We start from the raw sequence: 576,716 nt of genomic DNA on the forward strand, positions 1-576,716 counted from the left end.
AAAAATGTCTACAGCGGTCATATGTCTTAATTTAACAGGTACAATGGGATATAATGGAGGAATATGTGAAGTGGTGTCTGACTTAGCTCTCTGGCAAATTTTACGTGACGCTAAAACTCGTCGTATACGTTTCTCCATGTTCGTAAAATAACAGTTCTGTCTCAGTATAAGAAAACATTTTCTTGCTCCGTAATGTGCGTAACTTAAATGAGTATACCAGATTAATTTGTTAACCAGTTCGTCAGGAATGCATAATAATCAGTTGTTGCTGTCTGGATGAGAGCGGCGAAACAGAATGTTATTGCGTACAGTGTAATGGTTTCTAATGGTAACATTATTCCTATCTTGCCAAAGCTGTTTAATTTCTTTCCACACGTTGTCTTTATTTTGCTCTTGTGCTATGTCCTGTAATGACGACGAAATAAAATTTTCAAATGCGACTTGTTGAATGTACATGACGCTGAAATTTGCTTTGCAGAAGTTGGTTGCGATTTCTTGCTGATTGTTGCTGAGAGAACGAGATAGTGCGTCTGCTATAACATTTTGTGTGCCGGGAATGTGAACAATTGTGAAATTAAATTCCTGTAAATAAAGCTTCCATCTACTTAATCTATCGTGTGTGAATTTAGCTGAAAGTAAAAATTGTATCGCTCTGTGGTCTGTGTAGACGGTGGTATGTCTTCCATAAAGAAAGTGTCGAAATCTCGTAAAAGCCCAAACAACACATAATGTTTCCAGTTCTGTAACGGAATAATTTCGTTCAGCAGGTGACAGAATGCGACCTGCAAATGCGATGTTTTTAATTACTGTAGAACCATCTTCTTCAATTTCCTGAAAAATGTGTACGCCTAAAGCTGTGTTCGAACTGTCGGTGGCAATGGAAAAATTTCTAGTAAGATCTGGGTGCGATAAAAGTGGTGCATTCAACAAAGCATGTTTCAAATATCATTTTCGTGAACAAGATTCTGCGTGTCAAAAGTATTGCTTGTGTTACTGGAAGATGCGTCCTGTACTGTATCTAGTCAAATTCTATCTGACACGTTATTATTTTCTGGAGGATGTTGTGGCATTTCGACTATTTGAACCGTTCTGTTATTTCTTCCAGACGTATTACGCTCTGGATGATACCTACTGTCGGGTTCATTCATGAGAATATGTTGTTGCTGATGTTCTTGCTGCTGATAAGACCGACTGTTATTAAATGTACGCTGAAAATTGTGCTCATTAATTTTACGTCTGTCGTGATAGTCATTTCTATACGGCGCATTGCGATAGGGATTGAAGTACTGTGTTTGCTGCACGTAGTTATTTCATTGCTGCAGTGCGTTACTATTTGTTGGAGCTGAGACTATACGTGCACGCGGCGAAACATTAAAGTTTGGTTGACCTTGTAGACTACATTGTTGGTTACGTATGCTAACCGGCTGACTTTCATGCTGTTGCGGAGAAAAACCTCTATTGTTACCAAAATGCGTTTGCTATTGCTGATAATTTTTTTTTACACATACTGATGATTATAACTTTTATCTGTTATTAAAATTACGCTCGTAGTTCTGGAGTGCCTAATGAAAATTGTCACTTTCGGGTGAAATTTGTCAAATCAGGTTTTCTATACTAATTCTTAATTCTAGGTAGAGCAATAGTTAAAGAGCTGTTCTGATAGATATAAAGGATAGTAGAAGAGAAGGCAGCAGTGCAGAAAACTAAAGATGAAACAGCACTACTATGGCTCGGGGCCCTGTGCACGCTACGGCACATATTCATTAAAGTGTAATGAATCCCCTGAGGTCAATTACGCGCTACAAATAAATTTTAGCTTTTGCATTACAGGCAATTGCGGTAAAAAATCAAAAGTAAATTGTTGTATCAAGTCCAAAGCTAGTTTTTGAATTACAGGTAATGCTGTTGAAAGTACAAAAATAAATTGTCGTATCCAGTTCAAAGCGTGTACCTGTGCTCTGTCACTATTAAATTCCTTAGATTTTCTAACGAATAAAAATTGTTCGTAATAAACTTTATCGTCTCTGAATTTGAGAACACGTTCAGGTTTGTGTGAGAATCTGTTTGTCTGTGTCATTTCGGATTTCAAGTTGCATAGTCTCTGTAAATTACTTAAGTTATCCTGGCTGTGTGAGTGCGACAAACGTTCAGAATGTGCCGCACGCTGTGACGCGTTAGTAACTGAAACATTTTTCATTTCTGTTACTTTAATACGTACGTCAGTTTGGTTGATCTGTTGTTCAAATTTCTTATCGTTTTCCGTATCCAGCGTGTGTGACAGTTCTGGTGACTTTAAATTAAACTCGTCGTATACCTGTGCTTTGTCATTTTCAAATACTTTAAATTTTCTCACTGATAGAAAATGTTTGTAATCAAAATTATCGTCTCTGTATGTCTGAACAGGTTCAGGATTGTAAGAGAATCTATTTGTCTGTGTCTGTTCGGAATCTAAGTCGCGTAATCTTTGTAAATTACCCAAATTATACGCGCTGCGTGAGTCTGACAAATGTTCGCAAAGTGGCGTATGCTGTGATGTGTTAAACGCTGAAACATTTTTTATCTCTGTTACCTCTTGCTGTAAACTTGACAATTTTCTACGTAATGTGTTATTAGACGAATCGCTCTCATTGATTGTCTGCTGTAAATTTTGGAATTCAAGTGTTTGGTTAAACAAAATCGGTGCAGTATCGTCTGATTTGCTGTCATTATTGCTTTCAATAATATCAGTACGATTGGCCAATTCATCACATTTTTCAGTCAGTATTTTTACCTGATTATCGTTTTTAGTGTCAGAAGTATTAGTTTGTTTTGTAATTTACGTGTGGTTTCGTTCAATTTTTTAACGTCAGCTTTGACGACATCGGAATCCTGTGTTAGTTCTAATTGTTCGAGTCTGTCGGTCACTGTTTGAAAATCTGTTGTGTATGTGTCTGTTTTCGATTTAAGATCACAAATTTCGTCACGTAATTCTGTGTTCGACTGTTTGATGGTATTAATTTCATCGGACACTGCAGCAATATTGCTGTCCACGTCTGTTTTTGCCTTCGCGAACAATTTACGTTTGTATTCTTGTCTCTGTGCTGATTGTTTCCATTACTTGTCGTTTTACTTTATTTTGCTCCTGTATAAATTTGCGGAAACGCGTATCACTGTTTTGTATGTGGTGATTAAAACGCTCGTCAATTTGACTGTTCTGTTGTTCGAATTTCGCGTCTATCTTTGCATCCATTGTGCGCGAAAGTTCTGCTGTCATTAATTTAGACTCGTCGCGTAATTGTGTCGCTTTTTCAGAGCATTGTTTACCGACTGCATTAATTTCGTCTCTAAGCGATTCTGTTGCAGTTGTTTGCATATGTCTTAATTCTTGCGCAACAGATCTAATTTCTTCGCTACTTTTCCTAGCACAGGCCTCAATTTCCTCACGTAATTGTTCCTTAGTATCATGACACTGCGCGGCAACGGCTCTAATTTGTTCACTAAGCTGTCTGGAATTGTTGTCTAATTTTTCATTTAACTGTTGTTTGAGATTTTCGTTATTTTCATTAAGCTGTTGTTTGAGATCTTCTTTAAGTTGTTTGGAAGTGTTTTCTAATTTTTCAATCTGTTGTTTACCCTGTTGTAGCAATATTGCCATAATTTATTCTAGGGTAACATTACCTACTCTATTCTCTGTACTGTTTGATAGTGTATCTGCAATTGTCACGTTTTGTGTGGCCATTTTTGGTCATTCTGTAATTTACAAAAAGGTTTGCCAGTCGGATGTACACTTTCAGTCACTATTGCGGAATTAAATAAATCCGTCCTCCTTTGAGTATCCTGTTCATTTTCATTAGAAAAATTTGTCTGCTCGTCACGTGAATTTTGCAAACCGTTGTTGAGCTGGGCAACGCTCATTACAACAGAACGCCCCGCGTCATCAATTGTCGTCAAATTAACGGAAGACACAATTAAATTCGTCTGTTCATCACTAAGATCAAAATCATTATTAGTGGTTGGAACGCACTGATTGTCAGTGAACGCAGGATTATCATCATTACACTGCGTGTCACAAGTACTATCGGTGAAGTTGTTTAAGTCGGTAATTTCATTCATTACACCTCGCGATGTACTATTAATAGTTTTTCGCGGCATTTTTACACTAGTCACAATTATTCACAAATGAAACAAAGACAATGCAAAATTCAACAAATAAAAATACAACAGAGAGCAACGAATTGCCGATGATCTGTGGAAAGAAAGTCACAAAATTAGTAAAAGCGTTGCGCCAAATGTTAATTATATTAAGTAAATGAGAGCAGATATCTGGCTACTTTTCAGAAGATTCTCAAAGAAATACGATCCTGGACCGGATGTCGCCATGGGTAACCTCCCCGCAGAAATTAAAGATATTGATTAAATATAAATGTAGCCAAGTATAGCCTTCCCGTAAAAATATAAAAATGAAAATATTTTAAATGTGAATGGACACCGTGCCAAGTGTAACCTCCCCGCAAAAATTTTGAAAAAAAAGGACAACAATTAAATGTTAATGGGAATCGTTTTAAACGTAACCTCCCAGCAAATTCTTACAAGACAATACAAATGTTAATGTGAATAGAGCCAAGTGTGATTTCCCAGCAAAAATAAAAAGAAAAGTCTATGATAATGAAAACGTGCCAAAAGTTATTTCCCCACAAGATTACTGAATAATAATGACCCAAATGTTGTTGAGCTCCCACAAAACATCGTTAAATTGAAATAAAAGCGACTGTACCTTCGCTACAAAAATATTGAAAAAATAATGGCCCAATGTAAACTCGACACAAAAATTGAGAAATGGACATTCAATTGTAATGATTTTTTTCTTTTTAATAACGATTGCATCGAAAATAGAATTAATATTGGGGAATTTATTGAACAAATTAATTACAATTACAATACACTATTAGCTGAGCGCAATGCTGCTTCATTACCTTATTTAACAATATACCTCGTCCTGAATCGTGACCAGAGACCCATGTCGATCCCCGCCAACTCCTCACACACTACTGTACAGACTGAATACATGCAACTAGCAACTGCTCCTGCGGACTCGCTACATGCTACAGCACTCGACTAGTACTGCTCTCGGACTCGCTAACTCGCAACTGAACTACATGCTCTCGCGACTCGCTACGTACCACAATTGTTCCTGCCGGGTCGCTACACGCAACTGAACTACATGCTCTCGCGACTCGCTACGTACCACAACTCTCTCGCAACTGCATCCAACTCGGAACTGCCCACTCGCGCGGTTAAGCGCAGACTAGCAACGATAAATAACTCTCTGGTCAGAGATTCTGTCATGGCTCGCCATCGCTGTACTGAATACACTGAACACATACGTGTTTCAAGTGCCACCAAAGCAGAGTTATTAAACAAGGTTTTCCGAAACTCCTTCACCAAAGAAGACGAAGTAGACATTCCCGAATTCCAATCAGGAACAACTACGAAGATGAGAAACATAGAAATAGGTATCATCGGTGTAGCAAATCTGTTTAAATTACTTAATAAAGGTAAGGCTTCGGTTCCAGATGGGATACCAGTCAGGTTCCTTTCAGAGTATGCAGAGGCAATAGCTCCGTATTGCGCAATTATATACAACAGCTCGCTCTCAGAAAGTTCCGTATCTAAAGACTGGAAATTTGCTAAAGTCCCACCAATACCCAAAAAGGGAAATATGAGCAATCCGCTGAATTAGAGGCCCATATCACTAACGTCGATTTCCAGTAGGGTTTTGTAAGATATACTGTATTCGAACATTATGAAGCACCCCGAAGAAAATGATTTACTGACACATAGTCAGCACGGATTCCAAAAATATCGTTCTTACGGAACACAACTAGCTCTTTATAATCATGAAGTAATAAGTGCTATCGACAGGGGATGTCAAATTGACTCCAAATTTTTAGATTTTCAGAAGGCTTTCGACAGCGTTCCTCACAAGCGTCTTCTAACCAAACTATCGAGTATCGCCTCAGTTGTGTAACTGGATTCGTAATTTCCTGTAAGAAAGGTCACAGTTCGTAGTAATAGACGGGAAGTCATAGAGTAAAACAGAAGTAATATCCGACGTTCCCCAAGGAAGTATTATAGTCCCTCTATTGTTACTGATCTATATTAACGTCATAGGAGACAATCTTAGCACACGTCTTAGATTATTTGCAGATGGTATTGTCAAAAACCGTTTTGTAAAGTCATCAGATAATCAAAATGAATAGCACAATGATTTAGATAAGGTATCAGTGTGGTGCGAAAAGTAGCAATTGACCCTGAACAAAGAAAAGAGTGAAGTTATTCACATGAGTACTAAAAGAAATCCGCTAAATTTCGATTAAATGATAATTCACACAAATCTGAATGCTGTAAATTATACTGAATACTTAGGGATTACAATTAAAAATAACCTAAACTGGAAGGATCACACAGATAATGTTGTGGATAGAGGAAACCAAAGACGGCGATTGGCAATAGATCTACTAAAGAGACTGCTTACACCACACACATGTCCGCCCCATTCTGGAGTATTGCTGTGCGGTGTGGGATCCGTATCAGGTGAGACTGACGAATGATACTGAATGAGTTCAAAGAACGACCGCTAGTTTTTGTATTTACGCGAAATGGGGGAGATAGTGCCACAGACATGATACGTGAATTGGAGTGGCAATGATTAAAACAATGGCGTTTTTCGTTGTGACAGGATCTTCTCATGAAATTTCAGTCACCAAAATTCTGTTGGCACCCCCCTACACAGGGTGAAATGATCATGACGATAAAATAAGAGAAATCAAGGCTTACACACGCGCCGTTCGAGAGTGGAACAGTAGATAGACAGTTTGAAGGTGGTTCATTGAACCCTCTGTCGGGCACTTAATTGTGAATAGCAGAGTAATCATGTAGACCTTTTTTAAGTTCGGTGCTTCTGTACTGGGTCTATGCTGTTGTGAATTCATACCATCTGTTGTGTTTAGTCAAACATATCTCAGTAATATTGTATTACAAGTTTATTCTACACTAAACGCTTCTAGATAAATAAATGTGATCAGTTTATATAGGAATAGATATATAATTTGTATTTGTGTATTTATTACATTACCAAAAATTGTTATTAACAAAAGTACATGTCTTATTACTAGTGTAGAGAAAATTGCTTGCGAAAAATTGGAGAAGAAAACTGCTTGGATATATTTACACAGTTTCACAATATTACAGCAAAAAATGATCAAAGACAGATATCTTCAAGGACTGATTGATGGGTATGATGCGATGTATGGATGCCCAAGGAATGACACTCCAAGGATTAATCATGTGAGATAAGTGTCACATACTTAATGGAACTACAGAAGAGAGAAAATGTTTCGACGAAATTACAGGGCAGCCCAGGGTGGCCGAGCGGTTCTAGGCGCAATAGTCTGGAACCGCGCGACCACTACGGTCGCAGGTTCTAATCCTGCCTGGGGCATGGGTGTGTGTTTGATGTCCTTAGGTTAGTTAGGTTTAAGTAGTTCTAAGTTCTAGGCGACTGATGACCTCAGAAGTTAAGTCCCAAAGTGCTCAGAGCCATTTGAACCATTTTTTTTTTTTTTTTTTTTTTGAAATTACAGGAGTTCTCAGCTTCAGAGTGAAGAAGCACTGCAAATTGCTGGCAGAACTTCCGAAAACAGAAGATGAACGTATTTCCTACGGTCTGCCAACAGCAGTGTGTGATATAGTGCAATATCATATATCATCCTTTCCATGGAAGGAATGCCATTATGTAGGTGGACCAACACAATATTACTTAAGTGCTGACGTCAACATTATTGCTTGAGACACATCCTCAAGAAAAAGTAAATTATTATTTCTACTGTGCATTCTCTAGCAACAATTTTAATTATAAATTTGCAAAGCCACAAATACACACTTGTTAGAAGTGTGAGGAGATATTGTTCTACTGCAGTCTCATCGACTAAATGATACATCTAGGTGCAGAGCTATGGCTTAGCTGCTTCTTCATAAGCAGAGAAACAGATAATGTTACACAACTGTTCAACATGAGAAGTCGGAATGAGGGTTATTAGAAGACCACTTTCTTTCTCACTCGATTTCGTACAGAACGTCTTCCAGTGCAAAGCGCTTTTTCTTTGAGGCAACGTTCTATTAATGTGTTTTATCTACACAATATAGAGACTTCAAGAGCACAGTATACGTCTACCCTGAAAGTGGAGACAATAAATGTTCAAATGAAATCTGATCATTTATAAATGATTGTATAATGTATACACCACAAAAATACACCAAACTTCATCTGTTTCCACATCATCGGCAGACTTCTGTTGTTCGTAACCGATTCTGGGTGAGTCAAAAGAAAATTCAACCATACTTTCTAGTGAGGGGGCACAGTTTTTTCCACTATGATAGTGATTGTGGCATTACAAATAGGAAATTAAGGAAACATGATAGACTGTTTATTGTGAATGATGTGTCAGAGGCTACTCTTACAGGTTCGAAGGAAAGTAAATTTCTTGTCAACGACTTTGGTGCTATTGAGGTATTAGATTTCAAGTAATGTTGGTCGAAACTTCCTGGCAGATTAAAACTGTGTACCCGACCGAGACTTGAACTCGGGACCTTTGCCTTTCGCGGGAAAGTGCTCTACCATCTGAGCTACCGAAGCACGACTCACGCCCGGTCCTCACAGCTTTACTTCTGCCAGTATCTCATCTCCTAAAGCACTTGCCCGCGAAAGGCAAAGGTCCCGAGTTCGAGTCTCGGTCGGGCACACAGTTTCAATCTGCCAGGAAGTTTCATATCAGCACACACTCCGCTGCAGAGTGAAAATCTCATTCTGCTAATGTTGGTCGCTTTATTACAGGAAGACCAGAAGTGCTGAAGAAACTCTTTACATTTTAAGATTATGAGTGACAACTTTATAAGCATTTTTAATTTGTTAAATTTTATACTACCAGAATGGGTTGTATTAGAACTTCTGTGACAATCAGTGGACTTATCAGTCACACCTGTCTTCTGGGTCTCCACCATGGTCCACTGAATGCGCGAAATGAAGTAGTGTATCCATCAGGAGAAGGTCCATTTGGGTCCAATAGAATTAAAGACTTGGATAAACTGAAACGATATCTGCATGACGAACACATACTTTTGTACAAAAAAATTCTGAACTGGTCTGTAACGAACGACAATCAAGATGACGAGTAAATTGACTGTAAAGTGTTGACTTTTGTGCAGAATTAGGTATAACTGTTCTAAAATGTAAAACTGTACAAGTTATATTGTTTGCTATAATGACAACGAAATTATAAATAAAAATTAGTATAGAGTTGCAGCACTCTTTAGTGTTCGTTTAAAAAGGCGTCAAATTTCGCGGGCAACAAATGGTTCAAATGGCTCTGAGCACTATGGGACTTAACATCTGAGGTCATCAGGCCCCTAGAACTTAGAACTACTTAAACGTAACTAACCTAAGAACATCACACACTTCCATGCCCGATGCAGGATTCGAACCTGCGACCGTAGCGATCGCGCGGTTCCAGACTGAAGCGCTTAGAACCGCTCGGCCACATCGGCCGACTGCGGGCAACATCTTCTGAGGTGAGTCGGCCACTCACCTCAGAAGATGTTGCCCAAAGTTGGCAGCGAAACGTCAGGAAGGAGAAGAAGTCTTGTATGTGGACCACGGCAATTCAGCCCAGAAGTTTTAATTAATGAATCCCTTTTTAAACGATGCCTACACTATAAGATCGACACCCTCCCGAAACGACAAGTTCCTATCATTAGCGGCTAGAGCTGAGCGATGACGAGTCATTAAGTCAGTCAGTCAGGACATTGCCTTTCATATATAGAGATAGCAGCGGTCCAGCAATGTAGGCAGCATGCTATCGTCTATTTCTCCCACGTCGCTCTGAGATAATTCTGCAACATGAAAGCAGTGGATGCAGCGAGGGCAGAGAAGTCTGACTGACCAAAGGGGCCAGAGCTCGTGTGTAACTCGCTACGACTTCAAATTGCTGACCTGCTTCCAATCTTTAGCGTCCCGTTTACCTGTGGCTCCTGCAACTTTCACAAAGGAGGCAGTCGCCGGGCGGCGGCTGGTGCCTGGTGTGGGTGGGGCAGCGGCGGGGCGGAGTGCTGACCCCAGAGCAGACCGCCAGTCCTCGCCCTCTGACGCTGCTCTTTAATCATGGCCGGAAGCCGCCGCCCCATACAAGGAGTCATCCCGCAGTAAGGCGAGCCCGCCCACTCAGTACGGCTCACCTGTGAGTCTCACTATCTGATTAGCAGCGTGGGAAGGCCACCTCGCTGCTAATACTCTGCGACACATCTGTTAAACTCCATTTTCTCTTTTCTTCATAACTGATACGGGTGAACGGAAATGTATTAGAAAACGTGAAATTACTTTGTTTTCATTATCTAGTTCTACGTCTACAGTCCGCTAGCCACTTTAAGGTTCGTGGAGATGGGTACATTGTGTAATACTGCCTGCCACGCCCCATTCCATCCCCCCCCCCCCCTCGTCCCCCACCCTTTCCTACTACAGTCGCAAATAGTGCATGGAAACGATTATTGGTAATCATCCTTATGAACCAAAACCTCTTTAGTTTCACCTTTATGATATTCTCGTGAAGTATGGAGTGCACCAGACGTTAGTTGACTGAAAGTCCAGTGCAGTGTTTTGTAAATTTAATGCTTTATACGATGTAATTGTACAGAGTGTTCTCCATTGTTATCTAAACATATTCAAATGGCTCTGAGCACTACGGGACTTAACTTCTGAGATCATCAGTCCCCTAGAACTTAGAACTACTTAAACCTAACTAACCTAAGGACATCACACACATCCATGCCCGAGGCGGGATTCGAACCTGCGACCGTAGCGGTCGCGCGGTTCAAGACTGTAGCGCCTAGAACCGCTCGGCTACCCCGGCCGGCATCTAAACATGTAATACATTGTTTGGACACAGATTTACTTATCTTGCCATGTAATTTCCCATTATCACCAAATATGTTATCAAATTCTTCTTCAACCACGTAACTTCAATCAGGTATGGCCGCTAGCCGGCTCTTGTACTCAGTCTGCACATTTTTCCCACCGCCACGCCACAGTCACTGAGCTCGAAGAAGGGGAACGAGGGATGAACGACGAACGGACCGTAATTAAATGACAAGAAGTAGGCTCTGCTTGAAATATCGACTCTTAGACAATGTGTCTGATAGCCGATTTTAATACGGCAGTATGCCATCTTAGGCAATTTATAACATTTAAAACACTTGATAATCGCACTTTGAAGCTGAAATCATGACTGTGTAAGTATAAATGTAACACTGTAAATAAAAAAAAAACAGTCTAATGGCGGCACTGACTTTAAAGAAACGACAATGCGTCGCACTGCGTGCGACTTAGTTTCATATTTATGAACAACACAGATCACAGACGAAACAAATGTTCGGTACTGTTTGATCACTTTTAGAATGCCTAAGACATAATGTAATTTTATCTGATACAGGCTATCGACATCAAGGCACACGGATAAAATTGACAAACTTTTGTGTTCACGTTCCCATGCTATCGTGACTTATTTCGTTTCATAATAATAAAAAAAAAGCCATCCTCATACATATTGTGATCTAGACATTTTACCACCTTTGCAAGCTCATCATGGACACGTGGAAACTCTCCGTGAGGAATACACTGTAGACATTCTGGACAGTTTTAATGTCAAAGAGTTTGTCTTTAAAACGGCCTTTACATTGTAGACCAAGCTGTTACATCTCTTCATGCACACGGGAGCTCTCGACTGAAACGGTAAACAGTTTCGAAAACAGTTTAGGAAACCATCCTTGTAATTCTTTCAAGAACACGAAGAATTTTTCAAACCTCGTTTCTTCTTTAATACCTACGAGTTTAGGGAAGTGGACTTTGTTTTATGTAACAATTGGTCCCTTCAACAATAGGGTTTTCTTTTTAAGTGCATCCGCATCACATAAAAAATAAATCGATTCTCACCTTGTCTTTCTATGGGTTGTGTGCAGTCAAATCCACTTAAAATCTGAGGTCTGCAATCCTTTTCAGATGTTCTAATCTTCGTTCCTGCACTCCTTTTTCCTTCATAAATTGATCAAGTGTGGGAGGTGGGCTTTAAATAGAAAAGGCGTTACGGGCATGCCCCCTGATTTAGCCAACGTATTTCTCCGTAACATATAAAATTGCCATACTACTCGTTCAGTTCGTTCGAAAATTGATACAACACACAGTGGAAGAACGTGTGAGACTGGAGAAATTCGTTTCAATTTCTTCACGTGCTTCATACCTGAAAATATGGCACAAAGTGGTTCTTGATGTATAGAAAATGAACCCCGTTTGTCGATCGTAGCTCTTTCATTATCAAACGTCTCTCCACTCTTTGTGAATGGGGCTGTAATGTCGTATGCTGTACACGTCTGTTATGCAACTGGATAACAGATATTCAGAATTAGCACCCTTCTCTTCCGTCATTTTATTTTTAGAGTTTTGTGACGATATATCTCTGAACTGTCACTTTCCGTGAAAACCATCACTGGACCCGTGAACATCCGCCATATGACGAACAAATAGCGAACGGTAAAGAGCGCTGACACCGTGATTCTGCCGAACTGAAGAGATTCGTGCCGGTCGAAAAATGCCGCACCGCCGTACTACATGAAATGTCGCAGTGTACCGAGTACTTCTGGGAAGGAACGAGCAAGGCAGAGACAGGCCGAGCATTTGCCCGCCTGCGGCCCGCACACGATGCACGTGTGAAATTTGGCACGCCATGGTCGGCCCTGCCATAAATACAGTACGTTTCATAGTTTTGTAGCAAAACCGCTGTCTTTCAGTATGCCCCAAAATGAAAACTCACACGGTGTGAAGTCTAACGATTTTTAAGGCCAGTTTATTTTATCCCACCTCCCCTTCCACTTTTCTAAACTGTCAATCAAAGACGCATGTACGTGTATGACGGTTATGACATAAAACTTGCAGTTCCGTGAATTAACAAGACAGATTTCAGCAAGTTACAAGCATGCGAAATGAAGTTTCTGCGATCACCCTCGCAGAAGACTAGAATCGACAAAATAATGAATGAAGACACAAGACGATAAATTTAAGAGGACCTGCCAGTGACTGAGAAGCATGAGTACCGAAAGGCTCAAGGTATTTTGACACGTGAAGAGGATGAAGGGTAACCGCCTACCAAGACAATATTTGGCTAAAAAAGGGTAAGGAAATTGCCACCGGTACGACCCAGAAAAAGGTGGCTGAATCATATCGAGAAAGATCTGAAGACCAGAGGAGAGACAGGAAAACATTATTAAGACCAGAAGTAAGGCAAACTATGGTAAACACAATACCTAACTCGCTGGAACGATACGAAGATGATGATGATGTATTCCGTAGTCTGTTGGAGCACCGTCTCGATGCCAAATGAGGTTATTAGGTTATTTTGCTCAGATTTAAGTGCAGGAGTATTGTCTACTCCAACATAGGTTTTCCCAATCACAGTTCGCTCGAAGACACAGGGGCGTATTACTCTTTTCATGCCTACAATGCCGCAAACAGTACCTCCAGGAACATTTAACTCTTCCTCAGTCATAAATCGCGGCTTTTCAGAAGACCAACGGGTGCAGTCGTGTTTGGTAACTCTTCCGTTTAACCTAAGACTTGCTTCATCAGACCACACGATTGTTTTTGAAAATTTAGGATCACTTCCACTGCAGATCATATATCACTCACACAATTCAAGTCTTAGAACCCGTACTTACAGATTTCTTGGGTGAATGAATGAAAGCCTTTGTAACGGGCGGCAGATTGTTTTCATTAGTAACTTGTTTTCGGCAGCCTCTGCGTGACGTGTCTGCTACGGAACCTGTGATCTCGAATCTTCGATGTAATTTGTAGGTAGCTTTCCTGTGTAGTGCTTGTGTATAAATGAACTTTTAACGAAAGATCGTCTCATATCTTCATAAATTCAATCGAATTTACACCAGATCTGTAAAGAAAGCACGCGGTGTTTTGTAGACAATTTTTGGGTTCAAAATGTGCATTTCTCCCTATTACAATGAATGCACAAATTATGACAAAGTTCAGAGTGGCCCTTGTTAGTAACAAACCACTTCTGTCATCACTTTTTAAACAAATTTCACGGCAACAAACTTTCTCGATTTTTCAATGTGGGAAATATTACTTCATCACTTAGCTAATAGTTTAGATGGACAGAATTGCGCAGCGGTTAACTGACTTATGCAGCACCGGGAGTATGTAGAAAGCCAAACATTAATTGCAACTTCTGTAAATGTACGCTCTCAGAATTTTAACAACAAATCAAATAGTATGGCAGAACGTGCTCTTTTAGAGTCTGACGATGGACTCGGAGGAGTATCTTTTTGATACTTTCGGTTTTACAAAACAAATGTGCTGCTCTTGTTTGGGTCTGCTCCACTTTCTCCATCAGTCTTATGTGCTACGTGTTCCAGAGGGTAGGCGAGTATTACTCAAGTATCGGTCGAACGGCAGTTTAGTAAGCAGAATCCTTTATGGGTAGGCTGCACGTCCTGATGATTCATCAAGAGGGCCTCATTGTGGCATCTGCTTTCCTATAGTTGGTTTCATGTGATATCTCTGTACATATTCTCCCAGATAAAGACAATTTCCAGTGACCGTTCAGCAATTGTGCACTCATACAACAATGTGACTTCCCGCCCATTTATATACATAACGAAAAAGGAACAATGTTACTACAGCACAACATAAACGTCTGAAATTTACTCTCGCATTTTACAACGGTGCTGGACAGCACAAGCTGCCATTGCTGTAGCCACGCTGATCGCAGCAAGCAGAGATCGCAGAATTTTACCACATCGGCTGGCCTGAGTATATCTTTATAACAAATCCGGTCGGCCACTGGCTGTGTTACCATCATCCAGGACCAAATTGTACCATTATGACAGTGTCACCTGGAGAATCTGCTGTCGAAGAGCGTCGAGCCAATGCCTGCTTTCAATCTGCATGCTGCCCTGATATATAAAGAAGCATTATGACTTGCTTCGGAAGGTACTGTTCATGGTAACTGACTTCGGCATCGGTGTTAGTGTGATGTTTAGAGCCTTATGGTAGTCAGGTAAACATTATAGAACACTTGAAGACAAAAGTACTGGACCACAAGGTAAGTCCATTCAACGCACAGCAGGAAATGAGTGTGTCACAATTTGACGATAAACGTTAGTTTGAAAGCAGGGATCTGACTCTAAGTTTTGTGTCGTGAATTACCAATTCACAGCACAGTTGATGTCTCACCCTGGCCCTCTTTGCAGTATGAGTGCGCTGTTCATGCATTCCCCACTTTACAGGGCACACGTATCTTCTAGTTTGCTGAATGCTGCAGCCCGCTGACGTGAGATGTGACCGTGTGTGACAATGGGGAAGAAGTTATGACTAAGAGAAGGAAGTGACATAAGTTTGAAGGGACACGAAGGCCATGGCCGTTGGCATGTAAGACCTGATGTTCGGCGCCAGATGATGCATGGTGCAGTCACCGGTCTTGCTGGTATCCTGGTGCTGGCTCAGTGAGCTGTTCAGTTGTACACGTAAACGGAGGACTGAGCAGTGCGACTGCAGAGGCTTGACATTATCAAGACTGCCAGCAAGAAATAAATACGACGAGCTTCTTCCTAAGAGGACAGCTGGCTGGGCGAAGCAAACCAGGACGTTCATGCAGAAAACTAGCTAGGTCTCCGCAGTCTGGGATTGCAGTGACTTGCTGTCAACATCAGGCATCAGCTCCATTTTGACGAAGTGGATAGAGATGGTTCAAATGGTTCAAATGGCTCTAAGAACTATGGGACTTAACACCTGATGTCATCAGTCCCCTAGACTTACAACTACTTAAACCTAAGGACATCACACACACCCATGCCCGAGACACGATTCGAACCTGCGACTGTAGCTGCAGCGCAGTTCCGGACTGAAGCGCCTAGTACCGCTCGACCACACCGGCCGGCGATACAGACGGTCTTCGTTGATAGAGGAAATCCGGCATGGCCAGGATAAAATATTAGTAGTGGTGCACATCTGGTAAAGTTGATGAAAGCAGTTTATAACGATTAGAGGCATGGAGAAAGCCCTATAGGAGCAAGAATATGCCCACTACGCAGACGCAGTAGGCGATAATGTGCAAAGGCATTTCCAAGGGACCAGCTGTAAAATTTAATGTAGTGAATGTATAGCGTCCAAAGTAGCCAGTCTGGTATAATATTGGGAGCGTGTTACTTATTTTATAGATCAATGGTGGAAGTGGTCCCAGTGGAGAACCTGCCCAGAAAAAAAAACCTGAGGGGCCGAGTCTTCCTTGTGGAAGTGGGCAGCATAATGTCGTTACACCACGTTTTAATGAAATTTGTACACATTTGTAAGGAAGGCAGCACAAAAAAATTGCAGTAACAACCAGATGCTGGTAAGTGCAGTGTGGTGACATGTGGGTCCGAAGAACACGTACGCAGAATGATTGCGAGACTGGCCAGCCTTGCTTGGTGAAACCTGCACCATAGAACAATAATAGCCAGAGTGGGCAGGACGATATCCTCACACGAAGGCAAGACCCATGTTGTTTTGAAGTAGATTCATCCGGAGACCAGCAGGAACACGTTATAAAGTCCACGATAGATATCACTGGGCACATCGCATGCAGCCACAAGTTCGGGACTGGGTTGGACCAGCTACCTCCTGCACCGAGTCTCCTGTTACCACTGTGCCGCTGACCTACTGCCTGTGCTTGCCACCACGACTCCTTCCTCGGGACAGCCCGTTGTCTCCCATGCACAGCAGTCTCCATCCACGTTCACGGGGGATGAGAGTGGGGCTTTAGTCGCTGGGTGCAGCCGCTCCGCTGCAGAACGCAGCCATAGCAGATGTACAGAGCGCCGTTGACTTCAAACCTGTGGCCTACTGACAGTACGCCACAGTGTCAGCAACGCAGGGCACCTATGAGTGCATCGCCTTGCCAGAACGGAAGCCATCTGCCTCCAAGCTGACACTGGCCAGGGAGTCCGAGGCTGGTTGTGTCTACCTCACACCGCCATTGAGGTGTTATCTATTTGAAATTCAATAAGACATTTCTAGGGAGAACACCCGTGGACTAGGCGTAGCGTCTTTGATAAGTAATCAAACCGTCCTCGATCCTGGATTCGAAACCTGCCGTCACTTAGATTTTGGTTAATAATCGGGCTTGGCGGCCGATGACTTGATGCATAAGACGTCGCTCCCATTCTGCTAATGGACTTGTCAAAAGGGCCGTCAATCGAACGGGAGTTTATGGCACTTTCTTGTCCTTGTGGTGGGACACTGTCCTTAATGGTGGAAGAAACGGTAATGGTCAACGGCATGAGGATGCAGAAAGCAATGGAAATCACTGTATTAAAAACACATAACGTGTATGCACACGACATGTAGCCTGTAATTGAAAAATTGTCCATTGGTGAAAGCTTCTGGAATACCTCCCATCTGGATATCTGGAAGGGGACTGCCAAGGGGGAGGTAACGATGAGAAAATGATTGAATAACCAGAGAAAGAATAGCATTTTATGATTCCCTTCCGGGCGTGTCAGAAGCTTGAACGTGGTAGGTAATCTAGATACCTTGAAAAGGGAAATGCAAAGGCTCAGTCTAGATGTTGTAGGTATCAGTGAAGTGAAATGGAAAGGAGGATTTCTGGTCAGATGAGTATAGAGTAATATCAACAGCAGCAGAAAATAGTATAATGGGAGTAGGATTTGTTATGTATTTGTTATGTATAGGGCAGACAGTGTTTTACTGTGAACAGTTAAATGATTTTTTTAAAATCAGAATCGACAGCAAACCAACACCGACAACGATAGTACAAGTGTACATCCCGGCGTCGCAAACTGAAAATGAGGAGACAGATAAGTATACGAAGACACTGAAAGGATAATACAGTCGTAAAGGGAGATGAAAATGCATTAGTCATGGGGGATTGGAATGCCGTTGTTGGGGGAGGAGTAAAAGGAAAATGTTACAGGAGGAGTAAAAGGAAAATGTTACAGGAAGATATGGGCTTGGGACAAGGAATGAGAGAGGAGAAAGGCTAATTGATTTATGCAATAAATTTCAGTTAGTAATAGCGAATACCCTGTTCAAGAATCACAAGAGGAAGAGGTACTTGGAAAAGGCCGCGTGATACAAGGAGATGTCAGATTACATTATGGTCAGAAAGAATTTCCAAAATCTGATTCTGGATTGTAAGGCGTACCAGGAGCAGATATAGATTCAGATCACAATGTATTAGTGATGGAGAGTAGGCTGAAGCCTTAGTAAAGAAGAATCAATACGCAAAGAATTGGGACATGGAAGTACCGAGAAATGACGACATACGCTTGAAGTTTTCTTCGGCAATTTATACAGCGATAAGGAATACCTCAGTAGGCAGTAAAGAGGAATGGGCGTCTCTAAAAAGGGCAATCACAGAAATTAGTAAGAAAGGTACAAAGAATATAGTTGCGAAGAAAGAATGAGTAACAGAAGAAATACTTCAGTTGATCGATGAAAGAAGAAAATACAAAAATGTTCAGCGAATTTTAGGTACACAGAAATACAAGTCGCTGATGAATTAAATAAATAGGAGGTGCAGGGAAGCTGAGACGAAATGGGTGCATGAAAAGTGAGAAAAACCGAAAAAGAAATGATGTCGTAAGGACTGACTCAGCATACACGAAAGTCGAAACAAACTTCGGTGAAAGCAAGGGTGGTAATATTAAGAATGGAACGGGAAGTACACTGTTAAATACAGAGGAAAGAGCGAATAGTTGGGAAGAGTACACTGAAGACCTCTATGCGGGGGGAGAAGATTTGTCTGATGTGACTGAAAAAGCAACAGGAATCGATTTAGAAGAGAGAGTGGATACAATATTAGAATAAGAATTTAAGAGAGCTTTGGAGATGTTACAACCAAATGAGGCAGAAGGTATAGATAACTTTTCGACAGAATTTCTAAAATCATTGGGGGGGGGGGGGGTGGCAATACGAGTAAGACGATTATTCACGTTGGTGTGTAGAATGTATGAATCTGGCGACATACCATCTGACTTTCGGTATAATAACATTGAGAACACTGCAAGAGCTGACAAGTGCGAGAATTAGAGCAAAATCTGCTTAACACCTCATGCATACAGGTTGCTGACAGGATTAATATATACACTCCTGGAAATGGAAAAAAGAACACATTGACACCGGTGTGTCAGACCCACCATACTTGCTCCGGACACTGCGAGAGGGCTGTGCAAGCAATGATCACACACACGGCACAGCGGACACACCAGGAACCGCGGTGTTGGCCGTCGAATGGCGCTAGCTGCGCAGCATTTGTGCACCGCCGCCGTCAGTGTCAGCCAGTTTGCCGTGGCATACGGAGCTCCATCGCAGTCTTTAACACTGGTAGCATGCCGCGACAGCGTGGACGTGAACCGCATGTGCAGTTGACGGACTTTGAGCGAGGGCGTATAGTGGGCATGCGGGAGGCCGGGTGGACGTACCGCCGAATTGCTCAACACGTGGGGCGTGAGGTCTCCACAGTACATCGATGTTGTCGCCAGTGGTCGGCGGAAGGTGCACGTGCCCGTCGACCTGGGACCGGACCGCAGCGACGCACGGATGCACGCCAAGACCGTAGGATCCTACGCAGTGCCGTAGGGGACCGCACCGCCACTTCCCAGCAAATTAGGGACACTGTTGCTCCTGGGGTATCGGCGAGGACCATTCGCAACCGTCTCCATGAAGCTGGGCTACGGTCCCGCACACCGTTAGGCCGTCTTCCGCTCACGCCCCAACATCGTGCAGCCCGCCTCCAGTGGTGTCGCGACAGGCGTGAATGGAGGGACGAATGGAGACGTGTCGTCTTCAGCGATGAGAGTCGCTTCTGCCTTGGTGCCAATGATGGTCGTATGCGTGTTTGGCGCCGTGCAGGTGAGCGCCACAATCATGACTGCATACGACCGAGGCACACAGGGCCAACACCCGCCATCATGGTGTGGGGAGCGATCTCCTACACTGGCCGTACACCACTGGTGATCGTCGAGGGGACACTGAATAGTGCACGGTACATCCAAACCGTCATCGAACCCATCGTTCTACCATTCCTAGACCGGCAAGGGAACTTGTTGTTCCAACAGGACAATGCACGTCCGCATGTATCCCGTGCCACCCAACGTGCTCTAGAAGGTGTAAGTCAACTACCCTGGCCAGCAAGATCTCCGGATCTGTCCCCCATTGAGCATGTTTGGGACTGGATGAAGCGTCGTCTCACGCGGTCTGCACGTCCAGCACGAACGCTGGTCCAACTGAGGCGCCAGGTGGAAATGGCATGGCAAGCCGTTCCACAGGACTACATCCAGCATCTCTACGATCGTCTCCATGGGAGAATAGCAGCCTGCATTGCTGCGAAAGGTGGATATACACTGTACTAGTGCCGACATTGTGCATGCTCTGTTGCCTGTGTCTATGTGCCTGTGGTTCTGTCAGTGTGATCATGTGATGTATCTGACCCCAGGAATGTGTCAATAAAGTTTCCCCTTCCTGGGACAATGAATTCACGGTGTTCTTATTTCAATTTCCAGGAGTGTAGAACAATGGATAAGAAAATTGAGGATGTGTTTGAATGTGTTTGGCTTTAGGAAAGGTAGAGGCACCAGAGGCACTTCTGAAGTTGCGGTTGATAATGGAAGGAAGACGTAACTCAAGAAACGTTCATAGGATTTGTAGACCTGGGAAAAGCGTTCGACAATATAGTATGCTGCAAGATGTTCGAAATTCTAAGAAAAGTAGGGGTAAGTTATAGGGGGAGACGCGTAATACACAGTATGTACAAGAGTCCATAGGGAATAATAAGAGTGGACAACCAAGAACGAAGTGCTCGCATTAAAAAGGGAGTGAGCCAGGGATGTAGACTTTCGCCCCTACTGTTCAATCTGTACACAGAAGAAGCAATGATGGAAATAAAAGAAAGGTTCGGGAGTGGAGTTATAAGTCAAAGTGAATGGATATCAATGATACGATTCGCAGATGACAGTGCTATCCTGATGGAAAGGGAAAATAAACTGCAGTACCTCCCGAATGAAATGAACAGTCTAATGAGTGCAGAGTATGGATTCATAGTAAATCGAAGGAAGACGAATATAATGAGAAGCAGCAAACTGCAAACAGCGAGAAAATTATCATTAGGGTTGAGGGTCAGAAAGTATATGAAGTTAGGCAACAAAATAACCCATGACGGATGGACCAAGTATGATATGAACAGCAGGCTATCGCTAGCAAAAAGGGCATTCGTAGCCAATTGAAGCCTACCAATATCAAACTTAGGCCCCAAATTGGGGAAGAAATCTCTAAGGATGTACGCTTGGAGCACAGCACTGTGTGGCAGTGAAACATGCGTTGTAGGAAAACACAGAAGAGAATCGAAGTATTTGAGATGTGGTGCTACAGACGGATGTTGAAAATTAGGTGGACTGATAAGGTAAGGAATGACGATTTTCTGCGCAGAATCGGAGAGAAAATGAATATGTGGAAAACACCGTGAAGGACAAGCGACAGGATGATAGGACATCTGTTAAGACATCAGGTGAATGACTTCCTGGTACTAGAGGGAGCTGCAGAGGGCAAAAATTGTGGAGGAAGACAGAGATTTGACTACGAGTGTGTCACTGGGAAAAGCTGCCCATCACTCCACCACTCACGCCGCCAAGTATCACGTGCACTCTGCAGTTTGTGAGACTTGGTCAGTCTGAGTTGTGCAAGTGGTCTCACTGCAAATACACGGAGACTGCTGTAGGGAACTGGAGGATTAAGACAGGGAACCTGCGTTATTCGTTTTTTGTGTTCAGTGTCTTTTTATCTTATGCCAAGTCATCGGAGTTGATTTAGCACTTCTCGGGACATAGAAAAATTACTTACGATTGCATCTGAGAAGATGATTGCGTTATTGTAACCTGGACTGCACCCAACCGTCTGCATACTTCTTTCTCTTCCTGTCATGTTAAATTCGAGGGAATAATGTAATTAGGCGCCACTTGGAATGATGATTGATTCCTTTTAGATCATACTGATATGATTATTTCCTTCTCATTATTGTCATAGCAATGGTGTGTATTCATTTCACGTTGTTGCCGTTTCTCATACTTTGAATGAAAGCGCGTTTGAAATAATTTGCTAATTCTGGCATTAACTAAACATTAATTCAGACAGTATAGTTCAGCAATACCCTGGTGACGATAATAGTCTGTATTCCTGTAGAATTTTCTCTCTGGTTTGTGTTATAATGTAAGTGTCTAAGAAACATATTTTCCACGTGTTATTCATGAAACACAAAATGTATGCTGTTCGCAGATCAAACTCGGCATCATTCAAATATTTATCACCGTTATGATTAAAATTACAACGCCCTCTAACCGCAGACGTTTAAGTGAGGTGCCTTGATGAAATAGGGTTTAAATTAACGTTTCCTGCAAGCGCCACAGTTATATTAATTATGACTATTATCGTTTCATGGGCAAATGCTACCGCTTTCTGATCTGCAGCAGTAGTACAGACAACTGAATTTATTTGCCCTTCCATGGAGGTTCGTAGCAAACTGCCAGTTGTATTTCCGAATACGCCCGACTTCTGGCATATTTGGCGTTCCTGCCATTCCTGTCCGCCAGGGAAGGGAATGCAAACTTGTCTTCTTCTGGTTCACAGTCAGATATAATTATATTTCACAGCTTTTTTGGCGTCCCTGCCATTCTTTTTCCGTCAGGGCAGGGGATGTGAACTTGTTGTCTTTCATTTCACTGTCAGATAAATTTATTTTTGCACAGAATAGTGAACTAAAGTAAACAACTGATCAGCTAGAGAGTAGCGCCATACTAGTTTTGAATTTCTTTGATGCAGTGGATCCTGTCCACAAGTAGATTAATTTTTATTGCACGATTTTCGCGGTTTTGGTGTACAAGGAGTGAGTGTTTTGAGTGCCTGGCACGTCGTGGGGTTAGGCGAGTGTGGATGTTGGCAGAGAGGACTAGGAGCCAAACGAGACAGACGGAAAAATGGAAACTGTAGCGTTAATACATGCGGAGGCATAAAGGGTCGTTGAGGAAAACGGAATGCACTCTGAAAATGAACATTTTCACGTGGAAGAGAACGAATCCATGACCTATTGGGTACAGCAGAAAAGAAATTAACAGAATACGAAAGAGCTACAGGACTCAAACAAAGCAACAAGTCGTTCCAACGCAAACAAAAAACGTGAAAAAAAGCTTCGGTGGCGTTGCTCAGCCACGACTCACGTATAAAAAAGATAGAGAAGGTAATCGCTGTAATTCCCACAGTGATAAAAAGCGAGTTGCAGAAGCGGTGTCTAGTGCGGACGTTAGCTCGGATATGACTTCACATGCTGCGGCGGCTGCCTGAGGAGATACAAAAACTCATCAGATTCAAAGAGACACAGAAATGAAATAAAGTACTAAAGCAGACAGGAGACACGTTATCTCACGAACTGCGTAACTTACACGTACAGATGTCATTGGCGCTAGGGCACAAGGTGAAGCCAGTGTGACAGTGTGACATATAGTAAGTAGCGTATCGTTAACACTGAAAGGTACATGCAGCAGTAGCCCAAATCAATTTCTGGAAAACAGTAGAAGTATATCTCTGTGGACTCTTGAGGTTGACCACCACTATTTTTTAAAGGTGGGGATGTTTCAGGATTTCCGCGAAAACAATACAAATCTTCATTCGAACGTCTGGGCAGAACAGTTCGATAATTCCACTCCTTCCACTTGGCGTATCAGTCGGATTCTATCTGCAGCCACCTCGAGGGGGAAGCCAACAATAAAATGAAAACTGTAGCGAGAGCCGTACTTCCTGCATAGACCTCCGAGACAAATATCTAGCGACTAACAGATCAAAGAAGCCCAGGTTCATGTGAAAGACGAAATGATTTTAGAAACGCGCTAATACCGGTGTACGGAGCCTCGCTATGTTTTTTGAAAGAATAGTGCAAGAGAACCAGTCCCTAGTCCAGCCGTTAGTGGTGACACGCTAGATTTGCATGTGCTACGGCAGATTACCGCAGTCGTATATCGTTGTGGGGAAACAGTGAAGGATATTAAACCACTGTTGCAAGATGTGGAGAACATTAACGGGAACGGGATCAAGACATTTGTAACCGCGACCATCAGCCTCCCATGAGACCATAACACACTACAGTGAGAGATGAGACGACAGCTTCTGATCTTGTGCACATCAAGCATAGAGCAGCAACCAGTCGATCCAGAATAATTGAAATTGCGGTAATGGCAACAGGGACAGTGTCGACCACAGGGCCGAAGAGCCACGGAATGATAACCAGCAGAGGCAGGATGCTCAGGTAATTGAAATCAGAGGGTCAAAGTACAGGCTCCAACATCCACAAATTGACTATTACCGTCAATAACAGATGTAAAATTTATGAACGGATATGTAACTTCTGTGTGGAACTCTCTTAAGAATTTAGTAATTAATGTTTCTATGTTTGGATTTTTATGTGTATTCTCATTGTCAAAGCTGATCAAGAGTGTCAATGCTGATAGTGGATTAACGTGATACATCTCTTTTGAGTGTAATTATGACTTTTAGGAAGCTTACTGATGTCGGTTTTCTAAATGGGGACGTGCCACCACTTAACATCAACCCACGAATTCTCCATGGAAGGTGATCGTCGGGGAAACAGCCGTAGCGGTCGTGCGGTCCCAGACTGTAGCGCCTTTAACCGCTCGGCCACTCCGGCCGGCATAACGTGGTTAAGCTCCAATTGTTGAATAAATATATATAGCAAATTAATATGTCAAATCACAAGTCCGAGAGTGAACAAAGATATTGATAACGACATTATAGGTTTTATAAAGTGTCCAGACACGCGACTACGAGAAACTTTTTGGTCTTCCTTGGCTAAACAGCACGGCTTTAACAGATTGGAGGCTACCCTATGCAACTACGAATGGATCGTGCATTCTACGCTGTGCACGATTGTTTGCGTGTACGAATATTACACACCAACAAACAGTATTTAGAATGCGCTCCACTTTACTCTCTGCCACTTGCTTCCAGGTGGCGTCAATTAACTGGTACCGTAAAGAACAACTGTTGTGTTGTGTTTAATAACGTGCTGCAGTTTGTGTACTGATTTAATAAGGACACCCGAAAATTGACAGCTGTGCAATTACGAGTAAGCGTTCCAGATATCCAGACCGAGAAAAGTTTATCAGCTATTTTCTGTCTGCAACAGTTTTAATTTTCTACCTATAAACTGTATGGAGATTCTTGACTCTTGACACCAAAAAAGACAATATAAGTATTATATATAAGTGTTAAGATAAAGCTGGAGGAACTTATTTTTCTCAGTCTAGAACATTGTTCTTCACAATATCGTCCGATATAAATATTGCGGAATTAGGATTGGTTGACACAAGTAACGTTATTCCACAAGTCCTAAGAAAAAGAGGGAAAACGTATCATGGAGACCTAAACCATTCCCCACTAAAGAAATTACACCTTTAAGTACAGTTAATGTGTTAGTGCACACAAAAGGAAACTGGAAATGGAGGGCATCGAAGTAACGAAAACTTGTGTATGCAGAGAAGACAACTGCTACAAAGGAAGAATATAAACTGCAAAGGGAAAAGGAAGAGTCTGCTGCTGATGTGTAAGTTAGGTTTACATATGGCTTTAACCAGAGTTTGTGGAGAAATCTGGCTACGATTGGAGAATATATGATAACTACATTTGCTGTAAAGAGCAGTGGTAGGTGGCCATATGTCGGAACCTGGCCGAAGACGGTGGACTGGAGCATGTTAACTATGTTAAAAGACACACGAAAAATGTGTTTATCAAGCTCTATTACTCCTTGGATCTGCTTAAAAATGATGGGTAGATTATATCGAATTGTGGTGGGCTTGATGTCATACACATAACAAAACAACCATTTTCCGAGCTTAAAATCAACAGATTAACAACATTTGATGGCAATTCGTTTGCAAAAGTTGTAAAATTAATGTTCTATACTGAAATTCCATAAGAATAAGCGACAGAAGAACAGGCAGCCTACAGCAGGAAGATGTGGAATGTTATAACTACAGCATCATTCATGAAATAAGATGAAAACTCTTGACAATGCTCTCGACAAAAGAAAACTGCCAGAAGGAACTGAACTAACTGTTCAAGCCACAAATGAGGTAGTGTACAGGAAAAATAATAGATGTATACTGGAATCGATAACTTACCTTGTCTCTATTTGTTAAATGTTTGACTGGAGGGATAAATAGAGAATTCAGACGTGGATTTAAGTTATAAGTTAAAACTTAAATTTGGACATTATTCGAACTACACCTGACAGGAACAAGGGAAAAGTTGTTTTCTGTATGTAAATGTATGTGCAAAAGTCAATAAAAATTTGCTTGTTTTTTTTCGCTAACCTACCAAACATCCTAAGACATTTATGATATACAATGATACATGTGTATGTATTTCGGATGTGGAAAGTGGGTAGTCGGGTGACATTGTAAAGAATTTGAAACTAGATAGTTGAGAGTATAGTAAACCCCTTTTCGTACGTATATGAGAGTGTTGCGGTTGTATAACAGACGGTAAAGAAGAAATGTGTGGTTTGTACATGATGGAACTCCAGACCGATGAAGTTCGCAACATTTCAAGTAAATGAACTGTGCTATCAATTCTGAAGCATTATTTCACATCTGGAGTCAATACAACCAGCATGAGAGGAATGATCGTAGAGCATAAACACACACTCCGATGGTTACAAGTTTCTGCAACTAAAAGTGCTATATTGTTATTGCCATACGGTTTCTGAATTATTAATCGTGCGGAATGCAACGCTCTTAACCCCTAATGCAGGATATATTCGTCCAACATCAAACGTACAACGACCCCTCGAGATTCTTACCCCAATCACTACTGTGACAAACTTAAAAACGGTAGAACTACTTCCTTCTACTCTATTCGGGTGTTCTAGGATGGCATCGTCAGGGTATATCCACCGCTCGAGCTGCTTATAAACAAACTAGAACGAAGTGCGAAGACTGCTGTTCTGTCTTTTAGGAAATTAATAGATTTTATACATCTTATTAAGTCAGAAACGTACGTATCCTCAATCACACCTCCCACGTCAGTCGTGCATACCATTAGCTGTAGAAATATCGGTTTTGATGGACGTGGCTATGTCTCATCAAGAAACAGAACGAAGGAAAATCTACATGAACGTCTTTTGACAGCTGATGCCTTCAGGTACCACCCACACCCTTCCTTACGAAAATGCACAGGTAGGAGCAGCAACTTCTTACGAGAGAGTAAACGCCACTATCAGTAGGCAAAGGAGATGCAACAGTCTTATTGCTGTTTACAGTAGCATGGCTCTGGTAGCATTCGTCTTACACAGAGAAGTCCTGGTCTGATGTTAGGCAGTTTTATCATGTGTAGGATAATATACCAAATTCGTCTAACACTACATTTCTCGAGTACACATCCTCACACTATTAAAGGTGGTATATATATATATATATATATACACATTTATGGATTTATGTATATATATATACACATTTATGGATTGGGATACATATGTTTTGTTTGCTTTAATACGGCACCTCTGGTAATACTTATGTCGCCTTTGTTGGAGTATGTGTTACGAAAACCCACATAGTTTACAGGGAGATGGATAGGGTTGGAAGTGAATGCATCCAGAGCATAATTTTTAAGCCTTTCTCGGTCTTGAGTGTCCGAGTACTTCCAGCCCACCTCAGTTCACCGCATTTCGTGGTACTTTTTCTCTAATTTTATGTATTATCAGCCAGTTTAAGTTATTTTGCAAGTTTATAGGATTTTACGTATTCCGTCGTATTTCCCACAATTTTACGTACTTACCATTAATTTGTAGTAATTATACCAGGTTTTCCTTTAATTTTACCTATTTCATGTTATTTTTTCATTATCTAAATATCTTTCCGGACGTATATGGTCATATTGCCGGTATAACCATGCTTTATTTGATTTGGCATTCGTTTTGGATAGCAAAATAAGGAAAATTACAGTAACTATCGCCTCGTACCTAGATGCGGCTCAGCGAGTGGGGCAAATTGGATACTCGTAGTCTGGAAACAAATCCGTGCACTGCTACGGCGCATCAGAGAGCTCGTCTGCAGACTCACGTCGACGGCCGCCCGCTGGTACTACAGGTTCCACAAATATTGATTTCGCATGCATCCACTGTTTATGACAGTCTCGCCGAGCGTTAGCGAATATGCTGAATTGTTGTCTGCAGACAACTGTCAGCAGTTCCACACAGATACGGCCTTCGTTCGGGGTACATCACCACTACTCACACACTTCTGACTGTTCTTGAACCAGAGGCTTGAGCACGCGCCAAACACAACGCAGTTGTGTTTTATGAGTCTTCAGATGGTATTGACATTTAAGGAAAACGTTCAACCCTCTCTGATCTCGACCACAATTTGTTTCCATTTCAAGTAATATGCTTTCATTTACTACAATTAGTGCCATAAACATGCTTTAAGGTGTAAGTTACATGACACACTGTTCTATAACATGATATCTTGTCACTGTACATTATTAATGCTTTACCAGTTTGAACTATTTATATTTGAAAAACATGTAGTACATTGGTCACAGACATTTACATTGCCTAATGCATAAATGTATAGCATCTGCCTTCGATTTGCCAATTTGTTAAGTATAGGTTTTCAAGATCCTGATGGTAGATACTGGCTTAACTGTACAATTCGGAATACGGAAATACATATTTACGTTTAAATATTCTCCCTGACCTTACTTAAGAAAGTCTGTTTATGTTATCTTAACACATACTTGTGTATCTGAAACTAAGTTTCAATAAAACTTCAAATGGTAAAAGAAATTTAATAGCAAGATAAATTTCTGTGCGCTGATGGCATACACGAAGCGTAAACAACCCTTTGACTTTGTTGGTCTTTTCGTCGGCCGCTAAGAATCTGTATCCATATGGTATGTCTATGGTCTTGTGTGGGCCCTTATACAACAATTGCCATTGTTTGTTTCGTTTACTAACGGCACAACACTTGGTATGGGTCCTTGCTAGCACCAGATTATTTATATTGTATGACACAGTACTTTTAATACTTTTGTCATAATTAGCTGTCCTCATTATGGCAGACTCTGTAAAATTAGCCAAAACATGCTTTACAATTTTTCGCTGGTCCTGTTGCCTTTGGGTAACTGCGGTAATGGACTTGTCCACTCTCCATTGACCCGTTTGCCTAACAGTACTTCGGCTGGCGTGAATCCAGTCGCAGAATGTGACACATCGTTCTGTATTTCTCAAATACGGATACATAGTCCCTCCAACGGATATTTTGGCTATGTCTGTGAGTCCTCATGTATCTGTTCACCTCCTTAAATATCCATTTCACGGGGCTTGCCTCCGGATGGAAATTGGATATTAATATATGCTTTAGATCAAGCTCTTTCATGGTTTTCTCCACTTATAACCACTAAAGTACGAAGCCTTGTCAGAAATTATTGCCCTCAATTTTCCCACCTTGGTTATATAGTCCTGCATTTTCTTTCATAATATAGACGTTGTTGTTGAGGCCTTCAAGCAATAGAGTTTCACATATTATGAAAACGTGTCATTTACTGCTAGTATGAGCCTAACGCCACACCTTGAGGTGGGAAAGCACCCTGCTTTAGCAACTGATCTTATCTCTGATTCTTATCCGACACATTACGTGGTTTTGCCTTTCGGCATATCTTACACGTGGGGATTACCTTTTGCACCTTTTACTTTTACGTAAACATCATAACCATACCTCTTTATTGTATTTAACACATTTGTTAATACCAACGTGCCCCCGTGTTAAATGTGTGTACCAGACGAAATTAGTAAAATTATCCTCTGGTCTCTGGTATACACACACACCAATCTTGTAAGTCTACACTCTTCCGGTGATACAAAGATAGGATCCTCTATCTTGTAGAACTGACGAAGGCAACATGCCGGATCGTGTTTCAAAGTTTTCTTTATTTTGTTCCAGTTCTCGTCTGCATCCTGATGAGCCGCCATATTTCTACACATTTGTAGGAAATGTTTCCTATGTACTTGATCTTTAATTGTCAGCACCTTAAACTCAGTAGACTGTTCTATGAGCTCAGTTAGCTCGTCCATTCCTTGGGGTAATCGTAGAAGCGCGTCTGCAACGAAATTGCCACTCCCTTTCACTTACATGATCTGATACGATTGCGGTGTCAGTGCTCATCGCGATGACCTGTCGTGAAGCAACCTGCAAATCAGTAATAGGCTTAACGCCTGATGATCACAGTAGATATTAACAGGCTTGCCATATACGTAAAAATGAAGCGTCTTGACCGCCCACGCTACGGCCCGGGCTTCTTGGTCCCTAACCGAGTACGAAAGTTCGCAGCTAGTCATTACTCTGCTAGCAAATCCTATTAATCTCAACTCTTTCTGCCCATCTGCTTCTTCTATTTGGAACAGGCAACATCCGAGTCCGTATGATGAAGCATCTGTAGCGATACAAAACTCTCTGTTCGTGTTTGGATGGTGCAGAATGCTTGTTTGATATCATTAAAAGCATTGTTACATTCCTTTGTCCATACGAATAGTACGTCCTTCTTGAGTAAACTTAGCAACGGTTCACAATTCAGCACTCGGCCTGATAGGAACCTACGGAAGAATGAGACCATGCCTATAAATGCTTTAAAATTTTCTGTACTAGGTCGTGGGAACTCCTCGATTGTAATAAGCTTTTTCGGGTCAGGTACAATGTCTACTGGCGAAATGAGATGGCCTAGAAACTTTGTTTCTCGTTTACCAGATTTTGATTTTTCTAAGTCTGACGCCATCCAGGCTGCGGCAAATCTTTGCAAATACTCTTGTAAGTACTTCTGAGTTTTCTTCCCATGTGGACATAGCAATTATCAAGTCGTCCACACTTTGTCTAGTATATCTGGGCCTAGAACTATGTCGAGAGCTGTAATGAACACTCTGGCACATACATTCAGCGCGAAAGGTAATACACATAACTGATAACTACGTCCGCGAAATGTAAAAAGCTGTATATTTTCTAGAGTCCTGTGTTAAGAGTATCTGCACAAACGAGGCTTATCAACCTATCGTTGTTATTAATTTTACACCAAATTTTTTTTTGATTAGCTGTTCTGGATTCTTAGATCTGGTTTGTACAGGTGTTATTATTTTATCTACTTTTCGAGCATCTAAGACCAAGCGTAGTTTGTCTCCAGCAATAGCTACCACATGATTGCTATACGGTGAAAGTGATGTCTCTATTACAACCTCTTCAAACATTTTTCGTATTTCCTTTGTTACTTCGTCCTTCTTATTCCAAGGTACCGAATAACTGGCAAGGCAATATGTTTCATAAAGCATTACCTCAGTTTTCTACTCACAGCCATTGACTATTCCAGGCTTGTCTGAAAACACTTCGACGTACTCACAAAACAAGTGTTTCAGCTCTTTCTGCCGCTTGGTGGATAAGTATTACGACTCCCGTGTCTTTAATTCTATTGCTTCCTCAATAACGGGTGCAGTACTTCTCCGTCATTAAAGTAGTAAGGTTCCTTTTCAATGGTGTCACAAATGTGAAAAACCTGAGACCCAGGAGATATTTCAGACTCGTCTGGAAGCACTTCGACATAGAGATTCTTATATGTCTGCTTGTATCTACATCTCTTTGATCGTCTTTCATATAATTAATATTTTACATAATTACAAAAATATCCCTACATCAGAGTTTGTTTATTATTATACGTTTCAAAATTTTCTTTGTTAATTTTTAATGTAACTTTAATTATACTTTTGTACGATTTATTGAGTTTGTAAGTAGGTTGTTTAGGTTTTTATGCTGCTGACGCCACGTAGCGCCCTGTATTAAAATCGCTTACTGCACTGTGTGCAGTCTGTGGCTGGTTGGACTCACTGTTGGATTATTCGTTAGTGTAGTGTTGGGCAGTTGTATGTGAACAGCCCGTAGCGTTGGGCAGTTGGAGGTGAGCCGCCAGCAGTGGTGGAAGTGGGGAGAGATATGGCAGAGTTTTGAGATGTAAATATGAGCGGATGATCTGTACGTGTGTCCGTCAGAAAAAGAAAATTTGTCAAAGTAGATGTCAAGAATTTTATATATATAATGACTTTTGAACACTATTAAGGTAAATACATTGTTTGTTCTCTATCGAAATCTTTCATTTGATAGCTATAGGCCTATCAGTAGTTAGTACCTTCAGTAGTTAGAATCTTTTATTTAGCTGGCAGTATTGGCGCTCGCTGTATTGCAGTTGTTCGAGTAACAAAGATTTTTGTGAGGTAAGTGATTCGTGAAGGGTATAGGTTATTGTTAGTCAGGACTATTCTTCTGCAGGGATTATTAAAAGTCAAACTGCGTTGCGCTAAAATATTCTGCGTCAGTTTATAAATCATCAGAATAAGTAAAGAGAAAACTGTCTGTTTTACTCAGCTGTTTCTGTATCAAATAACGTAGACGTTTACCAACACAGTCTTCCTTCACATTCAAAGGGGAAGTTTCAAGTTCACTACCCAAGGGACGCACCAGCTCTCTGGTATCGCAATTGTTGGTGGGAGTCAGCAGGCTTGATTCCAGTACCGTGATTGGAGAGACAATTAGGCCTTTTCAGGGATGGCCGAATTCTGCGAAGGCACTCTCTGAGATTTCGCCCTGAGAACTACTCTCAGGATCACCGCACCTTTGATTATCAGATTTGGACTTCGGCCTTGTGCCAAGTCGCCAGAGTTTGATATAACGGTTCTCGGGTCCAGATAAACTACTCGCAGTCGCGTGTGAGAAGATGACAGCATTCCAAGGCCGCAGCGGGAACAGCCTGCCCTACGTCAGCCAGCTGCGGCGCTCGCAGCATCACTGCCTAGGGAGCCGCCACGCAGACTCACTGCAGACACGGTTAGCCTGCGCTGCAATGCGACAGATGGACGACAGAAATTTAAGCTGTTAGGGGAGACAGGGTTTCAAACCTACGCTTTAGGCTCCGGTAATCTCTTACTGTAGCTTGTGCTTGACGCAACTGTTTGCATACTTTCGTTTCCTATCATGTTAAATTCGGAGGAAAACTTTAATTACCTACCACTGAAGCACAGATTTTGCAATGATGAATAATTTCTTTTAGATCATACTAATGTGATTATTTCTTTCATCATTGTTGTTGTGCGCTGAGTTCACGATCTTGGCCGTTTTTATTGTTTTGAATCAAACCACAGCTGAATTAATTTGCCAGCTCTGACACGAATTGAACATTAATTCAGGTAGTTTTGTCTATAATATGCTTGTGGCGACCCTGATTTGTATTTGTGAATAATTTCCTTTTTGCCTCGTGTTATAAGGTCATTGTCTAAACAATATATTTTTCATGTGTTGTTCAATAAACTAATAAATGTATGCTATAAGGAAATCAAAATAAACGATTCAAGTATTTATGGTACCTTTATAACTAGATTGGCAACGCTCTCCAAACATAAGCATTTAAGTGAGGCCTCCTGATACAATAGGATTTAAATTATCGTCTCTTGCAAGTGCCACAGTTATATTTATAAACACTGTTTCTTCTTTCTGATCTGCGACAGTAGTACAGCCAGCTGTATTTATTTGCCTTTCCACGGTGGTTCGAAGCAAGTTGCCATTTGTATTTCCGAATACGCATGATTTCATGCAATTTCTTATCGGTAAGAATTTACCCCACATAACCCGAAGCTCCTTTCCACTGTCACTGCTTCCTGCTCCACGGTCCGAAGACAGTCTCCAGAAGGCTAACTCACTCTCCTTATCCTCTTATTCTGTACTCCTAGCTCATGCCTGAAATATCGTGTGTGTGTGTGTGTGTGTGTGTGTGTGTGTGTGTGTGTGTGTGTGTGTGTGTGTGTGTATGTGTATGTGTGTGTGTGTGTGTGTGTGTGTGTGAGATGGGGCTTAAGGGCGCTCAACGTCGAGGTCATCATCGCCCTGACACACATTAAAGGGAACGCATGTGGGTGGACCTAATAAAACTGAAGCGCACACGCAAAGAAAGCAGAAAAATAAGGAAAAACTACACAAGAAAGCAAAACGTAAGGAAAGGGAAAACATAGCAACAAGAATGCCACAGTAAATTGTCATTGGCTGGCCACTTACATCAAAAATGGGCGAGCTTGTCACACAGTGAGCAAATTAAGATCCTCTCCCTAAAACCTTTGTAAAAACATTTGACATGGCACACTATTTTAAAACTTTAACCACATTCGTCCGAGTGTGGCCTAAAAGAGATGGCAGGTCCGCTGGCAAGTCAGCCGCGGCCCGCTGGTAATAAATAAAAACGCAATCCTATAAAACGTGGCGCACAGTGACCTGGACGCCACAAGCACCACACATTGGAGGGTCCTCCCGCCGGAGCAGGAAGCCATGCGTCATAGGGCTGTGGCCTATCCGAAGCCGAGTGAGGAGAACCTCGTCCAGTCGACGGGGCTGAAAGGAAGTACACCACACACGCGTTGTGGGCTTGACTATGCGGAGCTTACTGTCAGTCACTTCCAGCCACTCATCCTCCCACCGAAGCATGACTCGTGAGCTCAACAGCGAGGCGGGTGCGTGCAGGGGTATAGCACACTGAGATACTTGTGGATCGAGACACGCCTCCTTGGCTGCGAGATCAGCCCTTTCATTCCCAGCAATGCCGACATGCCCCAGAACCCAGGAGAAAGCCACCACCTTCCCCAATCGCTGTAGGTGGAGGAGGGGCATCCTGGATGGTCTGGACTATTTTATCTGCTGGATACAAACGTTGCAAAGAGTGAAGGACACTTAGTAAATCGGAGCAGACAAGAAATCTAGGACAGGAAGAATGTCTCATCCGCTCCAGTGCCCGCAAGATCGCAGACAATTCTACATCAAAGACAGTAAAAGTCTTAGGCAGTTGGACTTTGAGGACACGATCCGGAAAAACAAATATCAACAGTTTTAACATTCAGCTCTGAATTTCACTCTTGAAAGATTACATAACTCGTACAGATTTTCGGTTTTATGAGTGCAGCATAGAGTCTCATGCTAATTTAGAACAGTCTTTCAAAGATACTACAGTGACAAGAATTTATAGCGGCAAGAATTAATAGCGACGAAATGTTAGTTTTGAGGGCATTCCTGGATGTTGGATCTATTACACGGTTTTCCGTTTCGAAACAAGCTGGCGATTCCGTTTTTGCTTACATTTGAACGGGAAGAGATAGACTTGAGGCGCAAGGCCTCATCAACAACAAAGTCGTTACAGACGGAGCTCAAGCTCGGGTAAAGGATGAAAATTGGCAATGGCTTCTACAAATTAAACACAAGCTTACCGGTATTTGCCTTGAACGATTATCTGGTGAAAGCTTAATGTAGGTGGCTGGATATGGATTTGCCTCCGTCCAGAATGCGACAGACGTGTTGTGCAGTGTGTCGTCTCACTCGCTAGTATTTCCTCGAGTGTCTTAAATGTCGCTGTTGGGCACTGTGAATGTTGATCTGGTGTATTCACGTACTTTGCTGTCCAACTAATCTGCGGGGATCAGATAATAACGAAAGACTCACAGTTTTAAGACAATGTGAAGATCCGTAATTTCTCCGTTTGTTCGTCTGCTGGATGTCTAATGATCACACTTTATACTCCGTGACACCTGTATCCTCCAACATAGAACTTTTATAATAGCTCTGAGTAGTTCCTGGAGTACTTCAACAGTAAACACTCTAGAATGACATGACATCTCGACAAGGGCTAGTATCACTTTTCTGTTCTGTGAAATGTTACGCCTGTCCTTTTCTCCTGTGCACGATGCATGGTGACGTGAGCATGTTCACAAGGTACCAACAGTGGTCATTCTTGTGTGGTAAATAAATCATTAAAGATATTAAGGGCATCGGAAATGATTCGCAATTGGCAGCATGGAATTTGCTGATCATAAATGCTGTATTAGTTTTGGTTGTAGTCACATTCTCATACTTATAGCAGTATTTTCTCAGTCATTCACATTAAAATTCCACTGGCGTTATTCGTAGTTATATTTTACGTTTTTCATTCATTCCCAAAATTACTGCTACGTTTTATCGTAATGTATGCACCTTTTATCGCTGTAATTCTTCTTGTTACATTCGTTCTGTTCTCCACCTGCTTCGTTGTCTGGACCACACTTAACGCAGGAGTTCATAGAAACACATGTTGGCTCTTACTTTAACTCAAGCGCAGAATACGATTAACTTTCTGCAACTTTTCCTTTCTTCTTATTACATTTAAAATGAGTTTATCTACTTGCACGCATTAATCAACTTGTTCCGTAAATCCTGTATAGCAATTTCTTCTCACTTCTGTTCGAAGAAGATATGTTTCATTCACCAGCTTATCCTAAACTGAATGAACTGCCACTTACATAAACGGAAAATTCGTTAACAATAAAGTGTGATTGGAATTTTTTTAAGTCGTGACAACCGCAACTACTAGTTTTTACATGTTTTGTACGTGGTTGGCAATATCGGTGCAGATACGTCTACTGTTAGCGTTCTCTAAGTACAGAACGCCTCGTTGCGTAGAAGTACAGGATTTCACATTTTGTTACAACTTACTAGTTAAACTATTGCTGTTTTTTCCTTCTTAAAAGCTATTCACCACGATACTGAAACTTTTTGATGTTAAGGGGAAGTACAGGCGTTGGGCGGCTTTCTATCGTTTGGTTCTTAACATGTGGTGAACCGGCCGGCCGGAGTGGCCGTGCGGTTCTAGGCGCTACAGTCCTGAACCGTGCTGCTGCTACGGCCTCAGGTTCGAATCCTGCCTCGGGCATGGATCCGTGTGATGTCCTTAGGTTAGTTAGGTTTAATTAGTTCTAAGTCCAGGAGGCTGATGACCTCAGATGTTAAGTCCCATAGTGCTTAGAGCCATTTGAACCATTTTGTTTTTCTTCGGTAAACGTTTCTGCTTACGAAGGTTGTTGGGTTACGAATTACTGCAAACAAAGTTAACTTTAAACATTTAAACCTGAAAACCATACGAAAATTAATCGTCGGCCGGTACTGTCCTATATTCTGTTTCTAAAGCGTTGTCCAACGGGTAAGCACCACAAAGATTTCTAATAGTATTGTTTTACCTCGAGTACAAAAGACGTTTTAGACAGAACTTTCGTGTAGTGCTGGATGCTAAACGCTCAGCAAAATGTTTACCTTTTGCATAGTATCGCCTTCAGGAATCTATTTCCGGTATCTAGAAAAGTGAATAAATTAATAGTTGAAAACATACTACGCGCAATATTGTGCATATGTTCTACACATGCATACTACTGGCCATTAAAATTGCTACACCACGAAGATAGCGTGGTACAGACACAAAATTTAACCGACAGGAAGAAGATGCTGTGATATGCAAATGATTAGCTTTTCAGAGCATTCACACAAGGTTGGCGCCGGTGGCGACACCTACAACGTGCTCACATGAGGAATGTTTCCAACCGAGTTCTCATACACAAACAGCAGTTGACCGAAGTTGCATGGTGGAACGTTGTTGTGATGCCTCGTGTAAGGAGGAGAAATGCGTACCATCACGTTTCCGACTTTCACAAAGGTCGGATTGTAGCCTATCGCGATTGCGAATTATCGTATCTCGACACTGCTGCTCGCGTCGGTCGAGATCCAATGACTGTTAGCAGAATATGGAATCGGTGGGTTCAGGAGGGTAATACGGAACGCCGTGCTGGATCCCAACGGCCTCGTATCACTAGCAGTCGAGATGACAGGCATCTTATCCGCATGGCAGTAACGGATCGTGCAGCCACGTCTCGATCCTTGAGTCAACAAATGGGGACGTTTGCAAGACAACAATCATCTGCACGAACAGTTCGACGACGTTTGCAGCAGCATGGACTATCAGCTCGGAGACCATGGCTGCGATTACCCTTGACGCTGCATCACAGACAGGAGCGCCTGCGATGGTGTACTCAACGAAGAACCTGGGTGCACGACTGGCAAAACGTCATGTTTTCGGATGAATCCAGCTTCTGTTTACAGCATCATGATGGTCGCATCCGTGTATGGCGACATCGCGGTGAACGCTCATTGGAAGCGTGTATTCGTCATCGCCATACTGGCATATCATCCGGCGTGATGGTATGGGGTGCCATTGCTAAAACGTCTCAGTCACCTCTTGTTCGCATTGACGGCACTTTGAACAGTGGACGTTACATTTCAGATGTGTTACAACCCGTGGCTCTACCCTTCATTCGATCCCTGCGAAAACCTACATTTGAGCAGGATAATGCACGACTGCATGTTGCAGGTCCTGTACGGGCCTTTCTGGATACAGAAAATGTTCGACTGCTGCGCTGGCCATCACATTCTCCAGATCTCTCACCAACTGAAAACGTCTGGTCAATGGTGACCAAGCATCTGGCTCGTCACAATACGCCAGTCACTACTCTTGATGAACTGTGGTATCGTGTGGAAGCTGCACGAGCAGCTGTACCTATACACGCCATCCAAGCTCTGTTTGACACAATGCCCAGGCGTATCAGGGTCGTTATTACGGCCAGAGGTGGTTGTTCTGGGTACAGATATCTCAGGATCTATGCACACACATTGCGTGAAAATGTAATCACATGTCAGTTCTATCATAATTATTTGTCCAATGAATACCCGTTTATCATCTGCATTTCTTCTTGCCGTAGCAATTTTAATGGCCATTAGTGTATACCATATATATCAGACTCCTGTAGTCATTTTTTCAGGCACGCTCAAAAAGAAGTATGTCTAGATATAAGTTTGTGTTCAATTTTTGGAACTGTGTCAAATGAAAATGTTTCATCTGTTGCGCAAGCTGGAAACGGCTTAATAGCACAGAGATCTCACCAACTTCAAAATGCGCCTGCCCTGTACCTTCTCAGAACTTTAGTTTTTTGTATATACTCCTCAACATTTAGTATTGCATATGTGGAGATGGTCTATAACTGTGGGAGTCAGTTATCAATTACATATTCTCGCAGCTATGACTAAAATAAGCAGTTATAAGCCTGTTGACAACTGCTATATCTGTCTGAAGCATTATGCTTGCCCGTACGTTCTTTTGAGTGTTTTGCAATGACAGAATATATTCCCATTCAGTTTCAGTGTATCATTGTTTTGCAATGACAGAATATATTCCCATTCAGTTTCAGTGTATCATCTTACAAAAGTTCTCTTCATTTTGTACTCCTTTATTATGTTTCCTCTTTAGTGGATGCTAATCTATAATCTTCCCTAATTGTTTTCGTTTCTTTCTTAATCTGAATCCACTCTAAGCAATTCATACAGTACGGTGGTTTCGTCGTTGAATCTACTTAAATCCTTACCTCTGTTTAATTTGTTCTGCATTATGTAGAATATTATCTCTATTCTTAAGACAATGATGTTGTTTACGTAGAATATTATCTCTATTCTTAAGATACTGTTTTTGTTTTCTGCATATACTTAAATCCTTACCTCTGTTTAATTTGTTCTGCATTACATAGAATATTATTTCTCTTCATTTTGTACTCCTTTATTATGTTTACTGTTTAGTGGACGCTAATCTATAATCTTCCCTAATTGTTTTCGTTTCTTTCTTAATCTGAATCCACTCTAAGCAATTCATACAGTACGTTGGTTTCGTCGTTGAATCTACTTAAATCCTTACCTCTGTTTAATTTGTTCTGCATTATGTAGAATATTATCTCTATTCTTAAGACAATGATGTTGTTTACGTAGAATATTATCTCTATTCTTAAGATACTGTTTTTGTTTTCTGCATATACTTAAATCCTTACCTGTTTTAATTTGTTCTGCATTACATAGAATATTATTTCTATTCTTAAGAAACTGTTTTTGTTTTCTGCATTTATTCGCTACCTTTTCCCGGTGATAATATAGCCAATTTCACTTACCAACTCGACTCCTACGTACCGTGCTTCGTTTAAGGATGGAAATAAGAAAGTTAAGAATTTAGCACATCAGTCTTATTGTGATTACCGCAGACGGGGCTCGTGCTCAGCCGACAAATTTGGGATCAGTTAAAAGAACACGTTCTAGGAAGTACCTGATAAGAGCTTCTTCTTGATGAGGGATTACCTGTTGGATATACCTCCTTATTGTGCGTGTACCAGATCATTTGTAATCAGATATAAACATTTTACAAGCTGGTCGTAAGAATGAGACCATATCAATAAGGCTTGTCACTTTCATGATCAGCAACTCTTATGAGATAAAAGACCGTATTAACAACCTTATTTTGTCGAAGACTGACATAACGCATAACTAATATATGTTTTTTTTGTAAATATTAGGTTTATACAATTTTACACTTCGGTATACTCTATGAATTACTTTTTTTTGCTCTTCTTTACTGTACACAGGTACCGTGAAGATGATAGATAAACGAGTTGTAATAATAAATGTAGACATCAGGGTGTCGTGCACTTCCTAAAATATGTAACAGTTGTAGCAAATCGCCTATAAAAATGTTTAGCAAAGGAAATGTACCAAGCACAGTATTTTTTCACGGCTGTTTAAAAATAATTCTCCCCAATACGAGTCTATTGTCTTCAATGTTACTTCAATTCCTTAACTTTCGTCCTCCTAGGGTTCACGTAAATAATTATTTACGATTTAACTTCCTCCTTTCCAATAATTTTTCATTTGCGCAGAGTGCTGTTCTATACGAACTTTTGACCACTTTGTCCCAATTTTCATTTGAACGTTTCTCGAGAGATGAGAATCTAAGACCTAGTTTCAAAGAATATATCTGTAGAGAATCTCATGTTCATCGGTCTTCAACTCTTTCACATCCATGTTTTTGTTTTGTTTTGAGGCCTCCTGTCCACCTCAGTCTCGTGTCTTTCAAATCGGTTCTGATTTATTGGAGGTACTTGCACCACGAGACCTTTTCCAGGTTGACATGTTCAAAAATATTCTCTCTTTCATTTGCTTTATATTTCATCGATTGTGACTGACGTTCGTACCTCTTAGTTCAATTAGACACTTATCAGTTTTGTAGTTATTTTATGAACTGCCATAGTTGCGTGTTCCTCTGTTTCTTGGTAGAAATTTTATACATCCCCTTTAGTGATGGCACACTGAAAACTTAAAATTAGGGTATCTATCGCTGCATTAAAGGCAGCATTTATGCCGATCACAAATGGCAGCATTTCATGCAATGTACATCGCCTATTGTCCTTCCTCGTGACTGACGACAATTTCCGAACAGAATTAAACACAATCAGACAAATACCATCAAACAATGGCCACCATCCTGCGTTACTGGACTCCATATTGCATAAGAAACAAAAACAACAGAATACCTCTCACCTTTACCCCACGCTCGACCCTCCACCTCAAGACCTTAACAGATGGTGCACAATCCCATGTATAGGATAAGCTTGTCTGTATGTAACAGAAAGCTTAACTCTAGGAACTACATAATGCACATATCATAGAAGTTGGAGACTTAGAAAAGAAGATTGTACATCTACAGACAACATGCTTGAAGAAGGGCACAGTTACTGGGTGCGACATAAAGTCTTACATAACAACCACAGAGGCAGGAAGATGAACTACCTGTAAGTAAGGAGTATTAATAAACGTATGTCCACTGGTCTATGCTCAGTACTGAATAATTACAATTCCCTTAATCACAACTTCTAACTGCGGTTGCTACTACTAATCCATCCAAACCACTTCGTAAATTAGACCTTCCATTCAAATGCCCCACATTTTCCTATATTTAGTTACTTTAGTTTCATTTGCTCTGTTAAAAATATTTTATTTTGTGTGGTTACTGTTGTTTCTATTATTTGTTTAGACTCACTAATTATATTGTACCTGTCTACAACACTGGACTTCTTAAGGGCAAGATCGTTATGTTCGGTTATCCTCTTGGAACGGGTTGCCAAAATTTAAGCATATTTCACTAGATTATTTATCTTTTCTCTTAGAAAACTGTAATTTGTCACGTAGTTCACGTATTTCATCCAACGTAGATATCTGACATTGCATTTTTACTGAAATAATCCCTCTCATTTTAGTCCAACATTAACAGCTGTCGTCTTTGGATTGAACTGAGATACTCTGTAGTTGGACTATTTTAAAATCGTTGATTCTACAAAACTTTTACAGCCACGGAGATATAACTTTGTAGCTGACGGTGTAACAGCCGAAAACCGGTTTGCAGCGTAATAACTAGTGTAGAATGATACACCAGTGTCGTGTGTTTGTCACTTCATAATGTATTTTATTAATATTTTCAGTTCCCTGAATGTAACATGTTGTTCCTAAGGTTAATTTGGCGCTTAGACTTCATACTACTACTCAGTTTTTACGTTCCTTTCGTGGCATTGAGTGCCAGAGTATATTCCTGCACCACAGTTTATCTTCGACCTCCATTTGAAACGCGTTTACTCCATGTTATCGTCCTGCGAATTCTACGCTGCAAGCAGCAACTATTTTCTTCCTCTTGGCACGTTAGGGACACTTCGGTTTTCTCAGAAGCGACACTTTTCCTCTAGAAACAGCAGCTCTATTATTTCGCAACTAGCTGTGGCGGCTCGTGGGAGGCACTGTGTGCTCTTATCCCATTGGCTCCTCAGCAAAAAGACCTTCTGAGGTCTCTGGAACAGCAAAATACTAAATCAGTCGACCACAGGATTATTGCACCTGCGAGTGATGACGATTAGGTCCGCTTATAGTAAGTAAGTGAGTAATAGGATTGATAGTATACCCACAACTGACCCGAAGGCACTGACAGTGCGATGCGCTTTCCTTTCTCACCGCTGTACTTGTTTACTGTAACGTCGACACGTTGTGGTTCAAATGGTTCAAATGGCTCTGAGCACTATGGGACTCAACGGCTGTGGTCATAAGTCCCCTAGAACTTAGATCTACTTAAACCTAACTAACCTAAGGACATCACACACATCCATGCCCGAGGCAGGATTCGAACCTGCGACCGTAGCGGTCGTGCGGTTCCAGACTGTAGCGCCTTTAACCGCTCGGCCACTCCAGCCGGCGACACGTTGTGAGGTGCCTTGTTGGAGAAGAGTTTGTGCCTCTTTAACTCTGAAAAATTTTGCATGAGAACGAGACATGGACTTGATCCCCTCCTTACCTACCACCTAATTAATTATGCACAAAACGGCAACGAAAGGCAATGATGGTGGACCCTGCTAGTTGGTAAAATAAGGAGTGCACACTCACAACAATAAAAATCGTAATCTACTCAGAGAAAGAAAGAGAAATTTATCATAATAAATAACCAGAAAAGGGATTCTGCATATGTCTACAAAATGATATGCAAATTAAATATTACAATGAGATTTATTATACATCAGAAGATAAAGGCACAGGATTACCGACACAGACAGTAGGTTAAATGACAGAGTATTCTGAACAGTTATGAGAATAAGAGTTGGCTCGAGAACAAGTTGCTCCTACTCTCTGTGATGCAATAGACTGACGGTAATGACTGGAGATTCTAATGAATCAAATATTAATCTCCCGACTACATTGCAGTATGGTGATTAGTAGTGAGAGCTGAAATGGGATCCCATGGAGAAAAAGCAAGTTGGACTTGTATCAAAGCGAGCACGCGTGCTGCTGAGGACTTCTGTATAAAATTGATAGGTCCTACAGGGCCAAAGCCGTAAAATACTGTACCAGTCCTGAAATCTGCCTCGGTAGGCAGCGTTCTGATGATTTATGCGTCGAATTCTGATGTGTAACAACTCTGTTTCAAGCCCTAGCCTCGAAGGCTGTCCGAGAATTCTAAGTTCTGCCGAAAAAGTGCGACTTAGTCACAAGACCGTCCGAATCTGACGAAGATCGGATCGCGAATTCCCTGCGCCCGCACAACGCAAGAGCAAAGCCAATATTGCTCAACTCCCTTCTACCCTCGAAAACCGCGAATCAGCATTCAGTGCTGATTCCAAAATTCCCCCACACTGTCTCAGTACATCATTCACGCCAACAGCGACCGTTCCCTCCAATTTCGAGCAGGGCTTTATGACTAGCCTCAGTTTAAGTTGACCAGTCATGCCTCTGCTATTCAGCTGAGGCCACTGAACTTGCCGTTTGACCGGCTACAAAAACAACATGCTTAGACCACCGGCCATCCGGCACCAGACAGTCGCACCCAGCAGGGCACAGTCTACAAGTATTCTCAGAATCATGAGGATGATGCAGACAGACTGTGCCAGCAGTCTTTATTCCGGACACGCCGGAACTGTAAACACATAAACTGTGGCGACTCTCAGACGTCTCACAGGTCGTTTCGCCCTGCATACAATAAGCGAAACTCGACCGACGTCAGTCATTCCACCAGGCGCTTAAGCCTGTTGATGTACGACCCTCTCAGTACTCGGAGAAGTGCAGCCCCAACGGGAAACGCAGTGTGCCGCGTCCTCCGATGCTCGCCTCGCACAGGCCACCCAGGGAAGTAACCCAATATGTGTAGGAATCAAGCGAAAAGTATTTAGAGCTCTCAGTACAAATATTCTCATTACAATAAACTTATCGGCCTGTTACCACCGTGCAATGACATAAAAAAATGGCTCTGAGTACTATGTGACTCAACTACTGAGGTCATTAGTCCCCTAGAACTTAGAACTAGTTAAACCTAACTAACCTAAGGACATCACAAACATCCATGCCCGAGGCAGGATTCGATCCTGCGACCGTAGCGGCCTTGCGGTTCCAGACTGCAGTGCCTTTAACCGCACGGCCACTTCGGCCGGCCAATGACATAAAACATTAATAAAATTGATGAAAATGAGAGGCGACATGCAAAAGGGGGCATGGAACCTCTCAACGTGTTTCCGACAAGGGCGAAGTGGAATCATATCGTTGTTGAGTAATACGTGCATGTAAGATATCTGCATTATTTATTATAATTTTGATTAGGTCTCTCTCTGTAAACAGACTGTATTTTTCGACAGCTTCTGATTGCTATGCTTCGAGAATGAGCGAATCATTCATAGATTCTCCTGTTGCCATAGATTAAAACACTATCATGTACATTGAGAAAAGGAAAGTAATGCGACGTCCTTAGATGTTATTCCGTTTTTAGCCAGCACTGAGAGGCTTAACGTTCAGAAACTATTGCCTCTTATTCCATCCATACTCACTGGAGTATTTCATATTTACATTTTATCTTGTGTTTCTTAAGTGGCATTTACGGTATTCCATAATGATTCTGCCTGCTAGAGCGCTGCAACGTGTTGTGTGGTCCTTTCATTTGCTACCAGACGTTGTACTGTATTTGCAGTTTGTTACCAGCCAGATCTGAATCTGAACAAGTAGGTGATATTTTTCGTGGTAAGCCCGCAACCTCTGAATTTTAATCTACGTATGTTAGTGTTTGCGATCCTTTTGATAGTAATGTAACAACATCGAGTCTCAGTCGCCTTCCGTTAATCTTCTTCCAGTTCTCGGAATGTAAAATTCGTTAGCTCCTCATATTATTTGGATTTTATTTAAATCAGGGTACCACAGAAATAAGTAGTTTTAGTAGCCAAGCAATTTTCTACGGGGGCAGCAGTACTGGCACAGAGACTTTTGTTCTTAACTTTCTATTGGCAGGGAAAAACAGTTAAAAATAGTTAACTATTAATATGTTGCTTGATATTAACCTTCTATAAGGGTTTATTGTTTAAGCTATGTCCTTTTTTATTCTTTTTTTGTCTTCTTCAAACTACATTACCTTATCGCAACTTTAGGAAGTCAGTTACAACTAAGCAAATAGAAATTTACCGTTGTGCACACCTCGTGAAGATTTCAGAGTATGGCAGTACTGTACAGCTGACATTTGGCATCCTAAACGGAACAAATGACCATTTCCAGCATTTTGATTGTAGGAAATATTTTGAAAGATGTAACCAACTTCTGAGAACACTGCCCACCCGCTCTAATTTCACATGACCACCTCTGGTAACGAATTCTTTTTGTGTGACTCCGGTAAACACTGAAAACAACGACATGGCGTCATGATCGATTACACTCTACCAAGCTCAGCGGTTGGAAAATACACGCATTGATCCGTGCATCTCATACGTAAGCATGTCATGCAATAGCGAACAGCGTAAAGGTCGACTCTTTGAAAAGCGTTAAATGATCCCATACGTCATTAGTGAGTATTTTGTGCTCTTTGCACCCCGTATTTTACTTCCATTCTTTATATTTTTGAGAGACTTATCAATTACTTCCTAACTGTGCATTTTTCGTCGCTATGTTTACGTGGACACAGAGTTTTCTGGATTTGAAATGAACGCTATTTCATTTATGTTTCAGCAATAACATTAGATGTGTAACATGTTCAGTAGGCGAAGTTATTACTTGAGTGTTTTGTTTGTTGTGAGTACATTACAATTCTTCAAGTCATTCACAGTAACCGTTCATAGAAAGAAGGACGATTAAAGTTCTGCTTTTCGTCGATGACAAGGTCAACACGGACAGTGCACCAGTTCGGACTGAGGAAGAATGTGAAAGGAAATCGGTTGGGTCCTTCTCATAGGAGCTTAGTGAAACGACGAAAACGGCGATCATTGGTACATATACAATCAGACACAGTTAGAAGCTTGTAATGTTAGTCTCAACGACAGATCAAGAACACAGCGCGAACAAGTTTTCCAGGACTCTTTCAGAGATGTCACGGTGTGGCAGAATCTGACTGGGAACAGATAGAAATATTATTCATTGCGCCGTTGATTTCGAGGCGTTATAAATGGAAAGAGGAAGTTGGTGGAGGAGAACAAAATTCAACACGAGTCACAGGGAAATCTTGTAAAAGGCAATGATAATTTTATTTTCTCCAACCCTTCTGTGTAATGGGAGCACGATGTCAGAAGAAAGTCCACAGTAATAATTGTGTTGCACTATTGGTCCAGACATCAGATACTCAAATTGAAATTTTTAGGGAATTAATTTTCATTTTCTTCCTGTATCTTTTTCGGATACTGAACAAGAATTTCAGAATTGCCATCAAAACGTGGCGGAATATCACAATAACACAAAAGAAAGTGAAAAATCATATTTTTGGTCGTTTTCAGGTTTATACCTCGAAAAACAAGCACGAATCACGGAAAACCACTCAGCATAAGAATAAAGCACATTGTACTTACTGAAAACTGTTAATCTGTGACCTTCTTCAGAAGAATTTCAGGCATAGTGAGCGTTCGCAGTGTGTTGTTTTCGCCTTTGTCTTTACTGCTATTCCCTGTTTAGTAAACGCTGGTTTCTCATGTTATCTGCCTTACCAGAAGCTTCGCCAACCACCAGCGGAGTACACTTAGGTTTTATAGACCAGTACGTCTGTAATGTTCTCATTATACACTAGTGTTCAGAAAAAAAAACACAACACTTTAAACGTTTAGACATAGGACGTTCATACTCACAGGACATGTTCTGCAGAAATGATTAGCATGTAAGTCACCTCGGTTCAGCATGTGTTCTCTTGTGTAGTAGGTACAGGACCCGCCATGGCCTTGATAACTTGTTCCACACGTGATGGCATCGATGTTTGTAAGGCACGAATGGCGTCCTGTAGTATAGCCATCCACGCTGCATTCACCTGGTTCCAAAGTTCATATGTGGTGGTTGGCATTGGGTCAGCGCTGCAGCTGTCGTATCAACATACACCACACTTTTTCGATTGGCGACAAGTCTGACGATCTGGCGAACCAGGGCAAAAGGCGGAGATCCTGTGACACCAATATGTGGTCGTGCATTGTCTTACTGAAGAAAGGAGTCTGGGGTGTTGTTCAGAAAGAGTATGGCTACGGGCTGCAGGATGTCATTCACGTAGGTTACACTAGTTCCAGTGCCCTCTGTACGCACCAACTGTGATTTGTGGTTGTACCCATTAGCACCACACACCATAAGGGCTTGAGGTGGCGCTGTATGTCTCTGCGAATGCAATCAATGTGATGCCACTCCTCTAGTTTGCGGCGAACCAAAATGTGGCCATAATTTTCAAACAAAAACCAGTGACGTCGTTCTATACACCATTGCCATCTATGTTTCTACACATTCGCGAAAGATAGGCAGAGAAGTGGACGACGCACACGTAACCCATGCTGTAATAATCAGGGACGAACTGTCATCCCTGATAGTGTATGATGTGTTCCACTATTATGGCAGAGCCAAAGAAAGATGCAGATCTCTCCTCAAATGGCATTTCAATAAGGTGTGGGGGTGGTCTGGGTGGTGTGACCTGACCCATCTCGCAGTGTTCTACGGCCTTCGGTGAACCATTCTGCAAACACCCGTTGCACCGCCGAAACACTTCGTCCCACATGAGCAGCAATTTCGCCGATAGATGCACCACATTTTCTCATGCCAATAGCAAGCCCTCTTTCAAACTCACTAATTTGACGGCACGGTTCACGCATAAGTCTGCGAGGCATCCTGCACATCTTCTCATGTCACGCTAATCACTTCCCTTCGGTTTATAGGACAACGAGAGCCTCAGGCAAATTTTACCGGCAAATGCTAATCATTTCTGCAGAACATACTAATCTACGTGTGCTGTGAATATGAACCTCCTGTTTCTAGTCATCCAAGATGTTATATTTTTTCTGAACACGAGTGCTTTTAGGAATGTGTACTTAACTTGTCGTGAAGTTTTACGCAATATAATTAAACGGATGATCGCCGTAGGGCAAAGGGGATCCGAGAATTTTAACTTTGTATCGTTAATGTAGGCAGGCGAACCAAGTCGTATGACAAATTGTAAGAAAACTTTAATTTTTCTCAGACTGTAGTTAAATGATCTCCTGCAGCTGGCCCTTGAGCCCGTCACTTAGTGAGTGGTGCTGTGGGCCCCGGGTTTGACACTGCACGCTACTGCAGGACAATTGACGCCAATAAGAAATGATTCTGATATATGCACGACATGTCAATTTTATGTACATCGGTTAGGTAAATGTGTAGATAGGCTAGGAGAATAAATATCTTTTACCTTGATTCTTCATTCTTAATCTAAAGGGGTTGTTGAATCACACAGGAATAGAAAAGATCATGGAAACGAATATTTCAAACGTCTGTACAAGAGCTCTAAAATGTCGAAAATTGTACAGAAATGAATAGGTGATTGCTGCCCATCTCAAGAAGGCTGAGCAGGATCGACCACAACCAACAATACGTTCTTGTGAAGTGGCTTTCACTTTCCAAATCCACTACATTTTGTGTGACTTACATATCGCACCTGATTTTACAGAAGAACAAAAAGAGGAAAAGTACTGATCGCAATATTGTGTATCAGGTTAGAGATATAGAAATGAACGTATAGCAGCTTACAGTATTGTCACCATAAAGTAGCTAATGAGGTTCGTAATAAGCTACTCAGAAAACTTTCTACTCCCTGGCAGCCTAGACCTTTTTTAGTTTTTTTCTTCCTTTTCCTTTTTTTAATTTTAGAGTAGCCACGATGTCCCCGTCTCCTGACCGGATAAGGGAGAGGCAGCGCGATGGAAACATTGTACAGTATTGAAACTTCCTGGCAGATTAAAACTGTGTGCCCGACCGAGACTCGAACTCGGGACCTTTGCCTTTTGCGGGCAAGTGCTCTACTATCTGAGCTACCGAAGCACGACTCACGCCCGGTACTCACAACTTTACTTCTCCCAGTATCTCGTCTCCTACCTTCCAAACTTTACAGAAGCTCTCCTGCGAACCTTGCAGAACTAGCACTCCTGAAAGAAAGGATACTGCGGAGACATGGCTTAGCCACAGCCTGGGGGAGGTTTCCAGAATGAGATTTTCACTCTGCAGCGGAGTGTGCGCTGATATGAAACTTCCTGGCAGATTAAAACTGTGTGACCGACCGAGACTCGAACTCGGGACCTTTGCCTTTCGCGGGCAAGTGCTCTACAGTACTTCATTGTACAGTATTGTTTTTCTTTTCTTTCTAATTCTTTTTATTTATTTAATTTCAATTTCCCTGGAAAAAGATCACTTATGAAAAAGAAAGGAAACAAATGTAGGGCCGAAGTGATGTCATCGTCATTTCACTGGGAGTAATATCATACCCCGTGAAGCTACGTATACCTGGGAACCCCCACCGCTTCGTGGGTCATGAAACATGCTGCCTAGAAAATTCGCAAAGTGCGTTTTGTATTTAGAGTGAAGGATGATTTCGTGTTGTTACAGTAGATAATGCCAATAGTCCATGCCCGATACCACGGTCCGCGAGAGCACGTGGTGCGATGTGTGTCCTCCAGTCCAGCGAATTGTCGACGTTTTCTGTGAGGAGAAAAAGCGTCTGGGAAAATTAAAGCGTCCGTCATGATCGTGGAGTCGTCGGTACGTCGGAAGAGTGCCATGATGCGTGGCGTCAGCCACCAAACATCCTTCTCATTGTAGAGCATGTTCGTTGGTCTCCCGCATGCCACATATAAGACAGAGCGGAGAATCTGCCAGGTGAATGTCGTATAATCGTCAGCGGGTGATTGTCTTGCGGTTGATTAATGTATACCAAAACGATCTCGATGCCGTGGTAAGGAGAGGTGTATGGACAGCACGCCAGATCTGTCGACAATCCCTCATTGGGTACTTGAGTTCGACAACATTGCTGTCATGATGACGGCTCAAGTATCGATCGATATATCTGACGCGTAGTGGGGATCCTTGTAGAAGGTAACTGTAAATGCACATAACTAACATCAACAAAGAATTGCGCGATGTGAGAAAAAGAAGGCGATATTGTGCCTACCGCCACCGGCGGTTCAAACAACGTCGGAAGAAAGGCGTCCAGGATCGCCGACGTGACAGCGTGTTGTCGTTGGTTCCATGTCTGTATCGTTGCTCGCAGGTATAGAGCTAGAGCCTTGTGCCGCACATTCGTTACATTAAGTCCTCCAGAATGGTGTGGAAGAGTTAAAGCATCATATTTCACCTTAAACAACATAACTTGGCTGACATAGTATTCATAGACCGCCTTTAACCTATCAGCAATACCATGTGGCATTGGCTGTACCTGTGCTAGGTGCGGCAGTCGCGAGGCCAGTTGAACATTATTGTATTCCTAGCAGGTCGAAGGTTCGGAGGGAATTGTTGCGCATGTGGAGTCAGACGTGCTGGAGCAGACGCCGGTAGCTCGCCGCCGCTGATTGTCTTAACGATCGGGTGAATAATGCTCCTAAGCATCGCAAGATGTCCACCGTCGTAAACGGACTGTGCAGAGCGTCCAGCCCTCGTTCGATGTGCATAATCTTGGTTTTATTCATGTTGTCCTTTTACCCGCCGCTACTTCGTAGTAGGAAGAAGGGCAACCGCCCTACGTACTTCATTCTCCGACCGGACGAATATCATCTAGTCGTCGGCATATGCACGACACGTGAAGGTACTCGCACTCAGTCGGACGCCTATAAGATTCCGTCTAAAAGTCCTCAACAATGATTCGAGCGCTTTTGCGAACAGCATCGTCGACAAGGGACATCCTTGCATAACTTACCTGCAAAAAGGAATCGTTCGTACCTCCCTGCCATTGACACTTACGGTCGAAGGAGAGCAGCGAAGGAGGCTTATGAGGATGGTAGTAAATTCCTGAGGAATTGCCATGTGTTGCATGGTCGAGTCAAGGAAATCATGGTTGATCCTGTCAAAGGCACGGTCAAAATCCACTGATTCGAACGCCGCTCGCATGCGACAAGCTTCCGTCAGGAAAATGATGTCACGGTATTCGCCTAGGATAGAATGGATGCTGCTCCCAATCGCTAGACAAGCCTGGTATGGTGGTAATGTCTTAGATATTACAGTATTGAGCCTCGCCGACAACATTCTCGCAAAGATGTTACAGTTAGTATTGAGCATTCATGGGCGCTGACACTCCCTACCGATTTCGATATTGTATAAGCAGTCCCGCCATGAAGTGCGACGGGACGTCCGTGCCAAGGCTCAATAACTCAATATAGATGAATACCCATTGAGACATCATTAATTCCGCAAATTCGAGATAAAATTCGAGTGTCAACCCACCTGGACCAGGGGATTTATGTATCGCACCCTTCGTGAGCGCCCTCCGTGTGTCATCTGCCGTTAGGAGTTCCAATGACGCATCTGCATTGGGAACATCCAACTCCGCTTACATCTGTCGCAAAATTTCTTCCCCTATCCGATTGTCCGTCGGCGTTCCAGTGGAAAGGAGGTGGTAATGCTCCAGAAATCCAGCAGAAATGTCCTGTTGTGACGTCAAGGGTCGACAATCACCATCATGGAGAACAGTGATCAAGGATAGGCGATTACGCGCATGTCCCTTGGACACATGATGCATGCTAGTACGTTCTCAGCTATATAGCTAGAGAAGGAGGCCGAAATGCACGCGTCAACTCACGCAGGTGGGCGGTAGGTCTGAAACAGGATACGTAATGAATGCTATAAAGAAAAGTAGGTAACTGCTGGAATTCTTAACTTTAATCCATCATTTGTATACAGCATTCTTGATTATACAAGTGAGACTCTCTCTAGAAATGGTTTATGGCGCCTTGCTAGGTCGTAGCCATGGACTTAGCTGAAGGCTATTCTAACTGTCTCTCGTCAAATGAGAGAAAGGCTTCGTCAGTGTAGTCGCTAGCAAAGTCGTCCGTACAACTGGGCCGAGTGCTAGTACGTCTCTCTAGACCTGCCGTGTGGTGGCGCTCGGTCTGCAATTACTGACAGTGGCGACACGCGGGTCCGACATGTACTAATGGACCGCGGCCGATTTAAAGCTACCACCTAGCAAGTGTGATGTCTGGCGGTGACACCACATTCTCCATCGACGTTGTCCAAACACGGAGCACGGATCGAAAGTAACTCCAATCAACATCTCGTGATCGATAAAATGTATGCCTGAATGCCATAGACTTCAGCTTAACGCTCGTGCGATGGGGCCCTGGAGAACACATCAAGGAGCACCATGTAGTAATAATCAAGTGTATCTCGAAGCGATCCCGCTTTTTCCTTGCCATACCTTGTGAGAGCTCTTTGTACCGCCTGTTTTGCCCATTGCAGCCACCATAAAAGAACCGTGCTGTGCATCGACAGACGGCAAGTGCATGTGTGCCACGTTTCTTCGATCCATTGGCGACATTCTGTACCCATCAATAAGGAGAGGTTAAGTTTAACCACGAACTGCGACTCCTCTATACCCGCTGCCGTGGGAGTGTTAACGTGCATAAATATGCAAGGTGATCTGTAAAAGCTGTGGGCCAAAGTTCAACAATCAACATGCGATCTCTTAATCAGTAAGATACATAAATCCGATCCAGCCTGCTCGACGAGTGCCTAGTAAAAATCGTGTAGCCCTCTTGTTGTCCATGGATCTTATCCTACGTGTCCATTAGTTACAGGTCACGGCAGATCGCGTGCAATGCGTAGCCCAAATTAGGGTTTGATCCTTCGATGTCAGAACACAGCGAAAATCCCCTCCTACCAAGATGTGGTCATATCTCCCATGGAATAGGGGCGCATTTTCATCTGAGTAGAATGGCACACACACCCGTCGATTGTCAGATCCGGAGGGTGCATAGATGTTGACAATACCATTGCCGTTCACGGTCACCGCCAAACCGAGGTCACACACGGCAATCTCTCCGCGGACTAACATCGCTGTGCCACGTTCTCCGTCTGGAGTCGGTGCTAGTCAAGTATTGTAACCATGCACGTCGGGAAAGGCAGCATCGCAGGTTTCCGGCAACAGCAGAATATCCACGTCTGTGGCGTAAATCATGTCCCGGAAAAGTTGCATCTTTGCAACATGCGGTATTAATGTTCACTGTTCCCACTTTATATGCTAGGTCCGTTGTCATTGTCATGCATGTGTCATGTCATTGTGAACTCCGAGGGCTTTAGTCCACTACCCGCGCTCAGAGGGGTGCCAGCCAACAGGCTGCCCCCCGTTTTTCTCATTCTGTGGTGTTCATCCTATAAATGAGTCGTCATCAAGTGGGGGTGCCAATTCCTGTATCTCTCCGACTGGTTCTGCCCAGTCGCATTGGTCACCAATCCCAGAAACACCCTCTGTTGCATTTCGATGTGACTGCCGGGACATGGTCCTTGACTGCTCCGTCGGCAGTACCAGGTCAGGGGCTGTCAATGAAGAGGGACCGTCTGAAAGGCAGGACATCCAGTCACCTACTGAAGTAATATTTTCCGTGTCCTCTAGCCTAGGGGAAGACGCGTCACCTGAACTATGGCGACGCTTTTTGCGACGCTTTGGCTATCGTTGTTTGCTCGCCCTGCCGTCTGTCGCCATAGGCTACGCCTCACTGTGTTCGTCAAGCGTTGGTTGGTCCGTTGCTGCCGCGACTATCTCGACCTCCAATTCCACGCTGCGTGCTACATGTGAGGGTGCGGAAGGCTCCTCCCTCATCTGACGTGAGGCGGGTGTAGGGGCATTCTCCGTGTTACCTCCATGCTCCGCTAACTCGGTTTGCTCTTGCATCAACATGTACGTGTAACGCTGCGAACTCGGAAACGCCTGCCGACGGGCCACAGACAAGTACGTCACCGGCAGTTGCGTGAGAACCTCTCGCTTTGACCCTTCTCCATGTGGCAGTTGCATGACCTGGCGTTGTATGCACTCCGAGCGAATAGGTCCATCTCCACCACATCCAGATAAAAATGGTTCAAATGGCTCTGAGCACTATGGGACTTAACATCTATGGTCATCAGTCCCATAGAACTTAGAACTACTTAAACCTAACTAACCTAAGGACATCACACACATCCATGCCCGAGGCAGGATTCGAACCTGCGACCGTAGCAGTCGCGCAGTTGCGGACTGAGCGCCTAGAACCGCTAGACCACCGCGGCCGGCTCCACATCCAGAACATGTGCATGGCTGACCATAATAAATCACAATAGCTGGACATCTTCCAATATATAAATATGAATGGATAGTCAAAATATCCACGGGTGTGCTGCCGGTCTATAGCGTCCAACGGGCACAATATTTCGGCGATCATACGCCATGGAGTATGACCGCACGAGGATTCTGGTACAGACGTCGAGATACTGGGACAGCGTTGTTAGAGAGGCCATCGAAATTCGAACCAATGACGACCTCATAAACCGTGACTGTGGCTATAATCTTAGCAAGGCTTGGGAACCAGCGATTGGGTTAATCAAGAGTAAATCGAGCAAACATATAGTTGTGACGACCACGGCGGACAGAGCCATCACACCGACGTCATCTGAGACGCCGTCGCAATCTGTTCCACCGCGCGACCGTGGCGCGGGGCGCGGACGGCGGAGGGAGCGCGCCGCGGGCGGAGGGTATTTAAATCGGCAGCCGCCGCGACCGAACCCAGTTCCCTCTGAGCAGCCATAGCGTACGGATCTCCGTGCCGGCACGTTCACAGGAGCTCAGTCCGTCAGTTCACCTGATGATGGCGACATGTATGATCGCCGAAATATTGTGCCCGTTGGACACTATAGACCGGCAGCACACCCGTGGATATTTTGATTATCAAATACGCCGGGAGAAACTCAAGAATCACATGAATGGATAGGTTTGTTAAGGACGATCCGCACATGTCGTACACCGTTTAGCACGGGATAGGTGCTGAAACTCGCCCAGCGTTCAGGCATATGACTGAGTACCGTTCCACAGAGTCGCAAGCGATTCAATAACCATCGATTCTGGTACCTCAAACGGCAATTCAAAGATCCGAATGACCGTCACACCCAAGTTTGAAGGAGCTACTGTTACATCGCTGATGTTACCATCAGAGTGCCAAAATTTAAACCGTCTTTGAGCAGCGGTGAAAGTTCTTTCACACACAGCTTCATCAGTCATCTTGACTTACATTTGCTTACCTGTAGCATGTAAGCGAACTTCTTCCCTCAAAAAAGCTCTATTTCGAAAGCCTTGGGTCTGGCATATTCGTTATCAAACGTAAATTGGAGTGTAGTCTTTCTAAAATTGTGTACCATGGCGATATAGTCAGACAACAACTCGCACAAGTATCGGTGGTGTAAACACTTCCTCTTCCACGAGCGCCCGTGGCTGGGACAACAGGTCTGTGTTGCGCCACTGCCTGAGGCAGACTGAACTCGGGACCTTTGCCTTTCGTGGACAAGTACTCTACCAACTAACCTATTCAAGCATATGTCCAGTTTTAACCTGCCAGAAAGATTCATATCAGCACACACACCGCTGCAGAGTCATAATTTCATTCGAGAAGATTTTGAGGGTGCTCATTTATGAGTGAATGTGTCTGACTGGGCTGTTATTGACAACCGAACTTCACTTCGTTTCCATCCAAACTATTCACCTGACAAAAACGTCATTCTAATTACGAAATTTAATCTTCTTTCATTTCGTAATATGTAGTTTTTCCACAATAAATGCTGACACTGAGGTCACAAAAGTCATGGAATACCTCCTAATATTTGTCGAACCTCTTTTTCCTTGCGTGGTACAGCAACTCGAAATGGCATGAACTCGACAAGTCACTGGAAGTCCCTTGAAGAAATATTGAGCCATGCTGTTTCTATAGTCGTCCATAACTGTGGAAGTGTTACTGGTGCAGGATTATGTGTGCGAACTGACCTCCTGATTATGTCAAATAAATGTTTGGGTGATCTGGGAGGCCAAAATCATGCTCTCGTAAGGTCCAGAATGTTCTTAAAACCAATCGCGAACAAATGTGGCCCCGTAACATGGCGCACTATGATCCGCAAAACCATCCATTGTTGTTTGGTCTCCAAGTAGACGAATATAACCATTTCCAATAAATTATTGGTTCACCTGGACCAGAGGATCCACGTAGAAACAGCCAACCCCATTATGGGACCAGAACCAACTTGCCCAGCGCCATGTTGAAAACCTGGGTCTGCACCACTCTCGAATACTACCATCGGCGGCGCGCAGAGTGGCGGCGCTGTTTGAGGCGCCACGTCACAGATTGCGCGGCCGCTCCCGCCGGAGGTTGTAGTATTCCCTCGGGCGTGGGTGTGTGTGTTGTTCTTAGCATAAGTTAGTTTAAGATACTTTAAGTAGTGTGAAAGTCTAGGGATAGATAACATCAGTAGATTGGTCCCTTAGGAATTCACACACACACTACCATCGGAGCTTTCCAACTGAAATCGAGACTCATCTGACCAGGCCACGGTTTTCCAGTCTATTAGGATCCAACCGATATGGTCACGAGCCTGCGAGCGGCGCTGCAGCCGATGTCGTGATATTAGCAATCAAAGGCACTCGCGATGTTCGGCTGCTGCCACAGCCCATAAACACCAAATTTCGCCGCACTGTCCTAACGGATACATGCGTCGTACGTCCCACATTGATTTCTGTGGATATTTCACATACACTACTGGCTATTAAAATTGTTACACTAAGAAGAAATACACATAATAACGGGTATTCATTGGACAAATATATGAACTGACTTGTGATTACATTTTCACGCAATTTGGGTGCATAGATCCTGCGAAATCAGTACCCAGAACAACCACCTCTGCCCGTAATAACGGCCTTGATATGCCTGGGCGTTGAGTCAAACAGAGCTTGGATGGCGTGTACAGGTACAGCTGCCCATGCAGCTTCAACACGGTACCACAGTTCATCAAGAGTAGTGACTGGTGTCTTGTGACGAGTCAGTTGCTCGGCCACCATTGACCAGATGTTTTCAGTTGGTGAGAGATCTGGAGAATATGCAGGCCAGGGCAGCAATCGAACATTTTCTGTATCCAGAAAGGCACATGCGATCGTGCATTATCCTGCAGAAACGCAGGGTTTCACAGGGATCGAATGAAGGATAGAGCCACGGGTCGTAACACATCTGAAATGTAACGCCCACTGTTCAAAGTGCCGTCAGTGCGAACAAGAGGTGACCGAGACGTGTAACCAGTGGCACCCCTACCATCACGCCAGGTGATACGCCAGTGTGGCGATGACGAATACACGCTTCCAATGTGCGTTCACCATGATGTCGCCAAACACGGTTGCGACCATCATGATGCTGTAAACAGAACCTGGATTCATCCGAAAAAATGACGTTTCGCCATACGTGCACCCAGGTTCGTCGTTGAGAACACCATCGCAGGCGCTCTTGTCTGTGATACAGCGTCAAGGTTAACCGCAGCCATGGTCTCCGAGCTGATAGTCCATGCTGCTGCATACGTCGTCGAACTTTTCGTACAGATGGTTGTTTTCTTGCAAACGTCCCCATCTGTTGACTCAGTGATCGAGACGTGGCTGGACGATCCGTTCCAGCCATGCGGATAAGATGCCTGTCATCTCGACTGCTAGTGATACGAGGCCGTTGGGGTCCAGCACGGCGTTCCGTATTACCCTCCTGAACCCACCGATTCCATATTCTGCTAACAGTCATTGGATATCGACCAACACGAGCAGCAATGTCGCGACACGACAAACCGCAATCGCGATAGGCTACAATCAGGCCTTTACTAAAGTCTGAAACGTAATGGTACGCATTTCTCGTCCTTACAAGAGGCATCACAACAACGTTTCACCAGGCAACGCCGGTCACCTGTTGTTTGTGTATGAGAAATCGGTTTGAAACTTTCCTCATGCCAGTACGTTGTAGGTGTCGCCACCGACGCCAACCTTGTGTGAATGCTCTGAAAAGCTAATCATTCGCATATTACAGCATCTTCTTCCTGTCGGTTAAGTTTCGTGTCTGTAGCACGTAATCTTCGTGGTGCAGCAATTTTAATGTCCAGCAGAGTAGTTTCGCCTGTATATTAGCACTAACAACTCTACACAAACGCCGCTGTTTTCGGCCGTTAAGTGAAGGCCGTCGGCCACTGTGTTGTCCTTGATGAGAGGTAATGCCTGAAATTTGATATTCTCGGCACAATCTTGATATTGGTTATCGCGGAATATTGAATTCCCTAATGATTCCCGAAATGGAATGTCCCATGTGCCTAATTCCAAGTCCGCGGTCATTGTCTGCTAATTCCCGTCGCGCGGCCATAATCACCTATGAAACCTTTGCACATGAATCACGTGAGTACAAGTGACAATTTCACCAATGCACTGCCATTTTATATCTTATGTACGCGACACTACCGGCATCTGTACACGTACATATAGCTACCCGAAGACTTTGTCACCTGAGCTTACTTTAGAGACGTAAGCCACAAGCTGACCAAAAACGAGATTTTTCAGTACTCCTAAATCACTACTGTTCAGTTTCTTTGTTTTTGCGAGAGACTTAGTAAGTCGTCTTCAGCTACCTGAAACCTTAAAAAAAAAAAAAAAAAAAAAAAAAAAAACTGGCGCAAAATGTTCCAGCAAGCATCTTCTGAAGACGATTACACAAGTCGTAACCGAGTAACATGTAGTAGGTCTTAGCAAAAGAGCAGATAATTTCTTGCATGCAACTTATGGTGACTTATGCATTTTATACGCATACATAAACAGAGGAGCTGTGAAAATGGAAGTGGTGCCGAACGAACAAACTCTGTTCTAAATACGACAGAAGTTTGGTGGGAATCCTACGGGTAAGACTAACAACGGAGAGTCACTATCTGTTGGCGGTTAACGCTGTACGTGCTCGCAGCGTGTCAGCTGACGCGGGGGAACCACAACGCCGCGTGACCTACGGCCAAGGTCAGCGGCGCGTCAGCTGCGCGCGCAAGCCCGTCGTGTCCTCACAGTATGCTGAGGCGTTACTTTACCTGGGGCCCCGTTTGACGTACGGTTCGTCTGGCCCCGCGTCTCACGTGACACTGTTCGATGCGAACGACGCACTTCATTCGTGACATCTTATCGATAGCGGCTTCTGTTGCGGTCACATGTACCCGGAAGAGCCGTCACGCACTTACGATTCACAACGCTGGGAGCGAGAAAGAAATTTCATCGCTCAGAACTGAATGTGTCGCTAGAGCTTCTGCCTTGGAGGCACCACGCTGACATTGCGCCATAGAGGAATAAACATTCAAGGTATGAGCGTATATTCTACTCAGTCATAAGTGTCGTTTATTCTTGCAAAGTTGCTTAACCTTCCGTTGCTCGCAAGGATGAAACTCATCATCCACATGATTTTCTCGCTCTGGTTTGTCCGACTGGGCTGAACTGAGTTCGCGCCATTTTCAGTACTTTTCCGTTCACTCCATTCGTTAGCTTCAGCCAACATTGGTTTTCTGTTACGCAGTTTTGCATTGTGTATGAAACATTATTATAGCTTGGAAGATACTGGCATCCATGCGAGTTCTACTGCTACAATGTGAAACAAAGTAAGTATATAGAACGTCTTCCAATTCACGGCGGTGTGATGCGAAAGATCCCTTTTGCAGCCAACACTGTTCATCTCGTTAAAAAAAAGTAGGTACATACATTACTTTACTGCTTTCCAACTTCCATGTGCGTAATTTCATGCATATCGAAACTAATAACAGTTAATTCACTTTTTACCTACAATACTTATCTATGTAAAGTAAATCCTCTGCATATTTTTAGTTTGTGGAATGAATGTAAAAGATAAAAAAAAGCCTTGGATAGAGTTTAGCAGAGCTGCGGAGAATGGCTGGAATGGTTCCGCGATCTGAGTGATGAAGATCTTGATATTGCTGCCTCAGAGAACGAGGATTGTGTAAATGAAAGTGATATGGTTCGGGAACAGAATAAGAAGTGGCAGGAAATGATCAATATGAATCATAGGAAGAAATAACTCGAGAGGACGTACTCCTTTTAAGGAAAGATAGAACGGCTAAATGGAGGAAAAGAAAACATCCTACCAATGTTAGAACAAGAGTTTGTAATATGATTACTCCTTTTCCTGGTCCTTTAAATGAAGCTCGTTACAACACGGGTAGAACTATTTGGAAGTTATTTTGGGATGAAATTTCCAACATGTATAAATATTTATATCAAAGAAGTTCATAGTAACTTTTATAGGCAAGGAAATGCTACAGAAACAGAGCAGAGCTTTCATTGGTTTGTAATATCTGTGTGGATCTCTGAGACGCTCTAGAAAGAGTTAACGAAAATTATGGGATAACTCAAAGGGCAACGGACTTGAACCATGCGATCTTATTCACTAGTGAATACCGATTCAGGTTGAAAATGAGATGTCTGAGAACTGACAGTATCCGTGATAGAGGCGTTCGCAGAGGTACTGGAGCTATATATTTGTGAACAGTTGCCAAGAATGTTTACCATCTAGTGTGAACCTATACTTCGCTGTATTTATGTATTACGTATATTAAATTTACATTTAAATAAAACACTCCTGAAATCATTGATATACACCGTTCACAGTCATCAAATACACAGTTGATGTTGTGGATCACCCCTGTCATCCGCGCCGCGTGACCGTGTTGGGAATTATCGCGCGAATAACGATGGGTTGAGCCATTACGAAGCCCCATAGTGTTTTACGATTCTACTGGTCAATTTTCAGCACAGCTGTCCTAAGCTCTATATACTCAAACAAAGAAAATATTTGATATGGTGTGTGCGTTTTTTTATATAACTGTTTAATATTACACCTTGTTCATTTGGTCTTCATGTACATTTTCCAACCTGCCTTACGTCGAAATTAGGATTTACTAAAATAATTTTTACGCTTCAAATCTCAGACGTCTGTGCCATGATTTTTTCTGCAGTAAATTTTCACATCTCGAGAACAAATTAGTGGGAAAGTGGCGTTGACTTGATTCACTACAGTTTCCATCTAAATACATACTCCGCAAACCACTGGGAAGTACGTGGCAGAAGTTACTTCCCAGTGTACCACTTTTTATGTATTCTCGTCGTTCCATTCACGTATGCAACGCACGAAGAATGATTGCTTGAATACCTTTGTGGCCGTCGTAATTAGTGTTGTAATTATTGCTGTCTCGTCTTCGCGGTCCCAACGGAAGCGACACGTAAGCGCCTGCAGTCTGGTCTTACATTCCTCATTTAAAGCTGGTTCTCGAAACTCTGTAAGCAACATAAATTTCTGTTAGCAGGGCATCCACAACTGTTCCTAATTGAAACTTGAGCTACAACTATACGAACTGCAACGGAACTTTCAATTACGAACGAACTTTGCAAGTAGGCTTCTGCGTGTTAGTTGGTTGGATGGTTTGTGGGATTGAAGGGACCAGACTGCTAGGGCCATCGGTCCCTGCGTGTTAGCTGTCGTGTACAGTCAAGCGGTTACCAATTAAGGTGTTAAGCGTCTCCGCAAAACTCCGTTGCTCGTCAAATCTGTGACCATTCGTGGTGCCCTTCTTTTTCATTATATTTTCGTTTTTATCATTCAGTTTCTGTGTTAATTCAGACCATATGTTACAACAGCTGACCAACTTTGCTTGAAATTTCTGTAATGTACTCAACAGTGTAATACATCAGTGATTGTTTATCGTAGAATGTGCCCAACAGCTGACTTTGGCGATAGTTCCTCAGAACAGTTCAAATTTCATGTTTCCTTTCGTAGCTAGTGTTCTGTTTTCTGAGCTTGTGGGTGGCATCGTGAGACGTTTCTGTCGCTCCGTCTTAAATCACAAGCCGGCCGAGGGGGCCGAGCGGTTCTAGGCGCTACAGTTTGGAACCGCGCGACCGCTACGGTCGCAGGTTCGAACCCTACCTCTGGCATAGATGTGTGAGATGTCCTTAGGTTAGTTAGGTTTAAGTAGTTCTAAGTTCTAGGGGACTGATGAACACAGAAGTTAAGTCCCATAGTGCTCAGAGCCATTTGAACCATTTTTAATTTACAACGTTTTTTTCTTAAAGTTGTTCGTGCCAGTGAGCTGACGATTGTGCCACTGTGAGGCGGATTTTTCATTGTTCCTCGCTTTGCCTCCTGGCGTTTGTTCGTCATGTGACCCTAAACAACCAGAAGCATCAGATTCCCTCTGCTACCTGTTTTCCACGTACTCAGCACTTGGTATCCTGCAATTATAACACACGAGATGAGGTGTGGTTAAAATGGCTCTGAGCAAAAAATGTTCAAATGTATGTGAAATCTTATGGGGCTTAACTGCTAAGGTCATCAGTCCGTAAGCTTACACTTAACCTAAAATAACCTAAGGACAAACACACGCACCCATGCCCAAGGGAGGACTCGAAGCTCCACCGGGACCAGCCGCACAGTCCATGACTGCAGCGCCCTGGACCGCTCGGCGGCTCTGAGCACTATGGGGCTTAACATATGACGTCGTCAGTCCCCTAGAACTTAGAGTTCTAACTTAAGGACATCACATACATCCATGCCCGAGGCAGGATTCGAACCTGCGACCATAGCGCTCGCACGGTTCCAGATTGAAGCGCCTAGAACCGCTCGGCCACACCGGCCGGCAGACGAGGTGTGGACAGTTCGCTATTCTCCTAGCGGAGGAATACACTTTGAACATTTTAGGCCTATCAATTCATCGATTGATATTGCTGTAGTGACATTGTTCTTAGCTCCGGTTATATCTCAGGAAGATCAGTTACATAATTTATTCTTGGCAATACTCGTTTAGTATCTATAGTCAGTATTGTCATATTATCAAGGTGAGTTTGGACGTTTGGACTTAGCCGGTGGTTGTGGCAGAGCGATTTTAGACGCTTTAGTCCGGAAACGCGCTGCTGTTACGTTCGCAGGTTCTAAGCCTGCCTCGGGAATGGATGTGTGTGATGACCTTAGGTTAGTTAGGTTTGAGTAGTTCTAAGTCAAGGAACTGATAACGTCAGATGTTAAGTCCCAGGGTGCTTAGAACCATTTGAACGTTTGCACATACAAAAACTGAATAGCTTTAGCGGGGCTAGTTCGTAGTAGACCAACTATCCTGGGAGACGTATGGCAGATTCTGAAAATTATTAGAGAAGCAGGACAAACGAGTGATTGGTTGGTGCAATACCGCCTGGCCGGGATGTTTCTCGAGTTTTTAAACTGGCGAATGGATTTACGTTGTTTACTCTTATAGGGAATTTCCTTCTGCCTACATTTCCCTGAAAAGCTCTTCCCCAGTGGCTGGAATCGTGGGAAAATGAATTTGGACTTAAAGCGGTGCTGCGTCAGATGATAGCGTCATAATTCTTCCTAGTTAGTATGTTGTGAATCACCTGAGCAACTTTAAGTACTGTAGTTAATCCGTTCACGTAGTACTGAAGGGGCAGATACTAACACTCTGAATCAGTTCTACGGAGTTATGAAGAGACGCAATGTTTGACTCACTTTTTCTATATGCTTTCATTACTCTTTTTCCTGCACTTTTTCTTGCGTAAATTGTAAGAGATTTTTAAGTATTATAATTGTCTTCGTTTTACGCTGTTAAATCCTTCCATGTTGTGCGACTTCTTTATAACCTGCACACTTGTTTCTCTTCACAGCTATTAGAAAATCGTTATGGTTCCCTCAGTTGTTAGCACTTCCGTTAGACGGCTAGCTGCTGAGGTACTTTCGTGTCCAAAGAACATAATTTATAATCCACATCTTCAACGTTATTCCCATATGCTGATTCGGTAACAGTGGCCGTATTCTGTGAAAGACTTGTGATGGATCACACAGTGTGGATATATTCCAGTATGAGGATTTGCAGGGTATGCCAGGAGGAATGGTCATTATTCAAGGAAATGAAAATTTAGCTGTGAGAATTTCTTCAGCTTCGATACTGTGAAGCAAATCTCTTCTACTGCAAGCTCTGGGCTCTCCATATTTTGGGAGGAGGTGGTATGAACCTAAAGAAGTGCTCATATCCATTTTGGTACGCTTTATAGAGTCCATGTCCACTTGACTTTTTAGCTTTGCATGACCGTCTCTGTCATATCCCTGAATACTGACTATTCCTCGTGCGACACCATGTCTTCGCAGCGCAGTATCAAATTAACAGCTGAATATCTGTCCTCTGACGATTGGTGTGGTTTTACAGACCTATCATTTAATTTCGTAATGGAAAGTATAACACTACGAAGCACCAGTTTCACAAATACTTGATGTTAATGATGTAACATGCATTAAATATTTGAACTTCCATACTTTTCGGAATAGATGTCCAACATCAGTATATAGCGGAAGCACCACATACGCAACTTGCCATGCCTAATACGGTGTAGGAAAGACGCTGACATTCAAAACAGCTTCCAATCTTCTCCGAATCGGTAACGAGAGGCCCTGCAAGGTATTACACGAAATCTTCTTCCTGCAAATTAGTGGCAAGTTCTGCTAACGACGAAGGAGGTGGATAGTGATCACACACCATTGTTCCAACGCAGAGCACAAAGACCTAGCAATATTGAGATCTGGTGACCGTGGTGGCCAGCGGAGATGCGACAGTCATCCTTGAGCTCACAAGACCTGTCCTGGAGGATGAGAGTTGTGTGAACACCGCGCGCGATTAGCCGCGCGGTCTAAGGCGCTGCAGTCATGGACTGTGCGGCTGGTCCCGGCGGAGCTTCGAGTCCTCCCTTGGGCATGGGTGTGTGTGTTTGTCCTTAGGATAATTTAGGTTAAGTAGTGTGTAAGCTTAGGGACTGATGACCTTAGCAGTTAAGTCCCATAAGATTTCACATACATTTGAACATTTTTGTGTTGTGTGAACAGGGGCCCTGTCATCTTGAAAAACAACATTACCATTGGAGAATAAACATTGTAACATGGGATAGTCCTGACAAGCCAAAATGGTCAGACAATCCTTGACAGTAATACGTGATTGTCGAGTAACCGTGGGACCAATGGAATACCACGATATCAGAGATTTCATGCGTTTACGGCTTACGAGCGCATCATTCGGCAACGAAGTCAGCCTGCGCCTCTCTCAAATGGATTTAAATAAAATGATGCATGCGAGTTGTATTACCTTTGGTGACAAGGTGACGAACTGCCATGGCGAAGGACGTGGGTTCGCATGCCGCTGGATGCGAAATATATTTTTTCCTCTTTGTGTTTGCAACACAATCTAAGACTTTCTTAACCGTCCAAGTTCAGCATTTTTCTGAAGTATTCGTTGTAATTTACACGTTAAGAGCACGTTTTGTCAGTAACGAGTATCTCCGTTTTCGTGACTTCCATACGTTTAAGGACTGAAACAACTGACAGTGACATTTATACTTCTTCTTGCCACAAGTAATACATTTTTTTTAGGAATACGTAGTGATTTCCGATAGTGTGGTCAGACAGGAATCTAAGAGCACAACGTAAATTACTGCGAATGAAACTAGCAGCAATCGTCTTAATACTTTAGCTTGTCACAAGTAATTATATGCAATCGAATCCTTCACAACAGGAGACTGAGATGAAAGCTTTCCGCCACAATATTTTCAGAGTATACCACAATATATGAAACATTTTGATTAATCAGATGCATGTTATAAACTACAACGAAATTCTATAGCTGCACTCGCCACACGTCATCGAAAAGGTGATTTTTTAAATTTTGTATTGATCAACCAAATCATTGATGAATCAATCATACAGGGAAATAGGCTACTTCATCATTTGGATCTCTAGGAGTGAGTTACAACCAAATTCAATGCATCTTCCTATACTTTGACACTCTCTTAAACAATTTTTCAGGTTCGTGGATACACGTTCCTTCTTTGCAACTAACTGAAGGCAGTTTATTCCCATACGCGTTTCGCTTCATTGATTTATGAAGCATCATCACGAACAAAGGAAGCGAAACGCGTATGGCAATAAACAAACTGCCTTCAATTAGTTGCATAAACAGAACGTACTTCTACGAATTTTGAAGCAACTAAGAAACGAGGGAAAACGAAAAAATGACGAATTTTTCGGGTGTTTATATAGATGTATTTCTACAATGTGGTACTACACTCCATTCCTAACCCATATTCCGAAACGTAAAATCCAAAACAAGACGTCGATGTGAATGAGAATAAAATGACATAATGTGACATTTACGACAGTTTCCAGAACACAGTCAATATCCTATCGTTATCATGCAATCATGGATGCATGTGGTCAACGAAATTTGAACAGTGTTACGTACTGTTAACACATACCTGTGTAGGCTGCTATCCGCTTCGAGTTCGTGCCACTTTGGCGCTGTAGTACGCATGTGCGGATTTGAGGTGGAATGCTTTTGATTCACTGGCGCGAGGAGAACTGACAACAGCGTTTCCGTTCGCTGGGACCGTTCGGCATCGCTTCCGTAATGCTTAAAGAGTAATGTTGGGGCTCAATTTCAGAGAGAAGGCCGTTCGGTGCGCTCGCGTACCGAAGCGATCGGCGAAATGGCGGAAAGATACATAATAGGGCCCCTGACCATGACTGACACAACGTGTTGAGGGCAACCTACAAGCTCGGCTAGCACCTGAATTTATATTCAAGCATATGTTTCACGTAATGTGTCTCTATTTTTGCCCAGCCCCTGTAAGCAGGAAGTATCACCCTGATCGGTATGAATATATTCTTATACCAGATGTAGGATTGAAGCAAACAGCTTCTGAATATCATCTTAAGGAAGTTCTTGCCATGCCATGCTGGACACTCGTATGGAAGTATACGTCTTCCAATTGCATATCAGACATACACTATGAACAGCAAATTAGTGGACTAAGCAGACCTGTCAAGAGGCCATTCATTTTTCAAAGTGCTTTTGGCATGAAATTGCATTACCCTGCTGGAATATGCCATTTGGTATTATTGTCGTGAATGGTAGGCCAACAAGGTATTACTATTCGTGTCACATAATGGCGAACATTGAGCCCCTTATCAGTAATTACCAAGTCAGTGCTGTTGCCACATACAACGGCTCGACAAAATGGGATTGCAGGAGGTGAAGTGGTATGTGTCACGACAATAGCTGCTTATTTTGATTTTTCTCCAGATCTTCTACTGCCTCACTGGCGTCAATATAATCTCCGCAAACAAAAGCGAGACTCAATGCTGAGCACCTGAGAATGGCAGTCAGTGTCTCAATTGCCTCTAGCTCTGCTCCAAACAAGTCACTGTTGCCTGTAGTGCGTTGTCAGCGTTAAGTAACGTATGGCAACTAGAGATCTCCACCCAGCCTCCAATAATCTGTTCCCCACATTTCGTGGTGGCGTTCTGCATGTGTCCATTGCCCGGGTTTCTGATGTTGTCATCATTCTACTCGTCAGAGTCAGTCGAACAATCATACTGTCTTTTCGTAGTGCAGTTCTTTTCGAAGGTCACAGTTCTGCTACTCGTGTCACTCTGTCGACCTGAGTCCATCTCGTAACCAGTCGCTCTGCAGTCATTGCACTATGGGCTCTGTGATCTGTGATCTACCGATATGTTATTCCCAAATTTTCCATGTCAATAACTTGACTACTTAATTTCCGTAAGACGACAACAGCTGGCACTTGCACAACCTCTGCCCATCCTCTGTTCCGATATCCAATTTACAGTAACTTAAAACACGCTTAATAACCATCGTGTACTCATGGTCATCTTCACACACTGATTGAAAAAAACTCGCAGAACCAAAAAATTATTACCGTAGAGTAATGAAATTCCTGGAATCCCTTTCGCTAGGTGGCCTATTTAAGTGATTATATTTGCAAGATCACAGGTTAATGTAAGCGCGAATTAAACCATTGCAAATGTGAAATGCTGGTACATTAATAACTGGTGTAACCGCCAGAATGCTGAAGCAAGCAGGCAAGTGTGAATGCATTATGTTGTACAGCTGCTGGATGTCTGTTTGTGGGATGGAGTTCCACACCTCTTGCACTTGGTCGGTCAGTACAGGGACGGTTAATGCTGGTTGTGAATGACACTATGCCATCCGATGATGTGTCATATGAGCTCCATTGGAGACAGATCTGGTGATCGAGCAGTCGAAGACAAAATGTCGACGGCCTGTAGAGCCTGTTACAACAGCGGTATGTGGGCGAGCGTTATCCTGTTGGAAAGCACCCTCCGGAATGCTATTTATGATTGGTAGCACTACATGTCGAATCACCAGATTGGCGTACAATTTTGCAGTCAGGGTCAGTCGGATAACCACGAGAGTGCTCCTGCTGTCACATGAAATCGCCTTCCAGACCATAAGTCGGTAACTAAAATTAGCACGCCGACAGGTTGCAGGTCCTTAACTGGCCACCTTCTAACCAACACACTGCCATCACTGACACCGAGACACCTCAGAAAACACAGCAGATCTCCACCATGTGCTCCAATGACCTCTCGCTTGACATCACTGAGTCGCAATTGGCGGTGGTTTGGGGTCAGTGGAATATACGCTACACGGCGTCTGACTTGCAGCTGTCCTTGAAGTAACCTAGTTGCAACACTTCTGTGGTGTCAAATGCTGTTCAGATTTCTTACAGATACAGTACGATGCGACAGAGCCAAACGCCAAACACGAGGGTCTTGTCTCTCGGTAGTGCCACGTGGCCGTTGAAAAATGGTTCAAATGGCTCTGAGCACTATGGGACTCAACTGCTGTGGTCGTAAGTCACCTAGAACTTAGAACTACTTAAACCTAACTAACCTAAGGACATCACACATATCCATGTCCGAGACAGGATTCGAACCTGCGACCGTAGCGGTCGCGCGGTTCCAGACTGTAGCGCCCAGAACCGCTCGACCACTCCGGCCGCCACGTGGCCGTCCGAAGCCCGTTCTTCTGGCGCCAGCAATCATATACAGTGACTACATTCCTCCCAAGTCTTTCTGAAGAAGGAACATTCAGCTGCTCGTATCCCTATTACAGGACCTCGTTGAAACTCAGTAACGGCTTCATAATGGCTTCATGACTAACATCAACTGACCACGTACAAAAAGGTAACTGACGCTAATGATGTTACAGCGTGTATTTAAGGCAAATTTTATTTGCATCTTTGTAGTGGCACTACTAGCGCCACTCTTATGCGAGTGGCGTGAAATTTGTGTACATATCATGTGTCAAATGTAGAAACGCGTCTCCCAACATTCGTTTATGTCGCATAACTCCTTCTACCTGTTGCGATTTTTTCCCCGTCTGTCTTTGTTGGATTAGCTTTCTTTCTGTACTAAAATTAAACTTGCATGAGGAAGAAATTTTGACCTAAATATCTCACAGACTTGCAAATACTGGTGTATAGGTGTAGCAACGTTCGGTCAAGGAATTCACAACGTAACACATCCCGTTTCCTTTAGCGTATGTGAAGTAAAATCTCTGTAACACACGTAATGTGCTTTCTGCTGCTAAGACAAGCCTCCCCACACATATGCTTAACGAGTAAATATTTGGAGCATAGTTTTTGCTCATTTTCAGGATTTATGCAAGTACTTTTTAACGTTTATAGCTGCCAAATTATCGCAATGACTTTGTTGTTGTCACTGGAACCAAATACCTTTTACGGTGATGTTGCAAACAGACTTCGATGAAGACTTTAATGACACAACTCATTATGAAACTTGGACAAATAGTAACAAGAAAACCGAAGCATAAGTAGCGGTGAAACACCACAAGTTGTTATTTGCAGTGTGAATGCCCGATTGGAATCAGACAAACAGGTGCAGTGAAAATACCGCAATCTAACATTTCAAGTTTTCCACACACGTCAGTCCATCACTAGCTTCACGACGGTGACTTACATAGCCCTTACAGCTCTCCGCACGCTCTGTACAAGAACAGCAAATTGATGTTGTGTTTCTATGCAAGATTTTGTCTACAGATGAAATACCGTTTACAAAACATGCGCAAATCAAACCGCGTAATATACACTGCTGGTCAGTAGAAAATTTAAGTTGGTTGAGAGAAGTGCGTAAGTAACTATTATGGCTTATTAATGGTGCGCTTTCGGGCGTTAAATCGAGTTGTTAATTAAAATATTCTACTAAACGTCCCAAAGAACACCCAGAAAACCTGAGACATCACAACGCCCTTGGTTTGTCAACAAGTGGTACTGCCTTTGTGATAATCGCACCATTATTCCCTACCTCGTTTTTGAGACTCCAGCCACTGGGAATAATGTATTGCAACCAACATGACTAGTGTCTCTACCATCTGCGCTGGTATTTAGAGAACTTTGCAATAGCGCATTTGGGGTTTGTTCGATCAGTTGTTGGGTAAACATAGTCTGGCCGGCATGCCCACGAATTCTAAACAATCAGTACTTTAATTTGTGAGGAAGTTTGAAACAAGGTATCTGCAAGGAAACTCTGATGTTCCTGATGCCAAATAAGATTGATATGTTCTGCGACAAATACAAGAAGAAATTGAACGTACAGCATTGTCTGTCTAGAATGACTATTTAGCCTTTATCAATCAGTACTCAGGTCAACATTCCGCTTGATATAACAGTCACTCTAACAAAGAATCAGACCGCACCTCAGTTGTTTGTTTGAATTTTGTACAACGTGGAGATGTTTGTGCGACGTCTTCTCTGACAGCAGAAGTATGGTTTACGGGGCTGTTATATTGTTCTACGAGTATCTTATCACGATCTATAGCTGTTGTACCTCTTACGGCTAATTCCAATGCCACAGAAAAGTTTATATAGTTCCGCTAAACAGAAACGTAGTCGGTTTCATACCTCACCAACCACAAACGTTAAGAATTAATTGGATATACCAGAAAATTTGCCAGATTGTCTCCTACACTTTTTGTTTTAAGAGCTGGAACAACTCCACAGCCGCGCTGCCATAGTGACCAACACAAGAAGTTCTACTGTCACCTCTGTGCTATGGGTGGTAGCAGTGCTACTAGTGGATTCGTGCCAGTAGCGACAGTGTATGTGTGGGTGTTGGGAAATGTTAGTGGATTTGCCATTGTAGCTGGCATCCAACGAATCTCCTGGGACAGTTGCAGAGACAGCGTTCCGATATCTTACCAAGTCGTCATACGAGAGGTGAATCTGATTATAGAATTTGCCGCTCGTTGTGTAGAGTCGTGTGCGGTTGGTTTGTCTTGTGTGTTCGGATTCCCTGTCTGTGCCGACTAGTTGTATGAGGGTAAGTGGCGGTGGCAGTCAGATTTGCAGTAGCGTAGGTGTTCATAATTGTTTATGTGTTTAATTTAAGCCTCCCATACATGGTTTATTTTTCCCTAGGGTAAAGTGGTTTGGGCCTGTGGTTTTGATCACAGTTCCGTAGATTAGGGATCAAGCTCTGATTGAGTGTCTCGAGTTCCTGTAGAGTCGTGCGACGATTTTTTGAGTACATCCACGAGAATTTCGAGGAGTATTTCAGTACGTAAGTTCGCGGTGCGTCTATATGTCGGGGTATTGTTTACCACCTGTAAAAACTTGTTCTGCATGACCTGTACGCGGGCAGAGGTGTTGGAGCTGCGTAACCCCAGACTGGAGCTGCGTATCTCGTCAGAGGTTTCATAATTGTCATATACGAGTACATAGACCTCGATAGCTTCCCGTTCACTGTGCTTTCCCAGTTAAGCGTAAAGTACAGCTGTTTAAGCCTCGTGTCTGCTTAATAGGCAACGTGTTGTATGTGGTCGGCGTCGTTCCCCCACCTCCTCCTCCATGTGAGTTCCCTATTCAATCAGACACCGAGGTATCTCACTTTTCACCGAAACGTATAGGTCTTGTGTGTAGAGTTATCTGTCTACAGTGTTGGTGTTTCAGCAGTTGTCTCGGTCTGGTCTGCGTGTGAACAGAAATGCCTCACGTTAGTCGATATTTACCTTGATAACCAGTTTCTCCAACCAAGGCTGACGGTTCTGAATGCTATCTTTAGACGTGAGTTAATATTTGATAATTTCCAGTATAGCGTTAGGATATGTGTCATCTGCGTAGCTGCCAACCATCGTGTTGCTGGAATACCGCTAATCAGAGGTTAAACAAGATGCCGTCTCGGATTATTCCGGCCAGAATACCATCTCGTGTTAATGTTTTTCTTCCTGTAGGTCGGTGTTAAGACTTCTGTTAGTGACGAATGAGTGTATCAGACATAAGAGTCGGTCGGGGGAACCAGCGTACTGAGTTTGCGGATGAGACTGTTGTGCTGGAGACGGTCGGAGTCTCTATTGATGGTGTTGTAGCCGTCCGTTATGTACGAGGTGCATTCAAGTTCTAAGGCCTCCGATTTTTTTTCTCCCGACTGGAAAGAGATAGAAACATGCGCATTGTTTTAAAATGAGGCCGCGTTCATTGTCAATACGTCCCAGAGATGGAAGAACTGTACGGCAGATGGAATTTTACCGCCAGCGGCGAGAATGAGAACTGTTTTAAATACTTAAAATTGCGACGTTTTCCTTACTTGAACAGCGTGCAGTCATTCGTTTTCTGAATTTGCGTGATGTGAAACCAATTGAAATTCATCGACAGTTGAAGGAGGCATGTGGTGATAGAGTTATGGATGTGTCCAAAGTGCGTTCGTGGGTGCGACAGTTTAATGAAGGCAGAACATCGTGTGACAACAAACCGAAACAACCTCGGACTTGCACAAGCCTGTCAGACGACATGATCGAGAAAGTGGAGAGAATTGTTTTGGGGGATCGCCGAATGACTGTTGAACAGATCGCCTCCAGAGACGGCATTTCTGTGGGTTCTGTGCACACAATCCTGCATGACGACCTGAATATGCGAAAAGTGTCATCCAGGTGGTTGCCACGAATGCTGACGGATGACCACATGGCTGCCCGTGTGGCATGTTGCCAAGCAATGTTGACGCGCAACGACAGCATGAATGGGAATTTCTTTTCGTCGGTTGTGACAATGGATGATACGTGGATGCCATTTTTCAGTCCAGAAACAAAGCGCCAGTCAGCTCAATGGAAGCACACAGATTCACCGCCACCAAAAAAATTTCGGGTAACCGCCAGTGCTGAAAAAATGATGGTGTCCATGTTCTGGTACAGCGAGGGCGTAATCCTTACCCATTGCGTTCCAAAGGGCACTACGGTAACAGGTGCATCCTACGAAAATGTTTTGAAGAACAAATTCCTTCCTGTACTGCAACAAAACGTCCGGGAAGGGCTGCGTGTGTGCTGTTTCACCAAGACAACGCACCCGCACATCGAGCTAACGTTACGCAACAGTTTCTTCGTGATAACAACTTTGAAGTGATTCCTCATGCTCCCTACTCACCTGACCTGGCTCCTAGTGACTTTTGGCTTTTTCCAACAATGAAAGACACTCTCCGTGGCCGCACATTCACCAGCCATGCTGCTATTGCCTCAGCGATTTTCCAGTGGTCAAAACAGACCCCTAAAGAAGCCTTCGCCGCTGCCATGGAATCATGGCTTCAGCGTTGTGAAAAATGTGTACGTCTGCAGGGCGATTACGTCGAGAAGTAACGCCAGTTTCATCGATTTCGGGTGAGTAGTTAATTAGAAAAAAAATCGGAGGCCTTAGAACTTGAATGCATCTCGTGTACTACGTGGAGTTGCTGCCTTGTAGTATGGTGATTCCTAAAGCCGAAATGCCCAGGCATCATGGCGACATTGTTGATGCAATACCTAGTGAGTCGTTTTACATCACGTTCAAAACAATCCTATCGAGCGACCTCAGCAGGCTAATGTGTCGGTAATTTTGTGGTATGGAGTGGTCTTTCCCTGGGTTTCTGAACATCAGGACCTTCTCCACCTTCCAAAAGTCAGGGACATGTTGGTGCTAAAGGATAGCATTCGTGATGTGTGTCCAGTATTCTTCATCTACATCTACATACATGCTCCGCAAGCCAATGTACAGTGCGTGGAGGAGGGTACCCTGTATTTCCTTTTCTGTTCCACTCTCAAATAGGGCGAGGGAGAAAGATTGTCTACATGCCTCCATACGAGATCTAATCTCTTTAATATTATCTTTCTGATCCTTACGCGAAATCTACATTGGTGCAGTAGAGGCGTTCTTCAGTCAGCTTGAAATGCCTGTTCTCTGAAATTTCTCATTAGTGTTCCTCAAATCTCGAATAATCTCTGTAATAATTGCGTGTTGTTGATAACTACTGGTAACAAATCTAGCAGCCATCCCCTGAATTGCTTCGACGTTTTCCCTTAGTCCGACTATATCCAGAATTCTCCAAACTCTCGAACAGTACTCAACAACGAGCAATAGTAGTGACCTATACGCGGTCTCCTTTACAGCTAAATCACACTTTCCTAAAATGCTCTCAATAAACTGAAGTCGACCATTTGCCTTGACAACAGGAGTCCTTCGACGCTCATTCCATTTCGTATTGGCTTTGCAACGTTACTCTTAGATATGCCTGTGTAAAACAGCAGACTATTAATACTGTGTTAGAACATTATGAGTGATTTTCCTACTCATCTGCAGTAACTTACAATTTTGTACGTATAGAACTAGCTGTCATTTATCATACCAACTAGAAATTTTGTCTACATTACCTTGTATGCACCTACAGTCACTCAACGACGACACCTAGTCACACACCATAACATCATCAGCAATGAGCTGCAGACTGATGCTTACCCTGTCCGCCAGAGAATTCTTAATGACAGAAAACTGTCTTAAGGACACGGTTTTGGTACTATCATGGCCAGCAGCTTTCTTAGCTGGGGTGTGCTTAATAGCCCATGTGATTTCATGAGTGGTAGCACGTCTCATTTCGCCGCTCGTGGGCTAGGCTACATGTCGCGTAACCTACTTCTCCGTTACGAGTGTGAATACCGGGTGTGAGGGAACCAGATTCGTTGTGAAAGACGCTGCTAGTTTTCTGTCCATTATCTTATAAGCTATCCTTCAACAGAACAAATAGTCCTGCTAATGGGAAAGCCACGTATAACACTATTATACATGGAATTGTGCATATAGCATAATGTTACTCCTTTTAGAGGATATGACTGTGACGTATGACAGTTAATTCCTTTAACTAAGAGTTTTCGAGGTGTTAGAAAGAAACTCAGTAAAAATGGAAGAAAACTGATTCGCGGACATTTCTGTACCAAGTTCACTAAGTGGTTTGTCTAATGGATTTGCTGTTGCCAGCCTATTTAAGCAAAGAAATGGTTAAGTTTCAGAAAAGTACAAGAAGTAAATTTGTCTTACTTTCCTGCTGTGTCCTAGTATAACTCGATAAATGAATATAACTTTGAGAATATAGTTCTGAGAAAGACACAGGATTCCTTTAGATACTACACCCATATACATATATAGTTTTAATCTAGAATACCTCGGATTTTAGTTGTTACTATGTGCAAACAAAATTTGGCCAGGTGGTATTGACATTCAGTTGTTGTTGTTGTTGTGGTCATCAGTCCTGAGACTGGTTTGAAGCAGCTCTCCATGCTACTCTATCCTGTGCAAGCTTCTTCATCTCCCAGTACCTACTGCAACCTACATCCTTCTGAATCTCAGTGTACCCAACAAATTAAATACTTAAATATTCTAATAGCACAAGCTATTTTCTGTTCTTTACTCTTTTTACTCATTCAGTATTGATACGTAACTATACTTCAGTATTAGATACATTACCGAATTTCTTTTATAACTGTAAGTATTTTACCTTTACTTTACTCAAAACTTATTTCCTCGCTTTCACTTTAAAAAAATTAGTTCACAACAATTATTTTCAGACGTTTAGTCAAAGTTAAAAACTAGTGCTTGTAGAGACTGAATAGAGCACTTCAAATGTTTTTAAAACGGGGTTACTCGGAAGAGTCAAAAAAATGGTTCAAATGGCTCTGAGCACTATGGGACTTAACTTCTAAGGTCATCAGTCCCCTAGAACTTAGAACTACTTAAACCTAACTAACCTAAGGACATCACACACATCCATGCCCGAGGCAGGATTCGAACCTGCGACCGTAGCGGCCGCGCGGTTCCAGACTGTAGCGCCTTTAACCGCTTTTTTTTTTTTTTTTTGTAATCTCATTTTGTTCGCTTGTGTTCGTTGCATCTGCTCGGGGCGGACGTCGTAAGACATCCATTTATGTTCGTTGTTGATCGATTGACTCAGGTTTTTTTATTACAGAGGGCACGTAACCCTCTGACCGAACACGCTGAGCTACCGTGCCGGCAGTTGGCCACCAAGGCCGGCGGAAGAGTCAGAACCCCAGGAAAGGACCATATACAGGGTGTTACAAATAGTTACGGCCAAACATTCAGGAAACATTCCTTACACACAAATAAAGAAAAGATGTTATGTGGGCATGCGTCCGGAAACCTTTAATTTCCATGTTAGAGCGCAGTTTAGTTTCGTCAGTATGTACCGTACTTCCTCGATACACCGCCATGATTTCATACGGGATACTCTACCTGTGCTGCTAGAACATGTGCCTTTACAAGTACGACACAACATGTGGTTCATGCACGATGGAGCTCCTGCACATTTCAGTCGAAGTGTTCGTACGCTTCTCAACAACAGATTCGGTGACCGATGGACTGGTAGAGGTGGACCAATTCCATGGCCTCCATGCTCTCCTGGCCTCAACCCTCTTGACTTTCATTTATGGGGGCATTTGAAAGCTCTTGTCTACGCAACGCCGGTACCAAATGCTGAGACTCTTCGTGCTCGTATTGTGGACGGCTGTGATACAATACGCCATTCTCCAGGGCTGCATCAGCGCATCAGGTATTCCATGCGACGGAGGGTGGATGCATGTATCCTCGCTAACTGAGGACATTTTGAACATTTCCTGTAACAAAGTGTTTGAAGTCACGCTGGTACGTTCTGTTGCTGTGTGTTTCCATTCCATGATTAATGTGATTTGAAGAGAAGTAATAAAATGAGCTCTAACATGGAAAGTAAGCGTTTCCGGACACATGTCCACATAACATATTTTCTTTCTTTGTGAGTGAGGAATGTTTCCTGAAAGTTTGGCCGTACCTTTTTGTAACACCCTGTATAGGTGAATGATTAGGAACAAATAACATGGTGAACAAAATTTTTTCTTTGACGACAATGATTATTCAAAAATGTTAATTTTTAATTAATGGTTCACGCTAGCACAGTTCTAATTATACTATTCGTAACCTGTTGGCTGTAGGTGTTGGGAGTGGGGGACAGTAATGGCGGCTACACTTCCCACAATGCAGCGAACAAGTTTCTTGAAGTGTGGGCTAAATAATTCTTCTTGCCGTCGTTTTAACGTCCATTACATAGCAACGCAACTTCTACGAGAGCCGTAATAACTCAGCAGTCGTCATCTGAGGCTATTGCGCAACAATTTCCAGGCAAGGCATCGCCTGCTCCGTCCGAGTGCTGCCTGTTTCACTGCTGCCTACAAACTGTGTCTTCTCGTTCCCGCTCGCTCTACAGGTATCGCACCAAAATTCCAAGCCATCTTTTATGTTTCCCGCAGTAACTTCCCTACACTACAAAAGCACTACACATTGCCCGTAAGCGTGTACCATTTTATACTTATGACAACTTGCAGACATATAAAAATTACATCCACAAACATTTTCATTTCATTAATTCGTGAAAAAATATTATTTCGTAAACTATACATTTAAGATATTTCTTTGTGTGAGTTACAAATATGCATTAACAACGTACTCTAACACCACATAATCACATTTTACACGTAGTTCTTGCATATCACAGTTATGTTGTGATAAAATTTGAAGGGAAAAAGTTAGAAATTAGATGAATGCTTGTATTGCGCTATAATCTCTGCCTTCTCCTCTGCGAAGTATGCAGTTCCACATGGCCCTTGCAGAGCAGTTGTATAGTGTCGCTCCCTCATGCCAGCGTGTTTTTCGTCCCACTGTGTGTTTTTAAATTTTTGAGTATTTTCCCGATAATACCCTGGAACCCGACAATATGCAGTTTGAACAACGGACGCCTGGTGCGCTACCATTTTCTCCTGATTTCTCCTGAGACGGTTTCTAACTGAGACAAGGCTCGCCTATTCCCGCGGAAGGTCCGTGGGATGTCGCTGTCGTGTGAAAATTGAAATGGCGTCAGCTATTGCGTCCTGAGTTCTAGTGGTGAGTGCTTCTGCAACTCCATCAGTTTTTCCTGTTGCGAGTAATGTCATCTGTTTCTGAGATACTACTGTTAAACGGTTCCTTGAATACGGTTCAATTCGCGCGCTTGCAGCTTACTGTTAGCGTGGTACGGCGTCCCACAGTTGTTCTTCAGTGTACATTGCTACACGGCATGTGGTCGGGGATCAGATTATTCTAACTGCAACCTTGAGTGTTCGTGTGTTCCCCTACGTCTGTTATGTCTACTCTCTGTCGCCTGTGATTGGGCACCAGTGTGGGCACGTTTGCCCTTGGTGTGATTTGGTTTCGGCGTTGTAAATGTTCGTACATATTATCTTGATCTGCGGGCAATCACGGCAAAATCATCGCTCTCCCTATAGAAAGTATTTTATTAAAATCACGACCGGTTTCACGCTAATTTAGGCGCATCATCACGTGACCTAAACAGGAATCGGAAAGAAAGTATGTTACATTTCCTTCCCTTTCTTACGCTGGCTTAGTAAATCTCATTATATGAAGTAAAATAGTAGTGTACATTAGGCACGTATATTGTGACTACAACATTATTTTATGCCTCCCGTCCTTTACGTCATTGATAAATGAAAGCACGCTAGAAGCGTTTGTAAGATTGATAAAAGGAGATGTCTCTAAAGCAAAATAAGACGAGATTTTGCTTCAGAGAGAATAAAATATCTGCTGCAAAGCGTGTGAAAATGTGTATAAGCACAAAAAAATACCAAATTTTCAGCTGGAGGTGATGCGGGCATCGGCGTAAGGGTCACCGAAACAGCTACAGCCATATGCAAGCAGCCATGAGGAAAACTGCATTGGCTGTGGTATCAGAATACAGCGAAATGGCGCTAGCGAAAGTTGGGCAGTGAATCGAACTGCGAAACGTGGAAGAGGGGGAGGCGCTCTACATAAAAATAAATTACGATTTAAATTAGCAAATGATGTAAATAACGCACGATGCGTGGATGCGTGGACAGAAAACTAATACGGTAAATTCAATGTGATGCAGACTACTAATAATTATAATGGATATTATTTCACGCTGTGTGAAAACCAATGGAGAATTTCTAAGCATTAAAACTTTTTCACGCAGTAAAATACGTTATCGAAAAATAAGAACAATGGGCTATCTGGTGGTTTTAATAAAAACTTTATAAAGTCAGAGCGGAATTTTTTGCCTTCATATAAAAATGTTCAAACAGTTTTTGCCGTTGGAGCTTTTACTCGTGAGTTCCAATCTGGGTCGTCTGCGATAAGCTCTCCAGCGGTGATTACTTGCGATGCTATGTTGAGTATGGTGCTGTTATAGCGTGTTATAACGTTATTTGGCGGATTGTATGGCGATACCATTGCGGTGAAGGTTCCGTTGAAACTTTCCTACCTGGACTGTTGGCCGCGGCCTCCTATCTTCCGAGTTTTGGAACTCTGTGTCTGTGTGTTCTGTGTCTTCGTGGACGATGACTGCCGTCCCGTCTCGTGCCCTGTCGCCTGGTCGGTCGGTACGATACACGCAGTAGCTTGACATATGTAGCTGCTTGTGCGGTTTCAATAGTATCTCATTCGCAACCACAATCCGGATACCTTTCTCCTCCTTGAACGCAACTAATTCAGTCAATTTGTGGTAGATCTCGTTCAAGTTCCAGAACAGGATCCGTTTATGTGTTATAGCATTTTCGCGGGATAGGGTGGATGTGATATATTATCAATTGAATAGTGATGAAAATTTTGTGAGAAAGTTCTTCGTGGGATCCAACTCCTGGCCGGGTTGGGCTGTAGGCAGCTTCGAGGTGAAGGCAACGATCTTGTTAAGAAACGTTTACAACTTGAGACTGCGGAATAGTGTTGCCACTAATCCCCCAAAAGATAGCGATTTGTTTTTATTGGCCTGCGAGTTGTCGAATGAGTGTTATTCGGCCGTTGTTTGTCTGTTGTTGCACAGAGCCAGCAGAGATCTTGAGGCAGCGGTTGTGAGGGTGTGGGTCGGAGTCGCTGACTTTTTACGTGAGCCTGAAATCTACACTCCTGGAAATGGAAAAAAGAACACATTGACACCGGTGTGTCAGACCCACCATACTTGCTCCGGACACTGCGAGAGAGCTGTACAAGCAGTGATCACACGCACGGCACAGCGGACACACCAGGAACCGCGGTGTTGGCCGTCGAATGGCGCTAGCTGCGCAGCATTTGTGCACCGCCGCCGTCAGTGTCAGCCAGTTTGCCGTGGCATACGGAGCTCCATCGCAGTCTTTAACACTGGTAGCATGCCGCGACAGCGTGGACGTGAACCGTATGTGCAGTTGACGGACTTTGAGCGAGGGCGTATAGTGGGCATGCGGGAGACCGGGTGGACGTACCGCCGAATTGCTCAACACGTGGGGCATGAGGTCTCCACAGTACATCGATGTTGTCGCCAGTGGTCGGCGGAAGGTGCACGTGCCCGTCGACCTGGGACCGGACCGCAGCGACGCACGGATGCACGCCAAGACCGTAGGATCCTACGCAGTGCCGTAGGGGACCGCACCGCCACTTCCCAGCAAATTAGGGACACTGTTGCTACTGGGGTATCGGCGAGGACCATTCGCAACCGTCTCCATGAAGCTGGGCTACGGTCCCGCACACCGTTAGGCCGTCTTCCGCTCACGCCCCAACATCGTGCAGCCCGCCTCCAGTGGTGTCGCGACAGGCGTGAATGGAGGGACGAATGGAGACGTGTCGTCTTCAGCGATGAGAGTCGCTTCTGCCTTGGTGCCAATGATGGTCGTATGCGTGTTTGGCGCCGTGCAGGTGAGCGCCACAATCAGGACTGCATACGACCGAGGCACACAGGGCCAACACCCGGCATCATGGTGTAGTGAGCGATCTCCTACACTGGCCGTACACCACTGGTGATCGTCGAGGGGACACTGAATAGTGCACGGTACATCCAAACCGTCATCGAACCCATCGTTCTACCATTCCTAGACCGGCAAGGGAACTTGCTGTTCCAACAGGACAATGCACGTCCGCATGTATCCCGTGCCACCCAACGTGCTCTAGAAGGTGTATGTCAACTACCCTGGCCAGCAAGATCTCCGGATCTGTCCCCCATTGAGCATGTTTGGGACTGGATGAAGCGTCGTCTCACGCGGTCTGCACGTCCAGCACGAACGCTGGTCCAATTAAGGCGCCAGGTGGAAATGGCATGGCAAGCCGTTCCACAGGACTACATCCAGCATCTCTACGATCGTCTCCATGGGAGAATAGCAGCCTGCATTGCTGCGAAAGGTGGATATACACTGTACTAGTGCCGACATTGTGCATGCTCTGTTGCCTGTGTCTATGTGCCTGTGGTTCTGTCAGTGTGATCATGTGATGTATCTGACCCCAGGAATGTGTCAATAAAGTTTCCCCTTCCTGGGACAATGAATTCACGGTGTTCTTATTTCAATTTCCAGGAGTGTATTTCTGTGGCCAGCCAGAAACCGATGGAGAACATACTGAATGTAGTTTCCAGTCTGCAAGTCCTCAATATTATTTTGTTCACTGAAATAAATGCTTCTCTTCCCTGTGTATTGAGCAGTATTGAGAACTATAGTTACAAATAAGTGTTGAGCTCTAACTGACTGATATATTTGATAAACTTTCACACGCACAAGACAGTAATATTCCTGATAGTAATAATAGTATCTCTATTCTACACAACACTACGAACAATGGAGGGATGAACTCTGTGCTAAGTTCCTAGTAAATGGTCTTTCGCCCTGACTTCCGATAATCAAACTTGAGTGGTCGCCACAAAAGTGGAAAATAATCTCACCACTTGCCACGCGGGTATGATAACATTACGAGCGGCACACAGTCGGCCGGCGTGGCCGTGCGGTTCTAGGCGCTGCAGTCTGGAACCGAGCGACCGCTGCGGTCGCAGGTTCGAATCCTGCCTCGGGCATGGATGTGTGTGATGTCTTTAGGTTAGTTAGGTTTAATTAGTTCTAAGTTCTAGGCGACTGATGACATCAGAAGTTATGTCGCTTAGTGCTCAGAGCCATTTGAACCAACCGAGCGGCACTCAAACAGTTACTTCCGCGAAATCTAAGCGATACAGAACGGTGTACAGTCCTCGCGAGTTCATATTTGTACCGAAAACATGCGTTTAGTTGCAGCCTGGCTGGGACATCACCCGAGGCAGCGCGTAAACCGGCGCTTGACTGACGCGGACCGTATGGTAGCCGAGCGCAAAGTAAAGTCAAGTCGTGCCATCGCCCCTCAGGCGTATTTATATTTGGGCGCAGCGGACGGCCGAAGGGAACACCTGCCGTCATCCACTCTATCCCCAAGTAGCAGCATCTAAACGGCCACTTTATAGGACGCATAGCATTTTATAACACTGTTGCATATCAATATACAGTCTTTGTAATGTTTATATGACTGGAGTTAATTAGGGTTTATTCACAGAAAATGTTTTAGCTCGCCTACATATAAACTTTGCCGTCTAGAATTTTTAGAACGAAATTGATAGTAGAACATGACCTCTGAACTACATCTTTAAGAGACCTTGTTTTCATTGTTATTTACATCAAAGTCTTGTAAACTTTTCATATCTTCATTATTTAATATATGTAATAAAGTGCTGCAGTCAGAACTGTCTGTCATTAATATACCTGATACTTAATTTACTACAAATAAGGACGCTTCTGTTCCAAATTTACTTTTCAGTAAATTACTCGAAAACTATTTTAGGTAGCTTAATGAGGTCCCGTAGTTAATGTTTTTATATCGAACTGAAGCTACATACGAATTTTTATATTTTAAGTCTAATATGTAGCGCTTTCAATTTTTCTTAAAATCTCCGATTTTGACGAGACTTTTGTTCTGAGCAACTTGAAACTTCTAATAGTTAAGATTGTCATAGATTTGCACATTCAGAACAATCTTTGTTTTTCTAGTTTTATTATTTAGCCCACTTATTTTTTTCTTAAAATGATGTATTTAGGGAAAAGTATCCATATGATCACTGTGAGATTTAACAGTTTAAACATTAATATTCTGAAGCATGTATGGACGAAGTTAGGAAAAGGAGCTTTAAATTTTAATTTCATTCTTAGATTGTGGTGCAATACTTGTATGCCATGCACAGTCGCATTATGATGACATGGCTCTAGTAGCAAGGAACTTGGGTACGTCCCTTCAAACCCACTTGCCCCTGTATCTCTGAAATGATACAGCGCTTGTTTCGCCACAGGCGGGTGTGTCCTGCGAATAGTGGTATCTCTGACTGAGCTGATTGCTGGCGTTTGGGTGTTCCGTCGTTACTTTGTCTGTTGTGGTGTGGGAGTGTTTCCCTTTTTATTTGAAATGTTTCTCCTACTCCTTCTCTAAAGCTTTGTTTGTTTCCCTTGTGTGTGTGCCGCTGATCTGGTTCAAAAATATGGCTCTGAGCACTATGGGACTTAACATCTATGGTCATCAGTCCCCTAGAACTTAGAACTACTTAAACCTAACTAACCTAAGGACATCACACAACACCCAGTCATCACGAGGCAGAGAAAATCCCTGACCCCGCCGGGAATCGAACCCGGGAACCCGGGCGCGGGAAGCGAGATCGCTACCGCACGACCACGAGCTGCGGACGCCGCTGTTCTGTTTGTTTGAATGTTGCATTTCGTGGGTTGAGATTTTTTTTGTGTTCTCGTGAGTTGTGTCGCTTTTCGTAGCCGGTGTGAGCATTGCTTCTGGCGTTGGCTGTGCGGGCAACGTAGCTGTTGCTGGGTTTGTGTGTTTCGGGCGCTGATTAACCTGTGCCTTCTCTGCTTCACCGCTGACAACACCAGGGAAGCTGACCAGTCGAGGGTTGTGGGTGGCGGTAGGGGGATTTAGGAATTGGATCGGAGCTGTAATCGGTTTTGTGCTTTCGGTCGTTTTACGCCTCAGCGCCTCCTTGTAGGGAATGCACCCCAATGGCCACATGTGGTCCACCACACTTGGCACATTTGAGTGCGTCTGTCTTTGCCTACACTGTTGTGTGTGGTCGTTGCTAGCACATTTGCGACAGTGAGATGCCAAGCATGTGGATGCGTAACCAAATCACTGGCAACGGTGATCCTGTTGTGGAGAATACAGTTGTTCATGGAATTCTACATTTACAACCATGGTCGCATATTTAGCCGTATCAGCTTACAGCGCAAGGTAATTAGTAGTGGCCCACGTGTTCTGAACTCCCTCACCTTGCTCACGATGCTGCAGTTCCAATCTGGTCTGGTAAGCTCTCTCAATACTGTCACGTTCGTGGTGCTTATGTCAATCTCTTTGAACACGTACTGTTGTTTTTTTTCCCTCAACAGTGGAGTACATGACAAATTCTACTTTGTTTTCCTTTAGAAATTTTACATTATTTTTGTAATCTGTTTTGGTAGACACGCGCAATGAAATGTAATCACGTGAGGGTTTGGTGTAGTACGTGACTGGGTTGTGCCTACTCACGAGTGTTGCGTTTAGGCAACTCAGGTCGTCATAGTTTCGTACCACGACAGATGGGAAGATAGCATTTCTCGTTGCAGTCTGCACAGCAGCTTGTGTCGTGTTGTGCAGTGAACTGAGCGGTTGGTGTTGTCACTTGTGTTGCTGTTCCTAATTCCTAGTCCGTTGGGTGTTTGCACCGACATTTCGTCGCCGCAGCATGAGTAAGTGGGCTTACCTGCCCGTGTGTTGGTTTTCTGTACCTTTTTGCGTGTAGCCTGTTGCCAGCGTATCTCTCAGTGTATCTTTTCGAGTTGCGTATCGAAAGTAGCATTTTCAGTTGCGATTTGCGTTATGTCTGTGTAAGTTGTGGCGTTGTTGTGATGTTGCCCACATAGCCTCCGCCCCTTGCAGCGCTTGTCTTTTGCTGTGGTTGAGGTGAAGGACTTCTACCGGGGTGATCCGCCATCTCTGCAGCAATCATGACTTTTTTTTAGGGATAACGACAATTCTGCATTTTTTAGAAAGCGCAGGTAAATTGTGTAACCCTACGACGTCGGTGGCCCCAGATCAAAAGAACGCGGAAAGAAGAGAGTGACCTACAGTGCTTGGGGTTACCCGCCGAAAACGAGCTCCTGACACTGACACTCCTTATCAAAGAGCGGGAGAGTCCCGCTGAGAAGGTTGCGGGAACTGCGAGTCATGGACTCTTTTTTTTTTCCGCTGAGCGCTAATACGCGTCAGCCTAATGTCAACACGACTCTCTATTTTTTAGCGAATCTCACAGGGAACTGTCGCAGACTAGCTGCATCTGTTCTACCTATACCACAATCAAAACAGTACCTACATAAATTTATGTTTGCACACACAGCAAAAAAGAGTTTTGCATGACCTCGGTCCCGAGAAACCTGTACAGAAAATTGGAATAGATCAACATAAACATCACTTCCACCCTTTTAATTGCTCATGAAAACCACACATTGCTTGTTGTACCACCATACAGCGAGATCTTAAGAGGTGGTGGTCCTAATTGCTGAACACGCCGGTGCCTCTAATACCCAGTAGCACGTCCTCTTGCAATGATGCATGCCTGTATTCGTCGTAGCATACTGTCCACCAGTTCGTAATGGCACTGTTGGTCCAGATTGTCCCACTCGTCATCGACTATTCGGAGTACATCCCTCAGAGTTGTTGGTCAGTCACATCGTCCATAAACAGCCCTTTTCAATCTTTCCCAGGCATGTTCGATAGGGTTCACGTCTGGAGAACATGCTGGCCACTCTAGTCGAGCGATGTCGTTATCCTGAAAGAAGTCATACACAATATGTGCACGATGGGGGCGCTAATTGTCGGCCATGAAGAAGAATGCCTCGCCATTATGCTGCCGATATGGTTGCATTATCGGTAGGACGCAGGCATTCACGTATCGGATAGCCGTTACGGCACCTTCCATGACCACTAGAGGCGTACGTCGGCCCCACATAATGCAACCCAAAAACAGCAGGGAACATCCTCCGCCGGCCGGTGTGGCCGAGCGGTTCTAGGCTTTACAGTCTGGAACCGCGCGACCGCTACGGTCGCAGGTTCGAATCCTGCCTCGGGCATGGATGTATGTGATGTCCTTAGGTTAGTTAGGTTTAAGTAGTTCTAAGTTCTAGGGGTCTGATGACCTCAGAAGTTAAGTCTCATAGTGCTCAGAGCCGTTTGAACCATTTTGAACCTCCACCTTGCTGCACTCGCTGGAAAGTCTGTCTAAGGCGTTCAGCCTGACCGTATTACCTCCCAATACGTCTCCGAAGATTGTCTGGTTGAAGGCATAAGGGACACTCATGGGTGAAGAGAACGTGATGCCAATCCTGTCTATTCAGCATGTTGTTGGGCCAATCTGCACCACGCTGCGTGGTGTGGCGGTTGTAAAGAGGGACCTGGCCATGGAGGTTGGGAGTGAAATTGCGCATCATGCAGCCTATTGCGCACAGTCGTAACACGACGTCCTGTGGTAGCACGAAAAGCATTATTCAACATGGTGGCGTTGCTGTCACGGTTTCTCCTAGCCATAATCCACAAGTAGCGTTCATCCACTGCAATAGTAACCCTTGGGCGACCTGAGTCAGGCATTTCATCCTCAGTCCCTGTCTCTCTGTATCTCCTCCAAGTCCGAACAACATCGCTTTGGTTCACTCCGAGACTCCTGGACACTTCCCCTGTTGAGAGCCATTCCTGGCACAAAGTAAGAATGCGGCTGCGACCGAACTGCAGTATTGACCGTCTAGGCATGGTTGGACTACAGACAACACGAGCCGTGTACCTCCTTCCTGGTGGAATGACTGGAACTGATCGGCTGTCGGACCCCCTCCGTCTAATAGGCGCTGCTCATTCATGATTGTTTACATCTTTGGGTGGGTTTAGTGACATCTCTGAACAGTCGCATTTTTAATGCGTTTATTTGCGATGGTCTGTCGTAGCAGTGTTGCTTCGTATACCACGCTTCAAAAAAGTACTGGTAGTCATTCTTGGTGCACATCATGCTCCGGCCTGAAGTAATTATTCAGTTTGCTACAGCTTGAAAGCTATTTTTGGTGCGGTTTAGTTTTGCCGGTGCATGCTTCATCACATTATCAATCAGGTGCGTGACCTCGTCTTTCATCCATATCTACGGTTAGAATAAATGTTATATCCTTCGAAACTCACGGTAGCCCTAGATTTATATCAAGTGTCGAACTTAGCAGCAACTTCTATTTTCGTCGCCCGTAGTTCGCGATGTAACATATCCTCGAAACTTCCAGTTACATTAAAACTTTGCTCTATACCAGTTACCGAACCAGGAATCTTGTCTTTCGTGGGCAACATTCATACCGATTACGCCCGCCCATCGTGACCCTCTACACGCCCTGAAATCTTTATTTCTGCCAGTACATACGTTCTACTTTCTACGCTTCATGGGAGTTCTGCTGCATGTCTTGCGAGAATAGCGCTCCTGGGCGGAATGAATGGAGTAGCCACAGTCTTGGGTACTGTTTCCAGAATACTTCTTTGACGCTGCTGTGTTTCGAAACTTCGCGGCTAAAACTGTATGCCTGGCTGGAAACTTCCTCGTCTGCAAGAGCAGGATCTGTTATTCCATTCAGCACCCTATGGTGCGTTACTGAAATATATCAGCACATTAGTGAGCGGTGACGCTTTAGTCGATGTACCTTTGCGCCAGTATCCTACTTACCTCATATATCAGCAGTGGTCAATTCTTCGGTTGTGATCAGAGGATACGAAGGACCGTAGTGAGTTCTCAGTAGTGCTCGTTTGGTGAGCTACGAGCAGAGAAAGGAAGGTTGGAGGGCTTTCCTTGAGACAGCGTGGTGCGATCTTAGTCACGACTGTGAACTTCCTACGGACTTCAGTGGTGATTCGAATCGCGTCGCGGCGACAGAGTTTGCTGGCGTGGGACATAGCGGACGGGAAATTGTACAGCAGGACTTGGGAGGAACCATGGCTGTTGTGATACGGCACTGTGATGGCTACTTATCGCCTGCGTCGTGAAAATCCTGTGGGTCCGGTTTGATTTGTCCGCTTGTTGCAGAAACTTCCTTTGTTTGATGGTGAACTCTGTAAATTGCCTTGTGAAATTGTGAATCTTATGGGCTAACCTACCAGCCTTATCGTACTCTCGTTGTCTTCCACTGTGAGGTTTTTTTTAATTAATTTATTTATTTTTTAATGCCGGCCGGTGTGGCCGAGCAGTTCTAGGCGCTACAGTCTGGAACGGCGCGCCCGCTACGGTCGCAGGTTCGAATACTGCCTCGGGCATGGATGTGTGTGTTGTCCTTAGGTTAGTTACGTTTAAGTAGTTCTAAGTTCTAGGGGACTGATGACCTCAGATGTTGAGTCCCATAGTGCTCAGAGCCATTTGAACATTTATTTTTAATGTGTAGAGAGTCCGGGATCTAGCTGAAAGTAGTTATCAAGGCTGTGATAACATTTGAACTGAAGCTTACAAAGTAATTATTGAATGCTGAGTGCACGAAAAATTGTGATTAAATAATTACCTGATTGCGTAAGAGACAGGTCGGAGCCGTTGGTAGATTTAAAGGTTTATTTTGAGACGGTTCCTTAAATAATACGACGGTAAAGTCAAAGTAGTTAAATTTTGTTCATTTGTGGAAATCTGAACGGATTCCTTTAAACTGCGTTCATATGTTCTGATCCTGTATTACATTTCTTTCATGTGTTCCAAGTAGCTAAATAAGTGTGCTGGGAAACCGTGGAGCATGTACTGACGACCGGTTTGTACGTCATAACTAAGTAGTCCCTTGTTACCGCTGCGTGTAATCAATTCAGCCATCTGATGACAGTATCTACGTCCGCTGGTGGATGCCTCACTCCGTTGTTACTGCAATTCTTGAGGCAGCGTGCAGCCTTATTCATATGAAAAATGTAATTCCTTTAGTGTCTCAGAAAACGTATGGTGTGTAAGATTTTAAGTTATTTTTAAGGTTGTGTCTTGCAAATTTTACTTAAGTCACTAGTGAATTTAGTTTCTATAAGAACTGTTTCACTTCTAGCCGCAGTATTTTCTGGAGTTTAAAATTAATTGAGCGTTTCAAGGTTTAAAAGAGAAGTTAAGATTGAGTTTTCAGGTATAATCCGTGCTTATTTCAGTGCACTGTGGACGTGATCAATTGTAGGTACAATTAAGATCTTGTTCATTTTATCCGTAAAAAATGTGTTTTTGAAGCATCTGTTGTTTATTACCTAATCCAGCCCGTCAACACTCCACCAAATAGCTCCTGGCTATCACTTCATTTGAGCTACCTACATTTGAGCTTTAGCTTCTGGGTAAATACTTTCTGGCTGCGTTATCGGGGCCTGAAAGAGATTCAAGGTTCCGAACACTGGTAAGGCATTCGGTGGTAATGGCTGCACTCTAGAAATACGAGTAATACAGAACACCCAAGTAACCTGTCCGATCGCTACTTATACTTGTTGGTTAATTTATAGTCCTGTCAAAGAAAATCAGTGCCGGTACTCCGTGGTCGTTGTCGTGGTTGCTGATGGACTTTGAGCTCTGCAGATTATGAGTAGTTAGTTGATACCCTTAGTGAGAATTCGTACGTTTTGCGAAAGTCATGTTAGAATTGTTGACAACTCTAGTGTAATCTCTGGGTAATAAATCCGCAGTAGGTAAGACTTCTAATTTAAAACCGCCCACGTTTACTTGATGAAGATGGTCCTGTATGTTCCACGCTGTAGGATCTGTTGTTGTTTAGATGGAAAATTCAATGGAAGTGAAACTTTGCTCAAGTGTTACTGATGGTAACAGGTAAAAAATTTGTTGTATCACTACTCACCTCGGCAGGAACGTGATGGTCTACCTGGTTGAACAAGCCCTGGGGGTTTCATGTTCAATCCTCGTTCCAGCCGCTCCATGACTGATGACGGCTGACTCAACCTGACGTCCAAATGAGTACCGGTTCCTATCCCAAGGGTAAAGGGAGGCCAAGGCGCGGCGCTCAGTACCCCTTGCCCTCTAGTGACGCTGTTGTAAAAAGGGCTGCTCTCTACATGCAGACAGGCCGATAGTCTTTCGCCGCAGACGGTGTCTTCTGCTGCTCACCTCAGGCGCCTCATTACTTCCATTAATTTGAAGCTTCGTAATGAAATACACGACTGGCCATTAAAATTGCAACACCAAGAAGAAATGCAGATGATAAACGGGTATTCATTGGACAAATATGTTATTCTAGAGCTGACATGTAATTACATTTTCACGCAATTTGGGTGCATATCGTGAGAAATCAGTACCCAGAAAAACCACCTCTGGCCGTAATAACGGCCTTAATTCGCCTGGGCATTGAGTCAAACAACGCTTGGATGGCATGTACAGGTACAGCTGCCCATGCAGCTTCAACACGATACCACAGTTCATCAAGAGTAGTGACTGGCGTATTGTGACGCACCAGTTGCTCGGCCGCCATTGACCAGACGTTTTGAATTGGGGAGCGATCTGGAGAATGTGCTGGCCAGGGCAGCAGTCGAACATTTTCTGTATTCAGAAACGCCCGTACAGGTCTTGCAAAATGCGGTCGTGCATTATCCTGCTGAAATGTAGGTTTTCGCAGGGATCGAATAAAGGGTAGAGCCACGGGTCGTAACACATCTGAAATGTAACGTCCAATGTTCAAAGTGCCGTCAATGCGAACAAGAGGTGACCGAGACATGTAACCAATGGCACCCCGTACCATCACGCCGGGTGATACGCCAGTATGGCGATGACGAATACACGCTTCCAATGTGCGTTCACCGCGATGTCGCCAAACACGGATGCTACCATCATGATGCTGTAAACAGAACCGTGTTTCAGCCGAAAAATGGCGTTTTGCCATTCGTGCACCCAGGTTCGTCGTTGAGTACACCATCGCAGGCGCTCCTGTGTGTGATGCAGCGTCAAGGGTAACCGCAGCCATGGTCTCCGAGCTGATAGTCCATGCTGCTGCAAACGTCGTCTAACTGTTCGTGCAGATAGCTGTTGTCTTGCAAACGTCCCCATTTTTGACTAAGGGATCGAGACGTGGCTGCACGATCCGTTACAGCCATGCGGATAAGATGGCTGTCATCTCGACTGCTAGTGATACGAGGCCGTTGGGATCTAGCACCTCGCTCCGTATTACCCTCCTGAACCCACCGATTCCATATTCTGCTAACAGTCCTTGGATTTCGACCAACGCGAGCAGCAATGTCGCGATACGATAAACTGCAATCGCGATAGGCTACAATACGACCTTTATCAAAATCGGAAACGTGATGCTACGCGGTTCTCCTCCTTACACGAGGCATCACAATAACATTCATCAGGCAACGCCGCTCAACTGCTGTTTGTGTATGAGAAATCGGTTGGAAACTTTCCTCATGTCAGCACGTTTTAGATGTCGCCACCGACGCCAACCTTGTGTGAATGCTCTGAAAAGCTAACCATTTGCATATCACAGCATCTTCTTCCTGTCGGTTAAATTTAGCGCCTGTAGCACGTCATCTTCGTGGTGTGGCAATTTTAAAGGCCAGTAGTATAAATTTCTAGCAGTAACTGTCGTTGGTTACTGTTACTCTTTTTGCACTCTCACGTTTTACAGCTCTAATTAAAATGTTTGCTGAGAAACCTGTACACTCCATGTTTCGTTTGGTTCCCTTATTTTTATCTGTAGCCTAAATTCGTATTAGAACTACAGTTTTCCCACGATTCTTAGTCGCTGTCATTGTCGACCAATTCGAACATCAACGGTGGTTCGATAGAATGACTTTATGTGCGGTCTTATTTCTCTTACTGCGGGCATGTCGTTCTCGGCTTCTGTCAGCTTATCATCTAATTGCAGCAACTCATAGAGGTGCAGCGTGGGCTGTAATTGGCAGCGAAACTTGATAGATATGCTAACGCAGTATGTGGAACCTATTTACTCCGGAAAAAATTGGTTCCAATTTTGGTCACGTATTGGACAGTATGACATCTAAGCAGTCATTTGACAAGTTATAACGTGAATGAACAGTACAGCTATTGAGAAGAGACACCGTGCGTTGTTAATGAAACTCTTTTATGTCAACGGCAGCAGTTACAGAGCTCCACCGAAGTAGTATCGTCGACTGAAAAGGTCTGAGGAGAGGCCTGACGTCGTTAAATGGTTTAAAGAAGATGATGGTGAAATTCGAAAACACGGCAAGGAAGGCGTCCTCTTTCGGTCGAAGTTATTGTCGAGGGTGGTGTTGCTGTAGGTGACTATGTACCACGTGCCCCACGTAGTGCTAGGGTTCGTGCAGTGTGACGAGCATTTTCCATGCTATGGTCAACAGTACGGAAGGGATTTTCCACTGGTACCGGTACAAGGTCCAGATGGTGCAGCAACAGAAACATCATGACTTACAGCAACGTTTTCAATTTGCTCTGCTGTTTCTAGCACTTATCAAAATTGATGACATTTGGCCGGGCAATATTCTCTGGAGTGACGAAACACATTTTGCAATAGAGGGTGCAAAGAATGCAGAACTGCCGAACTCGGGGAACTGTTAAACCTAGTGTTAACCGCAAACAGCCACTGCACTCGCCGTATGCGACTGTGTGGTGTGGATTCACAAGGACCTTGATTCTCGCTCCTTTCTTCTTTGAAGGGAATATAGCCAGAAGACCTTTCAGGGGTACGCTATTGAGACCTCCTTGTGATTCCTGCCTGCCGGCCGCGGTGGCCGTGCGGTTCTGGCGCTGCAGTCCGGAACCGCGGGACTGCTACGGTCGCAGGTTCGAATCCTGCCTCGGGCATGGGTGTGTGTGATGTCCTTAGGTTGGTTAGGTTTAAGTAGTTAAAAGTTCTAGGGGACTTCTGACCTAAGATGTTGAGTCCCATAGCGCTCAGAGCCATTTTGATTCCTGCCTTGGAAGAGCGCCAACCGTGCGTAAAGCACTGTTTTCATGCGAACTGGCGCAATACGTCGTCCTGTGAAAGATCTGCAAATGTAACCCAGATGTTTCCCAGATGTATGGCCTCGAAGTCACCTGATCTGAACCAGGTAACTTGTGGCTCTCAGGATATCTAAAGGAACTTTATTACCAGGGACACATTCGCTCTCTACCTGATCTGAAGGTCATTATACAGGAATACTTTGCTTAGATTCCACCGGAACTGCTGCGAGCAACTAGTGATCATGTCGCTTTACGGATGCAGAACGTCATTGATGTCTAATTGCTCGTACTGAACAAATTATATAAATGGCGGTTAATAATCTTTCCTACCCAAGTTCCGTTGCTAATCCATTACACATTGAATCATTTCTACACGCCTCTCTTGCATTCATAGCACTAGATTTATACCTAGAGAGTATAACTTAACTAATTTTTTCCAGCGTAAATCGGTTTCGAATTGACGCATTAGTATATCTAACATGATTCGCTACCATACGATAATTACAGCCCACTCGATCTCTGTGAGTAGCAGCAGTTTAATTATATCACCAAACATGTGAAACACTCGATTTATCCCTGCTATCTGTCGTCATTTTGAAGAGAGTACATTGCTTGAGAGATTATAGGATGGTAGTAGATTTCACAGAGGTTTAAAAAGGTTGTGCAGAAATCCAATTAACGTTTACGTGGAGTACTGCATGAAAGCCTTTCATTCTGAATCTTCTAGACTGAAAACATTTCATTGCAAAAGAGAGATTTGTAGGACGATAACGGATTGTTTATTTATATACTTGCGGTTGAGTGCTTCCGTTCGTTTACGCATCTATTTATTCATCACGTTTTTCTGTCCCATATTTACGTTTTCTGATTTGCCACAATGCTGTACATTTCTAAAAATATATAATGACAAACAAATACGTGACAGTCGTTTGTGTATACAGCGAACATAAACACTGGACGCGGAATGTAGTTTTCAAAAGCTGTTGAAAATACCGTTCATCATGTTTCATCGAGGCGTCGCGTCAGATTCCACGGCTCCTCTATGTTCTGTCAAGTGCACTAGACAATACACCGATCTTACCAGTATCACTGTATCAGAAATGATGAAATAAATAAATTATTATTAACAATACATAGACGTATAAATAAGTACACGTGGTGTCTGACAAACACTGGCGTGCACTGAGGCAAGATGTTCACGCCAGCTTTTATTTCACTTTACATGTCTTGCCGTTGTTATCAAGAGCGATTTCTCGTGTGTTTTATGGAGTATTTACCGTTTTGTTTACGAGGTACTCGGTGTACCATGGCAGACGCTGTCTAGACGAAGGCAACGTAGCTTAGGTGAACCGAAATGGCTGAATAATCGTTGCTTATTACTGGGAATATTTTTATTAATTTCTTTTTTGTCATCGGGGAGTCTGAAATAACAGGTTAAAACACCCACTAGAATTTTATTGAAATGCGCTACGTCTGCAAATACCTACTGTTCTACATTTTGCTTTTATGCAGTTCATCTGTACTGTAATCGTCATAAGCTGTTAGGGTACTTGCTATCCGGTCTTTTCGAAGACACATTACCCCGCGAGACAAACTTTTTAAACTCTCTGTGTTCCATTCACTAGTATGAATGGTCGAAAGTTCCTTGTGTGACTTGAATATTTCCTTTGTTTTAGTATTACTATATGTGTGGATAATCGATTACAACTAGGGATTTCATGAGATACGTTTACATACGGTGCTGCTATTTACAGAAGAGTCTTGGGTTTGGAGAGCCAAAAGCATAACATTTTTTTCCAGTTTCGTCTATATGTCATAGAAAATGAGAATAAGTGGCAGGCAGAAAATGCGCGAAAATGTTGCTTAACAACTGTCGAAAATATTCAGAACTATTTATTAGACTTGGGAACAAAGAATATGTGATCTGCCTTGATTTTCAGGCCATATATTTGAGAAGTTGACATACTGTAGTAAGATCAACCTGCGAGTAAAACTGCAGTACAATAAACTTTCGATTTAGCTGTGCCGTTTGAAGACGGGTAGATTCTGTCAGGCTTCGTATCACGACTCTCCACTTCCTCTTTATTTCAGGGAGGGAACAGCTGTCGGGGAGTTCATTGGCAGGTGATCTCCAAATTATAGTTCCTATCTAGAACGCACGTAAAGCGACGTAACAGATTTGTAATACGCTTACAGAATAAAATTCATCTTAGATCTACACTACTGGTCATTAAAATTGCTACACATCGATTATGACGTGCTACAGACGCTAAATTTAACAGACAGGAAGAAGATGCTGTGATATGCAAATGATTAGCTTTTCATAGCATTCACACAAGGTTGGTTCCGGTGGCGACACCTACAACATGCTGACATGAGGAAAGTTTCTAACCGATTTCTCATACACAAACAGAAATTGACCGGCGTTGCCTGGTGAAACGTTGTTGTGATGCCTCTTGGATTGTAGCCTATCGCGAAATTGCTGCTCGCGTTGATCGAGATCGAATGACTGTTAGCAGAATATGGAATCGGTGGGTTCAGCAGGGTAATACGGAACGCCGTGCTGGATCCCAAAGGCCTCGTATCACTAGCAGTCGAGATGACAGGCATCTTATCCGCATGGCTGTAACGGCTCGTGCAGCCACGTCTCTATCCCTGAGTCAACAGATGGGGACGTTTGCAAGACAACAACCAGCTGCACGAACAGTTCGACGACGTTTTCAGCAGCATGGACTATCAGCTCGGAGACGATGGCTGCGGTTACCCTTGACGCTGCATCACAGACAGGAGCGCCTGCGATGGTGTACTCAACGACGAACCTGGGTGCACGAACGGCAAAACGTCATTTTTTCGGGTGATTCCAGGTCCTGTTTACAGCATCATGATGGTCGCATCCGTGTTTGGCGACATCGCGGCGAACGCACATTGGAAGTGTGTATTCGTCATTGCCATACTGGCGTATCACCCGGCGTGATGGTATTGGGTGCCATTAGTTACACATCTCGGTCACCTCTTGTTCGCATTGACGGCACTTTGAACAGTGGACGTTACATTTCAGATGTGTGCCGACCTATCGCTCTACCCTTTATTCGATCCCTGCGAAACCCTACATTTCAGCAGGATAATGCACGACCGTATGTTGCAGGTCCTATACGGGCCTTTCTGGATACAGAAAATGTTCGACTGCTGCCCTTTCCAGCACATTCTCCAGATCTCTCACCAATTGAAAGCGTCTGGTCAACGGTGGCCGAGCAACTGGCACGTCACAATACGCCAGTCACTGAACTGTGGTATCGTGTTGAAGCTGCATGGGCAGGTGTACCTGTAGACGCCATCCAAGCTCTGTTGGCGCAATGCCCAGGCGTATCAAGGCCGTTATTACGGTCAGAGGTGGTTGTTTTGTTTACCGATTTCTCAGGATCTATGAACCCAAATTGCGTGAAAATCTAATCACATGTCAGTTCTAGTATAATATATTTGTTCAATGAATACCCGTATATCAACTGCATTTCTTCTTGGTGTAGCAGATTTAATGGCCAGTAGTGTATTATAGAACTGAAGGCAAATACGTGACTTCAGCTTCTATTATGTAAGAGTAGAAGTTACGTTGGGATGTGAATTCTTACGTAAAGGATTTTCAAATGTGTAGGCAAGATGTACGATTTTTTAACATGCACGGTGAAAAAAAATTCCTCCTACCGTGAACAATTGGGGTGAATCGACTAGCGAAGTATCAACGACATAGCGTTTGTGCAGCCTCTTGATAATGAAACGCGGACAGCGACGACAGTGAAGTGTATTCGAAGCAAACAAGATACCGTGTAGTCCAAATAAGACTTAGGGACAAGAAGCATCCGTTATCGCAGCACACTCGTTTAGATGCTCTCCGGACAGAATTCATAGGTGCTCTGTGTTTGGCTATTCGCAGAAAAATGATAGTTCCAGTGCTGCTGATATTTTATTTGCCATCTGAGAGCGTGTCATGCACTAATTGAGAAAGATACACAATCTTAACACACAGTTTCCGATATCTGAATTTAGACGTACAAGCAATCTGTGAGTACCGTACTGGAAATCAGCATAGAGGTAGGGTTGGAAGAAAGTAGTAAGGCAGTGCCTGAAGTATCCGTGTATGGACCCCACTATGAAAGTAATAGATGCTTATAAGACATAAGCAGTCATGATGGAATTACAAAGTTTCTTTCATAACACAACTAACAAAATAGCGCGTTTGCATTTCCTGGATGGAACCTGTCATGGAGGTACTCTGTTTCCTTTTGCATTACTGCATTTTAGTACTTTATCCCAACACCGTTCTTCATAATTACGTCAAAAATTCTATTACGCATTGATTTTGTTAGGGTTTCTGTTGAAACATTAGACATTTGCCCAGTAGGTATTGATACACTCAATGAATTCTAACATCTCGGTATACATAGAGTTCATTCTCGCGTCCAGCCAAGCGATATGTGATTAACCTTTAGCGCAGATCGCTGCCCAAATAATAACACTTCCACTATCAAAATTTCTCCTATTACCTGCATATCTGTTCTCATATCAAGCCAATAATACAGAAACCCTTTGTGTTCATCTAAATTAAACTTCGTCTCATCACTGAAGATAATCTTAACCCATTCTGAAGTTCGTGATATATACAACGAAGAGCCAAAGAAACTGATACACCTGCCTAATATCGTGGCACGCAGAAGTGCCACAACACACGGTAGCATGGACTTGACTAATGTCTGAGGTAGTGCTGGAAGGAATTTACACCATGAATCCTGCAGGGCTGTCCATAGATCCGTAAGAGTACGGGGGGTTGATCTCTTTTGAACAGCGCTCTGCAAGGCATCCCAGATATGCTCTATAATGTTCATGTCTGAGAAGTTTCGTGGCAAGCGAAAGTGTTTAAGCTCAGAAGAGTGTTCCTGGAACCATTCTGTAGCAATTATGGACGCGTGGTGTGTCGCATTGTCCTGCTGGATTGCCCAAGTCCGTCGGAATGTATTAATGGGCACGAAAGGACGCAAGTGACCTGACGGGATGCTTACGTACGTGTAATCTGTCAGAGTCGTATCTAGACGTATCACTCCATTAATACATTACTCCATTTATTAATGTATCACTTCAACTGCACACGCCCCACACCATTACAGACCCTCCACCAGCTTGGACAGTCCCCTGCTTACATGCTGGGTCCGTGGATTCATGAAGTTGCCTCTATACCCGTTTGAAACAAACTGAAACGAAACTCGTCCGACAAGGCAACATGTTTCCGGTCATCAACGGTCCAATGTCGATATTGACGGACTCAGGGGAAGTTCGGCCGCCAAGTGCCAAGTCTTATTTCAGTCAACGCCACACTGGGTGACTTGCGCGCCGGTGATGAGGATGAAATGGTGATGCGGACAACACAACACCCTGTCCACGAGCGGAGACAATCTCTCACCTGGCCGGGAATCGAACCCGGGCCTGCTTGCATGGGAGGCGAGCACGTTACCACACAGCTAAGCGGGCGGACTAAGGATTAATTGTTAACCCCCGTCTCCCTGTTGTCGCATGAAATTGGTTCGCGCTTGCATATAACTAATCCAGTTACCAGATTTGCAAAACCGTGCTAACCGTAGCGCCCTCCCGGAAACATCGTGTCAACGAATTGCCACGTCACAAATAAAGCCAATACTGGACGTCCGTAATATGAGTTATAAAGTTGGATGCACGCCTATTACCTCTATGTCTTGCAGTTTTTGCAGTCACCTTCCGAAACAACGGAGGTACTGATGATTAACCTTACATGTTCTGCCCTCCTCCCTATTGGGAAACCAAATGGCTGGAAATATTCGCTTCGTATTGGTATTTCTGATTACAACATTAATTAAAATAACCATTTATTAATGTATTTGAAACAAAATTGTGGACAGAGAGATAAACTTATTAGTTGTTTTCGATACTTAACTCAGGCTTTTATAACATTAAAAAATAAAAACTTAGTGATCCTGTCCATTCCATAGAGAGGGTTAAGTAGAAATAGCAGTGTTAATATATTTTTGTTAAATTTATTGACCTTTGTTGTGTATAGAGACAAGTCGAAATCTGTTTTGGACCTAGGTGAACAAGAAAAAAATTTATGTCTTTCAAAAATGTTTTATCCAATACAAAACGCTGAAAATATCGCATGAATTGTGTTGTTTTTATTCTATCTTCCAGATAAAAACGGTCGTACCCCTAATTACTTCATTGTAACATTAAACTAACGAACTTGGTTTGTTTGTTACAACAATAAGCCACTGACATCAAGTTTAAATTGATATGTTTGAGTCTGCAAGTCGTTCGCCAGAAGTAGCGAAGAGCTATCGAAAAACATCTCCTTCACGACTCCTCCTCTGTTAAAATAAACGTGGTTAGTCGGCCTTTTTTCTGAAAAATAAATAAATAAAATAAAATAAAATAAATGAAAAGATCAAAATAACACTTTCCTCCCATATAACAAATTTTACAACCATACAATCTAAATTACTGTTTCCTTCTTCTGTGTATTTCAATCAGAGCATAACTTCCTCTATTGAGAAGAGTGCCAAGTGTTTCTTCATTTTCATTAAATTCTTTGTCTTCTCCTCAAGAAACACAATCACTGTTTCTATTCACGCCACAAACTCTGAAAACACAAACGTACATTTTCAGTTAGTCGAAACGCAAGTCAGATTAAACTATACTTCAAAAAGTGGACGTTTGGTTAATTAAACGGGATTGCGAATTTTCTCCCCATATACTTAAATTAAAACAGCAGAATTTAGATTGGTACTTAAAAATAAAGTTCGATGTAGCCAAAATCAGCACCACATCAGATGTTAGTCACAGAATGAGCTAAACATCAGCGGACAGTGTCGTAGACTTTGAAGTTCATAATTTGCTTGTTATATTGGTTCAATATCAACCTAGACAAACATACATTGGAATTATTTTCCCACTTGTCTTCCGACACGATAGCATAAAACTTTTTGGAAGTTTCGTTTTTATTTACCCCACTGTTTCTGTTCACCCAATTTTACGCAATGCGACCCGGACAAACTGTCAGTTCTAATCAGAGAAGCAATCTGTTCAAACTGTTCAAATGTGTGCGAATTCTCAAGGGACCAAACTGCTGAGGTCATCGGTCCCTAGACTTACACACGACTTAAACGAACCTAAACTAACTTATGCTAAGAAAAACACACACACCCGTGCCCGTGACATGGCGCCTCAAACCGCTCGGCCATTACGCGCTGCGAAGCAATCTGCTCCAGAGCCTCTGTTACAAATCTTAATTCGTAGTGTGAGATTGTTAGCCTGACTCTCAGCTGACACGTCGTTACCCGGGTTAATGCTGCTCGTCCAGTAAGCAGATAAGTTGAGCTGATGTAGACACACACTGCTTAGAAGATTTAATTTCCAATTGAAGAAGTGTTCTACTCTACATCCCTGCAATTATCTCTCCTACCAAATAAATATGTATCCATGTAAATAGTAGTTGCCGCTATACCTATTTCGATTTTAGTTGCACTAGGAATTTGTTTGATTACAGTCGCGGCACCATTTATTTCAAAGAGTCTATTTTGACAAGACATGACAACGACGAAATCCCTTAAAGTCCACCGTACATGCCGCAAACTACGTCTTCGTCTTTGAGGTATGGTCTTGAGTCAGGGTTGTACAATTATATTGATATTGTTTTAACTAAACTCTGTTGCCTTGGACATGATATTACATCTCTTTGTACGGAAACATAAAGTCTGAATTATGCTGCAGAAAGAACAATTGAAGGCCGGCCGCGGTGGTCTAGCGGTTCTGGCGCTGCAGTCCGGAACCGCGGGACTGCTACGGTCGCAGGTTCGAATCCTGCCTCGGGCATGGGTGTGTGTGATGTTCTTAGGTTAGTTAGGTTTAAGTAGTTCTAAGTTCTAGGGGACTTATCACCTAAGATGTTGAGTCCCATAGTGCTCAGAGCCATGTGAACCATTTTTTGAACAATTGAAGCCTGTATAGACAAACTGTTAGGAGCTTCAAGTAAGAAGCACCACCAAGAAACAGCGGGACAATGAGGAATATGGGCTGTATCAGTGCTTCTGAGAGGAGTGCTCAGGATTCTGTCAGGAAGGATCCACCAGATACCACAGGTATGGAGCAGCAGAAAAACACCAGTAAACTGGCATGAAGATTACACGGCAGATTACAGAGGTACACGGCAGCGTCCGATGACGCTGGGAGGAGTACAACTATCCCACCAGTAGGAAGCAGCGAACACTAAGTGACCGGTATCTACAATATTACAGGCTCGTCAGTCTACAACGTAGCCACTGAAACAACTTATTACACACCTGGTGTACAAAATGGAAATGAGAGTACGGCGTTGTGTGCCGGGAGTCCCCCATTCGAGGAAGTTCGGCCGCCGAGGGCAAGTACTTATTTCATTCAACGCCACATTGGGCGACTTGCGCGTCGGAGATGGGGATAAAATGATGATGAGGACAACACAACACCAAGTCCCTGAACGGAGAAAATCTCCTACCCCAGTCGGGAAACGAACCCGGGCCCCTTGGCGTATCTGGTGTACAGATTCAGTAACACTGACAGCGGTAGCAATTACACTGTCCAGACTAGCACATTACTTACCATTGTACCCTACTAATTGTGATAAAGTCAGAAAATTGTTTCGGAATCGTCAGTGAGTGAAGGCTACTGTATGTTAACGAGATACATGGCAACCAGATCTGTTTGAGCACTTTGCTATACACTTGCCGTCGTAGTTCCTGTGATTAACGTGATAACAGGCGATTGTGGAGACAAGTCAGTATGAACGTACAACTGCTTTTGTGAAACAGAGTTATGGAGGACTATTCCAAAACACGAACAGGGCCACTCCATAAAACGAGTAAACAATCCCTTATACAGAAGCTGTAATAGAAGCCATTTGATAACGGTCAATAGATTATCTCTGGTTCGTGGGTTATATGGAGAAGGAGTATCTGGAGGCATATGGGATGCATTAACATTCTAAGAAGGTTAAAATTTAAGTGTAAATTTAAAACATGGTATGAAGAGCTGCTAAGGAGAGTAAGCTAGGTGAGCTGCCTACTGAAAATCTACCAGATGAAGTGGCAAGCCGTGAAACATGCATTACACGATTCATGAGAAAGAGCGAGGGCAAACAGCCAATGTGAAACACTACTGCCACGCAAAAACGGTAGTAGTGGGTACTGGGTGTCGTAGTTTCCTAGAGATGAACAAGTTACGAGGAAACTGTAAACGTTGGAGGATGACATTAAACAAGTCGTAAGGCTATTGACAGAAAAATAATAGTGGCTATTTCCAGAGAGCTGAAACACCTAGTAGCGAAGCCTACTCCTGAGCTAAGGTAGATGGTGTCTTATCTATATTTTCAAACTTGTACGTTATGAGAACGAGTCGTGAGGAGTGCATGTACAATCCAGTAGCTTAGAGCTTCGCAGCGAATGGCAAGGATCCGCATTCTAGGCCTTGTCCGCACAGGGTTATAATCTCCCAACAAGTTACAAACCTGCGCACACTCTCTTCTCCAGAATGAATGAATCGTTCAGAGCCACAGTTAGGCTTTTGCTAAACCATTTTCCCGGTGTATCTTTTCTTACTGGGAATCCCGAAAATTATGTACGAGAGGCAGTGTTACATTTGTGCATTAAGAGAGAGGTTCAGAGAGAGTTTGACACTATGTGGATGCTGACATAAGTAGTGCCTGAGCATCTAAGACGGTGAAAGGCAAGGTATCATGTGCCTGTACGGCTTTCTGTTTTGTTCTGTCAATAAGTTGGAAAAGGGTGCGCAACATCATCACAGTGGAAGTTTCACTCTAGGAACGAATACTTTGACGACCAAAAAGTAAAGTCTGTGCCGCAAGGCCGTAACCAGACGATTGGCCTGATGCCAAGTACACTACTGGACATTAAAATTGCTACACCAAGAAGAAATGCAAATGATAAACGGGTATTCATTTGACAAATACATTATACTAGAACTGATATGTGACTACATTTTCACGCAATATGGGGTTCATAAATCCTGAGAAATCGGTACCCAGAACAACCAACTCTGGCCGTAATAACGTCCTTGATACGCCTGGGCATTGACTCAAACAGAGCTTGGAAGGCGTGTACAGGTACTGCTGCCCATGCAGCTCCAACAAGATACCGCAGTTCATCAAGAGTAGTGACTGGCGTATTGTGACGCGCCAGTTGCTCGGCCACCATTGACCAGACATTTTCAATTGGGATTTCGAAGGGATCGAATGAAGGGTAGAGCCATGCGCCGTAACACATCTGAAATGTAACGTCCACTGTGCAAAGTACCGTCAATGCGAACAAGAGGTGACCGAGACGTGTAACCAATGACACCCCATACCATCACGGCTTCCAATGTGCATTCACTGCGATGTCGCCAAACACGGATGCGACCATCATGATGCTGTAAACAGAACCTGGATTCATCCGAAAAAATGACGTTCTGCCATTTGTGTACCCAGGTTCGTCGTTGAGTACACCATTGCAGGCGCTCCTGTCTGTGATGCAGCGTCAAGGGTAACCGCAGCCGTGGTCTCCGAGCTGACAGTCCATGATGCTGCAAACGTCGTCGAACTGTTCGTGCAGTTGGTTGTTGTCTTGTAAACGTCCCCATCTGTTGACTCAAGGACCGAGACGTGGCTGCACGTTCCGTTACAGCCATGCGGATAAGATGCCTGTCACCTCAACTGCTAGTGATACGAGGCCGTTGGGTTCCAGCACGGCGTTCCGTATTACCCTGCTGAACCCACCGATTCCATATTCTGCTAACAGTCATTCGATCTCGACCAACGCGAGCAGCAGTGTCGCGATACGATAAACCGCAATCGTGATTGGCTACAATCCGTCCCTTATAAAAGTTAGAAACGTGATTGCATGCATTTGTTCTCCTTACAAGAGGCATCAAAACAACGTTTCACCAGGCAATGCCGCTCAACTGCTGTTTGTGTATGAGAAATCGGTTGGAAACTTTCCTGATGGCAGCACGTTGTAGGTGTTGCCACCGGCGCCAACTTTGTGTGAATGCTCTGAAAAGCTAATCATTTGCATATCACAACATCTTCTTCCTGTCGGTTAAATTTCGTGGCTGTAGTACGTCATCCTTGTGGTGTAGCAATTTTAATGGCCAGTAGTGTATAACGCAACCATTCTTCGCCTCGGCGATAGGAGGGGGAGGGTGATGAGTCCATCGACTGGTCCACCTTGTACCCCTGGGGATGATCGCCGGCAATCATTTGATTGCAGGCTGAATGGACATGAGCCACCGTGGAGATACTAGAACGAGGAAACATCCACATCCCTATCCGAGCTTGAAATTTGATCTTCAAGGCAGGCAGGTCCTACGCACTGGACGGACACCATCACACCTTTATGATTATTTAAAATAAATTGCCAGTGAACAGACAGGGATCATACGGTGTTTGGTATATGGACTTCCATTGGACAGTGTAGTTTCGACAGTGTTGGCTTTTCGAACAGAGCACATCTGAGATTTCAAGTAGAGAATGGATATCTAAGTCGAGCACAAAAGTAGTGACGAGACGAGATGGAGAGCATCGTACATGTATTAACTATTGTGCCTATTATACTTGAGGTAAATGTCAACGGAAGGTAAGGGCTGGAAATGCGATAATAAGAAGCGGACTAATTAAAGAACTCAGGGGAAGGCAATGAAAAGAACGAAATTTACTAGAAAATAGTTTCATCCTAACAATAAGGCAGTCCACATTTACACTCGTAATTTTCTTTCAAAAATTTCTTCGTTAGAATCACTCTGCAACATTCCCCCCTAAAATCACTGAACATTAAGCATTTTTAGTGCAACTGGAAACGGCACCGTATTCAAGTGCGCCAACTTTTCAAAATTTATGATAGGACGGAATGAGAAATGGTAATTGCGCTAGAAATCCTTAATGTTCCGTGATTGTCCTGGGGAATGTGGCCGAGTGACGCTAACCAAAGAGTTTTGTAAAGAAAATTACGAGTGTAAGTGCGGACTGCATTATTGTTAGGATGAAACTGTTTCTTAGAACTTCAAGTGCTTCTGTCATTTGTTACATATAACCTAGGATATTATATAATACACTATCTGATCAACTGTATCAGGATTCCCATATGCAACGCAGAATAGACCAGTAGACGTCGCGAGAGGTGGACCCTTCATTATTAGAAAGGAACAGCGACTTCGCTCGAGACCCCGACGTCCAATATAATTACCTTCTTTGCATTCGGCTCTTGAGGAATAACGGGCTGCCTTTCCTCCAAAGACATTCAGACACCTCTTTTAAAATACAGCCAGCAGAGTTCAAGCTGCCATAAAGGCGAAGATTGGGGACAAACCACCATAATGTCTACTAGAATGTGTCCGGGTACTTTTGATCAGAGAATGTACATTAGATTACAGTTAAAAATGCGACAACCGGCAGTAAAAGTTGGAAACAGAGACACAGCACTGCTGATGGGCAACCGATTAGAGCTTTTAGCTTCCTTCGTTTCCTTGGGTGTAATCTTTAACCACCGAACTAAACATTTTAATGTGACCTTAGCTTAAATTTTCGACCGATAAAATAAGCATTCAAAAATTCAGCTATGTGGAAGGAGCGTTACAATACAATTTTTCGATGTTTTACGAGAAAATGTTATTAAGATATACGGGACAGACAAATATAAACGAGACAGATGTAAAAAAAGTAAGCAAACTGTTTACTATCCCATAAGTGTTCGCTATAACTGTTAACAAATCTACATGTACATGGACACTCTGCGAATTACATTTAAGTGCCTGGAAGAGGGTTCATCGAACGACCTTCACAATTCTCTATTATTCCAATCTCGTATATCACGCGGAAAGAACACCTATATATTTCCGTACGAGCTCTGATTTCCCTTATTTTATCATGGTGATCGTTTCTCCCTGGTCGGTGTCAACAAAATGTTTTCGCATTCGGAGGATAAAGTTGGTGTTTGGAATTTCGTTAGAAGATTCCACCGTAACGAAAAACGCCTTTGTTTTAATGATCTCTATCCCAAATTTTGTATGATTTCAGTGACACTTTCTCCCCAATTTCGTGATAGTACAAAACTTGCTGCCCTTCTCGGAACTTTTGCGATGTACTCCATCAATCCTATCCGGTAAGGATCCCACACCGTGTGGCAGTATTCTAAAAGAGTACGGACAAGCGTAGTGTAGGCAGTCTCCTTAGTAGATCTGTTACATTTTGTAAGTGTCCTGCGTATAAAACGCAATCTTTGGTTAGCCTTCCCCACAACGTTATCTATGTGTTCCTTCCAATGTAAGTTGTTCGTAATCGTAATTCCTAGGTATTTAGTTGAATTTACGGCATTTATATCTGACTGCTTTATCGTGTAACTGAAGTTTAACGGATTCCTTTTACCACTCATGTGGATGACCTCAGACTTTTTGTTATTTAGGTCACCTACCAATTTTCGAACCATGAAGATATCTTTTCGAAATCGTTTTGCAATTTGTTTTGATCTTCTGATGACTTTATCAGTCGATAAACGACAGCGTCATCTGAAAACAACCTAAGACGGCTGCGCAGATTGTCTCCCAAATCGTTTATATAGATGTTGTTTGTTGTTGTGGTCATCAGTCCTGAGACTGGTTTGATGCAGCTCACCATGCTACTCTATCCTGTGCAAGCTTCTTCATCTCCCAGTATCTACAGCAACCTACATCCTTCTGAATCTGCTTAGTGTATTCATCTCTTGGTCTCCCTCTACGATTTTTACCCTCCACACTGCCCTCCATTGCTAAATTTGTGATCCCTTGATGCCTCAAAAAATGTCCTACCAACCGATCCCTTCTTCTAGTCAAGTTGTGCCACAAACTTCTCTTCTCCCCAATCCTATTCAATACCACCTCATTAGTTACGTGATCTACCCACCTTATCTTCAGCATTCTTCTGTAGCACCACATTTCGAAAGCTTCTATTCTCTTCTTGTCCAAACTAGTTATCGTCCATGTTTCACTTCCATACATGGCTACACTCCATACAAATACTTTCAGAAACGACTTCCTGACACTTAAATCTATACTCGATGTTAACAAATTCCTCTTCTTGAGAAACGCTTTCCTTGCCATTGCCAGTCTACATTTTATATCCTCTCTACTTCGACCATCATGGGTTATTTTACTCCCTAAATAGCAAAACTCCTTTACTACTTTAAGTGTCTCATTTCCTAATCTAATTCCCTCAGCATCACCCGACTTAATTTGACTACATTCCATTATCCTCGTTTTGCTTTTGTTGATGTTCATCTTATATCCTCCTTTCAAGACACTGTCCATTCCGTTCAACTGCTCTTCCAAGTCCTTTGCTGTCTCTGACAGAATTACAATGTCATCGGCGAACCTCAAAGTTTTTATTTCTTCTCCATGAATTTTAATACCTACTCCGAATTTTTCTTTTGTTTCCTTTACTGCTTGCTCAATATACAGATTGAATAACATCGGGGAGAGGCTACAACCCTGTCTTACTCCTTTCCCAACCACTGCTTCCCTTTCATGCCCCTCGACTCTTACAACTGCCATCTGGTTTCTCTACAAACTGTAAATAGCCTTTCGCTCCCTGTATTTTACTCCTGCCACCTTCAGAATTTGAAAGAGAGTATTCCAGTTAACATTGTCAAAAACTTTCTCTAAGTCTACAAATGCTAGAAACGTAGGTTTGCCTTTCCTTAATCTTTCTTCTAAGATAAGTCGTAAGGTCAGTATTGCCTCACGTGTTCCAACATTTCTACGGAATCCAAACTGATCTTCCCCGAGGTCGGCTTCTACCAGTTTTTCCATCCGTCTGTAAAGAATTCGCGTTAGTATTTTGCAGCTGTGACTTATTAAACTGATAGTTCGGTAATTTTCGCATCTGTCAACACCTGCTTTCTTTGGGATTGGAATTATTATATTCTTCTTGAAGTCTGTGAGTATTTCGCCTGTCTCATACATCGTGCTCACCAGATGGTAGAGTTTTGTCATGACTAGCTCTCCCGAGGCCATCAGTAGTTCAAATGGAATGTTGTCTACTCCCGGGGCCTTGTTTCGACTCAGGTCTTTCATTGCTGTGTCAAACTCTTCACGCAGTATCTTATCTCTCATTTCGTCTTCATCTACATCCTCTTCCATTTCCATAATATTGTCCTCAAGTACATCGCCCTTGTATAAACCCTCTATATACTCCTTCCACCTTTCTGCCTTCCCTTCTTTGCTTAGAACTGGGTTGCCATCTGAGGTCTTGATATTCATACAAGTGGTTCTCTTCTCTCCAAAGGTTTCTTTAATTTTCCTGTAGGCAGTATCTATCTTACCCCTAGTGAGACAAGCCTCTACATCCTTACATTTGTCCTCTAGCCATCCCTGCTTCGCCATTTTGCACTTCCTGTCGATATCATTTTTGAGACGTTTGTATTCCTTTTTGCCTGCTTCATTTACTGCATTTTTATATTTTCTCCTTTCATCAATTCAATTCAATATTTCTTCTGTTACCCAAGGATTTCTATTAGCCCTCGTCTTTTTACCTACTTGATCCTCTGCTGCCTTCACTACTTCATCCCTCAGAGCTACCCATTCATCTTCTACTGTATTTCTTTCCCCCATTCCTGTCAATTGTTCCCTTATGCTCTCCCTGAAACTCTGTACAACCTCTGGTTCTTTCAGTTTATCCAGGTCCCATCTCCTTAAATTCCCACCTTTTTGCAGTTTCTTCAGTTTCAATTTGCAGTCCATAACCAATAGATTGTGGTCAGAATCCACATCTGCCCCAGGAAATGTCTTACAATTTAAAACCTGGTTCCTAAATATCTGTCTTACCATTATATAATCTATCTGATACCTTTTAGTATCTCCAGGATTCTTCCAGGTATAGAACCTTCTTTTATGATTCTTGAACCAAGTGTTGGCTATGATTAAGTTGTGCTCTGTGCAAAATTCTACAAGGCGGCTTCCTCTTTCATTCCTTCCCCCCAATCCATATTCACCTACTATGTTTCCTTCTCTCCCTTTTTCCTACTGACGAATTCCAGTCACCCATGACTATTAAATTTTCGTCTCCCTTCACTACCTGAATAATTTCTTTTATCTCGTCATACATTTCATCTATTTCTTCATCATCTGCAGAGGTAGTTGGCATATAAACTTGTACTACTGTAGTAGGCATGGGCTTTGTGTCTATCTTGGCCACAATAATGCGTTCACTATGCTGTTTGTAGTAGCTAACCCGCACTCCTATTTTCTTATTCATTATTAAACCTACTCCTGCATTACCCCTATTTGATTTTGTATTTATAACCCTGTAATCACCTGACCAAAAGTCTTGTTCCTCCTGCTACCGAACTTCACTAATTCCCACTATATCTAACTTTAACCTAGCCATTTCCCTTTTTAAATTTTCTAACCTACCTGCCCGATTAAGGGATCTGACATTCCACGCTCCGATCCGTAGAACGCCAGTTTTCTTTCTCCTGATAACGACGTCCTCCTGAGTAGTCCCCGCCCGGAGATCCGAATGGGGGACTATTTTACCTCCGGAATATTTTACCCAAGAGGACGCCATCATCATTTAATCATACAGTAGAGCTGCATGTCCCCGGGAAAAATTACGGCTGTAGTTTCCCCTTGCTTTCAGCCGTTCGCAGTACCAGCACAGCAAGGCCGTTTTGGTTAATGTTACAAGGCCAGATCAGTCAATCATCCAGACTGTTGCCCCTGCAACTACTGAAAATGCTGCTGCCCCTCTTCAGGAACCACACGTTTGTCTTGCCTCTCAACAGATACCCCTCCGTTGTGGTTGCACCTACGGTACGGCCATCTGTATCTCTGAGGCACGCAAGCCTCCCCACCAACGGCAAGGTCCATTGTTCATGGGCGGGGGGGAGGGGGGGGTTATATAGATAAGGAACAGCAAAGGGCCTATAACATTACCTTGGGAAACGCCAGAAATCAATTCTGTTTTACTCGATGACTTTCTTTCAGTTACTACGAACTGTGACCTCTCTGACAGGAAATCACGAATCCAGTCGTATAACTTGTAAGTAAACTGTTTATGTTTTCTTATTGGCAACGTTACGTAGCGCTCGGTACGAAAATCACTGGCTGTGCTGTGTACAGTCTGTGGCTAGTTTGCATTGTTGTCTGCCATTGTAGTGTTGGGCAGCGGCAGCTGGATGTGAACAGCGCGTAGCGTTGTGCAGTTGGAGGTGAGCCGCCAGCAGTGGTGGATGTGGGGAAGGAAATGGCAGAGTTTTGAAATTACATATATTATGACTTTTGATGATATTAAGGTAAATACGTTGTTTGTTCTCTATTAAAATCTTTCATTTGTTAACTATCCCTATTAGTAGTTAGTGCCTTCCGTAGTTTGAATCTTTTATTTAACTGGCAGTAGTGGCGTTCGCTGTATTGCAGTAGTTTGAGTAACGAAGATTTTTGTGAGGTAAGTGATTTGTGAAAGGTATAGGTTAATGTTAGTCAGGGCCATTCTTTTGTAGGGATTTTTGAAAGTCAGATTGCGTTGCGCTAAAAAAATATTGTGTGTCAGTTTAAGCACAGTCGTGTATAATTGTTCTAAGGCGACGTTTCAAACTGAGACGATATTCACAAGCATGCAGTTTCACTACTAGCCGCGTGTGTGGTATAGTGTCAAAAGCCTTACGGAAATCTAGAATCAATCTGAAATCCCTTGTCAGTAGCACTCAACACTTCATGCGAGTTAAGAGCTATGTTTTCTAAATCCATGTTGAGCTGTATGTCAACAGACCCCTTTTCTTTGAGGTAAGTCATTATGTTCAAATACAAAATATGTTTCAAAATCCTGCTGCATATCGACGTCAATGATATGTGCCTGTAATTTAGTGGATAATTCCTACTACCGTTTTTGAATACTGGTATAATCTCTGCAACTTCCCAGTCATCCCACTGTGAGACAAGACGTTGCATGCCTTGATAGAAAAATACATGCGGTTGCCTACTCGGTCATGATTGTACCCAGACGTGCACCACTTTGTGCGAAGCAAATCGACGGTAACGAATGTCTTTCTTCAGGGCTAAAAAAATATACACTCCTGGAAATTGAAATAAGAACACCGTGAATTCATTGTCCCAGGAAGGGGAAACTTTATTGACACATTCCTGGGGTCAGATACATCACATGATCACACTGACAGAACCACAGGCACATAGACACAGGCAACAGAGCATGCACAATGTCGGCACTAGTACAGTGTATATCCACCTTTCGCAGCAATGCAGGCTGCTATTCTCCCATGGAGACGATCGTAGAGATACTGGATGTAGTCCTGTGGAACGGCTTGCCATGCCATTTCCACCTGGAGCCTCAGTTGAACCAGCGTTCGTGCTGGACGTGCAGACCGCGTGAGACGACGCTTCATCCAGTCCCAAACATGCTCAATGGGGGACAGATCCGGAGATCTTGCTGGCCAGGGTAGTTGACTTACACCTTCTAGAGCACGTTGGGTGGCACGGGATACATGCGGACGTGCATTGTCCTGTTGGAACAGCAAGTTCCCTTGCCGGTCTAGGAATGGTAGAACGATGGGTTCGATGACGGTTTGGATGTACCGTGCACTATTCAGTGTCCCCTCGACGATCACCAGTGGTGTACGGCCAGTGTAGGAGATCGCTCCCCACACCATGATGCCGGGTGTTGGCCCTGTGTGTCTCGGTCGTATGCAGTCCTGATTGTGGCGCTCACCTGCACGGCGCCAAACACGCATACGACCATCATTGGCACCAAGGCAGAAGCGACTCTCATCGCTGAAGACGACACGTCTCCATTCGTCCCTCCATTCACGCCTGTCGCGACACCACTGGAGGAGGGCTGCACGATGTTGGGGCGTGAGCGGAAGACGGCCTAACGGTGTGCGGGACCGTAGCCCAGCTTCATGGAGACGGTTGCGAATGGTCCTCGCCGATACCCAGGAGCAACAGTGTCCCTAATTTGCTGGGAAGTGGCGGTGCGGTCCCCTACGGCACTGCGTAGGATCCTACGGTCTTGGCGTGCATCCGTGCGTCGCTGCGGTCCGGTCCCAGGTCGACGGGCACGTGCACCTTCCGCCGACCACTGGCGACAACATCGATGTACTGTGGAGACCTCACGCCCCACGTGTTGAGCAATTCGGCGGTACGTCCACCCGGCCTCCCGCATGCCCCCTATACGCCCTCGCTCAAAGTCCGTCAACTGCACATACGGTTCACGTCCACGCTGACGCGGCATGCTACCAGATTGCGATGGAGCTCCGTATGCCACGGCAAACTGGCTGACACTGACGGCGGCGGTGCACAATTGCTGCGCAGCTAGCGCCATTCGACGGCCAACACCGCGGTTCCTGGTGTGTCCGCTGTGCCGTGCGTGTGATCATTGCTTGTACAGCCCTCTCGCAGTGTCCGGAGCAAGTATGGTGGGTCTGACACACCGGTGTCAATGTGTTCTTTTTTCCATTTCCAGGAGTGTAGATGTCGCGTGGGGGGAGATCGGGACAGCATGGAAGATTTGTAAGCCGCACGAGTTGGCAAGATTATTTCAATTGAGCTGCAAAAGTTTTGCTGCGAAATCCTGAAAAGTCCTCCATACAGTCCAGATTTCTCTCCGTGCAATTTTCATATTCTTGGTGTTGCGGGTTGGCAGGAGAGCCAACACCGGTTTACTAGAGGAAGCCGAAAGGCACGCGTTTTAGCTGACGCAGGCTGGCGTGAGGTCTGGAACAGGACAAGGAAATCAGACTGTAGAAAATACGGGCGTAGCTGGTTGAATACTTAACTTTAATCCATTAATGGTGAACGTCACTCTTGACGGTACATGTTTTACAGTATCAATAGTAACTGGTAATGGCGCCTTGCTAGGTCGTAGCAAATGACGTAGCTGAAGGCTATGCTAACTATCGTCTCGGCAACTGAGAGCGTATTTTGTCAGTGACCATCGCTAGCAAAGTCGATTGTACAACTGGGGCGAGTGCTAGGAAGTCTCTCTAGACCTGCCGTGTGGCGGCGCTCGGTCTGCAATCACTGATATTGGAGACATGCGGGTCCGACGTATACTAACGGACCGTGGCCGATTTAAAGGCTACCACCTAGCAAGTGTGGTGTCTGGCGGAGACACCACACTTGGAGCGCTGAAAAAGACACTGGTGGCCGTCGATTTTCTTCGGACCACGGGGTGACCCCTGCGTACAATCATAGTCCCGCAAGCAATTACAAACAATTTTTCCATGAAGGCATTGACGGACTTGTGTCACAGTGCCAGTTATGGCGATTACTTTTGAAGTAGCAAATTGTTTACTTACTTTTTTTTTTTACAAGCCTATCGTCGTATTTGACTGCCACATATAACACGGTTGCTTGCGCTGCAGAAAATTAGAGAGAATTTTCACCAAACGGGTTTCACTTTATTTTTAAATCATCCTCTGTGGTCATTCTGGAGACATAGACACATAATAAGTCTGTACATATTGCTATTTTTACCTATGAAACTGACGTAGAGTTCACTCACGGTGACTTTTGTCTCTGTTTTACATAGTCTACTAACCACTGCTTTATGCTTAGTGTTTAGCGGTGGTTAACGTCGAACGAAACTTGATCCCACATTCACTTTTGGCAGTTCGTCTCCTATTTTGAACTCACTGCATTGTTGTCCTTACAATTTTCACATGGAACTGATGTACTGCTCGTGTTGTGAAATTTTACAGAAAGTGTGGTGAAGTGAAAGAATCAACAATGCAGCGCAAGAAAAATGGGTTTCTTAGAAGTTGAAAAATTGCCGAGAGTCAATGAATAACCAATGTTCTGTCGAGCTTAAGCGCCGCTAACAAAGGGAATGCTAAAGCAGTGGTCTGCAGAGTACAGGGTGATTATAGTTAAATTTTAAAACCGCTGTAGAAATAACACCATTGGTCAGAATGACGTCCAATTGCGACTGAGTATTATTGGAGAAGGGGGAAACGTATGGCAGAAGAAGCATAAATATTTAGAAAATGTAGCAATAGACAGCGCTTTAAGCATCATAATTTAATAGTGGGCGATTACAAATGACAAATGAATCATACAACAATGCCTAAGGTATACGTTTGACGTTAAACAATCTGCAGTACTCACTGTGCATGGGTGTATAGGTGTGATACTGTTAGTTACGTAAGCCCGTCCACCACGACAAGGTCATATGACATCGAATGGGAAAAATTGAATTTTAACTCTGTCCTGAGGCCAAAAACCGCATAAAGAGCATCAATCACTTCGGTTTGTAATTGTCCTGAGGCCAAAAACCGATCAATCACATCGGTTTTTAGTTGTCTTGAGTCCAAAAACGGCATAAATAGCATCAATAATACCGATTTTTAATTGCTCTGAGGCCAAAAACCGCATAAAAATCACCAATCAAAATCAAATCGGATTAATTATTTCGGCGTGACTGGCGCAAAACGTGTTCAATATGCTGTCCACCGTTTTCAGCAAAGTTGAAATAAGAGTAACAGCATTTCCACAACTGATCGAAGTGTTTCCGGGGTCATGTTCAGAATGTGTTGCGCAATGCATGCCTCCAATGCAGCTATATTTGCAATAGGACACTGAACGCATTGTCTTTCAAATAGCCCCACATCCAGAAGTCACACGAATTAAGATCAAGTGATCGGGACGGCCAGGCTGCAGGTAAATGACGGCAGATAATTCTAGCATTTCCGAAATGGCGCTGCAGCAGCTGCTTAACTGGATTTTCAATGTGCGGAGGTGCGCAATCTTGCATAAAAATGATCTCATCCACACATCCACGCTGTTGGAGAGCTGGAACGACGTGGTTCCGCAAAAGACACTCATAGCACTTACCAGTGACGGAACAGGTAACAGGACCAGAAGCACCCATCCTTACAAAAAATGTGGCCCTACGATAAATGATGTCGTAAATCCGCATCATACAGTGACTTTTTAAGGATGAAGTGGTACTGGTTGATTTGCATGTGGACTTACCGTCGCCGATATTCGACAGTTCTGTGTATTGAAATATCCTGTCAGATGGAAGTTGGCTTTGTCTGCCCACAAAATCTTCTGCGGCCAACCATTGTCCACTTCCATGCAAGCAAGAAATTCAAAAGCAGAGGTCTCTCTTGCTGGCAGGTCAACAGGAAGCAACTCGTGCACATGGGTTATTTTGAATGCGTGGCAAAGAAGGATGTTTCGTAGGATTTTACGGACCATTCTCACGGGTATGTCCAATGTTAGGGCAGTTCTCCGTGCGCTACACGTTTGAACACCAAAAGTTGTCTTCTCCTGCGTTGTTATGGCCACTGCTTCCACTGACATTGAATCAATTCGTTTCCTCCCTGTATCAGGTTGCACACCAAAAGAACCCGTATTTTCGAATTTCCGAATCATTTTCACCAGAGGCACAACAGTCATTGCAGCAAAGCCTTTTTTCAAACCCTTCATTGTTCGAAATTTCCGCACAGCGATGTTTACACAGTCGTCATTCTTGTAATGCAAGCAGATTGCGATCCTGCATTGAGACAGTCATTGGGAACGTCGCACACACGAAAGGAGGAAAAGCCTTATACCAGGCATGTTTATACCAACTTCAATGGGTCGTAGGCATGACAGGTGTTTTCATTTACCTATTCTGACACATACAACGCCATCTATTGATCAATTTTGAAACTATTTTTTCTTATGCCATACGTTTTTCCGCTTCTCCGATAATATTCCGTTGCAATTTGGCGTCATAGTGACCAGTGGTGTTATTTCTACTGCGTTTTGAAACTACAACTTTAATTACAATCGCCCTGTATGTACACTACTGGCCATTAAAATTGCTGCACCACGAAGATGACGTGATACAAACGCGAAATTTAACCGTCAGGAAGAAGATGCTCTGATATGCAAGTGATTAGCTTTTTCAGAGCATTCGCACAAGCTTGGCGCCGGTAGTGACACCTACAATGTGCTGACATGAGGGAAGCTTCCAACCGATTTCACATACACAAACAGCAATTGACCGGCGTTGCCTGAGGAAACGTTATTGTGATGCCTCGTGTAAGGAGGAGAAATGCGTACCATCACGTTCCCGACTTTGATAAAGGTCGGATTGTAGCCTATCGCGATTGCGGTTTACCGTATCGCGACATAGGCGCTCCCGTTCGTCGAGATCGAAAGACTGTTAGCAGAATATGGAATCTGTGGGTTCAGGAGGGTAATACGGAACGCCGTGGTGGATCCCAACGGCCTCGTTTCAGTAGCAGTCGAGATGACAGGCATCTTATGCGCATGGCTGTAACGGATCGAGCAGCCACGTCTAGATCCCTGAGTCAACAGATCGGGACGTTAGCAAGACAACAACCATCTTCTCGAACAGTTCGACGACGTTAGCAGCAGCATGGACTATCAGGTCGGAGAACATGGCTGCGGTTACCCTTGACGCTGCATCACAGACAAGAGCGCTTGCGATGGTGTACTCAACGACGGACCTGGGTGCACGAATGGCAAAATGTCATTTTTTCGGATGAATCCAGGTTCTGTTTACAGCATCATGATGGTCGCATCCGTGTTTGGCGACATCGCGGTGAACACACAATGGAAGCGTGTATTCGTCATCGCCATACTGGCGTATCATCCGGCATGATGGTATTGGGTGCCATTGGTTACACGTCTGGGTCACCTCTTGTTCGCATTGACAGCACTTTGAACAGTGGACGTTACATTTCAGATGTGTTACGACCCGTGGCTCTACCCTTCATTCGATCCATGTGAAACCCTACATTTCAGCAGGATAATGCACGACCGCATGTTGCAGGTCCTGTACGGGCCTTTCTGGATACAGAAAATATCCGACTGCTGCCCTGACCAGCATATTCTCCAGATCTCTCACCAATTGAAAACGTCTGGTCAATGGTGGCCGAGCAACTGGCTCGTCACAATACGCCAGTAGCTACGAACTGTGGTATCGTGTTGATGCTGCATGGACAGCTGTACCTGTACACGCCATCCAAGCTCTGTTTGACTCAATGCCCAGGCGTATCATGGCCGTTATGACGGCCACAGGTGGTTGTTCTGTTTACTGATTTCGCAGGATCTATGGACCCAAGTTGCGTGAAAATGTAATCACATGTCAGTTCTAGTACAATATATTTGCTCCAATGAATACCCGTTTATCATCTGCATTTGTTCTTGGTGTAGCAATTTTAATGACCAATAGTGTACAATCACCCTGTATATAAAATAGAAGCATGAACACCGTCAGTAAATTGTAAGCAACTTTTGGAAGAAAATAGTGTTTTGAATCTATAAATAGCTTAGTGTATAGACGTATTATGTAACCGTGTTTCTAGAACGACTATGTAATTTGCTTTAAAAATAAAAGCGAAAGGCTTGTAAAGAAAAATATTCTTCTGTTATTTGCAGTAAGCGTAAGTCGCAGAAACCATTAATAATTTCTGTAACTGATTATACAGCATTGTTGCTGAAACTTTATCGGTTAGAAAGAAACGCTTATACTTCGTTATGTGAATAGAATTCAAATAAAAGGTTGGAATCTTTTGTGGTGGGCAACATTTCTGCGTGTTCAGAGCTCCCCGTCGTTCCAAGAGGACAACATGGCCGGGACGCTGTCGCGTCGCAGGTGTGGGAGAGTGGCCGCAGCGGTTATTCCCTCAGGTGTCCCGGCCAGTCCTCCCGCGGGGTCGGCTGCTTATTAAGCGGCCGCCTCTCAGCTCTCTCCCCAGTCGGGAGAGGATCACGGGACCTCAGGGAGCTTTGAGTCCGCGCCCGGAGGCGCCTTATTGCCTGCGCAGGTGAGCCGCTTTGCCACCAGATTAAGGCAGTAATTAGGAAAAGGAATCCGATTCCTTGCGCCGGCCCTGAAAGAGAGCCTCCGGGCAATAAAATTGCTACGGTCTCACACGACCTTTACTGATGCTGTCATTCTTCATTAAGGAGCGGGACCACCTGAAATCTTCTTATGTCTCCGTCGGGTATGATTAACTATTTTAGTAATCACACAGAAACATTCCTGAACTGTAGGAAACTTGGCAGTAAAAACTGTTCAAACCGGAACCTATTTGTAAAATTATAATCGTGATCGCTGGAATTATCGGTGAAAGTATATCTTCGCAGCAGCTTTTTATATTGATTGGCAACTCCATGGCGTGTTGTGTGCACCACGACCAAATAGTGGATAGAATTGGAAGGAGAATCAGCCTTGGCCATATTTTGTTGTTTTATTGTCAGCAAAATCGATTCTCGGTCACTTAGTGACCATCCTCAGTGCTAGAAGTTAAAAATTTTCACATAACGATCATGGAATATGAAACCGAAACACACAACTACATCTGCGTATGAACATAACAGTTGGTAGGAACGTACCTGTAATATAAAATTAAAATTGGTAGGCACTGGTATCAAGCTATAACCATAAGCTTATAAACTGAGGCCGCTGTTTACAAGCCCCTGTACAGCAGACCTCGGTGTGACAGGGCTTGGAACGCCCTCTATGTGACACGTGTCACGTGAAGACTTAATATTACTGGTTTTGCAAAATATTAACACAAAATACCTATTGTGCATTTGTGATCAATAAAGTAATTCAAATTTAAAATGTACGTAAAAAAACATAGCAGACGAAGAGGGAAAGAAACATCTAAAATACACTGGCGTATTGTTTTTTAAAAAACCAACTTACAAAACATAAGACAGATCGATACTAAGTTGTCAGAGCGCAGGACAAGCAAAAGAGAAAAAGAAAAGGAAACGTTTTTATATTACACATTTTTTACATTATTTGTGAAAAAAGGTAAAAATATTACAGTACTGACGCAATATCTCAAAATGGAACAGTACTGTTGTTCCAGCTCTATCTTAAAAACACATTACAAATTCATTTAACAAATATGTAATGTTAGCATTATTCTCGTAACAGACACGGAACTACTCTGTAGCAGAGGTAAAAGAAGGGGTACAGCGTGCTACCTTGGAACATTTTTCAGAAGTTCGTCTCTGGCCAGCCCCGAAAAAGAAGTTTGAATATTTTCCTTTTCCATTTTCTTATTAAGGGCTTTTGTGTACTGCAGTCTTTTTCTGAAACTACAAAAATTAGTGCAGATGTGTATGGTTTTGTAAATGTGAAAAAAGTTCCAACATGAAACATGGTCTGATAGCGTGGAACAAATATTTTGTTAAAATTTAAAACCATTCAGTCGTGAAAATCTTGTCAGTACTTTATTTAACACTCTGTCTCTTACATTATTACTGTACTACAGACCAACAGTTTGTAAACGACATCAATTTAACGATAAGCGTTATCAAAAGTGAGTGACATGTTAAAACATTTCGAAATACAAGCTAATGAAAATCAGTACAGATTTTTATTTTGAACACAGCCATAATTGTTAAGTTATTAAAGAAACTCAGTTCATTTTCAAGAAACACATTTTCCGTAATAAACGACCTTCCTCTGAAGACATAAGATGCTGCACGACCGACAAAGTATGACTCAACCGTCCACCCATTGTACAACTACTTTTAAAACTGAATAAAATTTTGCATGCTCTAAAATTCTGTGACTAAGGAATATACTATAAGGCCCAAATCGTTTTAGCTTATTACACAGCTCTTAAATGATTGAAATTAAAAATAAACTGACGAAAAAAAATCGCCACATCAAGAAGGAGTTGTACGACATAAATGAAAGTTGGTAGGCGTGTTTCTATGTTTGAAGGATGACGTCTATTCAAATTTAGCGCCAATCACGTAAGAGTGGCGCTAGGAGCGCCACTGTCAGGTTTCAAATCAGGTTTGCTTTGTTGTGTCTACGAATCCTACACACCCGCTTCGCTAGACAAACAATCAAACAACTCGTACTAATGAGTTTCATTACAACAAGACAGTTACAATACTTAACTTTGGTATATTTGTCACATGCAAAGGGCGACATACAAAATAATCATTCTTCTTCAGCATAGACAAACGCAAGTGCGTGCTACGTAGAGACAACTAATGAAGTGGCTAACGTTCAAGCTGCTGTCCAAGTGGGCTGCCACCAGTCGTGCGCGGTGCTTAAGTCCTCTTCACATAAGGGCCGCTGCTGTCGTGTTGTCGCCTTGGAGTGAGGTCGGTCAGTCTGCGATTGGCTGACCTCTTCTCACAGCCGTCTTTTCTCTGTCGTTCCCGACTGGCGTGCCGGCGCTGACTTAACGCCGTAACATGCTTTAAATGCACGCTGTAACGGTCTTGAGCGTTAGTTTGCTTTTAGATTGGGCGTGGTGAGTTGATGTTAGTCAAGAATGCTTTTAACGCGACAAAGACGCCATTGTCAACACTTCACTGAGTTTGAACGAGGTCATGTAATAGGGCTACGAGAAGCTGAAGTTCCTTCTGCGATACTGCAGAAAGACTTAGCAAGACTATAGCCACTGTACCTGCCTGGTGACAGCGGTGGTCACAAGAATGTACGGTGGCAAGAAGACTGCGCCACGTGGCGCTATCGAGAGGAAAATCAAGCGCATTTGGTGAATGGCTCTGACACATCGTGTTGCATCTGAAGCAGCAATCTGACCAGCAGTTTGCACCACAGTGTCACAACGACCTGTTAAAAATCGGTTACTGGAATGACAGCTCCGAGTCAGAAACCCTGTAGCGCGCTTTCCACTGACCCTAACCATCGCCAAAGACTTTAGTGGTGCCAAGAGAGAGTTCATTGGAGTGCAGACTGGAGGTCTGTTGTGTTTTCTTATAGCAGCTGGTTCAGCCTCGGTGCCAGTGATGGTCGTGTGTTGGTTAGCAGGAGGCAAGTTGCGGGCCGGCAACTGACGTGTCTGCGTGCACCCTCTGGACCGACACCTGGAGAGGTGATCCGTGGTGCGATTTCGTATGAAAGCAGGAGCACTCTCGTGGTTTTCCCACGCAAACCGACTGCAAATCTGTAGGTCAGTCTGGTGATTCGACATGTTGTGCCGTCATTCATAAGGAGCATTTCAGGGGATGTTTTCCAACAGAATAACTCTCATCCACATACCGCTGTTGCAATCCAACATGCTCTGCAGAGTGTCGCCATGTTGTCTTGGCCTGCTCGATCACCAGATCTGCCTCCAGTTGAGCACAGTGGGACACCATGGGACTCTATTGTTATCCAAAAGGCAGCGTTAACTACCCCTGTATTGACAGACCAAGCGCAACAGGAAAGGAACTCCATCAGAGGAACTGACATCCGGCACCTGTACTACACAGTGCATGCACGCTTATCTGCTTGCTTTCAACATTATGGCGGTTACACCAGTTTTTTATTTACCAACATTTCAAATTCCCAATGGATTATCTTGCGCTTGTGCATTAACCTGTGATCTGCAATATTAATCACTTACATACTTGCGAAAACAAATATGTTACCGAAATTTCATTAACATGTTTTAATTATTTTTTGATGTTGCGATTTTTTTTCCTTCAGTGTATTTACAAATGTTGCAAAAAAGACAATTTCGTCTCTGACAACAACGAAAACACCAGATAATGCCGGTAACTCTATGTTTATTAATAATATCAATAATTGAATATGATATAGGTATTTGTTTTCTCTTAGAAGGAAAACCATACCACAGTGTTGTTTCAGATAAGAAATTACCAATATTACAGTATTTCTTAGTCGTTTCGGCTCAGGAAAAACTTAGATTTGCCGAGCTGTATATTATTAAAGCCACATATCACAGCATAAGAAATTTTTCGCGAGTAGTTTCTGCTGTGTCGTCTGAACAAGACACAGCCAGGGCAAAAGCACCACCAGAGCAAAGATGAGAGCTGGTGCCAGTGCCTAAGAGTCTCACTGTGGTATCACAGCCAGACACCACACTTGCTAGGTGGTAACCTTTAAATCGGCCGCGGTCCGTTAGTACACGTCGGACCCGCGTGTCGCCACTATCAGTGATTGCAGACCGAGCGCCGCCACACGGCAGGTGTAGTCTAGACAGACTCCCTAGGACTCGCCCCAGTTGTACAGCCGACTTTGCTAGCGATGGTTTACTGACTACATACGCTCTCATTTGCAGAGAAGACAGTTTAGCATAGCCTTCAGCTAAGTCATTTGCTACGACCTAGCAATGCACCATATTCAGTTACTATTCTGAACAGATAATATTGTGAATCATGTACCGTCAAGAGCGACGTTCATCATTAATGGATTAAAGTTAAGTATCAGACTAATTACGTCCACTTTCTGAATTCTAATTCCTTGTCATGTTCCAGACCTCACGTCAGTATCGTTCTTCCCTCCTCACGCCAGCCTGCGTGAGCTAAAACGCGTGCATTTCGGCCTCCACTGGTAACACGGTTTTGGCTCTTCTGCCAACACAACACTCACCACTTGCACGAGTTCCACCAGCGCCGCAGGTTGCGCTGAGGATGAAGATACCGACTTCGCCTGGGCCAATCGCCACCAATGACCGGATGACATCGGATAGAAGTCTACTCGGCAGCTTTTGCCCACTTTGTTATAAATCATCGTCCAGGGCTGAGTTAGACAGAGGAGTCGTTTAGTCAAGTCTTAGAAGAGAACAGACAGTTGTTGTAAATTGCATTTGCTATGTACTGCCACTGAGGGCATCTTTGTGCTAGATTACAAGCAGAGTTGCAGACTTCCTAATTCAACAAGTCACAAAGATAAGTAAACCTTACTCATTTGAGTGACTTTGTTACTAATTTGTTGGAGTTTTGTAGAACCTTCGTTCTCCTATCCTGTTACCTGACCCTGAGGCATTGCTGTGTAGTAATGACAGAGAGAAATTGTCTTACCGGTGCACTGAACCAGAAGCTGTTTCACGAAATCACAATCTCGGCCTACCGTAACAACAGTAGCAACTCGGCCTCCACAGCAGTAACGACGAGGCCTTTACAAAAATGGCGACGATGGTTTACCAAAGTTTCGATAAGAGAAAAAGTGGTAACTAATCAGTTCACATTAAGATGTCATATACGTGCAGAAAATAGCACAGTGAACCTAATCACTATTGTGATTTGAGAAATCGCATGAAACAGGATTTACAGTATTGGTAGCTACCCTTATAGCCTTCGTCCCAAAAACACAAATCGATAATATCGGGAGACGTCTTATAACACTACCGGCTAGTACTAAATTAGCATATACCGATGAAGTTCCAGCTGTTAAAGGGTTTTAATTTGACCATGATCGTGCGTAGGATGGTTAGGGTGTCGTACTATGTTTGTTTCTCTAAAGAGTATCAAGCACAGTAACTGTAGTCTTACACGAACAACACAGAAGAAATATTAACTGTTTTTGCAACTACTGGTTCTCAATAACACTTACCATGTGTGCAGTAAAGCAGAAAGCTAAGGATCGTTATAGGTCAATAATTCCTAATGTTGGACAATATTACCTTGGACAAGGGGTTCTTATACGAGAATACTGGAAAATACTGTCACTGAAATGGGTTTAGGTAATTACATTCTCCATCCTGATTATCAAGGAGCATTCATCTCCATATACTATTTAGCTCAAATGGAACATGTGGTACCTGATCCAGTACAGATTGAGTATATGTAGTCAGCTACTTATTACAACACATAAATGTTAGAGAACCGGCAAGTACACTTTATTAATACTGTAGTTATAATATGAAACTTAAATTTCGCTCGACAGTTAGCATCGGGATCCAGATCCATTAATAGACCTAGATGAAGGGTGAATATTTTAGTCACAACATAAAACGTGAAACACTATTAACAACATAAACCAGATATTATAAACAGTTACTTCCAGAACTGACAATAATTAGTCCTTAGCCGGTCATTCAAAGTCTATTAGCCAGCTACTGTCATGAATCATCACGCTTTTTGCAGGTAACTGTAATAGTGTACTGAAATTTCAATAATAAAAATCTTTAAGCTGAATGCTTTAAATCTTTTCTTGGCAGTTGAACTCTGATGGATCATTAACTATCCTTTTATGAAAAAAAATCATGGGGTACTTCAAAACTAATGATCACTGAATAACCATGTAATTTACTACTCCACAAAGTTTGTTAACTGTAGAGAAAGTTTACTGAAATGAATATTCAGCTCAATAAAATAGGATACTAGGAAATATCGCAGCAGTTGGGATAGGGTCAAGGATAAAATGCGGGTGCTCAACACAAAGTTAAAAAACACAAACTCATTACTAAAATAGAAATTGCGTAAGTGGTGCATGCATTTATATTGTACTCAAGTGATAATTTGATATGAAAGTGGTCTTAGAATCGATGTCCTGCGGCTTTTAAAAAAATGGCAAAAGTTTCCATGGCTCTTGCTATGTAATAAGCACTGAAAATTCCCTTCTTACCGTCGGATTTTCGTTGCACAGAGCTAACCAAAGTATGTCATGAATAATAAGCTAAATGACTTCCACATCCGAGGCTATCTTATACAATCTTGCTGTTCTTCTTGGCTCCTTTAGTGCACATGATACGAACACTTTGCTTGCTAACCACCGACTAACTCTTGCCACTAAGCAGCCTTGCAGTTTTACGGGCAAATCTGCCTTATCTATTCCCACAAAGCCAGTTTCGCTGCGGAGGGACTTTCCTCCAAGTTTAACATTATTACGAACCAAATTTTTCCATGCTTGAACCCGTATTACAATTAAAGTTTTAACATTCTCTTTATTTTACAGAACGTTATTTTTAAAATTTCATCGTCGGGTTGATTACATTGACATAAATAGTGCCTAAAACGTTTAAACAGATGTTACATCATAGAGCTCGGTGATGCAGAAATCACAAAAGTAAGAACAGACAAATACGTTAGATGTAACAAATATAAATGACATCAATAATAGTGTTAGAGTGTGTTGGAAGTGAATGTTTTTACAAAAGAGAAAACACTGCCGCAAAAAACACCAGGTAGTCTATAGTTGACGGCTCTGCCGTCTTTAAGTCCGAATTATTGAGAAGTGGGTTCAGCTGACGGCTTGTGATGAATTGTCTACAGTTCAAAAAGTCAGTCGCTGTCTCCCACCAGGCCACGCAAGCCCTGGAAAATGTGAATTATCGTGTTTTTGGCTTTAGTCTACTGAAGCCTACATGATTAGCCTCACTGCGAGTTTGAATGTCCGGATATGGCTGTAGCTTCCCATTGTTCTTAAATAAAAGTAACACACTAAACTAACTCACCAGGCTTCCTTAAGCAGGCTACTCATTCTTCCAGCATTATGAAACGGCGAAATTGAGAATATCCCAAAAGCGTGCCAATTGCAATTCATCATTTCGTATTTGTTACCAATAGGATTTTTATAGGACCATAGCTCTGTGTATCCCGTGCTCCGTCTTCGTCCTGTTTACTCGTTACTATACCGTGAATATAAAATTTGTTTCATTTTGGACTCTGTCCTGTGTTAACTATCATGTGTAACTCCCTACCAGGATACGACTTGAACTAATGTCTACTCTGAATTATCAGAAGAAACTGTGGTAGAACATATACACTGTTGAGATAGCTGAATGGGCACGTTCCAAAAGACAAAAAATTAAAAAAAAAGACAAAGGAGACTCTTGAAAGTCCATTCCCGATAAAGGAAGGAGCTGATGCGAAAGTGATCATTGAGGCAAAGCGCAATGCACACGGTATCGCACTCGTCGTTCTGTGTAACCAAACAGTGCTCCACGAAGCGCTTGACGGAGACTGCCATAGGGAATTTGATTCCGCTACTGTTGGCGGTACGCTTCGTAGGCAACTTGACAACAGTACTTCAAAGAAGCCCATAAAGGAAGTCGGCACGGCTTTATTCCGCCTTCGTTTGATCAGCAGTAAGGCAGTGCACTCCTTATTGTGGAAGGGAGAATGACCTACAAACGAAAGAAGCCAGAGCTCCCCAATAGAGTGTGTTGCGTTACGCTTTCAAAAGAGAAGATGGCAGCTGCTATAGCACTGTCCTACTCCGAGTAGCCACATAATGCTACAAGTAGCTAAGCGAAAAGTTTTGTGGAGCTACAGGAAATCACTTCTAGGAGTGTGTTGAGAATTCTGTAACGAATAAAAACTCTGTACTCCAAATTCTGGGGGAGAGCGGGGAGAGGATAAGTGTCGGTTTTTGCCCCCTTGCAGGTACGTGTGAGGGGAAAGATGTTTCCATATCAGCTCAAAAGGTTGCCAATTTTTACTCATACATTACCCTCCACGCAGCTGATCAGAAGCTGTGTCATAAATTAAAACACGGTAGAAATAAGATTTCGTGAAAGCACATTGTACAGACACTCAAGTTCAAGCTCTCATTACGCTATATATTTCCCATTGATACCCCTAACACGAGACGTCGCCATGCCACTAGATCGCTGAGAATGTGGGCAGTCGCAAACAAACGGCGATGTACGGCTTATCTCTTCTAAGAGTCATTGGGCGCTTTAAATCTGATATTTCCGCAGAATTCTTCAGTTTAAATTTTGCAACGTAAAGCTGGAGTCAGCCCCAAAAAAAAAAAAAAAAAAAAAAAATACTGCACCTCACGTCTTTCATGTGGCGCCCAGTGCCATGCCCATCTGACAGAGCAGTTCGTGTTAGTCTAGTGGGATGGTCGTTTTATCGATGCGTATTAACAGAGACATTAATGCAGGAGGAACAACCAGTACTGCATCAGCGATAGCACTGTCCTGGCCCCCGCTGACTGCTGCTGCCACCACGCAGTAGCGCTGCTCAGTCTCTGCTGGAGTACTCGTTATTCTCATATTTTATTGCTCGTGTTAATACATATCGATAAAATTAATACCACGATAGAGTAATATGGAACCGCTCTACCAAATGGACCCGTAAAATTCCGATTTAAAACAAAATGGTATTAAAAATTAAAGCAACAAACTGAAATTTTGCAAGGTTGGTTTATTTTGCCATAAAAAGTATAAACAGGTGATAGCAATGTAGAAAGACTGTAAGGAATACAGAATGTAAGCAACTGCAAACATGCATAACAATAGACAAAAAAATTCTTCGTTTTTTCCAACTTGACAGGTGTGCACACAAATCCCGACAGCTGGCTAATGAGGTCACCAAGGGGTGTGACCACCTCTAGTAGTAATATAGGCCGGACAACGACGGAGCATGCTTTGAATACCGTCATCAGTGTCATGTTGAGTCCATAGCGCCCATTCCTCCAGCAGAGCTCCTCGCAAGTTTCGGAGCGTGGTTGGTCGATGTGACGTGATGCAACCCTTCTCCCTAGTCCATCCCAGACATGCTCTATGTGATTCATATCGGGAGAGCGAGCAGGCCACGCCATGTGTGCAGTATCTTCTGTTTCCAAGAAAATAGCAACCACTCGTACTCTATGAGATCGAGCATTATCGTCCATTAATACGAAGTCTGGGTGCACAGCACCTCACAACAACCATACATGACGTCCCGAGCTCTCGTCTTGATACCTGACAGCAGTCAAACCTTTCCGATTCAGACGCAAAATTTCATGAAGATGTGTTCGAGTGATAAACATAATCCCTGTCCACACTATTAGCAATCCTCCTCGATATCGGTCTCTTTACACAATGTTCGGGTCTCGAAATAGTGTTCCACACTCCCTTCAGACGCGAATCCGTCGAGAATCGCTCTTCGGACCAAATCGGAATTCATCTGCGAAAAGAACATTGGTCCACTGTTCGACTGTTCATGTGGCATGTTGACGACTCTACTCAAGACGTTACCTTCTGTGAAGACGCGTCACAGGCATATATACAGAAGGTCGTTTCCGACAATAAGGGCTACTCTGTCGAAGCTTTCTCTACATCGTTTGCCTCGATACAACACGTCCAATGGATGCTGCGAGTTCAGATGCCAGTTTCTGCGCAGTGCTAAGGAGGTACCGTCGTGCACTTACAGCCAAATAAAGGTCCTCTCTGTCTGAAGTCATACGTGATCGGCACTGCAATGGTCTTCGGGAAGCAGTTTCGGGGCTCTATAAACTCTCTTTGGGATACGGTTTCGGTCTCTACAAATTGTCGCCACGCCCGAGAAACTACAGAACTATTCTCGTTAAGCCATCGGGCCACATGAGTTTGCGACTGTCCTACTTCCATTCTTCCTATGGCCCTCCGCCGTAGCCATTGGAAGGCGTCCTCCCTGTGCCACACTGCACTATCTGTAACTGTGTACGCCGGCCGCGGTGACCGAGAGGTTCTAGGCGCTTCAGTCCGGAACCGCGCGACTTCTACGGTCGCAGGTTCGAATCCTGCCTCGGGCGTGGATGGGTGTGATGTCCTTAGGTTAGTTAGGTTTAAGTAGTTCTAAGTTCTAGGGGACTGATGACCTCCGATGTTAAGTCCCATAGTGCTCAGAGCCATTTGAACCACTTTTGTAACTGTGTACACAACGATTGTGGAAATAGGACTACCCGGCAAAAACTACTCCTGACTTCATCGTTGATTTGGTTTTCCGTTGACCGAAATGCCATCTTGCTGTAGAACACGATCGTACGGACATCTGTTCACTGTTTGTATGATTATATTGTGAAATAGACACAGGGTGGGGAAATAGTGGTTGTTGCTTCAAGCCGACGCTTTTCATTGACACTGGGCATCCCAAGCAAAACATGATCAGCAGTATTTGTTTAGCCTGACCCCAGCTACAAATTGCAAAAACGAATTTCTGTTTGTCTGTGAGACACCAGATAAAATGCGCCCGATGACCCCAAGGAGACACACACTGCATACCGATCAGAACTTCGAGACTAAGCTCGACTTATCTTTGTTATATATATATTTTAAGATGATATCTGTCCGAAAGAACAGATACCATCGGTGACCATGCAGCTCGTTAGAATGAAATTACAGTGAAATGAGCCACCGAGGACACAAAGGATAGTGCGACTGCAGGGATTTATCTCTGGCACGCCTCCCGCGAAACCCACATTCTCAACGTACTGTCGCGCACTGCATTCGTAGTGGATAGAGCGTCTGCCATATAAGCAGGAGGTCCCGGGTTCGAGTCCCGGTCGGGGCACACATTTTCATCTGTGCCTGTAAGCAGCTAAGGGTGTTCATTTCATTGTTATTATCTTATATATACCGTAGCTCTCAGGTTGCTGGCAGTTGTCAACAAAAAAACAGTCGACACGAGGGTTACGCATATAACAATTATAACTTCGGACGGCAAATTATAGATACGTTGCAGTTTAATACATGTGGATTATTTTAAATCTCCGGCGCCGACATGTTCCAGTGGGTTGAAATAAGTTACCTAGGAGGTGCCGGAGCGCAGTTCCAATCGAAATTAAGTCCTGCCTGTAGTGCGTATCCCTTCATGCTATTCTCAAATCGTTAACTAGATTAGATCACCGCCAGCTAAACATTATGCGTTCCTAGGTACACTATCCTGCATGTACAACGATCTCCCCTCTTATAAAGGCCTTTGTAGTACATGGAGATTCTTTTGCAAAGTTCGAAATGGTTTGCAAATCAATAAAAAAGTGTTGTGTGGCATAAGAAGACTTTGAACGCAGAAGATTCAGAAATTTTCAGTCTTGTTTCTAATCTGATCCAATAACTGCTTACTTTTATGTAGGGAGCACTTTGTTTAGAGGATGACTGGGTGAACAGAGATGTACGGCACTGTGTTTTCCTAAATGAAATAGTCTCCTGAAGGAATTACTATTAACTGAAGCCAGTTGATGTGGTCGATGGCACAGAATGGAAGATAAAAATATGAAATCACCACATTAATAGTACTCAGAGATATCTCAACCGTGAGAGGAGGCTCAAAACAGCAAGGGAGTAGTGATTGCGGGCTTCGGAAGATATTCTCAGAAAGATATGTCCAGGTTAAATACCGCAGTGTCAGTACAGATGCGTGAAATGTACAGATCATCGTGAAACTGGAGAACGTGAAAAGTCAGAATTAGATAAGATACAGCAAATCAGATTTTCTGCAGGCCTTTGAAAAAACGTTGACAGCTAATGGAAAACTGTGCAGTCATGAACTCAGATTAACTCATAGTATTTGTCAAAAGAGTGTAAGAGTGGATTCTCTATCATAACAAGAGGCAAGTGACCAAAAACATTCAGAAGCACTTACAATTACAGTGATCAATCGGAAGATAAAGACCTGACGGTACAATTAGTGAAATACCAATGCCTGAAATCTACTTCTCTACTACCGGAACCCAGTCTTAAGACATCGAAGAACTAATTACAGTAAACAAAGATAATGATGAATTATAGTAACGAGTCAATTTTACGATTCCATCGGATTTCATTCCAGCAAGAAAACAGCAAAATTGTGAAAATGGCTCACTGATTTTCGCACCCAAACTAAAATAGTTGTTACTATTATGTTCGTTGGTGTCCTTTGTACATGAAAATTACTAATATGTTCATCGAAATCCTTTGTAAATGAAAATAAAAAAGTAATCCTCTAAAATGTAAAGGATATCAGATGTAGCATATTCCTTTTAAACAGCCACGCAGGAATTTAATTAATATATGGCACAATTATCCACGACCAGAAACGAATAATCTCCGCACTATATACCAGCTGGGTGTAAAATTAGATTCACGAAAGCAAAAAGAATAGCACACACTGGTTGAAGGTTAGAAATATAAAGCAGAATGGAACAATTATTTGAAAAACGTAGAAGCAACAATTCGTACTGCTCAACATGATAGTTGAAATGAAATGAAGATCTAATTAAGTTTGTTCAAATAGGTATTAGATTGCAGAAAAGCAGAACCACAGAACCTTGGATGATGTAAGAAGTATTACATTTAATTCGTGAAACTGAATTCAGTTAACTTTAATTAACTTAAAAAATTAAAAATGTTCTACAACACAAAAGAAAAAAAATATAAATTGCACCAGACAATGTAAAGAAAACTTCGCCAAAGAAATTATCATTGAAAAAAATGAAGGGTTTGAAATCATAATAAAGAAACTGTAGAAGATTTAGATCTCTTCACAAGAAATAAAAGATAAATTTGGAAAGCTATTTATAGAAAACTAAGAAAATATCTGTGGGTAGAATACACAGAATATCTCCACAGGACCAAATATTACGCATCGTTATAGGAAATAATAATGAAAGTGTAGGAGAGAAAGCTATGTGCATAATAATAGAAACCTTGGACTACAGCCATCATACCCATTCTTTGAGTAGTCCAGTACCCATAGTCTTCTTGTAACTGATTTCTTTCCAGGTTTCATCTGTTGACTTAATTTTTTTCATATATTTTCTCTTAATTTGATGGCATATAAATTTCTATTACGTACTTCCAAAGTTGCAAAATTAATTGTCTCATGTGCTGGAAATTTTAACTTCAAATTCGAAAATGAAGATTGATGCATGTATTACAGAAGTTACGTGATTGAAGAAATGAGCTACCGTAGCTTATTCCATTCACGTTAGCAACGCTAAGAAACAAGTTGTTTCAGAGAGGGGGCCAGATATCTATAGTAAAAACAGCATCTGATTAGATTTAACTCCGTTGTTAGAAGCCAGAAGTAAAGGGTCAGGCGTTAAGTGGGCCTCTAGTGAGGACCTCATTTCAAGAACCATGATATGAGCGAACGGTAATGGGCTGCGATATTTGAACACAACGATGGTATGTCTGCATAGCAGTGGGTTACCTGGATCAAACTCCTTGCCTTCAAATTTCCGTTGAGATAGTTTGTACAGAACAATACCCCACCTGTAACAACAGTGGGACTAGTTGAATTCAAAGGGCATGGGAGAGAGAGCTTCCCCATTGACAGCATCTTAGGTAAGTTTTCGGACGATCCTTTCAAGCTGAGTAATTTCATTTGTACTTCACAATGTGAATTTGTGTTTCTGAAAATGCATGTGTAATAACTTCATAGGAAGAAGGAAAATTTGCCGTACTGGTAACACATTCTTTTTCACAAAACGACTTATTCTCCTGCAGCAGGAGTAATAAAACAACTTTACTTTGGTGAAATTCAATACGAATGAGGACGTACAATGCTCATGAACTTACTCAGAACTGCTTAAACATGTAAAAGGAAGAAAAAAATGGTAGCCGTTGTCCTATACAGAACAGGGTCAAAGAACAGTGATAATAGAGGCTAGGATGTAAAATGAGTATTGCTATTTTAGAACATTTTCATAAAAAACTTACAGCACTACAGAGTTTCATACTAGCATGGGGATAAAACTCTCTGTTGTTGATTACAAGAAACATTACTACTACGAGGGTGAACCTAACCTAACTTCTTCATGGTTACCGCGAAGTGGACAACCTACCACAAAACGGAATTAAAGAAATAAGCGATTCCGTCATCACTACGATGACTTTCTTGAGCAGGGCCTAGAGTATTTGTCTCCAACATAAAATTTCCCAAATGCAGCATAGGAAACCTTTAATTTGGCTAAGAAATCATCTTATTGTAGATGTTGTAACTTCTAAGTTCTCAGTGATCCATGAACCATCTTGAACGTCGGTTTGCAGTAGCCGAGCAGGCTTATCAGTTGTTTTATCAGGCTCATCGGAAAAGCGTGTCAGGAGTTTTGGATTTTTTAAAAATCAAAACCGGTTGTCTGATGTTATCATTCGTCGACAATCACCAGATTATTCACCTTTACGTTGTATGCCGAAATAGCTGCTGTATACTAAATGTTTCTGCATCCATCACATTTGCTTTCCCAACCTGAATTTATCACAAATTGCCGTCGCTCATCTTTACTATCGGCTGCCTTCGACACCTGACTTTTTAACTGAACATGATCTACTTATTTTCCACCTGTTAAATTCTTTGCCTCTGTATCCTGATCCTGATAAAGGTATGTGGTACTAAACATTGGCAGCAAACTTGTCTTTATGCATAAGCTTCTTGTCTTCTTCAAGATTGTTAGCTTTCAGGTAAGAGTCGGAGAAACTGTTACGGTCTCTCTTTCTCTCTCTCTCTCTCTCTCTCTCTCTCTCTCCCCCCTCCCTCTCTCCCTCCCTCTCTATCGCTCTCTTCCTCTCTCTCTCTCTCTCTCTCTCTCTCACTCACACACACACACACACATACAAATACACACACAAACGCGCGCGCACGGTAGCGCTCTTGTGTGTGTGCCTTTGTGTCTTTAGAAGATCAACTAGCTGGCTTAGTACGAAAGATATCTTTACTAAAGAAACGGAATCCTCTTATTGCTGCTGTGACGATCTGTGAGCTCGCCGTACGGTGCTACGCCGTGTGCAGAGGACAAAATTGACAGGGTTACAATAGCATCGGTGTGCGTTGCTTAGCAACGGTGCAGTGCAGTCTTTAGCCACAAAAGCAGCCAAGTATGGACGTATTCTGCCACCGTGGTTCCTCTGACTGCGGTGGTCTGTTTCGGTACACCTGACAAGGTAGGAAAACTGCTGTAATTACTTTCTGGAGACCGGTACTTTAATCATACGTGCCTGTAGTTTGGACCGGTATTGTATTTTTCAGTTGATGGCATTTATGAAACACAGACTGTTTTTGTTAACTTCTAGTGAATTTAACTCAGTTTTGTGTATTACGAAATATAATGTTCTTTGTTTTCGAGTGCTCCCATCCGTAGAGTATACCTGTAAATATATTTCCGTTTCTTTGCCTTTTTGCGGATTATCGAAATTGTTTTCATACAGTACCGAACGAGCACCTCTTACAGAGAGTTTTGGATGTATAACACAGCGCTTCATGCTGCACGGGAAGATATATGTAAACGATAAGAGCTGTGCCTTACGGTAATGTCTTGTAATTCGTCCTGTAGGTTATTGGATTTATGGGTGGTATTATTCATAACATCAAATGCTTCGCACATCGTCAGGTTAGCTGTTACGAATTGTTACTTGTAGAATAGCAAGAACATTATATTAAAGGTTATATTATTAAAGTCAAGCTCAAAAACAAGTAAATAAAGAAAAAGAGAAAAAGATAGTGAGTCAGTACTGTTAAGGAAACACCTACATATGGTGCTGTGTTAGCAGCAAATCCAATGTTTTTCAGTTATGGGTTAAGACAATTTTCATGATGCTGTTTTTTGGTGAAATGGAAAATCTTCGACTGTGAAAGATAATTTACTAATTGCTCTAGTGTGTTGCTGGTGAAGGTGCGTTCGGTATGGTAATTGAGAAAATGGTGATAAAAACACAGTCTTAATATGGAGTGGATAATATCATATAAATAACTTAAGTTACGGACTGGATCTGGTGAAGGAACATCAGCCATTAAGTCTTAATGCTAATATGGAAGTCACTGAACCTGTGCTGAAATAAAAAAAAATTCAGCATATATATATATATTCAAGCGCGCTTCACCTAAATTCAGTGGACTGAATATACCGGGTGATCAAAAAGTCAGTATAAATTTGAAAACTTAATAAACCACGGAACAATGTAGATAGGTAAAACTTGACACATGCTTGGAATGACATGGGGTTTTATTAGATAAAAAAAAAGAAAAAAGACACCCCATATTGCTAGACTCGTGAATGATCTCTTGCGCGCGTCGTTTAGTGATGATCGTGTGCTCAGCCGCCACTTTCGTCATGCTTGGCCTCCCAGGTCCCCAGACCTCAGTCCGTTCAATTATTGGCTTTGGGATTACCTGAAGTCGCAAGTGTATCGTGATCGACCGACATCTCTAAGGATGCTGAAAGACAACATCCGACGCCAGTGCCTCACCATAACTCCGGACATGCTTTACAGTGCTGTTCACAACATTATTCCTCGACAACAGCTATTGTTTAGGAATGATGGTAGACATATTGAGTATTTCCTGTAAAGAACATCATCTTTGCTTTGTCTTACATTGTTATGCTAATTATTGCCATTCTGATCAGATGAAGCACCATCTGTCGGACATTTTTTGAATTTTTGTCTTTTTTTGGTTCTAATAAAACCCCATGTCATTCCAAGCATGTGTGTGAATTGGTACCTCTCTATCTACATTATTCCGTGATTTATTCAGTTTTCAAATTTATACTGACTTTTTGATCACCCGGTATATAGACATTTACTTTTACACACGCCAAGTTCCATTTACACAATCTGACACTGTGTTTGGGAACACTGTTTATAACTCTCAGGTTCGTCAGTGAAAACGAAGCACGCTGCATTTCAGAGTAAATACATATAAAGCAATCGAAAATATTGAATAAATTGTTTGGGGTGAAGTATGTATGTGAAAGTATGTGTTTCATCAGATACATTACATGCTGCCATAACTTTAAAAAATTTCAGTGTGATACATGTCAACACCACTGAATTTGTATGCTTCTTAACAGCTCTCAGGTACAAATTTTAGGGGCGAATTTAGGAACTTGCGAGGGCGTCTTGTACTCCGCTATCAAAGATAACATTAATTTAACCATTAAGCACGTTTATTATTTTAAATAGTAATTCTGTCAACCTTCTAGGCGTTTATGGAACGGAGAAACAATTCTTCTCACCTCGCCTGGTTTATAGCCATTCAAAGAACTAAGGATGCGAATGTAGATGAAATGTGAATCATTACGTTAGCTTTTCTCTCTGGAAACGTAGTAGAATTGCAGTCGTTTACGGCAGGTAAACTTGCAGTAGCGTCTCACGGCTTGATTGAGTGTATGAGATACGAAATGAGAAGTAGGGAAGTTGGGCTCGGGCTGCGCGGAGATTGCCTTTTTCCAGCTAGTTTTGCGGTCCATGCGAACTTTGCTCAGCTGGTAGACGGCACGCAGTTCGGTCAGCTCGTTAAAAGTTTTACGCGTGTTGGCCGATGACGCGACGCTTTCAACTGCGAATCGCTGAGAGCGAGGTGTGCTCGTTCTATCGCCGCTTCGTGCCTCATTGCCTTTGATGGTGTTATCTAAACCCTTGTGCTGTTCTGTCGAGTTTCTCCAGTAACGGAAAGTATATTCACGTATCTCAGAAACTACTGTCTCATCGTACGCGGGAATGAATGTGAACTGTGTGGTACGAGGGGAAATTGGGTGAGATGTTGGTTTAACAGGCACTTGCAAACAGAATCATTAAAACTCGCCGTTAAACGTAGCACCTCCCATCATCAATTCGCGAATTATGTGAAAAAGGAAAAGTTCTTAGTCCTGCACAAAGAAACGCGATCGTCGATGTACGAGAGACACAACGTGAAATTTCCAAAGACTCTACTGATTTGCATAACAAGTTAAGTTAAAGTAGCTCTAGACCATACAATAAAATCAAAATAATTTTTCATTCTACGACGTACTGAATGCTTATTTGAAACTTCCTTGCAATGGAAACCTGTATGAACAATGTGCCGGGCCAGGACGCGAAACCTTCGTAGACCAGTACTTTACTGGCTTAGTTATACAGGCATGACTCACAACTGGCGCTCACAGATTTACTGTACCTCTTTACAGCCTTCTCCATTTTACAGGAGTTTTCCCTTATGTCTAAAGAACTAGCACTACTAGAAGATAGGATACTGCGGAGAAATGGCTTATCCACGAAATTGGAATGAATTTTGATTCTGCAGAAAAGAGTGCGGCAATAGACTTTCAGGCGAGTTAAAACTGTCTGCCGCTCCGGGTGCCGAACGCGGTCGCTTTGCCTTCCGGGGACAAATGTTATGCGGCAGAACTTCTTTGTAGTTTGCAAGGTAGGAGACAGGTATTGACCGAAATATAGCTGTGAGGACGCGTTGTATGTTGAGCCTGAATATCTCCGTAGGTAGAGAATTCGCCCACGAAAGGCAAAGGCCACTGGTTCGGGTCATAGTCCGGCACAGAGCTCTAATCTTACAGGAAACGTCAAGGCAGAAACGCTAAGATGTGAGTGTTCTGGGTAATGTTTGAGTACTGTTTAACTAATTTCACAGGCATTAACACTTGAATATTCTGCTCCATTTTGTAAATGTAATATTATCTCCTCTGCTCCAACTGCCTCCCTCATTCATGCATTTCAAGAGAAAAATAAAAAATACACATTTTGTCGCGTTCAAAATAAAGAAACGCCCTGTAACTTGAAGTGTTATCTTGTTGACATAATGTCACTTACAAATGTCTTGACCACGTTCAGTAGTTCTCTGCCTGAATCAATTATTGATCGGTGCGCTATATTTCGTTATTTGAATAGTATTTTTACATACTGGCTTGTGCATGTCATCTGAAGAAGTGAGAGTGAGATTCCGCTGAAGCTCAAGCAGACAAACGTAGGTTAGACAACACTCTGTATTTGTTTGCTCGACATGAAACAGTTAGAAATACAGCGTGTGACCAAATGTCTCTATGCATCAATTTTAGCTCGCTCCAAAGAGTTCGTTCATTAGTTAAAGGCATTTAGAACCTCCTTTTCTGGTATTTCAACCTTAATCTGCAATGAAAATATGACACTTGGTTCTGATGTAATGAAGGAACACTATATTCCATTCTTCCTGAAGCATGAGAACATACGTAATCCATGCTCTGATTAATTCCCTACGTTGTGGATGGTACTTCTGTCGACCTTTGACCATCGAAGTTAATCAGATCCGTTTGAATTTCTTCGTAAGGATCTGAGTACGCTGGTTCGGAGTAGGATTAATTAAAAATCGTTACCATAATGTGCTAACCATACTTCCTTCTAAAATGGTTTGATAAAACCCGATTTTATTCTACTGTCGTATAAAACTGATGATTAAAGGCCAACCCAAGAAAAACAAACCCACTCTGCCACATCACCTCAGTACTCATCATTGCCGCCGTTGGACGATTACTAAATAAAGACAGTCGCCCTTCATCCAGGTATACAGACGCCCGTTAGCGTCTCACATAATTTAGTGTTGTTAATCACTCCAAAAAAAAATATTTCGACTTCCAGTAAACCAATTACGACGATATTTGTACGACTGTAAGCTATGAGAGGCATCATTAGCTTCCGTGTAACTGCATGAGACTGAAAAGTGAGTGCCAACGCGTCTCCATGTATCGTTCTGGAACTGTCCTCCGTGCCACAGTTGTAAAGAAAGTCTCCAGCAGTATCTAAGCAGAACATCCAACGTTCGGATGATACAGCACACTTCAGTGGTCAGCATACCACATAATTTCATTTATTGGGCCTAACAAGTCGACGGTTGTTCTTAACCCTAGCGATATCAATAGTTTTTCAATAACGGATACTACCAGTCAGTTGGTATTTTGTAACCACCATAAAAAGTAGAAACTTCGCTATTAATTGTTAATTTTTATTAACAAAATACTTTCTAAGGATACACTAATTTGCAAGTAGGTTCCAGAAACCTCAAATATTCGGTATAACATTCGTTGTGGAAAACTCACATCTTCTACTAAGAGGAGAGAGGTATTATAACCACCTAAATTAGGTTAATTTTTTCTAAGAAGTTTAATTAAAAAACTAAAACTGTTAAGGAATGTAGTAAAAGAATTCATTGAAAACAATAATTTTTCCTTCTAAATTAAAAAAAAGTACATGAGTAGTTTACAACATTTAAAAAAAGTGAGCATGAATCGCTTTCCCCACACTCCCCCCTCTTCGTGGTTCTGCTAAGGCTAGTGATTCTCTGTTGTTCCTACGTCATTGCAACATCAGTAACAGTGGACGGGTCTCATCTCAACTCTTCAACTTCTATTAAACCTCTCAGACTGGGCAGCTGGACATGAAACGCTTCACAACCATACCCTCTTCATATTCATTTCGGCAGAAAGTACGTGAATACTTTTCCCGCATTGTGCACTCATAGAGACTACTTCCATGATGAATATGATGTTAATAGCTCTTTCGGGATTTAATGACCCGATAGGAAACAAAGGACCATTGTCCGCAAGCAAGCCTTCTCACTTTCAGTTTAATTATGCTGTTACACAGAAGAGAGAATGACCCGATATGTAATAAAGCACCATTGTGCACAGGCAAGCATTATCATCTTCAGTTTAATTGTGCTGTTATCCGTCAGTTCTAATTATCTGACCTATGGAGGCTATATTATGTTTTACCCTCAGTTACATTCTCATTTATCTCAGTTCTGTCGTTCTTTGCAATGTTCAGGACGATAAAGTGATAGCGGGTCACAGAAGAAGAAGGAGAATAGCCACCGTTTTTTGGCATGTTGTAGCTGTATTGTTTCTGGCTATCACCAGTTGCATTAGGATCCAGAAGTTCTTGTGTCTTCCCTTGAAACATCGTAGTGCCAACTTTTTCATTTACGTCACATATTTGAATGATGAAACACCTTTTATATCCAATAGTCCAGGAACATTCCGGTATTCTTCAATAAAAGCCAAAAGCATGTTATTCTAAGTGGGGGACACGACCTCAAACGTTTGAGAATCAGCTAACCGGCGACAAAGACTGTGCAAACTGTGCGATTACCGGCAGGATCGCACAGTTTATATCAGAAAATAAGCAGGCAGATGACCTGCAGGCAGTGCGCAGTTGTTACTGGAGTTCGTACAATTTATATCAGGGATATGAAGTCACTTGTAATAAACTCCACGGTTAACCTGAAGATTTCTACGTTCAAAAAGGGCTCTGAGCACTATGGGACTCAACTTCTGAGGTCATCAGTCCCCTAGAAGCTAGAACTACTTAAACCTAACTAACCTAAGGATATCACACAAATCCATGCCCGAGGCAGGATTCGAACCTACGACCGTAGCGGTCTCGCGGTTCCAGACTGTAGCGCCTAGAACCGCACGGCCACTCAGGCTGGCAAAGGTTTCTAGGTCCCAATGAAATGCCAGAGGTGTTGTGCGGTAACTTTCTCAGTTAATTAATATAAAATAAGTAGTGTTAATCATGTGACATAATAAAATTTTTAATTTTGCATGTAGGCGGTATCATAGGTGGGTAGGCAAAACTGACCAACTTGGTGGGGAGAAGAAATTCAAATGACTTAATGAAGATGTCGTGATCCTTATACAGAATCATGTAACGTAGTGTACACAGAATCATGTGATGCCACACCCGCAAGGAATGACAATAAAATTTTATAGTTACTGAGATCAATGTAGAAGTAGGAATTATATCAAAACCTTAGAAACAGTCAGAATGGAGCCGCAGCAGCCCATTACAAACTGTATTGCATGGTGTTTAAAAATGCCATTAGGAAGGCAAAAAGCATGTGGTACTCAAATAGAGTAGCTCATTCTCACTATAAAATTGAATCTATTCGGTCAGTCGTAAAGGAAGCCTCTGGCTAACAGCACAAGGTCTACTATATATAGTCAATACGTAGTCGTTAGTAGCTTATGTTACTGATAAGTAAATTATATCTATATTAACTAACAATAATTTCCTGAATATGGCAGCTGAACTGGATAGAAACTTAGGTTCTACGGGAAGTAATATAACTCTCCTAGAAAATGACTTTCCAAACTGGTACCTGAAATACACCTCTGTGACACTAACAAGGGGAAGGTAGTCAATAATTAAAACGCTGAAGACTACAGACTCTCATGGATGTGATGCCTTATCTAGCAGGATATAAGAGCACTGTGCTGTATTTGTTAGTACTTAGCCGCACAAGTAATTTTTGCTTTAGAAATGGACAGTTTCTTGAACGATTGATGTACTCAATAGTGAAACCACTTGATAAAAAAGGAAATACAAAATGTCGTGTGACGAGGGCCTCCCGTCGGGTAGACCGCTCGCCTGGTGCAAGTCTTTCGATTTGACGCCACTTCGGCGACTTGCGCGTCGATGTGGATTAAATGATGATGATTAGGACAACACAGCACCCAGTCCCTGAGCGGAGAAAATCTCCGACCCAGCTGAGAATCGAACACGGGCCCTTAGGATTGACAGTCTGTCGCGTAGACCACTTTTTGTTGTTGTTGCCAATCACAAATTTAAAGGAAGAGGGATGTTTTTTTTATTTATTTTTAATAAAGATCACTCTGTTAAGAGGAACAGGTAGATCATTCCATGGTATAGTATGTGCATTACATGTTGAGTGGTGAGAGAAGCGTGTGGTTCATTATCAGCTGTCAAATGTGCACACCGACTGCACCCGGCACATCCCAACTGCGTGGTGGGTCGAGGAAGACTGCCTGAAGATAGTTGCCAAAGGTTTTCCGATAGTGTGACCATCTATGAACCTCATTGTGAGCTTGCTGCAAGAAATACCGAAAGTCAAGTCGCGACTTGGCAGCATCCCCATAGAGGTACACGATCGTCCAACATTTGACCCTCCACCGCGATACAAGTTAAGCGGTGATGGTCGTCATCTACTTTGCGACATTTCGGACATAGTGGAGTGTCCTCTAGTCCAATTGCATGGAGCCGTTGGTTGGTGTTGAACTTGCCACAGGCGACAGAGGACCACAGTGCCCGAACGGAGGTAGGAAGGAATTTCCGATGCACATGTCTCCAAATCTTCGGCCAATGCAACCTGGGGTGTTTGAGTTCAATGACATTACGACTTATCCGTCGTAGCAGCCAAACATAAAAATCCTTCGCGCATGGCGGTCTCGTGCGCGGAAGCTCGTCTCTGATATAACTAAGTTCCACGATAAATGTTGTTACATGCGCAAAATGTGGCGTAATGTTGCCCACCGCCACCGGAGGTGTGAGGGACGCTGGAACCAGGAGATCCAATAGGAGGGATGTAAGGGAATCACCTCCGCTACGCCATTGCTTGTACATCGTGGCTAGAAGGAGAGCCGTCGCTCGGCAGTAAACATTCGTAAGTCCGAGTCCCCACTTGTCCGTAGGGGGCGTGAGCGTTGCATATCGCACCTTGAGGGGCGATCCAATCATCACAAAATAGCCTAGTGCTGATTGAAGTCGACGTCCGAGCGTGAGTGGTAGGAGCAGGATCTGCGAAATATGCACCATTCGAGAAACCACATAAGTGTTCAGATACTCGACTCGCTGCAAAGGATCAAGACGCCGTAGGAGATGTTATCGGACCATGGTACGTGTTGTATGTAAAATACGTCGGTAGTTAACTGTCGCAGTATGTTTTACAGACGAGGTGAAGTCTATGCCGAGATAGTGGAATCGTTGCACATAAGGAAACGGACAGAGTTCTTCCGGGGTAAGGCCCCTTACAACCGGCATTGCCGCCGATTTGTTCATGTTCACTGCACTACCCGCCGTCACACTGTGGTCCAACAACAGTTCAAGGACCGTCTTCACCTCTTCCTCAGAACGAACGAGCAGCGGGAGGTCGTCCGCATAGGCACGACATTTAAAAGTGTAGCCCCGTAGTTCCATCCCAGAAAGAGAATTAGTTAGCCTCCCAATCAATGGTTCCAACGCTATCGTGAACAGTAGCATCGAAAGAGGGCAGCCCTGGAGAATGGATCGTCGAATTTGAATGGGCCCTACTATACGCCCATTAACCTGTACCAAGGATTGTGCGCCCCCATAAATCCTTCTAATGAGACCAGTAAAACGGTCTGGAAATCCCATTTGTTCCATTATAGCGTACAGATAGTTGTGGCGCACCTTATCAAAAGCACTGTCAAAATCAACCGCCACCATCGTCGCTTTAAGCCGGCACTCCTCCGCTAGCGCTATCACACACGGCATTCGCCAGCAGCTGTTTGCACATTCACCGTTCCACCCCGTGTCGTCTGTTATGGAGAGAGAACGCTACGAATTAAGATACGACATCGGGACGCTAGCAACCGTGCAAAGATCTTATAGTCGGCATTAAGCAGGGTGATGGGGCGATAATGTGTGACCGTAATCCTTGGCTTCGGTTTATGTACTGGCACCAGGAGGCCTTCCATAAGAGCCGGTGGAATAGGCGCATCGGAATTTAACATTTCGTTGTACATTTCCGTCCATCGCGGTGCCATTATGTTGAGAAATTCTCGTTAAAATTCAGCAGGAAGCCCATCAATGCCTGGGGACCAATTCAACGCACCTTGTGCGATCGCATCATGTTCGTCTTCACAGCTAATGTCTTCCAGTAATGTTCCCGCGGCTTCTACCGTCAGTGTACGGAAGACGCGCGTGGCTATACGGTCGAGGTCATCGACAGGGGCTGCTTCTTCCCGATAGATGTGTTGGTAATGGTCGACAAATGCTGAGACTATCTCCGCTTGACGCGTCACTCTTCGGTCTTCGCGGGTAATTAATTCCCGTACCAAAACGCGTCGTCGGTGCTTTCGTTCATTCACGACGTGGTGCATGGATGGAATCTCGTGCCTTATCGTATCGTGACATCTGGCGCGCACCATGGTTCCCTGAAGATGTTGCCGAGCTAAAGCCACTAGTTTAGCTTTTATCCTTTTGCGTTAGATCCAGATGTCCTGTCCCGGCGGACCATCATCCAGGTCGCGCAGCGCTGCAAAATAAAAGTCGGTCGTACGGCGGCGCTGTTCTGCCATCTCCGTGCTGTATGAGATGAACGTACGGTGAAGCGCCGGTTTAGCACAAGTCAGCCACCAATCAAGCATCGTCGCATACCTTCCAACCCTTCGCTCGCACATCGTCCATGTGTAAAGGATCCGCTGACGGCATTCAGGATCATGTAGGTGTTGAATCTTTAGTTTCCACGGGGCCTTACTTTTCCACACCTCTCTACGGGGAAGAAGCACCGTACAGATGTAAGCGCTGTGATCTGAAAATCCCAATGGCCAGCGTTCCGCGTCCTGGACATTATTTGCATGAGCCCGTGAGATATAAATGCGATCTAATCTGCTGGCCGAATGACTTGTCACATAGGTGTATCCCGGTGCATCTCCTTGTCGTAATTCCCACGTGTCACTAAGTTGACAACGATTCGCAACTCCTGGGTGATGTTTGCTTGCGGCCATTGATCTTTCTGGCTGAGAACACAGTTGAAATCTCCACCAATTATTACACATTCGTAACGTCCATGGAATAGTGGGGCAATGTCTTCTGCATAAAATCGCGCCCTTTCCCGCCGCCGATTATTTCCCGACGGTGCGTAAAGATTGATGATTCGTGATCCAAACGTCGTGAAAGCCATTCCCCTTGCCGATGGAAGATAACACACGTTTTCCACTGGGAATCCATCTCGCACGTAAACTGCCACCCCACTCCCATTGTGATCTCCATTTGACGAATAGGATTGGTAGCCTGCGATGTATGGGAGTGCAGCTATGTGGACTTCCTGCAGCAAAGCAAAATCCACATCAGATGCCCAAATCGTTTCCTTCAGTAGGTGTATTTTGGCCGGTGAACGCACGTCATTTATATTTAATGTCGCAATATGGTTCGCATGGCGTTGAATCCCACTCTGTCGAGGCGCAACAACATCTCCCTGCATCGGCGCTGGGGGCTGAGTTAGAAGACGTTCGCCCGCCCCTCTCCCTTTACCTTCATCAATTATTAGGCCGTCTTAGTGAGTGCCGGCTGCCTCTGTATAACGTCCGGTGCCTCCTCAATATCGTTATACCACGTCTTTTCAGGCAGTGATATATTCGTGTTCATAGCCACAGCATCTGCGTCTGGAGATCCAACTGGCTGTGATTCCTCTTCAGAATCACCACGTCCCTGTACCGTTAATGTGACAGACCGCTGCCGGTCTGATCGAACAGTTTCCATTGCCTCATCCCGTTGCGTAGAGGCTGTTGTGTCGTCTTGGTCCATAGGCACATCGTCGTCGGGGCAAGGAGAGTCATCCCGAGGAGATGTCGTGCGACGACGCCGTTTCCTCCTTTTCGGGGAACGTTGTTTGCGTGACCTTCCTTCCGTGTCCTCAGATTGCATGGAATCACGTCTGCCCGACAGAAAAACATCCGTAGGAACTCGAAGTGTTTCTAGTCCCATCGTTGTACTTGGTGGTAGTTCGGTCGAAACTGATGTTGTCGTCACAGAGTGCGTTCCAGACGGACCAGCATACGTAGTAGCTGGAACTGCTTCGTGTACCATCGTTGTGCTTGGCGGGAGTTCGGTCTGAACTGATGTTGTCGCCGTAGATTGTATGCTCGATGGAGAAGTATCCTCTGTCATCCCGACGTCTGCTACAAGGTTTCGGAGAGTGCCGTCTTCCACCAGGGCTGTGTCTTTTCGGTCATCAGCGGACGCAGTGAGGGCTTTCGCATAGGTGCTCGATAATATTGTCATCGCCGGCGACGGCTCCCGACAATCTGAAGGCAGTTGCGTAATCCGCCGTTGCATACAGGTCGACCGGAGGTGTCCCTCCTGGCCACACCCAGATAATGTACGTGGTTGATCATCGTAAATCACCACCGTCCGACAACCACCAATTGTCAGATAGGACGGTACATGCTTCTGAAGATCAATAGTGATCTGTCGCACTCCGTTAAGAACGGAGTACTTGGCGAACTGTGTCCAGCGTTCTGCCGTGTGACCATGTACCGTGCCGTATGGCTTAAAAGCCTCGATAACTTCGTCAGTCGGGAGCTCAAATGGCAACTCAAAAACACGTATTGTCCGTACACCCAGACCAGCATGTTCTACAGAATCCGTGCCGACATTCCCGTCACCATGGCGCAATCGGAGACCTGCTTTTGTCGCCTGTAGAATTCTCTCACACACCGCGTCATTTACCATCTTACCATACACCGTGTGACTAATGATGGACAGGTGAATTCCGACAATGTCGTTTGGCGGTATCTTGACTTCCACTCGAAGGAATCGTTCCACTGCTAAGGCCTTTGGTCGTTCTTAATCTTTGCAGAAAGTGAATCGTAATGTAGTTTTCCTGTACTTGTTCACCATGATCGTTGTTACTAGCCCACGCACAGAGTAAGTCCACAAGTAAACAAACACTCACACACGCCGCACAGGCGAAATTATCGGACCTCCGCTTCGCACGGCCGCTTGCGCCGAACTGACCACTCAGCTACCGGGGGCGGACGATAAAAAAAGATAATGGGGTAATGTAGGTAATTGTAGACATACATCTATGTCATCCCATAATGTTTGCAAAAGTTGTTGTAATGGCTGTATATACAAGGGTAACTGATCATTTCAATTCAAATAATGTGATGTCAAACATTCATTTAGGTTTTAGGTGAAGTTTAACAACTGAGGATGCTGTAGTCACTTTCATCTTTGAGGCACTGTACGGTTTAACAAAATATTGCTGACGCTAGGAGTCTTCTTTCATTTAACTGATGCGTTTGGTTGTGTTGATCACAAAAAGTTACTGCAGAAGTTGCAGAATAAGAGGAGTGGCTCGCAATTGCTTCTTCTCATGCTTAAAGAACCGGCAGCAAGAGGTCTTTCTCCACAGCGATGAGAAGGCGCCTGACAGGGGTACAGTTAAGTGGAGTAGTGCCTCAGTGGCCAGTACTGGGACCACTACTGATTCTATTTCCAAATGTGATAGGTGAGTCAAAAATATTTCAGTTTGCTGCTAACAGTAGTTTGGTAGTGAAGAGTGTTCATCGAAGCATAGGTAATGCGTCGAGCAGTGCAGTTCAAGACATAGCTTGTAGAAAAAAGGTTGATGCTAAATCACAGAAGGACTCAGTGTTTACACTTTCTGACACACAGTTAAACTGAAACTGATATTTTCATTACTCTGGATGGACATATGATTAGTGAGCCTAAACAATCAAAATTCCTGGGAATTCAGATAAACGATAAGCTGCCTTGGAACGTTCATGCTCAGGTTCTTGTTCAAAAACTAGTTGCTGTTAATTTACCATTAGAACATTATCAGCAGTAACTGATAGTCCAAGACGAAAATTAGTTTCCTGTGCTTATTTTCATTCGCTTACGACGTACGTAATTATATTCTGCGGTAATTCTTCCCAGTCAGGAAACGTGTTTTTGGCTCAGAAACAGGGAGATGGAGCAAAATGTGGTGTTAGTCCGCGAATTGCAATCTACATCTACATCTACATACATAGCCCGCAAGCGACCCTATGATGCATAACAGAGGACACCCAGTACCAGTAAAAGTCATTTCGTTTCCTTTCTGTTCCACTATCAAGTAGAACAAGGGGAAAAAACTATTTATATGCCACCGTATGACGCAGTAGAAGAGTCTGGGAATTCAGACATTCACCCCTCAATGTATATTACCTTTAATGATATTTCTTATTAAGCGGTTCGAGCTTATTCCCGAGAATTAGGAGCTCTTAGTCAGTTAACACTAGCAGATATCCAGTCCGTAATTGGATCGCACGTCCTTAACTCCTGTGCAAAAAGGCATGGAGTAGTATGCTGCATCCATTTTCAATAAGCTACCGCAACTATTAAAAATTCTTAACAGTAATCTTGGCAATTTCCAGTTCAAACTGTCCTCCTATTTTGTCGGGGAGTTCCTGGATATAATTTAGCAAAGTTCAGTGTTATGTTGTTGATTATGCTAATATTCACGTACCAGCTTGTCTGTATGGGATTCATGCAAATTTCATTTCACCAATAACAAACTTTCATGTTGTTAATTTCAGGTACTAACTTGTTTCATGACCATGGACATTTGCTCTTCAGTCTCGTCCTATGGAACTATAAGTGTAAAATAAAAAAAAAAAAACATTTTAGGCTAGAAACGTATTCCGGAACTTCAGTAACTAATGGGTGCGCATATTTGCACGTCAAGTTAATGTGTGATACGACGGCAGCCGAGACTTGAGAAACAGGTCTGGATGATACATACGTATAACGGAATTTTTTCCCCGATATTTACGAGTCGATACATAGTTGTATTTAAGAATTAATAAGTATCGAAAAGAGGGCTATTTGTGCTAAAAGGTATGCACTGTCTGAATTTGAACGCTTTCACGCACAGGGACACACCTGCAAGGTTCGCTGCTAGAAGACGCCAACACATGGCAACGTTTTGTTCCAGAGTAGTCCTTCCAGAACTATTGCGAACTTTACCGTTATGTTGATCAAAATATCTCTGCGAATTTAGCCTGTCGAGTGTTTTCCTTAGGAGCAAGGGCTTTAATAGCACCCAAGGCGGGCAGTGGCTCTCACTTTTTGACCGCCGTGAGGAAGTTAACATTATACAGCCAATAAACCGGCAGTTTCGGCGCCATGTTGTAGCAGCTTTTTTGAGTGTCGAAACTACAAAACGTTGCTGAACGCTGCCAGCTTTTAATTCAATGGCAGCAAACATACAACCGTAACCAAACTACGAAGTCATTTGTAAAGCCCCTCATACGAGGCTAAACGTTTTCCTGTCGTCGTGGCATTATATAACAGAATATCTTTCTCGAGAGCCCCAATTTTACCGTGAATTCAGACAGTGAATTCTTTCTGTTGACCAAATAACCTGTAAATGTTTAACAATTTAAGCGTACATATTGTAACGGTACATCCTCATCTAGCATAACTTTTCGTTAACAGTAGTTGTCGACACCAGTATTATTTTTCGAATTTTGGACATGTCAATATTATTTCAGTTGCTTTTCTGAAAACATGCGTATAATTTTATACACAGTATGTTATATTTCAAGCCAAAATTTATGAGAAGGAACTACTTTATAAAATGTTTTACTTTCATATTAAAATTGACAAGTACTAGTTCTGAATCTACAGTTAAAATTATTTTTCTTAGAAACATTTGAAATTACGAATTACTAGCACACTTAAAATTTCTATTATTTACTACGCAATTCTGTACTATTTACTATGTTTATTTCAGGTTTTATGTATGAAATAATAATCGAAATTAATAATGTAACGAGAACTAATAGGAAATCATTTGTTAATAAAAACTGTAACGCTCTGGAATTTGATTGTTTCCGGCGAGTATGGGAGTCGTTCGAACAATGTAATTTCGGCATTGTTAACGTGAAAAATCAAAATACTGTATGATATACTGAAATGTGAGAAAATTCAGTGGAAAATATATCTAGGGAAAAAAATTTGCATTAACAATCTTCCAATTTATTTAGTACCGGCTAACCATGAGGACCTGATGTGAGATTTTCAGCTTCAAAAAATAAGACCCCTAGACAAGAAGAACTGGAGCAATCCCAACATGACAAGCTAAGTAAATTGAAAGTTTATTGTAATCTTCGGTCCCCACAAATCTTCATGAAAGACTTTGCTTATTAATTACTTAGATTGGGGATTGTTTAATGGTTCAAATGGCACTGAGCATCTGAGCCCATCAATCCAATAGAACTTACAAGGGAACCTCCCCATCGCACCCCCCTCAGATTTAGTTATAAGTTGGCACAGTGGATAGGCCTTGAAAAACTGGATCCAGATCAATCGAGAAAACAGGAAGAAGTTGTGTGGAACTATGAAAAAATAAGCAAAATATACAAACTGAGTAGTCAATGGGCAACATATGCAACATCAAGGGGAATATGAGCTCAAGAGCGCCGTGGTCCCGTGGTTAGCGTGAGCGGCTGCGGAACGTGAAATCCTTGGTTCAAGTCGTCCATCGACTGAAAAGTTTAATTTCTTTATTTTAAGACAATTATTATCCGTCCGTCCGTACGTCCGTCCGATGCAAGATAACTGCGCCGTAGTATGGGGACGCCACACCTAAACAAACATCGAAACACACGACATCAGTCGACTACAGCGCACAGAAGAGAGAGTATTCCTGCTAACGAGGCTCCCTGGCTGGCAGTTGACTGTTCACCACTTTGGACGAGAGTGCATTAAGTTTTTTTAGGCATTCACAAATGTTCGATATGTGCCCCTTTAGTGATTCGACAGACATCAAGCCGATAATCAAGTTCCTCCCACACTCGGCGCAGCATGTCCCCATCAATGAGTTCGAAAGCATCGTTGATGCGAGCTCGCAGTTCTGGCACGTTTCTTGGTAGAGGAGGTTTAAACACTGAATCTTTCACATAACCCCACAGAAAGAAATCGCATGGGGTTAAGTCGGGAGAGCGTGGAGGCCATGACATGAATTGCTGATCATGATCCCCACCACGACCAATCCATCGGTTTTCCAATCTCCTGTTTAATAAATGCCGAACATCATGATGGAAGTGCGGTGGAGCATCATCCTGTTGAAAGATGAAGTCGGCGCTGTCGGTCTCCAGTTGTGGCATGCGCCAATTTTCCAGCATGTCCAGATACACGTGCCCTGTAACGTTATTTTTCGCAGAAGAAAAAGGGGCCGTAAACTTTAAACCGTCAGATTGCACAAAACACGTTAACTTTTGGTGAATTGCGAATTTGCTGCACGAATGCGTGAGGATTCTCTACCGCCCAGATTCGCACATTGTGTCTGTTCACTTCACCATTAAGAAAATATGTTGCTTCATCACTGAAAACAAGTTTCGCACTGAACGCATCCTCTTCCATATGCTGTTGCAACCGCGCCAAAAATTCAAAGCGTTTGACTTTGTCATCGGGTGTCAGGGCTTGTAGCAATTGTAAACGGTAAGGCTTCTGCTTTAGCCTTTTCCGTAAGATTTTCTAAACCGTCGGCTGTGGTACGTTTAGCTCCCAGCTTGCTTTATTCGTCGACTTCCGCGGGCTACGCGTGAAACTTGCCCGCACGCGTTCAACCGTTTCTTCGCTCACTGCAGGCCGACCCGTCGATTTCCCTTTACAGAGGCATCCAGAAGCTTTAAACTGCGCATACCATTGCCGAATGGAGTTAGCAGTTGGTGGATCTTTGTTGAACTTCGTCCTGAAGTGTCGTTGCACTGTTATGACTGACTGATGTGAGTGTATTTCAAGCACGACATACGCTTTCTCGGCTCCTGTCGCCGTTTTGTTTCACTGCGCTCTCGAGCGCTCTGGCGGCAGAAACCTGAAGAGCGGCTTCAGGCGAACAAAACTTTATGAGTTTTTCTACGTATCTGTAGTGTGTCGTGACCATATGTCAATGAATGGAGCTACAGTGAATTTATGAAATCGCTTCAATCATTTGTAATAGCCCTGTATAGCTCGGGCCTTCAATAACAATCACACGGTTTTGCGGTGCGGTCGCAAAACACAGGCGCTAAACTTATTACAGTGAACACAGACGACAGTGAACGAACGGACAGATCTTAACTTTGCGAAAATAAAGAAAGTAAAATTTTCACTCGAGGGAAGACTTGAACCAAGGACCTCTAGGTCCACAACGGGTCACGCTGACCACGGGACCACGGCGCTCTTATGTTGCCACAGTCCTTGATGTTGCCTATCTTGCACATGGACTACTAAGTGTATATTTTGCTTACTTTTTTCATAGTTCCACACAACTTCTTCTTGTTTTCTCGATTGATCTGTGTTCAGTTTTTCAAGGGCTATCCACTGTGCCAACTTATAACTAAATCTTAGGGGGGTGCGATGGGGAGGATCCCTTGTTAGAACTACTTAAACCTAACTAACCTAAGGACATCACACAGATCCATGCCACAGGCAGGATTTGAACGTGCGGCCGTAGCGGTCGCGTGGTTCCAGACTGAAGCGCCTAGAACCGCTCGGCCACACCGGCCGGCGCGATCGTTTAATGGACTGGGACTGTTTAATGTGGAAAATAGATGGAAGAAGGAAGGAGAGAGGAGATTACAATGTCCACTCATTTAAGTTGTATCACGTTTATTGTTTAACCAGCTTCTTGAATCTGTAACTGTGGGCTTTACTCAAAATGTTTGGAATTTTTCGATCATGGGCTTGCCTGGTGAAGGGGGTATGTTATCGAAGCCAGTAGACGCTGGTATAAAAGTGGAACTATGAACTAAAGCGGTTAAGTTAGTGTTCAGCAAATAATGAAGTATGAAGGTACACCAGCAGCTTCCATTTTAAGACAGTGATCGTGGACAGGAATCAATGTAAAACAGTTTCTGTAAACTAATCTTTCAAGTCGAAAAGCAAAGGAGAATTCTCCGCATATGATTATGTTTAAAAAGAAGGCAAATCAGATTTTCACGCCGAATTTCAGTTCAGTGGAGAAGAAAAATTAGTTCACTCACAAACGGTGAAGAAAAAGCTGGCCGTGTCTTTCTGGCATCAGCCATCATACGCTTTGTCAAACATGTGTAGGGGAGCCGCGGAAATATAACAAAGTGTGACCGTAGTCCCACGTCTTAACCAGTACTACCTCCCTCTGCACAATGGGAAACAAATACGCCAAATACACTGCCTGATAAAAAAATGAAGCACGTAGAAGGGGGACGGAAGCGAAGTGGACCTTCGCAGGCTGAAAAGTTATGTGATATTAATTTAGTGTTTATGAAATATGTACGAATCTACAAAGAACGTGTCAGTATAACCCCAATTACCAATATGACGCCGGCCTCTGTGGCCGATCGGTTCTGGCCGCTTCAGTCCGGAACCGCGCTGCTGCTACAGTCCCAAGTTCGAATTCTGCCTCGGGCATGGATGAGTGTCATGTCCTTATGTTAGTTAGGTTTAAGTAGTTCTAAGTTCTAGGGGACTGATGACCTCAGATGTTAAGTCCCATAGTGCTTAGAGCCATTTGCAACATTTGAACCAACATGACGTTGCACCCGCTCTGGCATTAATGCACGCGCTCATTTAATAGCCATTTCGTCCTCTCATGAGGCAACCTGGCCCGCAACAGTTGTAATAGGTCCTTCATATCTTTGATACTGTCACTGGAAAGGAGTTGACAGCTAAGCTGGGCCCAAGTAAGTCCTATTGGGAACTGATCTTGGCATCTGGCTATGCTCGGAGGTATCTCAACATCGCGCAGACAGTTCATAAAGACACGTGCCATGTGTAGACGTACATTGTCGTGCAGGAAAAAGGCACCACGTTACTTTCCAATGAAGTACACATGACGACACAAGATGTCTGGGACATGCCGTTATGCCGTCAGAGTTACCTCTGTAACTAACAGCCATGACGTTCAGTCATATCCGATAGCTTCCGGCATCATGATCCGAGGAGTAACACGCTGTTGTGCCTCTACAATACACTGAAACATGGCGACCTCTCCGCAAGTCTCCACCTTATTCGCCATCGATAGTCGCTTGGTGTAGTGCAGAACCACGATTCATCACTGAACACAGTAAGATGTGATTCATCAGCAGTCCATGCTTCCTGATCACGGCAACACTCCAAACCCAGCAGCTCCTGTTGTCTGGGTAACGACGGCCTACACATGCGAAGGTAACTCCCTCATTTGGCTGCTGCTAGCTTCCGATCAATGGTGTTGGAAGACGCAGAATACCGCACAGAGTCCGTTACTTGTTTTCGGATCGCAGGCACAGATGTGAGGGGAATACGATATGCTTGGATACAAAACGGAAAGTACTCCCATGTGACGGTCAGACAAGGTAGACCATAAAACTGACAACTGGGTGCCTGCCGTCATGTTCCTATGCAGGCCAGCATCGTTTCATTGTCTCATTCGGATGCCCCACAAATCTGGTCATTGCATGATTCTACCAGCTGCCTAAATAGAGCCCCACAAATAGGTCCCTTTGGAACTCGGGGCCGGCCGATGTGGTCGAGCGGTTCTAGGCGTTTCAGTCTGGAACCGTGCGACCGCTACGGTCGCAGGTTCGAATCCTGCCTAGGGTATGGATGTGTGTGATGTCCTTAGGTTAGTAAGGTTTAAGTAGTTCTAAGTTCTAGGGGACTGATGACCTCAGAAGTTAAGTCCCATAGTGCTCAGAGCCATTTCACCCATTTTTTTTGGAACTCTGGTGGATGAAGATAACGCTGTCCCATATGAGTTCGCGGATTCTCCGTATACTTCACAGTGGACACCCAACATCTGACATCCCCGCATATACTTTACCAGGTTTGGTAACAACATTAAATCTGTTGGTCGTTCTACCAGTGACTGGCAATTGCAAATCTGATCATTCACATAACTGCAGACAATGTGCACGTTCACGAAGCTATATTGGCATTTAACCATGTCTTCTAGGTACCTAATTTTTTTTTGTCAGATGGGATGTTTCGGATAAACAGTCATGACAAAAAAATGCGCGCCAAAGTCTTTTGGAAGCATGGCATTACCCTGGATGGCAGCGTCTGTGATGTAGGGCTGGTTGCCGGCGGCGCCACGCTGGTTGCCGTGTTGCGCGGCCGTTGCTCACGCGGCAGCAGGGGCGGCAGCACGGCCTGCCACGGTGTGGCGCTGCCTTATTTGAAAGAACGAGCGGGCAGCAGCATTACGCTGCATTAACGGCGCTCTCTCAGACGCCGCCCCAGAGTAAAAGGTAGCTCACACCGCTCCACTACACTGCACCCACCGTAGCAACGCCTCCTGCCTGTCTTCCGTTCGTTGGTAGCGTGTCTCCATATCTGCTGATATACGAGTAGAATACGTTAACGAGAAAGGTTATTATATAGATTTCTTCTCCCGTGCTTTATTTTCCACGTATGTTAGGTTGGACCTTATTAGTCGGCCTGGGTGTATTTGCGCCATTTCAGGGCAAAGGTCGTTGCTTAGGGTTATTATCCATGTGTTAGGTGGACGCCCAGAGTTTCTCTTAGATTCTTTTAAGTCAATTATTGTTCTTGTCTTGTCTGTGGTGCATCACATGCATAGGTGATTCTCTTGAGGGTCTTCCGCTATTTCTGCTATATTAAACGAGTGTTGGACGCGGTTCTTTCTTCAGCCACTCAGTTTATTCGTGGTTTTCAGTGTCTCTCTCCACTGAAGCTGCGAATGTAGCATGGTGTGCAGATGAAACCTCCCTTCGCAAATAAAACTATGAGAAACACATACTTGCGTTTACGGCGTCATGTAAAGTAACTGGAATAGTTTCGTGCAAACTAATATAGTGGCACAAGGACTCCGTTCGTAACCCGTAAAGTGGCTAATCTCAACCCATGTGCGCGCAAGCGTGTCTCGGGTGGCGGATATATTTACACTCACAATACTGCGGGGATCGGCAATGCCACGTTCAGCCGAGGCATACATAATGTCTTTCACATAATCCCAGAGAAAGCCCTTTGCTTCATCCAAAACGTTCGAAATTTCGCTGTGGGCATATGTGATCCTGGACGGTGAAATCGTATAAACTCTAGTGTGGTGCTGCATCATCCCGCTGAAAGATCACATTTGGCTGACATGGAAAACGCTGAAGGACAGCAAACTCTTTAAGCGTGTCCAGATAATCGGTGCCTGTTCCGATTGCTCGATGAAGAAAAATGATACAACTATGCGGTAATTCATCAGTACACATCATTCATTCACCTTTTTTATTGTCCTTGACACGTTCCCGAAAACTGTGTTGATTTCTTAAATCCCAGATGCGAATATCGTGCCCAGCGTCGAAACTAGGGGTGTAACCCTCAGAGGCAGGGCTTTCTAAGTTATTGGTCTGTTTTTCTTCCTAGAAAATAAGTCTTCACGCTGGTTGTGCATTTGTCCTTTCCACATTTTCGGAAGGTTGCTTCGTCAGAAAAAACGATATTTCCTGGGTAGATGGGGTTTTGCTCTCTCCAGTCGAACAAGTCAAAACAGAATACGTGGCAAAGTTGCAAGTCGTTTCGCTTCGATACTTAGAGTTTTGTATTCGTACAAATTAAGTCGCTTGCTGCAGCACCTTTTGCACTGTTGAGTGAGGAATGTTTAGATTTTATAACGTTCGCCGAACTGACTTTTATCGGCTTCATTGGAAGCTCTCTCTCTTTGACCTCCTCAACCACTTTATCAGACATGTTTTCTGCCCGAACCTGACTGTTTACACTCCCACTGGCTCGCACCTTGCCATTCTAAGCCGTAATCGTCTTAACGTCTGGTGGCTCCCTATAAAATCCACGTCCGACATTTCCTTGTACAGCAGTTGGTGATTTCATTACCGCTTACCACACCACGCACTGGGCTCTCTCTTGAGGTGAAATCATATCTGGTGAATTTTTTAGGACTTGAAACAAAACCAAAGGAAACCGTTCGAAATCAACGTCACAAAATTTTAGGAGCTGCTTTACGTGAAACCAGAAACTGCACGTCTTTTATGTTTCATAGTTTATTTAATTGCATTTTTAAATCAGGGAAGTTTCATGTGGACATCCTTTATTACCGATTGGAGTTATCTCAACTGATCGGTTGATATTATGATGGCATTATAGATTATTTTAAAACTGTGTCAGCCACTGCTAAAATTGTTATACACGATTGCTTAACAATTCATACAGTGAACAGTTTTTTAAAATACAGGTGTTGAAACTATAAACATTAAACTGAATGAAATGTCCAAGGGTTCGCTGTAGCTGTATTTTTCCAGGTCACATATAAACGCACACCGATTTCACAACTTTTAACTTGCATCTTCCGTTGCAAATATAAATACTATGTCATAGGTTATAGAATGCCGCAGAGTAACAATTGGCGTTGCTAGTTAAAGTTTTCAGGCCTCCTCAGTTGATAAAAATCCGTCGGCAGTTGATAAAGGGACCCTCGTCAATGATGAGAGTCATGTCTCCTTCGGATTAGAATATGCCCTTGTCGGCTTATATCTGTGAGTGTTATTTTGTCGCTTGATTATAATGATAAGCACTTCATTTGATGTACAAAACTAAAACTTATACAACTGTGTATTGCAACTCATATGGTTTTGTTTACATTGTTTTACAAAGTCATCTTTTTAACATACGTAACGTATTCTCTGAATCTGAGCCCTTTACAACTACACGGTCGTCATTCTCGTCCCACGCGCACGCTCCAACGTGTCAGCAGTGATCTTGAGGAAAGCAATTCGAATGAGTTGCTTTAGTTCCAATACACGTGCCGGCACTGCAGGGACAAAGAATTGCTCTTCAACGTGCTCTCGATTAAGAAATCGCCTGGTATTGTGATACATGTGGTGGCCATTACAAGAGCAATTGATTGCTGTCCGATTCATCGCAGAAGTAGTTTTTGGTTTAAAACACTCTGGCCTCTCTGTGTAGATGTGGCTCTCAGTCCCAAGGCAGTATGAAATCATCATGGTCATCATGGAGTAACAGCCATCTTGTAAGCATGTACAATCTCTCACACTGTCTGTCCAGAGAAGAAAAAGAGGGAGTCGACCTTCGTCGTCGCAAATGCAGAGAAAACATTCGTTTAGTGGGAGTCATTTCCACATTCCTCATAAAAGTAGGGCTCTTCAGCACACCACATGCGAACATTTCATGTTTATTCACTACGAAAATTTGTTGATTAATCGCTGAAAGCCTTCTGTTAAGCTCGTACAGTGTGAAGCAAACTACGAATGTAGAATTCTGTCTTTATTGTTTGCGCCTTCGTAACCCATACATTAATGTGGTATGAAGTACATTCAGTTCCGTGCTGCCTGCACTCGTTGTCTTACGGCTACGTAGGTAATTTCCCCTTATCTGATGCACTACAGCTTCTGACTTGTGAATGACAGCGGGATGTCCACCGCTTCGAGATTCTGACATACAACCACTGTCGTCAAATGCAGAGTGCCGTCTGCGAATATTGTTGTCAGAGGGTGAATATCCGCGTATTTCGTTCAAAAATGACTCCGGAATATGGTTACGGATTGATATTGACTGTATCGAAGAGTACAGAAGGCTCTTTCCTTACCGTTTGCCGGCATTCTGGAAACATTGCTGTAACTGTTAACTGAGAGTAACTAAAGCCACTGCAGTGAATGCAAAACAATAGTGCGAGAATTGGTCTATACATATCCTCATCTACAATAATGTTATGTTTTTCAGTGCCTCTAAAATACACGAAACCCCAATAATCATTTCCTTACGAAGAACACCGAAAGTACGCAAAGAGAATAGGTGAGTGGTGGCGCTATCCTGATTGACGGTGTCCGACAAAAATGGCAGTTCAGCGAATGAGAGTAAAATTATTAATTTGAGAACACTGGGATGTTAAGCAGTGTGTGAGGGGGAAAGTCTGCAACGAATGGAGCGAACGAAATATATGTCCTGACAGCCTTTGCTCAAAATCCGCATGTTCGTTCCACAGAAACTGCGAATGCCGCTTCAATACGCTGATCAGCCAGAACATTATGACCACCGAACTACCGTCGATATAAACCCATCCAGGCGATAACAGCGTCACCTAGCGTGGGATGACTGCTAGTCAAAGTTCATGTATTTCAATGAGCATGCTGTCCGTTTGTAGAATGGGAAGGTACGTGAGCTATTTGAGTTTGACCGAGGGCAGATTGTGATGGCCCCGAGGTTCGGCCCGAGAATTTCGGAAACTGCAGGACTTGCTGGATGTTCGAGCAGTGCTGTGATGAGTGTCTTCAACACGTCGCGAAACCGAAGTGAAACCATGTCCAGACGTCGTGGGGTTGAGCGGACACCCCTTATTGACAGATTTCGGACGCCGTACGCTGGACAGATTGGTAAAACAGGATATGCGGCGAACTGTAGCGGAACTATAGCAGACTTCAGTGCTTGGCAGAGTAGAAGTGTGTGTGAACATGCAGGGCTCCCAGCACTCCTAACGACGGGCCTCCGCAGCCGACGACCCACGCATTTGCCAACATTAACACCACGACATCGGCTACTACGAATGAAGTGGGCACATGACCAACGACACTGGACGTTGGCGCAGTGGCAGAGATTGCATGGCTGGTGAATCCCAATTTATTCTGAGGAACAGCTCCTTGACATCTATACTACGGGATAGGCAGCGGCGGCTCCATTATGCACATGACCATTCATGGGGACATCGATGGGTCCAGTGGAGTGACGGCCAAGGAGTGTCGTGCACTGGTTGCAGACCACATACACCTGTTCATGACGATAGTGTTTGCTGACGGCAGTGGCTTTTGCAACACGATAATGCGTCATATTAGAATACCGGGAGTGTGATTGAGTGTTTCGAGGAACGCAGTGGCGAGTTTCAGTTTATGTGCTGCTGCCCCCCCCCCTCCCCCCACCACCACAACTTGCCTTATCTGAATTCTGTCGAACACGTTTGGGATGTGATTGAACGCGGCCTCAGTGATCATCGCAGCCCTCCCAGCAATTTACGGGAATTAGGTGGCTTGTTTGTGCAAATGTGGTGCCAACTCCCTCCAACGACGTACGAAAGTCTCATTGCTTCCATGCCAGACGCGTCTCCGCTATTATCTGTGCGAAAGACGTACACACTCAGGCTGTTTGATAGATGTTCATAATGTTCTGCCCAGCGATATACGCATTTTGCGTGCAAGCAGCTTCCATACAAATCAAGCGTCACTTTGCTGAATCTTCCTGTACATGCACAGGCCTACTGAGTGGCGGTGGTTAACTTACCGCATTCACTGCACAACAGAGTGCTCTGAGCAGGAAAGGAGATGAAGCTTAAACGTCTCGTAGGGCTCTGATGGGCCCCATCAACGTGCCCTATCTTGCTAGTCTACAAGTAGTTATTGTGATGCCATTTGAGATAAATAGACTACGTGTGTTCTCGGCTACTCTAAATATTGAAACGGTGCTTTATTTCACCAAAAACATTAGTTACAAGGTCGGTACTGGTTGAAAGATCAGAAATTTATGACTGGTAGCGATTACTGAAATAATAAACAGAGTAAAAAACTGCAGGACTGTGAATAAAGCCCAAGTTAGTCATAATGTTATGAGAAATCCAGGCTGAGTCAGACAATAAACATAGTCCAATCTCGCAGACTAGGTCGTCAACAAGAGGGAAGACAGTACGTTCGAGGTGTGTGCAGAAAGTAAGATCTGATTAGTTGCGAAATAGAAACCATAACTAAAATCCAACGAAGCTTTGCACTGATGGACGCAGTGTCTCTAGTATGCCCGCCTATCCTGTCACGTTGCATTTTCCAATTTTGAGCGCACAGTGAGCACATAAAGATACCTAGGAAATAGTGGCTTCCGCGAAGTATGGGTGCCTGCCGACAGACTTCCCCTGATTTCATGCAGTCCAACGTAACGTAACTGTCATGTATTTCCTTCTTAATGAGAATTCTCGGCCGCACGCTGCAAGAGCAACTAAAACACTCCTGCAGTGTTTCGATGGCGAGCGTTTCATCACACCGGAAGTGGCTCCCTCTGATTTTCATATCTGATCCCATGAAACAATGGCTATGAAGACAATATTTTGGCACAGACAATGAGCTGCAGAACAGCGTAGCGTATTGGCGGAAATCATAGACGGCTGCCTACTATGACGAGGGTATTGGAAATTTCCTACAACGCAAGGACAATATCTGAGTCGGAGCGGGACTTTTAGGAAGTAGCTCAAAGACGTAACTAACTTTTGCAAGTAAAAAATTTGCAGATTTTCACTGTGGTTTCCATGTGAAGACCGATCAGGACTTAATTTCTGTTTTTTAGGTTTTAGGTGCTTCAGTCTGGAACCGCGCGACCGCTACGTTTGCAGGTTCGAATCCTGCCTCGGGCATGGGTGTGTGTGATGTCCTTAGGTTAGATAGGTTTATGTAGTTCTAAGTTCTAGTGGACTGATGACCTCAGCTGTTAAGTCCCATACTGCTCAGAGCCATTTTTGAACTCCCTTTACTGTACTTGTTGTAGATTTAGATCTTGTGACTTTCCTTAATTTTTTGCTCCTACACTGAAGAAACTGAAAAAAGGTGGGAAATTATGGAGACGGGACCTGGATAAACTGACTAAACCAGAGGTTGTACAGAGTTTCAGGGAGAGCATAAGGCAACAATTGACAGGAATGGGGGAAAGAAATACAGTAGAAGAGGAATGGATAGCTCTGAGGGATGAAGTAGTGAAGGCAGCAGAGGATCAAGTAAGTAAAAAGACGAGGGCTAGTAGAAATCCTTGGGTAACAGAAGAAATATTGAATTTAATTGATGAAAGGAGAAAATATAAAAACGCAGTAACTGAAGCAGGCAAAAAGGAATACAAACGTCTCAAAAATGAGATCGACAGGAAGTGCAAAATGGCTAAGCAGGGATGGCTAGAGGACAAATGTAAGGATGTAGAGGCTTATCTCACTAGGGGTAAGATAGATACTGCCTACAGGAAAATTAAAGAGACCTTCAGAGAAAGAGAGACACTTGTATGAATATCAAGAGCGTTGATGGAAACCCAGTTCTAAGCAAAGAAGGGAAAGCAGAAAGGTGGAAGGAGTATATAGAGGGTCCGTACAAGGGCGATGTACTTGAGGACAATATTATGGAAATGGAAGAGGATGTAGGTGAAGATGAAATGGGAGATACGATACTGCGTGAAGAATTTCACAGAGCACTGAAAGACCTGAGTCGAAACAAGGCCCCGGGAACTACTGACGGCCTTGGGAGAGCCAGTCCTGACAAAACTCTACCATCTGGTGAGCAAGATGTATGAGACAGGCGAAATACCCTCAGACTTCAAGAAGAATATAATAATTCCAATCCCAAAGAAAGCAGGTGTTGACTGATGTGAAAATTACCGAACTATCAGTTTAATAAGTCACAGCTGCAAAATACTAACGCGAATTCTTTACAGACGAATGGAAAAACTGTTAGAAGCCGACCACGGCGGATATCAGTTTGGATTCCGCAGATATATTGGAACACGTGATGCAATACTGACCCTACGACTTATCTTAGAAAAAAGATTAAGGAAAGGCAAAATTCATTTCTAGCATTTGTAGACTTACAGAAAGCTTTTGACAATGTTCACTGGAATACTCTCTTTCAAATTCTAAAGGTGGCAGGGGTAAAATACAGGGAGCGAAAGGCTATTTACAATTTGTACAGAAACCAGATGGTGGTTATAAGAGTCGAGGGGCATGAAAGGGAAGCAGTGGTTGGGAAGGGAGTGAGACAGGGTTGTAGCCTCCCCCCGATGTTATTAAATCTGTATATTGAGCAAGCAGTAAAGGAAACAAAAGAAAAATTCGGAGTAGGTATTAAAATCCATGGAGAAGAAATAAAAACTTTGAGGTTCGCCGATAACATTGTAATTCTGTCAGAGACAGCAAAGGACCTGGAAGAGCAGTTGAACGGAGTGGACAGTGTCTTGAAAGGAGGATATAAGATGAACATCAACAAAAGCAAAACGAGGGTAATGGAATGTAGTCGAATTAAGGCGGCTGATGCTGAGGAAATTAGATTAGGTTCAAAATGGTTCAAATGGCTCTGAGCACTATGGGACTTAACTGCTGAGGTCATTAGTCCCCTAGAACTTAGAACTAGTTAAACCTAACTAACCTAAGGACATCACAAACATCCATGCCCGAGGCAGGATTCGAACCTGCGACCGTAGCGGTCTTGCGGTTCCAGGCTGCAGCGCCTTTAACCGCACGGCCACTTCGGCCGGCTTAGATTAGGTAATGAGAAACTTAATGTAGTAAAGGAGGTTTGCTATTTGGGGAGCAAAATAACTGATAATGGTCGAAGTAGAGAGGATATAAAATGTAGACTGGCAATGGCACGGAAAGCGTTTTTGAAGAAGAGAAACTTGTTAACATCGAGTATAGATTTAAGTGTCAGGAAGTCGGAAGTCGTTTCTGAAAGTATTTGTATGGAGTGTAGCCATGTATGGAAGTGAAACATGGACGATAAATAGTTTGGACAAGAAGAGAATAGAAGCTTTCGAAATGTGGTGCTGCAGAAGAATGCTGAAGGTTAAATGGGTAGATCACATAACTAATGAGGAGGTATTGAATAGAATTGGGGAGAAGAGGCGTTTGTCGCACAACTTGACTGGAAGAAGGGATCGGTTGGTAGGACATGTTCTGAGGCATCAAGGGATCACCAATTTAGTATTGGAGAGCAGCGTGGAGGGTAAAAATCGTAGAGGGAGACCAAGAGATGAACACACTAAGCAGATTCAGAAGGATGTAGGTTGCAGTAAGTACTGGGAGATTAAGAGGCTTGCACAGGATAGAGTAGCATGGAGAGCTGCATCAAACCAGTCTCAGGACTGAAGACAACAACAACAACGAATTTTCGTAGGCCGAGCGAAAACAATTTGAAAATATTTTATGGGTCGAATGTACAGATTAATTACAAGATGACCAGAATTAAATATTCTAGATAGTTCATTTCGTAACAAGGATTTAAATTCGACCGTGAAACGACTTTCAAACTAACCAAATCGACAACCTGCTTATCACACCATAGAAAACGTGAGTTAATAGTGTTATTACTCTGAACAGTAATAGTGGGTATACAGTAACATGTGCTGCTGTCAGACATGACGTCTAGGAACGTCATTGAAAGAGAAAACCAGATTTACTGTCAGTGATCATAGGGTTTCGCCTCCAGTAAAAGGAAATGAGATTTGGTTGATATAGTAGTTTCCTGGCTGCTGTACTGCGTCATGAAGCCATGTTAGCAAACATTGTTTAAGGGTTCTTTGTGCCCCTCGAAAGAGTGTCACAAACATGCGCTATAGAATTCATGTCGAAAAATCGCTCTGGTTGCAGACGTAACCCACATATCTTAAAACAGGAGGAGATATGGTAACAGTTGCATTTCCTCAAGTTATCGGATAAAGTTAAGGAGTTTAATTATCACATGAATCTAGTATTTTCCTGACAGCAGATTTTCTTAAACCTTCGTTAATACTTTGCGTGCATGAAAATACCATTTGCATGATGGTAATGATTCCACTTTAAGTCATAAGTTCATTTGTACATAACTGAGCGAAGCTATTCTGAGGTCACAGAAAAACAAAGAAACGCTGATCAAAAGCATCTGGTCACTTATTAGTGGACATTAATATGGCGTGTGTGCATTCTTCGCCTTTATGACGTCAGTAACTCTGCTGGGGACACTTGCAGTGAGGTGTCTTAGTGTCTATGGAGGAATGGCAGCCCATTCTTCCTCAAGAATTGAAAACAGAGAAGGTAGTGATATTGGGGGCTAGTGTCTGGATGAAGTCGACATTCTGTCTCATCCCAGAGGTGTTCCACTTCGTTCAGGTCGGGACTATGTGCAGGCCTGTCCATTTCAGAACCGTTATTTTCCACAAACCATGCATGACAGACGCTGTTTTATGACAGGGTGCGTTGTAATGCTGATACAGTCATCGTCCCTGAAGTGTTCCTCTGCTGTACGTAGTACACAATATTGTAAAATGTTTTGATATCCTTCCGCATTCAGCGTTTTCTTAAGCGTAGTAAGGGGACCACACCTTAACCACGAACACCCCCACACCATAACGCCACTTCCTCCGTACTTCGATGCTGGCAATAAACGTGACGGCTGGTACCGTTCTCAAGCCACTCGCCAAACCCAAACCCTTGCATCGTATCGCCACAGTGTACATCGTGCTTCATCACTTCAAATCACCATTTTTACAGTCATCTCTCTCCAGTGGAGTCACTCCTTACATCGTCTCAAGCATCGAGTACTGTTGACTACAGAAATATGTGGTTTATGTACACCCGCTCGACTGTTCTACGCCTTTTTTCAAAAATTCCCTACACACAGTCTGCTGGACTCCCAGTAGCGCTTTAGACCTCACGCTGATTTCATGCGAGGTAAACATGACTGATGGCCGATGTCCACCGGTACATAAGATATGTGTGGTCTTGGTTTAACTATGGTTGTTCCTTCGCGTTTCTGTGTCACAGTCACACCGCCAACAGATGACTTCGGCAGCTTTTGAGAGGTTGAAATGTCCCTCATTGATTTATTATTCAGGTGACATCCAATGAACTGTCCATGTTTGAAGCCAGTGAGTTCTGCTGACCGACCCATTTTGCTATTGTTGCTTCTTTACTGACAACGTAGCACTTCCACCTCCTTTTATATTGGCGCTACGTCTCTAATAATGCCACTGTCGACGGAACTTTAAACTCTAAATTTTATTCCGTATAGTGGATGGTCCGCTTCCCGTGACACGTAGTAGTCACTTACGCATCACTTACGGGTTTCTGGATAATTTTGATGAGATGGTGTATAATCAGAAATAGGACGACGATAACTTTAAAGTTTCTCAGAACTGGCTGTATCTGGTCATATCAGAACCGAAGACAAGCACGTCCGTCTCGGTATGTGCGCACGATAAGACAAAATGTCGGTTAACTCGTACAATGTTCAGTATTTTTTCTTGAAGTTTAGGGTTGAATGTCCTACCACAAATGTAGTCATTAGAGACGGAACACTAACAATGGTTTGACATTGATAGAACAGCAACATGCTCGTCTTTTCGGAGGAGACATAACTGCTTTTGCCTGAAATTATGTAGCGACGTCACGGTAAACCTAAATCTTCACGACCGGGTGAAGATTCGGGCTTAAGTCTGTCGGAAGTGCACCGAGAGATTAAGGGATCAGACAAATCCGCTCGGTTATGCCTCGTGAAGCATTGCAGATTTGCAGCCAGGAAGTAGTCGCTACATCTACTGTAAATGATCTTTCGTCCTACCATTTTAATAAGATCTATTTCATACATGTTTTGACATAAATACTAAGTTAGGTTTTGCCATTTATAATTGAATCAAGTATTTAAGTGATTTATTCAACGATTCTTACTTGAAGTATGGTGTAAGAGATGTCGAAGATACTCTGCTGGAATTACAATGCCTTTGTACAGCGACATTCTGTGATGAAAAGCACAGGATGTCAGAGAGGCTCGTAAGCATCACGTGACCCTTTGTGCTTGATCAGTGTTAATTACATTTTATTTCTATTATGCTACCGGTGAAACTGACTACAGAATGGTTCATTTCACCCTTTTCTCCTTGGATCTTTGTCCCGAAGCCAGATTCTCTTATCTCCACCTAAAGGAAGAGATAATCTCTTATGCTGTCTGTGACTATCAAAGTTCCATTAGCATTGCGGATATTAGCTTTGATAAGATCAACAAACAAAATATTAGTCAGCCGTTAAAAGAGATCACTGGTAGCTCTGGAGTGCTGTAAACGGTGAAAACTGGTATCAAGCTACGTACTGCACTGACGAGTGTATGCCAAATGGTTGTATGGATTTAGGACCTATTACACTGTAAAACATCTTTGTCAAAGATCTTTTGTCAAAGCTCTTTCATGAAATTCGAGGACTATTCGGAAAGTAAGTTACGATCGGTCGAGAAATGGAAACAACTGTGAAAATGAAATTTTTTTTGTTTGCAACAGTTAGCTACATCTTTCCCCTCCTTCTCCACATAATTGTCTCTTTGGCATAGAGATTTGCCGTAGCGTTGTGGCAAATTTCGAATACTCTCATCATAGAAGGCAGCCTCCTGGACTTTCCGCCAATTCTCTACGATAGTCTGAAGCTCGCTGACAGTGCCAAAATGTTGTCTTCAAGGCCAGCCGTTCTCGTGAGCAGAGACGAAACTCAGGGGCAGCCAGTTACGGGCTGTGCTGTCGGAGATCAACCACGTCCCATAGAAAACGCTGCAGGAGCATCTTCATTGGCCCTGTGGAGTCCGGCCATGAATTGTCAAGTAGAAGAAACCGCTTGGCTCTTGTGGTACGTGGGCTGCGTGACGGGCGAGATGTCTCACCAGGCCAACACACTAAGCTGGAGACAGTATTTCCTAGGTATCTTTACGCGCTCACTGTGCACTCAGAACTGAGCAGAGCGACGTGTCGCAATCGACGTGCAAAATACAGAGATACTGCCCAATTCCTCGTATGTGCAAAATTTCATCGGATTTTCACAGTGGTTTCCATTTCGCAACAGATCGAAACTTACTTCCCGAATAGCCCTCATGTTTGACAGTATACTGCGGATGCTTTTACAAAAGACATCTCTTGTCAAAAAGATCTTTGATAAAAGTTCTAGCGTGGGTCTAGCTTTCATCAAAGTTCGCCATTGTATACTTATCGCTTCGCTTGCTTTAGTGCGTTTAACTTATTAACCGCCGTCGAAGTATATTTGGTGCGTGGCTACCACTGCAGTGATCGTTACAAAGTATGAAGAATATAAAATTCTTCATAACTCGAAGCACGCTGATTACAAAAACGGCAATAGACGATAATAATGTTGAAAAGAAATAGCTGCAGCAATCTGCTGTATTCGAAATGGCTACATTGCGGATGATATAAACAAGAAATTGAATGGACTGAGGAGTCGATAGGTATATGGAATGTCATATTTTGTCAGTAAACTGTAGGCGACATGAGTGAAATACAGAGTACAAATATTTGTACTCTTAATAACGAAACCTTAATGAATTACTCCTTAAATGATTTATATTTTGGTTCACAAATTTATGAAATAATACGTGAAATGTTACACTGTGAGATTCGAGTTTCATATGGCAAGCTGGAACAGTTTTCGCTTGCTAAAAAAAATCTTAACCTAAACGGGAGACGACCTTCAGCCAATTTGGCATTCGTGGTTTAAAAAGGGCACGCAGCACAAGTTGCATAGTCTTTCATGCTTAACACGGTGTGTTCCAAGAATTTATTCCGTTTATCATGCGCAAAAATTTACGTAGGTGCCAGTATCTTGCGTGATGATTCGGAAAATCTGTCCGATTTTCCTTATTGCAGTAAACCATAAAAAGAGAACTGCACAGCATGAAAGGCAAAACTATACACATGGAAACATCACATTACGTATCTATGAAAATATTGTTCTTGATAATGAGAATAAATGCTCGAAACATGCGAAGCATGAAAAGATAGGTAACTATTGCAGTATTTCATTTTTTAAATCATGAATGACGCAGTTGCAGCCCTTCCAGAAACAACGATTATGATGAAAGAAATTAAGAAATGACATTTCTTAAATGAATATTTTGTTTGCAAATATAAGCGGCTACTTTCGTAAGGACAAAGTGAAATGTTTATTCGCCCATTCCCAAAAGATATTCGTTGTTCTATATGTCCATGCATGGTAGCCGATGGAGCTATTTCTGGCGAGGACTTTAAGCTTCCCTTTTCGCCATCAACAATTGTTTCCATTTCTCTTTCTTTTGAAATACTTGACAAAATCTTTGAAAAAGATCTTTGTCAAAGATCTTTTGCAGTGCAATACTGGTCTCAGCGATAAAACGTGGCTCGGCGTGGAGACTTGACAGAATGACGCCCACGACTGCATCCTGGCTGAAGTTGCCTGAGTGGTTGGTGTATCAACAGAAACTCTCCAATGGATGTGCAGTGAATGAAATAACGTTCGCAGTCATGTAACGCTCCGTGGTAACGGTGATCGTACAAATAGCCGAACCGACAGGGACCGAACAGACATGTCATGACTTGCCGGCCACAGTGTGACAGTTGGTATCGAACTCTCTAGGAATTGCTGCTTCCATTTCAACTAGTTCCCGAGCGAACGTTGCGAAGGGAACTGCATGTAGCGTACATCTGGAGTAGGGGACTTCGCAAAAGGCCATCTATCACAGTGTCATATAAAGCTGCAAGTCATCAGTTGATCAAAAAACATAGAAAACAGGCAGTAGCTGATTGGAGGCGAGTGGTCTGTCTTGGCGAGTTGCGGTTTTGCCTCTTTTCAAGTGATGCAAGGGGTTGAGTGTGTAGACGCCCGAATTTGCGATTAATTCGCAAAATGTAGAACGTCGGAAGTGATTCTCTGATGTTTCGACAGCGGGGAGGGGGGGGGGGGGATGGAGAGGGAGGGGAAAGTAGGCAAAACTTGTTCAGGCTAAGGTGACGATGAACCAGGATGTCTATTGCATCATTCTCGCTGATGTGAATGCACTGGAAATTCCAATCTTTCAAGATGGCAGCTTGTGACAAAAGGAAACTAGAATCGTCTGGCCATAACTGTGCGTTCTTTGGCTGCTATGGAAGATGGCTCATTGGAACTTCAACAGATGAAACAGCAGATCACTTTGTTACGGAATCATAAAATGATTTACTCAACTTGATACAATCCACTGCCCACTGAGTATTAACGCAACACTTGATGCATATAGTCATAAACTCTTCTCTCGAAGTACAATGTTCAACAGTTGCAGAAGTACATTTTCATCTGAGACTCGAATAACTGTTTAGTCCAACTCGATGATGTTGACTTTCGCAGCTACGGTCACGACCTGGCACACATCGCTCTCTACTGAGCTCCGTGCGAGGACGCGGCATTGCTGAGCGAGAGGGTTTGGCTTCTTCAGCCTCTCGTATTCCTCGTTGCAGATTGCGGTGAGACATCAGTAAAGTATGAGAATGTGGTATCGATGTGCGTTGCCGACTTAGGCGTGGCGTCGCGATCTTTGGAAGATATCACAACAACAGCATTCTTCACATTGCTACAAGCATAATTAGCTGACTCGACGAAGAGTCGGCCATCGTGTCGCATCTTAACTAGCCCTCTAAATCTTTCAATCTTAACCATATAGAAAATGTCTGGGACTGCTTGTGACAGCGTCTGAAACTTAGGAGTCGCAGTTTGGTAGCTTTTCTGCATGTAACCATCAGTGAGTGGCTTCTGCTGAATATGACATACCTGAAGAAACTTGAGGCCTCTCTTTCCTCACCGAAATGAGGTCACTATTAGATGGCTGCGTTACGCACTGACAGACTGCTTGACAGTTGTTGAGGAACAACACCCAGTTGCTATGGAACAACTGACAACTGCTACGGAACAGTCACCCAAAGATAGTAAAAAGAAATGCAGAGGTTGGGATGTGCTAGCTGCAGCGAAGCCTGTGTGCGAACGCTATGTATGCATTCGATAGTTCATGCAGTACCGTGTGTGACCAAAGTTACTCTGTAACCTACTAGTGAGACATTCCGTATAGTACGGCAACATGATTACAAGACATCATTGGAGTGCTTTCAATGGGGGACGAGCATGTGGACGGCTAGAAGCCGATCTAAGTATAACTACTGTGGCCACAGTAATGGATGTGTCCAAAAGCGTCATCTCGCGATTAAAAATGCAGAAGAAGGACGAAAAGCTATACGAAAGCATGTCGACGGCCGTAGATGTATCACTATACCGCAAGAACACCGATACGTAGCAATAGTGGTGAAAGGGAACAGACATGTGACTCGTAGGCAGATTCCTGCAGACCTTGCAACCGCTACCGTTACACGTGTCTCTGCCAGAACCATTACGCGGCCATTAAACGAGGCCAGTTTGCATGCTCGGAGTACTGTTAAATGCGTCACACTTCAACCAGGCATTCGTCGAGAAAGAATGTGTTTGTGTAGGAACCATGTTAGTTGAGGTCGGCAACATTGGTCCCGAGCGAAATCTCCGAAGAATACCGTTCGCTGTGGGAAGTGTTTCTAGCCACCAGTTAGTGTGGAGAGATTGGGGTACACGTTACACACCACACAATGTCCATGAACTTCACCGGTATAGTCGAAGCGTTCTCGTGTGGCCAGAAATTATGCACAAAAGCTGCTTATCTTTGCGCAAGGTACCGTTGCAGCACAGCGGTTTGCAGAGAGATCGTTATGCATCATGTCTGTCCGTTTAAAGATGCGGTAGGTCCCGCCTTTCTGTTTAAGGACTACAGTGCCAGCCCACACAGGATGCTGAGGTGTCGGACACACTGGAAAGTGAAGATATTCAATGTATGGAATGGCCTACGTACTCCCGGAACTTAAATCCTATAAAGAATGCCTGTGGGGTTCTTGTCAGATGTGTTTCCTAACGTACGCCGCATGCCCGAACCGCGCAGGAAATGAGAAGCGCCTTGAGAAACGGATGGGACAATATCGGCCAAGGACTCCTCAACACATTGCTGCCAGCACGAGTAACAGATGCATAATGTGGATTGGGGTTGTAGGACTTCATATTCCTTATTGAATGTCCGATATCGACCTTTATGTTGGGTGACTGACCTACGTCAAAGGTTAACGTTATATATATCTGTTATCCTGCTTTCCATGTGGTGAAATCTGTACCATTTTTCGTTAGAGATGTACCAGTCCACATCTATTGAGTCGTCTAACATTGCCTGCAATCATTCATGTACAACAATGTTTCAATTCTTTATCAACTGTAAAACAGTGTATTTCCTAGATGTGACTAAATTTTTTCCGGGGTGCTTACATTGACAGCAAGTATAGAAATGTAAATGAGTTGATATATGAAATTTGGTAAGGACTGAAATGCCATCGTGCATAAATTAAAATGCAGTTACTTTTGTGAATTAAGGCATTCATTTGTAAAAGAAGAAAATAATAACATAAATGAGTCTAAAATGTATTAATTGAACCCTACCTTCAACCTCTTTTTACTTGAGGATACTCTATGCTAGGTCTTCACTGATAGACCTACACAGTTTAGTTTCAGTCTAGATTCTTGTTGCTATTTGTGTGCCCTCTGTCAAGTGATAAAGCAAAGAAAATATAAATTGAAGGAGACGTGGGAAACTAAACGTCTCTCTCATGTTTTCACACTATCTACACTACAGTGCATTAAAGTTGCTACACCATGAAGATGACGTGCTACAGACGCGAAATTTAACCGACAGCAAGAAGATGCTGTGATATACAAATGATTAGCTCTTCAGAGCATTCACACAAGGTTGACGCCGTTGGCGACACCTACAACGTGCTGATTTCTCATACACAAACACCAGATGACCGGCGTTGCTTGATGAAAAGTTGTTATGATGCCTCGTATAAGGAGGAGAAATGCGTACCATCACGTTTCCTACTTTGATAAAGGTTGCATTGTAGCCTATCGCGATTGCGGTTTATCGTATTGCGACATTGCTGCTCGCGTTGGTCGAGATCCAATGACTGTTAGCAGAATATGGAATGGGTAATTTCACGGAACGCCGTGCTGGATCCCAACGGCCTCTTATCACTAGCAGTCGAAATGACAGGCATCTTATCCGCATGGCAGTAACGGATCGTGCAGCCACGTCTCGATCCCTGAGTCAACAGATGGGAACGTTTGCAAGACAACAACTATCTGCACGAAGAGTTCGACGAGGTTTGCAGCAGCATGGAGTATCAGCTCGGAGACCATGGCTGCAGTTACCCTTGACGCTGCATCACAGACAGGAGCGCCTGCGATACATCTACATCTACATCCATACTCCGCAAGCCACCTGACGGTGTGTGGCGGAGGGTACCTTCCGTACCTCTATCGGTTCTCCCTTCTATTCCAGTCTCGTATTGTTCGTGGAAAGAAGGATTGTCGGTATGCCTCTGTGTGGGCTCTAATCTCTCTGATTTTATCCTCATGGTCTCTTCGCGAGATATACGTAGGAGGGAGCAATATACTGCTTGACTCTTCGGTGAAGGTATGTTCTCGAAACTTCAATAAAAGCCCGTACCGAGCTACTGAGCGTCTCTCCTGCAGAGTCTTCCACTGGAGTTTATCATCTCCGTAACGCTTTCGCGATTACTAAATGATCCTGTAACGAAGCGCGCTGCTCTCCGTTGGATCTTCTCTATCTCTTCTATCAACCCTATCTGGTACGGATCCCACACTGCTGAGCAATATTCTAGCAGTGGGCGAACAAGCGTACTGTAACCTACTTCCTTTGTTTTCGGATTGCATTTCCTTAGGATTCTTCCAATGAATCTCAGTCTGGCATCTGCTTTACCGACGATCAACATTATATGATCATTCCATTTTAAATCACTCCTAATGCGTACTCCCAGATAATTTATGGTATTAACTGCTTCCAGTTGCTGACCTGCTATTTTGTAGCTAAATGATAAAGGATCTATCTTTCTGTATATTCGCAGCACATTACACTTGTCTACATTGAGATTCAATTGCCATTCCTTGCACCATGCGTCAATTCGCTGCAGATCCTCCTGCATTACAGTACAATTTTCCATTGTTACAACCTCTCGGTACACCACAGCATCATCTGCAAAAAGCCTCAGTGAACTTCCGATGTCATCCACCAGGTCATTTATGTATATTGTGAATAGCAACGGTCCTATGACACTCCCCTGCGGCACACCTGAAATCACTCTTACTTCGGAAGACTTCTCTCCATTGAGAATAACATGCTGTGTCCTGTTATCTAGGAACTCCTCAATCCAATCACACAATTGGTCTGATAGTCCATATGCTCTTACTTTGTTCATTAAACGACTGTGGGGAACTGTATCGAACGCCTTGCGGAAGTCAAGAAACACGGCATCTACCTGTGAACCCGTGTCTATGGCCCTCTGAGTCTCGTGGACGAATAGCGCGAGCTGGGTTTCACATGACCGTCTTTTTCGAAACCCATGCTGATTCCTACAGAGTAGATTTCTAGTCTCCAGAAAAGTCATTATACTCGAACACAATACGTGTTCCAAAATTCTGCAACTGATCGACGTTAGAGATATAGGTCTATAGTTCTGCACATCTGTTCGACGTCCCTTCTTGAAAACGGGGATGACCTGTGCCCTTTTCCAATCCTTTGGAACGCTACGCTCTTCTAGAGACCTACGGTACACCGCTGCAAGAAGGGGGGCAAGTTCCTTCGCGTACTCTGTGTAAAATTGAACTGGTATCCCATCAGGTCCAGAGGCCTTTCCTCTTTTGAGCGATTTTAATTGTTTCTCTATCCCTCTGTCGTCTATTTCGATATCTACCATTTTGTCATCTGTGCGACAATCTAGAGAAGGAACTACAGTGCAATCTTCCTCTGTGAAACAACTTTGGAAAAAGACATTTAGTATTTCGGCCTTTATTCTGTCATCCTCTGTTTCAGTACCATTTTGGTCACAGAGTGTCTGGACATTTTGTTTTGATCCACCTACCGCTTTGACATAAGACCAAAATTTCTTAGGATTTTCTGCCAAGTCAGTACATAGAACTTTACTTTCGAATTCATTGAACGCCTCTCGCATAGCCCTCCTCATACTACATTTCGCTTCGCGTAATTTTTGTTTGTCTGCAAGGCTTTGACTATGTTTATGTTTGCTGTGAAGTTCCCTTTGCTTCCGCAGCAGTTTTCTAACTCGGTTGTTGTACCACTGTGGCTCTTTTCCATCTCTTATGATCTTGCTTGGCACATACTCATCTAACGCATAATGTACGACGGTTTTGAACTTTGTCCACTGATCCTCAACACTATCTGTACTTGAGACAAAACTTTTGTGTTGAGCCAACAGGTACTCTGAAATCTGCTTTTTGTCACTTTTTCTAAACAGAAAAATCTTCCTAACCTTTTTAATATTCCTATTTACGGCTGAAATCATCGATGCCGTAACCGCTTTATGATCGCTGATTCCCTGTTCTGCGTTAACTTTTTCAAATAGTTCGGATCTGTTTGTCACCAGAAGGTCTAATATGTTATCCCCACCAGTCGGTTCTCTGTTTAACTGCTCAAGGTAGTTTTCAGATAAAGCACTTAAAAAAAATAGTGTGCTCAACGACGAACCTGGGTGCACGAATAGCAAACCGTGATTTTTTTCGGATGAATCCAGGTTCAGTTTACAGCATCATGATGGTAGCATCCGTGATTGGCGACATTGCGGTAAACGCACATTGGAAACGTGTATTCGTCATTGCCATACTGGCGTATCACCCGGCGTGATGGTATGGGGTGCCATTGGTTACACGTATCGATCATCTCTTGTTCGCATTGACGGCACTTTGAACAGTGGACGTTACATTTCAGATGTGTTACGTCCCGTGGCTCTACCTTCATTCGATCCCTGCGAAACTCTACATTTCAGCCGGATAATGCACGACCGCATGTTGCAGGTCCTGTACGGGCTTTTCTGGATACAGAAAATGTTCGACTGCTGCCATGGCCAGCACATTCTCCAGATCTCTCACCAATTGAAAACGCCTGGTCAATGGTGGCCAAGCAACTGGCTCGTCACAATACGCCAGTCACTACTCTTGATGAACTGTGGTATCATGTTGAAACTGCAGGGGCAGCTGTACCTGTACACGCCATCTACGCTCTGTTTGACTCAATGCCCAGGCGTATCAAGGCCGTTATTACGGCCAGAGATGGTTGTTCTGGGTACTTATTTCTCAGGATCCATGCACCCAAATTGCGTGAAAATGTGATCAGATGACAGTTGTCGGTTCTAGAATAATATATTTGTCCAATGAATACCCGTTTATCATCTGCATTTCTTCTTGGTGTAGTAATTTTAATGGCCAAGAGTATAGAAATTGAAACAAAATTTTAGATTAGTGAGACCTTGTACAAACTCTTCTGTTTGTGTCATTTCAACATCTCCGTAGACAGAACCTCTATCGAGAAATTGTGTACAACCCACCCTTGTCCCTGCTGTTCGTTACAGGAAAAAAAAACATTATTTGCTCTGCAGGTACAGTCTGTCATCTGAAATTGGAGAAGCAATCTGATTCGTTAATTTCTTCCGTCGTATTGAATATTCCATCAGCTTTTTGGCGTATATCGAGTACATCATTAATAAGTAATGACATGCCGCATGAAGATTAGAAAAAAACTTACGCAGCAAGGCAATCTGTCAAACACAGATGCAAACTTCATACCGGAGAGCTCACAAAGTTTATGGGACAGTGCAGCTAACCAGTATCTGGTGCGGATACAGGGACAAGGCTCTACTACCCGCCACACTGGATACTTGCTCCCCCCCCCCCCCCCCACCCGTCACCCTTTAGGCCGCTCCAGCGCTGCGGGGCTGGTACGGAACGACGTGCTGGCCCACGCCCAACTGGGCCCGTGCCACCGCCAGTAGTTCTCTAATCTACAGACTTCGCAGACCTTCCCGCGGCCCAGTGACGCTCTCGGCCAGAAGTTGCAGCGCTACAGCAAACTTCGTCACCAAAGGTCAGTAGGGACTCCCACGACTATACCAGTTCACGCCGTCTGCTGAGAAAGACGTTCTGGTTTGCGGGTCTAATTCAGATACTTAGAGCGAAAGAATGGGGGCCAAAGTTAGTTTTCCGGATTTACAGTTTCCACCGATGTCACCATGAATTTTCAGTGACGCGTGAGATTAAGTGACGTGTTGGTCAGATGCCAGAAACAGAATAATACAGATTATTCAACGGTATTATTGAATTACTTAGTGCCCCTGTCAGTTTGCTGACCATTCAGTGTTAACGTAGCACCAATACCATACCAGTAACAGAATGTGCTCCCATTGTAAAATAAAGTAGGTGAATATCTCCTGGGCAGAGATAGGGACGTAAAAGAAGGGAACTGGCTTTTCGATTTGTCCGACAGCTTCAGAGACACTTAAATCAAAACATCTTGTCATATTCGCGCTTTTTTACTTGTTAGCTTTAGTGCCCATGTCGTGTAATATAACGCATCGTATCACCTAAAATAATATGATACGTGCTACCATATTGTGTAATATGACACATGTCATCATGTCATCCAACATGGCATTTGACATGTCGTGCAGACTGACACAATATGTTATTAAAATTAAGATGTACACATTCCTACTCTCGGATACTTCCTGCTATGGTTGCAACCTACATTCTAAAAGCATACAAGTTTGTGTATATTTGTTGATACACCCCCTCGCCATACATGTAAGAAAGGGTAAGTCTAACAGAGGTCACTGTGATGGAGAAGTAGGGCTAATCCGTAAAGATGCGCGAATATGTTAAGATGGTTCGATTTAAATATCTTTGAAGCTGGCAGACAAATTGGAAAGGTCGTAACCTATTTTTTTTTTTTTACATTCCTGACTCTGCCCAGGATACATTCACGTTTTTTGTGCTATGATAGGAGCAATATTCAATTTTTCGTTCAGCTACTCACATTTAGAATAAACAGCAGATCTCATACGGAAAAAAGTCTTTCGGTGAAAAATATCAGAAATGAAACTTCCTGGCAGATTAAAACTGTGTGCCGGACCGAGACTCGAACTCGGGACCTTTGCCTTTCGCGGGCAAGTGCTCTACCATTGAGCTACCCAAGCACGACTCACGCCCTGTCCTCACACCTGTTCTTCTGCCAGTACCTCGTCTCCTATCTTACAAACTTTACAGAAGCTCTCCTGCGAACCTTGCAGAACTAGCACTCCTGAAAGAAAGGATACTGCAGAGGCATCGCTTAGCAACAGCCTGGGGGATGTTCCCAGAATGAGATTTTCACTCTGCAGCGGAGTGTGCGCTGATATGAAACTTCCTGGTAGATTAAAACTGTGGTAGAGCACTTTCTCGTGAAAGGCAAAGGTCCCGAGTTCGAGTCTCGGTTCGGCACACAGTTTTATTTTGCCAGGAAGTTTCGTATCAACTCACACTGCGCTGCAGAGTAAAAATCTCATTCCAATATCAGAAATGTTTACCAATCGAAGTTCTGTGTACTTAAAAAAAATAGCCCCACACCGAAAATCCAGAACTTAAGCCTATAAACTGAAAGATACAAGTGTGCCAACACCTCGTATTTAAGAGAGCACGTTGCACTTGGGGAAATGGGGCTAAATCGTAAAATAGCGCAAGTATATCAAGATGTTTTCATTTACTCATAAATATCTTTGAAGTAGCTAGCTAAGTCGAGAAGCTAGTTCCCTTCTTTTACATCCGCAACTCTGCCCAGCTCATATTCAACTTTTCAAGCTGTGATAGAGGCATTTTTCATTCTGATTCCCCGCATGTACACCACCATAATTTTGACCTTAGACCGCCTTAGCTTGGCAACCGATGTGGATTTCGAGGCGACCACTGACCTTGTATAGGTATTTTTACTACCTTTCGAACTACATTGCTTATATCGTGGCAGCTATTAAAGGTTTTACAAAACAACGGGACGACCATCAATAACATGTATTTATCTACCTTCTTACAAAATGGAGACAGGTAAGTATTGCAGGTTAAGAAATTCACAAAAAACGGGTCTTTTGCACATGAAATCCCAATGAGGCGAGTTCTCAGTTTCTTCGTAAGAACGCATTTTTTTTATTCACTTTAAACCATTTCCGTGCATGTAATTCAAGTAGGAACGAATATTACGTGCTGTATGTAGCTCGACTTTAAACCATGGCATTTCGAAAACGGATAAAGGTTATTGGATAAAAAAATTTCACTCTGACATTATCAGTTTATCTACCTTTGTGCAACGTTTCAGCCAATTCGTACAAGTTTAAAGCATAGATGTGGCGTGCTTCAAAAACCTCCGAGAAAAACTTTGAATTATTCTGTCTCACCAGCGGATAAACATTATTGGAAAGAAAGTTTATTTTTGATTTTGTCCATTTATCTACTTTTGTGGTACGTCTGAACCGATACGTAGAAATTGAAGGCGCGGAAGAGATGTGCTTAAGAAACTTCCTGAAAAACAGTGCCTCTTGCTTGTAAAACCGAACCAAGGAAGAGTTTTTCAGACGGTGAAAACTTATCTCAGACCAAGGTCCTATACTCCCGCCCGGCTAGCCGCGCGGTCTTATGCACAGCTTCCCGAGCGGGAAGGCGTGCCCGTTCCCCAGCACGAATTCGCGCGGCGGATTAGTGTTGAGGGCCGGTGTGCCGACCAGCCTATCGACCGTTTTTAGGTTGTTTTCTATCTGTCTCGGTGAATGCGTGCTGGTTCCCCTTATTCCGCCTCAGTTACACTATGTCGGCGATTGTTGCGCAGACACTGTCTCCACGTAAACACAATACACAAGGTCCGATACTCCAGTGGACTGACTGTGAACCATCAGGCTCGTCCCAGTCCGGAGTTATTTAAGGGTGACTGTTTTTGCACGTAAAATTCGAACGAGGGTGACTGATTTCGAACATAAAATCCGAATGGTGCATGTACAAATAGTGCCATTAGCTGAGCATTAAATTCAGCCCAATTGAAATCTTTTGCAAAAGGATTTAATGGATTCACATAATTTGCCTGGACGTCAGCTCCGGTTCGTCGTTCAAACCGTGCTTAATACACTGCAACATAGCTACTGTCAGACAGTAACGATAGATTATGGCTCGAATTATTTCTAAAAGGTAAGACCTCCGAACAGAATAAAGTATTTTCATGGATAGCGCCTCAGCATACAAACACTGGAAACAGTGATGCAGCTGTTACACGGAGACAAAATGTAGAAAGTTGTGTGGACCTATTGAGAGAAGAAGAACAGGAAACAGGAACGCAGGATACAATTTATAATTTTGCCGATGATGTAGTCATTATGAAGGAGATCTAGTTCCGTTGCGCGGGAACGGGGGAAGAAAATATTCGTAACGTTTTCAAGGGAGTGTCCGTAGTCGCTTTTAGGAACCGTATTATCAATCGCCTCTGCAGGTTTTGCAATGATCGTGACTCGGATCGAGTCCTCACAGAGAAATTCTTGGTCTGTCACATCAACCAGACTGAGTGTAGTTTCTCGCGCTTTTTCACAATCTTTCACGCTAATTCTGAGCTCGTTCCCAACATCTGTCGCAGAAAATACGATATACAAACAGTAAATTTATAATAACGCAAGAAATCAGCTATCGCCATTTGCAGACATATGGTGCACACTACACTGTCTTATCAAAAGTATCCACACACCCCAACGTAGACTAATGAACTCGCCGTTTATTCCCATAACCCCTCCAATCAATCAACACCTTAACATAATGTAGAACAGACCAGAGGCAGACTCGCCAATGTATTAGGAGGCGAGGAGTATCGTTTTGCCAACAAGGAAAAGTTAACAGCCAAATGGGTAGATCAGCATATGTCACCAGAGTAACAAATCCACCACGAACATTTCACCCGTTCTAAAGCTGCCAAAGTCGACACTCGGTTATGGGAGTGTGAAGTGGAAACGTAAAGGAAGAGTCACAGCCAACCTGATACCAGGTAGACGTTACGTACTGAAGGACATGAACCTTTGAGTATAGAGGAGGGTAGTTGTAAAGAACTACATGAAATCAGAGGAAAGCATCACTCGTGAGTTACAAAGTGCTATCAGCAGCCCAGATAGCACAATGAGGGCACGTTGGGAGTTATGGACTACATATTTCGGACAGCTCCCCACAAGCAACACATTTCAGTAGTCAACACTAAGCCACTCTTGAAAGCGGTGCAAAAAGAGCGATGCCATTGGACCATGGACGACTGGAAACGAGTGACCTGAAGTGATGAATCACTCTATACCTTACGCCGATGCGAGGGAATGGTTAGGGCTGGGCGGGTGTCTGGAGAACTTTCTCCGCTATCATGAGTCGTATCAACAGTGAAGTATGGAGCAGGGTTTGTTCCGATACGAGAGTGCTTTTCATGTTAAGATGCGATCCCCTTATTGCGTTTAAGAAACCACTAAATGCGGAAGGATATGAACACATCTTACGGCATTATGTACTGCGCACAGTAGAGGAACAGTTAGGAGACGATGGTCGTATCAGCTTTAAACGGACATAGTCATTAAGTAACGTTTAAGGGTCAACTTTTTGTGGACAATGACGTTCCTGATGTGGACTGTCCTGCCCAGGATCCCGATGTGGACTTTGTGGAACAGCTCTGAGAAGAGATGAAACGTCGATTTCGCTCCTGACACCAGCTTTCAACATCTGTTCCCTCCCTCTCTGACTTCGACTCTTGAGGAGGAATGGGCTACTGTTCCTCCGGAATCGTTCGGACACCTCTTTGAAAGTATCCCCAGGACAGTTAAAGCTGCCCCTTACTAATGTCGACTATTTGGTATCTGGATACTTCACATCAAACAGTGAGCTTACCACGATTAGGTTAACTAACGAGATGTCAAATAACGGCAAGAAGAGGAAAAAACAGCGGCCGTGTACCACAGGATACAAGCATGAAAAGTCAGACTGGCTACATAAATATTAATACACCTTTTACTTCATTTCTGCGTCTCTTGGTTCGTCCCGAGCTGTGCTTCTAGTTAAAACCACGTGTAATCAAAACTTGTTTTCTTTGTATGTGCACTCAAATGGCTCTGAGCAGTATGGGACTTAACATTTGAGGTCATCAGTCCCCTAGAACTTAGAACTACTTAAACCTAACTAACCTAAGGGCATCACACACATCCATACCCGAGGCAGGATTCGAACCTGAAAACGTAGCGGCAGCGCGGTTCCAGACTGAAGCGGCTAGAACCACTCGGCCACACCGGCCTGCCTATGTGCAGTCCATCAGGCTTTCGGTATTCAGTTTAGTGCTACCAAACAACGATTCTAAACACCATGTTCAATACCATCTAGAAAAATCGTATCACTAAATGGGACAGACACTTGCAAGAGGAGCACCTTTACTCCTGATGAACAGTAAGTGGATATCCATGAGCCTACGAATAACGACGTGGAGTGGATGATGTCGAAGCACTCGTACCCACAGTTCTACTTATCAAGAGTTATTCAATGTCGATCGAAGACTCGAAACAGTCATCCGTCGTTCTATGTGGCCGAGCATACCGACTGTCATAGGAATTCTGGACAGCATCTTGGAAGATTTTGTGTCACGTATCTCTTCCATCTATCGTCGCAGTCACTCAAGGATTCTTAACAGTAAATCAGATCAGATGATTCGCGAGTCCATCATGTCTTACACATACTCAATGGGAGCCAGTTCACTTAATCACTCTGACTGAAGTTATTGACATACATCTTGAACAGACTTTTGCGCAAGAGAGGTCTGCGTAAATGAGCGTTCTCCCAGTGGACAGTACGTTTCCCAACCTTTCGGGAATAGCAGCAGAATGGGATGGAAAACGTTTGGGTGCACTGTACTACTCAGTGCAGCAGTGGTGCACGACAATTCTACGACATAGCTTGGATTTTCTGTTTAGCAAAACCAAGAATTATTTTGGGAACTGTAGACTTCGTAGATTAAACGAAGTAAAAGCGGTACCAATATTGAATTACGGAAATAACTGTCTAAAGTAAAGGAACAACCGACAATATGGAGGAGTAAGGCCAAGAATGAAATGCTTAGAATTGTGGTAGGCTATACCTTACCGGACAGCAAGAGAAGTGAGAACATCTGCAGGGGACTAAAGATGTTTAGTGAGAAATCGAAAAAGTTGGATCAACAATGGATGCGCTAGAATTTCAGAAGTGTTGCTACACCACAAGACGAAACTCGGGAGAAGGAACGTTTTAGTACTGTAATGAGATTGCTCGACCAGGGCTGCTGAGGGTGGAACAAACTAGAAATAGTTAAACTCTTAATGATGATTATATTGATGATAATGCTTACGTTGTTATGGCTTTAGTTTCCACCTTTCCGGTAGATACAGCACTCGCAAACGGCTCTCAATTGCAGTGAGCGGAATCTACTCCCACCACAAAATAAATCCTTACGACAATTATGTCTCAACTTACACTCCTCACATTAAAATCTGAGGCAAGCTTCACAGTGATGAAATTTCGGCTGATGCCCTGCGAGCATGTTCTTAATTGCCACCCACATCAAAACATATGGTGTCTGATGGCCGTAGTTGACAGTCCACTATGTTAATTATAATGTTTGATGTGGTTGTCGTGCGATGTAGCTGTGCTGGTGAGATTCTGTGTTATCGGGAAGCATGATGAATGTTAGCCAGTAACGATACACGGCTGACACATCATATACACTAACGGAAAAGAAAATCGAAACACCAAGAAGGAACTGTGTGACACAAACAGATGCTGTTAAGCATGTTTCTACATCTAAAAGATGATATTTATTCAGATTTCGTGCCAGTCGCATAAGAGGATATAAATCATGTTTGCTTTAAATACACGCTGCAAGTGTCGTGAGCATTAGTTACTTCTGAGACTGGATGTCATGAAATGATGTCAAATAAGAACGGCTTTAAGGCGACAAAGATGCCGTTATCAACACCTCAATCAGTTTTAATGAGGTCTTTAGAGCTACGAGAAGCCGGATGATGCTTCTGTATTATTGCGGACAGACTTGGCAGGAATGTGTCCACAGTATATGACTGCTGGTAGTGATAGTCACAAGCAAGTACCATTGCAAGAAGACCGAGTTCCGGACGGCCACATGGTACAAGCGAGGGAGAAGACCATAGTGTTCAACGTATAGCTCTGGTGCATCGTACTGTATCTGTAGTAGCAATCTGAGCAGGAGCTGATACAACAGTGGCACAAAGAACTGTTAAAAATAGATTACTTCAAGGAGAGCTCCGGGGCACATGTCCTGTATCGTGCACTCCACTGACCTCAAATCACCACCATTCGTGATTTCAGTGGTACGAAGCGAGAGTTCATTGGAGGGCAGGGCGGATATCTGTTGTGATTGAAACTTCCTGGCATATTAAAACTGTGTGCCCGACCGAGACTCGAACTCTACCAGATGGTAGAGCACTTGCCCGCGAAAGGCAAAGGTCCCGAGTTCGAGTCTCGGTCGGGCACACAGTTTTAATCTGCCAGGAAGTTTCATATCAGCGCACACTCCGCTGCAGAGTGAAAATCTCATTCTGGAAACATCCCCCAGGCTGTGGCTAAGCCATGTCTCCGCAATATCCTTTCTTTCAGGAGTGCCAGTTCTGCAAGGTTCGCAGGAGAGCTTCTGTAAAGTTTGGAAGGTAGGAGACGAGGTACTGGCAGAAGTAAAGCTGTGAGTACCGGGCGTGAGTCGTGCTTCGGTAGCTCAGATGGTAGAGCACTTGCCCGCGAAAGGCAAAGGTCCCGAGTTCGAGTCTCGGTCGGGCACACAGTTTTAATCTGCCAGGAAGTTTCATATCAGCGCACACTCCGCTGCAGAGTGAAAATCTCATTCTGGAAACATCCCCCAGGCTGTGGCTAAGCCATGTCTCCGCAATATCCTTTCTTTCAGGAGTGCCAGTTCTGCAAGGTTCGCAGGAGAGCTTCTGTAAAGTTTGGAAGGTAGGAGACGAGGTACTGGCAGAAGTAAAGCTGTGAGTACCGGGCGTGAGTCGTGCTTCGGTAGCTCAGATGGTAGAGCACTTGCCCGCGAAAGCAAAGGTCCCGAGTTCGAGTCTCGGTCGGGCACACAGTTTTAATCTGCCAGGAAGTTTCGTATCAGCGCACACTCCGCTGCAGAGTGAAAATCTCATTCTGGAAACATCCCCCAGGCTGTGGCTAAGCCATGTCTCCGCAATATCCTTTCTTTCAGGAGTGCCAGTTCTGCAAGATTCGCAGGAGAGCTTCTGTAAAGTTTGGAAGGTAGGAGACGAGGTACTGGCAGAAGTAAAGCTGTGAGTACCGGGCGTGAGTCGTGCTTCGGTAGCTCAGATGGTGGAGCACTTTCCCGCGAAAGGCAAAGGTCCCGAGTTCGAGTCTCGGTCGGGCACACAGTTTTAATCTGCCAGGAAGTTTCGTATCAGCGCACACTCCGCTGCAGAGTGAAAATCTCATTCTGGAAACATCCCCCAGGCTGTGGCTAAGCCATGTCTCCGCAATATCCTTTCTTTCAGGAGTGCCAGTTCTGCAAGATTCGCAGGAGAGCTTCTGTAAAGTTTGGAAGGTAGGAGACGAGGTACTGGCAGAAGTAAAGCTGTGAGTACCGGGCGTGAGTCGTGCTTCGGTAGCTCAGATGGTAGAGCACTTGCCCGTGAAAGCAAAGGTCCCGAGTTCGAGTCTCGGTCGGGCACACAGTTTTAATCTGCCAGGAAGTTTCGTATCAGCGCACACTCCGCTGCAGAGTGAAAATCTCATTCTGGAAACATCCCCCAGGCTGTGGCTAAGCCATGTCTCCGCAATATCCTTTCTTTCAGGAGTGCCAGCTCTGCAAGATTCGCAGGAGAGCTTCTGTAAAGTTTGGAAGGTAGGAGACGAGGTACTGGCAGAAGTAAAGCTGTGAGTACCGGGCGTGAGTCGTGCTTCGGTAGCTCAGATGGTAGAGCACTTGCCCGTGAAAGGCAAAGGTCCCGAGTTCGAGTCTCGGTCGGGCACACAGTTTTAATCTGCCAGGAAGTTTCGTATCAGCGCACACTCCGCTGCAGAGTGAAAATCTCATTCTGGAAACATCCCCCAGGCTGTGGCTAAGCCATGTCTCCGCAATATCCTTTCTTTCAGGAGTGCCAGTTCTGCAAGATTCGCAGGAGAGCTTCTGTAAAGTTTGGAAGGTAGGAGACGAGGTACTGGCAGAAGTAAAGCTGTGAGTACCGGGCGTGAGTCGTGCTTCGGTAGCTCAGATGGTGGAGCACTTTCCCGCGAAAGGCAAAGGTCCCGAGTTCGAGTCTCGGTCGGGCACACAGTTTTAATCTGCCAGGAAGTTTCGTATCAGCGCACACTCCGCTGCAGAGTGAAAATCTCATTCTGGAAACATCCCCCAGGCTGTGGCTAAGCCATGTCTCCGCAATATCCTTTCTTTCAGGAGTGCCAGTTCTGCAAGATTCGCAGGAGAGCTTCTGTAAAGTTTGGAAGGTAGGAGACGAGGTACTGGCAGAAGTAAAGCTGTGAGTACCGGGCGTGAGTCGTGCTTCGGTAGCTCAGATGGTAGAGCACTTGCCCGTGAAAGGCAAAGGTCCCGAGTTCGAGTCTCGGTCGGGCACACAGTTTTAATCTGCCAGGAAGTTTCGTATCAGCGCACACTCCGCTGCAGAGTGAAAATCTCATTCTGGAAACATCCCCCAGGCTGTGGCTAAGCCATGTCTCCGCAATATCCTTTCTTTCAGGAGTGCCAGTTCTGCAAGATTCGCAGGAGAGCTTCTGTAAAGTTTGGAAGGTAGGAGACGAGGTACTGGCAGAAGTAAAGCTGTGAGTACCGGGCGTGAGTCGTGCTTCGGTAGCTCAGATGGTAGAGCACTTGCCCGTGAAAGCAAAGGTCCCGAGTTCGAGTCTCGGTCGGGCACACAGTTTTAATCTGCCAGGAAGTTTCGTATCAGCGCACACTCCGCTGCAGAGTGAAAATCTCATTCTGGAAACATCCCCCAGGCTGTGGCTAAGCCATGTCTCCGCAATATCCTTTCTTTCAGGAGTGCCAGCTCTGCAAGATTCGCAGGAGAGCTTCTGTAAAGTTTGGAAGGTAGGAGACGAGGTACTGGCAGAAGTATAGCTGTGAGTACCGGGCGTGAGTCGTGCTTCGGTAGCTCAGATGGTAGAGCACTTGCCCGCGAAAGCAAAGGTCCCGAGTTCGAGTCTCGGTCGGGCACACAGTTTTAATCTGCCAGGAAGTTTCGTATCAGCGCACACTCCGCTGCAGAGTGAAAATCTCATTCTGGAAACATCCCCCAGGCTGTGGCTAAGCCATGTCTCCGCAATATCCTTTCTTTCAGGAGTGCCAGTTCTGCAAGATTCGCAGGAGAGCTTCTGTAAAGTTTGGAAGGTAGGAGACGAGGTACTGGCAGAAGTAAAGCTGTGAGTACCGGGCGTGAGTCGTGCTTCGGTAGCTCAGATGGTGGAGCACTTTCCCGCGAAAGGCAAAGGTCCCGAGTTCGAGTCTCGGTCGGGCACACAGTTTTAATCTGCCAGGAAGTTTCGTATCAGCGCACACTCCGCTGCAGAGTGAAAATCTCATTCTGGAAACATCCCCCAGGCTGTGGCTAAGCCATGTCTCCGCAATATCCTTTCTTTCAGGAGTGCCAGTTCTGCAAGATTCGCAGGAGAGCTTCTGTAAAGTTTGGAAGGTAGGAGACGAGGTACTGGCAGAAGTAAAGCTGTGAGTACCGGGCGTGAGTCGTGCTTCGGTAGCTCAGATGGTAGAGCACTTGCCCGTGAAAGCAAAGGTCCCGAGTTCGAGTCTCGGTCGGGCACACAGTTTTAATCTGCCAGGAAGTTTCGTATCAGCGCACGCTCCGCTGCAGAGTGAAAATCTCATTCTGGAAACATCCCCCAGGCTGTGGCTAAGCCATGTCTCCGCAATATCCTTTCTTTCAGGAGTGCCAGTTCTGCAAGATTCGCAGGAGAGCTTCTGTAAAGTTTGGAAGGTAGGAGACGAGGTACTGGCAGAAGTAAAGCTGTGAGTACCGGGCGTGAGTCGTGCTTCGGTAGCTCAGATGGTAGAGCACTTGCCCGTGAAAGCAAAGGTCCCGAGTTCGAGTCTCGGTCGGGCACACAGTTTTAATCTGCCAGGAAGTTTCGTATCAGCGCACACTCCGCTGCAGAGTGAAAATCTCATTCTGGAAACATCCCCCAGGCTGTGGCTAAGCCATGTCTCCGCAATATCCTTTCTTTCAGGAGTGCCAGCTCTGCAAGATTCGCAGGAGAGCTTCTGTAAAGTTTGGAAGGTAGGAGACGAGGTACTGGCAGAAGTAAAGCTGTGAGTACCGGGCGTGAGTCGTGCTTCGGTAGCTCAGATGGTAGAGCACTTGCCCGTGAAAGCAAAGGTCCCGAGTTCGAGTCTCGGTCGGGCACACAGTTTTAATCTGCCAGGAAGTTTCGTATCAGCGCACACTCCGCTGCAGAGTGAAAATCTCATTCTGGAAACATCCCCCAGGCTGTGGCTAAGCCATGTCTCCGCAATATCCTTTCTTTCAGGAGTGCCAGCTCTGCAAGATTCGCAGGAGAGCTTCTGTAAAGTTTGGAAGGTAGGAGACGAGGTACTGGCAGAAGTAAAGCTGTGAGTACCGGTCGTGAGTCGTGCTTCGGTAGCTCAGATGGTGGAGCACTTTCCCGCGAAAGGCAAAGGTCCCGAGTTCGAGTCTCGGTCGGGCACACAGTTTTAATCTGCCAGGAAGTTTCGTATCAGCGCACACTCCGCTGCAGAGTGAAAATCTCATTCTGGAAACATCCCCCAGGCTGTGGCTAAGCCATGTCTCCGCAATATCCTTTCTTTCAGGAGTGCCAGTTCTGCAAGATTCGCAGGAGAGCTTCTGTAAAGTTTGGAAGGTAGGAGACGAGGTACTGGCAGAAGTAAAGCTGTGAGTACCGGGCGTGAGTCGTGCTTCGGTAGCTCAGATGGTAGAGCACTTGCCCGTGAAAGCAAAGGTCCCGAGTTCGAGTCTCGGTCGGGCACACAGTTTTAATCTGCCAGGAAGTTTCGTATCAGCGCACACTCCGCTGCAGAGTGAAAATCTCATTCTGGAAACATCCCCCAGGCTGTGGCTAAGCCATGTCTCCGCAATATCCTTTCTTTCAGGAGTGCCAGCTCTGCAAGATTCGCAGGAGAGCTTCTGTAAAGTTTGGAAGGTAGGAGACGAGGTACTGGCAGAAGTAAAGCTGTGAGTACCGGGCGTGAGTCGTGCTTCGGTAGCTCAGATGGTAGAGCACTTGCCCGCGAAAGGCAAAGGTCCCGAGTTCGAGTCTCGGTCGGGCACACAGTTTTAATCTGCCAGGAAGTTTCGTATCAGCGCACACTCCGCTGCAGAGTGAAAATCTCATTCTGGAAACATCCCCCAGGCTGTGGCTAAGCCATGTCTCCGCAATATCCTTTCTTTCAGGAGTGCCAGTTCTGCAAGATTCGCAGGAGAGCTTCTGTAAAGTTTGGAAGGTAGGAGACGAGGTACTGGCAGAAGTAAAGCTGTGAGTACCGGGCGTGAGTCGTGCTTCGGTAGCTCAGATGGTAGAGCACTTTCCCGCGAAAGGCAAAGGTCCCGAGTTCGAGTCTCGGTCGGGCACACAGTTTTAATCTGCCAGGAAGTTTCATATCAGCGCACACTCCGCTGCAGAGTGAAAATCTCATTCTCTGTTGTGATTGCTGATGAAAGCTGGTTCTGCCTCGGTGCCAAAGCTGGCTGTTTATTGGTTAGAAGGAGGCCTGTTGAGGACCTGAACCCAACCTGTCTGCCTGCTCGACTCACTGGACTTACAACTGGAGCAGCGGTCTAGGGCACGATGTTGTATGACTGTAGGAGCACTCTCTTGTTATTCCACGCATCCTGACTGCAGAGTTGTGCTTCAGTCTAGTGATCGATCTGTTCTTCATGAACAGCATTGAAGCGGGTGCCTTCCAATAGGATAACGCTCTACCACATACTGCTGTTGTAACCTAGCGTGTTCTTCGGAGAGTCGACATGTTGCCTTGGCCTACTCGATAACCAGATATATTTTCAATCGAGCACGAATAGGACATCACACAGCGACAGCTCTAGCATCACCCACAACCGGCATACTAACCGACGTATTGAAGGACTAAGTGCAGCAGACGTGGAGCTCCATCCCACAAAACTGACATCCGGAACCTGTACAACAATTTTTCATGCTTTCTTTCAACGTTCTAGCAGTTACAACGCTTATTCATCCACCGGCATTTCAATATTGCAATGGATTGTCTCGCGCTTACATTAAACTGTGATCTTGCAATGTTAATCTATTGAATATGTTACCTAGGCAAAACTGTTCATGAGATTGCATTACTCTACATTAATTATTTGTTAGTGTAATGATTTTTTCCCGTCAGTGTGCAACATGATGATCAAAGATCCTGAACTGTTACCTAGTTTTCTACTTACCTAGAATACTACCACGCTCAAGTCCAGTAAATCGCAGACACAATTGCATTATAGAATTGGTGGAAAACGCAAATCTCCTCTATAAAAAGTAACATGGATTCCGTGAACAAATATCTTCCGAAACATAGCTCGCTTCCCCCGTCTGTGAAACCCAGAGCGCTTTAGATGAAGTTTTCCAGATTTGCGATGTGTTACTTGACTTGCAGAATTCAGTCGTTACAATTCCGCACTCAGACTTAGTAAGAAAAGCACGAGCCACCCGAGTACTGGACAACATTTGTCATTATATATCGAATTAAGTATGTTACTGTTAAAGGGACGAAAACGATAGAAGTAAAGGTAATTTCCGGCGTATACCAAGGGAGTGTTATACGGCCACTACTGTTTATAGAATACGTGGAAATGTTGTAATAATTAGCGTCGGAATTTCCATAAGACCTTTTGAAGACGCTGCTGTTCTCCACTCGTTGTCTCTGAACGTAAATAAATGTAACATACTGCTCGTAGTTGTGTGAATAGTTACTTTCCCGTTTGATTGTGTTATCGGCGAAAAACCAGTAAAACATTAAGTACCGTAAAATATAAGCGAGTAACCATCCGCAGTGATTTAACATGGAATTGCAACATAAAATAACATAAAGCTAATTTTAGGTAAAGCAGATGCCAGGCTGAAAATCACTGTATGAGTCGCAAGAAAATGCAATTTATCCAAGAAAGAAATTGCTTCCATAAAACTTATTCGACCGATTCTTGAGTGGTGTTCATCAGTCTTGTACCCTTACCATGTAGGAATATAGTGATAAAGAAGATTCAACGAGGAGCAGGACCTTACGCTCAGAATCGTTTAGTAAGCACGAAAGCATTAAGAAGATGCTTAAACTCCGGTAACAGTTTCTACAAGAGGTACTGTGTGTGAAAGGGAGAGGGTTACTGTTAAAACTACGGGAGCACGTTCTAAGGCGAGTCGAGTAACATGTTACTTCCCCCCACTTAATTCTCTGGAAATGGCCACCTCCAAAAAAATCAGAGAAACTAGAGCTCATACTGAAGATTATAGACAGTCTTTCTTTCCCCGCATCCTTTGGTAATGGAACGAGAAGGACAAAAGTGGTAGTGGCACGACAGTTTCTTTCGCAACACACCACAAGCTGGCTTCCGAGGTATAGATGCAGATGTAGCTGTAGACAAAACATTTTCATCAGCTTCGTCCTGCCACGTGTTTGCTAACTTACTGGTATTACGATGCTCGAAACGCGCTCTTCTAACACAAGCGAGAAAGGAGTAACGTGCTCAGCTGTTTCAAGCTCGATACATGCTTCGACCGTTCTGAAGTGGATGATGATTGAATTACTTTCCTTACTGGCTTCTATCAGTATAATTTCCAATTACGGCATTTCTATGTCATGTCTTTATAGGTGCCTAAATTTGCGGTTTTATGATTAAACTAAGTTATTTAACATTATGAAATACTTCATCAAAGATTGAAAATTACGCTAGATTACGGTAGTTAGATCACATACGTAAGATGGAATTAGTCTTTTATTATTTTATTGGCGATAAAATCAGAATCCAGCTTCAGGCGAGTTCATTATCTGATTTTACAGCCCTATCAGTCCACGGATGTACAGAACTACCGATGTGCAGAACCATCTCGACTTTCGGGTTGTTTGTGAATTGAAATGCGCCACGCAACTGACACTAACGCAGCAGAACAACATTCATAATTTACTGCAACTGAAATAGTCATTCTGAGCACCCGGCGGCTTCCAATTGAATACAAAAGTCAGTTTCTCGTCTCTTATTGATACAGTTATTTAGAATTCCTCACAACAGAAACTGCTTTTAACGTCAGAGGATTCAGTTTTCGAATCCAACACGAGGACCGCGAAGCCTATAGAAGCGGTTTACTTCCCAGGAACTCTAATCGGTCACTGTATTTGAGCTGAAAATTGTTAGTGCGATTTGATGACTTCATAAACCGTATTTGCGAAAGTTATATGTGTAGCTCTTCATATCCCGAAGGGCTTGCTGTAGCACGTCAAAAGCCTAAAAGTGCTGCGGTTTTATTGCCTAGATCAGTTTCCATTTAAATATTAGTTACCATTAATGATTATTAAGTTCGTGATTAACCCCATTTAGATTGGAATGATCCGTGTTTCTTTACCATCAGCTTTACCACATGGATTTATTCTAGCTTTAAATTTGAAGGTTAGGAGAAAAGTTCGCTACTGGTCATCGAAGGAGCAAAACTCACCTGTTATTCGACTAGTGTGCTTTCAGGTTGATGCATTTTTTAATGGCAGTTTGTGACAGTCGGTAAAATAACCATCAGTTGCTTTTACTCGTATTAAATCTTCACTGATATCAAAACTTTTCCGCTACGATATCAGTGAATTCTTCTGGATGTTGACCGCATTGTCAATATATAATCCTGTAGGACGTTTCCGCCACTGTTCCAAGTGGCCTTCCTCAGTGCTGAGTTGGACGTTATCATTTGTAGCTGGTGTTGTGGGATGTTCTTCGCGTGGATCATTTTCAGAATTCATCCTATCCTTCTTTAACACTTGAAAATTGAATAGCAGTCTTCCTATAAATCTTCACTGCTTACTTTGGACGAACTTACTTTGGAAACCAAAAGTCCTAAAATATATAAAGAGAGCTCGATATTCCATTTCTGTCATTTCAAACTACACACACGTACACGCTACACGAGTGACTTTAGAAGTGAAAAATCTAAATTATATGATGATTGTTGCTGCTGGGAGTCCATTACTATGGCTCGGATCGCAGGCTCAAATGTGAAAGGTAAGGAATGTTTCTTATGTACACGGCGAAACTCCCTTATGCGGTCGACAGCAAGGTGTACATCATGTATTCCGGCCCTCACAACCCATGCAGCTCAACATTCGTCCCTTGCCACATCACAATGTCCAACATATCTGGATGTAGCATGATACGACCATCCGGCAAAATGGAGATCCCCAATTAGGCCCTTTTCAAGCTTTGTCCAGTGCTGATAGTTCTGTCTCATTAAAGTACGTGGTATCCCCATGTCCTTCATGGTGATCACTCAACTTTTGTCACTGTTCACGTCTGTTACGTACCCTACCATGCCCGGGACGTCAGATACTCGAACAACTTTAATTGACTCTGGTGGTCATTCTACCTGTCACAGAGAACTGCAACTCTATCGTTTACATACCCACCGATCGTAAAAATTATGATTTTTCATCACTTTACAAGTTTATTTGTAAATGATAGTTGCACAGGAACATATTTTACAAGTTTAAAGTATCAGCATCAACTGGAGCCTTACACGAAATGAATGCAGGTACACACTCTGTGTTAAAATGCAGGCTCAGACAGCTTTTATAATGCGAAAACAATAAGACTGACGAGTTCACAAGTAAGTGCGATCTCTGTTACGGACAGGTGCCTATGTTCCTTACAGCCTGACACTGGACTGATTTAAGAATTCCAGCATTTAAGCACGAAAAGCAGACAGTTCTACTTCACCTCCGACATGACAACTAGGTCATGTGACAGCCTTCATTATTAGAAATACCTACAAGAATCTTAGAAAAAAGTTACAAACAATAATAAGAAAACAAAGTTTCATGGTCATTTCCCCGTAATATGTGGTTCGATATCATAGTCGAAATAGTAATACAAATAAACCGACTGGACGGGTAATATCGCAGAAAATTTTATTTTAGTAGTGACCATAAATTTTAGTAATTTTATTTTTATTTTATGGGTTTTATAAGATACTTGTAAAGTTATTCTGATATGAAGGCTCGCCGCTTCAAAATGCTTCTGTTCTAGTGCTACTGAACTGAGCAAAGTGATTGAATCTGTGCTTTAACAATGAGTTTAACGAGCATGACCTCACATGGTTAAAGCGACAACCTCGTTCATTGAAACACAAATGAAAAGATGGAAATCAACTATTCTGTGAAGGTACGGAATGATACACAGCGACGTACGATAACTCATAAGGAATGAGTAAGAAATGGTTTCATGTACACAGACAATGTAATGATGATCTTGGAGAGTTTCACAGCAAAGGGAATGAAATGTCCAACTAATCACTCTAACATGCCAGAGGAAGTATCATTTATAATAATTTACACAATAATCTTTACAAACAGCGTTTCATTTGTAACATAAAATGATATAATGGGTGCTTTAGGACAATATAAATTACAAACATTGTAGGAAACTAACGGGAAATATTTGCTTAATGACGTTGGCAAACGCTTCACAAATTCACAAAGTCATGGAGTTAGCAAAGAGGTTCCAATAAATAATATAATACTTCCTAGAGGGTTAATAAATACAATTATGATGCAAAAAGTGAGAGTTTACAGAAGAATTGGTGTATATTCAGACTCCTTTCTGGCATGTGAAAATGTAATGTTCAGTCTCAGTGGCTCAGACACACACGGAGAAAAAAAAAATACGTAAAAATGTCAATGAAGGTTTTTCTGCTAAATAAGTAAGGAAATTATATTATGGTGCATAAAAGATGTGTAACCTAGTGTTAACGGAAGTAGAAGACATTAGCACAAAAGGAAACAATATCAGAGTCTCATAGAAAAAAGAGATTTTCGATTCCTTTGGACTATGTCTGTACTGAAATGGTAACAAAAATTTAATCTTCTGGAATAAAGGTTTATCGGAAATGATTTAAAAAAGGCAAAAAATACAATGTAGTCAATTACTGCGATATACAGCAAACTGCAAGAATACAAGAATATATGTGATCAGTAGAGGTAACTACATTCTGATGAACGAGATCAACCAATAATACCTCTAAATTTATAGATAGGGTGGAATGTGATCTACAAGTGATACATGTGTACATAATGAGCATGCATGTTTAATAAATGTATAATGAAAACAGTCAATGAAAAAGTACATGATACAAGCAAAGATAAACAGCTACAGTACTATAGAAAATGGAGAATAAAATATAAGACATTCACAATTATGACCCAGAGTAGCCCAGACATTAGTAAACAGAGGAGTGATCGTAGATTTAATATGACTGACGGAATTGCAACAAATACCGAGGACTGTAAAGTATGGAAACTTTCAGTGAGTGAATGAATAATTAGAGAAGTAATTAGGTATACATCACCTGGAAGGATTAGGTTTTGAAACTTGTTTAAAAATTTGAGTTCAGAATAAACTAACACATTGACTAAAACTAACCACAATTGTACGCAGTTTTGAAGTGTAACGAAAATTAGAGAAACATATAGTTGCTCAAAATAACGTACAAGATATATTGATATGTAATAAAAAAGCACAAATGAAGAAACACAATCTTATTATAGCAAACTAAAAGAATATTTCACGAAGGACCATCACTTACAGATTATAACAATACCCACATCCAAATAGTGAAGCATAGCAGAAAGCAACACATAGTCTGCCAGGGGAAGGAGAAAATTAAATCCTTTCAGTGTGCGTGGAAAATATTCAAAGCACAACGAAATTTTATTTTTTTATGCCAGTAAATGTTGCTTTGTAGCTTAAGTCAAGCATCAACGTGGACTGTTCATCAAAGTCTAGCAGTATCCAGACTGGCGAATTACTCTATCACTATCACTCTATCACTGAGGTCAGCAGTCGCCTAGATTTAGAACTACTTAAACCTAACTAACCTAAGGACATCACACACATCCATGCCCGAGGCAGGATTCGAACTTGCGACCGTAGCAGCAGCGCGGTTCCAGACTGAAGCCCCCAGAACAGCCCGGCCACAGCGGCCGGCGCATGAACAACACATCCAGAGAACTTTTGGTTTGACTGGATTAACGTCGCAACCACATATGCAGACGATATGAGACCTTACATAGCATATATTATGGTGCCTTCCTCCCATAGAAAAAGGATTTCGTTGTAAATGAATATTGTTGGCAGCCGCTGTGGCCGAGCGGTTCTAGGTGCTTTAGTCCGGAACAGCGCTGCTGCTACTCTCTCATGTTCGAATCCTGGGTAGGGATGTGTGTGATGTCCTTAGATTAGTTAGGTTTAACTAGTTCTAAGTCTAGGGGACTCATGACCTCAGAAGTTAAGTCCCATAGTGCTTGGAGTCATATGAGCCATTTTGAATATTATTATAAATTAGTTATCCAACATAAATGTGAAGTTGCTAGCACTATTTATTTAAAAACTGATTTAGAAATTGGGAAAATATCTGTTTATATATTCTAATTATGTCGATGGGAATTTATTAACGGTTTCTTTATTATTCTACTCACTCATTGCTGGAGTTATTAAACTCAAATGTAGAGTGTAAAGTAACTTCTTCTTCAACATCCCGTTGTGGCACTGAATATCTAATAATTTCCTTTTGTGAGCAACTCTGAAGACATCTGGAAGAACTACAAGCAGTCTAACAATAATGAAATATGACCGTTGTTCATTTTGTATTTGTATCTGAGCTGATGTCTTCATGAAGTCGAATCATTCCTGAACGTCACTATTGCTTTCCTAAGCGTTCAAACTTGTTGCAGTATGGGTCGCAACACATGAACGTAACAATAAATGCGAGTGCAGTTCAAAAGGTTGCGTGTAGCTTTCGTTTTCCATGGTGATTACGCTTCTAATATTGAATGTTGTTGGGAGATCCAATGTGCTGCGACACTAATTTCAATTAAGAATAATTGAAAAACTGACCTTTTATTTATCTTCAAAATATCAACAAAAATTGTAATGCTTGTTTTATGTGCATTATTTTGTGATAGTATCCGTATACAACAAAAGGCAAGTTCAGGAATCGGCCTTAAGCCGTGAATCTATGTTATTATCGCTAACAGTCGCTTTTCAGCAAGGTGTTGTGTTGAAGGCTGTATGTTTATGACCGAAATGTTCTAGTTATAAACAGGGCAATAAGTCAAATGTTCTGCCAAGGGAAGAAATGGACTATTATGGACTGCCATCAATAGGTTGTTACATCCACGCTGTCAGGTTTATATTCATTTGCTTGTTGGTTTTGATACTCATTCCTTGTACCGATAGAATGTTTCATTTTCAACCGGTCAGGAATAGAAACAACCACTACAACTAAAAAGTCTTGTCTTGGTGGACAGTTCAGAAACTGAGCTAGGCGTAAATACAGAAATTCGACGTCTAAGGGTGCTACAGTAGCTTCTCACTCAAAGTTCTGGTAGAAATTTTGAGTATATTGAGAATGAGATCTGTAGAAATGTGGTTGAAACGGAGTATGTATTTCAGTAATAGGAAAGCCCAGGAACTAAGCAAACGCTGTAGTAATCACTAAGATCATAACACACATGGACACACACTTACACACACCTTCAATACTACAACTAAACATGCTTAGAGCTGTTGCTTGTAGTAGTAGTGAACCGTTAATGGATTTTTATAAAGAATTAGTAATTCACTCCTATGCGTACTTAAAGGAGAAAGACATTGTTAAATTAAAGACATGGGTCCTGAATAAACTGAAGGCAGCAGAGATTGCTGAGAGTTACAGAGGGAAAATTAGTTTCGCTGCAGCTGGAGAAAGATATCTGACAGAAGATGAATGGGAAGCTTTGATAGATGAGATATTGAAGGCAGCACGGAAATAGTGAAAAAAGAAAGGTGTGATAGAAATCCTTGGATTGAATCTAACTGACTAAAGAAGAAAATATAATATACACAGCAAATGGAGAGGCGGAGGGGAACACAGATATCTATAAAATGAGATCAACAGAAAGTGTAAAGTGCAAAATGGCTAAGCATGAATGGCTAGAGTATAAGTGCGTGACAGGTCAAGCATGCATAACATGGTAGTAGATAGATATCACCTGGAATATTGAATGGGTCTCCTCTAAATAGAGAATCAGCGGTATGAGTGTTAAGAGCTGAGCTACGCAATGAAGGGAAGACTGGAAGATGGAGGCAGTATACAGAATGACTATAGACAGGGAATGTACTGGAGAGCAGTATTATAGACAGAAAAGGGGAAGTAGATGTTGAGGTGTGAGACGTGATACTGAGAGAAGAATTTAACAGAACACTGAAAGACCCTGGCAGAAACAAGGCCGCCTGGATAGACGACGTTCCCCCTTAAAAACTGAGATCCTTAAAAGAGTCAACACTGACAAAACTATTCCACCTAGTCTGCAAGATGTATGAGAGAGGCGAAGTCCCCGCAGTTCTCAAGAGAAGTGTAATAATTCAAATTCCAAAGGAAGCAGATGCTCACAAATTTGGAATTTTAACGAAGTAAATGTTTTGTATGTCATAGCTGCAAATTACTGCCTCGAATTATTTACAGAAGAATTGAAAGACAGGTAGAGGGTAATGTAGCGGATGACCGGTTTGGCTTCCGGAGAAAAGCAGGAAAAAGCGAGAAATAGTGACCGTCTGACATAAATTTGAACATAGGTTGGAGGAAGGTATGACATATACTGCCGTTTGTGAAAAGTGCAGCACCGAGAAGGAATTACCCGAATAGCACCACACTTGGTGAAAATGACGACGGGTGTGTAAGCAATACGTGATACGTTTCGCAGCGAGATGGGGTACACGTAGACCGAGCAGAGCCCTCTCGTGTCGGTCAGACAGGGTCGGTGTTGCGCATAGTGCAGCCGGTGCAGAGCTGTCACGCAAGGTGGAAACAATGCAGTGAGTGCCAGTATGCGTCGTCGACGTCAAGGCGAGCCATATCGGCATGTGAGCGAGTTCGAAGGGGCATAAACGGTCTCCGGGAAACGGGGTTGTCATACCGTGACATTTTGCCTCGCACAGGGCATGCTGCTATGACAGTGTTGCGTGTGTGGAATCAGTGGATAGAGGAAGGTCGTACGCAGCGACGAGCGGGAACTGGACCACGGAACATGACCACAGCCACATGACTATTACGGACCGTATAAGCGTCGTCCACAGTGTTGGCTCGTTGCTGGAGCACTGCAACAGGTGTGAACTTGTCTGCATCGACGGTTCGTCGCCGTCTGCTTCAGGTTAGACTGTTTGCGCGCATACCATTACGTCGCCTTCCATTGTCCAGAAACCGACAGCAATGGGCACATGAACACCGTCACTGGGGTGGTGAGTGGCAATATGTAACCTTTTCGGATGAGTCCCACTTCCACTTGTACCACACTGATGGCCGCATACGTGTCCGGCGGTACCGTGGTGAGCGCATCCTGGACGGCTGCATTGTGGAGCGTCGTAGCGGACAAACACCAGGTGTGATGGTTTAGGGCGCCATTGGTTGCAGCAACCGATCTCGCCTCGTACGTATTGTGGGCACTTTGAACAGCACCCTGGGGTACCTAACGCAGGTTGTGGAACCTGAGGTACGCCCCCTGCTTCAAGCGTCTCCACAGGACACATTTCAACAGGACAATGTCCGGACTCATATTGGGAGGAATGTACAGGCCTTCTTCGAAGAGCAACGGGTACCATTGCTTCCGGGGCCTGCATGTTCGCCAGACATGTCGTCCATCGAACATGTCTGGGATATGACTGGTCGGCACCTGGTCCGTCACGGTCTTCCAGTAACTGGTACCACGGATTTGTGCGCTCGGATACAAACTGCGTGGAGGGAAATCCCTCAGGAACGAATTCAGAACCTTAGTGATTCACTGCTCCGGCTTATAGCAGCTCTAATTGCAGCGCATGGTGGCCACACGACATACTGAATAGTTGGGATCCAAGGACATGTACAGATTAGGAGAGGTAATCATTTGTTACTTGTCGTGTACCTAACCTGTGGTATTAAATTAATTGAATTCATGCGTTCCCTTCTTCGTGTTGCAGTTTATACAAACGGAAGTGTATGAAGTTTTAGAGAAAGCTTCTGAGACTGTTACAGTACATTCTTTGAAATTCTGAAGGAAGCAGTGGTAAAATTCACCGAGTGAAGGGATATTTACATCTTGTACAGAATATAGAATGCAGTTATAAAACTCGAAGGACATGAACTGGAAGGGAGTGAGACAGGGGTGTAGCCTATTCCCAATATTATTCGGTATGTACGTTGAGTAGGCAGTAAAGGAAACCAAGGAGAAATTCGAAAAGGGACTTAATATTTAGGGATTAGAAATATAAGGTTTGAGGTTTACTAATGACATAGTATTTATGTTAGAAATAGCCAAGGACTTGGAAGAGCCTCTGAAAGAAATGGTTAGTGTTTTGAAAATAGTTTATAAGACGAACATCAACAAAAATAAAATACGTATGATGGAATGTAGTCGAATTACATCAGGTGATTCTGAGCCAATTAGATTAGAAAGTGAGCCACTAAAAATACTTTCTGAGTTGTGCCATTCGTGCACCAAACTAATTGATGATGGCATAAATAGAGAGAGTATCAAAAGCAGGAAAAGCATTGTTGCGAAAGAGAGATTTATTGACATATAATATAAAGTTAAGTGTCAGGAAGTCTTTTCAGAAAGTTATTCTGTGGATTGCACCCATGTAAATATGTAAAACGTGGACGATGAGCAGAGTAGATATGAAGAGCTTTTGAAATATGGTGCTACAGACGAAATCTGGATGGGGAGAACGAGCAACTAATGTGCGGGTACTGAACCAACTTGGGGTAAAAGGAATTTGTTGTATACCCCGACTGAAAGAAGGGATTGGTTCACATAACATATCCTGAACCATCAAGTGATCGTCAGTATTGATAAAGGTGAGAAGTATGGGGGCTAAATATTGTGGAAAAAGACCAAGTGATGATATAGCAATCAGTTCCCGTACCTATGCAGAGATAAAGTGGCTCGCCCAGGATAAACTAATGAAGAGAACTGTACCAGAGCAGTATTACGACTGAAAATCAGTACAACAACAACGTTCTTAAATGAAAGAGTTGCTACGAAAGGAATTTACTCCTTTTAGAAAAGTGCGCTGAATGCGACTTTTCGGCGTATCCATTCTGGTTGCTGGCAACCGAATTGACTACGTACTATTTTGAGACGGTTTCTGTCAACCTATCAGGTGAATTGCTTGGTGGATTTTCGCAGCTACATCGGAAATATGTAACGCAGAAAGCTAAACAATAACACACATTTGCACTAATTTCACAGACAAATTAGTGCTCAGATTATTCTTCCAGTTTGATTCAATCAACTCTGTTGTGATAGAAGCAAGTGCCAGATTTATTTAAGAGTGGACAAAACACTTTAGATATAAAACTATATTGAGTAAGGTTTTGTTTGCTGAGGACTGTTCATCATCAGCGACTAACGTTCAGTGTTTGTCTGTACCGGTAGCGTCAATATTGCGCCCGTAATTCCTAGGTGCTGGGCAATCAGGCACTGAAATGCGGGCACTGTCCTGCGATCTCATCAGCGGAAGGCAGTATTGAATGGCGACCTTTCTGAGGCCACAGGTCGGATAGCGCCATCTTCGTGGGTCCTCTGCCGATGTCTGACGGACAAGGACTGGTTATCTGGGAAACACTTCGCGAGGAAACGGCCAATAAAACGCTTCGCTCATCCCTGCGACTCTATTATACTTAATCCTCGAACCGCTACAAGAATCCTTTATGGGCGTGCCAGCCACCAAACCGTTAGAAGATGGTCCATAAAGAAGGGCATATAAAAGTTGATGGACGACGGCATGGCGACTCCGAGGTTCCGCTCTTCCGCTGTCTCTCGCTGCAGTTCCCACTACGCCTTAGCTCAACTTCAGAGCAATATCTTAAGATAAGACTACGCTTTGCTGTTTACTGATAAAGAATTAAACATACACTCATTTAGCCTCTGTTTCATTTGCGTTCAGTGCAGAAACAGGCGAAATACTACTTTCGAATAGACAACTGCAGCATGTGGACCTGAACGAGACTTCAGTGAGCCACCTTCGTCATACCTCCACTTCACCGATTTCATCTCCTAATGCAACAGTCGAAACTCTCTACATATAGCATAAAATACCAGGCAGTATTCAGATAAAGAAGAAACAAACTGAACTTTCGAGGCTTGTGCCACACAGTTCATAACCTACCAGTGAACGTACCTAAAATACCACAAAATATTGGACTGACTCTCGATTCGAAGCTGACATGGAATCCCCTTCTTCTAACAATCCAAAACAAAGCCTACAATTGACTAAATCTAATAAAACTGGTGACAGGCCGAACATGGGTCTTATAGCCCTCTATCATTCTTGATACCTACAAGACTCTCATTCGTCCGATCAGTTCCTCTGCCAACGCAGCATGGACCTTCGCCCCTCCAAAATTTTATCACTTCTCCCGACTCCTGGAGCGCCATGCATTGCACCTTGTGTTCCATATTCGCCTAAGATTCCTCACCTGTCTCCTTTGTTAACAGTTAATCAGATTTCGACATCTCCTTCAACACTTCGAACGCCAATTATTTCCCCACGTCTGCCGTAAATGTGATATGTATTTCCCTACAACCTCTCGCACGTTTCTAACGTCTTGCTGCTGTGGCGTCTTTATAAACATTTCCAACCAATGCTACAGCTCCGTTAATTGCAGACCATTTTCAGAGGGGATTGCAATCGCCTTCCCTTGCCAGACCGTGAACTCACTCCCGAAACCTACCATACGTTACAACCGTAACCTACACTACCCATGCAATCTGAAATGAAGGCTCCAACCAACTCTTTCCTTGCCCAGCTGACATCCCACTCCTATATTTGTAATTACGTCTCAACAATAGTTACTTCCGAAAAACGACATTCCTCGTATTTTTCCATCCAACATCTTTTCCAATTCCTACTACACTCCAGTCCTTACTCACAGTAGTCAGGAGTAAAGCCGCATACAATCATCCCCATTCTGAGTGGTAATATACATCATATGATTATAAGCCCCTGCCCGGGTAGGCGCGTGTTAACTCGACCGAGACGGGAGGTCTGCCAGCTCTGGGCGAATCTATCTGGCGGATTAACAACGAGGGGCTGGTTTTCACGCCAGTATGGATGTTGTTTTTAGGTGGTTTCCCACATTCCACTTGGTGATGACCGGGCTGCTTCCCGATTCAACCTTAGAAACACGCTACGCAAATATTTAAAATGCTTTCTCACACTTGCGCACAGAATTTATTCTTTACATAGACAGACTGTCTGCACTGCACCTGTCCTCAAGGGTGAATAGGAGGGTGATGACCTCAGCTGTTGTGTCTCCTCAAACACATACTCAGCGTCAGCAGCAACAACATAACCCTTTTGGTGAGCATTATCATCTGTAATATTTCGTGGAGGTGGTGATACACAGCATAAATGAAGATTAAACACTGCATTATGCAATACGCAACTGTATCAGTATATTTTGTTGGACGTAATCGATTTAGGTCCAGAATCAGACCACCATCTTTGCCACTGTGCCAAAGAAGAACAAAAACATATAACAAGTGCTTAACATTAATGTGTGCGGCTGTTGTGTGAAAATATATTAAATTCAGCACATCTCATTTTAATGTAGAAAAGTCAGTTAATGAGATGTACATTTCTCCATCACTAATAGTAGCTGTATATACGTAATGTCTTTATCCATTGAACCTCATGGACATTTGTGTGGGGTATAAATGCACGCTTTGAACAGAATAGGTCAAAGATCATTCAGTGGAGACTTTAAGGGAGTGCAAAGATAAGCTAACACGGATTAAATCGACTAGAGTGGGTAAGATACGCAGTTGCATGTGAGCTGTCTACTCGAACTATTGCCGATCGTTTTCCTGAACACCAATGTCATCTCAAGTCTAGATACGTCGGATACTCGGTTGTTGCTGAGCACAGTCTCATGAACAAACACGAGATTATGTTTAAACAGGTTCCAAACAAAGTGGTGCTCTGTTTTTAGGGAAGACGTTGAAATTAGACTTTGTGACTACAACTTTAATGAAGCCACCGTTCGTGCACTTAACAATGCCGGAGAGCAGGCCTTTGGCAAAGAAAAGTTGTTAAAATGCTTAGAGCCACCTGTAAATCTACGAAAGTGTGTCGGCTTAGTCCCAAGACACGCAGGGAATGTATAAGCTTACGAAATCAAAAACAAGCTCTAATCTAAATAAAAGTAGTTTTAATCATGAGTAGATTCTGCTTGGGATGTTGTTCTCAAGATGGTACAGACGTTGCTGCGTTAGCATCTTCCACTCGTTGACCATGACCCACCTGAGGTCATCTAATTTGTGAGAATGGTACCTACAAAAGGACACTACAAATTGCTGCTGATCCCAAGTGCAATTCATGTGGTTAATGTGAAACGTCCCCTTAGAACAATTTATACACGACTGTGCTTAACCTGACACATAATATTATTTAGCGCAACGCAATCTGACTTTCAAAAATCCCTACAAAAGAATGGCCCTGACTAACATTAACCTATACCTTTCACAAATCACTTACCTCACAAAAATCTTCATTACTCGAATTACTGCAATACAGCGAGCACCACTACTGCCAGCTAAATAAAAGATTCAAACTACGGAAGGCACTAACTACTGATAGGGATAGTTAGCAAATGAAAGATATTAATAGAGAACAAACAATGTATTTACCTTAATAGTCATAATATATATATAGCAGTTCATGACAAATTACAAAACTCCGCCATCTCTCTCCCCACATCCACCACTGCTGGCGGCTCACCTCCAACTGCGCAACGCTACGCGCTGTTAACATGCAGCTGCCCAACACTACAATGGCTGACAACAATGCAAACTGGACACAGACTGCACACAGCACAGCCAGTGATTTTCATACAGAGCGCTACGTAATGTTGCCAATAAGAAAACATAAACAGCCTACTTACAAATGTTAGGATCGTTATTGCCTCGTTGTAGGAGGAGTGCATTGGATGAGAGTGGCGTGTTTTTGCATTATCGTCTTACAAAACAAACGAATCACAGAAACGTTGACAATAGGACTTAACAATAGGTCAGACGATTCTATACGTATACTGCACAGCCCTCAGACCAACCTGGATGGTAACGAGATGCGTCCCACATCCGTACAAGATAGTGATAGTTTAGGTTGAAAATATGCGGAATTTGTTGTGGGACATTGTGGAATATTCTCGATTCAGCCGATATAGTTTTATGAACTTCCAATTGATGGCGGCTAAACGTAGCCTTCGAAATGGCGTCTGTAACGGGGGTGCCTTCCAAGCAGAGAGCTGTCACTGAGTTTCTTTTGGCGGACAACCAGAGCATAGCAGATATCCATAGGCGCTTGTTGAATGTCTGTGGACATCTGACAGTGAACGAAAGCACAGTGAGTCGTTGGGCGAGGGTTGGGTTGTTTCGGGGAGGAGACCAGACAGCGTGGTCATCAGTCTCATCGGATTAGGGAAGGATAGGGAAGGAAGTCGGCAGTGCCCTTTCAAAGGAACCGTCCCGGTATTGGCCTGGAGCGATTTAGGGAAATCACGGAAAACCTAAATCAGGATGGCCGGACGCGAGATTGAACCGTCGTCCTCCCGAATGCGGGTCCAGTGTGCTAGCCACTGCGCCACCTCGCTCGGTCCCTTGGGCAAGGGGTCTGTGATTATCGCAACAAGGTCGCGCAAACATGTCCGATCTCCCGCGTGCCGCCTTGCCACACAATTCGTGAATCTCGTAGTGTTGTAAAGAGCGGTTACTCTCGTTCGAGGTGATCAATGGATCTCCGGGCGGAGTGGCCGAGCGGTTCTAGGCGCTACAGTCTGGATACATTCGACCAACCAATCAGGCAGCTTCAGTCAGCGTGTGGTCGTGGGCGCCATTCTGTCATGTCTCCACGTCAAGCCACGTTTCATCGATGTGACCACCGGCCGTTGTGGCCGAGCGGTTCTAGGCGCTTCAGTCTGGAACCGCGCGACTGCTACGGTCGCAGGTTCGAATCCTGCCTCGGGCATGGATGTGTGTGATGTCCTTAGGTTAGTTAGGTTTAAGTAGTTCTAAGTTCTAGGGGACTGATGACCTCAGCAGTTAAGTCCCGTAGTGCTCAGAGCCATTTGAACCATTTTTGATCAATGGATCACAGACAACTGGTCAACTCTCGTGCTATAGTATCCGTCCACCACTTGGGGTACTAAAAGGTGTGTACCCACTGGGTTCCTCGTCACTTAACAGAAGACCATAAAGTACAACGAAGGACCATCTGTGCGGAATTGCTTGCTCGTTACGAGGCTGATCGTCACAATTTTTTATGTGAAATTGTCACAGGCGATGAAACGTGGGTTCATCAATTCGAACCAGAAGCGAAACGGCAATCCATGGAATCGCGCCACTACACCTCTTCTCCAAATAAAAGGTTCAAAGCCGCACTCTCAGGCAGTAAAGTCAAGGCGATGGTCTTGTGGAACTCTGAAGGGGTTACTCTGTTTGATAACCTCCCTCACGGTGCAATCATCAACTTTAAAGTGTATTTTGGTCCCGTCAGGAAACTGAAAAATGAGTTGACAAAAATACAAACGAACCTTCCATCTCTACAACAACGCAAGGCCTCGCACAAATCTGCACACCCAAGAGGAGCCCACAAAACCTCATGGAACTGTTCTTCCTCATCTGTCCTACAGCCCAGATCTCGCACCCTCCGACTTCCACGTGTTTGGCCCAATGAAAAGTACACTTGGAAGCAGTACTTGGAAGGTCCGGACGCTGCTGATGCAGCAAGATGTTGGCTCCGATGTCAACCAGTAGAGTGGTATACCATGTGCACATACAGGCCCTCCCAGTAAGGTGGCGTAGGGCCGTCGCATTGAACAATGAACAGAGATTATATGTAAAAACAGGGTTTTGTAGCCAACAGGAAATAATACTGTGTATTGGAATCCTGACGAAAAGGAACCAGCTTTCAGAAGAAAATGTGTTTCATTACTTCTTGGACGCCTCTCGTATAGAAACCATTATAGACTAAGAAATATTTTTCGGGTACTATATGTTGCTACGAGTTTTGTGTTACGTGCCACTGCTGTTCTCTGAAGCATAGAGCGTCATGGTTATATTTACGCTAAATAAAAAGTGCCATCACTTTTCCACTGCTACAGGAGAGCTCTTTCACTTTTAATTGGGCCTTTTAATTTCGCTTCAAATTTATCATGCAGCGTCCGCGTGAATGGTACTGGTTCAGGGTGTAGTGGGGGCACCAATTTACAAGATGTGCCGTGTAACATGAACTGGTGTTCTGTGTCTTAGACAGTTCAAGTTACAGTACAGCACTCGTGGTTGCCGCATCGCTGTCGCGAAGTAGGGCCGAGGCAGTTTCAGATAAGGTTTTACAGTCTGACGATGATTTATGGATTTGTAATTTTAGCTTGACGATGTCTATTATGGACAAACAGTAGTCACTTTTATTCTGGAGAAGGTTGGGTTACCCCGACTGAAACCTAGGTAAATTCTAGGTAAACGGAGCAACTGAGGCTGTTGGTTATTAAAATTAAGATTAATATTTATACAGTTGCTGACAGGGCCACGAAATGTTGAAAATATTTACACTTCAAGATATCGGAAGATGGCTTCTGGTAAGTGATGATACATTAAGCAACGACTGTTTTGCTGTATTATGAAGATTCGTAGTTTCATCTACCGAGACAGTGAACCAGTTACGAGTTTTGAAAAATGAGTAACAAAAGTTATTAACGTCTGTTGGTTACTCGCTAAAAGAAAGGTGTCACATAACGATGGTATAACACAGCTAGAACCACGATAGAGAGCAAGGATAGAGGCAGCATATTTCTGGCTTGTTTTGGTGTAAATTTTATCAGAATCTAAGCAGATGAAAATTTTAATCTACAACCAAACAATTGCTGTCTTTACCATATTTCACTTATGGCAAACCATGTTTCGATAACACTAAATGTTTATCGGAATTAAAGATCATCCATATTTCTTAGCCATTACTATGTTCCACATAGGATATGTAGCTCTATGACTCGTTTCGTAGTTGCCATACGTGTCTCTACGATACCTGTCTTCGTCAAAACTTGAGTTATTTGAGGGCAGCTCATATTATCGCACGTAAAATAGCTAATTTACTCAACATCGCTTAAGTATCATTAAAAAACTACTAACATCCGTGCACGACAACAGTTAACGGCTATTAGTTATTTATATCTGGTGTTGCAAGACCTGGAGATCAAGTGGAACTTCTTTGTGGACCATACTCATATCGAAGCACTCGAGCTACAGAAGAAGACTCTCATTCAATGTGGAGATAGTGGAGATAACGAAAGTGGGATGACTCGTGTCGGGAGAACAATTCAAATACGCAGGTGAACCAGAGATAATTTGCACATGACTTAGAAAAAACATATAAACAAGAGCCATATCAGCATGACTGAGAAATCTTATTAAATTAAAAGTTTTCACATAACAAAGAATCTTTGTTTGAGACTACGTTTTCAAAACTGCATTTTTTTCAGATTATACTTCAACCTATTTAAGAAAGTGATGGAGTTTATTACATATACATAAACTATGTGTTTCGGGATTACTATAAATTATCTTTCTACGTACCGTTTAGTTTCTATTTTTTCGTTCATTCAAGTGCTTCATGCGGTCTAAATCGAATGTTGTAGCAGCTTCTCGTCCCGCCTCCGTTGATAGTTGTCGGTCATTCTGAAATAGAATATCCACTAGCGCACCAGTTGTCGCTAACCGTCAGTTCTAACAAGCAACAGTCTTCGACTTTGATCTATACTATCGTCACTCAGCCCTCTCAGTTAGCCGTGCGGTCTAACGCACTGCTTTCAGGGCGGGAAGGCATGCCGGTTCCCGGCATGAATCCGCCCGGCGGATTAGTGTCGAGGTCCGGTGTGAAGGCCTGTCTGTGGATGGTTTTTGAGGCGGTTTTCCACCTGCCTCGGCGAATGCGGGCTGGTTCCCTTTATTCCGCCTCAGTTACACAATGTCGGCGATTCCTGCGCAAAAACTTTCTCCACGTACGCGTACACCATACTTACTCTATCACGCAAACATTGAGGTTACACTCGTCTGGTGTGGGACGTTACCGAGGGGGGGGGGGTCCACTGGGGGCCGAACCGCACAATAACCCTGGGTTCGGTGTGGGGCGGCGTTGGGGTGAGTGGTCTGCTGTAGCCTGTTGTGGCGTTGTGAGCCACTGAGGGCTAAGGGGGGACGAAGACTCTCCGTCTTCTCTAGGTCCCCAGTTCCATAAAATACAATACAATACAATCGTCACTCAAGACGCGTACGGCAATTAACTTCTTCCGAATTATTGATGTTACCACAGGTGTACGAGCTGAATTCGTTGCTGTAGAAGAATTCTTCTAGTCACTATTAATAAGTTCAATCAGTAACTTTTAAGAAAATAGCTCTTTAGAAAATTACTAAGTGAGACATGTTAGGAGTAATACATCTGGACGTCATGGCGATTCATCTTGTGGTCTCCAACTATGGGCTACCTTGTTGAACAACGGCATTCAGGAAGGCGGCCTAGAATAAAAACTGAATTGACTTAATATATGGAACATGAAGTAAGGAAGTAGCACTATTTTGAAGTACTTTCCAACACATAACGCATGATTAATTATCAATTAAGGAAGCAGTCGTTGGGTATTTGGAAAAGAGTGATAGCACAAAATGTCAGTGAACGGGTCCAAACCATCCATTCGATCTCTCGTGGATACACCTGGTGTTACAACTGAATATAGCACACAAAAAGCAGACATATTAAACAGCGCTTTTGAAAATGTATGCACAGATCAGGATACATCTGTTCCAATATTTGACTCTCATGCGCATTCACAAATCAGATATATCTCTGTCATCACACCTGGGATGGAAAAATTTTTACTGTACATGTAGTGAACAAAGCATCAGGGCCTGGATTTTACGCTGAATAATCTGCGGAATTAGTTCCTTTCCTAGCTCATTTTTATCGAGAATCTCTTGCGCAGCAAATAGTCATCTAAGTTCAGCGCTGTTTAAAACTAGGGCAAGAGATCGGATTAAGAGGATCACACATGAAAATCAATTACACCCATGTGTTACAGAGATTTAGAGCGTATTCTAACCTCAAACGTTGTAGCGTGCCTGGAGAAAACGAGACGATCAGCACAGGTTCACAAATATCCACTCTTGTGAAAAAGTCCCTACTTTATCAAATATTGTCGTCCTGCTCTCCTCAGTTGCTTATAACATTATGGTACGTTGATAAGATTTATTTTGGAACATCAAATTGCAACTGAATGAAACACAATTTTAGTGTCGGACCCGTTGCGCCTTCATTCTTCGCGAGGCATCTTATTGGACTGCGATAGGTACATTTTTTTGTTTAGATTTTGTAGTTTACATTTAGGACATTTTTTACAGGGTGATTTATTGCACCGTGTACAAACTCAAGAGACTGATCAATGAGACAATACGGACCTAAAAACGTCTGATGAACTTATGCTCGGGAAAAATATATGGTTTCCTTGCTAGAAAGAATTAATTCAATCATACTTCGTTACATAGACTGCGGTTTAATACGCGCTGTACCATGCAGCCACAGTTACAGTATGTTTTGAAAATGGTTTCCATGTGCCATGCGCCTTAGCATGTTCTGTCTCACACGTTCACCATCGCACAGGCTGCATCCGAACTGTATCAAAGGCAGCATGAATACACTGCTCCTGTGTATTCACATCTGCAATGGGTTCTGCATACACGATTCTTTCGAGGTGGCCCCATAACCAGAAAACCCACTGGTTGAGATGCGGTGAACGAGCAGTCCATGAAACCGGACCCCCTCGCCCAATCCATCGACCAGGGAAGACACGATTGAGATGTGTCCGAACGTTAATGGCGAAATGCGCTATAGCAGTATCATAACCCTTCGAATCATCTGTAGTAATTCTTCCAGCAGGGGAGGCAAAGTCACCTGCAAAAAATGCCGATAGTTCCGACCTGTTAGGCGACGTGGAAGGAAGGCTGCTCCCAAAAGATGCTCACCAATTATCCCGGCCCACACATTCCGGCTGCACCGATGATGATGATTCGCTGCCACATTAGCATGTCGGTTCTCCACAGATGACTTATGAAAGCTGATGATACCATTCCGCATAAAGGTGGCCTCATCCGTGAGTAGGGTGGATGACACAAATCCCAGAATAGGGGTTGCCTGGTTGAGAAATCAGTGACAAAACTGCTCCCAATGTCAAAAGTATATCGGTAGTAAGGCCTGCACAGGCTGTAAGTGATAAGGGTAGAAACAATTGCCGTGGAAAATGTTCTACATGGCAGTCTCGCTTACCCTATACTGGCTGACCAACTTCCTGATACTGACACAGCGGTCGCTTTCCGCAGTGATAAGCACTTTTTCTTTCAAGTCTGGTGTCCGAACATTTCGGGTATGTCCTTCATGATTTCCTGCTTCCTGAAACGACGCTGTCTCAGACAAACGGCGAAACACTGTTGCAGACATTGACTGCTGTGGTTGTTGTCAGCGGGGATAGGTCTTCTGATACCACCTTGCTCCCCGCCGCTCGTTGCCCTTGGCCTTTCCCGTAAGTAAACAGTACATCGGAAAGCTCCCGATTCGAATACGGAACCATTTGCGTACAACGCTGTATGACATCCACTACAAGCTGAGTCAGTAAGGGAAGTGAATCGGACATAACATTACCAATTACTATGGCAGGAGATGGCGCTAGGATATGAAGTACGAGGAACAGTACCACCGTCTAGGAGGAAACCATGCTTACTGTAACTGTGGCTGCATGGTCCAGAGCGTATTAGGCCGCAGACTTCGTATAAAAGTATGACTGAATAAATGGTCTCTAGCATGGAAACCATCCATTTCGGACATGATTTCATTAGGCCTCTGTTGTTCCATATCCTCTCAACGGGCAATCCCTATAGTTTGTGCACGGTGGAAAAAATTACCGTGTATACAGGTTAAAAAATTTTGGCACTTATTGCTTTTCTATGAAACAGTAATCATTAACATTTGTACTGACAAATGTCGTCGATGTTGGTCTACGTGTCGTGTTTTCGTTCAATTGTTATCGCTGTCCTCTTTCTTATAACTGCCATTGGAAATTTTGTTTTCAGACTTCACAACACTAGAAACTGAACACTCGTTTTTATGTTTTGTTTTGATTGCTGTTGCGAATTGTTGAATATTATTGCCAGCTATCGAATTTTACTGTCAACTATTGAATAAGTCTTTGTCCTATCTGCGGTCTATGTTTCTCTCTCGCTCTCTCTGTCTCTGTCTCTCACTCTGTGTGCATGTGTGTGTGTGTGTGTGTGTGTGTGTGTGTGTGTGTGTGAGTGATACAAAGAGAGAGACTGGACTGTATGGTTGCAAGTAGACCGGGCTCTGGACGGTCACCTAGCCCTACCGAGAGGGAAGACCATCATGTTCGTCGTATGGCTGTGTCGCATCTTGCTGCCTTTGCAGCAGCAGTTTGAGCAGCAGTTGGCACCAAAGTGGCACAACAAACTGTAACATCGGATATTTAAAGGACAGCTACTAGGGAGATGCCCTGCAGCGTGCGTTCCACTGATCCCAAACCACAGTCATTTGCGACTTCAGTGGTGTTAGGTAAGAGCCCACTGGAGGGCAGGGTGCAGGTCTGTTGTGTTCTCTGATGAAAGCTGGTTCTGGCTCGGTGCCAGAAAGAGCCGTGTTTTTGTTAGAAGGAAGCCAGTTGAGGACCTGCACCCAACCTGTGTGCGTTCTAGGCACATTGGACCTACTTACTCCTGGCGTAATGATCTGCTGTGCGATTTCGTATGACAGCAGAAGCAGTCTCGTGATTACTCCACGCATCCTCACTTTAAAACTGTGCGTCAAACTGCAGTTCCCTATCGTGCTGCCATTCATGAACAGCATTCCAGGGAGCGTTTTCCAACAGGATAACGTTCACCCACATACCGCAGTCGCAACCCAGCATCCTGTACAGAGTGTCGAATGTTGCCTTGGCCTGTTAGATCACCAGATCTATCCACAGTCGAGCTCGTATGTGTCACCATACGATGACGCCTCCAGCGTCATTCACAACCAGCGATAATGACCCCCGACCAAGTGGGCAGACATGAAACTCCATTCCACAAACTGACATCCGTCACCTGTACAACACAATGCAAGTACTTCTACATGCTTGCACTCAACATTCTTGGAATTACACCGGTTATTACTGTACTGGCATTACATATTTGCAATGGGCTAATCTCGCAGGTCATTGACCAATAATCATGCTATGATAATCACTTAAACACATTATCCAAACAAATGTATCCCGGAAGCCTCATTATATTACATTAATTATTTTTTGGTATTGCGATTATTTTCCGTCAGTTATATATAACATCCTAAATGTAAACTAAGTAAGATAAACAAAAATATCGACATAGTCCAGGTCATTGCGACTGTGTTGCAGAGAAGAAAATCGAAACATGTATGGTCAAAAACATGTGTTTCTTCAGTTGTAATTAGACGATCGCAAATTGAAACTTATGAACACACCACAAAAACTTCATCAGCATCATGTTTCAGACAATAGTTGCAGGTGGACTGGCCCGTCTGCTTGCATCTTGGAAAGACGTTCGACACTGTACCAGTCAGCTTATGACCAAGATACGGCCAAACGGATAATATTCGCAATGTGCTTGGCTTGGTGAATAATTATCTAATGGAATCCAGTCCATTAGACTGCACAGTGAATGTTCCACTCAAGAAATCATAATGGGACCAATAATGTTTCCAGTATGCATGGACAGTTTTTCTGATAGGATCAGCAGCACTATGATACCATTCGCTGACGATGCTATTGTTTCGGAAAGAATAATCGATAGATGAAATGTTGAAAATGCATAAAGACTTGGACACATGTCTTTGTGCATTCTTTAAATATGAAATATTCTTTATATATGAATAAAACTGAGACAGTCCATATAAGACAGAGAAAGTGCCCGATAGTGTCCACATACAAGATTATTGATGAACATCTTCAGCATATCGAAAAGTGTAAACAATTAGGGTTTAGTTCCAAGAAGCGACATGAAACGGGGCGATCATATAAAATCAATACAAAGGAAGGCGAATGGGACACTTGGATTACTTGGAAACGTTGTGGGAAAATACATTGTATCCGTATAGGAAATCGTATAAGAGAAGCTGGTCTGATCATTCTGAAATACTGTTTCAACGATTGGAGTCCGTACCAAATATATATGTCAGAGATCGAACGGCTTCCGAGACGTCATGTTTGGATTCTGATAGATTGGCAAAACTCATCCGATTGTGTATCAGAAATGCTCACAGAACTTAAATGGGAGTCTTTGAAAGAAAGATAACTGGGACTACTTGCGAAATTATAGAGAACGCGCATTGGAAGAACGCTATTCGACCGCGCTGTAACTCCCATATTTACAGTGATGATAAGATGAAAGAGGTTGGGACACTTTTATGTTGTGGTCTTCAAGCCACAGACAGTTTTTATACAGCTCTCCATACTGACTAGTGCTGTGCATACGTCTTCATCTACGCATAATTCCTGCCAACATACATCCTTTTGAACCATCTTCCTACGGTAATATGGCCCCGTCTACACTTTTCTTCTCTGCATACTCCTCTTAATTATATTGACGGTTCCGTGATGTCTCTGAATGAGTTCTATATATCCTCACTATCTCACTATCACTCAAGCACTGCCATGACTTTTCTGCCCCCCCCCCCCCGCCCCCCTCACCCGAATTCTATTCAGTTCTTCCCAGATATGTGAACTGCTTACTGCAGGAGGCAACATGTTCTCATTTCCTATTTTTGCAGTAGAGACAAAAAACTGAATAAAATCGGTTTAATGCAACTTATCTCCCGACATATAGTTTTCATTTCTTGATGTAGGGATACTTGCACATTCTATGCCTGTAAATGTCAAGTGTGATGGAAGGGGAAAGAGTTTGACGACTTGATTAGTGAAAGAAATAATCCCTTTCTAGATTATGCTGGATTTTCAAATAAATTTTAAGGGTGGCACTGGCCATAGAGACATGAAGGCCTGTTGGTAGTATTTCATTAAATTGCCGTTAGAATACGCCACCTGCCATGGAGGTTCGTGGCAACAATACCATTATCTCTCCACAGACTCGTCAGTGCATATACTGTAAATTTTGTCGTGCGAGGAAGGGCGGCCGACCGGTGTGGCCGAGCGGTTCTAGGCGCTTCAGTCTGGAACCGCGCGACCGCTACGGTCGCAGGTTCGAATCCAGCCTCGGGCATGGATGTGTGTGATGTCCTTAGGTTAGTTAGGTTTAACCAGTCAGCCAGTCTGGACCAACTTTCTTATTTTCGTGCCACGATGGTGGAATATTGCTACCATTGAATTTCAGTGCACATTCGCACGCTACCTTTTTGACGTCTTCTGGCAGAAGACCAAAGAAAATTGAAGCACATTGCAAGAGATATTCACCTAAGTTATCTTCCTGTTCTTCAGTAAAGACCAATCTTACTTTTTTGTAACCAATCGAAATATTTTCTACCCCAGATCTTAGCATTTTGACCAATGTGAATAAAGTCATATGACAAATATCTAATTCTTTGACAACATTTTTTTATTTTCCTGTCATCGTTGAGAACTGCATCTGCAACTTTTTGCATCAACTCCTGTGCACAGAACCTCGTGTTGTTTTTCCCGTATGCTTCCTCCAACCACCCCCCCCCCCAAGAACCATGGACCTTGCCGTTGGTGGAGAGGCTTGCAGTGATGCAGAGAGCCGTACCGTAGGTGCAACCACAACAGAGGGGCACCTGTTGACAGACGCCGGCCTTGGTGGCTTCAGTCCGGAACCGCGCACTGCTACGGTCGTAGGTTCGAATCCTGCCTCGGGCGTGGATGTGTGTGGTGTCCTTAGGTTAGTCAGGTTTAAGTAGTTCTAAGTTCTAGGGGACTGATGATCTCAGATGTTAAGTCCCATAGTGCTCCGAGCCATTTGAACCATTTTGTTGACAGGCCAGACTAACGTGTGGTTCCTGAAGAGGGGCAGGAGCCTTTTCAGTAGTTGCAGGGGCAACAGTCTGCATGATTGAGTGACCTGGCCTTGTAACACTAACCAAAAGGGCCTAGCTGTGCTGGTACTGCGAACGGCTGAAAGCAAGGGGAAACTACAGCCGTAATTTTTCCCGAGGGCATGCAGTTTTTTTACTGTACGGTTAAATGATGATGGCGTCCTCTTGGATAAAATATTCTGGAGCTAAAATAGTGCCCCATTCGGATCTCCGGGCGGGAACAACTCACGAGGACGTTGTTATCAGGAGAAAGAAATCTGGCGTTCTATGGGTCGGGGCGTGGAATGTCAGATCCCTTAACCGGGCAGGTAAGTTAGAAAATTTAATAATGGAAATGGATAGTTTAAAGTTAGATATAGTGGGAAATAGTGCAGTTCGGTGGCAGGAGGAAGAAGACTTCTGGTCTTGTGAATGCAGGGTTATAAATACAAAATCAAATAGGGGTAATGCAGGACTAGGTTTAATAATGAATAAAACATAGGAATGAGGGTAAGCTACTACAAACAACATAGTGAACGCATTATTGTGGCCAAGATAGATACGAGGCCCACGCCTACCACAGTAGTACAAATTTATATGCCAACTACATCAGCAGGTGACGAAGAGGTTGATGAAATGTACGATGAGATAAAAGAAATTATTCAGATAGTGAAGGGAGACGAAAATATAATAGTTGTGAGTGACTAGAATTCGACAGTAGGAAAAGAAAGAAAAGGAAACGTAGTCGGTCAATGTGGAATGGCGGTAAGGAATGAAAGAGAAAGCCGCCTGGTAGAATTTTGCACAGAGCATAACTTAATCATAGCTAACACTTGCTTAAAGAATCATGAAAGAAGGTTGTATACATGGAAGTATCCTGGAGATACTGGAAGGTTTCAGGTAGATTATATAATAGTAAGACAGAAATTTAGTAACCAGGTTTTAAATTGTAAGACATATCCAGTGGCTGATGTGGCCTCTGACCACAATCTGTTGGTTATGAACTGTAGATTAAAACTGAAGAAACTGAAAAAGGTCGGAATTTAAAGAGACGGGACCTGGATAAACTGTGAGAACAAGAAGTTGTAGAAAGTTTCAGGGAGAGCATTAGTGAACGATTGACACGAATGGGGGAAAGAAATACAGTAGAAGAAGAATGGGTAACTTTGAGAGATGAATTATTGAAGGCAGCAAAGGATCAAGTAGGTAAAAAGACGAAGACTAATAGAAATCCTTGGGTAACAGAAGAGATATTAAATTTAATTGATGAAAGGAGAAAATACCAAAATGCAGTAAATGAAGCAGGCAAAAAGGAATACAAACGTCTCAAAAATGAAATCGACAGTAACTGCAAAATGGCTAAGCAAGGATGGCTAGAGGAGAAATGTAAGTATCTAGAGGCGTATCTCACTTGGGGTAAGATAGATACTGCGTACAGGAAAATTAAAGAAGCCCTTGCAGAAAAGAGAACCACTTGTATGAATATCAAGAGCTCAGATGGAAGCCCAGTTATAAGCAAAGAAGGGAAAGCAGAAAGATAGAAGGAGTATACAGAGTTTCTATACAAGGGCGATGTACTTAAGGGCAGTATTATGGAAATGGAAGAGGATGTAGATGAAGATGAAATGGGAGATGTGATACGTCGTGAAGAGATCGACAGAGCACTGAAAGAGATTAGTCGAAACAAGGCTCCGGGAGTAGACAACATTCCATTAGAACTACCTATAGCCTTGGGAAAGCCACCCTTGACAAAACTTTACCATCTGGTGAGCAAGGTCTATGAGACAGGCAAAATACCATCAGACTTCTAGAAGAATATACTAATTTCAATCCCAAAGAAAACAGGTGTTGATAGATGTGAAAATTATCGAACTATCACTTGATTAAGCCACGGTAGCAAAATATTAACACGAATTCTGTACAGACGTATAAAAAAACTGATAGAAGCCGACCTCGGGGAAGATCAGTTTGGATTCCGTAGAAATGTTGTAACACGTGAGGCAATACTGACCCTACGAATTATCTTAGAAAATAGATTAAGGAAAGGTAAACCTACATTTCTAACATTTGTAGACTTCGAGAAAGCTTTTGACAATGTTGACTGGAATATTCTCTTTCAAATTCTGAATGTGGCAGGGGTAAAATACAGGGAGCGAAAGGCTATTTACAATTTGGGCAGAAACCAGATGGCAGTTATAAGAGGCGAGGGGGATGAAAGGGATGGGAAGGGAGTGAGAGGTTTGTAGCCTATCCCCAGTGTTAAAAAAAATGGTTCAAATGGCTCTGAGCACTATGGGACTTAACATCTATGGTCATCAGTCCCCTAGAACTTAAACCTAACTAACCTAAGGACAGCACACAACACCCAGTCATCACGAGGCAGAAAAAATCCCCGACCCCGCCGGGAATCGAACCCGTATCCCCAATGTTATTCAACCTGTATTTTGAGCAAGCAGTAAAGGAAACAAAAGAAAAATTTAGATTATGAATTAAAATCGATGGAGAAGAAATAAAAACTTTGACATTTTATCTCATCGAATTTACGGAAAGCATCATCATCCATGTGCCAAAACCTGGTGGGGGTGGCGCCCACAAGACGACCGACCTGTGACTTCGTTAAACGCCGGCTATAAGCTTTTTACACGCATACTTTGGAAAGAGTTCACACGGCGTTGGGACCGAAAGGTGATGTAATCGCCCTGGTGTTGATCTACAGTCTCCGAGGCGCCCTGGTTGTGGTGAACTTCGACCACACATTCGACCACGTAGATCGTAGTTTTCTGCGTGCGGTCAGGGAACACATGGACATCCCCCGCGTATCTGTCTATGTAGTCATGCTATTGATTCACGGAGCACATTATAGGGTAATGGTGAACGGTTATCGATCAGAACCCATTTCTATCGAGCGTTCCGTAAGGCGAGAGCCCAATGTCAAAAATGGTTCAAATGGCTCTGAGCACTATGGGACTTAACATCTATGGTCATCAGTCCCCTAGAACTTAGAACTACTTAAACCTAACTAACCTAAGGACAGCACACAACACCCAGCCATCACGAGGCAGAGAGAATCCCTGACCCCGCCGGGAATCGAACCCGGGAACCCGGGCGTGGGAAGCGAGAACGCTACCGCACGACCGAGCCCAATGTCCAACGTTCTATTTGGAATAGACCCTGAGCCGTCCCTGCATGTTCTTCGCCGACGCTTGGAAGGAATTTGTTTACGGACCGCGAGGTTCCGATGTTGCGCATATGCCGACATCGTCGTATTCCTGGCCCGGTGAGGCGCTGCGATGGCTTCACCAGTAGCGGGCACTGTCATTAATCCGAGGAAAACAAAGCTGTTATATGTAGGCAAGGGGCTGGCCCCGTGTACGACTGTGCCCATCACTAAAGTAGCTGCGCTCAGATGTTTAGGGGTATTCTTCCACGCCCATACTCAACATACTGCAGCTAGGCCAGACGAGAACAAATGCGTTATTGACTTGCTCAATTTGTGAAGCTCTTTCTCTTGAATAAATAATCCAGTTTTTTTCTGAAATTGTAATGATTTGTTTTCACGTCAAATGATTTGTAAAGAGAGGAATCGAGGTAGAAACAATATATGTTCTTAATGACCTACAGTCCACAAGCTATGAGGAGAGGAACGTACAGAAATCAGTTGAAGATGGGAGAAATCAAACAACCGCACCAAGATTTCGCTGCGCACTGAGTGTCTGCCTCTGCAGTGCAGCATAGTGTGCTACGGCGTCAGTTCCCTCAATAGCGGATTGACCCATCGTTGGAAACAGAGGGCCATACTTCACGGAGACGGCCGCATACCATGTATCCTCTCTAGCACTCTCCTCCGCGTTTGGCTTCAGAGACTTTCCTCTACTTGCTCCACCAATGTTGCCAACCCTTCTGATCTACTGAGACACGCTCTTTGAAGAGCAACGACAGAATAATTCTTCTCTCTGAAGTTGCCTTGTAAAGGTACATTTTGCCCATCTTCTCTGACTGACGTTTCCTTTTGTCCTCTCAACCGAATTTGAACATAACGGCCTCGCTCTAAATCCGTGTCCCAAGAATCGGCTGCTAAATAATATTCCCGCGACAAGCTTCTAAGACCCATGCGACGTCACATTTGCTCCACAAGCTATGAGGAGAGGAACGTACAGAAATCAGTTGAAGATGGGAGAAATCAAACAACTGCACCAAGGTTTCGCTGCGCACTGAGAGTCTGCCTCTGCAGTGCAGCATAGTGTGCTACGGTGTCAGTTCCCTCAATAGCGGATTGACCCATCGTTGGAAACAGAGGGCCATACTTCACGGAGACGGCCGCATACCATGTATCCTCTCTAGCACTCTCCTCCGCGTTTGGCTTCAGAGACTTTCCTCTACTTGCTCCACCAATGTTGCCAACCCTTCTGATCTACTGAGACACGCTCTTTGAAGAGCAACGACAGAATAATTCTTCTCTCTGAAGTTGCCTTGTAAAGGTACATTTTGCCCATCTTCTCTGACTGACGTTTCCTTTTGTCCTCTCTATCGAATTTGAACATAACGGCCTCGCTCTAAATCCGTGTCCCAAGAAACGGCGGCTGAATAATATTCCCGCGACACGCTTCTAAGACCCATGCGACGTCACATTTGCTCCATATTGTTACTCATCTATTTCCGTCACTCACATTGTTGGCTGTTTAAATACTGGATGCATCCACGCTTTGCTTTTATAATGGTCTGAACTCTGATGGGGATACTTTCAGTGAGATGTGAGAATGTCTTCCCCTGGAGTCGAAACCAGAGATGGTAATGATGTTAGAGGGTGGGGCTGTAGCGAAGTCACCCCAAGGCTGTAACATTTAGTTCACGTCGGGAAGCTGGGCAGGCCAGTACATTCCAGGAATGTCATTAATCAACGAACATCGTCTCACAGATCTTGCTTTGTAACAGGGTGGACGGTCAGGCTAATATATGAACTATCATCACCTGCGAACTATTCTTGTACTGTAAACAATACACATGGTTGTAAAGTGTGCTCATATCCTTCTGCATTGTTCAAAGTGCAATATGGGAACCACCTGTGCGTACTTTCCTGTAGACTCTACACATAACGGCAGGTAACGTTCAGGGTCATTGGCGCAAACCAAACCATTCCATCGGATTATCACAGGGTGCAACGTGATTCATCGCTCCGACTCATTCCTTTCGACTTATCCAGTGCCCAGTGGCGTCACTCTCATTCTTTACACCACTTCAAGTATCGCTTGGCTTTGGCTACAGTAATGTATGTTTTTCACATCTACATACGTAACTCCGCAAGGCACCATTTGGTGACTGGTGAGAGACACATTGTACAACTATGTCATCTCCTTTCTTGTTGCTATGGCAAATAGAACGGGGGTAAATCGACAAACTGTGTTCCTTCATGTGACCCGTAATTTATCTTTACGATCCTTACGAGAAACAGACACATACCACGACCTTGGAAATTTGTTCCTCAATTTGGTCCTACGGAACTAGACATGTAAATAAAAAAATAAAAAAAAAATGTACATTGGCGCTAGCGGAATCGTACTGCAGTCAGCCTCAAATGACGTTTCTCTAAATTTTCTCAATAGTTTGTATATAAGGTAGAGGAATGGGAAGGAAAGGGAAAGGGTGGGTAGAAAATTAGTGACTTCCAGCCGCCATGAGAATTGTGGAAAGCCAATGGCGAAAGTTGAACATTTTCGTTGGACGGGGGCTTGAACTCTGATTTAATGCTTCTCGTGAGCGGCTACTTTAACCGCTCTTTTCTGTGCCTGACCGGGTTTTTAGGGGGGAGGGACGTATCATGGCGGCAGAGGGCATGAGTCGGCACCGGTTACTGTGTCACCCTGCTCACGGGTGTGGAACGGTGACCGAAGGGGAGATACCAAGGATTTCTCCTTTTATTGTTATTTATTTATTTGCTTTTATTTTAATTAGAAAGTAAATACCATACTATCTAGGTCAGCTAAGCATGGAGACTATCTAGGTCGTCTTCTCGTACGACGAGGAGTACTGTCCCCTGTGTACACAGGCTGTATTCGATCTTCAATCGTAGACCACTTCTTCACAGAAAAGTGAAAGGGCCTATGATGGACATTTTGGAAGAATTAGAGATCTATAGACATCTAATGTACAGAGATGGGAATTTGCTAAACGACCAGCTCCAGCTCGCCTTTAGACAATTTTTTGACCGCTTCAAATCCATACGGTTCTTAACAAATCTTCGCACGACGGCCGGTAGCCTTTGCGAATGGTTCATTTCCTCAAAATTCTATTATTCAGTTTTTGTGCCTATAGTTTCGTTTGTCATTTTATGTTGTACTAAGTTATTGATGTCACCCACTCTTGTTACGTTTGTCACAATACAGTGACCTATTAATTTTTGCCATTTACTGTCATGTTTGGTAGCGTACTTATGCATTGGCATTATTACTTTTCGTACGATGATATACTGGAGGTCATATTTATCTGTTTACTGTCATTATGCTTATAATGACGTACTTGAGCCCAGACATAATTATTTTCGTACGGTAATCTAATGCTGCTATAAGCGTCTTCATGTAAACCTTTGCTAGTATATTTTATTTTGTATTTGTCTTTTTCAACATTTTATTCTGTACTCCTCTATTCGTATGGCGTGTTTCTCTAATTCTGTCAGTAATTTCTTTACGCCTATTGGCTGTTTATGCCACCAAGTTTACATATTTATCGGTGCAATGTGGCTCTTGACATGGTCTGGTATTTTATGTCACTGATTTTACTGATTTTAGGGGTCGTAACTTCTGCAAATGGGTGTAGGGGACAGCCGGGCTAGACATTACTGAGGTAAGTTGTTCCGATTGAAATAACTCCGCGAGGGAAAGAGATATGATTATGAAGTAAACACGTCGTTAAATGAAACCCCACAGCGCACCAACGTCAGCCATCGTAAACAGGTTAGTGGTCCCCGGAAAATCGGAACGGCAACACGTACGTCGCTGGTTCAAGTAAGTAAATATTTTCGTATTTGGTGCTTTTATTCTATCTCATGAATTTTAACGAGTAGCCTTTAGTGTTTCAGTGTTTTATTGTGAGGCTTTATCAACTGTTTCGGTACTCAATGCGTAAATTACTTATGTTTCGCAACTTTACCAATATCTTGGTTTTATTACAACTTGTGTTATTTCTTTCATTTGTTATATGAGGAAGTTGTTGTTGTTGTGGTCTTCAGTCCAGAGACTGGTTTGATGCAGCTCTCGATGCTTCTCTATCCTGTGCAAGCTTTTTCATCTCCCAGTACCTACTGACACCTACAATCTTCTGGTATCCCTCTAAGATTTTTACACTCCACGCTGCCGTCCAATATTAAATTGGTGATCCTAGATGCCTCAGAATATATCCTACTAACCGATCCCTTCTTCTAGTCAAGTTGTGCCACTTCTCCCCAATTCTCTTCAATATCTCCTCATTAGTTATGTGATCTACCCATCTAATCTTCAGCATTCTTCTGTAGCACCACATATCGAAACCTTCTATTCTCTTCCTGTCTAAACTATTTATCGTCCACTTTTCACTTCCATATATGGCTACATTCCATACAAATACTTTCAGAAATGACTTCCTGACACTTAAATCTATACTCGATGTCAACAAATTTCTCTTCTTCAGAAACGCTTTCCTTGCCCCCTGTGCCAGTCTACATTTTATATCCTCTCTACTTCGACCATCATCAGTTATTTTTCTCCCCAAATAGCAAAACTCCTTTACTAATTTAAGCGTCTCATTTCTTAATCTAATTCCCTCAGCATCACCTGATTTAATTTGACCACATTCCATTATCCTCGTTTGCTTTTTGTTATGTTCATCTTACATCTTCCTTTCAGCTGCTGTTGCAGGTCGTTTGCTGCTTGTCAAAGAATTAGAATGTCATCGGCAAACGTCAAAGTTTTTATTTCTTCTCCATGGATATTAATTCCTACTCCGAATTTTTCTTTTGTTTCCTTTACTGCTTGCTCAAAATACAGGTACATTGTACATTCGGATCCATGTTCCGCTCATAATACCAGGAAAGCAGCAGTAACACTCAACAGGGAATTCCTCCAGACTCGGGTGATTTGTTCAACGCACCACTCTTCAAGTCTATATCCCGTGTAATGTCTCGCCGAAGCTTTCATGTCAGGCAGCACGTCTGCCAGTCCTAACACTCGCGCAATATCTGTTTGTGTCACAGCTTGCCTTCCTTCCGCCATTTCGACTGCTGTAATGAGCGTGCGTTTGCTCTGACGTTTTTCTCGTACTATGTAATGCAGCGATGCTTGTTCGCATGAAAACCGTCTTGCATTCTCGCACAGACTGTGACGCCTTCCAATTTAACGGCAGTGAGTTAGAGCAGGAGGGCTTTGATCCGTTGGACGGCCCGTTAAAGGTCTGGTGACGGTGGTTGCATTGTCAGTTCCCTTAATGCCATGTTACAAAATTCTGAATTCGTTCGTTGCGAACCAGACTTATCTTTGCCATAGCCGAAAAGTGAACTATATATGACAGGTTTGACACAACTAATCCACCACAGAAATGTGGAACTCTAGGCTCGTTAGCGACGTTTCCAGCGGCGCACCGATTAAGCGACATTGTGAAATTGTGGAACTTTCAGTTCCCATAGTCCTGTACTACGTCACATCTGTTGGCGAGACAAGCCAACCGCACAGACATAAGCTTGGTGGTTCTAAAACGCAGTTGGCCATATCTCAACGCCAACTGTTGCTGCACGGAGCCATCGTCATACGTACACCATATCTAAGTGGCTGTCCGAGTGACTATTAAGGTACGTGTACCTGCGATTGTCGCCGTTGTATGGTAAATTACAGGGCGAGATCATAGACCAGTGTGTGCAACGCTTGGCAGGCAACGAAGTGCAGGTATTTGTCCTTGGGAAACAGAACACAGCTGAAATCGCTGCCCACTATTTAATGTTCTGTATTTCCTTGAAACCTAGGAGTAGAAGAGGGTCCTTTCTCGGCGTTTCGACGTGACTTATGGTGAGTAAACGTTCATCAGACGAACTGTACCGACCGTCAGCGCAACATCACACGCCGACTATAGAAGTCACCTCTGACTCCTTAACCCGTTCCCTCAACCGTATGACCATGCCACGACTACCTTCGCCACGCAGTAAACTATAAGCGCCGTAGCCGTGAAAGTCCAGTCTTACGTCAGGTCGCACCTCTGGAGGAAAACAGCATCCATATCCGCGATCCGCAGCGTATCACATAACACTGGTACCTTTCCTGGGATGCGAATGCCGTTGATGTTGACGGCATCTATGCGGTATACTTGTGACATCGCAGTTAATTAAGTGGGCTGGGAATGGTCACGGGGGCCGGCCGGTGTGGCCGTGCGGTTCTAGGCGCTTCAGTCTGGAACCGCGTGACCGCTACGGTCGCAGGTTCGAATTCTGCCTCGGGCATGGATGTGTGTGATGTCCTTAGGTTAGTTAGGTTTAAGTAGTTCTAAGTTCTAGGGGACTGATGACCACAGATGTTAAGTCCCATAGTGCTCAGAGCCAGCTAATGGTCACGACATCGCCGTCCGGTCACCAGGGCGGCCGTCACACAAGTTAGTCGCCTTGCGTGCAGGTCCCGTCCGACAAAGCGTCAGCGAGAGGCATCGGTTGATCTTCTGTCTCCTGCATTACATCGTTCAGTTCCACGTGACCAGCCCTGTCTCCCAGTGAGTATTGTGAGACGAGTTACGTCGGCTGGTGTGCGCTTCTCCTCGCAACCGTGGAGTCGTCCTGCTGCTCCGCCGCCATGCGTTTTGTGATCCACGTCAGCCTGTGGCAGCTGTGTGACGGAAGTGGCTGCATCTAATCCAGCTGGCAGTGACTTGTTGGCGTCGTCCTCATCCTCCAGCTGTATACCTCCCTTATGCAGCCCTTCTTCTGTGGACGGCCTTCTCAACCGTTTCGGGGACTTCTGCTTGAGTTGGCGTGTCTCCGCAACGGAAGTGGGTCGAGGTCGATATTATCCTCTTGAACCTCGGCTTCCACATAGAGAGAAAAGGTGACTGCGCTTTGGTTTGTTCCCGACAGTGATCTAGTTGTGGCTTGACGGGATTGAGAAGATGCTGGATACATATGACTGCTGCAGCAGAGGATCGTGGGCAGAACTTACGGTCACCTGAACTGAGAGTTAGTCGTGCTCAGCACCCACATCATTCCTCAACACCTCCGCATATGGAAGGGGGAGGGACGTTATCTGCGGTGTCACTATCCGTTCTGCAGGAGGCAATTGCACGGGACGTCGCTGAAGACAGTCCGAGCGAACATGTCCTTCTTGTCCAGAAATGGTGTAGCAGTTCCTCGGTTGTCTGTCGTAACTGACGATTGAATGACATCAACCGATGGATACATATGAAGTTATGTGTTTCCTGAGCTGAAAACGTACTTGGCGCACTCCACAAGCTACAGGATACAACTCAAAAGTTTTCCAATTTTCCTCCATATGACATTTGAGTTCTCTCATTCGTGTATCTACAAACGGCCGTAAAGTGTATACGACGAAAGCGGCGGAGACTTCATAGCGGAGCTCGAAAATGCGATCTTTCGAACTCTCAGACTAGCATAATCAAATGCTACCACACTCACGTTTCCGTCAGAATGGCAAAAATGGAATCCATCTGCGGATCGGCGTAGGAGCGTATCACAAGCCGGTTCGTCTACGAGCTTCAGGTAAAACGTGCTGGAGACAATGGAAAGATGAATTCCCAGCAGATCTTGTAGTTATAAGTGCACCAAATCACTCAAAAAACGTTTGGTTTCATGAGCTTTGACTCGAGTTGTATTGTGCGTTGAACGTAAGCTTGATCGTCGCCTTTCGAAATGAGAGAGCCATCTTGCTTCTAGTCGATCTAAATGACACGGTTACACAACGCCACGCAACTTAACAAACAGTCGTTAGCGGATCGCGGCTCGGAGCGAAGAGCACGTCGGCGCCGCTACACAGCTGAAGGCCAACTGCCATTTGGACACGGATCCTGACACACCCATATTTCCAACTTATCGCCATTTTATTATTATCATTTGGCCAACCAGATGGCACAACATAAATCCAATCGAACATTTAAGGGACAAAGCCCAATAACCCCCTACTCGCAAAATATTGATTCCCGTAAGAATTCGGGCGATGCATTCGTATTGAAGTAAATGTGATAGAGACATCACGCTCTCACAAAAGCATATATATAGTGTTTGTTCTGTCGGATATGTACAACGGAACAGACACTGCTCGTATGTATACATACAATTTCCAGTAGTGTTCCTCTAAAAGAACGTCGCCTTCCTTCCAGGGACTCCCATTTGAGTTCTCTCATTCGTATATCTACGTAACCCTTGCGTATTGATCGAACGTACCAGAGTCAAATCTAGCAGATCGCTCCTGAATTCGTGAGCTACTCGACCGTTGTACGCCATTCTTTTCAGTACCCTATGCACGTCGCTGTGCTAGCTGGAGTGCTGGTAGCATTTTCTAACTTATGACCGATTCCTTTCGCTGATTTCATGCGATTTTTTACAACTACCCCTTGAAATTCTCCTCTGTTCCTATCCGTCAGTACGTGAAGTCTGCCTGTTCTTGGTTTAGCTGCAGTTGTCACTTCGCATTTTCACTACACAGTCACATCACCAACAATGGACTGGAGCTGCTTTAGAAAAGTTGGTATGTCCCTGATGGATTTGTTACTCATAAGACATCCAGTACACGTTCGAAGTCACCGAGGTGCCCTCAGCGACTCATTTTGGGGTTACTGGTTCTTTGCTGATTGCCCACTATAATACCGGTGGTTCCGCCATTCTTCGCATATAGCAGACAATTCAGCTTTATATAGGGGTGTACGGATACTTTTAATCAGATAGTATAATGTTGTCTGTCCATCACACCTCCAGATTCGTGGGAACAAATCAAAATATTCATATCACAACAGTTTTATATCCTCTTTTCAAAACCCTGTCCACGCACAGAGTCATACACTGAGGTGAAAAATATCTTGGGATCCGCGTAGAGCAGCAACTGTATGTGGCATGGACTCAACGAGTCGTCGTAAGTGTCCCGCAGAAATATTGAACCTTCTGCCTCTATAGCCGTCCATAACTGCCGAAGTGTTGCCGGCGCAGAATTTTGTGCACGAACTGACCTCTTGAATATGTCGGTTAAATTTTAGATGGGACTCATGTTGGGCCATTTGTCTGGCCAAATCATTTGCTCGAACTCTCAAGAATTTTACATCAAACGAATCGCGAACAATTGTGGCCCGTGTGAAATGGCGCATAGTCATCTATAAAAATCCCGTCGTTGTTCCGAAACATAAAAGTCTCTGAATGGGTGCAGATGGTGTCCAGGTAGGCGAACATAATCGCTTCCAGTCAATGATCGGTTCAGCTGGAGGAGAGGACCCAGTCCATTCCATGTAAACACAGCCCACACCCTTATGGAGCCACCACGAGCTAGCACAGTGTCAACTAGGGTCCATGGCATAGTGGGGTCTACGCCACACTCAAACCCTATCACGAGCACTTACTAACAGAAACAGGGACTCATCTGACCAGAGCACTGTTTTCCAGTCGTCTAGGGTACAACCGATATGGTCACGTGCCCAGAACAGGCGCTGCGGGCGGTATATTGCTGTTAGCAAAGCCATTCGCATCAGTCGTCAGCTGTCATAGCCACCATTAACGCCAAATTTCGCCTCTCTGTCCTAACGGATACGTTCCTCGTACGTCTCAGATTGATTTCTGTGGTTATTTCACGCACTGTTGCTTGTCTGTTAGAACTGCGAACTCCGCGCAAACGCCGCTGCTCTCGGTTGTTAAATGGAGGACGTTGGCTACTGCTTGGCGAGAGGTAATACCTGAAATTTGGTATTCTCGGCACACTCTTCACAGTGTGGATCTCGGAACATTGAATTGACTAACGTATTCCAGAATGGAATGTCACTTGCATGTAGATGTAACTACCATTCCGCGTTCAAAGTTGTAACCTCCCAACACAAAAAATAGGTATAGCATTCACATTTACTGTAACCTTCCAACAGTTCACTTCCGCAACCTTGCAATAATAGGGTGACCAACTTCTCAATAAAATTGTGGCTCACATATAACCTTCCAATAATTAAATGACTGTGAATTTAAACTGGTAAATTTTGGACGTCAGCAGTGCTGCGTCATGGCCCTGAAAGATCATTGTGAACAAATTGAAAAGTCTTACCACAATGAAGTCCCCGGATAACGCGTATATATCTGCTCCTATAAGAAATTTTTCTGGCACAGCCCAGTGCAATGCTGGCCACTAGATTTTTTATGTATAAAAAGAAGCAACTGATTTTTCTCTACGATAATAGGGATGACCATGGATAGGAGAAATTAGTAAAATCTTCAAATTCAGATGAATGATTGTCAAAAGTTATCATTATAAGAAAGGTTATTATTAAAAGATTTCTAAAAACATTTACATGGAATTTTATATAACAATAGTACAAATTTAGTTGTAACAAACCACATATGCGCGCGGCTGCTTTTACCTTATAGTACATCGCTCAGGCACGACCGACCCAACCGGCTGACTGCGAGCTACCACCACTACTGCCACTGTTCCTACTGCAGTCAACACTGCTCTCTGGTCTGAGATTCTCTTATAGCTTACATATCGCAGGCAGCGCGTGAGCAATCCATCGAAATTACGCCTGCTCGAGTGCGCTAGCAATAAATTCCTTAGTCATGGATCTCTTACAAAATGTGTTAATTCCCGTTGTGGGACCATAATCATGCGGGAAACATTTTCACATGAATCACCTGAGTACAAATGACAGCTCCGCTATTACACTGCCCTTTTATATCTCGTGTACGCGATACTCCGCGATATATGTGTGCGCATACCGCTATCAAAAATGGTTCAAATGGCTCTGTGCACTACGGAACTTAACTTCTGAGGTGATGAGTCCCCTAGAACTTAGAACTAATTAACCGTAACTAATCTAAGGACATCACATTCATCCATGCCCGAGGCAGGATTCGAACCTGCGACCGTAGCGGTCGCGCGGTTGCAGACTGTAGAGCCTAGAACCTGCTCGCCACCGCGGCCAGCATACCGCTATCCCATGACTTTGATCATCTCTGCGTGTAGCTCCTTTTCAAGACACTATCCACCTACAGACTCCTCAGTCACCTCTGTTCGACGAGTACGGGGATGGAACAGGACGTAAAATCGATAATATTTGTACGAAGTACTCGCCACCACGCACTGTACGGTAACTTGCGGAACGTAGATGTACAATGGACGCTCCTAATGGGCAGCAGCGAAGAGGATCGTGGTGCACGCGTAGCACAGCTGCGCGCGGACCGCACGCCGTGTGCGGAGGTTGGTAACAAGCGAGTGATTAAGGGAAGTCGGGAAAACGAGCCGGCGAAAACTCATTACGGGTGCCGCGGTACGAGTGTGGCGCCGGGCTTTTTGAGTCTGGTAGGGCCGCGGGCCGGCCGACGGCAAGGCCAACACGGGCGGCTACTGGCTACAGCTGCGCAGCGCGTCTTTTAATGAAGTGCGCGCCGGCATTTAGCACGGCGCGGCGCCGGCAGCTGCGGGCGCGGCGTGCGGCGGACGCGCCGGCTCGCAGGAGGATCGTTATGGACAAATCAGGGCGCTAACTGCGCGACTGACTCGCTCTGCTCTGTACTTAGTCACGTCTTTACGTCGCCTTCTGTGTAACGCAACCCAGCGCGTCTATTTCAAAAAAGAATTTAATTACGTGTATTGCTGGAAGTAAAGCCGAGGGTGTAGGTCGTTAAGTCGTGGTTACATAGCTCACTCGGTGGAAAACTTCGCCTGCACACAGTTTTAATCTGCCATAAAGATTCATATCAGCGAACACTCCGATGGAGAGTAAAATAAAAGTCATTACCCACATTAATATCACGTTTAATACCTTCCCGATGTTCCATTCCTAATGTCGTTCAAAAAAGAGGAAGTTTTCGAGATACGAAGGTAGCTTGCCGGTACTTCCCTCGTCCATTTGCTCACTATGTAATCCAGGATAATACACTGACGGAAAAAATCGTAACACCAAAAATCGTAGAGTAACGAAATTACTGCAATACATTTATCTATGTAACATATTAACGTGATTGACATTGCAAGATCACAGGGTTAATGTAAGCGCGAATTAAGCTATTGCAGACCTGAACTGGCTGGCTCTGAGCACTATGGGACTTAACTTCTAAGGTCATCAGTCCCCTAGAACTTAGAACTACTTAAACCTAACTAACCTAAGGACATCACACACATCCATGCCCGAGGCAGGATTCGAACCTGCGACCGTAGCGGTCACGCGGTTCCAGACTGAAGCGCCTAGAACCGCACGGCCACATCGGCCGGCAGACCTGAACTGCTGGTACATCAATAACCAGTGTAACCACGAGAATGTTGAATGCAAGGAATGCGAACGTGGATGCCTTGTGTTGTAAGTGTGCCGGATGTCGATTTGTGGGATGGAGTTGCACGCCTGTTGCACTTGGTCGGTCAGTACAGGGACGGTTAATACTCTGTGAATGACGCTGGAACTGTCATCCGATGGTGTCCCTCATGTGCTCGATTGGAGACAGATCTCGTAATTGAACTGTCCAAGATCAAGCGATATGTGGGCGAACGTTAACCTGTAGGAAAACATTCCCTGGAATGCTGTTCGTCAGTGGCAACACAACAGGTCGATTCACCCGATTGACGTAAAAATTTGCGGTCAGGATGCCAGGGACAACCACGGAAGTGGTACTGCTGTCATACGAAATCACACCCCAGACCATAATTCAAGGTGTGGGTCCGGTGTGTCCAGCATACAGACAAGTGTGTTGCAGGCCCTCGACTCGCCACCTTCTAAGCAACACACGGCCATCACTGGCACGGACACAGAGCCAGATTTCATTAGAAAACACAGCGGATCTCCACCCTGCTCTCCAGTGACCTCTCACTTGACCTACTGAAGTCGCAAATGGCGGTTGTTTGGGATCAGTGGAATGTACACTATAGGAAGTCTGGCTCGGAACTGTCCTTGAAGTAAACGATTTGTAACAGTTCGTTGTTTCACTGTAGTGGCATCTGCTGCTCAAACTGCTACCGCAGATGCAGTACGATGCGCCAGAGCCTTACGCCAAACTATCTCTCCGTAGTGCCACGTGGCCGTCTCCAGTACCGCAGAGGAAACATTCAGCTTCACATAGCCCTATTAGACATCCTCGTTCAAACTCAGTGAGATACAACTCATCTCGTCCAGTCTCAAAGGTAACTCAAGACAATAACCGTTACAGCGTGCATTTAAAGCTAACCTCAGTTCCATTGTCATAAAGACGCTACTGGAGCAACTCTTATGCTACTGGGGCGAGATCTTAATAGACATCACCCTTCAGATGTAGAAACGTCGCTAACAACTTTCGTTTATGTGGCACAACCTCTTCGTGTTGTTGCTATTCTGTTCCATCAGCGTATTTTTCCATTTACAAAGAATGTTACAGACTAAGATCTGATGTGATACTATAAATATCAGTCAGAAAGTTGTAACACATTATTGCAGAAAGATATGTAGGATTATCAAATCCATTAATTTTTCTTTCATAAAAGATAGTTACCTACCTCTTCGTCTTTAGATAATTTGTTTTAAAGTTTTTCAGCCCAATATCGGCCATCCCAAGTACTTCTTTCTTGTCAAGCCACAGGTCGTATACGGTAAATCTCGTCGGTCAGTTCGTACGTTGTGGAAGATATTCCCATGTCCTGAACTTCACCACAGTCACATTTGTCGTCTGATTCGTCTTTAATGCTCCCCTTCAATTACATTTGTTTACTAGCACTACGACCGTTCTGTAGCGATTCAGTGTTCCTCGAATCTTCCAGCTTAAAGTATTGTCAGTGGGACTCTTTTGTGAGGAAAGGCATTCGTCTGGGACGCATTTGCCTCGGAACTAAGGAATCTCATGCGCGGTTTAATTCAGCCAGGTCGGCATGAACCACCATGCAGTGGTGGCACTCATCGAATGTCAAACCTGTAACAGATAATGCCGGCGCCCATCGGAAAGAAGAAAAGGCGTTCCTTACAACCAAAATAATGTGAATTTTTTTAACCTATGTACAGATGAAAGAGAAAATTTTCAAAAATCAAAACTTAATCTGTGGGTGTTCAAACTGTACTTTGCCTGCTGTACAGCGAACGTATAAGCGGCAACCGTACTCGCCACACGCGAGAAAAATAATCTTTTATGCTATGGTACTGCTTTTACCGAGTCTGATATAAGATTGATCGGGTCGGCCAGATTTGAGGGTAGACTGCCACTAGCACAAAAATCTGCAAGAAAAATGTCACATGTCACCAGACCAGGAAATCTCGGCACTCAGAACTTACAAGCCAGGTCTTCGTATCCAATACAGCCTATTCATCGTTGAGGAAGGAATTGATACAAATATGCCCAAACATCAAGGTGCCAATGTGGCGGAGTTACCTCATTTTGAAAAATGAAACGATGTGTTGGGTATATCGAGAAAACAGCTGTCGCTCCAACATATTCCGGTAGTTATTCCACAAACAGTTGCCTCCACAAACTGCTGCATGCTTTGTTTTATGATAAGGCTCAAAAAAAGTTTATTCTCGGTGAGCTGGTTGTTTCATTGTTTCACTTGGATTTTATAGACTCTCTATATACACGTCGTGCCTTTTCGCCTTAGCACCAAGATCAACAGTCGCTTCTAGTGTGTGTAGATTACTCAAGTCCAATTAATAAACTACTCAATAGGAATTAATTATTCGTATCCACCTTCTTGAATAACGCTGTGTTTCGTCCATGCTGTGTAGATGTTATTTGTTCACCAGCCTTTTCTCGGTTCATTGCACCTCATCAAGTGTCAACTGAGGAACGTAACCACAGATACCGTAATATCGGTCAGAGGGAAATACGATCTGAAACAGGACTTCCAAGATACATAGAAGTTGAAATGGCGTTAAGCAAGAAAAAACTTAATGAAACTTCCTTTAACGAGAGAGGGGTGGAGAAAATAGCACTTCCTCATTTAAAGCTAAGACAACATTCTGTGAATATGGTGAGTGATTTCTAGCAGATATACTATTGCCATCTTCCTACTTTTCCTAACCTTATGCGGAACGTTGCGTTGTACAGCAGACGTATGCTTACCCGTTGAAAGATGGAAATGAAGTCCCATACTTCTTGACAGAGCGTAGGGTAACGATGCGGGAGACCCGCACCACCGTACTATGTAAAGTCCTAATGGATATTGTGTAGAACGCAACATGGTTTCTTATTGGGGACTGTGGACGGATCAGACTAATTTTAAAAAATTTCTGTGGCACAAACAGGAAGACAAGAGATGGAAGTACAGGAAATGCTAGAAATCGATAAGTACATGACACATAACTTATGTAAAAGATTGTGTTTGTGTTTTGTTTACTAGAGACAACAACGGTGTTGAACATAAATCTTTCGAAGTATACGTACTGTTTCAGTCTAGAGTTAATTTGCGGAAATACTCGGCTTCTTTCGTCATTTTCCATAGTCATATCAAGCTAAGAAGAATACTAGTATACATAAGACGACAACATTATTCCAATAATAGTAAAACCAACATTATTATTAGCAAGTATTTTCATATAAAATCACTTTTACACATCACACTCATTGTTTCAAAACGTGTAACATCTGTCTTATCTAATATCAGATTACGTCGGATTTCATTTTGTCCACAGTTGCGTCGTCGCTTCATGATGACCTAAAGAATCGAAAATCGGATACTGAATCAATAAATATTGGCACAAAACGACATAAAAGTATTTATTTTTGTAACTTTACGAAATTTATGTTAACCACCGAGAGAATGCAGCTAAGGATCACTAGCAGTCTTTTGCTGTCACTGCTGGAGAAAGACCTCTTCCAGACTTGTGTTATTCGCATCCTTGTTTTCTAATATATGATACACACAATTGTTTACCAATGGCAACAATCAGAGTACTTCCTTCGTCAAACTAGCAATCATTCACCGCTATACATGTCCTGCCCCCACGATTTAACGGTCATTAGAGTTGTTGATACGTCTTCCATTTAGTGTGCTCTTTGGTCCATTTGTTGCTATCTCTATTAGTAATATTCAAGATGGATCTCACTACTCCTTGTTGATCAGATCTGAGTGTTATAGTGGTTCACGCAATCAAAGTCCATGTCTCAGTGCCATGAGTAAAAAGTGGCAACACACTAATTCGATGACCTAGCAGAGTAGAGAGTATAATACATTTCTTTCCGACCGCCGCTCGTATTCTTATTACTACTAATCTCAATCTTCGATCGTGTAAACAGAGCTTTATTAGAATTTGTAGTAACGAATTTTCAGAGACATATATATGTGTATTTAAGCTGGGTTATTATACAGCAAATACAGGGTGTTCGGAAATTCCCGTTACAAAGTTCTACTCGTAGGACTTGGAGAGAGGAGTGTGTGCATAACATTTTGAATAGGAACCCATGTCCGGAAACGTACCGTTTCCGTGCTAAAGCCGTTTGAAAACATATTTGCTAGTCGGTTTTCAACAGACTAATCGTGGTGGGGGTGCTAACGTCGAATCGATTGATGTCATTTGACGTCTGTCCAACCTCTAATACACCGTATGATCCTTGCGAGTGGCGAAGCTCATGGCAACGAAAGAGGAGCTTGTCGCCTTTATGAAGTTCGTTGTCCACAACGTCCTATTCCCTCTATCACATACCCTTTTCGCCACAATTACGCAGTGGGTTCGATAAAGGATACCTTTACCGTCAGCAGGCGTGACTCTGGTGTTCCTAGGAGACGCCGTACACCGATTTGGAAGAGGCCGTACAGCATCACCTTGAAAAGAACACGTCAACGAGTACATGAGTAATTTCTTTGGCTGTTAATGTGTGGAACTGTAAGACAAGTTTATGAAGAATTTCGTTAACAGCTGGTAAAATTGTTGTCTTTTGAAAACACAACAAGTTTCACGGCATAAAGCCGCATCATCAGATGTAACCTAACTGGCTAGAACATAAAATAGTTGGTGTGAAACAAATGATTTACTCGATCACTCCCAAACAATTACTTGTATAAGTGGTCGTCTTACCAACGTGTTTACAAATGGTTGCAGCACGGAAATGGTACGTTTCCCGACGTTGGTTCCTGTTCATAATATACTCACTCCCCTCTACAAGTCGAAAAAGTTTGAAACGGGAATTTCCGAACACCCTGTGTACTAAACTAATACTATGTTTTCGGATTTATAGTGACTGGGCGATTCGATTTGAGGCACAGTAGTTTGACCAGAGACCCGATGTGTGATTTCTGCCTGGACTGCAGACACTTTGTGAGGTACAATATTTATTTTCGTCTTTCCTTGCTGTAACGGAGAAGGGGGGCTACTGGATATCGCGACTCGTTGTAGAACCTGGATCTTCTCAGCAAGATACCAGTGAACTAGAACTGGGTAGAGGATTTCCAACTGGCCTGGCTTTGGGAGTGATTTCCAATCATGAAATTAACATTCTAACCAAGGAAATCCTCCTGAAACCGCTGTAAGAACGAAGGCTTGGAATAAATTTGCATGTTTTGTTGGTACAACGCTGTCTTAGTTCAATGTGCCTCAGGGTTGCTGCAGTAACTTTTCGATGAGTAGAACTGAAAAGTCGATTAACAACTTGTTTTATATGTTCTTAGGTGTATCTGTCTCAACGAGCGGCACGTCAAGGTATTGCTAGTGCTGATTCTTTCTGATGGGAGCCACTACGCCATTTTAAGCGTGTTTATTCTCCTGTAGTCATACTCATTATTCTCTGAAACGTATGTCTCTTCAGTGGTTTTACACCTTGCTGAACGAGATTACAGGTGACAACAGAGATATGCAATTCTGAAACATCAAGTTTGATTAGCGTCCCAATGTACCTCTATTTGCCACAAAACATCCAAAACCCTACCTATGTAATTTTACACTTTTTTAAAAATTTGTTGCTTTGGAGACTCATTTCTACGTTTACCTTGAAAATCTCACGTTATATTGTAGGTGGAAGCGGATAAAAGGTATCACCCCGAGATAACTCGGGCTCATCACAAATCGCTGCAAACACTCGCTAGAACACGTGGAGTATTACAAAGATGAAATTTATTTATTTAAAAATACAAATCAGAACGTAGATACATATACACATGAGAATAACACTAGACTGTTATCATAAATCCGTTTTTGTATGATAGATTCTGAAGCACTGTGCGAAGCGCAATGGGACCTGGCACTGGGGGCAATGGTATTGCTTTTCTTTCCGGACGCGCTTCCCATGTTGTGCATTCTCGTGTCGGATTGCTCTTCTTTTCTGTTGGTTCTGTAGCTGCTGGAAAATGTGTCAACCGTAGATGATGAGGCGTTCGTACTGGCCGGCCTGGCTTAGGAGAAATGACGCTCCCTTTGTATTTTTCAACTGTTTTTTCCAGCCAACCTAAATTACAGGAAGTCCCTTTTCTCTCCACAATTGACATACACAATGAAATAATTCCACACAGAAATTTCCAGTAAACGGAAAAAAGATTTTCTTGCCTTGCTATGTGAGTGTTGGATACGACGTTGTAGAGAAGCACAAGCCTTGGCTTCATTATTTTCTTTGATCTTTTCTGTGTCCTCTGTATCCATAGTGCGGATAGTTGAAAGACGTACCACGTCTTGCTCGTCTTTCCAACACAGTGGTAGAGTTTTTCCTCGTCTTTCACTTGCAATTTTCCCCTTTCGTTATTTTTTATTTCGGGAAGGTTGTGGCGTCTCTTTCCGGGTCATCTTTACTGTTCTATAATTATTAGTGGACTTCAAAATTAGGAAATCCGCTAACTGTGGGGATGTGTAAAAGGTATGTGCCGTTAGAGAGTAACCTTGCTTCAGATGTGGCGTGACAAGTGTCAAAAGAACTTGTGACGCCATCCGTAAAGTCCGCATCCAACTGTTGTTTCTTTCCCCTTGTATAAAATGAGGGACCATACATATCGGCTAGATTATTCACACAGCATGTCGAATTTTATTCCAAATCTTACCCTTTTCGTCAGGATAAATTGCACCCAATCCAGTCACCCTTGTATAAAAAGTTGACTTTCATCCACCGTAACATAAGAAGCTTCTCATTAATGTTCAAGGTACTGGTAAAATGGCCAAATTTTGTTCAGCTTCGGACGTGGATGATTTGTGGCATCATATACTTCGTTACCAGAAAAATGAAGATACTTTTTGATCTGACAAAACCTCTTCTAAGATATTACGTCATTACAAGCATTGAAGTTAAGGAGTTGACATGCTTGTCCACCGCATCCAATACATCTGCAAATCAGGTTTCTGAACAACACTTTGGAAAACGGTTAGGTCATGAAAAATGTGAAGTTCTTCACGTGATAGAGGTGATGGTTGAAACACATTGGCTGATATATTTATCTGCTTCTACCTGTATCATTTCCATCAAGTCCATATCAAACAGTGTTGAAATATTTCAAGTTCATCAGCGACAAAAGGAATCGTGCAGCCGGGATTAGCAGTAAATGAAACTGATCGTCGGACACAATTAGCATTTTCATCAACAACATGCCACACTCTCGCCAGAGACCAATCTGTGTAGGAGTCTTCCTCAAGTTCTTCATCAGTTGCTGAAAGTTCAAAAGAGTCATCACCAGATTCGGCAACAAAGATGCCTTCCTACTGCTCTTCCTCACTGGAATAACCACTGTTTATTTTAGAAGACTGCAACCATACGTAATACATGAACAACTGCACCAAAATGTCACGAAATAACAGGGTAATGTTGTAAAAACTTCACGAGCACAAGCCAATAACAATACACTGCAGTATAAAACGAAACTGCAAAAAACGCTAACTAATGACGGCAGAACGAACTGCAACGATTATAACCTGTATGCGGTGTTAACTAGAAACTACAACGCTTATAATCCGGACTTTAGCGCAGTGATGCGTAAAATTTGGATGCCCGAGTTACCTTGGAATAATATTTCTCGGCGGAACCATTTAACCCGAGTTATCACGGGCTAATTATGGGATTAGATTGAATCTTACATCCGCGCTTATAACATTTTCTGACACCCTTACGTTGATATACTGTGCAGTCCTCTCCGCTGAGGTGTGCTATTCGTGGAATAACGTTACCAGTAGAAATAAATCAAATGTTAGTTATACGCCATATCGGACGCAGCTAGTCAACCTGAATTATAATTAGGGGAGGTACTTATGTTTAATCAGTGAAACCTAGAGATGCTTATGAATGAAAAATAATATTTATATAAATTCCATATGAACGCTGCAGTGTGTTGCGTAGAGTACTTTGTGCAGCACTACATCCTTCGCCCCCTCCCTCCACCCTTCCAGACACACACGAACTCCTATCCATGTTCCATACGCGTTTGGTGTGTGGGAAGAATGAGAGTCAATAAGCATTCATGTTAACTCTAAAAACTCAGTTTTACTGACATGGTACTGTTGAGTCAAATATTTACGGAGAAGAAGTATGTTTCTTGTTCCTTTGCTATCGCAAATATTCAAACGTTAACAGCAAAGTCTCTTCGTGATGCAGAACGCCAATCTTTTAGCGTTTACACTGGAGTTCGATGGAGATCTCCGTGAAGTTTCAGCGGTTGCTAAAACTGTCCGAGACGAAACACATCGCCAGTTTACGAATCTTACGTATATTTTCTATGAATCCTACTTGGGTAGGATCTCAGAATGATGAGTAGTATTCAGGAACGGATGGAACACTACATTTGTAATCTACCTCTCTCAAGAGTGAATTTCTGTGGGATTCTACCAGTAAGTGTCAGTCCTCCGCAGAAGTTCTTTTCCTTTGTGTTCCGATTTTAATATAGATTAATACACTAAAATGATGAATGGCACAATCTCGTAGCAGATGAAAGTAAAAGAGTACCAGCTGTATTCTATATTTACACCTATTCTCCTCGACATCTACAACGTTTCTGAAGTACCTCACGGTGTGCTATAGAATAGGAGTAACATTAAGTGCAGTTTACAGACTCAATTATTGCTGCTGTGCAAATAGAACGACTGGCTCCCTTCTTGAATGCAAGTCTGGATTTTTGTAGAATTATGGTAGTTTCACAACTCGTTAAAAAGCTTCAGAGAGTAGATGTATACGTATGTAGGCGACAACTATGTTAACGATCATGATTTAGGTGAAATGAGTTCTAGGAATCTCAAAATCAAGACTTTTAGTGATACATTGGTTCTTGACAAAAACATCTCTCACTGTAGTTTGTTGAGCATATGGATGAAACTCTCACTCTGTCGAAATAAAACAGTGACGAATCTCACAGCCTTACATTGATAGTAGTCTACGTTGTTTGTTAAAGGTGATAAGTAAGGATGTCACGCAGGTAAACAATACTCAGAATTTCGCGTTATTGTTATGAGTCTCTCGTGGCATCTGTTACCTGACAAGCAATTGAACTATTTAATTTTTCAACGAAATTATTGTTGACAGTAATTCATATGAATAGAAATATTTCCAGTAATGATAATTACGAACCACATACTACGTAATTAAATATCGCAGATCCTTGTATTGTGCTTTCTCACACAGTTCCTGAAAGCTCGGACAAATGCAATCACACAGAAGTGCAGTACCTGTAGCATGATTTTAGAGCAGTGACTAGCCTCTGTAGTTTTGCAAATTCTACTAGAAACTCTGAATTCTTTGAAACGCTTTGGACAGTCGATTGCTCCAAAGACCAAAGATTAACACTTGTTAGGAGGAATGACTGTTCTGTTACGTATCACAGAATCTAATCAGTGTTTCATCGCGTGATACGTGACCCTTGCCTGTATCAGGTTAATGTTTTTCGCCTCTCAGATCGTCGCTTTGTAAGTGTACTGACATAGCTTAAAGACGTAAAAAGGAACATATAATAAGTAACATTATCAGCCGAGTCGAAGAATTCTGTAGTAAGCAGTAACACAACGTTCAGCTGCGCTGAAAAGATTACCGTGGGGTCCAGTACAGCATTGCATCTCTTCAGTCAGTCGAATGAATTATTGTCGCTGAGTTCTAACACAGCAGGCAACTTAATTTTGGTGCAAGTGTTTTTAAAGACTTCAGAATGTTGTATTACGCACCTTGTGAAATCGACGTAGTTATGAAGCTAAGAGTCAATCAGGAGGGCATCGCGGTACACAAAACGCCAAGAACATATTATATCAATGGAGCTTTACTGAATGAAAAACACTAAAGAAATGTTACTTTAAATTACGTGCATGTATATGAGGGGAGAGATATTCTACTATTTTGAACAATTTCACTTTGTATACTTGCTGACCTCCAGCAATGAAATCAGTGGCAGTTGGCGGTAAAATTCATTATCGTATGACATGCTTCAATAACACAAAAAAATTGATTATTTTCATCGTATGGAAAATAATGTGGAGGAAAATGGATGTGGCAACCAGCAGGTATTTAAAAGGAGTCGCAGAACAGGAGAGGTAAAACCCGTTTTACAGTTATTTTCAAAGATAGTAATGAGACGCAGCACACCATCTGCGGTTGCTTTCATAGACACAGAGAAAGCATTACATAAGGTTGTACGGAATAAAACGCTCAAAGAATAGAAGGATGCAGGGTCTGGCCACACGAACCGGATAGATGGGCCAGTATAGTTTGGAAACGATTCTGAAAGGTCTGATTGTTCACCGGTTGTCGATCTGCAGTATAGTTTTAGCGAGTGATTTCCTTCGATGTGGCCGTTTATCCACTGTTATAATCATTCTGTCATCGTTTATGATAAGTCATGTCTTCAAAACACTGTTGCCAATTGCAGGTGACAAGTCTAGTGCAGATTCATCCCAAATAGAGGTCCACGTAGTACAGTCTTGCACGATTTACTTGGAAATCCGTGTGGCTACATGGCTTCTACCTCCGCATGTACATGTATACTCCACACGCAGCCTTACGGTGTGTGGCAGAGGCTACTTCTGGTACCACCATAATGTTCACCGTCATTTCCTCTCTTCGCAGTTCCATTTGACAAAGGGATTTGAGGAGAACGATCACCGATAATCCTCCGTATGAGGTCTAAAATTTCAGATTTTATCTCCGTAGCAATTTCAATAGACAAACGTGTGAGGAAGTGACAAGGTGGCAGACTCCACCTGGAATTTACACTCTGGGAAGATCAACAGAAAACCTGTCTGTGGTACAAAACACTTCCCTGCAGTGGCTGGCTTTGGGGTTTATTCAGCATCTCAGTAAACGATTGCGTGATGAAACATGCCGCTCTTCGTAGGATCTTCTCTATCTCTACTATTAATCCTACCTGGTAAGGGTCTCTGACTGATGAAAAGTACTTAAAAATTTGTCTAACAAGCGTTACGTATGACTTTTTTTCGTGAATGAATAAAGGGATAAGGGAGGAATCCCAGTCATTGCAGACAATGCTGGTCACTTGATACTGTAGTAAAAACTTCGCTCTGAAGTGTTGTAGTTGTTTCGTTTCAATCTACTGAACTAGGGACTAAAGCCATTCCGTCAGTCATTGTCTGCTGGTGCCGCTTGTAAGCAATACAGTTCTTCGAGGTTTCATCACTTTTCTTACTTCTAGTCCTGTGCTTGAACAGAGGTAAGTTTGAATATTCTTGCTATTTTTGCAGAATATTTATGATTCATAATTGGGTAGCATACACGAAATCAATGTGACAGTTTGTTGCGTAATCTACACTTTAATGGTTCAACTAATTTGCAAGATATGTTATGATTTGTAGCTGGGGGTTATGGTATTCAACATGATGGGTATTGCGTCCACGACTGGCATTCCCTAGCGTAATAATGGTTTTTATTAGACTCTCTTGTAGACGGCGAGAACTCTTAAAGAAATGTAGAATAAGGCCACATGGACACAAGAGCAGCTGCAAGATGCCTTTAAAGATTGCAAAGATGTGAAATGTGTAACGTCATGGGCAAAAGAGACGAATTTCTTTCAGCACTCTCCAGGAAAGAATAAAGAAGGGAATAGAGGAGTCCCCTAGAATGGTTCGGAAATCGCTGGTCACTGCTCAGTAGGAGAAACACATTGCAGTACGTGTCAAGAACTTAGGAAACGTGTTTTATGACATCGGCCTTCTCGATCTTAGAGAAACGGCATACTAATTTGCAGAAAGGAACCAAATGTTAACAGTTTCAACCCGACTGCGCTTATGGCTGGTAGAGGGTGGTTAGAGAGTTTTCTGAAGAGAAGTAATACCATTTCTGTATGGAACCCAGAATCAATTAGCGTGGGCTAGATTCGAGGCCTCTGTAAGGAAGAAGCGTGCACATTCTATGATACTCTGATCGAAAGATGCAGTAACTCAATGACACTCAGAATGCAATGTCTTTCAGCAAAAGAAAGTCATTTGCACAAATATCAAAAATTTCAGGTCCTGACAAGCCGCTGCATTTGATGATGCTAGATCGGAGAGTGACATTCACAATTATTGTAGTGATAATTCGGACGATGGCATTGATACTGGAGGGAAAACTGCTTAGTTTGTACAAACTATGGAAAGGATAGCAAAATATGGTGCAAGTGTACAACCTTTCGTCTATGGGTAATTTACGATCGTATATAGTGGGATGAACCAGACTACTACAATTTTGTTTCTGTGTAAACATAACTGTCAGCTAATTAGGAAACATTCACTTGTTGACGTTTCGCCAAGATATTGTTTGTGTGAATTTCGTGTTCCTTACATCCCATAATACGGTGTTTAAGTATGATTCTGCACGCATTCTTCTTGATATGAGTATTTCTTTCCTCCATTTTAAAGTTTTTTTTTTTTTTTTTGGGGGGGGGGGTTCTATGTTTGTGCCCATGTAACACTTATTCCTTAAACTTCATCCCATAAAGATTTCCCTGGCCATTACCACCCCCATCTGTGATTGCTGCTGGTCAAAGCAATATCTTTATTTGATTCACTTAGTACACGAGTGTAGATACAGAACTACAGAACAACATTGTTCCTAAATCTATGTATTTAAATGAGTATAAACATGCCTTTTCAGAAGCATGCAATCAAGTTCTGATATTCTAATTTTGACTACTCCTCAAGTGGCCGCCATTTCCCCCATCTCCCCAAGATAGCCTTACCATTGTTCCACAGACACTTGGTCTGGAAGAACGGAGCCGTCTGCGTTCCAGAAGAACCTCCCCTTAACCCTCCCATCATATTGCACTGTCTTCGTTTCCTTTTGGATGGCGAATTCAAGTGGTTTCTTTCCGCATTCAGTCGTTTAATTTCAGGGGCTGCTAATGATGGCAGCAGTTTACATCGCCTAACACATTTCTCGTCAAAAAATCGTATTTTTCATTTCGAGATATGTGAAGATGGCTGTAGGTTATGTTTCCTCTCTTAACTCTGAGGGCTGTGGTCAATAAATACGGAACCGGACAGCCATAAACTTCTAGGTAAAATAACCTTTGAAAAATGTGTTGCACTGCCACAAGTTTTGTTGCGCTTTCATTGCTGTGGTCTGTCTGCCTTCTCCATTGAATTCGGCAATTCTCTTGTCATATATCGGACGCAACCACTATGTGCGTCATGTGTAATGTTCATGAGCCGTTCGATGAAGTGTTTCGCCCGGGACTGGGAGGAATTTCAATAACAGATTTTTCATTTTTAACAAGCAAATCTATCAAAGCAAGCTGTCGGAACCGATTTTAGATTTTGGCAATTTTGTAAACATAGCGTATGGTCATTTGATAAGAGGTAATAACATCATAGTTTGTTAACAGGTGGAGTGAAGTCTGCTATAATGCAGTTGTTCTTTGATTTAACAAGATTTCTCGCTCTTTTAAATAAAGGCTTCGATCTGAAAAACATAAAAGTAATCACCTTGCATAAGAAATGGCAACGTTTATGAAACGTACTGGAAAATACAGTACTTGCCACTAAAACTGGAATGCCTGGAAGGATAGCACACAACGAAATTTTACTTATTGTGGTCTTAAAGTATAGCGGGAAGAATCTGAAGGCTGTGCTGGCCTGTAAAACATTCGAAAACCCACAATATTGAGATAGGTTATAAAAGCACGGTAACATGCAGTCTAGAGGTATCTTGCGATATACAGGGGTGTCAGATGTATAGGTACAGATATTGTGATAACTGGTGCTTTAATATGTATCCACTTCAGTGTCTCGTGTTTTCTTCTCTGCGTCCAAGTGTCTTCCTGCAAACGCATCACGTAAATTACTAGCTGGTGTTTCCTTATGGTCATAATTGTGCCGCGAAGTGCGCGACGTTTGTCAGTATAGACTAATTGTTTTGCGTGCATTTGTCCACACGTGAATACCTGACCGTCCGCCTCCGTAGCTGACTAGTCAGCTTAGTAGGATATCATTGAAAGGAAATATAACGAAACATCCATTTACAATCCAAGCACAGTTTTTTGTATTATCATTTAAACATTTCATGTTTACATTGTAAAAAAATCCCAGCCTATTGTACATACAGAACAGTACTGAGACATTACAACGGTGGCTCGATGAGGCGACTACCAACGTTTTTACAGACATTGTACCTACGAAGCATGTTCTCGTACACACTCTCCATTCTACTTGCTGTCTCATGAGTTTCTTGTGCAGTGTCCAGAAATCGTGCCAGCAGATCTTCCTCTGTCTGTACGGAAGTCTCGTATATCAAACTTCGAGACGACCCCACTGGAAGTAGTCCACAGCGGTTTAAATCCGGTAACGACGGCGGCCACGTGGTTGGACCATCTCAGCCTATTCATCTTTCACCGTATCACCTGTTGAGATGTCTCCAAACCGCACCTGAGAATCGAAGTGGTGCACCATCGTGCTGAAACTACATTTCTTCGTTGGTAGTATCCAAGCTCCACCGCGTGAAGCGAACTCTCTCTCGTACCAAAGCTAGGCTGGCACGTTTCTTGATTCTTCTGGCTGCCGCTGAGTCGGATTATGACCAAACCAAAGTCCTGACACTGACTTCCAAATACTGGGACTGTGTCATCAAAGAAGCCACAGAGATAAGAGTAAGGCAGCCACAACTAAATCGTGACAGCGGTTAGATCCTTAGCAAGGCTTGAGAACCCGCGGTCACCCGGATTAAGAATAAAGAAGATATTTCCTAGAGTTTACCGACGTCGGGGGAGGAGGGAAGAATAACGAGAGCGGTGCCGGCAAAACCTCCTGAACGAGAAGACCTAGGACGCAGCGCCCAGACGGCGGGAGAACGGAAGCTGTACCTGGACCACGCGCGGGGCGCGGACCGCACCGACTCATAGGAAGCGCCTGAGGGTGTAAAGGGATTGTCCTATATATACCTGGCGCCGGCCTACCGCCGGTCAGTACATCAGCGCACTTGATGATGGCAACGTAGTTGATTGCCGAAATATTGTGTCCTACGCACACTCATACCAGGCTGTTCACCCGAGACTTATTTCGTCGCATAAACCTTGATCATTCTGTGTGTGCGCGTGTGCTCTGGTACTTTAAGACTACACCAGTGCAGTAGTTTACGAGGCTCGAATGTGTCTACGTCATGTAGATGGAGCCCTCGTATGGGTGGCCAGGGTCCAGAAATCGTGCCAGCAGATCTTCCTCTGTCTGTACGGAAGTCTCGTATATCAAACTTCGAGACGACCCCACTGGAAGTAGTCCACAGCGGTTTAAATCCGGTAACGACGGCGGCCACGTGGTTGGACCATCTCAGCCTATTCATCTTTCACCGTATCACCTGTTGAGATGTCTCCAAACCGCACCTGAGAATCGAAGTGGTGCACCATCGTGCTGAAACTACATTTCCTGATGGTCACTCAGCGGAACAGCTTCCAAGAACGGGTCTCGTACGTTTTGTTGAAAGATCAAGTATGCAGGACTAGTTAGACTGAGTGTAAATACTTTCCATCAGTAAACGTGGACACGTTACCCATCTGAATTAAAACCGTCGTAGCACGGAAACCGTACCTCTCTGAACATGCGTTCCTGTTCAAAATATTATGTACACACTCCCCCTACAAGTCCTAGAAGTTTGTAACGGGAATTTCCGAACACCATGTATAACGTCATGGAGATCTCAAACATAGGATACAGTCAGTGTTCTTAACACGTCAGATACATAATGACTATTGTCCAAATTACCTGCTAAAGCAACCAGAGGTGATCGTGTTGTGTTCCCAATGACACCATTGCCGTATGTATTCGTCCCATATGACGATAAAGAACGCAGGCTGGCATCGTTCGTTCTCTCGGAGCCTCCACACATGGAGACGTGCATCGTGATGTTGTACACAGTAGCGAGACTGGTCTGGAATGACGAAGCATTGGCACTGCTAAGTTCAATGTTGTCGTTGTGATCAGCACCGATAGAGCACTTTTCCCTATTGTCGTGTCAAGGACAGCCACAACAGCTGTGCTCCATAAGGCGTCGCAGTGTCGACATAGGTGCTCGTCTGGCAGCAATCCAGGTGAATAGTGTGTCTGTTCTCTCGGGCGCTAGTCTCGTGGGAACATTGAGATTTTACATTGCATTGGCCATGGTGCTCCTCAACACACTGATGCCATATCTGCATGACAGTCGTAGGATCACGACTAACGCGAGCAGCAGAACGATAACCCACAGTCTTAAAAGACTACGAGCCTGGAGATGTTGAATTCTGAATTCTCCGTGCGCTATACGAGACTGGATTAATAGAGAAGTGTTGTGAAGGTGGTTCGATTAACCTTCTGCCAGGCACAAAAAATGGTTTGCAGAGTATTCAGTTAGATGTAGATCGAGAGCGCTCAATAACTTGACAGTTGAAGCATATATGCTTACTTAGAAATCTATGTACCTTACGTTGTTATTATTTTTTTATGAAAGAAGTACTCGAGACCCACTGATACTGAAGGACTCACAATAGGCATAAACCTTGTGATTCTTCAATTTCTCCAGGCGTATTTTATGACGAAATAAATCTCGGGTGAACAGCCTGATATGAGTGTGCATAGGACACAATATTTCGGCAATCGGCCAAGTTGCCATCATCAGGTGCGCTGATGTACTGACCGGTGGTGGGCCAGCGTCAGTTATATATTGGACAAACCCCCTCCCGCTCCTCCCTCAGGCGCTCCCTATGAGTCGGTGTGGTCCGCGCCCCGCGCGCGGTCCAGGTACAGCGTACGTTCTCGCGCAGTCTGGGCGCTGCGTCCTTGGTCTTCTCGTTCATGAGGGTCTGCCGGCACCGCTCTTGTTATTCTTCCCTCCTCCCTCGAAGTCGGTACACTCTGGGAAATATCCTTTTCCTTCTTAATCTGGGTGATCGCGGGTTCCCACGCCTTGCTAAGGATGTAACCGCTGTCACGATTTAATTGTAGCTCCCTTACTCTAATCTCTATGGCTTCTTTGATGTCACAGTCTCAGTATTTAGAAGTCTGTCTCAGGACTTTGGTATGGTCATAATCCATGCTGTGGAGTTCCGACAGGCAATGCTCAGCGATTGCCGATTGCAGTTGCATTCTAGTGTGCCGTTGATGTTCTCGGCATCGGTCCTCAATGGTACGCATGGTCTGATTTATGTATACACTACCGCATTGGCAAGGTATCTGATAAACCCCTGATTTACGTAGACTAAGGTTGTCCTTGACACTACCAAGAAGGCTCTTGCTTTTGCATGGAGGACGGAAGATGGCTTTCACTTGGTGTTTACGTAAAATGCGTCCAATTTTTCCGGATAAGGCCCCACAAAACGAAATAATAGCCAAGGCCGCCGCCTCATGAGGTTCATCCTCAAAAATGGTTAAAATGGCTCTGAACACTATGGGACTTTAACATCTGTGGTCATCAGTCTCCTAGAACTTATAACCACTTAAACCTAACTAACCTAAGGACATTACACACATCCATGCCCGAGGCAGGATTCGATCCTGCGACCGTAGCAGTCGCGCGTTCCGGTCTGAGCGCCTAGAACCGCTCGGCTTCCGCGGCCGGCTCCTCAGTTTCCCCCGGTGCTGCAGGTGTGGGATGTAGAGCCTTCCGAATTTGCCCTTCCTTGTAACCGTTCCTCGGAAACACGGTCTTCAGATGGTCCAGTTCTTGTTGGAGACTGTCCATGTCGGAGTTGGTGTGAGCTCTGTGTACAAGAGATTTGAGCACGCCATTCTTTTGTGCCGGGTGGTGGCAGCTACCCGCATGTAGGTACAAATCGGTGTGCGCCTTCTTCCTATACACGCTGTGGTCCAAAGTGCCGTAAGCTCGTCTTCTAATCGAAACATGTAGGAAAGGGAGCATCCCATCCGATTCGATCTCCATGGTGAACTTAATATTCTCGTTTCTGGAGTTGAGATTTGCGAGGAAGTCTTCCAGCTTATCTCTCCCATGTGGCCAGATAACGAAGGTATCATCAACATATCTAAAGAAACAGATAGGTTTTAGATGTGCTGATTCAAGTGCTTCCTCCTCGAAATGTTCCACGTACATATTTGCGACAACGGGGGAGAGTGGACTCCTCATGGCTACTCCTTCTGTCTGCTAGTAGTAGTCACCGTCAAATAAAAAGTAAGTTTATGTCAGAACATGTCTGAAATGTTTGGTGCTCTCTTCGTCAAATTTCTGGCTGATTAGTTCCAATGATTCTTGTAACTGAAATTTAGTGAATAGTGATACCACGTCGAAGCTCACCAGTATGACAGATTCCTTAAGCGCAAAGTTGTTGATGCGTCCCAGCAAATCCACGGAGTTACGGATATGGTGTGTACATCTCCCAACGTAAGGGCTAAGCAGTTGTTCGAGGTGCTTGGCGAGAAGGTACGCTGGGGCACCAATATTGCTGACAATGGACGTAACGGAATCGATTCCTTGTGCACCTTCGGCAGTCCGTAAAGTCTAGGAGGAACAGCAGCCCTCGGGCGTAGCTTCTTGGTAATCTCGTCAGGGAAGCCGGAATCCTTGAGAAGCGCCAGAGTCTTCATCTCAACCCTCTTGGTAAAATCGGTGTCAATTTTGCGGTATGCGCTGTCACCAAGTAGGCCCCCATCTTCTCAGCATAATCGGGTCGGGATAGGATCACTGTTGCGTTGCCCTTGTCTGCAGGTAATATTACTATGTCTGCATCTTCTCTTCTCCCGTATGGTGGCCCTCTCCCTGTAGGAAATGTTCAGTTTCATTAGCTTTGCTTTGGTTAGAGCCCTGCAGGTTTCGCGACGAACTTCTTCAGCAGCTTCAGGTGAAAGTCGAGCAGCTGTTTGTTCCACTGTGCTAGTAATGTCAGCAATGGGTACATCTTTAGGAGTCGGAGCGAAATTCAATACTTTCTTGAGAACCGAAATGTTGTTTGTCCGATATACGTTCAAACTTAGATGCCTGTCGTTCGGCAGACTTCCTCTTGGTTGAGTCCATTGTGGCCCATGTGACACCATCAACACAATCCCACGTCGAGATGTTGAACCGGTTGGCCAGTTGTAGAAGTAACTGTAGGAGTTCTTTGTTGGTAGTGTCCAGGCTCCACCGCGTGAAGCGAAGTCTCTCTCGTACCAAAGCTACGCTGGCACGTTTCTTGATTTTTCTGGCTGCCGCTGATTCGGATTATGACCAAACCAAAGTCCTGACACTGATTTCCAAATACTGGGACTGTGTCATCAAAGAAGCCACAGAGATAAGAGTAAGGCAGCCACAACTAAATCGTGACAGCGGTTAGATCCTTAGCAAGGCTTGAGAACCCGCGGTCACCCGGATTAAGAATAAAGAAGATATTTCCTAGAGTTTACCGACGTCGGGGGAGGAGGGAATAATAACGAGAGCGGTGCCGGCAAAACCTCCTGAGCGAGAAGACCTAGGACGCAGCGCCCAGACGGCGGGAGAACGGACGCTGTACCTGGACCACGCGCGGGGCGCGGACCGCACCGACTCATAGGAAGCGCCTGAGGGTGCAGAGGGATTGTCCTATATATACCTGGCGCCGGCCCACCGCCGGTCAGTACATCAGCGCACTTGATGATGGCAACGTAGTTGATTGCCGAAATATTGTGTCCTACGCACACTCATACCAGGCTGTTCACCCGAGATTTATTTCGTCGCATAAATCTTGATCATTCTGTGTGTGCGCGTGTGCTCTGGTACTTTAAGACTACACCAGTGCAGTAGTTTACGAGGCTCGAATGTGTCTACGTCATGTAGATGGAGCCCGCGTATGGGCGGCCAGGGTCCGCCCCCAGCGCCTCAGTGTCAGCTCATGCTGCGCACCTGGCGAGGCGCCACAGGCGACCTGGTCCCGTCGCCGGCGCGGCATGAGCTGCCAAGCAGCTCCTAACGACCAGGAGGGCCGCCACAGAGGGGCGACTCGCCCGCCGAGTTGCAATTATATTCACCGCGGAGCTGCTAACAGCCGGCCGCCCACTTCAGAGGGCCTCCTTGGGCACAACAGGGGCGGGTGGGTTGGGTCGGGTGGTCCCCACTGCTGCGCCCCACTGGGCCAGCCGTTATGCCGCCGCGATACGGCCAACTCGCAGCCGCGCAGCCGCCGAGTGCGGAAGCGATGCCGTCCACTGCCGCCGTAATTGCCTTCCGCATTCGCGAGTCGTTAGCTGCAGCCGTTTTACCTAGCCCGAGTCCGGTCCGTTTCACTGAATGCAAATTCTTTACAAGTTTCTCTCGATTGCGTGCTCAAGCACACAATTGTATTATCTCAGCTATAAATGACTACTTCCTTTACTGTGGAAAAGGATTAGTCACATATTTGTTGTATTACTTATACTTTCTGTAACTTCATCTGTCCGGCAATTTCTCTGGAAAGAGAGAGATAGAGAGTGGAAATCTTGCTCGAAAAGATGGAATCTGCATCTACAGAACGTAGAAAGTATGTTTGCTTCTGCACAAACAGAGGATAAGGTTCAAATGGCTCTGAGCACTATGGGACTTAACATCTATGGCAATCAGTCCCCTAGAACTTATAACTACTTAAACCTAACTAACCTAAGGACAGCACACAACACCCAGCCATCACGAGGCAGAGAAAATCCCTGACCCCGCCGGGAATCGAACCCGGGAACCCGGGCGTGGGAAGCGAGAACGCTACCGCACGACCACGAGATCCGGGCAAACAGAGGAAATCATTTAGACGTATCATCAGAAGTTTTCCAAGACTACTATATTTCCAAATTCGCAGCACAGAAAACAAAAATTGGCTCTGAGACATGCGTATATAGTCATTTTCATGGCTTCCAAATCGCCAAATAAAAAAATGAAAAATGTATTGTATGATAACAAAATAGCCCTTTGGCCATTGGAGGAGGGGTGCGGGGTGGGGTGATTCTCACAGTACTCCCGAGCAACGTCAGTAAGGGGTGGAACACACACTTGCTCCGACGCACGTTTGAATCCTTCCAAAGACAGCTTGTTTCATCGATCCTGTGGTGTATTGTAGAAACTAGTGAGTACTGCACGAGGAGGTCGAGCGCATACTACATTGAATAGCCAAAGAAACTGGTACACCTGTCTGATATCGTATAGGAGCGCCCCAAGCACGCAGAAGTGTCGCAACACGACGTGGCATGGACTCGACTAATATCTGAAGTAGTGCTGAAGGGAATTGACACCATGAATTCGTAAGAGTACTTTAGAGATCTCTTTTGAATAGCACGTTCCAAGGCATCCCAGATATGCTCAATAATGTTCATGTCTGGGGAGTCTGGTGGCCTGGGGAAGAGTTTAAAGTCAGAAGAGTTTTCCTGGAGACACTCTGTAGCAAATCTGGGTATCGCATTTTCCTGCTGGAGTTCCGTCGGAATGCACAATGGACATCAATGGACGCAGATGATCAGAGAGGATGCTCACTTACGTGTCGCCTGTCAGAGCCGTATCTAGAAGTATAAGGGGTCTCACATCACTCCAACTGCACACGCCCCACACCATTACACAGCCTCACGAATTTCAACAGCCCCCTCCTGACATGCAGGTTCCATGGATTCATGAAGTTGTCTCCATACCCGCACACGTCCATCCACTCTATTCAATTTGAAATGAGACTCGTCCGACCAGGCAACATGTTTCCAGTCATCAACAGTCCAACGTCGGTGGTAATGGGCCCAGGTGAGACGTAAAGCTTTGTGTCGTGCAGTCATCAAGGGTACACAAGTGGACCTTCGGCTCCGAAAATCCATATCGTTGATGTATCGTAGAATAGTTGTTGGCCCAGCATTGAAATGTGAAGCAATTTGCGGAATAGATGCAATTCTGTCACGTTGAACGATTCTCTTCAGTCGTCGTCAGTTCCGTTCCTGCAGGATCTTTTCACGGCCGAGCCAGTGTCGGAGATTTGATGTTTTACTCGATTCCGGATATTCTCGGTACACTCTCGAAATGGTCGTACGGGAAGTTCCCCACTGAGATGTTGTGTTCCATCGCGCGTGCGCCGACTATAACACCAGTTCAAACTCACTTAAATCTTGTTAAACTGCCATCGTAGCAGCAGTAACTGATTTAACAACTGCGCCAGAACTTTTTGTCTTATACAGGCGTTGCCGACCGTAGCGCCGTATTCTGTCTGTTTACGTACCTGTCTGTTTGAATACGCATGACTGTACCCGTTTGTTTGGCGCTTCAGTGTACAACAATAACGAATTATCTGTAATTTATTAAAACATGTGCATAATAAGTCTTTAGCTTCATAAATAGTTATTTTCCACGTAGACGACTTGTAATTCAGACATTCGCTGACAGTTACAACATTTAACACTTCGTCACAGAAGAATGAAAGTGCACATCAAAGTACAGTTGTCTTTATAAATTTCTCAGTAACTGTTCTGTTTGCACAGAGCCGGATCTGTGCTGTGGCGATATTGTCATCGTTAATATTGATTTCAAGTGGTCTCTGATTACATAGGGGTTGGATGTTTACATAGAGATCGGCTGATCGGCACTGCGCTCGGACAGAAGTAACTTTCCGCCTGCGGCAGCCTAAGGAAACGCCAACGTCTCTGGTTCGTTGACGCGTCTGGCAGTGACTGTCATTACTTGTGGTGCTGTCGTGTGGTACCAACTTTTGCATGACACTTCGTTCTGCGGTCGATACCACAGATCCCACACATGCTGGATTAGGTTCATGTCCGGTCACCAGGCAGTCCACTCCGTTCCGGTGATCCTAAAATGCTGACAGAACGTGTTCACTGGAACACACGATGGACACATCGGCTGTTATCCATCGAGATGTAAATTTCACTTAAATTTCAGCGATTCGCTCCCACAATTGGTTGCAGACTTTCGTTCTTGTACAGTAGAGCAGTGTGATCGCCATCGACAATCACCAGAGGTGTGCAGTGGCTGCATGTAATGCGAGGCCAGCACATCGCTCCACCATCACCTAGTTGTACCTGTGGGACACAGTGTTGGAAGCGTTTGACGCTACGGAATTGTCTCCGAAAACGCTGCCTGCCAGCGTACAAACGGATCCGAGTTTCGGTGCTAATCAATACCTGACGGCAATCATGGGGCGATCATTCTTCAAGTGTTTTTACCCATTTGTAACTGAGGTTGTGACGTTGTAGTGTACGACGTAGTGCTCGCCATGCTCCTTTGGAACGGCGATTTGCATTACACAGTCGTCTTCTAACAGTCTCTAAATCTAAAACCAGTTCGTTACGAAGGATACTGAAGTGTGATATGTTACTACATCTTTGCCTGACATCTGCTTACATCTGAAAGTGGTATCTTTTGTACGCTTTCAGATATAACAGGAAAACAGGCAAGAATGCTGGAAGTAAAACTCACGTTTCAGTATCTTTCGTAATCTGCAACTTTTAGATCTACAGAGCTCTCCAAAAATGAAAAATATTGGATTCTAGACTATTTACAATGACTTACGCCAGTAAAACGATGCTCGTATGGAAAATAAGTGCATTATTAACCGTTGCAAAGAAGGTTTTTAAGTATTTTTAATAACTGTAAATTAATACAAATGAGGGTTGAATACAGTTAGTGGCGAAACCTAGCACTGATGAAAATACGAGTATACGATAACACAAGCAAAAGAGCCTCAACAAAAGCAGTCACAAAGGCTAATCGTTTGGCAGAAATTGGGATTGGATGGTTACGCTTTGCCACTTACTTCAGTATGTCAGTAAGGTAAAATGCGTCTGAAATGAAAAAAAATTTGATTAACTCAACATATAATTGGGCTCAGATGTCACTCGTGGGCTACAGTAATTACAGTAAAGTAGAAAAAGCAACCACACAGTGTTAATATTGCTATTATTGTTAAGGATAAATAGTGCCATTACCAGTTCCATAACTGTCAGGGTCATCTTCAGACGGCCCTTCAAATTGAAAATAATACTATAATTTATATGTTATGTTCACTGATTCAGTCGAATGTTCCTTGGTATGGTGGTGGAATCGAAAATCCGGCAGGATGAACCTCTCGGTCTGAAACTGTTAGCGGCGCCATTTGTCGTTAATAAATGGTATTATTAACAGTGACTCGTTGCATTACTTTATAAGAAGTAACCCGTATTTTCATTTTCAGACATCTACAGTCTCTGTTCTATTTTTGTGTTGAAAATGTAGTAGGAGTTACTCCATTACTTGATTATATGTATATAATAGAAAATCCACAAAGGCGAGTGATGGGGCCATTTTGGTTGTCAATCGCAACACCCTTCCAGCACTGCGATAGGTTGGCGTTATTATATGATCCGTTTTGTGGTCATTCATGGCAAGCCATCCTGGTCTTACGTTTCAGCAAGATACTGCCTGCCCGCACACTGCAAGAGTTTCCATTGCTTTCCTTCGTGCCTGCCAAGTTCTATCACACCCAACAGGGCCACCGTATTTCTCATCAATTGAGAACATTTGGAGCGTTAAGTCTAGGGCCCTCCAAACAGCTCGGGATTTTCAGGGTATGAGGTCCCAATTGGACAGAATTTGGCACGATATCCCTGAGGAGCATATCCAATAACTGTGTCAATCAATGTCAAGCCGAACAACTGCTAGCATAAAGGCCGTAGGTGAACCAACATGTTACTGACTTTCTCAATTTGTGAAGCTCTTTCCATTGAGTAAATCATCCAATTTTTCTGAAATAGTAATGATTTGTTTCTCTGTAAACGTACATAAAATCTATCGATTTCCGTGCGGTTCGGAGAATACCTTCGTGGTGCTTCGCTTTTGTTTGTCTTAGAGAGTATTACAGCCACCCATTTACGATATTTTTTAAATTCGATGTTCGTCGAGGTACAACATTATCGCAAAGTTCTCTTATACTTACTTCGTAAGCTATCTTTCATTATTTGGCCCACATCTTGCCTGGATTTCACTTTGGTTTTGGACAGTATCTCTGTTGTCCATCATCTTAATTTTATGCATGGCTTATGTTTCAAGTTATTTTCATCTTAGACCATGAATTCTCGCAAGTGGCATTCACCTTCGCTAAACTAGACGGGTCCGATATTTTTTCAAATGTAGACAGAATTTCTGTCGGTAAATATTTCTGATGTTTTTCATTCTAGGTGACCACAGGAATATTTTGTTCCCATATAATATCTGTTGTTTATTCGGCACTTCAGTATAGTTCATTGCTGTGCTTCCTGCTTCGTATGTATTTTTATTAGCCTCATCATCCCTCTGTTGTTTGTTTTAAGTTCCACGATTTCTTTTCGCCTTGTTACTCTCTAAGTCTCCGGTTTTATTGCCTGTTTTTTATTATTATTTGTTCTCCTGATCTTTGTCACAAAATCTGTAGGCTGAAGAGCGGCATACTAAGCTGCTGCCAGCCCGCCCCCTTCGGGGGGAATTGAAATTCAATAAAGTAAAGAAAAAAACTGTGCTTCCTTTGGCATTTAATTTGTTTCTCTATTATGCCTAAGATCCTTCTAAACAAAGTTCTGCGTCTATCATTTGCTCTGCAAAATCCGTTAAGAAAGTATGAGAAATATTGCAATGCACTGGGCGTCTGATTCAATAGCAGTACAATGGAGATGAATTTGAGCGTTCGTGGTTGTTCATTATTTGTTTCGCAATGTGCTAAAACTTTTCCGCTTTACAGATTCCTTTATTTGAATGCTTGTTTATCGCTAGTAATAACAGTAATACTGTTGTTAGTTGCGTAAAGACCATGTTTCTAGATTAGCTTTTGTAACCTGGTAAGGCTCTTATTCTCTCTCCTTTGGCTGTTATTCTTCTTCAGTCTGCTTGGGTCCTGATTTTTGTGGGGACTCATTCTATCTTTGATCAACCCAACAGTGTAGCTTTGACGGAACTGGTGTCTTCTGAGCGCTCTGGAGGCCCTTATTAAGTTTTTGGATGGTTCGGGGTAATTCTGCCGTCGAGAGCAAATTCTTCTATTTGACCCCACTTCGGCGATTTTCATGTCGATGATGATGATGAGATGAAATTACGGGGATAGCACAAATTTCCAGTGCTCTAATGGAGGAAATCCCTATCCGGCCGGGAACTGAACCTTGAACTGCAGGAACTGGAAGTTGCAGCGCTGACCCCTAGGCCACGAACTGTGGACAATTTTTCGATGTATGACATAATCTTGTGTGTAAGCCTCATTGTTGGGAGTCTTTCAGCATGTCCGTAAAATTACAAAATTCGTTTTCTGATATCTGCTGCCAGGTTTCTCTATACATCTACTTCAACATCTATAGTTCGCGAGGCACCTTGAGGTGTGTGGAGGAGGATTCTTTGTGTGCCATTGTAGTTTATCCTCTTTCCTTTTCCAGTCACGAATAGTTCGCGGGAGGAAATTTGGCGGCGAGCCTTCGTGTGGGATCGAGTCTTTCAACTTTATCGTCATGCTCTTTTTGCGAGATGTATTTGGGACGAAACAATATGCTCGTATTTGTTGTTTCTTCTAGGAACGTAGACTCTGGGAACTTTAACAGCGAATCGCACTGCGATGCAGAACGCTTGGCCTGCAGCATCTGACACTAGAGTTGGCTATCATCTCCGTGACGCTTTCATCCTTACTAGATGAATCTGTAACAAAACACTCTGCTTTTCTTTGGATCTTCCCTAGTTCTTCTGTAAATGCTATCTGGTAAGGATGTCACACTGACGAACAGTATTCAAGTGTTAGTCTAACGATGGTTTTGTAACGTGCCTTCTTTGTTAATGGACAAAATTTCATGAGGAACCTTCCAATGAATCCCGTTATGGCATCTGCCTTTCCTGCAATTAGTTTTATGTGGTCTTTCCTCTTGAAATTCCCCCGTACACATAATCATAGATACAGGGATATTACAAATGATTGAAGCGATTTCACAGCTCTAGAATAACTTTATTATTTGAGATATTTTCACAATGCTTTGCTCACACATACAAAAACTCAAAAAGTTTTTTTAGGCATTCACAAATGTTCGATATGTGCCCCTTTAGTGATTCGGCAGACATCAAGCCGATAATCAAGTTCCTCCCACACTCGGCGCAGCATGTCCCCATCAATGAGTTCGAAAGCATCGTTGATGCGAGCTCGCAGTTCTGGCACGTTTCTTGGTAGAGGAGGTTTAAACACTGAATCTTTCACATAACCCCACAGAAAGAAATCGCATGCGATTAAGTCGGGAGAGCGTGGAGGCCATGACATGAATTGCTGATGATGATCTCCACCACGACGATCCATCGCTTTTCCAATCTCCTGTTTAAGAAATGCCGAACATCATGATGGAAGTGCGGTGGAGCACCATCCTGTTGAAAGATGAAGTCGGCGCTGTCGGTCTCCAGTTCTGGCATGAGACAATTTTCCGCGGGCTACGCGTGAAACTTGCCCGCACGCGTTCAACCGTTTCTTCGCTCACTACATGCCGACCCGTTGATTTCCCCTTACAGAGGCATCCAGAAGCCTTAAACTGCGCATACCATCGCCGAATTGAGTTAGCAGTTGGTGGATCTTTGTTGAACTTCGCCCTGAAGTGTCGTTGCACTGTTATGACTGACTGATGTGAGGGCATTTCAAGCACAACATACGCTTTCTCAGCTGCTGTCGCCATTTTGTATCACTGCTCTTTCGAGCGCTCTGGCGGCAGAAACCTGAAGTGCGGTTTCAGCCGAACAAAACTTTGTTTTTCTACGTATCTGTAGTGTGTCGTGACCATATGTCAATGAATGGAGCTACAGTGAATTTATGAAATCGCTTCAATCATTTGTAATAACTCTGTATTTTATGCAAGTAACTCCTTCCAGTGATTGTAGTGTACTGATACAATAATGGGTCTTTCTGTCTATGCACACGCAGTACGTTACATTTGTTGATGATGAGGAACCATTAACACTCCCCGCACCAAAAGATGATCGTCTGCCGATCTTCCTGCATTTCACTACAATCTTCTCGCATAGCGACTTCTTTGTGTTCAACGGCAACATCTGATGTTGTCTGCTATGTCATTAATATATATAGTGAAAAGTAATGGACATATAACACTCCCTTGGAGTACGTTCGAAGACACCCTTAGGTCTGAAGACTTATCCCCACTGAGCAAGACATTACGTGTTCCGTTTGTTAGAAATTCTTCAGTCCAGTGACACAGCTGGTCTGAAATTTAGAATGCCCTTATTGTATTCACTGGGCGGCAATGCGGAACTGTATCGAATTCCTTAGCGTAGCGAAGGAACACGTCATTCGCCCGTGGGCCGGTATACGCCACCTCCTGGGCCTTATGGACGGACAGAACGAACTTGGTTTCACACGATCGTTGTTGTCGGAACCCAAATTGATTCCTTTGGAGTGGATTTTCGTTCTCTGGAAATATCATAACACTCGAGGTAAAACACGTTCGAAAATTCTACTTCTGGTCGACGTCAGAGACATAGGCGTATAATTTTGAGCGTGTGTTCGACGTTCCGTTTTGAAAACGGCAAAACATGTGCTGTTGCTTTACTGAATGTTAGTTTATATCCATCCTCTATCCTTTTGACAAAATTTTTCGTTATTATCACCCAGTCAGAATGTTTCTTAGATCGCCTTTTCTGTTGAGAATTGAAGATTCGTTCGCGTAAACAGCTTAGAGTTTGATCACTGTTTTTGTAACGTATAACGCTCGCATCTATTGTGCACCATTACGGCCAGCGGAACGTGCAGTGAACATAACAACGGGCTGCTGTATATTGGGATCGCCTGGCAGGGTCGCGTTTTCGCTCGGTTTTCATGCGTCGAAAAGATAAAGGGCACAACCACTTGTCTGGACTTTAATATCGTCTACAGAATTTTTCAGAACGCCTGTGTTATCGGAAAGGTGACGCTCTGAGACCTTTGATAATTAAACGGCAATAAAAAGGAGCGTGATTTCCTCCGAAACATCAGTACACAGAAGTCTGCGGTCGGGAAGCACCAGCAGTCGGTGACGGATGGCAGCCTTATCACACTTGCTACTGATATCGCTGTAGACTTCGAACAGCTGTTACAATCCCCGCCTTCTCGTGACGGTAGGTACTGAGCAGCAGCACGTGCAAGCACGCTAAAGCGGAGGAAAGTTCGCTTGACAGCGGCTACCACTGCGCTTGATTCGTTCTGAGAGTGAGGGACAGAGAAAGAACAGCCCTACAATACAAGGTGCGTTGAAAAAGTTAGAGGAATTTCCTAATATTGCGTGTTGTATTAGTGAAATCTGTGCGCTTTTTCGTTGTTGTGTCGGTAGATACGTACGAAAAGTACCTGTAAGAGTTATACATTTTGGGTATTTAGTCTGTTGTCAGGAAACCAAAAGGTTATATGTGACTTGTCAGTGTCGTCGATTTTTAATTTTGTGTGAAACGGATTGTAAAATTTGTAATGCATTTCGTTACGAGAACGGAATAAAGTGCTGCAGTGATTTATAAATCTTAAATATTGCTATTGGTGACTGCTATGATTAAAACACGGGGTTACGAATGGTGTGAGTGTTTCGAAGTTGGCCGTGAAGATACACTGAAGTTGTTGAGCGACTTGGATGTCCCAGCACACTATCAACCGACGAAATCGTGAAAAATGTAGAAGAAACGATTGTTAACGATCCTGAAATCTTAGTCGGAGAAATCGCTGACTGTTTTGTGATATTGGTTGGCTCAATACGTGAAATTTACTCAGATATTTGGTGAGAAAAGTGTGGCAGTAAAATATATTCAGTATGTTGCATTTTGTTCAAAAGCAGCGGTGAATGCAAGTTGCACAGGAATCGCTAGATAAAGTCAACAGCGGTGCAGAACTATGCAGAAAAGTGCCATAGTCGATGAAGAAACATGGATCTGCGGATATGACGTGAAAATTAAGGCTGATTCACCCCATTGGAGCTATTTTGCATCTCCAAGAGCTAAAAGAGTTCGACAAATGTGGTCACATGCAAATGTTATGCTCACTGTGTTGTTCGATTTTTACTGTACAGTGCACGAAGAGTTCCTGCCACAAGGTCGAATGATCAATAGGGATTACTACTTTCAAGCTCAAGGCCGTTTCCGTCTAAAATAAAAGCCCGGGTTTGGGACGAAACTTTTTATATATTTGGCACCACGACAATGCATCTGCTCACACTGTACTACATGGCTTCTGTCGCCAAAATTATTTTTTACGGAAGCAATACTACAATTTTGCCCCATCCTCGACTTTCGCCAAATATGGCTGTTTGTGACTTCTGTTCCCAAAAATAAAGAACCTTTGAAGGCACCTCGTTTAGCAAGCATACAGGAGATTAAAACAGCTTCAGTGAGAGAGTTGAAACCTATCTCAGAGATAGAGTTCCAGAAGTGTTTCAGAGATTTGGAAAGGTGTTGGTGCAATGGACACTATTTTGAGAGTGATAACACCAGTATACACGAATAAATAAAATTTTCCACGCTCTGAAAATTCCTGTTTTCTTTTTAACCCACCTTGTACAGTACATGTATGTGACTTTCCTCCTTTCAGAGAACAGTTTGATTTGTGAAACTGGCGCATAGCAGTTTGCCTACTTAGGAAACACCGCATTTCAGTCCGTGTTACTTCTCACAACATTCCCATCCACTCTAAAGCTGACATTGGTTTCTTTAAGCCGAATTACAGTTCTAGGTATTGCTCCCGATACAGTATAACAAATAATGGTACATATGTGTAGGACATGAAATATCGTTTCGTTACCGAAGTCACCGTTTAGGAACCATTTCAAGCACGTACACCCCCCCCCCCCTCCCGCTCCGCCCTCCTTTATGAAAACTATAGTACTGTAGTACGTGGGAAATATGAAACAGACGCGCGCCTGTAATCTACCAAAGCGTCGTGTACAGGGTTTTCACAAATTTCCGTTACAGACTTCCGCGAGTTGTAGAGGGGAGTGAGTACATAATATACTGAATAGGAATCCATTTCATAAAACGTACCTTTTCAGTTCTAGGGCAGTTTCAATTCGTATGTTTAACTCAACCACTTTTGCCTTAGGAACTGAAGTAGACGGTGACGTATTAATTATTGGCTAAAAATTTGAAAGGAAACACAACGAAACATTGCTTCATCACTTACGGACATTTGTTTGTATTAACACTTACGTTATTTGAAAAAAAGAACCTAACTATATGTACGTACGGAACAATACTAATGTATTATAAAAACGGCTCGATATGGCGGCCACAAATGTTGTTACAGACATTATACTTACGGAGCGTGTTCTGGTAGACACCCTCCATCCCGCCTGACATCTCTTCAGTTTCTCGTGCAGTGGCCAGAACTCGTGCTAGCACATCTTCCACTGTCTCTACACGAGTCTCGTAAATTAAACTTAGCATAAACTGTGATAAATGGATGTTTCGTTATACGAGGGCAGTTCAATAAGTAATGCAACACATTTTTTTTCTCGGCCAATTTTGGTTGAAAAAAACCGGAAATTTCTTGTGGAATATTTTCAAACATTCCCGCTTCGTCTCGTATAGTTTCATTGACTTCCGACAGGTGGCAGCGCTGTACGCAGCTGTTAAAATGGCGTCTGTAACGGATGTGCGTTGCAATCAACGGGCAGTGATCGAGTTTCTTTTGGTGGAAAACCAGGGCATCTCAGATATTCATAGGCGCTTGCAGAATGTCTACCGTGATTTGGCAGTGGACAAAAGCACGGTGAGTCGTTGGGCAAAGCGTGTGTCATCATCGCCGCAAGGTCAAGCAAGACTGACTGATCTCCCGCGTGCGGGCCGGCCGTGCACAGCTGTGACTCCTGCAATGGCGAAGCGTGCGAACACACTCGTTCGAGATGATCGACGGATCACCATCAAACAACTCAGTGCTCAACTTGACATCTCTGTTGGTAGTGCTGTCACAATTGTTCACCAGTTGGGATATTCAAAGGTTTGTTCCCGCTGGGTCCCTCGTTGTCTAACCGAACACCATAAAGAGCAAAGGAGAACCATCTGTGCGGAATTGCTTGCTCGTCATGTGGCTGAGGGTGACAGTTTCTTGTCACAGATTGTTACAGGCGATGAAACATGGGTTCATCACTTCGAATCTGAAACAAAACGGCAATCAATGGAGTGGCGCCACACCCACTCCCCTACCAAGAAAAAGTTTAAAGCCATACCCTCAGCCGGTAAAGTCACGGTTACAGTCTTCTGGGACGCTGAAGGGGTTATTCTGTTCGATGTCCTTCCCCATGGTCAAACGATCAACTCTGAAGTGTATTGTACTACTCTTCAGAAATTGAAGAAACGAATTCAGCGTGTTCGTAGGCACAAAAATCTGAACGAACTTCTCCTTCTTCATGACAACGCAAGACCTCACACAAGTCTTGGCACCAGAGAGGAGCTCACAAAACTTCAGTGGACTGTTCTTCCTCATGCACCCTACAGCCCCGATCTCGCACCGTCGGATTTCCATATGTTTGCCCCAATGAAGGACGCAATCCGTGGGAGGCACTACGCTGATGATGAAGAAGTTATTGATGCAGTACGACGTTGGCTCCGACATCGACCAGTGGAATGGTACCGTGCAGGCATACAGGCCCTCATTTCAAGGTGGCGTAAGGCCGTAGCATTGAATGGAGATTACGTTGAAAAATAGTGTTGTGTAGCTAAAAGATTGGGGAATAACCTGGTGTATTTCAATGCTGAATAAAACAACCCCTGTTTCAGAAAAAAAATGTGTTGCATTACTTATTGAACTGCCCTCGTATTTCCTTTTGCATTGTTACCTAATATTTCTGCTGCGTCACGGCTAATTCAATTTCTCAAGCAGCAGTAGATGAGTTAAACATCTAACTTGAAAGCGTCGTAGAACGTAAGTGGTACGTTTCTGGACATGGGTTCCTATACAACACATTAATCAGTCACTCCCCTCTACACCTTCTACAAGTTTGTAACGGGAATTTCCGAACGCCGTGTATATTGCCATAATAACGGCTCCAGAATTCAACCTGTAAAGGTGTTATGAGTTACACTGAAATCCTAATAAATTTAAATTTACCTTCGCTCTGAGAGCGTCATCTGTTTCGTTCCTGACACGTTTCGTTCAGCTCTAGCGTTTTCACCATAAATTTTGTTACGAGCGCTCGGTGCTGTGAGCAATTCATCGTTCCGCTTTTTAGAATACTGTCAACACAGATACTTCGCCTATCGAATACCAACGATATGCGCCAATCATCTGTTATTTGAATGTTTGGTCCGGAAGCTAAATACACCTTTAGTTTTTTTTTGTAATACATACAGTACAGATCTACTTGCTCGCCATTGTTACCAAGTTGGCAATTTCTTCACCGCTCTCACACAGATTTTTCATGGTTTGCGTGGACTACTCACTTTACAGAGTGTTGGGTGCTATAAGCATGGCATTAAGTATTCGCACCTACAGCACTCAATTATAGGTAAATACAATAGAGAATCACAATATAATACGTTCCCTGTTATATTAATTGTGTCTTTTAACAGCATGTGAAATATATAATTAAAGGGTTGCAATAAGCTGCTGTTTTCAGTTAACCTTTACCATGGTTTCAACGGATTTAAACCCGACTTCCTGAGAAAGACAAGAAACAAACTTCACACCAGCAAACAGCCGGTAAAACTATCTCCACATGAAATGTGTGGTCAACGGTCTGTACGTGCATATGTAAAAGTTAATATCGCTAGAATCAAGGGCTTGTCACAACAGTAAAGCCAATATGAACATGGTTTGATATTTTAAGTTAGTGGTTTTACTGAAGTGACAAGCCCTTGATTCTAGGGCGTTAACTTTCACATATGCACGTACAGATCGTTGACGACCCATTTCATGTTGTAACGGGGCATCCTTCTCTAGCATTACTTTTCCTCAACAGTAGTTGCCGACTCCAGTATTATTTTTCGAATTTTGAACAGCTCAGTGTTATCTCAGCCGCGTTTCTGAAAATTTTCAAATAATTTTACACACACTATGTTATATTTCAAGCTAAAATTTATGAAAACGAATTACTTTATTTTCGGTATATAGCCAATTATAGCCGATAATTACCAGCAGCCGGCCGGGGTGGCCGTGCGGTTCTAGGCGCTACAGTCTTGAGCCGCAGGGCCGCTACCGTCACAGGTTCGAATCCTGCCTCGGGCATGGATGTGTGTAATGTCCTTAGGTTAGTTAGGTTTAAGTAGTTCTAAGACTAGGGACTGATGACCTCAGATGTTAAGTCCCATAGTGCTCAGAGCCATTAGAATATTTGAATTAGATTAAAAGCCGGCCGGGGTGGCCGAGCGGTTCTAGGCGCTACAGTCTGGAACCGCGCGACCGCTACGGTTGCAGGTTCGAATCCTGCCTCGGGCATGGATGTGTGTGATATCCTTAGGTTCGTTAGGTTTAAGTAATTCTAAGTTCTAGGGGACTGATGACCTCTGAAGTTAAGTCCCATAGTGCTCAGAGCAATTTTTTTAGATTAAAAATACTTAATTAGTAAAAAATACTATGTGAACTGTTTGATAATGTGAAACTAACACAACGATATCGTTATAGATCCCACTCTAGATGCCTTAGATCAAGAAAAAGACGAAATGCGTCTAGGAAAAATAAATTTAGTTGGAGCAAGGAAAAGCAGTTTTATTTACAAAACAAGTATTACTGTGCTTGCTGCGGGGGATGGCAACGCAAGAAAACTTGTCAATTTTCAACATTTGTCATTATACGATCAGTGGGTAAAATATTCAATATGTTCTTGTACATCATTAGGTTATTAATTGTTAACAGAGTCTTCTAACTTGTGCATAAGTGTTGTTCATTCCACGCTAGACACTGTCTAACGACTTGTTTCTTGTGGGCGTAGAGGAGGCAGCCGGCACTCACATTCAAATCAATGCTAGCGCCGTCTAAACATTCCATTACTGAAGCGCCGGCTGAGAACTGTCACGAGAAACATCTACTGATGCGTGCCGGAGTTGTACCACTCTCGCTATGAAGTTTCGGAACTACGTACATATGTGCCGCCCTTTACATTGATATGAAAGACGCAGTTTGCTATTCGCACCGGGTCTAATTTGCAGCCACAACAATGGGAGTACAGTTGCTCTAGGTGCGAAATTTAGTTGTACTGGTTCATCCCTTTAGGCTCTGCCTCCTTCATAATCGTTTCGGAAAATTCTCTTCCTCGCATGTCACAGGGCTCCGTCAAGCAAACAACGAAGAAGTAAGTCTCCCACATGTTTCATTATTCGAAACACCAAGTAATTGCTGTTGTGGACTACATTTGCTTTAAGAGCATTAATGGAGAGTTATGGTTGTATCATCATCTATGATTCCATCGTGTCTTCTTCCATTGCTAAAAATTTTTCCGTTAACGCAGGGTTTCTGCAAGAGGTGTGAAGTCCAAGAAATCTCTTACTGCTGGGAAGCTATTGTTGTCAGGGAAGTGCTGGAGGTGTGCAGAGACCGGCGTGTAGAATGGCCGGTGTCCATTTCTGCAGCTGTTGCTGCCTTCCTCTGGGGAGCGAAGTTCGGCCCTGAAGTCACCACTTGTGCGGGCAGCGTTATCTGACAGCCGCCCAACATCTTCTCGCGGAGTCTCTGGGACGCACACAACTGCTGCACACAAACGTCTCCCAACAGGACGCCGAAGCAACAGTTCCTATCACGACAGATACAGACGTCTAGTGTAAGTGTGTGACACTGCTCGTGCAGTGAACATTGAAGAACGGGCCAATGGTTCAACTAGTTTCGAAAACGAAGCAAAGAAAGAGCGCAAATGGAACACTTCCTTTCCTTTTCACAGTAATCTCCATAGATATTAATGTTTCTTGGAATTTACAGTTTCTTGAAACTGTCAGAGAAATTTTATTTATTTATTAATTATTATTATTATTATTATTATTATTATTAATGTTAGTCCCACAGGACTTTGAGTGTACACCGAAATGTGATTCACATTATAGTGCCCTACAATTTTGATAATTGCTTACCCACTCAGGATCGACCTGGTAGTGTTTTGTGATGATATTCAGCTGAAGACAGCGGATCTCGGTCAATTTGTGAATGTAGTTTCCACCAGTTTCCCACCGTGTTGACTTCTGCCCATCATACAATTTATGTCCAGATCAAGAACAGGTGTTCCAATTACACAGACATTTGTGAACTGTAGCGTTACCACTGTCACTCGAACTCCTATTAAATGGTTCAAATGACTGTGAGCACTATGGGACTTAACATATGAGGTCATCAGTCCTCTAGAACTTAGACCTACTTAAACCTAACTAACCTAAGGACATCACACACACTCATGCCCGAGGCAGGATTCGAACCTGCGACCGTAGCGGTCGCGCGGTTCCAGACTGAAGCGCCTACAACCGCTCGGCTACATCGGCCGGCCTAACTCCGGTTATTTTCGATATAAATTCTCAGGGTCACACACCCTATTTGTGTCGGTATCTGCTGTACTTTCTCTTTCGTTGTACTTTTTGTAGGTTAACCCCGTACTGGGTGTTTAATAGTTTTTGTTATCTCTGGTAATCGTTTGGACCACTAATTCAGCCGTAAACACATTTCCTTTCTCACGGTCTTCTTTTCATACATTTACACCAGAATCACATAAGTCTTAAGTCTCAACTTTATTCACAATTTTTGACAAGATTTGTTTAGGTCTAAAACTCTGCTTCCGCCTTTTTGCAATGACGGCAGTAGCTGCAAGTGGGGTTCGGGTGGTTGGTCATAGGTGTAATACAATAAGCTTAGGCATCTGTAAACATAATGCCATAAAAATATTAGTCGATTTGTGATTGCATCATAAGCTTATTCGCGATTAAGTACGTCAGCTTACGTACCTATTTCTCGCCATTTGCGGGAAGTTTTAATTTTCTGCTTTAACCTGAAGAAATTAGCGGCTCTGCTATGGGTAAGACCAATTGTGAGGGAAATATTAGTGGAAGAACGTGCAGAGAATGTTTTCAATCCCTTAAGAACGGTAATTTTGATGTCGAAGACTAGCATGGCGGTGGAAGACAGAATGTTTTCGTAACTACTGAAACAAATGATAACAGTCGCAGGACATCATTATCTAAAGCATTTGATGCGTTAGGGTCCAGAACTAAAAGACAAACGGCCCCAATACAGCGATAGACACGTAAATGTAATTTAGCAGCAGGTCAGAGCTCGACCCCATGTCGAAAAACCCGTCAAAATATACATGGAAATGTGGCAATGAGAAGTCTTATCCCTCCCGCCGTATTCTCCATACGTTGCTCTCTCTTACTACCACCTTCTTCGATCAGTGACATACAGTCTGGATGCCCAGTACTTGCGATCATACGAAGAAGTGCAAAATTGAATCGATTCATGGATCCCCACGAAAGACGCCCATTTCTTCCAACACGGGGATCGTATGCTATCCGAAAGATGGGAGAATGTAGTGACCACAATGGGCAATACTATGAATCGTAGTTTTTTTGTAAGTTTTTCACAACAAAGCTCCGAACTTGGAGAAAAAAGGCGGAAGCAGCGTTGTAGACCTAGTATGGTTATTCGTTACTCCAGTTCACTAAGAAACAAGTCCACACATTTACTACATTTGGTTAGCTGAGTAAGACGAAGGAACTGCATTTTAGTGCAGTACACATTACTTGACAGTGTTCGAATGTGTTCACTAACAAAATTTTTAGACACACTGCTCTTCACATAACTGTCCACTCTCTAAACTTTTTAAACACGCTCTATCTTTTAAACATACAAACACCCCTATGTAATGCTCAGTTGTCCACTAGATGTCATGATAGACCTATCTCGTCAGCGTAGAAGGAGGTGGGACGTATCGTGTTGACCGTAGAGAGCCAGTAACAGCAGCGCTCGTCAGTCAGGACAGCTCAGTGACTTTGAACGTGGACTAGTCGTTGGGTGTCACCTGGTTAACCAGACTATCAAAGCCATTCTAACCCTTCTAAGGCTGCCCAAGTTGATAGTTGGAGATGTGAGTGTGAAGTGGAAATGAGGAAGAACAACGACAGAGAAACCAACACCGGGGTGATCCGAAGTACCGACGGCCAACGACCGTCGAGCATAGCGGAGGATGATCGCATGAAATCAGCGGCAAGAATTACTGTTGAGTTTCAAAGTGCTACCATCAGTCCAGCGCATAGAATGACTGTGTTTAGGGAGTTAAAAAGAATGCACTTCAGTGGTCCTGTTCTCAGTGCTGAGTGACATTTGAGGTGATGTAAAGAGCGATGCCACTGGAGTGGATATCTAGAAAAGACTAATTTGGCGTGATGAATTACGCTGTCCACTGTAGCAGTCAGAGGGTCCTGTTTTGGTTTGGTGAATGTCTAGAGAATGTTACCTGCCTTCGTGTGTAATGCCAACGGTGAAGTACACACGAGGCCGGATTGCAGTTTAGGTGGTTTGTGTGTAGTCCCCTTGTTGTGCTTAAAAAAACGCTAAATGCGAAATCAAGTGAACACATTTTGCAGCATTAGGCACTGTATTCAATAGATGAACAATTCGGAGATCGTGACTGTTTTTGTCAAAATGAAAATGCTCTCTGTCGTAAATCAGCACCTGTGAGGCAACTGTTTGTGGACAGTAATAGTCTTGAAGTGAACTTGCCTGCTCTGAGTTCCGATCTGAGCTCAATGCAGCTCTTTCAGGTTTAGTCAGAACGTCGCATTCGATTCAGGCCCCAGCGTCCAACATCAGTGCCTTCTCTGGTTTCGGCTGTTGAGGAAGAAGGGACTGCCATTCCTCTAAAGACATTCAGACACCCCATTAAGAGTGTCACCAGCAGAGTTCGAAACGTTGTAGAGGAGAAGGGTGGACACACGCCACACTAATGTCCACTAATAGGTTTCCAGACGTTTTAGACGAGGTAGTGTACCTTATACAACCGTAACCGCACATAACTGAAAGTGATAAATGTTTCCTTTCTGTTACTTTTAATTTGCATGTGATGATTAGTTTCGATCACTGATAGTCTCTAAGATATACACTGTATAAAACACAAACGGGCCGTGGTTGCGGATATGAATGTGTTTCGAACACTTGTATTAGCTGTCTATATTCTTTCACTTTTGTATATTTCAAGAAAATGGACTGTTATTATTATTATCGTTATCATGACTATTTACCTATACAAGACAGTCTATTAAGTTAATTTGCTAATCTGCAAATTTACAACTTGTTTATGGGACATGAAGAAGATTTGTAAACATCATATGGATTTTGAAGTCCAGAATTCGCCAGTCTTGAGGCCTCGTACATCTGTTGAATCGAAATGATTCAGCGTGTTGGATACAGATTGTTTAGTGCTGACCAAGAGGTGTTCTGCACCTCGACGTTTTCTTCATATAAACGTTACACGTTCTGGAAGCTATACCCACTTCGCCAAGCTCTTTTCTGCGTAGGGTCACACCAGCTGGCTGTCTGTCCTTTTGTCTCCCACATCTGGCAAGACCACTGGAAGCCAGCAGCAGGCTATTCAGGGTTTTGTGTACGTCTTGCGGGCGCCTTGTTTCGTCACAGTTTCATTCGTTGAGCGGAAGATGATGCACTTCCTGCTGTTGCAAGGAGATAACACATTCTTGACTTCAGCTTGGGACGCTATGCTTCACTCCCATACACGGAACGTCTGACGTCATTTCCCCGTTCTTTCTTCTCAACGTCTGTCGCTGGTCTGCCTCTAAAATCCGGGGCTGTTATGCATATGAAATGCCTGATTTTGGCAACTGAGGCAACCTATCAAGATATGATCCGTCTCATGCATTTACATCTCATGTACTAACTGACAAATAATCACGCAGCTGATTCTCAGCACAGTCTGTCTCGTATAGGCTTTCGCTGCCTAGATCTAGTTAAGTTAGCATGAAATCTGTGACAAATAATTTATCTTCAAGTAGGCATTCTACAATGTAAATTCATTCCTAAAAATCTTCGAAAAATCTGTTCGCTTTTATGAGTGACTTCTATATGGACATTGTCTCTAATAACTTTCAAGTGGTTTTAAAGTGTTGTCTTGTATTTGTCGACTTACATAGTTTAGAGTTAAACAATATCTTAAATCAGCATAGCCGGCCGGGCTGGCCTAGCGGTTAAAGGCGCTACAGTCTGGAACTGCACGACCGCTACGGTAGCAGGTTCGAATCCTGCCTCGGGCATGGATGTGTGTTATGTCCTTAGGTTAGTTAGGTTTGAGTAGTTCTAAGTTCTTGGGGACTTATGACCACAGCAGTTGAGTCCCATAGTGCTCAGAGCCATTTGAACCATTTGATCAAAACGCCTGTATCGAAAGATACTTCCCAGTAACAAAATCAGTCTATTAAAATTACGAGTTGGTTTCTAAATTAAGAAATTTACTATTTGTGCCTATTAATTTCTTAACAATATAACTACATGAAACATTACCTTAAATGATCCACTTCTTGGAAAAGTAAGGTATGAAATAAACGAAAATTACAAGTCTGTCTTTACACAAAATGAAGTACATTGTAACAGATAATGATGCTTTTGCCTAGCGAAGCAATAAATCTCATATACATCACACTATCATAGTCTTTTTACTGACAACGATACTACTTGTATATGCAGTGTAATTTCAGACGATGTTAAGCCCCTCTTGTGGCAGCTTATTGAACCAACTGATTTACCCTGGTGGCTGTCACGTGTCTCCAGCGGCGCAAGGTAACTTGCCGGCACAAATGGTTCAAATGGCTCTGAGCACTATGGGACTCAACATCTATGGTCATCAGTCCCCTAGAACTTAGAACTACTTAAACCTAACTAACCGAAGGACATCACACAACACCCAGTCATCATTGCCAGCACAGAAAGGCGTTTGCAACATGCCGCAGGCCAAAGAGAACAACAAATTAAATGACCAGTCCAATAACGGAACAATTTATTTGAAGCAAAAAATATGCTTATCTGTCTCGCTCTCCACGGTTGCATGGTACATGTGATGAACTGTATTCATTCGACCATCAAGCGAGATTTTGTTGCAGTGACTAAGATCCAAAAATCTGGTATATGGTTATAGGATGCTATAAGACAAAATCACAAAAATCAGCGTGTGGCTATATGTGCACCTGCTCTTGTTCGTCATCAACTGGCTCGTGAACAATACCGATCATCCCTGATATCTGGGAATCGTGGAGCCCATTCAATACAAACCCGACTGCCAACCCATTCATCGAAATTTTCGTATAGAAATCACTCACAGTAATTATATAACGTGGAGGTGCTCCATCTTGTTGCCACATCATCTTCTCCATAACACGCTGCAGAACAGTTTAAAAAAGTTGACTGTTTTCCTGTTCTAACGACACTTCTTGAAGCATAATTGTCCGATTAGCCCGCTGCCGAAAATCCCTGCCACAATACTCAGTCTCCATCGCCACATGGGGATTCATAGATTCTCGGTAGACACAATTATTTTTGTTCACTCTGCCATTCACTTCAAAAGTTGCTTAATCACTCGAAGGAATGTTTTTGTAAAACTTGGTACCGACTTCTTGTAGAACCACGTATAGCTCGCAGAATTCCGTATACTTGACCGTTTCACCTTCATTTAAGCCCTAAAGTAAAGCAGAACTGTTTTGTCACAATTTCAGCTTTTTGCGAATCCTTCGTACACTTGTTCTTGCTATTTCATACTCTTTGCACACTTTTCTTTGAGATGTAGTAGGTGACTGCACAGAACATGGCACGACAACATTAAGAGTATGTTGTTCAGTATCGTACTCTGGCCTACCTGAACCACGGGGCTAGTATACCTAGCCAGTGTCTTCAGATCTTAAATTTAATTTTCGAATACCTTGTTGAGATGAAGACTGGATGTTTGGTAAACGTTCCACCAACAGATTACACAAACATCATTGTAATTACGGCCATGTTCCAGCCATGTTTACAGAACAAATATTCGCTGTTCTATAGTTAATTTTTTATTCATTGTTTCTCAAATAACAGCAAACAACAAAACCTCAAAATGCTAGTGTCAACTGACTTATGGATATTACACGCTATTAAAGATCACAACTGACGGTCACTACGCTAGGGCAAACAAACTATTAGTATTGCCAATCGCAACGGACATGTAGCCCACCCTGTGTATATAAGCCACATCAACACCCATACGGCCGCGCGGAGTGGCCGTGGGATTTTTGGCGTCATGTCAAGGACTACGCGGTCCCTCCCGCTGGAGGCTCGAGTCCTCCCTCGGGCATGGGTGGGTGTGTGTGTAGTTCTTAGCATAAGTTAGTTTAAGTAGTGTGTAAGTCAAACCTCAGCAGTTTGGTCCCTTAGGAATTCACATACACACACAGCACGCACCCATCCGTATTCTGGAAACAAGATAAAACTGCAACAGTATCGCCATAAAACATCTGCAAAAAATCCTGTGAGGGCACAAAAAAATTCGAGCGCTGACGATGAACATGTAGCTCGATACCGGCCCGAAAAAATAAAAATATGAAAAATAAGCAGCTGTGTCCTCAAATGACGTCATTTATCAACTACGTGAAGACCGCAGGACACCATGAATACAAAATAATTTCAACTGTCACACTTATAATGAATTACTGTCTTTCTCCTGAATCGCTGCTAAACTGTTCAGCGTCAAAGTTCGCACAGCCTTATCACGAGAACTGTGATGATTTAAATTTTTTAAAATTATTTGATCCTTTTAAATCATCAGTTCAAAATAAATCTTCAGAGTTCCCAAATCAAAGGTAAAATTTAGACAAAATGACAAAAAACGTAAAAAAAATTGTTCTCTGCGAATTCGACCAAAAATAGACTAGAAAATATTATGATATAGGGAATGTAGATTAACAAACGTAATATGTTATTTTCAGCCTTCAATGGTAGGGACTGGAAATATTACCTTCTAGTGAAATGCTATATGAAGATAAAAGAATACTTCCACGAAGTAATTTTCAGCAATGTTAACAACGTTAAACATAGCCAGTGACGCATCTGTACATGTGTTTTGTTCCAAAGTACTCTAAACAGTGTTTATCATGCATATTTAGGATTTTGGTGCTTTATGTATATCACTTCAAGCAAATTCGACTGATTCCTTCAATAAAACCAACGCTACTTTCGTTCCCCATCCTGATCCTTCACATGACTGCCTTCTGTCTTTGATGCACTCAACTTAGATGGCACGTTAAATTTTAGGTTTATTACCGATCTGTAATACTTTGTGCTACAGATTTTGGGTAGGCTGCTTAGAAGTCCGTAAATAAATAACATCCTTTGTTTGTTTGTTGAGTGGTAAATAGCGCAGTTTTGGAGTGTATCCGGCATGGCTCCGTCTGGTAGGTGAAGTACACTCATTGTCATAAAAAGAGCTGCACCCAGAAGGACCTAAACCATCCACTGCAAACTTGTTGGGTACGTTGCACACCATTAACATCCAGTAATTACTTTAGCACGGTCGGCCGCACACGCGGGAAGCGCGGGTGGAGCCCTGATGTCCTGTTCATCGGTTGACGTAAAAGGGGTCCAAATGGCCATGCCGGGTAGCGTCAGAAAAGCGTCACTTGAATATGCATTATACCCAGGAGGTACGTTTGACAGTAGGCTGCCCTTCTGGACGAGTTCCAGGGAGACCGTATCGTGGGATTGTGATAAGTGGAGTAGCCTTGTCGCCATGCTGTGTACTACACTGGTCGTACGGAAACCACCATTCCCGATTGCTGGCGTCAATGGATGCAGGAAGGCACACTTGCACGGCATATGGGACGTGGTCCTCCAATATGCACCACATAGAGGGAGCGCCGAAAGATTGTCCGCCGAACGCGAGCAGGTCCGACGGGAACAATAGGGGCCATTCAGGAGGGCTGTTCTGCCGTCTGTGCAACAACCTAGCAAGTGCTAGTACCGTGCATGACGCAGGGTTCGCTGCACACGCCAACCGTTATGACTCCAACCACTCACAGCCCCACAGCATTGCGGCCCACTCACCTGGTGTCGGCAACGACTGTCATGGTGCCGTGCGAACTGCCAGAAGATCATCATCAATGACGAGTCGCGCACTTCTACTTTGGAGGCGACAACCTTCGTATATGTGTGTGTAGGTGCAGTGGTGTGCCCCATGAAGACCGGTTTGTGATATCCCATCACACGTCCCGCCATTCTGGTGTGATGATGTGGGGAGTGTTATCCTATAGTGCCCATTCTCCATTAGTGTCCCTAAAGGGCTCTGTAGCAGCTGCATGGTACCTGAACGAAGGCCTCCAGGCTGTTGCTCAGTTGTTCGTGAACGTCCACGCCCCTGCCCTGTTTCAACGGCCAGTTCTAGTCTTCAAACCGCTGCCACATGCCGAACGTGCATTTAATCTGTGAATATTTTGCCACGGTCAGCCACGTCGCCCAATCTCTTCCCGGTCGAGAATGTGTGGGGTGTCATAGTGTGTATCACAAGGCCTCCACCTCCACCCACCAATCCGTAGGATCTGTACGCTCAGTTACTAGCGGTGTGGGATGGGTAATCACAATAAAATGTCTGAGACTTGTAAATCTCCACGCCGCACGTCATGATGCTTGTATTCACAATCAGGGGGCCTGACATACTAACAAGTAAGTTTCGTGCCCATGTAGCACACTACATGTTGGTCCACGTTGAAAGTGTAATAATTTCATACGTGTGGTACCATCTACTTGCCTACGAAGAGTGATCGCACTCTTCCTTGTTCTTGTGGGTACAGCTCTTTTTATGGCGATCGTTGTTCCTGAGTTGAAGTGCAAACGATGTTTCTATGACCATTGTCTTATGTATAGAGATGTAATATTTACATTTATCTCTTTTCATTTCAGATTAAATTATGGCGCTAGCAGTGGAGAAGAATTTCGTCTGGATCCTGGTGGTGCTTGGGTACTTCGTCACCATAAGTCTCCAGGTATATAGTTACAATAGATCAAAAATAATCTTCTCGTCGATTTCTGCCGATCACTTCTGAATGTTCCAAATCCAGTGCCCTATAACTGTAGTCCTCGTGCAGCAGTATTAAAATGATGTACCGCAACAGAATGTGAACATAATGTAGGAGACAACGTTCAGTCAGGGCTACTGCCAAACTGATTCTGCAATGGATAAAGTAAGCTAGTTATTTTCCCTCATGACATGTAAATGAAGTCTCATGTTTTCAGCGACCTCCACCGTCCCCAGCTCCTGACTGTGGAAACATGCTGTGCTGATATTTGAACTGCCAGTATGCTGATATTTTATGAAATGTAATATTCAGCCTAATTACGTAGCGCGACCTCATGAAAAATCTTTGAATGGATAAGTATTAACTAGAAATTGTACTTGTAATTCAGATAGGGTGTCTTAAACCATAGATGAAAGAGACATTGCATGACATCGTTATGTTGGAAACATTATATCAAGCAGGCAAATTAAGGGACAAACGCCAATTTATCTTTGTTGTAGTGTTTTTAGTCAAAATTTTTTTCAATATAATGGTGAAGTCATAGTTAATTATACGGAAAAATGGGTAAAATTCAATATTAGTTCTAAGGGAAGGAAATTTGGCAACATTGATCAAGCGCTTTGGTAGAGCCACTTGCGGATAATTAATAAACTAGTATAGAATAATGGCGGATGCGGCGCTTTTTGCATAATTTCTATGACGTAGATGTGATTTGTTGGAATATTACTTTTTACGAAATTCCAGTAACTACAAATTGCAGTGAAACTTCATTAAGTGAAGTACGAGTATGACGTTAAGGTATACTTGGAATATACAGCGGCTTCCGAGTTAGTAATTTGATTGGACACAATAGCACAGCTTAAATTGCTGGTGGATTCTCACGCAACATTGGTATTGACAAACATCTTTGTTACACATATCTGGAGTGTGTTTCGGAATATGTCGCGATTTCCGAGATGTTTATTAGATTCAGATCGAGTAGTACAACTTAAATTGGTCTGAATGATATAAGCAGCAATGATATTTACATTCATGACTGTCCCGAACATAAGGCGGTTCTCTCGGAATGCTGTATGCCGTGAGGATCCACCATCCTGTATAACCTGTTGCCAACTGAATCGCTGTATTTCACCTTTTCCTCATAAAAATCATTTTCAGCATAAATGGTTCAAATGGCTCTGAGCACTATGGGACTTAACATCTGAGGTCATAAGTCCCCTAGAACTTAGAACTACTTAAACCTAATTAACCTAAGGACATCACACACACCCATACCCGAGGCAGGATTCGAACCTTCGAGCGTAGTGGTCGCGCAGTTCCAGACTGAAGCGCCTAGAACCGCTCGGCCACACCGGTCGGCATTTTCAGCATAAGTTACGACTAGTTTTATGATTCAAGTAATAAAACTCTCTCTATTTACGTATTATATATACTGTGGTTAAAAATCCTACCTATTCAGAAATCTAAAGTGTTTAGAGGAGATTAAAAAATTACTTTCTTATGTGACAAAACTGTCACGGATGCACTGTTTCACCGGCCGGTGTGGCCGAGCGGTTCTACGCGTTTCAGTCTGGAACCGCGCGACCGCTACGGTCGCAGGTTCGAATCCTGCCTCTGGCATGGATGTGTGTGATGTTAATAGGTTACTTAGGTTTAGGTAGTTCGAAGTTCTAGGGGAGTGATGACCTCAGATGTTAAGTCCCATAGTGCTCCGACCCATTTTTTGCACTGTTTCACTGCTACGAGTCGTTGAAGGATCTCAACTGTATCTCCATTAGTCCAAAGATCACAGTTGTTTTGACTGCTTCGTTTGCAGATTTCTGACACTGATACCTGGTATGCAACACAGCCACATTTTACCTGTAGCAAACGTGACTTTTCATTACTGCTTGCAGCGTCCTCGTTCTTGGATAAATAATTGTATTTTTATTGCATGTTTGCATATTTTATTTTGTGTTTACATGTAAATTTGCACATATGTCTACATATTCTTGATGGGTGATGAGACTCAGTCTCATGACGGTCCCCACAACTGTTTGCTCTACACATCAGAGAACATTTGGGCAATGTTCCTCCTGATGGTTGGATTGGGAGTGGTGGTCCACCACGTTCTCTCACTAATACGGATTTCTTTTCCTGATGGGAGATGAAGCATTTGGGGTACGAGGCGGTGGCAGACATGCCAGAAGAGTTGGTAGCCCGTTTGAGAGAAGCTGAAACTTCATTCGTGAAACATCTGACAAGCGGAGGCCACGAAGCTGGGATTACGGATTTACTTCTACCATTAGTAGACCATTATAACAACATAATGTGCAAGTGGTAAAGAGAAGTACTCTGCAAATTCCGAGAAAATCACAAGAGAAGTCTTACGCGTCTATTATGGAACTGAGGAACTTACACGAAGGGATCGTCCGTAGGCCGGCCGCTGTGGCCAAGCGGTTCTAGGAGCTTCAGTCTGGTACCGCGCGACTGCAACGGTCGCAGGTTCGAATCCTGCCTCGGGCATGGATGTCTGTGATATCCTTAGGTTGGTTAGGTTTAAGTAGTTCTAAGTTCTAGGGGACTGATGACCTTAGATGTTGAGTCCCATACTGCTCAGAGCCATTTGAACCATTTGATCGTCTGTAGGAGGTCACTGTGGTGACGCGATTAGCGTTCGTGCCTACCAAGAAGGTCGTGAGCGAGGCCATGGCTGGAGTCTTGTAACCATCTGCTTCTTAAACTGTTGTTTTTCATCTCTGGTTTCATTATTTAATTTACATGACACTTGAGAGGTAAAATAATGAAAGAAAACCGCGTGCGTTTTCATGAAGTTTTAGTGAATTTCAAGGGCGAGGGACAAGCTCGGAAAGCCCATGTCAGATCTCCATAAATAATTATGCGAATGACGTTATTCACTGTCAGTAATATAGTATGTCACAATGTGGCAGATCATAAAAGTAATGTACAGCTACTCGTCGAATGAGCTCTCGACATCACATATTGCAGGATGGTATTTCTCATACAGACGTGGGAAACATAAATTGAAACTTGGTCCAAGGACTTCATGCAGATACACATAGTTTTTATCATTATAATACCTCTCAAATGTTATATAAATTAAATAATATGACCAGAGATGAAAAAGTAAATTAATAACTAAGTTCGAGTGGGGTTCGAATCTCCGTTTTATACACGTCAGTCTGACGAAGTTCCAACGCAAATCGCTCGACTACCATGAACTATAACGATCTGCACCTATGCACAGCTACATAAGGCACATAACAGATGCGTAAAACTACTCTAGTGCTTTTCTCGGGATTGCCAAGGCAGTGCACTTGATTTAATGGCTGACTGTAGGCGTAAAAAGTTTGAAGTAAATCTGTGGTCCCAACGTCATGGCCTCCTCTTGTGAGTATGTGGAGCGTGTTACACAACTATTAACAACCAGATACCATTTGTGTTTTAATGTAATGAAGACAATTCGAGGAACAACTCGAAACCAGTATTCATCTCACGACGGTTTGAACACGGTCTCTGAACATCACTAATGTCGAAACCTCCGTGAACCCGTCAAGGCGAAACCTTGCTCCTGTGGCTTTTTTATCATTTCAAAAAGTTTTTCTTATTTTCTCCTTTAAACACTCTAAAGTTACGTATACACAACTTAAACACCCTATATGTATTTGAATAAGATACGTTGAAGTCGTGTTGTAGCTTCCGGTCTTCTGCTATTGATATACCAGGGAAAATATGTGGAATGAAGTAATATTTCGTTTCAGTGGGAACGGTGTTTTAAAAAGAGCAAATTGTTGCTAATTGATTTTCAAGTTTAAGACATTAAATTTTACAACGACGATATTATTTCCGCTGAGTTAGTATATTTGTTTTAGTTAGGCCACTACAGACCATTTTCTGCTAGCCTATATATCTGTTATCCTGTTGACAATTCCACATATACCGGGTGGTTATAATTAAACTTTTCCTATTTAACACATTGTAATACAGAAACTAATTGCCGGATGGGGACCAAACTACTTTGCATTAATGTCAAGGGCATAGGGAAGAGAAATAATGCAGAATCAATTCAATTGAAACACTTTTAATGTGCTGTTACGGTACATCATACACAAAATTAGCTCAATACGGAGCCCATCAGTGTCCAGGAGAGTCTGAAAGCACAGGATAGCATTCTGCACTGCAGAGCATAGCATGTCCGTAGGTATGCTGGCCACATCTCTTGATGTGCTGCGCTGCAGATCAGCACATGTGTAAATGTTTCCCTGGTAAATCCTGTCCTTCACGTAGCCCCACAACCAGAAACCACAGGGTGTGGGATCATGCGACAGTGCCGGCCAAGCATTTGGAAACGATCGGCTGATAATTCGATCGATTCCAAGTGTGTTTCGGAGAAGAAGGTGAACTTCACGAGTGTGCGGTGGGGTCCCATCATACGTGGATAATGTTGAGTCCAATTCGTCTCTCTCCTGTAGGGCGGGTATGACGTGCTGGCGAAGCGTGTCACAGTAACTCTGATCAGTCAGGCTGCACGTCTTTGTTCCTTGAGCGCCAACCTGTTCAAGAAAAGAATGGGCCAATGATGAACGTAGCCGTGAAGCCACACCATACGGTGACACGTTCTCCATTCAGAGGAACGTCATGCACAGTGACTGGATGTGAAGATCCCCACACTCGGAAATTCTGTGTGTTCACCTCACCCGTCAGAGAAAAATAAGCTTCATCTGTCCGTAGGATGGTCCAGGGCCAGCCCTTATCAACTTCAGTCCTTGCGAGAAACTGAAGAGCAAAGTCAACACGTCTTTGTGCGTACGATGTGGATCTTGTAAGGATACCATTTGGGAATGGTTCGAAGCACCCTCCGTACAGAGAACTGCGGAATCTTCAACTGTCGTGACACAGCATGCTCACTGCCTGACGATCGCGCGAATTGCGCGCAGCGTTGTCTACCATAGCAACAGCGATTTCATCAACCACCTGTGGTGTAACCGGTCATCGACGTCTTTCCGGAGCGACACCCGGTTCTCCTGTTGATTCGAACTTCTTCGTCATGCTCCTTCCAACAGGTGGAGAAAGAGGACCATTGCGTAATCCTTTCAGCCGGCGATTTTCTCGAAGTGTAGCTGCCGCATTACTGTTGTTTTGATAACAGAGCTTCACAATAATGCCCCGCTCCTATTGTGCAAGCTCATGTTGACACGACAACAAGTGCACTGCGACTAGTCAGGTGTGTGAGACTATTAATCACGATGACTGATCGCGGCACTTGGTGGCCATAGTTATAACAGGACGGTGGCTCTGTGACGCATGGAACTTATGCACCCCATACTCTGGACGCTAATACTATCACGTTTGGTACTAGTACGATAATTAGTTTCCATGTTATGGCGTGTTAAATAGGGAAATTTTAATTACAACCACACGTTATAAAAATTTCAAGTGGCGGAAACACAATACCTACACTGCACGTTATGAAGATTTATGGAGTCTGAACATGGTGTTATAGTCGGCGCATGAGCGATGTGACATAGCATCTCCGAGGTAGCGATGAAGTGGCGAATTTCCTGTACGACCATTTCACGAGTGTAGCGTAAATATCAAGAATCCAGTACAACATCAAATTTCCTACACCGCTGCAGCCGCAGAAATATCCTGCAAGAACGAGACCAGCGACAACTGAAGAGAATCGTTCAACATGACAGAACTGCAACCCATCCGAAAATTACTGCAGATTTCAATGCTGGGCCAGCAACAAGTGTCAGCGTGCGAACCATTCAACGAAACATTATCGATATGGGGTTTCGGAGCCGAAGGCCTACTCGTGTACCGTTGATGACTGCACGACACAAAGCTTTACGCCTCGCCTGGGCCCGTCAACACCGACATTGGACTGTTGATGACAGGATACGTGTTGCCTGGTAGAACGAGTCTCGTTTCAAATTGTATCGAGCAGATGGAAGTGTAAGGTTATCGAACAATCTCATGAATCCATGGACCCTGCATGTCAGTATGGAGACTTTTCAAGCTGGTGGAGGCTATGTAATGGTGTGGGGCGTGTGCAGTTGGAGTGATATGGAACCCCCGATACATCTGGATACGACTCTGAGACGTGACACGTACATAAGCATTCTGTCTGATCACGTGCATCCATTCATGTCCATTGTGCATTAAGACGGACTCTGACAATTCCAGCAGGACAATGCGCCTTTCCACACGTCCAGATTTGCTACAGAGTGGCTCCAGGAACAATCTTCCGCCGGCCATCAGACACCCCAAACATGAACTTTATTGAGCTCATCTGGGATGTCTTGCAACGTGCTCTTCAGAAGGGTTCTCAACACCTTGTACCCTTACGGATTTATTGATAGCGTTGCAGGATTCACGGTGTCAGTTCCCTGGAGCACTACTTCAGACATTAGGTGAGTCCATGTCGCATCGTGTTGCGGTACTTCTGTGTGCTCGCGGGGGCCCTACACGATATTAGTCAGGTGTACCCGTTTCATTGGCTCTTCAATGTGTTATCTGTCAGAACCCCATCACCCATATGATACACTTGTCGTAGCCTGTATGATTTTTCATCCGTCATTGCTCCTTTTATATACTTTCACTGGAGAACCCGCAGTACTTCGCCATTGCTAAATATTTATGAGAATTAGATATACATTCTAATGTGCCTCTCCTCCCTCTGTCTATCCATCTCCTCCCTGCCCCTCTCTTTGTCCATATACTCCTCCTCCCCACTCTCTCTGTACCTCTCCTGTGTCCCCGCATTCTGTACATTTAATCCTCCTCATTTTGACTACCACCACCTACTCCTCTCACTGCCCATCTCTTCGTCACTCTATCTCTCTCCTCTCTATGGCCGCCTCCTCCTTTCCCTTCGCCATGTGCATTTCCCCCAAGCCTCATATATATATATATATATATATATATATATATATATATATATGTATATATATATATATATATATATATATATCCCATGCCTTATATATACATTAAAATGTAGCCTTTTTCAGTCCAGGCGTTTATTACAGTGGCATGTGAAACTTTGAATTGAATCTGTCTGAAACTTTTCCATAATCTTGGGAATAATGTTACCCTTGATATAGTACACATACATTAATACACCACATATATTTAAAAATGTGTAGCTCGTGTCAGTCCGAACATTTATGAGAGTATGGTGTAAGAAATTGAAACAAATCAGTCAAGAGCTTTTCGGGACTCATGCTGACGTCATTTCCCGCTATTGTAGTATATAAACATGGTGTCTAGAAATTCCTATTGCAAACTTCTAGGACATACATAGGGGAGTTAGTACATAATACTTCTAATATAGGTACCTCAGGTAACAAAAAGGAAAATCCAGTTATAACCTAAGGACATTTGTTTGTATTAACAATGACAAATTACACGTTTACATTATTCCAAAGCCAAAAGCAAAGCAGCATGCTGTATGTACTGAACAGTACTGATGCATTACAACAGTGGGTTGATTTGACGACCATCAACGTTGTTACACACGTGTACCTATGAAGTATGTTCTAGTCTACACTCGTCATCCCAACTGGTATTAATTTCGGATGTAGCGGCCAGAACTCATGCCAGCAGATCTTCCTCTATTTCTACAGCAGTTTCGTAAACTAAACCTTGTAGGCGACCCCACACAAAGTGTCCATAGGAATTAAAGCCAGCAATCGTGGCGGCCACGCCGTTGGACCAATTCGGCCTATCCATCTTTCATCATACAGTTTGTTGAAATGTCTCCAAACAGCACGTAAGAAGTGAGGTGGTGCACCATCATGCTGAAATCACATTTCCTGACAGATCTTCGGTGGCACAGCTTCCAAGAGCGGGATCAATACATTTTGTAGGAAGATCAAGAATGCAGGACCAGTTAGGCTAAGTGGAAGGAGGTATGGCGCAATGACATGGGCATCCAGAATACCTGTCTATACTTTAATGTCAAACAAAAACTGATGATGAAATCCCTGAAGGATTTTCGTCTGTCCAGACATGACTATTTCGCGAATTCAGAACACAGCCCCTAGTCAACTTAAATTCATCTGTGGTCAGAACTCGACGTGGAAACAAGGGTGTCACTGACACTCATTGCAGAGGCGATCTTTCGAGTACTCGTCGACAGTCTCTTCAGCGTGATGCAATGGATTTTCTTCAGATTTAGGCTTGTGGCGTTGCCATGGAGCACGACGGTCCTACTTCCTTACCATCCCCCACCCCAGGGGGCTCACCGTTCTTTCGTGAATTGGTTTGTGGCGCGCACAGGGCCCCAAGCTATTGCAGCCCATACTTCCTTCCTCGGCTGCATTTTCATGTTTGTGCCCCTCCCTCACTGTCCTTGCTGCCCCCCCTCTGTCCCCTCCTTGCTCTCTCTACGTGTTGGTACTACCGTTGACCGGGCTTCCTGTATTCCATGCGGTTTGCTTCCCCTTGCCTTTTCAGTTTCGTCTTCAGTTCCGGTGCTTCTGATCTTCCTTTGGGGTCTGACCTCTACTTCTAAATTTTCTATCCATAGTGAATGAACTCCCTTCCTTATTCCCTACGGTGTGGATCCCTCTGCCCCTTCCTTCTTCATTCCTTCTGTTCTGTATCCCCCCTGTGCCCCACTAGGTTACCAGCACATGTAGCCAGTCTGTGTGGTGGGGCTGTTATGTGTCGTTCAGGTTGAGCCTCTAGTAACACAGAGATCACTCTTCTGCTACCTGAGTTGTTGCCTCTCCACGTATGCCTAGGAAGGCTTGATTGTCATTCTGGAGCATCGTAAATCGCAGCAGTGGCCACCATGCTAGATGGCCCCTGCTGTGGAAGGATTACGCCTATAGGGAAAGTCCCTGATCAGAGTGGATGGTATCAGGACGGATGATTTGTGCATGAAACGTATCAAACTCCAAAAATGTGGCCGTTTTCCTATGCCATCTCTTCGATTGGTAAGGGATAATTAAATGCTACTTTTTATGACCCTGCAGCCTTCTCTGTCTTGGTTACACACTGAGAGGAGGGCCAGGCTCAACAGCTTGGGGTGTGTGTGTGTGTGTGTGTGTGTGTGTGTGTGTGTGTGTGTGAGAGAGAGAGAGAGGTAGAGAGGGGGGGGGGTCACTTGCCCCACCATCTGCTCTGTACTAGGACAGACGGACACATTCACAGCCAAAAAGGCGTTTTTTGTGGAAAATAATGAAGACAAGTTTGGTGAAGTGGAGTCTTTCAGTAAGACGTAGTCGGATTACCTGTTAATCAAAACTTTATCTGCAGCTCTTTATGCTTGTGATTATCTTGCCCGACGTCCCGGTGTCCATTACACTTACCAGTCTTTAAACTTGGCCCAGGGAGTCAATTTTCATTGGGACCTCATCCTTCTAGAACGACAAGGGGTTAAATCTCCCCGAGGTGTGCAAAAAAGTTGTAAGGACAACCACACCAACACCGGCGCCTTTATTCTGGCTTTCGATGGATATACCCTCCAAGAGAAGGTCAATATTATGTGTTTTCGGTGTGCTGTAAGGCTTTCTGTGCTTACATTTCGGGCACATGTCTTCCGAATGTACGGCAGACCTTCTATATGGTTGCTGCAGACACCTACTCCATGAGAGGAACCCATGTGTTCCACCACCTCTCTGTGTAAATTGTCACGACCATCACTCTCCACATTCACTAGATTGCCTGGCTTCTAAGAAAGAAAAGAAGATATAAGAGTATTATCTCAGGACCATTTATCTTACAATAAGATTCATCAGAAAATTTACCGACTTTATCTTGTGTCGATGAATTCTCCTTTTGCCTCTGCTTCATTCTTTCCCTGTCCTCCCTTTTCCTTACCCTAGTCCCATTCTCCTCTCCTCTCACTCTCCGCTGCAGTTCCCACGCCTTCCCCTACAGGTGCCACTCCCCTTCCTCTGCCGAAGAAACAGCCCTTTCTTCGGCATCTGCTGGTGATGGGCTGCCGGCGGCGTGTGCACGTTCATCTGTATGGATATTATTATTATGCAGATCCCAATTTGTACCCCACAGGAAGCTGTTGCTGTTTGGGAGCACGTGTACTCTGCCATCATAGTTTGCAATTTGTCTTCCTCCTGACAGGCCATCTACATCTTCTGTCCTAAATGTCCTCTTTGAGCAACCCTCCCCTCAATTCCTCCTCCTTGGAGATTTTAAATCTCACCACCCTTTGTGGGGCAGTGCTTCTCCATCTAGTCAGGAGCTCCTCACTGGCCAGTTTCTTGCATACCTTGACCTGTGCCTTCTTAATGACGGTTCCCCTATTCATTTCAGTGGTGTGTATGGCACTTTTTTCATTGATCTTTCGCTCTCTTCCCTTCTTCTTCTTCCTTGCTTACACTTGATTCTCTTGTTCCTTTTCTACCTCTCACTGACCAAATTACTACACTACGCTTTCCATCGTCCTGATTGACCCCTATATACCTCTCACGTCATGTTTCCACCTTGTTTGTCAGGTTTGTTGGTGAAGTCGACCTTGATTTGTCTGACAAGATAATCTGCACTACTGATATTGCCGTTCCCTGCTTAGTGGGTCTCATTTTCCATCGGTCTTTCAGTGGTGGAACATGGCCATTGGCAGCACTATCTGCGATCATCGGCACGCCTTGCAGCATCTTACGTGGCACCTATCCTCCACCGGTTTTATTTCGTTGAACCTTCTTGGCGGCAAAGTCTGTTACTGAATCAAACAGAGCAAAGATGTGTGTTGGGAACACTTTATCTCTACTCTAGGTTCTTCTATTCCTTTGTCACAGATATGGGCTACACTCAGCACCCTCCAATAATGTCAACGGCAGTCCTCATTTCTAGGCCTTGCTTTCCAGGTGAACTTTGTACAGGTCCATCACTTCTCATACAGTACCTCAGGACCCATTTTGCGACGACATAGTCATTGGCTTCCTATCCATCTGTCTTCTTCCTCTGGATGCAGAGGGCTGAAGCTTCCTATTTATATTTTACCGACTGACAGGCAGAATCCTACAATGAACCTTTTACTGAATGGGAACATCTTCTGGCTCTCTGTTCTTCCCATGATTGAACTTCTGGTTCTGATTCCATCCATAACCAATCAACACCTCAATCGTCCACAACACTACTATCTCCTCCAATGGTTTAGCCATATTTGGCTCCAAAGCATTTTCCCCTATCAATGGATGGACAGTATTGTCGTACCAGTTTTAAACCTGGCAAGAATCCGTCTTCCCTTGATTGGATTGACCAATGCCCCTGCAGCAAGGAAGGTGCCTCCACGTGTGCATTTTACTTACATGCTATTTATAAGAAAGTAAAATGCCGGCGCTCCCTGGAAACTTTGCCCAATTGGACAACGGCCAAACCTTCCACCGACGGAAACCAATGCAATCAAAAGCCAAAAACAAAAACAGGCCGTCTTCAGGGCCAACCATGACGATCGTCAGCCTAAACATCGAGGGAATCACCGAGAATAAAGAGGATGTAATAGCGCAACTATGCCAGTCAGAAAAGTGGGACATACTGTGCCTGCAGGAAACGCATAGAAATGAAACAGCAAACAGACCCAATATCAAAGGAATGCGCTTGGCAGTAGAAGCACCTCACAGAAGGTATGGGAGCGCAATATTTACCAGACCCGAGAAGCTGCTCTCTTCCACGAGTAAGACAACCACCAACAACATTGAAGTGTTTGGCCATAGAGAGTGGATCATTTACAATATGCTCCGTATATAAACCTCCCGGCCAGAACTTACACATTTCAACGCCAGAAAGCTTCAACAACCAAAGGACACACTTCGTTGTGGGCGACTTTAACAGCCACAGCACCACAGCACAACGAGACAGACGCCAATGGTCAGCTGCTAGAATAATGGGCTGAGGCAAATAACCTCTCACTTCTCCACGACCCAAAGCTCCCCTGCTCCTTCAACAGCAAAATTTGGAAACGAGGTTACAATCCCGATATTTGCTTCGTCAGACGGAGCATCTACGTCACCTGCTACAAAAGAATATATGATGCAATCCCAAAGACACAACATGGACCTACTGGAATCCAAGTCTACTCAACAATCAAATCAACCAAAATATTTTTCCGTAGGAGATTCAACTTTAAAAAGGCTAGGTGGTTAGAATGTTCCCAACCGCTGTATGAGGAACTAGCCAGTCTGACCCCAACACCAAATAATTATCTTATCTTTGTTGAGACTTTGCGAAAGGTGTCTAGACGCTATATTCCTAGGGGCTGCAGGCAACACTATATCACAGGGCTCTCAAATGCCTCAAAGGACATCCTGGAGAAGTATCAAGTATTGTTCGCGGAAGACCCATTCAGCGACGAAACCATCACCTGCGGCACAGCTTCAATGTCAGCCCTCAGCGAGGCACGCGAGAAGAAGTGGATAGCAACCCTAGTATGACTGGGTATGTCCCACAGTAGCAAAATAGCCTGGAACCTGATTAAGAAAGTGGATGGTGACCCAAGGCTAAGCAAGGCCCCGGCCAACGTAACTCCAAACCAGGTCGCCAACCAACTCCTTCTAAACGGCAAGTTCAACTCCAAACGTCAGAAAACTAAAATCACACGCTTACTGCCAACGGAAAACATCAACTTCCAGAAACCATTTACCATGAGAGAGTTGAACAATGGCATAAATTCCTAGAAGAATGGGAAAGCCGCTGGGTTTGATGATATTTGCGTGGAACAGCTCAAAAACTTCGGCCTTGGCGCCAGGGACTGAATACTTGGACTCTTTAGCGTGTGCCGTGAAACCTTTCAAATCCCGAAACTGTGGAGGTAGTCAAAAGTGGTAGCTCTCTTTAAACCCGGGAAGGACCCAGAGTCTCCGAAGAGCTGTCGACTCATAACCTCTCTCTGCCACCTGTTTAAGCTCTAAGAATGATTGATCCTCAACAGAATAGAGAAGATCGTTGACTCGAAGCTAATTCCACACCAAGCAGGTTTTAGACCTGGAAAGTCCGGTACCAGTCAAATTCTGGCATTGACGGAACACATCGAGGATGGGTTTGAGAATAAACTAATCACCGGGCTGGCACTAGTAGACCTAAGTTCCGCCTATGATGCAGTAGATCACCGAACACTACTGCATAAAACCTAAGAGACCCTGAAAGACTACCACCTAGTGAAGATAATCGAATCCCTGCTCCAAAATAGACAGCTCTTCGTAATGCTTGAGGGGAAAAAGAGTCGATGGCGGACTCAGAAAAATGGGCTCGCCCAAGGGAGCGTGTTGGCGCCAATCCTATTCAGCATATATACAAATGACCAACCAACGCCAGACAAAACCAAAACTTTTGTATACGCAGACGGCCTGGCAATAACAGTTCAAGGCAACAGGTTTGAAGTCATCGAGGAGAAACTAGAAACCGCCCTTTCTACAATGTCAACCTACTACAAAAAGAATTCTCTAAAACCCAATCCCTCCAAAGCTCAAGTGAGTGCATTCCATCTGAACTCGAGGCAGGCAGAGTACAGCAGGCTCAGTGTTACCTGGGATGGGACACTACTAGAACACACAGATACTCCCACCTACCTTGGCGTCGTGCTGGACAGAACATTGACATACAAATATCATTGCGAAAATTCGCAGGGAAGTAGAAGCACGAAATTCCCTACTAAGAAAGCTGTCCAATAGCAAATGGGGTGCCAAACCTACCGTGGTCAGAACTTCAGCCCAAGCTTTGTGCTTCTCAACTGCCGAATATGCCTGCCCAGTATGGTGCAGATCCGCCCACGCAAAAAAGGTAGATATTAGCTTGAATGAAACATGCAGGATAGTGACAGGCTGCATGAAACCAACCCCCATAGAAAATCTCCACAGGGCCGCAGGTTTCACAAACCTTGACTCACGTAGGAAAGCCCATGAACATACCGAGAAGCTAAAACAAACCTTTGATGTCCGTCACTCAATATTTGGCCTAGAGTGTGGCCCCAGCAGACTCAAATCCAGACGCCGTTTCCTAAGTTGCGCATTAGATGAGCCCCCCATCTAATATCCACTAAGAGAGGACCCACCAAGAGGCGTTTCTGGCGATTGGAAAACCTGGAGAATGCTTAACCGCATTAGAACTGGGATGGCTCCTGTGAAATCTAATCTGATCAAATGGGGTTTGTTGGACGAAAATGATGACAAATGCGACTGCGGCACTCGACAGGACATGGAACATCTCCTACAGTGCCCTGCCTGCCCCCATAGATGCACCGTCGACGTTCTATGGCTGGCTAAAGAAGAAGCATTGGACATTGCCCAATACTGGGCAAACAAATTGTAGTTTCTGGCCACGAAAAAGTAAATTAAGTACTAGACTGTATGGTGGCTCGTTGGCTCAATTTTGTCGTTGAATCTTGGGAGCTTTAAACTCATTAGCATTGCAGCTTTAAAGGGGGATGGTCTCCAATTGACGATCTGCTTTGATTGGAAACTGCAGTTCGCGTGTCTTTTCTCAGCACTGCCACCTTTTCACAGTTTTATTCAATCTTCACAAGGCCTACGTCACAGCTTGGACCAATTACATTCTCCTTAAGTTCTATGAGTGTGGTCTTTGTGGCCTCTGACAGACTGTTGGTCTTCCCTGCTCTGTATGTGGATGATTTCTGTATTTGTGGTAGCTCCCCATCGGTGGCTTCTGTGGATCAATAGCTCCAGGGAACCACCTGGCGCATCTCGACGGGGACACTCTCACACAATTTTCAATTATCGCCTCTCAAGTCGAGGGTGGTGCGTTTCTGTCATCGTACTATGGTCCTTCGTGATCTGGAGCTCTACCTCGATGCCTAGTGCCTGACCACAGTCAGTCTTGGGTCATCATTTTGACGACAAGCTAACTTGGCTGCCCCACATCCAACATATGAACGTTGGCTGTTTGTGTAAACTCAACGTTCTTTGCTTCCTTTCCCACTCTTCATAGATGATAATTGTTTGACTTTTCTCTACCATCACCAGGCTTAGTTCTGTCACATCTGGAATATGGTTGTGAAGTTTTGGATTAGCTGCCCCTACCACACTGCTCTGTTTGGACCTGGTTCACCATGTTAGTATTGGCTGAACCACTGGCAGTCTTCTGGTTGATGCAGGAGTCTCTCCAATTTCGATGTGGCAGTACCAGCTCTTGGTTTCCGATGGCATTACTATCTGCTCCTCGCCTGATCATCCCTCCCATTGTATTCGTTTTGCAGCTCTGGCCATCATTGCCTACCCTTGGATGGGTTTATTGGTTGGATTTATCCTCAATTCTCTCTGCCATTACTTCCATTTCCCCTCCCTGTCCTCTTCCCATGTTCTTTCCCAACCACCCTCCTCCCCTCCTTAGTTAGTTCTCCAGCCATGGATTCGTCTTATGAGAATTTCAGGATGCACTGTTTCTTCACGAATGACTCTAATTCTGTTGATCATGTCAAATATGCTTTCGCATCGTTTGGAGGCATAGAACACCATCTCATGCCTACCAAATGTTGTGTGTTTGCTGCAGAACTCATGGCGATGTATCAGGCCCTCTGTTTTATTAGGTGATCTTCCCTCACCTGAATTTTATTATGTACGAACTCAATGAATGGCCTTTGGGCTATCGCTTGGTGTTTTCCCTGCCACCCCTTGCTCTATGCCATCCACGTTGTTCCCACAGATCTTGGCGATGCTGCTTATTTGATTGACTTCCTTTGGGTTGTTGGGAGCTTAGGTATCCCAGGTAATGAACTTGATGATCATCTGGCTGGGGGCGGCCACCTATCCACCATTCTCGGTAACCTGTCTGGGGATGGATTTGTGGCTTTAAAGCAAATCTATTCTTGCTCAACTGTGGGCTGACTTTTGGGAGGCTACACCCCTGTCCAATAAACTTCGCGCCATCAAGGATACTCCCACCATGTGGCGTTCTTCCCTCTGCTCTTTCGGTGGGTGTCTACCATTCTTTGCCGTCTTCATAGTGCCCGTAATAGGTTGACCCATGGGGTTTTACTCCACTATGAACCGTCCTCCCCCACTCCCTTTTGTTTTTGCGAAGCTCCACTTACAGTGATCCATATTTTAGCCTTCACAGTAAATATGCCCTCCTGACTTCCTTGTCTTGGGTGTAAGCGATTGATCCACGCATGGTTATGTCCGGCCTCAATTTTCTGTGGAAAAATGGTTTGTACTCTCAGGTATAAGTCCTTGAATTTTCCTCTAGAATTTGAGTGCCTCAGTTAGCGTAGGCGCTAGTTGTGGAGACCTTGATCTTGCGTCCACAGCAGCCAGGATCACCCCGCTTTTGCCCTATATTTTGTCTGGTCTGTTGCGCTCACTTTTTTCCTTTTCTTGTGCCTTTTCTTCTGGCGTCGTCCGCGTTGAATCGCGATAATGGTATTGTGTAGGTGTCGGGACAGGTCGGTGGAGGTGCTGGTGCCTTATCACACATAACGTATCTGGGGCACCCCTGCTCTACCCGTTTCCACACCCACCCCCTTCTGTTCTTTCCTCTTCCTGCTGCCGTGACGTCCCTTTGCCCTCATTCTTTCAACTTATTGCATCCCCTTGACTATACTGTGCTGTCTGTGTGTTTCTCCCTTTATTGATGAAAGATGACGTCGTTGTTTCGTCTCCCTCCCCCAAATCAACCAACCAATCTGCCTCCTCACGGTGAAGGTACCTGTTTCTCATAGCCGCTGCGTAACTTCTCTGAGATGGCGTGTTTCGTTGGGAAGACGATCGTATTACAGCATACTAGCCACTCGTCGGTTACCTCGAACTTCGCTATAGACAAGGAGCATCTCCATGTATACCGAAAAAATGTATCGTACCGTGTTTACTATATCGGAGGAGCATAGGCACTGCATAGGTTTCACCGTAAGGCAGACGTTAAGTGACATCAAGTGTCCATCTGAGGTACGTCTGATCTGAAACAGTCGAAGAACAAGAACGTTACATTTCCAGACATGAATTCCTATTCAAAATATTATGTACTCACTCTCCTCTACAAGTTCTAGAAGTTTGTTACGAGAATTTTCAAACATCCTGTGTGTTTATTATAAAGACATTTAAAAAAACATATAGCCTATGTCTGCCCGAACATTTATTAGATTATCGTGTATAAATCTGAAGTAATTCCGTCAAGAACTTTTCTACATTTCTAATAACAATGTTAAACAACGACTTGTCTTTATATAGTGGTGTGGATCACTGTGTCCCATGTCCGCAAGTCGCCAGATACCTCTTAGTCTCAAGTGGGCAGTGCTCATAACGTTTTGGCCATCAATCAGACGGTATTTTGTTTGTTCTGTTCCGTTGCTAAAAATATACAAATAATGATATCTTCACTGACAGTAGATATGATTTTCGTGATGTCTGAGATTCGAGTCAACACCTCTTCATAAATATGTAGACATATAGAACAAGGATTTTGAATGTGAATGACGTTTTTTGTATAATAAACCCTTAAGAGTTTTGACACAAAACATTCGGAGCATTGATTTTCAGCACGCCATCTTGAGTATAGATGTAAGCTTCATTACAGTACTGTCACGATTAGGTAATAGAGGCATTATGGCACATTTTGGCAAAATGTATGTTTGAAACAGAATTCAGTTTTATTGCACAATCAGATGGACAGTGAGTTTTGAAATGCGCCTCGTAACAGCCTTGTGGTGGAATCAAACATCTTTTTAATGGGTTGTAAGCTATAGATGTAATACGAAGCATCATTTAGATGAAGCACATTTTGCTTGAGCGTATAGCGACTCGGGGAGCCCTTGCACGGACAGGGCAATTACACACGAAAACAATTTAGCAGATGAAATGTTAACAGCGCAAAAAAACTATCCGAGGAGGGTAAAGTGATAACGAGCTAAGCACCGAAATGGTAGCAAGTTGTTTCATTCCCTCCAGGAGATTTATCTCAGCTGTTACACCAACGGTGTTATTTGTATGAGAAATAAATAAAGGTTTGTTCCATTAGTGAGTGGAACGAAAAAGGTTTACTGCGAGAAGTCTCTTTGTTTTTGGTTGCAAGTGTTTGTAATCTTTCTAGAATAAAATGTATATGATATCAAAGTTTACGGCCCGTTTTATCTTGGCTGGTGGAGCCTCGCAGCAGACTAACAGTGTATCGGGACCAGTTGCATCGATAGAAATTGGTAACAACTGAAACGGAATATCAGATTACCTTTCGGGAAACCGGGCACCGTCAGCTGCCTTTTGTAAACGCACTTTGTATAGATAAAACGGCGGCCATACCTCACGATTTCCAGGCCTACGCTCCTTCTGGTTTTGCAACACTGAATTTCCTGCTGACGCTGAATTTCAAAATCATCTTTTCAAATGGATGGAGACTCCTTTAAAGAGAGCTGTCAGAAACTGATTCATTCACTCCTGTTAACAAATTCAAATTTCAACTGGGATGATTGCAATGTGTGTTATTATAAAAGGGCATCGCGTTCATCGTGTTAGGCAGTGATCTTAAAGCAGTCAATTAAAAGCCTTTTTTAAGTAATCCTTCAGGTGTAGAAGAACATTAGTGGATGAGAAGCAAAACTGCATTGTACTCGGATAAAAATCTCTTTAAGCTATTCCATTCTAATCTTTTCCATTCCGTTCTGTCATTTCCCCATTCAGCAAAATCACACATGCAGTTGGGGTAATGGTAGTCACCATGATCGGGGTAATGGTACACAGCATGTGCAATGGCCATCACTGCCCTAATAATATCGATTATGCATTCACTGAAAAACATTTTGTGCTGCAAGATAAATTTAATACCCTAACATGAGCTCATTATAATGTATGATGGACTATAAAATGGGTAGCTGGAAGCATAGCAACCTTCGTGTCTCTCATGTTCAGATGTCTGTTATTACTGTTCAGTACTGCTGTCTAGAAAACATATTTCAGCAGCTCCACCTACTCAGAAGTTTTTGTTACTGGTATGGACAATAAGAAAGAATTTGATGAATCAACACTGTACTAAATGCTGTACTAAATGTATTTCAATCATGGAAGGTAGATCGACGAGTGGTAAACTAGCTGAAACTGCTTTTTGTGAGGATAATATGCTGTAGTGTCGATGTCATCAGAGTAACATTTTTTTTTACTTTTGGCAGTTTCCGTCGACAAGTGCAATTTAAGCTGTAAATTATATCAGCAGTAATGGCCATGTGAGTTTTGCCATGTTATAGAATCGATTTTCATGTGTTTTATTTGTGGTACTAAGATCAAACGATGGTCATGAATTAATCTATAATTTATTTCAGATGTGTAAAAAGGAGCCTGTGTACTTTAATAGGTATTACAGACAATTCAAGTGTGTGATTTGTGCCTGCAAAGTGTGGTACAAAGATCAATCAGTGGTCATCAGCAAACGCTGCTGACTAATCTGTAAATTTTATCAGTAATTGCAATGTGCAAGACATGTGTATTTAAAAAAAATTTATATAACAATTGGTGTGAACTGAAAAATGATCCTCTCTGACATGGAACGACATATAGATGAATGACGAGATCACCCCAGACTGTGCCCCAAAAATGTAATAAATCGAGAAATTCTCCTCTCTGACATGAAGTGACAGGTAGACGACTAATCAGATCGCCCCATACTGGGCGCCGAAATTTAGTCATATTTGATTTGTTGCATAAAACTAACATGTAAATTACTAATTATACTGTCCCACATTGGAAGCCAATAAGTAAGGGATATGAATAATTAAGTGAAAGTAGAGAGTGTGGCGGTATGAGATTAATGGATTGATAAGCGATGAATAAAACATGAAATGACTGCGATTATTTCAATACCTTTTCCGTAAACACAAAAAAAATCGAAGTTTCAGGGCGAATTCGATAAGGCATGGACACGACTGAATTATTAAGGGGAAGGAGGCGGGAATAGATCACCTCACTATTGCTCATAGCCATTATCATGCGGTGACGGCGGCAGGCGCTGGGAAGGTACGGCGCGTCACCTGAGAGCTGTGCGAAGTTAGAATACGAGTAGAAACAGAGGACAGTGCGACTGCAGGGACTATCTCGCGCACGCCTTCCGCGAGACCCACATTCTCACCTATTGTGTGTCCACACACTACATTAGTATGTGGGTCTCGCGAGAGGCGTGCGCGAGATAGTCCCTGTGTCGCACTATCCTCTGTGCCCCCGGTGGCTCAGATGGATAGAGCGTCTGCCATGTAAACAGGAGATCCCGGGTTCGAGTCGCGGTCCGGTCACAAATTTTCACCTGTCCCCGTTGATATATATCAACGCCTGTCAGCAACTGAAGGTATTAATATGATTCTAATTTCGTTCTAGACGGCTGCAGGTAATCAATGGTGTCTGTATATAAGTATATCAGAGCTATGCGGTGGTCAAATGGCTGCTGTCCGCCGTGTCCCGCCCTTGCGGCAAAGCCCAGACAGGACTTCACGTTGACTCTTTGCTGTGGGTTGCGTGGCTGTAGCTTTCATATCACGGTTTCTGGAGGCATATGGATGGAAGAGTCACCATGTCCTCCCCCTTCCACCCTGTCTCACTCACTGTCCCTTCATTTCTCCTCCCTCTGCTAAGCTCAACGGCTCCTCCAAATTTTCCGCCTCCTGGTGGTGTCATATTCAGATAAAAATTTGCGATGCTGCGCAATGATTGACCGCCGTTTCATGACCACATCTCCCAGTGCTGGGTGGAGCATTCCTACCTTGTGAGTGCCGCTGTGTGATTGGAGAATTGGTGTCTTTCTCACATTTTCACTGCAAAGGTTGATCGCACGCTGTTACAATGTTTTCCTGCGTTCCTACGTTGCTGTGAAAGCAACTACACGACATTTCTTTGCAAAAGGAATCATCAATAAAATAGCCTCAGCTTGAATTTTAGGAGTGTAGGTGTGATTATAACACTTGGCAAGCACCATACTATTGTTTAGATGTGGAAATATTTTTACAAGAGTAGTACACCTATAAAAATGTGTTAAATACAATCATAAAGAAACTTGTACTGTTTATCTGATTGAGTGTTTGCCTGGTTAGAATTGTATTTTAGTCAACTCATGTGTTCTACTCTTACAAGCTTGGTCTGGATAGTTTTGCTGCAGTGATTCATTTAGTCCTAATTGTGAAGTTGACCTGCCTGTTTATCATATTATTTTTTAGTTACGCGTGTGTGAGAATGTAAATAGCTCTATGGTATTTAATTTCTGAATGTCTTAGGCACCTGTTGTTACGTGTGTGTGTGCGGTTGTGTGATGCTAACGTAATTTTTAAGGTACTATTTGAATCAGCATTGTGACAGTTGCAAACACCATAGAACAGTTTAAATGTGGAACGTAATTATTTGAGAATCGTTGTGTCTTACATAATGCTTGGTACAAAGTTTGAAGCGTGGTCGTACAAGTACTCCCATCTGTTGGCGACGAGCAGCATAAAGTGCCAGCTTATACACTATGTAATCAAAAGTATCCGGACACTGGATGAAAATGACTTACAAGTTCGTAGCGCCCTCCGTCGAAAATGCTGAAATTCGGTATGGTGTTGGCTCACCCTTAGCCTTGATGACAGCTTCCACTGTCGCAGGCATACGCTCAGTCAGGTTCTGGAAGATTTCTTGGGGAATGGCAGCCCATTCCTCACGGAGTGTTACACTGAGCAGATGTATCGATGTCGGTCAGTGAATCCTGGCACGAAGTTGGCGTTCCAAACCGTCCCAAAGGTGTGCTGTAGGATTCATGTCAGGACTCTGTGTAGGCCAGTCCATTACAGGAATGTTATTGTCGTGTAACCACTCCGCCACAGGCCGTGCATTATGAACAGCTGCTCGATCGTGTTGAAAGATGAAATCACCCACCCTGAATTGCTCTTCAACAGTGGGAAGCAATTAGGTGCTTAAAACATCAATGAAGACTTTTACTGTAATAGTGCGACGCAAAACAATAGGGGTGCAGGCCCCCTCCATGAAAAACACGACCACACCATAACACCACCACCACCACCGAATTTTACTGTTGGCACAACACACGCTGGCAGATGACATTCACCGCACATTCGCCATACCTACACCCTGCCATCGGATCGCCACATTGTGTACAGTGATTCGTCACTCCACACAATGTATTCCACTGTTCAGTCGTCCTATGTATACGCTCCTTACACCAAGCGAGGCATCGTTTGACATTTCCCGGCGTGATGTGTGGCTTATGAGCAGCATCTCCACCATGAAATCCAAGTTATGTCGCTTCCCGACATAGTACTTGCATTGGATCAAGATACAGTTTGGAATTCCTGTGTGATGGTCTGATTAGATGTCTGCCTATTACACATTACGACGCTCTTCAACTGTCGGCAGTCTTTGTCAGTCAACAGATGAGGTCGGCCTGTACGCTTTTGTGCTGTACGAGTCCCTTCACGTTTCCACTTCACTCTCACATCGGAATCAGTGGTCCTACAAATGTATAGAAGTGTGGAAATCTCGGTTACAGACGTGGCACCCAATCACCTGACTGTTCGAAATCTGTGAGTTCCGCGGAGTGCCCTATTCTGCTCTCGCACGATGTCTAATGCCTACTGTGGTGTCTGATATGGAGTGTCTAGCACTACGTGGCAGCAAAATGCACCTGGTGGTGTCCGGATACTTTTGATCACTTAGTGTCTGTCACATTTTGAAGTTGTGTGAAATAGCTGTTGAAGTAACATTCATCTTTGGTAACCACGTGTTGTTAGTTCAGTAATTACACTTCATGTTGAAATGTTGGCTTTTAACTATTTATGACATATATGGTTTACACCCGCTCTCATATTCCATAACAAACGTGTTCAGTTTCTAGATGTGGAATGAAATGCACTGAAGATATATTATGGTCTTACAAAGAAACGTTGTATCGTTCTTTAAAAAAAATAATAATAAACTTCAAGTTTGCGTTGAATCATTGTCTGATCTGTGGAATGAGTACTGAACTCGAATTGTCGTACCGAGCGAGGTGGCGCAGTGGTTAGCACACTGGACTCGTATTCGGGGGGACGACGGTTCAGTCCCGCGTCCGGCCATCCTGATTTCAGTTTTCCGTGATTTCTCCAGATCACTTCACGAAAATGCCTGGATGGTTCCTTCGAAAGGGCACGGCCGACTTACTTCCCTAATCCGAGCTTGTGCTCCGTCCCTAATGACCCCGTTGTCGATGGGACGTTAAACAGCAATCTCCTCCACCTTCATCCTCCTCCTCCTCGAATTGTCGTGTTGCGTGTTGTAAGTGCAACTGGTGTGCTTACTCTGTGTTATTGTTAGCAAAATTTTACACGAATTGATTGGGACATGCAACTCCCAATAACAATAAAAATACATTCACTGCAAAATGCGTTCAGCTCATTAGGCACTGAATCATCTAATCCTGTTCAAAACTGATAACTTTGGACCCTGTGCCCATCAAAAATAAATTAAATTGTCTTAGCTCTAGAGCTGCAACGGTGGAACGCGCTATATTCTGGTCTCTCATAAAAAAAAATTATAAATGCTAGCAACAGGGTCAGCAGTCTGCAATGCTGGCCATAATACTTTGAAGCTCACATGAAGTTTTTTTGGCCGATGGACGAGAACATTTAAGAAAATCCAACTTCTTTAAAACCGTACTGACTATGGTGAATTACTAACAATGAGATTTTTAGCGAAATTATGTTGCAAGTTAAGTTTGGATTTCAAAAACATCTGAGAATTGAAGTAACATTGCTTACAATTGATTCACAAACAATGAGATTCAAACAACAAGTATTGTCTATCCTCGTTAAAATAGTATAAATTGCAGATCATCAAATTACATATAGCTGTATTAACAAATCTTGGAAGCATTACGAAAGTGAAATATCTTACTAGCTTTTGTATCAAAACAACTTACGTACAATCGGGGGTTACTCTACAATTACAAATTATCAGCAAACACATCTATACTAACGCGCAGGCAAAAACAAATATCATAGTTATTTAACATCTTTACCTTGCTTGCACGACAACTTCTGCTTCCAAGTTCAACAATATTAACGTACCTCAATTAATCTAACACTTGGTGGCTTTACACAGCCCACCGCAGAAACTGCCTACTCCATCGTCTTTCCCTCACAGACAGCTACCTACAACTGTGACCCGGCGCTCTCTTACTCCAACACTACAGTCTGACGCGAGAAGCCGTATCTTTGGCTCTGCGCTCTCGCACAGTTAGCAATCCGCATTATCGAGCCCATCAGAGACATTCATCGTTTGTAGTATACTAGTTTCATTTTAATTTATTGATATTCTTATCGTATTCTGGTGTCACATACAAGCGTGCTCAACAGACTCCTTTCAGAATCCTCTAGCAGGTTTCAACAAATTTGACACATATTTTGAAGTATTTTGTCCAGCAGGTGTGTGGGAAATTCATCTAACTCTGTCGCATAATTAAACTTGAGAGAATTGATAGTGCGCAGGTGCATTAGTGCAAATCGTAATCTGGTTATAACGTGACTAAATTGTCTCGTAAACAAGGTTGCTGACAAATAAATCGTGTAAAGCAGAATGGGTATACAATCCTGAACAAGATAGTCGTATAGGATTGGGCAAGGGAAAGGAAGAGTCATGCCTGAAGCCTATGAGCATATTGAAGTGACTGCATCATGGAGTCCATTTCCTTTTGTTTTGTTCGGGTTCAACAACTTAGTAGTGACCAACGTGGGTTTTAATCAGTGTACCAATACATCTGAACTCTCTATTATTTTCCTCAGTCACTTGGAGAGATACAAGAGGTACTCGGCAACCGATTGCCAACAACTATAGTTGGTGATTAGCATAATATCAGCAACGTGATGACCAGTATCTTAACTGCTCCTCATACTAGAGATTCTTCTGAGATCCAAACAACATACATAGTCACTTATGTTGAAGTGTGAATATCAGTAGCAAATTTCTCCAATACCATGAACAGAGGTAGGAGACTGAATAATGGGAGGTACAAAAAAGTAAGTGGCAAATGTAAGGCAGTGGAACATGACCATTTCTATCTATGTCAACGTCGAGTAATCTATCTGATCAGAAAAAGTTCACTATCCTAATGAAATTCCAAACTGGATGAAGCAACAATGCCTTACATCAGAGTGAATAGGCAAAACTGGAAGTAAATCTTGAATAAAACAACATGAATAAGTGTGGCATCAGGTTGCCAATTAGACATGGAATAACCTAAACTTCAAAAACTTTGTTACAGGAAATGTTCAAAATGTCCTCCATTAGCGAGGATACATGCATCCACCCTCCGTCGCATGGAATCCATGATGTGCTGATGCAGCCCTGGTGAATGGCGTATTGTATCACAGCCGTCCACAATAAGAGCACGAAGAGTCTCTACGTTTGGTACCGGGGTTGCGTAGGCAAGAGCTTTCAAATGCCCCCATAAATGAAAGTCAAGAGGGTTGAGGTCAGGAGAGCGTGGAGGCCATTGAATTGATCCGCCTCTACCAATCCATCGGTCACCGAATCTGTTGATGAGAAGCGTACGAACACTTCGACTGAAATGTGCAGGAGCTCCATCGTGCATGAACCACAAGTTGTGTCGTACTTGTAAAGGCACATGTTCTAGCAGCACAGGTAGAGTATCCTGTATGAAATCATGATAACGTGCTCCATTGAGCGTAGGTGGAAGAACATGGGGCCCAATCAAGACATCACCAACAATGCCTGCCCAAACGTTCATAAGCCGGCCGAATTGGCCGTGCGGTTAAAGGCGCTGCAGTCTGGAACCGCAAGACCGCTACGGTCGCAGGTTCGAATCTTGCCTCGGGCATGAGTGTTTGTGATGTCCTTAGGTTAGTTAGGTTTAACTAGTTCTAAGTTCTAGGGGACTAATGACCTCAGAAGTTGAGTCCCATAGTGCTCAGAGCCATTTTGAAACGTTCATAGAAAACCTGTGTTGATGACGTGATTGCACAATTGCGTGCGGATTCTCGTCAGCCCACACATGTTGATTGTGAAAATTTACAATTTGGTCACGTTGGAATGAAGCCTCATCCGTAAAGAGAACATTTGCGCTGAAATGAGGATTGACACATTGTTGGATGAACCATCCGCAGAAGTGTACCTGTGGAGGCCAATCACCTGCTGATAGTGCCTGCACACGCTGTACATGGTACGGAAACCACTGGTTCAACCGTAGCACTCTCCATACAGTGACGTGGTCAACGTTACCTTGTACAGCAGCAACTTCTCTGACGCTGACATTAGGGTTATCGTCAACTGAACGAAGAATTGCCTCGTACACTGCTGGTGATGTCGTCGTTCTAGGTCTTCCCCAGTCGCGAGAATGTTCCGTGCTCCCTAAGACGCCGATCAATTGCTTCGAACGTCTTCCTGTCGGGACATCTTCGTTCTGGAAATCTGTCTCGATACAAACGTACCTCGTCACGGCTATTGCCCCGTGCTAATCCATACATCAAATGGGCATCTGCCAACTCCCCATTTGTAAACATTGCACTTACTGCAAAACCACGTTCGCGATGAACACTAACCTGTTAAAGCTACCTACTGATGTGCTTGATGCTAGTACAGTAGAGCAATGAGTCGCATGTCAATACAAGCACCGAAGTCAACATTACCTTCCTTTAATTGGGTCAACAGCGGTGAATCGAGGAACTACAGTACATACTGACGAAACTAAAATGAGCTCTAACATGGAAATTAAGCGTTTCCGGACACATGTCCACATAACATCTTTTCATTATTTGTGTGTGAGGAATGTTTCCTGAAATTTTGGCCGTGCCTTTTTGTAACACCCTGTATAAATGCTAATCTTAATCGCAAAATGTGACAGAGAACATATTTCTGGCTCCAGGTGGCCTAGTTTAACATGGCATAAACACCAAAGCTGAGAAAGAATCATAAGGTATAGTTGACTATTACTTTATATGGAACTCAGAGGCCTATGCATATTTCATAATGAGAATACGTAACCTGACACGGCTTTTACAACAACAAACTGCATAAATAGCAGTATTATATAAAAGTAAGGCTCTGTATGGCCTGTATGAATACACATTAGACAAACAGAATCATGGAACCAAAGTAAGGTATCATGTTGGTAAAAACAAAAAGAAAAATATTTATGGGTTCTGTAGCAACCTCAGGGCTTCATAAAACTATCTATTAAATGACCCATATCTCTAACAATGTGCGTATCTACAGGGAAATATATGGGAATGACTGATAAAGGCAGTGCACTTCATCTGTAAAGAAAATGATTAACAATCGGTCGTCATTCTTCTTCTACATCTACATCCATACTCCGCAAGCCACCGGACAGTGTGTGGCGGAGGGTGCCCTGAGTACCTCTATCGGTTCTCCCTTCTATTCCAGTCTCGTATTGTTCGTGGAAAGAAGGATTGTCGGTATGCCTCTGTGTGGGCTCTAATCTCTCTGATCTTATCCTCATGGTCTCTTCGCGAGATATACGTAGGAGGGAGCAATATACTGCTTGACTCTTCGGTGAAGGTATGTTCTCGAAACTTCAACAAAAGCCCGTACCGAGCTACTGAGTGTCTCTTCTGCAGAGTCTTCCACTGGAGTTTATCTATCATCTCCGTAACGCTTTCGTGATTATTAAATGATCCTGTAACGAAGCGCGCTGCTCTCCGTTGGATCTTCTCTACCTCTTCTATCAATCCTATCTGGTACGGATCCCACACTGCTGAGCAGTATTCAAGCAGTTGACGAACAAGCGTACTGTAACCTACTTCCTTTGTTTTCGGATTGCATTTCCTTAGGATTCTTCCAATGAATCTCAGTCTGGCATCTGGTTTACCGACGATCAACTTTATATGATCATTCCATTTTAAATCACTCCTAATGCGTACTCCCAGATAATTTATGTAATTAACTGCTTCCAGTTGCTGACCTGCTATTTTGTAGCTAAATGATAAAGGATCTATCTTTCTATGTATTCGCAGCACATTAAACTTGTCTACATTGAGATTCAATTGCCATTACCTGCACCATGCGTCAATTTGCTGCAGATCATCCTGCATTTCAGTACCAATTTTCCATTGCTACAACCTCTCGATACACCACAGAATCATCTGCAAAAAGCCTCAGTGAACTTCCGATGTCATCTACCAGGTCATTTATGTATATTGTGAATAGCAACGGTCCTATGACACTCCCCTGCGGCACACCTGAAATCACTCTTACTTCGGAAGACTTCTCTCCATTGAGGATGACATGCTGCGTTCTGCTATCTAGGAACTCCTCAATCCAATCGCACAATTGGTTTGATAGTCGATATGCTCTTACTTTGTTCATTAAACGACTGTGTGGAATTGTATCGAACGCCTTGCGGAAGTCAAGAAACACGGCATCTACCTGGGGACCCGTGTTTATCGCCCTCTGAGTCTCGTGGACGAATAGCGCGAGCTGGGTTTCACACGACCGTCTTTTTCGAAACCCATGCTGATTCCTACAGAGTAGATTTCTAGTCTCCAGAAAAGTCATTACACTCGAACATAATACGTGTTCCAAATTGCTACAACTGATCGACGTTAGAGATACAGGTCTATAGTTCTGCACATCTGTTCGACGTCCCTTCTTGAAAACGGGGATGACCTGTGCCCTTTTCCAATCCTTTGGAACGCTACGCTCTTCTAGAGACCTACGGTACACCACTGCAAGAAGGGGGGCAATTTCCTTCGCGTACTGTTCTTGAGTCAAGAACTGCTATGGCCAAAGCAAAGAAAAAATCTGATTATAGTACATGCAAGCGTAAAGACAAGAATACTAAATGCCATATAGCTTACTGACTGGATAAATGTAACACATCACAGTAAATCATGGATAAATATGCAAAGATGCAAATGAATTGCTAAAGTAGTGAAACATGTGATTAGTAACCGAAAAAAAAGAAGTCATGCATGCTAACATAAGAAAGCAGTATCATATCCAACCTCATAAGGAATGGTGAAAAAAATGTCTATAGGTGTTAAGCTTCTGTGACAGTCTCACACAAACTACTCCAGTCATGAGGCACAAGGTAAGACACATTTTTCTAGAATTGACACAATATACACAAATTAACACCATACACTATAATTATAGAAAAATCATCAATATATCAATATACTCCTCACTATTGGAGTACAGCTCAGGGCATGAACACTCATTAAACATCAACATTCCATCATTATTCCAAAAGTTTGGTGCAGCACATGGCGTGAACACAAAGTAAATAAAAAATTGATTTCATGAAGACTTCTGCTTTCAAGTTTAACAATATTGACATACCTAAATTAAACTAACACTTGGTGGCTTCACACAGCACACCGCAAAAACAGCCTAGTTCATAGTCTTTCCCTCACAGACATCTACGTACAACTGTGCGCCCACCTCTCTTTTGCTCCAACACGACAATCTGTGACCAGAAGCAGTATCTTCGGTTCTGCGGCCGCGCACGGTCAGCAAACCGCATTATCGAGCGTATCAATAACATTCATCGTTTACGGGTATACTAGTTTCATTTTAATTTATTAATTTTCTTATCTTTCTCTGGTGCCACATACAAGTGTGCACAAGTAGACTCCTTTCAACATTTCTTTTGTAAAGAGTGAGAACATAGGAAGTTGAAGTATGTATGTGTGCTTTCGTATGTTTTGATAAAAAAAGATAACATATTACGTAAACATTTTAATGTATTTCAATATGACACAAAATTCAGATCGTTTGGACACTCTTGAGCATAGTGCGAGATATTCGTGAACGTACCCTGAGTTTGTGTGTGTGTGTGTGTGTTTCCTGGTGTATTTTTGGTTGTGGAAATACTGCACTTTAAATCTTGTACATAATTTAAAACTGCGATCGTTCAGATAATTTTGAGCATGGTGTAAAATCCAAATCATACATATACTCTTGTCCATAGTGGTTCTGGGGCTACATTGTGATTTTTGTGGCATTTTAATAGCTGCTAAAATACTAGGCTGTCTTTGCTATTTCATTTTAGTGGTACACACATATTTTCTGGAGAAGGTTTATGTAGGGGGAGGAGGAGGAGTAAGGAGGGGGGTTTACAGGGGACAAGTCAGCTAGTTCCAACATCTCAAATTTTTTAATTTTTTAATTTTTAAAATTTTTTTCAGTTTTTCAAATTTTTCCAACACTACAAGACGTCATCGATAAGAGAGACCATGGCTTGTGGTATCATGGTTCTGACGTCATAGACATATCGAGGCATGTGATGTCACAAATGTAAACAAAGTAGAACTCTTTGACTAGACACGTTTGATGGCATTTAGTTACACCACTTTGCTTCTTTATGTGTTGGCTGCATATTACTCCTGTGTCCAACTGCAATACAAGGAATTTTATAGTTTTGATTTTGTTTATAGCCAGTAAAGTAAATTTCTGGTGTCAGTGGAACTGAAATTTCGTAATCTTAATCTTCGTGGGGCTAAGTTTTTATATGTTCACGGTGTAGCAGTTGTTATTTTATGAACTAGTTCCATCATATTTGAGTCTGATTAGTAAGTTTGGCCGGCCGGTGCGCGGTTCTAAGCGCGTCAGTTTGGAACCGCGTGACCGCTACGGTCGTTGGTTCGAATCCTGCCTCGGGCATGGATGTGTGCGATGTCCTTAGGTTAGTTAGGTTTAAGTAGTTCTAAGTTCTAGGGGACTGATGACCTCAGTAGTTAAGTCCCATAGTGCTCAGAGCCATTTGAGCCATTTGATTAGTAAGTTTGTCATCAACAAACTTTAAGCTCTCGGAAAATCTTTAAAATCTTTGGAAATTTATATAAGTCACAAATGCTGCTATGGAGTCAAAGTTTTAGAGGACGATATGGAAGTTACTGGTCTCCGCTGCTTACACCAATGATCGGGTGTTACTGTTACACCAAATGATGGCTCCGAGCAGTCGATGTTGGTCATATGAGTGAGCGTGACTGACGTAATGAGATCACTGACGAGCCAAAAAGAAATGAGATCTACTAAATACGAGATTTAATGGCACCATGATGGATTTAAGGCGATGTAACGCTGTAAGGAAGGCATAAAAGAGGAGCAGAGACTAATGGGGATTAATTCTAGCGACGACGTGTGTCGGGCGTGGGAATTTCCACTTACATAAGCAACTCTGACAAAGAGCGATTGTTATGGCCCGCTTTCTAAGAATGAACATCGTGGAAACGGTTAAATTGGTCCGCTCTTCGCCTGCTACTTTCGTGAGCATCTATGTAATAAGAAGGAGGACAAGTAGACAAAAAGATGATGATGATGTTTGGTTTGTGGTGCGCTCAACTGCGTGGTTATCAGCGCCCGTACAATTTCCCAACCTTTGCTCAGTCCAATTTCGCCACTTTCCTGGATGAGGATGAAATGATGAGGACAACAAAAACACCCAGTCATCTCGAGGCAGGTGAAAATCCCTGACCCCGCCGGGAATCGAACCCGGGACCCCGTGCTCGGGAAGCGAGAACGCTACCGCGAGACCACGAGCGGCGGACAGACAAAAAGATGTTAAACGTTCATACATCATCGCAGTATTCAGAAGTCGGACATTTGTCTACTCGTCAGAGCAGTACAGGCAGCGGTCTGTGACAGATCTCAAGACAGAATACCATGCTGGGGCAGCTACACGTGTTTCGGACTACACCTTTCGGTGCACATAGTTGAACATGAGGTTCTGCAGGAAACGACTCCATATCTTCCCATGTTCCAACCACATCGGCAGATATGATGGACACTGACATGGGATCATCGAGAATGAACCGTGGATCTATAGAAACGCATCGCCTGTTCGGATGAATAGAGCTGCTTCTTACACCAAGTCGATGGTCATTTTCGGATACCCCGTCATACAGGATATGGCTGCTTGAAACATACTCTGGACCAAGGACGATGGGCGTTGGCGTCAGTATTATACAGTGGAGGACACTGAAGTTGTCTCCCACTGTACCTGTGGCGGAAAGCGACCGCACCATGACTGCTGTGCAGTACGTGTGCTATACTGCGGTCCATCTATATCCACTTACTGTTCATGTCTCTCCCAAAGGCGATGGTATCGTCCAGCAGGATAATTGTTAGTACCTCAAGCCTATAATCGTGCTACAGTGGTTTGAGAAGCATAATGTTGAACTAAGATTGTCGTCTTTCTCACAAAACTTGCCTGATCTTAACCCGTTGTAACACATCTGGGACGATATCTGGCACCACCTCTGCGTTCATACACCAGCGGCAAGTAGCTTATGAAAATGGCGTGATCAGTGGGAAGACATCTGGTGCTAGATACCTACGTAAACTGTCAATTAATGCCACGCAGAACTGTCGTACATCCATCTTCAATGTAAAACGGGAAGATGGCCAGTTAGTATATGACGATTGGTGGGAACGACTTCAACCGTCTGTTTTTCGAAGTTTTCTGGCTGGTTTTGGAACAAAAATTAACCATCGTCATGTCTTCAGTTGACAATAATTGGATTAAATCAACTAGGATGGACAGTTGGTTTTGATGCGATTACAGTCGATTGAGGACCTGATGATGATAGAGTGCAACACCAAAATAGCTCCCATTTAATAAAGAAAATTTTAAGAAACACACGGCTTAGGGTGTTTCCGTCAATCCTCACACGCAGAATGTTGCTGTATAGGGTTCCCTAGCTGTGCCGTTACGCTATTAAGTAACTGGTCCTATTGTTTTCGTTTATTATTTTACTTCCTGTCACGATGTATGCATTGACACAGTGTGAAGTGGACTAACATTCTTTTGTCTCAGCAGTTCCTATGGAATTTGAAATGGATTATCATATACGACGTGTGCCACTCATCTCCATTCGTTGTTGGTTAGGAAATTTTCTCGATCACCGTAGTTGCATCATATTACACGACTGCTAATGGTACACGACACGTTGTATACCTTTTGGCGAGTCGAGGTTCATACACCAACAAACAGGACAGTTTCATTCATACTGTTGTCACGGGGCTCGTCTGTAAACTACAGTTGTTTTCTAACGTTCCGTCGCATCTTCACGTGTAGGCATCACACTGCGCTTATTCCATGGAACTGACTTAACCACACACGCCACTTCACTGCCACGAGTTACGTTAGCGCTGGAGGACCATTACCTGGTACCAGTTCCTTACAGTATACAGCGCTACAAACCTCTTTCAAAGGAATGAATAATTTTTTGGCCGGTGAGCTCATGTTATTTTTGCATTAGATATGAACCACGTTTGCTAGGGACCCTCTCCAGTAGAGCTTTATTTATATATATATATTTTTAATTTGTGTGTTTGCTATTTTCTTTTAGTCTGAAACTTCCTGGCAGATTAAAACTATGTGCCGGACCGAGACTCGAACTCGGGACCTTTGCCTTTCGCGAGCAAGTGCTCTACCGACTGAGCTACCCAAGCACGACTCACGCCCCGTCCTCACAGCTTTAATTCCGAGAGTACCTCGTCTCATAACTTCCAAACTTCACAGAAGCTCTCCTGCTCTCCTTTTAGTCTGTAACCTCGATAACAAAAACAAACCAAATGTTGGGCAAGAATTTGCATGAATATAGCTGATAATATTTTTACATAATTTCATATGTGTTGGTATAACTAAGCACTATGGTGTTTAAGGGGAGAAATGTACATAAAGAATTATGCTAGTTTTTAGAGGAAGGAAAAATTTCTACATACTACCCTTGGCAATATGGTGTTCAAGGCTTTCCTATTTTTAGTTAGCTAATAAAATAACGTCGAGAAAACAGTTAAGTTTACCATTGGAAATTTTATTATACTCACGAAACATTTGTTTATAAATTGCACTATTGATAAAAGGAAATGTTTTAATACAGGATGATAAAAACCAACTGCGTTCAACAAAAATGTGGACGAATATTCCCTGAATAGGTTTCCAAGTTCTACAATGGATCAAAGGATGACCTATGCAATATCACATCTATCATCTAGGTCTAAATTAAGTTTCTTAAAAGAGAAAACTATCAAAAATGGTTTACAGTGACCCTCAGTTGTCTTTAATTACTTATTTAACTTGTCGTAAATTACAGGGGCTGATGTGGCTTCTCAATAATTATATAACAGAAAAATCATCGCGTTTCAGATTTTAATTTCTAGTAGCAAATGTGAATACCACGAAGTTTAATTGACGACCGACACTAGTATTACGTGAAAAGGGAATGAAACAGATGAGACTTCTGCAGTTCTGAGTGAAGCCTTATGGCGGCAGGCACCACGTGCGTTCGTTACCTTATCTGTATTCAGGCAGCGTCAGGGGGCTGCGGGTGGCGCAGCTCCACGCACCTCGCCGTCTTGGAAGCAACTCTCTCCTCTCCTTACTACAATTTACCGAAGTTGGTTTAAGAAAAGCTATCTGGCTGTGTTTTCAACTGCCAATCAGCTACTCCATGTTAACCTTAAGCTACGCCTACAAAAGTTCTTTCTGTCCAATGAGAAACGTCATACTTTTCGTGGTGGGGCAATGTTTTTAATGTTTGCTACATAACAGAGACGCGAAAAAGTGTCACGCTAAAAGTTGCAGCTGGTGTGGCCAATTTAGTGTTATCATAAGATCTATACTGTTCTTCTGGAGGGCTCTATCTTTTAACATGGGCTGGGAGGGGTGGTCCTGGCGGGCGGCTGGCGACGTGGGTGCCCGTCCCTTATCGTAGGGCCTCCTAGCCTACACGACTCTGCTCTCGGCTTCTGTTCTCGTTTCTTCCCTCCGAACTCCGTCTGTTTCACGGTGGGAAGGTATGACACGCATTTAGGCGTTCTTGTGTTAGTCTGTGGTATTCCATTTGCTCACTCGTTGATCGTATTACTTTGGTTAATTTAATGTCAGGATTTATTCGGAGCTATGTGACATACTGCCGGATTTGCTATCATGTCAGGGTTTTCATGGAAGGTGTTGGATTTGCCTGACACCTTACACACTACACAGCGATACGTTACACTAGTGTAGCTGACATCAGAACCAAGGTATAAACCTCATTAGTATTAATAGTTAGCCCCCAGTGCCGGCCGCTGTGGCCGAGCGGTTCTAGGCGCTTCAGTCCGGGACCGTGCGACTGCTACAGTCGCAGGTTCGAATCCTGCCTCGGGCATGGATGTGTGTGATGTCTTTAGGTTAGTTAGGTTTAAGTAGTTCTAAGTTGAAGGGGACTGATGACTTCAGAAGTTAAGTCTCATAGTGCTCAGAGGCATTTGAACCATTTTCGTTAAGTCCCATAGTGCTCTGAGACTTTATTTTTAATTTTTTTTTTATTTAGCCCCCAATGCTCTGAAGCAAAACTCATGGTTTACTGGAACTGTACTGCTCTGACAACAAAGGTGTAGATATTGGGAGAGGACTGTCAAGGTCTCAGGAAATCCTTCCTGGTCCTCTCCAAAGCTCATCTACTCACTGATTCCGCAATGCTATTGTAGGTCGACAAGGTCGACATTCTGCCGTGGTGTGTCTCATTGATATGACGTGGCCTCTTCCCCCTTTTCTCTCAGCCATGTAGGCTTGTAGTTTACAACGTGAAATTTCAACTGTTATCGAGTTCGGATTATGCCACAGTACCTCATTCCTTCCCCCCCCCCCCCCCCCTCCCCCCAATGAACCATGGACCTTTCCGTTGGTGGGTAGGATTGCGTGCCTCAGCGATACAGATGGCCGTACCGTAGATGCAACCACAACGGATGCTAGACAAACGTGTGGTTCCTGAAGAGGGGCAGCAGCCTTTGCAGTAGTTGCAGGGGCAACAATGTGGATGATTGACGGATCTGGCTGTGCTGTGCTGGTACTGCAAACGGCTGAAAACAAGGGGAAACTTCAGCCGTAATTTTCCCTGAGGACATGCAACTTTACTGTATGGTTAAATGTTGATGGCGTCCTCTTGGGTAAAATATTCCGGCGGTAAAATAGTCCTCCATTCGGATCTCCGGGTGGGAACTACTCAAGAGGACGTCGTTATCAGGAGAAAGAAAACTGGTATTCTACAGATCGGAACGTGGAATGTCAGATCCCTTAATCGGGTAGGTAGGTTAGAAAATTTTAAAAGGGAAATGGATAGGTTAAAGTTAGATATAGTGGGAATTAGTGATGTTCGGTGGCAGGAGGAACAAGACATTTGGTTAGGTGAGTACAGGGTTATAAATACAAAATCAAATAGGGGTAATGCAGGAGTAGGTTTAATAATGAAAAAAAAATAGGAGTAAGGGTAAGCTACTACAAACAGCATAGTGAACGCAATATTGTGGCCAAGATAGACACGAAGCCCACGTCTACTACAGTAGTACAAGATTATACGCCAACTAGTTCTGCAGATGATGCAGAAATTGATGAAATGTATGATGAGATAAAAGAAATTATTCAGGTAGTGAAGGGAAGCGACAATTTAATAGTCATGGGTGACTGGAATTCGAGAGTAGGAAAAGGGAGAGAAGGAAACGTAGTAGTTGAATATGGATTGGGGGTAAGAAATGAAAGCCGTCTGGCAGAATTTTGCACTGAGCATAACTTAATCATAGCTAACACTTGGTTCAAGAATAATAAAAGAAGGTTGTATACATGGAAGAATATTGGAGGTACTGACAGGTTTCAGATGGATTATGTAATTGTAAGACAGTGATTTAGGAACCAGGTTGTAAATTGTAAGACATTTCCAGGGGCTGATGTGGACTCTGACCACAATCTATTGCTTATGAACTGTAGATTAAAATTAAAGAAACTGCAAAAAGGTGGGAATTTAAGGAGATGGGACCTGGATAAACTGAAAGAACCAGAGGTTGTACAGAGTTTCAGGGAGAGCATAAGGGAACAATTGACAAGAATGGGGGGAAGAAATACAGTAGAAGAAGAATGGGTAGCTCTGAGAGATGAAGTAGTGAAGGCAGCAGAGGACCCGCTAGGTAAGAATATGAGGGCTGGTAGAAATCCTTGGGTACCAGAAGAAATATTGAATTTAATTGATGAAAGGAGAAAATATAAAAATGCAATAAATGAAGCAGGCAAAAAGGAATACTAACGTCTCAAATATGAGATCGACATGAAGTGCAAAATGGCTAAGCAGGGATGGCTAGAGGACAAATGTAAGGATGTAGAGACTCATCTCACTAGGGGTAAGATAGATACTGCCTACAGGAAAATTAAACAGACCTTTGTAGAAAAGAGAGCCAGTTGTACGAATATCAAGAGCTCAGATGGAAACCCAGTTCTAAGCAAAGAAGGGAAAGCAGAAAGGTGGAAAGAGTATATAGAGGGTCTATACAAAGGCGATGTACTTGAGGACAATATTATGGAAATGGAAGAGGATGTGATGATGATGATGTTTGGTTTGTGGGGCGCTCAACTGCGTGGTTATCAGCGCCCGTACAATTTCCCAACCTTTGCTCAGTCCAATTTCGCCACTTTCCTGGATGATGATGAAATGATAAGGACAACACAAACACCCAGTCATCTCGAGGCAGGTGAAAATCCCTGACCCCGCCGGGAATCGAACCCGGGACAAGAGGATGTAGATGAAGGTGGAATTGGAGATACGATACTGCGTGAAGAGTTGACAAAGCACTTAAAGACCTGGGTCGAAACAAGGCCCCGGCTGTAGACAACATTCCATTAGAACTACTGACAGCCGTGGGAGAGCCAGTCCTGACACAACTCTACCATCTGGTGATGAAGATGTATGAGACAGGCGAAATACCCTCAGACTTCAAGAAGAATATAATAATTCGAATCCCAAAGAAAACAGGCGTTGACAGATGTGAAAATTACCGAACTATTAGTTTAATAAGTCACAGTTGCAAAATAATAACGTGAATTCCTTACAAACGAATGGAAAAACGGATAGAAACCGATCACGGGGAAGATCAGTTTGGATTCCGTAGAGATGTTGGTACACGCGAGGCAATACTTTCCCTACTACTTAAGTTAGAAGACAGATTAAGGAAAAGCAAACCTACGTTTCTAGCGTTTTTAGACTTTGAGAAACATATTGGCAATGACGGCTGGAATAATCACTTTCAAATTCTGCAGGTGTAACGGTCAAATATACTGAGCGAAATGCTATTTACAAGTTGTACTGAAACCAGATGGAAGTTACAAGAGTAGAGGGACACGAAAGGGAAACAGTGATTGAAAAGGGAATGAGACAGAGTTGTAGCCTACCCCCAATGTGATTCAATGTATATACTGAGCTAGCAGTAACGGGAACAAAAGAAAAATCTGGAGTAAGAATTAAAATCCAAGGAGAAGAAATAAAAATTTCAGGTTTGCCGATGACATAGTAATTCTGTCATTGACAGCAAAGGACTTGCAAGAGCAGTTGAACGGAATGGACAGTGTGTTTAAAGGAGGATATGAGATGAACATCAACAAAAGCAAAACGAGGATAATGGAATGTAGTCGAATGAAGTCGGGTGATGCTGAGGGAATTAGATTAGGAAATGTGACACTTGAAGTAGTAAATGATTTTTGTTATTTGGGGAGAAAAATAACTGATGATGGTCGAAGTAGAGAGGATATAAAATGTAGACTGGCAATGGCAAGGAAAGCGTTTCCGAAGAGTATCGATTTAAGTGTCAGGAAGTCTTTTCTGAAAGTATTTGTATGGCAGTGAAACATGGACGATAAATAGTTTGGAGAAGAAGAGAATAGAAGCTTTCAAATGTGGTGCTACAGAAGAATGCTGAAGATTAGATGGGTAGATCACATAAATAATAAGGAATTATTGGATAGAATTGGGGAGAAGAGGAGTTTGTGGCACAAATTGACAAGAAGAAGGGATCGGTTGCTAGGAAATGATCTGAGGCATCAAGGGATCACAAATTTAGCATTGGAGGGCAGCGTGGAGGGTAAAAATCGTAGAGGGAGACCAAGAGGTGAATACACTACGCAGATTGAGACGGATGTAGGCTGCAGTGAGTACTGGAACATGAGGAAACTTGCACTGGATAGAGTGGCACGGAGAGCTGCATCAAACCAGTCTCAGGAATGAAGACCACAACAACAACAACAACGTCATTCCTTGTTATATTATCGACCGCTGTGTTACAGAAGACATGCCAATGGTGATCTATAATATCTCGTCTAATTGCACACTTCCAGATTATTTGGTCCGGGGTGTCGATGCTACACATTCACAAGTGTGGTGCATTGTTCTATTTTTAATAAGTGGTTGGGACATAGGTCATTTACCGACAGGTATTGTATAGCAGCTTTGGTCAGAAAGAAGTATGACATTCAACGTGTTCCTTTTATGTTACAAAGGAACAGCTAAGTTCTCCTCCCTGTTTCTGCCCTGGCCCAGATTTCTCGCCATTCTGTAATGAAGCATGCCTTTAATTCTGTATTGTACTTGGCGCTTCTACCCAGTATCTCTTTAATCTTATCATACTCACCCATTTTGAGCCAATATTGCGAACTTCTCTTTCTTACGGTTAGTTCCAGAGGTAACAAGCCTCGTATCGCCAGCAGCGCTTCAGTCGCTGTTGTTCTGTAAGCACTTGAGAGCCGCAGGAGCAGGCCTCTCTGTGCTCGCCGTAGAGCCTGTGCTGTCCTCCCGTATCTGCTCTCTGTGTCCAAACGTAGACCCGTAGCACACAACAGCGATTAGGATTACGTCGTGGTACGTTCTTATTGCACTTAGTGGTAGTTGAAATCTTCTTTGACTAATTGTTGCTATTTTGCTATTGCCTCTCTGGCGGACGACTTCTACACATGCATAAAAGTTTTGCTTTTCGTTTATGTTTATGTCAAGTTACTACATATATTTTGTCTTTTCACAGGTTATTCATTATTCTGATTTTAGGGTTTCTCGTACGTGACAATGTTCTTTTTATTAACAAATATAGTGTTTTGTGTGCTGCTATCGTCATTTTGTTATCTATGGCCAACCACTTAGTCTTTCAAGAACTAAACTACTATTTTCCCCTAATTCAGCCCAACCGTTGGCAGACTAGCGGATCGTCTGCGTAGGCGATGCAACCTCTAGCGTTTTTTATACTATGAAGTTGGTAGTGCTAACCCATGCTGAACGTGTTCTCCCATTATGCGCAGGCTTCGTCGCGGAATTCGCAGAACTATGTGGCCGCCGTGGTGGAGTACGCGCCAGTGTCCGGGGCCACGCTGGAGAACAAAGACGAGATCTTCATGCAGAACGTCGCCGTCTACGCGTGTTTCATGGAGGAGGCTGCGCAGCAGGTAGGCACGAGCGCTCCAAACTGCCTGTTCACTGTTTAGCTACTGATATACATCTTCCAGACGGCAGTGGGACAATCAGAAATAAAGCGCTAACTGATGTCGAAATTGAGGGCGGATGACCCTGTTTCTAGTTTCATTTACGAAACCGAAAAGAAAATAATAAAAAAAACGGAGAACTGAATCAAGCGGCGGACAAAACATGACCGGAACACTGAAGCTTAAGGACTGTCTGCATTAACGTGGAAATGGTGAAACGTTTACGTTGTCTCCGTACATCCCTATTGATTACGCATTTTTTAGTTAGGTTTAAGTAGTTCTAAGTTCTAGGGGACTGATGACCTCAGATGTTAAATCCCATGGTGCTTAGAGCCATTTGAACCCCCTCTATCACCTCCTCACAGCCACTATCTCCTCCTCCCCCTCTTCCTGTCCATCTTCTCCTTCCCCTCTTTCTGTCTCTCTCCCCTCCCCTCTCATCTGTGTCTGCAACCCTCTGGCTCTCTCTGTCTGTATACCTCCTCCTCCCCTTTTATTTCTCCACGTTATCACTCCAATCCTCTAGGAGGTTGTTGGCTCTTACCCCAACAGTATTTCTTTGAAGACAGTAAGTATTATCTGTACCAAGTTTGGTTGAAATCTATCCAGGAGATGAGCAGGTGTTTTTTAACCATGGTTTTGCTCACATACGCATGTGTCACATATATATCACATATATTAAATATAGTTCAGATATACATGTACACGTATTTAATCTATATGTCAAACGAATTTCGCCCTGCTGTTTCGTTTACACGCAGATCAATGTTTACGACGTCATATTTCCTGAACTGTGTGTTGTACAATGATATAATTTTGTAGGTACTTTCAGCTGTGTGTGCGGATACTGTAAACGGTGTATGTTGCTTACAGAGTAAGTAGCAAAGAAGTAATAAATTTAAAGACCATACGTGAAGCGACAGTTTTACTGCATGAACAGTGAAAATGAAATAAGCGATAATTTTTTTCCGTTCATCGTTTCGTGGGCGTCATCAGTGAGAAAAAGTCTATTTAGTCACCAACTAGGGGAGCCGCGCCAAGTAAACCCTTGCCCTGTATACTGACGTAAATACAATTCCCTCCACTTTTCCGTAGTAATCACCGTGAGATCATTTCATGCACAAACAAGAGCTACGAACAATTATATACCTCATTTTAATGTATGAAATGAGCAAAGTGAGCACGTTAGTGTTGCAGAATGGTTTTCAGCACTTACGTTGCTACTCTGACAGGCTGTGCAGCTCACGATGCAGTGTGAGAGTTCTTAATGTCTATGACTAAGAAGTGCGTTGGAAATCAGTCCCGTTATCATTGATAAGTTACTGTCACCACAGAAGGCATGTGACTAGGGGGGTAGTAAGACGAAGCATTATCCCACATGCCTGTGACATGTGGGTCGAAATACTAAAGTGTTACTTTTCTTTTTCCGTGTGTATTCTTAATATTCTAGATCTAGCAGGTTTTCGAGTAATAACCGACTGCAGAGTAAGGGACTATTCAGAAGAATAGTAGGCGAGGAAATACTCATATCGAGGAGTTCCCAATAGGTACAAATTGGGAGGCGAATATTAGTTCTGCATTTGTCTTACAACCATGAAAACCTTGCTGAAAGTCAAGAGACAGGGATCGTTTTTAATTTAATTCTAAGACAGTAGGGCCAATATCACGTACAAAAAAAATTTGAAGCCTAGATCACAGGGGGGGAGGGGGGGGGGGAGTGGAAGATAGTATAGAAACACGACACATTTCCATGCCTGATGCGATGTAGGGCAATTGTTGGAATTCAAAAAAAGTTTCCATTCTTCTCTGAATGGATAAAATTGGTTTCTTTGTGGTGTTCAGGACCATCTAATACCATTCTTGCTGAAAAGTATTGGAAAGTTCAGCTAAGGACGGTGCAAGTGGATAGAGATCATGCACCCTTCTCTCCAAAGTAGACCACAAAGGTTCTGTGATAATGAGATGTGGTGACGGTAGTAACCAGAGGAGTTGAGAAAATTCATCCTCGTGCACACGAGACTAGTAGCGGACGGTTCGAGTTGTGTGGTCAGCGTCCCGTCGTCTTGAAAAAAAGCATCACCGTTGGGAAACAAAAATTGTACTACCAATGGACCTCGTCAGCTAAAATAACAATTTAATCCTTGGCAGTAAATCGATCTTGTAGAGTACCACGATAGGGCTGCCCAAATCATGACAAAACTCACCCCTCGTTTTACTTTTGGGATGTAAACTCAGTCAGAAGCTGGAAGCAGTGTGCTGCAAGATTCATCCGACCAAATGACTTTCTTCTACTATACCACAGTCCACGTTTTATGGATTTGCCATCACGTTTCCCGATTATGGACACTTGCATCACTGACGTAAGGATTTTGGATTCCAGCTCGCCCTGCAATTCTCTTTCCATAGAGGAAAAAAAGTATTGTTTCAAACCACGTGTGTCTGTCTGACCACATAACATACATTAGCTGCATTTCTGAAAAACTTCCACATTCGTACAAACATTTTGAACGATTTAGGTTCTTTATTACAATACTGCCTTATTCAAATGACACATATTTAACCCACGTCATAGTCGTGTGATGCAGTGTTGAATTTCGTAGCTTTCCGTTTACATATTTTGATGAAAGAAAATAAAAAGTTTCCTACAAGGAACCTCTTGAGTGGGTTGTGGGTGGTGGCACGTTGTCCGCACAGTCGAATGTATACGACACCACACATTCCACAGACTCATATTGCAGAAACGTTAGTATTTCATCTGCCACTTCTTTCTCACCCTGTGAAGTTGCTTGGGTTCCCTTCTGACGAAATGTCAACTTCAGCCACTGTTGTTGTTGATATAATGCAACGTTATCTTAATTTATAGTTGTCATTGCCCTGCTTTGTATCAACATCACTGTCAGTGTGGGACTGTTGTGAAGTAATCGTAACTAAGCAGTTCAGTTATGGTCCTCAGCTTCTTCCTATGTTCGCCAGTGGATTCCTCTACTCCCGCCTCCTGTTGCCATTAGCAGCCAATATTATTAATGCATGGTTCACAATATGTGGGGCGTCGAATGCCGTAAACATCATTGGCCTTTGGTGACTTCACACTCAATGGATTCCTTGTTAGAGGATTGCTATTTAATTACATTTTTTTTACATTCTTACATATTCAACACAAGATTTGACATGCTAATTAACATACAGAGTGACTCAACATACTCGTTACCATTTGCTGCTTCTCTTGCTTAGTGTGTTATTTGTAGTTGTTGAGATAGTAACCTAGTAATAAAGTTACATTATTTCACTTTGTGCATATAAATGAAATGAAACAATATACTCCAAACTGACAGTACCATATGAGGGAGGGGGAGGAGATGGCTGAAGAAAGAGAGAGGGTAAGTGGAATGAGGTGTAGATGGGTGAGTGTTTATTGCTGTCCGTAAGTCTGTGTTTACTATCATTAACATGAGTTGCCATTGCTGATTTACGATGTTTCTTTAAATCTACAGCTGACGTGTGTTTATTATATCGTATGGCAAATGATATGCCCGTCTTACCTTTGTAGAGGGCATATGGTGTTGCTGAATTCTGGTTGATTATGTTCATCACTTCAAATTGGTTGCACCTGTAAAGAAGGACGTTCTTTATTTTATTTTTTATGTGACAGCTCTCTGCAATGCCACTCCTTTATGTATAATAGGCTTTTCCATTGAATAATACTAAAACATTTATTATTTTAACCTTGTTGGTAAGAAGTGTATTGTTATACTTCTAATGCCTTTTTTTTTTTTATTATTAAGCAGGAGATCAATTGCAGTTATCAAATATCAGTTCTTAGCACTTACTTGTTTCATTGGTATAGGTCCGTCACCAACATCATTTTATCCCTTTAGGATGTCCGCTGCCACTTTAATCATACTTCTATGTGCTGCTAGTTTTTCTGTAGTGGGACGGAATAAAGTTCTATCTATATCTGTGTTTAATCTGTATACGGTGAAGGTGCGTCTCTATTTATTTGATGCATACTCTTAGGTGTAGGATATGCAGTGCTTTGTCTGCCTCGTGCTCAAAGGTGATTTTGATGTTGAGGTGGAACTGGCTCAAAAGTTTTCATAATTGTTACGTTTCAGTTTTATTGTCCTGGAGAAGAAATGCACGGCACAAATTGCAGGATACATTCCTCACACGTAGACGAAGAAATTACTTTACATGAACATGGGTCTGGAAATGCTTTGTTTCCATGTTAAAACTCATTTTCTCCAACGACTTTCAGCGAGATCAGATTGTAAATTTTCACAATCGGCATGTACGGGCAGACCCCAATCCTCCCCCAATTGTTGAAGGAAGTCATGAAGAAAGATTTTCAGTCAACGTTTGGGCCGACATTGTTGTTGACTGTTTGGTAGGACCTCATTTTCTTCCGCCCAGGCTCAACAGACAAAGTTATAGTTTCGAAGACAATATTGTACGTGATCCTTCAGCAGATGTGCCTTTAGGTGTGCGACAAAACACGCTTTTCATCCTCGATGGCGTACCTCCTCAGTTCACAGATAATGTCCGTCAGTTCCTAAATAACAGATTCGGTGACAGATGGATACAAGAGGTGGACCTATTGCGTGGTCTCCGCGCTCTTCGAAACTGAACCCAATGGAGTTCTGTTTGTGGGGACATTTGAAAGGTCTTGTGTTTGTGGGGACATTTGAAAGATCTTGTGTATTGAACCCCAGTACAAGATGTTCAGAGTGTCCATGCCCATATTGTGGAAGTCTGTGAAAACACATGCAATATTCCAGGGATAAATCAGCGCATCCGCTACGACGGCTTCGTGATGCGTGTATTAACGCCCACGGAGGGACTATTGCACATCTCCTGTGAGAAAGAGTTGTATATGGTATGCTGGAGAACTCTGTTCATGTGGGCTTCCCGTAATTAATGAGTTGGAGAAAACGAGTTGTAGGCTACATGGAAAGAAAGGGTTTCCATGCTCATGTTCATATAACGTAATTTCTTTGTCTGTTTCTGAGGAATGTGTCTACAATTTGTGCCGTACATTTTTGTTACACCTTGTCTTATAAAGTCGTTTACATATAAGTAAAGGTAAATTATTTTATCACCTAATGTATGATTTGTACAACGAATCTGGTTTGTAAATAATGAGTGTAAGTATCAGTCAACAAGTCGGAAACTTGATACCATTGCTAAACCTTTTGGTTGCTCATGAAAGTTGTTGTTTAATTAAAAGGACTTACGTTTCAACACAATTTATGGGAGATCCATAAGCCATTTAATTTATTTTGGTCCGGTTGGCTTGAATGTAATAAAATGTTTGTTATTGAGGACTAATTTTGAATGTACTGTGGCATCGGCATGCAGATTTACATAATCAGAAAATTATAGTCCAGCTTCATTAGGTACCTGCGTGTCTGTTATTGCCTGAGTTAATTCTCTGTTGTTCCTGACGCAAGTGATGGTTTCAGAGGTTTATGCCTTCTTTAGGACTCTCAGCAGTTTCTTGATTAGCTAGGATGATGGTCTTTTTTTTAGAGTTCACTGTAGGTCTAATGCGGACCCCATCTTCATGCTCTTTGGGGTAGCTCCTAATACAGGTGCTGTAGCGTGATTATATCTTTAGTTTCTTAAACTGTGAAGAGGAAATTGTTGTTATTCACTGCATCTTCGATCATCCCTTGGTGACACTGTGAGGGATATTTCTTAATTTCCCTGATGTTGTGTTTGACAAAACACTTTTTATTTTTTATACAATATCAAATGCTTTCATTATGACAGTTTTATCTTTATCAGCGTCAACAGCTACGGCCTTGTTTTCTTTCAATTTTTTATATATATTGTGGACTGTTTTCCTCTCCTTAGATGTGACATTCTATCGTTGCTGATGTTCATCAACTGCTTCTTCGCAGCCAATTTGACCTTGTGAGTCAGTGTTACCTGTTACGTAGGTTCGGTTTGTTGTGCATCTCCTACAAGACAGTAACCTACAAAACCTGCAGCACACTTATGTCCCGCAGATGTCCATACTTCAAGCATCAGCTGCCGTGATAGCCACACTCACCTGCAAGCCAAATAACGATCTCCACTTGTCCCACATGTTTTTAAATTTTCTGACAACAATTTGAGCAACAACAGGAAGATGCCGATTTGTTGGCCTCATAGTTTCTGGCAGCTGCCGTAACTGGTGTCAGGTCTGCTACCTGCAGAACACACCTGTACAGTGGCCCTGTGATCTAGGGCAGTATTTTCCTATGACATGTCACGTGCTCGGCAGTATCTCAAGCTGTATCCGTATGCTGCCACAGTAAACGGCGCTCAACCACGGACTGGCAGGTCAGCCTCAGCTGCCTACCTAGTCATTCCTTCGAGCTCCCTGAGCCAGGTCCTGGCAGCGTCCGCAGCCCATCAATCAAAAGGTCGCTAAGGGACCGCCTTGAGGCAGTCATCAGGCCGTGTTTACCTCCGAATCTCTACCGAGCCGTGCAGTGTTTATCTTCGAATCCCTACCAAGTTTAGGTCAGTGACTTTACTTTTCTGGACTTCAGCTTACACCAATGAAGTACTGATAATGTGATTAAGTTCCGAGCATTTAAAGTGATAATTTGCACAGAACTGACGCAAGTCCAACATAAGAGAATATAAACTTTCACCATTTGTTAATCTTTGTCTTCGGTCACTTAATCATTGTTTGCTTTGCTTGTCAATATCTTTCATATTCTAATAAAATTATTCTTTCCTGTTTACGTGGACAGTGTTCTCATTGCGCGTCTACCGGTGCACAACACAACTCTTTTATTACAAATTTTGCAGCTATGGTAATGCCTCTGATCAGCTATTCCGTTGCTGGTTGGTCTCACTTGTTCCCAATGTTGTGAGTGCTGCTTTCTTCAAGCAAAGGGCTTTTCTCAGCCAAACAGATTTCATCCTTTCCAAAGCAGTTGTCCGTCGTGCTATGAATGGAGGAAAAAAATTACATGTCAGACATTTTTCAGAAGGTTTTGATGGATTTAGTTCTGTTTCCAGTTTCAGCACTTCTCTGAGATCGATTCCGTCCACTTCCTTCGTTCATTGTCGCTTTATCATTAGTTGTGCTCATTACTTGTTTATATTGGATCCTATGTGCAAACATTACTTGTTGCTGTTGTAATCTGTATATGACTCCATTCATATGCTGCCGCTTCTTATAAAGGGAGCGAATTTCGCATAGAATCAACAGCTATTGGACAAATGGAATCATTTTTGTAGTATTTCTGTCGTTTCGATTTATAGCGATCCGTGCATAGGTGGTTATTAGTCCTTTTTGGACGCATTTTGCGAAGTATTTTTAACCGAGTGCTCTAACTGGCAGTATTGAGGTATGGACTTTACAATAACAGATGTTTATTGAGATGCTTTACCACATACAGCTTCTGGTAACGAAATTCCATAGAACTGGATGATGCAAATCTCGATGCGTCACCGGAGCGCAACTGGCTCTCGAAGTGTGGGGCACCGACCTAAGCAGGTGTCCATGGAAAAGTGCATGTGCGGTGTCACACGGACCCGTGACCGAGCGGCGCCTTTTAGGTGCCTGCAACTGTTGTGCTGTGTAGTGCGACCTGCAAGCCACGTACCGGCGCTGCCGGTGCCCCCGGACGCTGTGGCAGGTGCAGGAGGCTTTACAGTACACATTTCAGAGAATATTCTACTGACAAACATCCTCGGAGGTAATAATGGGGGCCGTACGTGGCCCGCGAAGCTTATAGGGTGTTTCCGTAAGAGCGTGCAAAAATGTATTAGGACAGAGAGAATGCCCCACTCGACAATTTCAGGTAGGTAACGTGGACAATCCACATTAAGGAGGTATGGAGGTAAACTTGCCTACCGCTTTGTGTAGTATTACAGTTTTCCATCTTATTTACAACTGTCATTCGTACAAGTTTACATGTACTGTGCTGTTTATTTGTACGTAGTTCTTTGTTTCCTGCAAAGAAACAAGGAGGATGAGTCTGATTACTAAAAAGGCATGATGTAGATTTTGGTTACTTCTTTTATCTACAATGTGGCTCTGTTGTATCGTATTTACATTGTCCCGTGGTAGAACGTGCTATGAATCAACTACAGACCCATTCATTAATAAGTGCTATACAGAGACGTAGAGTCCAGTACGATGGAACAGTACCGGTACAGTTTTGCACAACTAACTGACATGCACCTTGTGTATGGGGAAGTACGTTGCAACGCTCTCGCTGCTGAAAGTCTGTAGCGGGAACGATTTGCTAACAGGCATCATCGGTCACGACTAGTGTTCATTTCTCTCGATCGACGACTGAGGGAGACTGGTTCATTGAAAAGAGGAAACAAGGGACTTTGCAACATGATGACCACTCACACGCCCGACTTTGAAGAGCAGGTGCTGAAATGTATTGTAGCGGAATCCACTACAGGTATTCGTCGTGAAAGAGCGCTACACAAACTAGGTTGTGGCGAATACTCCACGAACAAAAACTACACTCATATTACCCACGGTGAGTCCATTCATTGCTTGTGACTGTCTTTTCATCAAGAGTCACACTGCGTCAGTGATTGCTCAAACAATGGAATGATCGACCAGATTTCCTCAAGATCGTGCTGTTTGCTTGCCAGAACTTATTTGATCGTGATGGTATTTCCAACGGCGGGAATAAGAAAGTGTGGGATGAGGAAAACCCTGCCGCTGTATAAGAGTCATACCATCAAATACATTTTGCTGTGAATATCTCGGACAGCATTGTAGGCGACAATCCCATTGGGCCGGCCGGGGTGGCCGAGCGGTTCTAGGCGCTACAGTATGAAACGGCGCGACCGCTACGGTCGCAGGTTCGAATCCTGCCTCGGCCATGGATGTCTATGATGTCCATAGGTTAGTTAGGTTTAAGTAGCTCTAAGTTCTAGGGAACTGATGACCTCAGAAGTTAAGTCCCATAGTGCTCAGAGCCATTTTTGACTATCCCATTGGGTCATATCATCTACCTGGCCGTCTGAATGGCCACCTGTACTGGAGGTTCGTCGAAGGAGATCTGCCTGAGTTGTTGGAGAACGTACCCTTGGCTGTTCATGAGATACAAGATGACGGTGCACCTCACTTCAGTGTGGATGTCTGCACACATCTAAGTGCTCTATTTCCTGATCGCTGGACTGGAAGGGGACGTCTTATTCCATGGCCTGCGAGGTCGTCTGAAAGAATCCCCTTGATTATATCCTATGGGGATTTCTAAAGTCACTTGTATAGGAGACACCAGTGGATACGGAGATGGAATTAGTTGCCAGAATTGTAGGTGCCTGCGCTGTGATTCAAACACACCGGGAATATTTGTCAGACTGCATCAGAGTCTTGTTCGCCGATGTCATGCTTGCATTGAGGTGATGGCCGTCAGTTTCAACACACTTTGTAAGACACACTACAAATGGTACGTTCATTGTGTCAGTGATGGTATCTCCAATTAACTGTAACTAATGTAAATACGAAGGTACACAGCAATGTGATTTTATTCCTATTATCTACGTAAGTTGGCTTCTCCGACTCCAGGCTTCCTACCTCAAATTGTTCAGTGGATCATCCTCTACATCCTGTTACATATTTGTACGGTCATATGGAAACATCGTGCATAAGTCAGTGTAGTTGCCGAGTATATAGGGGCGCATTCTTGCATACACCACATTTTCAGTTGAATTTTTTATGTAGCTGTTCTTACGTCTCACAAACTTCCGGGTTTCCCTACTGAAATTGATTACTTTGTGAAGTGATGCGTGGCTCGTTTTGCCAGGCAATGTTTCATTAAGTTGTAATAGGCATTATGCCATGGGCTGTCCGAAATTTTAATTTATAGAGTAGGCAATATTTCATTGATAATATTCAATGTATAGTCACAAAAATTGTAGTTTATAATTACTGTCCAACCCATTTTTGGTTTTAAAGGACTGTATAGGCGTAATGGGCACTAAATATGCTTCCGTTTCTCACTCAAAAGAAAACGACAGGGTCGTTAATTTTACGAGGAAACTAGCTCAGACTCGGTTAATCTGGGAAATAAAATGTAACACATCATTTGCGTTTAGCCACGTGACATCCGTCTTCCGCACACCATACTTGTACTTAGGCCTTGAACGATATCGCAAGTTTATGACAGTACTGCAAGAATCAAATGACGCTTATTTGACCTATGCTAGAGTGACCTGACGGAGTACTAATTTTCGTAATATTTCCGTTTACGTACACTGACGAAATAAAATGAAAAATTACTCGGAGAAGTGAAAATTAATGACTTTTATTTCACATTATTACATATTTAACATGAAATTTCACGCATTTATTAACATACAGTGCGACTCAAAATACTCGTTACAATTTACTTCTTCTATTGCTAGGCGTGTGATATATACTTGCTGACATTGTAACCTAGTAATGTCATCACATTATTTTAATTTATGCATACAAATAATATGAAACAGTTTTTGAAAAGTGACAGCGATTAAGTGGCCCCACGGTTTAGGGCGTCATGTCACGGACTGCGCGGCCCCTCCCGCCGGAGGTTCGAGTCCTCCCTGGGCCATTGGTGTGTGTGTTGTTCTTAGCATAAGTTAGTTTAAGTAGTGTGTAAGTCTAGGGACCGATGACCTAAGCCCTTTGGTCCCTTATGAACTCACGCACATTTGAACATTGAACATTTGACAGCGATTACGATGTGGGCGTAATTGTAGAAGTGATTTTTTTCTCACGTCATTAGTAACTAGCACGGAGTAGAAAGCACAGTTGTAGCTGTGATTGTGCTGAGTATCTTCACATTCAGGATATGACACTTGTCGCATCGGTGCAAAAAGAAAAAAAAATCTTGTAGGTAAACAGCTAAATATCAAAACTCTCGGCCTCGAGGTAAGGAATAAAGTCACTTGAAAGCAGTTTATGTCGTCTGGAAGGTGCAGCACCACGATATTTCGTTCCTCCATGATTTATATTCACTGCGGACGTTTTGCCCCGTCGCACCTGATATACCCTGCAGAAAAGTGTTCCCAGAGATATGTAGCGTGACAGCTGCGAGTGACAAAATGGTAAGGCCTTATAAAAAATGTAACGGCCAGGTGACGTATTTTACTGCAGTGAAGACCAGACTACGAAGAAATTCTCCAGGCAGCAACTGTGTCAAACGACATTCTTCTACTTGTTGAACAAGCCGGAAGTGTTATAACAGCAACTGAACACCGCTGTTCCTTTTCTAGTTGTTGTAGAAGTATTTTTTATTTAAAACAAAAGGGCAATAGGTTCCTGAGATTTCAATTGTGTTCTCAGCAACGGAAAACTGAAACAAATGTTCTTCCTTAAAATCAACCAACTAATATGTAAATTAAATTAAATTTAAATAAAATAAAACTAAACTGAACTAAATAACGTCGCTTCTGTCTAGACGTTTTCAGGATTCACAATAAATAGCATTTGCTTCGAATTCATTCTTACTTCTCACTCCAACTATGAAAACAACGTTAATTATTTCATAAAATGTACAGTTCAGTCACGAACAATCCACTATCAACGTGAATAAGAGCTTTTAGCTCTTTTTTATTTATTATGCATCAAAGGAAACCTCCGTGCTACACGTATATCTCTCTCATTTTCCTCGCCCACATGAGTGTACGTACGTCTCTTACGATCAACGTGCATTAGGCAGGGGAGAAACTGCATACTTAAAAATGACTGTGAGAAATAATTTCTCAACAAAGGGCTGATCGACTGCGATACATAACAATGGTGTTCCAAGCTTCAACGCTTCGTGTAGCTTCGTTTTTTGATGTCAATTGGCTATGAGTATCAAGCAATATAATAAGCTGCAGATTATTACGTGCGTAGAACTTCTAAACTTAATCCAATGTCAAATCTCCTTATTATTACGCGAAATTTCGGTTGTGAAACTACTGATGTTCTAGTTTGGAAAAGAATCTCAACTTACAGTGTGCGCCGCTCATAGACGCAAACGGGATGTCAATGTACACTTTCTTTCAAATAACTTCCGGGAATTCAGCCAGGTAACACTTTCAGCGACCGCCGATATTTCGGCGGGAGAACACCCCGCCATTTTAAAGTTTGCGGGGTGTTCTCCCGCCGAAATATCGGCGTTCGCTGAAAGTGTTACCTGGCTGAATTCCCGGAAGTTATTTGAAAGTTGTATACGCCGGGAGAAACTCAGGTCTTACACTTTCTTGTTTATGTCTTTCATGTTTCTATGTTGCCCCCATTGTCCCTGTTGGATCGCTTTTGACTTAATCTGCATTTTTATAGAAAATCAGCAGTCGTCCTCACCACAGTCAACGGGTATGTTTGCCGTGCAGATTGACCGGTTCAGAATTAAGGGTATTTCCAAAGATTTTTGCTTTGTGAGCGGAATGGAGCACCTTCGCTCAGCCTCTATGCGTCAGGTGAACTACACTGACGTGACAAAAGTCACTGGATAGCGATATGCACACACACAGATGACAGTAGTATTGCGTGCACAAGATATATAAAAGGGTAATACATTGGCGGAGCTGTCATACTCAGGTGATTCATGTGAAATGATTTCCGACAGCATTACGGCCGCACGACGGGAATTAGCAGACTTTGAACGTGGAGTAATAGAGGTAGGCGCCTTGGGACATTTCATTTCTGAAGCCGTTAGAGAATTCAATATTCCGCGATTCATAGTGTCAATAGTGTGCTGAGAATACCGAATTTCAGGAATTACCTCTCTCCACGGACAACGCAGTGGCCGAGGGCCTTCACTTAACTACCGAGATCAGAGGGGTTCGCATAGAGTTGTCAGCAGTCAGAGACAAGTAACATTCCATGAAACAGCCACAGAAATCAATGTGGGGCGTTTGACGAACGTATCCGTTAGGACAGTGCGGCGAAATTTGGCGTTAATGGGCTATGGCAGCAGACGACCGACGTGAGGGCCTTCGGTAACAGCACTATATCGCCTGCAGCACCTCTTCTGGGCACGTGACTGTACCAGTTGACTAGAAAACCGTGGCCCAGTCAGATGAGTCCCGATTGCAGTTGGTAAGAGCTGAAGAAAGGGTTCAAGTTTAGCACAGACCCAACGAAGCCATGGACCCAAGTTGTCAAGAAGCCACTGAGCAAGCTGGTTGTAGCTCCATAGTGGTGTGAGCTGTGTTTACATGGAATTGACTGGGTCTCTGGTCCAACTGAACCTATTACTAACTTTAAATGGTTATGTTCGGCTATTTGGAGACCATTTACATCCTTACATGGGATGGAATTTTTATGGATGACAATGAGCCTTGTCACGAGGCCAGAGTTGTTCGCGATTGTTGAAGAACATTCTGGACAAATCTAGCGGTTGATTTGGCCAACCCGAGATCGCCAGGCATAACTCCCGTCTAACATTTATGGGACACATTCGAGAGATCAATTCGTGCACAAAATTATGCACCGACAAGGCTTTCGCAATTATAGACGGATATGGAGGAGCATATATCTGCAGGGGGCTTCCAACGATTTGTTGAGTCTATGTCACACCTAGTTGCTGCACTATGCCGGGAAAAAGGAAGCCCGACATGATATAACATGGTACCAGTAACTTATGCCACCTCATTGTATCTGAATCAGTGAATATGAATACGAAGTATCACCTACAAGGTCTTGGGCATTATAGGAAAATTTGACTACTAAGAGCATTTTACCATATGCTAAATCATAGGTTACAAACAGAGAAGTTGTTTTTGTTGTGGTCTTCAGTACAGAGACTGGTTTGATGCAGCTCTCTGTGCTACTCTATCCTGTCAGACTTCTTCATCTCCGAGTAACTACTGCAACCTACATCCTTCTGAATCTGTTTAGCGTATTCTACCTTTTTTACCGTCCACGCTTTCCTCCAATACTAAACTACTGATCCCTTGATGCCTCAGAACGTGTCCTACCAACCGATCTCTTCTTTTAGTCAGGTTATGCCACAAATTTCTATTCTCCCCAATTCTATTCAGTTCCTGCTCATTAGTTACGTGATCTACCTGTCTAAACTTCAGCATTCTTCTCTAGCACCACATTTCGAAAGCTTCTAGTCTCTTCTTGTCTAAACTATTTATCGTCCATGTTTCACTTCCATACATGGCCACACTCCACAGAAATACTTTCAGAAAAGTCTTCCTGACACTTAAATCTATACTCGATGTTATCAAATTTCTCTTATTCACAAACGCCTTCCTTGCCAGAGCCAGTCGTCATTTTATATCCTCTCTACTTCGACCACCCTCAGTTATTTTTGTCCCCAGATAGCAGAAGTTATCTACTACCTTAAGTGTCTCATTCCCTAATCTAATTCCCTCAGCATCACCTGATTTAATTCGACGCACCCCTACCAACCTCTTTCTCAGACCCAGCAGAGAACCCATGTTCGAATCTATCGACAGGCAGTGGAGTTCCGTGCCTCTTAAAATGGCCCGTTTACATTATGAATTTCAATTCGTGTACTCAACTGGACAGTAACTATGCCACGTGGACAGACTCGTGAACTTCATATGCAGATCTCAGCATTTGAGAGAGGACGTGTGGGTGGGTTCAAAGAAGCCAGTTGGAGTAACTGGCGAATGGCTCGACATCTGAATAGGCGCTATGCTACTATTCGACGATATTAGCAGGCATGGGCTAATCATGGCCGAACGCAGCTTCTAAAAGGAAGTGGTCGACCTAGAGAGACGACAGAACGAAGGGACGGAATAATCGTGAGAGAGGAACTCAGAACCATGGAATCATCAATAAAACATTGATTCCACGTGCATCTTGAGCTTCACTTACAGCAACGACCATTAATAGGGGGTTCACAAAAAGGGGGCTGAGATCACGGCGTCCCTTAAGCCGTCGGAACACGGACCGTGCTGTCGAACTTTAACGTTGAGCGTGCCAAGTTCAACGTGCTGCTGAACGCTCAGGAATGATGCGACTTGTGCATACGGTACGTTGGACCTAACGTGGTATACGCGATCGCAGCGCACTCCAGCGGCAGTTCTAGGATGTTTCAAGTTCGCAAATCACACTATTTACTCAACGGGCGCGCGTAAAATTCCCACCTTACCTGAATTAAAACGCACATCTCCTCCATCGTCCACGAAAAGGAAAGTACCATGTCCAATCATTAAAGACACAGACTTATAAAAATACCGTTACAAACAGTGCGGTACAAATTTGGAATACTTCTCCGCATAAGATAAACATTATTTCATCATTCCCACATTTTAGTAAAGCCCCAAGGTCAGTCTCATTTGATCACTGTTCTTACCCAGTAGCAGAATCTTTGCAACATGTGAATTACGAAGCGTTAAAGAAAAAGGAGCAAAATAGCGTTATACAAGAAGCGCAAGCTGTCTTGTAGATTAAGCCAATCGAACAAAGTCACTCCTCAAAAATAGGTGAACTTATACTTACATAACATCAACTATTATTGTATTTACTTATATTAAACTAATAATAAAGTATCAGAACCTAATAAAAACGCGAATTTTAGGAAAAAAAAGCATTGGAAGTGTCAAGATGCGAACCACCAACTCAATAGACATCTCACTTCTGACCAGAGACGCTACTCATTACGCTAAACCCACGCCACATCAAGTGCATCTAATCATTTTATGTTACACCTTTCTGAAAACCTTAATCGTAGATATTTTACTAATTGAAATTTAATTATAAGAAATTGTACCAAGAACAATGCGTTTTGGGTGGATCTTCAGTGTGTCACTGCCTTCAAATAGCCTTCTCTCATAATACATAAGTTACAATAATTCTTTTGCCACGAATATGATGTTTCCCATTATTTTATTGGAACAAATCACACAATTAACAACGGGTTTTTCAGTGATTCTCAATTTGCTGGTGCTCAGAAACGGCATATATACATATAGGCTTGAAATGAATGCCAATATGGCGCCTCACAACTCTGTACTAAAGGGAGACGGCGTGCGTGTGACGTAAGTGGCGTTGTGCCATCTCATTGGTCAACGCTCAGACGCACGCTGATAATATCTGACATACTAGATATTGCTCTGCCCGTTAGGAAAGACTCCCGAACGTGCTGTTCAACGCTATGACGTCAGCAATTCGGCACGCTCAACGCTCAACGTTCAGATGCACGGTCCGTGTGCCGACGGCTTTACGCCGGCTGCTATTGAACTCTGTACGCCATAAACCCCTTAGCAGTGGTCTCGGACTGATTCGACCTGGACTCTTATTGGCAAGAGGGAAACCATTTCAGTGATGAGTCCTACTTTGAAGTGATCCCCGATGACCAGCAGAGAGGTGTTTGGAGGCGCCCCGAACAGTGATGGGATACCAACCTGACTCTCGCCCGCCATATAGCCCGGCAACCAGGAGTGATGGGCTGGGGCGCCATTTTATTTCATAGCAGGACCCCTTTGGTTGTCGTCCTTGGTACCCTTACACCAGTGCGTCGACGATACTCCTCGCCCCGTTTTGTTGTTCTTCTTGGCAAGCCATCCTAGGTTTACAGTTAGCAATGTAATTTCCGCCCACACACGGCGAACGTTCTTAATGCTTGCCTTCGTGCTTCCAAAAACCTACTGTGGCCGCCAAAGTTGCAGTATCTCTCCCCAATTTAGAACGTCTGGAGCATTACGGGCAAGCTCCTCTAGCCACCTTTGGATTTGGACGATATAAGGCCCCACCTGAACCGAATTTGGTGTGATATCCCTCAGGAGGACATCCAATAATTCTATCAGTCAATGCGAAGATTAATAACTCATTGCATAAAATCCAGAGGTGGACCAACGAGCTATTGCTTTGCTTATTTTGTGAAGCTCTTTCTTTTGAACAGATTACCTAATTTCTCTGTAATTGTAATCATTTGTTTGTTTCTTTATATACAACATGTTTACCGATATCTGTCCCACTCTCTTAATTCCTTCGCGTTGCGTCTTTTCTTCCCCCTTAGAGTGTATGTAGAGGATGGTCAGAGTCTTATACCTTGTAAGAGTGTTTAAGGGAAGGTTTCCCTGAGAAATAACTGTTAAGAAAAAAAATTCGATACGTTGCTCCTTTTCCGAGTTAACTGGCATTGTATTTAGCGAATAAGTTCCTTGAGCGGGCAAATTCCAGAGGCCCGCCAGCTACAATTATGGTCGATTGTTCTCATAGCGTAGATGATGGCTCACGAAACTGTTCAGCCTTAGCTCGGATTCGATCGTCACTACCATTCCCAAGTCCAGTTTTTGTACCGCTCCCTTTTTCGGTTTCAGGAAGCCAAACAAAGTACAATTTGGCGACACCGTCTTTGCCGAACAGCTTGAATTTGCTTGCGCAACGGCCTGTTGCTTAACTTCAATGCTAATTAACTCGAGAACAGCGATAGATATCGAATTCTTTCATAACAGTTATTTCTCAGAACAGCCTATCCTGAACTCCCATTCAAGTTTTTCAGACGGTTTCTGGCCAACCTTTAAATATACTGTGAGAAATTCATAAACGTTGAGGACCTGTAGACTCAGTACGTATGTTGAGTTAATGATTATTTTTATTTATGGAGTGAATGATACCTGGCTTGCCTCCTGGGACCTTCGACAGCGAGCTGCCTCATAAACCGAGGAGTTGGGTTGATACTTTTGATGACAATGTAAGTAATAATGTGCTTGCAGCCCCTGCCGTCTACGTTTGTTGATGACTCTATTTTTTCTGGGTAAAACAGAATAGTTTCTATTTTCAGACCAGTGAAACAGGTAATGCCTCGCAGGTCCTACCCCCTCCCTTTGTTCGCCTTCTTCTGCCCCCCCCCCTCTCTGTGCCCATCGCCTTCTCTTCCCTCTCTGTTCATTTCCTGTTCCTCCCTATTTCTCTCCACCTCCTCCTCCCCCTCTGTCCATCACCTTCTTACCCCTCTCTATCAGCATTTCCTCCCTCTCTCTCTGTTCATTTATTCCGCCCTGTTTCCGACGGTGGGCCTTTTTTATTGTTAGCGCCAAAAAAACTCTATGATAATTCAAGTCAAGTCGCTAAAAAAGACTGGATAAAGCAATTGGAATCACTAGTATAGGAGGTATAAGAGACCTCTTTGGAGCTGTACGTTTGAGGACAGGCATTTCAGTGACAGTAGAAGTTTATAGTATCGGACGGTTCAGATTCATAGTAGTATTCAAATCGTAAGCCGATGAGCCATAAATAAAACTTCCATGTTTTCTGTAGAAAATGACTGAGAAGGGAAAAAAACGGAACAGCGCATAGTTGTCTAAATAATTTTTATTTAAAATTATATATAAATAGGAAGAATTTACATCGTAGAAGTGTAAGAATTTGAGGAAGATCGCTCAAGAACTTTCCGTGAGTTTCGCTAACAACGTTTCCGCTTTATATGGTATATGTATATTTACATACTATATATCTTAATAAAATATGTATTGTGTGTCCCTGCGATTACTTATTAGAGTTTCGTGGAAGAAAGCTAAAATAAATCGATCAAGATCTTTTTCGAGACTTTTGATATCAACTTTAAAAACCGTCTTGTCTTTATGTAGTAGTATAGATTACTTCGTAATTTGTTAAAAATAGCCTTCGATAGACACCACCTACCTTACTACCATAACATAAAATAAAATTATAGCCCGAAAATACCTGTTAAAAGAATAGATGGAAACGCGTTGCACACTTGTGTTTGTTCCTCTAAAATCAGTTGTGTCGTTCGATACTTGATGCCTGCTTAAAACGCAGTGTAGCCTTTGTGCCGCTAGCTACGGTCGCTCGGAGGGTGGGAGCTGAAACTCAGCGAGCAGTGGTCTGCCACAGCCGTGACGACCTAATGGAGCGCGAAACTGGAGTACTCTGCTGGGCGGAGGTTCAAAGCCGGGGCTAGTTTGCGGCCGACCGCCGCTTTCCAGGTGTGCGTCAGAGGGACCACGAGCAGAATCCAGGCTGTACTGCCAGTCTATACGGACACTGGCATTATGGACAGCATTTGATGAACAAAGACATTTGGAAGTGGCTACTGTGTTTCTGTTGCAACGTATAACTTCGTAGGTATTCCACATGAGCAAGTAGGTTTTGAGAGTGCAAAGATTCGCTTACTAGTACTCAGTAACTACCTACATGTATGAAACATTCTGTTAGTACTCAGAAACAAACTACATGTATGAAACATCCTTTAGGATGTGATAGGGAACCTACACTATGCGATAAAAAGTATCCGGACACCTGGCTGAAAATGACCTACAAGTTCGTGGCGCCCTCCATCGGTAATGCTGGAATTCAGTACGGTGCTGGCCTCCCGTTAGCCGTGATGACAGCTTCCACTCTTGCAGGCATACGTTCAATCAGGTGCTGGAAGGTTTTTCGGGGAATGGCGGCCCATTCTTCACGGAGTGTTATACTGAGGAAAGGTATCGATGTCGGTCGGTGAGGCCTGGCACGAAGTTGGCGTTCCAGAACATCCCAAAGGTGTTCTATAGGATTCAGGTCAGGACTATGTGCAGGCCAGTTCATTACAGGGATGTTACTGTCGAGTTACCGCTCCGCCACAGGCTGTGCCTTATGAAAAGGCGGTCGATCATGTAGAAAGATGCAATCGCCATCCCCGAATAGCTCTTCAACAGTGGGCAACAAGAAGCTGCTTAAAACATCGATGTAGGCCTGTGCTGTGATAATTCCACGCAAAGCAACAACCTAAGCGTGATTCATCGGCGACTTTTCCACTTCATCGGCAACATTTGCAGTGCTTTGAAACTTCTCCACAACTAACCGAATATTTGTTCTTATTGGTGCTGGTTGAGAAATGTCACCTGTACTTGTGATGCACCCACAGAAAAAATAAACCGCGCAATCGCTGACTAATGACATCCACAGGTTCTTTATTCGTACGCATTTTCTGGATTGTCCTGGAAGAAAACAAATCGGCTCCTGACATCGCAGAAATAGATTACAATTATCTAAATGTACTCATTACTTCATAGAAATGGATCGAAACTGTATGACCACCCTGAATAGTAAGTTCCTTCCATAACGACCTGTACAGCGAGGTCATAAAACAGTCTTGGCATCAAATCTCCGACATCGCTGCGGTCGGAGAAAGATCCTGCAAGGACGCGGTCATCGACGACTAAAGAGAATTATTCAACGTGACGGAAGTGCAACCCTTACGCAAATTGCTTCAGATTTCAATGCAGGGCCGTCAAAAGGCGTCAGTGCGCTAACCATTCAACAAAGCATCATCGATATGGGCTTTCGGAGCCGAAGGCCCACTAAAGCTTTACGCCTCGCCTGGGCTCATCAAATGGTTCAAATGGCTCTGAGCACTATGGGACTTAACTGCTGAGGTCATCAGTCCCCCTAGAACTTAGAACTACTTAAACCTAACTAACCTAAGGACGTCACACACATCCATGCCCGAGGCAGGATTTGAACCTGCGACCGTAGCGGTCGCGCGGTTCCAGACTGTAGCGCCTAGAACCGCTCGGTCACCACGGACGGCTGGGCTGATCAACACCGACATTGGAATGTTTATAACTGGGAACAAGCTGCCTAGTTGGACTAGTCTTGTTTCTAATTGTACCGAGCGGATGTACCGGTATATAAAAAACCTCATCAATCCGAGGACCCTGCATGTCAGCATGGGATTGTAGCAGCTGGTGGAGGCTTTTTAACGGTGTAGGGCGTGTGCAGTTGGAGTGATATGGGACCCCTGATACGTCTAGATACGCCTTTGAGAGGTGTCACGTACGTGAGCATCCTGTCTCATCTCCTGCATCTATTCATGTCCATTGTGCATTCCGACGGACTTGGGCAATTCGAGCAGGACAATGCGACACTCCACACGTCGAGAATTGCTACAGAATGGCTCCAGGAACACTGTCCACCAAACTTCCCAGACATGAACATTATTCAGCATATCTGGGATCCCTTGCAACGTGTTTTTCAGAAGAGGTCTCCACCACCTCGTACAGTTACGGATTTATTGACACCTCTGCAGGATTTATGATGTCAGTTCCCTCCACCATTAATTCGGACATTAGTCGAGTCTATGGCATGTTGTGTAGCGGCTCTTCTGCGTGCTCGCGGGGGCCGTACACGATATTAGGCAAGTGTACCGGGTTCTTTGGCTCTTCGGGGTAAATGTTCATGATGGTTACATATATGAGAGTTGGTAACACTTACAACCAGTCACTTCTTTGGGATATATGCGTAGTGGCTAGCGTCAGACAACAGGCGGTTTGCCATTATTCTGACTGAGACTTATCAGTACAATTTGGTGTGCTTCGTGTTTAGAACGTATCGTTTTAAACTGCTGACATCCGTAGCAATCTAACATCTACTGTATTACAAAAGGTTTTTTTATTTAATCCTATTACCTCGTACTTAAACGTCCCTAAAATGCTATTTGTTAGGTCCGTGTGTCGTTACTGCCGTGCAAAGTGATTGGTTATGTGGGTTAGGCGTTGGGAGCAGTCTACAAGAGAGAGAGAGAGAGAGAGAGAGAGAGAACGAAATACTTCCTCTTTTCCACTTTCGTGGCCTGGCAGCAACAGTCACTAAACTGTCCCTTCCTGTCGGCACATCATGGGTGGGGGGCTACGCGCCACAAACCATTAGTGCGTAGCCTGCTACGATTATTAAGCGCCATTGTCAGTATTACCAATCTCTGTTCACCACTAAACGGAGAAACACGCATTTATGATTCACCGATTTCCTTGGGAGACCAACTGGTATGTACGTATTCTCGTATTTTCACCATTAGCATTACGAAGGCAGTATACATACTAGTGCAGTTTTAATTAGTTAGTTTAATTAGTTTTAGAATGAGTGAACGTGGAACTGAAAATTCTCAGAAGACTCCCTAACAGAGAAAATTGATATCTAAGCACGCTGAATCATATCTGAAGATTTGGGAAAATACGTTTTCATGGATTAAAAGCGGGACCGAACGAATATCGGGCATTTTCTGCTTTATGCAGAAGAGATTTTAGCGTTTCTAACGGCGAACAAATCGACTTGCGTCAACAAGCAGAATGTAAGGGACATTCATTAAAATAAAAATGTGGTTGAATCAAATTAACTACAAAATTTTGTAAGTAAAAAGAATACAACGGAACATCGTAACGTAGCTTCAAGTGAGCTGACCTTAGCCTGTCATGTAGTGAAAAACAGCCACACTTGCTCGAGTTTGGACTGCGGAAATAAGCTCGTTTCACACATTTTCGAAGATTCTGCGAAGGTTTCAAAGATTTCCTGTGGACGAACAAAAGCGGAAATATTGATGAATGCGCTGGTTCCTAAAAGTGTGCATGACTTTTTAGATGTTTCAAGAGGCTCAGAAGAAGCTCAAAGTTTTTTTTCCATACGCAACAGAAGCATCAGATAAGGGCAACAAAAAGATGTTTCCTATTTGCATTAGCTATTTTGACCCACTGAAAGGAGTACAAAACAAACTTTTGGTTCCATTGAAAATGCTGATGAAACCTCATATTGGGTGATTGATTTGCTACTGTGAATTATAGATATGCACAATTTGAGTCTAAATAAGGTTTCTTCATACAATTCTGAATGCAAGCGTTAATTTTGGCCCGGATAAATCAGTTTTTCAGTCACTTCTCAATAAGATTAAAATATTATAAAGGCGAAATGCACTAGCAAATACTCCACAACGCAGTTAAAAATATGGCTGATAAATTAGATATCAGTGTGGAAAGCATAGTTCTAAAAATGTCTACTGATTTCAAGGTTTTTGCAGAAAGAAGAGAGGAACTGAAGTCTTTTTCCCAGTTCGTGGAACTGGAATGGACAGAAATATTGGGACTTGTTCCTACAATGTGGCTTTCTTAGATTATAGCTGTAAACAGGATTCTTCTGAACTGGGATTCCATCAGGAGCTATTTTGATAGTACTGAGGAATGTCCAAAATTTTTATGATATATTTTTCCGAATGAAAACCCTGAGCAAGACATCATGCCAGAAATGCACCTTAATTTTGTAAAAATAGTTGGAAATCTGTTGGATACAGTTAAAAGATCATTAAAGGGTTGTGTTTTGAGTGTCTTGGAGACCTTTAAACAAATTCGTCCTCTATCTGAGCAGGTTAAACAGAGGCAGGAGGATAGTTTTTTATGGCTGCAACGGAAGGGAACTATCGGATGGACAATAGCAGATATGCATGATTAGCTGGTTCTTCCTTGAAGAGTGAAACTGAATTTAAAGACTTTGAAATTGCAGTGAAAATTCTTACTCTGAGAGATCACGTTGGTATTGATAGCTTGTATCATGAACTCGCTCAATTCAAGACAAACTTACTTGCAAGTGCGTACAAGGCGGTTGTGATCTAAGTGGTTCTTTTCAGCTGTGCCAGAACATAAAGGGCCGAATATTTATAACATAGTGAGACTCTTGTTTAGTATACCAGGACCCAACGCTTTTGTGGAAAGAGTGATCTTATTAATGAGTAAAAAGTGTAATGAGACAAGAAATAGATATAGTACAAAACTGATCGAGGCAGAGCTCCAATTAATTGGAAAATTTAATCAATCATGTAAAGAATTATTTGAACATCGAAAATAAAATTTTTGTTTTACATCATTGAAAGAAGCGAAAACCTCTAAAACTCAGTAAAAGTTAGTTGAATTTGTACAAACGGATTTCGTATTTGTAAATAAATCTCATTATTATAATACGTGGAAACATTTAGTATATACACATTTTTATTTCTCCAAACATTTCGAAATTTCGAAAATAGCCCGGATTTTTCCTACAAAAACGGAGCAACATCGAAAATGCTACGTTTTTCCCTTTAAAAAAAAAATCTGGCAACCCTCTGTTATCCTGTTATTGGACAGAGACGTGAAGCTAACAAAAAAAAAGGCCGAAATCAGCGTCAGGGTTTCACACTTGAGGCTATTGCCCAGTTGATTACTTCATGAAGATCATGGTCGATCTAAGGCAAACACATTGTGTAACTAAGCTCTGATCACCTAAAAACCGACGAAACGCAAAACCACTCCTTACTTTCATTCCTGTCTCTTACGCAGTGCCGACAATAATACACTCCTGGAAATTGAAATAAGAACTCCGTGAATTCATTGTCCCAGGAAGGGGAAATTTTATTGACACATTCCTGGGGTCAGATACATCACATGATCACACTGACAGAACCACAGGCACATAGCACAGGCAACAGAGCATGCACAATGTCGGCACTAGTACAGTGTATATCCACCTTTCGCAGCAATGCAGGCTGCTATTCTCCCATGGAGACGATCGTAGAGATGCTGGATGTAGTCCTGTGGTACGGCTTGCCATGCCATTTCCACCTGGCGCCTCAGTTGGACCAGCGTTCGTGCTGGACTTGCAGACCGCGTGAGACGACGCTTCATCCAGTCCCAAACATGCTCAATGGGGGACAGATCCGGAGATCTTGCTGGCCAGGGTAGTTGACTTACACCTTCTAGAGCACGTTGGGTGGCACGGGATACATGCGGACGTGCATTGTCCTGTTGGAACAGCAAGTTCCCTTGCCGGTCTAGGAATGGTAGAACGATGGGTTCGATGACGGTTTGGATGTACCGTGCACCATTCAGTGTCCCCTCGACGATCACCAGTGGTGTACGGCCAGTGTAGGAGATCGCTCCCCACACCATGATGCCGGGTGTTGGCCCTGTGTGCCTCGGTCGTATGCAGTCCTGATTGTGGCGCTCACCTGCACGGCGCCAAACACGCATACGACCATCATTGGCACCAAGGCAGAAGCGACTCTCATCGCTGAAGACGACACGTCTCCATTCGTCCCTCCATTCACGCCTGTCGCGACACCACTGGAGGCGGGCTGCACGATGTTGGGGCGTGAGCGGAAGACGGCCTAACGGTGTGCGGGACCGTAGCCCAGCTTCATGGAGACGGTTGCGAATGGTCCTCGCCGATACCCCAGGAGCAACAGTGTCCCTAATTTGCTGGGAAGTGGCGGTGCGGTCCCCTACGGCACTGCGAGTGTATTTATAGCCTCTACTACACACTTATATATACGCTGACGGGAATAACGGCAACACTCGACAATAATTAATGTAAAACATTTAGGCCCAGTGTGTGTAGCATGTAGACAGGTTGGTTGCAGGCCCTCAGCTGGCCCACTTTCTAACTAACACACGGTGATCTTTGATGCCGAGGTAGAACCAACTTTCATCGGCGAGTACAACAGCCCTCCGCAATGCCCTCCAGTGGGGTCGCGTTTGACACCGCTGTGGTCGCAAATGACGGTGGTTTGGGCCAGTGAAATGCACGCTACAAGGTGTCTAACTGGTAGCTGTCCTTGAAGTAACCGATCTGTAACAGCTCCTTGTGTCACTGTGGTGCCAACTGCTACTGAAACAGCTACTGCTGATTCAGTACGATCCGCCAGAGCCGTGCGCCGAACACCATGGTCTTCCCTCTCGGTATTATCACGTGGCCGTCCCTAGCGCTATCTTCTTGCGACCGTACATTCTCGTTGCCGCTGATGCCAGCAGTCATGTACAGTAGCTACAGTTCTGCCTAGGTTTTATGCACTGTCGCGGAAGGAACTTCCGCCTCTCGTTCAAAGTCAGCGGGGTGTTGATAGTATCGTCTTTGTCATTTTAAAGGCATTCATGACTAACATCAACTCAGCACGTCCAATGTCAAAGGTAAATAACGCTGACAACCGTTCCAGCTTGTATTTAAATCAAACCTGATTTGCATCCTCACTGGTGCTACTGTGCCACTCTTATGCGGCTGGCGCGAAATTGGAATCGACATCGTCTTTCAGACATAGAAGCGCGCCTACCAACTTCCGTTTACGTCGCGCAACTCCTTTCTTGGTGTTGAGATATTTTTCTGTCGTGTAGATAGAACAGTGATATTTACATTATCCATTCCTCTTCTGGTATCTAAAGGTATTAAAGTGCCTTCGCCTTTCTATCTCTCCGGCTGACCCACAGCATAAATGAATACCATAAGATATTAACATTTGAGCCATATTCCTTGTTTATGTTTGCATGGATGAATTAAATATTTTTCAGCAACGGTTTAACCATAAATTAATACAGAGTAATGGTTATTGAATCATGTGTTACTTGAAGCTGCTATGCGACGGTACTTTAGAGTGTGACTGAAATACCTTCGAAAATCGATTTTGTTGAAGGGTGTAGAACGTATCTGTCGCGGATTATTAACTCACTTTGACGAAGTGTTCAATACCGAAGATCTAGAGCGTGTAGATTGACTACATCCATTATGGGTGTGCGAGGCATAATGATGACTCTTTCTGGTATGATTTTTTTTCTTTTTTTTTTTTAAGTACTTTAATTGAAAGCTTTGTTGCTTTGGTAAAAGTAAAATTGGTTCTTTTTGTCGTGACAGAATAAATTACTATTAATCACACCAGATTTGTCGGAGAACAGCAGCAACATGTGTAATTGATCCAGCTTTAAGAAATTCTATTACCTTTTAGCGGAAAATTCGTGCGGTACTCTCCGACGATAGAAAAGTCGTGGTGTTCCGTTCGGAGCAGGAGGCGGCTGTCTTTTCTCATTCGCGATATCGAAAATTACTAAAAAATGAACAGAATTTTTTTTTTTGGAGGAACTTCGCGCGGAGAAAACAGACAGAAGTTACATGAAAGAAACCTAAGGGACCAACTAATTGGATTTGTACGAACATATAAACGGAACTGAAAGAACTTGGAATAAATACTATAACGATGTCGTCACGACAGCCTCCTGTTCCGACAGAACACACGCTGGATCATAAGCTGCATAAATCTTTTAAACAGAAAAGATTATCACAAGTATAATTAATGAAAATAAGGTTGAGAGATTTTCTTTGAAATTAAATAAACTTCTAGGCTTTAAGTATTATATTATGAAACGGAAACTTACATTAACATGGCCACCCATTGTGGCGGTGGAGCGAATTTTCGTGATACACATTCTCGCTTGTTTGTGGCTACATATATTTTTAATCACTTAAACTCTTAAATTTACAATAAAATGATTATATCAGTATGGAGCACAATACTTTTGCGTCCGACTTGCAACACATTCACAGAAGAACAGCTAGAGAGCGGCGCGACTCCCTGCAGAAGTAAAAATTGGCAATTGTTATTTTGAAACATAGGTGCATCGCTTTTTTTACTGATCGATAGCAGCGTATAACAGTTCATAGCTATCGTGATATTCTGCGCTTTTCAGGAGCGCGGCAAAGATATCTGGTTACAACATTCATTGGTATATGTTAAAAGTTCGCACATACTGACGCGAATACAGAAAAAAAAAAAAAACTTTTATAGTGATAAAGGCTGTAATGTCACAATGCCTCCCATGTGAGGCATGATGATTCCGGAAGGATCATCAGGACTCACATGTAGTTTCAAGACATTATTGTGTTTTATCATCTGTTTACTTTCGTTCTAACATAAAATTGGAATGAGTTTGTCATCTAGTTATTTTATGCTTCCAGTACAGTTATGAAAACAAAAAAGTCTTTCAGTGTCTTTTGTGCACTTTGGCACTTCTCTCAGTTCATTGTAAGGTGTCCTTGCACTGTTATCTTAATTGCTGTTACTGTGAAACAAAATATGACAAAAAAAAAACAATCTGAAGTCTAACACACACAAAGATAAATGAATAATACTCTATATAGAAAACAAAACATGTCAGTAGACAAACATACACAGATACATTGAAATAATTACTCAAACAGTCCTCTAAAATTGTCCGTGACCTTTTTGGTCTCGTAATGTTTTTTATCCGTTTCATTAGATTCTTTTAGAATGTCGTTGTTAATCAGGACGTTGCACTTGACACTACACTGTACACTTTCGTCACGCGCTCACTTAACCGGAGTCTGGAACGTCTATTCTCGTTCGGTGAGCGGCGTCGTCCGAGAGGTCACGACCCTGGGTAGCGTCTTTTTTGTGTTCGCTCGTGTTGCCTCTCTAGTGTCTCGCATCAAGCGTCATGTCGTTTACATGCAAATAAACAGAAAGAAACCTGTGTTAGATTCGTGCTATAATGTAGACTTACAGGTAAAGGTTTTATAGGATTCTGGACAGGATTGATAACCTCCCCTTCCAGTTAACGTTTCAGTGCTCGATAATGCCTTGTCTTTATTTAACTATCTATCGCTAAATATCCGACGTGACTGATTAAATGGAAATTAATTTGAAGCTAAGACTTCTCTTTTTACAGAATTAATAAAGTTCATAATTAAGTTTCACTGTGATAGCTTTAGCAATGTCTCTTGCGTAGTTGTGAGACGGAAAACATTCTAAGGTCAATGACACGCCTCCACAGCGCGCGCGTCGGTTGTGTTTCAAATGTTAATTGTTGAGTCCAACTGCAAGCAGCTCCGCGCTGTTGCCGGTTACTAGTCCAGTGCAACACGCGCTCGTGTATGCTCGTATGAAGATTAACGTGTCTCACTCGCGCTCTGCTAAAATGAGAACACGCGGAAAACACACGTCTAGTGTCCTTTCTCCATCGTCGATCGGCGTATCGAAAACTTGGGTAGAAAAATACCACCGTCTGTTTCGCATCAAGGCACGATTATTTCGGTTAGTCTCTCTCCCTTTTACAAAGGTAAAATTTTTCTCAAAACAAATCTTTTAAGCAGCTTGTTATTTCGTTTCTCTTCAAAATTTAGTGTCACTGTTTATGTGGAGCACAGATTGAACAAATTCTGTCTCTACTGGTCGAGCATACTTATGCATTTCTCTCCGGAAGATTCATGCTTCATAAAGTTACTGGCTGCAAGTACTACTCGCGGAATGTATTATAATCTCTCAATATTGCTACTCGCGATACGCGATTAGAACAAAACTTTCGCTAACGGATCTCTCCCACAAATTTCGTTTCCACTTCAACCGTCTAAAGAGCACTCAGATGAGCCTGTCAAATTCTAATCCTCACTCTTTTTTTTTTAATGGGATAGGATGGGAAAGTGGAAGAGGAGAGGATCAAATATGAACATAAATACACTATATACATATACAAATTCTAGCACAACTACACTAGGATATTTTTTTTTTTTGTGACCTTAGATGCATGACATGCGTCACGTGTGCCTTGCAAGTGGCTATTCTTTAATCTAATATCAGATCTTAGTTTTATTATTATAATGTGAGTCATATCTGGTGACAGCTTTCTAGTTTCTCACGCTTCCTTCTGGGCGATTGTCGGGCTTGGCTGTGAGAACAGTGATATTTACATTATCCATTCCTCTTCTGGTATCTAAAGGTATTAAAGTGCCTTCGCCTCTCTGTCTCTCCGGCTGACCCACAGCATAAATGAATACCATAAGATATTAACATTTGAGCCATATTCCTTGTTTATGTTTGCATGGATGAATTAAATATTTTTCAGCAACGGTTTAACCATAAATTAATACAGAGTAATGGTTATTGAATCATGTGTTACTTGAAGCTGCTATGCGACGGTACTTCAGAGTGTGACTGAAATACCTTCGAAAATCGATTTTGCTGAAGGGTGTAGAACGTATCTGTCGCGGATTATTAACTCACTTTGACGAAGTGTTCAATACCGAAGATCTAGAGCGTGTAGATTGACTACATCCATTATGGGTGTGCGGAGCATAATGATGACTCTTGACGACATGAACACGGAGCTGTATCAAAGGAAGTGACACAGTTGTAATACCCTGGAATCGCATCCGAGAAGTCTGCGGTTCATATCCCCTACAGGTTACCCGTATCTAGGTTTCCTATGATTTCCCTACTACCTTAAGACAAATACTGTAATGCTTCCTCTCACAGGACGCGCCCTGTTTCTGTTCCTATCCTTCCCAAATCTGAGAATGTGCTCCGTCTCTAATGACATAGATACAGACAGCACATTAAGCAGTAATTTTTCTTCGTTCCTTTATTCTGTGTAATGTTGAATGCGAACTAAACTCGGTAATGGCATTTTGGAGCTCTGCAAAACAGTCGATAACTTCATGCAACAAAGACACACATTTAATCGTCTTTGGACTATTTGTACGTAAATTGCGTGTGCATGTGTGTGATCTTGTTGTGTGTAAATTCATAATTCTGGTGCTTTTGTATAAATTTCTGATACTTCTGAAATAAATTATTTTCCCCTTCAGCAGCTGAAAACAAACTAAGAAAGTTATGTGATATAATTTGTTGAGTACTGACTGGAAACAGAATATTAATTATTATGATTTTATTGCTGGACAATATCAGAGCAACAGGTAATACATGATATTAGAACAGACTCTCTGAAAGTGCACTTGAGCTCAGAATTACGCCACACTCGACTCGGGAAAAGCTATGCTCGAATTGCCGTATGGACATTCAGATCCAGGAAATTACATCCGCTGATTACCAAGATGATGACATTGGACCTATTTCCAACTCCATCCTTTAACTATCAGAGCTTATAATCAGTCACTAACATTTAACTCATCTATAGGATGTCAAACACTGTTGCATTTCCTTCAGCTTCCAATGTATAACAAATTCCGCGTGAAAATGTAACTTGATAACAGATGCGAAAATAGCAGCTACACGTTTGATGTCACAGCTGTAGACAGGCTATAGGAGATCTATATGAAATGCTAATAAATTATGTACTTTCACAGCACCCTCGTCGTTAACAGCCGGCTTCAGGCGATTGTATTTTTTAGATCTGCTAGCTGTGTTTGCTTAGAATTACAGTGTATCTATCAAGAGGGAAGCTATTTGAAGTATCTTGCCACTGTGTGTAACCGTGTTCGTAATGTTAGCTAGAAATATAGCCGTATTGGCACTTTTAATCTGCTGAAATGATGTTATTGCCCTTATTGTAACGCTGTGAAAATATGGACGGAACCAGTTAACGGCCGTGCTCGAATATAGATAAGGCTGTACCAGATTTTACACAATTTATGACGTCATTTCGCAGTGAATGTACGATATACTTCATCGATGTATCTACGCCAATAAATCAAAAATTTCCCCATCTTACGAAACGTACCGTGCTCTATAGAGGCTGTAATCAATAGTTATTTTGTGAACAGGCGACTAGAGGAACCATGTTTTTATAATACTATCAACGTTTGAGTGCAAAGTCTGGAATTGAACATGGACTTCAAAACCAATGTATCCCACTAATACGGAAATATAAACGTAGAAGAAAGTATTTTTATTAAAAAAAAAGAACCTTCCTTACTGATTATGACAAATATAAGTAGTTTCTTTGCCCTGATACCGCATATTCCTAGTTTTATTGGTTGCAGAACGTGCGTTAAATTATTTACGAGGATACAGAAATTTCAGGCTTTTCTCCTTGTCTTACATGTGAAATAGAACTGCACTTGTGGCCGTTGCAGGCGATATAGATCGTCTTACCGGCCAACATTTCATACGATGTTGTACGGTATACAGATTGGAGTCCGTTTATTTCCGCTTGTATTTACACGCGTTCACAAACCATTACCTATACACAGTAAATGTACATTTCGACATAGTCTTTTCTGATTTTACGTATTTACTAAGAACTTCAGTTTTTTCGCCGATATCATATAAGAATAATTTGACAAAATCAAGTAACCATATTTCTCCCTTGTCTGATAACTGAAAAAATTGTTCCGTTGATAATCCTTGTAATATACGATATAAATGAGAATGTCATTTTTAAAGGCATGGAAGGGAAACTGTTTTGTATTCCAAGGCTAGTCTTAAAGTAGTGCGAGAAAGTGGACTTCAGGTGCCATTTTCAGCTTTCACTTTCCTTTGTCTAGATAAAGGATACTGTACAGGACGACGTTTCAGTTGAATGTTACCTATTTACGCGTAACACGAAGCACCTATTTTGTAGAAGTGACATTTGGTATTGATTACAGGGTTTGTTTCAAATGTTATGCTGTCTCTGGGATGCCTGTAGCGAGTCAATCTAAATGGGTTTCCCACTCTCATGTTTTATGCACGTCTTTTAGCCAGTAACTCTTCCAAGTATTGTGAACAAGTAACCCTTTACTGGCGGTGTAGGTTTGCACAGCATCCTTACCTAAGCCAACTCAGTCGAAAGGGTTGCCTTTGGCTGCGATTTTCGTGAAGATATACGTTGGACCACATAACGGAGGTTATTAGATACTTAATATTTTTCGCCACACCTGGTATTTTCTCTTTTATGTGTATACTTGTCAGCTTAACAAATTTACTTGCAGGTGATTATGGTGTACTGTGGGAGATGGTAGTTCGAAAACGTAAATAACCGGAGCAATCATTTTCATCGTTGTGCAAGGCTTATTTATTTTCCAAAGCAGTACTGATATTGTGGAGTGAATTTTAAAAGTTGTCGCAGTGAGTACTGTCTTGCTTTATAGACTGTCCCCAAAACAACTTTTCCTATTCTAGTTGTGTTTCTGGATAATATGATTGAAGAGATAATATATAACTTAAATGACACGATACAGGTGGACACTATTAGCTCAAAATGGTTCAAATGGCTCTGAGCACTATACGACTTAACTTCTGAGGCCATCAGTCGCCTAGGACTTAGAACCAATTAAACCTAACTAACCTAAGGACATCACACACATCCATGCCCAAGGCAGGATTCGAACCTGCGACCGTAGCGGTCGCTCGGTTCCAGACTGTAGCGCCTAGAACCCCACGGCCACTCCGGCCGGCACTATTAGCTGATACAGAGTTAAAAAAAAAAAAAAAAACAGCTGCATGATATTTGTTTCGTTGAATCATGAATTTTATATGATCAAAAAAAACCTTGCAATTTAAAAGTTAGACTATCGTGTTTGCTTCCTCAGGTAACGAGTAGATGTATGTTATAGTTTCAGCAGCGAAACGCGGAACCTGCCAACACATATGCGAGTCCCATCAGCCGTACAGTCTTGTTAGCGTCCATAGCATTCACCAGAACTGTTTGTAAGATTCAGAGAGACATTAGTCGGGAACTCGTGAGCTGCTTGGTTGGTTGGTTGATTGCGGACCAAACAGCGAGGTCATCTGTCCCATCGGGTTAGAGAAGGATGTGGAAGGACGTCCGCCGTGCCCCCTCAAAGGAAGCATCCCGACACTTGCCTGAAGCGATTTAGGCAAATTACGGAAAACCTAAGTCAGGATGGACGGACGGACGGACGGATGCGAGTCCAGTGTGCTAACCACTGCACCACCCCGCTCGGTAAAATCGTGAGGTCTGCTGGTGAGTGCGGTGCTGGTAACCTAGGAAACTTCAGTAATACTAGGTATGAGAGCTAGGTGCACAGTCATACACGTCTCACAATCCAATGACTACACTCTGTTACTAACACTAAAATGGCCTAGTGATATAGTAGTAAACTATGTGCCTGGAAACGGAGCCAATGTTAGTCTGCCTTTAAACTAGCTCTCACCTCTCAGTGATGTGAAGATTCGCCAGGAGCGACACAGTGTTCGCACTCCATGTTAAACAGTTGGTCCCGCTTTCCGCAGTAGTATTGCTGGAGTAGGTTAAGAACACGCAAGTCACCGGCGTGGCGCTTAATTGAACAACATGAATACTTTTAACCAGGCTGTTTAGCCACACAGTTTTATTTCTACACTGTTCAACAAACGTTTGCAATATTGCGTTTATGTAGTGTACGATACTGGAGCTCTCACTGACCCAGTCACATCACGCCTTATCCAGTTAGAGCCCATATGCTGGGCGGTGTTTACTACAGGCATGTTTTGTAGCCGTTTCCCAGTCACGTAAACATACCATTGCTGCAGCTGCACACCGCGACTGGTCCAGTATCAAAACAGCTCCATTCAGCTTGTGTTCAACACTGCAGTAACATGCCACGTGGTATGCTACGCAGAGTTATACAACACGTTGATAGAGTCACGATAGTGGCTTTACTTTCAAGAGGCCACAAACAGCAAGATGTTGCCGACCGGCTGCAGTGGAGTGTTTAAGGCGTGGAGAAAGTACAAAGAGACGAAATATATGAACGATAGACCTCGCCGTAGTCGTCCTCGAATGGCAAAATCAATGCAGGATCGTTTCCTCCGATTGTCGGCTCTCAGGCGCCCAACATATAGTATCAGAAATATTAGAAATGACTTCTAGACAACACAGATTCATATTTCAGTGCATAGAAGATACCACACAGGGTGGTCTTCACTCCAGAAAACTAATGAGAAGTTTTGCACTGAACCAACGTAACCGATACAATCGAAGGACCTGAGCTCTTGCATTGGACCATTGCAGAATGGAGTAATGTCATGTTTGCTAATGAGACCCGGATGGGTTTGCGACCAGACCAGAGACGTGTTAGGGATTGGAGAAGCGCCAGACGCGCCAGGAACGCCGATTCGTTTAGGAGGTCCATCCGTTTGCAGTTGGTAGTGTAATGTTCAGTGCGAAAATAATGAGGGGAAGGCAATAATGATCGGTGGGCGGACACCTCTGATTCCCATCTACTGCAATTTGACTGGTCCCCGATACTTCCAAGGTGTCCTACAAACGATTATAAGGTCGCACAGTGATCTAGCAGTGTCTCGGTATCTTCATAGATACAACATCTTCTGAATGAATTGAGCACCACAGTCTCCAGGTATAAATGCAACTGAGCATGTGTGCACCCTGTTGGAGGTGGCCATTGCACAGCGTCCGAATCCATTTGACAATCTTCAGGACCTCACCGAAGGTGAGGAATGGACCTCATACCCCATTCAGAGCATGCTTAGCAGAGTGAAATAACCCTTCCGTGTTCAAATGGTTCAAATGGCTCTGAGCACTATGGGACGTAACTTCTGAGCTCATCAGTCCCCTAGGACTTAGAACTACTTAAACCTAACTAACCTAAAGACATCACACACATCCATGCCCGAGGCAGGATTCGAACCTGCGACCGTAGCGGTCGCGCTATTCCAGACTGTGGTGCCTAGATACTCTCGGCCACTCCGGCGGGCCCTTCCGTGTGTGGGGAGAACTTATTGGCTACTAAAGACTGATAAACATCGTCATGAGATAAAGATTTTCACTGTTTTTGTTTACAAAGTGTACACTTAGGAGAGTCTGTCTTCTTTTGTAAGGATTGTTTGTAACTAACCAAAATAGTTCTTCTTTTCACAAGAAATTCTATTCATATGATAAGGTATTGTACAAACTTCAGTGTGTGTACTATAAGAATGCATTATAGTAAACACTACGATAATCCAAACTTTTGTTGAGGTGTGTATATCTATCCCACTACATGAAGGCAAGCCGTTGATTAACGTTGTTACCAAAACTCTCGAAGCGATGTACTTCAAATTTTTACACTATACTCTCATAAATTTTGGCTAACATATGCTACATTTAAAAAAAAAAAAAACTTCAAGTCGGTTAAAAGAATTCCGTACCATTCGTAATGTCACGTTAATGTTGTGTTGGAGCGAAATGCGGCTGGCATCCCTGCACTTGCCTGTGTTTAATGTGTAATTGCTGGAAGTTTCACTGTTGTATGTCTGACAGTTATTGTTTAGTGCTGTACTGAGTAGAAAGTTGCGTGGAACAGTTTTCGAATTTCGAAATGGCAGCGTTGGAGGAGTAACGTGTGTGCATAAAATTTGCTTGAAACTCAACGAAATCTTTACAGAGACACGCCAAATGATGTAGAAAGTCTACTGTGAACAGTGCTTAAGCCGTGCTCTTTGCTAACAATGGCTCACACAGTTTAAAAGTGGGCAGACGGCAGTTAAAGATGACCCTCGATTAGGACGCCCTTCGACGCCTACCGATGACGCCCACGTTGGTAACGTCAACTAATTTCTGCGTGCCAATGGAAGACTGTAGAGATTGCAGCAGAATGTAATATTTCATTTGGATCAAGTCATGAAATCCTGACGCGGCACTTTGGAATTCATTGTGTTGCCGCCACGTTTGTCCCACTGCTAATGAGTCAAGATCAGAAAAAAATCTTCGCCTCGCATTCTGTGAAGGACTTTTGGATCGCGCAAATGAGAACGAGATGTTCCTTAAGAGAATCATAACTGGTAACAAGACATGCTCTACGGTTATGGTATTGAGACCGAGGTTCAACATTCACAATGGCTCGGGAAAGGTTCTCTAAAGAAAAAAAAATCTCATCAGGTAAACTCAAATATCAAATCCATGCTCATTGCTTTCTGTGACTTTGAACAATTAGGTCATCATGAATTCGTAAAACAGGGACAAATCGATGGTACTATCCGAACGTATGGCGACACGTGCAAGAACAAGTAAGAAGGAAACGGCCTGAAATATGGAGAGTCTTGCATCACGTTAACGCACCCACATGTTCATTCCAATTGATGCGCGACTGATGCACGAAAAAGGAATTCACTGAGCTGCCTCATCCTCTGTAATCTCCAGATCAGACCTTTCCGGATGGTTTTTTTATTTCCGGAGTTGAAAACTCTGTTGAAAGGTGAAGATTTGCAACGATAGAAGAGATAAAAGAAAATCCGCAGACGGTGCCTCACGAGATCCAGCAAGAGGTGTACAAAGGCTGCTTCCGGAAGCGGAAACGGGCAGTGGGAGCGGTGTATCAACTGTGGAGGAGAGTATTTTCAAGGAGGCCAAGCACAGTACTTAAATAATAAGAGCAGAAAAATTTTGCGGAAAAAGTTCCGCAATTTTTTGAACAGACCTGGTATATGGCATATTTATGCGGTATAGCGTGGCGAAGTTGTTAGCAATAATCTCGAATAGTTCACATTTTTACACGGTACTCTAATAAACATTCTGACTGAAATAGGCTGCATTATTTTTTTAATGTGTATGTTATGGATATACATACAGGGTGTAATGAGTATAAGTGAAGATATTTTTATACGTGGTACTTTAATATGTACATACACTAATGTGTTGGTTGTTTTTTCTCTGTGTCGAAAAGTCTTCTCAGAAACACGTCACAAAATTTGTGATCCGATGTTTTCTGTATGGCCTAACAGCACCTGTAGGTGTACTACATCTGGCTGTATAAACTAACCCGTTTCCAAGTACGTGTCTACACTTGATCTGCTGCCCAGGGGGAATTCAGGATTAATGGCTTGCTCTTGCCACATGGACTTGAAGGTACTAACTTGCGTCCTTGACAACTGACTGAAGAAAGTGTTTACAAAAATACTACTCCTAGCAGCTATAACTATAAGTTTTGCAAATGAAGTAAATACTGATATAATGTTGTTCAGTATACCGTCCTTAGTCACCAGTACAAATATCTCCACTTACACTCGTTACACCCTGTAAGAGTATTCACTACATATGGAGGCAACATTGTTAGCAATAATCTTGAAAAATTGTTCACCGAGAAGTGTTACACGTTAATCTAATAATTTGGGCCAGATACATTTTTTAAGCAATAATGTACAGTTTTTCTGTTAAAACCGACTTCGAGATAGAATATGCTGGGGTATTCAGTGCAATGGAAATGTGTGGTTTTGTTTTCTGTCTCGCAGAGTGTTTTCACTCTGGTAGCAGAGCACTGAAACCATTAGACAAGCTGAGTCTCCCATATATATACACTGGTGTCCAAATTTAAGGCAACCAACTGTTATTTTCCCGTCCTGTGTCTAAGTCAAAATATGTCCGTACGATCGTGATCTGCACGCTAGATAGCATTCCGATTAACGGACACACACGCCGTCGATGATGTCAGGGCACCGGCCAAACGGGGTCTTTGTCGGGTATTCCCACATCCACAATCGTTGTTCACACAGAGACAGACGGTGCGATATAGCAGGACAGTTGCAAAACTGATGTGGCCCGCTGGCTTAAAGTGAATCGTTCTGTTGTTTCTCGGATGTGGCGACAGTTTGTAGAGACCGAAAAGACCAGGGCAGGGCCCACCATGTGTGACACCAGAGAGAGAAGACCGTTATTTGGCTGTAAGGATACAACGGCACCGCCTTAGTACTGCACAGCAATTGGCATCTGACCTCGCAGCATCCATTGGACCCGTTGTGTCGAGGCAAATGGTGTGCAAAAGGCTTCGGCAGAGTGGCCTTCATTGTCAAAGACTTGCTGAATGTGTCCTTCTGACACTTCTTCACTGAAGCGAACGACCAGAGTGGAGTCGTAAACATGCTACGTGGATGGTCGACTAGCGGGCCAATGTTCTTTCCAGATATGAGTCCCAAATTGGTCTGGAGAGTGAATCTCGACGAATTCGCAGCTGGAGGGAGCGCGGAACACGATTTCGGACCCAAACATTGTGGAAGGAGACCGGTATCGAAGAGGATCCCTAATGATGGGTCAAGGATTATGTTGACCACTCGAACAGCTCTTCATGAAATTGTACGGGTGAGTCTTCAAGGTTTACCTGCTGTCATGTATCGCGACGAAATCTTGTGACGTCACTTGCGGTTGTTGCGAAGAGCTGTGGGCACAGACTTCGTACTAATGGGCGATAATGCCCGACCTCGTAGGGCACGAGCGGTTTATGTTTTCTTGGAAACAGAAGATATTGCACGCATGACGTTGCTTCCTCGATCTTCCGATTTGAATCCCATAGAGCATGTCAGGAATGCACTAGGTAGACGAATTTCATCACATCAGCATACATCAGCCACTCCTCAAGAATTGCGTGCAGCTCTGCATGAAAAATGGGCATTACTGTCTCAACATGAGACTGATGACATCACACACAGCGTGCCCCGTCTTTATCAAGCCTGCATTGCCCGTGCAAGAGTGGGGGTCTCATCCCTACTGAGCACATTAATCAGTTGTCTGAATGTCTGTGAAAATCTGTTAAGTTAGAAAGAAACGAAGAACATTCTTGTATACCGTCACGAATGTTACTTTCTGTATTCTTTACACGATTTATACGTTACTGTCACCTGTTTATATTGTTTTGTGGCAAAATAAATGAAACCTTACAAAATTTAAGTTTCTTGCTTTAATTTTGGACATAAGTGAATTATTTCTACTTTCAACTATGTGCTGGTTTGTTTTCCTCCTCGCAATCAGTTTCAACAGATAAAGGGAAGCTTAATTTATGGCATATGGGCTTATGATTAGAATACTACTAAAGAATCTCAATAATCCAAAACTGTTAGTCATACCCATTTGCAGATTAAAAGTGTGTGAAATACTTTCGTTTAAGCTATTATCCTCACAGATCTGGCAGGAGAATTCCCCATACCCTGTATGCCGTGGCATCCGTAACCTTTGGGCCTCAATTCGAAGTAGGACTCATCACTGAAGACGGTTCTACTCCAGTTAATGAGATTCTCGGACGAAGACGTGGCTGGAGACGCCACGTACAGCGTTGGGATATCATCCTGACTGTCTCTCGCAGTACAGGCCGGCAACCAGAAGAGCCGTTTCTTTTCTTAGCGGGCCCCGTTTGGTTGTTATTCGCAGCACCCTTACAGCACAACGGTACGTCGACGATATTCTACGCCTCTTTTTGTTACCTTTCATGGCCGGCCAGCCTTGGCTTACAGTTCAGCAAGATACTGCCTTCCCACGCACAGCGAGGGTTTCTAATGTCTATTTTCGTGTTTGCCAAACCCTACCTTGGCCAGCAAGGTCGCCGGATTTTTCCACAATTGAGAACTTTTGGAGCATTATTGGCTGGGTCCTCCAACCAGCCCAAGATTTTGACGATCTAAGGCGCAAATTATATAGAATTTTGCACATGTCTCACAGAAGATATCTAAAAACATACTCAATCAAGGACAAGCCGAATATTTGTTTACTTAAAGGCCAGAGGTGGACCAATGCGTTACAGACTTTCCGAAATTGTGATCATTTGTCTGCCTGTACATGTACATCACCTCTACCGATTTCCGTCTCATACGTATAACTCCTTAGTGGCACATCGTTTTTTGTATTACAGTATATATACACGAGTATTATAAGACATATCACCTCAGAAACAAAATAAAACTGTAGCAGATCCGGAGAAAGAACGTCGCTGCCAACGGCAGTGAGATTGGCGGGGGTGCTTCGTGCGCCTACTTCGACCAGTCATGTACTTGATTTTGTGTATGTCTCTTTGGCAGTGCCTCAGTAGTGCCACAGCTCTACACGCATCTAGTGTTTTTGCATCCTTCAGTTTTCTGGCAACGGCACTGACCGAAATCGGCAAAAGTACTATGAGGAGGAAGGGAGCTTATTTTGCTAATACCACCGTAATTCCAGCCTTCCTCTTCGAATCAAGATTTTCTGTAGGTTTCAGGTGATCTGAATGTAAGCACTGAAGTGAGTATTACACCTAAAGACTCTCAGTTGCAACGCGTCTGCACCCCTCCAAGCACGGAAATGTAGAAAAGACTTCTTTGAGAAACGGGAAGTAGGAACGTAATATTAGCCATGATGTGCCTCTTGCAAGAATTGTACACGTTAACCCTCGTATCTTTGCCAGGTGCCGGAATTTCAGAATATTACAATCACGTGTGCTATGATGTTGTGTACAGTGATATTGCAGTTGCATAGGCTGATAATGGTACCGTACGAGTTTTTTTACAGGGTCTCCTGCGTAACGTTGACTCCCAAAAAGTCTTACAAACTGTTCTACATCTACATCTACATGGATACTCTGCAAATCACATTTATGTGCCGGGCAGAGGGTTCATCGAACCACCTCTACAATTCTTTATTATTACAATCTCGTATAGCGCGCGGAAAGAATGAACACCTGTATCTTTCCGAACGAACTCTGTTTTCCTTATTTTTTCGTGGTGATCGTTCCTCCATATGTAGGTCGGTGTCAACAAAATATTTTCGCATTCAGAGAAGAAAGTTGGTGATTGGAATTACGCGAGAAGATTCCGTCGCAACGAAAAACGCCTTTCTTTTAATGATTACCAGCCCAAGTCCTGTATCATTTCTGTGACACTCTCTCCCATATTTCGCGGTAATACAAAACGTGCTGCCTTTCTTTGAACTTTTTCGATGTACTCCGTCAGTGCTACCTGGTAAGGATCCCACACCGCGCAGCAGTATTCTAAAAGACGACGGACAAGACTAGTGTCCTGCCAATAAAACGCAGACTTTGGTTAGCCTTACCCAAGACATTTTCTATGTGTTCTTTCCAATTTAAGTTGTTCGTAATTGTAATACCTAGGTATTTAGTTGAATTTACGGCTTTTAGATTAGACTAATTTATCGTGTAACCGAAGTTTAACGAGTTCCTTTTAGCATTCATGTGGATGACCTCACACTTTTCGTTATTTAGGGTCAAATGGCACTTTTCGCACCATTCAGATATTTTTCCTAAGTCTTTTTGCAATTTGTTTTGATCTTCTGATGACTTTACTAGTCGATAAACGACAGCGTCATCTGCAAACAACCGAAGACGGCTGCTCAGGTTGTCTCCCAAATCGTTTATATAGATAAGGAACAGCAAAGGGCCTATAACACTACCTTGGGGAACGCCTGAAATCATTTCTGGTTTACTCTACGACTTTCCGTCAATTCCTACGAACTGTAACCTCTCTGACACGAAATTGCAAATCCAGTCACATAGCTCAGATGATATTCCATAAGCACGCAATTTTACTACGAGCCGCTTGTGTGGTACAGCGTCAAAAGCCTTTTGGATATCCAGGAATACGGAATCGATCTGAAATCCCTTGTCAATAGCACTCAGCACTTCATGTGAATAAAGAGCTAATTGTATATCACAGGAACGATGTTTTCTAAACCCATGTTGACAGTGTGACAATAGACCGTTTCCTTCGAGGTAATTCATAATGTTCGAATACAATATATGTTCTGAAATCAAGCTGCATATCGACTTTAACGATATGTGCCTGTAATTTAGTGGATTACTCCTACTACCTTTCTTGAATATTGGTGTGACCTGTGCAACTTTCCAGTCTTTGGGTACGGATCTTTCGTCGAGCGCGCCGGCCGCGGTGGTCTAGCGGTTCTGGCGCTGCAGTCTGGAACCGCGGGACTGCTACGGTCGCAGGTTCGAATCCTGCCTCGGGCATGGGTGTGTGTGATGTCCTTAGGTTAGTTAGGTTTAAGTAGTTCTAAGTTCTAGGGGACTTATGACCTAAGATGTTGAGTCCCATAGTGCTCAGAGCCATTTTTTTTTTTCGTCGAGCGAACGGTTTTATATGATTGTTAAGTATGAAGCTAATGCATCAGCACACTCCGAAAGGAACCTAATTGGTATACAGTTTGGACCAGAAGACTTGCTATTATTAAGTGATTTAAGTTGCTTCAGTACTCGGAGGATATTTACTTCTATGTTACTCACGTTGGCAGCTGTTCTTGATTTGATTTCTGGGATATTTACTTCGTCTTCTTTTGTGAAGGCATTTCGGAAGACTGTGTTTAGTAAATCTGCGTTGGCAGCACTGTCTTCGGTAGTATCTCCATTGTTATCGTGCAGAGAATGCATTGATTATTTCCTGCCGCTAAAATACTTTACATACGACCAGAATCTCTTTGGATTTTCTGCCAGGTTTCGAGACAAAGTTTCGTAGGGGAAACTGTTATGGGGGTCTCGCATTGATCTCTTAGCGAAGTTTCGAGCTTCTGTAAAGGATCGGTAATCTTAGGGATTTTGCGTCTGTTTAAATTTGGCATGTTTGTTTCGTTGTTTCTGCAACAGTGTTCTAACCCGTTTTGTGTACCAAGGAGGAGCAGCTCCGTCGTTTGTTAGTTTATTTGGTATAAACCTCTCAATTGCTGCCGATACCATTTCTTTGAATTTAAGCCACATCTGGTCTACACTTATATTATTAATATGGAATGAGTGGAGATTGTCTCTGAGGAAGGCGTCAAGTGAATTTTTATCTGCTTTTTTGAATAGGTATATTTTTCGCTTATTTTTCGATGATTTTGGGATTACAATATTCAGTGTCGCTACGACAAGCCTGTTTTCACTAATCCCTTTATCGGTTTTGATACTGGTTATTAACTCAGGATTATTTGTTGCAAAGAGGTCAAGTGTGTTTTCAAAACTGTTTACTATTCGCATGGGCTCATGAACCAACTGCTCGTAATAATTTTCAGAGAATGCCTTTAGCACAATTTCGGATGATATTTTATGCGTACATCTGGAATTAAACATGTATTTTGGCCAACATATCGAGGGTAAATTAAAGTCACCACCAACCATTATCGTATGAGCCGTGTACGTGTTTGAAATCAAACTCAAGTTTTCTCTGAACCTTTCAGCAACTGTATCACCTGAGCTGGGAGGTGGGTAAAAGAATCCAATTATTACTTTATTCCGGTTTCCAACAATAACCTCTGCCCATACAAACTCACAGAAAATTATCTACTTCAATTTCGCGACAAGTTAAACTACTTGTAACAGCAACAAACACGCCACCGCCAACCCTGTTTCGGAACACCGTTAGGTTCTTCGCAAAAATTTCAGCTGGGCTTATATCAGCTTTAGCCATCTGTCGGTGCCTATAACGATTTGAGCATCAGTGCTTCCTATTAGCGCTTGAAGCTCTGGTACTTTCCCAACACAGCTACGAAAATTTACAACTGTTATACTTATGGTACTTGTATCTATGTTCTTCTTGTATTCAGCCTGCACCCTTTGTGACTGAAGCCCATCTTGTGTTTTCCCGAGACCCTGTTATCAAAAAAACTGCCCAGACACCTGACCTATTCAGCGGAACCCGAAAACCTACCACCCTTTGGCGCAAGTCGAGGAATCTGCAGCCTACACGGTCGCAGAACCGTCTGAGCCTCTGATTCAGACCCTCCACTAGGCTCTGTACCAGAGGTCCGCAATCGGTCCTGTCGACTATGCTGCAAATGGTCAGCTCTGCTTTCGTCTTGCAAGCAGGACTGGCAGCCTTTACCACTTCTGTTGGCCGCTCGAAACCAGAGAGAATCTCTTCTGATCCAAAGCGACACACATCATCGGTACCGATGTGAGCAACCACCTGCAGTTGGCTGCACCCTGTGCTCTTCATGGCATCCGGGAAGGTCCTTTCCATATCTGGAATGACTCCACCCGGTATGCACACGGAGTGCACATTGGTTTTCTTATCCTCCTTGTCAGCCAAGTCCCTAAGGGGCCCCAAAACGCGCCTAACGTTGGAGCTCCCAAGTACCATTAGTCCCACCCTCTGTGATTGTTTGGATCTTGCAGGCTGAGTGGTTTCCTCTGAAACAAGACAGGCGACAGCATCCGGCTCAGCGACAATGTCAGCCACAGACAGCACCTGGAACCCGTTTGTCAGACAATCTAGGGAGGCCTTACCTACGGGCGCCTGGGAAGTCTTCCTCCGCTTGTTTCGCCCCGGGGCGACATTCCACTCGACCACAGGTGAGGGGTCAGCCTCAGTGCGAGCAGTAACTGGGTTGACCACAGGTGAGGACTGATCGGAGGACTCTGACGCGCTGGACGTCCGTTGGATCCCCACGGCCGGCCCACACGGTTTCTATACACCGGAACAAAGATCTCGACGAATGACAGCATGCACAATTGACCGAATTAGACTGAACTACTAGGGCCCCTAAATTTTTCTACCTCCGAGACTGGATCAAAGGCAGAACGAGTGTGCTTACTTCCTAGGTAGCACTTGAAATCTCTTGAGAGTACCAGTGTGAATTGTTATCACTTCTTATTTTCACTCATACACTTCGGAAAAATACTCCTGAAATGTGTCATACGCCGAATCAGTCACAGGATGTTTTTCACGTACTGAATCTGAATATGTGCTGTGCAAGAAGACATCGATCCAACATTTAATATTTACACTGGAAACACAAACAAGTGCTAAATCAGTAAAAGTCCATCTTTAAATTATTGTTTGAAATAAATCGTCGATCATGCTAAACCCTTTGAAACTTTTGACGTAAAGTTACCATCAGTGAAACAGACAAAAACTAAACGAAAATGTTAGGGTTACGAATGGATATGAATAAAAAATGTTTTCATGAATTTTCTTTTTAAATTTCAGTTCGGAACCGTGACGCAGTAGAAGTTTACATAATCGTTTAACTGTATTCCTGATTTTTTCAAGCATGGCACTGGATTTAACTTTATTGAATAGCAACAAAAAGAATGTGTCTCCTTTTATTGTTAATCAATTATTGCAGTTACTTTGGCGTTTTCATTGGCTTTATTTAAGTACTCACGATTTATAAGGAAGCGTACGAAAACGTCTTACACCGACGACGAACGTAAAATACTATCCTCTGGAGAATGTGAAATCTAGAAACCAAACATCTAGCAAACAGCTTTCCACCCTCCCTGAGATGGGTTCATCCAACTTTAAGCGATTTACGGAAAATGCAGAACTAGAAGTCTCCATCCAAATATTTCCAAATAACAACAGCCTTATTCCATTTCCACTTTACCGAGATCCGGCTAAACTGAACTATGATCTATAAGGAGAAAACTTCTCAAACAGCTCTCATGTTGGGCAATGAAAATGACAAATATACAAAGGGGACTATTCACTGCAGGGTGAGGACAAAACATTGTGGCGGCAGGTGGAAAGGATATCATGTACATTCCATATAGGGCAATTCAGAATGTGCAAGAACCAAAGAAGTCATAAAGTAACGTTTTGTTTCGCATGTTCATCGATACCCTGTAATAACAAACAACAAAGCAGACCTAATGATGCATAAAATTCTTAATTTTTTCCTCTGACATTCTCAGGTAGCACAGATCGCGAAAGTCTGAAATCCGAATTTTAAGCAGCACCAATCCGTTTGGATCTGAGGCGAACTTTCGTTGACGTCAGAATGTTGTCTTATCCATAATATTCGACCATTGTCGACCTGTGTACTATCGTTCGTAAGTAGACCTACGGATGACGTGACGATTTTTGTCAAAGCGTGAAAATTGGTAACCTGAAGTGCGTTTTCAAATCGTGAAGGCTTGTGGCTTTTGGATATATTACTATTTTGTAACACTGCAAATAACTATCAGTATTCGTGCATTTCGAATTTAGTGAATAACTAATTCAGACATCATCACAGTTGTTGGAATTCGGACTGAACTGTCATTGATCACAAGACAATGCTCAGTAAAAGTTGTTGCAGCATCCGTTTCATTTCAAAGCGTTTCCGTGAGCAACACGTAGACACCGAATGGAATTACTTGTTTTATAGTTTTTAACAATGAAATGTCACATGGTCTTGGTAATGTTGTGTTCATATTTACTGTCAATAAACAGGTAATGGAAACATACAGGGTGTTTCAAAAATGACCGGTATATTTGAAACGGCAATAAAAACTAAACGAGCAGCGATAGAAATACACCGTTTGTTGCAATATGCTTGAGACAACAGTACATTTTCAGGCAGACAAACTTTCGAAATTACAGTAGTTACAATTTTCAACAACAGATGGCGCTGCGGTCTGGGAAACTCTATAGTACGATATTTTCCACATATCCACCATGCGTAGCAATAATATGGCGTAGTCTCTGAATGAAATTACCCGAAACCTTTGACAACGTGTCTGGCGGAATGGCTTCACATGCAGATGAGATGTACTGCTTCAGCTGTTCAATTGTTTCTGGATTCTGGCGGTACACCTGGTCTTTCAAGTGTCCCCACAGAAAGAAGTCACAAGGGTTCATGTCTGGCGAATAGGGAGGCCAATCCACGCCGCCTCCTGTATGTTTCGGATAGCCCAAGCCCGCATCTCGTGGTCGTGCGGTAGCGTTCTCGCTTCCCACGCCCGGGTTCCCGGGTTCGATTCCCGGCGGGGTCAGGGATTTTCTCTGCCTCGTGATGGCTGGGTGTTGTGTGCTGTCCTTAGGTTAGTTAGGTTTAAGTAGTTCTAAGTTCTAGGGGACTGATGACCATTGCTGTTAAGTCCCATAGTGCTCAGAGCCTCGGATAGCCCAAAGCAATCACACGATTATCGAAATATTCATTCAGGAAATTAAAGACGTCGGCCGTGCGATGTGGCCGGGCACCATCTTGCATAAACCACGAGGTGTTCGCAGTGTCGTCTAAGGCAGTTTGTACCGCCACAAATTCACGAAGAATGTCCAGATAGCGTGATGCAGTAATCGTTTCGGATCTGAAAAATGGGCCAATGATTCCTTTGGAAGAAATGGCGGCCCAGACCAGTACTTTTTGAGGATGCAGGAACGATGGGACTGCAACATGGGGCTTTTCGGTTCCCCATATGCGCCAGTTCTGTTTATTGACGAAGCCGTCCAGGTAAAAATAAGCTTCGTCAGTAAACCAAATGCTGCCCACATGTATATCGCCGTCATCAATCCTCTGCACTATATCGTTAGCGAATGTCTCTCGTGCAGCAATGGTAGCGGCGCTGAGGGGTTGCCACGTTTGAATTTTATATGGATAGAGGTGTAAACTCTGGCGCATGAGACGATACATGGACGTTGGCGTCATTTGGACCGCAGCTGCAACATGGCGAACGGAAACCCGAGGCCGCTGTTGGATCACCTGCTGCAATAGCTGTGCGTTGCCCTCTGTGGTTGCCGTACGCGGTCGCCCTACCTTTCCAGCACGTTCATCCGTCACGTTCCCAGTCCGTTGAAATTTTTCAAACAGATCCTTTATTGTATCGCTTTTCGGTCCTTTGGTTACATTAAACCTCCGTTGAAAACTTCGTCTTGTTGCAACAACACTGTGTTCTAGGCGGTGGAATTCCAACACCAGAAAAATCCTCTGTTCTAAGGAATAAACCATGTTGTCCACAGCACACTTGCACGTTGTGAATAGCACACGCTTACAGCAGAAAGACGACGTACAGAATGGCGCACCCACAGACTGCGTTGTCTTCTATATCTTTCACATCACTTGCAGCGCCATCTGTTGTTGAAAATTGTAACTACTGTAATTTCAAAAGTTTGTCCGCCTGAAAATGTACTGTTGTCCCAAGCATATTGCAACAAACGGTGTATTTCTATCGCTGCTCGTTTAGTTTTTATTGCCGTTTCAAATATACCGGTCATTTTTGAAACACCCTGTATTTCATGCAGATGTTTGATGGGGGCTCGTATTAGTAGTAAAATAGCTCTGAGCACTATGGGATTTAACATCTGAGGTCATAACTCCCCTAAAACTTAGAACTACTTAAACCTATCTAACCTAAGGACATCACACACATCCATCCCCGAGGCAGGATTCGAACCTGCGACCGTAGCGGTCGCGCGGTTCCAGACTGAAGCGCCTAGAACCGTTCGGCCACACCGGCTGGCTGATTAGTAGTATAAGGAGAGGAAAAGACGCCAGCTGGTACAAATTTTCAATGTTGAGAAGCATTGTTCTGGAACTCTGATTGTTCTAAAAGTGCAGTTTTCACCATTCTTGTCCCACGGTTTTGTAGTATGAGGACTCGAATGTATCCGAAATAAAAACCCTGGGACATTAGCAGAGAAAACATTATAAACTTAGACTTCTCCTAGATGTTTCATACACATGGAGTTAGGCCTTAGCGAACGATTCATTCAGCCCCTAGAATGAAAGAGTACCGAATCATTCAGTTTATATAAAACCAGCTGACAAACACGGTACTGCCCGGGTATTTATTTTGCCAATTTTCTATTGAGAAGGTACAGTTCCTGAAAGCTGGATCAGACAGCTTCGCGTCCATACAGAGCCTCTCCATAGCTCTATAGACAACTACAGTTTTCTCCTACAGCCGTTAGTGCTTCACAGTTGAAAGCTGTGAAAAGCGCTGCCAGGTGTCAATGATGTCCGTAAGTTAACTCGAATGCAGAAATGTCTTAGTAGTAAAGAATAACTACTTAAAACTTCATGCATGATGGAACATTTTTTCTCGAATGTCAGTGTTTATGATATCATATATCTTGATCTCTGTGTCGTACGATGATACGTTTGCGTAGGCACATTCAGCGACATTTGTGAATACTGTCTGCGATATATGTTGCGAATACAGCTATTAGCAGATAAGTAATAAGTTTAAATGTCATGAATTACGTGACCATTTTCACGCGTCTCAGTGTTCATCAGGTCACGTCGCTTGAGTTATGTGTCATACAATGGTATACTATTCTAGGTACATTAAGCGGCACCTGTCGATACTGTGCACAAACTACGCTTGGAATATGGTTAGTGCAAAGCAGTAATAAACTTAAACATCACGAACAATGCAGTAATTATCATGCATCTCATTGTTAATGACGCCATGTCTCCTGAATTGTGGAATGTGAGTGGTTCTTACCCCCACAACGATCCTCGCCTGATGGTAAGGTACATGTGTACCAAGTTTCGTTGAAATCGGTCCAGTTGTTTAGGAAGAAATGCGGAACATATACACGCACGTACATACATACACACACACGTACATCATAATAAACTCTGTGGATTCAATTACAGATTTGTACGAATGAGAAATTACGATTCGTTTGACCTCAGTCAAGGATCAGTTGTATGTATTTAAATGATTTGCAAAATTTTGTGTGCATATTTCTTCTACAAAACCAGTTTTTCTCAGGATTTTTGACAGACTGCTGTGTTACTTACATATAGTACCATCGTATCATGAGGTCAGAATAATACTGATGCTCACCAAGCATGTTATTAAAAGTAATTCCCTAGATGGCATAGACCGTCGAATGGAGAAATCTGTTTATTTCAAATTACCTTCGTGGTCACGCAGGCTCAATGGAAGACCTTTCTTCTCGGTGTGCTCCAGCGATGCCACTTCAAGAGTGGACAACCGAAGAGCCTGGGAGTCGCCACCAGACCAGTGCATAAAAAGCAGTACGAGAGGCCAGCGCAGCCTTAACTGTAAGGTTGGCCTGTAGGGATTGTGTTTTACAGGTGGAAGCACGCCGTCTAGGGAATAAAACTAACTGAGATACGATCTATCAGGTTTTGTCGGCATGACTGATTAATGGTGTGCTTCTGGGAGTTCTGCCAAGTTGTTTTTACTGTATGCGCAATATTTCGACGTCGACCCACCCGTCTTCTTCAGGTTCTGCGATTTTTGGTGTTGTGTGTAATCGCCGCCTGGATTCCAGTCAGATTGTGAACTATCGTTTGTCTCACGCTCCTGTTCATGGCCGAGTTCGATACGACGTCCATTAGCCCTTTGATGCTCTTTTGTTCTTCAGAGCTCGCACTGATATTCCTTGGAAAGCAAAATCTCTCACTGTCTCCACCTATGGTGAATGAAGCGACCTGCGAGATTTTAATATACTGAGATTCGCCCCCAAACATTACTTAAATTGAAACCGCCCTCCATATTTATAAGGTTTTCTAGCATCTTTATTTCTATAGACTCCTTAATTATGATGTCTCAGAAACAAGGCGTTTCCACCACGATACTTATCTGATCGTGTTTCTTTCATGATGATATTCGAGGCAGTACTCGGAGTACCTGATTTGCCTGATCCTTCGCCTGATCCTTCTTGTCGGGTATGTCGGTGATGTTGGCTCCATCTCCCCTCGAATATTCTGATAGTCTGCCCAATGTAAGACATACCACATCCGCATGGAATTCGATGCACATCCGCCTTGCGGAGATCTAGATCCTGTTTTTAACATTACAAAGAATACTTTTTATCTTGGTTGAAAGAGGCGAAATGCACAATATGACATGACTCCTTAGTTTATGATACTGGGCCAGCATGCGTGGCAGAGAAGCGAGTTTTGGCTTCTCTTCCTCGGTCTCAGTCTCAGTCTCTTTCTCAGACGATCTCAAATTTGGCTATCACGCTCGTTCATTGGGAGCACTCTTCGGCGAGGCTCTCCTTGTCTAAAAGTGTTCGACGTCTAGTCTTGTGCACCGAATTTCTTTGTGACGATAGTAGTTCGAGGCGTGGAGATCGAGGGATCAGTGTGCCTAGGTTTCCTACACATAATGTGACCCTGGTATCCGTCCATTCTTCTCTTCAGTATCATGTCGAGGGAAGGTAGCTGGCTCTCATTTTCGAGTTACATCGCTAATGTTATACTACAATGGATGAAACTTAAATGTTCCAGGAACTCCTGAAGATTTTCCGCTCTATACGGCCACACTAAAAACGTGTCGTCCATATACCGATGGAAACATGTCAGTTCCAACCTAACAGATTCTAGAGCCTTTGCTCCAAATTGTTCTATTCACATTTTCGACACGACAGGTGATAACGGAGTACCCATCGCCACGCCATCGGTTTTTTCATAATATTATCCGTCAAATTGGAAATTAGTAGAACGTGCCTCTAAAGTACTGTGAAATAATTGTCCACCTCTTCGACGATTAATTCCAAGGATTAGGAAGTGGAACGTTTGAACAGAGAGAGACTACATCGAAGCTGACCATAATATCCGTTTCCTGGAGCCGAAATTGACTGAAGTGCTGTAAAAAGTCTGTGGATTTGCAGATGTGATGTCCGCACTTGCGAATGTATTCGTTGGGAAAGCATTTCAAATATTTCCTCCGCTTATCTGTAGACTCGCCAATATTACGAACTATTAGTCTCAGAGGAATTCTTTCCTTGTGTGCATTAGGAAGGCCATATAGTCGCGATGATACTCTTAATGATGTTATTTGGCAAGCCTGACTCGTGGAGACATCAGCGGAAAAATGCTCCTATCGGAGCGCAAAGAAGGCGAATGTTTTTCTGTTACAAAGTACAAATATGTGACTGAAAAGTGGGGTACCAGCTACTCCATTCCACCTTCCTTACTGCCTTTAAAAATTTTCCGAAAAAGCATTCATGCTAATTTTAACATTCAACTAACCTACCACTCCCACAAGCCCACCCATCTGTAACTCGCTCACACCTGCTACTCCATCGCTGTTAAGTCCTCATACTCATCCACTGCCGCTTACCCATTCTCACTCACTCATTCAGTCCAATTCACTGTCATTTCCTCCTTGTGTTTGTCTAAAACTGTCACTGCCTCCTGTCTCACAGCCACAGTCTCCTTCGTTCTGTCTTCCTACTACTGCCTCCTCACACTGTCACTGTCTCCCTCTTGCTCTTACTGCTACTATCTCACTCTTTCCTACCCACTGCTGCTGTCTCTTCTCTCTGTTACTATCTCTGTCTTCCTCGTTTGCCACTGTAATAGATTCCGTCTACCGTTGTCACCGTCTCTCACCCACTTTCACTTTCTTCTTCTCTTTATTCCTCTCCCACTGGCTCAGTCTCTTTCACACATTTCCTAGCACTGTTCCGATGCTGTAAGGTATGTTTCACTAGCACTTTGCTCCTGTCTGTCTCTCACAATGCCATTTCTCCATCGCCCATTTTATACCACGACGACTCTCTACTTCCGGTATGTATTAATTGCCGGCCGGGGTGGCCGAGCGGTTCACAGTCTGGAAGATTCGAATCCTGCCTCGAGCATGGGTGTGTGTGATGTCTTTAGGTTAGTTAAGTTTAAGTAGTTCTCTGAATTTAAGTCCCATAGTGCTCAGAGCCCTTTGAACCATTTATTACCTTTCCGCATCTTTCCCACTGCTGCTATCTCATTCTCTCTCAGCATAAGAAAGGGCGAACCCGTCCACATGCCTAATTTTTGGAAAATTTTTTAAAGATGCTGAGGAAGTTTGAATGAGGCAGCTGGTACTCCATTTTTCAGTCAGATTCTCTTAAACAGGGGCATGTTCACCTTTTTTTCATGCCCCGATAGTAACGTATTTCCGCTGGTGTCTCTCTTTTCCGTGGCACAGCAGTACATCTCACTCACATGAAAAGAACGTTGTGGGGCAGTAAAATTTTGACAGTTTATTTGTGTTGAATTCAAATAACGCAAAACTAATTTCACAACATAGACCGGATATTACGTGCACAAAACTTTTCCATGTGCTTCACTAGTGAAACATGGTTTTGCCAGAACCCTCCTGATGATAATCGAGACCCTTTACATCATATTTCCCTATGCTACGTCGCTTCAATGAACTACGTTTTGTCTCACACCGGACATTAGGTGCGTATTTTACATGTACAAGAATGGTAAATTTGAAACTCTGTGTCTCGGGAACGGGAAAAGATAGAAAGAAACTTAAGAGCCGTGCGAAAACGGGATCTTAGGAACGAGTTGTAAAAATTTGATCTATCTGCAGTGCAGAGCTGTCTTGGAATCTGCGGCGTGGTTCTGGCACCAACAAATGGCAAGAAACCCCTTTTTTGTTATTTTATAAAGAACTGACTATGAACTGATGGTGCCTTCATATGCCTTTAGATCCCACAGGAAACCTACAAATGCAAAAAGATCCACCTCATTTGATCGACTTGCCTAAACAGGAGGAAGGCAGTTATATTCATACTTTCACTCTGTACTGTAGGATTTTAACACTAGAAAGATGCTTCTGTTGGGTATACAAATGGTCAGTAGCTCTATGGCTGTCCAGACCAGTTGACCCTACCTTTCTCTCACCAATAGAATCCGAGATATGAGCATCGAAAAATCTCGTTTTTATGCGTGGCCTTGTGGAAGATATCAGGTAGCGCATGCTGTCGCACGCTTACTGATTACATTGCGCGCAAGCCTGGCTCCAGTGCGAGAGAGAATTCGTCACACGTGAGGACTGCCGCCGAGCAATGCCTCGAATATAACCATGAAATGACATACGATGAGACCAGTATCGTGGAGCAAACGCGAACTTTCTGGGACAGCCTCATTAACGAGTCTATCGAAATAAATCTGTCAAAAAACTTGATAAACAGGGATAGTGGCTTCAGTCTGAATAACACGTGGATTCCGGAACTCAATTTATTAAAATCTCGCAGGTTATAACATCCACCAGAGGTGGAAGACTAACAGAGAATTTGCGTTTCACGGAATACGTAATGGAAAACCGAAAAGCATCAAAGGGCGTAGTGGGTGTCGGGAAACGAACTCGTCTCTAATTAGCGGCGTGACAGCAACACATGTTCACAGACTGGTTTGAATCGAGGCAACGTGTATACCTACACATAACAGCAGAACTCGCAGCACCTGAATAAGATGGTTGGGCCGGTCGTCGAAATACACTCCTGGAAATGGAAAAAAGAACACATTGACACCGGTGCGTCAGACCCACCATACTTGCTCCGGACACTGCGAGAGGGCTGTACAAGCAATGATCACACGCACGGCACAGCGGACACACCAGGAACCGCGGTGTTGGGCGTCGAATGGCGCTAGCTGCGCAGCATTTGTGCACCGCCGCCGTCAGTGTCAGCCAGTTTGCCGTGGCATACGGAGCTCCATCGCAGTCTTTAACACTGGTAGCATGCCGCGACAGCGTGGACGTGAACCGTATGTGCAGTTGACGGACTTTGAGCGAGGGCGTATAGTGGGCATGCGGGAGGCCGGGTGGACGTACCGCCGAATTGCACAACACGTGGGGCGTGAGGTCTCCACAGTACATCGATGTTGTCGCCAGTGGTCGGCGGAAGGTGCACGTGCCCGTCGACCTGGGACCGGACCGCAGCGACGCACGGATGCACGCCAAGACCGTAGGATCCTACGCAGTGCCGTAGGGGACCGCACCGCCACTTCCCAGCAAATTAGGGACACTGTTGCTCCTGGGGTATCGGCGAGGACCATTCGCAACCGTCTCCATGAAGCTGGGCTACGGTCCCGCACACCGTTAGGCCGTCTTCCGCTCACGCCCCAACATCGTGCAGCCCGCCTCCAGTGGTGTCGCGACAGGCGTGAATGGAGGGACGAATGGAGACGTGTCGTCTTCAGCGATGAGAGTCACTTCTGCCTTGGTGCCAATGATGGTCGTATGCGTGTTTGGCGCCGTGCAGGTGAGCGCCACAATCAGGACTGCATATGACCGAGGCACACAGGGCCAACACCCGGCATCATGGTGTGGGGAGCGATCTCCTACACTGGCCGTACACCACTGGTGATCGTCGAGGGGACACTGAATAGTGCACGGTACATCCAAACCGTCATCGAACCCATCGTTCTACCATTCCTAGACCGGCAAGGGAACTTGCTGTTCCAACAGGACAATGCACGTCCGCATGTATCCCGTGCCACCCAACGTGCTCTAGAAGGTGTAAGTCAACTACCCTGGCCAGCAAGATCTCCGGATCTGTCCCCCATTGAGCATGTTTGGGACTGGATGAAGCGTCGTCTCACGCGGTCTGCACGTCCAGCACGAACGCTGGTCCAACTGAGGCGCCAGGTGGAAATGGCATGGCAAGCCGTTCCACAGGACTACATCCAGCATCTCTACGATCGTCTCCGTGGGAGAATAGCAGCCTGCATTGCTGCGAAAGGTGGATATACACTGTACTAGTGCCGACATTGTGCATGCTCTGTTGCCTGTGTCTATGTGCCTGTGGTTCTGTCAGTGTGATCATGTGATGTATCTGACCCCAGGAATGTGTCAATAAAGTTTCCCCTTCCTGGGACAATGAATTCACGGTGTTCTTATTTCAATTTCCAGGAGTGTATTATGCATAGAATGAAAACAAGAACTTGGCAGAACACCTGAAAGCACACTAATAATTTGATGCAAAATCGTTCTCCAGACGACTCTGTCGTAGCCTTTCGTCGATTCCGTTCGTTTTTGGATTGTTCGTCATAAGGGGCGCAAGCCTGGCGACATTTTAGCTGTCAGCGTGCTCTGGCCAACCATCTCCTTGTAGGCAGATGTGCATGGCGTAATCACGGTAGGGATACGGTGCCGCAAGAGGCTGCATATCGCTGCCGCTATCACTCAGAACTGCACTCTCCTGCAATCTGCTTCATTAGTAAATACATAAGTCCGAGGTGGACAGGTGATTGCAATGAACATATCTGCATTGTCGATTGTTGCTGTCGTACTCTGTAATGGCTGCCTCGCGTTTCATTTAGGTTCGTGGTTCAATACATACAAAAATTACTTCCTGCGTTTTTGTAGTTTGCTGGCTTCTCTGTCCCTAATTCTGAAACATTTTTCCATCGAAAGACCAGCTGAAAGTTCCTCTCTACAATGTAGCCGCGATTAAGAAGACGAGGGTGGGGAATCTTTCAGGTAAGCTCTTATTTACCCGTAAACAGCAGTAGGAAGTTATAGTTTGGGCAAAAGCTCAGTCAGTCACCGTAAATAGAATTCCGACATTCGATTTTCTATCTTTTTTACTTTATTCTATCTGTATTGCTAAAATTTTTACGTTATTCGATTCGTATTGATAAACGGATATCCCAGTTCACCAGTTCATGCCTTACGATACATGGTCCACAGTTTGGGTTGCAGGTTGTCTATCTATCAACTTACAATGGCAAGAAAAACTTGATTTTCAATATTCCACTTCATTATTGACATAATTTAAATATTTAAAATGCTGTCCTAACCTGCTCATTAAGATCGTATGATTTAACACAACAAGACAACTGCGTATTACAGTTATAGCCAGCATGTACGCCTTGAGGAAGCGTAGCTCTTCGTGCGCAAATACATAGATTACATTCACCCATTATTTCAAAATGAGAGCACTTTGTGAATTGCAACAAACTTTTACACACAATTTCAAACCTTTAGGAAACTTTTTCTCACAGAAGTCTCCTCTGCAACTCCCACCTCCCCCTCCCCCACAAACACCCACCCAAATTCATGAAAGGAACCAAGTTGATCGCTGGCTATATTTTCGCTGTTGACGGAGTCGTCGGTCCCGTCAGGCACGACGATTTAAGTTACTACTTATTTACTACTATCTGTACTCCGAACACATTTTGCAGACGGGATCCACATATACATCTGAACATACCTGCAAAGTTATATAATAGTATGACACAAAGTTCAGAGATATGACGTCATAAACTGAGCGAAAATTACCAAAATTTTGGTATCCAGTGTTTGGTAATTGAAGAACTTAGGGACTTCCAACAAAAGCTAAACATATTTCCTACATTTTGTAAACTTTTTCTCTCGTACATACTTAATGTGAAATATTTAACACATTAACTCATTAGAGCAATCGGAATTTTTAAGTTTCACTAGTTGAAAGTAACGTACGGGACCTTCGTTTGATAATCGCCTCTTGAGTTGCCGATTCAGCGGCGAACCATTTATAACTGCCTAAGGTTATATACAAAAGGAGATAGAAGCCAACCACAGTTTGAAAAATTAAAGGGACCTAATTGTGTTTGACAATGCATTTTTGGATAACTAGCGATGTTTTGTTTCAGGGTGCGGATATCATCGTGTTTCCGGAGGTTGGACTGGCGTCCATGGGAGTGCCTCACAACCCAGACGGTACTCCGTCCCTGGCCTTCTACGTCCCTGAACCAGGAGCGAACCCGTGCAACGACAACAGCTCGGAAATAGCACAGGTAAGCGGCGAACCACTGTTTCTACCGTACTTGAGCGTTATCGATAGCTTCGCATTTCCCGACATCGTGCTAGCCGAGCCGCCACAATGATGCTTTCCTAAGGCAAATATACAGTCATGTAAGAAAACAAGTAGGTAATAATCAACAAAAAGTTTCACTAGTACCATACTGGATCTACCAGCTTTTGGTCGTATTGTTAAATGGTGTAAGGTTTCCTCCATTTCACGAAGATAATTACAGCTTGAGTTTTGAATGACAACGCTTTCGCCACTGGCAGCATGTATTTACTGTAACAACCGTAACCGCAGATTTAGCTTTAAGCCATTTCAAAGTGGTTTAGCTGCAACTAAGAACAGATCTTAAAGCTAGATATTCCGCAGGAAAGAGACAGGCTAATTATACAGTGCTTACAAGAACAAATCACGGCTGCTAATTAGCAGAAACTACTCACATGCTGAAACACAGCAAATGTTAACATCATCAAAAGAAATAAACTGATGTCAGCTTGTACGTCTGTTGACAGAGTAATTTTCTTTCTCTATCGCTATTTCATCCCACGCAGTCCATATGGCCTGGTGGTGGGCTGTCAATGGTACGATCGCCTCGCGCTTCCTTCGAAGGATGTGTAGTACGTGCGGAGACAAAAAAATAAAATAGATGAGGTGTTCTGACTGTTGTAATCGTAAATTTTAGAACAGTGGTGCTAAAGTCAAAGCAAAATCAACAAGAACACATTTAAAACACAATGTAGCAGAGTGTGATCTTAAAAATGAAGCACTGTACCGTCATTGAAAGTTTACCTGCCCTAGGAAAATTGTCAGGCGTTGGAGAGGAGAAGGTTAGGCGTTTATATGGGCACGAGGGTGCGGGTATAGGTATGGAGGACTGAGAAGAACTGGATGTTGCACACACAGGAAAAGTGGAGTAGCTGGGGTTGTCGGTAAGGCCATCATATTAAGGGCAAAAAGGGGTAGGGAAAGATAGGTAGGCAAAAGAAATGGAGCCCTTATGGGGTGAGACAGTAAGGAATTATAGTTGGTAGCATTTTGTTGTCAGGGAGAGGGAGGCAGTTGAAATTGCTTTGGAAGAGGATGTGGCGAGTGTGTGGGTGCACAGTTGATGGAATGAGTCAGTGTAGGTGAGGCAGCATACTAGGAAGAGAAATTAGATGGGAGATAATAGGATTATTGGATTTAAGTTTGCTCATTTAGTAGGTTGTTCGAAGGAGCTAACCGTGAGTTAGAAGAGGTGGCATATTGATGAGATGAGATGGTACGGTGGAGCAGACATGTATGCAAAATCGACGTAGAAAGGGATTTGTTAAATTAAGATTTTGTGGCTAAGGAGAACGGAGGAGAAATGTAATCCCAAGAATAGTTAGTTAGTACTTTTGCAGTACTGTTGGCTTTCTGCTGGACTTTAGTAGCTTAGGTATCCATGTTACAAGTCGACTGTTACTGCAAGATATTTTTTGTGCATTAGTTACCTGGATAGGACGCTTGTAAATGGTGACCTAGAAGGCGTTGAGACGGAAGCTGAGCATGGTTCGTCCTGCAGTTATTGCCAGGATTTTTGTTGGGTTGATTTTGAGGAGCCATTAGTTGTGCTAGAAAGTAAACTGGTAGAGGTAAATTTAGAAGGATCGTTGGGATATCTGACGTTTAGGGTAGAGGACGAGAAAACGGTGTCATCAGCATACTGTAGAACAGGGCTTCCCAACCTTTTCAGCTGGCGGACCCCTTCTTCTTCAGTCGAAAATCCATGGCGGACCCTAGTCAGTCAAGAGCACAGTAACTTTAAATTTCAGAGCGAAACCCATGGGAACTGAAAGCTTCTTAATGCAAGTGCCATGTTCCCAATGACCCCCCCCCCCTCGAAGTATCAATAGTCTTTGGTTTAGAGATGAGTGAAAACAACTTGAAATTAACGATCCAATTTGAATTCCCACTGTATCCAGACACTTACTAGTGGATTTACTCCCTTTGTTCAACACACTATAGCCTGATTAAAATTACTTGGTAATTGACATTCCACACGTTGGAGCTACCTTCCTCCACGAGCAATCAACGTCACGTCCAAACTGTTCGCTGTTGACAAGCTGCCGCTTGTGGTCTGTTCACTTCCACTGTTTGGCTACTGTTGTGTAAGGAGCATGCATATTTCGTAACAGTCGTGTCTGTGTGTGTTTGTGTGTGGTTTTTCGTGAAATCCGAAGAAAAATGTTCAAATGTATGTAAAGTCTATGGGACTTAACTGCTGAGGTCATCAGTCTGTAGTCTTACACACTATTAACCTAAGTTTGACTTCCACTAAGGACAACACACACACACACACACACACACACACACACACACACACACACACATGCCCGAGGGAGGACTCGAACCTCCGGCGGGAGCGGGAGCGCAATCCACGACGACATGGCGTCCTAGACTGCGCGGCCATTCCGCGCGGCTGTGAAGAAAAGAGACAGACCCATGATTCGGCATACAAACACATCACGAAAGAAAAGAGGCCAAGGAATTGTCTTTAAAGGACAATTGTGACATCTGTTGTGCAATTTCTGGGAATACATTCACCCAGTTTACATGCGTTTCCAAAACATGATTTCGTAAGCCGATGTCCCAGTTCCGCTTTTGGTTGGTCAGGTAAACACTTCAAAATCGATTCTGGAAATCTGCTTTTATAATGCCGTGTTCCAGTTCCACAATAGATTTTCGTGCCCATATAAGCGGATGGGAAAGTCTAGGTATTTTTACGTCTTTTCCTATCTACTGAACGGCAGTTGTCAGTCCATAGCCGGCAGCTAGCACGCGGCGTTGCAACAGTGTACTGTCAGTTGGTAGCTGGCAACTGGCAGGCGGCTTGGCAACAGTTGAAGCCACAGCTGACAACTACTACTTGGGCACTACATCGTGGAAGTCAGCCTCGACTGTAAACAAATTAGGAAAACAAACAAACAGACTCTTTTATTTCTATATAAGAAGACAAAGCATTTCACAGAAAGTAAGCTATTTTTTCTATACCGAGTGAGGTGGCGCAGTGGTTAGACACTGGACTCGCATTCGGGAGGACGACGATTCAATCCCGCGTCTGGCCATCCTGATTTAGGTTTTCCGCTTTCTCTAAATCGCTCCAGGCAAATGCTGGGATGGTTCCTTTCAAAGAGCACGGCGGACTTCCTCCCCCGTCCTCCCCTAATCCGATGAGACCGATGACCTCGCTGTCTGGTCTCCTTCCCCAAAACAACCAACCAACCCACTTTTTTCCTCAAAAGAAACAATTCTGGCAGAGGAGGTTTACCTTCTACAAGGTGGCATGTGAAAAGTCCTCATTTGTTTACGCTCACAACCAGTTGCCACAATATAGTGCCAGAGTAATAGCAAGTAATTGTAATTGAAGTATAGGCAGGCCATTTTTTAACTGAGAGGACGGAATATATTACAAAGAAAAGAAATTAGCTTAAGAGATCATTTTAATTTTTGTAACAAAAATATCAGTGCCAACAGAATTGAATTAATAATTATTTTGTAAATAACAGAAGACAGAAACAAAATTCCTACAGAGTTATAGTTCAGCTACGTTCACTGAAAAATTGCTTTCTTCTTTACTACAGATAAGTCTGTAGGAATAATAATGGAATTCTAATGTGTGGTTGAGGGTGCTTCTGCTGACACAATTTTGAAAAGTTGGGTTCAGTTCTTGACAACTGGAGACGGATGTCTGGTTCCGCATCTAGACAGCTTCGGTACTTACACTACTGGCCATTAAAATTGCTACGCCACGAAGATGACGTCTACAGACGCGAAATTTAACCGACAGGAAGAAGATGCTGTGATATGTAATATATTAGCTTTTCAGAGCATCCACACAAGGTTGGCGCCGGTGGCGACACCTACAACGTGTTGACATGAGGAACATTTCCAACCGATTTCTCATACACAAACAGCAGTTGACCGGCTTTGCCCGGTGAACGTTGTTGTGATGCCTCGTGTAAGGAGGAGAAATGCATACCATCACGTTTCCGACTTTTATTCGGATTGTAGCCTATTGCCATTCGGTTTATCGTATCCCCACATTGCTGCTCGCGTTGGTCGAGATCCAATGACTGTTAGCAGTGTATGGAATTGGTGGGTTCAGGAGGGTAATACGGAACACCATGCTGGATCCCAACGGCCACGTATCACTAGTAGTCGAGATGACAGGCATCTTATCCGCATGGCAGTAACGGATCGTGCAGCCACGTCTCGATCCCTGAGTCAACAGATGGGGACGTTTGCAAGACAACAACAGTCTGCACGAACAGTTTGACGACGTTTGCAGTAGCATGGACTATCAGCTCGGAGACCAAGGCTGCGGTTACGCTTGACGCTGCATCACAGACAGGAATGCCTGCGACGTTATACTCAACGACGAACCTGGGTGCACGAACGGCAAAACGTCATTTTTTCGGATGAATCCAGGTTCTGTGTACAGCATCATGATGGTTGCATCCGTGTTTGGCGACATCGCGGTGAACGCACATTGGAAGCGTGTATTCGTCATCGCCATACTGGCGTAGCACCCAGCGTGATGATATGGGGTGCCATTGGTTACACGTCTCGGTCACCTCTTGTTCGCCCTGATGGCACTTTGAACAGTGGACGTTACATTTCAGATGTGTTACGACACGTGGCTCTACCCTTCATTCGATCCCTGCGAAACCTTACATTTCAGCAAGATAATGCACGACCGCATGTTGCAGGTCCTGTACGGGCCTTTCTGGATACAGCAAATGTTCGACTGCTGCCCTGGGTAGCACATTCTCCAGATCTCTCACCAATTGAAAACGTCTGGTCAATGGCGGCCGAGCAACTGGCTCGTGACAATACGCCAGTCACTACTCTTGATGAACTGTGGTATCGTGTTGAAGCTGCATGGGCAGCTGTACTTGTACATGCCATCCAAGCTCTGTTTGACTCAATGGCCAGGCACATCAAGGCCGTTATTACGGCAAAATGCCTCTGAGCACTATGGGACTTAACATCTATGGTCATCAGTCCCCTAGAACTTAGAACTACTTAAACCTAACTAACCTAAGGACAGCACACAACACCCAGCCATCACGAGGCAGAGAAAATCCCTGACCCCGCCGGGAATTGAACCCGGGAACCCGGGCGTGGGAAGCGAGAACGCTACCGCACGACCACGAGATGCGGGCTTATTACGGCAGAGGTGGTTGTTTTGGGTACTGATTTCTCAGGATCTATGCACCCAAATTTCGTGAAAATGTAATAACATGTCAGTTCTAGTATAATATATTTGTCCAATGAATACCCGTTTATCATCTGCATTTCTTTTTGTTGTAGCAATTTTAATGGCCAGTAGTGTAGTTTTGTGGGCAGCATAGATCGAGAATCCAGATTCAAATATGTATGTTGTGGCAAACGGAAGAAGTACACGTTTTGCCTTTTAAACAATGGGTAGTATTTTTAGTTATCTAAACGGATCCAAAAATGTGAGTAACCGTCAATGTCAAAACTTGATTTCAAGGTAGGGTTTGTGGCAATTTCTATCAACAACTCGTATTCATTTGATGATAGAATGTTCGGCTTTTTGGATACAGTGAAGGGTTTGACCACCCATTCGTATTTCTGCAGCTTCTCATCTTCAGCTGTTGGGAAATAATGCTCCAACAATGACATCTAGCTTCGGAGATGTTCCAGGATTTGATGAAACACATTCTTCCCAAGTGCTAATGTTTTGTTTTTCGAAAACTCCTTGAGAAGAGGAGAACACTCGGTCTCCCCCTCCTCGACACTCTCTGCCCAAAAATTGATTTTCTTCTTGAATGCTCGGACTTTGTCGGTAACAGTGACCTTTGTTTCACTTTGCCCTTCGGAGTGAAATATTCATTTCGTTCATTTTGGAAAAAATATCTGACAAATAGGCAAATATACACTGCCAATTTTCGTCATTAATAAGGTCTGCTAATTTGATGTTATGCTCCAAAAGGAAAGCTAAGACTTCCAATCTCAATTCGTACAACCGAGAGAATACATTCCCACGTGAGAGCCACCTCACTTCTGTGTGGAGAAGCAGGAAACGATGAAGGCTTCCCATATCTTCACACAGTATTGTGAAAAGTCTTGACTTTAACGGCCTTGATTTTAAGTAGTTAGTGATTTGAATGGATTCGTCTAAAACTTTCTTGAACGAAACAGGCATTTGTTTCGTAGCTAAAGCGTATCTGTGGAGAGGACAATGACTACAGCTGCATTTCTTGGCGTTTTCTTTTATTTTCGTTATTGCTCCGGCTGTAGGACCCGTCATAGCTTTTGCACCATCTGTGCACACGTCTATGCAATTAGACCATGAAACTTCGTTAGTCCTTAAAAAATCATCTAGTAGATGGAATATTTAAGCACCTGTTGTGTTGGCAGGTAGTGGTCTGCACAATAAGAGGTCCTCCACAAAACATCCAGAATATTCATAATGGACAAAAACAAAAAAATCGCTAATCCTGCAACATCAGTAGATTCATCTATCTACAGAGAAAATGAATTGTGTTGGATACGAGAAACAAGAGTATCATTTGACATGTCAACATTGCGTCTCTTGACAGTATTTTTTGATAATGGCACCGAAGATACAAGCTTTAGTGCCTTTTCGTCTAGCATGCAAGAAACAATATCATTAACATACAGCTTTATGAGATTTTCTGCAATGGTATGAGCTCTGCCTGTTTTTGCCACTCGATAACTAACCAAGAAAGAAGCTTATAATGAATTTTCATTAATTGTTTTTGCATGAGTTTTCATGCAATGCTGAGAAGCAGCTAGTTCAGCACTCTTCCTTTTGAAAAAATCGGTGTCTTTAGCCTGGAAATCCTGGTGAGTACCTTCAAAATGACGGCGCAATTTAACTGGAACCATTGAACTGTTCGGAAGGACTCGCGCACAAATTACACACTGAGCTTTACCCTCCTTTGTCTCCAAAAACCTATTTCTAAATAGCTTTCGTTGTACTTACGCTTCTTGGTTATTCCACTTCCGCAGGATATTGCAACCATTGGAGTACTTGCAGCGTTTTCACCTAATAAATCCTGCTGCATAGCGTCTTGTGATTGTTCTTCCTTTGGTCGTCCTCCCTCCTCACTCATTTAAATTGGAAACTTCCCTTGCTGTGAAGGCGATGCGCCCTTCTTCAATGATCCTGACTGCAGCCACCGATCCATGTCAGAAGTAATAAACTGGTCAAAAATCGACTTATGAAATAGGTAGTGCTCTGTCAAAGCAAGTTTAACATTTAATGATTCCTAGGGCCGCATACGTGCCAGCGAGCGCTGTGATTGGTCGACAAAGCTCGCTCCGCTCATGCGTAAAACGTTTCAGCGGATCTAGCGCCGTGAAGCGGCGCACAAACGACCCCCCTATTGTTGGGAAACAGTCGATCAGAGAAGCCGCATTCTCCGGCACTAAACTGTGTATGCGTTCTCACTTAGGAACCGCAAAGGCTGCTTGGGAATGCGACCTGAAGTAAAAGTACACATGTTTTTCAAACGAAAAAAAGTGATGGATTTGATTCTCACATTTTTATTCAGTAATTTTACTAATTATTTTACACGATTTGGTGAAAGGTGGCCACGGACTCCCTAGAAAGAGCCGGCGGACCCCTAAGGAGTCCGCCGACCACACGTTGCGAAGCCCTGCTGTAGAAGGTGGGCTGGTGTAGGTGGTTTGTGCATATTTTCAGTGTCGAGGCATTAAATGATAGGGTAGAGGATGGAGCCGTGGCACAAACCAGTGATGTGACGCAAGGCACTGGAATTGGTATTGTCAATAGTCACAAAGGATGGGCGATGTGATAGGAAGGATACAAAAAGAAGACATAGTTAATGAAATGTGTGTAAGTGCGGAGTGTGAAAAGAAGAGTGGAAAGCCGCAGATGATCATAGGTTTTCGCTGTACATTATACACACTTTCAGTCTTTCAGTGTAAATGATCAAAATACAGTAACACGTCACGAGAACGTTTCATTAAACTCAGAGAAATGGAGCATTTTTTACTACGTTTAGCAATATATGTATGTTAGATGGAATCTTTTACCAAGTAACTAGCTTCTTGTATTCTATAAAAGTCAATATAGAACACCGATCGCGGAAAGGTGTTGAAGTCACGGCTTCTATCGAGATCCACGAAGATTAGGATCTACAGGACAGTAATTCAACCTGTTGTCATATACGGAGTAGAGACCTGGAATATGACGCAAAAGACAGAAAGAAAATTCCTGGCTTTGAAGATGCTCTTCTGAGAAGGATTTTTGGACCAGTGGAGGACGGAGACATCAGGAGAAAGAGGAAAACCCGCGAATTGTAGGATTTGTCCAAATCACTGGACCTTGCAACTGTGATTACACAGAGAAGACTTAAGTGGTATGTGCACGTAACACGTCGAGAAGGCCGGAACACCTTGCAGGTGGTAGGTGAAGACATCAGAGGCAACAGAACGAGAGAAAGACCACGGCTGAGATGTACGACGGCATCAGAGAGGACATGAGAACGATGGGACTAACTGCGGAAAATGCATGGACCAATGAAAACTGAGGGGGGCAAACGGCGAGGTAAATAACCGACAGCGGTTTGCGTGACCAAACTAGTAGTGGGTATTGAGCAATAAGACTGGTGAAAAAAGACGAACTTGCTTCACCGTGTTTACAGCAGTTCGACAGACTACTGTCAACTCTCTCGAAGACACCATGATTCAAAAGCATATATACCAAAAACACAAATAATTTTGCGTGTGAAGCTACAACTCATGAGAAAAACAAAGTTACTTCATGAGAAAAACAAAGTTACCGCGAGTCTTAAAAGTCCAGTTTTATTTTAAAACGGAAACAGGACCTGGTGGTGCTGTTTGCCAGTTGATACACAAGTCGTGATTAGATATAAAAGCTTCTTTGCTACAGTAAAAAACTGATTAAAAGGACTGTTGAACTACCAGGACTAGCCTCCCATTTTAACATAATTACTGCGGTTATCCGCAAGAGATACTTTTAGGGCAGAGCGCCGGACCTTCCGTTTGATATCGGGTCAAACACGTGTTTCCGTTGTGCCGTAAAGACAGCTTCGCTACAGTGAACATTACATTTCGAGTTTAAAATTTCACTCTTGAATTCAAAACGCGTTCGCCTTTTGGAGTTTATTTTTCTTACTTTTTTTCAAACCTGAAAATTATTAACTAGGCTTACTATGTCGACTTCTTGGAAACAAATTCTATTGGCCGTGTTGTTAGAGAACCTACAAAATTCAGACTTTATAAAGAAAACTGGAATGACAGTTTACACCTCTTGATATTTCCTCTGATCTAATACACCGGTGTTTCCATGATGGAGATACAAACACTCAGGTATGGCGAGAAACAGCAGGAGAACCATTATGGGGTAACTGTCCCTGGTTCGAGAAAACTAATCTGAAAGTTACGAAAGAAAATGTGTTTCCGATCGATTCCGTCTGTGGTATACGAAGTAACTATGAATCGTTGTTTGTACGATACAATAAACTGATGATTTCTGTAGGTAGTTGGTATCATTATTAGGTAATCATACCCGACCAAAACGACAGGTGGAGACAGGAAATTTTTCTGATACAATGCAGATGGTATGATGTGAATAGTAATGTGGTCATTATTTCCGTTCTGAAGGCATGTATAATCGCAGCTTGTGCTTACATCTATATGTACATGAAAACTCTGCAACTCACCCAAAGGTGCCTGGCAGAGGGTTCAACGATTTATACTTCTTGTCTACCGTTGCACTATCGAACAGTGCGCGAGAAAATTAACAAACAAATATTCCTGGACGAGTTCTGATTTCCCTTATTTTATTGAAATATACATTTCTCCTTGTGTAGATGGGTGTCAACAAAACATTAGCGCTTTGGGAGGACAACGTCAGAATTTGAAATTTCGTGAGAAGGTCTCGTAGCCACGGAAAACGCCTTTGTTTTAATAATTGCCACCCCAACTCGCTTATCATATCTCTGACACTTTCTCTCCTGTTCCCCGATAATACAAAACGAGTGGGACTTCTATGTGCATTTTGTTCAAATGGCTCTGAGCAATATAGGAGGTCATCAGTCCCCTACAACGTAGAACTACTTAAACCTAACTAACCTAAGGACATCACACACATCGAAGCCCGAGGCAGGATTCGAACCTGCGACTGCAGAGGTCGCGTGGTTTCGGGCTGAAGCGCCTAGAACCGCTCGGCCATAATGGCCGTCCTGCATTTTGTCAACCGTCGATCCTATCTCGTAAGAATCCCATAACGGACATCAATACTGTAGCAGAGAACGGAGAACCCTCCACCGTCTTATCCTCAACCTGTAGCCATCACTTGATGCGGATATGGACACTGCTCTCCCAGCGTTGTTAGTTTTCGTGACCAGAGCTGCCACTTCTCAACAAAGTGGCTCCTCAGTTTGCCTCACAAGGGCTACGCGCATCCCCCTCACCAACAGCCCTCGGCAGCCGGGACGGTCAGCCATCTAAGTGCTAGCCAAGCCCAACAGTGCGTCACTTCGGTGATATAATGGGAACGGGTGTTAGCACAGCGGCAAGGCTGTTGGCTCACTGATTACAGTATCGGGTCGGATTTAAAAAGATGTCCTCTGCTGTGTCCTGTGCTGAGGCAAGCTAGACCACAACTGTTGTAACAGGTCTTTGATATCCCGGATACTGATACCGCAGTGTGTTGGAGTCCTAGCTGGTCCCACATGTGTTCTGTCAGCGACTGGTCCGGGAATAGCCCTGGAAACAGGAGCACCTCAACATCGCGAAGGCAGTTCATAGAGTGCCATGCGCATTGTCCTGTTGATAATGGTACCACAATAATGTCGCATTAGTGGTTACACATGAGGACACAAGAAGTCCGTGCTGTACTATTGTATCGTCAGATTTCCCTCAATCAGCCGTGATCTGAAGTGATACCTGATGGTTTTCTCTCTTTGACGCTGCGAGTAACACCGATGTGCCTTTCCCAAACAATGGAAGAAATTAATTTCTCTGCAATATGCCGCCATACTCGACGACGATGGTCTTCGGGGTGGTGCAGAATCACTGTTCATAGCTCAGCACAATGCGACGCCATTCATAAGCAGTCCATGCTTTCCGGCCGTCCTACAACACCAAACACAGCCGTTTGGGTCGGGCTGTTAACGGCAACTTTCTGTGCGACACTGATTCCCAAGTCCAGCTGCTATATGTCTCCGACCAATGGGACAGTATGACACAGAATGTTGAAGAGACTTCATTGTTTGTTCTCGGGTGGCAGGTGAATTTGTGAAGCGATTACGAGGTGTCTGGTGCGCGATAAGTTGATTCCCTCTTATTGTGGTCATACGTGGTCGACTGGAATTTTGACGACGAGTAGCCTACCTTCACCATGCCACCCAGTCTAACACGGGCCAATTGTCGCATCTAAATGTTCATCGAATCTGGATATTTCATGATAGGATCAGAGACAAAATGCAACCCATAATGAGGCGATTTTTGAACAACGTTACATGGTGATAACCCTGTTTCACGCGTTTACATAGCATCTCCATGTCCTTCACAGCGATCATTCATCATCTGACGCTGATTACGCCCTTTATACATTTGTAACCTATCAGGCCTGGCAACAATACTAAATACGAACATCACCAATGATACCTGATGGCCATTCTATCTGTCACAAAGTACTGAAACTGTAATAATTTACATACCTGCCGATGGTATGTATGTGGAGGAATGTACATTGACATCCGACCATGTGCTTAAGTTTTCTTGGCAGGCAGTGCCTTGCCGTAGTGGTAACACTGGTTCTCGTTAGATCACCGAAGTGAAGCACTGTCGGGCTTCCCTAGCACCTGCATGGGTCACCATCCCGGTCTGCTGGGTGCTGTTGGCGAGCGAGGTACACCCAGCCCTTGTGAGGTCCATTGAGGAGCTACTTGATTGAGACGTAGGGGCACTGGTCACGAAAACTAACAACGGCCGGGAGTCTGTGTGCTTACCACATGTCGTCACTTAGCTGTTACACCACCCTTGGAATGTACACACGAAACTTGCCTTTCTTCAGAATGCGTAGCACACTACTAACACTTACATTACTCTCACGTGCCGCTTGCCTTGAAGATTTTTTAGGCGAACCCTTAAACAGTTCTAAGACCGCAGTTGTGGAATATCACTTGTAGCTGTACGAGGTCACCCTGATCGACCTTTATGCACATCACACACTGTTCCACGAATTTCGAATTTGTCTCGTAGACGTGTAATTGTTAATCTTGAAGGTGGTTCTGCACCATACTCACTTCTCCACTATCTTCGAACCGCAGCTACATTCTCAAACTTCCAGTACCACTTAATTATCTGCTTCCGCGCTTCAAAGCTCAAACGCACGTCCGCCATGTTGCAGTTACTTTCTTGCTACTGGTGCCACCTGTTGAAGAAACATAAAATTAATTTCTCACAGATATTTAACCTTGTAGAACGGCAAATAAATTGTCTATGGCGGTTCAAAGTGTCTATACATTTTTTTGACGCACCCTGTATTTAATGTATGTCTAACAAATGCTCAAGGAACAATTACAAAATCTCACTATAAGCACACATTTAAGATTCTAGTCGGCATCCAGTGCCACCTAAGTCTGAGGATGACAAGGCGGCCGGTCGGTACCGTTGGGCCTTCAAGGCCTGTTCGCAAGGTGTTTGTTTGTTTGTGGAATCTGGGAACTCTAACTACACCTTTGCCTGTCACAGAAAACGCGATCAATAAGCCGTGCTAACCTTGGATCCCGCGACGTACTGAGCAAATGCGTTCTGTGTGGTTGTTCCTCAGTTTTCTGCGTGCGTACTCTTCTCAGCTTAAACCTGTTCCGTCAGAGGCAGAATGCATAATACCCATTTAGTCGTGTTTCGTTCATTTAGAACTGCCACGTACTGTTGGGAAGAGAAAACAAGAGCGGGCGGGCGTAGACACTCTTCGGTTAAAATTCGGCTTCCTTAACTGCTCCAGTGTAGGGTGCAACTCTGAAAGACAGACCGCAAACGTTGTCCGAAGCCATTCAATTCGTTCTTCATGCGCGTGTATGGTCTGAATATGATGGAGACACAAACCATTTTGAAAATCTTATTAGCAAATACGGGCGTTAGACGTCCTATGTAAGTTGGGGCATGTGCACAGGTCATGTTTCATAGGTAGTCCTTTCACTTCATAGCTAGCCCTTTCACTTGGTCTGATCCCTCTTCTGAAGTCATGTGAAAAGTCCTGTGGACGAGAAACATTTCGGCGGGACCACCTGCCAACAACTCTGCTACCTATGATGTTCGTTTCGGGTTTGTTCGAACGGATACAAGAGAACTTTGAAGCGTGATAGCACGTCTGTTTGGCAGTTCGGAAAAGCCACTCTGAACAAGTATTATGAAAGTACCCCCATTTAAGCAACGCATGATTCTACTTGGATTATTTTCATCATTATTTTAATAACATAAACGTGGAAATCCAAAGATTTCGTTTATAAATTTCGACTCAGTCGCTTACGCACCAGTGTTTCCAATTTCAGATTAATATGTATGCATTTCTGAATCATCCCAAAAACTTGTTCCATAATCACCGAAATGGCCTACATAATACACACTGCGTGAAAACTCACAGTTGTCGTAAAACTAACACATACAGCTTTCCAGTTTAATTAGTTCTTTGAAACAAAGAGAGATATTTTGGAAGATTGAGCCATAACTATTTATGGCATTCCATTTTCTTTCTTTCTGTAGCGTTTGAAGTTAAACAGTCTGCCTAAAATTAATTTGATCGCAGTGTCCCACATATTACCTTTATAAACTAATTAAACGTTACCTGCCGTACAAAAGCATTGGGCGATGGTATATTATCGCTATTTATAATACGGCGACCACATTGTCCTGGATAAAATGAGGATGCCATAATGGCAAGGGTGAGCCCATCTACGGTACCTCCCACAGTTTAATGAAACAAATTGCTAGTACCTATAACGTAATATGTTTCTTTTCGAGTGTGATATATTCCAGGATTTTTTCGGAAACCCGTGCCAGGAACAGCGAGAAATCTTTTCAGCATTAAGACTTTTGAGCTGAGCTGACTTAACAAAGCCAAAGCTTGCCGTACTACCCCACGTCACACGTGTTTAACGGCAACAGTTATATTATGCTTAGCGCGCTTCAGTGGGATTAAGTTTAATTTTCCGAGTACGACCACAACGGAAAACTCTCTCCAATTTTGTAAGCCTATTACAATATACTTTTATTTTCAGTAAACCAACACAACCGACTTGTGCCATGCACTCTGTCAGTTGTCAGCTGCCATATTAAGACCTGCAGTCACGACACCACAAATCTTAAGTGTTACGTCAAACAGTACACCAATTTGAATGGCGTTATCGATTTCATTCACGTTTTTTTTATTTTTTTATTTGTTTTATTCGTTTATTTTTAACAACAGTGTATCCAATTTTCGGGCACTCGTTCGGTACAACTTACATATCTACAGGACACACGCGCTTTTCGGTTTTAGCATGTGGCTCGTTTCAGTGAACATGCTGCGTTCATTAGAGCATTACACCTAATAGAGTTTCAGGATTGGCAAATTGACTGTACTCTGCGTGATCTGCCGTGAATAGTTTGAATACGTTTAGGTAATCACACTGGTAGAACGCTTGTTATTTTCTCTTCGTAGCTGTTTTCGTGCACGAACGTTTTAAATGCCACATGGGACTGTTCAATGACTCCTGTGCATTATGCGTTGCAGCCAACAAATATTAGTGCATATGAAATCGTATGACTGCACTATTATTTTATTACAGTACATGAACATTTTTCCGAATGGATCCATTACCAACTGTGGCCTAGCGGTACTAGGCGCTACAGTCTGGAACTACGCGACCGCTACGGTCGCAGGTTCGAATCCTGCCTCGGGCGTGGATGTGTGTGATGTCCTTAGGTTAGTTAGGGTTAAGTAGTTCTAAGTTTTAGGAGACTGATGACCTCAGAAGTTACGTCCCATAGTGCTCAGAGCTATTACCAACTGTGAGTTGCTTCAGAAAATAAAGACAATTTATGATAACCTCAAAAAAAAAATGGTTCAAATGGCTCGGAGCACTATGGGACTTAACATCTGTGGTCATCAGTCCCCTAGAACTTAGAACTACTTAAACCTAACTAACCTAAGGACATCACACACATCCATGCCCGAGGCAGGATTCGAACCCGCGACCGTAGCAGTCGCGCGGCTCCGGACTGAGCGCCTAGAACCGCGAGAACACCGCGGCCGGCTATGATAACCTCATTAAGTATATTACGGCTGATGTCAACGACACGAGGGGCGTTCAATCAGTAATGCAAAACACTTTTTCCCTCGCAATTTTGTTTTTAAAGTGCAGATTTTACTATGGGACATCGTGAACTATTCCCGCTTCAGTCCCTATATTTTCACGAAGTTTCGATAAGTGGAAATGCTTTGTGTATTCTTCAACATGGGTCTGTAAGGGAGATGCGTTCCAAGTAGAGAGATGTCATTGTGTTTCTTTTGGCGGAAAATCAGTGCGCTGCAGATATTAATGGGCTCTTGTCGAATGTCTACGGGGATCTGGCAGTGAACAGAAGAACGGCGAGTCGTTGGGCGAGGTGTCTTTCATCATCGCAACAAGTCGCACAGACGTATCCGATCGCCCGCGTGTCGGCCGGCCGCACATAATTGTGACTCCTGCACTATTTGAACGTGGGGACACTCTCATTAGAGATCATGGACGAACGACGGTCAAACAAGTCGCTGCTCAACTGGACGTCTCTGTTGGTAGCGCTGACACACTCGTCCACCAGTTGGGGTTTCAAATGTCTATGTCCGCTAGGCTCCTCGCCACCTAACAGGGGTCACCATCTTTTAGGACCAGTGAAGGATAAACTCTTCGGGAAGCAGAACGTAGATGATGGGAAGGTCAATGATGGAGCAGGACGTTGACTCCGAGGTCATCTCGTGGAGTGGTACCATGTGGGCATAGACGTCCTCCCAGTACTGTGACCTAAGTTCGTCGCATTGAATAGAGATTACGCTGAAAAATAGGGTACTGCAGGTTAACCCAATAACGTAATTGTATTGGAATCCTGAATAGAACCAGCCTGCTTTCAGAAAAATAATGTTGCATTACTTATTGAACGCCCTTTGTACAAGTCTGCTACTAAGTACTTACATGTTAATGTGCTGAGTTAACCTTTTTTCATACAGACGTCATGATACAACTACTTCTGACCCTTAGAATATCGAAACGTAAAAATAATTTATGTAAAATCTACAAGGTGCGTCAAAAAAATGTATACACACTTTGAAGCGTCATAGAAAATTTATTTCCCGTCTACAATGTTAAATTTCTGGAAATGGAAAGCTTAAAGTCCAATTGGAAAAATAAATGTACTTTGCAAATGTGATTAATGTTCAAACTGGTGGCCTTTAGCATCAATACTTTTCTGAGTACGTGTCACCACTGATTCTGTACATCGTACCAAAGTGTCCGATGAGATTTCTGCGCACACCGCCTGAATCTCATTCCAAAGTGTGTCCAGGTTACGTGGTTTACGTTTGCACACCTCATCTTTTACTGTGCCCCATAAGAATAAATCCAGCTGCATGAGGTCTGGAGAGCGTGCAGGAAACTCGATTGATCCCCTGCGTTCTACCCACTGGCCTGGCACATTGTGATCCAGGTATGTTCGTACGTCGCTATGATAGTGCGACGGGGCGTGGTCTTGTTGAAAATAAAACTCAACATTACCGTATAATGCACAAATGGCAGGGAATATGGAGTCAGCAAGCATTGTTAGGTACGTTTCTCCAGTAACAGTACCTTCAAAGCAGGAAGGCCCAATGAGTCCCCTTGCAGACAAACCACATCACACATTTACACCAGGCAAATTCACAGCCTTTTCAACTGTAATGTGAGGATTATCTTCAGCCCAGTACACACAATTGTACCTATTGACAGTTCCATTGAGTTCGAATTGGGCTTCATCCGACCAAATTATGCTACCCATAAATCCCGGTGTGCGTCTCACCATCTCCTGAACCCATTCACAAAATTCTAGACTTCGATCTCGATCGTCGTCACTTAGCTGTTACACCAGCCTTGGAATGTACACACGAAACTTGCCTTTCTTCAGAATGCGTAGCACACTACTAACACTACTCTCATTACTCTCACGTGCCGCTTGCCTTGAAGATTTTTTAGGCGAACCCTTAAACAGTTCTAAGACCGCAGTTGTGGAATATCACTTGTAGCTGTACGAGGTCGCCCTGATCGACCTTTATGCACATTACACACTGTTCCACGAATTTCGAATTTGTCTCGTAGACGTGTAATTGTTATCCTTGGAGGTGGTTCTGTACCATACTCACTTCTCCACTATCTTCGAACCGCAGCCACATTCTCAAACTTCCAGTACCATTTAATTATCTGCTTCCGCGCTTCAAAGCTCAAACGCACGTCCGCCATGTTGCAGTTACTTCCTTGCTACTGCTGCCACCTGTTGAAGAAACATAAAATTACTTTCTCACAGATATTTAACCTTGTAGAACGGCAAATAAATTGTCTATGGCGGTTCAAAGTGTCTATACATTTTTTGACGCACCCTGCATTTAATGTACGTCTAACAAATGCTCAAGGAACAATTACAAAATCTCACTATAAGCACACATTTAAGATTCTAGTCGTATATGATCAGTTATTACACTGTAAGAGAGGAAAAAAAGTTAATTGAATTTTCACATAATACCACCTATCAATTAGCAGCTCTTCATGTTTGAGTACCCTGGCGGAAGTAAAGCTGTGAGTACCGGACGTGAGTCGCGCTTCGGTAGCTCAGATGGAATAGCAGGGCCCATTCAAATTCGATGATCCATTCGCCAGGGCTGCCCTCTTTCGATGCTGCTGTTCGCGATAGCGTTGGAACCATTAATTGGGAGGCTAACAAATTCTCTTTCTGGGATGGAACTGTGGGGCTACACCTTCAAATGTCGTGCCTATGCGGACGACCTCCTGCTGCTCGTTCGTTCTGAAGAAGAGGTGAAGACGGTCCTTGAACTGTTGTTGGACCACAGTGTGACGGCGGGTAGTGCAGTGAACATGAACAAATCGGCAGCAATGCCGGTTGGAAGGGGCCTTACGCCAGAAGAAATCAGTCCGTTTCCTTGTGTGCAACGATTCCGCTATCTCGGCATAGACTTTACCTCATCTGTGAAACATACTGCGGCAGTTAACTACCGACGTATTTTACAGACAACACGTACCATGGTCCGACAACATCTCCTACGGCGCCTCGATTCTTTGCAGCGAGTCGAATATCTGAACACTTATGTGGTTTCTCGAATGGTGCATATTTCGCAGATCCTGCCCCTACCACTCACGCTCGGACGTCGACTTCAATCAGCACTAGGCTATTTTGTGATGATTGGATCGCCCCTCAAAGTGCGATACACAACGCTCATTCTCCCTACGGACAAGGGGGACTCGGACTTACGAATGTTCACTGCCGAGCGACGGCGCTCCTTCTAGCCACGATGTACAAGCAATGGCGTAGCGGGCGTGATTCCCTTACATCCCGCCTACTGGATCTCCTAGTTCCAGCGTCCCTCACACCTCCGGTAGCGGTGGGCAACATTACGCCACATTTTGCGCATGTATCAACATTTATCGTGGAACTTAGTTATGTCGGAGACGAGCTTCCGCGCACGAGACCACCATGCGCGAAGGATTTTTATGTTTGGCTGCAACGACGGATAAGTCGTAATGTCATTGAACTCAAACACTCCAAGTTGCATTGCCCGAAGATTTGGAGACATGTGCACCAAAAATTCCTTCCTACCTTCGTTCGGGCACTGTGGTTCTCTGTCACCTGTGGCAAGTTCAACTCCAACGAACGAGTCTATGCAATTGGACTAGTGGACACTCCACTATGCCCGAAATGTCGCCAAGTGGATGACGACCATCACCGCTTAACTTGTATCGCGGTGGAGGACGTATGGCTCCTAGGAAGACAGATGGTGGCTTGCTACCTTCGTGTGACCCCGCAACATATTACACCTGCTTCCTTCTTATATCCGGAGAGTGACTACTTTCCGGCGACTAAATCACACTCGATCATCTGGGTCAAAGGTTGGACGATCGCGTACCTCTATGGGGATGCTGCCAAGTCGCGACTCGACTTTTGGTATTTCTTGCAGCAAGCCCACAATGAGGTTCATAGATGGTCACACTATGGGAAAACCTTTGCCAGCTATCTTCACGCAGTCTTCCTCGACCCCCCACGCAGTTGGGATGTGCCGGGTGCAGTCGGTGTGCACATTTGACGCTTCTCTCACCGCTCCATATGTAATGCACATACTATACCATGAAATGATCTACGTGTTCCTTTTAACAGAGTGATCTTATGGAAAATAAATCAATAAATAAATAAAAACATCCCTGTTCCTTAACAATTGTGATTTGTTTTACAATGCATTTCATTTAATGTTTGTGAACCGCCTAATTTTGTATCAAAAAAAAAAAAAAATAAATAAAAGATGGTAGCGCACTTACAAAAAAAAATAAACAAAATAAAAAAAACAAAAAAAAAGATGGTAGAGCACTTGCCCGCGAAAGGCAAAGGTTCCGAGTTCGAGTCTCGGTCGGGCACACAGTTTTAATCTGCCAGGAAGTTTCATATCAGCGCATACTCCGCTGCAGAGTGAAAATCTCATTCTGGAAATATCCTGAGCAACTCTGTCTTACCACGCGACGTTACTCCACTTGATCCTGTTTACTGTAGTCAGACCTTTGTCTACATTTAGAATTTTTATCTTTACACCTCGCCCCACCATTCTCTCAGTTAAAAGTTAATTATTGCTGATCCGTTACGATCTGTCGTTTTATAGCATCATTTCTGTGTTCTTTACAAGTTGTAGATAACATTTCGCTACCTGTATCTTATATCTGACAATATCAGAATGTCATAGTGTGTTCCCGTCAACATTACCAACTCTTTTTCCTAAAACTGCAAATGCTACAAATGTTGGTTTGCATTTCTTGATTTTATCTTCAAACGTAATTCATCTACCTCAGTGCCAGCTTCTAGCTGTCATTCTATCTTTGTGTGCATAATTTGTGTTAGTGTTTTGCAAACATTACTTAATAAACTAATGGTTCGATAGTATTTATACGCTTCAGTGTCTGCCTTCTCTGGTAATGGTTCTGTATTACTTATACGCTTCAGTATCTGCCTTCTATACTAATGGTATTCTTAGACCCAATCTCGAATTTTTTGGGCCACCTTGCCTCAGGAGGGGAGAAAATGAGTTTGTCACACCCTTCTCAAAGAATCTGTACATGTCTACATCTGCATCTACATCTACGTGATTTCTCTGCTATTCACAATAAAGGGCCTGGAAGAGGGTTCAATGAACCACTTTAAAGCTCTCTCTACCGTTCCACTATCAAACGGCGGGCGGAAAAAAACGAGCACTTAAATTTTTCTGTGCGAGCCCTGATCTCTCTTATTTTATCGTGATGATCATTTCTCCGTATGTAGGTGGGTGCCACCAACAAGTTTTCGCAGTCGGAGGAGCAAAGGTGATTGAAATTTCATGAGAAGTTCCCGTCGCCACGAAAAACCCCTTTGTTTTAATGATAGCCACTCCAATTCACTCCAATTCTGTGGCACTATCTCCCCTATTTCGTGATAATACAAAACGAGCTACCCTTCTTTGTTCTTATTCGTTGTCATCCGTCAGTCCCAATTGATGCGGATCCCACACCGCAAAGCAGTACTCCAGAGTAGGGTGGACAAGCGTGTTGTAAGCAGCCTCTTTAGTAGGCCTGTTTCACCTTTAAGTATTCTGCCAATGAACCGCAATCTTTGGTTTGCTCTACCAACAACACTACATATGTGATCGTTCCAATGTAGGTTATTTGTAATTTCTTTCAGTACTCATGTGAATAACTTCACACTTTTCTTTATTCAGGGTCAATTGTCACTCTTCGCAACATATTGATATCGTGTCTAAATCATTTTTCAATTCGATCTGGTCATCTGATAACTTTACAAGACGGCAAATTACAGCATAATCTGATACACTCTAAGAAGGCTACTCAGATTGTATCCTATGTCATTAATATAGATCAGGAACTATAGAGGGCCTCTTACACTTCCTTGGGGAACGCCGGATATTACTTCTGTTTTACTCGATGACTTTACGACTGTTACTATGAACTGTGACCTTCAGACAGGAAATCACGAATCCAGTCGCACAATTGAGACGATATTCCATAGGCACGCAGTTTGGTTAGAAAACGCTTGTGTAAAACGGTGTCGGAAGCCTTCTGGAAATCTAAAAATATACAATCAATTTGATATTCCCTGTCGATAGCACTCATTATTTTATGGGTATAAAGAACTAGTTGTGTTTCAGAAGAACGATGTTATCACAATCCGTGCTGATTATGTGCTAATAAATCGTTTTCTTCGAGGTATTTCGTAATGTTCGAATACAGTATATGTTCCAAAACCCTGCTGCAAATCGACGTTAGTGATATGGGCCTGTAATTCTGCGGATTACTCCTACTTCCCTTTTTGGGTATTGGTGTGACTTGAGCAGTTTTCCAGTCCTTAGGTGCGGATCTTTCTGTGAGCTAGCGTTAGTATATAATTGCTAAATATGGTGTAACACCCCACCCGTTACTTAGCTGGTTTTGGCGTGTGTTCACCCCAACTAATTGACTAACATATCAACAGAGAGTGCAAAACTGCCGCAATATCGGATAACGCAAAAAAGTATTATGGCCCTTTGATCCTGATTGAACTGCGGTGGCAGTGTTGACATTAATTTATTCAAAAATGGCTCTGAGCCCTATGGGACTTAACATCTGTGGTCAACAGTCCCCTAGAACTTATAGCTACTTAAACCTAACTAACCTAAGGACATCACACACATCCATGCCCGAGGCAGGATTCGAACCTGCGACCGTAGCAGTTGGACGGTTCCGGACTGCGTGCCTAGAACCACGAGACCACCGCGGCCGGCTTTAATTTATTCAGAATTAATCACTTTTAATTGGGGTGCACATTCTTGTTATATTCAGCTATTGAACACCTGATGGAAATGTTGAACATAAAATTAATTAAGAAAGTGACTTGGGATTTCAACTACTTGATTGAAAACAGATGCAGTCAACTAGCACAGATCTATTTTTAACTCACGACTTTCAATCATCACATTACATGACTCTCCTAACAGGCAGTGGTAATAAAGTGCGTTTGCGTGGAGTAAAGCGTGATAACTCGAAAGTAATTCCTATCAACTAACCCAGGCATAATGCGAAGTGCGAGAAGAATTCTACAATACATGGCCCATGAAACCCTCATGGAAACTTTGCGGACATGATCCAACAAATTAATCAGTGGCCGGAGAGGGCGCAATATCACCAAATACAGCGTGGTGGAGCGGCGCCGTTGTGCAGACGTCGGCCGATCTCGTGGTGCTGCAAGGCTGCGCTCATCTGTACACTCCTAGCTATCTTGCTCAGTACACAGCTGAAACAAAACGTCCTATCTCCAAGCTCAATCGTTCCATTTGCTAGGTCCTAAACTGCAGAGATGCTCACTCTCTCTCAGGCAAGCTAAGTAAAGAACGCCACGTCCGCACTCTAGGCAAGCTGGGAACGGAAGACTTCCATGGAGACTTCTCACAGTCTGCTCTTTGCCTCGGTTTCCCCTCCAGCAAAATCACTTACGCCAATTGCAGCACAAGTTGCATTAATTATGCGTCGCTTCCCAGCGCCGACCAATCCCTGCTCTGGGAAGTGAACAAATTCCCACAAAATTTCCCTTCCTCTCAACTTCTGTTATTTAGCTGCTCCCAGGCCACCCATCAGGGTTAGCGTCTGCACCACACCAAGTTTTCCAGAATTCCGACTCCCAGGAGAGTACTTCAAATTCCTTGGTCTTACATTCCCATTGGAGGCCAGTATATTTGATTCTGTCGCTCTTCACCTGATTTGCTTCAGACTCTGCTGACCGTGAATTCAGCGCGAAGTCACTACATTTACAAAAACGCATATTTTGACCTCTGTTGACCGCTCCACCGTAGCCTTCTGCAGCTTTCTCGCATGTTTCACAGAAAACGGGACAACGGACTTTTATCAACAGGCGTACAAGTTCTCCATCTGTTTCCTGGTACACCAGCATGGGGTCAACCATCGACTCACTGTCACTCATCTTGAGGCAGCTGGAGGCTGCAGCCCGTTACCACTTTCTCAGAGCTTGAGCTGCCCTAAACTGCCTATTGTCGCTTCCCTTCTCCGTCCCCCGCCGGCCACGGTCAACTCTAAATACTTCCCTGGGGTAAACTAGCGTCCAGTAAATTGACTCGTTTCCACAAAGTTTTTATGTCATGTGAATTACTTTAAAACCAACACCCGACATTAATTATTCCAATACGTCCATACTATGCCCTCTACAAGATGCATTGTGCCTTGTCAGTCATTTTTGTTCAGCCGTAGTGTTCACTCAACATGAGCTAGGTAATCTTTAATGACTTCATGTAAGGGGCATAGTTGTTGCTATCTTACATAGCCCCTCTCTTCAAATCAATTTTGTAGTAGAGGTGATGACTCCTATGGTGTTACCATCTGTGGTACAAAATTAATATCTCCGTAACTGTTATTTTAATCCGTTCGCATGGTTAGTTATGGGCAGTTGATTACCACTGCCTCCTCTCTGATGCAAACTCCCACTCATTCCTAGGAGTACCTGCCTTCAATGACTGGATTTACTGTTAAAGCCATGGTCATTATTTAGTCTAATTTTACTTTAATCTCTGCCGATTCCTGAGACAACTATTGGTCAGAGTATTCAAAGAAAACTACAATTATATTACAAGGACACACGTCGCAAAGGGCAAATACACATGTTGAAGCACCTCTGTGCTTGTCATTTGAATGGCAAGACCCGCAATTATAACTTATGGTCCATTCACTCTCTGTTATCCATCCCTACTCGACTTAAATTACTAAAAACATACGTGAACAATATTCGTGTAACATAACCAGTTTGAGTTACATTTTCACCAAGTACACCAAGGCCTTTAATCCATACATTATATGTGAACGCCCGTTTGACATTTTCTAAATAAAGGTTTTTTTCCCTTGTGTCTCACTGTCTCTGGACGTTTATATTGTGCATGGTGTAAGTGTCATCTTTACATAATTCAACAAGGTCTGGATTGTGTACACACATGTACCTTTTATAGCTATATATATATATATATATATATATAACATAAGCCAAATGACAAGAATCATTGCGTATTGAGCAACCACTGTTGTGTATTTCTAACAAGGTATAAGTATGAAATCTTATTCTAACACAAACAGACGTGGCATGACAAATATATGACGTTTTAACAAATGGCACATTTATAAAATCATAACCTTCTTGTAACATAATTCATAAACAGAACAAATGAGTACATTCGTTGAGGCACATGTTATTCATTTGAATCCACATTGACACACGCACACACACGGCACAAGTTTCTTACAGTAACGGAAGTGACATTAGTTCTGACTAGCAAGTTGAGGGATGGCTAACGGCTGAGAAGAGAGCAACGTCAATAATGGAGATGGCGCCACAGGCACCCGCATCTTCTTGAGGCAGGATGGCTCACACCTAAGAGCTCGTTGTTGACATCTTGTCCGACAGGCCCAAGATCCCATTGGTGCATCTATGATCAGTGACCTCTCGCAGCTCTGCCACAGGTTATTGCTCCTTGTATAGACGCTTTAGGGCAAGGGAGGGACCGCAATCAGACGAGAGCCTTTTTTTTTTGCTCAGGCCCTCAAGGTTGGTGTCATTAGGCACAAAAGATCAGCTGGGCTGTCGCTCCACCTGACGTGGCGAGCAACAAATATAGAAACCTTCTTGGACCTCTTCATTGCTGCCTCCGATCCGCGCTGTGTACAGAGACCAGGACCGACCTCTTTGTTGTACACAGAGATGCTGGATCTCACCTCTCCTTGGCTGCTGAGTTGACCACCAGCCCCGTCAATTCAGGGCGTGGTCTGCATGCCATCATCATCGTCAGCTGTGTGCTCCCCTCATTGCTGTCGTCCTCGTTCCTTGTCAGCTCGTGTGTGGTGTGCCAGGTGTCGTAGCTTCAACTTCCTCTCATTCACTTACGCCACCTTAACAAACTAAGACAACTAATTTTAGTACATGGAAAGTGCTGATGTTTAACCATCAGTACCATACATTTCTTTTAAGACAATGACATTGTCTCATTACAAAAGGAATGATATTCTTGTTTGTAAATCAACTTCAGGATCAATTAAGATTGAAATGTAACATATTTTTTTATACATAAACATAAAAAATGTACAAGACAACTTGCTTCACAGTGTGATTGCTGTGTTCGGATGAGGGCTGAGATTGGCATCCCTCTGCCCACAGCTGCAGGCGGCGCTGACTTCGGTCACGCAGCTTGAGGCTGTTGCCAATGGGCACCACTGTGGGGAGCCGGACTTGGGTATCACGGGGATGTCAACCTCGTCCCGTCTGTCCCCAGATCGGTCTGCTGTTGTGGTTGCCCCGGTTGCTGCCTGCAGTGGGGCTGAGCCCTCGCCTGTGGTTGATTGGGAGGTCATTCCAAGGCGTGGCAAGCAGCGAAAGACGTCCCCGGAGGTTGATCAGAAAGCCTCCCCAGTGTGTCTGACAAACAGGTTTCAGGTGTTGTCTCTGGCTGAGACAGATGCAGCAGCCTACTCTGTTTCAGAGGATGATTCTCAGTCTTCAAGGTCCGGGAAATCACAGAGGGTGGGCTTTTTGGTAGTTGGGAGCTCCAATGTTAGGCGCGTAATGGGGCCCCTTAGGGATATGGCGGCTACGGAGGGGAAGAAATCCAGTGTGCACTCCGTGTGCATTCCGGGTGGAGTCATTCCTGATGTGGAAAGGGTCCTTCCAGATGCCATGAAGAGCATAGGGTGCTGCCAGCTGCAGGTGGTGGCACATGTCGGCACTAATGACGTGTGTCGCTTTGGATCTGAGGAAATTCTCTCTTGATTCCAGCGGCTATCTGATTTGTGGAAGGCTGCCGGTCTTTCTTACGAGATGAAGGCAGAGCTCACCATCTGCAGCATCGTTGACGGAACCGACTGCGGACCTTTGGTGCAGAGCCGGGTGGAGGGTCTGAATCAGAGGCTCAGACGGTTTTGCGACCGTGTTGGCTGCAGATTCCTTGACTTGCGCCATAGGGTGGTGGGGTTTCGGGTTCCGCTGAATAGGTCAGGAGTTCACTACACTCAGCTGGCGGCTACACGGGTAGCGGAGGCTGTGTGGCGTGGACTGGGCGGTTTTTTTGGTTAGAAGGCCTCGGGAAAGTACGGGATGGGCTGCAATCTCAAAGGGTGCATGGCAAATACAGGACGTGCTTGGATAAAGGAACAGTCGGAACTGTAGTTGTAAATTGTTGTAGTTGTGCTGGGAAAGTCCCTGAGCTTCAAGCGCTAATAGAAAGCACAGAAGCTGAAATCGTTATAGGTACAGAAAGCTGGCTAAAGCCTGAAATAAGTTCTGCGGAAATTTTTACAAAGTCTCAGACGGTGTTCAGGAAAGATAGATTAGGCAGAATTGGTGGTGGAGTGTTTGTGTCTGTCAGTAGTGGTTTATCTTGTAGTGAAGTCGAAGTAGATACTCCGTGCGAATTGGTATGGGAGGAGGTTATATTTAAAGCCAAACCAAGTTAATAATTGGCTCCTTCTACCGACCCCCAGACTCCGATGATATAGCTGCTGAACAATTCAGAGAAAATTTGAGTCTCGTAACAAATAAATACCCCACTCATACGATTATAGTTGGTGGGGACTTCAAACTTCCCTCGATATGTTGGCAAAAATACTTGTTCAAAACTGGTGGTAGGCAGAAAACATCTTCCGAGATTGTCCTAAATGCATTCTCCGAAAATTATTTCGAGCAGTTAGTCCACGAACCCACACGAATTGTAAATGGTTGCGAAAACACACTTGACCTCTTAGCCACAAACAATCCAGAGCTAACAGAGAGCATCATGACTGATACAGGGATTAGTGATCACGAGGTCGTTGTAGCTTGGCTCAATACAGTTTCTTCAAAATCCACCAGAAACGAACGCAAAATAATTTTATTTAAAAAAGCGGGCAAAGTGTCACTAGAAGCCTTCCTAAGAGACAATCTCCATTCCTTCCGAACTGACTATGCAAATGTAGACGAGATGTGGCTCAAATTCAGAGGTGTAGCAGCAACAGCAATTGAGAGATTCATACCTCATAAATTGGTAAGAGATGGAACTGATCCCCCATGGTACACAAAACAGGTCCGAACGCTGTTGCAGAGGCAACGAAAAAGGCATGCGAAGTTCAGAAGTACGCGAAAGCCCGAAGATTGACTAAAATTTACAGACGCGCGAAATTTGGCACGGACTTCAATGAGAGATGCCTTTAATAGGTTCCAAAACGAAACATTGTCTTGAAATTTGGTAGAAAATCCGAAGAAATTCTGGCCGTATGTAAAGTACACAAGCGGCAAGACGCAGTCAATAACTTCGCTGCACAGTGCCGATGTTACTGTTACCGACGACTGTGCCGCTAAAGCGGAGTTACTGAACGCAGTTTTCCGAAATTCCTTCACCAGGGAAGACGAATGGAATATTCCAGAATTTGAAACCGAACAGCTGCTAGCATGAGTTTCTTGGAAGTAGATACCTTAGAGGTTGCGAAGCAACTCAAATCGCTTGATATGGGCAAGTCTTCAGGTCCAGATTGTATACCGATTAGGTTCCTTTCAGATTTCGCTGGTACAATAGCTCCCTACTGAGCAATCTTATACAACCGCTCGCTCACTGATAGATCTGTACCTGCAGACTGAAAAATTGCACAGGTCGCACCAGTGTTTAAGAAGGGTAGTAGCAGTAATTCATCGAACAACAGACCTATATCATTTACGTCGGTTTGTAGTAGGTTTTTGGTGCATATACTGTATACAAACATTATGAATCACCTCGAAGGGAACGATCTATTGATACGTAATCAGCATGCTTTCAGAAAACATCGTTCTTGTGCAACCCAGCTAGCTCTTTATTCGCACGAAGTAATGGCCGCTATCGACAGGGGATCTCAAGTTGATTCCGTATTTCTAGATTTCCGAAAAGCTTTTGACACCGTTCCTCACAAGCGATTTCTAATCAAGCTGCGGGTCTATGGGGTATCGTCTCAGTTGTGCGACTGGATTCGTGGTTTCCTGTCAGGAAGTTCGCAGTTCGTAGTAATAGACAGCAAATCATCGAGTAAAACTGAAGTGATATCAGGTGTTCCCCAGGGAAGCGTCCTGGGACCTCTGCTGTTCCTGATCTATATAAATGACCTGGGTGACAATCTGAGCAGTTCTCTGAGGCTGTTCGCAGATGATGCTGTGATTTACCGTCTAGTAAGGACATCCGAAGACCAGTATCAGTTGCAAAGCGATTTAGAATAGAATGCTGTATGTTGTGGCAGGTGGCAGTTGACGCTAAATAATGAAAAGTCTGAGGTGATCAACATGAGTTCCAAAAGAAATCCGATGGAATTCGATTACTCGATAAATAGTACAATTCTCAAGGCTGTCAATTCAACTAAGTACCTGGGTGTAAAAATTACGGACAACTTCAGTTGGAAAGACCACATAGATAATATTGTGGGGAAGGCGTACCAAAGGTCGCGTTTCATTGGCAGGACACTTAGAAGATGCAACAAGTCCGCTAAAGAGACAGCTTACACTACACTCGTTCGTCCTCTGTTAGAATATTGATGTGCGGTGTGGGATCTTCACCGGGTGGAAATGACGGAGGACATCGAAAGGGTACAAAAAAGGGCAGCTCGTTTTGTATTATCACGTAATAGGGGAGAGAGTGTGGCAGATATGATACGCGAGTTGGGATGGAAGTCAAAGCAAAGACGTTTTTCGTCCGCGTCGAGATCTATTTACGAAATTTCAGTCACCAACTTTCTCTTCCGAATGCGAAAATATTTTGTTGAGACCAACCTACATAGGTAGGAATGATCAAAATAAAATAAGAGAAAACAGAGCTCGAACAGAAAGGTTTAGATGTTCGTTTTTCCCGCGCGCTGTTCGGGAGTGGTATGGTAGGGAGATAATATGATTGTGGTTCGATGAACCCTCTGCCAAGCACTTAAATGTGAATTGCAGAGTAATCATGTAGATGTAGATGTAGATGTAGACAGTCATTCACACACACACAGTCAAGGGATAGGGAATCAAGATTATCTGGACAGGATCCCATCACCATTTCTAACTACCAATTCGTACGACTAACACGGTGTTGGCCAACCCTGCTATATATTTACTATTTACAACTTTTTATCTCTAATCTTGCTTTTTTCTGAGTTCTCTATGTGGCAGACGTCCCTCTTATTGTGCCTGCGGACATGTATAAAACACAACAAACTTAGACATGTGTCAGTCTTACCAAGATATTTGTTGGAAATTCGGATAGCGTCCTTTATCGTGTTCCATTGAGACACTTCTTCTCTCCTCTATTTTCTTCCCGTTTTCTCCTTTTGTCACGAATGGTTTTATAAGGCCTGTGAACATGTTTCGGATTAGCAGTGTCATGATGGCACAACACAAATTGAGCTCACTGCTCACACTCGCAGTTGTTACACTGTCTTGGTATCAACAAGTATTTCTGGCGTATCAATGCCGCTGGCCCCTCTGTACATGATCACATCTGGTCCATTTTAACATACACTGGGTGCGTTAATTCACGCAAGTGCGCATAGCTGCCCACCCGTTACGCATTCAAGGGCATACGAGATGCGTCGGTGCGTCCTCGCAACGACCTACGGGACGGGTCACCGCAAATATGCTCTCCAATCACGGAGATACCATTACGGAACCCTTCTGTACACCGTAAATATGCTCTCCAATCACGGAGATACTATTACGGAACTTTTCTGTAATTTACAGTGTTCCTAAGCTATCTTTTCTGTAATTTACAGAGTTCCTAAGCTATCTTTTTCTAGGGATACGCCCAGAAATACTTGTATTCCATTCTTTAATCATGAGTTTTTACAAATTAATCTAGTGCTTCACTTTCAAAACCTCGAGAGGCGAGAAATCATTATTAATAATAAAACACAAAATATAGGCACATATAAACGAGACATTCTACCACTAAGACAGTATATACACAAGCAAACAAGACACTTTAACAAAATCCTTATTCTAAGCCTATATTTACTACGTCAGCGCTCTGGTCTAGTCATTCATAATCCTGCCCCTTAAGGTGGGATGGACCAGTCTTCGGAGGGCGGACTTCGACCTCTTCCTGGTTGTTATTTTGGTAACCATTGATCCTGTTCCTTCCCGATTGCTGGTTACCGCCCCAAGTCCTTTGTAATTTATTACGTTGCACCGGAGAGTGTCACTCTTCTTTCGAGTACCTTCTTTTCGAGTTGCCATTACTCTTATCTTGATTGTGGCTGTTGTAGTTCGGCACTGGCCTACTATCCCACTGAGGTCCATTATTGCGACGGTTGTTATTTTGTTCACGCTGTCAGCATTTCTCCCGCGCCTGTTCCTCTTGAAATGCGAATTCCAGTTCGCGCAAAATGCCCTTAAATACCTCAGTATCGCTACCACAACGAGCGGCAAGTGATTGTTGATACGAGATGGGAAGTTTCATGTAGCACAATCTGATGATTTCCGCACCGCTACATGGGTTGTCTAGGTACTGGTTCCTTTTTGTCATATTTTCAAAAAATTTGACAGGATTCCGGCACCCTGCCCCTTCCATATCTCTGGACATCATAATTTCTTGTTTGGTCCTTTCTTGGCTTTCTTTAGACCAATACTTGCCCAAGAAGGCATTTTTGAATTCTTCGAACGAGACGCTCGTCTTCGCTACATTTCTCATGTACTCAGCGGTCGCACCCTCCATATGGGAGCACACAAAATCCAGCTGGTACATCAATGGCCAGTGTGGGGGCAAAGATAACTCGAATTGCTCCATAAAAGTTTTTGGATGCAAGGTATTACCTTCGCCCAGTTATAATTTCGACCGGTCTTACGATTCGTATGAACATCGGGACGTGGACTAATTCGTTCCGACACGCTATCGTCACCTCTCCCCCTCTGTATGTCCGACAGTTGTTCGGTACATCTAATCAGCTGACAGCAATTGTGCTCACTGGACTGCTGCGCGCTGTCCGTGTTTACCTCGGTCGTTGCTTCAGAGCTGTGAATGAAGGCGTGGCTCCCGTTGCTTATAGTGCCAACTTTGTCACACCGTGAAGCGGTTATCTGTGTGTCCGGCAAGTGACGATTCAGACGACGCAGTAATTACACCCCTCTCCTTCCCTGATGTCTCTGTAATGAGACGTTTTATCTCGTCCTCTAAATTTCTTTTTAATATCGCCACCTCCTCTTTCAACATCTCGTTAGGCCCTATGTCCGGTTGCTCTTGTTGCTTTTCTTCAACACGTTTTATCCGGTTTTGTAGCCTTAATAACATGACCTTTCCTACTTTTGCCGTGCTTTGCGTGGAGTCCCGAGTTTCTCTCGCTATTTTCCTTGCACCTTTCGCAATTAATTTGGCTTCAATTGCCGTTCGTTTGATGATGGCAATCTCTTTCTCTATTTTGACGCCCAGGTTCTTTACCTCCTCTTTTAGTTGGTTTGTTTAGCTTCCGAGATGTGTTTGTACACTGAAACAAAGTACATAATTTTTATCATGGGTGATCAAAAACTCTTAACCGGTAGTGTGCGTTGAGTGAGTTTCCGTCGCTATCAAAGCCGTATCGGCCCACGGCAGACTGAAATGACTCGAGGGAACAAACGAGGCGTGGGCCCTTGTTTGCAGGGCCTGAGGGAGCTGTCGTGCGCCGCCCGCCGGCACGGGCTGTACGCGGTGGTCAACCTGCCGGAGAGGGTCAACTGCACCGGCTGCCCCTGCCCGGGGTTCCCCGTCACCGCCGACGGCGAGGAGTGCCCGCCGTCCGGCGCCTACTTCCACAACACCAACGTCGCCTTCGACCGCACCGGCACCATAGTAGCCAGGTACCGTTCCGCCACATCAAGGCAGGCGCCTACCGTAATAGCAGAATCTGTCGAGTCCTACGTTGTGAGACTATGAAGCCTAGATGCACGCGTCGGTATACCGCAATGATATGAGAAATGCGAACAAGTTATGTGAACCAGGCTCTGTCGACCTGTTAGACATGATAACGTCAGGAAACACTGGTACTTTGTCTTTTTTTTTTTTTAACCTTAGTCTAACACAGAGGCAGTCAATCATTTCTACCTACCGCTCAGTTCTATGTTTCTGTTAGTAGTAAAATTTACACCACGTACTAATAGTTAGCAAACTCAATCGACCTATTAGACATAATAGCATCAGGAAACATTGGCAAGTTGTCTTTTTACTTGCCTTTGACTAATACAGAGTGTATCGGAAAGAATCATCCGATATTTAAAAAATCATAACTATTATTTTGATTGAGATACGTGCGTGAAGAACGTACTGTTGTAAAGCGCAACCTTTCGAGTATTACATGGCTCCCGCTAGGTAGCAGCAGTGCGCGGCCAGTTCTGTTCCAGTAAAAGTGCTGTCGGGACAACAGCAAGCGTGTTCTACGTTTTGCGCAGTGCGGGTCAGTAATAACTGTTCAGCGTGGCTTTCGTAGTAGGTATGGTGTGCATCCTCTTACGGCACAGAGCATTAGACGATGGCATGAACAATTACGAGAAACAGGTTGTTCGTCTAAAAGCAAATCGCCAGGCAGTCCCCTAGTGTCTGACACAGACGTCGAATGCATCCACCATAGTATCACAAAGATTCCGCAGAAATCCGTTCGACGTGCAGCTTGACAGCTCAAGATGCCTCCGATGTCCGCCTGACGTTTGTTGCGTCGACGTTTACACGTGAAACAACACACTGCTAGCTCTTCGCGAAGGTGACAAACAATAACGTGTGGAGTTCTGTAATTTCGTACTTGGCTAGATGGAGAATGACAGTTTTCTTCCACGCTAAGGGTTTAGTGACGAGGCAAAATTCAATTTGAATGGAAAGGTGAACCGTCATAATGTGAGAATATGGGGTACGGAACAAGCTATAAAGTTGTACAATATGAGAGGTACTTCGCAAAATTTAATATTTTTTGTGCAGTTTCACGGGAAAAGATGTATGATCCACTTTTCTTTACCCAGAACACTGTTACAGGATGCACATATCTCGATATGCTTGAGAAATTTCTTTTCCCACCACTGATTCGAACGACTTCATTTACCAACAGCATGCGGCACCGCAACCCTGGCATCTGGAAGTGCGGGAATTTTTAAATGAAAGGATTACTGAACGATGGATCAGTCGCACTGGAGCAAATGATTCAGCCTTACATTACTGGCTTCCAAGGTCACCGGACCTAACTGAATGTGATTATTTTTTGTGGGGTTTATAAAAGACTTTCTTTATGTGCCTCCATTACCAACAACAATGAATAAACTGAGACACTATAAGAGCAGCTGTGGAAGCTGTAACTCAAGACATGCTCGCAGCAGTGTGGGAACAATTTGAGTACCGCATTGACATATGCCGTACATCTCAAGGGGGGCATGTTGACAGCTATGGAAAGGTAAAAAAAAAAACTTTTTGAGTTTGCCGTTCATCAAAAACAAAATTCATGGTATATGTTTATTAGTTTTAAAAATATAGACGTGCCAAATCGGATGATTCTTTCTGATGCACCCTGTATTTCAATACTTTATTAGAACCTAACGAAAATGTGTTTAACACTCCCACCTTCCGCCGCCCACCATCAAAGCTCGAACACACACTAGTGGGTGGTAGGGACTAGGTCGACTACCACTCTCTTAACGCATGCAGTCACGACAGTCCTGCTTGTTTTTGTCGTACACTGCAGTAAGAGCGTGCCTAACGGCCAACATGTTTAACTGCTCAGTAAGACATGTGGTGAGCGCGGATCGAACTATCAGTATTTTTTGTTAATGAACGGGAACGTGAGTAGAGGAATAAGTTGGACAAACAGCAGAAATAAGGCACTCAAACACCCTTTGACATCAGACTATTTGATTAACATTATACGAAATACTAGTAAACAACAATATCGGCGGAAACATTAGCCACACAATAATAAAACGGCCTTAATACGAAGATCAACAAAACTGCTCTTGTTTCATAGGCCACAAAACAAGTATTCCATTTATCCTGGATCAAAAACAAATAATTCTGCGGCATGTTTCGGTCAGTGTGTCAATACGATCTTTCAGTGTGCGGGTGGTACGACGTTTTCAGCAGGTCATGTTAATGATTGTTCTACCTGACTTGTAATAGTACAATGACTACACAACGTAGATTAAAATAGTTCATTTTCTATTGTAAATGTCTGGCATTATTTATCGAACTTCTTTCTGTTTAAAGTGGGGTATTATTATATTATAAACATGATCCAATTTGGGATTACTCCATACTTCTGGACACTAAAAACCACAGAACCTAAAGAACTCTTACTTCTTTTATTCTACTTGAACTGCATTGACATATTATTGTGATCACGCTTCACGGCATAAATCTTTAACTAAGTTTCAACTCTCAGCACACTCTTTTGATGTCTCCAAATACTAATCTCAACTGTTCTCTTTAAGTTGAAGGTCATTAATCTTTTATTAAGGCTCTCAATTATCGCGTTTACTATACGTCTGCTGTATATGTCTTTTCGTTCAACAGTTTATTTGATGGCAATGTGCTGCCTGGAGCCTCTCCAGTGACAGACTGCTTGAGAATCGTGGGAATGGAATGCACATTAAGTGAACTGTTATGTAGTGGGTGCGTTTTAATAAAGCTGGAAACATATTTCTATCGTTAATTCGCGTACCTCATATCTCCTGCTGTCATTAAGCAGGAAATAAGTTTTTCAACTAGCGTCCTACTGATTACAAAGCAGAACTAAATGGCATGGAGTGTCTTTACTACCTACACGTGAAAGTACACGTCCTTGTATATTACTCATGAAATAGTATTTATGTTCTCTTGTTTACCGTGGGGTAAACTGAAATTACGAGTACATTAATCAATGACTGATTACATATCTTAATGTATACGCTATAGCTTTAGTTATTTAAGTTATGAGTTTTACTGTGTAGATGACGATTTTACAATCATTCAGATATCAGACTAATGCCTGGAATGTTGATAGATGCTAAAAGCTAATTAAGTACCAAAATGAGTGTCGGCGAGGCATAACCGAATATTTATCGGTTGCCTGTCAGAGGACGGTAAAATCAGAGTACGATATCTAGGGGTCCCACAGTAATATGGGATCTCCTGATTTTTCATTGTCTACCATTATACTGATTTACCTTTTCATTTCTGGACTGAAATTTTCATCATTTCACCCAACGTCCAAAATCTCTTAATCAAAAGGATCATAATGAATACAATTGTTTAGGCTATGAAACATGTTATTTGGTTGTAAATGTAGTAATTAGTGAGGAATAGTCTATTTACTGTGTCTTGAAATATCGTTAGAGAAGGATATGTTTGTTCATCATAATTATTGGCGATATTTTGAAAAATGTTTCCTCGCTGAAACTATCGATCATTACGTTGCTATACTCTGTCTTTCGACATTTTGAGAATCCCTTGAGATGTACATCGCCCTACTTGTAAGAACATGGGTAGAATAGTTGTTACACGTCTCATTCCGAACGACAAAAATGTATTATTTTGTGACTAATTCCGATACAGTCTGTCCCACAGCAATGGCCGCATGCATGTTAGACATTCGTAAGTTTACCGCAGTCAGGCGGTCAACATTGCTGAAAGATATAACGTAGAAACACTACATTCAATGGTTTGGGGTGCGATTAAATACAATAACCGATCTTAGTTCCTCCATACTGAGGGCCATCTGAATAGCCATTGCATCGAGGAGGCAAATACCGCGCCCTACTTTGATAGGAAAATTCACTAGCATATATGACGACGGTTCTGTAAGAGTGTACACGTTATATATGTGTTCACCTGATATGAAACCTATCGAATATGTCCTCGACTAAATAGGATTCATTGCTGAAGTTGCTTTGTCGAGTCACTAAGGTCGACTCACTAAGGTCTTTAACACATTAATATCGTTCAATGCTGTCATCCTAAAAAAGACATAATTATGTTGGTATTTTAAAGAGTATTTCTCACCCTAAAATCATAGGAGATGCTCGTAATCTTTCGAATTAAGCAATTTCTTATACCCTTCATAATACAGAAAACGTAACAGAGATACAATAACAGTTACAGAGAACTTCATATGTGTAACTGAATGCAGAATGCGATCGCTTTTTTCAGAAGTACATATCAGATGTATAGAGAATAATGACGAAATTCGGATTTTGCAGTTTGAGTTCGTATGCAAAAACAAGTTTCTATGATGGAGCGTCTTTACCGTTTAGGAATCATTTGAGCCAGCAAAATAACTCCTCTTGCGCGTACAGCTTAAAACCATTCTTGGTTTTCGAAACTGTTAATATTTACTTCACTTCTCCGTTAGGAAGTGCCGGAGAGTTCAGAATTCATGCACTTTCATTACATAGAAATCTTACAGTTACAAGTGTGTATTCAGAAACGATCAGTAAGTTTTCATGGACCTTGCGTTTGGATTGGTCATGAAGGTGCGAAAATAATCAAACTCAGTTGAATAAGGTTTGCGTTAAGAACATGTTGTTGGTGATCGAGGAAAAAAGAAATATGATCTTACTGTAGATTATAATTTCTGTAATGTAATCACCTTTCATGAACTGCACTCTCGTTTCCAGTATAGCAGCTAACGTGTTGTTCTGTTCCAATATCATCCCCGTGATAATAAATAGTATCAGTCATATTCATTTCAGCTCGATTCCATGGTTTAGGGATGCTTTTAATTAATCTGTCATTAGAGGTACAGTTAAATTTAAATGAATTCCTCTAATTTCGGGGATATTTCAATTTAAAGAACTTTCTTGAAGAACACCTTTTAGCAACAGGGCTTTTGCTCTTCTAAATTAAATTACCACAGGAAGATACGTGAATTAATTAGACGCGGTCATAACGGTTTTAGACTGTACAGACTGTACACAGGCATGAAACAATTTGTATTTGTTATTCATTTCCCAGTATAGGCAACACACTGCTACCCATGATATTAATTATTGTTTCATACCTACTACCGGCATAAATTTCGTTTTTCAGGACATAGTCTTTACATTTCACGCCCAGGATATCTGAATGGATTAACTAGTGTCATTTCGTATCGATACATTTCATTGATTTAAATAAAATTGATTCCAAACATTTCCTTCCAGTGAACTGAATTCAAATGGTAAAAACTAATACTAATACCTCATTTCTGTTACTACGACTATCATTCCCTTTATACAGGTCAATTAGTATTACTTCATCACTGTTAATATCATCACGACTGCTGTCACTGTTGCTTCGACTACCTGAACTGCCTTTCTGCCCCCATTATTTCACACATCATTTTCACTGTTTCTTTTAGCGCCCTGATGTACTTACTCCCACAGATTTGTTGGCCGCTAACAGATCCATCCTGATACCACCGCCACCATTGGGTATTGCGTTCTAGATTGGCAGGGCAGCATAGTAGAAGTATTCTCTTTGTTGCAGTCTGTACTACGACTCACTGCAATATAATGCAGCCACGTTTCTGAAAACCTTGGCGCAGACATGATGGAGTCTCTAGGAAGTCATTCTCTTCAGGCGACGCAGACGTCTGTAGTCTTCCCTCGACCCGTACGGACAAGATTAGGCGGGTTTATGACGAGTAAGTGAAGTATAGGGGGTTGAAAGATTGGACGATTTCCTGTGGAGTACTTCCTGGATACTGGAGCTTCAGTGTCGTCCACGATAGCATAAAAATTAAAGATAACTTTACGTTCGACACTGAGAATAATTCATAACTGAGAAAATTGTATTGTCGAACTCTGTATACAAGTATGGGTAACTTGTGCACTGAATTATATCGATTCATTAGAGTCCGGAATAATTAAAATCTTAAGCTGTCATATAGTATGTTCTTGGCAATGCTTGTAGTCGTTTCGACGAATAATGTCGTCTGTAAACTGCTCACGCCATGTAAGAAAGGCGAACAGTAACGTGAAGTTCCCATACCATACTGTGCACAGATTTGGCTATAAAACTGAATAATTTACTGTAGGCTCAGGAGAAAATTGAATGAGTTAAGCAGAAACAAGAAGTTATGATTGAACTGTTGCTCTTGGGCGTCGTGCTTGTAGGTCGGTCGCGAGATTTGCGTGTCTTTGCGGCGCTACGAAGTTATTCTCTTGTTGAGCAAACTTTGTGCTACTGCTGTAGAGGGGATTGTCAGTGATTGAATCTGAACTTCGCTATCGGAAACATTGTTTTGTAAGCCACTAACAATATTTATGACAGAGTTGGGATTAATACAATTTTATTTAGTCTGATATTTCAAGAATTTAACAGCGTCTTACGTGCTTCTTGTCAAGTTATTTAGGATCGTGTTTCCATTCTTATACAACTGAATTATATCACTCTCTACGGATAATACAGCTTAGTAGTGAACTGCTCCTACACGAGGTGGTTACCAGTTACACAGAATAAAGAATGATTTGATGATACTGCTTAACAGGTATTAGACCAGTTTTTAACTTCCTGTATCCACATGTTTCCATAATATTTCGGGCCTCAGAAACATACTGTTTACGAAATTTCGTATCACCTGAACCATACCCTTACACGAATGCATGCGGCGATATACGTAATGATTCTGCTAGTGGATCATTCTTCTGTTGCTGATGTAGAACATTCCCTGTTGTTCTTCTTTCTTTGTTTTATATGTTTCAAAAATCATTTGTAATTAAGGCTAAATCTGTATCTTCAAGACTGCTTTGCAATCCAAATCAATGGCCTGACAGTGTGTTCATCGAACCACCTTCAAGCTACTTCCCTATGGCTCCGCTGTCGTACAGCGCGTGGGAAAAGTGAACATTTAAGTCGTTCCGTGGAAGCTCTGAGTTTTCTTATTTTGTTATTATCATCATTTCTCCCTATTTAGGTGGGCACTGTAATATATTTTAACACTATTAGGAGAAATTGTGACTGAAACTCTAAGAGAAAGTCCTGCCGCAGCGAAAAATGCCTTTGTTTTAATTCGTGTGTCATATCCGTGGCACACTCTCCTCTATTTCGAGATCATGTAAAACGAGTTGCTCATCTTTGAATTTTTTCGATGTCCTCCGTCAGTCTCATCTGACACGGGTCTCATACTGCACAGCAGTGCCCCAGAAGCGGGCGGACAAGCATGGTTTAAGCAGTATCTGTAGTAGATCTGCTGCATTTTCTAAGTTTTCTGCCTATAAAGCGCTCTTTTAGTTTGCATTCCCCACATTATCTGTGCGATTGTTCCAGCTGAAGTTATTCGTAATTCTAATTCCTAAACATTTAGCTGAATTTACAGCTTTTAGATTTCTGTGATTCATCGTGCAACCGAAATTTAACGGATTCCTTTTACTAGTAGTATTCACGTCGACGACTTTACACTTTTCGTTACTTAGAGTCAACTGCCACTTTTTGCGCTAAACAGATATCTTGTCTCAATCATATTCTTATATTTCTGATCATGTGATGACTTTATAAGACGGTAAAAGACAGAGTTACCCATAAACTCTCTATGGGAGTGTAACCTCCCCCTCACTTTCCGACCTTAATGACAGTGAAAAATGAAACCGCGTGTACCTAATGGGAGTTTTGGAAAAGCAATCGTCACCGAAGTTAACCTGTCGGTAAAGAGGGAGGAAAGGGTTACATCTAAATGAAAGGAAATGTGCTAATGAAACTGGTGGAAATTAATTTTGAAAAGGGGTAAAGTTAATAAAGAAAGTAAATGTGAAGCCGTTACATTAACAATTAACTAGCGGTAATTAGGTATTTGAGATTTGGGGGAAATCACGGTCGCCAGTCCTAAGGACAATTACTATAGTAACTGAAAAAGAAAGGTTATTACACATATAATTAGCACTAGAAGCGTGGCAACTGAAGGTTGACACGTGTAGTGTGAAAACTGAAAGTTTGTCAGAAGTAATAAATTTCGCTACACCCTGACTTAATTTAGCAAAAAATTAATAAAACCGGAAAATCGAAAGTTAATTTAGTGACTGAAGTTAATAGTGAGCTTTCTTTCTGAAGCACATCGAAATTCAGTAAAATACGGTTAGTCTTGGACTACCTCAACAATCATTTCAAAAAACTACTTGAATCTACGCAATTTGGAAATAAGAGATTTAACTTTGAACTTGAATTAAATGATTCTGAACAATTAACAATAGTAAAATTTAGTACGTACCAAGCTGAGCTGCAGTCACAGGTAAGCTAAAATACGATAACAAAACTCGCATTCTTAATTTGTGCTTGTGTAATCTGAATATTGTAGCCAGCTAACTGAACTTTGAAATTAAAGCAGTGAAATAGAATTAGCTATATTACTTTAGTGCTGGCGTTTAAATCTCAACGACACTCGGGTTCATTTCGGAAAAGGAAGGGACCCTGCTTGGTAATGCAATTGGGACAATGAGCAACAAAGGTTCATGCTAAGTTGCTGTTATTATAGTTACGAAAATGGTACAGTTTGAAAAGCTGAGGTCTGCCATACAGTTCTAAAACTTTACTTGCTTCCAGTCTTCCTTGATGATTGATTGAAGGTTTGAAGCCGTCGATCGAGGAGGTGGCGACAGTCACTCATTGTCGGCCGTCGCTGTTGCAGAAGCTGGATGTTGGCGCGCCTTCTTCTCGACACGGTCACCAGACGAAACGGGCTCTTGATGTGCGCTAGTTAATGTTTCCCGTCCGCGACACCATGTCAGAAACTATCATCGCAAGTCGAGCGCGATTACATGCTGCCAAACCCCGAAAGCGCGGCAACTCGCGGGAGCGTCACACAACACACCTGCTCCACTCGCTACTCCCGCCAGACTCCTTTCTGCTCAGCCCGCGCTCCACGCGGCAGAGTTCACACTACCAAAGATCCTACACACTTTGATTCTTCACACGACCTATCGCCGTAATCGTTCGATAGCAGTTTTCCCTAGGCAAGACCCAGCGTAAAAATACAAATGATATTTACGAAACAAACCAATTATACATCGACATAAATGCATAAATATACAAATAGTAAAACAATTACAATATACAAAGAGACAGAAATGTCATACCTTGAGGTAACAAAGCAAGGGAAAAAAATAGTACAATAGATGGAAATAGGAGGATATGCATTTCCGGCGTTACAGGAGCTGCTCAGATTGTCTCCTAAACCGTTAGCGTTGATCAGGAACAGCAGAAGGCCTATAACACTTCCTTGGGCAACGCCAGATATTACTTTTGTTTTATTCGATAACTTTCCGTCAGTTACTACGCGCTGTGAGCCTTCTCACAGGAAATCTCGAATCCAGTCACTCAACCAAAACAATGCTCTACAGACACGCAATTTGATTAGAATCCGCCTGTGAGGTACGGTCCCAAATGCCTTCTGGGAATCAAAAAGTATGGAATCTATTTGACATCTGCTGTCAACAGGACACGTTACTTCGCGAGAATAAAAGGCTAGTTGTGTCTCACAAGAATTATGTTCTTTGAATCCGTGTTAGATATTTGTCACTCAGTCGTTTTCTTCGAGATAATTTACAATGTTCGAGCAGAGTATATGTTGAAAAATCTTTCGGCAAATCGACGTTATTGATGTGGGTCTGTAATTCAGTGAATTACTTCTATTTCGTTTCTTGGGTATTAGTGTGACTTGACTCTACAGACGGTAAATCTTCAGTAATTTATGCGCTTCGTAATTAATAAATAGCAATGAGACTCTAAAAACTGGGAATAATTTTGATTTAAATTGATGTGAAACCTGTGACGTAAGCTTTTACGAAATTATCACGAATTCCCTTGTTCCAGTTTCGCTGTTTGCACTTTTAATAACGTGGCGTTTTAAAGTGTCTTTGTCTGCCGCCAGGGGACAGTGCTGGCGCTGCTCTTGTTTCTTATATTATGTAAACGGTGTGCTTTCTAATATGGCAGGTGATTTTAAAATATTTGTTTACTGATGACACCAGTTTGGTAGTGAAGGACGCTGTGTGTATCACAGGGTAGGTATTAGATAGTGCGGTCAAGGACATAAGTTCACGTTTCGTAGAAAATAAACTGATGCTAAATCACTGTGAGATTCAATTGTTAGTTCCTAAAACACTATTCAACTAGGACTAATATTTTGATTACACAGAATGTGGATATCATTAGAGACTCTGAACATTTAAAATTCGTAGGTGCTCAGATTGATAGGAGGCTGTTGTGGAAAACACATTTTCGTGATCTTGTTCGAAGACTTAATGCTAATACATACGCCAATAGAACATGTCTCAAAGAAGTAATGGTACAATACGAAAATTAATCTACTTTACTGATTTTCATTCACTTATGACTTATACAGGTTGTTTCTCCTAAGAGCCATCAGGCGCATTTTCTCTGATTTTTCAGTAGATACTTGAAATTTCATTAATGTATTGTCTAGCTGGACTCAGCCCAAACCAATACTGTTCGTCACGTTTTCTTGAGACGCTCAGCGTATTGGCCAAGCATCAGCTTATTTCCAAATACCAAAAAAAAAAAAATTAATTTTAAAACCAAATTTTATTTGCCCATTAGTAGGAGCGGCCCAGATTACAGATTGGTACAGAGCCGAGTGGAGGGTCTGAATCAGAGGCTGAGACGGTTCTGCGACCGTGTGGGCTGCAGATTCCTCGACTTGCGCCATAGGGTGGTGGGGTTTCGGGTTCCGCTGGATAGGTCAGGAGTCCACTACACGCAACAAGCGGCTACACGGGTAGCAGGGGTTGTGTGGCGTGGGCTGGGCGGTTTTTTAGGTTAGATGGCCTCGGGCAAGTACAGAAAGGGCAACAGCCTCAACGGGTGCGGGGCAAAGTCAGGACATGCGGGGACCAAGCAGCAATCGGTATTGTAATTGTAAACTGTAGAAGCTGCGTTGGTAAAGTACCGGAACTTCAAGCGCTGATAGAAAGCACCGAAGCTGAAATCGTTATAGGTACAGAAAGCTGGCTGAAGCCAGAGATAAATTCTGCCGAAATTTTTACAAACGTACAGACGGTGTATAGAAAGGATAGATTGCATGCAACCGGTGGTGGAGTGTTCGTTGCTGTTAGTAGTAGTTTATCCTGTAGTGAAGTAGAAGTGGATAGTTCCTGTGAATTATTATGGGTGGAGGTTACACTCAACAACCGAGCTAGGTTAATAATTGGTTCCTTTTACCGACCCCCGACTCAGCAGCATTAGTAGCAGAACAGCTGAGAGAAAATTTGGAATACATTTCACATAAATTTTCTCAGCATGTTATAGTCTTAGGTGGAGATTTCAATTTACCAGATATAGACTGGGACACTCAGATGTTTAGGACGGGTGGTAGGGACAGAGCATCGAGTGACATTATACTGAGTGCACTATCCGAAAATTACCTCGAGCAATTAAACAGAGAACCGACTCGTGGAGATAACATCTTGGACCTACTGATAACAAACAGACCCGAACTTTTCGACTCTGTAAGCGCAGAACAGGGAATCAGTGATCATAAGGCCGTTGCAGCATCCCTGAATATGGAAGTTAATAGGAATATAAAAAAAGGGAGGAAGGTTTATCTATTTAGCAAGAGTAATAGAAGGCAGATTTCAGGCTACCTAACAGATCAAAACGAAAATTTCTGTTCTGACACTGACAATGTTGAGTGTTTATGGAAAAAGTTCAAGGCAATCGTAAAATGCGTTTTAGACAGGTACGTGCCGAGTAAAACTGTGAGGGACGGGAAAAACCCACCGTGGTACAACAACAAAGTTAGGAAATTACTGCGAAAGCAAAGAGAGCTTCACTCCAAATTTAAACGCAGCCAAAACCTCTCAGACAAACAGAAGCTAAACGATATCAAAGTTAGCGTAAGGAGGGCTATGCGTGAAGCGTTTAGTGAATTCGAAAGTAAAATACTAGGTACCGACTTGACAGAAAATCCTAGGAAGTTCTGGTCTTACGTTAAATCAGTAAGTGGCTCGAAACAGCATGTCCAGACACTCCGGGATGATGATGGAATTGAAACAGAGGATGACAAGCGTAAAGCTGAAATACTAAACACCTTTTTCCAAAGCTGTTTCACAGAGGAAGACCGCACTGCAGTTCCTTCTCTAAATCCTCGCACAAACGAAAAAATGGCTGACATCGAAATAAGTGTCCAAGGAATAGAAAAGCAACTGGAATCACTCAACAGAGGAAAGTCCACTGGACCTGACGGGATACCAATTCGATTCTACACAGAGTACGCGAAAGAACTTGCCCCCCTTCTAACAGCCGTGTACCGCAAGTCTCTAGAGGAACGGAAGGTTCCAAATGATTGGAAAAGAGCACAGGTAGTCCCAGTCTTCAAGAAGGGTCGTCGAGCAGATGCGCAAAACTATAGACCTATATCTCTGACGTCGATCTGTTGTAGAATTTTAGAACATGTGTTTTGCTCGAGTATCATGTCGTTTTTGGAAACTCAGAATCTACTATGTAGGAATCAACATGGATTCCGGAAACAGCGATCGTGTGAGACCCAACTCGCTCTATTTGTTCATGAGACCCAGAAAATATTAGATACAGGCTCCCAGGTAGATGCTATTTTTCTTGACTTCCGGAAGGCGTTCGATACAGTTCCGCACTGTCGCCTGATAAACAAAGTAAGAGCCTACGGAATATCAGACCAGCTGTGTGGCTGGATTGAAGAGTTTTTAGCAAACAGAACACAGCATGTTGTTATCAACGGAGAGACGTCTACAGACGTTAAAGTAACCTCTGGCGTGCCACAGGGGAGTGTTATGGGACCATTGCTTTTCACAATATAAGTGACCTAGTAGATAGTGTCGGAAGTTCCATGCGGCTTTTCGCGGATGATGCTGTAGTATACACAGAAGTTGCAGCATTAGAAAATTGCAGCGAAATGCAGGAAGATCTACAGCGGACAGATGCTTGGTGCAGGGAGTGGCAACTGAACTTAACATAGAGAAATGTAATGTATTGCGAATACATAGAAAGAAGGATCTTTTATTGTAGGATGATATGATAGCGGAACAAACACTGGTAGCAGTTCTGAAAAATATCTTGGAGTATGCGTGCGGAACGATTTGAAGTGGAATGATCATATAAAATTAATTGTTGGTAAGGCGGGTACCAGGTTGAGATTCATTGGGAGAGCCCTTAGAAAATGTAGTCCATCAACAAATGAGGTGGCTTACAAAACACTCGTTCGACCTATACTTAAGTATTGCTCATCAGTGTGGGATCCGTACCAGATCGGGTTGACGGAGGAGATAGAGAAGATCCAAAGAAGAGCGGCTCGTTTCGTCGCAGGGTCATTTGGCAACCGTGATAGCGTTACGGAGATGTTTAGCAAACTCAAGTAGCAGACTCTGAAAGAGAGGCGCTCTGCATCGCGGTGTAGCTTGCTCGCCAGGTTTCGAGAGGGTGCGTTTCTGGATGAGGTATCGAATATATTGCTTCCCCCTACTTATACCTCCCGAGGAGATCACGAATGTAAAATTAGAGAGATTAGAGCGCGCACAGAGGCTTTCAGACGGTCGTTCTTCCCGCGAACCATACGCGACTGGAACAGGAAAGGGAGGTAATGACAGTGGCACGTAAAGTGCCCTCCGCCACACACCGTTGGGTGGCTTGCGGAGTATAAATGTAGATGTAGATGTAGATTAGTCTAGTGGAATGTTGTTATTACCGATGTGAACTGGCAGGGAGAGTAAAACTCGAGGAAAAACCAGTAATCCAGCAGCTATAGCACTGCCTTAGCAAGTGCTTACTGCTACCGCCAAGCATGCAGGGCCACTGATTCGCTGCTGGATTGCTGTTTATTCTCCGTGTTTTAGAGTCTCTTTTACTGCATATCGAAAAACCGAATACGGGACTAGACTAATTCTGTGCGCTCTACCGAATGGGCACATAAAATTCACTTAATTCTGGACAGAAGCCTAATCTGCATTTCGATGCCAGCCGTGGTGGCCGAGCGGTTCTAGGCACTTCAGTCCGGAACCGCGCGACTGCTACGGTCGCAGGTTCGAATCCTGCCTCGGGCATGGATGTGTGTGATGTCCTGAGGTTAGTTAGGTTTAAGTAGTTCTAAGTTCTAGGGGACTGATGACCTAAAATGTTAAGTCCCATAGCTCTCAGAGCCATTTCTTTTTCTTTTCTTTTTCTTTTTTTTGCATTTCGATCACACATAGTTGACTCTCGTCAGGAAGGCTTACATAATACTTCTGTGTCCTTTTCCTGTAAACTACTATAAGAATTAAAAATGTTTACCAGTAATTCGCACACTTGCCAGTCAAACTGAAGAGTTTCCTCTTGGCTCACGCCTTCTGTTCTGTCGGGGATTTTCTGTAAAAGAAATTACGTAAGTTCGCTTGTTATATTGTTCAAAATGGCTCTGAGCACTATGGGACTTAACTTCTGTGGTCATCAGTCCCCTAGAACTTAGAACTACTTAAACCTAACAAACCTAAGAACATCGCACACATCCATGCCCGAGGCAGGATTCGAAACTTCGACCGTTGATGTTAGTCAAGAGAGCCTTTAACGCCTTAAGATCCCACTATCACCATCTCACTGAGTTTGAACGACGTCATGCAATATGGCTACGAGAAGCTGGATGTTCCTATTGCTGAACTGCAGATGGTCTTGGAAGTAAGGTAGCCATTTACATGGTTCCTGGCAGCGGTGGTCACGGGAATGTACGGACGCAAGAAAACCGCGCTCCGGACAGCCACGTGGTGCTACCGAGACGGAAGACCATCGTGTGCGGCATATGGTTCTGGCGCACCGTACTGCATGTGCAGCAGCAATTTGAGCAGCATTTGGCGCCACAGTGACACAACTCGCTGTTGCAAATCGGTTACTTCAAGGACAGTTCCGAGCCAGACAACCTGTAGCGTGTAATCCACTGAACTCAAACCACCTCTGTTTGCGACTTTGGTGGTCTCAAGCGTGAGGTCATTCGAGGGCAAGGTGGAGGTCTGTTACGTTTTCTAATGACAGTTAGTTCTGCCTTGGTGTCATTAATGGCCGCGTGTTGGTTGGAAGTCGTCCAGTTGAGGGCATGTAACCAATCCGTCAGCGTACTGGACTCAGTGGACCTTCTAACAGTACCACCACTTGCAAAGTAGGTTAGAAATCAGTGTTTCTCAAGCAGCATATTTTCGCTTTATCGGGCAACAACAAAGTTATTGACTGTGGATGGTATCGTCAGAATGGAAATAATGAAGTCACTGTAAAAAAGTCATTAATTTTGGCAATTATCTTGAATGGATTCCCACGTAGATTTCGTCGAAGTTGTTATGGCTCATCTTGTTGATTCTACGGTGATTCCACTTTGACTGCTAGAAGGTCCCAGATCTGTATTTTAGCAATATTTGAAGACCTAACAAATGCGTTTTTCAGGAAATTCTTAATGATCAAACAATCCCAGATCAGAACAATGGTATGGTAGAAATAATTTTTGACTTGGTGTTCACGATTCACATTTTTATTAAACTTCTTGTAAATTCTCGTGTACTTCTTCCTAATTGTCACATCATCAAGAAAATAGTTTTCTATCAATCTTCATATATTTAATTATTTAATTTCCACTTTAACCAAACACAAGACTTGACTGTTCGTTTACAAAGCGAAATAACAACTTAACTTTTGCAAAGTGAACCAAAGACTGCTCTGTGCGCATTCGCACCAAAACGGTTACAAGTAAGTCAAAGATTATGACAGTCTCACAGAAATGAATACATACAAGAACCAAATCACTGTAATACATCGATACATTGGAGTACCTATACATTAATAAAACCAAATGTGTATATTGTCACAAAAATATGTCTGTTACTTCGCAGAGAAGTAGTACGGTATTACTAGTATCGAGAACTGGGGTTGGAGCGCCGTAATGGTTACGTAAATAAAGAACCATTACAACCTACACCTGGCGTTATGGTCTGGGGTGCGATTTCTCATCACAGAAAGACAACTGTCGTGGTCATCCCACGCACCTTGCCTCCAGATTTGTACGTGTCTTTCTGATGATTTGACCTGTTGTACTTCCATCCGTGAACAGCATTTCCAGTTGGATAACGATCCGCTGTTGTAACCCAACATGCTCTACAGAGTGTCGACATAGTGCCTCGGCCTGCTCGACCACCACATCTGTCTCAAGACGAGCACATATGGGACATCATCGGACGACAACTCCAGTGTCATCCACAAGAAGCAATTACCGTCCCCGTATTGACCGTTGCTATTCACAGTATACATAAATGACCTTGTGGATGACATCGGGAGTTCACTGAGGCTTTTTGCGGATGATGCTGTGGTATATCGAGAGGTTGTAACAATGGAAAATTGTACTGAAATGCAGGAGGATCTGCAGCGAATTGACTCATGGTGCGGGGAATGGCACTTGAATCTCAATGTAGACAAGTGTAATGTGCTGCGAATACATAGAAAGAAAGATCCCTTATCATTCATCTGCAATATAGCATGTCAACAACTGGGAGCAGTTAATTCCATAATTTATCTTGGAGTACGCATTAGGAGAGATTTAAAATGGAATGATCATATAAGGTTGATCGTCGGTAAAGCAGATGCCAAACTGAGATTCACTGGAAGAATCCTAAGGAAATGCAATCCGAAAACAAAGGAAGTAGGTTACAGTACGCTTGTTCGCCCACTGCTTGAATACTGCTCAGCAGTGTGGGATCCGTACCAGATAGGGTTGATAGAAGAGATAGAGAAGATCCAACGGAGAGCAGCGCGCTTCGTTACAGGATCATTTAGTAATCGCGAAAGGGTTACGGAAATGATGGATAAACTCCAGTGGGAGACTCTGCAGGAGAGACGCTCAGTAGCTCGGTACGGGCTTTTGTTGAAGTTTCGAGAACATACCTTCACCGAGGAGTCAAGCAGTATTTTGCTCCCTCCTACGTATATCTCGGAAGGGACCATGAGGATAAAATCAGAGAGATTAGAGCCAACACAGAGGCATACCGACAATCCTCCTTTCCACGAACAATACGAGACTGAAATAGAAGAGAGAACCGATAGAGGTACTCAAGGTTCCCGCCGCCACACACCGTCAGGTGGATTGATGAATATGAATGTAGATGCAGATGTAGATGTAGACCAACCAAGTGCACCAGGCATCCAATTCCGTCCTACAAACCGACATACGGTACCTGTGAAACACGATGGGCACACATTTGCATGCTTCCATTCAACATTCTGGCTGTTACACATATTAATAATGCATCTGCATTTCGCATTTGCAGTGGCTTATCTCGCACTTGGAAGTTTTCGTCTGCATAGGATTCGCAATCATTTTCTTATCTATTATTACTTTTATGATGTTAATTTGATGCACCGAATCGTTCCATGACGTCGTAGAGTTTCTCCTCAATTTGGCACTACAAAACTCGATGTGTAAAATAAATAAAAAATAAATAATGGCTTCGTCTGGGGGTGAAAAGTATAAATTCCGATGTACAGACACATAGAAGGATTCAGGTGACCCTGTACCACATAACGAGGCTGCTCATATTGCTTTATCCAACCTGTGTAAATAAAGCCGGTTTCCAGTACTTACTGTGCTGCAAAGACGAGACGATTTCTGAAACCCCAGAGCAGCAGTTTGCCCGCGCTGTCGGCTGGCCTTTCGCCCACAGCGGTCGGCGAGTGCCGATCTGCGGTGCGGAGCGGTCCTGAGGTGGACGGACAACTTTCTGTGCTGTCCCCACCACGGCGCGGCGGGGCTGGCCGAATCAATTTTTACTGCGGCGTGATACGAGAGCCCGCGCCGGGCGGCACGCATCCCCGGCTGTCAGCGACCGCCAGCTGGCCCACTGCGGCCCGCCGTCCGCTAATCTATCTGCCCAATCCGACCGCGAAAAAATAAAATAAAATAAAAAAAATAAAAGTTCCGCCAGAACCGGCCGCTTATCTCGCTAATATTGATGGCGTACACACTGCTTTTTATTGGAAAAGAAGTTTTGTCGTCACAGAGGGAGCTTTGATGGGTTTCTTGTTGTTCTATTTAACGGCTACAAAGGAACTTTCTGTTTATTGTTGTAGGTGAATTATCGGCTGGAGGGATTTGACGGTTCCGATGTTTAACTTCAACGCCAAGTGACGTCAGAAGTTACATTACTCCACTATAGCTTTCTTATGTGACGAATGATGACCGTGAGCCATGGAGACAATGTTGTAAGGCCATAGTAATTGCCTTGTCAAATACACTACTGGCCATTAAAATTGCTACACCAGGAAGAAATGCAGATGTTAAACGAGTATTTATTGGACAAATATATTATACTGGAATTGACATGTGATTACATTTTCACGCAATTTTGGTGCATAGATCCTGAGAAATTACTAACCAGAACAACCACCTCTGGCCGTAATAACGGCCTTGATACGCCTGGGCATTGAGTCAGGGCTTAGATGGCGTGTACAGGTAAAGCTCCCATGCAGCTTCAACACGATACCACAGTTCATCAAGAGTAGTGACTCGCGTACTGTGACGAGCCAGTTGCTCGGCCACCATTGACCAGACGTTTTCGTTTGTGGGAGATCTGGAGAATGTGCTGCCCAGGGCAGCAGTCGAACATTTGCTGTATCCAGAAAGGCCCGTACAGGACCTGCACCATGCGGTAGTGCATTATCCTGCTGAAATGTAGGGTTTTGCAAGGATCGAATGAAGGGTAGAGCCACAGGTCGTAACACATCTGGAATGTAACGTCCACTGTTCAAAGTGTCGTCAATGCGAACAAGAGCTGACCGAGACGTGTAACCAATGGTACCCGACACCATCACGCCGGGTGATACGCTAGTATGGCGATGACGAATACAGGCGTCGAAAGTGTGTTTACCGCGATGTCGCCAAATACGGATGCGACCATCATGATGCTGTAAACAGAACCTGGATTGATCCGAAAAAAATGACGTTTTGCCATTCATGCACCAGTTTCGTCATTGAGTACACCATCGCAGGCGCTCCAGTCTGATGCAGTGTCAAGGATAACCGCAGCCATGGTCTCCGAGTTGATAGTCCATACTGCTGCAAACGTCGTCGAACTGTTCGTGCAGATGGTTGTTGTCTTGCAAACGTCCCCATCTGCTGACTCAGGGACGAGACGTGGCTGCAAGATGCGTTACAGTTGCCTGTCATCTCGACTGCTAGTGGCACGAGGCCGTTGGGATCCAGCACAGCGTTGCGTATTACCCTCCTGAACCCACCGATTCCATATTCTGCTAACAGTCATTGAATCTCGACCAACGCGAGCAGCAGTGTCGCGATACGATAAACCGCAATCGCGATAGGCTACAGTCCGACCTTTATCAAAGTCGGAAACGTGATGTTACGCATTGGTCCTCCTTACACGAGGCTTCACAACAACGTTTCACCAGGCAACGCCGGTCAGCTGCTGTTTATGTATGAGAAATCGGATCGGTTTGAAAGTTTTCTCATGTCAGCACGTTGTAGATGTCACCACCGGCGCCATCCTTGTGTGAATGCTCCGAAAAGCTAATCATTTGCATATCACAGCATCTTCATCCTGTCGGTTAAATTTCGCGTTTGTAGCACGTCATCTTCGTGGTGTAGCAATTTTAATGGCCAGTAGTGTAATAGACGGTGGTTACGTTTCTCATTTTGTGATCTTCTTCTTCTTTGAGAGTTAATTACTCTTCTTTGCAGGATCTGCAGCTGATAGGATAAAAGTTAAGCAACTAATGTCGTATGCAATGAATGGCTGGGAGTCGCGGAAGGGTTTCTCCATTTACGATTTTTTCCAGTAGTGTACATATAAAAACAACTGACAAAAAATTTGTCAGCTCAAAGATATATTATCTTCGCCTTGGTAATGACTTCATCCCAGCGAACTTATTTTACTTAACGCAGCTAATAACGTACTAGAAGAGTTTTGAACAGCAATTTCTGTGTATAAGTTTTTTTTAACACTAATCTACACGCAAGCACAACTGCCAAAAGCCGGCCGAAGTGGCCGAGCGGTTCTAGGCGCTTCAGTCCGGAACCGCGCGACCGCTACGGTCGCAGGTTCGAATCCTGCCTCGGGCATGGATGTGTGTGATGTCCTTAGGTTAGTTAGGTTTAATTAGTTCTAAGTCTAGGGGACTGATGACCTCAGCAGTTAAGTACCATAGTGCTCAGAGCCATTTGAACCATTTTTGAACTGGCAAAAAATTTGTCAACTCGAAAAGAAGTGATGTGGATTATTTACTTTCGTAGACTCACCTAATTGCGGGGGTGGTGGATCCTACTTATCGCTCGATGTTCCAAATGGTTCCAGATATTCTGAAAGTTATAAATATAGGGTGATTCGACGGCCTAATAAAGGTAACGATAAGGTGCCTGAACTTTTGTAAATCTAAGAACGTATACGTGCATCCCTCCGTGGCCGTCTTGAAAGATAGGATTGTCCAGAGGACATTGATAAGACTGTAGAAGTTCGTGATATCCTCAATGAGTGGACTCAATTAATCCATACGTATTTTAAATATTGGCGTATCTGTGAGTGTGTGTGGTGGTGCCGGCGGTGGTGGTGGTGTGTGAGTGTCTGTCTGTGCGTGTGTGTGTGTGTGCGTGTGTGTGTGGAGTCTAATGTCATGTTTGTGTTGGAAATTTGGAAATTTGTGGTAAGGTTCTAGGGGACCAAACTGCTGAGGTCATCGTTCCCTAGTCTTACCCACTAATTAAACTAACTTAAAATAGCTTATGCTAAGAACAACACACAGACCCATGCCAAAAGGTGGAGTCGAACCTCAATCGGGGGGAGCCGCGCGAACTGTGACAAGACGCTATAGACCGCACGGCTTCCCCACGCGGCTCGTGTTGAACATGATGAGAGATGGGAGAGGGTGAAACCCCATGCCGGCACATAGCCTCTCGGATGGGACCAAGGCGCCGCAAGACTGCTACGGACAAATCAGCATCAACTGTGCCTCGCTTCATGAAACACTGCAGAGGGGCTTGGAAATGAACCTAGCACAATGGCGCAAAGATTGATGACCACAGCACCAACCTTCCTGTCCCCTCTGCTTCAGTCATCATCATCATCATCATCATCATCATTTAAGACTGATTATGCCTTTCAGCGTTCAGTCTGGAGCATAGTCCCCCTTATAAAATTCCTCCATGATCCCCTATTCAGTGCTAACATTGGTGCCTCTTCTGATGCTAAACCTATTACTTCAAAATCATTCTTAACCGAATCCAGGTACCTTCTCCTTGGTCTGCCCCGACTCCTCCTACCCTCTACTGCTGAACCCATGAGTCTCTTGGGCAACCTTGCTTCTCCCATGCGTGTAACATAACCCCACCATCTAAGCCTGTTCACCCTGACTGCTTCAATGGCAAAGAGAAATTTTCGACAGCACACGGCGTACCCGAATGGTCACCCATCTAAGTTCGGGCCATGGCCGAAGTGCTAATCAATGCTGGTACGGCGGAAATCGGTGTACTCACCTGGGCATGGTCGTAGACAACTGAGACGTCTTTATTCGTAGTGAATTCACTGCTTTCTTTGGTTAATGTCACCTACACTAATACATACACGATCTGATCAAAAGTAAACAGTTGCCTAGTAGCGGGCCATTCGCCTTTATGACGACTTGAGCTCTGCTGGGGACATTTTAAGAGAGGTGCCCGAATGTCTGTGGAGAAATGGCAGACCAGCAAAGCTCAGAGGCCGAAACCAAACGGGATTGTAATATTGGACGCTGGGGTCTGGGATGAAGTCATCCTCTAACTAATCACAAAGTCATTCCAGTTGAATCAGTTCGGGGCTCTGGGCAGACGGTCCGTTTCAGGAATGTTACTGCACACGTACTTCCCTGTTGGTGCTACGCATGACGACAGGTAACGTTCTTCAGGAATTCGCAAAACCCAAACCCTTTCATCGGACCACAACAGGGTAATTACCCATTTCCAGTCATCCACTGTCCAACAGCATCGCTCTTTACACCACCTCAAGCGTTGCTAGGCACTGACCACGGGAATCTGTGACTTACGGGGAGCTGTTCGGCCATTGTACATTATCCTTTTTAAGACGCTCCCTACGGTCATTGTGTCACTTGGACTGCTAGTAACACTTTGCAACTCACAACTGACTGCAAGCAATAGAACCTATGCACCATCTACCTACAATATTGGCCCCTTAATTAATGCAACGAGTACAACGTCACTTTTCTTCCAACGATTCCCGTTTAAGGTTCCTGAACATTTCTGCTGGTCTCCACCAGTTTTTAATGTCGTGCCATTGCTTGGAAGAATTCTGTTGATATGGTCTTTCTGAGTGACGTAGCGCTGTGATCATACACTGGAATTTTTTTCTGTGAGTGGCTGTAGTGTTAAAATCCCAGTCCATTCACAATATGTCAGTCTGTATGAAATAAAAGAACATCTGTGAACTGTGAATTTGTTTTTTTCACTACCAACACGTTTAATGAGAGTTTGTTAAATTTCACTCACACTATATATGTAGTACAATGACAGTAATAGATCTGCAAATTAAATAATTACAACAGAAGTATAGCTTTTCTAATGGCAGTTTTATCCAAAATCATAGTTGTCTCTTTGCTCCTAGGTTCAAAGTCTTCTATTTTTCCAATCTTCTGGCTGAAAATTTCTTCTTGACATAGCTGCTCTGGCTCCCTCTTCTCGCGTTGTTTTCGGGCGCCTCCTTATTCTTGTGTTAACTGAATTCATTCCATCGTCTTCTAAGCCCATCCGTCCCCACGCAAATGGCGAACGTGCTCACATCATCTGAATTACACTCCTGGAAATTGAAATAAGAACACCGTGAATTCATTGTCCCAGGAAGGGGAAACTTTATTGACACATTCCTGGGGTCAGATACATCACATGATCACACTGACAGAACCACAGGCACATAGACACAGGCAAAAGAGCATGCACAATATCGGCACTAGTACAGTGTATATCCACCTTTCGCAGCAATGCAGGCTGCTATTCTCCCATGGAGATGATCGTAGATATGCTGGATGTAGTCCTGTGGAACGGCTTGCCATGCCATTTCCACCTGGCGCCTCAGTTGGACCAGCGTTCGTGCTGGACGTGCAGACCGCGTGAGACGACGCTTCATCCAGTCCCAAACATGCTCAATGGGGGACAGATCCGGAGATCTTGCTGGCCCGGGTAGTTGACTTACACCTTCTAGAGCACGTTGGGTGGCACGGGATACATGCGGACGTGCATTGTCCTGTTGGAACAGCAAGTTCCCTTGCCGGTCTAGGAATGGTAGAACGATGGGTTCGATGACGGTTTGGATGTACCGTGCACTATTCAGTGTCCCCTCGACGATCACCAGTGGTGTACGGCCAGTGTAGGAGATCGCTCCCCACACCATGATGCCGGGTGTTGGCCCTGTGTGCCTCGGTCGTATGCAGTCCTGATTGTGGCGCTCACCTGCACGGCGCCAAACACGCATACGACCATCATTGGCACCAAGGCAGAAGCGACTCTCATCGCTGAAGAAGACACGTCTCCATTCGTCCCTCCATTCACGCCTGTCGCGACACCACTGGAGGCGGGCTGCACGATGTTGGGGCGTTAGCGGAAGACAGCCTAACGGTGTGCGGGACCGTAGCCCAGCTTCATGGAGACGGTTGCGAATGGTCCTCGCCGATACCCCAGGAGCAACAGTGTCCCTAATTTGCTGGGAAGTTGCGGTGCGGTCCCCTACGGCACTGCGTAGGATCCTACGGTCTTGGCGTGCATCCGTGTGTCGCTGCGGTCCGGTCCCAGGTCGACGGGCACGTGCACCTCCCGCCGACCACTGGCGACAACATCGATGTACTGTGGAGACCTCACGCCCCACGTGTTGAGCAATTCGGCGGTACGTCCACCCGGCCTCCCGCATGCCCACTATACGCCCTCGCTCAAAGTCCGTCAACTGCACATACGGTTCATGTCCACGCTGTCGCGGCATGCTACCAGTGTTAAAGACTGCGATGGAGCTCCATATGCCACGGCAAACTGGCTGACACTGACGGCGGCGGTGCACAAATGCTGCGCAGCTAGCGCCATTCGACGGCCAACACCGCGGTTCCTGGTGTGTCCGCTGTGCCGTGCGTGTGATCATTGCTTGTACAGCCCTCTCGCAGTGTCCGGAGCAAGTATGGTGGGTCTGACACACCGGTGTCAATGTGTTCTTTTTTCCATTTCCAGGAGTGTATTTTGTTTCGATTGTATCCATTACGGCGGTATGTCTTCATTTTTAATTTTATTCCAAACTGCCAAGTTACATTAACACCTCCAAAACTTTATTTCCATTGACAAAATTTTCCTCTTAATTCTGACAGTTATTTCACAAGTTTCATCTCCATACAGCGCTACATTTTCTACATTGGTTTTAGATACCCAAACCTTCGTTTCTGATCAAATAACTTTGATCCATGAAATTATATTTAATATTTGATTAATAGTCTACCTTCGTCAATGTGGTTCTGTTTCTTTTTTCATGGACCCATCTTTGCTAATAATGACTCCCAAATATTTATCGATAATTAAAGTTTGTAACCCTTAAATAGCAAATACTAGATTAAGAATATTCACAATGTGAAACTGGGTGTAAATGAAAGCCTTCTCAATGAGATTATTGGTAAAAAATTTCGAATGTACTGGTGTAGATAAATTAGACGTGCACTACAGTGACGATAGGTCATGCAAGCCTTAAGGCGCAGTACACGTGCTCCAAATCGTGATTAGATGTACACTGACTAACGAACACTAAAAATACCCCAACAATAATTATTCTCTCAAAGCCAACAATTTTTGAAACCTTATTTACCTAATGGAACACGTAATTAGTTTTGAAAGAATCAAACGAGACTCTTAAATTTTCACTAACTTCAAATTGTATTGCATTTTCCTCCATTCTTAGAGTTACTGCTCTAATAATACATGCACATCTGGCCGTCATGAAGTAATGGCAAAATTCCATTATAGAAACAAGAACATCTGCTATAATGTGAAATCTTTTTTCTCTACATGTGTGTGTTTGCAGGGGAGGGGGGAGGGGAAAGGAAAAACACTGGGCAAATGTGTGTTCCTGTAAGCCACAAAATATCATTAATTGGAAAACAGATCATTTGAAGCTGCGTCTTTACATGAGCCTGGGACACAGATACCACACGACTAGCTCTAAGGGATGTTTTCTGTATCGTCAAACGACTCATAATGCAGTCTGTTTTGGATTTGATGTGATAAGCTTAAAAAGTCCGTTGCATAACATTGGCATGCTGAGGCCGAATAAGTTTCCTATGTGGGAAACCAAACCACCCAATTTACTCATCATCTGTAACATCTGCTGTCTGTCTTTGGTTCGTCGTCAGATATCGCAAGTTCAACTTGTTCGGAGAACCTGGTTTCGTGCCGACACCGCAACCTGAGTTTTCCATCTTCGATACGGACTTCGGCGTAAGCTTCGCCATGTTCATCTGCTTCGACATCATGTTCGAGAAGCCTGCGGTAACGCTCGTGAGGGACTACAACATCTGCGACTTCGCCTTCCCCACTGCGTGGTTCTCTGAGGCGCCCTTCCTTACAGGTACGTCGAAGAAATTAACGTGACTATTGTTTTGAATATCAATTTTCTATTATATCCATATCCTTCGTATCCTCCTGAAGTACACGATTTCTTGCAACTTAATTATGTCACATTAGATAATAACGTTAGTAGATAGTCGAACAGTGAAATGGAAAATATCTAGGTGGCGTTGAGACACCGTAGGAGGGTTGTGACAATGAAGATTAATAACCCAGAATATCTACATGGTTTAGTGAAATTGAGAAATTCTCCTTTGTGATATCACATAACGCGAAAATTACCAACAAGATCGCCCCACACTGAGAGCCAGTAATTAAAATAAATCAAACACAAAAGATTGTGAGATGAAAGGATTGATGTGTGATTTTAACAGACTGCTTAGATGATTAAAACGAGAAAGAATTGTATTTATTTCTGTACTTTTTACACAAAATAAAACAATATTATAGATCTCAGGGCTGATATGACTGGGCATGGACACAAATTTGTTATTAAGGGGAAGGAAGGGGTAAGATTCATTTCGCCATTATTCGTGATCATTCGTCGCGTGGTTCTGTCGGCGGCAAGCGCTGCGTCGATGAGTCCGCTCGGAGCCATGCGGCGTGACTTGACTGTGCTCATTGACAGTCGCGGCTTTGCAGCCAGGTCCAGGTACAATCTCCGCGTTGTCTCTCCGTTGTGGGCTGCGTGGCCAAAGCAGCGATATCACGGTGTAGGAAGGTGATGTTAGCCATGGATGGAAGACACCCCATGTCCTCTTGTTTCCGCGCTGTCTCACCGACTCCCCTCTTCGCTCTTTATCCATTTCACAATTCCACATTTCCTCGAATTTTTCTCCTCTCGCAATTTGATGTTTCATGGCGACGCCTGTCTTTCTAGGATGGAAATTACCCATCTTGCAGGAGCTGATGTGTGCCTCAGGAATTAGCATCTTTCTCACTATTTCACCTGCATTGGTGACACATTCTTCTGACGTCTTCCTGCATTCCGAAGCTGTTGTGAGAGCAGCCATACAACATTTCGTTGTAGGCGCTACCTCTGCATGAGACCTGGATGGACTCATATTTGACCTTCGTCTCAGAGTCTGTGGGCGTCCGTGGGTTTATAATTAATGTCATTACTGTCTAGAAAACATCTGTTTATGAACGCTGGCTTTCTTCACACGCCTCTCTGTGCGAATTCTTCGCGCTTTGCGTACTCCCCCCCAGTGCCTGTGGATTTCTGGAATTGTTGCCGCATTCCTGCCTTCTAAGGCAGGGAAAATGACTGCTGCCTGGCCAGAAGAACTCATATCTTTCGCGCATACATTCTTGACGTTCCATCGTAATGGCTGCAGGGGTCCATCAGTTTTCGGCACGCTCCTCATTCTCCGCCAGGCTCTTTGCAACCTGTTCATTCTTAAGCGAGGTGAGGGAGTCTACTCGGCCACTCCTATGCGGTTGAAGAATGGGCCCATGTTCGTTTCTCGGCACTCAGCACATGGGGTCCGTCCGGCTTTATTCTGGGCAGATGGCGGTGTGGGTTGGCAAAGAAGGCTCCGGGCAGAGGTATCACAATAGCGTGAAGTCATCAGTTTTTATCCTTAAAAACTGCAGACATGTATTCTCTATTCAGCTGAGTCTTAGCAAAAAACCTAGTACTCTGACGATGCGCACTTCTGCTTCTTTGGTTGTCAGGTACTGGGTAGGGGGAAACCATCGTAGGCTTCATGGGAAGCCGTGACATGCACGGAAAGCTACACTGCGTTGCGCAGTTTCGGCAAATCACATATTCGGTCTATTAGTTTATGATAATGTGGCTGTTAAGGCAGTAACTGTTAATTCCGGCGGTACAATGATGTAATTCATGCCTGTATAACAGAAAATAATTATTTATTTACTAACTGCAGGAACCAGTTTCAGTCTAACGGAGCATCTTCAGACCAGGTGTTTTAAAGATGGGCAACGTATGACAAAATATTCACATTAAAAATTAATATACAAGGAAAGCAGTAACAATAATACAACGATGTGTGTACCACTGATGACGTGTGGAACGGGTTCACAGAGCTGCTCTTAGTATCAACAGAATACAATCACCAACAGCTGACCTGCTAACAATTACTAAGAGTTGTAAAGGGGAGCCGGGCGAAGTGGCCGAGCGGTTCTAGGTGCTACAGTCTGGAACCGCGCGACCGCTAGTGTCGCAGGTTCGAATCCTGCCTCGGGCATGGATGTGTGTGATGTCCTTAGGTTAGTTAGGTTTAAGTAGTTCTAAGTTCTAGGGGACTGATGACCTCAGAAGTTAAGTCCCATACTGCTCAGAGCCATTTGAACCATTTTTTGTAAAGGGGAAGGTCCGCCCATAGTTCAGCACGTGACCGATAACACAAACGGTTAGATTTCACAAATAGTGTGTATAGAAATAAACTGCTGGCAATCCTAAATGCAACACCAAGATAACCGGATATATCACAGCCAAACTAATTTTGGATGTAACACGTTGTACAAAGATCACATGATGTCAAACACATCTCCATGTGAAGAGAAGAAGTTGATGAGATCAGTATTGAGTGTTCCTGCCACTGCTCCCTATAGCCGCTACTAAACGCCTCTATATTGAATCAAACAGGCTCTGGGTGTGTTTTCGGGGTGTAACAGTCCATACGGCTTCCACATATTGCCAAAGTTGATCGTAGCACTAGGTGGTGCGTCCCCGGCCATTCGTTCTGCACTCGTGGACTAGACATTTTCTACAGGCGACATATCGGAAGAACAGGGAGGCCAAGGCAGCAAAGCAATTCGCTGACCGACGAAGAAGTTTTGAACATTACGTGCAACGTGAGGTCACGTATTATCCTGCTGCAATGTCGCCGTCGGCAAGCTCCGAACGTATGAGAGGACAACAGGCTGCAACAGTTTAGTGATGTAACCCCGGTTAGTTTACCTGCGATGCCTACTAGGGAGTTGCGGTAGTGGAAACCAATACCACCCCTAACCATAAAACCCGGTGCAGGACCAGTATGGCGATGCTTAAGGCAACAGTTCAACAGTCTCTAACCATGGCGTCTCCCTAGTGTAACCCGACCACCGAGGTCGTGCACGCAGGATCGAGATTCCCCGCTAAAAACAATGTCGTTCCATTAGGCCGTCCATGTGCACCGTTCATCGCACCTTTGCTGGCAGAAACAGCTGTGGAGTTCACTCGGTGCTATAGGCCGTCCGCCCCCGGTAGCTGAATGGTCAGCGTAACGGATTGTCAATACTCTGGGCCCGGGTTCGATTCCTGGCTGCATCGGGGACTGTTCTCCGCCCAGGGACTGGGTGTTGTGCTGTCCTCGCTCTCACGCTGTCATCCTCATGGACTGCAGGTCGCCGAAGTGGCGTCAAATTGAAAGACCGGCACCCGGCGAACGGTCTGCCCGACGGGGCGTCTTAGCCATAAGATTAAATAAATTAAATTAAGTGATATATCAAGCAATGGACGCCTTTCGGACAGTCGGCTCCGCTGAAAACGATGTCGAATGGTACGTCCGGAGCCTGCTTGTTGCCCAACAGAACGAATTTGTTGTGATATGGTTCGTGATGTGGCAGAGCGATCCATCACAGCCACCTTCACAATTTGACTCTCATCACGTGTCATGGTGCAGCGGGGCGAGTGCATTCAGTCCCGTCGATCCATCGTTCCGTCCTGCATTCAGCGATTACAGATCCGCATCACAATTGCTTGGTTCAGTCCGACACGATTACCGATTTCTGACGGGTAAGGCGCAATTCGTATAGGCAACTATTCTTCCTCGGTCGAACTCCGAAACGTGCTGGAAAGACACTCGCTGTCTTCTGCGAGGCATACTGAAGCTGCTTACGCAAAATAGCCACACGAAAGAACAGTTCCAATAACTCCAGACGGGCCCTCTATTCCCACTTTGCACAGCGCCTGCAGGTGGCGCTTCTGGTGCCTCTGACATGCGCCTGCGCCGAAATGCTAATCATGTGCATCTCTTGTCGCCGCGAGCGCATGGTGCAAATTTTTCCTGATTTGGATGCTTCCTTCAGGAGGTCGCAGATTTGGTGGCAAACAGTGTAGAAAAAAGTCATAGCGTACATGCAGACGTAACACAAAGCTTTTAAAATCCTCAAATACATTTAAAAACGTTTTAAAACTTTGAACGGCTGATAACAGCCGCCAGAATATAAAAAAAACACTGTCCTCCTTTGTGTATTTGAGGAACTATTTGATCGTGTACACGCTGCCAGAATGTCTATAATTAATGATACATGCAGACAAGCAAAGATTACACGGGCTCCACACATCATAAATTGAATGCACATAATTCTATTGTTGTAGCTATTTGCTTGTCTGTTGGTTTTTAAGGTGAATAGTCGTATCGCACGTGTCCTATCTTGTTACATACTTTTCACAGATTATGGTCTGAAGATGGTCACTTGGACAAGAGACGATTAGCGAAAGTTGTAAATCAATAATTATTGCGTTGCTGACTGGTTTCTGTCATACAATTGAATAGGACTGCTGTCATTCAGCTATGACACAAAAAACTGTTTCATTCGTAGCTGTCCGACAGGACACATCACACTTTCTCCAGTGAATGGTCGCCCACTTTCGCAACAGGACATGGCTACAGCGCATACCGCTGAATCAGTGAATGAAGTCAGTGGTTTGTTTCACCGTAAGCTCATTTCTTGCAAGAGGGATATCAAGCAGCTATGGACTTGTTGTGGTGGTCCTCGAAACATACGTTTACCGACCAATTCACGTATAACAATCAGAACCTTCAAACAACGTACTATGGTTGCGTCAAGAGATGTACATTGTCAGAGGGGGACGAGGGGCCGGGTAAGAAGGAAGAGTCATGTGCATAAACAATTTAGGAGACAATGTGAGCAGCAGTCGCAGATTGTTTGCAGATGATGCTGTCATTTACCGTCTCGCAAACTCATTAGATGATCGACGCAAAATTACAAAAAAAAAAAAAAAAAAAATGGCTCTGAGCACTATGGGACTCAACTGCTGAGGTCATTAGTCCCCTAGAACTTAGAACTAGTTAAACCTAACTAACCTAAGGACATCACAAACATCCATGCCCGAGGCAGGATTCGAACCTGCGACCGTAGCGGTCTTGCGGTTCCAGACTGCAGCGCCTTTAACCGCACGGCCACTTCGGCCGGCGCAAAATTACAAAATGATTTAAACAAGTTATCTGTATGCTGCGAAAGGGGGCAATTCACCCAAAATAATGAAATGTCTGAGATCATCCCCGGGAGGGCGAAAAAGGATACTCAAAATGTCGGGCATACGATAAATCATCGAAATCTAAAGACTGTCAGTTCAGTTAAATAGTTAGCGGACGCGGTAACTGTTACCTTACATTGGGGATTGATTACAATGATAATATTGGGGGAAAGCTAACTTAAGACTGAGATTTATACACATAATACTTAAAAAGTGCAACGAGTCTATTAAAGACACTCCCTACACTACGCTTGTCCGCCCTCTACGGGAGTATTGCTGTACAGTTTGTGATCCGCATCAGATATAACTGACGGAGGATATCGAAATAGTTCGAAGAAGGGCGCCTCGGTATATATTACCGCGAAACAGGAGTGATACGCGAGTTGTGGCGACTGTCTTAAATATCAAAGACGTTTTTCGTCGCGACAGGATCTTTTCACGAAATTTGCAATCGCAAAATCTCTCCTCCGATTGAGAAAATATCTTGTTGGCACCCATCTACATAGGGAAAAATGATCACTTTAGTAAACTTAGACACATTAGAACTCACACGAAAAGATTTAAGTGTTCGTTATTCCAGCGCGCATTCGAGAGCGGAACGTTAGAGAAATAGCTCGGAGGTGTTAGATGAATCCTCTAGCAGCACTTTAAATGTGAACTGCAGAGTAGTCATGTGATGTAAATGTTAATGCGCATGCGCAGCGAATGAATCGAAATCCTTCCAGCAGACGCTAGCCGTCCCATTGTTAGCGTGGTATTCAAGTCCAGGCTGGAGAGTGTTGATAGTCGACGCAGTAGCGACGGTCACAGCCGACACACCTAGACGTTGCTGCGACATCTAATGGCGTGAAGGTAGTATTGCGTACGAGACTGTGACAGTACCTGTCGATATCCTGCGAGAAGTTACATTCCAACACTCATTACTTAAAACGCCGAATATTTGCTAGACGATGTGTTAATAAAATATTTACCTTTGTATTACTTCCCTAAAGCCCGTCTTCAACACTCAGTTTACATACCTTTAAAAATATGGAGGAGTCTTGTGGAGATAATCACACCAACTTCTTTCTAACGCGACCATGGGCAAACAATTATTTCGGATACTGAAAAAAACTAAGAGGTCTCAATCGATATAGGGAATGAAGAAATCTCGTGTGAGCATTGACATATGATCATTATGGTGTAACTAAAGGCAGCTGACGCAGCTCTTCGCTAACTGGGACAATAGTGCTTTACAGTATCTACGCTCCATATATAAGCACATAAAAAACCAGAAATACGCTTTCGCTACATATATGTGTAACGTCCCTGGCCGTATAAAAACATGTCCTTAACTTTAGTTCGGGTGAGAATTACTTACACTTATTTGAAACGGGCGAGATTTTGTCGTCATGGAAAAAGCTTCAACGCTATCACGTCATTCCTCGACCACTATCGAACTCACCAAAACAGTTTTTTCCCCCTTGATAACCACAATATCTCGCTCGGCAACAGATCTTTCAAAACATCGATATCCAGTTGTATCTATTGGCTATAAGGTAGTGTCCTGGACTGTGGGGTATTTCATGAGGTTCAGTTTCGGACTCTGGGCAGGCCTGTCCATTTCAGGAAAGTTGTCGTCCACAAACCACTGCCACACAGTTTCTTTTTTATGAGAGTGTGCGTCGACATTCTCATACAGCCATCATCTTCGAACTGCGCTTCTACTGTATGCAGTAGAAAACGCTAATTTCGCAGTTAGCGCAATAAAGTGACCATGACCTGTCCTCGAAAAACACCACCATACAGTAACACCACCTTCCAGTATTTCACTGTTGGCTCCAGATATTATGGCAGATGCGTTCTCCAGTCATTCGCGTAACCCAATGCCATCAGTCGGATTGCTGCAGGGTTTAGCTTGACTCATCACTCCATATTTCTCATTTCCAGCCATGCAGTGTCCAGTGATAATGCTCTCTCTCAGACGACAGCATCAATTACAGAAAAACGAGGGCTGTTCGGAAAATGAAAGACGATCGGTCGTGAAATGGAAACCACAGAGAAAATCCGATGAAACTACACGCAGATGTATTGGGCAGTGTCTTCAGTATTCCCTTAGACAGCGTCCCGTCGCTATTTTCAGTTCTGATCGCACAGTGAGCGCATGAAGGTGCCTACATACTAATGTCTTCCACCAATTATGGGTGCCTGCCGAGAGATTTCGTCTGTTTTCATGCAACCCTACTCAAGGTAACTGTCATGGATTTCCTTATTCGTAACAGTTCTCGGACACACACTGCAGGACCAGTGAGAATTCTCCTTCATCGTTTTCCACGGGAGGTGTTTGATCACCCACCATAGAGCCCGGACTTGGCTCCTTCTGATTTTCATCTCTGCTCAGCTGAACATTTTCGCTCAGACAGTGAGTTGCATCCCCCCCCCCCCCCCTCCCCCGTAGAAAGTTGTGCATTGTGCACAGGAGGCAGCCTTCTACGACGAGGATATTGGAAAGTTCGTACAATGCTACGACATAAGTATAAGTCGGAGTGGCGTCTATGTAGGCACGTAGCTGAAAGGTGTAGCTAACTGTTGCAAATAAAACAGTTCTGATTTTCACGGGAGTTTCTGTTTCGCCAGCTATCGTTCCTAACTTCCTGAATAGTCCCAGAATATTGTTTATGAGGGGCTGTTCGATCATTGAACCCCATTGTCTTTAACTCCCTAAGCACAGTTATGCTAGTTAACTGATAGTAACCCTTGGCAGCTCACGAGTGATTCCTTCCCGCCGGCCGGAGTGGTCGTGCGGTTCTAGGCGCTACAGTCTGGAACCGAGCGACCGCTACGGTCGCAGGTTCGATTCCTGCCTCGGGTTTGGATGTGTGTGATGTCCTTAGGTTAGTTTCGTTTAATTAGTTCTAAGTTCGAGGGGACTGATGACCTCAAAAGTTAAGTCGCATAGTGCTCAGAGCCATTTGAACCATTTTTGATTCCTTCCGGCTCTTTTAGAACCACCCTCCACAATGCATGACGGTCCCTGTCCGTCAACACATAAGGTTTCCTGGGTCGCCGTTTAGTTGTACTTCTTCCTTCGCGTTTCCACGCCGCAATCATATCGCCAGAAGCCGACGAGGACAGCTGTAGAACAGTTGAAATCTCCTTGCTGGATCTGTTACTCAGGTGACATCCAATGACTGGTCCCCATTAGCAGTCACTGAGCTCTTCTGATTGATCCATTTTGATGTTACTGCCCCGCTCCCAATAAAACAATGCTCCCAACCTATTTTTATATGCTGAGATGACAAAAGTCGTGGGAGACCTCCTAATTTCGCGCACAACGCAGTGCAGTAGCTCGACGTGGTACGCGCTCAGCAAGTCTTTCGAAGTCCACTGCAGAAATACTGAGCCTGACTGCCTCTACAGCGGTCCATAAAAGCGATTATTTTGGGTATAAATCCACCTCTCGATATTAACAGAATCTTCCGTCGGTTCTTGGTAGAACAACATTATAATAAATGAAAAGCACCAGTTTGCCTTAGTTCTACAATATTACTTTTATTGCTAACGGGTTTTCGGCTTACTAGGCCATCTTCAGACATTTACTGAGTATTATCACCAAAGAAGTTAAATGTTAGCAAACAACATTGGAAGAGACGTAACACATCTAGACTGAAGTAGAAACATACAGTAAGTAGCATCTTTGTAATGAAAAAGTAAAAACTGAACAGTACATAAATAACAATGGAGTAGACAGGAAAACCTTCAGCACAAAATACGAATAGCATGCCTACATAACAGTTTCTATTAATAAACAAAACTAATAAAATAAAATAAAATTAGTACTAGAAAAAGCTGCATCAGGAGGTATGAAACATGGAGAGTGACACACAACCAAATAAAGAGACAGTAATCAGTGTAAATACAGAATACATAAGGACCTTAAGCAATAATATTTATTTATTTCTGTCTATCTTATTGATATTTCATACCCCCTGATGCAGTCTTGTCTAGCACTAATTTTATTTTATTTTATTAGTTCTGTTTATTATGGAAACTGTTACGTAGGCATGCTATTCGTATTTTGTGCTAAAGGTTTTCCTGTCTACTCTATTGTTATTTATGTACTGTTCAGTTTTTACTTTTTCATTGCAAAGAAACATACTTCCTGTATGTTTATACTACAGTCTACTTCTCTTCCAATGTTGTTTGCTAACATTTAACTTCTTTGGTGATAATACTCAGTAAATGTCTGAAGATGGCATAGTAAGCCGAAAACCGGTAAACAATAAACGTAATATTCCAGAATGAGTATGGCAGAGCACTTGCCCGCGAAAGGCAAAGGTCCCGAGTTCGAGTCTCGGTCGGACACCCAGTTTTAATCTGCCAGGGAGTTTCAAAAGTAATATTGTAGAGCAAAAGCAAACTGTTGCTTTTCATTTACTACCTCTCGATTATTTCTCATAAATATTAGATGGGGTTTATGTCTGGATATTTGGGTGGCCAAAATCGTTCGCTCGAAATGTCCAGAAACTTCTTCTAACCAATCACGAACAACGGTAGCCCGGTGACGTGAAGCATTATCATCCATAAAAATATCATTGCCTGGATACGATGTCCATGAATGCCTGAAAACGGTCTCCAAGTAACTGAACGTAAGCATTTAATGTCAATGATCGGTTGAGGACTCCGCCCATTCCATGTAAATAGAGCCCACGCAATTATGGAGACCTACCAGCTTGCTCAGTGCCTTGTTGACTATTTGGGTCCATAGTTTCGTAGTGTCTGGGCCAACTCCGAACGCTGCCATCAGATCTTACCAACTGAAATCAGGATTCATCCAAACAGACAATGGTTTTCCAATTGTCTAGGGTCCAACCGATATGGTCATGAGGTCAGGAGAGGTGCTGCAGACGATATAGTGCCCTTAGCAAAGGCACTAGCGTTGTTCGTCTGCTGCCGTAGTCCATTAACGCCAAATTTCGCAGCACTCTCTTAATGGGTACATTTGTCGCACGCCCTGCATTGTTTTCTGAGGTTATTTCATGCAGTATTGCTTGACTGTTAGCACTGAGATCTCTCTCTCCTATCGGTCGTTAACTGAAGGTCGTCAGCCACTGATTTGTCCCTGGTGAGAGATAATGCCTGAATTTTGATATTCTCAGCACACTCTTTACATTGTGAATCTCGGAATATTTAATTCCCTAACCATTTTCGTATTCAAACTCCCATGCGTCGACGTCTAACTGTTATTCCGCGTTCAAAGTATGTTAGTTCCCGCCGTGCGGCCGTACTGACGTCGGAAATCTTTTCGGATGAATCAACTGAGTACAAATGGCCGGTGTGCCAATGCACTGCTCTTTTATGTGCTGAAACGTCCCCTTAGAACAATTATACAAGACTGAGCTTAAACTGACACACAATATTTTTAGCGCAACGCAATCTGACTTTCAAAAATCCCTACAAAAGAATGGCCCTGACTAACATTAACCTATACCTTTCATAAATCACTTACCTCACAAAAATCTTCGTTACTCAAGCTACTGCAATACAGCGAGCGCCACTACTGCCAGCTAAATAAAAGAGTCAAACTACTGAAGGCACTAACTACTGATAGGCATAGTTAGCAAATGAAAGATTTTAATAGAGAACAAACAATGTATTTACCTTAATAGTGTTGAAAAATCATAATATACATAGCGGTTCATGACATCCAGTCTTACAAATTTCAAAACTCCGCCATTACTCTCCCCACATCCACCACAGCTGGTGGCTCACCTCCAACTGCGCAACGCTACGCGCTGTTAACAGTCAACTGCCCAACACTACAGTGGCCGACAACAATGCAAACTAGCCACAGACTGCACACAGCACAGCCAATGATTTACATACAGAGCGCTACGTGGCGTTACCTATATAAAAACCTAAACAGCCTACTTACAGTGCTAGCGCCGTCTGCATATGTGCGTATTCATGTCGCTAACACATGGCTGTTGTCAACCCAGTGTACTATAGACTCCTCTATTTATGACGGTTAGTGCTCAAACTTCCATTCTGATAGTGTATGATACAGTTAAAAGCAATTGTTTTTGTTTTACTCTGTGTCATATTTTATTATTTTTTAGCTAAATTAAAAGTACTCACCATAGTTTATTGTACTTTACTGTGCCCGTGTATCTTTGCAGCTGTGCAGACGCAGGCTGCGTGGGCGTACTCCCTTGACGTGAATCTTCTGGCTTCCGGCTACAACAGGCCAGAAGTAGGGAGTGCTGGCAGCGGCATCTTCCTAGGCCGCAACGGCGCCCTCCGGGCGATCATGCCCAACACCACGACCAGTCGTCTCCTCGTGGGAACTGTGCCGAAAATGCAGCGCTGCGAGGAGACCTTCGCATCGAGGGCTCGCAGCCGCCGTGACGCTCTGGCTGGTGAAGGCGAAGACGACGATAACACTGCTGTCGAGCGCACTCCACTGTCCGCTTTCCACCACATTGTTCGGCAGAGGAAGTTCGGCCACTTGGACGTCGACGAATCTCTGGTGGACGAATCGGCACCGGCCTTCATTCACCATAAAATGTACGACCAAGCAGACGATGCAGCTGAGGCTGACGACAATTCCGGGCCTCCATCTGGAGAAATAGAGCCCAAAGTCCCTCCACATTTTATGGGTCTGCATCAGACGGACCAAGTCGAAGATGATGAGGAAACTAAAGACATATACGAAACGCATGGAATGGCAAGTGAAGACGCAGGAGACAGAGCTGCATTACAGAAAACTGATGCGGGGGAGGATGCGGAGGAGACTCTGCACAGTAATTCTCCATATGTAGATGAACAGAAAGTAGACATCCCGGAGAAGAAAATACCTGCCAGTACAAGGACTGATCCACCAGATTTTAATGAACCATCCACGAATCCAGACCTCTTAAGGCTCTACCAGGATGAACCTGAGGAGCAGTTTCCAGAAGAATTTTTAGAAATAGAAGTCCCAGAAAGCTACGAACGTCCTTTCGAGCCAGAACGTGACCAAGAATACTTCAAGCTTCCAGATAAAGAAGAAATTCTACTCGCGGATGAAGGAAAGAAAGAAAGCCGGGAAGAGTCGGATGAAGAAAACCAGCAGTTGTTGACTGATGATGACAGCGCTTCAGCAGCTGATGACAATGCTGACCTGAGCGTTTCTGGCGGCGAACATAATGCCACTCAAGAGGAGATAGAAGCTACTGTAAAGAAATTCGAATGGCTGGTGGAAGACAAAGAAGAGCCGCTCCCAAGTGACTCTCCCGAACGAAAGGCGGACATTCCGTCTGCACCAAGTGCTGGCAACGAAGGCGAAGAAGTGCCCAGAGAGGAGCATATCGACGACACTGATGATGTCCTCGCGGATGACCATGGTTCGCATTTGATAGATGATGGAGGACAAGACGAAGCGGCGCCAAGAGACGAACACGTCGACGATACGGAGGATATCCTCGCCGACGATCATGGTTTGGCTGATTTACATGACGACGAAAAGGCAGTAGCTGAAACTGATGCCAGTCCAAAACAGGACGTTGAGGGTGCTGGGGATCAGTCTGAAGCGAAAACACTGACAGACAGTGAACAGCCTGCAGAGTCAGAATGCGAATTTAAGAAACCTGACAAACGCGGAAAACTGAAGTGCCATCGCAGAGATCGTGTCAAGCGAAGTAAACGCCCACGGAAGTGCAGGCCGAGACCAGAAGGACACAAACCGTCTAAAGAGCCCGACGGTGTCGTTACTGATGACAAGCCCGTGGTGGAGACTTCAGAGAATGTCCCCGAGGACGTCGTTGAAGACACCAAAGTGGAAGAGCAGCCAGTAAAATGTGAACCTGAGGTCACCACCAGCGAACCTAAACGTCCCTGTAAAAAAAGAGAGCGTCGTGAGAGTGGCTGTCCAGCATTCAGCGATGGAGTTCTGGACGACAGGAGAGTCAGCAGGAGTACGGCAGGGCTCTTCCTGAAACGGGACCATCTGGAGGTGTACAAAACCTTCACGCTGAGCACAGAATCGCTTATCGAGAATAGTACGGTAGTTCTGTGCGACGGTACCTTCTGCTGCAACTTCACCGTGGTGCTGGAGGTGAACGCTGAACTGAGTCAAGCAAGGTACGCCTACCGGCTTGCAGTCTTCGATGGTATTCGCTCTTTCGATGGCGTCGCTACTGGTGGTCTACAGGTAAACAGCTTCTCACCTATCTCCGTCATAAGATAAATATCTAAATGTTAAGAAGTCACAATACACTGAGTAATTTCCTATAAAGCAATACGCATTCAATAGACAGTATCCCATCCTTGCCATGAAATGTAATAAAACACATGCTCACAATCACAGTTTCCAGTGTGATTACAAGACACACCGTGAGATAAAACTTAGTAAAGCCTCTCGAGCACAATCAAAGACTGTGTAACAACCACTCTGGATTTCATCACCCACTGTGGTCTCTCAGTATTGTACAATTGAGAGTACTCCATGTTGTATAACCCTACGGCTGCTTGTGATACAATTCTGTATATCAGGCTTTTAGGCTTTCCACATACCGAAAAGATGGGACCTATACGTCCTTCCTATGTGCCATTTCTCCTAAAAGTCTGTGAGTCTTAAGAAGGTTCTCAATTTTTTTCTGCGTTCACTGTGTGAGGTTGATTTGTTTCGATATCTTGTTGATTTTTTAAGTAAACCGTCCTCCGGTATCCTTTTCAGGTTTCTAATCATAAGTTGTAGTGAGATCATCATTTCAAGCGGTCGCGTGATATGAAATATGTATGAAAATCTTTTCTTCTTTATAAGCCTTTTGATGTAAGCTTCTTGGGGCGAGGAAATCTTAAGTCTTGAAGTCCTAAATGCTTTTTCCGAAAATTATTTCGAGCAGTTAGTCCACCAACCCACGCGAATTGTAAATGGTTGCGAAAACACACTTGACCTCTTAGCCACAAACAATCCAGAGCTAATAGAGAGCATCATGACTGATACAGGGATTGGTGATCACAAGGTCGTTGTAGCTAGGCTCAATACCGTTTCTTCCAAATCCACCAGAAACAAACGCAAAATAATTTTATTTAAAAAAGCGGATAAAGTGTCACTAGAAGCTTTCCTAAGAGAGAATCTCCATTCCTTTCGAACTTACTATGCAAATGTAGACGAGATGTGGCTCAAATTCAAAGATTGAGCAATTGAGAGATTTATACCTCATAAATTGGTAAGAGATGGAACTGATCCCCCGTGGTACACAAAACAGGTCCGAACGCTGTTGCAGAGGCAACGGAAAAAGCATGCGAAGTTCAGAAGAACGCGAAATCCAGAAGATTGGCTAAAATTTACAGACGCGCGAAATTTGGCACGGACTTCAATGCGAGATGCCTTTAATAGGTTCCACAACGAAACATTGTCTCGAAATCAGGTAGAAAATCCGAAGAAATTCTGGTCGTATGTAAAGTACACAAGCGGCAAGACGCAGTCAATACCTTCGCTGCGCAATGCCGATGGTACTGTTACCGACGATTGTGCCGCTAAAGCGGAGTTATTGAACGCAGTTTTCCGAAATTCCTTCACCAGGGAAGACGAATGGAATATTCCAGAATTTGAAACACGAACAGCTGCTAGCATGAGTTTCTTAGAAGTAGATACCTCAGGGGTTGCGAAGCAACTCAAATCGCTTGATATGGGCAAGTCTTCAGGTGGAGATTGTATACCGATTACGTTCCTTTCAGATTACGCTGATACAATAGCTCCCTACTTAGCAATCATATACAACCGCTCGCTCACCGATAGATCTGTACCTACAGATTGGAAAATTGCGCAGGTCGCACCAGTGTTTAAGAAGGGTAGTAGGAGTAATCCATCGAACTACAGACCTATATCATTTACGTCGGTTTGCAGTAGGGTTTTGGAGCATATACTATATTCAAACATATTGAATCGCCTCGAGAGGAACGATCTATCGATACGTAATCAGCATGGTTTCAGAAACATAGTTCTTGTGCAACGCAGCTAGCTCTTTATTCGCACGAAGTAATGGCCGCTATCGACAGGGGATCTCAAGTTGATTCCGTATTTCTAGATTTCCGGAATGCTTTTGACACCGTTCCTCACAAGCGACTTCTAATCAAGCTGCGGGCCTATGGGGTATCGTCTCAGTTGTGCGACTGGATTCGTGATTTCGTGTCAGGAAGGTCGCTGTTCGTAGTAATAGACGGCAAATCATCGAGTAAAACTGAAGTGATATCAGATGTTCTCCAGGGAAGCGTCCTGGGAGCTCTGCTGTTCCTGATCTATATAAATGACAATCTGAGCAGTTCTCTTAGGTTGTTCGCAGTTGATGCTGTAATTTACCGTCTAGTAAAGTCATCCGAAGACCAGTATCAGTTGCTAAGCGATTTAGAAAAGATTGCTGTATGGTGTGGCTGGTGGCAGTTGACGCTAAATAACGAAAAGTGTGAGGTGATCCATATGAGTTCCAAAATAAATTCGATGGAATTCGATTACTCGATAAATAGTACAATTCTCAAGGCTGTCAATTCAACTAAGTACCTGGGTGTTAAAATTACGAACAACTTCAGTTGGAAAGACCACATAGATAATACTGTGGGGAAGGCGAGCCAAAGGTTGCGTTTCATTGGCAGTACACTTAGAAGTTGCAACAAGTCCACTAAAGAGACAGCTTACACTACATTCGTTCGTCCTCCGTTAGAATATTGCTGTGCGGTGTGGGATCCTTACCAGGTGGGATTGACGGAGGACATCGAAAGGGTGCATAAAACGGCAGCTCGTTTTGTATTATCACGTAATAGGGGAGAGTGTGTGGCAGATATGATACGCGAGTTGGGATGGAAGTCATTAAGGCAAAGACGTTTTTCGTCGCGGCGAGATCTATTTACGAAATTTCAGTCACCAACTTTCTCTTCCGAATGCGAAAATATTTTGTTGAGCCCAACCTACACAGGTTGGAATGATCATCAAAATAAAATAAGAGAAATCAGAGCTCTAACAGAAAGGTTTAGGTGTTCGTTTTTCCCACGCGCTGTTCGGGAGTGGAATGGTAGGGAGATAGTATGATTGTGGTTCGATGAACCCTCTGCCAAGCACTTAAATGTGAATTGCAGAGTAATCATGTAGATGTAAATGTAGATGTAGATGTGTTTGAGCGTTAGTTGTTTTAAATCTCCACAGACACCAATTCTGCCAACACACTTCCAAAGAAACACTAACAGAATACGTATTTTCCTTCTTTAATGAAATTTTTGCGTTTTGACTGTTAACTACCAATTTTACACAAGCATCGTTTCAGATATATAGCCTTTTCCAAGGGAAAGTTGACGGGCCACAAATTATCCGGCATGTGTAAATGATAGGTTAGCTAATAACATGTATTTCTTCTTATAAACCCGATTTACAGTGCGTACTGTGTATATTTGATATGCACTCGTATTCTGTATAACGACGACTGGCTTATGAGACGAGACATCTATTACCCCCTCACTTTGATATTTCAGCTTGCTGTTGAAAATGGCTGTAAAGCCGAAATCATGACTATGTTAAATAAACGAGCAGCAATTTATAGTCAAATAGCCGGAATTTCTTTTCAGAAAGCTGTACATGAGTGTGGTCCCCCAGGAAAGAAAAGTAATTAACCAACGGAGCAGCCCGTAGACTTGTACGTCGCCGCCACTATTCCAAACGCACTGAGACTATCCATTTCAGCTGCGAATGAGTGACGGAGACGCCAATTGTGTGGGAGCTAAGGAAAGCTGAAGTGGCGGTTGGTTTCAATTGAATTCGTGCTACGTAACTGGTGGCTCATCCGAGCCCGGATTCGAAGAGAGATCAGAATTATTCACATAGGAGAGCAATATCGTCGAAAGGGACGACAGGAAATACTTTTTCACTTATCAGTCTCTTGGCTAATTTAGTGCGATCCGCCACGAATCGAGTTCCTCTCCTGCGAAATCCTCATCATCTCAGAGTAGCACCTGCACCCCACGTCCTCATTTATTTGGCGGATGCATTTCTATCTCTTTCTTCCCCTACATTTTTTCCGTCTACAGTTCCCTCGAGTACTGTTGAGGTTACCCCTTGATGCCTTAACTCTCGTTCAGTCATCCTGTCCCTTTTTATTGTCAGTGTTTTTCCAATGTTCCCTTCTTCGCCGTTTCTGCGAAGAACCTCCTCTTCCCTTACCTTATCAAATGGTTCAAATAGGTCTGAGCACTATGGGACTTAACGTCTGAGGTCATCAGTCCCCTAGAACTTAGAACTACTTAAACCTGACTCACCTAAGGACATCACACACGCCCATGCCCGAGGCAGGATTCGAACCTGCGACCGTAGCCGTCGCGCGGTTCCAGACTCTAGCGCCTACAACAGCTCGGCCACCCCGGCCGGCTTACCTTATCAGTCTACCTCATTTTCAACATTCTTCTGTAGCACCACACTACAAACCCTTATATTCCCATCTGTTCCGGTTTTCCCATTGTCTGTCGTTCACTACTGTAAAATGCTGTGCTCCAAGCGTACATTCTCAGAAATTTGTTCCTCATATTAAGGCCTACGTTTGATGTCACTAAACTTCTCTTGCTCACGAATGCTTCCCTTGCCTGTGTTCGTCTGCGTATTATGCCCTCCTCTCTCCATCCACTATGCATTATTTTGCTTCTAAGACAGATCCTGAATTTCGTATTCCTTATGACCACCGATTATGACGTTAAGATACGCGGGGTTCTCAGTTTTTCTACTTCTCTTTACTCTCGTCTTTCTCCAGTATACTCTCCATCCATAATCTGTACTAATTGCACTGTCCAATTCATTCAGTAGATGCTGTAACTCTTCTTGACTTTCAATAATGATAACGATGTCATCACTGAATCCTCTTATTGACATCCCTCAACCCTGAATTTTAGACCCACTACTGAATGTCTCTTTTGTTTCTCTCATTGATTTTCGTTGCATACATTGAGCAGTAGTGGCGAAAGACTGCATCGTTATCTTACACATTTTTTAGTCCGAGCACTTCGTTCTTGGACCAAAACCTTATGGTCCACTGTCGGTTCTTGTACATCTCGTATTTTCCCGTCTTTCCTCGTAGCTTACAACTATTTTTCTCAGAATTTTGTAAACCTTGTGCCACTATAAAGTGTTGAACTCTTGTTCTGATTTTTCCTCAGTCTTGTTCCCATTATCAAGCGCTGTGTCAGAATTGACTCTCTTGCTCCTTTATCTTTCCTAAAGAAAAATATTCATCTAACAAATCCTCAATTCTCTTTTCCATGCTTCTGTATATTATTGTTACCAGCAGCGTGGATGCGTGAGATGTTACGCTGATTGTGAATTAGATTTTATACTTATTTATGATTTTAGAAATTCCATTGTACTGTTATCTGCCCATTCTTCTTTATTTGATCATGTTTTATGTCTATGTAGGAAACTAAGGGAATGGAACTGGGAGAAGTTGGAAGAACCAGGGGCAACTGAAAGATTCAGAGGGAGCATTCGGCAACGATTGACTAGAGCACTGCGAAAGAATATAGTAGATAGCGACTGGGAAACTTTAAGAAATTCAATAGTGAAGGCAGGAGAGGATCAAATAGGTACAAAGACAATGCCTAGAAGAAATCATTAGATGAAACAGGAGGTATTGAATTTAATTATTGAAAGGAGAAAATATAAAAATGCAACAAAGGAAATATAGACGTCTAAAAAGTGAGATTGTCACGGAGTGCAAAATGTCTATGTAGGAATAGCTAGAGGAAAATTTAAGGATTCAGAAGCATATTTCACCAGGTAGTTGATAGATACCACCTACAGGAGAGTTAAAAAAGCCTTGGAGAAAATAGAAGCAGCTGTATGAATAGCAAGACCTCAGATGGAAATCAAGTCCTAAGCAAAGGAGAGAAACCTGAAAGGCGGAAGGAATATGTAGCGGTTCTCTACAAGGGAGATGAACCTCAAGGCAACATTAAAGAAATAGATAAGGGCGTAGAGGAAGATTAAGTGGAAGATATGGTACTACGAGAAATCCAAACAAGGTTCTGGAGTAGATGCCTTTTCGTCAGAACTACTGATAGCCTTGGGAGTGACAGGCATGACAGACCTCCTCCATCTGGGGTGCAACATATATGAGACAGTCGAAACAAATCCATTTCCAAAGAAAGCAATTGTTAACAGGTGTAAAAGTTACCGATACAAGAATGGAAAAAACCGGTAGAAGCCGATCTCGGGAAAGATTAGTTTGGATTTCTGTGTAATGTAGGAATACTCGAGGCATTACTGATCTACGACTTCTCTTGTAAAACCAATCAAAGGGCATGAAAAGGAAGTAGTGGTTGAGAAGAGAGTGTCACAGGATTGTAGACTGGTCTCGATGTTATTCAGTCTGTACATTGAGCAAGCAATAATCGAAACCAAAGAAAAATCTGGAGTTGGAATTAAAGTTCAGAGAGAAGAAGTAACAACCTTGAGGTTGGTCGATGACTTTATAATTTTCTCAGAGTCAGCAAAGGACTCGGAACAGCAGATGAGAGGAATGCACAGTGTCTTGAAAGGGGCATATAAGACGAACATCGACCAAAGCAACACAACAATAATGGAATGAGGTGGATTTAAATCAGGTGATACTGACCGAATTGGACTACAAAATGAGACACTTAAAGCAGTAAATGAGTTTTACTATTCGGGCAGCAAGAAACTAATGATGGCCGAAGTAGAGAGGATATAAAATGTAGACTGGCAATGGAAAGAAAAGCGTTTCTGAAAAATAGAAATATTTTAATACGGAATATAGCATAGATTTAAGTGTTAGGAAGACTTTTATGAGGGTATTTACCAGGAGTGTTGCCATGTGTGGTAGAGAAACATGAATGATAAGTAGTTTAAACAAGAAGAGAATAGAAGCTTTTGAAATGCGGTGTTAGATTGGTAGATCACATAACTATTGAGGAAGTACTGAATAGAACTGGGGAGACAAGAAACTATAGTTAAAGAAGGGATCGGTTTAGGACACATTCTGAGATATCAGGGGATCACCAGATTAGTATCGGACCGAAGTGTATGGGGTAAAAATTGTAGAGGAAGGTCAACAGATAAATACAGTAAGCAGATTCAGAAGGATGTAAGTTGCAGTATTTATTCCGAGACGAAGAGGCTAGCAAGGGACAGAGTGCTCCATCAAAACAGCTCTTTGGACTGAAGCCCACAACAACAACAACAACTACAACATGTGCTGCTTATCGACTTCATTTTCTTCTTCTATCAGTTCACCACTCTGGTCTTCCGCCTCATGACTGGCTCGTGTGTGCTCTTTCCACCTTTCTGCTTTTTGTTCCACATTTGGCTGTGGAATTCCCATTGCGCTATTAATGTTACCACCCTTGCTTTTAATTTTACCGAAGGTTGTTTTGGCTTTTCTATACGCTGAGTCAGTCCTTCAGACGATCATTTCTTTCCCGATTTATTCACATATTTCCTGCAACCATTTCGCCTTGGCTTCCCTGCACTTCATACTTATTTCATTCCTAAGTGGTTCCGATTGCTGTATTCCTGTGTCTGTCGCAACTAATTTGTGGTTCCTCCTTCCGTCGATTGATTGAAGTATTTCTTATGTTACCCAAGGTATCTTCGGAATAAGTTTCCTTCTACCTGTTATGACACATCGTGTTATGAACATCTCGTAAGAACACTACATGTGGTGACATGCATATAGGCGGCCGCGCAAGGCCCGGAACAAAGAATGAGTCTAAATGTCATTAATGAAAATGAATCACGTGACTGATTCGAACCTTTCAATGAGGATCAAGTGACTGATTCGAACCTTTCAATGAGGAGCAAACATATCACTTTTACTTAGAGGTATCCAAAGATTCAACCTCGAATTAAAGTGCCTAAATAATTGCAGAAACGATGTAAGCCTTGTAATAATAATTTCCTACATACAGAGGAACTGAAATCTGTAAACAGATTTCGGTTGCCGTCATTTTGTGAGGAATTAGAAAATTGTTCATTATGGCGGTGATCATTAAAAAGATTCTGTTTTAAACGGAGCATCTTCTTTATCTTGAGGCCCGCAGAAACACATAGAAGCTCGCCGACCCAACGACCGCGGCTTCGTCATGTTCGGAAACTTCTGATGCTAAAAGGAAGCGGCCAGTTCTATGGCCCAGCTGGCAACTGTCCGCTTGACCAACCAGCAAGTTGCCACCAGAATACTTTTTTTGAACGTAGGCACACTAGTGTGAGCTGCCGACCATCTAAAAAAAATCCCTGAATTTCACCGCTCCAGCCCATTCCACAACGTCTTCTTGGAAAGTCCACCAGCTGCCGTTTCGGCAACTGCGTCGTATCCATAGGTACGCTCCGCCACGCTGCGGTAAAGTGTAATGGTTTGCGATACCACGAGAGAGCAGCCACGCGTTAAGGCTCACTGAAACCTATCAACCATTTTCCGTTCCTGAAACCTAGTTTTCGTTGTTCAGTATTCTCTCTCTGAATTGTTCTGGAGTTAAACTAGTGTAGTTATAGTTCCATACTCTCCCTATACGTAGTTCTGCGAATGTGTCTGTGGCAGTGGAGGCTGCCCTCGGTTAATGAATGTTGTTCTGTGGTAACTTCAGAATGTATCTTTCTGTGTGTTTCTAAATCTCTTATTTGTGTTGCGATTTCTACCACCTTTCTCTCAGTATCCGTTCAAATCAGTGGCTCCTTGCAAGTACGGTCGTAATCCGTGCCTCCTCACAGTCTGATGCTAGATAGAATAATAAAATGACATATAATAACGCTAGATCCCCATAGCCAATCAATACTTATTTCGCTTGCTGTCTGGGGCAAGCTGTTTCCATTCAGGCATCCTAATATACGAAAACTGTGGCAACCAGTTTAGGTGAGGTAGCCCACAATACCTGATTGTCAAATATCAGTGATTTCCCTTTTTAAAGACGTCCATTCCTCTTCCATTGAACTGCCTACTGTGATATTCCTTATCGCAATATCCACATCCGTAGCGAATTGGAAAGTTGTCTCGACATTTCACATTAATTCAATACCCCACATCCTTCCACATTATGTATTCTCTCTTACTCATTAATCTACTCTTCATCATTACTGAATTATGATTTGAGTATATCTGCTCCTGAGTACATCTTACAATCTAATATCTTTTTAGGAATCTCTGTCTGGCCATAATGTAACACTGCTGATATATTCTCTCGTCTCCGAGCCTTTTCCAAGTTTACATCCTCCTCTTGTGATTCTTGAACAGTGTAATCTTTATTACGCTCTAAAATTTACTGCAGACTTCAATTAGTCTTTCTCCTCTCTCATTCCTACGGGCAAGGCTATATTCTCCAGTAACCGCGCAGGGTTGTGGTAGGAGAGCGACGATGATAGGCGCCTCGCCCAATGAATCACCGTGTTTTTGTTCACTGCCCTGTGAATATAGGAGTAACAGGCACGAGACATACATATTGCAGCTCCGTATCAGAAATGTTACGTTCCTGGAAGTTGACGGCTGGAGGGGACGGGTGGGCAGCAGGTTATAGCTGTCCCATACTTCAGCACGTGGCTGGAAACGTAGAAACGAAGTACGAGCTCCGCTTGTCGCAGCACCATTTGCTGCATTAGCTTGGCTTGTGACTCCATCCTGTCTTTCAAGCGGGCTGTCGCTGTTGTTTTGCATATTGTTTCTGTTGCTGTTAATATTTTTGCTATTGCTGCCTTAGTTGCTGCTTCCAAACTTGAAGAAACTCGGGATCCATGTCTGCATTCACCGAACATGCGTGACGCTTAAATTCCCTGTCCTTCAAGTGTGGCTGCAGTGTTCGTCACAGCTTTTGTAGACATTGTGTACTTTCCGTGTACCAGCGTTCACAGTTTTTATTAACACACAGTTTAAAAACCACGGAACGAGCTGCAGTTCATAAGAGCGTGACCGAGCTGGGTCAGCGTGAGCAGACAAACTTCACTGTGGAATAGTGATAAAAGAAAGTCCATAAAGCCTCGCAATAGTTATCATTTGTTTACTGGTTATTTTAACGTGGAAATATTAGGGCATATCGCCATCTCTTATATCTTCTGGCACGTGGTGACAGTATTCTCTGCCCAGCTGAGATGCTATCCGACGATAACGTCAAATCTGACTCCGTTTACAGAAATGGTGTTGGGATACCGTCGAGCAGAACCGCAGGCTCCTGTTCGCGGAATTCTGACCTTTTTGATTTTCGGTGGGAGGATACCAGTGAAGACAAATATAATTCCTATGGACGAACAGAGTATTTACATATTTAGGTTGTTATTGCGTCTGGATTGGCCAGGAGGGGAAAGCGGTAGGCACCCGTTGAGGCGAAGAATAAAACATAGTTTAACCTGTTTGAAGTTTTAATGACGTAAAGAAAGGCAGGTCTGGAGGAGGCGCCGAGACTGAATGGGCAGCGCCCAAGAGAGCAACTGAGGAGGGCGTCTGATCGGTTAGGAAGCTGCCAGCAGAAGAGAGCGAACGGCGTGTCCGCTCTCGGCAGCCGGCCGCGGTTCCACCCCCGGCAGCCGGCCGCGGTCCCACCCCCACTTCACCATCTCCAAGCCTCCCTATTGGTCGGCCAGGTTGTAAGATGCGCAGTTCGGTAGCGTTACCTCGTCAGCAGCACGTGAGTTTAGCTGCTGATGGTTCAACACGTGAGTTTCAGGGTGGTTCTGTCAGGTTCTGGGCAACGTGACTGAGACACTGCAGCTTACCGCCAGGCAGAAGTTACTGACGAACATAAAGTGAACAAATAAAAACCAAATTTTTATATTAATAAACCCATTCAGTAACGGCCCCCTATTGTACAAGGTCTTTCACTTAGGTAATGCTGGAGAACTTCGGCATATTTACAGAAGGACAAAATCGACGGAATATCATCGACATACAAGGAAAACAAAAGTTGGCCTAAGACTCACTCCAGCGGCACTCCTGAGAGAACACGATTCCAGGACGATTTTTCATTCGCACAGGCGTCACACTGCTGTTCGTTTTTCAGATAGCTTTGCATACAATCTTAGAAATTCAGTAGACTCATTTTTCTGAGCAGCATGTCAAAGCTGATAATATCAATTCTTTGCTGAAGTCTAGTAGTGTGACAGTTGTACATGGCATGTGTCAGATCATCAGTCACCCCAATTTGTGCAGTGCTCGTGATGTGGTGTTTACGGAAACCGGACTCATTTAATCATATAGATTGCATTCGCGCAGATGTTGCGTCGTGAACAATATATTCCAACAATACATTTCGACCCTGCACGTCACGGTTCTGACCTCCATTGTAGAGGCTTCAAAAAATGGGTGAAATATGACTAAGGGGAAGTGAGACGACCATCCTACCGTGCGACACATCCGCGGTGGTGTTGTGCAGAATTTTGGTGAAATCTGGTGCAAAGTGAGATTGTTAACCCATCTGACACGAGAAATGAAATTGTGGGTTCCGGCCATTTTTTGGCATTTGTTCACATTTGCTGTTTGAAGCTTCGTCGAGGCCGAGAGAGGCGTCGCAGGGCGCCACACTACTGCACCATCACAGAGGAAGGCTGCAGGCTTCTTTGAACCAAATTTCATATCTCTGCGTCATAATGGGAGACAGTTACGTCATTTTGAAAGTCTGATCCTTGCATTGTGTTACGCAGTGTAGTTTTTCCTGTTCCATGTTGTGTGTGTGTGTGTGTGTGTATGTGTGTGTGTGCTCCTTATAATGTTTTAATCAACTTACTTCAGAGTACTCTTTGCCCACAACTACATGCTAAAGAAAAAATAATGAAGATGGTTCCGCAAGTATAAAACTGTAATGTTGGTTACATCTTGTTATTAATGTCTGGTACTTCTTTTTAATGAAAAATTTATCTTCCTATTGCGTTCAGTAACGAAGATAGGGAGGAATTATTTTAGTCCTGGAAAAATACGGCCACTGTCAAAATAATTACAGTACACGAACCACTCCTGCAAACAGGAAAAGAAATCCCTATTGTCTTGAAATGGACAAATTATGTAATCATACTAATTGCGTTTGAATCAATTTCACTTACACCCAGCCAGTACTGTACTGCCTTCCGACTTAAGAAGTAAGAAGTGGATGTGACTGCGCTGGAACGTGCCCATTCACGGTCACGATCTCTCGGCCCGGCAGTAGAAGACATTCACATTCGGATGTTGCAGCACCTTTAGTCCTATGACAAGTGTTTCCACCTGCAAATATGCATTTCCCATAAGTTTTCGCATAGCCAGGCTTATCACTACGAAGCCTGGTAAGGATAGAGATGTTCCCACCACTACTGCCTCATTACAGTCTCCAGTAGTGCGCCAAGCTGATGACACGAATACTCAATGGAGGGCTGGAATGGTGGGTTGTGTCTCAGATAGTGCTAACAGTTGTCCAATATGACATCATAGACATCACTCCACAGACCAGCTTGTCACCTTGTCAGCCCCAATCATGGACGACGTACTGCTACAGTACCAGATGATTATCTACGATTTTTACTCGATAAACGTCTACAACACTTGCTGGAGGAGGAGCATCCCCCGTACAGTGCACATATGAGGCTTCGTATCTCACCTACTAATTGCGTTTGAATCAGTTTCACTTACACCCAGCCAGTACTGTACTGCCTTCCGACTTAAGAAGTGAACTTTAAGAGATCAGATTTTTAGTGTACGCTTATGGAGGGGGGAAGAGGGTGGGAAGTAGGCTGTGTAGGACACTTCCACGTAGCTGAACGGAGTATCTGAGCGCAACCTTATTTTCTACAGAAATCATTACTATTTTCTGCCTGGTCTCTCAAGATCTCTCTTCTTTGACAATTCCGCGGTGAAAAGCACGAATAAAATAAACAGAAAGTGCAGGGGAGCTAAGGCGCAATGAAAAATGTGAATAAATCAAAAACGAAATAACCGAGGGAAGGACTGACTGAGCATATAGAAAAGCCAAAACAACCTTCAGTGAAATTGAGCAGCGGCAGTGGCATTAGGCGTGTAATGGTGATGTCATAGTTAATTGCAGAGGAGAGAGCATGTAGCTGGAAAGAGTACTTTTAAGACCTCCATCAGGGGGAGTTGTCTGATGACGTGATGAAAAATGAAACAGGAGTCGATATCGGAGAGTTACGGGATCCAGTATTAGAATCATAATTTAAGTGCTTTGGTAGACTTAAGATCAAATAAGGCAGTATGGCTAGATAACATTCTATGGCAATTTCTAAAATCGTTGTGGGCAGTGGTGACAAAACGACTGTTCACGTTGGTGTGTAGACTGTTTGAGACTGGCATTATACTGTAAGACTTTCGGGAAAAAAATGGGAAAATTGCATGACTCAACAAGTATGAGAATTACAGCACACGCTGTTTAACAGCTCATGCTTCCAAGTTGTTGACAAGAATAATATACAGGAATAGAAAACTGAGGATGTGTTAGATAACGAACAGTTCGGCTTTAAGGAAGGCAAAGGCACCGGAGAGGCAGTTCTGACGTTGTGATTAAAAATGGGAGCAGGACTAAAGAATAAATCAAGGCAGGTTCATAGGACATGTCACACTAGAAAAAGCGTTCGCCAATGTAAAATGGTGCAAGATGTTCAAAATTCTGAAAAGTAGGGGTAAGCTGTAGCGAAAGACGGGTGATATACGATATGAACAAGAACCAGGAGAGAACAATACCGGGTGGAGGACCAAGAACTTAATTCTCTGAATAAAATGGGCATGTGACGGGGAAAGAGCCATTACGCCCCTGCTGTTCAGTGAATACATCAAGGAAGGAATGTCGAAAATAAAAGAAAGGTTGAAGAGTGCAATTAAAATTCAAGGTGAAAGGATATCAGTGATGAGATTCGCTGATGGCATTACTATCCTCGGTGAAAATGAAGAAGAATTACAGAATTTGTTGAATGGAATGAACAGTCTAATGATTGCAGCATATGGATTGAGAGTACATCGAAGAAAGATGTAAGTAATGAGAAGTGGCAGAACTGAAAACAGCTGGCAACTTAACATCAGAACTGGGAATCTTGAAGTAGATGGAGTTAAGGAATTGTGCTTTCTACTCAACAAAATAACCCATGGCGCTCGGAGAAAGGAGGACATAAAGAGAAGACTAGGACCGGCAAAAAGAGCATTCCTGGCAAGACAAATTCGCTAGTATCAAACATTGTCTGTCAGTTGAGGAAGAAATTTTTGAGGATGTACGTCTGGAGCACGGTATTGTATGGTAGTGAAACATGGGCTGTGGGGAAACCGGAACAGAAGGGAATCGAAGCATGTGAGATGTGATGCTACAGCAGAATGTTTAAACTTAGGTGGATGGATAAGGTAAGCAACGAGGAGGTGCTCCGCAGAATCGGCGAAGAAAAGAGTATATGGTAAACACAGACAAAAAGAAGGTACAGGGTGATAGCACATCTGTTAAGACATCAGGAAATAACTTCCACGGTACTAGAGGGAGTTGTAGAGTTTAGAAACTGTAGAGGAAAACAGAGGTTGGAATACATCTAGCGAAAAATTCAGGGCGTAGATTGTAAGTGCTGTCTTGAGATAAAAATGTTGTCAAAGAAAAGCAATTCGTGGCTTGCTGCATAAAACCAGTCCAAAGACTGATGATAGCAAAAAAAAAAAAAAAAAACGTTGCAGCTCTCAAAGGACCTATTTATTCGAGCAGCGACTTCAGCACTATCTCTAACACCACTACTCGTTGAGCGTACGCGGGACTGCTACGGTCGCAGGTGCGAATCCTGTCTCGGGCATGGGTGTGTGTGATGTCCTTAGGTTAGTTAGGTTTAAGTAGTTCTAAGTTCTAGGGGACTTATGACCTAAGATGTTGAGTCCCATAGTGCTCAGAGCCATTTGAACCATCGTTGAGCGTAAACAACGGCTTCCACATTTCCATCGAAAAGCCGATGCGCATGAATTCCGACAGCGAAAGAAATTCCATCCACCATGCTTACGACTCCGACACTCTGCTCTCCTGTTGGTCGAAACTACGAAATACTTTAGATTAACACTAGATATTAAATCCTGCTGGTCCTATATTAGAAAAAGTTATGACCGTGTGCTGTATGTCGTACTCGTTCCTAGTCCTAAGTGGCACCTCACGGTGAGCAGACTGGACAGTCCTCCTTCGTTTGTATAAATCTTTAGTCTGACGAACTATTGCTGTTGTGATGTTCTCCTCTGCAGATACACTTCCCGACCTCCCCCCCCCCCCCCAACCACTCACCAGCAGTTGGTTTAACTCACACCCCTGCCGAAGAACACTCGACCATTCACTCGAAATTTATGGAGCTCCGGAGCAGCGTGAGGACAACACCTTTATCTATACAGGCGGCTCTGAGGATGACCATTAGGGTGGCTCTCATAAAGCGTTTTACAGTAACATTGGTATAAGCTGCTTGTAGTTTGGTCTTCGGAGTAGAAGGGTAAAGGATGCTTCAGGGCTTTAAGAATGAAGCCCATAAACTTCACAAAGTACTATGATTGGATGATGAAGTAGTCTGTTGCCTAATGTTGCACGGTTGTTTACATCAGTTTCCGTAAGTGAATGCGTTCTGATTTCACAGACCGCATTGCTCAAGTCACATGAAGCAGACAATGACTACAAGGCAGATAAAGGGCAGAGCGAGCCGTACTGTTCCTTTTCGTGAGAGAATGCGGTCTCTCCAGTAGCTTTTTACTTTAGAATGAAGGTAGAAATTAAAACATTCATAATGATTCCGTATTCAGTTCCTTTACAGGAGATAATATTCATTGCCTCACAAAAGAAGTATAGCACCCAGATGGGGTGGAGGAAACGAAATGAAACTTCACGTGTTGAGGGGTTATTCAATGTTATTTCAGTGAATAGACTATCGAGTCAAATTTACAGAGTACTTGGTAGTATCAGTCCCTTATCAGCGTGTCATTGCTCACCCTCTGTCACAGATATAGCAGTGATTCAGTTGGGAAGGGTGTCTTGAGCCCGTTGTATCCTTTCGTAAGGCAAGCTCGCTCACAACTGTTATAACTGGTCCTTGGTATCCCCGACACTGGCACTGGAAAGGAATTGATGGTTCCACACATGTTCCATCAGAGTACGACCTGAGGTTCTTGCTGGCCACAGGAGTTCCTCAGCGTAACGTAGACAGTCCATACAGAAATGTGTCATGCGTGGAGGAGCATTGTCCAGATGGAAAGAGCACTGTGATAAGATCGATTGAAAGTAACACGTTAAGACGCAGGATGAACATTTTGTATCGTTGTGCCATCAAGCCGTAATATGAAGTCATGCACCACGTCTCTCCAAACCATGACGCCAGGAGTAACTTCGTTGTCTCTCTTACCAAAATTGCAAGAACGTGACTTGTCCCCCAAGTCGCCACCGTACTTGTCGACGATGGTCTTCCGCGGTAGTGCAGAACCACCATCTTTCCACCTACAGAATGTGATAACATTGATCAGTAGAGTCCATGCTTTATGGTCACGGAACCACCCCATACGCAGCCTTTCGTGTTGAGGTGCTAAAAGGTAGCCTGCGGAAGAGTAGTTGATTCCCTGGTCAAGTTCCACTCGTCCCCGACCTCGCCATGACAGAAAGTGTTGCAGGCTGTTCGTTGCATGAATAAAACTTTCTCGGTTTTCAAGCCGCATCAGTTCGAATAAAACCCTCGAGTTTTCGAGGACCAAATCCGCCATCGTCGTCAGGAGTTCACTGACTGCCGGGACTGCCACGGTTTCTCACTTATATAGGCATGATGATATCATCAACAGCCAATCAGATAGACCCAATGTGGCGTGCGCGCGCGTAAGTCGATCCGGGCAGCTTGCCCGCGGCAGCGTCGGTGACGTTAAGTGGGGTCAGGGGCTGGCACCTCGTTTGAAACTGCCGCTCCCGCGTAGCACTTTTGTCTTTGCTTTCTTTCGATGTCCAACGCCCGTTACCATGCCCTGCTGAGTGTGTACCCTTGGTATCTGTTAAAAATTGTTGTTGTTTAAACGAATCTCGGCCGAATCCTTTATAACGGAGTCCCAATTTGTAGATGCATGAGCCAGCACTTTTGTATTTTCTAACTATATTTCATGGGCGTTTTCTAGGCAGTGCTTCACTCTGGCCGACTTGTCAAGCTCCTTTCGTATTATATGGCGCTTGTGCTCAGTACACCGCTCCGCAACCGTGCGGATTGTTTGTCCGATATACATGCTGCCACATTCTCAGGGTACACCATACACGCGGGACACTCGACGAGCAATGTAGCCTTTAACAGGGCGCAACATATCACGTATCTAGGGGACGGGCCGGAACACTGGTCTTAGCCCATGTTTCTGCATCAGACGTCCTAACTTACTGCTAGTTCCTCCACAGAATGGGAGGAATGCAGTCCGTTTGGCCTCTTCTACTGATTCACTAGGTGACTTTGGTCGGGGGCCATTCAAAGCGTTTGCGATGTCTCATTTCCTGTATCCTTTTTCCTCGAAAACACGTTTTAAGTTCTGCAATTCAGACTGTAGGTGGTCGTCGTCATTGCTTATTCTCGGGTGCCAGGCACACATGTAGAGTAGTTACAACGTGCTTGGCGCACAATACGTCTACCCTCGGATGTGGTAGTCTGTGTGGTCGACCTCGATTTGGCGATGAGTATGCCTGGCCTGAAGTCCAAAACCCCGCCACCGTCACATCTGACTGCCTCAAAGACCTGGATATTGCACGGTTCGACTGACCAGTCAAGTATAGACCCACAATGAGGCCTTTTCGAACCTTTGTTTTGTCCTGATTACGTTGTCTCACACAAGTAGGTGGACCTTCCGTGTCCTTCACAATGATCATTCAACACCTGACCCTGTTAGCGTTCCTTACATATACTACCAGGCCTAGAAATAATACTGAACAGGAAAAACGCTAGTGTAGTATCTGTAGGTCCATATTTTTAGCGATGGTCGCGGGACTCGGCTGTTCGATTGAGGATGTCAAATTAAACACCTTTCAGGCGTCAGTTTCCAACCTTATTTTGTTAGACAACCACTTTTGGCGCTTTATTGGGCCACCTTCAGGCCTTGTGTACAGACAACAATGCTACCAGTATGAAATAAGTAACCAAAAAAAGGAGGGGGCGGTGCAAGTCTTGTATACATGGTAATATGCAAATAATATAACTATACCATTATCAACCAGTATAGGAAATTGTATATAGTTACGGAAAAATTTACAAATAAAACAATAAGAGAACACTGCGCACACTATTAACTTAAACTAGTGACCAAAGTATATACATCACGTATTAGTAAGAAAGGAATGTACGAAATGGAGGTCAACATTTCATGTTACGCATAGACAATCACGGAATAAAGCTAATGCAACGCCCGTGAAACAACTGGAGTAAAATAATGTAGTCATATACTGACGAGTTCAGACTGAACATGAAACGTTTGATTACATGCTGTCATATACTAGTAAAAATTATATGACAACCCCACAAGTATCTGTATCTCTCGATTGCTTTCCAACTGTGTCCTGGAAAAGATAGAGAGTGGAAAACAACCGTACCGCCAGGGATTCAAATTTGATACAAAGGAAATGGCCTCTGTGGAAACTGTTTGGCTTTTGCTGATGATCTGGAACTCATTGAAAATAATATTGACGAAGCTAAGGTTCAAGTGTCCAGCCTACAATCAATTGCTGCTAAGACTGGCCGAAAAATAGCATTTAATAAAACTGAATTCATCACAAACATCAAACACGCTCCACCTCATATTGAAATACAACAAGAGAAAATCAAGCAGTCAAAGATATTTGAATATCTTGGTGAAATAATTACACCTGGTGGTTCAGAAAATGCAGCTATAGAAAGTAGGTGTTCTAAACTAGAAGGTGCTTTCATCTGTGCAAAGACTTACACAAAAACAAAAGCCTGTCCTTAAACCTAAGACTTAGTCATTGTAACACCGTAATTAGACCGTCAGCTTTGTATGCATCAGAATGTTTAATCATGACGAAGAAAGGATTAGTGCGAAAACTTGAAATAAAGACCGAAAAATTTTGAGGAAAATCCTTCGCCCTATCAAAGAAAACGGAGAATTCCGCCGAAGACACAACTGTGAATTATAAGAACATACAGAAGACATTGTTACCAGCATGAGTAAGCGGAGAATGATGTTTTTGGTCATCTGGAAAGAATGAACCCACAAAGACTTACTCATCGCATACATTCATCAATTTCAAAAACAAAACTGTGTTCAAAATGGGCAAGCCAAGTTAAAAAGGATTTACAGGAAGCTGAAATTTCATTTGATCACATTCAGGATCGAGAAGTTTTCAGTGATAAAGTCAAAATTACTAAAAACCTTATTTCGCTTACTACGCCAGTTCCACGTCCTGCCTCCAAAAGGTCAAAACAGAGAAAAGGAGCACAGTCAGTGAAAATGAAAATCTACTGGCAAAAAAGGAAACATAATCAGGGAAGAGATTAAAATCTTCGTGGTTCATAGCAGGCCGAAACAATAGAAAAAACTGTATCATTATTAAGTAATAATAATCAATAAAAAGAGAATAAAACTTCATCAGTTGAATTCATCGATTACAAATCATGAGATGCAACAATTTAATAAAACATTTCTAGTGAATCAAACTACGAATCTAATGCAATATACCGTAACGAATTTCCACTAAGCTGTAAGTATTGCAATCTGGAAGAGATAAAACCACGTTGTCACGAAAGTGATAAGTTTATCAGTAACAGGCGTGTGGTTAGGTGAGATACATAAGTTATGGTGTAAGCATAACAGTGCTGCCATGCGTACGCAGTACATCAGAAAAACACAGTTACGATCACAACAACCAAAGGCGTTTGCCTCTACATGTCATGTAGCCCGTAAACAAGGGAAGAGAAAAGATGGTATGACATACGACAGAAATCTCCAGAGCACACGTATCGGAGTATAATAAGGTTGAAAATTGACGGCTGAAAGGTGTTTAATTTGAAATCCTCTAATGTTGTATGGTGGCAGTTCTACCTGTTACAGCCAAATGCAGTTCTAACCATTTACTTACACGCTTTTGGTGTGTATGTGTACGAAGTCACACTGACGTCAAACCACAGGTGCTTCACTATTTTTTGGCAGGCAATGTATTATTTGGATATTCTTCATATGAAGTGACTGGAAGTAAACTCCCATTTGCTCAACATCCGTTCATAATCCGCCAATGTTAAAATTGACTTACATCAAAATTCCACGTTAGTTTTTCCTTAACTTGATAATTTAATGAGAAAAATACTCATTCCCTAACAGGAGTTAAGAAACTGCATACAAGAATTGATGCAAAGATGAAAGCAAAAGAAATTATTCTGGAAGATTGGTGGAGGTTCATAAGCGAAACGAAAGTTGAGGGCAAATTGTTCTTTCCTAATTCTCAGAAAGTAATTGCTATTGTAGAAGATAATCGAATCCTGATCAATCAACAAATAAAAGAAGCGCTAAGGTTGATACATGGAATCAAACACCAGCTGGAAAGGTTCTGCGCGGGCATAAGCAGTTGTAAAGAGGCAAGAATGAAACAATATGAAATCGAACAAAACAGTTGCACGTATTTTATTTGACGACCTTTAAGTCTAATTAATTTCCTGAATGGAAACTGGAATCTGCCAATGTACAGAAGAACGACAAAGATATTAAAAATAATTCAAGTGCCGTTCGACTAATTCCTAAAAATTACCAATAAAATCACTTAACAGTTTAACACTAGTAGTATTTTTTACCAGAATTCATTTGACTGACAAATTTCTTAAGACACATCCTGCACGGTGAGGTGAGGCACAAATGAAAATTTTTACAAGGATAGTTATTAAACTGAATATTACAATTGACCCAACTGAGAGAGGCAACAAGCTCGTGATGGACTACAATAAACAATTTTCCCAATAAGAATCAACGGAATTAGTACTTTGAGTTGTAAATCGAGTACTGTTTTCAAAGCATAGTAAGAGACTTATTTGGGATTAATAACGTGTAAAGACAATGTAATGTGATCTCTTCATTTTTTGCCTTGTAAAAATTGTATGCAGCAGCTTTAAGAGCGATGTTATTAAAGTTAACACTGTAATATCAATAATTATCTTCAAAGTAGTGAATTTATTTGTTAATAGTGTTACAGATAAAATAGTATTTGTTAATGCGACTTTTGGTTTTTTTCCCAGTATGGTGGCCTAGGGGTACGCTTTCCCATTTTCATATTGACTCCAAATTATAGAAGGCGCAAATTTGTGCAACGGAGCCAAACTAGTGGTAGCACGAAGAATAAATGACCACGGCGTGAGCTGTACCTCTGTTTTCGGCGGAGAGCGATTTAGTTGTCGTCTTTCAGATCAGTGTTCGATTTATATTGCCAAACATTTTGTTTTTTATCGCACGACACTGTATATCCGGCGCCACAGATTCTCTAAACGTACTGCATGCTTAGATCCTCTCAGTCGCATCCAGAGGCTCTGGGTAGCCTGCAATTAGTACAGCGGAACCAAGATTGCCTTCAGTCGTACGCTGATGCTGATCCAACATGTCGTTGGTATGGATTCCAGAAGGAGGAATGAGGTGGCTGCTGATAAGGCTGCATCTCTGCTAAATGCCATTCAGCTATTTTGTCCCATCGAATGATTTCATCGTTGTTATATGTAGGCACATTTCACATCTTTGGGAGGAAAATTGGTCGTCTCTTCATCGGAACAAACTCGATCTCGGGGAGATTAAGCCCCTCCCTACAACCTGAGCGACTTCCTTCCGTGAGTCTCGTTACGAGAGGAGAATTCCAGATGGGCCACGGTTCGGGCGCTGCCTTCTCAACCTTCCTCATCAGTCGGGGCGTACCGCACCACTTGTCGCTGACTATAACGAACTCCTGACGGTGCGCAACTTTTTAAACCTATATCTTTGCTTTAAACCATTATATTGTAATGTGATTTTGTAATATGAACTACCTGAGGTACTGACATATGCAGGCACAGGCTGTAGACGTCATCCTACTCTTTACTCGCAGTAGCAACGTGGCGAGGGTAATTTAATTTTTGATCGTGGATTCCTTTGGTCATAAAGATGTTTAACGAGTTGCCTGTTATTCGGTTGGGTCGTTATAAATTTTCATTTATTTTGCAATGCGTTTTTCGCTTTTTAACTATTGTTCGAGGGTACCTGCCATTAGTCTTTGTAGTTTTATTCACCTGGTAATGCCTTTTAGGTTCCTATGTATAAATTAACTCCAGGCACCACGGAGTGATGTACTCAGAAAACAGAGGTATGATTTAGGCGCTTCTGACCTCCAGTTATTTTGCGTTCAAAGCTGTAAAAAAGGAATGCTGCGTCTGCCATATTTGTTAACCATGGGCGATGGAATAAATCTGAGCTCTATTAGACTGTAGTAACGTGCTCAGTATTTCATTCTGAAGACAATTATCTCTCAGACGACTCGTTGCGAGACCCATGTTTACTCGAATCTCTTTGCTTCCTTTGTGACATACTTTGAACAACTGCAATTTTCGCTGTCAATAGGTGTGTGATGGAATATGGGCGTAATTGGATTTACACCCTTTTTCCGTCAAAGTGCTAAATCGATGCCTCCGTATTTGCATTACCCTCCTTCAAAATTTCGACTCGATATCTTCGGTGCAAGCTAAGCAATTATCTTAAGAAGGCAGTGGATGACAGGCAGTTGTCACCTTGTTTAATGCGTGTAGGTTATCGTATCAACTCTGAGCTGCGTTGCGTGTTAACTTGCGTGATATAATGAGTAAAGTGAGTAGTAATGAGTCAGAAAATGAGTTACAGACAAAAAGAAGTAAGTGTAACTGGAATTTTGGCATTTATGGAAGAAAGTTGAAGAAGAGGGAAACTGTACATTCAAAAGAAGAGTATGTCATAACTTTTAAACAATGCAGAGAGAAAGCAGAGCCATTTCACGTCATTGACGGAAGTGAGTAATTACAGATGGAAGAAATGTTTAATGGGCTTCTTCTCATCAAAGCTGCACGGGAAATTTCCTTTCCAGCTGCAGTCATATGTGAGGATGCACTTTGGCAGTGATGGCATAATCGATGCTTCAAAATGATATTGGAAGGTCTTTATACCCTTTAAGTTCATTGAGAAATCAACAAGGCTCCCTGAAGATATTTCATTTTTGTCACTAATAGAGAAACCAACCGTAGAAGCAAAGTTGAAGGACATTCTACACCTGTTGCGCTTTCTTCCTAATACAGTAAAAGGCTGGAATGAAGAACTTCTAGACAGAGTAAATAGTGAAGAAGCTACTGATCCTGAACAAGAACTATAATGGCTAAGAACGTATATGTTTTGTTAATGTGAAACGTCCCCTTAGAACAATTGTACATGAGTGTGCTTAAACTGACACACAATATATTTAGCGCAACGCAATCTGACTTTCAAAAATCCCTACAAAAGAATGGCCCTGACTAACATTAACCTATACCTTTCACAAATCACTTACCTCACAAAAATCTTCATTACTCGAACTACTGCAATACAGCGAGCGCCACTACTGCCAGCTAAATAAAAGATTCAAACTACGGAAGGCACTAACTACTGATAGGGATAGTTAGCAAATGAAAGATTTTAATAGAGAACAAACAATGTATTTACCTTAATAGTGTTGAAAAAGCATAATGTACATAGCAATTCATAATATCCATTCTGTACTCAAAAATCCGCCATCTCATTTCCCACATCCACCACTGCTGGCGGCTCACCTCCAACTGCGCAACGCTACGCGCTGTTCACGTCCAGCTGCCCAACACTACAATGGCTGACAACAATGCAAACTAGCCACAGACTGCACACAGCACAGCCAGGGATTTTCATACAGAGCGCTACGTAACGTTGCCAATAAGAAAACATAAACAGCCTATCTACAAATGTACAGCTTAACTGAATAATAAAATAATAAAAGCAATTTTCAAATCAATTTTCATGATGTATGAATGCAGAGTTTCGCGGCGATAACATTGAATAAAATGTTCTCGGGTTTCCAACCGCGTCAATTGCTTAAAACTACACGAGCTTTCGGCCAAGCACTCCTTCGCCATTGTCAAGTGATATGACTGCCAGTGGGCTGTTGGTGCGCCCTTATATACGCTAGCTGCCGGCTGTGACGTCACTGGTGCCCGTAACATTGCCATATATGGGCATGTTTTGAGTCGGCGTTCGATGTGCCCTCTTCAACCGCGCCATCGTTGGATCCCACGCAGCGCTGAGCTGCAAGCCACCGTCTCTATTCAGGGTGTTAGCGGTAATTTTTATTTCAATAGCTTCCTCTATTAAACTGTCCCAGAAGCCGTTAGTGCGAGCCACGACAGAGGTACCGTCAAATTTTATGTGGTGACCGTTTTCTAACGCATGCTCAGCTAACGCAGATTTCTCTGGATAGCGTAGCCGATAATACCTCTCACATTCTTTCCTGCGTTGTTCCACAGTGCGCACTGTTTGTCTGATGTACTTCTGGCCACACTCACAAGGTATTTCGTAGACTCCAGGTGTTCTGAGACCTACTGCTTCATTAACTGGTCTCAGTAATTGACGGATTTTCGTTGGAGGCCTGAAGATTGATTTGATCTTGTGTCTTTTTAACAGGCGGTTTATCTTGCCCAACACAGAGCCACAGCATGGCAGCAAAGCAAGTTTCTTTTCCTGATCTTCGTCGGTGGTCTTATTCTGATATTTCGCAGAATTCACTTCTTTCACTTGATGGGCGGTGTAGCCGTTATTCCTGGAAACCTTGCGTATGTGGCTCAGCTAATGGGGCAGGTTATCATCGTCTGATAATACTCTTGCACGATGCACCAATGTTTCTAATACTGTGCTCTTCTGTGCTGGATGGTCTCTCTTTATCCTCTGTCTATGTGTCGTGGCTCGCACTAACGGTTTCTGGGACAGTTTAATAAAGGAAGCTATTGAAATAAAAATTACCGCAAACACCCTGAATAGAAACGGTGGCTCGCTGTTTATCCAGCGATCGCGCGGTTGAAGAGGGCACATCGAACACCGACTCAGAACATGCCCATATATGGCAATGTCACTGGCAAGAGGCCTACGAGAAAGACGGGTGGCCGGCCGAAGTGGCCGTGCGGTTAAAGGCGCTGCAGTCTGGAACCGCAAGGCCGCTACGGTCGCAGGTTCGAATCCTGCCTCGGGCATGGATGTTTGTGATGTCCTTAGGTTAGTTAGGTTTAACTAGTTCTAAGTTCTAGGGGACTAATGACCTCAGCAGTTGAATCCCATAGTGCTCAGAGCCATTTTTGAAAGACGGGCCTCGGCGTGTACGTCACGAAGGTAGTCCTACGCTCGCTCGCTCGCTCAGATCAGCAGAAAAACTACGTTTCTACACCTGTTAACTCATAACTAGGCGTGTCGGTAGAAACGAAAACTAAATCTTCTACTGGAATCCGCCATTATGGCATCTTACTGTTATTAGTCCTGTAATTATGGGAAGTCCATGGGCCTGCTTATAATTTGTTACGGCTGTACGGGCGTACAATACAATAAAATCATGTTAAAATGATTATCAGTTGCATGGGGCACCACTTCCAGCACGTAATGAGTACGCTTCAGCAGAAGAGACTAAATGCTATGAACAGGCCGTTATACCATTTATGTCGAGCACTGATCTTAAATTGAATTTTGCTGTAGTACTGTTAATCATTAAGATTTCGTAATAGCAGATTGCAGTGGAAGAAGAATTCTCGTTAGTACTTACACGCCCAGCTGCGACTTAACAGGTTTAGAAACGCACTTTATCTGCTGAGCTGAGCGAGCGAGCGAGTTCAGGACTACCTTCGTGACGTACGCGCCGCGGCTTGTCTTTCTCGCAGGCCTCGCACGGGCACCAGTGACGTCACAGCGGGCAGCTAGCGTATATAAGGGCGGACCAACAGCCCTCTGGCAGTGTTTGGCAGAAAGCTCGTGTAGTTTTAAGCAAATGACGCAGTTGGAAACCCGAGAACATTTTATTCAATTTTCATCATATTTTGTAGATTTATCGTGGTTTGATGGAAAAAGGGCGTGAAACATTCATCATATTTTGGATAGTACATCACAAATAGAAGAAATATCTTCATTTGTAAGGAATGATTCTGTATGTTAAAAGTATGGTCTAAGACAGAATTATTGTATCATTGAAATATAACTGTTTTTCAATAATATATAATCATGGAATTCTTCAACTCACTTTTACCGGAAATGCACTTTCCGCACTTACGCCCATAGTCCAACAAACTCCCCAGTTACGATGTACCCTGCGTAATAGCACTTCTTATCAACATCCACTGCTCAGTGGCCTGCATAGCATAAATGTACAAGGCTTAGAATAAACTGCTCTGCCCAGGTGTGCGGCGTGATTCCCTGCTCTCGAGACGACATGGATTCGTGCGGCATGCTGACGCTACCCGACGAGGCCGCACACGCGACGGTGTTCCGGACCATCAGCATCAGCGGCGTCTTCAGCACCAACCACACGCTGGTGACGGCCAACACGCTGCTGCCGGGGCTGGCGCCGCTCCCGGCCGACAGGTTCAACATGACCACCGCGCCGGCGGGGGAGAAGCTCAAGCGGTTCACGCTCAAGACTACTGCCGCCGTCATGGAGGAGGGCGTCTCGCTCTTCACGTTCGCCATTTACTCGAGAGTCTACAAAAGAGACGGCGAGCCGGCGACCACACCACAAGAGACCGTAGTCGACTCTGACAACTGTTAGTGCTCTGAGAAATTTCGCGACTCCGTTTCTGTTATGTGCTATTAAACTGAATGTCTGTACTGTGGCAACAGAGAATAAAATGTTGAATGTTGTTTACTGTCACCAGGCTCTCTACCCACTGATCATTCATTTCCTGCAAATCCAGCTATAAGTCGTACCAGCTAACAAAAAGTGGTTCAAATGGCACTAAGCACTATTGTTCAAGTGGCTCTTAGCGTTATGGGACTTAACGTCTGAGGTCATCAGTCCCCTAGACTTAGAACTACTTAAACCTAACTAACCTAATGACATCACACACATCCATGCCCGAGGCAGGATTCGAACCTCCGACCGTAGCTTCAGCGCGGTTCCGGACTGAGACGCCTAGAATCAGCTAACTTTCCACTTTGAAAACTACACGTAAATTCCTCAGTTTGAATACAGACAACAGAGAATAGGCATTTAATTTAGCCAAAAAATCAACGTTGGATTTTAGGTCGTTGGATTATATCAGTAACTCACCCAAAGTTCATGTCAAGTAACGTTCAACGATCTCGAGGAATACACAAATATAAAAATGTATGTATATTCCACGTCTCCTCCTAAACCACTTCACTGATTTCAACCAAACATGCTACATATACCAATTACTGTCTGTAAAGAGTCGCTGCAGGGGTAAGAACCACCTACCTACCAAAGGGGTGCATGCGAAATGGAAGTGTACTCAATGACGTGCAAAGACCCAGACGTCATTAATCCAGTATTTGGAAATGAGTGCACTTAGTGACTTGCAACAAACTTTATACATCATTTAAAACCTTTAAGTAACTTTTTCTCGCTCAGCACTCTCCCGCTCTCCCCACCCGCGCCTCAGGAATGAAACAAACTCACCATATTCACAGTAAGTAGTACTTCGTACATACAGGGCGTTACAAAAAGGTACGTCCAAACTTTCAGTAAACATTCCTCACACACAAATAAAGAAAAGATGTTATGTGGACATGTGTCCGGAAACGCTTAATTTCCATGTTAGAGCTCATTTTAGTTCCTTCCACCTACGCTCAATGGAGCACGTTATCATGATTTCATACGGGATACTCTACCTGTGCTGCTAGAACATGTGCCTTTACAAGTACGACACAACATGTGGTTCATGCACGATGGAGCTCCTGCACATTTCAGTCCAAGTGTTCGTACGCTTCTCAACAACAGATTCGGTGACCGATGCATTGGTAGAGGCGGACCAATTCCATGGCCTCCACGCTCTCCTGACCTCAACCCTCTTGACTTTCATTTATGGGGGCATTTGAAAGCTCTTGTCTACGCAACCCCGGTACCAAATGTAGAGACTCTTCGTGCTCGTATTGTGGACGGCTGTGATACAATACGCCATTCTCCAGGGCTGCATCAGCGCATCAGGGATCCATGCGACGGAGGGTGGATGCATGTATCCTCGCTAACGGAGGACATTTTGAACATTTCCTGTAACAGAGTGTTTGATGTCACGCTGGTACGTTCTGTTGCTGTGTGTACCCATTCCATGATTAATATGATTTGAAGAGAAGTAATAAATTGAGCTCTAACACGGAAAGTAAGCGTTTCCGGACACATGTCCTCATAACATATTTTCTTTCTTCGTGTGTGAGGAATTTTTCCTGAAAGTTTGGCCGTACCTTTTTGTAACGCCCTGTATATTCGGTGGAGATTATCCTCGATTAAAGGAGGAACTTACAAATTTTTTATTCTCTATCAATGTGCGAAACCACGACTATAAAGATACATTCAGATGTATTTGTCCAGATATTTTCCTTTTACTCGAGTTCCTCGTATATGCATTACCACTAGTGTCCAGCTCTGCAATGCAGGGTGGTTCTGTGATGCTGTCACAAACTCTCAGCTGGTAAGCAAACGGTCGAGGCGATTGTAATAAGCAAAAATCGTTGTGCTACCTGTGTCATTCGGCTTCTTCTATTACAGGCTCTTTGATTTCCATATGTTGGGAGCAGGCACTACAGAGCAACAAAAGGAAAATAGTCAGTTAACATGGGCTATGAAATCCATCTTGTTCAGTACAAGAGGTGCGTTTCACAGCAGAAAAGTTGAAAAAGTGCTCATATTTGTTAAGGTGCGCATTTTAGAGTCCTTATTTACCACGAATTTTTCTTATTTTGCACCATATTACCAGCTCTCAAAAAATTAAGAGAAAAGAGCTTGCAGTAGAAGAGGTCCCAGTCAGAGGTATCAGAAGGACTTTCGGTAACAAACTTCGACTCTTGTCATTTCCGGACCATTGCCCCTACACCTCAAATTGATGCATTTATCCCTCTCCAACAGTAGAGGTGTAAAGAGAAAGCTGGCACAGTCGTGATGGTGGCTCTCCTTGAGTGGTCCCCCACTTCCTCCCTGTGGAGGGGGGGTTAAATGTGGCAACATTGTATTGTTGACATCACCACCCCCACTCTTTCCACCACCTCCACTTCCCCTCCCATCCCCCACTTCCCCCTCCTCTCACCTACTTCCCTCCCCTCACCTACTTGTGAACTGGCAGAAAAAAGACTCAGTCTGAGCTGAGCTATTGGAGGGGAAGGATGCAAGGTATTGTCTTGGAAACTGTGTTCCTCTATTTAGATGTGTATTACCCTACTGGGAGGAAGTCCTAAATTTTGGTTCAGAAACTGAACTGACAATACCCTACAGCCTTTCTCTCTGAAATTCAGGTAAACACAACTGCTTAAAATTGGTGGGACGATAGAAAAACGCTCTCAGGAAAAAATGGATCTCATCACAAGTGTTGGGTGTTAAATTTGAACAATATATTGTATATTTATTTAAAGATTAATTAAATTAATTAAATAAATTGCTGGGAAATGTGTTCAATTGACAAGATGTTGGCGTTGGACAGAGAGGAGTTTAGCAAGTATTTAGTTGTAAGAATACACCTGAAGACTGTGTCTACAGCTTCCTACTTGAGGAATGGAAGGAGGCGATAATGGCTGAGCATAGGGGAATACTTTTCAGTAAATAATGGTGCAGCAGGAAAGACTGAGGATGTATTTCAGGGCTCATGGAGCCTACTGACTGTGCTGTCTTTGTTCTTGTTTTTTGAAATGGCTGGTCAGCCCACAGACGACTTCATGCTTTTCCACTACTCCAGAATGAATGAACCAGAGGTATTCGCCTTGGTGTATGCGGAGAGACTGTGGGCGCTTGAAACGGGTATTTTTCTCCTTTTCGATCACATGTGTGTATATACTCATCTTTCTATGTGCCCTAGTCAACAATACTAGTCGAAATTTATGGAAGTGTCATACAACTGCTGCCTGAAGAATTGCCTCCCACCGATCCACAAATGTGATGCTACACACACACACTCACATACACACACACTCACACACACACACACACACACACACACACACATATATATATATATATATATATATATAATTCTTACCAAAAAACATATTAAACAAAGAAAAATAATTACTTACAATATTGTATCAGCCTCATTGGAGATACTCTGTGTGAACGTTGACCTTGGTCGTTGCGCAACCGCTTATCTCACCTGCCAAGTCAAATGAGACGCGTGCTATAGTAGTACTAGCAGCACGCGTACGGTATTGAACCCAACTTCGGATTAGTAGCGGCAACCGATAAGCGCTAAGCGTACATCGAGTACCAGGGGCTCAAGGATGCAACAGTTTTGTGTATATAAGTAATAAATCTGGGAAGAAAGCGTCAGTGAGAAGGGATAGGGCAGCAAACTATCACTGAAGGAAGGACAATAGATGCTAACACAACGGATGGAAAATGGCCTCACTGCTCTAATTACACATTAGTCACAGTTGAGAAACTGAACAGTCAAGAATCTCAAATAGATCGTATTTCTAGGAAATGACGACTTCTGGAATATTAGCGAAATACTTGTCTATTTGTTATGGACCACTCTCTGGGAGAAACAAGGCGACATACCGTCGGCTACGTTTGGAAGTGATATGGTCCGCTCTTCTCATTCCAGTACCGTAACTGCCATTCTGTGAAGACTGCTCTAAACCAATCTTACTAACATCGCCCACCCAAGTACACATGATCTCTTTAGATGTGTACATGCTGAGGATGCAAGCATTCCTACTTGGTGTATAGTAGATAAGAGCCTGATACATCTGAGAGCGCTCTGGTGATATAGTAGACGGTTAAGAAGAGGAGGAAACGTATGGTTTATGCATGCTGGAATTCCAGACAGAAGAAATTCGAAACATTTTACGTAAGTCACTCTTGCTATCAAATCTGAAGTACTACTCTAGTGTTTTTATAGACAGGTGTACTGAAAAGCGAGAAATGATCGCAGAACATAAACAAACACACAGCTCTGCGCTTAAACGTGTTTTGAAGTAAAAACAGTGCGGTTTCCGATGTATTACTTGTGCAGTGGAGCGCTGTTTACACTCCTGTGAAGGAAATATACTTCCAACACCTGACATACGTTCTCCATGCAAGTTTTGTGTTCCACTAATTATGGTGCTAAACTTTAAGATAACTAAACTACTACCTTCAACACCAGAGAAAAGAAAAGCATATATTCTTTGTAATACATACTCTATGTAGGTTTCCGGAGGTGTATAACGCCAAATGTTTACGTCCGATTACGGTTCGTAAATTATGCAATGCTCGCATCCGTCCTATAAAATGATCGTCAGCAACGGAAAATGCCTGAAACAACGACATATCATGAGATAACAGACAAATACATACCAGCGGAGTTAAACACGTGAAATTACACGTCATGCTCCACTAACTTCGTGAACAGAAGATAGTGTCTTCCGTACACAACACCTGTCAAGCAAGTGTCTACACAGCAATTATAGAATATCACTAACAGCACTGCTCTGGTCCAACGCTCAATGCTACCGCCGAGCATACAGCGCTACTGACAATGAGTCGCTACTGTTTATTCTTCGTTTTCGGATTGGCACGTAAAATTCCGATTTAAATGTTTCTTTGTAATGGGAATCAAACCGACGTCTCCAGTTAACAGTGAACTCCCGTAAAAGGCGACATGAGCAGTAATTGTTTCGGATGACTCCAGTTGCATAATGCAAAAACGAAATTGGGATTATATTGCTGAAACACCAGAGAATGCGCTTCACGTCTTTTAGGATACAATAGAAATTTGCACAGAAAATAGGAAAAAATTCGAAAGATGCATGGATTCACTGCCAGATATTTTGTTCTTGGTGGTAAACCCATTTTACGGAAGAGAAGATGTTGCCCGGCTATAAAATGACATGAACCGAGCAGTTACTGATAGAACATGAAATACTGTGTGTTTCACGTATAACGAAAGCGCCGTTTTGGACACTACACGAGGACCAATATAAGGGTCTTTGGCTCCTTCTTCGGACCGTGGTACGTGCTGTATCGGAACCAGGCGGGCTAGAAGCGAGCTTCGAAATATCTCTGAGAAAATATTGCGCCGGTTAGCAGTACACATCGTGAAGTCAGTTGTATCTGATCACAGAAGTTTGTAAGAAATCACATTGCACCTTAAAAATGTAGCACATCGGCTGCCCCTATTTATATACTGTTTCTTACGACCACGTCCTTCCATGAAACATTTTTATGTTTATTAGTAGCGTTAAATCTCGGTAAACACGAGCTTGCGACGAAATCCTCCATTTCGTCGGAAACAAATGACTGTCGTAACTGCTGTTTTGCAGACCATTTATAGTTCGTGGATGACGTGTGACTTGTCAGCGTCTGTCACCTTTACTTCATGTTGACAGAGATTCTGCCCGTATTTGCCCTGGTGATGCCAGAGTTCTTGGAGGGAAGTAAACAATTCAGCGTGTTACATCGTGTCTTCTCAGCCTCGGCAGCTCGTTCCCATGGACTACTAAAATTATTATCCGGTGTTCCGGTTCACGCTCTTCTCGCACAATACAATTTTTACTGAAATGGAATGTTTCTATTGTAGGGCGGGAAACCCCGTCTGGCGTTCTTCGGCTGCCTAGTGCAACTATTTTTATTCGACGCCACTTCGGCGACTTCCGCGTCGTTGATACTGCTACTGCTGCTGCTGCTGATGATGACAGTGAAATGATAATGAGGACAACGCAACGCCCAGCCCCTGAGCGGGTTAAGTCTCTGACTCGGCTGGAACCGAACCCGGACCCGCCACATGGACGTTAGGCACGCTACTTTCTTTTCTCCTCCCTCACTTTTCTGATTATAAGACCGAGATTCGAACTTGGGTCTCCTGCTTACCAGACAGATGCGCTGAGACGACACAGCTGCGAAGGCTGACTGGAATAACAGAATGTACGTAGGTGTGTGTATTTCCCATAGTCAGTACGTCTTCGATGTTTTGCACATCGCTCAGTAATGGTAAGGATATATTGACCCACAGGTAAATATATGTATTCCACTGACTCTGAGACCAAGAGAGTTCTCCTTCAGATGCACAATCTGTATGTTCTCGATTGCTTGAAACATACACTCAACAACAAAAGTTTTGCATCACTTCGGTTCCGACAGTTCGGGAACCTGTACAGAAAATTGGAATAGAGATCAAAATAAACATCATTTCCGCCCGTTTTATTGCTCATGGAAACCACACATTGCAAGTTGTACCACCATACAGAAAGACCTGCAGAGGTGGTGGTCCAGACTGCTCTACACACCGGTCCCTCTAATACCCAACAGCACATCCTCTTGCATTGATGCGCGCCTGTATTCGTCGTTGCATATTATCAAGTTCATCAGGGCACTGTTGATCCAGATTGTCCCACTCCTCAATGGCGATTCGGCGTTGATCTCTCAGAGTGGTTGGTGGGTCACGTCGTCCATAAAAAGCCCTTTTTTATCTATCCCAGGCAAGATCGATAGGGTTCATGTCTCTGGCCTCTCTAGTCGAGCGATGTCGTTATCCTGGAGGAAGTCATTCACAAGATGTGCACGAAGGGGCGCGAATAGCCGTCCATGAAGACGAATGACTCGTCAATATGCTGTAGATATGGGTGCACTGTCGGTCGGCGGATGACATTCACGCGTCGTACTGCCGTTACGGCGTCTTCGATGATCAACAGCGACGTACGTCGGCCCCCCACAATGCCCCCTAAAACAACATGGAATCTCCACGTTGCTGCACTCGCTGGACAGTGTGTCTAAGGCGTTCAACGTGACCGGATTCCCTCCAAACACGTCTCCGACGATTGTCTGGTTGAAAGCATATGCAGCACTCATCGGTGAAGAGAACGTAATGCCAATACTGATTGGTCCATTCGGCATGTTGTTGGGCCCATCTGTACCGTGCTGCATGGCGTCTTTGTTGCAAAGATGGACCTCGCCATGGTCGTCGAGAGTGAAGCTGCGCATCATGCAGCCTCTTGCGCACGCTATGAGTCTTAACACGCTGTCCTGTGGCTGCAAGAAAAGCATTATTCAACGTGGTGTTGTTGCTGTCAGGGTTCTGTAGGTAGCAGTCATCCACAGCAGTAATAGCCCTGGGTCTGCCTGAACGAGGCATTTCATCGACAGATCCTGTCTCTCTGTATCTCCTCCATGTCCGAACAACATCGATTTGATTCACTCCGAGACTCCTGGATACTTCCCTTGTTGAGAGCCCTTCCCGGCGAACGCGATCGAACCGCGGTATTGTCTGCCATGGTTTAACCACAGACAACACGAGCTTTGTTCCTCCTTCCTGGTGGGATGACTGAAACTGATCGGCCGTCAGACTCACTCCGTCTAATAGGCGCTTCTCATGCATGGTTGTCCACTTCTGTGGACGGGTTTAGTGACATCTCTGAATAGTCAGAGGAACTGTGTCTGTGATACATTATCCACAATCAACGTCTATTTACAGGAGTTCTGGGAACCGGGGTGATGCAAAACTTTTTTTTATGTGTGTGTATATTACGTATCTCATTTTCAGATCCTTGCGTTTTTTGCTAGATGTAAAAAAAAGCAGAAAAATAAAAGTGCAGTGTGATTATTCAACATTTTCGTGGTTTTGTTTACAGAGGGAAGGACGTTTATGTAAACCATCTCTTATCCCAGGCTTCTATATACCGTGATTTTGTTTTAAAAGGAGCAGTAGAATGTGCGACAACAGCTGCAACTGGGAAAGCGGCTGTTATAGTTGCTTAGTGCTGTTCGGGGAGCAAGCTCTCGTCCTGAGAAAACACAGAAACGCGCTGGTTTGTGTATATTACTGTGAAAGCACTGCTACTATCAGCGCAGACGTGGAGACAATTAACCGTACCATGGATAAGGATCATAACAGTCGAGTATCTGTTGAGAGGCAGAGTCGGAGATCATATTGTCTGCTGCAGTTCGTGTCAAGACATTATTAGCAAACTCTGGTTGTTTGGACATATAGTTGAGAACAATGTGACAGTAATTGCGGAAATACGCAGTTTGCTGTGGCCTTATCCACCAGACGTCACGGCGCCTAGAGGTTCAGCAACCACACTGCCAGCTTGCAGCATCAGGTTGCCTGCCTCGCAGGCACACCGAAGCGCTACACAACCGACAGGCAACATTGATGAACGGCCACAACAACAACAACAACACAGCAATGACACCAGCGGCCACCAGGGGCCACTACCTGCCCACATAAACATAAGGAAGAGGTCGCTGCAGATCTCTAACTATTTTCACACCTTAAACCACGTGATGGAAAGTAGTTCCGAAGTACTCATCCGCCGAAGCGCTATAAAGGTCGGCGCTCGGCCACATATCGGTACCTCCCGCAAACTCGCTCCTCCTCACCCGCTCGTCTCCCCGCTCCTCTCCCACCCCCGCCCGCTGCCGCACCTGTATTCCCACGTCCCACCTGGTCTCCATCTCTCCACCCTCCTTACCCTCTCCCGAGGTGGCTTCCGCCAGCTCCCCCTCCCTGATGATGTCCTCCTCCCCTCCATCTACCCCTCCTACCAAATTTGATCCTCCCTCCCTCTTACTGTATCTGTTCCTTTGGGCACCCTCCATCCCTCCCCCCCTCCTCCCCACTTCTCCCCCGGGCCTCCCCTCCCCTGTCCTTCTACTCCTCCTCCCCTCTCCTCAGCCATTGGCATCTCTGTTCTCCCCTCTCCTCCCTCTCCACCCACCCTCACCCTGCTTCCCCTCTTGGCAGGTCCCCGGACTCGCACACGCTACGTGGACTTTCGCATGCCCGAGATCATCGCCATCTGTGTCTCGTGTGTGTGACGTTGTTTCGTGTTTTTAGTGTCCGCCGTCACGCTTCTCCGTTCACTTGTGCCATCGGATTCGTCAGTGTTCTGTGCGCCATGTCAATGTGTTTTCAGTGTCTTTCTCGTCGAGTGTGAACGGCTCGGTGTTTTTTGTGTGACTGTGACCACTGTTTTTTGCCCGTCACTATGTTCATTTCATTCTCCATTTTTTGTACTGTGATTGTCAACTCTCTGGCTGAGGAGCGGCGTAGCATGCCGCTGCCAGCCTACCTGTTTTGTTCAGGTGTTAAAAAAACAATAAAGTAAAAAAAAACACATATCGGCAGTTGATCGACCGCTAGCAGACGTGGATAGCTCCCACCCCTGCAGCCCGGCTTGGATGTTCTCTCTGGTATCTGGATTAGGCTTGGTATATCAGATAAGTCTTTGCCGGGGACTAGTAAGAAATTATTTCAGTTGTTTTCTATATTATTCTTGTATGTAGTTGTGATTCGAAGACGGATCACTGTTTTGTGTTGGTGTTGTGCTTGGAGAATTTTTTTGGTTAATTCAACAGTCCAATAAATTGTTTTCAGACTACTATCGTTAGTTTCTTCTGCTTACGCAGACATATCACAGTTCATTGTTTTGTTGAAGAATACAAATTATTTGTGACTCTAAAATAGAATGTAAATGTGCAGTTTCTCGTGTTCTGCTAACAAAAAGCGAGTGGCGGCCCCTATAAACAAACTTATTGGAAATTTAATTATTTCTAAAATATTTGTTCCTTCCAAAGAGTTTATTACAGCCACAAGATAACCGATATGTGACGTACGTGCTGTTTTCTGTGCAAGGGACAACAACTATAGAATACTGCAGGTTGGTGAACACTTATTAAAACTTATGCATTCCACTCAGGGCGCTGGAAGCTAACAGGCACCTCACGTGTACACCAATTTTAGAACAAATGTAGTTAGTGAGACGTCATCTGTGATACACAGAGGACCTATGAAGGAGAGAAATTTCCAGGGGAAGGGATTTATCATGTGCACATATATATCTCACCCCACTGCTCCCTCTCACCCTCCCTTTTTTCAACTTGCTATAAGCTTGTGCACGTTTTCTGTCAGCTTCAGGCTGAGGCTAATGTAGTTGGTTCGATCGGCGGACGTGCTTTTCTCGTCGACGAGCAGAACTGAATTAAGTGTGGTAGACACCAAATCTTTGCGGTTGACTTAACAAACCACAAAGAAAGGATCTCAACACCTGAGATACGATTAGGGCTTTCTACCACTCCAGTAGGGATCTGTGGCAAATAGATTGAATTCTATATCGACAGCAAACTGTTGTGGCCACGCCATGTGGAATATTTGATTTCCAAGGTCGATCGATCACTCATTGTCACACGAGCGGTACCTCACGTGCGAGACATGATTCGTTCTACAATGGATTATGGGTGCATGTTACATGAAGAGGTCTCGACGTCTGTCAAGCGAATTCGATGCTCTGCAGTACCGTGCCATACGAATCTGTCTTGGGGTAATGAATTCTATATCCTTTGGTGGAGGCAAGGGAGGACTTTCTGGGCTCACAATTCATACGTAGTAGAGCAACGCAAACAGTTTCTCCTCTCCTACATAATCTTATCAGCCTTACCGAGCTAAATGGGTATATCAATAGGATTCAAAGGAGGAGAGCACACACATTAGTTCAAAGTTTCAGACAGTAAAGATATGTGATACCCCTCGTCCTGAAAGACTCTTTGTTGTCTGCGTACTGATCTACTGACCCAAAATCTTTTATCACACCGGCTGGTCGGATCCATCATTCACTTCTCCTTAAGGCCCCTCCGATTTGATCTCTTAAACGTTCTGTCTTCGTTGAAAATATTTGCTGATGGCTGCAAAACAAGAGAAGGACCTGTTTGATTGCTTCTGAGGAGATCCACAGTCTTGGGCTAGCCAGCATCTTCACAGCCGAAGATCTTGCACTTAAGGAGGCCTTTCCATATGTGGTTCGATGTTGTTAAATTACTCTACCAGTGTGAAAGCCAACATAAAAATGTCCAGTTGTTACGTGTCAAGGGATACTGTGGCATCTCATGCAACGAGATGGTGGACGACCTGGCGAAAGAAAGAGTGACTGAAGGCCAACCTTACTACAATTGTCTTTCACTCACAGATTTTGTTGCTAGCGTCAATAGAAAGTACCTAAAGAATTGTCACAGATATAGCAGATCTCAGAACAGTCCTACGGAAGACATGTAGCCACAATACTGCCGAGTATTCAGCGAAAAATCAGGATATCCCAAATCAATGTACCTCGACGTAATATCGCCACTATAACGCGCCTCCGGCTCGTTCACGGCTGTTATCCTTGACATCTTTATAGGATGAAAGTTCAGTCAGCTATGTATTGCGATGTCCACGAACTGAGATTGCAGACCTTAACTACGTGATAATAGGGTGTTCGCGTTACGAAAAACAACGCTGAAACTTTTTCAGGGCCATTATAAGAGCAGGAACTCCGCAACCTATTTCTGTGACGAATCTCTTTCGGCAGCTGTCGACAACGGACTATGTCAGTGTTTCCCTGTTTCAGCAAGAAGCAGACATTCTGTTATGTCAGACACAAAGGATCCAGCTTGAGAAGCTGTAATATATGGACTGTGTTGTATGTGTGATTGTACAAAATGTACCATGAAGTTTAACTGCTATTAACATAATTTCCATTGCCTTAGCTATATTATGATATTCTGTACCAACTCTGTGAATAAGTAATTCTCTGGCTAAACACTTATCTCTAAAGGTCAGCAAATAAGTCAATAAAAAGCTCCGTAACTAGTATCGCGCAGCAGCTAAATTACTAAAGAGGTTACGGGACTAAGAAATGACTCTGTAGCTCATGTTCCCTGACATTCCTATTAGCCTGCCTTCTCTGAAATACATTTTCTCGTTTTTATGTGGGCTACCACAATGTAAAATAAATTTAACACTGATGTTCTATAGGAGACTAAATGTATAAACAACTGCTCCGGAAAAATTGAACAAATGATCGTGTACAGCACATTTACTGCAGAAAACGACAATACCTGAGTTTTTTGTGCTGGCTCGCACAATTCAGTTCCACAGTGTTACCATGATAATTAGCGTGCTGTTGCATTTGTTAGCTTAAGTGATTCGTTTCCGAATTTCACTTGTAATCCTGGTGCAACAGAGCGGTTTTTGTCGTGAAATTTCAATCAGCAGAAGCGCTAATTGGCCCCAGTACTCGTGTAAATGTGAACAGCAGCTGTAGCCATGACTGACATTTTTATTGCTCGATTTAATTTCGAATTTCATGTTTCTTGCTAAATGGGTTGTTGTCTCCGAAAAATCGGTGATTCATTATGGAGGATAATTAAACCGACTGACAAACATCATTTAATTTATGTTTTCAGATAATGACAAATGCACTGCAGCGTAATCTCATAACGTTTGTACAAGGAAACTCGTTTCAGAGCGAAATTACCCCACTCTCATGTTAGTGGCACATTAGTTGGAAAATTGTTACCATCGAAGCTTTTTGTCATTTTAGCACGAATATTTTCGTATTAGGTTCTGCTTGGCTGTTTGCACTTTATTTCCTTCTAGGCGAATTCCTTCCCGTATTCTTCTCAGGTATATGCGACTATTCATCCTTCTTAGGTATCCATACCGGAGCAAACGTTTCATTTTGATGGTCTTTTAATGTTACTTCCACATTCACACATCCGGTTACAGAGTCAATTCGCACATGACAGATACAACTGTTTCTTCTCCAAAAGTCCATTTTCAGCATGAATAATCTTCGACGCTATCTTTTGCTCGGCATCAAAGAGTCAGTAGACAATAAAACATTCTGAAACAATTTTGTGTCACCCGCATATTTGAGAAAGAGCGTGGGCGTAGGTATAAGTTTACCAGGTAATTATGGAACAAGCCTTGTGAATGAGAGTAAATTACTTTACTGTAATAAACTTAACTGGAGTTTTCGAAAGGGCAATTTTATGGGTGAAATTACAAACACAGTTACTCCACCCCATTCGATCTCACACTTGCATCCTCCTTGGCAAGCTGTACATAAGTTAATAGAGACATAATCTACAGGTTTTTTGTTGCTTTTCCTTTATCGGTATTGCATTTGCTTCGGGAATGGTTTTTCTGACCCTCGATGACCTGCTTGATACCTGAGTGCTTTCAGTTGCAATTATTGCCTTAGGGAAAACCCGCACAACCAGGGACTAAATTATAGAAATGTAATCACCTGCATATAAACTATTTCTTGCTTATCGTGAACAGGTCCTGAGTACTCTGACTAGTCAGAAGAAATAGATTATAAAACGCCACCATCCTAACCACACGTAAGGAAAAATTCACGAGAAGCCGAGGAATAATTCAGCTTCGTGTAAGAAATCCGAAATAATTCGTAAATTGTTCACTGGCAGGAATCCAAAATGACCAATACCTTAAATTACTAATTAACAGGGCACTTTTTTTCAAAAAGGAAAGGAACACAACTTACTGATAAAAGATGGGTTACAGTACTTCCTGTGACTCCTACTTGCAGTTACTTTTCACTGTTACTACTCTCAGAAGGCAGGCTAAGTGTCGTCTTCGTATTACTTAGTACTGATAGTCCCGAAGTCTGCGACTGAACTTGGCCCGACCAGCAGTGGGCGACTGGTTAAGCAAGCGTTGAAAGGGGGCGCTGGATTATGCCTCCCTGGAAGTTTATTGCTGTCCGCTCTTTCGACTGGCGCACGGATCAACACTTTCTTGGTGCCTTTTCAGCCTTAGGACTGTACATGTTTTCAACGACGGACGAAGATAATCTTTTGTTTGGCATTCAGTAGTAGCCCTGCTGCCTGGCGCCGGGTGTTCAGTCTTCTGGTCGCGGCTAACTGCGTTCCCCAAAAGTATCCTACCGCCCTGTAACAATTTCATATCGTTGAAGAAAGGAAATTCCCTCTCTTGGACCATTGGCTGCCAATGCGCACTCACATCACTCAACCGATCCCATCACTAGAATGTGACGTGGAACATAACATATCGGGAACATGCGGTCCCTTACAGCTCAACATGTTTGAAGCCAGTGGATAATGCATTCGATTTGATCCTGCCCACTGGGATCTGTTCTCACAGATGCGAACAGGAAGAACTGGAAAATTGGGTATTCTATGGGATTAATGATTCCAAAAAATTTGTTTGAATCTGGTTAAAACATCAAAACGTTCTACAGTTACCGTCATTGACCAGCAATAAAAATATTCTAGGTACCAGATTAGAATCCAGCCACCGCTTAAATTCTAAAAAAAAATCAGCGACTGAGGCTGAATTCAGCTGGTATGTGGCGTCACCCTCATTCTCCCAATGGCCTAACCAAACGGGTCGGAGTACCAGACAGTCGTAGAACAACCTCTCGCCCTAGGGGTGCATCTAAAAGGCTGAACATTCAGCAGTGATTCAGTAGAGATGGAAACCACTGTTTTAATGACACACAATGATTATGCACACGATAGGTAGTCCGTAATTGAAAAAGTGTCATAATCTTCTATCCATTGGCAAAACATTCCACCTAAGTCCCCATTCGGATCTCCGGGAGGGGACTGCCAAGAAGAAGGTAACGATAAAAAAATGGAATAATGAACGAAAGGGAAACATACTGCCAATCGGAGAGTGGCATATCAGAAGCTGAACGTGGTAAAGATTTATCAAAATCTCAAAACGAATTCTAAAGGCGAAGTCTAGATATAATGGCAGTCAGTGAAATGAAATGGAAAGAAGACCGGTTTTTCCGTTCCGAAGAATGTAGGGTAATATAAAAAACCAAATATAAACAACCATAGTTTCACTGTTCAAAATTCACTTGAGGATTAGACACACTTGGAAAGAGCCTGGATATACGAAAAGTTTACGGCTGGATAACATCAACTTTATACGATATTCCGAAATGAGACATCTGATGTAGACAGGAGCAAATATAGATTCAGATCAGAATTTAGCAATGATGAAGATTAGGCTGAAGTTTAATAGAGTCATCCCGAAAAATCTGTGTCCAAATAAGTGGGATTTTGAATTAGTGAAAAATTACGAGATGCGTTTAAAGTATCTGACGGGATAATGAATATAACAGTTGGCACTTCAGTAATCGACTTCTCTAAAGGGGGCACTCACAGAAGCTGCACCTGCAAACATACATGCACGGAAGGTAACTGCAAAGCAACAACAAGGATCAGAAAAATTCTTTAGTTGATAGCTGAAGTAAAATACAACACTCAGTGACATTCTGGAACTTTGGAACCAAACAAATAGTTAGTGCATGGAAGCCAAAGCGAAATGTCTGCAGGAAAATGTGAAGGTATCGAAGCAGGAATAATTACCGGAAGGACAGATTCAGGTATAAATGAATCAAGACAATCTGTTGTATAATTAGAAACAAAGGCGGCAACGTTAATAGTGCAACGGGAACTGCACTATTGAGCGCAGAGGCGAGAACAGACATGTGGGAAGAGCACATTGGAGACCTCTACGAAGTGGGTGACTCAGGTAATGACGTGACTGAGTAAGAAATGGTAGTCGATGTGGTAGATAGGGATCCAGTTTATTTATTCTTATTTATTTATTTATTGTTCCGTGTGACCAAATTAAGGAGAAGTCTCCATGGTCATGGAACGAGTAAATACATAAAATTATAACACGATGGTAGAAACAGATAAAATGAAATACAAGAAACGTATTCAGGCGACAATTCGTAAATTTAAATAAAGAAAATCAACAATGTAACACTGGAAATTGCTTAATTTTTCAGCTCTTCCAGGAGCTCCTCGACAGAATAGGAGTGAGCGATGAGGAAACTCTTCAGTTTAGACTTAAAAGCGTTTGGGCTACTGCTAAGACTTTTGAGGTCTTGTGGTGGCTTATTGAAAATGGATGCATCAGAGTAGTGCACTCCTTTCTGCACAAGAGTTAAGGAAGTGCATTCCACTTGCAGATTTGATTTCTGCCTAGTATTAACTGAGTGAAAGCTGCTAACTCTTGGGAATATGCTAATATTGCTAACAACAAACGACATTAAAGAAAATACATACTGTGAGGGCAATGTCAGAATTCCCAGACTATTGAATAGGGGTCGACAAGAGGTTCTCGAACTTACACCACATATAGCTCGAACAGCCCGTTTTTGAGCCAAAAATATCCTTTTTGAATCAGAAGAATTACCCCAAAAAATAATACCATATGACATAAGCGTATGAAAATATGCGAAGTAGACTACTTTTCGTGTTGAAGTGTCACTTATTTCAGATACTGTTCTAAGGGTAAATAAAGCACCATTTAGTTTCTGAACAAGATCCTGAACATGGGCTTTCCACAACAGCTTACTATCTATCTGGACGCCTAGGAACTTGAACTGTTCCGTCTCGCTTATGATATGCCGATTCTGTCTGATCAAAATATCAGTTCTTGTTTAATTGTGAGTTAGAAACTGTATAACTGAGTCTTACTGTGATTTAGCATCAAAGTATTTTCCACAAGCCACGAACTTATTTCATGAACTACATTATTTGATAATGTTTCAATATTACACACAAGATCCTTCACTACCAAGCTGGTGTAATCAGCAAACAGAAATATTTTTGAATCACCTGTAATACTAGAAGGCATATAATTTATATAAATAAGAAACAGCAGCGGCCCCAGCACCGACCCTTGGGGAATGCCCCACGTAACAGTGACCCATTGGGACTGAACATCACTACCACTCTCAATATTGCGGAGAGTTACCTTCTGCTTTCTGTTCTTAAAATAAGAGACGAACCATTTGTAAGCTACACCACTTACTCCATAATGGTCCAACTCCTACAGTAATATTTTGTGGTCAACACAGTCAAAACCCTTCGTTAAATCAAAGAAAACACCTAGCGTTCGCAATCTTTTATTTAATCCATCCAAAACCTCACAGAGAAAAGAGAATGTAGCGTTTTCAGTTGTTAAACAATTTCTAAAACGAAACTGTACATTTGACAGCAAATTATGTGAATTTAAATGCTCCAATAACCTTGTATATACAACCTTCTCGATAAATTTAGCAAACACTGATGACATATAAATAGGTCTATAATTGTCAACATTATCCCTGTCTCCCTTTTTATAATGTGGCTTCACTAGTGTGTACTTTAATTGGTCAGGAAACCGACCACTCCTAAAGGAAAAGTTACAGATATGGCTAAGTACTGGGCTAACACACATAGAACAAAACTTCAGTATTCTGCTATATACCCCGTCATATCCATGAGAGTTCTTTGTCTTTAGTGCTAATTATTAACTCAATCTCCCTCTTGTCAGTATCATGGAGGAGCATTTCAGGTAACAGTCTCGGAACACTTTTTTCTACGAGCGCTATATGATTCCCCGTTGGGACTGGGTTTCTATTTTGTTCACCTGCTATACTCAGAAAGTGATTATTAAATACTGCACACATATGTGACTTATTAGTAACACGGACATTCCCACTACGCACTGATTCTATATTCTCGACCTGTCTGTGCAGACCAGCCACTTCCTTTACGACTGACCATATGGTTTTAATTTTATCCTGAGACTTGGCTATTCTATCTGCATACCATATACTTTTTGCCTTCCTAAGAACTTTTTAAGCACCTTATAATATTGTTTGTAATGGGCTGCTGCATTTAGATTTTAACTGTTTCTAACGTTTTGATATAATTGCCACTTTGTTCTACAAGATATTCTTATACCTTTAGTCAGCCACCCAGGCTGCCTGTTTGTGCTAGTACCCTGTTTTGAACGTTCTAACGGAAAGCAACTTTCAAAGAGCACGAGAAAAGTCTTGAGGAAAGCATTATATTTATCGTCTACTATATCAACACTATAAACATCTTGCCACTCTTTTTCCTTGATAAGGTTTACAAAGGTCTCTACAGCAACTGGATCAGCTTTCCTAAAAAGTAGATAACTATATTTAACATGTGTTGCAGCACAAATATCTTTTAGAGTTAAAACTTGTGCATCATGATCTGAAAGGCCATTCACTTTTTTGCTAACAGAATGCCCTTCTAGTAATGAGGAATGAACAAAATGTTGTCTATGGTTGTTCTACTGTTCCCTTGCACTCTCGTTGGAAAGAATACGATTTGCATAAGATTATATGAATTAAGGAGGTCTACCAGCATCCTTTTCCTTGCACAATCACTTATACAATTAATATTGAAGTCACCACATATAACTAACTTTTCGTATTTCCTATAAAGTGAACCGAGAACCTCCTCTAGCTTTAGCAAAAATGTTGTGAAATTTGAGTCTGGGGATCTATAAATAACAACAGTTAGAAGTTTAACTCCACTAAATTTAACCACACCTGCACAACATTCAAACACCTTTTCAGTGTAGTACTTTGAAACATCAATTGACTCAAATGGCATACCGTTTTTCACATATATGGCTAGTCCCCCACACCGCAAAGAGCTCCTAGAAGAGCTGCCAGCCAACCTGTATCCTGGTAAAGGAGACCTCTGAATTAACTCCTTATTTAAGAAGTGTTCAGATATACCAATAATTTCAGTGTCAACATCTATAAGTAGTTCACTAACTTTATCTCTAATACTTTGTATATTTTGATGAAATATACTAATTCCCTCATTACTCGGATACCTAAGCTTTGTCGAAAGTTGTTTCTTTGTTAGAGAGACTTCACTTAAGCAGGAATACCTATCAGCTGACTTCAATCTAAAAAAGGTGCAGCTCTAACACCCACTAGTACAGGAATTTTCCCATGAGTGATCCCACCACCCCCACCTATGCTGTCACCTAGAAGCTTTGCCAACCTCCCCTTTCCATACCTGTTGAGGTGCAGGCCATGTATATTGAAATCCGTCCTGCTGATAGACTCCACCGACACCACTGAAATGTGACTCATGCCTTCAGTCATCAGCGCACCCCCAAGTCTCATGTTATTACGCTTTACGGCTGTATTAAGATGAGGCCGATCGTGACGCTGAAACAGTTCCACGAAATGCACATTCGTGTTGCCAGTCTGATGGGCTATCTTGTCCAGGTCACCATCTATGTCATACTCCCCACCCCTATCAATACTATTACCAGCACCAACCACAATGACTACCTGATCCTCTTTAGTAAAATCCCTACATAACCCCCCTATGTTAAGTCACCTAAGCCAATCCTGCATTAGGCTTCACAATGCTGCTGACCTGGTACTCACTCCCCAACACTTACTGCAACTGCTGGCCTACAGCTCTACCATGAAAACTACCTAACAGCAGAACCTTCTTCTTTCTCTTAGACTTTGCAACTGTCCTAGCCACCGTAACTGCTGAGGTCTGCTGCATACTTCCTACATCTACAGCTACTAGAGATTCCTCTCCACGAAACTCTGACAGCTGGTCATATCTATTGCAAACACCAATAGTAAAACTATCTGAAAATCTTCTCGTAGTAGATCTCTTGCCAACAGACAGCTCCCAGTCCCCAACCATCTTCTCCCTCCTCATCCTATCTAGCTCCTCCTGTGCGTTTTTCAATTGCACCTGAAGGGCACACATCTTACGCTCCTGCACCTCTATCAAGTTACTCTTGCTACATAACCTACAGTTCCAGGAGAGGATCTCACCAGAATGCCCACTGGCTTCCCCACTGCATTCCCCCCCAGTGAAAATACTTCGAACAAGTCTCACACCGCAATCAACTACTCACGAACCTACGGCAAAGCCCACATTTCTCACTCATGGTAAAATTTTACAGTTATTGAAACAAGAAAACTATTTTATCTAAGTTCCGCTAGTACAATAAGAAGATCTTAAAAAAGTGACTAAAATAATCACAAACTTACTTTACAAGGGAAGTAACTACTATTATTAACAGTATTAATCAACAGCAAATGAGAATACAACAAAAGACTATCACAGAAAGAAAACCAAACGTATAATGACGCAGTAACGAAACTGAAAGCAGTTCCCAAAAATTTCTTCTGAAATTATTTCACCAGAAAACACCAAGAACATAGTTTGAAGACTACTAACGTTCCTAAATAAACCACTATAAACAAACAATTAATTAGTACTTAGCTTTCGATGTGCCGCTACAGCTGCAACTGGTCAGCTCGGAATGTAAACACAGGTAAAAGGTTAAGTTGCTCGATACGAAACACTCACGAATATCAGGTCACAACACAAGAAAGGCGGAGGTGAATGAAGAAACCACTAATAAGTCACTTTTATGGTAAATTTTATCACAAAAACCGTTAAAATATGTATCTGAAACCTAAAAATATACACACGCAGTCACGCGCTCCAGTATTCGAGTAGTTTTAGTAAAGCAAGACTTGCGATCAAATAATGTAAAAGGGGATACATAACATCCCTTAAATTTCTAAAATCATGGGGGAAACTGGAAATAAACAATTATTCAAGTTAGTTGGTAGACTACAAGTCTAGAAGCATAACATCAGACTTCCGGAAAAAACATCATTCACACAATCCCGAAGACAGCAGAAACTTCCAATTTCAAGAGTTACTGAGCAGTTAGCTTAACAGGCCACGTGTCGAAGTTGCTGAGTTTCTGAGAAGATAATACAAACAAGGATAGAAACGAAAATTGAGGATCTGATAGATGTCGATCACTTACGCTTTCGACAAGGCAAGGACACCAGAGAGGCAGGTTTGACCTTGCGATTGATAATGGATGCAGGACTTAAGAAATAGCCAGACAAGTTTGTAGAATTCTTCCACCTGGAAGTGTCCGGCTACGTGAAATGGTGCAAGATATTAAAAATTTTGACATAAGTGGAAGTACTGTAAAGGAAATCACGGTTAATATACAATATGTCCAAGAAACCATAAGAGAAAAAAATTAGAATGAAAAAAATTTTTCTTACAATTAATACAATGCTGTAGTCTTCCACCTACATTGGTCCATCTACAAACCGAAGAAACGGGAACTGAAATGAAGGGAAATTAGACGAGTAACGTTAAAAGTCAAGATGAGATTTTCGGTGACAAGATTCGCTGATGACATTCCTGGTACGCATTGCTGACGTAAGGTTGCCTGGGCGTGGAGGGACTGGGCAAAATAAGGATTTAAGATCATTCGTACTAAGATCGTTATTAACACTCCTCATAAAAAATAACTTTACCAATTAGGTCAACAGGACCTTGACTTATTAAGACAAAATCATTCAATTAGATAAAACAATTTAAGAACAGCTACTCATAATCGATAAAACAATCTCTTAGAAGGTATTTTTCCTTTGTTAAAAGCATAAACGGTTAAGTAAAACACTCGAGAATGCCCCAAATAACAGTGTTTCATAACAAGTATAACATGATAGGAAAACAGTCGTCAAAACAGGCAGGCAATGAACATCTTAAGAATATATTTCACTAACATGCAAGAAATAATTCATGTTTACCTGAAATGAGTTCATTAAAAGGAAACCAAAACATCAAAGCTGCTTGATATGAAACCAACAAGCATCGGATAATGTGTTCCGGATGAAAGTCCCATAAATTACTTAGGACATGCCCGATACCCCGCTCACCATACTCATTCTTTTCTAAACACCCCTTGGGTACAAGCACCAAGTCACAAACGTACAATGATAGCCCAATGGGCAGAGAAGAAACTTTTAACTAAAACAAGTAAAAACTTATGTCATCAACTTACACTCTGGCAGCGTAGACAAAACAGTTGTGATAAGTCGCGAAAGGATAGTGAGGAAACTTGGCAAGGAAAGAACCTCCACTTAATCTGACTGTAAAGTTCACAGGCCAACCGAAATTCATCTTCAAATCACGCCATAAGGCGGAAACCGTAAATATTCTACAGTCGCAATGTAGTTGGAAGGAAGATGCGAATGGTTGGCTGGTGAACTTCGCCTACGTTAAACATAAGCTTGATCTAGGGAGTGTAATCCAAAAAAATACATGCAACAAGATTTGCCATCGTAAGACGCATAAGCTTGTTGGTTCCATATACCTAAAGAAGATGATTTCGTGATTTTGTGCACAACCTAAAAACATATTGAATGTCACGAATAATCACTCGATATAGAAGCAGCAAGACACAAATACGCACAGGAAACGAACCAGTCGCAAGTATCACACCCACAGCGGGAAGCAAGTTCAGTATTTACGAATGTCGCGGCACCAAAGGAACAAACTAGAAGCAGCTCACCGGGCATCCAAGTCCGCTGCGTGGTGACAAACAGTGGAAAATCTTGGAGCCGCGAGGAGATGCGTAGATGACGACGATCCATCGCCCGCCTCTAAATCTGGTCAGCCAAAGGACACCCCTCGCGTCCGAAACATGCTCTGCCAGACAAACTTGGAAGTCACTCGGGTGGCAGAACAAACAGACAGCCTGTCGCCCGCGCAGCTTCAGTCACTCCCTCTGCCGCAAAACGGCATCAACGCCACTCGCGGCAAACGTTTCACGTCCCCTTCACGCCAAAGATAGTGGCCGAGGAGACGTGGCACGAGCTAAGCAACGGTTCAGTGCCTACCTCACTGAATGGGTAGAATGAACAGTGTAATGAGTACAGAATATGAATCGAGGGTAGAAGAAAGTAATGAGGAACGGAGGAAAATACTGAGAACCAGTAGACATGAGATTGAGTGCTACACATTATAATGAATTTGAGAGCCAAGAGAGCCAAGAAGTACAGATAGTGAAGCTGTTCTGATAACTTGGAAGCAAAATAACGTATGACGGACTAAGCATGGAGGGCATAAATTGCATAGAGTAGCTTTGGTAGAAAGGGCCTTCCTCTCCAAGAGAAGTCTATACCATCAAACATCGACCTCGTTTGGGGAAGAAATTTCAGAGAATGTACATCTGGAGTTCAGTATTGTACTGCTATGAAAGCTGGAAAGAGAGCAAACATGAACAAGAGAACATGGAAGCATTTCAGATGTAGTTCTATAGAAGGGTATTGATAATTAGGTAGGCTGACAGGGAATGAGGAGCTCGTCCACGGAAGCGACGAAAAAACTAAGCACATAGAAAATATTGAAAAAATGGAAAGGATGATAGGATACGTGTTAAGACAACAGGGAATAATCTCCATTGTCGTAGAGAAAGCTGTGAAAGGTGAAAGTGTTGTAGCTCTCCATGCTACTTTATACTATGTAAGCCTGTTCATCTCCGAATAACTACTGTAGCCTGCATCCATTTGAGCTTGCTTACGATATTCATCTCTTCGTTTCGCTATGCAGTTTCTGCCCCCAACACTTCCCTGCAATACTGTACTAAACTGATGATTCAATGATGGTTCAAGGTGTACCCTGTAGCCGATCTCTTCTTGTAGTCAAGTTGTGGCACAAATGTCTCTCCTCCTCATTTATTAGTATTTTCTCATTAGTTACCAGATCTGTCCACCCAATATTCAGAATCTTCTGCAGCACCGCATTTCAAACATTTCTGTTCAGTTCTTGTCTGAACTGCCTATAGCCCACTTTTCACTTCCATACACTGCAGAAAAATGCATTCAGGAAATATTTCCTGATATATAAATTTATATTCGATGTTAACAAATTTCTGGTCTTCATAAATGTTTTTCATGCCATTGCTAGTGTACATTTTTTATCCTCTCTAATTCGATCTTTTTGCCTATATAGAAACATTCTTCTGCTTCTGTTGGCTCCTCATTTCGTAATATAATCCCGTGAGCATCACTTGATTTAACTGAAAAATACAAAATTAACATACTGTTATGTCTGAAGGATGGCTTGGAAGACTATGTCTACGTTATAAATTCTGGGTTAGCAACGGGATGGTGAGCAACAATACACTTTCGTATAATATTTTTCACGCCTGTGAAACTTAATCTAGATGAGAGTCTGGACTGTGATTAGTGACGCTAAATTTTTTATGATGGACTGAGGAAGTGGAGGAGAAGGAGATTAATATTTAACATACCGTCGACAGCAAGGTCATTGGAGAGGGAGCGAAAGCTCTGATTAAGGAAGGATGGGAGAGAAAATTCGGCCGCGCCCTATGAAAAAGAACGATCCCGGCATTTACTTCCAGCGATTTAGGGAATTCACGCAAAATTCAAATCAGGATAGCCAGACAAGGTTTTGAAACGTCGTCCTCCCGAACGTGAGTCCCGCGAGCTAAGCACCGTGTCACCTCGCGACTGAGGAAGTGTTTAGGCTTAATGCCAAATGTTGAACTGGAATTGAGTATTATTTCTGAACGGAAAACAAAAGAAGACTGTTCGTAAGACAAATAGAAGTGCTCAAGTTGTTTCATCTCCATCATCACGAAATGGAGCTTAACGAAAGAGAATGTATCTATTAAAATAAAGTCTGAAAGATTTGAAAACAAATAAATCCGAGTTTGATTTTACAAAGAGTACTCTACAGCATTGGCCCCTTAACTAGTTTGCCTTTATCGTAAATCTCTCGTCCAGCACAAAGTTACAAGGGACTGGAAAAAAGCGCAGGAGACTCCAGTGTATGGAAAAGGTAAAACAACCAACCCGCAAATTACAGACCAATATCCCTAACTTCTGTTCGCTGCAAAACCCTTGCACATATTCTTAGTTCGATTATAATAAACTTTCTTGAGAGTAAGAAGCTTATGTGCACGAACCAGCATGGTTTTAGAAAGCATAGTTCGTGCGAGACTCCGCTTGCCATTTACTCACGTGATATACTGAGAACTACGGATGAAGGGCAACAGGTAGATTCCATATTACAGTATTTGACACGGTGCCCCATTGCAGGTTGTTAACGAAGGTACGAGCATATGGAATAGGCTCACAGATATTTGAGTGGCTCAAAGACTTCTTAAAAAATAGAACCCAGTATGTGTCATCGACAGCAACTGTTCATCAGCGACAAGGATATCCTCAGGAGTGCTCCAGGAAAGTGTGATAGGACCACTTTCTTTCTCTTTATACACACATGATTTGGCTGACAGGGTGGGCAGCAATCTACGGTTGTTAAATGATGATGGTGTAATTCTCGAGAAGATTCCGAAGTTGAGTGAGTGTAGGAAGATACAAGACGACTTCGACAAAATTTTCAGTTTGCGTCATAAATGGCAGCTAGCCTTAAAAGTGGAAAAATGTAAGGTACTTGCGGATGAGTAGGAAGAAGAAACCTGTAATGTTCGGATACAGTATTACTAGGGTCCTCTACGTTTAAATATCTGGAAGTAAAGCTGCAAAGCGACATGAGGTGTAAGGATCATGTGAAAACTGTGGTAGGGAAGGCAGATGGTCGACTTCGGTCTAATGGAGGGATTTTAGGAAAAGGAAACCGCATATAGAACCCTAGTGCGACCTGATCCTGAGTACTGTTTGAGTGTTTGGGGTCCGTGCAAGGTCGGACTGAAGGAAGTCATCGAAGTAGTTCAGAGGCGGGCCGCTAGATTTGTTACCGGTAGGTTCGAACATAACGTAAGTGTCACTGGGTTGCTTCGGGAAATCAAATGGGAATTCCTGGAGGGAAGGCGATGTTCTTTTTGAGATACATTATTTTCACCCTTCATTGTGCCAAACAGATTGAAGCCGGAAGATGCGACATCCGTGATGTAGAGTGGATGCGGAGGAACAGTCCAATGAAGTTCTGTGAGCTCCACTCCGGTTCACAGACTTGTGTGAGGCCTTCCGTTGTCATGGAGGAGGAGAAGGGCATTTAATTTTTTGCAGTGACGGAGACGCTGAAGTCATTTTTCAGTTTCCCGAGGGTAACACTATATACTGCAGAGTTGATCGCTGTGCCATGAGGGAAGACATCAAACAGAATAACCGCTTCAGAGTATGTTCCAATATTGCGGGAGCTACAGTTGTGTAAGGCCGGCCGACGCGGTGGAGCTCGGACAGGTTTTGCGCGCCCTTGTTGCGATGGTGATAGCCGTCTCACCGAAAGACACACCGTGCTTTTGATCAGGGCCACGTCTCCGTAGACATTACGGAAGCGCCTATGGACATTTGCGATGTTCTGATTTTCCGTCGAAAGAGACTCATTTACAGATCTCTGCTTGGAACGCACCTCTGTCGCAGACTCCATTTTGAATTCCGCTTATGGCGCCGTCACCACTCGGAACTTCATGAAATTATAGGGGTTGTAGCGCAAATATTCTGCGACGTCCCACTATACATCCCGCATTTTTTCAACAGAAACTGGACGATAAAATAAAAATACGTTGTATTACTTACTTAACGCGATTTTTACATCACATATGTAAGTTTGAAACTGTATCGTATCTACTGTTCCATATTTGGTTGAACCTTTTGATGTTTGATGCATGCGCTGGATGCTACCCATATCGATGTGCGTTTGTCCAGACTGTGGACCAACGGTCTGTGGTAGAGCAAAGGGGGTTGGTGCTTAACGTATTTACTGGTGCGCATGCCATCTTGCCTTTTGTTCCTTCCTTTAGTATAATTTATGAAAGATCATGTGTGAGTCGCGTGTTTGAATGTTGGCGGGAGTAACCACAGATGCATTTCAAGGGTACAGTCATTGCAAGCCTAAACTCTTGGGCAGGTTCACCTGTGTAATAGGATCCTGCTGGTTTTGGATTCAGGCATCAGAATGTGTGGCTTAGTTATAGAATCCACTAATCCATTTTCTTCCAAGTTTGTATATGCCAGGGAAGAGTTGCAAGGCCCGATAAATTTGATTATTTTTCTGGTATATGCTTGGGAAGGTGAAGTTAGGTGATCGCCCTTTATAAAGGCCATTGGAACCAATTGTAAGTGTCAAAGTGTTGTAGACCATCCGAAGTGGGGGTTGGTACTTCGGTGGTGTATTAATGAAACGTTACTTTTCAAGTCAATTTAATTAAATTCAGGGATGATCTCTTTGATGTAACTCAGTGTACCGTTCTCTGATAACACCCAACACATGTTTGCCATTCCACCACTATCAAAGGTTATTGCTTTAGTTTAAGTTAATTAACATATTCCGCGTTTGCTTTCACACAGTGGGCGATTCAGTACGCCAGGAGGAACCTTTTTGTATGAAGCATAATATTAAAATTGTTACTGCGTTTGAAATCTCTTTGGTCTGTCCAGGAACGTTAGTGGTTGTTGTGGCGCGCACACAGAAGGACCAAAACGTTATGACCCCTTGCTAAACAGCTTGTCTGCCCCTCTTTGCAGCGTCCCCGATTCTGCACATCACGGATCCGACAGTTTTTTGGCAGGTTTTTGAAGGTAAGTGGCATTAGATGTCTGCGTGGAGGTCATGTAATTCTTGATTCGCGTAAAAAACAGAGCACTGATTTGCGTATGCCGCTATGGCGTCCGATATCGACCAAGGTTGGGTCCATAGGATTTAAATCAGAAGAATTTGGTCGCCGAGACATCAACGTAAGTTCACTCTAATGTTCCTCAAACCATTGTAACACAGTTCTGACTCCGAGATATGGACAGCTATGCTGTTGAAAGATGACATCACCGTCGGGTGAGACATCAGACATGAAGGGACGCCGGTGGCCCGCAGCTGTTGGCGTGTCTTGGATTGCTACCACAGGTCTCATGCAAGGGCAGGGGAATGTCTCCCATAGCATAATGTTGCTCCCTTGCCCTCTCTAGCCAGCATCCGTTACGCGCTGCATGGTTTCGAGCCGCCATTTACCTCGATACGGTGTCTGTGGAGATGATCATCGAACTAAGATAGTAATAATTTGGTTCACCCGGAGAGCCGACTCGTTTCCATTGATCGACGGTTGAATCCCGGTCGAGCCTTGTTCACTGCAGTAGCAACCGACGATGTCGTTGGGTCAACAAGTGAACGCTTAGGGGTGGTCTGCTGTGGAGTCCCATGTTTGACAATGCACGATGAACAGTGGGCTCCGGAACACTTTGGCGGGCACCAGCATTGTGCTCTTTCGGCAGAGATGCCACAGATCTGTGTCTATAATACATCTGAGCAGACAAGAGTCCAAAACACACGTTCTGTGAAGAGTCGCGGATCTCCAACAATTTAGCGCCTAGTGGTAGTTTCGCCCCCCCTGCCTCTTCCCGTAAATCCTCACGATAGTAGCATGTCAACATTAGATCAGCTTCTCCGTTTTCGAGATACTAGTTCACAGGCTCAGGATAGTTATAATCTACGCTTTGTCAGAGTTGCTTATTTCAATGATTTCCCCATCTGCAGCCCATATCCTGTCCGCCTCTGCATCGCTTACATCCTTTTTTAAATCTCATTTTGTTCGTTTTCGTTCGTTTCATCTGCTCCGCGCAGACGTCATAAGACACCCGTATAAGTTCGTCGTTGATCCTTCAATTCAGTTTTTTTTTATTACAGAGGTCAAGTTCAAATGGCTCTGAGCACTATGGGACTTAGCGTCTAAGGTCATCAGTCCCCTAGAACTTAGAACTACTTAAACCTAACTAACCTAAGGACATCACACACATCCACGGCCGAGGCAGGATTCGAACCTGCGACCGTAGCGGTCCCGCGGTTTCAGACTGTAGCGCCTTTAACCGCTTGGCCACCCCGGCCGGCTACTGAGGTCAGTTAACCCTCTGACCGAACACACTTAGCTACCGTGAGAGGCGATTGTTCTATTGTTCGTTGACTTTGTTCGTGGCTGGCGTCCGATGACTCTAGTTCAGGTTGTTCGTTGATAGGTTCACTCAGTTTTTTATTACAGAGGGTAGCTAATTCCTCTGTCCGAAAACGCTGAGCTGCCGTTCAAAAAATCTCTGATCACTATGGGACTTAGCTTCTGAGAGCATCAGTCCCATAGAACTTAGAACTACTTAAACCTAACTAACCTAAGGACATCACACACGTCCATGCCCGAGTTAGGATTCGAACCTGCGACCGTAGCGGTCGCGCGGTTCAGGACTGTAGCGCCTAGAGCAGCTCGGTCGCACCGGCCGGCGCTGAGCCGCCATGCCGGCGTCTTTTTGAAATCGTGTCAAGTGCCCACAACACCGCCAGGCGACATCCAACTTCGCGGCGGGCAGTGGTCATAATGTTTTGGCTTTTTCTTTTTTGAGTCCTCAGCCAACCACGAATTCCCCTCCTGTGTCAACCTCTTCTTCTTAGAATAGCACTAGCAACCTACGTCCTCAGTTCTTTTCTCGATCTATTCAAATCTCTGTCTTCCTCCTCAGTTTTTGTCCTCTACAGATCCCTCTAGTACCATGGAAGTCATTTCCTCATGTCTTAAAAAATATCCTACCATCCTGTTCCTTCTCCTTGTCAGTATTTTCCACATATTCCTTTCCTCTCCGTTCCTGCGCAGAACCTCCTCATTCCTTGCCCTATCTGCCCACAATTTTCAGCATTCGTCTGCAGCACCACGTCTCAAATCCTTCGATTCTCTCCTGTTCCGGGTTTCCCATGGTCCATGTTTCACTTCGATACTATGGTGTGACCCAAAAGTACATTCTCAGAAATTACTTCCTCAAATGGAGACCTATATATGATACTAGCAGAATTTTTTTGCCAGGAATGCTCTTTTTTCTAGTGCCAGTCCGCTTTTGATGTTCTCCTTGATCCCCCGTCAGTGGTTATTTTGTTGCCTAGGTAGCAGAATTTCTTTATCAACTTGGTGACCGTCAATTCTGATGTTAAGTTACTCCCTGTTCTCATTTCAGCCACTTCTCATTACTTTCTCCTTTTTTTCGATTTACTCTTAACCCTATCCTGTAATCATTAGATTGTTCATTGTATTTAGCAGGTCATGTAATTCTTCTTCACTTTCACTCACGATTGCAATATCATCAGTGAATCGTGGTCGTCCACTCTTATTATTCCCTCTTGGCTTTTGTACATATTGTATATTACCCGTCTCTCCCTATAACTTACCCCTATTTTTCCCATAATTTTGAACATCTTACGCCATTTTACATTGTCGAACCATTTTTCTGCGTCAACAAATCTTATGAACGTGTCTTGATTTTTCTTTAGTCTTGCTTCCATTATCAACACCGACGTCAGACTTGCCTCTTTCGTGCCTTTACCTTTCCTAAAGCCAAACTGATTGCCATCTAACGCATCTCCAATTATATTTTCCATTCTTCTGTGTTATCCTTGTCAGTAACTTAAATGCATCAACTATTAAGGTGATTGTGCTATAATTCTCGCACTTGTCAGCTCTTGTGATCTTCAGAATTGTGTTTTTGATAGTTTACCCAAAGTAAGATGATATGTCGCCAAACTCATACATTCTACACACCAGTGCGAACAGTCGCTTTGTTGTCACTTCCTCCAATGATTTTAGAAATTCTGCGTGATTTGATTTTAAGTTCCTTAAGTCTTTTAAATTCTTATTCTAATTCTGTATCCCCCATGTCTTCTAAATCGACTCCAGTTTCCTCTCCTATTATATCACACAAATCATCCCACTCATAGAGGCCTTGAATGTACTCTTTCCACCAATCCGCGATCTGCATTTAATAGCCAAATTCCCGTTGCACTCGTCATGTTACCACCCTTGCTTTTAATTACACCGAAGGTTGTTTTGACTTTCCTATACGTTGGAGTCAGTCCTTCCGACAATTATTTATGTTTCCATTTCTTCACATTTTTCATGCACCCATTTCGTCTTAGCTTCCCTTCGTTCCTCAGTGACTGGTATTTCCGTGTTCCTGAATTGCCCTGAACAATTTTGTACATCTTTCTTTCATCGATTAACTGAAATATTTCTTTGGTTTCCCTTTGTTTCTTTTCAGTTACCTTGTTTATACCTATTTGTTTCTTTCCAACTTCTGTGGTTGCCCATTTTGGAGATGTCTATTCCTCTTCAACTGTACTGCTTAGTGAGCTATTCCTTATCTGTGACCTTGTCATAGCTTGGTACTTCCGTATTTCACTTCTTTGTGTATTGATTCTTCCTGACTAATTTCTTAAACTCCAGCCTACTCTTCATCACTACTAAATTCTTATTCGAGTCTATATCTGCTCTTGGGTACACCTTAAAATGCAGTACCTGATTTCGGAATCTGTGTGACCATGATGTAATCTAACTGTAATCTTCTCTTATCAGTTAATTATTTGGTAGTACCATGCATATGGATATGCTGTGAGTGCGCAACTTTATTTTTCCACCTTTTGTTGTAATCCGGTACAAATTTCTATCCGCAGTACCGAATAAATCTTCTAACGATATTGGTAATTCTAGTCAGATCGCAAGTTAGGTAACTACCAGTCTCAGTCCCCTCTATGTTTACCGTCAATGTTTGAGGGAAAGCTCATGAATCAAAAACGTGAGAAAAAGAGGAATTCGGCTGCACGGCCAAGTGCTATTGCTGTTACCCTCGTAAGAAACCCCCATACTATTCCAGATAATTTGTTCCTTTTTAAACCATTGTCGACCAGTCCTAATGAAATGTATGGTGAGTTTGGGAGGTGAATGCACTTGGTAGTTTCCTCTAAAGGTCCGCACAATCCTACATTATCCCTTGCGTTACTCACCAATTTAACGTCATTTTTGGGCCTTATTTGTTTGAAATTGGGAGCTTAGTCATCCGAAAGGGTAAGTGGAAGCCCTCCTCAATTGATGACGGACGGATACGAAATAAGTATGACTCTTAAAGGGGGTTAATAATTGTACTCCTATTGTAGGCCCATACTAGGAAGGCTTTAAACACAACTTTTGATCCAAAATAATCACGATAGCTATTTTAAACACGCGCTATCACGTGGTCGACCCAGCTCTTGATCCTTTCTCCTCTGAACACTATTTTGTTCCGTGATGAAGGCAGATGTTAAGGATCTAATAACTAATTTACAGTTTTCTTCATGTTGGCACAAATTCTGGCTTGTCGTTATCGGCGTTGGTCAACATTCTTGCTTTTCATTGTGATTCACCTGTTTTAATGCAATTTTTGTGGAAAATTATGTTAGTGGATGTAGCTGTTGATGAACCATTTCGTGTATAGTAGGTAGGCAACGTTAGCGGTGTCTGAGTGGCGTTAGTGAATTTTCTAATTTTTGGGAATATCATGTGATGAACAGTTGATTAATTGATGTAACTTGTACGATGATGTTTATTAGAATCTTCACTGGGTCTTGCGCGAAGAGCTTGTTAACCATCGATAGCACAGAGCAAGGACACTGTGAGTGTTTGCACCAGGGCATCGCACAGTGCGGAATGCAGAAGATGGATTCGCTATGTTGACGACGGTGCAATCCCACAGTCCTACAATTTGTGCTGTAGCTTTGTTTCTCTTTTCCCTTACGCTTGCCTTATTCGCTCCGCCTGGCTCGACATTTTCCAAGGCTTCACGTCTGTTTCCTTTGTCATTGCCGAATGTTTATGCGAAGTGAATTAAGAGCTTAGTTTAGTGGGACTAGATTACCGGTGTAAAATGTATTTAAATAGCACTGATAATAATAATAATAATAATACATTTAAATCTGGTTTCCATAGAAAATCATCTCTTGTGTTTTCTCCTTTCGTATTTTTTATTATGCTACTAATATCTGGAACAAGGGATCGGCTGACAGCAATTCTTAGAGCATTTTTTAAAATTACAGTTAGAAACACGTCTCCGCAATCCAGTTTTCTTTCAAGGCAAAAAGGAATAAAATCATACACATATGCAAGTGGAACCAAATATGGAACTAATCTTTGCTGCTTCTCTGTGCAGCTTTGGAGGTTCTCCCTTCGACAAACTCTGGTAGAATCAGAGCAAACCTTTTGTACTGTGAACTAAATCGTTTCGCAGACCATCGGTTTGCTAATCAATTAGTTCTAAATGCAAATCGTGAGGCGCAGTTTCATTTGCTATCGATAAGGGCTGTATTTTGCTAGAATTGAAGTACCGGTCCGTTCCTGGTGTCGGTCACTAAACCCATTTTCAAGAGACAGAAGCATCAACACGTATTTTTCAAATCTCACTCTTTCACGCGCAGACGCTGTCAACGTAACAATAGCGCTTTTAAAAATCCAGATGCCTTATTAGAGGTGACATTTAAAAATCGCTTATCTAGCTCAGGAAAGTGTTGCGTAGTTTCATCTGAAGGGTTATTTTTGGGAAGCTGAAGTATACGTTAGAAAGTTTTTATTTTGTCGGTCATACCGCTGATGAGATAGTTTGTCTTTTTATGTTTTTTTCAGGTTTAAATCATAGCGTTTGCTAATTCTAAATGACTTATCAATTCAGGGCTCCGGCCAACCTTTGTCCTCCAAAAACTGATCCAAGTAGTGTCGTAGTAGTAAAATTAGAGATATTACTTTCCCCTTTGCTCTGAAAGCTTACGTCAAAACGGTAGGAGGTATATGGATACTCCCCTTCAAATGAAATCAAAAATTTAATGAATTTACATAAATGAGACTCGGAGGACGAATATACACTCCTGGAAATAGAAAAAAGAACACATTGACACCGGTGTGTCAGACCCACCATACTTGCTCCGGACACTGCGAGAGGGCTGTACAAGAAATGATCACACGCACGGCACAGCGGACACACCAGGAACCGCGGTGTTGGCCGTCGAATGGCGCTAGCTGCGCAGCATTTGTGCACCGCCGCCGTCAGTGTCAGCCAGTTTGCCGTGGCATACGGAGCTCCATCGCAGTCTTTAACATTGGTAGCATGCCGCGACAGCGTGGACGTGAACCGTATGTGCAGTTGACGGACTTTGAGCGAGGGCGTATAGTGGGCATGCGGGAGGCCGGGTGGACGTACCGCCGAATTGCTCAACACGTGGGGCGTGAGGTCTCCACAGTACATCGATGTTGTCGCCAGTGGTCGGCGGAAGGTGCACGTGCCCGTCGACCTGGGACCGGACCGCAGCGACGCACGGATGCACGCCAAGACCGTAGGATCCTACGCAGTGCCGTAGGGGACCGCACCGCCACTTCCCAGCAAATTAGGGACACTGTTGCTCCTGGGGTATCGGCGAGGACCATTCGCAACCGTCTCCATGAAGCTGGGCTACGGTCCCGCACACCGTTAGGCCGTCTTCCGCTCACGCCCCAACGTCGTGCAGCCCGCCTCCAGTGGTGTCGCGACAGGCGTGAATGGAGGGACGAATGGAGACGTGTCGTCTTCAGCGATGAGAGTCGCTTCTGCCTTGGTGCCAATGATGGTCGTATGCGTGTTTGGCGCCGTGCAGGTGAGCGCCACAATCAGGACTGCATACGACCGAGGCACACAGGGCCAACACCCGGCATCATGGTGTGGGGAGCGATCTCCTACACTGGCCGTACACCACTGGTGATCGTCGAGGGGACACTGAATAGTGCACGGTACATCCAAACCGTCATCGAACCCATCGTTCTACCATTCCTAGACCGGCAAGGGAACTTGCTGTTCCAACAGGACAATGCACATCCGCATGTATCCCGTGCCACCCAACGTGCTCTAGAAGGTGTAAGTCAACTACCCTGGCCAGCAAGATCTGTCCCCCATTGAGCATGTTTGGAACTGGATGAAGCGTCGTCTCCCGCAGTGTGCACGTCCAGCACGAACGCTGGTCCAACTGAGGCGCCAGGTGGAAATGGCATGGCAAGCCGTTCCACAGGACTACATCCAGCATCTCTACGATCGTCTCCATGGGAGAATAGCAGCCTGCATTGCTGCGAAAGGTGGATATACACTGTACTAGTGCCGACATTGTGCATGCTCTGTTGCCTGTGTCTATGTGCCTGTGGTTCTGTCAGTGTGATCGTGTGATGTATCTGACCCCAGGAATGTGTCAATAAAGTGTCCCCTTCCTGGGACAATGAATTCACGGTGTTCTTATTTCAATTTCCAGGAGTGTAGTTCAGGATATAAACCACTACGATCATGAATGTGCCCGTGAGGACGAATATTCTTCCACCATTACGTTCATCATGTGTTGAAGGCCGGTAAATTTTGCACAAAGAGTCTGTTGGTGTGCGAACAACGAAGGTAATCTAAATTCGGCATGGATTTTTTACACTGTAGCCCAACAAACTCTTTTACCTTACCGTTAATTGTCGGTGTCTCTTCTGTGGTTACGGAAAACAACTTTCCTTACTGAGATCCAATCATTCATCCGCCATTCCGACCACTTCTAAAATATTCGCTCCTGGCAGCAGTGTCCTTCGTGGAAATCACATCCGTTACATGTAAGTCGTCGTGCACGCAACGCAGAAAATGGCTAACTGAGCCGTGTCGCTAATACCGGTAAACTCATCAAGTGCGATGGAATACGCTAGGAGGTTTTCAAATTTTGCTGCCAGCTGTTCATACAAATTCCCGGTAATGCCGCTGGTTCGCCGAGAGGAAAGTGGTATTCGGCTGTATGCAGGAGAAATGTAGGATTCATTGTCCCTACTACGTCCATTAATGTATTCCTCATTAATGACGCTCCCATAAACGACTTCACAGCTCTTGCTAAACATAGAGCAACTTCATAACTAGCTGTTAGAGTCTTTCCGCAGTAACCTTCATCATCTTGGGTCTAAGTCAGAGAAAAAAGTTGTGTTAGCAATAATAAGAAGCTAAATCTGGTACGAATACACATTTGAGAGGAATATAAACAAGCTTCAGTTCGTTTCGCAGCACTTTTCACCAAATACTGAAATATTTGTATAAACCTCATATGAGGATACAGAATTCTCTTCCATAACTTTTCCTCTGTGTTGATCCCTCTTATTTCTCTATACTTATCTGAATGGAATTTTCTATATTGTCTTTTAGTGGACGATCTTCTTACGCAAGTAATTACGGTACCAGAGATTACACATTTGGCTTTCTTGCACAACTAATAAAAAAGATCCCATTCCGTTTAAACTGTCTTTCGTGAGTCTTTGCTTTTTTCGGAGCAAATAACAGTGTTGCGCTTATCTGTTTCAGTGTTGAATGAGTCCTCTATCAACGCACTCGGAAGCTCACCATGGAGGCTTCACCATGCAAGCCGATTTAAGGCGAGTTATGTCGAGTTGGACCATTGCACCCTCTGCACCTCGCTCTGCACGTGCGCGGTTTTCTGCATGTGAGAGGCCCTGGCATAGAGAATAGTAGACATGTAGAAACAGGGGAAGTAGTGACGCTGTAGAGGCAGGTTCATCTAGCATAGAAAAGGAGTTAGATGCGGCTTTGTTGGAGACTGTGAACACACTAGTGTGCAGACCAGACACAGACAATAGGGGAGCAGTTCGACGGGATTTGGGAAAGCTGGTGATGGCACTTGTGTGGAGCTAGCACCGTCAAGGGTGGGGACAGAAAGGTCCATGTTGGTAGCTGCTCAAATACACCTGCTGAATGATTCACTGCTGGAGATTCCGGGGAGTTTAAATAGCGTAAATGATGGGTTTAATACTCTCAATGATAAGCGTGACAAATGGGACATGGAAGTTGTTCAGCAAGGTGAGAGGTTTGATTAGCTAAAGGCGTATGTTGATAGCCAATCCGAAGAGAAGGATAAGTAATTAGAATCTCAGAATGAGATACCTAGAGAGCTCAAAGCCAGAGTGGATGTGCTGCTTGCTGAAAATCAGGAGACCGCTAAGGCAATTCAAAAACATGTAGCGGCAGTATGAGAAGAAGTCAGGGACGTAGCTGAGCGCATTGCAAATCGCCTGGCGACCATGGAGCACAACTTCATGCGGTGCAGAAGAGTGGCGCCAGGTAGTGAACAGATACGGGCTTTAGTTAAAGAAGGGTGTGGCAGGTGACTCAGGGATATGGACAACGTGTGTCAGTAGGTAGTTTAGCAAGAGGCCATGCTACCGGCACAGTCGAATGAGGCCGGTGAAGTGGCAGGGGAGATTTAAACACTTGCACTAGTGGTTGAAACAATGCGACTTCGGAGCAAGAGAGAGTTTAACTGGACACAGTCTGTACCAATAGGAGACACCGAAGAGGAGCATTTGCTGTTGCAAATGGAAATTAACCAACGATATTAAGATGTACTAGTTGAATTTTAGTAGGTGAAGCTGCACAATGGTATAGGCCATGCAGAGATCGAAAACATAGTCGAGCATGGAGAAAAAGGAGGTAGTTGATATAACTGCGGGAATTAGAAGACCAAATCTGTAATATTCGTAGGTCGAAGAAAAACATGGTACAGTTGAGCGAGAGTAATGGTGTGGACATAGAGAAAGGAGAACGCTACAACTGCAACATCGGCCGAGCGGTTCTAGGCGCTTCAGTCCGAAACCGAGCTGCTGCTATGGTCGCAGGTTCGAATCCTGCCTCGGGCATGGATGTGAGTGATGTCCTTAGGTTAGTTAGGTTCAAGTAGTTCTAAGTCTAGGGGACTGATAACCTCAGATATTAAGTCCCGTAGTGCTTAGCGCCATTTCAACATTTTTGAACTGCAACATCCCAATATGTGGATTTCGCAATTGGACTACCCACTTCCTGCCTCCTGGAGTGATTTGTGTGCATTCACCTCTATAAAGAGGTGGTTGTGAGAATTCAGACCTTACTGAATAAATGTAAAACATACAGCGGGATTTACACTGCATTTCTAAATGAGTCTGGTCAAAGTGTGCGCAGGTAAGGATCAAGGAGGCATCCTCATGAATGAGATCTGTAATTGCGCTAGTCTCCGTGACCCAATAACTTTTCTCATGGATATGGTAAGGCACTGCCAGTTCCAGACATACCTTACCAACCAACTGAGCTATATAGGTCTTTTTAACTAAGTTGCCTCACAAACTGCGTCAAGGGGCCTTCAAGATACAACCTCTTTCCAGAACTTTTTTCAGGAAATATGCACTTAAATGTAGTACAGCAAGCAGAGGTGCATCTGGCTCACCTAAGAATACATCTACATCTACATCTACATTTATACTCCGCAAGCCACCCAACGGTGTGTGGCGGAGGGCACTTTACGTGCCACTGTCATTACCTCCCTTTCCTGTTCCAGTCGCGTATGGTTCGCGGGAAGAACGACTGTCTGAAAGCCTCTGTGCGCGCTCTAATCTCTCTAATTTTACATTCGTGATCTCCTCGGGAGGTATAAGTAGGGGGAAGCAATATATTCGATACCTCATCCAGAAACGCACCCTCTCGAAACCTGGCGAGCAAGCTACACCGCGATGCAGAGCGCCTCTCTTGCAGAGTCTGCCACTTGAGTTTGTTAAACATCTCCGTAACGCTATCACGGTTACCAAATAACCCTGTGACGAAACGCGCCGCTCTTCTTTGGATCTTCTCTATCTCCTCTGCCAACCCGATCTGGTGCGGATCCCACACTGATGAGCAATACTCAAGTATAGGTCGAACGAGTGTTTTGTAAGCCACCTCCTTTGTTGATGGACTACATTTTCTAAGGACTCTCCCAATGAATCTCAACCTGGTACCCGCCTTACCAACAATTAATTTTATATGATCATTCCACTTCAAATCGTTCCGCACGCATACTCCCAGATATTTTACAGAAGTAACTGCTACCAGTGTTTGTTCCGCTATCATATAATCATACAATAAAGGATCCTTCTTTCTACGTATTCGCAATACATTACATTTGTCTATGTTAAGGGTCAGTTGCCACTCCCTGCACCAAGTGCCTATCCGCTGCATATCTTCCTGTATTTCGCTACAATTTTCTAATGCTGCAACTTCTCTGTATACTACAGCATCATCCGCGAAAAGCCGCATGGAACTTCCGACGCTATCTACTAGGTCATTTATATATATTGTGAAAAGCAATGGTCCCATAACACTCCCGTGTGGCACGCCAGAGGTTACTTTAACGTCTGTAGACGTCTCTCCATTGATAACAACATGCTGTGTTCTGTTTGCTAAAAACTCTTCAATCCAGCCACATAGCTGGTCTGATATTCCGTAGGCTCTTACTTTGTTTATCAGGCGACAGTGCGGAACTGTATCGAACGCCTTCCGGAAGTCAAGAAAAATAGCATCTACCTGGGAGCCTGTATCTAATATTTTCTGGGTCTCATGAACAAATAGAGGGAGTTGGGTCTCACGCGATCGCTGTTTCCGGAATCCATGTTGATTCCTACATAGTAGATTCTGAGTTTCCAAAAATGACATGATACTCGAGCAAAAAACATGTTCTAAAATTCTACAACAGATCGACGTCAGAGATATAGGTCTATAGTTTTGCGCATCTGCTCGACGACCCTTCTTGAAGACTGGGACTACCTGTGCTCTTTTCCAATCATTTGGAACCTTCCGTTCCTCTAGAGACTTGCGGTACACGGCTGTTAGAAGGGGGCCAAGTTCTTTCGCGTACTCTGTGTAGAATCGAATTGGTATCCCGTCAGGTCCAGTGGACTTTCCCCTGTTGAGTGATTCCAGTTGCTTTTCTATTCCTTGGACACTTATTTCGATGTCAGCCATTTTTTCGTTTGTGCGAGGATTTAGAGAAGGAACTGCAGTGCGGTCTTCCTCTGTGAAACAGCTTTGGAAAAAGGTGTTTAGTATTTCAGCTTTACGCTTGTCATCCTCTGTTTCAATGCCATCATCATCCCGGAGTGTCTGGACATGCTTTTTCGAGCCACTTACTGATTTAACGTAAGACCAGAACTTCCTAGGATTTTCTGTCAAGTCGGTACCTAGTATTTTACTTTCGAATTCACTAAACGCTTCACGCATAGCCCTCCTTACCCTAACTTTGACATCGTTTAGCTTCTGTTTGTCTGAGAGGTTTTGGTTGCAATGGTCATAGGCAGTGGCAGACTCACTTCCCGTCAAGTTCTGTTTCAGATAGGTAGAGAAGGTACCTTGGACGTGAAGAGTCGACACGACGTCCCTTCGACTGCTAGGTTGAGCAACAGAGACTGTCCAACCCACGTCTAAATGTTAATGGATCGGCAGTGATGAATAATAAACGGGCATGACTAGATGAAGGAGAAGTGAACTTCAAAAATCAGAGAGAGAGGGGGCAATAGCAGTAGAAATATTTTTTATAGACTTCGATGATATTAGGGAGCTGCTACTTCAAGAAAATGATGAAATTGCCTTAGCTAATTGTCCTGTAATCAGAGTAAAGATAAACGATATTTTACTCCCACGTGTGCTTGATTTCGGCAATCAGGCATCGGGAGAATGTGAGGGGTGTCTGTTCCACATTTCTGCATCTACATACATATTCCGCAAGTCTCCGTACGGTGCGTGGCGGAGAGAGCCATATACCAGTACTAGTCATTTCCTTTCCTGTTCCACTAGCAGACAGGGCGAGAAGAAGACCGTCTATATGTCTTTGGATGAGCACTAATTTCTCGTATCTAGTCTTCGCGGTCCTCATACGCAATGTATGTTGGCGGCAGGAAGAAACGTTCGACAGTCAGCTTCAGATGCCGGTCCTCTAAATTTTCTCAATAGTGTTTCTCGGAAAGAACTTTCCTCCAAATATTCCCATTTGAATTCTGGAACCCTCTCTGTAACACTCAGGTCTTGTTCGAAACTACCGGTGACAAATCTAGCAGCCCGTCTTTGAATTGCTTCGATATCCTCCTCCAGTTCGACCTGGTACAGATCCCAAACACTCGAGCAATACTCAATGATAGGTCGCAACCAGCATCCTGTATTTGGTCTCCTTTACAAGAGAACCACTCTTTCCTAAAATTCTCCCATTAAACCGAAGTCGACCAACCGCCTTCCCTATCACAGCTTTCACATGAACGTCCCACCTCATATTCCTTTGCAACGTTACGCCCAGATATTTAAACGACTTGACAGTTTCAAGCAGGACACTAATAATACTGTATCCGAATATTACAGGTTTGATCTCCCTAGTCATCCGCATTAACTCAATTCTCCTCACATTTAGGGGTAGCTGCCGTTCATCAGGCCAACTGGAAATTTTGACTAAGCCGTCTCATATCTTCCTAGTCACTCAGTTTCGACACTTTACCGGAGACCATCGCGTCATCAGCAAACAACCGCAGACTGCTGCCCACCCTGTCTACCATCAACAGCATGCAGAGTTTGTTGCGGTCGCAAGAGAATGGATATCCAAGGAAACAGTGAGTAGGAGGCGATGGCAGAGAGTTCAAAAATTAGAGTGGGTAATAAAACGCTAGTCTGCTTTCACAGGTTTTTGCATATGCACCGCTTTTTGTGCTATCTGTGTACTCTTCTGTACAATGTATGATATTCCAGTACAGCATACATCGAAGAACTGAGGACCATGACGTCCATCGTCTTATGTAACTTCACAAACTTCAAACCCTGGAAGGAGTAACTGGGTGTGTAGACATAAGGCTGTTTGCTCTTCATGCACTGCATCAAGGAATCAATGAAGGTTCAGTGGGCAACACTTTTCTTCTTGTTCGTCCCCTTTGTTGTTCTCTCACTTCGTTCCTTGGCATTTCCGGTGCATTCCAATTACACATTACAGTGTGTTCGATATAAAGATGTGTCAACAGCGTGGTGTGGTATGCCTCGGAAATACTTAAAGCTAACTGAGGGTAATTTTGTATGCAGATAAGTGCTGATGTACATACACAATGTGTAGTTGCATTTTAGACATAGTAATTTATGTCTAGTAGCACGAAGAGAAGCGCCTGAGTGGACTGTAGTTGGGTATGCTATGTGTCTTTTGGATGAATAAACTTTATTGCTGCCGCTGATTAGACACCTTCCACAAGGAGACAAGATGGGGGTTAATCTGCGCCAAGAAGAAGATGAGGAATTGGAGGAGGAAGCAATATGGAGTCCAAACCACCAGATAACAGCAAGTAAAGTCAACGATTTGATATTTATCAGCCTGACTATTAATGAAGGAGACACTAAGAAGTACGTAGACTAAGGAGACATCTGAATTAAGGGGACTGTAGTGTAGAGAATTAGCTGGCCGGTGAAGCCGAGCGGTTCTAGGCGCTACAGTCTGGAACCGCGCGACCGCTACGGTTGCAGGTTCGACTCCTGCCTCGGGCATGGTTGTGTGTGATGTCCTTAGGTTAAAGTAGTTATAAGCTCTAGGGGACTGATGACTTCAGAAGTTAAGTCCCATAGCGCTCAGATCCATTTGTAGAGAATTAAGGGGATTTTAGTGCAAGGTTATTGCAAAGCATTGCTGTAATGATGTGTATCCATGATAACAGAACGCAATGACAGCTAGTGTGAGATGCAGGTAGAGTAACGTGTGTATGACGAGGTGGCGCCTTCTGAGTCCCATAGGGCCCTAGTTTTGGTAGTACGAGTTTCTTGAGAATTTCAGAGTTCTCGTCAGTGTGGAGTAAAAGGAAATTCTGAGTGGTCTAATGTGTGTGGTTCTGATTTGTCTTCCTACCACAGTTGCACAAGGACGCTCTGTGAGTGTTTTACGAATCTGGTGTGGGACCTATGACCGGCAAGCTAGGAAGATATCATATAACAAATGCACAGTTCAGAAGAGTTCAGCAGTACGGACAGAGATGTAATCAATGGTCTCATCGTCGTTTCCACTACAATGCAAGCACAGGAAGCGTTATTGATAACAGAAAGAAGTGTGCAGGTTCAGGCATGACTATACCTTAGATTTTCATTATCAAAATTTATTTTTTCTCTGTGTATTACTTCATGACATCATAATTATAACACGCACAGGATGGTAAAATATTGATACTGGGTGTTCCCAACTGTGAAGGGAAATTCCTAACTATTCTAAGGCTCTTTAATAGTAAGATGGTTGATGGTCATGTCTGGGGGTCGATAAAATTGAAAGAAATGAAATACATCTGAGGCCAGAGATATCAATTAAGATAAGAATGTATAATTAAAATAACCAATTAATTGATTGGGGTCGGTAAAGAGCAATGAGAAGGAAGTAGACAATTTAAATAATTCAATAACTTTAGGGCATAAAACACTCTACATTGGCTGATTTCTTTTTGTGAAATCGGATGTCTTGCGTTTCTGGTTCAATTAGGCCCAAAATCACGAACATTTATAGCTACAGGTCACGGTTGAATGTACAGAAAAAAATAGGAGAAACAAAGACGACCACAGTACTGAGTGTCAATTTAATATCACTTGCAGGCATAGCGAGAGCATGCGTGTTTACCTTTCGTCAGGGGAGGCAGTGGCAGCTGTTGCTGAGAGCCGTGAACATAATAATCTATTCTAAGTCTCTCTCGACTGATAAACCCCAATCTGATAGATTTCTTATGTCTTTGGTGAAGCCTAGACTCCTAATTGTTCTCTAGCTAACTGGCATGGTACATGCTATTTGGCTGGGAAAATATTTTAGTTGTTACCCTCAAATCGCTCACAAGTGTAAACTACGAGTGCTCAGAGAGATCCTCCATACTAGAAGACTTTGAAGTTTAACTCCTTACGAGTTAAGACGAGCCTGTGAAGAAGTGTTCACGTAATGACTCTCCCAATCGTCTCGGTATGACATGAGTTGCCTTGCTCAAATACACAACCATTTTCTGCAAGAGAAGAAGCGATTTACTCTGTATACAGCATGCCTATATCAAAGCTGGTAGCCACGCATTTTCTTTCTGGCCAATTAGAGCGTTCGTACTTGTTATAACTCCACCCACTATAGTTTGTGTAGCCTATTACAGGCCTAGTTCCTTTCGTAGAGCAGCGCTGAATATGCTACGTAATACTGAGATATGAGAGTATTAACACAAATTAATACAGTGAGTTACCAGTGTTTTGAGTTCGGTTTTCCCTGAGGTTTATTTGTCATCTCCAACCGAGATCACTGTTTTCATTGTTAAAAGCAGGGACAAGGGGGCTTTTGCTGATGGTCTGCGTAGTTGCTCCGGCGTCTCATTGTGTCCACTAGATGTCCTGCTGTGTGGGTTTTGTACTAACATTCGGTCAGGCATTGCCATCGAAATATTCTTCTTCCCTGAGAACCGAAACTCATTGCTCGGGTTGGGGAAATTACTTTAGTACAATTATTAGTTTGAGTGTTAGTGTTTCATATTCATACAAGGCTGGCTTGTTTATTCGATTTGTCTATCAGTAGTTCGTATATTTTCACATGACTATATCTCATGACATACTGATTTAACAGGAAATGTTTCAGGAATCCAATGTAAGGGGTGTTATTTGTTTGACACCTTAGACATCACCATCCCTGCGCAATAATTTTTGTACTGAAGTTAGACAATGGTTTGGGCATTGTCTAAGTCAGTAAAAAATTATACTTTTTCTCAAGCACTGAATATTGGTCACCCACTTGGTCTAGTCCTTATTCTATTTAATTCTGTTGGTTGGTATAGTTTAGTTTTAACGTGGCTACTTTGTTATTGATTTAATTGTGTCCCTTAAGTGAAGACTATAAATTTTTGTACTGATATGAATTTCTTCTTCGTATTTATTTAATGAATTATGTGTATTTTGGATTTTATATCAAAGATGAGGAGCCCCTCACATCGATCTTTTAATGCTATTTTCTCAACCACTTACAATTTAAATCAGTTCAAAAAGTTAAATGACTTTATACATAAAGCAAAAATACAATGTTTTCAGTTAAAACTACCGGGCTGAGAGGCCTCAGAAGATGTCTCCCGCAGATGGACACGAAACGTCAGGTGGAAATTTTTATACATCGACCACAGCCTCTCAGCCCGGAAGTTTTAACTGAAGACAACACCTGCCGTGAAAGCCTACATTGTATGAAAAATACAATGTTTACATTCTGTTGCTTATTTTACAAAATTTAATATTCTAACACTAATATAAGGATCAAAACAATTCTTTAGCAAATCCTACTCATGTCAAAATTAAAAAAATTAAATTAAAGATTTATGAAAAATTAAAAATTATTATAGTTACAAACGATGTTCATAGACACATATTATTCATAAATACATTCTATTCCAGCAGTCAGTGTGGTTTTCAAGAAATATTGTGTTGATAACTATGCACGAATATAATTTTAAAATATTACACTTACAAACCGTAAATTAACTTTCCAAAAAATGTTAAACATTCCCTTATTTTCGTGGTGGATATGAAAACAGTTTCCGCATCGCACTTGCTTAAAATTTTTCCAGTGCTATCAGTAACCTTACTGATAAATGGTAAGAACACTTTCCCCTTGGGTTGGTGTCGATCCTCGTCCGTCATTACATTTAGAACTACGGAAGTAAGTGTAGAAATATCTGTGATTAGACAAAAGAGGAAGTTCGATAGCTCACAGAAGATCACGTAGGGAGGCACAAAAAAGGGTAATTCTCGGACAGTTATTAACCTGTCAGACAAAGTCTTGACTGCAGATGAAGTTTCAGTACTTGATAAAGGTGGAAATTTTGCAGTGACAACCCGAATGGTTCCCACGGATGATATTGTGGCTAATGTTGAGGCAGGTATCCGTCAGCTGTCACAGCAGTCCGTTGGAAACAGCTAGAATTTTGCGCACATGTAAGCCACCTAATAGTAATCTATCACAGAAACAAAGGAAGGCACTGAGTGACATCATCGTAGATGAAAATATCATCGTGCTTTCTGCAGATAAGTGCAACGCTGCTGTCGTAATGAAGAGTAAAGATTATCATGAAGAAATCATGGACATTCTGGATCCCAAAAGTTTACAAACAACTTCTGAGGGATCCCACACTGAAGATTTTAAAAATGACCAATCAATGGAGAAAGCGTCTTCCCTCTCTTCAGTCTACAAGAAGCAACTCTTTAAATCAGAAGCTTACTCGCCCAGACTCTATGGGTTACACAAAGACCACAGACCGTTGGTACCTTTGAGACCTATGGTCAGCGCAATAGGGTCCCCGACCCACGACTTACCTGGACACCTAGCCTCGCTGCTGAAACCTCATGTTGGTGGAACTGAAAGTCATGTTAAAAATTCATATCACTTCATCGATATTAGGGTGAGCCGTAATGATATCCTGGTCAGTTTTGACGTGGCGTCGTTTTGTACCATGTTCCCCGTGAATGAAGCGATCATGTGTACTGCGGACATTGTTCCTAGTGATATTTCGGCATTATTCAGACATTGCCTTACAACAACTTATTTTCAATATAATAATGTTTTTTATGAACAGATTGACGGGGTGGCTATGAGAAGTCCTCTTCGTTCAGCTGTGCCTAACTTGTTCATGGAGAACTTTAAACAACGGGCGTTGCAAACAGCTAGAAAAAGACCAGCCAAAGGGTATCGTTATGTAGACGATACATTTTTTATATGGACCCATGGGGAAGAGGAACTGGATGCCTTCCTGTTATATCTGAATAGTATTAATCCAGGAATTAAATTCTTTATGGAAAAGGAAATCAATGGTCACCTAAACTTCTTAGATGTGATTGTAATCAAACGAGAGGACGGGTCACTGGATCATAAGGTTTTAAAAAACGACACACACAGTGATCGTTATCTGCAGAAAGTTTCTAACCACCACCCAAGACATAAAAGAGGGGTGATTAAAACTTTAATAGATAGGGCGCACAAAACATGTGAAACAGCTCAGTTAGATGATGAGATTGAACACCTTAGAGCGACCTTCAAGGAGAATGGGTATTCCAACAGAGAGATAGATAGTGCACTACGCCCTAAACTAACAACCAGGACGGACGAGGATCGACACCAACCCAAGGGGAAAGTGTTCTTACCATTCATCAGTAAGGTCACTGATCACATTGGAAAAATTTTAAGCAAGTACGATGTGGAAACTTTTTCCAGACTCACCACGACAGTAAAGGAATGTTTAAGATCCGTAAAAGAGAAACGACATCCTCTAGCCACACCAGGTGTCTATAAAATTCCGTGCAGTTGTGGAAAGGTCTATATAGGCACAACATAAAGAAGCGTCAACATCTGTGTGAGTGAACATAAAGGGAACTGTCGCCTCGGACATATTGATAAATCGGCTGTAGCGGAACAAATGTTTCAGGAAGGTGGGGCGACCGTGATAGCAAAGAAGTCGTATCATTACGCGCGAATGTACAGAGAGGCCATTGAGAATGCCAAACACTACAATAATTTTAATAGAAAAGATGAAGGTATTAAGCTAGATAAGATATGGATGTCAACATTGCAGCAACAACGTGACAATAGATTAATTTCAATTGAGAAAGTTGGCAATATCAGAGATCATAGCACAGCCGACATCACGTGATTGACAGCGGCGCCCTCTGGGTGGCTTATATATACGACGCTCACTTGCGCTTTCGTTGCAGTTCGCCAGTTGTCCTCGGAGAATGCTTCCCCATTCGAAGGCGAAACGTCAGGGGAGAGTTTTATGTATGGACCACGGCATCTCAGTCCGGAAGTGTTAAGTGATGAATCCAATGTAAGTTGTATTTGTATTTGTTTGACACCTTACAGTGGGAATCGTAAATGTAATCGTACAATTTGCTAACTTTGCAACAGGTGCATGTTGAGATCTGAAGAATGATGTAGATATTTTATTTACGTCTGTTTTCCCATTGACCTGTGAGATAACGGCCATGAGGCGTTCTGCATGGATTCATCAAAAAGAATCAGTCAGTCTCAGTCGCCCATGCAGGTACATTTGATTTCATTGTTTATGTGTTGACATGAAGCTGAATATGGTTTGGTCTGTGTCAGACTTTGTTTATAGGTGAGGGATCAGGTTGACTCATGGTTTAATACTAGGTGGTTGAGGCTCGTAGCTTATTTAGGAACAAACTTGGCTAGCTTTAAGAAAAAGAAGTAGCTAGAGTAGATAATTCCCGCAGGACGTAATTTGACGTGAATGGAAGCTATATATGCATTTAATGGTCGACTACTGGATATAGAGATAAAGATACCCAAGAAGTAGTAGATAATTATATGTGCCAACAATCCTAGGTTTTATCTTACAAGTTACCATACGATCGCAAAGATCATGTAGAAATCCTTCATCTAATGGTGGCTGTATCAACATCTTTCTCCAAGTTGAAAAAAAAGAGGGGAGAGAGAGAGAGAGAGAGAGAAGGAGAGACAGAGAGAGAGAGAGGAAGAAAGAAGGAAAAAGCGTTTGGGAGGAGATTATGCCAAAATTACATTTGTTACAATATGTGTAGGCAACACTGAATAATTAAATGTAGTCCAGTTATGGATGTGTCAGTTTCTACAACTCCGATACCTAGGGCCGAATGTATAACCATTTGATCGCAGATTAACAAAGAAAATGACCTAAGATGAAGCTTAACGCGGAAATCTGCCTTTTATAAACTTTAATCCCAGATTATATCGCTGTAAAGTAAGATTAGATTTGACTGGCGAAAATTCGCGGATCAAAGTCAGGTTCAAATCTAGTCGTCAGTTTGCAATGTACTGACATTGTTTTGTGTAAATACAAATTGAAATAATGAAGTTGTTACCAACGCGTAAGTATGTAACCAGGCCACTACCACACTGCTGAAACTCGGAACATTTCATGGAGACGTTACAATATTTATGTGATTAATTTCGAGGTATTTTATAGCCGCTCGGCAGCAGAGTAGTAAAGGAAAATTCGAAATATTTGCCGTGAACAATTACGTGCGTTGATACTGACAAAATCCAATATTAATTGAACGTCTCTTATAAATGTACTCTCTCGGTTCTAGCAGCAGTAACTAAAAAAAGTGTACAAATTTTGTAACTTTCGAACACGTGACTGCTGTGGCAACTACATGAGCGCAAATGAGTAAAGAAGAAATAAGCAAGTATATGTAAGCTGTTTATCAAGTTATTACATTTCAGACATTACATATACAACTGTTTCTGTAGCTCAGAACCTGCGTTTTGATTTCTCACATGAAGGAACCCAGGTCAATAGTAGGATTTTTTTTCGATTTGACATTACTTTCTCTGCTGTATAGGCTATAAAGATAGTTATAACAACGCTTCGTTCTGAAACCAAGCAACTACGAGTATTTGCGTTTCCCGGCCACTGTGGTGGGCAACATTCTGTGTGCAAGAAAATTATACCATGTGCATTACGGTATATAGTTTCCTTTCATTTACCTTACAGGTATCTGAGTATTCCGATGTGTCTTCTGAGGGCGAGAAGGCGCAAACGTATACTCGAAATAAATTGAACTGTCAGAACTAGGGCTGAGAAAGTACGATTCTACGGAAACCACGAAAAGAAATCAGGTACTGATTCCAATGTGCATGTTACGTTTAACATTAAGATTTTGTGCTAAAGGAAGCTTTCAGACGATAGTTGGCGATTTGTTCAGATATAGCAAGAGCTTGCAGAGTTGTCCTCAAGGTATCGGCCTGCATTGCCTAACTGAAGGAAGAACTAATCAAAACACCTACAGAAGAAAATAACATGATGAAACGCAGCGTGGTTTTCATCAAATATCACTTCTCTAATACGTTAAATGCTGTGAAATGTATCCATATACTCATCATATCTCCTGTTGGCAATGTTTAGGAATCGTCACTGATGGTTTCCGTTAAACGTATAAGCAATATCAGACGATAACAAAGCCGGTACTGCAGGAACTCAGCTGTAATGGTCGAATGGTGTACGAAGGAGGCTTCGCCGCGGCACCGCCCCACGGTCACCTTCCTGCCTTGCACGTCATCCATGTGAGATGTTAAATGGCAGGACCAATGGAAGGCGAGGGGCGAGGGACGACAGGGCGAGGAAGCTTAAGGGTTTTTGGAGGACAGTCCAGCGCTGCAGACAGAGAAGTCACAGCAGAGTGTTCCGAACGGTAGATAGCCCTCCAAGAATTTAGGAGGAATCTCCTCCCGCACGAGATTGATAGCTGGGTTTGATAATTTCTAGTACAGTATGGTTTATCACTTCGTGAAGAGCGGACATCGTTTCTGTTGTTTTGGATACGATACGGTTCGCCAGTGGACCAGCTAACGTCGGGATTACTCAGTATATGTATTTGTTTATTCCATACTGAGGATAGTCAGGAGGTAGAACAAAGACTTCGGCTTTGGGCGGTTCAGTTTTGCTGTGTAGTGAAGTGAGCCTCTGTCCACGGGCAAGCCATTTGTCGCGTAACAACTAGGGTTTGTCATGTGCTTTGAGAGAAGTTTGTTCGCAGTTCTCTTAAATTTTTTCTTGGTGACTTTGGTTCATGTCTGTTTGCAATTCTCCTAACAAAAGCCTGGCCTTCAATTATACTGACAGGGTGGCAATAACTATATAATTTTCTTTGTGTCCTTGTTTAATAGTTTCGCTTACAATAGCCGAAATGCCATTTCTGTAATAATTATCTAACATTCTTTGAGCCTTGATTAACTATTTCGCTTTCGATGATATTAATTCCGTTGTCAGAATAAATGTGTCATTTTTCTTGTTTGACGTCTTGTCTACCGTGCCTTCAGTCTGCTTTCGGCCGGTGAGCGGCGAGGACGTCTTGTTTACGTCCCGTCCGCAGAGTCGCGGTCCCGTCCGCAGAGTCGCGAGCGCACGTAGTTTGTTTACTTCCTCGCCGCAGCTAATACTCGCGTCCGTTAACACTGAGTTGCCATGGCTCATTCGTACAGAAAAGCTACCATCAAGATCAGCTTCCAGCCCGACTACGCTCGACCACGAGCCTTTGAAGTCGAACGATTCATCCGTGACGAAGTTCAAATACCAACACAGCACATCGTCGGTATCCACCTATCCATCACAAGCAGCGTCGTTTACGTCAAGATGGTCGATGACGAGTTATGTCACGCAGTTGTGAACAGATGCGCGAACACTCTCAAGTTCAAACACTCCGATGGTCACATCGGAGAGGTTACCGTTGACCATGCTGGACTAGGATTACGCACACTAAGAGTCTTCGAACTCCCTTTCGAAGTACCACCGGACATTGTTACCTCAGCTTTCCGCCCTTATGGGACGGTAATTAGCCACGTGGCCGAAAAATGGAACACCTTCGAGACGTACCAAGTCCTCAACGGCGTCCGACAAGTGAAAATTGAATTAAAGAAACATGTGCCGTCCTACTTAGTCATAGGTGGCTGTCGAGCAATAATAATGTACAACGGCCAACCTCGTACTTGTTCTGGTTGCGGCCAGGAGGGTCATGTGAGCTCGGCGTGTACTCAACGTCGGGTTACACAACTTCCATTGCATGACACGACACCACCTCCTACGCTCACGGCCCTTCCCCTCAATTACGCAGAGGTGACACGATCGACCGTCATGACAGACGACAACCCCCCTGGAAGACAGGAAACGCTAGAATGCGCAGCTGTCGCCGATCCTGGATTGACCAACACCATTACGGTGTCTGCAGGCGTTGAAGAACGCCGCCCATCGACTCCACATGAAGAATCGGTCGAGAGAATGGAACTCGACGCTAGGGTTGTACCGACCTCTGCCTTTCTCCCTGAGGGGGATGCTATACGGGCACCACAAACTCTTTCGGACACAGAAACCCACGTCCGCAAACAAAGGTTACCGAGAAAACATAAAAAGCGACGTCGCACACCGTCAGACGATTGCCTCCAGCGGACGTCTTCTCCAGTTGACGACCGGACGGCCGACGAAACGACGAGGAGAATGGATGACACGAGATCGCCCTCATCTGTCACTTTGTCTGATGTTGACCAACCCGATTCCGCTCCCTCGGACAAACGGATGGCCAGCACAGCGCCCGCCGTTGGTACACAACCGGAAACAACTGCGGATTCACCCTCAGTCACTCAGCCCACAAGTGTTCTACCGCAGCCGCCGTTAACTTACGGACCTTGGGCGGATGACATTGAAGACGATTCTACGGCCGCTGTGGTGGATGAGGAGAGGGGTCTCTCCTCCCACACCTCGGCCCCTCCCGAGTAGCAACAGATGACGGCGCGGACGCGGCCAGCAGATCACAGGCCCCACCTTTTACGGCGACACTGACGGCAGCCCCCAACGCAAGAGACGATCTACAAACCTATCGCTTAACGACCATCAACATTAACACCATTCGGACACGTACGAAGTTGTCGCTGCTCCAAGACATGCTCAATGCAGCTGACGTTGACATTGTCTTTCTCCAAGAAGTCTTCGTCGCCAATTTCCCGGGTATGTATGGTTATACGGCTCATGTGTCCCACGCCTCGCCAACTAACAGTGGAGTCGCCATTCTCCTCAGAGAAGGCCTCGAGGCGGACGAAGTCCGATATCTTCCCGACGCTAGAGGAATGGCCGTAACGGTGCAAGGCGTCCGGTTTATCAATGTGTACGCCCCTTCCGGAACGAATCGTCGTCGTGACCGATCGCTCTTCTTCGCAGAAGGAATAGCACCGCTTTTTCAGGGCAGGCACGATGACTTGATATTAGGGGGCGATTTCAATTGCACCCAAGCACCTAAAGATCAGCTGCCACGCCATTCACCGTGCCCCGAACTTGGGACACTCATCGGCGATCTCCAGCTGGTAGATACATGGGAACACGTCCGAGGAAATAGACCGGGATACACCCATTTCACGAGTCACTCGTCTAGTCGCATCGATAGGATTTACGTCTCCCGTTCTCTCGCGGCAACGGTGAGTGACGCGGAGGTGTGGCCAGTTGCCTTTTCTGATCACGAGGCCTATATATGTGCCGTCACCCTTCGTCGCCAACGGGTGTGGCGCAGCCGACATCCCTGGAAATTAAACCTTGCTCATCTCGCTTCTCCGGATTGTCGATGCGCCATCGAAGAAACGTGGAGTTTGTGCGTCCGCCGCCTCCCAACGTATCCTACGTCGATTAGTTGGTGGTTAACCTGCGCCAAGCCGGCCCTACGGCGAACCTTTATTGCGTATGGTCGTGAGACTGCTGCTTGGAGGCGGCAGACCCTTGATTTTTATTTCACCGTCCTTCGCGAATGCGCCTCCCTGCCACCCACACCGGAACGACAGCTGACAGTTCAGCGTGCGAAAGCACAGATCGTAGCCCATATGCGCCGACACCTCGAAGGGACGATCGTCCGAGCACGGACACAAGACAGACTCGCAACGGAAGGCCCACCACGTACCACGTCATCCGAGAACGTACACTGCGAAGACGGGCGCTGATACATACCATCACCACTGAGGCCGGCCATCATCACACCACACAACGCGATATTGCTGCAGCCTTCTTCGACCATTACGCACGACTTTATTCTGCTCAATGTTCCGACCCGACGACGGTGGCAGCAGTCTCACAACTGGTTTACGGCATTGTCCCACAGGATTTACAAACTGAATTATTGAACGACATCACGGAAGACGAAGTTATCGACGCCATCGGTAAAGGAGCGGCGAATAAGTCTCCTGGCCCCGACGGCCTCCCTGTGGAGTTTTATAGAACTTTCCAGTATTTACTGGCTCCCAGGTTAACAGACATCTGTCGGTAGCTTATGTCTCCCGCGGTGCCGCTCCCTGCGACCTTCGTAGAAGGAATAATTATACCGGTTCACAAGCCTAAAGGTGGGGCTCGAATACAAGATTACCGCCCGCTAACACTCGTCAACTGCGACATGAAGATATTCACCAGACTATTAGCAAACCGTCTACGACCGACCCTACCTTACGTCATCTCGCCAGATCAGTCTTCCCTAGGGGGTATCAACAACATCCACACAGTACTGTGTCGATACCGTGACTTAATAGACCTAGCCAGGGCACGCCGCATCCCGGGAGCGCTGGCATCACTAGATTTTAGCCAAGCTTTTGATCGAGTGGATCACGCGTACCTAACGTCCGTTCTCCAGCACATGCAGTACCCACAGCAATTCACAGACGTCGTGATGCGCCTACTCCGAGGGGCGACTTCCAAAGTGCTCGTTAACGGGCGTCTCTCGCAGTCCCTCCCGATTTTCCGCTCCGTCCGTCAAGGCTGCCCCTTGTCGACGTTACTATATGCTCTGGCCCTGGAACCGCTCCTCTGTGGTCTCCGTCAACGCCTCACCGGTCTTACCCTACGTGACGTCACATTTCACTGTACAGCATATGCAGACGACCTGATTCTCGTGTTCCGCAATCGCGACGATGTCAACAGAGCACTGGAATGGATTACCACGTACGGTGTGGCTTCCGGCAGCTGTCTCAACGTCGCCAAATCTGTCGCCATGGCCATAGGAGATGGGTTGACCCCAGCGTGTGTCGAACCCCTACAGCTTCGTGGCACTATCAAATGTCTCGGAATAGAGTTTCACGACGACATACGGCGCACCGCGACTCTTAACTACCGGCGCTTATTACAACAAATTCAGGTCCAGATCTTCAACCTTCGTCTGCGGACCCTCGACATTCTCCAAAGGACACACTTCGTCAATGTTTACCTCGCATCGCGCCTTCCACACATAGCGCGTGTTCTCCCAATACCGTTACTGATGGCTCGACGTCTATTAGCGGCATTCGGAGCCTACGTCAGTACAGGCATGCTCTTCAAAAACAGTTAAGAGTCACTGACCCTTCCCCCAGAAATGGGAGGTCTTCGTCTAGTCCATGTCCACGACAGAGCTGTGGCCCTGTATGTCAGCTCACACATCAAGCTGTGGCGCCACCACCCGGAAAGTTTGACAGGTTTGCTGTTGGAGTCCTTAGCTCCGCCCTCCATTATGCCCCCACTGACGACGCAAGACATACCCCCACCCTTCTACTACTTCGGGAACTTTTACATTGAACACAGCTATGTCCGTATCGCAGTACCACCGACGAAACAGGCGTCGGCGCGGGACATATATCATGTCCTACAGCAGAGGCGCCCACCAAACATCGTGGAGACCAAAAGCCCTCAGGTTAATTGGAAGGTGGTGTGGAAGACGATTCACGCGATTCCACTGGACACAGCCGTCCGATCCACATGGTACATCACAGTCAATGGTAAACAGATCACCCGATCACGCCTCCACAAGATAAACATGGCGGAATCGCCTCTCTGCGTAGACTGCGGGATACCAGACACGGACGAACACCGTCTCACATGTGGCGCGGCAGAAGACGTATGGCGCTTGGTGCGACAAATTTTGTCGTATTTTCTACGAGTGACTCCGGAACACATTACACCCCGGTTCCTACTATTTCCGGATCAACAGTATTTCCCGCGCGCCAAGACCAACGCTGTCACGTGGATCCGTGCGCATGCGGTACACTACTTATTTCACGATGGACCTAAAGATGTATTAGACTTTTGGAACAACCTACAAGAACGTCATTGCAAGATCGTACGGAACCCAAAATACAGACAGTATTTTTCTAATTACTTAGGGAGTGCCCTACGCGACCCTCCACGCAGCTGGATCATCAACAGGTAGGAGAAGATACCCCTTGAGTGAGCTGACATGACTAAGTTCGATTCTCGGTGGAACAACACGATATACGTGAAGACGTACCTGGATGATGAAGCGTAAGGAGAGTAGCGACACACCCTTCTGCATCCTGTATGAAGCACTTTTTTTTCGTTTTCCCCATATACATTACCTCGGTGTAGGAACGTGCCGAGATCTTGTTTTCTTTTTCTCAGAGCACGATGCGGTGCTAGATACATTTATTTTTGTTGTTGTATAAAGTAAAACCACACTAAGAATGTATTAAAAACAGTAAATAAAAATAAATAAATCAATAATAATTCCCACAAAAGATTTCCCCTTCCCATCCCTGATTCCTTGACGGAAAAAAAAATTATACTGACAGGGTGGCAATAACTATATAATTTTCTTTGTGTCCTTGTTTAATAGTTTCGCTTACAATAGCCGAAATGCCATTTCTGTAATAATTATCTAACGTTCTTTGAGCCTTGATTAACTATTTCGCTTACGATGATATTAATTCCGTTGTCATAATAAATGTATCCTTCTTATTTTTCTTGTTTGACGTCTTGTCTACCGTGCCTACAGTGTCTAATGGTTATTTTATATACTTGTATGCTTTGGATGACGTTTGTTTACAGTGCAACTGACAAACTTCAGAAATTTATGTAATCCTGTTGTATCTTGTTTGCTATTTTATTCTGTTATTAACAATTTTGTAATGTTTCGGTATTTGATCACGTGTGAGAATTAAAATTTTGTTTGTTATTTACATAAGTAGGACTTGAAACTAATGACCTCCTCCGTGAACTTACCTAAGAGAAAAAGAAAAAAAATGTGGTTTCGAGTTCACTGCAGAAGTTTTGCTGGGAAGTTCTTACATGACGTCCGTGCAGTCCCGATCTCTTCCCATGTGACTTCCACATTTTAGGTGCACTGAAGAGATACATTCGTGACCCTCGATTTGCTTAGGATGAGGAGGAGCACGCCTGGGTGCAATCATAGTAGCGTAGGCAACCGCTAACGTGTTCCATGAAGGCATTAACCTTCTGGTCTCAGAGTGGGATAAAAGCATTAACAATTACAGCAATTACTTCGGAAAAAAATATTTTACTTAGTTTGGTACATCCGTCTCCTTTTAAGCTTACTGACCCTTATAATTTCAGCACCTCTTGATAGTACTGACAAATTTATCCAGAATTTGAAGCAGGTAGGAAGACTCGGCAGGGAAGAGGATATTGAAATGCAGTTCTAGACACTGTGAAACCTTCATGCGGAGAGATTAATCTTCAACAGAAATTATATTTACACATTATGCCAGCAAGTTTGCTATCTTAAGGAAAGCAAAGGACTGAAGTCGTAGGTAGTTTTCGAGCACCGCGCGATACACGTTCCAGTAAATGACTACGGAAGAGAGTGTATACTTCTTTACCCAGTAAATTTGCATACACGATCCATCGAAAAGTGTAAACCTGAGGGAGTTCATGGTTAGTTGTACGGTTTCTGTTCGAAACCACGCAGAACAAAATCTAATTACTCATCTGCACAGCAGTAATTTCAGTTAGATGTTTTGATCGTAAAGACTACTTAAAACGACTTTTCCTGTGTAATAAAAAGTATAATTTTCCAATTAGTTTCACCAAAACTTTAGAATCTTTGTATGCATGCGTAAGTGCAATAGGAGTTGAAGCGTAAAACCGGGACACCATAGTAAGCGTTTAGCCACCGCAAGAACATGCGCATAAACATATTAATCAATTTTAGTTACAAGCATTAATACAAACAAGGCCATGCAAAAATGATTTCTGGAATTATACAGAACTTGGCTGGGTAGAAGGATCTTTTATTGCACGAAAAATAATGATATGACACGTAGTGTTTTCTTTCACTTCAGTTTCTTTTATTTTTTTCAAAACTTTTTTAATACTTTCACATCACCACGTCACATAATAGAACGTAACATGAAAAAGCTCATTTTATAAATACTTCTATACTCAGGAAAACATTCACAGTTCAGTTTTCAATATGGAAATCTGGAAGAAAATGTCCATTGCGATACTTCTTAGGCAATACTTTTGTATGAATCACATTACAGTTCTTTTGAGGAAGAATGCATGTTCTTCATAATAACTATAAATTTCTTATTGTTCGTGGCGCTGCTTAGTCAAGTACAATCAGAAATCATATTCTGTTCCTCTTTCGAGAATGTGCAAAATATCGTAAGCCCCTTTGACCATCTGACGGCATCTCTCTTCATTTTTGAGTAAAGTAGTTCATCTAGCACTCACGTCAGTTTTATCCTTTTTTGGCGATGTCCTTTGAATGCTTCCTAATTTTTGTCGAGTGAACAAGCATATGTTGTTTGCATAACTGTAAATAAATTGATGTTCTTCGGTGTTAATCAGATTACAGGTGGCTCACAGAAGAATCTTCCAGAAGAATAAAGTGTAGTTGTGAGTTTGTTGGCATTTTTCTGTGGACAACATAGTGCTACTCTGTCCTTACATTAGTGAGTAATTATTCTCCAGATTTTTCACCAGTTAAAGACTTTGCACATTTGCTCCATGACTTCTTATCTTTACTTTCCATCAGGTTCTTGTACACGTCTTTCACTCAGGTCATATGTTTTTTCAGGGGTTCTTGTTCTAATAATGTATATTCTGTGAGGAAATTTCAGTTGTTGTAATTCATTCTGGGTATCGTGAGCGGTCGAGAGTGGCCATCGCTATATAATTTAATATAGATGTTGCTATGTTCTTAATTAATTTCTTCCAGCCTTCGTTCATTTTACAAATGTACATATCATGCACTGTATTTATCTCTCACCATTTTGACACTGGTCAGTAACAGCCAGAAGAGTATTTCATAAACTTTAATTTTTGAAACTGTGTTGAATGGGATAATATTTTCGCTACTTAGTATGCATAGTTATTAAAATATGAGTAAGGATCTCGTTTAATGACGCATAATTATTACAAGATACCGAACTGTCAATAAAATTCTTGTGGGCTGTTGACCACATTGTCAATATATAACAGTGTCCGACGTTTAGGCCACTATTGAAAGTGGCCTTCCTCGGGGCAGTGAGCTCAGGCCTGCGGAATAGTGGCCGAAACGTCGGATAATTTTATATATTGACAATGCGGTCAGCAGCCCAGCAGAATTTGATTGGCAGCGGCAACGGCGGCGGAAGCCTACCCGTACCAGATATCCGACTGCCTATCCCTAGAAAGAATGTAAATTATGTCTCGAGGCACTAGCGCTGAAAGGTATCCTTACATATGGCAGAGAACACCTTGCTGTTGACTTACGGGACGCTGCTCTTTCAAGGTTCTATAAAAGTGTTATTTTGGACATTATTGTAGATTTTCAGCCTGCTACCAGAGCTGCTGGAGTGAACCCTTACAGTGGCATCAACAAAATTCAGATATGTCCCATTAACATATTTCTTGCTTTTGTCAGTTTAAGATTCTGGAAGTTTCGTCCAAGTCTACTGAGAACAGTGCTGGAGGTAAGGAATGTCTTTGCCTGATTACAATTTAACTTCTGAGTTTAGCGTTGTCCAGTGGAAGTGTAGTAGAAATTGTATCTCTAGTTTGTTATTGTTTGTACTTAAATAGGAAATAGGTTGAATACATGTCTCGCTTCTTTTCTCGAACAGGGGCGGGGGGACTGGAAACCGTTGTAAGTAGAGGCCTTGTTGGATGGAATCAAATACTTTCAGACTTTTCGAACGCCAGGCAAAGTGATGTATAGATCACTGTCTTACGTTTAAAGACCCCTTTCTAACAGTCAATCGATGTTAAAAGAGTACTGATAATTACTTCAATATTAAGACATAAAGGACAGAAAGGAATTCTGTCTGTTCTTTCAGACATGTCGGAAAGAACAGCCCCCCCCCCCCCAACACACATACACACACACACACACACACACACACACACACACACATATATATATATATATATATATATATATATATATATATATATATATATCATGATCCGCGATGGCCAAACGGAGAAAGTAGGCGTTGACCTGCAAGTGCTCGCATTACGGCTTGCTGTACATCACTCTTTCTTATATTAAGGTAACGATATTGAGGTAGGAAGTGTAGTGTCCCAGTATGAGAAACACATTTTCCGAAGAAACCTCGTTCTGTTACGTTGCTAGTCTCTCACATGCTGATATTGCTGCTTTTGATTGCGACAAGATATATTCTAAAGGGTTGCCTTCTAAGAGTTCTCTTCGCTCACTCGTATTGTAACACTTATCTTTCCATTAACACACTAGTGGCACTTCCTTTGTAAAGTATATCTGCGATATTAAATACCGATATAAAATTCTAAATGCTGGTGTAGTGGATAGCTGTAATTTTCACCCATGTTGATGTACACACTGGATAAACTTATATTGCCGTGGGGAAGATAACAAAAAATAATGACTTTTCGGGAAGAAATAATAACTTTGTAAATACGAGCACTTCTCGTCTGACCGGGCTGAATGTTTGAGATAAGTTAATCGAAATCCTACAATAGCGATAGAGGAACAGGGCTTTCGGAATTGTGCTTCCAAGAGCGGACCGCATTTGCAGCTAGTAATTGCTTCAGGAGGACGGAGATTTCAATGGCTCCAGGATATGCAAATATTATCGACCACGGAAACTGATTTTCTCCTAGTGCTACCTCGTTGAATTGAAGTCGTTGGGAGCGAAGTAACAGGAGTCGCCTGGAATACAGAAATATGCAACGTCTCCTATAGCTAAGACAACTACGGCCGTTCATGTGCGGTAAGCTAGCGTCAAGTAATGTGATAGTTGAGTATTTCTAGAACATACTCATTTGCATTCAAAGCAGTTCAGGTTCTCTTTCACGACACCCCACTTTTTGCCACAGATATCTTCTTCTAACATGAACTAGACTCGTCGTCTGTTCTTCTTTCTTTAGACCACTTCTGCAATGTATCCGTATCATTCTTTATATGTCATAGCCACGTCACTCGATGGTTAGATATTTTTTACTTTGTGTTCTCCGAAGTCCTTGAGTTTCTGTTCCTCAGTGAACATGCTTCTAAAGTACACTACTGTCCATTAAAATTGCTACATCACAAAGATGACGTGCTACAGACGCTAAATTTAACCGACAGGAAGAAGATGCTGTGATAGGCAAATGATTAGCTTCTCAGAGCATTTACGCAAGGTTGGCGCCGATGGTGACACATACAACGTGCTGACATGAGGAAAGTTTCCAACTGATTTCTCATACACAAACAGCATTTGACCGGCCTTGCCTGGTGAAACGTTGTTCTGATGCCTCGTGTAAGGAGGAGAAATACGTACCATCACGTTTCCGACTTTGATAAGGGTCGAATTGTAGCCTATCGTGATTGCGGTTTATCGTATCGCGACATTCCTGCTCGCGTTGGTCGAGATCCAATGACTGTTAGCTGGATCGCAACGGCCTCTTATCACTAGCGGTCGAGATGACAGGCATCTTATTCTCATAGTTGTAACGGATCCTGCAGCCACATCTCGATCCCTGAGTCAACAGATGGGGACGTTTGCAAGACAACAACCATCTGCACGAACAGTTGGACGACGTTTGCACCAGCGTGGACTACCAACTCGGAGACCATGGCTGCGGTTACCCTTGACGCTTCATCACAGACAGGAGCGCCTGCGATGGTATACTCAACGACTAACCTGGGTGCACGAATGGCAAAACGTCATTTTTCTCGGATGAATCCAGTTTGTGTTTACAGCATCATGATGGTCACATCCATGTTTGGCGACATCGCGGTGAACACACATTGGAAGCGTGTATTCTTCATCGCCATACTGGTGTATCTCCCGGCGTGATGGTATAGGGGAACCACTGGTTACACCTCTCGGTCACCTCTTTTTCGGATTGACGGAACTTTGATCAGTGGACGTTACATTGCAGATGTGTTACGACCCGTGGCTCTACACTTCATTCGATCCATGCGAAACCCTACATTTCAGCAGGATAATGCACGACCGCATGTTGTAGGTCCTTTGCTGGCCTTTCTGGATACAGAAAATGTTCGACTGCTGCCCTGGCCAGCACATTCTCCAGATCTCTCACCAATTGAAAACGTCTGGTCAATGGTGACCGAGCAACTGGCTCGTCACAATACGCCAGTCACTACTCTCGATGGACTGTGGTATCGTGTTGAAGCTACATGGCAGCTGTACCTGTACACGCCATCCAAGCTCTGTCTGACTCAATGCCCAGGCGTATCAAGGCCGTTATTACGGCCAGAGGTGGTTGTTCTGGGTACTGATTTCTCAGGATCTATGCACCTAAATTGCGTGAAAATGTAATCACATGTCAGTTCTAGTATAATATATTTGTCCAATGAATACCCGTTTATCATCTGCATTTCTTATTGGTGTGGCAATTTTAATGGCCAGTAGACTAATAAAAAGTTCATCATGCGTTTTTAATATTATTCTTCGTAATCTGTATCTTACTAGCATACAATAGAACAGGTAAAGAAAAAACATCTACTTCAACACTGCGCAAGCCACCCGAAAATGTGTGGTTGATAGTACTTATGGTACCCCTATCTCATCCCCTTTTTCCTGTTCCATTCGCGAATAGAATTGTAAGTAGGCTTTTTAGGTTTTTATATTGGTAACGCCACGTAGCGCTCTGTATGAAAATCACTGGCTGTGCTGTGTGCAGTCTGTGGCTGGTTGGCATTGTTGTAATATTCGCCATTGTAGTGTTGGGCAGTTGGCTGTAAACATCCCGTAGCGTTGCGCAGTTGGATGTGAGCCGCCAGCAGTGGTGGATGTGGGGAGAGAAATAACGGAGTTTTGAGAGCAGATGATCTGGACATGTGTCCATCAGAGACAGTAAATTTGTAAGACTGGATGTCATGAACTGCTATATATATTGTGACTTTTGAACACTATTAAGGTAAATACATTGTTTGTTCTCTATCAAAATCTTTCATTTGATAACTATGTCTATCAGTAGTTTAGTGCCTTCAGTAGTTTGAATCTTTTATTTAGCTGGCAGTAGTGGCGCTTGCTGTATTGCAGTAGTTCGAGTAATGAAGATTTTTGTGAGGTAAGTAATTTGTGAAAGGTATAGGTTAATGTTAGTCAGGGCCATTCTTTTGTAGGGATTATTGAAAGTCAGAATGCGTTGCGCTAAAAATATTGTGTGTCAGTTTAGTGTTGATCAGAATAAGTAAAGAGAGAAATGTCTGAGTACGTTCTGTTTTCCTCAGCTGTTTGAATATAAAATAACGTAGGGGGTTTGCCAGCACAGTAATTCAATAAGTTTTTCTAAGGGGACGTTTCAGCATATAGGAAGAATTATTGTCGGTGACTCTCTGTTTAGCTGTAATTGTGATAATGTTCTAATTGTCATAATTTTGCGGGACACATGTTGGACGACGTAATATGATTTCCTGCTTTTTTCTCGAAATTTCAGTGGTAAACCTCTCCGTGATGCACAACGCCTCTCCTGCAGCGCCTACCACTGGAGTTTGTTGAGCTTCTCTGTAACGCTCTAAACGATACCGTGGGGAATGCGCCGCTCTTCATTGCGTCTTCTCTGTCTGTCATAGAACTCTTGGAGACTACCCGCCCAAGCCTTTTTAAACATTATCGTTAAACCTTCATACATAGTTCGAAATATTAGGATTATATCTCCATATATTCTATACGATACTTTAATTGTGGAGGATAATCTTCCCCTGTTGATCTTCTATTGTTCTATAAGCTACTAATTTCCTCATTTGGCCTGAAATTTTGAAATAAAAGACTTCCGTAAAATATATGAAAGCTACAAAAGTATTTTTGTTTCTTTTATTATAACTTGATAGTCCACAAGTCACAACTATTTTTCAGTTATTATTAACATAAGTGAAATATTTTTTGAAAGTCGTTGAGGAAAGTCAACGGTGTGATGGGTGCCCTTAGTGTGCATGTTTCTAATCATCTCTTTTAAAACAAATATGTTTTTAGTTAACGTTTCTCCCTTATCAGATACCTGTTTTTCACCAATTCCCAGATTTGATCAAACTTTTAACCGATTTGCAAAGCATGTAGAATAACGTTCTTCCTCCAAATATTTCTGTGGTTTTACATCAATTACACATTCAACGTTTTTTTCTAAGCTGAGTTTATCCGAAGTTCTACTTGTGCGCCTCATGTGTACCTCTCTCTTGGTTAATTACTCTTTCCAGTTCAGTATTCGAGAGGTCGACGGTTCAATCCCGCGTCCCGTCATTCTGATTTAGGTTTCCTGTGATTTCCCTAAATCGCTCCAGGCAAATGCCGGGATGGTTCCTTTCAAAGGGCATGTCCGACTTCCTTCCCCGTCCTTCCCCACTCCGATGAGACCGATGACCTCGTTGTCTGGTCTCCTACCACAAACAACCCAAATTCCAATTCAGTAGTAAGTTTTCTATCTCAATTCACTAGAGTTCACTCATCAGTCTTTGTCTCATTTCCAGTTCACCTCTTCCAAACATTGCTGACTTGCTTGAAGCCATTAATAATTCAAAGTCCACCTCCACCCTTCTACCTTCTGTTCACAATGACAGTAGATACTCACTGTAGTCCGTATGAGATCTACACCCCTCATTACATCCGTACCAAAAATTATCCGTACCTATTATAGGTAGCTCTGTCGAAACTTGGAAGAGTGATATAAGGATGAAAATAAAGGGATAACTCTTTCGTCTTCGGTGCCAACAAGTAGTAGCTTCCGAGAAAATAACGGCAACGTTGCGACGGAACTTCATCACGCTCCTCGCTTGGAGTGAATCCAAGTGAGTTGTTAGTATAGTGGTTAACAGCACAATTTCAAAATTTTCTTCCCTGTGTTGAAATCCAATGTACTTTTTTCTTTTGATGTCTTGGAACAATGTTACACCACTGTTTTACTGACATCGTGAAATACAATGGAACTAATGGCAAAAGAAATAAAATATTCAAATCTTACTAAAAACAGATTTTATCATCACATTTGACATGGAAAAATCCGGGGAAACGGCCAGCAACAGTTTTCTTTAGTCTCCAAGACGTTGTTGACACATTTGATCCCAGAATCCATCAAAACGTAAACCAATGAAGGATACAACATCAGAATAAGCACGCAAGAAATACTACATTGGGAAAGCACACACAAACACAGTTTATGGGCAACTGTTTGCAAGTTTACTTAAAAAAAAAAAGGAACCGTTTGTATACATTATTGACTTGTGGGCTGACCAAAACGATCCCTGCATTTACAATGGGCTGCTTCTCCATGTAATCTAAGTGCTGACATGATCTTTGAAAGTAATTCCGAAAAAGCATATGGCATTATATAAATATTGCGACGTAATTTTTACTGACTCGCCGTTTGCTCTACTCCCATCGCACAGCAAGATAAATCACAAGTAGAAACAATGAAATTAAAATACACAGCTTGATCCATAATGAATTTAAGCTCAGCTCTCGAGGAAATGCTGCTACATGCGCGGTTCACCGCGAAATTATGACCAAATATCGAGGTTGTTTGCCTGATGATACCCACACGAATAATGTGACTGTTGTGTATGTCCCTTTGCACTTTGCTTGTGGTGCTCCGATTGTTTATGCCTCGAATGTTTATGTCTCGAATGTTTTTATGAATGCATTGGTTCTCTTGAAGCATAAAAGTTAGAATCAAGTAACAGTTGAAATATTAGAATTTTTTATGTTTTCAGTTTCCAATGACAGTTAAGTATATACGCTTCTTAGATAAGCTTCTGTAACATTTGAGAAGATACAATTTGTTTTTAATAAGAGTTGAAATGCTTATTTCTTTTGTCAGTAATTCCATTACATGTCACGAAGTTATAAAAATATTGATGGGTCATACTTTCGCGACACAAAAGAACAACAAAGCAAGAGAAGGAATTTGAACATGGGGTGAAAAATTTCGAAACGTGGTCGTATCCACTGCTCTACCAACTCGCCTACTTTTAGTATGCGTGATTAGACTGATGGAGTCCCATAGAAAGTTTGACTGTCATTTTCTCTAAAAACTATTGAGTGTTGGAACCTACACTCCTTTTTCACCATGCTAAGTTTCAGCTTTACCAGAGAGAGCCTACTGCGGTTTCCCCTTGTCAGATTAGTAATTACGAGGCGTATTCCAAAAATGCTATGGTAGGCCAGAATCAGATTTTACCCACGCTGCACTATTTACTGACACTTTAGGGAACTACTGCAATGTTCGTTTGATTCAGTGGGCGTCTGCCACTCGGTGAGAGGAGGTCGCAGTGGTTGAGACAACCATAGACCCTCGCCAGTTGTGAAGTGCGTGGTATGATTAGGTTTTTGCTGGAAAAAGGATACTCAGTTGCTGTAATCAATCGTGAGTTATTAATAAGGTAATTTCGCCAGCGACAGATACTTATTCTACGTACGCTCTAGAGATGGTGATCGATACTGCTGGCACTATGGATAACCAATGGTGGCCGTCTTTCTTTCGTTGCCTTAGGGATTTGGAGTGTCCAGCAGCGTTCTACAACCAAGCCCCTACCACGCCGTAGCGGAGAAGCGAGGCAACTGTCCCCCAATTGAAGCAGCTGATCGCCGCCATTTGCAGGGATGAATCCTTAGTACTGGGGTTGTGATTTGAAGTATATGAGACGCAACAAGAGCAAATTGAAGCAGAAATTAAACACATGTTTGTTTAAAAAAGTACTGAGTATTCGAGTCTATTTTAAAAGTATACTTAAATGAATGAAGTTTCCTAATTTCCGAAATACGTCTGCGTAGAGACGCGAAATTTAAGAATGGAAGGCTCTTTCCTGACAAGGTGGACCGAGTTTACATCGAGTTATTTGCATTTGATAATTACATGAAACTTTTAAAGTAGCAGACAGTATGATTATAATTTAATTCACGTAATTTTCCAGTCAGGTCCTCTTTGCTTTTTGCCGATTACTGTGTACATTTTGCACGCTTACTTTTGTTTAGCACAGTATTGTCTACACTCAAATTTTGGTATGATTAATTGTATTAACCCATATCCCTTTAAAGACCGTAGGAATTTCATTTGCACATTAGTTTTTAACACTGATAGCACCTCTGAAAGTGGTTGAGTTTGCAACATTTGGTCAAATATTTGACCATTTACGAAGTGTAATCGCCACCTGACAACACATGTTAAGTATCTAAATGCTGTTATTCGACCTACCTCTGATTAATACTTAATACATATATTTGATTGCCTTGGTAACCTGGAAAATGAACGTTCAAAATTATACACACTGACAGTATTTCCACACTATTTAACCCAGGCCTATATTGCACGATTTCCAGGACACTATACCTTTTTCAAATGAGTTGGAAATTCAAATACTGTCGGTATAGCATCATCCTTCACCTGACATCTGTTTACATAATTTTCCATGTAACAATTCTCTTCAAAATGAAGAGAGCACAGAAAATAATTTGTTGTCGGTTGGAAGTTCTCCCTCCGAGTAGTAACTATCCATTTCCGATTTAGAAAATCATTTGTAAGGGGAAACCTAAACAAAACAAAACAAAAACGCTCATGATGTATTATTTCCCCATGAAAATACTATATACAAGTAATGGAAAGTAACAAACAACCTGAAAAGACTGACCTGTGGAATGTAACATTGTCTCCGTCTTTGCTTCTATTATACTGTTACAATTATAATCTGCACACGAACGAACCATGTTTACGCACTGTTTCCCTGCAAATTGCGGCTTCTATCACGTTCAATGTGGGGACGCGACACAAGTGCCAAAGCGCGGTCTAGTTTTTATTTAGTAAGTCTATGTCTACAACTGCCTCAGAGATGAATCTCACGGGCGATATTTATCTTTGACAGGCCCAGGAAAGAAAATAACGAATCCGATAACAAAAGAGAGTCCGCAGTGATCTGTGTGGGGTCCAGAGTTTAGGAATGTAGCGTTCGAGCTCTTACTGTAGAAGTTTTATGGCAGTGGTAACATAAGAGAAATGATAGCACTTGCAGACGTGCTGTTCGTTGTAAGCGCTGATTGCAGAAGAGTTATAGAAGACAAATGTAATACGGTGCTTCATGAACTTGAGGGTGGTGTTGAAGTGTTAAATAAGAACTAACACATCACAAAACAACGTACCTCCTGCTGATAGGAAAAATATTAAGAAACCCTAATATAAAATTAAACGATTTAACGAATAAGAGAAGCACAGTAACAAAACATCTATGGGCATTTCTGGACGAACGTCGTAACTTTGCACATCATATACAGGAAGTACGTAGAAAAGTACAAACGAATTAATTTAGGCATTGAAAATAGGCAATTTCGGCTTGCCTTGAAAGCAATCAGAATATACCACCAATCTATATTACCATCAGTCGTAAGGTACGGAGCGAACGTTTGGCCTCGCAGATTTCAGCTAGTGCTGTCAGCCTCATTAATGAGACGAGTTCAGTGAGGGGTGCTACTAAAATTAACGGGCGCCGAGTGCGCTACCCCGAATGATGTCTTCTTAGTACTTCTGGGAATATGATCACTGGACTTGAAAATTAGAAGGGGAGCCTTTTAATGGTTACAGAAAAGCAATCAAATGGGAGTACGAAGGGTTATTGGACTGAGGCCAGTTAGAAAATGGCAGTAAAAGACCGCATATTACTACAGTGGCAAAATGAATGGGGCACTACAGGCACATGCAAGAGAACGTAAGAATTTCTTCCTGACATGAGGGAGGGAATAAAAATAAGATTTTATAACCCGTCGAGTGGACTGATACATTACCTGACTGGCTATGGACCGTATGTTAGCTATCTATACAAAACGAGGAAACACATGAATGGTAGATGCACTTGCAGCAGTGTGGGCACACCAGAACACACACTGTGGGAGGGCGTGCTATATGAAAATGCGTCGGGTAATGGACGTCAGGTGTTAAGGATACGGAACTCCTAAAGTAGCACTAAGGAGAGAGTCGACTTGGTGCATCTTGGACGAAACTGCAGCAGATTTATCCAGGTAGGCCAAGGGAGACTTCGTGAGGCATTCGACCATAAGTCATCATGCTACCATCCAGGCTAGAAAACATACTCTGCAGATTGCGAGAAAAGTAACTGAGGTCGACGACCACCGAATGAAATAGAATCTGCACTACGCTGGTTCAAGTTATCAAGGAATTGTGGAATTTAAGACGTATCAGTGATGGGTGGAATTACGTGCTATAGTGGAAACCTGCTGCTGACGTGCGGCCCGACACCCAAGGAATCCAACAGACAGTGGCTGTTGACCGGTGGAATACGATGGCGGATCCAGTAGCGGAAACAAGCAAGCACAAGTAAAATGCACGAAAATAAATGAATAAACAGAGAACTTACTCAGTAGTCCTTGTAGTAGTACAATTAGTAGTGTAATTGGTTAAGTGTTTCATTGAAGTTTTGATGTAGTTGTGGCAGTTGTAATATATTAAAAATTAAGTATCAGAAATCAATAGTATTGCATTATTTACTGCTATCCAAGGAAATGAATTTGTAAGATGTATTTTAGCTTTTCAATTTATAGACTGTAATTATGAAGCACAAATAAAAACAAATAATAGGTACGGTCACCACCAACGAAACAATTTTCGGAAAAGGAGTTCAGTATTTTGGCGTTCTCTCTGCCATCCTCCTTTTCGACGTCTTTTTGATCTCAGAGAGTGAGGACAGATGCCATCGAGCCGTTTATTGATTTAGCATCAGACCAAAACTTCTAAAAATATCTATCAGATCGTTAGAATTTTATCTAAGTATTCGCTGAAGGCTTCACGCATGTCTCCTCTTCCGCTACTTATGGATTCGTTCAATTTTTGTCTGTTTTTGTCTACTTAGAAGTAAGCAGTGAACGTCTCTTTACTTTTTGGGGACTATCTAACTTGGATGTCCAACGACGGAGCATCTTTCCCACTCTCCACATATCTGCTCAGTACAACCTGTCCAAGGATTATTGTACAAAACTCTTCAACTCTGTCCAAGGCGTATTGTACGAAACTCTTCATATTTGTCCGTTATGCTCACTATTTCGGTTCTGGAGAAGACATTTTCATGTTGAACTATCAGGTAACGTGAAACCTGTTTATGCGCTCTTCTCAAGCAGAAATATCTTCCTGCCTTTCTTTATATTCCTCTTTACAGCAATATTCAGTTATGCTGCGACGGCCTTATAGTCACTGATTCCCTGTTCTACGCTGAGTCGAAAAGATCGGAATTGTTGGTGACCATAAGATCGAATGCATTACCTTCATGTGTTTTAACTCCAACTGCTCAAGGTAATTTTCTGGTTAAGGGTTTTGAACGATAGCACCGGATTACCCGACCCTAATACCTAGACTATTTTCTAGATACCTCCTCTTAACTCTTAATACTGGAATACGGGCACGAAATTCAAGAAATATTCTCCAAGTCTCCACTCAGATGTTTTAGAATGGCTCTAAGCACTATGGGACTTAACATCTGAGGTCATCATCCGCTTAGACGTAGAACTACTTCAACCTAACTAACCTAAGGACATCACAGACATCTCTGCCGGCGGCAGGATTCGAAACTTGCACCGTAGCAGCTGCGTTTTTCCGGACTGGAGCGTCTAAAACCGCTCTACAACAGCGACCGGCAGTGATGTTTCACCACAACTGTTCCTTATCACTCCCAAAATATTTCGCTTTCCGACTCTGTACTAATCTCACTAGATGCCATCGCATTTTTTGCTGCTATAAATACGCCTCCATCACCTGCGCCTAACCTACAATACGCAACACAATTTAAAGGTCTCTTTTTCAAAACTCGGTAATTGTCTCCAATTATGACGCAGTAGTTTGAAAATTGACTCACAGGTGCCTACAAACTTACTCTGTAATGGTGCCAAAGCATGTCGCCCTGCGACGTTACTTCCTCGTTCGGCGACGACTCTAATAGCAAGGTATCGACATTGGGCAATGACGTCCCATTAGTACCAGTTTTCACCACACTTCCGCCCAATGTTGCCGTGGACGTGGCACACGATGGGAAACATCCGCTCTTACCCACACGTCACCCATTTTTTGACGCTTCTGCGAGGGATGATAGGACCGTGATTCATAGAGTTATTGGTAGCCGAGAAAACACCTGAGGCATACAGCTAGTCACAATCGGCACGAAAAGGCATTACGAGGTGGCATAAAGAGCGACGGGGACAATGATTTCCACACACTTCGCGGTCTAAAACGACAGTTTGCAGTGCGATCAGCAACAGAACGACATTTTTGAGATCTTTTGACATTAGGAAACCCTCTAGACGTTTCAACGCTTTTCTAAGGACATCGCCGGAATAGGACTCATTGAACGTGATCGCACCACAGATTTTGTTGTGATATACGGTGTGGAACCACTAAAGATTCTTCAAAACCATTCAGCGTAATTTGAACTTGACCCAAAGCAGCAAGTGTGTTTGCTATACTTTCATCTGTCCTTACTCGCATCTCCCTGTGTTGTGATCATTGAGGAAAGGGTGAGAGAGTTAGGGGTTGTAAGTGAAAGTGACAGATGCGTAAACGAAACGGCCACGCACTCAGTGCCACCCATGCAACTTTGTCGAGCACTTTCTAAATATACGTGTGCAGAGATAGGCAGCCAACAGTCACTAGGCTCCAGTGTGACAGGCAACCATTTCGACAACCCACAGCTTAGTGACGCTACGACGCTGAACTAGCACCTGACGGCTGCACGTCAACTCGGAGATATGCCTACAATACTGGCACATAGTAATCAGTCACTGGCTGTCTATGTATAGCTACAGAAAGAACAGATGACCAAACGAAATTTTAAAAGGGATACAATCTGCAGTAACGTAATCACGTCTCTGTAGATGGCAACGGTTTTGGTCGAGTTTATGGAACTTGTTATGTTGGTATGTGTGTAGTGCACCTATCCAAAATCGCTTTTACCCATTTCGTAATACGTTCGCAGAAACTCATTTTGCACAGCCAGAGTTACTTTATATGGACACGGGTAGATTAATTTTTTTGGTGAAGCATTGTGATCGATATGAAGTAACATGCCAACCCAAAGCATCTGACATGTCTGGTTCTATGGACCATTACTGTTATGGCAAAAGCCTTCTAACAATAACGTTATTGGTGTAATGAAAGGGAATTCGAATACGTTCAAATGGTTCAAATGGCTCTGAGCACTATGGGACTTAACTTCTGAGGTCATCAGTCCCCTAAAAACTTAGAACTATTGAAACCTAACTAACCTAAGGACATCACACACATCCATGCCCGAGGCAGCATTCGAACCTGCGACCGTAGCGGTCGCGCGGTTCCAGACTGTAGCGCCTAGAACCGCTCGGCCACCCTGGCCGGCAATTCGAATAGGTTGCAGATTCCGGAGTTTGTAGGTGGTACATCGAAAATGTACGCGTACTGTACACACAGAGACCACTCAAAGGAAGGCGATGAGTGTGCGACGTGTGGCTTCAGTGGCTCGCATGGCTGTCGATCACTTCTAATGCCTGTGTGACAGTGAGCCTCGACATATGGTGCAGCAAGCTAATATACAATCGTGAGACAATGTGGTACTATATCACAACTGATAATCGGTGTGCCATGTCATGACAGTAAGTCGGTAATGTGCGAGGATGGTACGGAACCCTTTGCACTCGCACTGTTCACTTGGCTGATAGAGAGCATATATTTATAAATGTATTGTACGTATGTGGAATACTGCGACCTGTTTACCATAGTGTAATAGATAGTACATATGTATGTGTGCTTGAACTGCTTACTATGTATGCATCACAGTTGATTGCATCTACATGCTCAGGAATTTTCCGTATTGTTTGTGTGTGTGTGGGGGGGGGGGGGAGGGGGGGACTATTTTCAGCTATTGTAATTCAGTAGATGTAATTTTTTCCTGCTATGTTAAGTACTCTCTGCACAGCTGTATCACAGATAGGGAAAACAATTCAACACACCATTTAAAGACTCCCAAAGGAAGCATTTGGTACAAAAATGATGTAAACAAAATATTGTAAGTATGTATAATAACGAAAAAATTTGTTAACATTCATCCGTCTTTAGTTTAAGGAAAGTCACCTACACACGTAGTGGAACTTGTTCGAACCTTCCAGTAAAAACGGAGGTTGCAACAATAATTAGTTTTTCTTTTTAGAAAAACTTCATTTCCTACTCACCCAGTTTAATAGCAATTTTACATTATTTGAAGAACATGTAAATAGTCTGAATCCTACTTTGTTCTGTTATACATCTACTTAAGTTGCTGAAGATATGGGCAAATATATAGTTCCAGGTGCCACATTGCAGCGAGTTTCTAAATATCATGTATTTACAAAGCCTCCTCACTGCCTTTCACATACATGATGATGTCTGTATGCTCAGATACTAATAGTGATGTCATTACACATATGGAAACCATCCTTGGATTGTTCCAGTGTATTCCATGCCAATAATTCAACAACCATTAAGCAGTTTTCCATGTCTTTGCACATAATTTACCTCCCTCAATATTCTCACTGGTGCAATGTTTGTAGAAAATGTTATGTTAACACGTTCAGAATTTATGAATGCAGAAAGCGATTTATATATATATATATATACCAAGGGGAAGGTGATCTTGAGAAAAAAGATTGAATAATCAACGAAATGATTACGTTCTACAAGTCGGACCGTGGAATGTCAGAAGCTTGAATGTGGTAGGGAAGCTAGAAGTTCTGAAAAGGGAAATGCAAAGGGGCCTGTAACGTTAAATGGAAAGAAGATAAGGATTTCTGCTCAGATGAGTATAGGGTAATAGGAATAGCAGTAGAAAATGGTATATCGGTTGAAGTATTCGTTATGAATAGGAAGGTACGGCAGAGAGTGTGTTTCAGTGAACAGTTCAGTTATACGATTGTTCTTGTCAGAATCGATAGCAACCAACACCGGCAACGATAGTTCAGGTATACCTACCGATGTCGCAAGCTGAAGATAAAGAGATACACAAAGTATATGGGGATATTGAAAGAGTAATACAGTACGTAAACGGCGATGAAAATCTAATAGTCATGGGGGACGGGAATGCAGTTGTAGGGTAAGACGTAGAAGAAAAGGTTACAGGAGAATATTGGTTTGAAAGAAGGAGTACGGGAGGAGAAAGACTGAGTACTGTAATAAATCTCAGCTAGTAAGAGCGAATACTCTGTTCAAAAATCACAAGAGGAGGATGTGTACTTGGCAAATATCGGGTGATACGGGAGATTTCAGTTAGATTACATAATGGTCAGACGTAGATTCCGAAATCAGATACTGCACTGTAAGGTGTACACAGGAGCAGATATAAACTCCAATCACAATGTAGTAGAGATGAGGAGTACGCTGAAGTTAAAGAGATTAGTCGGAAGGATCAATACGACAAGTACTGGGATACAGAAGTACTAAAGGATGACGAGACACGCTTGAAGTTCCCTAAGCAGTAAGTAATAGCACAGTAGGCAGTACAGTTGAAGAGGAACGGACATCTCTAAAAAGAGCAATTACAGAATTTGGCACAAAGAGGTTACCTGCGAAGAAGACATGGGTAGCAGAACACATTTCAGTTGATCAATGAAAGAAGGAAGTAGAAATATGTTCAGGGAAATTCAGGACTACAGAAATACAAGTTGCGGTGTAAGTAAATAATTCGGAAGCTAAGACGAAATGGCTGCATGAAAAATGTGAAGAAATCTAAAAAGAAATAATTGTCGGAAGGACTGAATGAGTATACATGACAGTCAAAACAATAGTGACACAAAAAGCAAGGGTGGTAACGTTAAGAGTGAACGGGAATTCCACTGTTAAATGCAGGGCAGAGAGAGGGTAGGTGGGAAGAGTACATTGAAGGCCTGTATGAGGGGGAAGGTTTCTCAGGTGTCACAGAAGAAGAAACGGAAATCAGTTTAGAAGAGATAGCGGATCAAGTATTAGAATGAGAATTTAAGAGAGCTTTGGAAAACTTAAGTTCAAGAAAGGGAGAAGTGATAAATAAGATTCCATCAGAATTTCTAAAATCATTGGGTATAGTGGCCTCGAAACGATTATTCACGATGGTGTGGAGTGTGTATGACTATGGCGAAATAGCATCCAACTTTCGGAAAATATCATCCACACAATTCCGAATGTTGCAAGAGCTGACAAATGCGAGAATTGTTGCACAATCAGCTTAACAACTCATGCGTACAAGTTTCTGACAAGAATAATATACAGAAGACTGGAAATGAAAACTGAGGATGTGCTAGATGACAATTAGCTTGGCTTTAGAAAAGGTTAAGGCACCAGAGAGGCATTTATGACGTTGCGGTTGAAAATGGAAGCAAGATTTGAGAAAAATCAAGACTCGTTCATAGGATTTGTCGACCTGAAAAGAGCGATTGACAATGTAAAATGGTGAAATGGTACAAGATGTTCGAAATTCTGAGAAAAATAGGGGTAAGCTATAGGGAGAGAGGGGTAATATTCAATATGTACGAGAGCCAAGAAGGAATAATAAGAGTGGACGATCAAGAATGAAGCGTTCGGATTAAAAATGGATTAAGACAGAGATGCAGTCTTCTCCCCACTGTTCAATATGTACATCTAAATGCAATCGTGGAAATAAAAGGAAGTTTCTCGAGTGGAATTAAAACTCATAGTGAATGGATATCAATAATACGATTCGCTGATAACGGGGCTATCCTAAGTGAAGAAAAATTACGTGATATGCTGAATGGAATGAACAATCTGACGAGTACAGAATATGGACCGAGAGCAAATCGAAGCAGAAATGTAAACTGCGAGAAACGTAACATCAGGATTGATGGTCAAAAGTTGATGAAGTTAAGGAATTGTGTTACCTGGTCAGCAAAATAAGCAATTACAGATTGACCAAGGACATCAAAGGAGACTAGCATTGGCAAAAATAGCATTCCTGGCCAAGAAAAGTCTACTTGTATCAAACATAGGCTTTAATTTGACGAAGAAATTTCTAAGAATGTTTGTCGAGAGCACACCGTTATATGGTAGTGAAACATGGACCTTGGGAAAACCGTAAGAGAAGAGAATCGAAGCATTTGAGATGTGGTGCTACAGACGAATGTTGAAAATTAGGTGGACTGATAAATTAAGTAATGAGGAGGTTCTGCGCAGAATGGGAGAGGAAAGGAATATGTGGAGAACACTGACAAGAAGAAGGGACAGGATGATAATACAGCTCTTAGGACAACAGACAGTGACTTCCTTGTTAATAGAGGCAGTTGTAGAGGGCAAAAATTGTAAAGGAAGACAGAGATTGGAATACCTTTAGCAAATAACCGAGGGCGTGCGTTGCAAGTGCTACTTTGAGACGAAGAGGTTGGCACAAGAGAGGAATTCGTGGTGGGTTGCATCAAACCAGTCAGAAGACTGATAACCCAAGAGAAAAAAAAACTTATATCAATGGTCCTCCTGCTTCAAGTGTAAATATATCAAGATTTCGTCCGTGCAGAGGTGGACTAGGTGCCCATCTTTTTCTATAATAGTAATCTCGAGGTGATCTAATGTTTAGTCACTGGATGGTATATGACTTTCGTGGTTACGTTAATAATTTTATATCCTGTTCAATCTGTGTTGAAGAATCTGTAGAGTATACGAATCAATTTGGCATTGAGATACCCATCTTCCGTAAGAATTGTGCTAACCTGTCGTATGTTCACTGGTTGAGCTGATGTATAAAATTTGTCATAATCCTCATGCAAAACGTCATTTCTTGGAAAACCTAGTAGTGGTCCTAGTGTACTTCTATATTGAAACTATTGTTTCTTCATTGTATTTATTTCCGTTTTAAGTGTGTTAACTTTCTACGAACCAGTGGTTATTCCCACAAATTCACCATTTCCTAGATGTCGCTTTTTGTTTGCCACAATGTGATTACAATTGATGTATGATTCCAGCCCACACAGTGCAATACTCCATTTTCCATTACTTAAATCAACTGGTGGACAGTAATTCCCACACAGAACTGATGTTCGTCGTTGTAAAGTCGATGTGTACATCGCATCCAAATTTCAACTGATACAATGATGTTCAGAGTGGCTGTTTTAATTTCGTCTTCTTTGCATTCTTCAGGAGGAACATAAGTCATAAATGTTCACACAGATATATATCAAAGTTTCGTAGCATAGGAAATTGTAGAAGATATAGTTGTTGGTGAAGTAATGACATAACTCTTCAGTGGGCATGGTTTGCTGAATGGAGTGAATCAAAGCAAATGGCGTTCCAGGTCCTTCCGCAACATCTAAATTTACAATATAATAGTCTTCAGATTTGCACGTAGTATTAGGCACAGTGTACCGCATAAAATATCGACAAAATTTTTGAATGTGTAACTTTTTGACGAATTTAATCAGACTGGTATTTGGAAAATGCCTGGTACTTAGTGTAGCCAAAAGTTTTTTAAGAAACTGTCCAAGCCGTTTGTTATTCGGGTTTAAATATTGCTCTTTTCAAACAGTGAGAACTTACATCATGCAGTTGTGCTTTCCATCTTCCCAAGCTGTTATTCAGCTCTTTTTGCATTTTTCACTCTTCAGGCAATGGCTGATGCTCCTGTGCGTAATGATCACATTGCTGAAAGTCCTGCCAGTACATTAATAGGTAACAGAATAATTTCACCTGATGTTTCAGTTGCACATGTAACTTGAGTTACTTTAACCAATCTTCTTCTAATTCCTCTCTGCTTGAGGGAACTCATGGATGGATGTATTTTTTTTTTTAACATCTTTCAGTTTGCATCTTTATAAGTTGTCAGAAATTCGTCCCAGCACCCAATTTAAGTTTGACACACAATGCCTTATTAGCTGAAAATGCTTCAGTACATTGCTTTTACCGATGCTAATGTCCCTTTTTGCTCTTATTTGCTTCGATAGTTCGATCTGCACTGTGAAATTTTGCCAAACCTTGATTTGCAGCAGATGTGATAGTGTGTATCTTGCAAGCTTCATTCAACAGATTAATGCCTTTCTGGCCACTTGTTAGCAGCTTTATGGCTTTGTTCCTGGTTCACAGCGGTTACATGAGGGAATTCTGTATTTAATTCTAGAGGTAATTTTCCAGAATGCCTCATCTACCACGTACAATGTGCCTGCACTCAGAGATGTTATGCTATTGCAAGGTTGGAAGGTGTGCATACGTTATTATAGACCCATCTTTAACCATCAGCCGATTATTGTATGATGAATGTAAGCCAAGCCACTGGATCAGAACCTTATTCTCTTCTCATCTTATGACGCACACTGTGATAAATTTGTTTCACTGCTTCCGTGTAAGTCTTCTTTGCAAAAACCACTAGCTGTTCCAATGCCATTGATGTCCCTCCAGATATAAATTCTAGGATGGGTATTTTGCACTTAATAAACTGATGAACTCGGTAGGTATATTCCTCCAACGCAATCTTGTGTTTTAAAACAAGTGCTAAATGGCATACATTAAATTTCTTTGCGACCAACTCCACCATCTTAATTGGACCGTATATTGTATTTACTATTTCATTATCAGAAATTTCAATCGGTTTCACTTACTTAATTGTTCAATATATGGTTTGGCTGTAGGGTCCAATTATTTGTGGAAGAATGTCCATCTATTTGTATGATCCATGGAGATTAAAATATATACACATATGAGCTGTTATCATTGTGTTCAGCATTTCATGACACATGCTGTCATGTGGGTGAGTGTTGAGTAGTGGTGTATTCTATACTGCTCCAGCACTGTCTAGAAGCATCTATTATGAAAATAAGCTTAATAAATGCACTATCACTGTAGCTTAGACAGCTGGGATGGGGCGATAGTAATGGAACTATGCTGTTTTGTATAAACCTACATTTGTGGATCAGTTAACTTACTGACTGAGCTACAGTGACTGTGTATCTTTATAAGATTTTAGGAGCAAATTTGGCATGAAATAAAATATATTAAAATCTTTGCTACTTTATTATTATACATTTCGATTAATTATTAAAACATTATCATTGCATTTCATTGAGTGTAATTATTGTTTGTAAGAACAGAATTGAGACTATACTGCACTTAGTAATATTTGAGAAATGTTAGATCTAGGAATAGCATTCTAGGAACAGCATCAGCAAATTGCATTGTATTTCTGATTACATGCATCTCTAAACGTGTGCAACTTATAAGATTACATGAACCTTACATGCTTCATGACATTGGCACACAGCACTTTGACCTATGGTCACAATGAATCTCAGTCTATCTGTGGCATTCCATATGAAAGTGTTCAAGTGGCATAGTATCACATCAGTCACATATTTAAATATACACCCCACACTATGTATTTTGATGACAATTTCAAGTGCTGGTGCTGATGTCAATGTTCAGATGTGGTTTGTTGTAGCTGAGCTAAACCGGGATATGCTTCGTATTTCTATACAGACGTTGCCACTGTCAAATCTTACTGAACATTTTCAGTTCCCATAACAACTTCCAAAACTAGGTCTGGTGCTAAGGCCTCACTGATGCCTTTCGACTCATGGGCAGTCATGTAAAATGTAGTGGTGAAGAATAATATTTTGAAATGAATTAGCTAGGCAGATGAACAGGTGGGGCTTGTATACAGGCAAGCCTCTCCCCACTCCCAATCTGTGACATCATAGAGGCTATCCTATTATGCAACACACCTTGACTGTGTGGACCTATACTGCACTTCATTTAAGCCTGTGGCATTATCACCTCCACAGGATCCATGTGGTTTAGTTCTGCCATCTTGGCTAGGGAAGTGCTCCCGACAGGGCTGAATTTTTTTCTTGTATTGAATTTCTGCTTACATGCACTTATACATATGGGCAACTAACCAAACTGGGTGATCTTTCCATTGTATCATATTCTCTATAGTGCTTTGATGTATGGTTACCATAAACCCAGTCTATGCATGGCATTTATTATGATAGCAAAAAAGAGGCGTAAGATCGCATCAGCTACGCCTTTTAAGTATACACTCGAACCTTTTGTGGCTATTTGGGAGTGGGAGGGGGGGGGGGGCAGGGGGAGAGACATAAATCGCTTTTTGTACTTGTATTCCCCAACAAATTAGACAGCTGTTCTAGTGGGGGAGGGGATCATGAATCACACTCTTTTTTCTGTGGATGGTAAATAATCGTGGGCCTTCATGACACAGATGAAGACGATCTCGAATTTGTGGCAGTATGCCCATATCTCCGTAATCAATGTTACGTCAACATTTTCGTTCTCCAGTCTGCAATGACAAAAGATATCAACACAGCTGTAGCGTGGAGTAGCAGCCGGAAGCCTGTTGACCATGACCAATATACTTTCTAGCTATTCATCGACAGCAGCAATATCTTCTTGCATCTGTAGACAACACGAGCAGTCTGCATCCATCTTTAATGAATATTTTCCTGCATAACGGGGAATACAACACTAACACAAGCAGTTGCTAGACGCAGTCTAAGCCATGGTACTATTTTAGTTCTATTTTATAACAATAAAGGTCATGTCAAACAAGGCAAATGCACCAAAATTTACGGAAAAATCTGGCAATAGCTGTGTATGACTAGCCAACACGTTCAGTACACACATACGATTCCTCTTTGTCGCAGGAGCACGTGAGAACAAAAACTTTATTTATTGTGCAAGTGTTGTAATCAACAGTCACAAGATTCAAACTGAATCGGGCTACAGTGACACAGAGTTTTTGTACATCCTTAGGAGACAGGTTATGAATCTGAATATGTTACAGAATAATAAATACTACTTGTAAACCAACAACTCAAAACACCACGACGTTCAGAGATTAGAAGTGAATTAAAGTGATAAATTTCTGCTTCTATATGTGTAAAAATTTTAAAGTAGGCAATCAACATTTGTTAAATTACTCAAATGGGGAAGGGCTTATAGTCCAGAAGGATATACCGTTAATCAGGAAATTATAGTGAACAAGGAGACAAATAACAATGACATAAAGCTAGGCAGGAGGGAACTGTAGATATTTTAGAACATTTTTACGTCGTCAGCGTTTGTGCACTATTAAACATATTTCAACATTAACGTATAAAGCAATCACAAAACAACGAACTATTCAATATGACGATGAATCATCACAAACTTTGCTGACACACCCGTCAGAGAATGTGCGTCCGCTGGTCCCCCCCCCCCCCCCCCCCTCACACACAGAAGAGCAAATTGCATAATTGGATAATAGAACAATTATGGAATGCAGCTACACTGTGCTCACTCAAAACGATGAAAACCGGATGTTCCTCACAGTAATGAACTCACAAACGAGCTAAACGCATCGTAAGCACTGAGCCACAAAGCTATGCCGACGAGTGGCAGCCATTTTCTGTGGAACTCCGGCCATCACCGCTGATCACGTCAGAGAAACTTGAAAAATTCATGCGACTGAAATCAACGATAGAACAGAGTGAGAAATGGAGATGATTCTTGTGAATGTATCGTTCCGACATTTCTGCGGATAAAATGTAAAACTAATGCAAGGAATTAGCCAAATGCGTCGAAACTTTCTAAATTTATTACAAATTGCGTTAACTCTAGACACTATGCTGCTATAGTAATCACTCGCGTACTTTGCACTTGGCAGCATAAGTCTGATATCACCATTTTTATATTGTATGGATTTTCGCTTCCATTTTCAACCTTTAGACGCCCGTAAAAAAATGGGCACCCGTAACTGCAAACGCGAATAAAACAGGCACGGAGTTCAGGAAGGAACGAAACTACACTCTGGCACTCGACGCAGTTACGCAGTGACTAAAGGCGTGTTTTTCCTCAGACACTTGCCAGGCGCATTCAGGCCAATTAATCAGGTAACAGACGGCTAGCGATAATCTGTAAAGTACTGTTCAACGGGTAATACAGTTATGACTACATCTTCAGTTTCAACAGTGTATGAAGTCTGCGGTACAGCTTCGCAAACTAAAACTGGCTCTTAGAATTGAACATGTGCTAGTGTTTTGGAGGAAAGAGCTCTTTTACAGAGCACTTGCAGCAAAACATAAGGATTTATCTTTTATTGGGCATGATTCACAGGACCGTACAGCTTTTTGAAGGACAACATTTTAGCCGTTTGCTATCAGACCTACTACTGTCCCCACGATCACAGTTCCGAACGTTGAATAACTGTGATAGTTTTCCCTTTACTAGCACTAAATGTGCGTTTGTCTTGCGGCCCTTTACAAAATGTTGGTCCGAAACCAAGTTCTTCGTCATACATCCTTAGACATCTCTGATCTCACTGAAACTGTCTGGAACACCTTACCACTGTAGCGTAGGATAGTCCATTGTTGTGCGTTCCTGCCAATTCAGCGTGGAATCTTTCAGCGTTGTTGTGCTTCAAATGCAGAATACGCATTACCGTACGATATTTCACTATAACAATTAATTTCGACGTTTTCTTTCTGTTTCTTTTGGCTCCTCTAGCGGCATCATGCAGTACGAGAACTGCAGACAAATTCTTGGAAACAAAAAATAACAGTTACGTAACTTAAAGTTTTCGAGCTTATAAGTGAAGTTAATCGCGACCCCTTGCATTTCGTGGAGGATAAAGTCATTTTCACGCTGTGGGACAGGTAAATCAGCATTACTGTACTTAATGATGCTGGAAAAATCGACATGCTGTCTCGAAGTAAACGCTGAATATATAAGACATAAATGTTTGTGCGAAATCGTGTATTGGTATTTGGGGGACATCCGTTTTTTATTGTGCCATCACCGGACAAACATATTTCAGTTTACTCAGGTGATATCAGAAATCATGACGCATACGTCCTTCCCCTACGGTGTGTTAATTAAATAAAAAAAACACGTTCGTAGCATCTTCTAGTAAGGAAGGTTGGGTTACTGAAACAAGAAACAAAGTAATTAATGGATTAATAAGAATGGAATTTTGCTGCATTGAGTATAATTGTGCAGAAAATTGTAAATATGACACAGAAATATTATACACCAGAAAGAAATAGATGGTGATGGTAGTTGTGACATTCACTATTACATTTACATTCATCCCCTTAATCTTGCAGTGATGTCGGCTATGAATTTATCTGACTTTAAAAGGGCGACGCTGCAGTTTCACTCGTAATCATTTGAGACGTTCTCTTCAAGACAACAAATTGTCAAGTATCTCATTATTTCCTCCTGTCGTCATTAAACCACAGTGAGAAGCTACGTCTTGGTTAGCTTTCTAGCCAAAATACATTTAGTCTGTGCCCAGATTTTTAAAACCCTCACGGTGTGTGCGCATAATTATAAAGTTTGGCAAGCTGTGTTTGAAATGTTGCATAGAAAACTAGATAGTGATAAATGCATTAGCGTCGCCAGTAATACTCGTATCTCGAGAGATTCAAAAGAATATCTGATATTTTTTGAGGTCACATGTAATTTCGACAAAGTTAACAAAAGTACTAAGTTTCAAAACAAGGAGCTTCGATAAAAAGACACATCAACTACTTTCTGAACAAAACAGCTGTTATATTTTGGAGTCATCGTGTCGGACGCAGTTCTGCATTTAGTATTCATCATAAATTAAGAGAGGAACAACGAAGTACATAAACGAATCCAGCGGCAAATTTTTGTTAATAGGTATGCTTCCTTCCCAGCGAGAGTAGTATTGGTAGGCGTCAATGATCGCTGGCTTTCATCCCACGACCTCCTAAATCGTTACCGCGTCGGAATTTTAATTACTGCCTGTGACAATGTTAGTTGGAGAGGGTGTCCGGATGTCCTACCTGTCGTCAAACCCACACCCTCCAATCCCCACTGCCAAATGCCGTGACGGAATTTGTATACCCCGTCTGTCTGGAACTATTGTTAATCCATCTGAAAATGTGCGAATGAATTCTAAATGTTTGGGAACCATGTAACTGCGGCGGAGCTTGGGTACTAGCCTGGTATTCATGTAGTCTGGAAAACCTCCTGAACACCGCAACCAGGCTGGCTGGTACATCGACCACGGCATTAATCCGTGCGGATTCGATCCGGGGCCGTTGCGTCTCCCCTAATCTCGAAAGCGGTGTGCTTAAGTGCGGATGTTCGGGCGGGTCGTGAGTACTGTACACTATGGAACATATGCTCACCCCAAAATTCGGGTTCCAGGTGGTCATAGATCTGATAGCAGGTGCTCATCTAACAGTACACTGCTGACGGTAGACATGAGAATCAGCTGTTGTGTGGGTACCCGTCGGTTGTATGGAATCAGCGCAGTAAGACAGCTCGACTTTGAGACGTGACAGAATGGCAGAAATAAGCCAAAGTCATTGTTCGTGTCACTGACAAAACCCTGTATGACGTTACTCGAATTCGTAGTCGCTCAACACGGACTGCCCAACATTGTCAACAAGGTATGGCGTCCACTCACAATTATTGTGTCCACTCACAATCGTGTAATACTGTGTAAGAACTGTGCTTGAAAAATATATTAACCAACATCCACATCTACCTCTATATGCTCCACAAGCCACCGTATGGTACGTGGCAGACGGTACTCTGTACCATTACTAGTTTCCTACTCCACTCGCAAATAAAGCGACGAAAAACGGCAGTCTATATGCTTTCGTATGAGCCATAATCTGTCTGACCTTATCTTCATAGTCCTTACGCGAAATGTACTTTTGTGGCAGTAGCACATGTCCGCAGTCAGCCTTAAATACCCAGTTGCTGGTTCTTTAAATTTTCTCAACAGTGCTCTTCGAAAAGAAAGTCACCACCCCTTCAGAGATTTCCATTTGGGTTCCCGAAGCACTTCCGTAACACGTGCGTGTAAACCGAAGAATGCCTTCGCTACTACAATCCTTACATGCTCATTCCATTTAATATAGTATTACAGTGTTCGACCTAGATATTTAATCGACGTGACCGTGTGAGGCAGAACACTAATAATGTTGAATTCGAGCATTATGTGTTGATTTTTCCTACTCACCTGCAATAAACTACATTTTCTTCATTTATAGAAAGCTGCCATTCATCATACCAACTAGACGTTAGCAGTCGCTAACGCCGGTGTCAGCGAACGTCTACAGGGGGGCCTAATTACTATTAAATAGTTTTAATGCAGAGGAACTAAATTCATAACTATTCCACTGACATATGGGTACGTGACGAACGGAACACAAATATGTATCGTTGACGGTGGGGTCAAAGTTTTTGGACCTTTCTGCTGTGGGACATACATAAAAATTAGCTTGTTCGATGCTTTTGTAATGATTCTGTCTTGTTTAATCCCTAAATGATGAAAAGAATGCAGTCCTTCAAATCTTTCCAGCGACTTTCTCTGTGTGTTGTTGCTTGGTGTTGGGAAGGCAGACCATTACGTCTGCTCCCACGAGATACGAGTATTTGATAGAGGTTTCCAGAAGGCTTACAAATTACAATACTGGCCATTAAAATTGCTACACCAAGAAGAAATGCAGATGATATATGGGTATTCATTGTACAAATATATTATATTAGAACTGACATATGATAACGTTTTCACGCAATTTGGGTGCATAGATCCTGAGAAATCAGTACCCAGAACATCAACCTCTGGCCGTAATAGAGGCCTTGATACACCTGGGCATTGAGTCAAACAGAGCTTAGATGGTGTGTACAGGTACAGCTGCCCATGCAGCTTCAACACGGTGCCACAGTTCATCAAGAGTAGTGACTGCCGTATTGTGACGAGCCAGTTGCTCGGCTACCATTGACCAGACGTTTTCAGTTGGTGAGAGATCTGCAGAATGTGCTGGCCAGGGCAGCAGTTGAACATTTTCTGTGTCCAGAAAGGCCCGTACAGGACCTGCAACATGCGGTCGTGCATTATCCTTCTGAAATGTAGGGTTTCGTAGGGATCGAATGAAGGGTAAAGCAACAGGTCGTGACACATCTGAAATGTAACGTCCACTGTTCAAAGTGCCGTCAATGCGATCAAGAGGTGACCGAGACGTGTAACCAGTGCCACCCCATGCCATCACGCTGGGTGATACGCCAGTATGGCGATGACGAATACATGCTTCCAATGTGCGTTCACCGCGATGTCGCCAAACACGGATGCGACCATCATGATGCTGTAAACAGAACCTGGATTCATCCGAAAAAATGACGTTTTGCCATTCGTGCAACCAGGTTCGTCGTTGAGTACATCATCGCAGGCTCTCCTGTCTGTGATGCAGCGTCAAGGGTAACCGCCGCCATGGTTTCCGAGCTGATAGTCCCTGCTGCTGCAAACGTCGTCGATGATTGTTGTCTTGCAAACGTCCCCATCTGTTGAGTCAGGGATCGAGGCGTGGCTGCACAACCCGTTACAGCCATGCGGATAAGATGCCTGTCATCTCGACTGCTAGTGATAACTGCTAGTGATACGAGGCAGTTGGGATCCAGCACGGCGTTCCGTATTACCCTCCTGAACCCAACGATTCCATATTCTGCTAACAGTCATTGGATCTCCACCAACGCGAGCAGGGATTTTCTCTGCCTCGAGATGACTGGGTGTTGTGTGCCTTTCATCATCATTTCATCCTCATTATCTCGCAAGTCGCCTTAGTGGCGTTAAGGAACTTGTGGAGCGGCGGCCGAACCGCCCCGCGAGGGGTCTCCCGGCTACCAATGCCATACGCTCATTATTATTATCAATTTGTTACTGAATTCCGTTCTGGCTATTCACGGAGGAAAAAAAACTGAAGTTATGCACATCGGTAATCCAACGAGATTTGAACCAGCCAATACACTTGCCTTAGATCAAGAGGCGATCGTGGTGCCATGAACCAGACATGACAGTACAACGCTTATATTTCTGCCATATGCTTTGTGGGTAGTTAATGCAGACTGTTCACCACATAATATACATAACCAGTTGAAATTTAAACATGGGATGATTTTCCTAGGTTGGCAAAATAACATACGATCTCGATGGCTTATTAATGCTATGACTATTCATCAGTTACGAAAGGTGAATGTTACGAAAGTTGAGCGGGGTCACATGGCACCAATCCCAAAAGAGAGTGAACGGTCACGAAGTGCCAAAAATAATGCCGAGTCACAGCTGCACTAGCTATATGAGAATTTCGTGGGGTGTTCACAATGCCCTAACTCCTAACCACAACCTACTGCAACCACCTCACTGGTGATGTGGTATGAGCCGCCAATGCAAGGGACCTCTTCAAACCGATAGCTGATTACACTATTGAGAAACCAAAGGAGTTACACACTTATCCTGTTCAGTTAGCAATAAAAGCTTATTTTAAGAAACCTAAAAGTGTGCAGAAACAACCTTGTCCAAAATGTCAAGAAAGTAAGATAATATGCACCGTCGACCTCAAACAGTATCAATGTTTGATCTAGAGGCATACGCAACTATAATATCAGGAATACCAGTAAAATATGGAGATATTATGGGAAACAAACTAATAAATCGATACTTCGGCGTAATAAATCAAACTAGCGGTTCGCAAGACAATGTTGAATATATGACTACTGAAATGAAAGACAGAAGATATTGCCAAATGTGCAGTTGTGTATTTTCATATGTTTTTCAACTCCCGATCTACCACAGGCAATAATTACAAGCTAGTTCACTACTCCCCTAAGTTTTCTCACCTATATTGATTGATACTGAGATGATGAATAAAGTACAGACTCGTGGCACTAACCGTTGGTCTGAAACTGATCAGAAACTTTCTCTTGTTTTGTTTGTTAGCTTAGTGGCTGTTCGCGAGGCAGACCACTATGGCTAAGCACGGCTACTCCTGCGATGTTGCCAGGAGACTTGTGACACGAAGGGTTAAAGTTCACTTACTTGTGGCAGGTAGCAGCTCAGTTAAAGTAGCAGTGACTTATGGTACCTAATCCTCATGTAAGATGAGACACTGAGAAGGAAAATTTTACTTTTGGATGTCAGAAATGCCGTACTTCACATATGTAATAGTTGTTCTTATCTCTAACGTTGCGTTCTGGAGTTCAGCAACCAGTGAAACGTCCCCTTAGAACATTTATACACGACTGTGCTGATAAACCTCTTACACTATTTGCTTTTCAAACAGCTGAGCAAAACTGAACGTACTCAAACATTCACTAAAGTGACACACAATATTTTTAGCGCAACGCAATCTGACTATCAAAGATCCCTGCAAAAGAATGGCCCTGAGTAACATTAAACTATACCTTTCAGAAATCACTTACCTCACAAAAATCTTCATTACTCGAACTACTGCAATACAGCGAGCGCCACTACTGCCAGCTAAATAAAAGATTCAAACTACGGTAGGCACTAACTACTGATAGGGATAGTTAGCAAATGAAAGATTTTAATAGAGAACAAACACTGTATTTACCTTAATATCATCATATATATAGCAGTTCATGACAAATTACAAAACTCCGCCATCTCTCTCCCCACATCCACCACTGCTGGCGGCTCACCTCCAACTGTGCAACGCTACGCGCTGTTCACATCCAGCTGCCGCTGCCTAACACTACAATGGCAGACAACAATGCAAACTAGCCACAGGCTGCACACAGCACTGCCAGAGCGCTACGTGGCATTACCAATATAAAAATCTAAACAGCCTACTTACACCAGTATAGTGATGAGAGAGACCTCATCTCGTTAGCCCAGTGATTCTACACAAGTGCACATGCGTGGCGATTCTAGGGGGACGGGAAGGTGAGGCTGGTGAATTGTCATTTCTTGCTTTCTGTTTTATACAACGGAACTGCAAAATGCCGCAAGAAATTTTTTAACATAATCTGTGAATAACAGTTATGAATCAGTTCTTCTCATAAGCTGAACTCTCTATGCTGTGTTAATTGCCAGATCTACATGGTGAATACCAAGTTCCTTCACTATACAAATGTCTCTGAAGAACTTCGACCTGACTGTTAACCATACGAATTTGTGTTGCGTTTGTCACGCAGAACCCATATGTCAGGGGAATAACTGTGAAGTGAATGTAGTTACTCACTCCTAAGCCTGCGTAACAGCAATTTGGCTGACACCGGTGTTAAAGACTTGTTGCACTCTGCCTATCCTCAAAAATGGGAGAATTTGTTGGATTAAATGCAACTCAATACCATAAATATCACATTCGATCAGATCTAAGTTCTCCATGAATCCATAGGTGGTTCCTCAAAATGTGCCGCATGCTCGCATTACCATAGAGGATACACTGCAACGTATTCAAACAGTTTAATGCTTTATCCAACAAAGACAGTGTAAAACTCATTACATAGTTCATTACTGTGGCTTGACGAAAACGTGTGGAAAAATAAGTATTGGATGAAGATATGCTTCTAGAAGGAAAAGGAACGAGATGTAAAACATTAACAATAACAATAAATTACATAGTGTGGTATTATGATTTAATCACAAAGTATAATGTTAATCGCCAGACGTACTCATGTTTTGCATATTAGTGTACGTACAATACTAAGTCATATTAGAAAGGGTCGTCTGCCTCCGTTGCCATCAAGCATGAAATACAAATCGTACACCTTTTTTGTGGAGCATCACTCAACTATGTTAAAGTATTTTATACTTTACAAAGTGATTAACAGTAGCTGACGCTTTCGACGCGCACGAGATGGCGGAACGCCGCCACGGAAGCCGCTGTCTGGTGTCAGCAAATCGCTCATGAAGGGTTCTTGCGCATGCGGAGTTGGAAAGCAGACAGTATGTTCTGAAATCTGTCAAAAAAACGTTGTTACCGGTGTTTCAGAAGGTTAAATGCATTGTAGCTGTCCAGCCATTACACTCGGGATTTCAGCATTCAGACGAAAGGCGCTACAAAAATTTAGGCAACGAGTGCCTTCGACCATGAGACGTTGTATTCACACGAAGCGTGGTTTGCCGCTAGACGATGAGCATATCCATAGCATAGCCACACGAACAGGAGATAAGATTTTTTCCACGAACAAACGCAAGCTATGGTGTTGCCAGTCTGAAGACATAGCCGGCCTTAGAGACCTATCAATGTGGCCATGTTATTTGTAACATGTGTGACCAGCCGCGGCCTCTGCAGCGGCCAGCGGCCAGCCAACTTTTATGTCAAAGAAAGCACCTCACGTCTCTGAGGCACAGTACCTACTTCCTGTATTCTGTCGACTATGGACCATTTCTATGCACAATTGCGTCATAAAAGAACTCTGAACAGCTGGAAGCACAATATCCGGTGTTACAGACTTTCGTTATTCTGACAGGTACAACAGAGTAACCTTTTTCGGTCTTTAAGATATCAATTGAAATACAATATTGTTGTTAAATATCTCCCTGCCGTCTTTTCATTACACTTGATCCTTAGTCAGAGACACATCTAACGAATCAATACATATCACTGATAAACCAAAACGAAATAGAAAAAAGAACATTTCTACCTTCAGAGATGGAATGCTCTTAAGATATTCTCCCTAAATTTGAGCGTAATGACGTGTTTTCTTGTCGACGAAAATTAACACTTCTGTAATTAAACATTCAATGGTAAAACTAGTAAAGTGAAAATTTACTAATACCTAACGAACCAGAAGAAAATCAAAACACAATGTGAAATTTCGGAAAATTTATGTTACAGAGTAAAAAAATTTTATCTACTAATTCTGATATAAATAGGCAGATAATTGGAGGCACCTGGAATGATTAGATTTGTGTTAGACTGAATGATGTGGATGTTTGCAGAACTGAGTATAAAGAAAGAGAAAATATTTCGTGACGCGTGATAGCAAGACTCGATTCACTACATCTGACGTACAAGGAAATCGCATAACTGCCGTATGTAAAGGAGCGTTTATAGAAACAAAATACAGATCGTCTCCTACAGTTGCAAAACTGTCTTGTGTTTGAGAATGGCATAGTTTGTTTTTCGTAAATGAGTATCGTGTACTGAATCCTACTCGATGTGGCGTGTGCACGTTACAAGTCTGCGGATGTAGCATACACATTCGTTATCGTACACGTCACGGTTTCGGGAAGTGATCTGTTTCAGGTTAACTATCAAAGGCTCTCACGCAATATGCAGTGGATGTAGAATGTTAAGTGTCCTGACGCAGCATCGGTAACCAAACGAACTAAGGACGGTACTTGTTCACTGCTTGGATTTGGCTGGTTCTAAAATGCGTGCGAGGACTGTTGTCGACTTACAATGATAAATTATCGGCCCTGGTCATTAGTAGTCCTTGCTGATTCGAACATCGACAAATTGAAATTATCGATGTATCGAGCTTTTTCCGATTTCCTTAAAGTACCTCAATACATCTAAGAAATCGTATATGTTTTGCGTATACTCAAAGCGTTGGCCAAGACAGATCACCGCGCATGCACTCTGTAATTTGGGGTCGGCGACCAACTCACGCTCAGCTATTTGAATTGTTTCGTCTGGTATTTAGGTAACTGTTTCGTCATTCAGCTCTTGCCGACACTCCTTTATTTTCTCAATTGTGCATAACTCTGCATGTACAGAACAGTTGATAAATGACTTCAAAGAAGAACAAAACGGAGGACTTTCGAAGAAAAGGAGTACGTTATTAAACCCACGTTATTTGGACCGGGAAAAGTTTTCGGATTCCGACATCCACGCTGTTGGTAGTCCTGAACCGCAAAGATGGTATTTCTCGAAAAAGTATCATACTGAGGAGGAAGCGAATTCACCAATGAAAGTTCCATCCTATTGAAGAATGATTTTGAAATGTCTCATTCATTATGCAGGACGCAATATGAAACGTCCCCTTCGAAAAATTTATGAATTATTGTGCTGATAAACCTCTTACATTATTTGATTTTCAAACAGCTGAGCAAAACTGAACGTACTCAGACATTCACTAAAGTGACACACAATAATTTTAGCGCAACGCAATCGGACTTCCAATAATTCCTACACGAGAATTCCCTGACTAACATTAACCTATACGTTTTACAAATCACCTACCTCACAAAAATCTTCGTTACTCGAACTACTACAATACAGCGAGCGCCACTACTGCCAGCTAAATAAAAGATTCAAACTACTGAAGACACTAACAACTGATAGACATAGTTAGCAAATGAAAGATTTTGATAGAGAACAAACAATGTATTTCCCTTAATAGTGTTCAAAAGTCGTAATATATATATCAGTCCATGATATCCAATATTACAAATTTACTCTTCTTGGTGGACACAGGTCCAGATCGTCCGCTCTAAAAATTCCGCCATCTCTCTCCCTATATCCACCACTGCTGGCGGATCACCTCCAACTGCGCAACGCTACGCGCTGTTCACATCCAACTGCCCACTAAAATAGAGAATTTTTGAACAATGCAAACCAGCCACAGACTGCACACAGTACAGCCAGTGATTTTCATACAGAGTGCTACGTGGCGTTACCAACATAAAAACCTAAACAGCCTACTTACATTTAAGTTTTCCTGAGTTTTTGCAAGTTGCGTAACCGAATCGGTAGATCCAACTGAGTCAATTCTAGCTTGCAAGGTGTCGTGATTTTCATGAACATTAGTTTTCAGTTCTTTTATGGCTGCTTCGTGATTTTGTAATGCATTTTCATGACGCGAAAAAATAGGTTGGAAATGCTCACAAATTTGTGTTTTTACGTCATTACAGACTTTTTGACATTTCGATTCGATTTTAAGTAACTCAGCAGTTAAACCTTCACGTGTTTGTTCAAGCATGGTGTCTAACTTTTGAAGCTGTTGCTGTGACTGTTTTTGATTTTGTTCTATTGCGTCTAACTGTTGCTGTATTTGTCTCTGGCGTTGTTCCATTGTGTCTAACTGTTACTGTGTTTGCCTCTGGTGTTGTTGCATTGTGTCTGACTTTTGAAGATTTTGTTGCATTGTGTGTTACTGTTGCTATGTTTGTCTCTGATTTTGTTTCATTTGTTGCATTAATTGCAATAATAATGTATTAGTGTCTGGAATCCGTTTCTCTATGCTTTTCGGCAGTGCATTTGCCCGGCAACGTTCACATTTTGACGAGCAGAAAATGTGTCATGACTTATTTGAGAAAACGGTGCGGACGCAAAACCTGAATCTACAGTATTTGCAAGATTGTGTCCCGTCATTTGTGGATTCCTGAGGCGAACTGTTGCCGACCGAACGATCGATAATGCTTCCCTGTTCATTACTAATTGTTTCACTGTCTACACCATTATTTGTTGCCCGCTCCATTTTCCTATACACAGTTACCAAATTACTATGTTGAACATTAGTTAATTCATTACACGGTGGCGCTGATACACTGCTATCGTCTTCACTGTCATTTCTCAGTTTACTTTGGAGCCTAGTATTACGTTTTTCACACGCCATAATTCTCACAATGTTTCACACGATAACACAGAAAAGCACAAATGGAAGAGTAAAATAAGCTAACACATTAACATAACACTGAAAATAATATCTAGTTAATTGCAAGCGCAGCTGCGAAATATTTGGTGTAAATCTACATGCATGCCACAACTGTTTCACTGTACAACAATGAAAAACTGCAACTACAAAGAAGATTCTCTCTGCAATTACGCGCTAGCAATGAACAATAGCTACACTAATTACACAAACTACAAGAAAAAATCAGAATATTCCAGTGATGTATCCTCGGCTAAGGGTCGACATATGAAACGTCCCCTCAGAAAAATTTATGAATTACTGTGCTGATAAAGTTCTTACATTATTTGATTTTCAAACAGCTGAGCAAAACTGAACGTACTCAGACATTCACTAAAGTGACACACAATAATTTTAGCGCAACGCAATCTGACTTTCAATAATCCCTAGAAGAGAATGGTCCTGACTAACGTTAACCTATACGTTTCACAAATCACTTACCTCACAAAAATCTTCGTTATTCGAACTACTGCAATACAGCGAGCGCCACTACTGCCAGCTAAATAATAGGTTCAAACTACTGAAAGCACTAACTACTGATAGGCATGGTTAGCAAATGAAAGATTTTGATAGATAACAAACAATGTACTTACCTTAATATTGTTCAAAAGTCATCATATATATATATCAGTTCATGATATACAGTATTACAAATTTACTCTTTCTGATGGACGCACGTCCAGATCGTCCGCTCTCAAAATTCTGCCATCTCTCTTCCCACATCCATCACTGCTGGCGGCTCACCTCCAACTGCGCAACGCTAGGCGCTGTTCACATCCAACTGCCCACTAAAATAGAGAATTTTTCAACAATGCCAACCAGCCACAGACTGCACACAGCACAGCCAGTGATTTTCATACAGAGCGCTACGTGGCGTTACCAACATAAAAATCTTAACAGCCTACTTACAAATATACCTAATGTAGATTTCATGCTAAAAATAAGGGCTAAGTTATTCGATCTTAGTATGGGCACTGAAGGGTTCGCCACCATGTGTCACTTGAAAACAAAAGGACATAACTGCCTTTTAGGAAGATTTGTGGAGAAATTGCGAGCGCTAATGACACAGTTTCTGCAAGATGTAAAAATGAAAGAAACTAAAATTTCCTGTGTACGCTGGAACACGTTTGTGTACCTTTCGTTTGAAATTTTAAAAAAGCAATTATGTAATTAAAAAAGCTACTTTCTAGTTCTAGATCTTCCTTTCATGTTTGTATATTAATATGAACGTTACATAAACTTTTAACTTACACTATGTGATCAAAAGTATCCGGACACCTGGCTGAAAATGACTTACAAGTTCGTGGCGCCATCTACCGCTAATGCTGAAATTCAATATTGTGTTCAAAAATGTTCAAATATGTGTGAAATATTATGGGACTTAACTGCTAAGGTCATCAGTACCTAAGCTTACGCACTACTTAACCTAAATTATCCTAAGGAAAAACACACAAACCTATGCCCGAGGGAGGACTCGAACCTCCGCCGGGATCAGCCGCACAGTCCATAACTGCACTGCCTTTGACAGCTCGGCTAATCCCGCGCGGCTCAATATTGTGTTGGCCCACCCTAAGCCTTGATGACAGCTTCCACTCTCGCAGGCATACGTTAAGTCAGGTGCTGGAAGGTTTCATGGGGAAGGGCAGCTCATTCATCACGGAGTGCTGAACTGAGGAGAGGCATCGATGTCGGTCTGTGAGGCCTGGCACGAAGTCAGCATTCCAAATCATCAGAAAGGTGTTCTATCCGATTCAGGTCAGGACCCTGTGCAGGCCTTAAAACATCAGTGTAGGCCTGTGCTGTGATAGTGCCACGCAAACAACAAGGTATGCAAGCCCCTTCATGAAAAACACGTTCACTCCATAACACCACCGCCTCCGAATTTTACTGTTGGCACGACAAACGTTGTCAGATGATGTTGACCATACCCAAACCCTGCCTTCTGATCGTCACATTGTGTACCGTGATTGGTCACTGCACACAGCGTTTTTCCACTGTTCAATAGTCCAATGTTTATGTTCCTTACACCAAACGGTGTGTCGTTTGGCATTTACCGCCGTGATGTGTGGCTTATGAACAGCCGCTCCATCATGAAATCCAAGTTTTCTTCCGCCTAACTGTCATAGTACTTGCTGATGGATCCTGATGTAATTTGGAATTCCCGTGTGATGGTCTGGGTAGATGTGTGCCTATTACACAATACAACCCACTTCAACTGTCGGCAGCCTCTGTCAGTCAAGAGACGCGGTTGGCCTGTACGCTTTTATGCTGTACGAGTCCCTTCAGGTTTACACTTCACTATCACATCGGAAACAGTGGACCTAGGGATGTTAGGAGTGTAGAAATTCCGTGCACAGACGTATGACCACGTTCGAAGTCCGTGAGTTTCGCGGAGCGCCCCATTCTGCTCTCTCACGATATCTAGTGACGACTGAGGTCTCTGATATGGAGTACATGGCAGTAGCTGGCAGCTCAATGCACCTAATATGAAAAACGTATGTTTTTGGGTGTGGTCAGACACTTTTGATCACTAGGAGAGTGCTGCAACGCTCAATGTTTGACCGGTCACGGCTAGCCTGTTGACGGGGGTACTGAGCTGCTCGTGTGCGGCCCCACATGACTCGGCTCGGTCACGTACTCGCCCCATGTCTGTTGTCCGGATTCCGGACACGCGGATAACCGAGCATGACCTGTCACGGCTGACGTCTCACCTCGCCTCGCCCCGGCTCGCTACACTGTACTGTGCAAATCAAACGCCTCTCTCTCTCTCTCTCTCTCTCTCTCTCTCTCTCTCTCTCACACACACACACACACACACACACACCATGTATGTAACTCTGTCCCTCTCCATTTTAATACAAAAGTAACGTATCCAAGAACGGGTACGTGACACAGCTAAATTCATAACGCACTTGGAAAGTAAAATGCTATTTCAATACAATCGCGGATAGAAGACGGTTCTAATTTCCAAATAGAAGATATATTTTTACCATTTTTCCTTTCATTAATAGGAAACATTAAATAAGTGCTGTCCCTGTAGTCTATGAGACAATCATCTTCATAAAGAAAGTATACAAAGAACGTTACATATTTACAGACATAACTTGTCATACTTTTCACTTGTTTGCAAGAGAAACAAAATTATAGTTATTTTTATCAGCAGTAAATCACTATCGGGTTCCGGATTTAATTGGCTGCGGCGATTTGTTAGTAACATGACGGCTTTACTAAAGCATCTTTCACTAGATGCGCTTGTTGCTGGGACACATAAAATACGTCTTGCAACTGCAGCCACACCTGACAGGTCTGTTTCATGTCTGCTCAACCACTTGTCATCATCATCTGCGGGTGCATTAAAATGTAGAGATCTACTTCATCTGCAGCGGATGATCTGTTGTTCCTCCATTCCTTGAAACGACCTCACTTTCTGCGTGGTGATCACACAGTATTTGGAGAAACTATGATAATGAACAAAAGAGACAAGTAATACATAATTGATGTGGAAATCATCGAAACGTTCCCGTAAAAACGAGTTGTTTTATATTAATGAAATATTATACGAATTGTAACATTCGCGTTTCTCTATAATGCACTATCCACTAACTATGCAAAAACGATTATGTTAATGATTGAAAGTTGTACCTGAGTAAGTAGCACACATTTGTCACACATTGCTAAGAATTTCCTGCTTTTCCTTTATTTCAAGCATATTAAGATCAAGGGAAGACGGCCAAAAAAACGAAGCAATTTTATGTCTGGAAGTGATATCCAACGTCATTCTCGTTGCAACGGCCTCCTCAGAGCGAATCGGTCAAGACACCGATCACCGTCGCTGACAACAGAAGTTTGCTGCAACCGACTTGCTTCCTCCTCGTTCCCACGTGACTGTCCGTTCCATACTTACCCGTCTCACGCACGTTGCAATCGGGAAAATGCGGCGAATGATCGCCACCCGGCGATCAGATTGGAAACGAACCACGGATATCATCTGGAGACCACAATCGACACGAGCTCACGACCAGACGTAAACTAACATGTTACTGACATGCTTAATTTGTGAAACACTTTTTCTTGAATAAATCACTCAATTTTTTCTGGAATTGTAATCGTTTATTTGTCTGTAAGAGTACCTCACATGTACTGATTTCCATCCCTGTCGGATAATTCCTTCATGAGGCGTTTTTTCTTTTCCTTAGATGGTACATCTTCCTCCATAACTGCTTAAAAATTGGAAGTAAATGCCAGAACGCTGAAGAAATACCATCTGTCGTGTACTGGAATGCAGTATCAGCCATGTGCTTACGTCGTTCAGGTTGCTGTGAGTAATACGTCATCCGCTGTTATTATGACCCATTTTGTGCAAAGTATTTCAGAAACTGGTCCTATTATAGTTGTTACGTAGGGCTACCAGCGAAAACTGACACGAGTGTAAGTACACAATAAAAGGAGAAAAACTGTCCCAGCCAATACGGGTTCGTAAACGAGCCGTTTGGTACATAATGTGGTTTTGATGCGCCTCTTACTAAAGTGTGAAGTACTGTCCTACTAAGTGCAAACCTATTTGAATAAGATGAAAAAATCTGCCAAGCAGTTGCAGACCACATTTTTATTTAGCCCTTGACCTAGATTTTGATATTTATGAAAATGAACAATGGACCTTGCCGGTGGTGGGGAGGCTAGCGTACCTCAGCGATACAGATGGCCGTACCGTAGATGCAACCACAACGGAGGGGTATCTGTTGAGAGGCCAGACAAACGTGTGGTACCTGAAGAGGGGCAGCAGCCTATTTAGTAGTTGCAGGGGCAACAGTCTGGATGATTGACTGATCTGGCCTTGTAACACTAACCAAAACGGAATTGCTGTGCTGGTATTGCGAACGGCTGAAACCAAGGGAAAACTCCAGCCGTAATTTTTCCCGAGGGAATGCAGCTTTACTGTATGGTTAAATGATGATGGCGTCCTCTTGGGTAAAATATTCCGGAGGTAAATAGTCCCCCATTCGGATCTCCGGGCGGGGACTACTCAAGAGGACGTCGTTATCAGGAGAAAGAAAACTGGCGTTCTACGGAACGGAGCGTGGAATGTCAGATCCCTTAAACAGGCAGGTAGGTTAGAAAATGTAAAAAGGGAAATGGATAGGTTAGATATAGTCGGAATTAGGGAAGTTTGGTGGCAGGAGGAACAAGACCTCTGGTCAGGTGAATACAGGGTTATAAATACAAAATCAAATAGGGGTAATGCAGGAGTAGTTTTAATAATGAATAAATAAATAGGAGTGCGGGTAAGCTACTACAAGATTATTGTGGCTAAGGTAGACATGAAGCCCTTGCCTACTACAGTAGTCCAAATTTATATGCCAACTTGCTCTGCAGATCATGAAGAAATTGATGAAATGTATGCTGAGATAAAAGAAATTAGTCAGGTAGTGAAGAGAGACGAAAATTTAATAGTCATGGGTGACGGGAATTCGAGAGTAGGAAAAGGGAGAGAAGGAAACATAGCAGGTGAATATGGATTGGGGGTAAGAAATGAAAAAGGAAGCCGTGTAGTAGAATTTTGCACAGAGCATAATCATAACTAACATTTGGTTCAAGAACCATAAAAGAAGGTTGTATACATGGACGAATCCTGGAGATACTAGAAGGTATCAGGTAGATTATATAATGGTAAGACAGAGATTTAGAAACCAGGTTTTAAATTGTAAGACATTTCCAGGGGCAGATGTGGACTCTGACCACAATCTATTGGTAATTAACTGTAGATTAAAACTGAAGAAACTGCAAAAAGGTGGGAATTTAAGGAGATGGGACCTGGATAAACTGACTAAACCAGAGGTTGTAGAGAGTTTCAGAGAGAGCATAAGGGAACAATTAACAGGAATGGGGGGAAAGAAATACAGTAGAAGAAGAATGGGTAGCTCTGAGGGATGAGGTAGTGAAAGCAGCAGAGGATCACGTAGGTATAAACACGAGGGCTAGTGGAAATCCTTGGGTAACAGAAGAAATATTGAACTTAATTTATGAAAGGAAAATATATAAAAATTCAGTAAATGAAGCAGGTAAAAAGGAATACAAACGTCTCAAAAATAAGATCGACAGGAAGTGCAAAATGGCTAAGCAGGGACGGCTAGAGGGTAAATGTAACGATGTAGAGGCCTATCACACTAGGGGTAAGATAGATACTGCCTACAGGAAAATTAAAGAGACCTTTGGAGAAAAGAGAGCACCTTGTATGAATATCAAGAGCTCAGATGGAAACCCAGTTCTAAGCAAAGAAGGGAAAGCAGAAAGGTGGAAGGGGTGTATAGAGGGTCTATACAAGGGCGATGTATTTGGGGGGAATATTATGGAAATGGAAGAGGATGTAGATGAAGATGAAATGGGAGATACGATACTGCTTGAAGAAATTGACAGAGCACTGAAAGATCTGAGTCGAAACAAGGCCGCGGGAGTAGACAACATTCCATTGGAACTACTGACGGCCTTGGAAGAGCCAGTCATGACAAAACTCTACACCATCAGGTGAGCAAGATGTATGACACAGGCGATATAACCTCAGACTTCAAGAAGAATATAATAATTCCAATCCCAAAGAAAGCAAGTGTAGACAGATGTGAAAATTACCGAACTATCAGTTTAATAAGTCACAGCTGCAAAATACTAACACCAATTCTTTACAGACGAATGGAATAAGTGGTAGAAGCTGACTTCGGGGAAGATCAGTTTGGATTCCGTAGAAATGTTGGAACACGTGAGGCAATACTGACCCTATGGCTTATCTTAGAAAATGGATTAAGGAAAGACAAACCTACATTTCTAGCATTAGTAGACTTAGAGAAAGCTTTTGACAATGTTGACTGGAATACTCTCTTTTAGATTCTGAAGGTAGCATGGGTAAAACACAGGGAGCGAAAGCTACACTCCTGGAAATTGAAATAAGAACACCGTGAATTCATTGTCCCAGGAAGGGGAAACTTTATTGACACATTCCTGGGGTCAGATACATCACATGATCACACTGACAGAACCACAGGCACATAGACACAGGCAACAGAGCATGCACAATGTCGGCACTAATACAGTGTATATCCACCTTTCGCAGCAATGCAGGCTGCTATTCTCCCATGGAGATGATCGTAGAGATGCTGGATGTAGTCCTGTGGAACGGCTTGCCATGCCATTTCCACCTGGCGCCTCAGTTGGACCAGCGTTCGTGCTGGACGTGCAGACCGCTTGAGACGACGCTTCATCCAGTCCCAAACATGCTCAATGGGGGACAGATCCGGAGATCTTGCTGGCCAGGGTAGTTGACTTACACCTTCTAGAGCACGTTGGGTGGCACGGGATACATGCGGACGTGCATTGTCCTGTTGGAACAGCAAGTTCCCTTGCCGGTCTAGGAATGGTAGAACGATGGGTTCGATGACGGTTTGGATGTACCGTGCACTATTCAGTGTCCCCTCGACGATCACAAGTGGTGTACGGCCAGTGTAGGAGATCGCTCCCCACACCATGATGCCGGGTGTTGGCCCTGTGTGCCTCGGTCGTATGCAGTCCTGATTGTGGCGCTCACCTGCACGGCGCCAAACACGCATACGACCATCATTGGCACCAAGGCAGAAGCGACTCTCATCGCTGAAGACGACACGTCTCCATTCGTCCCTCCATTCACGCCTGTCGCGACACCACTGGAGGCGAGCTGCACGATGTTGGGGCGTGAGCGGAAGACGGCCTAACGGTGTGCGGGACCGTAGCCCAGCTTCATGGAGACGGTTGCGAATGGTCCTCGCAGATACCCCAGGAGCAACAGTGTCCCTAATTTGCTGGGAAGTGGCGGTGCGGTCCCCTACGGCACTGCGTAGGATCCTACGGTCTTGGCGTGCATCCGTGCGTCGCTGCGGTCCGGTCCCAGGTCGACGGGCACGTGCACCTTCCGCCGACCACTGGCGACAACATCGATGTACTGTGGAGACCTCACGCCCCACGTGTTGAGCAATTCGGCGGTACGTCCACCCGGCCTCCCGCATGCCCACTATACGCCCTCGCTCAAAGTCCGTCAACTGCACATACGGTTCACGTCCACACTGTCGCGGCATGCTACCAGTGTTAAAGACTGCGATGGAGCTCCGTATGCCACGGCAAACTGGCTGACACTGACGGCGGCGGTGCACAAATGCTGCGCAGCTAGCGCCATTCGACGGCCAACACCGCGGTTCCTGGTGTGTCCGCTGTGCCGTGCGTGTGATCATTGCTTGTACAGCCCTCTCGCAGTGTCCGGAGCAAGTATGGTGGGTCTGACACACCGGTGTCAATGTGCTCTTTTTTCCATTTCCAGGAGTGTATTTACAATTTCTACAGAAACCAGATGGCTGTTATAAGAGTCGAGGGTCATGAAGCAGCGGTTGGGAAGGGAGTGAGACAGGGTTGTAGCCTCTGCCAGATGTTATTCAATCTGTATATTAAGCAAGCAGTAAAGGACACAAAAGAAAAATTCGGAGTAGGTATATAAATCCACGGAGAAGAAATAAAAACTTTGAGGTTCGCCGATGACATTGTAATTCTGTCAGAGACAGCTAAGGACTTGGAGGAGCAGTTGAACGGAGTGGACAGTGTCTTGAAAGGTGGATATAAGATGAACATCAACAAAAGCAAAACGAGGATAATGGAATGTAGTCGAATTAAGTCGGGTGATGCTGAGAGAATTAGATTAGGAAATGAGACACTTAAAAAAAAATGGTTCAAATGGCTCTAAGCGCTATGGGACTTAACATCTGAGGTCATCAGTCCCCTAGACTTAACCTAGACTAACCTAAGGACATCACACACATCCATGCCGGAGGCAGGATTCGAACCTGCTACCGTAGCAGTCACGCGGTTCCGGACTGAAGCGCCTAGAACCGCTCGGCCACCGCGGCCGGCAGACACTTAAAGTAGTAAAGGAGTTTTGGTATTTGAGTAACAAACTAACTGATGATGGTCGAAGAAGAGAGGATATAAAATGTAGACTGGCAATGGCAAGGAATGCGTTTCTGAAGAAGAGAAATTTGTTAACATCGAGTATAGATTTAAGTATCAGGAAGTCGTTTCTGAAAGTATTTGTATGGAGTGTAGCCATGTATGGAAGTGAAACATGGACGATAAATAGTTTAGACAAGAAGAGTATAGAAGCTTTCGAAATGTGGTGCTACAGAAGAATGCTGAAGATTAGATGGGTGGATCACGTAACTAATGAGGAGGCGTTGAATAGAATTGGGGAGGAGTTTGTGGCACAACTTCACAAGAAGAAGGGATCGGTTGATAGGACGTGTTCTGAAGCATCAAGGAATCACAAATTTAGCATTGGAGGGCAGCGTGGAGGGTAAATCGTAGAGGGAGACCAAAAGAGATGAATACACTATGCAAATTCAGAAGGATGTAGGTTGCAGTAAGTACTGGGAGATGAAGAAGTTTGCACAGGATACAGTAGCATGGAAAGCTGCATCAAACCAGAGTCAGGACTGAAGATCACAACAACAACAACTATGAAAATGTCTGGTTCAGAATTGAAATTTGTACATCTGCTGAATCGTAGCCATATTTAGTGTAGTATGTCTGCTGTCTTAAACCATGGCATGTGATATTTCTGGTACACATATAACAATTTTATATATGACAAAAGCCGCCCGGCTTCAGCAAATGTAATTTACCACCATTTGGTGTAACAAGGGCCGCTGCTCCTGAAGAATATATTTTTATAATTATTATAACCTAGGTCAAGGGCTGAATAAACATTTAGTTTGCAACTGGCTGGCTGAATTTTTCAACCTTTTCAAATTTTTTACGATTGCTGAATCGCGCCCATGTTCATGGTCTTAAGAACGTATTGGGTAAGTAAACTTTTCGTTTAAGTCACTATCTGATCGGCCTCAAATTTGACCTACGGTCCAGCATCTGATGAAACTAAATCTTGAAGAACCAGACTAAAAGAAGTCTGACATAGTGCCATGAAAAGAGGACCAACTTCGACAGTCCGCCCCTCCCCTCCCTCTTTGAAAGCAAAAATTATTATAGAGTTTTCAGATACCATAACTGAAAAGAGTCCTGGTAGAATGCTGGGCCCGCGCAGCACCACATATGCGCAAATGAAAGTCGATTTTTAGGGAATGTGACAAAAGCATGGCTGGTCACGGCATATTTCGCTGCTGACGTGCCAATATTGTCCAAGATGGACATGTCACGCAGGGCCTACACTTTGGATCTGATCTCAGTCCTCTTTAATTTTTCTCTCTCGGGTCATTTCAAATGTGTACAACTGTCCCATTAATAGGGTTACAGTAACGGAGCAGCGAATGGTAGAACCTTATCAACATTTGTGGTATGATCAATTGGTATTAAAAGAAACTACTAACTCAGTGTAGAGACGAATTCGTCCTTATGTAAGGACGATACTTGAAACTTATTTCTCTTAAGACAGACAATCAGCGAAATCTGAATTCAATTAGATGAGGATTTAATCTAAAATTTCATCTTCTACATACATTTACATTGACTAGGACAAAACCGGATACAGGAGTGTGTGGCGGCTCGTAACCGAACACTGGAGTTACGGTTGCTGAATCGCAGCCATGTTCAAGGTTTTAAAAACGTATTGGATAAGTAAACTTTTCGATTAAGTTACCATCTGATCGGCCGCAAATTTTACCCACGGTCCAGCATCTGATGAAACTGAATTTTGAAGAACCAGAGTAAAAGAAGTCTGACAAAGTAACTCGTTTGCAGACCATTTTCCACTGACACAAGTGTCTTCTGTTAACGTGTATTCAACCCAATCATAAGGGACGATCAAAAATGTTCCGTTAGAAAGCCGTACAGTCGAGAATCAGTATGGCAACGAACGAAGCCCCCGTGACCATTGCGGCAATCATCCCCTCGACGCACCAGCCTGAAGATGCCCTTGGTAAAATACCGTATCCTGCTGCGTGAAGAAGTCAACAACTGGCTGCTACACATCCCCGTCCAATAGGCAACGACGACACTTGAAGACATTTCTTAAGGGACCGAAGGCCTTATAATCGCACGCGGAGAGATCGGGACTACATGGACGGTGCCCGAGTGTCTCCCAGTTGAATTGGCGTAACTTCTGCGTCCCAGCATTTGCGATATGGGGACGTCATAGTTACCGTTTTTGTATTTACTGCATGGACGTCGGAAAGACACAGCTGGAACACTAATCCCTCGTCCAAACGTCTCTGGTAGTAGAAGGTGATTCCCATTAACGTTGAAAAAGAGTAGATGACGCTGATACGATTAATTTAATATAAGCCACATGGGGTCGCAAATGACGGGAAACATCCCAGAACTGGATGACAAATGTTGAACATGCGACGTCACTACATTAAGCACGTTGCTGCACGTACAGCGGCGGAGCCTATTTGTTTGTCGCACCTGATGATCCCACCAAAGTCAAGAATTCACTTCGGTGTGGCTCCATGCCTACGTGCGCGACTTTGCGCGAGGGGCTCAGGGTTTGAGTTTTATGTCTACCAGAGGTTATTATTTTTCATTGGGTTCGACAATTAAGTGATCACATTGAAGTAAGTTTCATTATTTTTTCCACTCTCTCCGCTGGTGTATTGTAAAGTACAGTACAAGAAGAACCTATCGTATTACGTTGCAAGTAAATGAGAATCAGCTGCTGAAACGCGTCGTTACCAGTAAATGACCTATGTTCCATTCACTAAACAATGTCTATAAACAAAACAAGAAGGGACAAAAGGAAAGAAACATAAAATAGGAACAACTTTTACTTGCTTACAGCAACTTCTACGTTGACTACCAAATCTCATTTACAAAAATTGTTCGAGATTTGCAACGTTTGCTCGAATGCAAGTACTGCATCGCTCAATTATCCCTTCACGACCAATCCTAATCGCTGCACGTGTGGCGAGAAACATCATCTGGTGAGTCACATGATCGACATTTCACATCCATTTTTGGGGTGTTTCCAGACATTTGCGATCCCATGTGTCTGAAATTAAATTACTTGTCTCAGTGTGTTCTACCTCGCTTCGGGAGTTTTTAAATGTTAAGAATACACATGTATAATGGCACCTTTCGCCCCCAGTAGCTGAGTGGCCAGCGAGACAATTATCAATGCTAAGGGCCCGGGTTCGATTCCCGACTGGTTCGGAGATTTTCCCCGCTCAGGGACTGGGTGTTGTGTTGTCCTAATCATCATCATTTCATCCCAGTCGACGCGCAAGTCACCGAAACGGCGTCAAATCGTAAGACTTTCACCCGGCGAACGGTCTAACCGACGGCATTCCCTAGTCACACGACGTTACTGCCACCGGAGTCGCGAGTGTTGCGTATACGCTGCAGCAACGCCTGCAGACAGAACTGTTTGATAGCCCTTTATGATACTGCATTGCAACAATTAAGAAAAAATGCATAGGATTGTGCAGAGAATTCTCAGTACGCTGGAAGTATTGTACTGCGTGATTGCGACAGACACGAGGGCAAGTCTTACAATTGCTATAAATAAATTATATTCGAATCCTCTCACTTTTCGACGCTATACAATAGAGACGGGTAGCCTCATGTAAAATTAATGTCATTTACATTGATATTTATTATTTATAAACAAATATAATATAGTAGAAAATCAGCACGGCAATACATTTCATTGGACAACTTTCGTACGTTTCAGACTTCGCGCACGGATCTTTCTCAGTTCGAGATCAGATAAGTGGATTAGAATGCGGAACGCAACAACTTACTGATAGTGTCATACGGCATCTACGGAATATTTTTGTGTATCTTTTTTGTGGTTTTTTTAGCACGCGTCGGAGGTAGGGATTACCTTTATCGCTGAATCAAGTGGTTTTTGATTATATTCAATAATTCTAATCTTACTTTTAAATGCCCTCAAAATAACCAGTCTCTAAAGTAACCGATTTTCGGTTATTTATTCCTAATATTTTCTGTAATATACGTATAAGTCGAACAAAGACTGTAAAGTTATGGCTCCCTCAGTTTCAAGATTCATGGAATCAAAATATTAAATTACATAGAAAAATAAAAGAAAACTTACTGACTTCACTGATAGCTGCTTTTCTCTAAAAGTGATAAGCGGATGAATACTACAGAAATCAACAGTATTCTCTTATTGATTCTAATTTTTTAAACTGTGCTCACGTCGTAATCGAGTATCATACAACTATTTGGGCATTACGAATAGTCATTACTAAAGGGTGACAACTGGCGTGAATAAAGCTGGATTCACACCTGCTGGGACGTCACCCTCACGTAACCGTCACGTTTTTGAACGTCGACGGTCAGAGAAATTCCTGAACATTCACAATAACGGTACGTCAATGTCGAAAGAACGTCGTGTCATCACAGCTGGTTCATAAAATAGTCAGCAGAGGCACTTTTCGTAGTTCATGGCAGATCTTCATAAAATATCGAAATTTAGTTTAAAGCAGTTCAGAATGGTTGCTGTTGCATTTGATGATGAGGAATAGAGAGCAATAA

General features: G+C 43.2%; 1 protein-coding gene across 2 annotated transcripts; it reads left to right on the top strand.

Annotated features, from left to right (window-relative positions):
• Positions 1-59,770: 59,770 nt before the first annotated feature.
• Positions 59,771-470,774, top strand: LOC126191441 (uncharacterized). Of its 2 annotated transcripts, none has more exons than XM_049932320.1 (8): positions 59,771-60,058; positions 275,527-275,609; positions 315,627-315,770; positions 372,741-372,884; positions 404,847-405,043; positions 430,530-430,744; positions 442,132-444,143; positions 470,306-470,774. In XM_049932320.1, exons 2-8 carry the CDS (start codon positions 275,535-275,537, stop codon positions 470,672-470,674), a joined length of 3,156 nt encoding a protein of 1,051 aa, XP_049788277.1. In that variant the 5' UTR covers positions 59,771-60,058; positions 275,527-275,534; the 3' UTR covers positions 470,675-470,774. The 2 variants fall into 2 exon arrangements, with proteins under 2 accessions (XP_049788277.1, XP_049788276.1); XM_049932319.1 differs by lacking the exon at positions 59,771-60,058 and adding an exon at positions 259,658-259,775.
• The last annotated feature ends 105,942 nt before the right edge of the window (positions 470,775-576,716 follow it).

This window comes from Schistocerca cancellata, chromosome 6, assembly GCF_023864275.1.
Source record: "Schistocerca cancellata isolate TAMUIC-IGC-003103 chromosome 6, iqSchCanc2.1, whole genome shotgun sequence".
NCBI classification, from domain to species: Eukaryota; Metazoa; Arthropoda; class Insecta; order Orthoptera; family Acrididae; genus Schistocerca; species Schistocerca cancellata.

What these genes read in the sequence shown, in the direction of transcription:
- LOC126191441 (XM_049932320.1), top strand. Translation starts at nt 275,535, where the DNA reads ATGGCGCTAGCAGTGGAGAAGAATTTCGTCTGGATCCTGGTGGTGCTT. An exon ending in TGGAGGAGGCTGCGCAGCAG is followed by an intron (nt 315,771 to 372,740) that starts GTAGGCACGAGC and finishes GTTTTGTTTCAG; the next exon opens with GGTGCGGATATCATCGTGTT. An exon ending in TCGCTACTGGTGGTCTACAG is followed by an intron (nt 444,144 to 470,305) that starts GTAAACAGCTTC and finishes TGCTCTGCCCAG; the next exon opens with GTGTGCGGCGTGATTCCCTG.